At 43.1% G+C, this 440,306-nt stretch overlaps 5 protein-coding genes across 14 annotated transcripts in view; 4 read left to right on the top strand and 1 right to left on the bottom strand.

The window, feature by feature from the left end:
• Window positions 1-29,639, top strand: part of EHBP1 (EH domain binding protein 1) — a 321,365-nt gene extending 291,726 nt beyond the window's left edge. For all 6 annotated transcript variants that reach the window (XM_073339536.1, XM_073339541.1, XM_073339540.1 and 3 more), the window contains 4 exons: window positions 20,041-20,140; window positions 21,361-21,434; window positions 28,098-28,212; window positions 28,570-29,639. In XM_073339536.1, the coding sequence (XP_073195637.1) occupies window positions 20,041-20,140; window positions 21,361-21,434; window positions 28,098-28,212; window positions 28,570-28,660 (380 nt within the window). In that variant the 3' untranslated portion in view covers window positions 28,661-29,639. The remainder of the gene's footprint in view (window positions 1-20,040; window positions 20,141-21,360; window positions 21,435-28,097; window positions 28,213-28,569) is intronic.
• A 7,723-nt stretch (window positions 29,640-37,362) lies between these two features.
• OTX1 (orthodenticle homeobox 1) lies at window positions 37,363-44,136 on the top strand. The gene is made up of 3 exons (XM_073335314.1): window positions 37,363-37,715; window positions 38,851-39,002; window positions 43,340-44,136. The coding sequence occupies exons 1-3, from the start codon at window positions 37,619-37,621 to the stop codon at window positions 44,093-44,095; spliced, it is 1,005 nt and encodes a 334-aa protein (XP_073191415.1). The 5' UTR covers window positions 37,363-37,618; the 3' UTR covers window positions 44,096-44,136.
• Window positions 44,137-60,989: 16,853 nt separating this feature from the next.
• Window positions 60,990-339,122, bottom strand: WDPCP (WD repeat containing planar cell polarity effector). 5 transcript variants are annotated; one of them, XM_073339528.1, is made up of 18 exons: window positions 339,009-339,086; window positions 238,251-238,335; window positions 236,691-236,735; window positions 235,589-235,639; window positions 231,941-232,011; window positions 231,625-231,684; window positions 217,321-217,435; window positions 212,752-212,885; window positions 205,578-205,769; window positions 195,524-196,133; window positions 180,499-180,687; window positions 177,708-177,831; window positions 150,568-150,631; window positions 131,452-131,554; window positions 84,580-84,727; window positions 68,590-68,687; window positions 67,236-67,273; window positions 60,990-61,975 (listed from the first exon to the last, which is right to left on the bottom strand). In XM_073339528.1, the coding sequence occupies exons 2-18, from the start codon at window positions 238,309-238,311 to the stop codon at window positions 61,925-61,927; spliced, it is 2,154 nt and encodes a 717-aa protein (XP_073195629.1). In that variant the 5' UTR covers window positions 238,312-238,335; window positions 339,009-339,086; the 3' UTR covers window positions 60,990-61,924. The 5 variants fall into 5 exon arrangements, with proteins under 5 accessions (XP_073195629.1, XP_073195630.1, XP_073195631.1 ...); XM_073339529.1 differs by lacking the exon at window positions 339,009-339,086 and adding an exon at window positions 338,126-338,610; XM_073339530.1 differs by lacking the exon at window positions 231,625-231,684.
• Window positions 291,466-293,412, top strand: LOC140908344 (uncharacterized). The gene is made up of 2 exons (XM_073335312.1): window positions 291,466-292,179; window positions 292,767-293,412. Exons 1-2 carry the CDS (start codon window positions 291,597-291,599, stop codon window positions 293,306-293,308), a joined length of 1,125 nt encoding a protein of 374 aa, XP_073191413.1. The 5' UTR covers window positions 291,466-291,596; the 3' UTR covers window positions 293,309-293,412.
• A 260-nt stretch (window positions 339,123-339,382) lies between the features above and the next one.
• On the top strand, window positions 339,383-362,593 carry MDH1 (malate dehydrogenase 1). Its single transcript, XM_073339534.1, has 9 exons — window positions 339,383-339,552; window positions 353,792-353,890; window positions 354,990-355,086; window positions 355,971-356,146; window positions 357,577-357,699; window positions 357,858-358,034; window positions 360,811-360,924; window positions 361,182-361,271; window positions 361,931-362,593. Exons 1-9 carry the CDS (start codon window positions 339,550-339,552, stop codon window positions 362,054-362,056), a joined length of 1,005 nt encoding a protein of 334 aa, XP_073195635.1. The 5' UTR covers window positions 339,383-339,549; the 3' UTR covers window positions 362,057-362,593.
• Window positions 362,594-440,306: the final 77,713 nt, after the last annotated feature.

Raw genomic sequence — 440,306 nt, 5'->3', positions numbered from 1 at the left:
TATTCCATATGAACCAAGAATTTGGAGTTCTGGCCTCACCCCCCACTTTACACCATCAGATACCCTGACCTTGAGACAAAACACATCAATATTGATTGCACCAAGTCTATTGAGAAAGTGCTAGTGCAAACAAACTATCCCTTAAAAGGCCAAACAAATTGCAAGTCAACTACCTACAACATGATGCCTAAGATGGTGTGCAAGGATGGCAAAAGAGCACCCATGGCTTAGCCAGTTCATTACAAAGAGAATTAAATTTCCTAGACCCCAGTATGGTGGTTAGTGCCATCCAGTGCCACAAAGGATTACGCTGGCTGTGACCTAACTATGTGATATGCCAACAAGCTGAAATAGACAACCAGCTCCACTTCATTTGCCCCCACATTAGACTCCAGAGGCTGTCCAGAAGAAACCAAATGGCATAGTGGGCGGAAAGATATGCTTCACATCTGCCTCCTTTAACCACCCATCCAGGGCACCATGCCAATCCATCCACAACAGGTGACCGTTCAATCTGCCTGATGCAAGCCAGCTTGCACCGCACCCTAACCTTCCCAATAGGCCCTCTGGGAGGGCAGTCCTTCCACAGGCACCATCCATATAAAAGGCTAGGAGAGTATATTTAAGATAGTTTTCTCTTCTTCAGAACATCATTAGGATTGAAAATAGAATCTCTTGCTTACACATTTTGCATAAATACATGGTAAGTTATCAATAGATGTTCAAATAACTTAATTGAGTTTGAGGGGGGGAAAGGTCATTTAATTGGCCTATTGAAATGTTAACAGGAATAGATATGGCATGGAATAGACTTTAATGGCTGCAGTGTGGCACTAATGTCTGCATTCACTTGCAAAATTGTTAATTAGGGCACTTTGGTAGTTCATTTGCTTTTGTATTGATGTACTTAGTCCAACAAGAGAAATCAGTTTTGTATGTGGTATTTACATGGAACAGAGGAGCCTTAACATACATGTTCAGTACCAATAATTAGGAAAATGAATAGTAAATCAAATTTGTTTTGGGAATAGTACCTGTTTTTTCATTTGCAAATTTCCAGTCTGATCGGACATTTTCTAGTATTCAATATATTTCAGTTCAAACTGATAGAATGTTTTGGTTCACCTAAATCTGTTCAGTAGTGTGGTTTAAAATGCTGTAGTATGCTTCGAAGATGTTATATTCACTAGCTATTTCAAGATTATTTTAACAAAAGAATCCCTACTGTGAAACAAGGTCCCACATTCAAAAAGGACTTGGATCTGGGTTTGCAGTTTCCCTGGGATAAGGTGAAATATCTCTTTAAATATATGTAACAAGAATAACTTACGTTGTATTGGCTGGCCTATTGTTACAAGTGCTGCATAGTAGGAAAGCAGTTAATTTGTGCAGAGGAAGCGTATAATGCTTCTACCACAAAAAGAAAACTTTAAAATATTGTTGTTCGGGGGGGGGCAGGGGGGATTGAGAAATGAAAAAATTGCATTGATTATAAACCTGAATTTTAGAGATATGAATCCTTACACTGTTTCAGAAGAATGACTGAATCCAAAGCTGTATGATTTGGCTGTAAGAAGGTTGTATTATGTACAGTGGTGAAACAAGATGGTACGTTATACTATAGGGCGTTATTTATGAAAGCAAGTGATAAGATAAAAAAAGGCAAACAATAAATTGCTGTAAATAGTAATTTTACAACAGTGGTTCTGTTGCCCCTACAACAACAGCAATATAGAAGGAAAGAAATTATACTGTGTGTCAAGAGAAAGTCAGATCTTCACACTTTCTAAATGAAAAAGATTTTATGATCCTTATACTACTGTCCCATGGGCAGCATTTGATATTCTTTCATACTGATTGCTCTTTGCATTTTAACATAGTTTGCAACGATGTGTTTCCTTTAAACTTCAGAGGCTCTTGTAGAGAGAATTGACATCCAGCTTCATTTTCTTGTATGTATTTGTGAAAGTACTTATGTAGAGATCACAAATATGCACACAGCAGCTATCTAGCTGTGCAAGTTTAATCAGAATCCCAGAATGTGTCATTGTGACTGTATGCAAATGTATTTACATAGGAATAGGTCTTGGGTTCTTTAAAGAAGGCAACAAAGTTGAAAACTGAGGCCAACAAATAAATGAAAGTTTCTCTAAATCCATTGGATAATAGAGGCAGTGTTAAGGCTAACCACAGTGTTGAACTAAACAGAGGGATTACTCCTGGGTTTTGCATCAGTTGTTTTCTGCCGGGTGGCCTCACTTGTCAAAAAAAAAAAAGAAAAAAGTTTTAACGGGAGAACATTCACATGGCACATTGAGAAAAGAAGTATGCTTAATTCCATCAAAGCTCAGAAATCAGTCATTAATTTATTCTAACCTCCAATTGTTGGTCATTTGTGAAACATCTGGCCTTTAAGTCATAGGAACCTAAACATAAGTACAATGTGAGCACTTCTCAAGATGTAAGTTTGGTATAATGGGGGACACTGTGTTAGCGTGTGTGTGTATATGTTACGTATGTTTCAACTGGTACTTAATTTCTGAGACTTTGAGAACATGTTAGAATGAATCCTTCGTTTAATTTACTCTAGAAATTAGATTATTGTTCATTTGCATCTTAGAAAAGTTCTGCTGTTAGAAAGAGTCTCTTTTTTCATGGTGGGTTAGCTGGTAGATATTTAGCAATCTTGCAGCTTACAAGTCAGAAATAGTTTCTAATGAAGTTGAAATTCAAGATAGAAAATGTATAAAAGCTTTCAGGAAAACTTACCCTATTTTCCATATGGCTAACTAATTGTTATGATATTTGTTTTAAAGCTGGACTTAGACACTCCTGACTGCCCTCTAATTTGATATGGCTGGCCCAGACGATTCTTATTCAAGAAACTTTGGTAGGAGAATGCAGTGAAGGAGATAAATAATTTTGCAGCCATAAGCACATTGCAAAGTATAGAAAATAAATCAGTCGTTTATACGGTAGTGCATAGAACAGTCTCCAGTTCATTTAAATTCGTTATGGGTTTGAACCTGGTTGGAAAGTAGCAAAGTGTTTTGAAAGAGATTTGGTGAAATCCTGAAGTTGGCAGAATCCTATATTTGACTGATCTTAAAATAATGAAAGACAATGCCCTACTTCTGACTTCTAAGAGGTATTTTTGTGATATATTTTATCATCTATAACTTTAACATTACAAAATGTCTTTGATGAAGCCACAGTATTGCATGTGTGCTGGGAAGGAAACTAGAATTCAAATATGACGGACAAAAAACAGCTGTGCCAGTCCATACCCAAAGTGTAATTTGGGTATTTCAGAGCTTTTCACAGTCTCAAGAAATGTACCTGCGTGGATGGATTTTTTTTTTTTTTTTTTTTTTAAGATAACATCCTCTTTATAGTCAGGCCATTTGTTTTCTTGATAAGAAGAAAGAGTTTGATGCAGCTGTGATGCTATTTTGACAAACACAAAATGGTGCTATCCGAACATCTAACAAGGCAAAGCAATTTTTTAAGACTTTATATAAATTGGATCCTTTCAATTAAGATTAGCACACATCTTTAATCCATAATCCACTGCAAATTTTCCAGTATCAGTAACTCCTTTCAAGGCAAGTTTTGATCTAATAAACTAGGAGAATATATACAATAGTGAAAATTATGTCCCCTCATTTTTAATGGATTACATTAAAAAATAAAAACAACATTCTAAGTGTTGCTCAGTATATTTGGATCTGTCTTGTTTACTTGTTCCTTTTGTAATGTGACCAAATTTTTGTAATATGTGTGTAGATATAAGTGAGAGATAGAGAGTGTGTATGTGTGTGTGAGAGAGAGAGAAAATAAGAATGTAGATGCCATGCACTGAAGTCACGTTTAAACTTTGTTTAACCCATCATTTCAGAAGTACTGATGTCAAAAGTACTGTTAGGGTAGTAGAGATGAGAGAAAAATCACTTTAAACAGCTTGTGAAATGTAATGTTTGAAATGGTTCTTTGAGAATGTGTAGATTATGGCTTGCATAGTGACTCTTTCCAGCTTTCTGGGAAATGAGCTGTTGACATTCTTTTGGGTCATCATCCAAGATAGGAGGGCAACCACAAGGATTTAGCAGATAAATGCATCCAAAAAGACCTTTATCCATTTCATTGCAACTTGGAAATGTTCATGTCGAATAGCAGCATTAATGTAGCCCTTTTAGCCCTTCAAAGTGAGCCTTATATTTAAAAAAAATCAAATGACCACAGTAATAACTTCTTTACGTCTTCTAAGAGGTAATTCATTATTTACATAATTCTGGAGCATAAACCAATCTTTTCTTCAGGAGTCTCTGAAATAGAATTGGGAACTTATACAGTGAAAAAGATGCTTCTGAATTCTAATCAACCGAATCTGTCTCAAATTCATTTCTAGTTTATTGTAAACATTAGAATTTAAATTAATTTCCTTTTATCTGGTCTTTTGAAGAGAAATAATAACCTGTTTTCATGTTTTGTTTTGGGTTGGGGGGTTGACTTTGCAATTCAGGTGTTTGGCTGGGTGGGTGCTGATAGCATGGCGAGGGTTATACATTAGTATAGGTTATTATAATATAAATAGAAAAAAAAACTTATTGACTCGAACTAAAATGATACTATATAGGCTGAATGTGCAGGAAAGGTTCCCACAATGCACTATGAAAACCTAAGCTAACAAACACCCTGCTGCGTTGAAAACCCCCAAAAAAGACAAAAGCTCAATGAAATAGAAAGCTTACCACCGGTAGCTTTCAAAATGACAAACTAGGCAAACTATACATCTCCACCACTCCAATTTTGTCAGAATGCTAATGAGCTTGCTCTGATCTTTACTCGGCTTCCCGTGTTTTCTACATCTTCAAGGACCACATGGCGCTAGCAAAATAAAGACAACTAAATGAGAATTTCGAATGCTTTTTGTGTTGGGACCTGGTGCCTTTCAGTTGACGCACTCGTTGAATATTCTCAACTTAAAAGAGTACAACAGGGGGCTGGGTATGAACTTTTTAACAGGGGGAAATTTGTACAAAAGTAAATTAGTGCGATGAGGAAAATATGAGAAAAATTTCTGATTAATTTCCACTCCATAATATCAGTGACACCTTCAGCCCCACTCGTATTCTTCTAACAAGAGATGCTGATAAAAGATGAATGATTCTGTGTTGTTCACAGTGAATGTTTAGTGGTTTTTTAATAGCAGTATTCTGCATAAAAGGCACCAGGAAGTACTCTGCATTAGCAGTTGAGATCACTAGTTAATAGGATGATGTCTTTTAGCTTTTGTCACAAGATTATTAGAAAGGAGGTTTCTGTTCTCATCGTGGCACAGTTAGGAGTGCTTGTTGAGTACAAGTACTAAAATACAGGTTTCTCAGTATTGTTTCACATGTAAAGTAAAAGGCTTTTAATGCAACACCTTTTACGTTTTTTACCAGGTGATTTTGTCATTGGTCTCTTATCTGCCCCCTTTAGCTGTATTAATCATTTGAAGTGTCCTATTTTTCAATGGGCCCTTGATGAGGTATGTGTGTATAGATTCATTATCAAAACTAAATCCCCCAAAATAATGTCCTATATCTTCACAAACCTGATTACAAAGCTGTATTTACCAGTTTGTATTGTCGACTGCTGAATGCTTAGTCTATCAGTCTATATCATTCAGATTTGTAATTTAAAAAAAAAAAAAAAAAGCATACTGCCTAAAACAAGCTTTGTCTTTTAAATATAATTAAAATCTAAAAAAGTAATGACACATCTTTAGCCAACAGTGTTAGTGGTAAGAGAAAATAATCATGAGTATTCAAGTTCACTTGGGAGATAGAGACCCCAACTCCATCCAAAATCACTTCCACTGCTGCCTTATGGTTCATTAGGGTAGGATATATTTGCATATCTGTGCAAGTTCAAATCTAGGGATGCACGCTTTGTGTGTGAGACAGGATGTATCCCTTTTTTATATTTGCATAGTAGTGTTTTCAAAATTATACTTATTTGGTCTTATTTAGTATTAATCAGCTTAAAACACACAGAACGATTTAAGATCTACCACCCTTTCTCACACTGAGTAATATAATATTCCGTGATTAGTCCCAGTGGTTTCTAATCGTGGAGTAAGATATTACTCAGCATGACGAATGACAACAAAAACAAGGCCCTTTTATAGAAACTAAGCAGTAGAAAAGGCCAATAGAGTATAATTCAAATAATTTCAAATATTCATGCATATACGTAAGGAGATACCTGTAGTTTACTTAAGTGATAGACACATTATGAACTTTTGATATTTTAATATCTTGCTTAAATCAGCAAAAATAAATAACACTGCAGTTACTACATCAGTTTGCCAGATATGCATGCAGTATACAGCATTATTTTTACTTAGCTCAGCATAGTTAACTCTAGGTACATTGAAACCTGGCCAAATAATGAGATTGTAAGGAGGTATCCAATCATATTGTGGGAGATTTGAATGAACACATAAAACTATAGCAACAACAAAAACAGCATGGCAACAATAGTTGCTACAAAAAAGGAAGAATAGAAATATATTCCTCAAAAGTGATGTCATCTTTTGATCTTTGATCATAAAATAGGGGAAGGGAAAAACTCTTCCCAAACATTTGGAATACATGAATGTTGCAGATGTGGCGCTAGGTTGCCATCGGTAAGGGTTTGTTAGCATTTCTTTTATAAACTTCTCTGTTTTCTTACTTTACCATACAAAATTACTCTAGGAATGAGAACTGATCTGTAAGAATTTCACCTAATATCAAACACTGTGGGGCAGAGGAGGAAGGGCCTTGAAACTGAAAAACAATTAATGTGTTGGGTATTTTGTTGTAAATTTATAACAGTCCACAAAAAAGTGCATCTGTAAATTTCTGCTATTTTAAAATCAGCGGTTCTATAAAGCATTTCATGAGATGTATGTTCTCAAAGTGCATTATAATTGATAACTCGCTCATATGGATCAATGGCTGCTTTTTTAACCCATAGCATACTAAATATAAGAGTAAAATTTCGACAGGTACCAAGCCTTAATCTGGGTAACATAAACGTGAAGACTTAAGGGTCTGATTCTCATTTACATTAAGGCTGCTTTACACCAGCTGACAGTGTCTAATAATGCATATAAGTGTAACTTGGATAACTTAACTGAGTCACATGGAAATCAGCAGGACTCAGTGCAAGCATAGATGCACAAAACCCTTTGGTAAAAGTTAGTTCTTCTGCAAGTGTTGGCACGTGTCCATTCCGCTGTAGGTATGGGCGTGCCTCACGCACAGTTGTCAGGGAACTTTTTACCTCCGTGATACTAGTCAGGGCAGCAATAGTGCCCTCTTTCACCACATGCCACTGCATGCTGGTATACGGGGGTGGGGCTGCCTCCAACCTCCCTCAGTTCCTTCTTACCGCCACCGATGGTTGTTGGAGTGATCTCAGACTTGTCATAAGTGATTCTGTTGCTCCTTTGTATATATACCCTGTTATTGTTAGGAATTAGTGAGTTAAATTTTTTCGTTTTAGCAATACATATTAGTCTTAGGTTTTTCTGAACTAGTTTTTTATCTTTCGTTACGGGGAGACATACTGGAACAACGCCACACTCACCAGGTTTTAAGTCCTGCCAGACTTGCACTAAGCCATGCCAGTCAGTGACTCATACCTGGCCTGCCTGAAATCTTTAGGAGAATCCCACATCAGTCACAAATTTGTAAGGGATTATCTCAAAGAAGGATAGAGCAATGAGGCTCAAATGTTTGCTCATGGAAGCAGCACTTCACTCCCCATCAGACTCATCTCACATGGAGAGCACCCCAAGTTCATTGGCTTCACGTACCAGAGATATCTGCAGCTCCTCAGTCCCCTTCGCCAGCACTGAAGAAAAGGCTTAGACTCTCCTCAGGCTCAGTCCCTCGCTGACCTGTGTCAGTGCTGGAGCCAAGTAGAGGCAGAGACTTTACAATACATTTGGGGGAAAGTCTCTCGGAAGCACTCTTCAGCTAAGAAGAAGGGATCCCTGCCCCTGGGGCCTGTGCCAGGTCCGTCAAGGGCATCCCCTGAAAGATCTCTATACCAGAGCCATCAGTCTTTTTTACTCCCAACCACCCTGGAGACAGGGGGCATGCTTAGCCTCTTGGTACCAGTATTCCTGGTGTGAAAGGTTTACAGTCCGTACTGATGCTTGTGGCACCTACCTCATGCTGTCAGGAACTCACAGTACCATTACCTCTCAAGCTTCTGCAGGCTGATGCAGTTGAACGGGAATTCTCCAATGATATCCCCAGTGCTGCCTTCCCTGGGCTCAGGCTACCAGTCCCAACTGGTTCTTCCTTGATGGTGGCAGCTTGTAATGGATGGGAGCGACAAGGACACCAACCATCCATGCCAAAAGGCAAAGATTCAAAGAGGCTGGACTTGTTTGGATGCAAACTTTATTCCACAGAGCATCTGCAGCTCAGGGTTGTAAACCAACAGCACTCCTGAGCCACTATGATTTCACCCTCTGGGAGAATATTTTAAAATTTCAAGATGAGTTACCAGAAGACTGTAGGCAGGAATTGGCAATAATGGTGGATGAGGGGAAGCTAGTTGCCTTGATCTGAACTCCAGGACAGTTTAGATGGTGTAAACACAACGGCTCAAACCATGGCATCTGCCATTTCTGTGAGAAGGTGTTTGTGGGCTCTCCTGAGAAGTCTAGCAGACCAGTCCAGGACCTCGCTTTCAAAGGTCCCTCTTTGTTTTCGGATAAGATAGACAATAATTCTCCATAATCTAAAAGATTCCACGGTGACGTTAAAATCTCTTGGTATCTGTACTCTGACAACAAAAAGGAAACAGTTCCATCCACAGCTACCATACAGACACCAGGGTTTTACTCCCCAGTCTGAAGATCTGCTGAGGAGAAAGGTAATAGGAGATGACATTCTCCGCCTTCCTCTTCAGCACCAGTGAGCTTTTCCCATCTAGCCGCCTCATCCAAACAGGCGTTTTGATACACTGGTGGAGGGCAGTGTACCAGGGACTGTAATTCATCTATTTCCCACCTTTTGTTTACAAATCACTTATCCTGCTTCCTAAGTGCTTGGGCCCATGTAACATTGGATTGGTGGGTCTTAAGCACAGTGGAACTGGAATATGCCCTCCAGTTCATTTCTGCCCCTCCTACATGCCGTCCTTCCTGACCCTTTCAGGGACCGCTCCCATGAAATAATCCATCAACAGTCATTCCTTCAAGCAGGGGCCACACAGGAAGTCTCATTGGGCTTCAAGGGGAAAGGTTTCTATTTCCACTACTTCCTTATCCCCAAAGCAAAAGGAGGTCACAGGCCTATTTTAAATCTAAGAAAGTTGTACAAACTCCTGAAGAAAATCATGCTCCATGTGGTTACCCTAGCCTTGATTATTCCCTTCCTGGAACAAGAAGACTGGTATGCTGCCCTTGATTTAAAGGGCGCTTATGTCCGTGTTGCAATACGACATAACCATCGGAAGTTTCTCAGATTTTTGGCAAATGGGTCACATTATGAGCTTCCATTTGGTCTCTCGATGACTCATCAGCTGTTATTGAAGTGCATGGCGGTATTTGCAGCACATCTATGAAAATCAGGAGTCCATGTATTCCTGTACCTGGACGACTGGTTGGTCAAACATCGGTTCGAGGCTCAGATGTTAGCCAGTGCATCCACCATCTTGTCCACAATCGATGCACTGGGGTCCTAGTAAATTGGGACAAATCACTGAGGATAGTTTATTTGAGCATTTTTAGACACCACAAAAGCCAAGGCCTTGCTATCACAATCCAAGTTCAAAACACTGCCAGGCTTAGTGGTGTGACAGAAAGCATATCCTCTCCCCATGGCACACAGCTGTTGCAGCCTCCTGGGTCACATGGCAGCATGTATCTATGTGGTTCAGCATTACAGGCTGCATCTCAGGCATGGCTAGCATCAGTGTATGCCCCAAGTTGTCATCATTTGCACAAGGTTGTTCAAGTGTCAATGCTAGTTTTGACATCTCTGGATTAGTGGATGTACCCTCTGAAAGTGTGTGTGTGGGTCTTCTTTATCCCCACCACTCACCTCTTTATCCTCATCCACATCAACCCTCACTCTGTTCACAGACATATTAGCTCTGAGTTGGGGGGAGGGGGGGCATATGGGGTCCTTGCAGACTCAAGTTCTTTGGTTGTCTCAGGATCTAATGGCTCATATAAATGTTAGGGAATTGAGAGCTGTAAAACTAGCCTGTTCAGCTTTAGTAGGAAATAACTTGTTAATTTGAACAGATAACTCCGTTACTACTGTATTTTACACACACAGAAAGGGAGGAGCCCAGTTGACCTAATTAGACCAGGAGGCAATTCACTTCTGGGACTTTTGCAGAACCAATTCAATTCATCGCAGTGCTGCTTACCTTCCAGAGAAGTGGAACATGTTGGCAGATCGACTGAGCAAGACCTTCTCCAATCACCATGAGTGGTCTTTATGCCTGAACGTTGCCAGATCTATCTTCCAGATCTGGGGACTCACTTGCCAGGTGGACCTGTTTGCAACAAAGTCTGACAGAAAATGCCACCAGCTCTGTTCCCAGGGAGCTCTCTGCCCAGGCTCATTGACAGATGCTTTCTGCTACCCTGAAAGAACCCCATCCTGTATGCTTTCCCTCTGATTCCCTTGCCACCAGAGTTTTGTTCAAAATCAAACAAGACAATGCTCATCTCATCCTGATAGCACCAGTGTGGCCCTCACAACACTAGTATTCGACCCCACTGACCTTGTCAATCAAACCTCCACTGTCTCTCCCGCTGGATCCAGATGTGATTTCTCAGGACCATGGCCACCTGCTCCATCCCAACCAGCAAGCCCTCCACCTGACAGTGAGGATGCTTCCATGATTAATGCCTTTGGAGACATCCTGTTCTGAGGATGTCCAGAAAGTGCTTCTCAGTAGTAGAAAACCCTCAGCTAGGGGCCCTTACCTAGCTAAATAGAAGCACTTCTCCATTTTGGTCCTCTCAGAAAGGCATATCCTCAGAGCATGCACCCTTGAATCTTGTATTTGACTATCTTCTCTACCTAAAACATCAGAGTTTGTACCATCCCCTATTCCTTCTCAGCCTCAGAAAAAGTTGTCATGAGGGAAATAAAGCAACAACTGGTAAACATCAGGGTAGTGTGCTTCATACTAGAGCAGTAGACATTGCCATGAGGGCTCTAAGACTAGCCGTTCTATCACTTCAGGACCACATTTAACCTTAAATTAATGGATAAACAACCAAGTAGGGCAGGGAGAAGAACTCTGGTCTGCAAATCAGCAGTAGGCAAAACAGCACTTACTGTCACTCAGAGCAAGCCATCCAATGTGACTTCTCAATCCGCAAGCAACGTAGTTCAACTGCCAGCAGTTTCTTCCAAGTGAGTGGTCCCTGCAGTTCCAAATTCACCAGACAATCTGCTATTGCTAGGGAACAGCAACAAATATGAAACTTCCCATGTTTTTGCAGCAGGTTCAAGGATCCCAGGAGATGGACTATGGATTAATTTTTCCTGCAATCTGGACAGTGATCTGACATACTTTTTCTACCAGTCCTTATTTCTTCTTAAATACCAAGAGATTGCAGAAACTGAAAATGGCCAGAGCATATCTAATCATGATCCTTCTGGATTTTGGACCTTGGTCATGGTACTGTGAATTCTTGAGTCTGTTATTTCCAGCAATACCAGACCTACTGACTGATAGAATTCCTGCCGGAGTATATTTTACTTTGTATCCTAAAGTTAAAAAGTGTCACCCCCCTACAGGATTCTGTCCAACTGTCTTCAATTGAATCTCACCTCCTGCCATCTTCATTCAGGAATCATAAACAGTCTGTCCTCCTGGTTCTTGGTCAGTGATTGCCACTTGAGTCTTCAATATGATCCTTCATAAAATGTGTAGCCTCTTGTTCAAGCCCATGCATTCTGTTTCTACTGGCTTTCTATTAAGATAATTTTCTGGTGGTCATTACATCAGCATGTAGAGTGGAGAAAATCAATGCCCTTTCATGCAATTTCGCTTTTATTATCTTTCATAATGATAGTTACACTCTGGATGGTTCCCAGTTTCAGACCCAAAATAACTCTAGGTTGCAGAGATAACAGGTCACTAGCCTTTTGTCCTTTTGTACCAATTTCATTTCAGACAAGGAGAAGGCTTGGATTTAGTGTTGTACAAGAGCTCTGTATGAGCTCAAAAGTGTCTCTCTCTCACCAGTAGAAGTTGGTCCAATAAAAGATATTACCTCCTCTACCTCATCTCTCTAAAGAGAAATCCTGGCATTTATTAGATGTGGTCAGTGCCTTGAAGTTGTATTAACACAGTTCTCAAAAGTTTCAATAAGGCTCTTCGTATGTTTTGTTTTTGCTGACTAAGAAATTACAGAAGGTTTCCTGATTGATGTTAAACTAGTTAGATATGTTCCTGCCATAAAGAAATACACATTGCTGGTCTTCTGAGGGTTGAGGCCCATTTCACTAACATTATTGTGCTTTCCTGGGATGAAATAAAGTCAGACAGAACACAGTAAATTAACTCTGCCTGGAGATCCTTGGCTACCTTTACTAGATATTATTGTGTGTATATCAGTGTCTCTTTAGAAGCTGCATTCAAACAGTGTGTCCAGAGTACATTTGTCAGAGAATGCCTCTGCCTAACTCATAGGTGCTGGAACCAGGGGTGCAGAAGGATCTCCTGGCTTGAAGTGGTTTCCATTATATACAGGGATTGCAGTTTGGTTCAGTGGCTCTCAGCACCTTCACTATGCAAATTGTTCCAGCACTCCTGGCCTAACTTGCCTTCAGTGCTTTCCCAACTAGTTCAAACTAGGAAATCCATGAGAAGCAAGAGAACTTTGTTTCCTTACTTGAAAACTGCTCTTCAAAAGGTTTGACCCCAAACTGCAACCCATCCTGTTTATCTGTTGATGGCTATTTTTGAACATTTCATAGTGAATTAGGTTAGTTTGGAGTAAGTAAGGCAGTTCTCATCTGGGGAAAGGAGGCAGGGGTTTCTACGTAGAGAGCTGAGCATCTTGATTCTAAGCTACTGGTTGTGGAAGCTATGATGGACCAGCACGTTAACTCCAGACTTGGGGAGCTTTTTGCAATAATTAAGTTTTATGGAAAAAGCACAATTTTTTTTGTTTTGTTTTTCCATTTTGAAACTCAAAATGTCATAAAAATATTTTAAGCAAAATTATGAGGTGTAGTGTTTCCAGCTGACGCCCTCAGTTGTCCTCCAGTGGTAGCTGACAATTGTGTCTTTCATTTCTAGTTTCCAATTGAGTCATATACATAACTTCTTAGTCTGCTTACCTGAATGAAATATAACTCCCTATTTTACTAAGGCATCAGAAATGCTCTACCTTTCTCCTGTGCTTACAGCATCCACTAGCAGTAGATATTTAACAGACTGACCTATGCCTTTACCTATCGCCTAGCCATGTCCAACAATACCTTTGTACTAGTTAGTTTCTCAGGTTCCCTTGACATTTTTTTCTTTTATAGTAATCCACACAAAAACATTTATCATAATGAGAAAGAGACTTCCTAGTAAATAAGCCATATTTGGCCAAGATTTTCAAAAGTAATTAGTAATTGGGGGAGAGGGGGCCTCAGATTTTGATAATCCAAATTGAGACCCCATGAAGGAGCCTGATTTTCAGAAAGTGCTGAGCACCAGATCTCTGAAAATCGGGCTCTTTTAAGGTGTCTCAAGTTTAGCATCCAGAATCACTAGTCTCTTTTCAAAATTTTGACCGCAATTCTAAGTCTGTTTGGACACAGGTAGCCAATTCTAAGCTCCTGTTAGACCTTGTCTTATTATTCCTTGCAAATAATATTTGTTAATTTAGCCCTTTCTGCTACCTTCTCTACACCTTTCATTATTTTGTATACTTTTATCACATTTCCTTTTATTCGTCTCCCCTGTGAGGTAAACAATCCCAATCTTTCCAATCTCTCTTCATATGAGAGTTTTTATGCGCCCCTAATCTTGACAGGATAAATGAAACTGTTTAAGCAGGCAAATAAGACATATTTTCAAATGAATTTCAGGATAAAATATGTGAAACTTCAGGCATTGACCAACCTTTGTAGGACTATCTGGTGGTCATGTAAACACTCTCAAATAACAACTACTATGTCTCCATAAATAGCAGTGGAGGGAAGTTGGCCAGTTTTTTCATTACTGGACTTGCTCTCGTTCACATATGCTGGCATTCTCCTGCTGGCCTCTTCACCCAAGTGTGTTGAGTGAAGAAAGCTTCTTCTATTCTTTTTAAAACTGTGTGTAAACATCAGCAAATGGCTGAAGAATGGGCTGTGTCTTAAGTAGTTCTTTTTCATGGTGTTCTGTTGAAGTAAATGGGTAGACGTGGCGTTTTCTGTGTTTAACTATTACAACGTAACACACAGAGTATGCAGTACAAATAAAATGTAAAAACAATTGCGCTTAAGGCAGCATACCTAATAATTTCCGTAAACCTGCTATTTCTCGCCAGACTGAATGTGCTGGTTTTGGACGATGGTAGAAACTTTTTATTAGTTATCTTTTGTGAGTTGTAATTAATTTTTGCAAAGCAGCTAAATATATTTAAATTTGAGGATTTCTAAATATATTTTATTTTAGTCTAGTGGCTTGTCTTGACAAATTTATGATGGCTTAATGTGTAAAGGATGTAGTGTGTCCGTCCATTTACACAGTAAACTAGTCTTGCCCCTACATGTTGCTACTTTTTCTCCCATTTAAGTAGTGCTCATAATGTTTTGTAGCACTTTCTTCTCTGTTTTCTTAGCAGTGTGCAGTCATACTACGTTAATCCATGTTTGGTTTATCTAAATGTCTTACTGCCCAAAAGGTTTAAATGGTTATAAGCTACATGGTACATATATGTGCTATTCACTGGATGATATTGAAGTGTTTGGTTTGGGATTTTGTTTGTTTGTTTGTTTAGCAGGGAAAAACTGGTGCTTTCAAATTGATTCAGCCTAACCATTTATCAGACTACTATTTATTAAAATGTTTAACAAGGAATCAGCATATGAGTTACCCATGAGTAACCCCTGTAGTATTTAATGGAAATGATATTTTATAAACCCATGTTCAAGTTCTACAACATAAAAGTATACTGCTTATTCATTTGCACTGTCCTCCAAAAATTGTAATGGATTTGTAGTTCAGAAATGGTACAGATGAAAGAAGAAAAAGGCCTCAATCATTATTAAATAGCAGCAATTGAAATAATAATTTGATGCATGAGATTAACCAAAAGATGTAAGCCATTTTGCGGAGGGCGGGGGGGGGGGGGAAGGTGACGGGGGGGGTAATGGGGGGAGGGAAGAGAGGGTCATCCAAATCCTGGCTTGTTGGACAAAATCATTGAACTTTTTGCTACAGCCTTTATTCAGTCTCATTCAGGAGATATTACAGTGCACTGCAGAACCAAAACTTAAGTCAATGGGAATTGCCTGTATGTTTCTGAGGGTGGAATTTGGGCCTTAACTGTTCCAATCTTGGTATCGTGATCATTCCTAATCACTGAGGAGGGATCTGGTAGATGTCAAGTGAAGAGAAGAATAGAACATGCATCCTTCACCACTCAAGCCAAACAATGAAAGAAGAATATGGTGATGTGAGAGAATTCTCCTTGATTCCTAGGGGGAAATAAAACAGAAATTTGATTTAAAAAATAAAGAAACTAGAAAAACATTACCAAAAATTCTCATCACAGATTGTCCACTAATAAAATATGGTATTACAAGGCTGTTATGTTAGTTTTTCTTGTTGCATCTTTCCATCACTTACTCTGCATTTTGAATGTATGTGATGCTTGCAGCACTAAAGAGTGTTAAAATAAGACTTTTTTCCAGGAGTCATTATATTGTATCTATAGGATAAAAAGGTATAGCCATAATTATGTGTTACAAAGAATACATTCTGTTAGATAGTTAACCAGGTGAGGTTAAACAAAATAAGATGAATTCTGGGCTTTTTAGAATACTGACAGTCTTCATTTTAAGCTACAACCTAAAGTGCTTTATCCTGATATTAGGTATTGTGGCAGAAGCTAAAACTGCCTTTTTCTCTTAACTGTGCCAGAATACAACCTCCTTTTCTTTTTGCGCTAACAAGACTGCTTTACCACCACAGCCCACTCTAAGTAATTAAATCAATCCTTTGTACTTACCGTATTCTCCTCTAGTGACGGTACTAGATCTGATTATATGCTTCATGCATATTCAAAGTACGGCACTGACAGCTCTTTAATGAGCTCTTACTTAATCAGTATGAACAATGTTCATCTTGTTCTTTTTTTCCTCATACATTAGAGCTAGGAACAGTTGGGGAAAAAATGAAACATCCAGCATTCATTTGAAAAATATATTGTACTTTGAAAAGTGTCTAAGCTGGGGAAGTTGCATTCTGCCCTTTAAAAGTCTGATGGACAAATTGGATTACTAGTATTGGATTAAATAACAAATGGTTAGAGGAGAAATGAGAAAAGCTCGCTGTGATCACAGGCTTTAATATTTTTTGTTACTTATAAAGCTGAAGGGGTCTTTAACCAGTTATTAAAGTCAGGATTAATATGTAATGGTCCAACTTACTAGCATTAAAAGGGTTTGAATTTTTTTTCTTAAAAAAAATTAAAACAATGGTGTAATGCATGTATTATAGAAAAAAAACAATTTTAAGTTGAAGATCTGTGGGCTATTTATAGATTTCCATCATCTTGTACTGGCTCAGATAAAGGGTTTGCACACACAGTATCGATTTGTTCTAGGACATGTTTTTCACTTCATTTAAATAATCTGTGTTGTATTGTTTCTCCAGAGAGCAAAGCGGATATTTTCACATTTTGAATTTTTAAACATTTGTACTTGAATGATTTCAGTAATCATTTGAACTTGGAAAATAAACACATAGCAGTTGAACAGTTTTACTAAGTGGAAGTGTGAAATTAGTTGTGGATGAGGAAAATCCTTGTTTTTGTTTTTATTTAGAAATAGTAAGTATAAATTTAACTTTCAGATATCACTGCTGCATCAGCATTTCAGCATTCAATTTTCTTCACTGAAAGTGTTTTATATACACTCTCTATTGAAGAAAACAGTGTGAAATTGAGTAAACTATCTAGTAGTACTATGTTGCTTGAGAGTAGCAATTTTAAAATTATTTATGTTGTCATGTATCTTACCTTGCTCGTATTTAAGTTGTATGTACAAGAATTTAAAAGCCCTTGGTCAAAAAAATAAGATACCCCAATCTATTGCTGTTAATATTGCACACATGTGTCATTTCACTGATCAAAAAGGCCTTCACTGGGCTACAATTGGCCTTTTTCCAAATTGCAAGCTTTTTCTCAGCTTTTTCTTTTTACTCTTTCTTCTTTTGTTGCTGCCCTGGGATTTGTGCCTATCGCAGCCGATATCACATGACCAGTGTCAGGGCATCACATGGTCCAAAAGGAATACAAAAACAGCTGCCCTAAAAGACAGATTAAAAATACTGTAAAACAGTAAAGACTTTGTTGACTCACTTTAAAAAAAACCTGTGACTACTTCATACAATAAAATGTAAGCATAAAAATATTGAAGATGTGCAATCTGTTTTCGTTAGGCTCCAAATTGACAAATACAGCTTTTCCCTAGATTTATTTGAATATATGCTGTCGTTCACTTCATTTTACTTTTAGAAGGAGAAAATCTACATTAGTAGCTGGTCTAAATTGGTGAAGCTCCATTGAATGTCTCTCTGTCCCCATTTTCTGTTTGTTGAAAATGGTTTGCAGACTCATCCATTAGAATGGTATTGTGGTGTAATATATTTGTGATAGCATCTTTCATCCAAAGATCCCAGAGCCCTTTACAAACAATGAATTAATCAATTAAATGTTGTCATCTGTGTAACTAGTTATTAGAATTTTTTTACCTGCATGCTAAAGGGGGAATCAAATTTCATGCTGGTGGGCACAGATTGATTGTTTGTAGGGATAAGAAAGTAATCCCCCATGCTCCTGCCCACCATAAAAAGAAAGTGAGCTGACTCAGTGCAGTTCAGGGGAAGGATATATTGAGTACAGTCTAAGTCTTGCAGCAGGAACCCCCACTAGCTGGGCCAATGCGACAATTCCTCTGATCTTTAATTTGTTATTAAAAACATCCTTATTGTCTCAAAACTCTCTAGAGGGAATTCTGAGCCGTAAAACAGTACTGTAAATGCAGTACAGCGATGGCCTCATGCCGCCCTGCAGAAAAACCCAGGAGAGGAGGTTTTGAGGGAGGAAATCTCTACAAGACAAAGTTACTCCCCTTTTGTTCCCACAGACTGACACTTCCCCTCTTTGCTAAGAAAAAACTGCTGGGGCATCCCACCCTAGGGATCTGTGGGAGGTAGGGGACATGCCCTTCCGCCCCCAGCAAACCCTGGACCGGACCAGCCTGGCTCCAGTGCAGGAGCATTCACAAGGAACTACTTTTAAGTTACAGGGAGGTACCCAGAGAAAAAGATAATAGAACTCAGTCTGTATTACCGTTTCTGTTTAAACAACATGGAGCCATAGGGAGCCAATATGTGTCCCCATCAGCCTTGTCCCTGATTAGTCCACTCTTCTTCCTGTGTGGATTCCAGATCCATTGGGCTGCATGGGGGAAAGGCAAACAGTGTCATGGAGGCAGCTGGCCTTCCTTTCCGTGCAGCAGGGGAATAGCCATGGGAAAAGGGCAGCTCCTTGCACAGATCTGGCTCCAAGCATTTGCGTATGATTTGGGAATGTTTGTAAGACAGGCCGTGATGCTGAAGAATCAGCTGTGATGCAAATGTTAACACCCAAAAATTGGGGGTTTCCTCTTAGAACAAAAGCTCACTGCGTTTTTTGGTACATTACCAGCTTCTGATGTAAGCAAGCTTCCTCACCACAACTAGTGCCCCGTTACTGGATATTAATATAATGATACCTTCCCCTCATATATAGTATCTTTCCTCAAAGATTTTAAAGCACTTTACAAACATAATGAATTAATCCTCAACACGCATATGAGGTAGGTGTTATCCTTATACTAGAAATGGGAAACTGTGAGATACAGGCCCAAGGTCACAGAGTGGCAGAGCTGGGAAAAAGACCCCTGAATTTCTGACTTTATTCTTTTACTGTAGCCACTGGGCAAAGCTTCTTCCCAAATTATGCATTTCTTAAGGTTAAAATTCATTAGATTTACATGCCGGTAACATGTATATAAAGACTTGTCTCTCCTTCCACTTAATGTTGAGAAAGACAGGGGCTGATTGGTTGCCACAAATGGAGGCTGCGTATATTTGTGCAGATGTCATGACTCCAGTACCCTCGGCAACTGAGTCCCAATCCAATTCCTGTTAAAATCAATGGAGAGACTCCCTTTGACTTCAGTGAGGACTGAATCAGGGCCCCAATGCGGAGAAGCTATGTCAGCTATCTGAAATAGCAGCCATAAGGGTAGGGAGGCTGGCCAGCAGCCCAGCACACTGGCCAAGGGTTGTGGGCGGGATTTCACCTCCCCAGCTACTCTGTGCATTCCATCCACGTGGAGCCTGAATACTCTGGGTTTTTGTGGATGCAGTTAATTTCACCCATCGTAATGTTTTGTTGTTTTTCCACCTCTTGTATAATCGTATTATCTCTGGGGAGGGTTTAAAGGTAGAACTCTTTTTCTTCCAAATGTACTTAGTGTTAATATGATCTATGAGTACATTAAGAGGCACTAAAATATATATGCTGAAGAATATCAGCTTTAAAAGATTGACTTGTGATAGTTCAACAGTGTTAGGCTGCCGGTCTTGAAGTCTAATCTTTTGTTATTGTTCACATTTGAAAAATTACCTTTTAATGCCCATTAACATGAGAGATCTCATGTTCCAAAAACTGATACTAAATGTTCCAAAAACTGATACTGATACTTGTCCAGCTTGTGAAAAGTCTCATAAATAACAAATGTGCTTATTTTATAGGACGGAACACAGAAGAAGAAGAAGCTATGATGCAGGAATGGTTCATGTTGGTTAATAAGAAAAATGCCTTGATAAGAAGAATGAATCAGCTTTCTCTTCTGTAAGTATGGATGGCTGAGCTTGTTCCAAGAGGTTGATTTATCAGTATGTTCACTTAGAATATAGATGCTAAACTTTTTTGCTTTATTTCCATTAGACTTCAGAATTTTCCTCAAAGATGCAAAGTATGTGTGATTTGTGTACATATCAAGTAATTTGTTTTTCTCATATTTCAGACATGAAAATGCAAAGCATGCAATGATGCAATATTAGTGAGAGCTGTGAAAAAATATGAAATAGCAAGTGCATTTATATGTTCAAAGTCAAAAACAGTAGAATAAAATTACTTTCTAGAAATTTGAAAATATACTTGAATTGTACTTGAAATATAACATACAAATTTTATTTTCAGGGAAAACTTTAATTTAAAGTTGATATTTGCTCTAGTCAGTAATATTAGATCATTCACTAGTTTAGCAATGTTGGAGTGTGGGAAAAAACATATTAGTGAACCTCACGTGAAGCAATGTTACCACAGACAATGCAGAGCAAGTTTTGTGTAATAAAGACATGTAAACCTTCTTCAGAAACGGGCAAAACTGGCACAGTTATTAGGAGCATAGAGGATGAGAGAAAGCATAAATACCATTCATTATTAGACTGGCATTTGGCCTGTTGAGGTCGTCATTTCTTGTTTAGTTTTTCTCAGTTTACTGATGATTTTCTTTTAGTATGCCACCTAGTGTAGATATATGCATGCTTCCTTTATAACATAGTGAAATGAGTTGTACGTTTACGAATTTCTTTCTATGTCTGAACTTGATAGAAGATTCCACCTTAAAATATTAAGCTCTCTAATCCTGGGTCTAATTTTCTGTATTCGTTAGGTCAGAATTTACATGGGATAATACTTTAAGTGTTCATACTATCTTGGTGAATTGTTTGAATCTGGAATTTGTTCTTTAGATAGGAGAGAATATGTTATACTTAGGACATAGCACAACAGCTGCTCCAAGGATGAATATTTACTAATTATGTACAATAGTACAAGGAAGTTAAACTAAATCCAGAAAAACAGACGTTACAGAAAAGGAAAAAAGCATCATTACTGAATATTCTACCTGAGGACGGTTTTAAGTTTGTGTATCATTTGTTTGGAGTAGCTTAAAGTTGAAGAGAAAAGTCAGTTATGAGTCCTAAAATCAATGTAAGTTAAAGGTTCTTTTAAGTGTTTAATGATTTAGTAATTAACATATTGATGAACTTTTGCAACTTGCCTAGGGAAAAAGAACATGACCTAGAAAGGCGGTACGAACTGCTGAACCGAGAGTTAAGAGCAATGCTTGCTATCGAAGGTAAGCAATATTAACAAATGAAATTACTTAACAGGAAGACCAATAAGAAGGCCCACCTGAGAATGGAGTCAGCTATCCCATAATTCAAAATTATAGTGTGCAATAGATACTGTAGGTCTTTACTCATATCCATAAATTATATGCAAAGAAATTGTTTCAAGCATTGGATTCAGAAAGCAAGATCAGAAACATGATCAGAAACTAAAATATATTTGAAAAAGCATTGGCGGGGGGGGGAAGCACAATGTATTTTTACATTTTATTTATTGTTTTTGTTACACCAAAGTAATTTTAGTTTTGATGCAGTGATGTTGCTTATCATAAAGGGATGACTCACATACATGAGATTCCTTATTTCTACATTTTAAATATTTTTATAGCAATATTTCCACTGTGGAAACAAATCTCTTCAGTCTTCATGATAACATATTATACACGTGTCAAGTAAATATTTCCTCACACAGAACATCAGGGTTAGTGCAATCCATTGCACATATTTTCTTCATTCTCTGTAGCTCTCTAGAGTCTAGTCACCTTACCTGAATGAAAACTCATGGAAAGATTGACATGGGGATAAGTGAAACAATTTCATACTTTCCATAATGATTTTAAATGAATTTGTACAGTAATCCTAAGGAGGATTCATAATAAATATAAATATCCAGATAGCTTAAACTGTTGCTTACATTATATTGTTATTTAAATATCTTAAGTGTTTTATAATGCTGCTCTACGTATACCTCTCAGTCACAAATGCTGACTTGTAGTTCAAAGATGTTTGCTTAAAAGTTAATCCTTTGGGCTCTGTAAAATGGACCTTTTGTCTAATCAATGCAAATTGATTTTGCTATTCTATATTGACCTCTTAGCCCTTTGACTGTCCATGGTAATTTCTTTCTTCACCTGATAAGGTACCTGATCCATAATAAATCAATTCTAATTAGTTTGGAGACTTCACTGGAAGCATAAGTTTGTAGGAGAAAGACATGGGTTGTCAGGTAGCTTTTTCATATCTATCTGTCTGTTACTATATTCTTGGGTAAGGCTCAGTGCACCATACTCTTGAATAAAACCTGAGTTCAAAAATGTATACTGAGGTAACAGTTAATTAGAAATTAAATATTTAAAACAGATTAAAATCCTTTTTAACAAAAAATAAGTATTGGGCATAAATTATACAGTAATGTCCCTTAATTATTTTTATCGTGGGCACTTCAAACCTAAGATCTTTGAATGCCTTACAGAATATGACAAATCACACATATACCTTAATAAAATAAAATTAAAAATAGCAAAACATCAGACATCGGAAAGATCAGATCTACTTGTTAAGTTAATAATGATGAAATATACAGGATTTTTCAAGAAAAACAATATGTTTGTTTACACTACTCTTATTATGTTTTAAAATTTTGAATTGTATTAAGATTATTGTTCTCTTAGGAACTTTTTAAAGAAGGAGTTATCCAGATACGATGATTGAGGCTATAAGTATGTTACAAGATGCTGAAATATAGTTTTGAAAAATGGACTCTGGGTGTATATGTAGGTGCTTTCAAGCTTTTCGTGTCTGATTTATGCTTGATTTCAAATATTAATTAAGAGATTTTTAAAATAACACAAAACGGATCTGTGTAGTAAGGTTGACTGTAGAAGAAATTAGAAAGTTAAATAGGCTAAATGAGGAGTTCAAGGCAGTATGTATCAGAGAGGCTAATGAACAGTTGGTGCCATATAAAAGATGTGAAAGGACAAATCTAACACGTGTACAGATATTCCCACTCCAAAACATATGGACACTAAAAAATAGCAGGGTGGTTTCTGTTGGTATGTTTGTTTATTTAAAGTGATTGTTAGTAGCAATGTTCTGATTCATACTGGTACTTTAAAAAACAAGTCTTTGAGAGGTGATAATTACTGTTTTGGTGAATTGCTCTAACTCTTCCACCCGTGACTCTGCTGTTTAAAAATCTATCAAACAATTTACTTAGCTAGTTGATGACAGGGGAAAAAGAGACTTGCAAAAGGTAGCAGCCTGCTGATTGTAGATAAAGGCAGTTTATTGGCCATCGGCCTGCCCTGCTAGTCTGAGCAGTGTGTGGGCAGTACTGTAGTTTAGAGGTGCTGACCGTTATAGTGTTCAGTGATGTGGAGACAGTGTCCTCTTAGCCAACTGTTAAAATGGATGCATATGCAGTTGAATAGCCTTTTGGAGTGTTAAAAGCACTTCACACAGAACACATGAATGGCCAACAGCGGTAAAAAGAGGAATACTTTTTTTTCCCCATTTAGCAGCAGAGATAAGAAAAGGAGAGTAAAGTACTGGCTGCTTATAGCAACAAGCTATTCATATCGTTACAAGTGAATTTGCTGCTGAAAATGCTCATCCGGAGAAGGGTCTGAAATAGTTCTAAAGAATCATAATACGCTGAAGGATATATCCCCTACTTGGTTTGTTTTAGCATGGGCAAATGAGAACACACGGCATGTGTTTGTCTCACGTAAACAAGGTACGCATTTCAGAGCTTGGATTTTTCTGCATCCAAAGCTGAGTAGCAGGATACCTTAGACTTAAACACACTTCAGTTACCTTCCCCTTTTTCCCCCAGATTTAATGCCTCCTTAGAAAAGATAAGTTCATTTTTCCACACCTTGGGGTAGTGTGTTCATTTTCTGCCCAAGAAATGGATCTTCTTTAGGATTTTGTACATCTTGATTTATTCTTGGCTTATAGTTTGAAGTGGGTGCTCTTCTAAAAGGATTTATGCATAGGTTCACTATTTTTGTAGTTATGGTTTATATGATAAGCTTTTTATATTTAAAATCAATATGTAATCCTGTGGAGGAGCTTATCCCCTAAAACCCCATTTGTAAATCTATTTTAGCTTTGTTACACAGCACAGCCACAGTATTCCATAGATTGATTAGGTTCAGCAGTAGAATCCTATCAAATGGCCTGCTCTGATGATGATGCAAACTCTTTCAGGATTGCTAGTTGACTGGAACTAAAGATAAGACTTGACTGCAATCCCCCAATGTGCTCTTTACAAAACTAGTGTTAATTTTCATCCAAGTGCTAGGCTTATTTATTATAGTGGCAAGGTTGAAGGTTTTACTAGAAGAACTTTAGACCGTTTCTATTACAGTGTTTCTATTGGAATAGTCTGCCTGTTGTCTCAAAGTAATTATCAGTTTAAGCAACTAAAATGAAGACAATGTAAACTCCACGCAGATGAATAATTGAAAACATTTGGATTTCATTCTGAATTTAACAAACTATGTAATTTGAAACTGCACAATGCAAGAGACTGCATGGGGTCCTTTTAGCTCATATACAGCATCAGAGCTTTCTCCTATTTTTATCCAGAGTGTAGCTTTTATAACAGTATTATTCTGGAATCTTCACATTAATCACAGTCTATATTGTAGTTTCCCAAAGCTGTAGTCAGTGCTGGTAACTATATATAACACGTGTGCTAGATAATCCTGTCTTAAAATTTACAACAGGTAGAAGCCAAACTTGCATGCTGTTGCTTTTTAAATATATTGACATTTGTGTTCTCTCTGAAAGCTGTTTTACTGGGGGAGGTATGTTCAGTCGGATATTTTACTGTGTAAAACAAGCTCCTAGTTTAATATTATATAAAATAAATATTGACCAAATATTGTCCAAAAACTCCTCCCTTCCTAACAAACTGATATTTATTTGTCTGCACTTCTAAGAGGGAAATTAAGTTTTTCTCCTTTCCGAAGAAATGTATACAAGTTAATTAAGCTAACTCAACAAAGCAATTGTGTACTTGTGCTAATGAACCTTTGCATGGCATCCTCACAAACAACACTACTATCTACTGTAACAACAGCAACAACAAAAATCGGTTTCATTCTAGGTCTGAGTGTCCCGTAAGACGTTATTTACCATACATTGCTGTGAGCTGTGTCTACTATATCAATATCTATAGGTAGGAATGTTACAGAGGAAAAAGTAGTTCATACCAAACCTCCAGTTCTAATATAATTCTAAAATATTTTGGCTCCTGTCTGCACACATAAGATGTTACAGAAAATTGCTTCTAACATTCAGAAAAATGAGAGTGTTTTAAAAAGCTGAAACTGCCAACCAAGACAAAACTGCAAAGTATTAGATAGCTCAAACCCATGTAGAAATGGTGCTTTTCAGATCCTTCCTTAATTTATCAGGCTCTTCAGGTGTCAAAATATTGGAGAAACCTTGAGATCAGCAAGATTGTAGTGAGAAGCACGGGTAGTGTGGCTCGAAGTTGTACACGGTTTGGAGGGCATGTGAACAGGCAGGGAATTTTGAACTACGTCTTTTTTTCCTTGTTTCTAGTCAGATCACTGACGTATGACATACACTTGTGAGCCTGGTTTGTTTCAGTGAGTTGAAATCACTTAAGCTGGCACTTAATTTTTACATGTAATACCATGTGATTTCACGAAGAGCCTGTTCTGAGTTCGAGCCATAGCAGGCAGGATTTTTTAACAAGTTGAACTGAAGCAGCACGTCCTGTAACATGCCAGACTAGGAAAGGGCAAATATCAATGGAAATCAAGAGAGTATGTTCTACATTAGCAACTAAAAGACAGCTTTGGGGGGCACCATGTTTGGGCTGGGCTGAAGGTGAGGACGATAAATTACAAGACAAATTGATTTGGTTACCACCTGGAAAATTAGCTTCCATAAGTATGAGGGATCAGAAACAGCCCATTTAAAAATAGCAATGAGAACCATCTGCAGGTCTCCTGCCATGTAAATGTGTTGGAAGGGGACAAAGTGTCACTATATCAAGTTCTTGCTCATTTATGAAACGCTATTATGTACATTTGCTTATGTCAAATGTATATATACACATCTGTTTGTATTTTCTGTGTGTGCATGTCCGTATATGCATGTACACCTATGTTGGTTTATGGATACATGTCCACAGACAGAAGGCAAGAGAACGATAAAAGTGGTTACACATTCCTGGCTTTTTGCTGCTGTTCTAACCTTTATTGCATGATGATGCATCTAATTTTTAATTTGTAAATACAAGACTGAATTCCCTCTAGCACCACTTGCTTTCATAAAGCTTCTGAGCAGTTTGCTGTCTTGAATAAATTTTGCTTTGGAGGGAGGTCAGGGGGATTTGAACCAGCACATTCTTGTGTGGTTTGTGAAGATTCACATGGTAACCATTGGTGTGCATTGTTAGGTTTATCTGAATAAGCACCAGCCATGTGAGTTTTAACATGATTGCCCAGGGCAATAGAGAGAGAAGAGAGAAATCCAAAAGGATTGCACACTCTCTTTCCTCTATTTTTTGGAAAGTGCACAGAGGGGAGGACACTGCTTGAGTCGGTGGTTATGGACATTTTTAAGCTGGTGTCCTGTTTCCCTCCTGCTCTTCAATTGTTCTGCTATCTCCCTCATCATCTACTTCTCCTTCTTTTCATTGTTTACTTTCCTAATGAGGGAGGCGGGGTAGACTGGTGGCTTGATTGACAGCTACAAGCCCTTACAGTCTGGCTAGAGAGCAGTTGGCTTGGACTTCAGGCATGCTCCAATCTTAAATTTGCCTTCTTTTTATGAAATGCAGATACGGTTCTGTTAAAAGAGGGACAGAGACCATGCAAGGGAAGCATATGGGTTCAAAAATGTTCCTTTGGAGTCCTCTGGATGTAAGCATGCACAAGATTAGTGCAATGGAGAGTGATTAGACATTATCCAGTCTTGTGCAACTAAATAATTTCAGAATCAGATCTGTAATTGTCATTTAGCAAAGAGCCTTGGATTTAGCCATCATGCAAACAATCAGACTGGTTACATTGCTGTGGAGAGGGGTGCTATGTAATATTGTCTACCAAATGTATTTTTACTTCAGAGAAAAATGCTAATTAACTGACACCTACTTTTAAAGTTATTGTGAAGCATATGGTGCCCAGTGTGAGATACTTCCAACTGCTAAGATATACCAAGCAAGAAATTAGCAAAGAATAAGCTATGTGGGCAGAGATGGAGTTAGATTCTAGATTAGGAAAAGTTCTTATAATATTTTTTTGGTTCTGTGAATTTTGCCAGTTTCAGAAACAAGTGTGCCCCTCCCCCCACCCAGTATATTCACAGAAAACAAGGCCAGAGCGAAAGATCTCTAGAATAAGATAAAACCAAACAATAAATGGGAAAAAAAGAAAATGAAGAAGATGATTCCATTTGTTTCTGTTTTTTAAAAATTGCTATTTATAAACTGATTCCAGTCTGTCCAGGCCTTGGTTAAAAGTTCTGTGAGAGATTTAGAAATTAGGCATCTTGGAATAATATCACCAAATCTAGTACAGACGTTAGTTGTTTAAGTAGCAATGTATACATTTATGGCAGTGAATTACCAAATAATGCATGAAGTCAAATACAGATCTTCAATAACGTGACGTTTTTGATTTACACAAATTCACGCAAATGTGAAATGTGATCCCTGCTTAAAAGTTCCACACCACTTTCGGGTCAAGGAAATTAATAATCTTTTTTTTTTTATTGCTAAAACCAAAGATCTGACACCCATTTATTTAAATCATGCAGAAGTTAAGGCCAAAAAGATTTTAAACCACACATTTGGGGGTGGGGGGTTGTTATTGTTATTGAATGTATTTGTATATTGTTTTCAGATTGGCAAAAGACTGAGGCCCAGAAAAGGCGAGAGCAGCTTTTGCTGGATGAACTTGTTATTCTCGTTAATAAACGTGATGCCCTGGTCAGAGATTTGGATGCCCAAGAAAAACAGTAAGTATGATGTGTTCTTTTTTAAACCCTCTAGAGACATTTTGACTTTTCTGTGAATGGATCTGCTTTGTCTCTATCGTCCAGACAGTAAAAGTTTGAGGAAAGTTCAGTAACAAAGGCAGCATGTTCTCTGGTGATCAAGAGTGAAACATGAACTCGGGGATTGGTAGTGATGATCCATTTTAAAGAAAATCAGACCATCACTAGAGCCCGATCCTCACACTAATGGTGCTATCACATCTAACTCTAGAGTGGTGCTCAATATCCAAATCCCTTTGGCAAATTAGCCTGTAAAGAAGAACTGTGTGACCTTAGATAGAAAATGGACAATAATTGTATCTTGGGGTTGTTTTTCAGGGCTGAAGAAGAAGATGAACATTTGGAAAGAACTCTTGAACAAAACAAAGGCAAGATGGCCAAGAAAGAAGAGAAATGTGTCCTTCAGTGACTGGCCTTCCTGGAACAGATGCAGCTGCATTTTGTAGTCCAGACCTTTCTTACATTTTTAAAATACTGACCCCAAGACTGAAAAAAACCATATTACACGTCAATATTTAAAAAAAAATAAAACTTTTGCCCTTTCGTTAGGCCAGCTCTATACTGCGTTGTTTTCTGGATTTGTTATTTTTTTCCACTCAAGCAATATTATTCCAAACTAGCTTTGTACTATGATTTATTTGTGAGCTTAGTCATCATGTTGAAATTCCGTTAAATACATTTGCACAGAAACGTTGTGGTGGTGGTGGTGATATCAGAAATGTTTAAGAGAAAAAAATATGTCTGTCTGGATTTCTTTAGCTGGAGGAGGAATGAATTTTGAAATAAATATGTTTTTGTTGTAATAGGATTATAGAGGGGAAAATAGAAAACTAAAATCATGCTGAATGATTTCATCTAGTCCTGCCATATGTAATACTTAATAAGCTGTCTAAATTTTATAGTTAGATCTGACTCAATCCAGTTATTAAAATGTGCTATATTTACCAGTGTTTATTTCAGCAGCATTTTACATTTTATTGTATGTATAATATACATTTAAGACTGTCTGATTTGCTCAGAGACTAGTTCTTTAACATATGGTTTGAAAAGAGCCTTGTGATCTGAAGATGTGATGTGAGATGGGGCTAATTGAAGTGCATCAGTTTACAGAAACATTTTGTCATTAAAGGCTATGCCATTTTTTATAATTATTTATTACATCTAGTTTTGTTCCCTTCTCCAATTTGTGGGATCTCTGCATTGGCTCCAGAACCTGTTCATATTTATTCTGTACCTATTAAAGTCTGATTTTGCCATTGTGTGCAAACCCCTCCCAGTTCATGTTCCCTTGGCTTACAGCGCTCTCATTTTTGTGAAAACTGTTTATTTATTACAAGACTGAGTCATATATAAATTTTCAATAAAAGCTGAATCTTTCTTACCGTTAACTGCTGCTGTCCTCTCTTCCCAGTGTGAAAAGTTTATTACTTCTGATTGTTTGGAGGGGGAGGGAGCTGGGGAAAGGTTAGTTAAGTTTTAAAATGAATTTGTAAAATATCTGCAAATGCAACAGCTCCCTACCTGAAACTGAACGGTCTAGCTACCAAAGATTCTCCTTCAGACACAAAAATAAGAGTTTTGGGGGGAAATTAAAAAGCAATGGAAGTGATATTTATTTTTAAAACTTTCCCAGGTCTAAGCAATGTTTGTCCAGGAAGGTTCCAATTTCTCTTTCGGAGGCTGTTCCTGTTCGTATGGAGATTTTGCAAATCGGACCTCTGGTCACTGCTACTTTGTCAAAGATTTTCATAACTCGGAACATTGCATCATTTTCTTCACCTAACGATTCCCTTGCAGTGTCGTGCCTTTCACAGCTCAGTGGGCCAGATCAAAGCCCTTTGTTAACTCAGAGCGCTGCAGTTTTAAAATATATATAGAGAGAGAGAGAGAGGTAGAACCAAGCCAGACCAAAAGTTCAACTTTTTACGTGGCGTATTCCTGTATTCGCCTGCTCAGCTCATTCCAGCCGCAAACAAACCCTCTTCTGCAAGGGGACCCCTAACAAAAGGAAGTCTGTTCGACAAGTCGGAAGACCTGAAAATAATAATGCAGCAGGCTGATGCTTCAGAGTGTCAGAGAGGTTTTACAAGAAAATATAAATCATGCTTCAGTTGGGAAGGAACAGCCCCGTCGCGCACACAAGAATGCAGCAGCTCCAATCGGCGCCTGCCAAGGCCTGGGGAAAAGTTCCTGTGAAGTTTCTAGGAAGGGACCCAGTGGCTCCGCTTGCACTTGTTGGGAGCTGGCCCTGCAATAGTCCTGTTCCTTAAGAGTCGCCAGAGACCCCGTTTGAAAATTGCCCCGTCCAATCGCTGCCAAATCCAGCCAAGTGGGGCCAGGACTGAGCTTCCCAACTCAGGAGAGGCTCCTGCGGCTGCCGGCGCTGGTGCGTTTCCCGGACCAGTGCAGGGAGAATCCACGATATGTTACCAAATCCACATCGTGAATAATCCGGTTAAAATGATAACGAGCGCCAGGGTAAATACTAGGGCTCTGGGCTTGGCTCTGCCTGGAACGGGAATCGCTTTCCGAGCTGGTTCATGTGCTCAATGAATTAAACCTCTTATCTCCTTCGATTAGGGGATGAAATTCGGGCCAGGATCTGTCTCTTTCTCTCTCTCCCCCTCGCCCTTTGACTACATCCCCCCACCACCTCCCGAGGGTTTTTTTTATTATTATTATTATTTATTTGGTTTTGTTTTCCTCCTGCTGCCGTCCGCCTTTCCAAGCCGCTCTTCGTTTGGGCAGAGACGAGTGGGCCCTTTTTGTTTTAATGTAGGTTAATGCGGTTTATTGGGTCCTAAGAGTCAGATGAGAATTTGTTAATTTGCAGCGAACATCTGTTTACCCTCGCAGCCCCTTTGGCTGTGGGGCTGGGAGCAGGAGCCCGTTCTAATGACACCAGCCCTGGCGGAGTCCTCGCTGCTGTGATTAAAGAGGGAAAAATAAGTTTTGACAGCTGACGTCCTCTTTGGCCTTTTAAAACTTTCCCATTAATTTGCTGATCGCTTCTCAGTTTGGCTTCCCTGAGCAGGTTCTCTGCAATGCGCGGCTCTGGCTACTTCTAGCCAGGCAGCTCCAGGGATGGATTATTCAGCCCTCCCCCGGTTTGGGTTTGAGTTGTGGAGAAGAGGGGGCGCTGGGACTTCCCAGCGGTCTGCAGGCAGCCTGGGCTCAGGGGGTGATGCTTGGACACCGAGTAGAGAACCAACACAATACAATGCAGGCTGCTAGATGCGGCGTTGGCCACTAAGAACGATTGCTGGTTTGGAAGGGGGGAAACGCGCTCCCCAGAAAGAGGAGGAGGGAAATATTGTCAGTCGAGCTTGTTTTCGGTGTCTGGGCCAGCAGTGTTAAACTAGAAGCCTGGCTGTGTATGTTAGTCGCTGGGAGTGAAAGTAAATGCTGGGCTTCTCTCCCGAAGTATTTATAGCTTGGTTCTTTAACTTCCTCTCTGTGGGGCCTGAGCTGCAAAGCAGCCCATCGGGAAGCCCCTCCTGAAAAGCCAAATGCAGTTCCCACCAGCCAGGCTACATGCTATGGGCTTGGGGAGGGGGGGGGGAAATGGTGACGCTAAATTCAATGAATGCCCCCAGATTGCCCTAACAGCTGTAGCTCGAGAGGTACTTCGTGTTTCTGGCCGCAGATCGGCACTGTCTGTCGGAAGCGCTCAAGGAACCTGCTTCGGAAAGGAACCTGCCCCAGCCAGTGTCTCAGCCCGCAGACCCCCTCCAGCCTGTCCTGTGCAGAGCGCCAGAGAGACCCGGCTGCAGCCGTGTGAATGGGGAACCCGCCCGCTCCGTGACCTGCCCCAGCACCGGGGAACGGAAGCCCCCCATCCCAAAAAATCCCCTCCCCTCCCCGTGCCCCAGCCAGCCCTGCACCTTGCCCCGAGGGCGGCTGCGGGAAGGGAAGGCAGAGCCGGGCTGCACCTTACCTGTGCGCACAAGCTAGCGCTTCCCCCTGGGTACAAGCAGAGGGAGTCCGAGCTGGGGGCCCTGGGGTCTGGGGCAGAATCCAGGAGCCTTCCGCCGGCGCCCCGTCCCGAGCGGGGCCCTTTGGGGGCACGGCCGGCCCCGTCCAGCGCGGTCCCTGGAGGTGGCTCCTCGCGGGACAGGGCAACCTGGCTCCCCCCCTCCGCCTCCGCCTCCGCCGCCGCTGCTCCTTCTCCGCCAGCGCAGTGTGCGCGCCAGGCAGCAGCCCCGGGTCCTCCGCGCTGCACGCTGCGCCAAACTTTTCTCTCGCTCGCTCGCTCTCTGCCTTGTGCCCCCTGCCTCCCCTTAATCCAGGGCTTTTATGGGCTGAGCGTTCAGAAAATGCGCCTGCAATTTGGGATTAGACAACCACTCTGATTACACTCGCGCTCACAAAAAGGGGCCAGTGCTACTTGATACCTTCGCCCTTCCCGAGCCCGGGTCCCATCCTGTGGCGCTGAGCAGGGGCGCGGGGAGGGCCGGGCGGACACTCCTACGGAGCCGAGCACCCAAATGCTTCGCCTCCATCTGCCCCTGTGCATGGCGAAACCCTCTGGACGAATAACCAGGAGCCGATTAATGGGGGGGGGTATAGCTAATAATATTGTGTTTCTGGCAAGGGGCTCGATTGGATCTGGCGAGGCTCCCTCTGCCAGGACAAGCGCTTTGGAGATCAGCCCTTCCTGGCTCAAAAACTGGCCCCAAACTCATTGTCTGCCGCGCTGGGACAAAGGCTCAGGTGCCTGGGAGCAGCTGGCCCCCTGGGCGGACAATGGCAAAGGTAGGCCCCCGGGGGAGGGGTGTCCCCAGCCAGGCCTTTTCTCTCTCTCTTTTTTTTTCTTTTCTTTTTTTTGTGAATGGGCTGCGGCGCCTTTGTTCCGCGGAGAAGTGGCCGTGTCGCTGACTTTTGCGGACTATAGAAAGATCTTGTAAACCTCCTTTTCTTTCGTCCGCCCCCCCGCCCCCCTTTGATTAGATGTCCCCTCATCGCCCGAAAAAATGTAATTTCGTTGGGCTGGCGGTCACTTCCTTTGAACATTAGCTCGCTTTCAGCTCCAACTTCAATGAGAAGGAGTTGATTTTGAGAGATCAACAAAAGACCCGCACCGAAGCCTTATTAAAGGTCCTAAGCAGATCTCCTGGACCCTTTGAGAAGCAGTTAAGGAAACAGTGTGCATCCATGATATTCTGTTACCGTATTTTATTGGGACGCCAAAGGAAAGTGTCTCGTGGAAAGACACTTACTTTGATGCCCGGCCGCGTTTAATTTATTTTGCTGGCAACGAGTCGATTTTTTTTTTTTTTTGCATTTTATTATTTTTACCCCTTTTCAGCTTTCCCTTTGTGTTATTAGACATTCTCCTGGTAAACTACAAAAAGAAGGAGTAATTCTTAGGAGGGGATTAGGGCCCTTCGTTAATATTTATGAGACGGTGCAACTTAAACCTATATATGGATGGGTAATTGTGTGGCCTACAGTTTGGAGAGAAAAGACAAAGTTAATGGTCACCAATGGCCATTTCTGCCACTTCCTTCGTTTTATGAAAACAATCGGCGCGTTTCCAGTAAAGGTTTTAACCGATTTTCAGCAACGGGCCATTTTAATGTTTCAGAAAGGGGGGGAGAAAAGCCATCCCAGGCCAGGACAATTCGCAGACCCCTTGTCTCCGAGCCTAGGTCCTGCCCACACACAAACGGGAAGGAAAGGTCCCGTTTCAAGCGCCTCGCCAGGGGAAGACCAGCCGTTCCGCCGTCTGTGCACATGTAACGAGTGTGTCAGGCAAGAGCGTACGAAAGACTGGCGGTGCGGGGTGCAAACTTTAGGCGACTGAGTGGGGGTCGCGGAGAAAAAAGCCACGCTCGGGGAGGACTGGGAGGCAATCGCTCCCCATCCCCAGGGGCCGGGTGCGGGGATCTCGCCCCTTTAGACCCTCAGTCCAGGGTTTCTCGCTGTGGGTCCGGGTTCAGCGGGCGCCTGCCCGCGCACAAACAGCCGGACGCGCACACGCAGCAAGTGAACGTGCAAAAGTTCGCCCCGGGGCCCGCCGGGGTGCAGGGGGCGGCGGTCGGCCCCGGGCCTCTGCCCGCCGCCGGCTCTCTGGAGCTCCCGGGGCTTGGCCCGGGACGGCCCCCGCGCTCGGACGGGCTTTGCCTGGGGCGGGGAGCGGAGCCCGGGCGCCGCGCACGGGGGCGGGGGGGGGGCAAGAGGCGCCCCGGCCGCGGGCAGAGCCAGCCCCGGGGGAGCCGGCGCGCGCCGCGGGGCCGGGGCGGCGTGGGGCGCCCGGGGGGGGGGGCGGGGAGCGGGGAGCGGGGGGGGGGGCGTGCGGAGGTAGCCCGCATCCCGCGCTGCCATTGCCCAGGCGGCTGTCAGTCAGGCGCGGGGCGGCCGGGGATTGGCGCCGGGGCTGGTTACGCACTCGCCTCGCGCGCACATACAAGGGCAGGGCCGTGGAAAGGTGATCAATCTCCATCAGGCTACATTGCCAATCACCGGCGCGCCCGGGCCAGACCGCTCCTGCCGCCAGGTAAACGCGCCGGGTCCCGTCCCGGGCTGCCCCGGCCCCCCCCGGGTCTGCCCCGGCCCCCCCCCCCCGCAGCTCCCGCCGCCAGAAGTTAGCGCTGGGCTGCCGAAGAAAGTACGAGGCGCAGCCCCCGCCCCGAGTGGCAGAGCGGGGCCGGGGAGGGGGGGGGCCGGAGCCAGCTGCCAACCCCGGGTCCCGGCGCTGCTGGCCGGGGAGCGGAGCCGGGACCCGCTTCGCGGCGTTGCACTGGGAGCTGCGGGGCTAGGTGAGGCGGCGGCGCCCGGCTCCTGCTCGCTCTGCGCCCCGCGCCCGGGACCTGGGGTCGGGGGAGCTGTGGCGGCGCCCCGGCCCCCTCTGCCCTGCCTGGGACCCCCTGGGAGGAGCCCGGGCTGCCCCCTTCTCCCCGCCAGACTTTGCAACTCCGCTGCGGAGCCCCCGCACCCCGGGCCGCCCGGCAGGGTCCCGCGCGGGGGTGGCGAAGCCCCGCACTTGGATGGTGGTGGAGGGGGGGGTTGGGGGCTGTTTGATTTAAGCTGAAGGTGAGCGCCCCCGCCCCGGCTCGTAGCCTCCTGGAGCGCTTCGCCTCGCCTCGCCTCACCCCTCCCTGGGATGGTGACACTGCAGGGCTGGCAAACAAACTTACATAATGACTGCACGGGCCAAATCACTCCCGGCTCAGCCCGACGCATCTCCAGGAGCCGCTCTGGCGGCATCTGCTCGGGGGAAAGTGCTGGCTTCTCGGGCCGGGGCTGGCCTGGCCTGGCCTGGCCTAACGTGCTGGCTTCAGTGGTCCATTTCCAAGCCACGGATCCGCTTTCGAGCCCCCTCTCTCTTGGGGCTGGGGCGCCTCTGTTTACACGGAGTAGTCTTAATTCCCTCGGATGGAGAGGCGCGGGTGCTTACAGTTAGGGGGGGTCTCCGGGAGGCTAGGTCGGTCTCATTCAACCCCCCATGGCCTGAAGGGTTAGGATACTTTGCAGTGAGGACTCGGTCGTGTTGGGAAAGAGACTATATGGAGAAGTAACGATAGGCCTCTTTGGAAACCTCCTGTAAACGTATCTGTGCAGTTCGCTTTTATTCCAATCTGCTAACTCAACCGGATGTATTTAATTTCCACACAGACACTAAAAACGAAAGTAGAGGGGATCCCAGTGTCCAAATGCAACAGGTTAGCCTGGGAGCTGGAGGACAGAGGTGCTGGTGCGGGGTGTGCGTGTCTGTGCGCCTCTGCTTGAAGTGCTTTCCATCCGACACAGAGTTTACACTGTGGTGCTTTGGCTCTCAGCACCCCCACGGTACAAATTGTTCCAGCACCCCTGGAGGATGCAAATTAATTTGGAAATAGTCTTACCAGCGAAAACAAACAGCCCCCCTCCCCTTTTAATCATTCTGGTGTAAATACAGGAAACTCAGCTGGAGACAACATGGCCCTCAACACAATTAAAGTTTCTAGCTGGTGATTAATCGTGATTAGAGCCGCCGCCATCTGTTGCTGGGTGGATTTAGGATTTTGTTTCTTTGGTTTGTCTCGTCTAATTTTTCTCGCGGGGTAATGAGGGTTCTTGGGCGCCTGTGGGCAGCGGAGAGAGATTCCTGGGTCTGGAGACGGGATCAAGGTTGTGGATTTTACCTGGAGACCTCGCTCCGAGACAAAAACAAATACAGTCCAGCTCCCGGGATCTCCGCGGCCCTGCTGTAAATTCCTTACATCAGGGGAATGCTGGCGAACAGCAAAAACCGAACCCAGAATTCGCAGGAAAGCGGGCGGAGAAGTGTCCGAGTTGGCACTTCTCAGAGCCCTGTAATGGCTCCCAGCAAGGCATGGCAGGAAAGAAACTCTGGCCATTTCTCGTTTTATTTATTTAGAATAAAATCCCTAGTGAGAGACCGTGGAACACCCCCCACACACACACACACGTTGTGCCTTTCGGTAAATTTGTTTCCGTCACCCCTACGGGAGGAACCCCCTGGAATATGAATTTCAAAGTGACTGTAAATCGGTTTGTTTTTTAACTACTCGCCATTTCTAATTAAAATGTCCCCTTCTGCTCGCTCTTAAATTAATTATACGTCCCCCCCTTTTGGTATCTCGTTTTGATTTCTAATCCAATTATCTTTTTAAATAATTGCTTTATCTTCCCCCATCACTTGTATTGTGCCCCCCTCCAAGCCCCACGGCGATTGTATGTTAATGTGACTCTGCTTAAAAAACTCTCCCCCCCCCTCCCCCAGCTCGACTCTGGTACTTTCTTATTTCACTTCGTTTGGGAGGGGTATGGCCATATTGATTGCCCCCCCTCGCCGCCCTCTTCTCAACATGCGCAAAAACTTTAAAACCGTAATAACTGACAACGAAAAGGGGGGGGGGACTTTCGATTTTATTTGCACGACAGGATTTTTTGGCGCAGAGCGAAATAAAGCCCTGTTTGCAGCGAGCAGGGGGCTTTTCAGGCTGCCCTGCTGTGCGCTTGCGCCTCTCTCTTTGCGCCCCAAACGATTTCATTTAATGCACAAAAAATAGTCCCAACTTCCCTACGCTTTCGATTATTTGCAATCGTTGTTTTTTAAATTGTATTTCTTTGCGCTTGATCTGCACCGCTCTGGTCTGGCTGTAAAACTCCGAATCCCAGCGGTTTGTGTTGTGCCCTGGAAGCAACCTGGCTTGTCGATTCCGCTCCGAAGAGCTGCTGATGTCTGTCTGGTTTTGTGTGTGTTCTTTTTTTGTTTGTTTCTTTTAGGGAGCGGGGAGTCTCTCCAGCGCCCGGATTTTCTGCCATCGCCTGGAAGAACCAATTTTGTGACTTCGAGAAATTTTAGACAGACTTTATATATATATATATATAATTGGGGAAAATCTTTCCAGCTTTTAGCATGATGTCTTACCTCAAACAGCCCCCCTATGGCATGAATGGGCTGGGGCTGACCGGACCTGCTATGGACCTACTGCATCCCTCGGTGGGCTATCCGGGTGAGCATCAAACCACTTTAATTACTTTGCCCCTCTACCAGTCCGGTTACACTGCTCACCTGGGACAAGTTTGTACGAAGTCATTTTTCTCCTGTCTTCTTGCAACGAAGATGAGAACAATGGGATATTTCTTCCACTCCAAGACTGTGCTTTCAAAAATACCCAGAGTACCTTTTGAAAAAAGATTTAAAAGAACAAATCTGCTCGTTAGATCCTTTTTAAAGTAATTTTTACTCTCAAAATTAACGAGGGTGGGAATCAACAGGATTTCAATAGAGAAATCTCCTTCCCCCAACAACTAGTTTTTGTACGATCAGATAAGAAGTTTGAAAAGTTTAAATGTCTCTTTAATTCGTGTGCTTTTTTTAACAGTGGGAAACTCTTTCGAATAGTTAACTTTGTTATTTTAAAAATAATTAATTTAACGAAACTCGTACCCAACTCCACAGAGGTGCTGCACTGTTCCCAGCTCGGCGTGTTCCTAACTTGTGTGTTGTGATTCTCCCCCGCTCGATTTTTTTCTTCCCTGGATTGTAATTTAAACACACAAACAAACCCTGAAAACTCCCCTCCGGGGTCTTGCGGAGGCCGCTGTGTAATGGTGTTGTGTATGGATTGGGGGGTCGGAGGGTTCGCAATCCGCTTTGCGTTCCCCGCCGGATTTTGCCTCCTCAGTTTCACTTCGGCCTTAACTTTTGGAGCCCATTTGCTTGCTCGCATTTCCACCCCTGTCTCCCGCCTCTTTAAAAACATCTTTTTTAGGAATCTCCCTTCCCCATCCTAATGCCACGAAACCTGGCTTCTGGGGAGCGTTGAAACGCAACATAAATACACTTGGTATAACTATAGACTGTGCATTTTGCTGGGAGGGAGAGATGGGGGTTGGTAGTTTCTCTGATATTAACCGGTATTTAATTGCCAAATTAGTTTATTTCCCTCCCGGCCCCGCTCCCTAGCACCGGTTTCTTTTCTTTGAATGCTTGGCTGTGAATCCTGCGAACCCCCCGATCTGTAGCAAGGGGCTTGCAGGGCCCGGCTCCGCGCCCCGGCCCGGGAGATTCTGCAGTGGGGGGCACCCGAGTGCGGGGGTCCGTGGGTCTAATCCGCTTGTTTCTGTCTCTCCCGGGTCCTGCAGCCACCCCGCGGAAGCAGCGGCGGGAGCGCACCACCTTCACCCGCTCGCAGCTCGATGTGCTGGAGGCGCTCTTCGCCAAGACCCGCTACCCGGACATCTTCATGCGGGAGGAGGTGGCGCTGAAGATCAACCTGCCCGAGTCCAGAGTCCAGGTCCGGTACCGTCTCTCCCGCCGCAGGGCCAGCAGCTGCGGGCGGGAGGGGGGGGGTAGAGGGAGCCCCAGTGCAAACTACCAGGGATGGGGGAACTTCCTGGGCGCGCCCCCGCTGCCTGCTGCGGGGCCGGGGCACGGCTGGGCTGGGGCGCAGGGGCTGCTAACCCGGGTGCCGGAGCCCTGCCTGCCGCACTGTCCAGCCCATCACACACACTCGCACTCCCCCGCCCGGGCCTCCTCTGACGAAGTGCTCCGGCAATGGCCAGCCCAGGGGCTGGGAGGACACGTTCAGGCCCTAGATCCAACAGCCGGAGGGGCAGGGACCTGGCCAGATCCACCTTCGGGCAGTTCCCAGGGCGGCCTGCCCTCCCGACCCTGCTTCGGGTTGGGGGGGGCCCCCAGCCTGAGACCCGCTTCAGCTCCCTGACTGCTGCGGACAGGGACAGGCGAATGCTGGAGCCCGGCACTGGGCTGACTGTCGGGGGAGCCGAGCCACGGGGCTTGCCCGCCCTTCTGCGCCCCTGGGTTTGCGCGGAAGCTCAGCGCCTCTGGCGGGGAGAGGCGCAGCCCCCGGAGCCGGCCGCGGCCAAGGGGCGTTTGAGGAGCCGGCGTGGATCGTTCAGGCCGAGAGGGGCGATTTTATTCCTGGCTTTTGGAGGCCTTTCCCCCGGCTCTGCTCTCCGGCTGGTCCCAGCCACCCCTTCCGCGCCCTGGAGCCGCTGGCTGCCCCTGCCTGGACTAGGCGGGGAACGTCCCCCCCCAATGCTGGCCTCAAGCTCCGCGGCCGCGCAGCGCCCTGCCCGAGGGCGACGGGCGCCGCCCCCCTTTACAATGGGAAATCAGGCCGCGCGGGAGGGAGCCCCAGGGGCTGAGGAGCTCGCCAGCCTGCCCAGGGTGTCCCCTCGCCGTGGAAACGCCGGCAGCCTGGGCGCCGGAGCCTGATTTGCGGAATAAAGGCTAATCCTGTCCCCTGCGCCCCCAGCAGCGCGGGCCCCGTGTCTCTCTGCAGGTGGGGGCGGGGGGCAGCCCCGGCCAGGGGGATCCAGCCGCGGTCCACCCTGGACACCCCCCTAGAGCGGCACCATCCCTCCCCGGCATCTCGCCATGGGCCCGCCGGCCAGCCCGGCCCTGGTGACTTTTCCTGGGCGCTCTGTCCTGGCTGCAGCTTCGGGCGTAGGCCCTTGGGGTGGGGTGTGGAGGATGCTTTAAAAACCAGCTCCCGGGCCCGGGTGAGGAGCCAGCCGCGCGCCCGGCCTGGGACACCTGGGTGCGGGGCAAGGGAGGGGGGCGGGGGCGCAGAAATGGCCCCTCCGGCCTGGAGGAGGTGGCAGGAGAGGGAGGAAGCGGGGCTGTTACCCGGCCAGGGGAGGGCTCCCTGGCGCCGCCTTTGGTCCAGGTGCCAGCACCGGGGTAGGGACAGAGGCAAACTCAGCCCCCGAGACTGCAGTGTCCCCCCACCGCCACCTCCCAGCTGACAGACGCACACCACAGGCCTTCCGGACAGACAGACCCGTCTCTGCAGTGTGGGGCCGGGCTGCCCCTCCCCTTGCAGGCTGGGGGAAGGGGGGGGGAGAGTGAGTCTAGCTCTGTCCTGGGCCCCTAGCCCTGGCTAATGGGTGGGAAGGGGGCCGTGCTCCGCCTCTCTCGCGGGGGGCTGGTTTTTCTGGTAGGCTCAGTGAGGTCCCCTTTGCTGTGCCCCAAGCCCCTGAGCGGGGGGAGAAGGCCACGGGGGGGAGGGTGCTGGTCACTATGTCCCTGCTCGGTGCTAGCCAGGGATCCGGGCTGCTCTGCTGGGGGCTGATCCCATTGGGCCCATTTCTCTGCGGGCTAATGGGGGTGCCCGGCGCTGCAGCTGAGAGTTCTGGTGGTGGGAGCGGGATGCTGGGCCCCTCTCCCTTGAGGAGATGCGTGCTGTGCTGGGGTGGAGCGGAACGGGGCTGGATTGATCAGGACCCAGAAAGTGTTCCCTCCTTCGCAGCTGTGCTGGGGGGGGGGATAGCTGGGAGCATTGGGTGCTGTGCCCCTCTTCCTGGGGGACAGTGCGGGGAAGGGAGTGAAGCTGGGTGCTGATCACTCCGTGCTCTCCGCGGGCTGGGGGAGTTAGGTGCTGTGTTGAAAGCTCATTGCTCTGGGGACTGCGTCGGGGAACGGGTTGAGGTGCTGGTTGGGGAAGAAGGATGCTGGGGCCGAGCGGGGAGTGCTGGGCACTGATGGAGGATGGAGGGAAGAGCTGGGGATAGTGCAGTGGTGGGCTGCCGGGGAATGGGTAGGCTGGGTGCTGGTGGGTTTGTTCTTCCTTGCAGGATGGGTGGGGTATAATGGGGTGGTCCTGGATGCCGAGGGCTTCAGTCTCCTTTGCAGGTGGGGAGCTGGCTGCTCTGCTGCGGGAGGCCAGGGGGAAGCTGGCTGTGCCCTGGGGGAAGCAGGTACTGCTGGGTCTGCTCTCCCTGCTAGCCCCGGGGATGGGTGACGGAGCTGGGTGGTGTGCGGGGTTTAGTTTGGAAGCCGGCTAATGGCGGGGGGATGCGGGTAGTGAGGAAACTCGACGCTAACGTTGTTTTCCCTTGTGGGTGGGGGGTGGGTGCTGGGCATAGGCGCTGGTTGGCAGGGACAGTGGAGGAGCTGGCAGTCAATGGCCTATCCCTCCTTGCAAGGAGGGGGATGGGTCCTGTGAGTGAGTCTTATGGCTGGGGGGTGCAGGGTGGGGCATAGTGTGGGAGCCTGGGGGATGGAGTTGGTGCTCCTGGGACTCACAGCTGGTGGATGGGTGTGGGTGCTGGGAGTTATGGCTAACGGGTGGTTGGGTGTGGATGGGTGCTGCGGGGGCTTTGTGTCAGTGGATGGGTGCAGGTGCCGTGGGGACTGGGCACCTGTGAATTGCTGTGAGCACCCAGGGCTGTCTTGCATGCTGGTGGACAGCTTGTGCTGGTGAATGTCTGGGAATGCTGATAGCTGTCGGGGTAGGGGTGGATAGTGCTGGGTGCCAGTGAGTGGCTGTGGGCTGGTGGAAGGCTAGGCATGCCAGGAGCTGTCTGGGGTTCCAGTGGGTGGCTATGAATGTTGGTTGGGGTGCTTGGGTGCTGGTGGATGGGTATGGATGCTTGGGGACTGGGTGCCAGTGGCTATGGGTGCTGAGTGAAGTGGGTGCCAGCAGCTGGTTATGGGTAATGGTGGCTGTTCAGGGTGTTGGGGGATGGCTGCGGTGCTAGGGGAAATGGGTGTTGCTGGCTGTTCAGGGTGCCTGGGGGATACCTATGGGTTCTAGAGGAAGTGGCTGTTATGATGCTTGAGGATTGGCTACAGATGCTAGGAGGCTGCGTGCCAGCAGATGGCTATGGGTCCTGGGGGGCTGGGTGCCAGGGGCTGGTGCGGGGGGGGGGGCTGGGTGCCAGGGGCTGGCTATCTGTGCTGGGGGTGCTGGGTGCCAGCAGATGGCTATGGGTCCTGGGGGATTGGGTGCCAGGGGCTGGTTACAGGTGCGGGGGGGGGCTGGGTGCCAGGGGCTGGCTATCTGTGCTGGGGGGACTGGGTGCCAGCAGATGGCTATGGGTCCTGGGGGGCTGGGTGCCAGGGGCTGGTGCGGGGGGGGGGGCTGGGTGCCAGGGGCTGGCTATCTGTGCTGGGGGTGCTGGGTGCCAGCAGATGGCTATGGGTCCTGGGGGATTGGGTGCCAGGGGCTGGTTACAGGTGCGGGGGGGGGGCTGGGTGCCAGGGGCTGGCTATCTGTGCTGGGGGGGCTGGGTGCCAGCAGATGGCTGGGGGGGCTGGGTGCCAGCAGATGGCTATGGGTCCTGGGGGGCGGGGGGGGGGCTGGTGCGGGGGGGGGGGCTGGGTGCCAGGGGCTGGCTATCTGTGCTGGGGGTGCTGGGTGCCAGCAGATGGCTGGGGGGGCTGGGTGCCAGCAGATGGCTATGGGTCCTGGGGGATTGGGTGCCAGGGGCTGGTTACAGGTGCGGGGGGGGGGCTGGGTGCCAGGGGCTGGCTATCTGTGCTGGGGGGACTGGGTGCCAGCAGATGGCTATGGGTCCTGGGGGATTGGGTGCCAGGGGCTGGTTACAGGTGCGGGGGGGGGGCTGGGTGCCAGGGGCTGGCTATCTGTGCTGGGGGTGCTGGGTGCCAGCAGATGGCTATGGGTCCTGGGGGATTGGGTGCCAGGGGCTGGTTACAGGTGCGGGGGGGGGGGCTGGGTGCCAGGGGCTGGCTATCTGTGCTGGGGGGACTGGGTGCCAGCAGATGGCTATGGGTCCTGGGGGGGCTGGGTGCCAGGGGCTGGCGATGGGGGCTGGGGAAAGTGGGTGCCGGGGGCTGGCTGCTGACAGCTCGCTCTCCCCGCAGGTCTGGTTCAAGAACCGCCGGGCCAAGTGCCGGCAGCAGCAGCAGAGCGGCGGCGGGGCCAAGAGCCGGCCGGCCAAGAAGAAGCCGTCCCCGGCGCGGGAGAGCTCGGGCTCGGAGAGCAGCGGCCAGTTCACGCCCCCCGCCGTCTCCAGCTCCGGCTCGTCGTCCTCCTCCAGCTCCAGCTCCTCGGGCAGCGCGGCGGCGGCGCTGGGCAACCCCGCGGCGGCGGCCGCCTCCATCAGCGCCCCGGCCTCGTCCATCTGGAGCCCGGCCTCCATCTCCCCGGGCGCGGCGCCCTCGGCCGTGTCGGTGCCGGAGCCGCTGCCGCCCGGCGGCGCGTCCTGCATGCAGCGCTCGGTGTCCGGCGCCGCCTCCGCCTCCTACCCCATGTCCTACGGCCAGGGCGGCGGCTACGGGCAGGGCTACCCGGCGGCCGCCTCCTCCTCCTACTTCGGCGGCGTGGAGTGCAGCTCCTACCTGGCGCCCATGCACTCCCATCACCACCCGCACCAGCTCAGCCCCATGGCGCCCTCCTCCATGGCCGGCCACCACCACCACCCGCTGGGCCAGGGGTCCGGCCACCACCACCATCACCACCACCACCAGGGCTACGGCAGCACGGGGCTGGCCTTCAACTCCCCCGACTGCCTGGACTACAAGGAGCCCGGCGCCGCCTCCTCCTGGAAACTCAACTTCAACTCCCCCGACTGCCTGGACTACAAGGACCAGGCCTCCTGGAGGTTCCAGGTCTTGTAGGCAGCGCCTGGCCCGGCTCGGCCCGGCTCGGCCCGGCCCGGCCCGGCTCGGCTCGGCCCGGCCCGGCCCGGCTCCCCACTGGCCTTTTGCTACGTGAGAAACGAGGGCCTTCCTCCTGGCCCAGCCTGCGCCCACCGCTGGCCCCGCTGCTCCCTGCTCCGGAGCTGCCGTCGGTGTGTTTCCTTCTCCCGGGCAGGACTGGGTCTCCATGCCCCATGGTCATCATCATTCATCATCCCCGACCAAGAGCCCCCGGCTCAGGGCTGCTGGCTGAGATCTGCTGCTGGACCCTCCCCAGTAACTCCTATTTATTCCTTCTCCGCACCCGGGATTATTCCGTCCGGTGGGTTGATTTTTTTTTCACACCAAACACACACACACAGCCCGGAAGAGGACTTCGGGGGCCTCCCCTCCTCGATTTGAAAAGAAACGCGCCTTGGAGACACAGACTCCCCCCGCCGGCGGCCCCCCAGGTGTTGGACGACTCAACTCTCGAACTCCGTGTGTCAAGGGCAAGGCAGGGAGTGGAAGCCCCCTTTACACCCTGCCCCTGCAGACCCTGTGGACAGCTGTCTTTTGACGGTGGGGAGCCTCTGGGCTCTCGCCGTGGGATTGCCCAGCCTCTTGCTGCCGCAAGCAGCAGGAATGGTGTAAATATTCGGTCCGTTCCAGGGACCAGCATTGTTTTTAGTTGATGTTATTGGGTTGAAATTTTATCTTGACTTTAACACGCAGGAAATTGAACTAAACAAAACTTCTTTCCTCCACCCCCCTCCCTTCAAAAAAAAAAAAAAATCTGCCGGCGGGGCCAGTCCAGATTCCCAGCGCTGCCTCTTTCCTCCCTTGGGGGTACTTCTCCTGGCGAATCAAACCCACTCCGGTGAGAAGAGGCGGGGAGGGCAGGCGATCTCGGATGGAGGTTTGGGGACCCGCTGTAAGGGGTGGGGAGGGGGAGCTGGGAAGGCTCGGGAGAGGGGGAAGGAAAGGCTTGTCCAGCGGATCCGCAGTCCCGATCCAGTTTACAGACCCAAAAAAAAAGAAAAAGGGGGGGGGGGAGAAAAGGAGAAAAAAAAAAAAGCAGCTCAACTTCCCTCCCCTCCCTTATAGCCCCCTCGGTTTGTCTAGTGAGTCTTTAGGGCTGCGGCCCTAGCCAGCCACGCCTGCGCATCTGTCTCGACGATGGGTTTTAACCGCTTTGCCCCTCGGTGGAAAAGGCATTTGTAAATTTGATGATTACGCCGTGATCCAACACGTACCTGTTTAAATGTAAGGCAACTCCTCCCCCTTTACCTACATAGCCCTATAATAAAATACAAACTAATGAAGCCCCTTGTCTGTGTCATACTTCCTAAGCGGGGCCCCTCGGAAAAGCCTCCGCGAGCTTCAATTTCCGCGGAGCATGCGAGGGCAGGGGCAGGATGATTTTTATTTACCCCGGGGGGAGGGCGTGCTGGCCCCTGCGCACTTTATTGCCCTGAGCTGCCTTTTAATGGCCATAATTGGATTGGCTTCCACTCAAAACTTCGGTGGGTTCCAGAGCGGGGAGACGGTGTGAATGCCCCCCCCCCCCGCCAACCCCCAGGTTTGGTTTTTGGGAAAGCACGAGCGCTAACCAGCAGCGGCCCCAGAGCGTGTTTGTCTTTCAGGAACATCTGAAGTCTGGCACGGAGTTTTCCCATTTTAATCGCCCCTAGATTTCCCATTCAGCGCGGCTTGGTGCGCTCGGCCAAACCACCCGCAGCCCGGGCTGGCTTGTTCCCTCGGGAAATCTGCAGCTCTGCCAAATTCTCTTGGGCTGCTTTCTTTCTTTTTTTATTTTAAACGGACGCGTTGCTCTAATCTCCCAGGAAAGGGTGACCCTAGCTGCTCCGGATTTTCGGAGATGGGCTGGATTTCAAAGCTGGCCCAAATTTACATGCGTTTAACCCTCTTAAAAATCACGAGGGTTGCAAGGAAACAAAAACAAAGCAGGCATAAAACAAACAAAAATCTCCTCCCCAAAAAACCCTTGTCACGATGATCTAGACCCCAATCTTTCCTTCCCCCCCCCTTGTTTCCAGATCCTTACAACCACGTTTTGCCCGATTCGTAGCTACCTGTGTTGAAACGAATTTCTTTTTCAAAATAAAAATTAAACGCATCGCGGCATCTCTAAGAAGCGCACCTCCCTGGCCGGGGGCGTAGATGGCCCTTATCCCGCTGAAGGCGAGAAGAAGGGGTCTAGCTTTTAACAAATCGGCTCAGCGGCAGGAAGAAAAGTGATTTCAGAGCCAGAACGAAACTTCAGCGCCTTTCCATCCTGCTCAAGAATTTTTCACCCAGGAAAGGGCAGCGAAAGGCTCATCTTAGTCCCTGGCAGGACAAATTCCCGAGCACGCTTGTTACTCGTACATTAGCCGTACACGTGAATGCAAAAAGCAAAGGTCGCTGGATGCTGGCGGGGTTCAATCCAGGAGCGACACCTGGGAGTATTTATTGGGGGGCTTGGGGCCGGTGCGTGTTTGTACAATAAACGCTCCGTGTTTCGCTAAACTGCACCTAGCCTCCTAGAACTGCAAATTCAGGCTGGCCGCCGGTGAAATCTGCGTGTGTCCCAGCGGGCTTAAAGCGCCTGCTTCGCTTTAACAGCCCAAGTCCTTTGGGGGTGTTTGCTTCCCACGTGTATGGGGTCCCCCGATGCAGAGCAATCCTGTCTCCCGATGCACAGGGTCACCTCGACTTCTAATGCCACGCAGCCCTGGGGAAGCCCCGGCTGCCGCTATTAGCCCCTGATCTCCGCCCCTTCCTCCCCCTCCACCCCCCGATCAGGGTGCTCGTGGCACCCTGGCGCTATTCCCCCTACCCACGCCCTTGTGCTGTGCCCGCCCCCGGGCGCTCCCTGGCTGGAGCAGCGCCCTGGGCTCGCTCCGCGCTCGCCTGGGGCCAGCCTGGCCCTGCCACCCGCAGCCCGCCCGGCACACGGGCCGCGAGCTGACCGGCTCTTTCGGCAGTTAAACAGGCTGCTTATTAACCAGGACAGCCCTTGGCTTATCTCCTGTCAGCAGCCGCCCCCTGCCAGGCCACCTTTGTCACGGGTAGGCTGAGCGCGCGGAGGCCCTTTGCAAATGACAGGAACCACTCGGAGCCCTTTGAAAAAGGCTGTCCCGTGTTGGGCCAGGCAAGCCCTCCCTCCAGGTGCCGGCCAAAGGGCGGATACTACTGGGGGTTAAACAGCCATCGAAAGTCAGAGCCGGGCTTCTGCACGCCCAGGAATCACGGTGCCTGCTCCCTAAACCCGGTATCCTGGCGGGCTCCCGTCTACGCACAGGTCTGCGTGGGGCAGGGAAACACCAAGGATGGGCGGCCTCCCCCCTTCTGCCCTGCCCCCAACGCCCTCTTTGGGGGTAGTTACGCTTGGTCCGAGCTGTTGGAAAACTTGCCCGAGTTGGCCTCCGAGGTAAAGAGCGGAAGTTACGGGGCGATGCTTGTTGCACGGAGAGGAAAGTTGCCATCTCGCCCACGGGTCCGGGTCCCGGGCACAATTTGTGCAAGGGAGTGAGGGGTGCTGAGAGCCAGTGACCCAAACTGCAAACCTTGTACGTGACAGAAACCGCTTCCAGCCAGCACCAGCGCCTACGATCTCCCCCTGTGCAGGGACTCGCTCGGGTGCAGGTCCCAGGGACATGGATCCAAGCCAAATCTATGATTCAAGCCACCGCCGCTGCTGGAGGCAGCCACATTGCGGGGGCGGGGGGGGTCCATGTCAGACTGGATCCGAGGCCGTGCACTGGTGCTGGGAGTGAGGGGACAATGATCCTTACGCAATGCGTCCCCATGCGCCCTGGCGCAGCCCGGTCCCCTGGCATTGCCACGCTGCATCACGGGCAGCTGGTCTCGGCTGCGCAAGAGCCAGGGAGGATGTCACCTCCCCGTGTCCGCCTTGTGATGGTTGTTATTGTTACTTCTGGAGCAGATGTTGCAAGGAGATACGTCTTTGGGCAAAAGGGAAGCGTAACCATCGCTGCACAAACAGTCACTTAATTAAAATGCTTGTGGTTAAGGCACCCACCCATGCAATCACCCGAGGGAAAGCAACTACAGACCAAAAGGCCCTTTAGGAAAGAGGGCAGGAGATTAGCCAAGATGCGCCGAGCAGGACTTGGGCCTGTCTAAGAGAAGCAGCCCACAGTCCCTCTGCGTGGGGACTGTCGGGGTGTGGGGTACACGGAGGGGCTGGCCTAGACCCTGAGCATTACCCACCGGGCTCTGGTCGGCTGCACCTTTCACCCGGACTCCAAGCGGCTCATTCTTGTAACTTTATACACAAGTACCTTAAAGTAGCCTCATGTTTCAGAGGCTTCTCCCCACGCTCCGCCCAGGCTTTGGTGCCAAGGTGTTGCAGCGCGCAGGGCCCCTGTGGGAAACTCCGGGAGCCCCGTGCAGCCCCCGAGAGGCACAGCCGCCTTTGGGGGCAGCGCGGCTCCGGAGCCGCAGCTCCTTTGGCACGCTTCTCTGTCCCCTGACACAAGCACTTTCGACAAAGGCCAAAGGCCTCCCTGGAAAGTCCTGGCACCGTCCCTGTATGAACGCGACTCGCTGGCTCTGAGCACCAGGATCGGCGCAGAAGGAAGAGCTGCAGTTGAGGAAAGCACCGAGCGAACGCAGGCTGCGGAGTGCGGGCAGCGGTACCCGGCCCCGCGGGCAGCGGTACCCGGCCCCGCAGGCTCCCCCAGCTCCGGGTTAGTTACGCGGCGCGGCGCTGGGCCTGCATTCTTTGCACACAAGCCTCCCAGGGACAAGAAAACGGGACCAGCGCGGTCCGAAGCTGGGGGACCAGTTACTGCGCGGAGCCAAGGGCCAAGCCAATTTCTCCTCGTGTGTTTGCATCGGTTAAAAGCCCCGGCAAGGCCACTGGGCGCTGCCCGCCGTTGAGCCCAGCTAAAGGCCGCTACGAAACATCTCAAAGAAACCAACCAACACGTGGCGGTCTCCTAACTTAACGGGGGGCGCTCCAGCCGGCTCCCGCCTGCCTCGGAGGAAGAGCCCGCTCACCGATGAGACGGCAAATGTCCACAAATACATTTCACGGCCGCGGTACAAATCCCGGCGTCCGCTTTCGCGTGGAAACGTTGATTCCACCCGGGCGCGCCCGCGAGGAGCAATGTACAAACAATCGCCTCGAAATGCTGAAGAAGGCAGCAAATGCCCAACGCAACAAGGACAAAAATGTAGCCGCTGGAAATACCCAGCTTTTCCTATTCTGGAGGGAGCCACTTTTTTCTTTAAATTAGGGCCAATTTTACAGGCCCCAGCCGTCTCGCGTTTTACTTGTTATGTGGTGCAGAGAAAATACGTCTTTGCCTAGGTTTATGAGTTCAAATCAAAGGACTGGTTTTTAAAGACATTACTTGTAAATGAAACACGAAATAAATGACAGCCAGGCACGAACGATTTTTAAATGACCGAACCCCCGTAAAATAGCGGGTATTTAAGGCGGATAATCTAACAAATTCGCGCCTGGTTCGGGAATAATGGAATTTGAAGGAAGAACGAATGTCCGAGCGCATTAATAAACAATACCAGCTTAACAATGAGCGTCATTCGCTAATAATAGAAAAAGTCGGAAATAAAACCACAAAGACAGGCTCTGGGGACATATTAGGAAATAAGTAGCCACAACTCCCGAACACATCCGGGAGAGATGCAAGTCAAATAAAACAAAACGGTGCGGAAAAGCTCTGCCCTTTCAGCTGACCAAAGTGTGTGTGTGTGGGGAAAGTATCTCAAATGGGTCACTCATGAGGGCTTGAATTTAATGGAGGAAAACTCGCTTGGAGCCTCTGTGTAAAAGTTTGAGAAGGGGCGCGCGCGTACACACACACAGGGGGTTAGCCCAAATCTCCCAGGCTGACGGAGCTGGGGTTACTGGGTGTGTCTCCCCCCGGTCTCAGAATGAATCAACATTTCACTAAAACTCGCCCATCCCTTCGGAGACCCAAGATCTCTCCCCTGCCCTGGGTTTTTCGCGCTCCCCTTCTCCGCTTCGGCAGAGTCCCGCTAGCAGCGGGGGGCTGGATTCCCCTAGGGCGCAAGGCGATTTCTCCGGCCTCAGCAGTGCAGGGACTTGGGGTTGGGACCCAGTGCTGGCCCTGACTGGCTGGGCTGGGCTTTGCTCTGCTCGGTTCCCGTGTGATCAGAAGCCGCAGCCTCCTCTCCCCGCCGATCAATACACAGCCTGGGCTGGCTCCCAGAACGGGCTCCCGGTCTGGGCCGGGGGGGGGCAGGGGCTGAAAGTGGCAGCCAAGCCTCCGGAGGGAGCGGGGGAGAGCAGCGTGCCTTGTGTGTGACTGTCCCGTGTGCTCGCGTGTCCCCACGCGGGATGCACAGCCAGAGCCAAGCCGCGCAGCCCTGGCCAGTGCCGGGGTGAGGGGCGAATGGGGCTGCGCCCGGGCCGGGGAACAATGGGCCCCGAAAGGCGAGTAGGGCGCTTGGCCAGGCTCCCCACCTCTAGGCCCGCGGGAGGAGCCGAGTCCCATGGCCTCTCTTCCCACCAGGTGGGACCGGGATCCAGGTGAGGGAAGCCCCCACGCTGGGGGCTGGACCCCTCTGCAGTCTCTGGGGCTCTGAGCTAGAGGTCTGGGAGCAAATTCAGGCATGGCAGGAGTGTGGCTGGCCTCCATCTCTCCCTGCTCCGTCCCAATGGCCCCTTGAACCGGGCCAGCGCAGAGCAGACAAAGGGGAGAGGCCTCCTCAGGCCCGATCTGCCCCGGCTGATTGGGGACCTTCACTTCGGTGCAGGAGGCTGGCGGCCTGTTTACACGCGGCTGGAGCTCTAGCCCGGCTTGAGCCGCGAGGCCGGGTCTAGCGGGCTTGGAAGAGAAGCCGTGCTCGGAAAGGACGTTTCCAAACTCCCGACAATGGGGAGACTCAACAGCCAGGGTCCTAAGACTCCCCGAGCCCTCTCCTCTGCAGGCCGACAAGCTGCAGCCCCCCCCCCCCGATTCCCTTCCAAGGCCCCCAAAGACACCCGCTGTCTTTGGACACCGAGATCCGTAACCGATAGATCGGTTCGCAGGTTGCCCTAAGCTGGGACAGGCCGGGCCGAGAGCAAACCCAGCCCTCTGTGAGCAGGTCCTGGCCGCGGATCGCTGAGCCACAAATCAAAGGCAGACGCTACAGAGCGGGTACAAGCCCCGGACCTTCCCGGGGGGGGGGGGGAACATGAACATCTGGAAGGAGAGCGGAGGCCGGCCCAAAGGAAACCCCCCAGAGCTACAGAACAAGTTACGGCCTCGCCTCCTCGGACAGGAATTCCAGCGCTGCCAACACGTGGCTTTGGGCAGAACAATGCGTGTCTCCAAAACTCACACGCACAGCTCCGGCCGCGGGGACTCTCAGATCTGTATTAAACGGCCCCCCACCCCCCACCCCGAGCGTGAGTCCAGCGGCCACAAGGGCCAGCTGTGAAGACGAGCGAGGCAGAAACTCTGGGCGCGCTGCAGGGATAAACTAGTCCCAGGTCTCCAGCGCGCAGCACTCGCCCCAGGCGAGTTTGCGGCGCACTTTGGCTTTGGAAGCGAAGCGTGTCACCCGCTGCCAGACTGGGACCGCCGTGCTGCGTGCAACGTGCCGCCAATAGCCAACCGGTACAAAACATGCCCTGGCTATAGCCTGTACACGGGCTGGGGACCTCGCTAGCCGGCCCCTTCGGCAAAAAGTAGACTTACAGGCAACCCAGCAGCTACCATCACTGAGAGCAGGGAAACGAAACACGTCCCGCCGTAGAAAAGCTTCCTTCAACGAGGACAAGCCGTAATTCAGTTCTCATCCTTTTGTGCCCCTAGGAGAGCGGCTTTCCAGACCCTGGCGGGTCCCTGCAACAGCAGGACCAGGGGAGCAGCCGCACCATCCCACCCCAGTGCTGTGGCAGCAAAAGGAGATGTCAATCCGTGTACACAGAAACACGGGTGCGATCTGTCGCTATATTCGCAGGACGGCGGGTCTCCAGCGTCAGATGCAAGGGAAACTAGTTTCCCCCTTCCTGCGTTTGAAACTCTCCATGAAACGGGAATTGTGACAGTGACCAGAAGCACGGCTCTCATTTAAAGGGCTGTCCGCGTTTTCATGCTAAACCCGGGGCTTCTGAATTTCTGACTTGGCTGCTAAAAGGGGCGCACAAGCCCAGAGCCTGGCAGTGAATTACTAGACATGATATCTACAAATACGTATATCACTAAATTGGCTGGCGTCCTGGGGGGGGGGGGGGTGATTTAAGTAGCTCCTCCGGTTCTGGTGAAGCCACCATAACCGTGTGCCCCGCGCCGCGCTTTGGGAGCCTGGCACTTTGCCGGCTTCTGAACTTTCCGGCTCAGTTCTGCCCGCGCGGTGTGAAACTCGTTTCAACCTTGGTGCCAGTCAAGTGAGTCCGGCACAAAACAGCCTTTTCTTGCAGAGTTGTTCGCCGGGGCTTGGAAGTGTGTGTGTGTGTGTGGGGGGGGGAACCACATCCCCCTGGTTCTGTTAATGTCATCACGCAGGTGATTCAGCAAATCCACAGCCCACAAGAACGTTGCTCTTCTGAGTATAGACGCGCTGTATGATCCACATGGCCCCAAATTCTTCTGGGCACTGGGCGGAGTGTGGACCTGTGTGTCGCTGGGAACCCTGGCACTAGGACTCAGACACGTAGCTTTCGCGGCTCCGCTGTATATAAAGCCCAGCACTGAATCGGGCATTTAATACAAAGCAGCTGTTTCGTTGCCCTTAACGTAGAGTTAAGAATACCCCGTCCTGAAGGAGGATTAGGGGCCTGATCCAGCTGCCTTTTCTCAGGCAAAGTGTCTGATGATTTAGATCACCGGGCCCGACTCTGCTTTTTACAGGTACTTTGGTTGGAGTGGCTCTGGATTTGCATCAGCCTAACCAGGCAGCATAACGACAGGACTTAGTATTTGTTCACACCGAGTAAGAAGCCCCAATCCGGTTCTAGCCCATAATAGCTACTACTGAGCAGAAGGGGAGGGGGGCAGATTGTGATTGCAGTCACACCGGGGTAAACCCGGAGACGCTGTAGTGACATGAGTGGAGGCAGGTGGGTGTAAACTGACAGTGAATGCGGTCAGCAGTACGGTAGGATGAAAACAGGTCTGCAGGGCAGCAGGATTTGAGGTGACTTGGTGCTTGTAGTCACCACGTGTCCATGCCGTTGAAGGGGGATGGGTGTGTGTGGCACCAAGAATCCCTCGATTGAATGGGGCACGCACGGTTCCAGACGGCGTGGGCAGACCCAGGTCTTCGGCTGCGGGTAAAGCGCTCTCCGGCCCCGGTAATAAAGCGTCTCACTGGGTTCGAAGGACGAAGGGTTTAAAACCAAGTTCCGCTGAGATTTGGAATGGGTCCCCCCCCCCTCGCCCCCATCATCACAACAAATAATTACAACGCTTTGGTTTGTGGCAAAACGTCCCCAGCCTGGCGCTGGCGTTGCTATTGGCGGGGTGGCTTCCTTTGCTGGAGGACAAAACGTTGAGTTTTAAAATATTTGTTATTTTTGCAACCCGCCTGCCAAGTGGTTTGGCTGCGGGCGTTGTCACCGGGCAGGTTCTCTGCTGTCCAAGGTCACGCAGCGCCTGACTGCGCGGAGTAACGAGCTGCTCTTCGGATTAGGGGGTGACAGTCTGGCCCCACTGAACTCCCCCATTGACTTCAGTGCGGCCACGCTGTCACCCTCGGCGTGTCCGTGAAATTCAGCCAGGTGCGGAGAGGGGCATACAAAATCGTCAGCCTCATTTACATATCTCCCATTGCAGGGTTGGGGGGGGGGGAAATGAGCCCGCACAGGAAGCTACAGCGGGAATACAAGTTCCTCCTTTACACACAGGACACAGGCCTCCTCTCCTGACTCTCCCGGCGGTCAGGTGCTAGGACCCTGCACCAGGTGCGGGTACTTTTGCGGACTCGCCGTGAGGAGCTGGAGGCAGGTGCAGAGGGGGGTCCCGTACAGCGACCCTGCCCTTCTGCCAGGCATGGCTAGGAGGGAGCCCGCCCTTGTTTTTGCTGTTCGTAAGTGCTGAAGGAAGCCCGCAGGTAGGTGTTTTTGCGTGTATGTGACAGCACGGACGGGCCCTGAATCCGATTACGGTATGTGTGTGTGGACGCTAAATCTGCGGTTTATCGCCCGCAGAGTAGCGCGTTGGTCCTTTCTGTGGAGAAGCTGAGCGATCTGGGCTGTGAGAGATCTTTTCTTTTTCCCTCTGATGCTGGGTTCAAGGGGCCGTATGGGGAAACGTCATATGAACTCCGAGAGGGAGTGTGCGTGTTTAGACATAACCCTGGAACAAAAGTGCTTCAAAGGGCGCTTCTGTTTCCCTGTGCTCTCCTGTGTATGATCTAAACCCGGAGCGCCCCCCCCCCCCAATCTCTGTTAAATTAAGGTAGAATTCTAAGCAAATCTTCCTTTCTCTCATTTTTTTAAAGCCTCCACCCGAATCCGCTTGTGTCATTCAGAATACCCGGGGTACAAGACCCGGTGCTTTCCGGTTCTTCGCAGACGGCCGTACAGAATTGATCAGCCTTCCTGCATTTGGGGGGAAACGTTTGGGCTTAATAGTAATGAGGGTAGTGTGATAATTAACAGCCCCCCCCGACTCCTCACTTTAAAAGAAGTTAAGAAATACAACGACTTCTAAATGCACGGGTTTTTTTCTCTTATGCGGTGCAGCAAGCGATCCCTAACTCTGAAAGGGGAAAGCGAGTGCTTCTGAGCGTTTAGACCGGGATCTTTGCCCAGAATGGAGACTTCTGCAGTTATGCAGCCCACCAGCTCGCCCCCGAAGGTGGCTGTCCTTAGGCAGTGCATGTGTACTGTGTGTGGGGTGGGGGGGGGAGGGGATTCAGCCCATTCACGGAGCATACGAGAGAAACCTGTAAGCGAATCGTCATCTCTGTTTGCATTTTGAAGCACCCGCTTCTGGCTTTTCTGCTTTGAAACGGCTCCTATATATTATAGCAGACAACGTGACTCCTTACAAAGATCCAGTTTATCCTGGCTGCTTGCTAATGAGCTTAGAGCTCCGACGCCGAGGCATGACATCCGAAATGATCATATCACCCCACTGTATCCTTCTTTTGGAAGGCAACGATCGCGCCGCCGTTCTCTCGGTGGGCTCCCTCCGCTCGCTCTTAGCTCTGCCGGGGGCTGAGCATGGCGCACGGCTGCAGAGCGGCCTGTCCCCGGACCAGGAGTGGGTGCTGGTCCAGAAGCCGCTCGCCTGGCAGTTTAGCTGTCGCTGGGGAAAGGGGGCTCAGTTGCGCAGCTCTCACTCACGCCACCTCAGCGAAGTCGATTTGATTTGCGACGCATTTGAGGATGGGGCCCCCCACTTGCTCCCCTCCATGCTTGTCCTTTCGAAATTGCCTGTCGACTTCCTGAATAGTCAACCCGACGTTCAGGTGCATCCACTGAGCCCCTGCCAGGCGTGATAAAACCCGGCATCTCTATCCCTGTGGCTAATTGGTCTCCAACGGATCCTGCTTCCCGAATGGTGGAAGTGCATCACGTCTGCTAAGGCAACCCTGGAGACAGCCTGGGGACGAAGGGAGTCACTTTAGCTGGACTGAATTCTGTTGGAGGCAACCTGCTCTTTCCTACCTGGGCCTCCGTCCTCTAGGGATGCCGGATGACAAAGGCGCTTGCTCCCCTTCCTCCAGATTTCCCTTGATGATTTCACGTTTCCTACCCCGGCTTTGAGAGCTGCTGAACGCAGCGGAAGCTGGCTGCCCCGCTCGTCTTGGCGAGCTAAACGTTCGGGAATTGGAAATACAAGTGTGCGCAGGGACCTCAAGTTTTAGGCACCCAGTCAGACTTGCCCTTTCTCATGCTTTCCATTCAAGGCTCTCTTTAGACGCAATCTGCATAGCAAGACCTAGGACTAAAGATGCCCCAGATCCCCCACCATAAAGGATCATTTTCAGTTGCTAACACTTTTCCTCAAAGTTTTTACATTTTCAGCCAAGCTTTGGTACATTTGCTCGCAGGGAGCAAACTTCTGTTTTCTGGAAGCTTTAGCAAAGGTGCTCGTGACTCTAGGCAAGTCGCTCTTCGGGCCCGAGGTCTGCCTGTGGCAGGTGGAGAAAATAATTCTGCCCACTCCCAGCCTCGCTCCTGGGGATGGGAAGGGTACATTTACTAACGTTGTGAGCCACGGGGCGAGTGTAGTGAACAGCCGAAGCAGCAAGGAAAACGATCCACTTTTTTATTCAGGGCAGGACTTGGCTGGCTTGTAATAAATAAGGCACAGGGAAAACACAGCGGAGGGAAGATCAAATGAAATCTTGACCAGCTGCTTCGTTCGCACAGGTCCCAGTGCAGCAAGGTAGTGAAGCACGTACCTGACCCTAACATGGGAGGAGTCTCATTGACTTCAAGGGGACTATTCTTGTGCTTGAAGCTAGGCATGGCCTTTAGTACCTTGCTGAACTGGGGCCTGAGCGCTGGCCAGCCTCTGCACTGAATGAGGCAGGGCTCCTGTGGGGGGAAAATGGTCCCTGCCCATGTCATTAAATCGCGTCTCCCCAGGCGTCCACACCTGGTTGCGGGGCAGGTTGTCACTTCCTGACTTTGGAGCGCTTGAGTTGGCGACCTGAACGGTCTCTGCAGGGGTTTGGGGTGGAATGGACGAGTTACGCCTGGCTCCCTGCTTTGCAGAAAAAGGGCCAAATCCTGCTATTACTGACGTCATTGGTAGCGTTTCCACAGACTTCCGGTCCCTGGGACCTGGGCTCAGCCCTCAGGGACAGATTTTGAACGGGATTTAGGTGTTGCCTACGGCCCAGCTTTACAGAAGTATTTAGGTGCCTCACTCCCACGGATTCCACGCACCTGGGCATACGCCACTTAGATGGCTTTCAACAGTGAGAGAGGAGCCCACGGCTCATCCACCGTCACGTTTGAAAGCGGCGCCGCTGCTTAAATCTCTCCGGGCTTGCAGTGCTGAGCAAGGCAACACCTAAGAACCTTTACAAATCTGCGCTTACGCGTCTTGCCCAAGGTCAACGTGCAGGCAGAAAAACTGGCAAGAGGGAATTGAAAGACCTTCAACGCCTGCTGCGAGGCTTGTCTGGGCAGGGTGGAATACAATGGGATGGGAGGGAGAGGTTTCCAGAGGTGTTTGGATCTCTGAACGCCTATTTCGGCCTGTTCTGTAATTATCGTTCTGCCCCTAGGAGTGCCTAGCTAATTCTCGCTGTAAATGAATAAATACCGAAATGTGAAGACACCAGTAGAAAGCCGGGCCCATGTGTTCTGTGCCCACGGTCTCCACCCATTGTCCCAGAGCTGTACTCCAGAACCTCCCAGTTTTCCCCCCATGAAAGCTGAACCGAAGCAGTGTTGTCCTCCTGAGTTTGGAGACCGCCTGAAACAGAAGGGCTGAAAGGTGTGAACTGCTTCACGCGCCTCAATGGGGTGTTAAACTTGGAATTTCATGGTGACAATTTAATGCTCAGTGCTGCTGATCCTTTGAGCAGAAGCAGCCAGCAAATGCACTTATGCCACAAGCCAAAACTGCCTCTCAAGCCTCCATAGCTGGGGACTTGAATCATTTGTTAATATAAAAATAAACCACCCAGGGACTAGGCCAATGATTGTATTCCTCATTTTTTTCATATTTAATTAATTCAAATCCTCCCTTTGTTGATTTAAATGAAGCTGCCACAGCACTTCTAGTTTGCCACTCCAGCAAGCTGCAGAATCCAGGGACCTTGCTTCAGAATTTAGGTCCAGAGTGGATGCCCGCCAGGTTATGAGCTTTTCCCTAGAGGAGACCAGAAATGAGTCATCACTCATCATCAATGAGTTAGTTGTTTAATAACTAAACCATATTTGTGTTTGGAAGAGTGGGGCTCGAGGGTTTAGGATCTCAGACCTAGTCTTGGTTTCAATGATTTCTCTTGCACCTATGTGCTAGATAGTGAGCTTTTAAAAATCCTATTAGTTGAGCTAATGAACAAGGCATTAGAATAGGGTCCATGTAGAGGGTGTGAAGAGCAAAGGGGGTTCAGATAAGAAATGTTTCTTATCAGATCAAATATGGCTTTTGTCTGAAAAGCTAGCTCCTTTGAAAACAAACAACCCTCCCATGGCTTCTCCCTTGAACTATGGGGTTATTTCAAAAGTTCTAAGAGCAGGACTCGGGGCGATATGGCCAATTGGCTGAAAACCACCACCGGGTCCTCTGTAGCATCTTTCCTATCACTGTTATTTTCTGGATTCTTTTCTTTTGATTAAACAGTTTAACAAATAAAATTTGCTACTTTCTCTCTGCATACTGTACATACATACCCAGTAATCTGACAACACTGTCTCCCATGATTACCCAGATTCCTTGGGTCTAGCACATCATTCAAGTGGCACAGATGATGTGGCTGCTTCTCTAGTCTATGGAGTGGGGCTGGGCTCTGGCCTCAGACTGGGGGTGGGTGGGTAGATGCTGTCACCCCAATCAGCTCACATTTCACTTGTGTGAAGCTCAAGCAATTGGCCTTTATGTGGGTGATATTAATGTCATTCTCAATGATCCATCATCAACTGAAAGAGAAACAGCACCTGAACTCACATCTGGCCGGTAAAGCACATCACTGGTACAAATGGAAGTGCTCAAGAAAAGGGCAATGGATGATCTAGATAAAAAAAAAAAAATCTGATTGAGACAGTTGAGTAGCTCACGGCTGAGTGACATGACGTGTTTTAAACATGGCTGAAAGGTCAGGGAACAAGGACATCTTGTGTGGGATTTTTTTAAACACAGTTTGGTGCTGGGGAAAGGTGCCAAACTGGCAGCACCCCCTGCCAAGTGGCTGGATGAGAGACCAGGATGCAATGTTGCAATCACAGGTCACTGTGGACGTGTCTGCTCTCCAGTGCAGCAGACTCGCGACCTAGTCTTCCTCTCATCCCAGGGCATGAAGACCCTCAGCTTAAGCGCTGGTGGCTGTGGTTGTGGCCTTCCGGTGAATGGTGCCGAGAGCTGGTTGGGCTGAGACACTGATAAATCCCTTTCCGTTCCCTGGGCAAAGCCTTGTCCTTAAAGTTGGCTGGTCTGGAAAATATCTGAGCTGAGCTGCCAGTGTTTTTTTTGTCCCGATACGTCTGGAAAAATTGGGCCTCACAAGGTGGGTGTGACCTACTTTATTCCATTGCTACTTTCGCTATATTTGCCGTTCTTTAATGTTTAGTGACTCAGGTCTGAAAATTTTAGCTTTAACCCCTCGCTGTCTGTTTTTCTATTTGTAATTACCGTACTGGGGTGAAACAGAGTAAATAAAACTGCAGTACTAATGACACTTCGCACTTACAGAACCCTTTGCACCCTAGTATTTCAAGACCTCTTACAAAGCTGGGGAGTATTATTAGCCCCATTTTGCAGCTAGGGAAATGGAGGCCCACAGAGACAAAGTCGCTTTTCCGCAATCCCACAGCGAATTACTGCCAGAGCTAGGACCGGAACCCAGAGCTCCCGCTTCCCAGTTCGGTGCTCTGATCATTAAACCATTACTGGCTTTGGAGATAAAGTATATCTAATGTATATAAATGCTAAATATAATAACTGAGATGAGCATGTACAGAAAAGTAGAAGTGTAAATTATAGGGTTATAAGTTTAAATGACAAGTGTGTAATAATGTGAGTTATAACAGTCATTTTGTAGCCACCTCTCTGGGGTGGTGTAAAGAAAATAGGTGACTGAAGATCATGCAATGTACTCCTCAGTGTTATGAGGAAGGAACCATTGCACACAATCCATTTGTGGCTTTCCTTGTGCTGACCTCTGGATAATAGCCCTTGCTAAATCATGAACAGAAATAGATATTAATATATACAAAAATTCCACATTAGCTCAGAATCTGTTTTGATTTTGTCAATAAAATCTCTCAGCGTAACACCCAGAAAACGATCCTGCTACAATGGAGATCTTTTCTTTCATGTCCTACATTCAGCACAAAAACCTGCAGGGAAGAAGAAGGAGGCTGAATATGGTCACAAGGTTGAAGCACAAAGAAAAACATATGCCCATTTTCAGCTAAATCCCCATTCAACACTTTTCTAGGACAGAACTCCAAGAAAGCCATAAAGGGATTTTATTAAAAACGGAGATTTTAGGAAACAACATTCTTGATCTTATGTACATTTCTAGCATCACTTCCTGTATATTTTTAAACTGAAATCCTCTTAGCATGCAAAGTAAATAGATTATGATATACTGAAGGATTAAGGATCACTGTCTGGTGTCAGATTAATCCCACATATAGACCATCACTTGTACTGACAGAAATATGGCTTCAATTCAGCAAAATAGCTCTCTGGCTAGGTAACACATTTCAGCATTTTATGTAGAGCAAGTGAGAGATTTCCTTGATCTGTTGTTGCACTGCATCTATCTCAGAAATTAAATATAAATCTGTATCATATGCAACACATGCTCTCCTCAAATTACTGTAAGGATGCATAGCATAACCATCCATTATACATACAGCTGTGTGTGGCGAAATGCTGTAGTAAACTGCTGTTTGTTTCACAGTTCTCACTTTATTAATATTTTCCCCATTGAATATGTAGAATTTTATGCACTTACCAGTTTCGTTCACTCAAGACATAAGCTTTTCAATATGTTGTAATAGCATATTCAGATATGCCTGGTACAAACAAACTGCTAAAATATGTTGGATTTTTTATTACTACCAAACCCACCATCCACTTAGTATATGTTAGACTTCAGCAGCCTTTTGACTCTTGTGGGGTGGGGGGGAATGGCTGGACCAATGAAAAATAAATCGATACATTTTAAATAAACACAGATTTTCTCAACACAGTATTGCTAAACAGTTTTTTTTTAAATTTTTTAAAAAATTTTTAATCCATTTATTTAGCGACAGTACCATTTTTCAAGACAGTAACCAAAAAGCAAATTCAAGTAGATTTCAGTTTTACATAACTGACTGGTCCAAAAGATCAAGCTTACTCTATATGTGTATATATAGTAACGTACAATACATGTGTACATACATGATATACTGGATCAAATGGTAGGAAGAAAGAAACGTCCTAAAGTTCTTTTTCTCTTTTAATAGTTCCGGAACAAGTATAATAATGAAACAGGTTAAGTTGTCTTCTCTGTAGCATTTTCTGTTAGTGGCTAGGAGAGCAAGATTAAAATCTGGACTCCAATGGAATGATGTTTAAAATCCATGGCTTTTTTAAAGGCAAAATAATGGTTATTCAACTAAGATGATATATGTAGATACGAAAATTGAGAGCATTCTTAGAAAAACGCTGCTGACTGTGAAAAGCTGCTCTTTCACAGAGGTATCCTGAGTGAAGGTTTTATCTGCTAGTATCTTGGTAGAATGGTTTTCAGAGCCTTAAGTGGAAATTCAAATCTGCATCCAAGTGAAGATTGTTAAAATATATAATGCATGGAGAATTACAGAGAATTTGCTCTGTGAGGTTTATGGATTTGTTTAATGGAGAAAAAAAAACAATCTTTCAGCATTACCATTTGTACAGTAATACTGGTATCCATGATTATTGGATTTTGTATGTCATCGGATGTCATGATAAAAATTTCACAATATTGCTCTTGATAAATAACTGTGGGTCAGTTTCTGCAGAGAGAGGTGCCTATAAATCAATAATTCAATGTTTTAAGCAGAACATCGCTGAAACTTTTAACTGAATTTTCTCTTGAAGGGCCAGATCCAAATGTAACTGGAGCCAAATGAAAGACTGATAAATTTCAGTGGGAGTTGAATCAGGCCTCAGGTATTTTCTTTTGAAGTGAAAGTATTCATATTCTTGATTATACTAGACCAAAGTGTACCACTTTGAGAGATCCACTTCCTCCAGTCTCCTGGGGGGAAAAACAACAACATAAAATTACTCACGTTAGCATACAGAAATTAAATGCAATGATAGATTAAAAAATGTACCCTTTTTATTTTTAAGAAACTCCAAAACGAATACAAGGAAACACAAACCTACCTAAATATTGACTCCAATTAACCTCTGTACGGACGCTTATTCGCAAAAGCGAAACCTTATTTTGTTTATCTTTATTTAAATTGTATAATAAACGTTCTAAAATTGTATTAATGCCAGTATTACTAGAGCCAGATTTGTAAAGACAGGGATGCAATTTTGTAATCTTAATGCAAGCCTGCAAATACTTGATTTAGGTGCATATAAATTGGGGGGCCCCCTAATGTGTATGCAACAAATGCATGTGCATAACTGAGACCTCGCCCGTTATTTTTTGTAAGCAACATGACAATTAATGAAAACAGTATGTGCCTAGAATGCTACATGTTGTTGGCATCCTACAAAAAGTACGAAAACTTTGCTAAGGAAAGTGTTATGCTGTAGTGAATCACTGCTTCCCTTACGATTACATATGAGCAGAAACCTCTTCATGATGCAAAGAAAACTAGGTGTGGAGCTGAAATCAAAGGGAAGCGGGTGTATGTGCCCTACTGTAGTTTACAAAAAACATTAATTTGAATTGAGAAAAAAAAAAAGGTGGAAAACTGGCAACAAGAAAGGTATGTAAGTTAAGGCTGCTGCAGGATTGTGTGTGTGCTGGCAAGTTCAGTGGGATTCATGTGACTTTCACTCTTTCTTTTCAAGTGAGGGGAAAAAAAAACACTCTTGCAACCTAATGAGGAGCATTTACCAGAGCAGTAGCTCCATCTTATGGTATATTTATTCTACCACAGAGATACACATCACCTTCTTAAACAATGCTTCAGTGCACAATGCATATATTACTGCTGTGCATTTAGGATAAAAAGTATTTCGACAGCTAGAATTTTGTCTTGATGTAAATACTGCATTTTAGTTCCAGCCTGTTTGGCATTTTCGCTGCTTGGTGGATGAGGAAAAAGTTGGAGAGCATGTTTGTAAGGAGGCACTTGGCCTTTACTGGATAAAGCTCCGTGCACCATATAAATACCAACAGCTCTTTATAGAGAAATGAAAGGGTTTCCCCCTTCCTCTATATATAACTACTCCACCACACCCCTAAGCACTATTATATAATGCTGAAACAAGTCATCTTTCCTGCTGAATTTCATGCATAGCCTCTATCACAACTCTCAAAGGCAGATCTTGCAGCAAAGTTTGTGAATGGTAAGATTCTGTCGTCTTAAGGGATGTAAGACTCTTAGAACTTTCATTTGTTTCATTGATACTGGACATCTCAACTCTAGTTCCCATAAAACCATTTCAAACTCCTAGATAATTATTAACATCACTCTGTTTCTAGGTACAAGAATGTAAAACCTGCTCAAATCCTGGGGTTTTTGTCTAATGTTTCAACACTAGACTTTGTCTACATCTCTATGGTAACCATACTGCTTTGATCCTTTTTCACTCCTAAATCTTCCTTCTATGATTGACAGCCGTCTTGTCTTCTGCTATGAGGGTAGCACGAGTATTCTCCCCTGTGGGTGTGGTGGCCATTTTAATTAATCTATAATAAAATAATTAACTTTGCGCTTACATGGTGCCAGGCTCGCCGAGAACTGTACAAAATATCAGTAAGCAGTATTGTCCCAGTTTCAGATCAAGATACTGAACCACAAAGAGGCCAAGGCCTGCATTTTCAAACGTGTGCAATTTGAGACACCTGGAGTCTGATTTTCTAGATGGAGGTGATCAGCCTCTCTGGAGACCTACTTGTATCAAGTTAGGCAGCCAAAAATTAAGGCACCTTAAATGAGAGGAGACTCTGAAAATGTGGAGCTTTCTCAAGATCACCCAGGTAGAATAGAATTGGGAACAGAACTTGAATCTCGTGACTTCCAGTCCCTGACTCAGCTGAACTTGAATGCCAGATCTCAACATCAGAGATGTTTGGATCTGACTTTCCACACTCAGCCCCATCTCTACCTCTAATCACTAGATCAGCTGGACTTACAGGGGCCAGTGATGAGAGCACAGCTAACCATTTCTTCTACAAAATAACTAATCGCCTTCAAACGGCAAAGCCTTTCTTGGTCAAATATCTGGCTATGTGACTGATTTTTCTGGACCTGGCAGGTGAATGGGAACAATTTCCTGCAGTTTCAGGGAGGATTCACAGTGAGCAAAGAATACACAGGTAGTGATGTACGTGCAGGAGATTGTTTACATGATGCTGTGGATATAGTCTCAGCAATGCCCTGGGGTCTCCACTCACCTAGGGAATAGGCCACTTCTGACCCCCATCTCTTTGGCATAGCTCTGCCCTATAGGGCAAATCAAATCCTCAACATCCTGGCCACAGAGGTCTCCCTAGCAGCAGAACCAGGGCAGTTCCACTGTGCAAGAAATGGCTGGGCTCTGGGTATGCACCCCTTTTGTGGCACAGAGCCCAGCACTGTGAGGGGCCCTTCTGAAGCAATGGACAGGAAGCAAAGCCAGGCTAGAGGAACAGCAGAGTGAAGGTGGGCATACACTGGTGCACTGGAGGGATAATTCAGCCATTGGGCTTCTGGCTGTAGGTGGGAGAGTTCCTCTTGCTCACCACTGGAAATATCCAGAGTACAGCCCCAACTGGGGCTGGGTGACAAGTCACAGGTTTTGGCCCTCTGAGTGCATGCATTGTAATGATCTCTTAGTTGGAGATACAACATCTCCCTAAAGCATAAGCCTCGTTCCCTAGAGCTTTGGAAATATTGATACTGAATTCAACAGGCTACTCTACCAGGCTCGTTACATGATTTTTCAATAAAACAACATTCAGTCCAATTAGCTGGACAAAAGGGAAACCTTTTTCCTTCTCCAAGATCTTATGAGAACATCCAATATATCTGGATAGAGGAAAAGCCATTTAAAAAAACCCTAGAATGATGGAGAAGAACAACCTCTTGATTTTGAACTTGTACAGAACATTTAGCACGCAGTGTATCCTGCAAAGGATGAACATGCATGTGATATTCTATAACAATACAAATTACAAATGTACAATGTACAAAAGTACAAATGTACAAATTACCTAGGTAAGCACTAAAAATTCAGGAAATGTCCAAGTTAATGTTGCTTGTATGGCATTGAAATATGGTTCCACTCTGAAAAGTGACGTTAAAATGGCTCCATCTTGCTTCCTTGTGTAACTAGAGTCATTGTCATAATTGCTCACCTCAGTGACAAAGATACATTGTTATTGCATTTTCCTCCTTGCAAGCGCCAACCCAGCTCCGGGAGATGAAGCAAGATTCTCTTTCCCCCTGCGTATCAAACAGAATTGTCTACCAAGTTTTATTATTTGAATGACTGTAGCAGCTGGGAGCCTTAGTCACGGACTAGGACTCCAGGTGCTAGGTGCTGTACAAACCCAGCTCGTAGTGGTCAGATAGAGCAGTGCACACCCTCAGCAACATCTGTGCAATTCTACTGATTTCAGTGAGTATCATGTGAACACATTATCATCAAAGGCAGAGTTTACCTTGCAAAATCTTTATTGAATGTGACTATACACAAGAAGAACAGAACTCGGCCTGACTGTCAATCCCAGCCTGAATTTGCAAGGGTGACAGTCAGGAAAAAAACAACTCCTCCTATTTTGACTTGTAGACGGCACACATTTGATTTGGAGTCATTGAGAGACAATGGACACAAAGTCCCACTGTTTTAACAGTCACTTTTCAGAGCAGAACTACACTTTATCTGCTCCATGGTCACCTGCACATTACGATACAGTCTTTTCACAATCAAATGAGATCATGTAATTAAAGATCAGAATGTTCTTCCAACCCTAGACACATGTACATCTTGTTCTTTGCTCCACCCCCCCCCCCAGGTATGGTAATTTGTCATTGGGGTCTAGCATATCGTTAATGACCCAGACTAGTTAATACAGTAACTTCCCTTATCTCTAGGGAATCTGAGTAATTTTGGGAGCACCCATGTACTAAGCTTGTTCTTTCAGCCAGTAGCACATCACTCCTTAGGTGTTCTGGGGAGAGGAAACTAGCTAACATAGCTACACATGCAGAGAGGAGATTTTTTTTCTAAGGTACATTTCAGGAAAGCAGGCTGATAACTATTAAGAGAACTTAGCAGTAAACATAGGTACCCTATGTACATCACAATTCCCCTGTACTGTGCACTTCTGGCCAGAACAGAGAGGGCAGGGTTGGCTTAAAGAGGCAGCTGGAGATTCCCTCTGAGCTGCGGCAATCTCTTGGGGGTGCACAGTTACCACAGTCAATTCTGTGCCATCTGGGACTGCCCCGCCCTCCCTCCCCCATCACAAGAGTGCACTGGAGCATGAGGGGACGGGAGAGGGTGTGGCTGGAGCACGTTGCTGTGTGTGGATCCTGGGCTGACAGAGTTGTTCCTGGAGAGTTGTTCTACTTGGCACAGGTTGTTTTTATGATGGAACAAAAGTGTATTTTCACACTGTTCTTGGTGGGGGGGCGGATGGAGGCCGGACAGGTTTTGCTCAGTGTTTTAAAAATCACCTTTTTGTACACAGGCCAAACATTGAAAATTTCCGCTCTCCCTCCCCCCCCCCCCAGGTGAGTTTCAGACCGTTATAAGCAACTGTAAACAGGGGCTAGAATGGAAACTAGTTTGTAACCTTAACGACAGTGGTTATTGCCACACTGCTGAACAAAAATAAGGTGAATGTATTTCTCCTCAAAGAGCCTGGACTGACAGCTCCAGAGACTGGCAAATTCTACATATCCAGAGATCTACTACAGCACCGGCAGCAGCCACAGTGCAGATCACCCCACTCACACTGCACCACCCCAGGACAGCAAAGTCCTTCTAGGAGGTGAAGGGCAATTTAAGTCTTGGTGCCTCTTTAAACTCTTGGTCTCATTGCTGAAACTGCAGGCAAGGGTGCCAATTAGTTGGAAACGTGGTGGCTGCTTCTGTGAGATGGATGTGGGCTGAGACTAATTACCCATTTCTCCACCAAATCAATATCCAACATGAACAGATTTTGATCACTGGTGATCTAGGATGGATTCAAACCATGAAGGTCTGGCTCCATTTTACAAGCCCTCTGGATGTGGAACTTCCACTGACCAGAGTCCTGCATTTGGATGAAAGATGTAGTTTATACCAAGGTGCGAAAAAGAGTAGAATGGGGGGGGGGGGGGAGAAGAGGAAAGAAGTGTTACCTGTTCTGTGTGAACGTCCCCAAAATTCCCTGAACTTGCTGGAAAACAAACAAGCAAGGTTAATATGTGGCACTTAACTTTTTCCGCCTCCTTGATAGGGTACAGTTATTTTATATCCTATCACATGATGGATGAATTAAAGCATTTAACATATTACACAGAGATGTATGTGCATGTGTGACCCTCCCTCCCTTGCTCCCCAAGCCCTGCCAAACCATAGCAAAATGCATTTTGAAGAAGACAGCGTGGCAGATCTGAGGTCAGTGACAGGCATAAGACACACGTGACCATCTGTAGCCAAGTGGGTGTAGGATATGCTAAAGACAGTCCTGTTAGTACAACCCTTACATGTTGACCGCTTTGACAATGTGGGGTGATACTTGAACATGGCAAAGGGTGAATATCTTTACCTCACCCATTTTACAAATATCCTTAAGTAGATCAGTACACCTGGCTTGGTGACTAGGGCCAGGCCTACCCTATAAGCCTACGTTGGTATAACTACATTGCTCAGGGGTGTGAAAAATCCCACACCCCTGAGTGACCCAGTTACAGCAACCTAACCCCAGGGACAGACAGTGCTATCTCAACAGGAGGGCTTCTCCCATCGCCATAGCTACGGCCACTTGGGGATGTGGATGAACTACGACGCACTCCTGGCGGCATCGCAGCGTCCTCGCTGAAGCGCTGCAGAGGTGCTGCTGCTGAATTTTGAGTGCAAACCTGCCCTAGGTAATACAGGCCCTCCTGCCATGGCTTCCCCCCACTGAAATATTCTGCCATTGTTCTTTACTTTGTGTGTGTGTGTATTGTATATTTTATATATTATTTATATGTATTTGACAAATGTCATTGTGTTTGTCAAGTATTTTAAACCTCATCTGGTCACTCTAGAAACATCCTTGCCAAAATCGCGTTGCTTGTTATTTTACAAACTATTGACTTCAGTGGGGCTACACTGGTTTACACCTCTTGAGGATCTGGCTCTTATATACTAAAACATAAAACAACGCTGCTAATAACAACAGTAATCCTTTGCATGCACGTAGCACCTTTAATCTATGAGCAATAAATAGTTTTACAATGATGGGGAAACTGAGTCACAGAGGTTAAGTGATCACACGAGTCAGTGGTAGCCTCAGGAATAGAGCCCAAGTTCCCTGCTTCGTAGTCTGTGCTTTCACGGCCAGATCCTGCTGCCTCCTTGTTCTGCTGTCACACAGTTAAGCAGCAAGGAATTTTTAGCACTAGTTTACTTTTTCTTTCCAAACTCAAATTCTTCCTGGATATCAATTTACACTACATACAACTTCTTTCCATTGTGCCTATTTGACAGTAACTTGTTAATTCTTACCTGCTGGATTCCAGGACAAGGGTTTATCCATTACAGGAGCAGCACTGCTATCCATTCCAAGTGCACTCTCCCTGTCTACCTGTCTACGTGTAGTAGAACTTAAAAAAAGAAAAAGAAAAGAAGAAAGTGGTGGTGGGACAGAGGGTCATATAACAGACAGTAAAGCCATTTTGTTTGTTTACCTCTTTAAAAGTGCATGGCAGTCTGTAATTTACTATTTTCAAACTCTAGTTCTTTTTTTTTTTAATCAGATGCTACTGTTTGTTGACTGAATTTCACTATGAAAACTCTCTTGCCTGTGCGATCGTTCTATAGCTGTGCTGTCAGTCAAAGATGTGCTGTAAGGTTCTTGTCTTTCAAGCGATTAAGGGTTTTGTTAAATTGGTTGCCCCCAACAGATCTTCAGATTGTTCTAACAGACAAGAGGAATGTTTCACATTGAAATACTTCTAAGGAACAGCAGTCAGTCAGATACCAGGATGCCAAGAAAGCAAGATGTGATGTCCAGAACTCCATCTAATTATTCTCACACTTAAAGCCCCCAAACCAAAAAACTCTACACCACTAAGAGAGAAGTTGTGAGCTTTTACTCTGTGCTGCTCCTTCTCCTCAAAGAAAAAACCGCCAGCATGATGTTGTGGCATGTATGTATAAGTTATTCATTTTTGTTTTGGTAGTCTTGAGTTCTTCCCTCATCCTCCTGTTCGTTCATCCTCAGTCTTCTGTTGTTCAACAGCATACATAGGCAATCAGATTGTTAGATTTTAGTAGCTACATTAACTTGTTTGGGATCAGCATGCCTAGCGGGATCTGATCCTGCAGTCCTCACGCTGGCAAAACACCCAGTGAAATCAATAGGAGTTTTGCCTACAGGAAGAGAGGAGATGAATATAAAAATTGGAAAAATGCTTAAGCAGGACCAGTGGGTTTCTGTCGCTTCTTCATTCTGGTGGATTTCCCTCCTACTAGTTTCTCTTTGGATATGGTAACATCTACTCTATTGCAGTACCATTTGCAAAGGTACAATGACACTGCATGGCTTTTTTTTTTTTGGGAAGTCTGAGTAGATTAGCAAGTGCTTTTTTTAAATTTTGGACAGAAGTAAGTTGTGAGAATGAAAATGTGACTGCTTTCATGTTGCACACTAATTTATTAACAGCTACAGCACACAATCTCATTTGGCTTTGATAATACAAATAATAGATTACAGGCATAAAAAGCCTTTATTACTGACAACAATGTAAATAATTAAAGCAAGAGCTCAGACTTTCCCTGTGTCTTTGTCTTTCTACTCTCAGTACAGTGAGGGTTATGCAAGCAGCTGTGAATCCATAAAACAACTTAAAGCAACCCTGCTCCTCATCAGCTTTGCCCAAGCCATATTAAAGCCACAATAATGCAACTGCTACATCACACTAAGCTTTATTGGCTCAGCAAAAGAAACTAAGAAACTTCATTGGAGACCAGATTAGGCTGGTTACAAAATAGAGAGATTCTTTTGCTCTCTGACCCCATTATCTTTTCCATAGTATCTTGGTCAGCTTTCTTACACATAGCCATGGGTTCTGTGGAGACCTGTAAATTGCTTTTTTGGCAGCCAAATTGCAGTAAACCTTCTATTTTTATGTTTTAAAAGAGCTTAAAACTGTCCATCCTCTTTGGATGTGTCTTTAAAATCAGCCAGTGCTGGGAGGATTTTATATATATCCAAAGGCTTAGAAGATGTTGCTTCTACTGAGCTGCTAGTTTTATGGTCTACAGAATATGAAAAGCCCAGTGGGGATAAAAGGAACTTAACCAGTTCTATCTAATACATATAAATCTACCTAAGAGCTCAGTGCACTAGCCCTACTCAATGTACTACATTTACCTCAGTCGAAAGATGCAGAAAATGGGTCTTTTGCACATATGCCACATGTTCCCTTTCAGTGCCAAGTTAATATGAATTAAAGACGCTGAGATGAGTAAACAAGGTCAGTCTGGGCTCGGCCAAGTTGGATCAACGTAAAATAATTGTCAGCTTTTTCTGTCGGCAACGACAGTTTGTTTTGGCTCAGCATTCCCAAACTATACATTATAAAATGTTTTGTAGGGAAGCTGTTGCCAGACACTTTGCTTATTCTCCTTGTTTTGCAAACCCAGACACTTTCCATTAATTACATGTATAACTTATATGACCAAGTTATTTTTTCAAAAAAATTTCTTGAACAATGAAGCTAATTTAATATAGAGGCACTTTGATTACAATCAAAATAACATAACAGCATAATAACAGACTGTATTTGCTATGCAACAAATAAATCACTAGTACTAATAGCTGATTGTCTATCTTCAAAGAGCTCTGCACACATTAATTAATCCACCAACATTTCTTGAAGTCAATGACTATTATTACCTCAGTTTTACAGACACAAAAACTGAGTTGCCCAAGATCACAGACATATTCATCCTATCCAGCATTTTTGGTGCATCGGAAACTCCCACTGACTTCAGTGGCGTTTTGAATATCCAAAGAATGAGGCCTATAGTGACAAAGGCAGGATTAGAACTCAGGAGTTCCTGGTTTCCAGTCTCATGATCAATCTAGTACACCATGCTGCATCTTCTCAGTAGCCTTCAAAAAAGCTTGGTTTATAACAAATTTCAAGTATACAAATACTATAGAGCACGATGTCTGATTATTTATGAAGTTACAGTATGTTGTGTATAGTGTTGTTTGGACATATATATTTATAGTACTCTTCTCACCTCTGTGATGTTAGCTGGTTAAAATATGACCATATAGATCATTGTTGCAACCACTGTTTATATATTTGTAACAAATCTTGTACAAAATGTGACATGTAAGATGTCTATGAAAAGGTTATGATTTGCTGATTAGGATTATGCTATTTGTATGCATGTATCATTTTTGTATTTGAAGTTATGAATATTGGATCTACCTGGATTTCAAATGTTTGCTCCTGGGGTAACGACCACATGGTAGTTAGCTAGCACATCTTGGAGGTACTATTCTAATTGAGTGACCCATCAAAAGGACTCTTAACTCACAATGGACCATGGGAGATGCCCATCTACACTGAGTGCACTGTCCTATAAACGTGCTGTCTGGAATATAGGTAATGGCTTCCTGCAATGACTGAGAGCAATGGGGCATGAACATGTGTCTTGCCCATGTGACTCCAAACACTATCTGTTCACCTGTGATTCTCCAGTAGCTGTGTTGAGGGTTTTGTTTTGAAACACTGGGTGTCCTTCCACATGGTAGAAGAGATAAAAGGCCCTGGAAACTCCTCCATTTTGCCTCTATCCTGCTTCAGCCTCTTTCTTGCCCAAGCCTCTGGACTTATACTAATGGGAGCATTCTAACCAATGGACACTGAGGTCCTTCCAATGATTTGGAAGCAACCAGAGATTTATCAAGCCAGCAGTTTATTGCATCACTGCTACAAGCCTGAACCAAGAACTTTGCAATTACTATATGTATTTGATTCCTTTAACCAATTTTAACTCTCACCCCCCCCCTTCTTTCTCTGATTAAACCTTTGATGCCAATCCTTTAGTATCTAAAATCGAATGTGATTTTTGGGTAAAATCTAAGTTATATATTGACTTGGGTGTGTGGCTGGTCCTTTGAGATCTGAAGAACCTTTTAGTTAAGGAGACTGGTTGTAAAGAAACACTCACCTTTAAATCCAATGTTTTCGGTGGTAATACAATGACTAGAATGTCCAGGGAAACTCCTTTTATGACTTCTTGTCAGCCAGTGTGGTGAAACAGAAGTTTACTTTTGTTGCCGGTTTGGTATACCTTATGAAAGATTAGCCACCAGTCTTGAGGTGTCACTACCCTATTTCTCAGCAGTGAGTCCTGAGTTTGACATTCTCAGTTGTCAGAGTAGCAGCCGTGTTAGTCTGTATTCCCAAAAAGAAAAGGAGTACTTGTGGCACCTTAGAGACTAACAAATTTATTTGAGCATAAGCTTTTGTGACCTACAGCTCACTTCATCAGATGCATTCAGTGGAAAATACAGTGGGGAGATTTATATACATAGAGAACATGAAACAATGGGTGTTACCATACACACTGTAACCAGAGTGATCACTTAAGGTGAGCTATTACCAGCAGGAGAGCGGGGGGACGGACGGGGGACAAGACCTTTTGTATTGATAATCAAGGTGGACCATTTCCAGCAGTTGACAAGAACATCTGAGGAACAGTGGGGAGGGGAATAAACATGGGGAAATAGTTTTACTTTGTGTAATGACCCATCCACTCCCAGTCTTTATTCAAGCCTAAATTAATTGTATCCAGTTTGCAAATTAATTCTAATTCAGCAGTCTCTCCTTGGAGTCTGTTTTTTAAGTTGTTTTTTTTTTTGAAGAATTGCCACTTTTTGGTCTGTAATAGAGTGACCAAAGAGGTTGAAGTGTTCTCCAACTGGTTTTTGAATGTTATAATTCTTGACGTCTGATTTGTGTCCATTTATTCTTTTACGTAGAGACTGTCCAGTTTGGCCAATGTACATGGCAGAAGGGCATTGCTGGCACAAGATGGCATATATCACATTGGTAGATGTGCAGGTGAATGAGCCTCTGATAGTGTGGCTGATGTGATTAGGCCCTATGATGGTGTCCCCTGAATAGATATGTGGACACAGTTGGCAACGGGCTTTGTTGCAAGGATAGGTTCCTGGGTTAGTGGTTCTGTTGTGTGGTGTGTGGTTGCTGGTGAGTATTTGCTTCAGGTTGGGGGGCTGTCTGTAAGCAAGATCTGGCCTGTCTCCCAAGATCTGTGAGAGTGATGGGTCATCCTTCAGGATAGGTTGTAGATCCTTGATGATGCGTTGGAGAGGTTTTAGTTGGTGGCTGAAGGTGTTGGCTAGTGGCGTTCTGTTATTTTCTTTGTTGGGCCTGTCCTGTAGTAGGTAACTTCTGGATACTCTTCTGGCTCTGTCAATCTGTTTCTTCAGTTCAGCAGGTGGGTATTGCAGTTGTAAGAATGCTTGATAGAGATCTTGTAGGTGTTTGTCTCTGAGGGGTTGGAGCAAATGCAGTTGTATCGTAGAGCTTGGCTGTGGACAATGGACTGTGTGGTGTGGTCTGGATGAAAGCTGGAGGCATGTAGGTAGGAATAGCGGTCAGTAGGTTTCCGGTATAGGGTGGTGTTTATGTGACCATCACTTATTAGCACTGTAGTGTCCAGGAAGTGGATCTCTTGTGTGGACTGGTCCAGGCTGAGGTTGATGGTGGGATGGAAATTGTTGAAATCGTGGTGGAATTCCTCAAGGGCTTCTTTTCCATGGGTCCAGATGATGAAGATGTCATCAATGTAGCGCAAGTAGAGTAGGGGCATTAGGGGACAAGAGCTGAGGAAGCGTTGTTCTAAGTCAGCCATAAAAATGTTGGCATACTGTGGGGCTATGCAGGTACCCATAGCAGTGCCACTGATTTGAAGGTATACATTGTCCCCAAATGTGAAATAGTTATGGGTGAGGACAAAGTCACAAAGTTCAGCCACCAGGTTTGCCGTGACATTATCGGGGATACTGTTCCTGACGGCTTGTAGTCCACAGTATTCTTGTCAGCAAGTTAAGGAAGTATGGGCTGGATGAATGCACTATAAGGTGGGTAGAAAGCTGGCTAGATTGTCGGGCTCAATGGGTAGTGATCAATGGCTCCATGTCTAGTTGGCAGCCGGTATCAAGTGGAGTGCCCCAAGGGTCGGTCCTGGGGCCGGTTTTGTTCAATATCTTCATAAATGATCTGGAGGATGGTGTGGATTGCACTCTCAGCAAATTTGCGGATGATACTAAACTGGGAGAAGTGGTAGATACGCTGGAGGGGAGGGATAGGATACAGAAGGACCTAGACAAATTGGAGGATTGGGCCAAAAGAAATCTGATAAGGTTCAATAAGGATAAGTGCAGGGTCCTGCACTTAGGATGGAAGAATCCAATGCACCGCTACAGACTAGGGACCGAATGGCTAGGCAGCAGTTCTGCGGAAAAGGACCTAGGGGTGACAGTGGACGAGAAGCTGGATATGAGTCAGCAGTGTGCCCTTGTTGCCAAGAAGGCCAATGGCATTTTGGGATGTATAAGTAGGGGCATAGCGAACAGATCGAGGGATGTGATCGTTCCCCTCTATTCGACATTGGTGAGGCTTCATCTGGAGTACTGTGTCCAGTTTTGGGCCCCACACTACAAGAAGGATGTGGATAAATTGGAGAGAGTCCAGCGAAGGGCAACAAAAATGATTAGGGGTCTAGAACACATGACTTACGAGGAGAGGCTGAAGGAGCTGGGATTGTTTAGCCTGCAGAAGAGAAGAATGAGGGGGGATTTGATAGCTGCTTTCAACTACCTGAAAGGGGGTTCCAAAGAGGATGGCTCTAGACTGTTCTCAGTGGTAGCAGATGACAGAACGAGGAGTAATGGTCTCAAGTTGCAGTGGGGGAGGTTTAGATTGGATATTAGGAAAAACTTTTTCACTAAGAGGGTGGTGAAACACTGGAATGCGTCACCTAGGGAGGTGGTAGAATCTCCTTCCTTAGAGGTTTTTAAGGTCAGGCTTGACAAAGCCCTGGCTGGGATGATTTAACTGGGAATTGGTCCTGCTTCGAGCAGGGGGTTGGACTAGATGACTTCTGGGGTCCCTTCCAACCCTGATATTCTATGATTCTATGATCTTTGTGTGGAATGTTGGTGTAGAGGGCTTCTACATCCATAGTGGCCAGGATGGTGTTTTCAGGAAGATCACCGATGGATTGTAGTTTCCTCAGGAAGTCAGTGGTGTCTCGAAGATAGCTGGGAGTGCTGGGAGTGTAGGGCCTGCAGAGGGAGTCTACTTAGCCAGACAATCCTGCTGTCAGGGTGCCAATGCTTGAGATGATGGGGCATCCAGGATTTCCAGGTTTATGGATCTTGGGTAGCAGATAGAATACCCAGGTTGGGGTTCCAGGGGTGTGTCTGTGCGGATTTGTTCTTGTGCGTTTTCAGGGAGTTTCTTGAGCAAATGCTGTAGTTTCTTTTGGTAACCCTCAGTGGGATCAGAAGGTAATGGCTTGTAGAAAGTGGTGTTGGACAGCTGCCTAGCAGCCTCTTGTTCATATTCCGACCTATTCATGATGACGACAGAACCTCCTTTGTCAGCCTTTTTTGATTATGATGTCAGAGTTGTTTGAGGCTGTGGATGGCATTGTGTTCTGCACGGCTGAGGTTATGGGGCAAGTGATGCTGCTTTTCCACAATTTCAGCCCGTGCACGTTGGTGGAAACACTCTATGTAGAAGTCCAGTCTGTTTCGACCTTCAGGAGGAGTCCACTCAGAATCCTTCTTTTTGTAGTCCTTGGTAGGAAGGTCTCTGTGGGTTAGTTTGTTGTTCAGAGGTGTGTTGGAAATATTCCTTGAGTCAGAGACGTCGAAAATAGTTGTGACCCATAGAGGCACGGTTACAACTTTCTCTTAATATTTGCAAACCAGCTGCTTCCTTGTTAAACAGGCCTTTCAAAAAAGGCTATTAGCAGTGTAAGGAGAAAAAGCATAAATGCTGCAAAAGTGATGTATTTTCATTTAGTTTCTTTAACTACACAAGACAATATTCTATTCAAGGAGTGAGGGTGGGGGGAATCATGTTTAAATAATATTGTTCCTTTGAGGGATAGCTCAGTGGTTTGAGCATTGGCTTGCTAAACCCAGGGTTGTGAGTTCAATCTTTGAGGGGGCCATTTAGGGATTTGGGCAAAAATTGGGGATTGGTCCTGCTTTTAGCAGGGGGTTGAACTAGATGACCTCCTGAGGTCCCTTTCAACCCTGATAGTCTATGATTCTGTGAATGTCACACTGACAACAGCCAGGTATTTCAAAGGAATCAATGAAGCTCTGACCTTCACTTACCTTACTTTGTTTTAACCCCTTCCAAAACAAACAAACCAAGAACCTAAAAACAACCCCCCTCCACTCTAATGTTAAAGAGAATGTGATGCAGCCATATCTTAACATTTCCTGGATTTTGAAAAAAGAACAGGAGGACTTGTGGCACCTTAGAGACTAACAAATGTATCTGAGCATAAGCTTTCGTGAGCTACAGCTCACTTCATCGGATGCATTCAGTGGAAAATACAGTGGGGAGATTTATATACACAGAGAACATGAAACAATGGGTGTTATCATACACACTGTAAGGAGAGTGATCACTTAAGATGAGCTAATACCAGCAGGAGAGCCGGGGGGAGAAAATCTTTTGTAGTGAGAATCAAGGTGGGCCATTTCCAATAGCTGACAAGAACGTCTGAGGAACTGTGTGTGTGTGTGTGAGAAATAATGCATCCGATGAAGTAAGCTGTAGCTCACGAAAGCTTATGCTCAAATAAATTTGTTAGTCTCTAAGGTGCCACAAGTACTCCTTTTTCTTTTTGCGAATACAGACTAACACGGCTGCTACTCTGAAACCTGGATTTTGAGTGGGTGTTACAAACTCAAAACAATTAAACACTTATTTTTTGTACTTAATATAAAATCTGACGGAATAGTAGAAATATGTACATTTTAAAGAACATAAGTAACATACACAGTTTTTGCATTATGCCTTAAATCCACTGGTATTAAAACAATCTGCAGCTTATTAGAAAACAGGAGCAGTTTGAACAATTTTTTGGTAACCAAATATACTCGGGTAAAAACAAAATACAGGCCACAATAATGGAGGTGGATGCAGACTTTATCCTGTGTGCAAGATCATGGAAATTGTCTCTGCAGCTCAACAGCTGATTCAGCCAGAAATAAGCTGGCCTGCAGAAGTCAATATTTTTCTTTTACATAGTGTTAAGTCATGGAGAGGATAAAATAAGTTATCCTGCTCCTATGGACAACAAGGGTTAGTGCCTTTCAGAAATGTTTTCATTATTTATATGCATCTGCAGAGTAAATTCTGATCAAAAACATTTCACATGTGTACACACACACACACACAGATAAAAAGAACAGTTTGGCTACAAAATATGTGACACCTAGCAAAGAAGTGATTGTGAAATGGTCAAAACTAAACAAAATAACTCCTGCCCCCCACCAGCAAAAACAAAATACCAACAACCCTGATTAGAACTAGTACAATCCCCCTTCTAGCACTTACAAAATAAACTCCACATTGGCCAATGGCCTGAGTTGTCCAATTTAACTTAGGATAGGGTGAGTAGGCCTGAACACAAATGCAAAAAGTGTTTGGGGCATCACCCTGGAACCTTCAATCAGATGAGGAGTGGGAGCTACTTGGCGATCCAGGGTTACTTGTGTGACTAAGGGCTCTAGGATCAGCCTGGGTATTACTAGGACAATACCATCAATTTCAGTCCACTACACTGCTCTTTCTCTAACTTAGCTTTTGAGTTACTAACAGGACTCATTTTTCTGGCTGGGAAGTTATTCTAGCCCATGGTGGGCTCTCTGCTTTGACCCCACATCCAAGAAGAGAGTTCACTTGGGTCTACAGTCAGGGCCTCACCAGAAAAAGATTGAACTTAGTGGCTACTAAACTACAGATGCTCACTGTTTTCTTGATCCTTTTCTTGATCCTCTATTGTCATTCAATGGGGTTTTTGCCCGATCAGTCGAAGGGCCTAGTTTTTTGTTTAAAAAACAAACAAACCCCCAACAAATTATTTGAGGGCTAATGTTCCATTTACATTCTCCCTCCTCCCACGGCACCCCCATTTTACTGTTATGAACTTGCTGTGACTGAAATCCCATTAAAGTAGATGCAAGTCTTTTCACTGACTTCAGTGGGTTATGGACAAGGCCCTTACAGTACTCAGAGGTGCGGGAGAGCTCAAGCATATACTGTGCACTCGGTCAGAAAGAGACTTACTCATCAGCCAGCCCAGTGGCCATGCTCATGTTAGAAAACCAGGGGGATTCCACTGAGCTTGCGCTATCGATTTATGAAATCCAAACAAGTCACACAGTCAAATGCTTCTACACTTTTGTCTATATTTTTTACAGCCATGAAACTGTAAAACACAAGGAAAACTTTTAGAGACACAATGCAGTGGTGAGAAATGCTAACAGTATGATCTGACTCAGGAATTCCTGATTGGGGAAAAGGCCTTAAGGAGAATCTTGATACTGAGAAGATTAAATAAAAGAGAATTATTAAGCATAAAACTGGAAAAAAGAACTCTGGACTCCATTTAAACATATGCATAATCTGTTATGCTTCCTGACGAATGCTAGTACTAGGGCTGTATTAAGGAGTTAAAAAGTTCTTTTCTGGGCAAAGACTAACGGGATTTTAAAACATTTGGTCATTCTTGAGATTCAGCTAAATGGCCCTAAAAAGCAAAGGAGCAATCATAAAAATTAAATCCAAGAACTAAGGAAATGCACTTGGCTTTGGAACCGTGCAGGGATTTAAATGATAACATTCTAGAAATTCAAGTGAAGTACATAGCTTGGTATGGTGTCTAGATACTATTGTGATGCAGATACATAGGAAACTGTTCAACATTTTAGGATGTGAGTAGCTTTAATAGTAAACTGGTGTCAAATGTAAACCCAAGTGACATGACTCAAAAACATCATGGAGAAATGGAGCAGTCACCATTAATTGTTGTTGTTAAACATCTCTTTAGCATCATCACTTTGCATGGTGTCTTACAGAGATTAAAGAAGACACAGTCCCTGCCCCAATCATGCACAAGCCTTATTCATGTGACTAAAATGTACCCTGTGCGTAGTGCCGTTGATTGTGTGTAATTAGACCTTGTCTGAGTAAGGCTTGCAGGATCTAGTCCATAATTATAAGATTGATACTGAACACAATGTTGGTGTGTCTATGCACATGTGGACAGATTGTGTCTTGTGATCCACTGAAGACTTCGATAGGACTGCTGCAGAGATGAATCAGCCATAGGGGAGAATATTAGGAATTTTAAATGCTAGGAAGCAACAATCCTCTCCACTGCAGTACTGTGCAACACCAGCATATGAACGCTGTTGAGGAGGTAAGAAATGAACAAGCTACCTACAGTAATGTGCATGGCTTAGTTTAGGAGACCTCGCAAAGATGGCAAATCCCACTTTACACCAGGTTTGGAGTCATGGAAAGGCAGTAAAACTGTGATAAGGTTGGCTTTTTTTTTTTTTCTTGAGGGAAAGTATTTAGAAGTAAATAGGCAATGAAATAGCGAAGTCTAACTTTACCTCATTGGTGAGTGGAATACATACATAAGCATGGAAAGACTAGCTTTAAACAGCAGAAGAAGTAGAGACCGTCAATAGCTAAACAAAAGTGATCAATCTTATAACCGCTATGGGCCAGTGAAAGAGGGAGAATGTTTCATGCCTGTTCCTTTGAACCTGTGGCTGGAGGCTGAGCTGAAGGGGACAGCAGAAATGTCAAATATGGGAAATCAGTTAGACTGATGATGATGATGTTTTGCAAGCAAATAATGCCTCCCATCTCAGGAGCTCAATGTATTTTACAAACACAACTTCATTAAACTTACCTTCCTAGTGAGGAAGGTAAGCATTCATCCTCTTCTAGAGATGAGGAAACTGAGGTACAAACGGTGAGATATTTTAAAGTGACTACTGATTTTTGGAGGATCAACTGGAGACAACTTACAGGAAGTGCTGAGCATGTAGCCACCTTCTGAAAATCAGGCCCTTTTAAGTTGTTTCAAGTTAGGCTCACAAAATCACTAGTGACTCTTGGAAACCTTGGCCAATTGTCACAGAGACTGTGGCAGTGTGGGAACAGAACTTAAAACATCCTGATTCCTAGGCTGTGTCTTTGCAGATCTCCTTTTCTCTGTAAAAATCTTCACAGGGGAAAATGTCTGATACAGATTTGACAACAGACGTCTAGGGAGAAAATCAACCTTTGGCAGTGTGAAAATGCATGTAAATCATCGCTGAGCCCTCGTATCTTGTTCGCTTGTAATTTTTTAACAGACTTGAACTAGGAAAGTTTCTTGGCATCACGTGGTCTCCAGCAGGTGTCAGTTACTCTTTGAGCCAATGTATGAGAGTTGTTACAGGAGTTTCTTTTAAACTCAAATTAGGGTTGGCTGGGTTCATGTAGTTTCAGCAGTTCCAAAGAGCCAATAGTGAGGGTCAGAAACTTTCTTTATATTTGCTAGCTCAGCAGGAGGCAATCAAAAAACTTCAGGGCAGTGGATCTGCTTGCTTAGGGTCAGCTGCATTCAGAGGGTTTTAGCAGTTTCAAGGAGCAGTGAGTGAGGGTCAGAAGTTTCCTTTATATTCATCAGCTTGGCAAGAGGTAATCGAAAACCTCCGGAAGGCAGACCAGTTTATGCAGCTTCAGTGACTCACTGGTGAGAATCAGCAACTTCTGGTGACCCACCTGGGCTCGCCTGTGTTAAAGTGCTCAAGTCAGCAAGCCAAGAAGCACAAGTGAAGCTGAACTCCAGATTAGCTGACACGGGAAGACCAACACAGCTAGATGCCGGGCTGCCATAACACCATCAGGTATAGTATTTCATAAGGAAAACGGTGAGCTGAAGGAAGGATAGCATATTTATACTTCTGGATAGGAGGCATGCTGGCACTGGTTCCCGTTCTGGACTGTCGTTTAAATTGTTGTACTATGTAAATACAGCAGTGCACCCAAATGTTTACAGACAACTATCTCGCGCTAAATGTTGGAGGTATAGGTTGTATCCAAATCCTTTTGATTGCTTTGAAAATCTCAGGCATGTTTGGAGCAATTACATACAAGCAGTTAGGACAATTTGCCAACATGTAAGTACAACAAAAAGAAAAGGAGTACTAGTGGTACCTTAGAGACTAACCAATTTGAGCATAAGCTTTCGTGAGCTACAGCTCACTTCATTGGATGCTTATGCTCAAATAAATTAGTTAGTATCTAAGGTGCCACTAGTACTCCTTTTCTTTTTGCGAATACAGACTGACACGGCTGCTCCTCTGAATCATGTAAGTACAACATTATTTAACTATTACGAAATTACCAGAAAAATTCTACCACACAGGAGGGTAAAAACAAAATCTGCATACTAAATGTGATCTTATTCTGAAATTCAGTTCATATACAAGGTTTAGAAAATGAGGGCTTCCATTTAAGAATCTGAGAAATGATTTTCCTAACTAGGCATTTTTAATTTAGTGTGAAGCAACAAATGTGTTCTGAAAAATTATAAGAGTTGTTTTTGTAAGTTTACCATGAGCTTTACCAGGAACAGAATTGAAGGCATCAAGAATGCATCTGAGAAAATAAAAATTACATTTCTCTTAGCCTAGTTGCCTATTTTTATTTCTTACTATACTTTCCTTCATGCTGGTAAATCCATCACTTAACTATCATGGTACTTCTGTTCTCCTTGTTATTATTCTTTACTTTACTAGTTCCATATATGCAACATGTTCTGTACAATAAATAAAAGGCAGATTCTCTGTCCCAAAGGACTTACAATGTTAGGTAAGTTAGGAAACGAATAACAGAAGGAGGTGACAACTCAGGCAGGTGTAGGGGAAAGAAATGACAAGGAAGAGGACAATATAAATATGCAGCCTTTGGTGAAATTAATGCACATATCTAGATGACCAAATCTGTTTGTCAGGAACCAGACAGCTGTTTTCTTTTGTACTGATGTCCAAAAGTGCTATAAGAAAAATCCTATAAAAAGCAAAGGCTTCATGCCTTTGCCAGCAGCCATTATCCAAAGCATAGGTTCTTCAAATGGGTCTGGTATCCAACTTCTCAATGTTTCAGTTTCAACCTATATAGGCATCCGTCCAGTCTGCCATTCTAGGGGTGAGCTATTTAGTTTTCCTCTCCATTAAGATGAGAATCCCCTGCACAGCCTCCATTCTTTGATGCAATAGCAATAAGAGCTTTTACAGAGAGATCCTAAGGATTGCCAGATCAGGCAGCCCTAGACCCACAGTCTAGTGATGGGCTTAGAGAACTTTGTGTTGGGGTCTTTTTACAACTCCTTTTTCACACCTTGGCTTCGGCTCAACATCTTGTTGCTGCCAGTACTTCTGTCTTTTCTGCACTACAGGCAAGGGAGGTTGCATTTTTGCAAACAAAAATAGGTATTTAAATATCATTTTGTTATAAATGCTCAGTACTCCAAAAACGCATGTATTCTTGGTACTCTCTCTGCACTCTCTGCGTCTGTATTGAATGTATCAAAACGTCCAATAGCTGCTGCTACTGTCCTAAGGTTTTCCTCTACTAGCATCCAAACATGGGTGCCTAATGTTAGGCAGCTAAATCTATGTTTAGGCTCAGATTTTGCAAAGACTTATATGTATGTCTAACTTCATACACTGTATTACTGATTCAGGACACCATTCCTGTTCAGCAAAGCACTTAAGGATGTTTTGTCTTGAAGTCAATGGCACATAAGCATTGCTTAAGTGCTTTGCAGGATCAGGGCCTAAGAGCTCCTCCCTGTGTGTAAAGCTAAGCACATGTGTAAAATTTTTCAAGACAAAGGTTTTGGGGACCTAAGTAAAAGTGGCCTAATTTTCAGAGATGCTGAAGTCACTGACTTCAGTAGCCAGTGTTCACCACCACAAAAACTCAAGCACTTTTACCTAAGTGTCTGAATGTAGATTTAAGAGCCTAAATTAATGCATCAAAGTTTAATTAAAATGCTGGTATTTTATTGTTCTCTTTCCTTCTCTTGAATTTTTACAATTGTTGGGAACAAAGGCCATGCCACTGAGCAACAGAATATCCTTTTCAGAATATCTTCTAGGAAAATGTTTAGATCTCTCTTCTGAAAGCCAAAAGAGTCGTCAAAATAATCTAAAAATCCTAGGCTGTAAGAAGACCAGCATTAAATATACATCAGGCAATTGCCTGCTTTCTCCCCTCACCCTACTCAGCATTGTTTCATTCAGTGTTGTGGAAAGGGGAGTTTTCCTCGACTGTGTAAGAAATCATAGAAATGTAGGGTTGAAAGGGACCTTGACAGGCCATTTAGTCCAGCTGCCCCTGTGCTGAGGCAGGACCAAGCAGACCGTAGACCATCCCTGACAGGTGTTTATTTCACCTGTTCTTAAAAATCTCCAATGATGGGGACTCCACAACCTCCCTTAGAAGCCTATTCCAGTGCTTAATGATCCTAATAGTTAGAAAGTTTTCCCTAATATGTAACCTAAATCTCTCTTGCTGCAGATTGAGCCTATTACCTCTTGGCCTATATTCTGTGGACATGGAGAACAGCGGATTAGTCCTCTTTATAACCGCCCTTAACATATTTGAAGACCATCAAGTCCCCCCTCAATCATCTTTTCTCAAGACTAAACATGCCCAATTGTTTTAACCTTTCCTCTGTCAGGTTTTCTAGACCTTTTTTGTTGCTCTCCTCTGGACTCTCTCCCATTTTTCCACATCTTTCCTAAAGTACAGGGTGATCAGATAGCAACTGTGAAAAAACGGGACAGGGGGTTGGGGGGTAATAGGCGCCTATATAAGAAAAAGTCCCCAAAAATGGGACTGTCCCTTTAAAAACAGGATGGATGGTCACCCTACTAAAGTGTGGCACCCAGAACTGGACATTACTCCAGCTGAGGCCTCACCAGTGCCAAGTAGAGCAGAACAATTACTTTACATGTCTCACATAAAAGTCTTCTGTTAACACACCCCAGAAAATTAGCAGTTTTCACAACTGCATCACCCTGTTGACTCATAATCAATTTGTGATCCACTATAACCCCCAGATCCTTTTCTGCAGTGCTATCAGCTGTGCATTTCATTTTTCCCTTCCTAAGCGTAGTACTTTGCATGTCTGTACTGAATTCCATCTTGTTGATTTCAGACCAATTTGCCAGTGTATCAAGGTCATTTTGAATTATAATACTGTCCTCCAAAGTACTTGCAACTCCTTCCAGGTTGGTACCATCTGCAAATTTTATAAGCATAGGAGTTACAGCACAAGTTGTAAAAGCTAAAATGCCTCTTTGCTATACTTACACCACATCCACTCAGCAAATCTCACCTGTTAGAACTGCTCTGTGCTGTGTGTCTGAAGTTTGAGCCAGAGGGAGGGAGGGCATCCTGAAATGTCTGTTCCTCTTGCGATATTAGAGATAGAGCGACAAAAGCTTCATCTGAAGAATCCTCTCTGTCTAAATGCCCCAAAAGAGCTGTTTAAAAATGATCAAGTTGTGATATTAGACTTTATTCATAACAAAGAACAAAACACAGTGGATTATCCTCAATTTGCTCTCATAATAAACAACTAGGATTCCTTCAAAACTTTCATGTAACACAGGAGACAAAATGTTCCCTCTTTATCAATCTGGTTTGCAATGCACATGGGAGAGTACACAGCAGTGGTTCTCAACCTATTTACCATTGTGGACCGCATCCAATACTATCTGTATGGCCCCAAGGATGTCACATGGGCCACAGCTCTGTGCTGACTGGGCCACAAGTGGCCCACAGGCCGCAGATTGAGAACTGCTGGCATACAGCCATTATCTACTGCAATAGTTTTCATTCAGCCCCAGGATGCTCTCAGCAACCTCTCTGACATCTAGATAATATTCCTATCCAGATAGATATACTTTTCTGATTCATGAGAAACTTCATATTTGTGTAAATTTTCACCCTTAATTGATCTCTGAAAACATTTTCTAGTCACTAGCTACCTGGTATCAGAAACACCCTAAGAGTTTACAGAGGAAGAGTTTTGTGAATAAAGAGACATGGCCCAATCTAAATTATCTGTCAAAAATCAATGGTCTAAGGGGCTGACACAGATTGTGTTCCATCTGAGCATTTCACTACAGCTACACTGATCAACATTTATGAACTGCCTAATCTTTCCCCTCTACATCTTTAAAAGAGATTAAAACAAAGTTATAACATTTTCCCTACTATTTTTGTTTCACTTAATTTCAGTTTACAAGAGAGACAACACAGACGTTAGGATCCTGAAAATAGACTGATTTTACCATCTTTTAGCATATCAAAAGGCTTAATTGTTTGAAAAGTACCCAAACCATCTAAAAGATGTAGAAAAATTGCATACTGTAGGTGTGACACTTAAAAAAACCCCAAAAAACAAAAAAAGGAAGCATAATCAAACCCTAGTCTAGCAGACTATGGATTAAGGAAAAATCCTGTTACAGATAAAGACTTTAAAAGGTTTTTCTCAAAACCGTAAGACCTTTTGCTTTTTTTCCCTTTAAATCCTGTTTTTCCCCCTTGTTCTCTACCTCCCTGAATCCTGTATTTCCTAATCTGCACAATACCCATGGTAACACCACGGGCAGTGGAAAGAACATAATGCTACTGCAAGCGTTACCACACTGCTGTAGTTTACATTTTGGCCAGAGACCCAGAAGTGCTCACCAGCTTAGGAGGGCAAAGTCACTTGGGTTTCTGACCCTTCAGTTTCTAAAGGGCTAACTCCCCAAGATTTATTATTTTTCACGCTGTTCACATGTGAGATGAAAATGGAGAGAACAAGACAAACAAGAGTAAACTAGCTTATTTACAGTACCCATAACTAGAATGCTCTGGCTGCACTACCCTCACAGATCCACACCCATGGAATTGTGCAGGCAGGGAACCATGAAAAGGAATTAGCTTAGTAAGGGGCCACATGCCTCGATGCATGCGCATAACAGTTCCTAGACAGACTCTATTAAAGAAGAGCCGTTGATCTCACTCTAAGTTTCTGTCCATCTGTCTGGAATAAAAACTCCAAAGAGAAGCCGTGAAAGAGGGAGAGTGAGCATGTTTCTATGGAGGCAATATACTATATCTGGAAAATTCAAATTCCTGGTAAGTAAACTAGAATTTCTTCTGCTTAAATCGGTCTCCAGAGAGCCCCATTCTTCAAAACTAATTAGTAGTAACCACTTAAGAGAAAGAGAGGGGCTGAGCAATGAAGTTAACTAAACAGGGACTGCAGAAATATTTTTTTAAGTGTCTAGAGACCTCAAGGTAGTGGCCTAAACATATGCAATAAAAGGAACTTTTTGCTTAGGAATTTTGCTTAGGCAGGTCTCAGAAGCCACCCTAATTTCAGTAGACTAAACTGTAAGACCCTTTGGTAATGAACTGTATTTCTCGGAGCTGTTTTCGAAGCACTGTCCTATCCACTTTCAGTGTATCTGGCCTGCAAGTGATCCTGTTTTTCAGCTCTGAAGCAGAGATGAGCTACCAACATTCCAGTTCTCACAATATAAAAAATGGCAGGTTTCAGAGTAACAGCCGTGTTAGTCTGTATTCGCAAAAAGAAAAGGAGTACTTGTGGCACCTTAGCGACTAACCAATTTATTTGAGCATAAGCTTTCGTGAGCTACAGCTCACTTCATCGGATGCATACTGTGGAAACTGCAGAAGACATTATATATACAGAGACCATGAAACAATACCTCCTCCCACCCCACTCTCCTGCTGGTAATAGCTTATCTAAAGTAATCACTCTCCTTACAATGTGTATGATAATCAAGTTGGGCCATTTCCAGCACTAATTTAGGTTTTCTCCCCCCACCCCTCCCCCGCCATGTACATTGGTCAAACTGGACAGTCTCTACGTAAAAGAATAAATGGACACAAATCAGATGTCAAGAATTATAACATTCATAAACCAATTGGAGAACACTTCAATCTCTCTGGTCATGCGATTACAGACATGAAAGTTGCGATATTACAATAAAAAAACTTCAAATCCAGACTCCAGCGAGAGACTGTTGAATTGGAATTCATTTGCAAATTGGATACAATTAACTTAGGCTTGAATAGAGACTGGGAGTGGCTAAGTCATTATGCAAGGTAACCTATTTCCCCTTGTTTTTTCCTACCCCCCCACAGACCTTCTTGTTAAACCCTGGATTTGTGCTGGAAATGGCCCACCTTGATTATCATACACATTGTAAGGAGAGTGGTCACTTTAGATAAGCTATTACCAACAGGAGAGTGGGTTTGTGTGTGTGGGAAACCTGAATTTGTGCTGGAAATGGCCCAACTTGATTATCATACACATTGTAAGGAGAGTGATCACTTTAGATAAGCTATTACCAGCAGGAGAGTGGGGTGGGGGGAGGTATTTTTTCATGCTTTGTGTGTATAAAAAGATCTTCTACACTTTCCACAGTATGCATCCGATGAAGTGAGCTGTAGCTCACGAAAGCTTATGCTCAAATAAATTGGTTAGTCTCTAAGGTGCCACAAGTACTCCTTTTCTTTTTGTGAATATAAAAAATGAGAGCTCGATTCAGAGACTCATCTAAACTGGTTTAATTTATACCTTCTTGTTATGCCAAGCTGCAATATGTAACTCACACCTACTTAGACTTCCAGAGGTCTGGTCTACACTAGAATTGTACATTGGTATAGCCATGAAAAACCCATATCCCTGAGAGACGTACCTGTACCGCCCTAACCCCCAGTGTAGACAGTGTTAGGTTGATGGGAGAATTCTTCCATCGACCTAGCTCCTGCCTCTCGGGGAGGAGGAGTACTTACGCTGATGGGAGAACCCCGTCTGTTGACATAGGTAGTGTCAACACTGAGGTGCTGCAGCGATGAAGTTGCACTTCTGTAGTGTTTTAAGTGTGGACAAGTCCTTAGTCATATCCACGTAACAATACATAACTTTCCCTGCCTCCTCTTGCACATCACTTCTGAATTAGGCTATATCTTCACTGCAATGTAAGCCCAGGATTCACACTCCGCTTAAGCCTAACCCCCTTCCATCTACACGCAAATCTACATGTACAAATCTACAATCTACGGGCCTCAGGGTTCAAGCCCTATTGCTTTGCACTGTAGATGCAGCCCCTCTTGACTTGTGCTCTGGCAGTTTGCCAAAAGTGTTCCACAATCTCTTGAGCTGACTTTCTTTGTCCTCTGGACAGTCAAGTTTGGAAGACAGTCAGGTTTTTCCCACCACGAACAAAGGGCTCAAGCAGACATTTTGGGAGGGTGCTAGAAAGTCTGGGATATGGGTGGTTATTATCCCAGCTCGCCTATTTCAGTGTAGGTGCTGGAGCACCAGACTGGGACCTAGGGTTCAACAGTTCCTAACCTGGGGTTACAAATGAGAGTAGATGCTCAAGCCCAAGTTAACACACTCAGGGTGCGCTACCTTGCGTTGTACTAACCCTGGGCTTTCATTGCATTGTGGGCATACCCACCAAGTAACCAGATATTAGACTCTAAGGGAGTCTCATTTGGGTTAACTCACATAGCGGTATACCAGAAAAGTAGTGTATCACTAAAAAAGCCATTAACAGGAAGATTGTGATCCTGGGCAATCCTGTATTCACAACCGAAAAACATTACTGCAATAATATTTGTACAAAATATGATGTGTGAGGTATATGAAAGCTAATAACATGAGTTATTAGTATAATGTAGATGTTAATGTTATACAGTATATAAAGTTATGAATTCCCTCTGTATGATGTTACTAGAACATGTTTAAGACCAGACAGCCTCGCTTAGGTAAAGGCAATAAACAGATCTGACCTACACAAAGGAATGTGGGTTTACCTCAGTTTAAGCATTAGTAGTAAACAAAGTCATTGAGCTAAACCTGTGGGGGTTATCCTGATCCTGAGCTCGAGAGACAGAGCAGTAACATGGTTCCTGCACTCCAGAGAGAGACAGAAGACTGAATTCTCAAGAGGCATTCCTAACCTGTGAAATAGACATCCCTTTGGGACTATAAGGAACAGCGAGAGACTCAGTTTTTACTCTTCAGTTTAGGAGAAGAAACTAAGCGATTTGATCTGTGTAATGGATCCTGGCCAGATCAGCCAGCAAAAAGCTGGTAAGGAGAGAGAGAGAGAGAGAGAAAGAGAAAACCACCTTGAACAAAGACTGTATCTTGCTAGATGAAGTTTTAGACTTTTAGATGCATGTTTTCACTTTTATTTGCTTGTAACCATCCCTACCTTTCTACTTGGTTTCACTTAATCCACACGCTTTTGGTGGTTAATTTGTTTTGCTGTCAGTGCTGGGTATGTCCAGTAAAGTATGTGCTTCCAGACAGCTAACAGGTTGGAGTGTTTTTCTGTCTCTGTAAAGGCAGCAAACTGAACATTTATCTGGGAGGGTCCAGTGTGAAGGACTGGTCCCTTCAGTCAGATGATTTTGAGATGCATTCAGGGCTGGAAGGGTCCAAGGTCAGCCTGCATGGAGTAATTTGGCTGGGCAAAGCCAGGGTAAGGTTTGTGGGCTGCTGGAAGGCTGTTGGGGGTCACAGTTTTGGACCAAAGCTGCACAGCCACAAGACACCCAGTGTTACAAGGTAGACTGTGACCAAACCCCCTTACTAGCCTGGGTGAACCCCAAAACATCTCAGTTGATCCTTTACATTGTTTCAACGTAGTTAACGTTTGTCCTAGGGAAGGGATTGAACTGTGCTGTAACAAAGAGGCATAAGTGGGCCGAAGCCTGGGACATGTCTGGTTATGTGATCTGGTGACAACACAGGTAGGTCACATGCAAATTAAAATGTGTTGTGACTCGCTCAGGGGACAGTGGTGCTGTAACCACATCTGCTAACCTGGATATTTTTGTAGTGTAGGCAGGCCCTTAGTTATACTAGTTTACACATCATTAAATGGGTGTGACAAGGTCTAATGGAGTCTAACTAAGAGTAAGGGAATCTACCATCTACCAATTTACACATCCCCTCTGAATTTGGCCCTATAAGTTCTGGGGAACTAACTTGCCCTTAGGAATGCTAATGAGTTTTGGCACTTTCACATCTAGGTAACAATTTAAATCCAACCCAGGATCTGTGTCCAGAAGTTAATTGTATCTGATGGTTATTCAGTGCTTAGTGTGAAATGAATTAATAGTTTCAATCTAGTTCCTAATGGATGAGAGACCACAGTATTATTACCATAATCACAAAACCAGCATCACACGTTCTCAGTATTATTACCATAATCTCAAAACCAGCATCACACATTGCACCAAGTCATATCCTTGCTGGTAATATAGAGCAGAGGCTAGAGACTTGAATGGGTCTATGTGATGTTTCTTATCTCTAAAGGTGGTCCCTTCAAAACAAGCTAACAGGGAGCAAGGGAAAGCTTGTACATGCTATCTCTTTTCTGTGGATAAATATTGGCATTCTGGCACTTTTCATGATCGCTAAATTCATTACAAAAATTAAAAATACTCACCAAAGTCCATTCACATGTAACTTGTAGATATTATTTTATCAGAACATGCACAGGTTGATCCCTTTTTTACTTTTTTTAAGTAAAACTTTAAAGTTTTTTTACTTTTAGGACAGAGAGGGAATTTCTTAATGCAAAACAAAAACCCCATGGACATGACAATTGCCCCAAAGGCTCTCTAGAGGTACTAGTGGCTTCTTCCACTATAGGTGGAACGAAAGAAGGAAGAAAGACCTTTGTGTATTTTGGAGGTGGAGGAGCAGGAGAAAACATGATGGTCCATACTGTCCCAATGCTATTCCTGATAAGAGGACCTAGTGCTACAGTATGACAGGATATATTCAGGAGAAGGCCAACAGCAGCTCAAAACCATGAGAATCAATTGCTATAAGATCTTTGGACTGAAGAAATATAAATCTTCACTATGGATCCTTGGGTTTCTGTTTCTCATGGGCACAGATTTAATTTTAATTTATTGAAGCATTTTTCCTTAGACATTCTTTAACAATTACTTTTTCCTACATCTAATTTAAATAACAGATCTAGCCAAAATGGCACTAATAGAGTAGAGATGGGCTGAGGGGATGGTTCATATCTGGATTAGGTTTAGGATAGGACTCAGGGATAAATCAGGACTTGGTCTATTGGTACTGGAAGGCTCAGAAGGAGGTCACCCAAGATTTCACCCCTAGATAATGAAAACCTTTCAAGGTAATGTGTAGTCTTGGTTACAAAATAGGCCCGTTCCAGGTTTGGATCTTGGACTCTGCAGTTTGCTGAGTTCAGATCTGGGGATTTGAATTTGAATTTCCACAAAATTTGAAAGACGTCAGAAATAAGTTTCTGGCTTTGCCTCTTCTCTTTGAGAGAGTGAAAAGTTTCATGTTTAAAGGAGTTATTTTTCACCTCAAAGGCTATGAGAACTTATATCTTGCTAAATGTACAAAGATCACATTTGTCTAGATAACAGGATAATATTATTTGATGGTAATATACTCTTAGATTAAAGCAATGTGCTCAAGGAATCCATATGTATGAGTATGCCCTCCTCCTAAAATTTGCTGGCAGCTGTGATTGTAACATCTAGCACCTGGCTGGAAGAGCCAAAGATAGTTCTGTATTAGCCCATTGACAGATTTTCATATTATTCAGCCAGAAGGGCATTCTGAGAAGACTTCATGCAATAGTGATGGAACTCACACTCCTTCCCTGGTGGTGACATTATGAATTATTACTTAAATGCACCTATTCTCTATTGGCTCTGTGCCTGCAAATAAAAAAAAAAAAATCCATTCTCAAGTCTCCTCCACAGGCCTTTCAGAGATAAAATACATCTCAAGACATGCAATCACATGGCAGAATGAAAATCTTATTTTAATATTGTTTGCAAAACTGACAGATCTACTTAACAGAAGCCATTAAAATATTTACAAAGTAGCAGCTGCTCTTGTAAAAATACAGCTTTTTTTGGCATGAAAAATAAACTAGTTGATAAGTGCAAGATAAGCCATTTGATGTCTTCTTTGTGTGCTCTGCATGGTATGCTCAGCCAATTCGGTACAATCTGATGTTTACAGAGCAATCGTAATGTACGACCTCCTTAGGCAACAGGGACACAAGAAGCCTTTAAAACGCTGAAGCAAGCATTTAATCAGAACTCTTCATGCTGATCTTTGAAAAATTCAATAAGTTCAAAAAAAATGTAACTCCTTCTAAAGATAAAATATCAGTTTTTTTTGCTTCAGGAGTTGCAAATATATACCAATGAACTCCCAGTGAACCAGACAGACTTCAGCCACTGCTATTTAAAAGAGTAAGCCATATGTTGCTCAGAAAGAAACAATGCAAGCACTCAAACAATGTAAGTACTTAGGCCAATTGAGTAGTTACTGTGATATAACTACTATTACCAGCTATTACCAGCAGGACAGTGGGGTGGGAGGAGGTATTGTTTCATGATTTCTGTGTGTATATAAAGTCTGCTGCAGTTTCCACGGTAAACATCTGATGAAGTGAGCTGTAGCTCACGAAAGCTCATGCTCAAATAAATTGGTTAGTCTCTAAGGTGCCACAAGTACTCCTTTTCTTTTTGCGAATACAGACTAACACGGCTGTTCCTCTGAAACCTGTGATATAATAGCTCAACTAGTCAAAACATATCCCCTTCTTTTGGTACATTTAACCAAATTATCTTTTCACGTGGCTAGCTAGTTTCATGTGAATAATACATTTCTTTATTTTACACGCTTGTTTCATATTGAAATCAAGATTTTACATATTTTCCTAAAAAGATAAAGGAAATAGTTACATGCAAGTAATTACTGCAGAAGTGTAAATAATATGGAGGATGACCATATCTGTGTAACACAGCTGTTCCACCTTGATTCTATTGTTTCTATCACATCTTAGATGATGTGAGGATATGCATAAAGTCCATGGGTGACATTCTGGCCCCACTGAAGTTAAAGGGAGTTTTGCCACTGACTTCACTGGAGCCAGGATTTCACCCTGTATGTGTGCGGTGTGGTTTTTTTGTTAATTAATCACACACATTTATAGTGCTCATCACCTTAAAGCTATTTACTAAGTTCAATTAAAAACACAAAATATGCTGAAAACAGAGAGCATCTACTTGACTACCCTAGAACCTTGCTAACTTAAAAAGCTGTTTCCCAAGGGACTGCCCAGGACGTACCAATAGCACAGAAAAGCCAGACCAAAGAGGCATGTCCTACAATGTGAGCCAAGTATGACAAGATCAGGCTCTGACGGACTGCCAGCTGGAGAAAATTCGGCAGGCAGGGATCTGCCATTGCAATGCCCTCCCCTGCAGTCACTTTGACTCCAAGCTTATGAGCAGTCTCCTGGCACTAAAAAGGCCTGCATTTTCAGCTTTACGTTTGATAAGTCTTCTGAAGCATGTGATCTAATCATCTTGATCACAAGCAGATATACATCTATATATGGTGGTGACACATGCGATAAGCGGTCCTGTCATGGGATAACATGATCAATATAATACCATTATTGTTTAGTAATTATAGCAGGGGATAGGCTTGCAGGACTTCTGGGTTTTATACCTAACTCCTCTATCGACTAGACAATTTTTCTTACTCATAAATGGTATTTCGTTGGTGGACAAAGTTAATCTGTAACTTGATGGGATATAACTAGCAGTCCCACAAGGCTGTCAGGGAAAAGCAACTTTTGAGCATGGAGGATAGAACTGTTTGGCAAAATGCTGGATCAGTAGAGGTGGAAGTGCACACTCTATAGTGTCTTAGTGAAAGTATACATGGAAGACTGGATTATTCTGTTTTTGTTTTGGTTCTTATATCAGGCTCATCACTACTGTATCTAAGGGCTTGTTTTCACTACTGCGCTACATTGGTGCCATTGCAGTGGTGCAACTGTGCCGATGTGGCAAGTCTGCTGAAGATGCGCTATGTTGACGGAAGAGTGTTCTCTCATCGATGCAATTACTCCACCTCAATGAGAGGGGGAAGCTATGTCGGTGGGGGAGTCTCCCACTGACATAGTGTGGTGTAGACAGTGCTTTAGTCGATATAACTTACGTCGCTCTGGGGTGTGTTTTTTTTCACATCCCTGAGCAATGCAAGTTACATAGACTTAAATGGTATTCTAGACAAGCCCTAAGTCATAGTAGATTGCAAACTTCCCTTTATTGCTATTCTAGGGAAGCATTACCTTTCTTGGGGTATGTCTACACTTACTGGGGATCGACACTGCAGCGATCAATGCACTGGGGGTCAACTTAGCGGGTCTAATGAAGACCTGCTAAATCAACTGCAGATCACTCTCCTGTTGACTCTGGTACTCCACCGGAATGAGAAGCATAAGGTAAGTCAATGGGAGAGTTTCTCCTGTTGACCCAGTGCAGTGTAGACACTGCAGTAAGTTGACCTAACCTACATCGACTCTAGCTACATTATTTACGTAGCTGGACTTGCATAACTTAGGCTGACTTACCCCCTGTAAAGGTTACTTCCCCACTCTGAACTCTAGGGTACAGATGTGGGGACCTGCATGAAAACCTCCTAAGCTTACTTTTACCAGCTTAGGTTAAAACTTCCCCAAGGTACAAACTATTTTACCTTTTGCCCTTGGACTTTTGCTGCCACCACCAAACGTCTAACAGGGATATAATTGGGAAACAGCCTGTTTGGAAACGTCTTTTCCCCCCAAAATCCTCCCAAATCTTACACCCCCTTTCCTGGGGAAGGTTTGATAAAAATCCTCACCAATTTGCATAGGTGAACACAGACCCAAACCCTTGGATCTTAAGAACAATGAAAAAAGCATTCAGATTCTTAAAAAGAATTTTACTAGAGGAAAAAGTAAAAAGAATCACCTCTGTAAAATCAGGATGGTAAATACCTTACAGGGTAATCAGATTCAAAACAGAGAATCCCTCTAGGCAAAACCTTAAGTTACAAAAAGACACAAAAACAGGAATCTACATTCCATTCAGCACAGCTTCTTTTCTCAGCCATTTAAAGGAATCAGAATCTAACACACATCTAGCTAGATTACTTACTAAGTTCTAAGACTCCATTCCTGTTCTGTTCCCGGCAAAAGCATCACACAGACAGACAGAGAGAGTGGCTTTGTTTCTCCCTCCCCCCAGCTTTTTAAAGTATCTTGTCTCCTCATTGGTCATTTTGGTCAGGTGCTTATCCTAGCTTCTTAACCCTTTACAGGTGAAAGGGTTTTTCCTCTGGCCATGAGGGATTTTAAAGGTGTTTACCCTTCCCTTTATATTTATGACACCCCCGTAGTGTAGACCAGGCCTTAGCCAAGGAGCAGAATTGCTATCAGCACTGACAGTCCTGAAACCAAACAGCTATCCATGCAAGCATGGAAAGCTGATATTGCTGCCAGGTGAACCTTGACCGAGGAAACTGCTAAGCCTTGTTCTTACACCACAGCTATGTTTTACCTCAACAGGCAGGGAGGAGCTTGCTTACCCTTCTTTTTCAGGAAACTGTGCAGTTTCAGGTGCAACAGATAGTTAAGTATGCGCTGGATGGATTAATGCATCAGCAAGACTCTGGTTTAACAAGCATAGACAGAGAACCACTTCCACTTTGACAGGCAGGGGCCCTGATAGAGGGCTTTCTGCTACTTAGTAAGAACCTCAGAATGGCCAGACTGGGTCAGACCAATGGTCCATCTAGCCCAATATCCTGTCTCCTGACAGTGGCCAATGCCAGGTGCTTCAGAGGAAATGGACAGAACTGGGCAATCATCAAGTGATCCATCCCCTGTTGCCCAGTCCAACTTCCCGCAGTTGGTGGCTAGGGACAACCAAAGCATGGGGTTGCATCCCTGCCCATCTTTGCTAATATCCATTAATGTACATATCTTCCATGAACTTATCTAATTCTTTTTTGTACCCCATTATAGTTTTGGCCTTCACAACATCCCCTGACAATGAGTTCCACAGGTTGAGTCTGTGTTGTGTGAAGACTTGGTGAACTTGCTCTAAGCAAGCTTGTTTACTGAGATTTAGCCATGGATCTTCCAGGCTGTTAGATGAAAGGATTGTAGGTTTGGGTGGAGCAGCCAACCGTGGTCTTAGGAGATCAGGTCTGAGTGTAGTGGGAGTGAGAATGGAAATGCCACCGAGAGGACCAGTAGAGAACCACTCTTGGTGGGGCCAGGCTGGGGCTATTAATATAATTTAAGTGCTGTCCCACTTGATTTTTAGTAGCAGTCTGTGTAGGAGAGGTATGGGGGAAAAGCATAGCTAAGCTTTTCTGCCCAGGATAGCAGGAAGGCATCTGTGATTGAACCTGGACTGTGGTCTTTCAGGGAGCAGAACTGGTAACATTTTCTGTTGGACCTGTTTGCAAATAGATCTATTTGGGGAGCCCGCCCACTGCTAGAAAATACATCTGGCTTCATCTGGGCACAGAGACCTCTCGTAGTGACTCAGAAATGACCGGCTCAGGTGGTCGGTTAGCTCATTCCGCACCCCTGGAAGGTAAGAGGCCTTGAGGTTAACTGAATTGCTTCCTGAAAAAGGAGGGATAAGTGAGATCTTCCCTGCCTGTCGAGGTAAAACATAGCTGTGATGTCTGTAAGAACAAACAGGTTTCTCCCCCCGATATGAGGTGGGAAAGCCTGACAGGCAAGATGGACCAATGTCAGAGAACTCAGGGTGATATGAAGAGAGAGCTCCCACGATGACCAAAGACCCTGTGTTAGGAGGGGCTCGAGGTGAGCTCCCCACCCTAGAGCAGACATGTCTGAGATCCGAGTCATTGACAGTTAAGGGCGATGAAGGGAATGCCCACACAAACATTGGGAGGATCCAACCACCAGTTTAGGGAAATTAGAACTCATGCAGGTACAATGAGCACAATGTCCAGTTGAAGATGGCTTGGTGAGTACACTGAGGTCAGCCATGTCCGGAGCCTCACATATTGTACTACATATGTGCATGAGGCGATGTGGCCTACGAGCCTCATAAAGTTTCAGGCTGTTGCGATGGGTGAAACTTGAGGACAAATTGAAGAAAGTAGAAGAGAAGAGCAACAAAAATGATTAAAGGTGTAGAAAACATGATCTATGAGGGAAGATTGAAAAAACTGTGTGTGTTTTAGTCTGGAGAAGAGAAGACTGAGAGGAGATATGATAACAGTTTTCAAGTACAAGGAATAGGGAGAAACATTATTTTCCTTAACTTTTGAGGATAGGACAAGAAGCAATGGGCTTAAACTGCAGAATGAGTGGGTTAGGTTGGACATTAGGAAAATCTTCCTAGCTGTCAGGGTGGTTAAGCACTAAAATAAATTGCCCAGGGGGGTTGTTGGATCTCCATTATTTGAGATCTTTAAGAGCGGGTTAGACAAACACCTGTCAGGGATGGTCAATAATACTTAGTCCAGCCATGAGTGCAGGGGACTGGACTAGATGACCTCTCGATGGCCCTTCCAGTCCTGTATTTCTATGTCACTAGAGACCAGATAGATTGGAATCTTGACTCTGAGAGGAATGCTCTGGTCTGGCTAGAGTCCAGCACCACCCCTATAAACTCTCTCCTCTGTTCCAAACAAAGAGTAGACTTGTCTGCATTGATCAATAGGGCTAGGGCCTTGAATGCTGACTGAATGAGTCAAACACTGGATATAATCTGGGCTTTGGACCGTCTCTTGACTAGCCAGTCATTGAGGTAAAGGTAGATCTGCACTCCTAGTTTCCTCAGAAATGCTACTACCACAACCATATATTTCATGAACATTTGAGGAGTTGCAGAGAGGCCGAATGGAAGCACTGTGAACTGGTAACGTTCCAGCTTCACTACAAACCTGAGGAATTTTCTGTGCCCTCACGGTATTGGCAATGAAAGTAGGCAGCTCTTAAATCCAAGGTCCAGAGAGAGGATGATGGATGCCAGAGTGACCATGCAGAACTTTATCTTTTGAGTCAGTTGTTGAGCTGTTTCAGGTCTAGGACAAGTCTGAAACCTGCCTTTGCTTTTGGGATTAGGAAATAACAGGAGTGGAAACCCTTCCCTTTTAAATTCTGTGGAATGTCCTCTATGGCTCCCAAATGAAGGAAAGACTGAATCTCCTGACCCAGAAGTTCTTCGTGAGAGGGGTCCCTGAAGAAGGACGGAGAGGGAAGGTGGAAAGGAAATAAACTGGAGGGTGTATCTCACTTGTACAGTGCTCAACATCCAATGGTCTGTAGGGACACAGGACCAAGCACTGAGGAAATGGAAAAAGCAGTTCGCAAACAAAGGAAAACTGGGCTCTGGCATCCTGGGAATCTAGTAATTTCTAGCTCCAGACTCCACGGAACATGCCTAGGTGCTGGAGTCAACAGTGCCATCTCCTGTGTTACCGAAGCAGAGGAGTGCTTAGATTTAGACCTCGCTCTACTCTTATCCCCATACCTAGCAGACTTCAGGGCCAGGGACCTCATCCTTTCGGCACTCTGCTTCTTATGCCTCTTCTTAGACATTGGGGATGGTGAACGGTGCTGGGAGTCAGGCATGGCAGAAGGCACACTCCTTACTGACACTGAGACAGTCAGTGCTGAATTTGACTGACCTGGCTTTGATGGAGGTCTCAAAGCCACCTCCGAGGGAGAAACTTTAGCCTGGCTTCATGGTCTTTCCTTGTGCAAGGCTTAAAGTCCCTGCAAATTTGGCAACACTCTCCAATATGAGCTTCCCTGAGGCACTTCAAGAACCTAGAGTGTGAGTCATTCATGGGCATAGCCTTATTGCAGGAAACACAGGGGCCTGAAGACCAGTGACCAACGTACCAGGAATTGAATAAATCCCTCAGATGGGGTAAACAAACCTAACTAAACACTAATAACTTTAATAACACTAAACTATTTACAATAAAATACAAGCGAACGCAGTCCATGGAGAGTACTTGCAAAAGCAAGAAGAGCAGTTCCAGTGATCATCATGGGCTGTAAGAAGGAATTGAGGGGGCTCGGGGTCGGCCGCGCCCTTTATACCAATGCCAGCAGCACGCAGTAGCAGAGGGCAGTTGAGTGGCCCCAACGGGTACCACCGAGGGAAAAAATTCTGGTGACTGCACACAGGGTGCATGTACACCAAGAGAGAAATACACATGTGCAATCAGTCGAAGACGAAACACAATTTCCTGGAGCTGATGAAAACAGGAAGGGCATTTGTAGAGAAATAAAGGAACAGCTTGCAGCATCACAAATGTTGGCACTCAACAACTATTGCCAGCTTGGAGACCTATCAAGCTAATAAAATGGTCACCAGAAAAAGAACCTTAAGGGTTAAATGCTTTTCACTGAATGTTTTGTCTTCAAAGAGAGGACCTACAGAGCTTGCAACTGTAGATTCAGCCTCCAGGCAGGAAGAATCAATCTGAAGGAAAGATTTATTCTAAAAAGAGCTCTACGGGCATTTTTGGAAAGGAAATAATTGTACTATGGACTCAGTGCTAAGGGGACATTTGTTAGGCCTAATGAATTGACTGTGGCACCAGAAAGCTCCTAGACATCAGAAGAGCAGAGCAGAAGGGACTTGCATTCTATGGATAGTTGGCTCAGAACCACATCCGCCCGCTACAAGTCTGTGGAGGAATCCAGAAACATGTGAAGGAGAATCTTGGGCTACAGGCCTGAGAAGATGCCCTCTGATAGGCCGGAGGGTCCTGGAACAAAGCCTGGGAAAACTGGATGTTCACTGGAAAAGTGAAGAAATCCTGGACAAGAAACTTCTGCCTGAATAGCAGAGAGAGAAGGACCACTGGAAGAAGACCCCATTCCACAAGAAAGATTGAGTTCTGGGCTTCAGATGACTTGCTCTTCCTGCAAGATGGGATGAGGGCAGTAAAGTTCTTCTCTGCTCATTGAAACAGCATGCTGTACTCAAAGCATTGCCTGGGACACTGGGTATCCCCCATGCCAGTACAGGTAGGCAACCACGATTGAACTGTGACCCAATTAGAACGGCCAGGCCTCTCTGATGACAGTCCCCAGAATGCAAACAAGGCCTTTCTTATAGCTTGTAGCACAACATATGTCTCTAATTTTGTCTTGAAATGGGACAATTACCCTTAGCCGTTTTGCCCCCCATATGCCGTCTGTCTTCAGCACTACCCCTCAGAGATTGGTTAGTGAAACTGCTTAATAGACTGGACTCCTAAAGTTGCCACAAGAGGGAAACTTTGATGTGCAGCTGGATACTTATTAGTGTCTCCAAGTCCTGGGACTGATGAACTCCAGTTCAGAAGAAACAGGTGCAGGGTGGAAAACCAGAAGCCAGCGCAGGGAACCACCTTGAGATAGGAGACAAGCAACTGGAATAGGTGCATTTTTTTGGTGAAGAGAGGAAGGACCTGGAACTCCTAGACTCCTGGCTTTACTTTGGCTGTTCTTTGACAAGAAGGCTCCCTTTTGAGGTTGATACAGAAAAAGATGTCCAGGTAGACAAGACTTTGGGACAGCACCGGGAAATTTCTGAGCAGGTTTATAACAAATTGATAGCTCTCGGACAAGGCTAGAGTGCCAGAGTTGGCTAATTGTGTCTCAAAATCTCAAAAGGAATTGCTACAGACTGCCTAATTGTTGAGATAACAAATCACTGCAATTCTCTGCTCCTGGAGATGGGTCACTAACACGTGTTCTGAACGGTATTTAAATTCTAGGTGCCAGCAAGACCAAAAGGGAGATTGCAACACTCAAAGTACAGATTACTAAAGCAAAACTGTATGTACAGTTGATTCTTGGAGGCAATAAGGACATGCAGGTACACATCCTCTATATCCTTTTGATATGAGGAAATTCCCTGGGGCACTGACTCCAATGTTTGCACAGGTGGACTCTATGTTGAACATCTTGGTGGCAACCATAGGAAGTCTATCTGGGCTAATGCAATCCCAATCAGACAATTTCTTTCAAATGAAATAAATTAATGGTCTGAATCGATGCTATAGTTATTGTGGGTGGCAAAAAAAACCTTGGGACTGATGTCACAGCACCCAGGCAAGGAGGTCTTGTATTGACTTTATCCCATCACTCCTTTGTCCTGAGAAACAGCGGGAGAGAGCTGGACAATTTTGGATAAAGAGGAAAACTGATGAAAGCCTATGAAAACCTGCAGCACTCATGAACCCGGCCCCCCAGCTAGAAATGATGTGGCTCCATTGCAGCTTAATCTGAAGGAGGCAGCCTCTAATGCAAAGGGGTCCTGGAGGTAAAATGACATTATGTATGTTCGTGTGCCCTCAGACCTCTGCTGCTGGTGACAACCCTTTGACTTGGAGGGACACTTTCTTCTTTCCTTGCTTTACAGAAGAGACATATAGAAAGTTAGCTCTGTATCAGGAATGAGCCCTACTGGGATATTCTTTGCACTTCCTACATGTCAGGGGCAAGCAATTCAGGGTCTGATTAAGTGGATCAAGGCAACTACTCCAGTAGGGGAGAGCCATTAATTTTCACTGAGTGGACATTTCTCCCACTAATGAAGAGTTAAGCCAGAGGGCTCTGTGGGCTACATTAAAACTCAGTGGTAGACCTGACTGATAGGAGATGGAATCTTGGTATGCATTTTGCAGATACTAAGATACTCAGCAAGGTGGAATTTCTTCTTCACATCTTAAGTGAAAGCTGTTGAGGAGGGGAAAAAACAACAACTCTGAAATCTACTCCATTAGAGCTCTGGCAAAGTATAGGAACAGAATGCCAGCATCTTTGAAAAAATGTCTCTTTAAGCCCTGGTCTACACTAGGACTTTAGGTCGAATTTAGCAGCGTTAAATCGATGTAAACCTGCACCCGTCCACACAATGAAGCCCTTTATTTTGACTTAAAGGGCTCTTAAAATCGATTTCCTTACTCCACCCCTGACAAGTGGATTAGCGCTTAAATCGATGTTGCCGGCTCGAATTTGGGGTACTGTGGACACAATTCGATGGTATTGGCCTCTGGGAGCTATCCCAGAGTGCTCCATTATGACCGCTCTGGACAGCATTCTCAACTCAGATGCACTGGCCAGGTAGACAGGAAAAGAACCGCGAACTTTTGAATCTCATTTCCTGTTTGGCCAGCGTGGCAAGCTGCAGGTGACCATGCAGAGCTCATCAGCACAGGTGACCATGATGGAGTCCCAGAATCGCAAAAGAGCTCCAGCATGGACCGAACGGGAGGTACGGGATCTGATCGCTGTTTGGGGAGAGGAATCCGTGCTATCAGAACTCCGTTCCAGTTTTCGAAATGCCAAAACCTTTGTCAAAATCTCCCAGGGCATGAAGGACAGAGGCCATAACAGAGACCCGAAGCAGTGCCGCGTGAAACTGAGGGAGCTGAGGCAAGCCTACCAGAAAACCAGAGAGGCGAACAGCCGCTCTGCGTCAGAGCCCCAAACATGCCGCTTCTATGATGAGCTGCATGGCATTTTAGGGGGTTCAGCCACCACTACCCCAGTCGTGTTGTCTGACTCCTTTAATGGAGATGGAGGCAATACGGAAGCAGGTTTTGGGGACGAAGAAGATGATGATGAGGAGGAGGTTGTAGATAGCTCACAGCAAGCAAGCGGAGAAACCGGTTTTCCCGACAGCCAGGAACTGTTTCTCACCCTAGACCTGGAGCCAGTACCCCACGAACCCACCCAAGGCTGCCTCCTGGACCCAGCAGGCGGAGAAGGGACCTCTGGTGAGTGTACCTTTTAAAATACTATACATGTTTTAAAAGCAAGCATGTGAAAGGATTACTTTGCCCTGGCATTTGCGGTTCTCCTAGATGTAGTCCTAAAGCCTTTGCAAAAGGTTTCTGGGGAGGGCAGCCTTATTGCGTCCTTCATGGTAGGACACTTTACCACTCCAGGCCAGTAACACGTACTCGGGAATCATTGTAGAACAAAGCATTGCAGTGTATGTTTGCTGGCATTCAAACAACATCCGTTCTTTATCTCTCTGTGTTATCCTCAGGAGAGTGAGATATAATTCATGGTCACCTGGTTGAAATAGAGTGCTTTTCTTCAGGGGACACTCAGAGGAGCCCATTCCTGCTGGGCTGTTTGCCTGTGGCTAAACAGAAATGTTCCCCGCTGTTAGCCACAGGGAGGGGGGAAGGTTGAGGGGGCAGTCACGCGGTGGGAGGAGGCAAAATGCGACCTTGTAACGAAAGCACATGTGCTATGTATGTAATGTTAACAGCAAGGTTTACCCTGAAAGAGTGTACCCACTGTTTTATAAAATGTGTCTTTTTAAATACCGCTGTCCCTTTTTTTTTCTCCACCAGCTGCATGTGTTTCAATGATCACAGGATCTTCTCCTTCCCAGAGGCTAGTGAAGCTTAGAAAGAAAAAAAAACGCACTCGTGATTAAATGTTCTCCGAGCTCATGCTGTCCTCCCACACTGACAGAGCACAGATGAATGCGTGGAGGCAAATAATGTCAGAGTGCAGGAAAGCACAAAATGACCGGGAGGAGAGGTGGCGGGCTGAAGAGAGTAAGTGGCGGGCTGAAGACAGGGCTGAAGCTCAAATGTGGCGGCAGCGTGATGAGAGGAGGCAGGATTCAATGCTGAGGCTGCTGGAGGATCAAACCAGTATGCTCCAGTGTATGGTTGAGCTGCAGCAAAGGCAGCTGGAGCACAGACTGCCACTGCAGCCCCTCTGTAACCAACCGCCCTCCTCCCCAAGTTCCATAGCCTCCACACCCAGACGCCCAAGAACGCGGTGGGGGGGCCTCCGGCCAACCAGCCACTCCACCACAGAGGATTGCCCAAAAAACAGAAGGTTGTCATTCAATAAATTTTAAAGTTGTAAACTTTTAAAGTGCTGTGCTTAAAGTGCTGTGTGGCATTTTCCTTCCCTCCTCCACCACCCCTCCTGGGCTACCTTGGTAGTCATCCCCCTATTTGTGTGATGAATGAATAAAGAATGCATGAATGTGAAGCAACAATGACTTTATTGCCTCTGCAAGCGGTGATTGAAGAGAGGAGGGGCGGGTGGTTAGCTTACAGGGAAGTAGAGTGAACCAAGGGGCGGGGGGTTTCATCAAGGAGAAACAAACAGAACTTTCACACCGTAGCCTGGCCAGTCATGAAACTGGTTTTCAAAGCTTCTCTGATGCGTACCGCGCCCTCCTGTGCTCTTCTAACCGCCCTGGTGTCTGGCTGCGCGTAACCAGCAGCCAGGCGATTTGCCTCAACCTCCCACCCCGCCATAAACGTCTCCCCCTTACTCTCACAGATATTGTGGAGCACACAGCAAGCAGTAATAACAGAGGGAATATTGGTTTCGCTGAGGTCTAAGCGAGTCAGTAAACTGCACCAGCGCGCCTTTAAACATCCAAATGCACATTCTACCACCATTCTGCACTTGCTCAGCCTGTAGTTGAACAGCTCCTGACTACTGTCCAGGCTGCCTGTGTACGGCTTTATGAGCCATGGCATTAAGGGGTAGGCTGGGTCCCCAAGGATACATATAGGCATTTCAACATCCCCAACAGTTATTTTCTGGTCTGGGAATAAAGTCCTTTCCTGCAGCTTTTGAAACAGACCAGAGTTCCTGAAGATGCGAGCATCATGCACCTTTCCCGGCCATCCCACGTTGATGTTGGTGAAACGTCCCTTGTGATCCACCAGAGCTTGCAGCACTATCGAAAAGTACCCCTTGCGGTTTATGTACTCGGCGGCTTGGTGCTCCGGTGCCAAGATAGGGATATGGGTTCCGTCTATAGCCCCACCACAGTTAGGGAATCCCATTGCAGCAAAGCCATCCACTATGACCTGCACATTTCCCAGGGTCACTACCCTTGATATCAGCAGATCTTTGATTGCGTGGGCTACTTGCATCACAGCAGCCCCCACAGTAGATTTGCCCACTCCAAATTGATTCCCAACTGACCGGTAGCTGTCTGGCGTTGCAAGCTTCCACAGGGCTATCGCCACTCGCTTCTCAACTGTGAGGGCTGCTCTCATCTTGGTATTCATGTGCCTCAGGGCAGGGGAAAGCAAGTCACAAAGTTCCAGGAAAGTGCCCTTACGCATGCGAAAGTTTCGCAGCCACTGGGAATCGTCCCAGACCTGCAACACTATGCGGTCCCACCAGTCTGTGCTTGTTTCCCGAGTCCAGAATCGGCGTTCCACAGCATGAACCTGCCCCATTAGCACCATGATGCATGCATTGTCAGGGCCCATGCTTTCAGAGAAATCTGTGTCCATGTCCTGATCACTCACGTGACCGCGCTGACGTCGCCTCCTCGCCCGGTATCGCTTTGCCAGGTTCTGGTGCTGCATATACTGCTGGATAATGCGTGTGGTGTTTAATGTGCTCCTAATTGCCAAAGTGAGCTGAGCGGCCTCCATGCTTGCCTTGGTATGGCGTCCGCACAGAAAAAAGGCGCGGAACGATTGTCTGCCGTTGCTCTGACGGAGGGAGGGGCGACTGACGACACGGCTTACAGGGTTGGCTTCAGGGAGCTAAAATCAACAAAGGGGGTGCCTGTACATCAAGGAGTATTTCAGGCAGGACTTCACGGAGGGTTCAAATAAGAAATGGTGCACCTAAGTTATCGTTCTTATTGGAACAAGGAGGTTAGCCTGGCCTCTGATTGATACATGGCTAGATTTACCTCGCTGCACCTTCTCTGTGAATGACTGCAGTGTGACCTAGAGGAATGAGTTCCCTCGACAGGGGAGGAGGCAAATGAGTACAAAACAAATCTGGTCTATTTCTTGTTTTGACCCACTCCATCTATCTTTTACATCTTTGGCTTGCAGCAGACGGTGCAGAAGGACTGCATGCCATCCACATCTCATGGCTGCTCGGCAGAATATGGTACAGTACGACTGCTAGCCATCCTCATCTCTTGCCTGCCTGGCAGAAGATGGTACAATACGACTACTAGCAATCCTCATCTCTTGCCTGCCTGGCAGAAGATGGTACAGTACGACTGCTAGCAGTCCGTATCGCCTGCCCGCTCACCATAAGACGGTTCAATAGGACTGACTGCAGGACTAAAGAGAATGACCTGGTCAAGTCACTCCAAATTTTGTCCCTGCACCCATGTCTGCCCAGGCGCTCCCAGCCGACGTGGCCAGGAGCACCTCGGACACGACGAGGACGACTACCAGTCGTATTGCACCGTCTGCTGCCAGAAGGGAATGGGTTGCTGCTACTGTGCAGCAAAGCCGTACCGCGTCTGCCAGCACCCAGGAGACATAGGGTGACAGTTACCTGAGCGGGCTCCATGCTTGCAGTGGTATGGTGTCTGCACAGGTAACTCAGGAAAAAAGGCGCAAAATGATTGTCTGCCCTTGCTTTCACGGAGGGAGGGAGGGAACGGGGGCCTGACGATATGTACCCAGAACCACCCGCGACAATGTTTTAGCCCCATCAGGCATTGGGATCTCAACCCAGAATTCCAATGGGCAGCGGAGACTGCGGGAACTGTGGGATAGCTACCCACAGTGCAATGCTCCGGAAGTCGACTCTAGCCTCGGTACTGTGGAAGCGCTCCGCCGAGTTAATGCACTTAATGCACTTAGAGCATTTTCTGTGGGGACACACACACTCGAATATATAAAACAGATTTCTAAAAAACCGACTTCTATAAATTCGACCTTATTCCGTAGTGTAGACATACCCTTAGTGGATCTTTGAGATTGGTGTTGCTCTCTTCAGGAAGGGGAGACTCCCTGAAAACCTGGCTCCCGGTGAACAAATTTTAAGACTTTGTGCCTACATGGCTGCCTTGTATTACTAAAGGCTTGTCTACACAGGGAAATTGACCAGAATTGCTCTTGCTGAATGAACTATTGTGGAATAGCTCTCTGGGTGGACACTGGACAATAAAAGTGATTTTATTCCAGAAAAGTTGCTCGGCTTTGGAATGGTGCTCATTATTCAGAAATCAAGTGATTTTTTTTATTCTGGAATAGAATGTTCACAGCAGTCGATATTCCACAAAAGCTGTTTCAAGAAATTTTCCTCATCTAGACAAGCCCTTCTGTCTGCAGGGAGAATGAAGCACCTATTTGGCATCACCCAGATGCTGTTACTTAACTTTTGGGGCACTGGATGGAAGGAAGGGAATAGTATTATTGGGCTTCTCTTCTTCAAAGCTAATATGATGTTCTTCAGACGGGGGGGCAGAATCAGCGTTAACGATTTAGTGATATTTTGAAAAAGAATAGGGCCTTGCAAAGCAAACTACTTTGAGAACCTCCTTTTCAATGCTGTTATCTGAAACATTAGGGGGTCTGCCAAATCAATATTGCCTGAGGAGCGGTGGACAAGTGACTGTGTAATGCTCAGGACCCTGTCACACTTACTCCTCAAAGAAGTGATTCTTATGCATAAAGAAAGATTATCCGTAGGAGCCGATGAAGGAATATTTTCAACCTTTGCTGGCAAGACGCACAAGGGTTTAATAATACATATCTTTAATGTAGCCAGCTTCTTGGCTTTGACTGAGGGAGAGGAGATGTTGTCTAGTTGGACTCAAGTTGCAATGCAAACCTTTACTATTAACGTGGAAAGGAAGGAAGGTTGAGGAGGAACAATAGCTCCATCTTCTAACAAAGACCATTTGAGCACCAGTGCAGCCTTCCTGTTCCAAAGCGACTTGCCGTTCTTCGTCAGGAAAAACGATAGCTAAGAGTCTGGGGTAGAGGGTTATTTATGGCAGATGTCACTGTGGACAGTGTTTTAGAGGCTTGGCAAAACCCAGGCTGGTTTACACTGCCTCATGCGCTACAACAAATGGCAAATCCATCTGTTTTTCTCCACACTTTCCTGGTTTTGCTGCTCTTTTTAGCACCACTCTGAATGCTACAGGATGACCTAAAACTGGAAAAACTAACATCCGAATCTTTCCAGAGTGTGCAACTGCCAGCTGAGGCCTTGTGCTTTTTCACTCTGACGCAGGCAGAGCTGGCTGGCTGATAGTGGGTGCAAGGTCATTCACACTGGCATCCCCAAATTCCTGCCCTTTCATTGGCTGCTCAGTTCTGTTCAGGTGTGATGTCAATCAGGTAGAAACTGACCTGGTTTCCTGGGCGAATCTCTCTATAAAAACAACAATGAAGCCATCTACCTCACAGGATGGTGTGAAGCTTAATTCATACACATACAGCACTTTGAGATCTTTAGATAAAAGACCTCTGTATTTGCAAATTATAATTACTTCCAGTAACAACCATCCACTATTAAAACAATCACTCAAGGTTGCCATAGACGATCATAACATATGCAAAGAGGTGCCAGCAATAAGCAGTTTGCAAGATTGCCAACTATCTTTGGCATTTGCCTTGCTTAATTGTAGCATTTAAGACAGATAGAACTGGATGTTGCAAAGTGCTTAGTGCCCTCAATTCCCTCAGCCTTCAAATTTTGGGAAAACAAATTATGGGATGTATGCTCCCCTTACTATTTATACTTTTAAAATATTTTTTTATTCCTATAAGAGATCCCACCCAAGAGCAGGACCCCATTGTAATAGATGCCATTCAAACATGTAGTAAGAGACAGCCCTTGCTGCAAAGAACTTATAGTCTAAATAGACAAGCCAGACAAAGGGTGAAGAGGGGAAACAAAGGCACAAAAAAGTGAAAAGAACGAGGAGTCCTTGTGGCACCTAAGAGACTAACAAATTTATTTGAGCATAAGCTTTCATGGGCTAAAATCCACTTCATCAGATGTATGTAGTGGAAAATACAATAGGAAGATATATATACATACAGAGAATATGAAAAAATGGGGGTTGCCATACCAACTCTAATGAGACTAATCGATTAAGATGGGCTATTATTAGCAGGAGAAAAAAAAACTTTTGTAGTGATAATCAGGATGGCCCATTTCAAACAGTTGACAAGAAGGTGTGAGTAACAGTAGGGGGAAAATTAGCATGGGGAAATAGTTTTTAGTTTGTGTAATGGTTCATCCACTCCCAGTCTTTATTCAAGCCTAATTTAATGGTGTCCAGTTTGCAAATTAATTCCAGTTCTGCAGTTTCTCGTTGGAGTCTGTTTTTGAAGGTTTTGTTGAATAATAGCAACTTTTAGGTTTGTAACTGAGTGTCCAGTGACATTGAAGTGTTCTCCAACTGGTTTTTGAATTTTATAATTCTTGACGTCTGATTTGTGTCCATTTATTCTTTTGCGTAGAGACTGTCCAGTTTGGCCAATGTACATGGCAGAGGGGCATTGCTGGCACATGATGGCATATATCACATTGATAGATGTGCAGGTGAATGAGCCCCTGATAGTGTGGCTGATGTGATCAGGTCCTATGATGGTGTCCCTTGAATAGATATGTGGACACAGTTGGCAACGGGCTTTGTTGCAAGGATAGGTTCCTGGGTTAGTGTTTTTGCTGTGTGGTGTGTGGTTGCTGGTGAGTATTTGCTTCAGGTTGGGGGGCTGCCTGTAAGCGAGGACTGGTCTGTCTCCCAAGATCTGTGAGAGTGATGGGTCGTCCTTCAGGATAGGTTCTGATACAGATTAACACGGCTACCACTCTGAAGCAAAAAAGTGAAGTGCTTTGCCCAAGGTCACACAGTAGGTTAGTGGCAAACTGGGAATAGAACTCAACTCTCCTGACAGCCAATCCAGTGCTGTACCCACTAAACCACACTGCATTTCCTGCCGTCTTTCTTCCTTTGAACGATAAACCAAAGTAGCTCTCTCATTTTATATACTGCACATCTTGCAAGTGCATTATGCTTTCCAAAGCTTTTACGAAACTGTTTAGCATACACAGTACAAAGCTTCAGAATACACAGTAGCATACACAGTACTGCCACAGCTGAGACCCGTGGAGGTGTCTGACCTGGAACTTCCATTGGTCTATAAGAGAGGGAGCTGCATTCTCTGGGAGGGCCCCTTAACTTTGGAATTATTTCCCGACCCTGGTCTGAAACAGTCTGAATAATATGATATACACTCATCTTTTGGGGCAGGAATTTGGGAAGGGGTGTGTATTTTTATTGGGACAATTATGTTTTTGCAAGATCTGCAGTGAGGAAAGTTTTTGGTTCTGTGGTGAGGCTTCTTTTGTGCAGGGAAAGGTTATTAGTTTGCCATTGTACCATCACTGCCTGTGTCTTAGGAAAAGGCACTGAGGTTAGCTACCTTGACCTTTCCCTAGTGAAGCCCCAACTTAACATATTCTACCTCAATGTAGCTGATCCAAGGTCTATGTGGGTAGATCTCCACCAGCTACATCGCCATCAAATTCGCCTGGTTACACTGAGGGTAGAAGATGTTAATTATGTCTTCATTACAGAACAAGTTGAGATGTACATCCTGGTAAACTACACTGAAGTTGCTAACCTTGGTGTCTTTTCCTAGTGATAAGCCTTTAATAGACCTGTATTTTTATTTCTCGCCAAGAGCTCCGAGAGTCTTGCATAGACAGATTATTCATGCTTATCTCTAGGCTTTGCAGAATTCAATTTTTATTTTTACAATTTTGATGGATAGTATCAATGTTTATTTTTAAGCATTTTTATTTTTATCAATTTAAATTTGTATGGGAGGAGGCAGATAATTTTTTAATGAAACCTGATAAGATTTAAAAAGTTAAATTTCTATAACTGTTAAAACACAAATTGACAATATCACCTATCAAAATATACAAAGTAAATATCCTTAAATATAACTCTAAGTTCCCAAGTAGCATTTTTCTTTCTTTGCCTATTTGTAAACTTAGATTATTTTCAATGGAAATATTTTTTTTTGGTCGGCTTGTGTGTGTATGGTGAAATTGACATTTACTAATAACAAGTCTTGGCAGGAGTAGATTTTTATCTGTTTAAATGAATAAATAGAAATACTCTAAAAAGCCATTCTAGTTTACTGGAAAAGTAGGTTTTTTTTTATGTGATTAGGCAGATCATTGGGATGGAGTCTGTCTCATGTGATCCCAAGTACAGGACCATGCACATTGTTGGTGCTTAACAAATAACTGCATCTAATAATAATACTGTAAGCATCATATAAGACAGGCTTTATTTTTCCCCATATGCAATGTTAATCTGAATTTTATACATTTACCTGACAAGATATTTAAGCTCTGATGCTGCAGTATGTAGTAAGGTGTGAACTATTCCACTGGAATGCAGCCCCATTGAAGGAAATGGGGTGCTATATGGCTGCAGGAAGCCAGCTGCATGCTATATGGTAGATTACAGTAGCATATAATTAGTCCTTTCTGAAATTGTCACTATAGCTGGGTGGTTAGAGTTTATGTACATATATTTTAACTCTGAATATTTGGTACATATTCTGGAGAAATATTTGACGAGTGTTATCATTATGTAATGTATTGTGAAAGCTCCAAATGCCCTTCATGTCTATCAGGAGGGTAATATACCTTTACGAGACATCAAAGGTTTAACAAACAAACAAAAAACCAAGGGAATTTTAAAAAAAAACTAAGTCAGCATGGAATACATTCTCTCCCTGGTTGAACACACATGCCTATTAAAATGCATTGGAGTTCTGTACATGCATTTAGGAGAGAATAAATGTCTAATTTAAGCTATCTAAAGGCAGCATATTTAAGACTGACACTCTATCCTTTTTTTTTTAATTTGTTTTCCCCACCCCACGGCCATGTGGATTAAGAATGTTTCTCAGCTTTTACAGAGAATATTGTAAGAGAGCTGAAAATTAATGCAAGTGGTTTGCTTCAGAAAAATAAGAAAGTACTTTTAAAATAATTTATGAGCTATATTTAAGTTTTTTACTTTTGATTTTACTCAGACGCTTTACTATTTAGCCCATGAAAATGACATTTCTGATAAACTCTCTCATATTATACAGCTGCCTTTTAAGGGCAAAAAGAAAGGCGAAACAGTCAAGATGTGCCTGGCCAAATAGTTAACAGACCAGTGCACATATTTAGCTGACAACTGCCTGAAATGTGAACCATTTGCTCACCCTTTCTTGTTACTTCAAAACTGATTTGGGCTTAAACATCTGAAACCTACAGGTGTTTAAATTCTCTCACTTGTCAGCAGAGCAGGCCTCATCAGACATGGTCTCAGGATGTGGTCAGACTGAATAGATACCCAAAGACCCCACAGGTGAAACCCAAAGAACAACCTAGCCCACCTGTGCCCCTCAAGGCTTCTTTAGTGGATCTGTCCTTCAGAGACTAAAATTCAGAAGAGGAGTAGTTAGAAAGCACCCAAGTTACTAAAGCAATTACACTAAATGCTCTGAATTTAATTTGATAATTCATGGTCATAGGACTGAAACCTTTAACATTTAACCTTGCAGCAAATTAAATCAGCTTTCTGATCAAGTGAAAAATTGTAAGCCATTGAAGTTTGAGTGTGCAAAGCATAGAGTAATTAAAAGAAGCTTTAAAAAAAATTAGGAGAAAAAATATAGGACCAGCCCTTCACCCAAAACAAAATAAGCCCTACAGGGGCAAAACAGGAAAGCATCATGGTCTCTATAAGACTAATATATTCGTAGTCAGTGGATTATACAGAGGTATAAACTAAATGTAGTCCAGACATAAGAAAGCCCAACTCCCACTGAATTCAATGAGCAGTGGGTCTCCATACACCAAAACTGAATTTGGCGTGCTATCTTCTTTAATTCTTCTCAAATAGTGTAAGTAATATATTTGATTTGAGAAAATACAGAATTGGGGGCCTTAGATTTCAAGTTTCTAGTTTTAGCATATGCCTTCCATGTAATTGAAACCCTTGTTTCACTTTTTCTTGTGTGTGTGTGTGTATTTATACACATATGCCCAAATTAGTAACATTGATGCAGTATGTATTAGTAACATACACTATGTAAACTTATACAACATGTTAACTATACATTGTGCAAATCTCTATAGAGACACAGTATATAAGTTATACACTGCATAACTAAGTATGTATGTAAGCGGTGTATATTATGTATGTAATATACACGTTCACACACACTATCACTTCATTTTGTGCTCAAATCACACTTATAGGGCTCACTATTCAATGTCTCCTAGACAAATCCTACACTGAGACAAAACACAGATGTATTTTCTAAACGTACCTTATGGCATTAGGACATAAAAGAAGTTGGGGTATTAGACCCTGACTTGTTTTAAACATCACTATAGAACCATGACTGACAGTTTACAATTTACAAGAAGGGTGTGGCTAATAAAGTCACTGAAGCAGATATAAGCACAGTTCTCTCTGATATGCACTTATGGCCTGTCAGTCATTCTCTCAAGTGCTTTGTTGCACAGACATGCCAATAACTAATATCACATTCTATAGGTCTAATGCCCAAAGGCCTTTAAAAGACTATGCAACCATATCAGCATTTGAAAACCCCCGATTAACGAGGTTTATTGCTTCAGTTGACTTTTTTTCCCTGTAAAAAAGTAATCTTAGAATGAAAACATCAACACTTGGAAAGTAGGACACTATAGGGTACATACATTTTTTCAACAGGTGAAATATTATATTTGAAGAAGAAACAACAATGTTCATCTTTGTTTCTAAGCCATACCTCTTGCCCTACTTCTAAAATTTAATGCACTGTCAAGTAAACAGAAAGTGTGCAATTAGAACATGTCAAAATAGAGTGCTCGCCTCAGACTTGATTTACTAACCCATAACGCCCTTCCCACTGTCAACAGAGCTACTTTTGCCAGATTGCATATTTCAATAACAGATTGGTACGAGTGCTACTTTTTAACCATAACAATGCAATGTACTGTTATGCTGTGTTCTGAAGAGCTAGTCATGGAAATGTAGGCATCCTATTCCTAGCCATTTAAATAAAACTCTGTCAACAGGAGCATCGGGTGGAGGAGGCCCTCAAAAGGTTCAGAGACCAAACATCCCAGAAGCTAAAGGGGGACACTCTTTGTTCTTTGGAACGCAACGGTGAAGGAGGAAGAAAAGATGCTGAGGGAAGAAGCGGAGTTTGATGCTGAGAAGTGACAAGAGCTGCAACTCTGAGGTGTTCAACCCCTTTGATGCCTGACATTTAGGATGGGAGGAGGACAAGATCCAGGTGTGAAATCTTGGTTCCACTGAAGTCAATGGGAGTTTTACCATTGATTTCACTGGAGCCAGAATTTCATCCCAGGTGCCCATCCCTGAGATGTTTTTTTTCAGATGTGATATCGATGTCTTGCCTTTCTCTCAGAAAGATGTTACAGTAGATTCTGCTAGTTAGCAAGCCCTTGGTGGATGGGCCAAAAGTTGCCATTAGCTGGCAGTTGCCAATAAACAAAAGACAACCTGCCTGTGTCTGGGGCTTTCCATGGCGAGTGGGGCCCTGGGATGTGCAGAACCCAGGCCCCTGCTGCCAGGGCAGGACGCAGCCTGGACAGTGCAGGAAGAAATACTGTGAAGCCCCGTGGGCCACCAATGCCCCCATTCCCCACGGAAAGTGCTGGCATCCTGGCAGTCGCACCCTCCTCATTCCCCACCCCCCCACCCCCCCCCACACACCCCGCCCGACTGCTGTCCTGCCTGCAACCTACCCTAGGGCCCGGGCTCTGCATGTCCCACTGCTTCTGCTCCTTTGAGCAGACCCACAAACCTGGCCTGCCCCTGGGGCATACCACATGGAACGGGGGCTGGGGAGCCCATGGGGCAGCAGGAAAAGAAACTGTCCATAGCTGGCATTTCTGCTGGCGATATCCAGACCAATTAGCATTATAGTGAATTGGACAGTGTCCATTCCAGACAAAATGTTTCTGTTAACCAAAGTTGTTATCAGGATTGTGATTAAGTGGCATTTACTGTAAATGCAACATTACTTGTCACCTAAAACCATATTTTGTATGTTTTGGTGTGGGGGGGAACAATAAAAAGGTAATTTAATGAAGGAAGCTCCCCATGTTGAAACTTTCCACCACATCCTCACTTCACTATAGCCTTACTGGCTTCCCTTCATCTCGCTACTCACTCTTTCAAATGGACATCGTTCTCCCTATACTGGCCACAGACGTATTCCGATTAAACCCAGACTTTCCAGTGGTTTGGTGGTGTTCCTCATGCCCACTTAATTCTGTTTGTTCTCCTGTTCCAATTCTGCTTTAGATGAAGGAAACACCTCTTCCTCCTACCTTGTGTTAAAAATGTACAAGGTTGCTTTGCCTGTAGGCAACCGCACAAATCACAGGAAAATACCCCGGTGGAATGCAATCACAGGTGTGGAATGGAGGCTGGTAGAGAGTGGGAAGGAATTAACAGGCTTGGAGTATTTTTCATTCAGCTAGAGCAGTGCTCGGTTCTAGAACAGGATGGCCAGTCCACACTGTTTCAGTCCTACTTCACCCTTGATTTTGCCTCAAAGGGCTTAGGCCTATACTAAGCCTGGCTAGCCATGGTCCCCAAGTTGCTGGCCACAGGCTAGGATTGCTAGAACTAGTGCTACGGCTTCACCATGTCGCCCAGCAAATCTTCTCTGTCCGAGGCCAGGAAGAGGATGGTAGAGCAGCCAGCTATGCTGCTAGATGTCATTTCTAACTTCTCTGATTTTCTGTTTTTCTTTAACTTGTGGGAGTTTATTATTCAAGAACTATTTACAATTAATGTTTTCATTAACTATTATCGTTAAAACATTTGTTATGACAAATAGGATGCACAGAGGAATAAAATAATGCTCCAAAATGTAAGCAATAAAATGTCAATATGAAATTTCACTGATGTTCAGCAGCCGCAGGGTAAATTCTCAAGGGACAACCACATAATCCGAATAAACGGGGAATGATATACAAGTCACCGTACAGCATTTTTAAAGAAGAGTAGATTAAAGGAAAATAAAGTAGAATATAAATAAAGAATATATTCAATTTTTTCACTTCAGAAAATGTTCCAGACATCCACTCCCTGTATTTAAAGAATAGATGAGATTTCTGTTTCAAAATTTAAATGAATATACAATAGGCTGGTCTCTTATTTATAGTAGAAAAATGTAATATCTCTATAATATGAAGACTTTGACAGGAGCAGCACCAGTATTTTCTCCCACCACCCAAAATGAAGGGACAGAACCAGAAGATGTCGGCAAGCCTCTTTCACAATCAAGAAAACATTAGCTGATAAAACTTCTGGAACTGTGACACTAATGGAAAAATTTGTCTGGAAGAACATAGTCACAGCTAAGACTGTGATCAAAGTTATACAGCGTAAGTGGTGAACAATCCATACAGCTCTAGATGGTATTTTGAAGTGGATAATATTGAATTTGCCATTACTAGGGGACTGGGTGCAGACCAACAAAAATCTGCCTGCTTAGATGATAATCGTAAGAGCATGGATGTATAAAATATCTAATATGTAAATAGTAAAAATGTTAAGTCAAGCAATGCTCACAATCCTCTGTACCTCGCAGATGGAGAGAGGTAAAGCTAAATCAGAAAGATCTCTTACACAATAGATTCCCTGATGCTTCTGAAACCCAAGTGACTGTCTGGAATACTGATCTGATCCAAAATGCCTTGAAGTTAATAATAGGAGTGTTTCCTGATCCACAAATAAGGAAGGAAAAATCTATACCAGAAGTATTTGGTGATGGACTCGATTCAGGACTAGAGCTGGTCAGGAGAATTTTAATTGAAACAATTTTCTGTTGGAAAATGCCATTTTGATAAAACCAATTTTTTTAGTTTCAGAGAAACAGCCGTGTTAGTCTGTATTCGCAAAAAGAAAAGGAGTACTGTGGCACCTTAGAGACTAACCAATTTATTTGAGCATAAGCTTTTGTGAGCTACAGCTCACTTCATCGGATGCGTACTGTGGAAACTGCAGAAGACATTATATACACAGAGACCATGAAACAATACCTCCTCCCATCCCACTCTCCTGCTGGTAATAGCTTATCTAAAGTGATCACTCTCCTTACAATGTGTATGATGATCAAGTTGGGCCATTTCCAGCACAAATCCAGGTTTTCTCACCCTCCGCCCACCCCAAACTCACTCTCGACAACATTTCCTGCAGAATTTTTTTTTTAAAACTATAATTTTCTTTTCCTGTTTAGGAAAACCTTGTTTTGGAAACTTCTGGAAATTTGTGTTTAAAAATTTCTTTCATGGGATTTGTTTCATTTTTATATTACCTTTATTATTTCATCAAGTGTCAGTAGGATTAGTGCATAATATGACATATCATATTATGTGTTACTAGTAATGACTTAGCATGAAATAATATAAAGCTTATTGACTGCAATTAAATTTTTATTTTAAAACAAAATTTTGAATGTCAAAATATCTAAATTTCCTGTGAAACAGAAATTCTAAGTTTTGACCAGCCCTATTTAGGCCTCTTCTGTGAGTCAGATGACATCATGAATGGACTTAGAGTATTCATATAAAGTTTACATATAAGCGAAGGGATCTACAGCATATTGTTTGAAAATCAGTAGTGGTGTTATTTGGTACTTTCTAGGCTCCCAAATCTGCAATCAGATCTGTGTGGGCAGAAACAGTTCTTTTGTTGTTGTTATGGGAGTTGCTCTTCAATAGGCAACTGCAGCTTTGGGGACTGATCTTGCAAAGTGCTGAGTGGAGTTCAAACCTTGCAGAATTAAGCCATTCATTAGCAAACTGGCCTCATCATTAGAAAACAACTCAAGTAAGAGGATGGCAAGCAACATAGAGAATCCTTTTAAACATCTATTGCTGTGTAACCCTAAATTAGTCTTTACTTGTAATGGTGTGTAGTTGCATCGAGTAGTGAAAGTGAATAAGAAGCTGTGGAATAAAGGTAACTGACTTCCCAGAAGTCTCTCTTGCCTCATGTTGTAAAGATTAGATGATATTGTAAGAGAAAGGAAGGATTTTAGAAGTTGGAAGGATTTCACCTATCTATACAGTTAACCTACAACAGGAAGGTAAAAAAAAAAAATCAAAAATGGAGAGGCTGGATACAACAATTCAAAATAAATATGAATGGAACTATTATAGTTAATAATAATAATTAGTATTACAATAGTGCCTCCAGGCCATAGCCAAGGCAGGGTATTAGGCAAAGTACAGACATGCAGGAAGACAGAATCCCTGACCCCAAAAGCTTACAATCTAAATAGACAAGGAAAATGAAGGGTAGGAGGGGGAAGAGACTTGCCCAAGGTCACTCAGCAGGTGAGTGGCAGAGCTAGAAATTGAACCTATGTCTCCTGAGTGCCTACCCAGTCCTGTATCCAATCACCCACACTGCCTCCCATTGAACAGTTAGCCAGAAAAGCGCCACACAACGAACAGGAGAATAGGCCCAGGAGAGTTCTAGAACTCTAAATATATGAAGATGGAGAGGTGAACAAAATTCATTCTTGGTTCAAAATTTTTGAGGATTTATGTACTTGAAAAAGAAATTTCAATGCCATGGACCAAATTCTTCAATGATGTCCATATTGTGCAACCATAGTGAAGTTAGTGCGTTTTATGGCATGTAAATCAGAGCAGACTGTACCCCCACATACTTAATAGTCACAAACTATGGCTTTGTTAGTAATAGGGCAAGTGTCTGCCAGTTAGTAAATAGACACAAGAGCTAAGTTAATAAATTAACAGCATCCCCACATTACAAGTGAAGTTGCCATGTGTCAATTGTGCACATTACATAACAAAATAAATAATACTTGCACTTATTTAGAACCTTCCCTCTAAGGATACTGAAGCACTTAACAACAGGAGGGTATCATTTGGGGGAACCAAAGGGCAGAAATAGAAACTGAGGTTTAGCAATTAGCTCAATGTAACAATGAGTTAGGAGCAGAGTCTGGAAGAGAACATAGACCTCATGACTCCCACGCCCTTGCTTTAACCAGAAGGCTATGCTGTCTCCTATTGTCTCAAGTAAGACACCTAGACACCAAATCTCCCATCTCAGAGAAGAGGCAGCCCCCACCGTCCCCACTCCCTGTCCTTGCTGGACTTATATACAATACAGACCTTAGCATATTTGCCAGAAAAAATCCCCCAACCCCTGTACAAGCATCTTGTAGCAAATATATTTTATGATTGAATTATAGCAAGGATTATGGGTGATGAAACAAGATTAGCAAATGAGCAGAACTGAACTCTACACTAGGAAGTTTCAACAAATAAATGATACCAGACTGAAAAAACAACTCCACTGGAAACCACATTGATTACTACATGCTCTCCAAAACGAAATGGTCTCAACCAATCAGGGAGAAGGGATAGATACTTATTTCACAGTTATGCAATTCCCTATGCTCACATTGTCTCAGGGGATCTAATTTGCATAATAACTACACAGAGTTTTCTCAATAACCATAAAGTGTGTAAAGCCCTGTAGATTGTGTCAGGGACATGACTGGCCAAGCACAGGGGAAGGGCTCTCACGGTGGCTATGCTTTCTGATAATTTTTAAGTTGACTCTGAAATCTACCTCTTTATCCTGTCTCAATTTTATTGTGAAATAAGTGCACACTGATTATGCAAAAGCTTCTGCTTTGCTTTTCTACTGTCCCCAAAACTCACAGTCTACATGTCCACAACAATCATGCTTTCTTCAGTCCATGACTTTCTTCTACCCTGTCACTACACATAGTCCCAAATATCAAATACAACTTAATTTTAAAAGAAATCACTGTTAGTGTGGGAAAAACAGGTGTGGCAGGGGACTAAGTCTTCTTCAAGTGGCAAGGAAAATTCAGCAGGGATGAAGGTGTTGAGAGGTCTGAGGCTAGATCAGGTCAGAAGGTGGGGAGCCAGAGGAGGCTATGTTTATTATGCGCCTATGAATGGGGAGCACTGAGGGTAGAAAACAATCAATCAGAGAGAGAGATGTTATATATCCAGTAAATTACACGGTTGAGAAGACAGAGTACAGTTCTGTATAGTACAAATAAATAATAAAATAATAATAATAATAATAGCTTGAAGACTTCTCCCAGTTAATTCATTAATTTCTAGGCCAACAAACTGTAAGGTCTCTTGTCTCTGGACTCAGAGTTTATTCCTCTAAATTGCTTAGCCTTGGCCTTAACAAGAGATACAATTATTACATCATAAGCAAGAAGCACTCTCGGGTTATCGTTTAGTTTACTCATATTGCTGTCATCCTGCTACCGCCTAACTACATAATTAACTGTCTCCACTATACAAACAAATCTAAGGGAAGTGATAAATGCACGATATATTAGCTTAAAAAAGCATAAGTACCATTTATATACAGAAGTGGGCCATAGTCTATTTGAGATGATAAACTGCCCCATGCAGTTTTTAAAGGCTGTAGACTGACTGCTTTTGAATTCATAATGAAAGAGCAGATAGCACAGGTAGGTCTCATTACCGAACCCAGGCTTCTAAGGAGAGGTTAACAAAGTTGGAACCGCTGGGGCGCTAAGCATGTGAAGGCCGAAGGTATGAGTAAGGGATGCTGGAGTTGTACATACTGTCAAAACTGTGACCTGCGTAAACTGAGCAATGTTTTTTCTGGTCAATGTTTTAAAATTAATTTCTTTTAAATACTCTTATGATCAGAAATAGCTACAGAAACAAATTGTAATTAATACATGATTAAGTGAGAAAATTTTGAGAGATCCTGTAGAGAGGAAAAGAAGTATATATAAAAAAAACGTTGGGGGGGGGGACGGGACACAGAGCCGGAGAATAACAGTGGTTATATGTCAATATTGGTCTGAGCCGGAGAATAACAGTGGTTATATGTCAATATTGGTCTGACTTTAGTTATACTGACCTCAAAAGTGAAGAAAGGCTGGCTGGGCTAGGTGGTGGTACGTGTGTAACTTTGGTGTCGTGATGTACCCTACATCCACCCACCCTGTGTAAGGGTCTGATCAGCTCAGCGAAGCGCTGCTTTATGCCAAATAAAGATACCCAAGTGACAAAGGCGGGCATCGAACTGAGTTCTCGGGAAGCTGAGTGGGAACAGAGCTCAGCGGGAATAGCAACACGCACTGTTTCAGCTTCGGGGCATGTGCACTGCTGCCTTCCACTAGGTGCCCAGACGCCTAAGCTCCAGAGCGATTCACAAACCAGGTGAAGACAGGCATTTGCTCAGACACCGCCTACTGGGCTGAGCTCCTCCGGCAAGTTCATACAGAGCTACGACAACAACAGCAGCTGCCACCAAAGGCGCTGGAACTGGGGTGCTGGGGGGTGTTGCAGCACCCCCTGTCTTGACCTGGCTGCCATCATATCCAGGGTTTACAGTTTGGTTCAGTGGCTGTCAGCACCCGCACAATACAAATTGTTCCAGCACCCCTGGCTGCTACCACTGCCCATAACATTTAGCCCAATGGTTAGGGTACTCATTTGGGCTGTGGGAGAACCCTGATCAGTCTCCCCTCCAACTGAGGGGGGAAGAAGGGACTTGAACATGAATCTGCATCTCTTTGGTGAGTGCGCAGACCACTGAGATCTGGGCTATTCTGATGTGGGGCTCCTTCAGTGCACTAAATAATTAGAGTCACTAGAGCAGGGGGGCTGGATCCTGGGTCTGCCTCGTGAGTGCTCTAATCACCAGGCTAGAGAGTCATTCTCATGCTTGTGCTCTCTCTCACACCTCTTTCTCTCTTTGGCCCAACTGACACTTTGAGAGTGAGCGAGAGAGGGAGGGGAACACCCTACCAACTGGGCTAAAAGCGATGAGCTAAGTCCTCCTCCTCTTCCTCCTGCCATGCAGTTACAACACCTCACTCATTTTGTGCATTCAGGCCTAACCTAATTACTCATGAGAATTCAAACCAATATGATCATCCCAAACTCATGCCAAGAAAATCTCCATGATACTTCATATCTATTCATGATAGATATGATATAAATATAGAACTGTTTGTAATGTCTGTATATGAAGGAGTGGTGAAAGTGATGGAGGTGTTTAAAGACAGTGAAAGGAGCAGCTTTCTCACCCTAACCTGTCTTCTCCTCACTTCCCAGCAGTAAAAAGAGAGGAAGAAGCAGTAAATTGTCTAGGTTTGCCACCCATTCCAAAATTATATTGTGGTTGTCGCTATGTGATGACATTGCATCTTTTCATCATAATGTTGCAACATCCTGAAATTTCATAAGGCACAAGCATGGTCAACGCTGCCTCATGAGCTGCATTTAAGATTCAAGTCAATAGTTTAAAACTAACATGATTCAGAACTAGCCTCATTAGAGATAACTAGTCCTGGAGTTAGCTATGAAGACTGTTGTGGAAATAATATTATAAAGCACAAATATTTCTAACCAGCCCCGGGTCAGAAGGCTTGTCCAACAAATGTTCTGAGCAAAATATGCAGCTTGAACGTGAAAGGCAGAAATTTAGGTGAGAAAAAAAACCCCTCTTCCACTGCAGTAAGATGGCTATTGCTACTATTGCTTGAGCAATGCTACGACTATGGTCACATGACCCTGAAATTTGCAAAAGAGTCACTTCGGCAGAGACTAACTGATGATACAGAACATTCAGGGAAAAGACACTTTCATTGAAGGAAACAAAAATATATAGGAGGGGAAAGGTTTTAGTTTAAAGAAAGAATTGTCCCTTGGGTTGAAACTATGACCTTCAATGACCTTGTTTGTGGCTTTGGGTGCTGTTGGTCAGTTTTCCAAGCTGCAGGGCAATCGTTTTTCTCTCAGCTTGGTCTATTTCTCCTCTTTCATATTTTGGCCAAGTTTGATGCTCAGGAAAGTAACAGGTTGATAATGCTGGCAAGTGCAAGGCACACTGTCAGTGTTAGTCAATCTGCTCCACAAGCTGCTTTTACCAGGAACCCTGCTATGCGACACCAGCCCTCTCCTGAGCAGAGACTTCCAACAGTGAAAGACTATGGCATGTGCTGGTTTTGTTATACCGACAAAGCTTCAAATAGGTACTAAGTTAAGACCATCAAACTACTTTCACTTTTGATGTGTCTGATTTTAGTCTCCACAGGCGAAATGTTAGTGTATTTACCCACGCTTTCACCTAGGTTCACTAAAAGGAAAACAGCCAAGACGTCCACTTTGCTATGGGGTTCCTCAAGTTGACCCTGGGCACAGAGCTTGAGAGTCCACGGTCTTTGCTTGGAGTCATCATCAGAGGAAGAGTTTTAAAAAAAAGTTCTCTACTTGATCTGTATCATCAGCAAACAGATGTACGAAGACTGACTGAATGGCTCTATTTAGAAAACGCTGACACTTCTGAACACAGGAGAATCTATAGCTTCTTCTTCCCTTCCAATCTGCCCTAGGCTAGGGCTGATATTTCTTTTTTTACCCACCTTTGCAGTGAATATTCATCTGACTCATTTGGCGTGAAACAGACTAAAAAAGACCTTTTCTGATATTATAATTTTGTAAACATGGTTTGTTTAAAACCTCACAAATTTTATAGCTACGTGTTCCAGAAAAACACCTCTTCTTCAAATTCCTCAGCTGACACATCACCTCTGTGATGTGTTACACCCTGTCACATCACGTTACATTATACAGAGTAAACAGAAGAAAGGTTATAACCTTGGTGTGCATACCAACTGCCATGCAAGTATGTGTTTGCCAGCTATTCCTTCTATATGTATGAATGCTCTCTGAAAATACTAAAATCAGAGAAACTTTAGGGTTGAGGAAGGAGCTAGGGTATATGAGCAAAACACACTTATGATACATTACGAACATGCAGACACACATCTAATGCTAAGTAGATAGAGCATGGAAAGAGAATCTCACAAATGATAGACCACTAATACTCTTTTACATGTACATAGTAGATTTCATCCAGCAGGATTACAAAATGGTTGACAATGAGCCAGATTCTGGCTGCTGTATATACATAAAAGCACAAATGAAACTGCAGGGGCAGAAGGGGAATATTCTGGACTATTTTTGCTCTGAATCTGGCTTCTCCACCAGTCCCCAGACAGGCCACTCCATGGGCTCTTCTGAGGAGTTGCCTATGGGTCAGGAGATACAGTCTGCTGATTGTACACATTCATACCTTGAGCTAGAAATGGCAATTATATACCTCATGCAGGCTTGATATAATACCCACAAACTATATATTTATTACTTCCATAAAAACTGTTATAAGAACACTTTTAAGGTTGCAAAATCAAGCACTCAAAAGCTAGGAAATGTCAGAATTTAGGTTGACTGTGCAGTCCCAGTCTCCTTGTCCCAATCTCTCCCACCACAACTACCACTCTCATTTTACAGCTCCCAGCCTCTATCCCTCCTCATCCTTCCGTCCCAGTTTCTGTCCCCCCTTGACTCCTTGTCCCAGTCTACCTAGCCTACTAGGTTATGGTGTAGGGGTGTTACACGATGGCTAGCTCTTCCCCATTGCTGAATTTTTTTCTGTCTGAAATATCATCTCAAGAAGACAAAAGCGACAGGTCTGGCTAGCCTCAAACTCTTAGCATCTTTTAGGACATAATTGGCAAATACTGTACTGGGGGTATTACAAATAAAATGGGAATCAATTCATTTAAAAATCAAGACCTAAAGTTGAATGGCCTCTTCATTTCATTTGATAGTTTGGGTATTGGTACTTTTAAAAAAACAAGTCACATTCTGTAGCAGACATTAAGTCACAATAAACAAGAAAAAAAGTTAAGGAATGCCATAATTATTCTAAAAACCTGACTGAAAACTATAAATCTCTTTCAAGTTCAGGTACACAGAGCCTTGTGTAGACCCTCTGCAGCTAAGCAAAGAAGCTAGCCTTTGATGTACTTATAATTATTAGGGGCTTAAGATTATGTCTTTAGGCAAAGCTGCCTAGCAGTAGGAAGGTATAGATCAAAACTGACATCATGACACAATGAAGTGAAGATAGGTGAAGAGGAGCCAAAAATAGTTTGGCATAACTCAAGTAAAACAAGTACCTGATGTGATGCTGCTCAAAGACAATGCAAGAAGTAAAGCAATTAGTGACCGGAACTGCTACAATATTAAGAATTGAAGATTTATTCTTCAGTAATGTTTAGAAGAAATGAAAACGTTAAGTAACAAAAAGTAAATGATAAAATCAAGCAGAATGTTCAGCCAGTCAATTCACAAAATGATGTGAAATATGTAACAACAACAACAACGAGGGTCTAACATGTAAACGGAGGAATTCAGAACTGAAGGTGTAGTAGGGCTGAAACCTGCAAGGAACTGAGTGCTCTGAGTTCCCACTGAAACTAATGGCAATTGAGAGCCCTCAGCATCTTGCATGACCAAGCCCTAATCCATCTTTAACTCATCCTGTTGTTCCTGAGTATTTGTGGAACCTCAGGTCAGCATGTGGTCCGGATCCAAAGTCCATTGACGTAAATGGGAATTTTTCTACGGACTTCAGTGGGTTTTGGATCAGATCCTATATGCGGCAAAACGTAAGCATAACTAAATGACTTAAAGAGATGCGGGGAAGCTTAATAATGCACTCATTATGCCTGGCCCAGTATTCTGAAAGGTCACATGGTGGAACTCATTTCTCACTATAGGTTAACTGCCAATTGTGTGTAAAAGGAGCATTTTGGATTCAAATGGGTATTTCTTTGCCTCCTGGGGGAAAGAGTTATATTATTGGAATACTCTAAGCAAATGATTTGGCTCCTGAGGATTTGATTGACTTAAACTGGGAATCTAAATAAATGAACAGGAGCTCCAGTATTTAAGTTGGAGGCCCTAACTTTTTAGAACACTTGAACATAAAGTTATGCGCATCATGTCCCTTGTCATTTGAAGGCCAGCGCTGGAATATTCTTATCTGGAACAATTAGATATTGCTTTATTTTTACTGTACAATACAACTTTATTTTGGATAACACCTTTTATACATACTATATCCCAAAACATTTTGCAGCATGAAATAATAAATAACAACAGAGGAAGAGAGAAATCAGGAGAAAAGGTAAGTTTTCATCTAAAATTTTAAATGTGATGGAAAGACAATGAGGCAGGTAGATATGAGAAAGCTGTTCCAGATGGGCGGAGGCTGTCTCGCCAGCAGTGGAGAGGGTGTGTGAGGGGACCGAAGAAAGGCTATTGCTGGAAGAATGAAAGGAGTGGTGAGGGAACTGAAGAGAAATGAACTCTATCAGATAATAATAAATAATAATAATAATAATAATGATTAATAGAAACAAGATGAGAAGATAACAGAGTATGAAGAACTCTAACACAAAGTGAAATGATGATGGCAAACTAGAGCAAAGCCAATCCCAGTGATTATTAGAGCACTTGGAGCAATCCCTAAGGGTATGAATGAGCAGCTCAAGAACACATTAGGAGTGCAAGACACCACGATCAGTGACCTCCAAAAGACAGCGTTCTTAGACATTGTGAGAATTTCAAGGAAAGTCAACGAGAACGAGTGCATTTGAGCACCTAAAATGCAGGAATTCTCCGACGGGTTTAATGGAAGTCCTGACTACTCAAACATACAGAGTTGGTTCGGGATCAGAATATATGGGTGACTCACAGGGATAAATTTTGGACAGTAGCTTCCCCTTTTTATGCTTAAAGATCTTATATGTTGTGAAGGCCATTTGTTTAAAAGAAATTCCCATGATGTAATACAATCTAATAACAGTAATAATATAATAACAATAACACCACCTTGTTCTTATATAGCTCTTTTCATCAGTAGATCTCAAAGCACTTTACAAAGATAAGCTAATGCAAGTCCCTGGATAATTACAAAAGCAAGGAGGGCGATTTTAAATTTGATTTTGAAATGCAAGTGGAACCAGTGGAATTCTCTGAGAATGAGGTGATCTGCCTGAGTTCTTTGTAGCTACTCCTCCTAGCTTTCTCCTACTATATAGTCTATGAGAAGAAATATTGCAGAATATCTGTATCATTGTAGCTGGGTATTTAAAAATATTTCTTTTTTTTTTAAGGGAAAAATCTCAAATTTTTTTCTTGTCAACTAATGGACCACTGAGTAAGTCAGCCCCAAAGGGCTTTTTAGAACAGTGGAATTATCACATCTCCAGTTGTTTGATTAAGGTACCACTGTTAAAAACATTGCCTAAACATTAGAGCTACTAATATTTTAAATTTAATTTCTAAGTAAAGGTATAGGGCTTCACAGTTTGCCTTTGAACTATGCAGCATTTATCTGTCTTTCTTGTCACAACATGAATCCCTTTTGGGTGAAAGCTATTGATTTGAAGGTTAAAATAAATTCATCTTGCTGGGCTCTAATGTAATTTGTTGGAAGCTGGCCTTGGGAAACTTTCTGCATTTACTACATATGCTCTTCATTGGGTATTCATAGTGCAGTAATGTTTGAATGGCTGAGTTCTTTACCTCCATGATCATTATTAAACATGGCATTTCTTAACACATTGTGCCTTGTGAGTTCTTTGTAGCTTTGTAGCTGTGGTTTGCATTAGCAATCTATAGTCTACTGAATTGAACAGATGTGCTCTTCTACAGTGGAGAAAACAATATCTAGTTATTTGTGCTCTGGTAGGGTATATACAAGAGCTAATACAAATCCTCTACTAGTAAGCCTAGATTTCTCTTTACTAGATATTTTAAAAAAATGTCTATATTGTTCACATCAATACAGCTAACTGAGGAGTACAGAACAAGCTTCAGGACAAGGTTATAGTGAAATCACTGAGCCTTTGCCAAGAAGCTTGTGTTAAAGATCTGCTGTGGAAGTAATTCAACAGAATTTAACTTTGGTCCAAAACTAGATTAAAGACAGCCATAAAATCCACGGCCACCTGTCTCCAGTTCAAATTGGAGTTGGAGAAAAGGGAAGGACTTTGCATTTCTACTCTGGGAAAGTGTACAGTGCCATTATTTTGATCTCATAATACCACACGATGTATTCTCATAGGATTTCAAACATCAAATCCGTTGAGAATGCTTTCTCTTAAAAAGCTTTTATCGAATTAATCTAACAATGTCTGTTTAGGCCTAGATCAAGGGCAAGGAACAGCAGAGAGCCCAGCTGACTCCACTTTCCCCCTGCAAAACCCTGAGCGAAACTAGCTGTGTTTTACCTCCTGAAACACAAAGGAATTTCAGTGGTTCTACAGTGTTTTCATCAGAATCATCCAGGCATTCTTATTGGCCATAGGATCCTTTGACAGTTGATTCTTGGATATATGCATGGCAAACTCTGACCATATAAGGAGCTCAAATGAATTAAAAATCCAGAAATTACACTGAGGAAAAATTGCGTCCTTTGCAACATTAAGTCTGGCTTTTGCCGTGTTACACTGAGCTATGCTCAACCAGAATGTGGATGGGAGGGATTGGTACAGGGATAATATGCCACTGAGAGATAAATGGTTTGGGGGACAAATATTATTTAGGGAGGGAACTCATCCTCTGGCCTTCATGAGTCATCCCTTGATTTTACCATCACCTTACAGAGCCCCTTCCCTACCTTAGCATAGAACTTGGGCCCAGCTGCTTCTATGATACACCACTTGCACATCACACTGTCTGTTTGCTTTGACTGCTGCCTTCTCATTGAAATTTGCAGTGCAAGTGAAGGGTTTGATCTAGGAAGCCTCAAAGTTTTGGGCCCCACACTACAAGAAGGATGTGGAAAAATTGGAAAGAGTCCAGCAGAGGGCAACAAAAAGGATTAGGGGACTGGAACACATGAGTTATGAGGAGAGGCTGAGGGAACTGGGGATGTTTAGTCTACGGAAGAGAAGAATGAGGGGGGATTTGATAGCTGCTTTCAACTACCTGAAAGGGGGTTCCAAAGAGGATGGCTCTAGACTGTTCTCAGTGGCAGCAGATGACAGAACAAGGAGTAATGGTCTCAGGTTGCAGTGGGGGAGATTTAGATTGGATATTAGGAAAAAATTTTTCACTAGGAGGGTGGTGAAACACTGGAATGCGTTACCTAGGGAGGTGGTGGAATCTCCTTCCTTAGAAGTTTTTAAGGTCAGGCTTGACAAAGCCCTGGCTGGGATGATTTAATTGGGGATCGGTCCTGCTTTGGGCAGGGGGTTGGACTAGATGACCTCCTGAGGTCCCTTCCAACCCTGATATTCTATGATTCTATGAAATGCCCTTGAAACAGAATAGCAGAAGAGAGGAATGCGGGCAGATGGCACTAGAATGGCATGAAGAGAAACAGGGAGTGGGAAACAGGATGGATGAAAGGTCTGGGGTCACAAGATGGTGAAGAGGAAAAGTAAGAGGTGGGAAGGGAAAACAGATAAGGGAGCTGGATAAAAGCCTGGCTTCAATAAAAGGGGCCTGGACACTCAGACTGTCTCTCAAAAATGGGAATCACAATACACTGCGGCAGCTGGTAACTTAATTTTTCTATGCACCCTTAAATGGACATGTAGTATTTTGTACTGCTGCATACATGGTCTGTAATGAAAGATTCTGTTGTAATACATACACTCCAAGAGACAAAGTTAAGATTGTTTGAAGAGTAACTCTGACGCTTCTGACTTTTGCATGATTCACTTCTCCGAGTTAGTGTTGCATGGACACTGTAATTTACATATAGGGTGGTCACTGAGTTTGCTTGTTTTGAGTGGTTAAACAATGCCCAGGCCTCAGAAAACCTTCTTTGCTAATGATTCTTCCTTGGGTCACAAATTTAAAATTAAAGCAGCATAATTCAAAAGTTCAGTGTATGTTTAGAAGCAAAAGAAAACAAAACCGTTAGCTCTGTTTTCAAGTACTTAGGGCCCTATCCAGTTCCTGAACTCATGGCAAGATTCCCACTGATGTCAGTAGAAACTGAATCAAACCCTTAGTGCTCCACTGTTAATATAATGAGGCTTCACTACAATTTATCAGGGGGGCATTGCATGTACTAAAAAATGTAAACCACCCCGATATTAATTATTCAGAAAATGACAACATCTTAAAGACCATGGTTAAAGATGATGGATTGACTTTATCATTTACAATGAAGGAGTTTACTTTAAAATAATAATAATTAGCAGTTACAGAGAGAGGGCTTTCCATGCAAGATTCTTCATACACTTCAAAAGCATTAATTTAACCTCATAAAATCTCTAAGTATTAGTATTTCTATTTTACACATAATGAAACAGACTCAGCGAGATTAAGGGCTAAACTTGTAGCATTAAGTGTGTACAACTGCATACATACATGTGTGCCTGACTAACTCTTACTCGCAAATATGCTATGTGCCCACACAAGGCAGATTTTTACAAGCACACATAGCCCATTAGGCACTGAACTAGCAACATGCACACAAAAATACTTGACTTGCACATATACATTGGTATTTGCATTCATAATCAGATATGTACAAATGTAAACTCACAGTTATAATCTTCTATTTTTGACAATCTGGCCCTAAAAAAACTTGCCTAACCCAAGTTCACACAAATTTTCCTTCAGTGAACTGTGGCCACTGGGCGCTGCGGACGGCCGTGCCTGCGGACGGTTAATGTAAACAAACTGTCTTGCGGCCTGCCAGCGGATTACCTTGACGGGCCACAGGTTGCCCACCCCTGGCTACTATGCTCTTTCTTTCTCTCTTACATAGGGATCTTGCCTGGAATCGTCTCCTGACTTCCCCGCCCTCTGATTCCTGCTACAAATTTAAAGAAACAGAACAGTCTCCGTATCTTTACGCTTCTCTTTAAAGAGGTTAAGTGAGAACACAAGAAATGATCAAACTTCTACTTTGTGGGGGGAAGAGAAGTGCAAGTTGTTTTGCCCAGCCTGCCAAGTTACTGACCCAGCTATGGGCACAGTGCCGCAATCTTTGCTCACATAGATATTTCTTACTCAAATACCAAGTCCCATTGACTGCAACAGACCTACTTTGGAGCCGGATGGTGAAGCCCTTGCTCAGACTGGAGAGCATTTACCTCAACTGAGTACTTCCAGAGGCTTCACAAAGTAAATCCCATTGTCTTCACCAGGACTACTTGTGTGAGTAAATGCTCAGCCAGGTGAGTAAGGTTTCCACAACCTGGTCCTTAATAAATAAAGTTGACTTGTGTGAATAAGGATTTCAGGATCAGGACCCTTCGCACTTAATCTCATTACAATGTGCATGGAATTCATTAACCCTTTTTCTTATTTTCTATAAAACTGTGGTGATTTACTCTCTTTTGCTTTGCAGCCCACACATTGACACAATTCTCATTTATATACCCAAAGGCAAAGCAATGCTGTTTTCATAAGCTTACCTCCTTCTCCTCAAATAAAGACACCACCTTCTTTTCCAAGAAAACAATTCAAATTAACCAATAACACCCTACAAGTATAACATCGTGGTGATGCAGAACAAGTATTGATTAAAACAAAAAGGGCTTTTTAAAAACAGCATTAATTCTTACCAACTCCAGTAGTTATTGATTCTGCATCAATGTCGTTAGCCTTTTTCTTTGCCACTTCAGCTAGTGCCAATTCACCCTTATCTACTGCAAGGTAATGGATGTCCTTTGGAAATAAAGCAAAATAAAAGATTAATCTAAAATGAATCAGACAAGTAACAAAGGAGAATTTGAAAGAAAGAGGCTCTTTTCTTCCTTAGATCGCAAACACAAATGGAACAGATGAACCTACTGTTATATTTTAATTTTCTTTGTACTATTCTTTCCCGATGCAAATTTATTAACCCTACTCATGTTGTTGAAAGAAAAGTCTCTGGTTAATAAATAAAACACTGACCATCCATGAACCGATAAAAGGGAGGCTGACGACTTTGCATGTATAACTGAAACTTTAGCTGGATGCTTTAGGACTCTGGTGCAGCAGACCCTAGCTGCCGCAACATGAACCAAGTGGGATTGGCTGGCAGGTGGCTTGCCTGTCTTGTTTGTGAGGCCATGGTGTTTACATCTAACCAAAAGCGCAGGATGACTCCAGATCTAATGTTTGTGATGCAGTGTTTCCATTTGGTATGAGAGTGATGCTGGAATAGGTTTCAGTGTAATGATTGTCCTATTGCACTGTAAATTGTTTGTGTGAGGTGATGAGGATTCTCACTGCAATGATACTGGATGTATGGTACTGAGACTAATAGTGCTCAGTGACTTGAACATTCAAACAGATTATGAGAGTTCTGAGTCAACTCAGGATTTCATGGGCACTATGACAACCAGGGGTTTAATGGCCGATTACTGTAGGCTAAGCTCATAAAGGTGGCCACACTCTGGATCAGAGAGCTGTATTATATTCCCATGTCACTGGTCCATCGTTGCCTTCTGTAATTTGAGGTCAGTGTCCATCTGTCCTTAAGGGAAGAGGGATCTGTTTCGATGGTCTAACCTTTGAGGGTAATGCCTCTCTGACATGGATGTGCACCAACAGCCAGGCACAGCTTTGCTTACTGCAGTAAATGAAGAGTACTTCCTTGTTTCTACGAGGTGGAGTCTGCCTAGTCACTCTCATGGGATGTGCCAGCTGGTGCAGCTCTGATAGTGGAACCTTAGCTAGCCACGTCCACTGGAGAGCCCATATGCCCCCTCCTGTCCCTACCCTCACTGTTTCAGACTGTTTGAGGGCTGATGCTATAAAAGGGGAAGTGGCGCTCGCACTGCCTCAGCTCCTTCCACTGCCTCCTCAGGTCTGTGTTGTAATTAGGACTCCAAGGAAGAGGGGAAGATGGGTGCGGAGTGTGAACATGCAGAGTCCGTCTTGAAAACCCTCTGTTACAAGTAAGTAACCACAAAGTGGCTCCTGCACATTCCCACTCATGGGCTAGACTGGCTAGCAGTACTCCTTCAAAGGAAGGTGGGATGAGGAGTTCTAATGAAAATGCAGTTGTGGGACTGCACTGCCAAACTGAACATCTGACCTAGAGGCTAGAATGATCCAAGGCATGCTGCTCTGTGAAAAGGATGGATGAACCTCCAAGTAGCAGCTCTTCAGATCTCTATAATTGGCATAAGTCTGAGATATGCAGACAATGCCACCTTAGCCTAGTAAAGTGTGAGACTTAGTTCCCTGAGGAAGAGGTATTGAAGCCAAAAAAATATGTCTCCTGCATGAAGAGTCTAATCCATCTAGACAACAAGGTCAAGAAACAGGTTACCCCTTTTTATTTTCTGCACAGGAAAATAGGAGAACATCTAAAGTTCTTTGTCCTATCTAAAGAGTAAGCCAAAACTCTGTTTACTTCTAAATCATTCTAGTAGTGTGCAGCATGGCTTCAGCCCTTTGGGCAAGAGGTTTGGGGCAAAAAAGATGAAAGATTGAAAGATGAAATAAAGAACATTCTCTCAGAGGTTCATAGGTTGCTTCATTAATTGTGTGAAAACCAAGTTAAGATCCCACAGTGGAGGGAGACCCTTCACGGAGGATTGATAGGTAAATCCCTTTACTGACTCATGTGTGAATACTGACTTATTGTTAACCAGAGTGTGAAAACCAATATGTCTGATCAACAGCATTTAATCGAGGATAAAGACAGAACAGGAATTTTTAAAGTAAGCGTGATTTGGACTGGGTCTGATGAAGGAGGTATGCTATTTTGAACTGACCACATAGAGAACACATTTTAACACACTCCATTTTCTAGTCAATTCTTTCCTAGAATTAATTAAAATAGTTTGTACATCGGCTGAACATGAAAGCTTGAAGTTAGTTAGAAACCTATCCCCCACGCAATCAGCTGGAGACAGTTTGGGTCTGGGTGACAGCCTCAACCGCTCAGGTGGGTCAATAAATCTGGATAGACCAGAAGGGTCTTGAAGATCCCTGTCAACAGGTGGAACAGGATTGGGAACCTTGTTGCCTGGCACAAACCAGGGTAATTAGAACAATATTGGTGAATAGAATAATATTGCCCAGCTTTATCTTGTGTATGACCTTCAGCATAGAGGGGGTGGGCAGGGGAGGAGAGTACCCAAGAACCCTTGATTCCATAGTAGGAGAAATGCATCTGAGATCAAACGATTGTCGATCCCCTCCCTCAGACCAAACATCTGACACCTCATATTTATTTGGTTGCTAATAGGTCTATGGCTGGGTGTTCCCACTGTGCAGAGAGTCCCTGTGCTACTGATGTCTTCAGGGACCACTCTTGCGTATCCATGTTGACCCTGCTGGGTTGATCTACTAGGTCATTGTTCTTTCCTGCATATATAGTGCTATCAGAAATACGCTATGAGTAATGCACCATTCGCATAATATCACTTCCCTGCAGAGCCAGGGAGAGTGGGCTCCTCCCTGCTTGTTTATATAATGAACTGCTGTGGTACTGTCTGTGACCTCTTGAACATCTTGTGTTGAACAGGAGGTAGAAAAACCTTTAACACCCAATGAATTCTAGAAGGTTTTTTGTGGAATCTTGTCTTGGGAATCAATGACTTCTTGCACTGAAGGTGTGGTAATGATCTCCCATCCTACAATGGATGTATCCACAGTGACAGTCACTGATGGAGCTGGAGTGGTGTACTGTACACCCTGGATCACATTTTGTGGTTGAGTTCACCACTGTAATGATAGCAGCACCTTTGTCAGAATGATTAGTTTCTGATACATGCTGTTTATACTCTGTCTGTAGTTGGTGAACAGTCAGTGTTGAAGGGTTCTCATCTTTAGATGAGCATATGGAGTGACTTAGGTTGTTGTAATTAGAAGACCCATTAATCAGAGGTAGAATATTACTTGCTGAGATGATTGAGTCTGTAGACTGTGTATAGCAGCTTGGATTTTTTGAAATCTTTCTCAAGAAAGAAGAGGTCTGTTTAGCTGATGATGGGTATTGATTTTGTCCATTCCAGAACAGATTTCTTTTGGTTTATCAGGAACCTCAGATTTTCAAAAAGGATACAAGTATGAGAAAATGGCTTTGCAAAGATGTTTTTCTGATTATGTTTTTTTATTAGGCAATTATCCAAGTAAAGATAAACATGTATCCCTTTCCTTCGCAAGTAAGCTGTTACCACTGACAGGCAATTTGAATATCCTGGGCATGGTAGACAGGCCAAAGGCAAGGACTTTGTATTGGTCATGGTTGTTTCCTACTGTAAAACTGAAGTATTTGTGATGGAATTTCTTGATGAAGGTATTTAGTTTCCTTAGATCCATGACTGGTCAGAGGCCACCGTCTTTTTTGGGAATCAAAAAGTATCTTGAATAGAACCCTTTCCTTCTGAATTCCATTTGGACCTCCTCCACCACTAATATTTTGAGAAGAGCCAGAACCTCTGATCTCAACAGGCTCTTGTGAGAGGGAAGGAGGGGAACAAGGAGGGGAGTGGGGGATTGGGAAGAATCTCAAACTGTATTGGATACCCACTGTGGATCATTCTAATTTAAACTGTCAAATGTGGGACTTGGGGCTTGGTCCTGAAGACATTACAGAAGGTTGTTTGCCTCCTGGTCTTGATTTAAAATTACTTCTTTGTTGAGAAGAGTACTGTGGATGTCCTTGGGTACTTCAGATAATATTGTCTCCTCTAAATCAGGTGTACAATTAGAGGAGGAAGGGTACTGTTGCCTTTGATAGCTGGAGAGGGACATCCCTGGTTTTCTTCTTGGTTGCTAAGAAATGCTCAGAGACCTGGCAGAATATCTAATCTCTGTCATTCTTTCTAGTAGTCTTTGGTCCTGATACGGAAAAGACCCTCTCCTTCAAAAGGGAGATCCTCAGCTTTTGCTTTGGTTTCTGGTGGCAGTCCTGACAATTAAAGACAAGCTGTCACAAGGTGCTCCCTTTGCTACCCAGCGTGCCACACTGCCTGGCCTGTTTGTATGGTCTCTTATTCACCACATACTCACAGTCTGTTCCTTTCTGCCATGTGTACCTTTAATCTCAGAGTCCAGGCACTGCAGAACCTAGCAGGAGGAGCCTTCCACCCAACTATCTCTGCCACACCTAGCTCACTCTCTGAGCTCCCCTCTTTACTTCCCGTTCCCGCCAATTATGTATCGTCCCCTGGTTGAGCAAATTAACTCATTAGCCTGATCATTGCCCACAAGTGTCAACAATCCCCACCACAACAGGCTAATTGATCCCAATTAAGCCTGTGATCTTCCCTGTTACACAATTACCTAAGTGAGCACTCTGTCACACAGGCAAACCTTCTCATTGAAAAAAGAACGAGGAGTACATGTGGCACCGTAGAGACTAACAAATTTATTTGAGCATAAGCTTTCGTGGGCTAAAACCCACTTTATCGGATGCATGCAGTGGAAAATACAGTAGGAAGATATATATTATATATATATACACACACACACACACACTGTGATGGGGCAAGGCCAGATGGCTATAGAAAAGTAGTGGGAGATAGATATATTAGCGACAGGCTAAACAAATCCCTGGTACCAGGATAAGTTAAATGAAGCTGCTCCAGGTCAATTAAGACACCTGGGGCCAATTAAGAACTTTCCAGAAGGCAGGGAGAAGGCTAGGTTGATTGGGACACCTGAAGCTAATCAGGGACTGGCTGAAACTAGTTAAAAGCCTCCCAGTTAGTCAGGTGGGTGTGCATGTCAGGAGCTGTGGGAGGAAGTTGTGCTGTTGGAGAGACTGAGTAGTACACACCATATCAGGCACAAGGAAGGAGGCCCTGAGGTAAGGGTGAAGTGAAGCTTGAGGAAGTGGGGGCTGCTGTGGGGGAAGTAGTCCAGGGAATTGTATGTGTCATGTTTCTAAAAGTTCAGCTACCATAGCTGATACTATTAGGGTCCCTGGGGTGGAGCCCGGAGTAGAGGGCGGGCCAGGGCTCTGCCCTTTGCCCCTCCTCTCCCCGATTAATCATTGAGACTGGGAGACAATGGAGACTGTGCAAGGAAGGATAACTTCTCCTCACCTCCCTCGCTGGCTTATGATGAAAATGGCTCAGTAGACTGTGACCTTGTCTCTAGAGAGAGAAGGGTTACGTGAAGGGTCACAGTGAACCTCTGAGGCTAGCAAACTGCGCCAGTAAACATGGGACCCATGGAGACAAGGACAGAGCTTTGTCACAACACAGAGAACATGAAAAAATGGGTGTTGCCATACACACTATAATGAGAGGGATCAATTAAGGTGAGCTATTATCAGCAGCAGGAAAAAAAACTGTTTGTAGTGATAATCAGGATGGCCCATTTCCAACAGTTGACAAGAAGGTGTGAGTAACAGTAGGGGGGGAAATAAGCATGGGGAAATAGTTTTACTTTGTGTAATGACCCATCCGCCCCCAGTCTTTATTCAAGCCTAATTTAATGGTGTCCAGTTTGCAAATTAATTCCAATTCAGCAGTCTCTCATTGGAGTCTGTTTTTGAAGTTTTTTTGTTGAAGAATTGCCACTTTTAGGTCTGTAATCGAGTGACCAGAGAGACTGAAGTGTTCTCCGACTGGTTTTTGAATGTTATAATTCTTGACGTCTGATTTGTGTCCATTCTTTTATGTAGAGACTGTCCCATTTGGCCAATGTACATGGCAGAGGGGCACTGCTGGCACTTGGCCAGTCCTTACTTACAGGCAGCCCCCCAACCTGAAGCAAATACTCACCAGCAACCACACACCACACAACAAAAACACTAACCCAGGAACCTATCCTTGCAACAAAGCCCGTTGCCAACTCTGTCCACGTATCTATTCAGGGGACACCATCATAGGACCTAATCACATCAGCCACACTATCAGAGGCTCATTCACCTGCACATCTACCAATGTGATATATGCCATCATGTGCCAGCAATGCCCCTCTGCCATGTATATTGGCCAAACCGGACAGTCTCTACATAAAAGAATGGACACAAATCAGACGTCAAGAATTATAACATTCAAAAACCAGTCGGAGAACACTTCAGTCTCTCTGGTCACTCGATTACAGACCTAAAAGTGGCAATTCTTCAACAAAAAAACTTCAAAAACAGACTCCAAGGAGAGACTGCTTGGAATTAATTTGCAAACTGGATACAATTAACTTGGGCTTGAATAAAGACTGGGAGTGGATGGGTCATTACACAAAGTAAAACTATTTCCCCATGTTTATTCCCCCCCACCCCGTCCCGTTACTTACATGTTGGCTATGGATGCATATGCCACTTGGACCAATACTCAGCCACTGGATCTGGTTCATAATCCTGGCCACAAAGTAGAAATGGTTAGGATTCTGAATGTCTCTTGTTCAAGGGTGTGCATAAGGGTGTGCCCAATAATTGGCAGGGGCACAGAACTCCTCTAGGCTTGGGGCCACGGTGGTGCGAGTGAGCTCTTCTGGCCCCAGAGGGAGCTGACTGCTTCTCTGGCCCTGGGGGGAGAGCAAACTTCTCCGGCCCTGGGACTGTGGGGGACAGCGAGCTCCTCAAGCCCAGGGCCGTGGTGGGGGCACAGAACGTGCCCCTCCAAAAGCCATCATATTTTTATTTCTAGGCACGCCCCTGCTCTTATTTAAATTGTGGATGACTTGAGGACACGGGAAGAACCTCCAATTCCACTTGCAGGAGTGGTTCTAGTCTTGGATCTAGTGTGGAAGCTAGAGGTGAAAGCAATGGCCCTGCAAGGACAGTATTAGTGATGGCAGTTTGATCAGAGAACCAAAAGGTGCCTTGGAAGGGGGGGAATCTGCCACACAGGAATCTTCAAAAGGATGCCAAAGTGAACTTAAAAGTGGTAAAAACCACCCATCTGAAAGTGTAAATGCTAACCATGTGCAATTGTAACCATCTAAAACCTAAGCTAAAAATTTCATAAAGCACTTCTATTTAAACACAATTTGGACTGAAGGTCCAGAGAGGTTCCAAGTCCATTACTGACGATGGTTGGAAGGAACTGAGCGGCGGGAGGCCCAAGTCCCCTTTCATAGTCTTGCCCATAGAATATTCAGGAACAGTGAGGGGTGGCCCAGGTGGGGAACTGTGAGCACTCCAACAGGTACTGCTAGCTAAGGTCCCATCATCAGAGCTGCACTCACTGGCACAACCCAGGAGCAGGAATATGCAGAGGCTACTCAGAGAACACTTATTTCACATGTAGCAAAAGTAAAACAACTCCTTGTTCTCTTTTATTGTAAAGATAAAAAATCCAAAGAGATATTTTATTCTTGGTCATTTTTCTGCACTCTAACGGCATGCAGGAATGTAAAGGGAATGGAATACTTCCTTGAGACAATGTTTCCAAGTAAAAAAGCCATGGCTATCTCCCAGACTCAGAGAGCTTCTGGTAAGAATAACCTTCTACATCTGGATTTTCTGACACCTCAATTTAGTGGACAAAAACCCTAATGGCACAAGCGAAGGGTAACAGTTCTGGAAGAGGAGCAGAAGACAGAGAGATGAAAAGAAATATGAGAGTGACAGAAAGGAAAAAAGAGGGGGAAAGACAACAGCCATACTCCAAAAACATTTCCCCCCTAATTTTGTAAAGAAGATTTAAGGAACAAAATATCACCTAACAGTATTTCCTCATAAAAATCTCTCTCTTTCTCTGTATGTTACCGTCAGTTTCACAGATCTTCTCCCTTTGTCTCCATAGTGGTATCCCTTACCATGCTTGTGAGCCTTTGGCTTGCTCTGCATTAGCTTGTCAACATTAAAGCATATAGGGACAGACGAACAACTGCTTGAAAAGATGGCTTGTCAAATACTCAATCATCTCCCCCACGTCGAATGGAACCAACGGTAGTATTGAAATGAAAGTACATGAGCGGAAGAGCCATGAGCATCAGAAAAAAACACTAGTGAAGGGGGACTGGTAAAGGAGGAGGAACTGCAGTTCCTCAGAATGAAAGGGAGCTGGCTTTCAGAATCCCGAAGTCTGGATGTTTATGGACCATCTGCTGAACCCAAACACAGGTGTGATTTAACAAGAATGTGGCAAGTGTCTTGGGGCAAAGTAATTAGTTAGACACTTGCTGCAAACACTGTACTTCCTCTGAGTAGAGGAGCCTTAGTCACAAAAGTTACGACGTTTATCAAGATTTAAAAGTTTAAAGACCTGAAGAAGAGCTTTGTGTAGGCTCAAAAGCTTGTCTTTATCACTAATAGAAGTTGGTCCAATAAAAGATATTACCCCATTCCCCTTGTCTCTCAAAAGGTTGATACTGTCAGCTTACCCAAGACAACATCCGATGAAGTGAGCTGTAGCTCACAAAAGCTTATGCTCAAATAAATTTGTTAGTCTCTAAGGTGCCACAAGTCCTCCTTTTCTTTTTGTGAATACAGACTAACACGGCTGCTACTCTGAAACCAGCTATAAATTAGATGGCTCTGGAATGAATCATTTGCATGTATGGCTAGGATCTACTCTCACATCTACAGATTATGGGGGAGATTTGGGAGTTGGGAGCCTAATTGTCCTTTGTGCCTTTAAAATTTCCCCATATATTAAGTTTAGGGGTTCTGTTTTTTCATATAAACTGAATATAACAATGATTGTAGATTTTCAATAATTCATTTTAAATAATGTAAGGTGGAGAGCAATTTTATTAAAAATAAACCAAAAATGGCAAGATTCCCTTAAAGGGATTTTCAACAGAAATTTCATCTTGTAAATTTACAATCCATATTTACTTCCTGTTCATGCTCTCTGTAATTTCATTCCAGTTCATGTAGCCACATGATGAGCAGATTTTGTTTAGGTGGTTACAGTGTTGAAACTTAAGATGTAAACAATAAAATGAGACTGCTTAAAATGTACGATTGTTTTGTTTTTTTAAAATAATGTTTGTGTGATTTTTACTGCTAATGAAACCACCAATTTCCACCCAGATGTATGCAGCTGAGATTCATAAACCTGTAAAACCTGTTTTGTTTTTTTAAAGGAATTTACAAGACACTAAAATATCCAAAACCAAACACTAAAATGATTAAAAATAGAAACCAAACCCCACAATCCCTAATTTTGTACATACATATATTTATATATTATAAATATATTATTTATATTTATATATATATTTAATTATAAACATGTTTTCAGACTCTCAGTCAATGGGTTGCTGGTTCAAATAATGATATTACCCGAGAAAATAGGATTTTCTGTCCAAATTCTCTCCTCTTCTTCCTTCCCCCATGACTAGTGATAACACTACGCTCTTCTCTGTCACCTGGACTCAGAATCTGAACATCATTTTTGTCTTCTCCCTTTTATTCTCCTTTCACATCAAGACTGTGTCCAGATGTTGTTTCTTCCTCTATGAGACCTTCAAGACTCACCCATCCTCTGTGTCTAAATAGTTATAACTCTCAGCCATGTCTCAATCATCGCTTGCCTTGATTACTGCAGAATCTCATGTCTGGTCTTCCTGACCCTCAACGTTGCCCTATACAAATATATCAAAAATATGGCCACTGTGACTCGCCTGTCTCTCTGATTACATCACCCCACTCCTTGAATCACTTCACTAGCTTCTCCTCCATTACATCAAATATAAACTTCTCACATTCAAGTATCTACATAACTTTGCTCCTTCTTGCTCATCCAAACTAATTTCTCATTTAGAGTGACCAGATGTCCTGATTTTATAGGGATGGTCCGGATATTTGGGGCTTTGTCTTATATAAGCGCCTATTACTCCCCCACCTCTGTCCCGATTTTTCACACTTGCTATCTGGTCACCTATTACATTCATGCCAGTGATGCAAATCTTGATACTCCGTAAATCTGATTCTTCCACACGCATCTCCATGCCTTCTTCATGCTGCAACCAACACATGGACTGTCCTCCCTACTGTGATCCATAATTCCACTTGCCCTCATCATTATATGGCTCCTGAGAATACACTTCTTCTCAGGTGTCCACAATAATTAAGGCAATAACATTCAGTCACATCTGCATTCTGTGTATAAGAGAACCACCAAGAGGTGCACATCCCTAAACTGGGTACCTACATGACTGTATTGCTTTAACCCTAGTCCTTCTTTCCCATGTCTCCTCCCTACTGTTTGTTCCCCCCTCCTCATTTTGTCACATCAAAAATTTAGAATGTAAGCAAATGTACGTAATTAGGGCAGGGACTATGTCTTTGTAGGTTATCAGTTAAGTGCATCTCACACTTCTGAGAACTATAAAATAATAGGACAGATTGCGAGCATCCGAAGAACAAGTGAAGAAAGGATAAGGTTTGGAATGAAGAATAGCAAGTCCCCAGAATGAAAGGGTGATGCCTTTCAGAATCCCAAAAGTATGGATGTGCTTGGACCAGTTTCTGAGCACAAACAAAGGTGTGATATAACAAGAATGTGCAAGTGCCCTGGGGCCAAATAATCAGTTAAGAGCTTGCAGCGAATACTGTACCTCCTCTGTGTGTAGGTCTGCCGTGGTTGTCAGGAGAGAGGGGCCTGAGTCACAAAAATTATGATTTTTATCTAGGTTAAAAAGTTAAAAGTTGATACTGTCAGCTTACTCAAGATAGCTGAAAATCAGATGTCTCTGGAACAAGTCTGAGCTAACAAATATTTGAATATGTAGCCAGATTCTGTCCACGTATATAATAACATTTATATCTATTATGTTTAGGGATTCTGGTTTTTAGTTTAAACTGAAAACAATAGCGATTGTAATATTTTTTAAATAATAAAGTTAGGGGGGAAAACAACTACAGAGGATGACAAAGTTCCTTTAAATGTACTTTCAACAAACAGAAATTTGCACTTTGTTTACTGTACATTACAGCCTGTATTGCTCCCTGTTCATGCTCTTGGATTTTCTTCTTGGTCCTGTGTGAAGGCACTCAGATAGTACAGTAATGGGGACCCTATAAGCACCTCAGATAGATAGAACAGCAGCCTGGTAAGTGGCCTTTTTTTGTGTGGTTATGCAGAGTGATTTAACATTGGATGCAAAAAATAATGCCACTAGCCATCACCTTCAGCCCCCAACAAAAACCTCTCCAACACATCATCAAGGATCTACAACCTATCCTAAAGGATGACCCAAAACTCTCACAGATCTTGGGAGACAGACCAGTCCTTGCTTACAGACAGCCCTCCAACCTGAAGCAAATACTCACCAGCAACCACACACCACACAACAGAACCACTAACCCAGGAACCTATCCTTGCAACAAAGCCTGTTGCCAACTGTGTCCACATATCTATTCAGGGGACACCATCATAGGGCCTAATCACATCAGCCACACTATCAGAGGCTCGTTCACCTGCACATCTACCAATGTGATATATGCCATCATGTGCCAGCAATGCCCCTCTGCCATGTACATTGGCCAAACTGGACAGTCTCTACGTAAAAGAATAAATGGACACAAATCAGACGTCAAGAATTATAACATTCAAAAAGCAGTTGGAGAACACTTCAATCTCTTTGGTCACTCGATTACAGACCTAAAAGTGGCAATTCTTCAACAAAAAAACTTCAAAAACAGACTCCAAGGAGAGACTGCTGAATTGGAATTAATTTGCAAACTGGATACAATTAATTTAGGCTTCAATAAAGATTGGGAGTGGATGGATCATTACACAAAGTAAAACTATTTCCCCATGTTTATTTCCCCCCCCCCTCCTTCCTCAGACATTCTTGTCAACTGCTGGAAATGGTCCACCTTGATTATCACTACAAAAGGTCCCCCGCCCCCGCTGGTAATAGCTCACCTTACCTGGTCACTCTTGTTACAGTTTTCGGAGTAGCAGCCATGTTAGTCTGTATTCGCAAAAAGAAAAGGAGTACTTGTGGCACCTTAGAGACTAACAAATTTATTTGAGCATAAGCTTTCCTGAGCTACAGCTCACTTCATCGGATGCATTGTATGGTAACACCCATTGTTTCATGTTCTCTGTGTATATAAGTCTCCCCACTGTATTTTCCACTGAATGCATCCGATGAAGTGAGCTGTAGCTCACAAAATCTTATGCTCAAATAAATTTGTTAGTCTCTAAGGTGCCACAGGTACTCCTTTTCTTTTTGTGGATGCAAACTAACATGGCTGCTACTCTGAAACCTAAAAAAAGCTATTTTAAGTAAAAAAAAAAAACATTTTATAGAACTTGTCATTACTAATTAAACCACCAATTTCTGCCCAAATGTGTGCAGTCAATCTATATAACAGGAGTCCAGGATTGTCCTTCTCTCTCTCTGTGTCATTTTGACACCTAGAATGTGTGTTGGGTCCGGGTGTAGAAATGGGAAGTGCTAGAAGTAAGCTGAAAGCTCTTTTTGTTTAGCACATCACCTGGTTCAACCATCACTGAGATTCACAGTCTGTTAACATTCTACTTTTTAAAGTTCTCAGCCATTTACACCCGATGTTTTCCAAATTATGCCTATATGACAGCACAGGCTTTCACCTCATATTCAAATTAACCTACCAAATGGGATTTTACTAGGAAGTTACAAAACACTCAGTTAGCCAAAACCAAAGAGTGAAATGAGGAAAAAAGAGAAACCAAAACCCAGATTCCCTTACTACGTATATCAACGAATGAAAACAAAATGATGTAATAAAACTCTTAACGTGATTGTAACAGATTTTTTTCACATAATCAACCAAGAGATTATCACGTCAAATATCACATTACCTATCAGAAACAATCAGGAAAATAGATTTTCCTGCTGGCTATCAAGAGTACGTTGAAATGGCTGGCTTTTACCATTTAACAATTTGATTAGTTCCAAGAGCTGCTTTTTATGCTCATCTTTGCAATTTATGCAGAGCTAGCCCTCAGTGAGCAGAAGTCATCTGAAACACTGTTGTGCATATGTCTATAGGATATTTCTGGGCAAAATTCCAACATTTCTTCAGAAATTACTTACACTTTCCTCATCAGTGTCTCACCCAAGATCTGACACTTTTATTAACGTGTCGGTTCCTCGGGTTTCTGCTACCTTTGGTACAGCGGATGGCCTTTTGAATTTTCAGCAGCGGAGAGCTGGAACACACTACAAAAGGATTTAAAGCTAACAACCCTTATATCGCTTGATCTTTTCTGTCATAGATTGGATCAGTCATCATCCAATAAATGTAACAGTTATTCATGATATATTATGTCCTCTTCAATTTTACTTTCTTTTTATTGAACTTTGTGGAAGTTTATATAATTGATGGATTAGTATGTGACGTGGTGCTAGGAGCGTTGCAGAGGAATACAGCAGTGTCTGAATGTGTGTTATTATAGCATCATGTTAGTGATGCTACAGTGATAGTTGAGGAAGAAACTTTCAGCAAGAATCCCTGTCTTCAGATAGGTTTCAGAGTAACAGCCGTGTTAGTCTGTATTCGCAAAAAGAAAAGGAGTACTTGTGGCACCTTACAGACTAACCAATTTATTTGAGCATGAGTTTTCGTGAGCTACAGCTCGTCTCTAAGGTGCCACAAGTACTCCTTTTCTTTTTGCGAATAATTTCTGTGGCTTTGGATTTCCCAACTGTTGTATGTTTAAAATTTCAGCCATATGACTGTTACCTAAATGTAAGTATTGCTTGTTTGGTTTTTATAAATGAGCATTTTCACGTCACTGAGTCGTGAATAAGCAATGAGAGGCTTACTTTATATTTTGATGGGGGATTTGAAAGAGAGAGGGAGGATCCTGCTTCTTGCATAGGGTTAGGGAAAGCATATTAGGCACTAGGAACTGCAGGGAAGGCAAGGACACATTATAAAAGGATGGATTTTGATCCCACTGGTGTAAGCCAGGAGTAACTGCATTGACATGTAAGGCATTCCACTCATGTAAAACAGCTGTGAGATCAGACTCAGGCCCCAAAAGAGCAGGTATGGGGGAGGGTATTGCTGGAGTAAAGGGAATGAGACAGAGAAAAAGAAAAGATGAGAGCAGAGCATCAACTTGATGTGGAAGGGGAGAAGGAGCCAGTGGATAGGTTTGGAAGGGGAAGGGATACCAGAGCCACTAATGCACAAATGTAACAAAAAGTACATTACAAATATACTCAAATAATAACATGGGCCCAATTCAGCTTTCACAGACATGGTTAAAATTGCCATTGACTTCATGTGTAAGCCAGGGCAGAAATTTGCCCTGAGGGTCTAATTTAGACCAACAAAAGGAGGGAAAATGCAAAGTTAAGCCCTCCATTGTAATATCTTCTACTGCTATTGAATTGTGTCTGCAGCTTCCCCAGGGCAAGTATGGGAAGAGAACACCACCACGACAGCTCTCAATAATTGTCAAAAGGCTCAGAATAGGCTTTCTGCTATTCTTCCAGTCTCTAAAATAGCTAGAGGTCTACATGTCTTCAGTGTTTGTGTTGACAGACCATCCTTCACCCCAAAAGGGACTAGGTTTGATGTTAAGTGGGCAGAATTAACACCAAAAAAGGACCTAATTTGTATGAATGATCTGAAATAGGCATGAAAAAGAGGGGAAAATTATCTTAATTTAATATTGATCTTAGTTGGAATAACTTTTGGTTTTAAGTCATCTCAGAAGTGCTGTCAACAGGAAGCTGCAATCTGATGATATGAAATTTTACACATCTGTAGGCTGAATTAGAGATACAAATACAAAAACTGAGCACTCAGGGATACCATTGGGCAGATTTGTGTCAGTCCCTGGAAAATGTCACATGATGCAATTGGGATAGGTTACAGTAAAGCCACATAATGGAAAGTATGTTAGTGACTGCATAGTTAAGTTTGCTTTTCAGGCCTGGCATGAAGTTTGTGAAACTATGCCATGCTACAAGCTAACAAGATGGTCCTATGGAAATGCAAGTGTATGTTTACATACAACATCCCCTAATAAGTCAGCAGTTAAACAGGATGTTGGAACCAGCTCCAAGACGACAGTGGGAACTTGTTTTGAAGCCTGCATAGTTGAACTATTACAATTACTCTGAGATTGTTCTTTCATTTGGTAGATAACATCATATCATAAAGAGTCACTATGCCTATGAAGCAATCCCATTTTAGTCATTTTAATTTAAAAAATAATGAAAGACAGCAATCTCTATTAAGGGCCAAAAATGATCTGGTTTCCCATGGATGCACCAGAAGTGTAGCTTCACTTGTGAACCCCAAGCTGCCTGACAAAAATTTGTGGCTGTGGTTGCTTCTTCTCTGGGCAAAAAGTAGCAGAGAAAAGAACAAACCATCAGCTTGATAGAGTGGACTTTTAGAAGATTAACTCCTTTTAATGTTAATTAGAGATGAGCTAAGGAGAGGATCTTGGACATGGATCAAATTTAGGCTAGAGTTCCAGGTCAAAACTGCACCAGATCTAGGGTCAGGTTTAATGTCACCAAAGTTTCACAAATTCTTTTCACAAGATTTCAGCCCGGAGTGGCAGACATGTTTCTAAATTACCAGCCCTTGTGAGATTTCTGCAATCCTGAATAGTGAGCCAGCAGCTGTTTTGTTGAAATCTCCAGTATCTTGGGGCTAAATTCAAACTAGTCTGGGAAATGGGCCTCTTCCACTTTAAGATGCGATCTTGAACCAAAACTACATAAACAAGTTCTGAACCAGGAATTCCAGTAAAGCCTCACTTGTGCCTCTTGAAAGATAAGGGTGGCGCGCAGGCCTGGAGTAAGGCACAGGCCCTACAGGGACACAGACCGCTCTGGCCTTTAGAGTCACACAGTGACGTCGGAATCAAAGGCTGTGATCCAGGGACAGCTATAGGGTGACCCCTTGGGGGTATGCCTAGAATGCCAGATTGCCTAAAGTCAACCCTGGTGGGGAATATGAGTTGGTTTGGATTAGAAGTCCCACTGTGGACCCAATCACCTCTAGAGTTAATAGGAATTTAGTGGCTGAAGCGCCCCTAATAAATTGAAGATATGCCCACAAGTACCTCAGCTGACTGTTTTTTCAAGAACAGCATCATTTCTGGGAGATACTACAATAATCAGTAACCATAATGCTGTAGCTGAACAGAATCATAGGACTCAGCGGGCTGAGACAAGACCTTGTCTACACTGGATTTTTTAACCACTGGTGCAGTTACTGTTTTAAGTCTGGGTAACCTTATTGGTACAAGCCATGTTTTACACTCATGTTCTGCATCTAGATTAGGGGTTTGCACCATAGCACCTACATTGGTATAGTTACAGCAGTGGGTAAAACCCCAGGGGAGACAAAACCCAAACTGCACGGCTAGACAAGGATACTTCTCAGTGAGTTTGGAAATCACAGCTTCAGTTAATTATACTGATAACCAATTTAACCAATGGGCAACAGAGGCTGATATCATAAGCCAGGTGGAGGTAGGAGTTGATATTTTGATAGTGATGATAGGTAGAGTAGGGATAGGCTGTGAAGGACCTTGAAAGTAGCAACAGAGAAGGGGGAGTGGAGGGAGGCAAAGAGAAGGGGAGCATAGACAAAGCAATGGGCTAGCAAAATGATCTTTTAGCAGCATTTTGAATAGATACGAGTGGGGTAGATTGCATTTGTCGAGGTCGGAGGAAAGGATGTGCAGTAACCAAGACATGATATGATGAGAGCTTGGATGAGAGTTTTAGCCATGTGGATGGATAGGAAAGGTCACATCTTAGAGACGCTATGCAAAAAGAATTGGCAAGATTTAGACATAGCCTGGGTGTGAAGACCTAGAGTGAGGTCCAACGTGGACATCCAAATGAGAGAAATGCATGAGACAGAGATGAGCAATCCTGCACCGATGCAAAATCCAGCGATTTTGTTCTCACTTCAATCTTGTCTGCACAAGGATAAAAGGTATGTAAAAAAATTCTTTAAATTCTGAGGAGGATCCAAGGGTTCACCTTGGCCAGCTGAGATGTGCTAAACTGACTGTGCTTGTCCTGACTACACTACAAATGTAACACGTGTTAGTTAACCTTTTAAATAAAGCACCCTTTCAGCTAGTCCAGACGAGGCCTTACATGGGTGTATATCAAGTCACTCCACTGAAGTCAATGGACTGGATTCTCCAGTGGCCAAGTTCACTTTGCGCCACATACACTGACTCAGTGTAAAGCAAATTTAAAGTGTCCAGAGATTTGGGTTGGAGAATACCCCATGTAAGGGGAATCTTCACCAGCACAAACCTGGTGACTTCTTCCTGGGATGGAACTCCCCCTTCTGGCACAAGGAGGAAGGGGACATGTTGGGGTGGGGGGTATCAGAGGAGTAGAAGGGATATGGTGGAGCAATTTTTTAGTGTGTGGGGCCTTATGCCTTAAATTACAGCTGTCCCCCTGCTGATTTAGTGTACACCATGCCAGATGGTTGAGAGTCAGGAGCTCATGACTGGCTCCCTCTCAAACCCCTCCCCCACCTTCTATTGCAACCAATCTCTGCTCCGGCACAGCGAGAATCAAGCCCAGTGGAGTTAAATTGGTGAAAGTGAGAGCAGAATCATTTCCCAAGCCTCTCCATGGTTACAGATCTCAACACTGCTACATCAAAGTTTTGTGCAGAAAAGGTTATATTATTGAGAGAGAGAGAGAGAGAGAGAGATGAGATGAAAAGAAAAAAAACACGGTTTCGAGGGGATATAAATAATTACAAAAATATGTAATGATTTCCCTAAAAGTATGATATTCCCATCACATTCTTTTGATGCATACTTAAAAAAGTTTATCACAGTATACACATCTTTCTAATTAGATGGAACAAGCCAAATGATTAGAGCTGTCGAAAAAAGCATCAAAAGATTTACAGAACTCTTTATATAATTAGAGAGGACTTTTTATAACCCATAGAAGAAGGATTTAATTGTGTTATTTAACATACAATTTAAATATCAAGATCAAACTAGCAGGGCAAGTGACTTAATGGGATAAATAATATTAACATCTAGTGCCAAAGCTTAAACAACAGAATGTCTTCATTATGCAAAAGAGTCAAGCAAATGAGACTTTCAAAGGGCTTTTTTTTTTTTTTTTTTTTTAAAAACAAGCCCTTTCCCTATTGTTCTTTGAAAACAACTAAATCAGCTGCATAGCAGCAACATGCTGAGAGATGAGGAAAGAACTACTGGCTTTGTCCATCTGACCTCACTGTGACATTGTGGTGCAAGATCTTATAAAACAAGAGCCTCCTGCAGACCCTGCACATAGGACCTTTTAAGAACCGGTTAATTTTACTTTTGTAGCTAATTAAATGGGAGGGCGAAAGAGTGCACAAAATGTAAAACTGCTTGGGTTGACGTTGCAGCTTTGTTGTTTTAAAAGTACCTGAAGGAGCGTTCATAATTTGTCACTTTCCACAGAAACCTAAGAGACATACTGAGAGCATTCAGGATCCCCAGGATACGGTCTGCTCTTGTGTCCTGGCCTCTGCAGCTGTACTTCTTAAAGGAATGGATTAGAAACATATAAGCTTATTAGAGTGAAAGATGACATGCACCCACATCTGACACAGCAGGAGGAGGAGGAAAGTTCAAGAATGTATATATTAATTCCTGAAAAACATAAAACAGTCTTGAGGCCCTGGCAAGGAAAATGTCAGCAACTCAAAAGCTACTAGATTGCTATTGACCAGTTTCATGATGGCAAGTAGAATAAAGCCTTCTCCAGTATGTGTCTAAGACTGCAAATGACACTGATCCTTTTTAATGTGCACAAAAGCTGACAACTAACTCATCTCAAGAACAGCAATCACAAAGCCATCTACAGGAATGACTCACCATAAACAGGTCACGAGCACCTATGTCAACAGCGAGCAGAAATGCCTTTTCAAATCTCTGATACCTGCAAGAAAAGGTGAAATGTATCATTTGCTGAGGAGGAGAACACCAGTTTGAGAGATCCAGCATGCTCTGTGTTAATGTGCAGATGAACTGACAGCTCGTAAAAATCAATGAGGTGTGCTGCCCCTGCTCCAGTTCTCATCTAAAACATATATTGCATTTATTATGAATCCCAAAAAGGGAGGCCCCAGGTGACTGGTGAAACCATTTGTGTGATAGCCTGGAGATCACAGAACTATGAAATATGATGATGGCAACACTACTGAGCACTTTCATCTTCTAAACATTTGAGCAAACAATCAGCATGTTTTGATCTAGTTAACGTCAATGGGAATTGAGGGTGTTTAGCATCATACAGGATCAGGACATAACAAATTAATCCTTATAACAGCCCTAGGAGCTAAGTAGGTAAATATTATTGGCCCCAGTCATGGTAAAACCTGTGAGAGAAAGAGCTAGGGGAGAAATCTGTGAGAATCCCCCCAGAAAAGACTAATGTACCCACCCCAAACCTGTCTGGAATCCAGGGGTCCATGTGGAAGGTGTGTGTCATTGCACTGGCTCTGGACTCTGGCAACCTCCCTCCAGCCCACTCCCTGACAATGCAGTTCCATTAGAGTCATGCTAACTCACAGTGACAGACTCCAGGGACCCCCTAGAGCAGTGGTGGGCCATTCCCGGTCAATGGGAACCATGGCCACTGGGAGTTGCGGGCGGCCGAGCCTGTGGACGGTCAACATAAACCAACGGTCTCGTGGCCCGCCAGCAGATTACCCTGATGGACCCACCACTGCCCTAGAGGCCGTGCTATCTTGTCTGGGTAAGCTCCACAGGGCTGGAAAGGGAAGCGAGGCAATAGAACACCCCCTGTCCCACAGACTCTTCTCCCTACCCAGAATGGCCCCTTTTCTAGCCCACATCTCCAGACTTGCTGAGAGTTCTCTGCAGGGTCTGGTGAAGAGGAGAACAGGGCCATAGAGGTGATGGAGCCTCAGTTCTGCATGGGAGAAGAGGGGAGATCCACAAGCAAAGGGTCCCCTCTGAATGTGGATTTAGAAGGCAGAGTGTCAGCCCGTATCCCCCTTTTACAGCGCGTGAGCTGCCTGCCTACAGAAGGAATCTGTATCAGCACTGGGATCATGATTTCACTTTTGGTTCCCACTCCTATATTCAGATCACTAGTCCAAGTGTTCCCAAACTGTTTCAGAATGTAAACATTTTAATAGAGAGACTGCCTTCTGGACAGTAGCCTCTCCCAAATGCAATCCCATGGACCACTTCCTTTCTCATTCAAGAACATGCACCATCCAGCAGCAACTACAGCAAATGCTTACACGAGAAAGAAATATCAAGAGAGCATTGATCTATGTTTTTAATACAAAAGGTGGACATCTATAGAAGCAACTGAAGCCAAGGAGAGTCAGCCCTCTATAGGGTACCATCAAGTGCTTTGTGTACCCAACCAGCACCACAGACCACACTTCGACAACTGCTCCTAGATCATGCTCATGTAATGAGAGATCATGTATTATGTCAGGGAATCTAGAAGAATTCTCATTACAGAGTATCAAAACCACTCTGCACTTGTTAAATGGAAGGTGAGGGTCCAGCTAGAGAGGACAGTACGGAAAAGAAAGTCTTGATATGGAAAAAGGTTTACTAATCTATTATGCTGTCTGCATGTTTCACCATATTACAGTTCAGTTGAATAATGTGAGATTTTGATTTTTTTATAGTGTATATGTTTTCTGGTAAAGTTTTATTCTTGTAAACAGTCTGAAAAATCTATACGAAATGAAATAGTGTATTTTAAAAAGATTATTTTTTGATTTGCAGAATAACAAAAACTAAAATAAAATAAAACATCTCAGTGATTATAAGCACAGTGTGCCCATTGTTAAGGATGCACAAGTGTTTCCATTTTAAGAGGTAATATTTAGTTGCTTATAACTTTTTTAATCTTTTACCTTTCTGGCCAAAATTTATCAGATTTATTCTCAGTCAGGGAACAGATTTTATTTGAAAGTTTGAGCCAAAGCAATTCTGCTATTTTTGAGAACGAAGACAATGGAAAATAATAGTTCTTCCCCCATTATGAAAAACATTTGTGACTTTTTTTTAAAATAACAGCTGTACTGTGTCACTTGTAGATGACAGAAACTTGAAATTAGGCAGCGGGAGGTCACAGATGATGGTCTGGTGAAAACTGATTGTGATTTGTTAGTTAAGAGGGTTCAAAAGATGTGTTTTGTGAGTGCTCAGTGGATTTTGTAAGACAATCTATTAGTGGTCTGTCAATATTCTGTTGGGTGTACACAGGCTTGATTAGATCAGGAAAGTTAGTGGGCAGTGCTGGGGCTTTTTCTCAGTTAGTGAAGGTGCACAGGGAAGAACGCAGCCCTTCTTTCCTTTGATGGGTGAAACTGTCTGACTAGATGGACCACTTATCTGATCCTGTATGGCAATTCCTATGTTTCTAGCCTGGGCCAAAGCCTTGTTCTACCCAGCTCTGAAAAGCCTTCTTGCTCTTTTTCTTCTATAGTATGCTGGTGGAATGACACAGCAGAATGGAACCTAGAGATAGCCAGCAAGTGCTTTCCCTCAAGGGATGATGCTGGTGACAAGAAAGCAAAATAAATTAACATAAGCAGAAAAGGAAACAAACTCTCCAGCTTGGCATTCCTATGCCCCTGGGTGTGGACTCCTAGCTTCCTAAAGCCAATTTCCCACTGTGTCTTCCAATCACTAATTTACAGTCCTTCCCCTGAGCACCCCATAAGGGGAGGGGAAAGTGGAGCTGAAGTTAACTCCTTTATTACTGGGGTCCAGGCAGCGCACCAGACCTGTCACACATCTATATCTCTGAAGTTTTTGTAATACTTTGTATGAAGGATACTACATTAAAATACATTGCATTCCATATTTCTTTTTAATCAAATGCTTTAACTGAGAGAAATACATACATAGATGTTACAGCGGTACATATATGTTAGTATCATTTATACCTTTTTCAGGAGGCACCCCAAAATTAAATGACAGTTCTTATTCCTACGTTTCTCAAATACAGAATAAAAACACATCCTCAATCCCAAGAAGGAAAATAGGAGACTGAATAGTTCAGTGAAACATGCCCTGTAAAATACCAACAAGAATACGTCTACACTGTGTCTTCGTTTTTACATGGCAACTGTTAAAGGAACAATTTGAATGAGATCTGCTCCAGCCAAGACCATACTTGCTACCAAAAATGAAAAGTAATATTTTCCTTTGAGTGACCTGCAGAATGGAATCATGGCCTTAAAACTATCAGTTCTTTTCTGTCTCATAACGATTTCAATTTTTTCCCTTTAATCAACAGACATACTTCCGTCTCATTATGGCCCCTACTCAGAAAACCGTAAAGCCAGCTTGTTATTTCCAGAGCTGTACTGGAAAAAACTATCTACCAAAGAAATGCTCTTCACAAACCAAGAGAGCTGGAAAGAACAATCACAGAGACGTCATAAATTATTATAAGTAGTATTGCTCTTAAATGAGGCAGTGTTTTCAAATGAAAGTGACAAGTTTGGATTACTTATGCAACCAATATTAAATCTGTCAAGAATGCGAGGCTTTTGGTTTTTTTCCCCCCTTCAAACTAGCTTTATTTGCAAACCTTTTTTTAAAGTCTCTTTGGTGTGTAACATTCTATTTTCATTCTGTAGGGACAATTAGAAAGTGTCCTGTGTGATGCATTAGTGCAAAGATCCCGGCAAACAGATCATGCTTGTTTTACAACAGGGTTTTGTTGTGGGGAGAGCTCTTATTATTTCTAGCACACTCCATTCATAGTTATCTGCCCCCTAAACAATAAAAAAAATCCACCTTTTGTTTCTGCATTAAGATTACAGGGCAGAAAATTTGTTGCCTTCAGAATGGTGCTGATATACTACCAATCCTGAAGCAAACACTGTAACTTACTGATTGCTTCAAAATAACTCTAGTAATCAAGGCTTTGAAAAAAAGAGAGAAGAAAATCTACCTGTAAACTATGAAGTTCAGCCACTTGTTTGGTCAAAGTGATAGCCAACAGAAATATGACCTTAGAGATTAGCACTTACATACTGTTCAACTATATAGGGCAAATAGTAAAGCATTATTCTATGAGCTGTTTAGGGTATGGAATATTAAGTATAAAACCTAATATAATAAATGATACTACTAGTATGTTCTTATATAACTACTTTCTATCTACAGGGCTCCTAACACTTTGAAAGATGGGTATTATCATCCCATTTTACAGATGGGGAAACTGAAGCAGAGAAAGATTAAATGACTTGCCCAAGATTACATAGGATGAAAAAGACAGATTTAGGAATAGAATCTAGATCTCCTGGCTTCCAAACTGGGGGGCTGGACCTTGCTGTCTCCCTGTGTTAAAAGTGTGACTTAAACTGACAAAACCATAAAAGCTGAATGCTTGATTCTTATCTCACTTATATTACTTTTACACCAGTGTCATGCCATCGATTTTAGTGGGGTTACTCTTGATTTATGCCAGCATAAGAAAGGAGGGGAATAGGGCACTCAGTCTGTAATCTGCCCTGTTAAATCTACACTAGTGTTAAATCAATGATGACTTTAAGTTACAACAAATGTTTTGATGGCCTCAGTGTGCAACCACCAACTCTTACTGGGGGTCGCTCTGACAATTTTTCCTAAAATACTTACCGTAATCAACTTTAGGAAAAACAAATAAATATGCACATATACATGTCCAAATCATTGTAATTTATTTATGTAGGTTTTTTTTGCAGACTTAATGATAAAAATAATGTACAGTTGTCTCTATTCTTTACTGGACCTAAACGGTTTAGAAGCACCAATAAGATGCTTTGCAGGTTCTTCTCTTTTTTGTTGTTGTTTCTTTTGCTTTTTTTAAAGATTTGCTAGCTAGTAAGTCTGCTGTTGTGAAAAGTGATAGTTATATGTTAATATCACTTTTTCACAGCCTCCCAGATAGTTACAACGTCTGCTGTGAAAGGTGACATTAACAAACGTACAAATACCCATTTTTCACTGTAGACTTGCTAAGCCCCAGCAAGCCTGGGGACAAATTAAGCCCTGGATGGGGAGGTGGGTAGGGAGGCAGTGGGGACCAGGGGCAATGGGAGGAATGGATAGGGGGCCGGGAGAGGCAGCAGGGGCCAGGGGCAATGTGGGGGTGCGGGGAAGGGGAGGCACCTGCCACCGCACGGCCAAGGATCTGTCCTGCAGATTACATTTCTTTCACCGCCAATTACATTTCTTTCACCCCCTAATTTTGTAATTGTACAAAAATTAAACCTAATTTATTTAATATACCTTACCTTTATGTACAGTGAACCAAATTCATGTCCTGGATATAAGCAGGGGAGGAGGGGTCTCACTGATTTCAACTGGGGGCTCTGCAGGTGTAGTGGAGGGCAGATTTTGGCTATCTATATACTGCAATACCTAACCATAACGCAGAGGCTTCAAGATAGTGATTCATCTTTCACTCATTTTTATCCTGCTGATTAATAGCTCATCTTAATTAATTAGCCTCTTACAGTTTGTATGGCAACTTCCACCTTCTCTGTATGTATATATGTATCTTCTTACTATATGTTCCGTTCTATGCATCCGATAAAGCGGGCTGTAGCCCACAAAAGCTTATAAACTATTATTATAATATATAATGTAATATAATAAATATATTATAAATTTATTATAAACTAATAAATGTGTTAGTCTCTAAGGTGCCACAAGTACTCCTGTTCTTTTTGTCTTTCACTCTGAATTTCATGGCTCTGAAAGTGGTCAAACTGTGTGTGTGGGAGGGGGGTATTTGTAAAATATATACAGTATATTAGTGCATCAAGTGTGAGATCTTCTACAGCCAGTTATAAGAAGCAACAGGAAAAAAATCTGAGCAGAGACAGAGAAACAGAGTAGGAAATATACTGTAGACAAGGTGGAAGCATTTCTTTAGGGACTAGTTACCACCACCAAGCCTTCTTAGACATGCCCATTGACCATGTAAGCATATTCCTTATGCTGGGCCGATAAAGGAGGACTGCTGCATTATTTTTTTCTTGTCTTCAATAAGAGTACACAATATTTAGAAAATAATCCGTGGCAGAAGGGTGGCACAAATATTATTTACAAACCCTTCCTTTTAATTGAAGAAATCTTGAGCTCTCCTCATCTAGCAGTCCAATCAAGGATGATACGCATTATAAAAAGGAATATTTAAATACATACTGAGAAAAGACAACAGACAAAAATGAATATTGAAAAAAAATTTTACATGCAATCAAATTCCACTGAAATTAAGTTTTAATTGTTCAATATTGTGTGACGCATATGCAAATTTTTAAGTATTCGGAATATCAATCAAGTGTTTACTTACATCAAGCAATTGTATTTAAGCATATAAACAGATGATGAAAATACATTCAATCATCTACAACGCCCAACATTTACGGCAGGGTTTACATGATCTCTTTAAATTCAATTATTTCATTTAATATTTCAATTTAATAGCTCATTCTTTCATTCACTTTCTAGGCATTTTGCCCATTTCATAAGCCCAATAATATTAATTATTATTCATAAAAGAAGACATTTCCCATACGTTCTCATATCAGCAAGTTTTGGAACAGAAGCAGTTTGCATGATTTTTCAAAATAAGTACTGCTTTTCTTTTATCTACAATATTTTTTTCTTTTAAAATTAGACAAAACTAAAAATGAAGTTACATGTTTTAAAAGAATGCTAACCGCACTAGTGTGGGAGATCAGGCAGAAAATGTTCAGTGAGAACTGGGCCAAGGATTTAAAAAGTGGGTGGCTGGCCACCTAAATAAGTAGCCTGATTTTAAATGGGTTCTGCTGGGTGCTCAACATTTTGAATATTAGGCCACTTATTTAGGCACCTCACTATGTTTTTTAGTGTCGAGCTTCAGGCATCCATTTTTGAACATCTTGGTGTAGGGCTTTAGCACTCGTGTTTTAATTTAAAACATGCACATTTACATGCAGAAAGTCAGATTTAGGTGGAATAATTTTTTACTTCAATGCGACTTTGACAAGACAAGGCATGAAATTCTATAGACTTTCAGAAGAAGTTTCTTTGAGTTAAATTCCTGTAAATTCAGAGGCAATTAGAATATGCAATTATTTAAGTTTTAATCTACAGAATACACAATAAGTTACAGAATCCCAACACCATTCTGTTGTCAAGGAATCACTTCCTAGTTATTTTATACAGTGTTGCTAACTCTCACTATCATATTCATAATTTTACTGTGAATCTTATGATATTTGATGTTTTACCTAAAATGTCAACTCCTGGAGACAAATGATTATGTGAGAATCTCAGATTTCATTTGAAACCCAAAGAAAGGGCAACATTTTGACCCCATTGATTTCACCCCAAGTTTCTTGTTCTCCTGTTTGGGTGATCCCCAAGAGAGCCCTGAAGGCTAAGAAACCAAAAGGCAAAGGAAAAGAGCAGACCATTAAAAAAAAAAAATCTCATGATTTTGGGTGCCTGACTCATGATTTTTGAATGTCTGGGGCTGGCAATACTGAACTTACCTAATATTTTCAATATGCCTAGACAGGAGATGAGTCAAAAGAAACAGTGGTCCATTGTATTTCTGATATGCTTTGGGAGAAACGGATAAGCCACTGAATGTTTATTTGCTGCAACTTACCAGTTTTTCCCCCAGTAAGTGTTCCAAAAGCATCACATAAATCAGAGCTAAAAATTCAAACCGTGGCTACTAACTGCTTTTTAAAAAATCGTTTACACAAGAATCTGACTTCAGAGATGATAATTTGTATCACTTGGCCAACCATATGCTGCTACATAAGCACTTAGGGGCAAATCTGAGTTTTCTGTCTTTAGATTGTGAGCTCCTCAGATCAGGGAACATGCTTATGGGCCAACCAGACACTGAGAGCCCATGCAGAGGGAGGGTCCCCACTCCCACTGGGCACCATGGGATTCTGAAACTGGGAAAGGAAAGCTGTTGGAAAGTTGGTTGGAGGTTGGTGGAGACGTGGCCAGCAGATTCATGACTACAGGATCTATTGCCCAAACCCTTGCATAGGAAGAGGCACACTGGACACAGAGCTTATTCAGTAGCAACTAAGCCCTGGTTTACACTAGGACTTTAGGTCGAATTTAGCAGCGTTAAATCGATGTAAACCTGCACCCGTCCACACAATGAAGCCCTTTATTTTGACTTAAAGGGCTCTTAAAATCGATTTCCTTACTCCACCCCTGACAAGTGGATTAGCGCTTAAATCGACCTTGCGGGCTCGAATTTGGGGTACCGTGGACACAATTCGATGGTATTGGCCTCCGGGAGCTATCCCAGAGTGCTCCATTGTGACCGCTCTGGACAGCACTCTCAACTCAGATGCACTGTCCAGGTAGACAGGAAAAGAACCGCGAACTTTTAAATCTCATTTCCTGTTTGGCCAGCGTGGCAAGCTGCAGGTGACCACGCAGAGCTCATCAGCACAGGTGACCATGATGGAGTCCCAGAATCGCAAAAGAGCTCCAGCATGGACCAAACGGGAGGTATGGGATCTGATCGCTGTTTGGGGAGAGGAATCCGTGCTATCAGAACTCCGTTCCAGTTTTCGAAATGCCAAAACCTTTGTCAAAATCTCCCAGGGCATGAAGGACAGAGGCCATAACAGGGACCCGAAGCAGTGCCGCGTGAAACTGAAGGAGCTGAGGCAAGCCTACCAGAAAACCAGAGAGGCGAACAGCCGCTCCGGGTCAGAGCCCCAAACATGCCGCTTCTATGATGAGCTGCATGCCATTTTAGGGGGTTCAGCCACCACTACCCCAGCCGTGTTGTTTGACTCCTTCAATGGAGATGGAGGCAATACGGAAGCAGGTTTTGGGGATGAAGAAGATGATGATGAGGAGGAGGTTGTAGATAGCACACAGCAAGCAAGCGGAGAAACCGGTTTTCCCAACAGCCAGGAACTGTTTCTCACCCTAGACCTGGAGCCAGTATCCCCCGAACCCACCCAAGGCTGCCTCCTGGACCCAGCAGGCGGAGAAGGGACCTCTGGTGAGCGTACCTTTTAAAATACTATACATGGTTTAAAAGCAAGCATGTGAAAGGATTACTTTGCCCTGGCATTCACGGTTCTCCTAGATGTAGTCCTAAAGCCTTTGCAAAAGGTTTCTGGGGAGGGCAGCCTTATTGCGTCCTTAATGGTAGGACACTTTACCACTCCAGGCCAGTAACACGTACTCGGGAATCATTGTAGAACAAAGCATTGCAGTGTATGTTTGCTGGCATTCAAACAACATCCGTTCTTTATCTCTCTGTGTTATCCTCAGGAGAGTGAGAGTGAAATAGAGTGCTTTTCTTCAGGGGACACTCAGAGGAGCCCATTCCTGCGGGGCTGTTTGCCTGTGGCTAAACAGAAATGTTCCCCGCTGTTAGCCACAGGGAGGGGGGAGGGTTGAGGGGGAAGCCACGCGGTGGGGGGAGGCAAAATGTGACCTTGTAACAAAAGCACATGTGCTATGTATGTAATGTTAACAGCAAGGATTACCCTGAAAGACTGTAGCCACTGTTTTATAAAATGTGTCTTTTTAAATACCGCTGTCCCTTTTTTTTTCTCCACCAGCTGCATGTGTTTCAATGATCACAGGATCTTCTCCTTCCCAGAGGCTAGTGAAGATTAGAAAGAAAAAAAAACGCACTCGCGATGAAATGTTCTCCGAGCTCATGCTGTCCTCCCCCACTGACAGAGCACAGACAAATGCGTGGAGGCAAATAATGTCAGAGTGCAGGAAAGCACAAAATGACCGGGAGGAGAGGTGGCGGGCTGAAGAGAGTAAGTGGAGGGCTGAAGACAGGGCTGAAGCTCAAATGTGGCGGCAGCGTGATGAGAGGAGGCAGGATTCAATGCTGAGGCTGCTGGCGGACCAAACCAGTATGCTCCAGTATATGGTTGAGCTGCAGCAAAGGCAGCTGGAGCACAGACTGCCACTGCAGCCCCTGAGTAACCAACCGCCCTCCTCCCCAAGTTCCATAGCCTCCACACCCAGACGCCCAAGAACACAGTGGGGGGCCTCTGGCCAACCAGCCACCCCACCACAGAGGATTGCCCCCCAAAAAGAAGGCTGTCATTCAATAAATTTTAAAGTTGTAAACTTTTAAAGTGCTGTGTGGCATTTTCCTTCCCTCCTCCACCACCCCTCCTGGGCTACCTTGGTAGTCATCCCCCTATTTGTGTGATGAATGAATAAAGAATGCATGAATGTGAAGCAACAATGACTTTATTGCCTCTGCAAGCCGTGATCGAAGGGAGGAGGGGAGGGTGGTTAGCTTACAGGGAAGTAGAGTGAACCAAGGGGTGGGGGGTTTCATCAAGGAGAAACAAACAGAACTTTCACACCGTAGCCTGGCCAGTCATGAAACTGGTTTTCAAAGCTTCTCTGATGCGTACCGTGCCCTCCTGTGCTCTTCTAACCGCCCTGGTGTCTGGCTGCGCGTAACCAGCAGCCAGGCGATTTGCCTCAACCTCCCACCCCGCCATAAACGTCTCCCCCTTACTCTCACAGATATTGTGGAGCACACAGCAAGCAGTAACAACAGCAGGAATATTGGTTTTGCTGAGGTCTAAGCGAGTCAGTAAACTGCGCCAGCGCACCTTTAAACGTCCAAATGCACATTCTACCACCATTCTGCACTTGCTCAGCCTGTAGTTGAACAGCTCCTGACTACTGTCCAGGCTGCCTGTGTACGGCTTCATGATCCATGGCATTAAGGGGAAGGCTGGGTCCCCAAGGATACATATAGGCATTTCAACATCCCCAACAGTTATTTTCTGGTCTGGGAATAAAGTCCCTTCCTGCAGCTTTTGAAACAGACCAGAGTTCCTGAAGATGTGAGCGTCATGTACCTTTCCCGGCCATCCCACGTTGATGTTGGTGAAACGTCCCTTGTGATCCACCAGAGCTTGCAGCACTATCGAAAAGTACCCCTTGCGGTTTATGTACTCGGCGGCTTGGTGCTCCGGTGCCAAGATAGGGATATGGGTTCCATCTATGGCCCCATCACAGTTAGGGAATCCCATTGCAGCAAAGCCATCCACTATGACCTGCACATTTCCCAGGGTCACTACCCTTGATATCAGCAGATCTTTGATTGCGTGGGCTACTTGCATCACAGCAGCCCCTACAGTAGATTTGCCCACTCCAAATTGATTCCCAACTGACCGGTAGCTGTCTGGCGTTGCAAGCTTCCACAGGGCTATCGCCACTCGCTTCTCAACTGTGAGGGCTGCTCTCATCTTGGTATTCATGCGCTTCAGGGCAGGGGAAAGCAAGTCACAAAGTTCCATGAAAGTGCCCTTACGCATGCGAAAGTTTCGCAGCCACTGGGAATCGTGCGAGACCTGCAACACTATGCGGTCCCACCAGTCTGTGCTTGTTTCCTGAGCCCAGAATCGGTGATCCACAGCATGAACCTGCCCCATTAGCACCATGATGCATGCATTGGCAGGGCCCATGCTTTCAGAGAAATCTGTGTCCATGTCCTGATCACTCACGTGACCGCGCTGACGTCGCCTCCTCGCCCGGTATCGCTTTGCCAGGTGCCGGTGCTGCATATACTGCTGGATAATGCGTGTGGTGTTTAATGTGCTCCTAATTGCCAAAGTGAGCTGAGCGGCCTCCATGCTTGCCTTGGTATGGCGTCCGCACAGAAAAAAGGTGCGGAACGATTGTCTGCCGTTGCTCTGATGGAGGGAGGGGCGACTGACGACACAGCTTACAGGGTTGGCTTCAGGGAGCTAAAATCAACAAAGGGCGTGTCTTTACATCAAGGAGTATTTCAGGCAGGACTTCACGGAGGGTTCCAATAAGAAATGGTGCACCTAAGTTATTTTTCTTATTGGAACAAGGAGGTTAGCCTGGCCTCTGATTGATACATGGCTAGATTTACCTCGCTGCACCTTCTCTGTGAGTGACTGCAGTGTGACCTAGAGGAATGAAGTCCCCTAGACAGGGGAGGGGGGGAAGCAAATGAGTACAAAACAAATCTGGTCTATTTCTTGTTTTGATCCACTCCATCTATCTTTTACATCTTTGGCTGGCAGCAGACGTTGCAGAAGGACTGCATGCCATCCACATGTCATGGCTGCTCGGCAGAAGATGGTACAGTACGACTGCTAGCCATCCTCATCTCCTGCCTGCCTGGCAGAAGATGGTACAATACGACTGCTAGCAATCCTCATCTCTTGCCTGCCTGGCAGAAGATGGTACAGTACAACTGCTAGCAATCCATATCGCCTGCCTGCTCACCATAAGACGGTTCAATAGGACTGACTGCAGGACTAAAGAGAATGACCTGGTCAAGTCACTCCAAATTTAGTCCCTGCGCCCATGTCTGTCCAGGCGCTCCCAGCTGACGTGGCCAGGAGCACCTCGGACATGACGATGACGGCTACCAGTCGTACTGTACCGTCTGCTGCCACAAGGCAAGGGGTTGCTGCTACTGTGTAGCAATGCCGTACCGCGTCTGCCAGCACCCAGGAGTCGTAGGGTGATGGTTACCTGAGCGGGCTCCATGCTTGCCATGGTATGGCATCTGCACAGGTAACTCAGGAAAAAAGGCGCGAAACGATTGTCTGCCCTTGCTTTCACAGAGGGAGGGAGGGAACGGGGGCCTGACGATATGTACCCAGAACCACCCGCGACAATGTTTTAGCCCCGTCAGGCATTGGGATCTCAACCCAGAATTCCAATGGGCAGCGGAGACTGCGGGAACTGTGGGATAGCTACCCACAGTGCAACGCTCCGGAAGTTGACTCTAGCCTCGGTACTGTGGAAGCACTCCGCCGAGTTAATGCACTTAATGCACTTAGAGCATTTTCTGTGAGGACACACACACTCGAATATATAAAACCGATTTCTAAAAAAACGACTTCTATAAATTCGACCTTATTCCGTAGTGTAGACATACCCTAAGGAGTGGCCTGGAAGAAGGGAAGAGACTTTTCTTTTTATGATCCTTGAGGAACAAACATAGTTACTTGACTGATTACTGGATTCGCCCCTTAGGTAGGAAACATGAAAAAGAAGCCAACAATGGATGGAAGTGTTTGTGTTTCTAGAGGGTTTTTAAATTATAAGAAAAGTATAATTTATTAAAGTTGCTTTTATAAAATTAGGCTAGTAAAAGTTTTATTTGTGTTTCTTAAATGCCAGCTTCAGATATAACAAAGTGATGTATGATTTTGATTGGAGTTGGCAATACTCACAATCAATTATAGACATTAGATATTGGACTAGCCAGACTAACTTTATATTAATTATATCACACATTGTTTTTTCTCTTCCTATAGGCTGCTACAGGCTGTAGTAGGCAAAGAAGAATAGGAAAATTAAAGTCCCAATGACAGAGACTATTTTCAAGGACAAAAAACAATTCATAGTGTCAGCAAAGTTGGCTGCTAATTTTGCCAACTTTGGAAAATGAGATTCAAATCAAATTTAATTTTTTATCACTCAACAAAAGAGTCTGCTTTATAGCACAATGCCTGGAACATTAAAAAGACAACTACTTTCTACCAAAGGATTAAAAATATAATTTTATATACTTACAGTTGGAATGAATTACTCTTCTGCACAAGTTGGATTTGGTAAGTCCTAGCATTGGAAAACTAGGACACTGTCCCAAGAAAAAAATCAGATTTATTAGTCACATTCTTCACCTAAAATTGCTTATGACCCACTGGCTTCAATAAGACTTAAATACATGCTTAAAGTTAAGCATGTGCTTAAGTGCTTTACTGAATTGGGTCTTTAATGACTTATGAGGGAAACCTGTAGTGTAATGCTCTGGAAGTCATACACACGTGCATCCTACATAAAGATTAATGAGTAACAATTTACACAGCACAGCAGTTTTAAGCCATTCAAGAGTTTCTGTTATTTTGATTTTATTTTATTTATATTGTTAAGCTACATATCGCTAAAGGAGGTCCTTATATAAGTTTATAGCTTATTGAGAAGAAACACACAGGTCTAAGACTACAGTATAAAGCTCTGGATGGAGAACTGAATGCCCTTTATATAAAGAGGTATGGCGCAAACACCACAAAAATAAATTGGAAAAGGAAGCTAATATGAGGAGTCTGAGTGTATGACACCATGGCCAAAGAATTTCCTCATGGGTTTAATTTGCTGTGAACCTGCAAAAAATATTCCCAACACAAAACAATCCTACTATTTGCTCTGTAAGATTATATGAAATCATGCTTTGAAACTCTTCTCCCTGTGTTGTTTTTGTATTCTACTCTATAAATACAATAAACCCTAAACTGATTCTTCAATGAAATGATTCATGTGACCATATAAAAACGTGTATGCTTCTTCTCAGATAGAGGTGAGTTTATTTTATATAAGAGAAAGGAATTGAAATACAGATCCAGTCATAAAATGTTCCATATGCAGCTGAAATTGTGTTTAAAATGGCAGATTAAATATAAAACATATACTGTTCAATGTATTTGCTCAGTCTTAATGGCAGACGCATACAAACAATATAGAAAATACAGTGCTGTTCCTTTCCATTATGCTATTTGTTGAGTACTTAGTGCACCAGTGCTTCGTGTTGGGAGAGACTGTAATAAAGAAACCCCTTTCTGTAACGCACATATGAAAGAGGGAAGATTTACTGTGGGAACCTTCACTCTGAGTTTCCTGGCTTTTGTGCAACTAAACAGAACACTGAATTAATGGAAGTCTGGATGGAGGAGAAGGATAGTCAAACACAGAATTATTAGTAGAAATATAGGTTCTATACCCAACCCAGCTCACACTTTTCTGTATGATCCTGGGGAAGTCACATAAGGTCTTTGCAAAATGTGGGTTAGGCATTTGGAAGGACAACTCTTGGGAAGAACAATACTTTCCCATTTCAGAGGAACGTCATGTGGATTCATTCTTTCATGTTTGTAGAGTGCTTTGAGATTTTCAATGGAAGGTGCTAGAGAAGAGTAAAATATTATTCAATTAAAATGGTAAGAGAGCTGTTTCTTTGTAAATTATATTTCACTATTTTCTCTCTCTTATAACCTTCATTTCCTTTGAATTTCCCACACAACAAATTTGCTTTATCATACTCATTCTCCTTCAAGAGAATATATTTTGTTGCCATAGCAATATCTTCCTTCCTCGCAATTTTATCATAGTGGCTTTCCTTCAGGTTTCTATAAGCTGCAACTAACACCCACCCTCAACACACACACCCTCCTAACCTTTCAGTTCCTACAACCTTTCACAACTTAGTAACTTCTCAACCGCATACCTTTATCTTAAAATACAGACACCCTCCAACATACTCTTCCAAAGTACTCTAGGCTAAAAACAGATGTTAATTAAAAATCCAGATAAGAGCTGATGACACCTGTTGTTTCATATTTATTTTGTTCAACCCTGTCTATTAAATCCCAGCCTTCATTCCATTAATTATCTTCAGCTTTTCTTCTGTTCTTGCTTTAGCCCTCTCACTCTGGTGATCATGTCTTGGAAGCTGAATTTTATTGAGCAAACATATCAGCCTGTATACACACCAAAGGCAGCTCCATCGCAGGGGCCCCGCATCACAGCGATGGTTAAGGATCAGTTGCTGCCTCCATTATGAATCTCTCTTATCTGAGTGTGATATCTCAGCAATTTCAAACCGCGGCAGATGGGAATTTGATATTCAAGTTAAGATGGATGCACTTCCCTCCCCTGCCTTATCTTTCCATGAGTTACAGGTGCAATTCTCCCTCCTGCCTAACAATGGACAAAGGTGTACACATATGGTGCAGCCACAAGAAAATAATGTATTAGGCCAAATTTTTCAAAGTTGGGTGCCTAAATTTAAGTATTTAAATCCATATTTAGAAATTTGGTCCCAGTCTATAGTTAATGAGTTGCTGAGTTATGCACCCCAGAGTGCATTACTCTCATTCCGCTATAGCTATCACTTTGTATAACAGGTTTCAGAGTAGCAGCCGTGTTAGTCTGTATTCGCAAAAAGAAAAGGAGGACTTGTGGCACCTTAGAGACAAACCAATTTATTTGAGCATAAGCTTTCGTGAGCTACCGATGAAGTGAGCTGTAGCTCACGAAAGCTTATGCTCAGATAAATTGGTTAGTCTCTAAGGTGCCACAAGTCCTCCTTTTCTTTTTTGTATAACATGGAAATTTTCAAAGGAAGTTGGCTGCCTAACTGCTCTTTGTGCCTTTGAATCTCTCTCTATAAAAGTTTTTTCAAGTCTCTCTGTCTCTCCCTCCCTTCACCATCAGAAAACTTACCTCAGCATCAATTATATCTTGCTGTGAACGGGTCAGAGACAGTGATGTGGAAACAATACATATAGAGACCATGCTCACATTTACTGATTGTAGGTTTGCTAGGTTACTAATCCAGAGAATGCAAATTCTCAGGTTACCCTGAACCAAAGATGGCAGTGCCAAAGCACGAGGGTGTTAAAATCTCTGCATTTCTTTTAGCGATTCTCTTCCAGCCTTTCTTTTGTTTCAGTTGCAACCCTCTCACTCTTATCATCGTGTAAATGATGTTCCTCAGCTGTCCAGTGTCAGAAAGAAATTGAAATATGGATGAGAAATACCTGGCTGAAGCTCAAGATGGGTAATAGACGTGAAACTGGGTAGGAAGATCCCCTTTTTAACACCAAGAAGATACTCTAGGCTCTATTGAGGGCATCGTGCTTTTGATAGTGAAGATTGTGCACTGGACTTATCCAGAACTAGGATGTATTTTACCGTAGCTGTTCCTGTAACTGATCCACTCTCAAAACCCCATGTACTTTAATGAGAATTCCACACACCTGCAAGATCAGGATCTTACATACACAGATAAACACATCACACACTAAAACTAACCAATGGTCCTCATTCTGACTTGTCTGCTGTAAAGCCAGTTTAACCATCCATGGAGGAATAGCCTTGACATAGGGACAGGTTTCAAAGGGGTAGCCGTGTTAGTCTGTATCAGCAAAAACAATGAGGTGTCCTTGTGGCACCTTAGAGACTAACAAATTTATTTGAGCATAAGCTTCTGTGGACTATAACCCACTTCATCAGATGCATGAAGTGGGTTATAGCCCACAAAAGCTAATGCCCAAATAAATGTGTTAGTCTCTAAGGTGCCACAAGGACTCCTCATTGTCTTGACATAGGGGTTTCCCTGGGTAGCACTGGCTGGTGCAACAGCTCTATGTCCCTCCCTTCTAATGCAGCCCAAGCTGTAGAGGTATGTCGGAGAACGGGAGACAGTGTGTAACTCTGCAATATTCTCATTCTGGGCCATGCTGCCTGTGGGAAGCTGCCTGTGGGAAGCTGCAGTAAATTAGAGTGGCCCTTGGGACTGCTCCAAGTATGCTGGGGGTCAGGCCCAGAATCCCAGAGACGACATACAGCCACCTTTCCGGCTTTCCCCCACTCCCAGGTGTGCCTTCCAGGAGGTGCAGCACAAAATCTGGCCCAGTATCTTTTTTACTGTGAGGCTACAGAAATTTCTGTTGCTAATGCTTCACAGGATTGGCTTCCTTGGGAATTATATCGTCCTGTTTATTCTTTTCTGATACTTTGCCCAATTTTGCTTGTTCTGTGATCTTCACCAGAGAATTAAATCTCGGACCCATTTACATGGTTTCACAGTATCTGACTGAAATTGAAACCTGTAGTGGAGCTGGCTTAAGAAAAATTCATTAGCAATACTACTGAAACAAAGGCGCTCTATACTGTCACTGGGTACAATATTTAACTGGAAAATACACATCGAGTGAAGTCAAGGTGGCAACCCTATTCTTGTTTCTCAAGCAGGTCGGGAAGCATGACTCTGGGAAGTTTTTTCATGTACACTCGGATCACAGTGACTGAAATTCCTGTTGGTGACTGCAGCATGCATATGAAAACTTCTGATCGCTTTTACAAGATGGCAAAAACAGCGAACATGCATAATACTCTCTAGAAGATGGTAATTTCACCAATGTTTCTATTGTACCTACTACATTTTGCCCTTATTGAGATCCAAGGAAACCTGACTGAATTGCATCGAAGGCCATAATTAACCCTTAAAGGGTTGCCATACCCACACTATACAAAACACAAATGACATTATCCAAGACAGTCTCCTTAAGAGAAAAGGAGTACTAGTGGCACCTTAGTTAGTCTCTAAGGTGCCACAAGTACTCCTTTTCTTTTTGCGAATACAGACTAACACGGCTGTTACTCTCCTTAAGAGAGTAAGCCACACTCTTAGCTCAGTGGTTTGAGCATTGGCCTGCTAAACCCAGGGTTGTGAGTTCAATCCTTGAGGGGGCCATTTAGGTACCTGGGGCAAAAATTGGGGATTGGTCCTACTTCAAGCAGGGGGTTGGACTAGATGACCTCCTGAGGTCCCTTCCAACCCTAACCTTCTATGAATCTTACACTCTCCTGTACTGTTATCATTAATATTTATAAATACATTTCATAACAATACTAGCTATTAATACAATGACAACACCATGCCTTGCCAAACTCAGGGTGCCATTAAGAAATAAAAAGTCATACTCTCCTGGACGCATAAGGCCCTATCCTTACCCATCATCTCTCCTAATCTCCCACTCCCACAGAGGCAAAGTGGCTGGAAATCTATCCTTATAGGGCGGTGGGAGTTTTCCAGATCCCCAGGTTTAGAGGCACTCACAGATCCCCTTGTTTTTCAGTGATCTCTGTCTGTGTAATGGCCCCTAAAAGGCAGTTATTGGTATAAGTTAAGGAGAGTACTGGTATACCCTTCAGGTATCCTGGGACTGCCCAGCACACAGTGGAGACAGCACTGGGTGGAAGTAGGCTTTTTTCTACTCTGTCCTTCTGTCACAAATATTCTGCCTTCTCTCTTCCCTTAGAGGTGACTGGTTGTTAGAGAGAGTTCCATGTTTAAGCACTACTTTTGTGTGCATGGGGTTATACCATTGCAATTCTGCATTTATTTGCTTACAACTTTACCAAATTCTTCTTCTGACTCTGCTCAATTGCACCCGACACTGAACTTTGTGGACGAGTCCCACGGCTCTCCTGAGAGGACATTACAAGGTGTAACTGCAGTGCAGTGGTAATTACAGTAAACTTGAGGTAGGAGGCCAAGCTTCATTTTCAGACTCAGGCTGGACACAATGGCTTATCCAGTATTTTTAAGTGTGCATCTGATCAGATTTGCAGCTTGTCCATGAGGGAGGGATAGGCACACACTAGTCATTGCAACACCACTTTGTTTTGTAAGTTAATTCATTTTCACCCCAGAAGAAAATAGAGCTATATTCTTTTGGTGGGATCATCAGATTTTGAGATCCAAGTTGTCCTTGAACCTTAATATATTTCATATGATATGCATGTAACAGAGATAAAAGCTTCAAATTCTTTAAAATGTAAATTCACAAACACAAAAATAGACTCCCGCGCTAAGGGAGAAAAGGACAAACTGTAAATGCTGATCTGCTGGCTATATTCTGACTTGTGCCAACTCTGCAGCTGCAGTTTAGATGTTAATGTAAGGGCCTTAATTTCCAGCTCATGAAATGTTCATCTCAGAATGTATGCGTTCATGTTGCGTGTGAGAGAGAGAAAGCAAGACAGAAACAGACATGTTCTGAATAAAACACAGAGCATGGGCGTGTATGTGTGTAAAATAAACAAGTTATTTTCATGCATTAGGAAATACGACAAGAACAATTTATGAATGCTTGAGTGGAGCAAAGCAAAGCCATGAGTCAGCTATGTAATGTCATTCCTAACAAGTGAAAAATACCTATTCCATCCCTCTCCATGTTCTGTGTTCATAATGCATTAAATACATGGTGATATTATAATAAATCAGGAGAGTCGTTTTCTGATGTCCAAGAAACACCAAAGATGTATTTGATGCTTGTAATTCAGTTCCTGTATTTTATTTATAGATAAGAATTCAAATTTGAAGTGAAAATAGTTATTCATACCATACATCCCAATTTTATGTCTCCCCAGGACAGGCCCTTATGTTCCTGTCAGTGCTGGTGAGAAACAGTCTTTTGATAGCTTTTCACCTGTGTTTAAGAGGACTTTAATTTTCATTTTGTATATAAAACTCTTGCATTCAAAGGTATTCCATTCTCATGATTTAAGGCCTGCTTCTGCAAAACCCTTCAACTCCCATGAAATTCAATGGAAGCGGAGGAAGCTCAGTGGCTTGCTGTATTGGGCCCTTAGTTTTTGGATAACAGAAAGAAACAACATGGCTGCATTAAAATGACATGTTGTAATTTGCATTTCATTTCCTTCTTGTAGTGATTTACTTTCAACTCTTTGCTGTTCATATTCTGTGCTATCACAATCCATTATGACCTACGTTTTCGGATCTGAGTAGTGGTTTTGGTAGCTTCATTTTTAGGTGCCCAATTTGAGACACCTTAAAGGGGTCGGATGTCCAGAGGGTGAATACCCACCATATTCTGAAAATCAGGCCCCTTTAAGGTGTCTCAAGTTGGGCACCAAGTAATGAAGGCCTATTATTTCATTGATTTGGAAATAGATCTCTCAAGGCATTTGTAATGGAATACAAAGCCTTTCATCTACAACGTCTGCCACCTACTGCACTGGTTAGGCTGGCCGTGACCCATTGCCATGCAATGGCTGTTTAGTGGCCTGTCTGAGATGGCAATCTTAGTCCCGATTCCAGCGCACACAGGCGTTCTGAAAACTTCTACATCAACTGGCCCCTTTTGTTGCATCTGAAGAAGTGGGTTTTTCCCCCACGAAAGCTTATGCTCAAATAAATCTGTTAGTCCTTAAGGTGCCACCAAACTCCTTGTTGTTTTTGTGGCCCCTTTTGTGGCACTCCCCTCAGCCAGGCCAAAAATTGCCTCGGTGTATAGGCTGAGCTACTATAACTCTCCAAATAGAGGTCCCCGCCAGACAAGACTTGGGGTACACTGTGGGAAGGGGAAGCAAAAGAGATGAACAATTGTCTGTGTGAACCATTTTCAGTTTCAGATCTAGAAATGTCTAAACATTTAAAGTTAAGATACATAAAAGCCTCCACCTTTTCCTGTCTCCCCGTATGCCTCTCCTGATGCCCTACTCTCCCTTTCATCTCTCTCCTGCTCCACTGCCCCCACTTCAGACCTCCCAGCTGTCCTCTATATCACCCTTCATACGCCCCAGTTCTCTCCATGCCCTCTGCAAACCTCCATCTATGCCTCTTCTATCCTCCGCAACCATTTCCTTGTCTTTGTCTCATGCCCGCATCCGCAGGGAACAACCTGAACAACAGGGAGTGCAAGAACCCTTTACTCCTCCAAAGTGCATGGTGCCCCAAAGGGGTGAGATCATATCTCATCCCTCAACCCCTCTCTCCATGCACTGGCCAGCAGATTTGTGCAGAGGGAAATAGGCTGCATCTCACAAAGGGCTAGAGCAGTGGCTGTGCAGCCTCTGAGCTTGAAAGAATCAGGAAGCATTATGCCTTCCCAGTCCCCTCTGGGGCAGTGCAACTGTACCTAAGGGTATGTCTACACAGCACACTAACGCAAGGCTCTGACTCAGGCTTAAGCCCAAGTTCCCTTCTGTTCACACAGAAATCAGTCTGACTCAGGCCCAGAACAGAACTGGACTTGGGCCCATAGATCCTGCTGGGGGTGGTTCAGAGCTAGAGTCCTCCTGTGACACAGGCATTTTGCAGTGTGGATGCAGTTCAAGTCTGGCTCATCAGACTTGGACCTAGAGAGTCTGCCAACGCTATCCCATAATGCCATTGGGCTGTGCTTCCGAGGCCTTCCATCTTCAAACTTCCCACTCACTTTCCAGGAGCTGGAAGCAACATCCTGGTTCAAATGTGGCTGGTCAGCATTTAATCCTTTATTTCCATGATGACTGCTCAACAAGAAACTCAGACAACCTTCACGTATATCAGTTATTGTTAGCACTAAGAAGTCCTGCATCAAGTGCACCGCTAGCTGGCCAGGGGAACACAGCTGGATTCTGGTTAACGTCTTCTGTGATGCAGGCAAGGTGTTCAGCTTCAACAAGAGCACAAGAAATGATCATGTCTACAAAGCTATACATGAGTGGCTGGCAGCACTGGGGACTGACCAGGCAGAAGAATGATGCAAATCAAGCAACTGAAGACAGACTGTTGCCAAGTCAAGTATAACCTCTGGGAGCTCCCCATTTTCCTGCCTCTTTTACAAGGAATTCAACCAGGTACTGGAAACGGTAGTGAGCACTGACCCCTCTGTGGTTCATGACAATGTGCTGAGAGGGGATGGCACCCTTCTAACCCCCCAATCACAGACACCGCTGGAGAAGAGCCAGCCACTGGAGGAAGGCCAAGAAGTGACCCTGGTGCTGATGCCTCTAACCAAGGAGGCTGTGCCGTTGGAGCAGCCATAGCACATCCTGGGACTGTACTCAGAAGAGCTGTTTGGGGATGCCTCTGAGGAGCAGCTGGCTATAGAACTGGCAGCAGGACAAGCGCTGGAGTGGAGCCTTGTAAATCTCCACCACTATGTTTGTTTTATAAATATATGGATGGGGGGAATTTCTGGGTTGTGGCCCTACAAAGTTATTAATACAAGCCAGGGTTTTGGTATGCTTCCATTCAGGATGGGACCCTCAGCATTCCTCTAGCGCTTTTTCCTTCCCCCGACAGCATGTGGGATTAAAAATAGACACCACAAAAAGGAGGGGAAAAGTTAAACAAGCAGGAATCATGAAAATTTTATTAGTAACTCGCTGACGTTTAGAAGTACGGGTTGAGGCTGCACTTAATAGCCTCACATACCCCTCCTGTCTAACACAGCAACCTTATAAATCAACCACGCCCGCACTGTACTGGACAGCCTGTAAAGTGAGTCCCCCAAAAACCTGGCCATTATGAGGCCAAGTAAATCAGAGGGACAGGGACACCCAGGAATAGTTGGCCATGTCATTTGGGAACATACATCTTTCACTGTTTTGGCACTGAGTTGATTTATTGTGTTGTACGTTGTGATGGCTGTAGGTCTGCCTTTCTGGTTCTTACATTGGAATGTAAACACCTGTGTAAAATAAAGAGTTGAATTTGCACAGAAGGCAACAAGAGAAAGTTTCATTGATTCAAAGGTTAAAAGTGGCACAGACTGTAATGAATGTCATCACTTGCCCATTCTCAATAAACTTCAGAATAAAAATTTACGAACTATTATCACAGTAATCCATAAACTGTGAGTGGCAGTACATGGCCAGTATTGACAAAAATACACAACTCATCTCCATACATTTCATTACAGCCTCACAAAATTCACAATACATAATATCAGCACATTTTAAAAACATCCTACAGCTGCCCCACCTCCATAACAAAGCACTACCCCAAATACTGTTTAATTCCACCTCATGTATGGGACCATATAAACCCGTTACATGGGTGCACAAAACATCCCTGATTTCCACTGTGCATGTAGATCCAGCACCAGTCACAACAGGTGCACTGTCTGGCTGCGTGTACCATTCAGAAATCTGGCAGTATCTTGAGATCACTCCTGGCTAAAACGTTCCCCCTTTTTCTTGCAAAACACTGCCGATCACAGTAATGTGGACTGCACTAATGACACTGGTATCCAAACAGTTTTCAAGGCAGTGACAATGGGATTTCCATCTGCCAAATACACATTCCACCACCATGATCCTACAGTTACTGAGCATATAGTTGAACTTCCTTTTGTGGGTCCTCTGAAATAAGGGTACGGTTTTTTAAGCCATGGCAACAGGGGGGTAAGTGGGGTCCCCTAGAATAACAGAGGGAACGGTGACTATTCATAACAATGTCATTTGGTGGAAATAATGGCCCAGTTTGTCCAGGAAGATAAAGTCCTGATCTCTCGAATATCCTGGCATCATGCACCCTGCTAGTGCATCCCACGCTCATGTCCATGCAGGTCCTGTGGTCAGGGCCTGCATAACGATGCAGTGTACCCTTTGCAGTTTATGTACTCATGTGCTCCTTGCAGAGGGCAAACTACAAGCACCTGAGATCCATCAATGACACTAGCACAGTTTGGAAAGCCCATTCTCTCAAAGCCAGCAATTATTTCAGGAACATCTGTAATGCCTACCACCTTTGGGTACATCACAGTCCTGACTGCCTCACAAGCCTCTGCCACAACAATGCCCATGGTTGATTTGCCAACTCCAAACTGGTTAGCCACAGACCTGTGGCAGTGTGGGGTAGCCTGCTTCCATTAGGCTATAGCGACCTGCTTCTGGACTTTTGTGGCCTCCCTCATGAGGATGTCCTGTTGCTGGGGCAAGCTGATCCCAAACCTCCTGGAACATCTACTTCATGTGAATGTGCTGGACCCACTATTGGTCATCGCAGGTCCACATGATGATGTGATCCCACCAGTCTATGCTTGTGGCCCTGCTCCAGAAGCACCGGTCTACATCGGGTGTATCTGTGGCTAAGGCAATAGGCATGAGCAGCATCAGCTGCTGGCATGTCAGTATCCCCTTCCTAAATGCCGCCAAAATGTCCACCAGTGTCTTGCAGACACTCTGCCTTATTCCTAAAATAGGACTGACAGCATAGATGGAGAAGTTCTTCCACTGGCTCAAAATCCATGTTGATGGCTCTGGCTGCTGGGAGCATGTGGATGCAAAATGGCTTGACTGGATGTGCTGGTCGGCTAAAACCACCCAAAATAATTCTGGTCAACGCCCATGGGAAGGACAGACAAGTTCTCCCAAGACTCACTACGAACCAAACCCTAGAGTGGCTTCAGCTGGTAAGGGCACTTGAACTCTGGGATACGATAGTTCATACTCACAGAAGCTGAAATTCTGACTCAGGTAGCGCCGTATGGATGCATCAGCACCTTTGTGGGAATCAGGTTTCCAATGCAGTGTGGATGCTCAAGTGCTGACTTGGAAATTCCGAGTCTGCAGGCATGGGTCACACAGGCCCCAGGCTTAGTTTCCTGTGTGGACATACCCTTTGTATGTCTAAATGATCTAAGTGATCAAGTTGGTTTACCAATGTTACTTTAAATCTATCAAATCATTTCTAGCCACTTAATGAAACATCTCAAAGGAAGCAGGAAATAAACACCAATTAAGACAGAACCACTTTAATAAAATAAAGAAGCTTTGGACAGTGGTTTTTTTCTTTCTATTAGATAAAGCTCCCATTTCTGAACATTTCATTCTGTACTTAGATTATGTTTTCTCAGATAAAGCATTACCATATGTTCTGCCCACAATCACATGATCATATCACTTGGATTCCACTGAATACAAATCCTATTGACAATAGGAAGACAACAAAATAGCATGCATTTGTTCCACAAACCGCTACAGTATTAGGAATAGGCATTCCAGAATTGATTAAGGGCTACATTCCGTCTTGTCCGGTGGGGAAGGTATAGCACACAGGGAGACCCTCCTGTCCACCCCTGCTCCCACGCCACAGTTTCCAGGCAACATACTGACACTGAGGCTCCCTGATTGCTGGGGTGGGGGTGGGGGTGGCAGTGGGAGGAGGAGAGATTGACTCACTGCACCCAGCCATGCTCTACAGCCTCAAGGGTTGAAAGCTTAGTCAGGGCCCCATGCCTCTGCATGCCTGATAGCATTTGGCAGCAAGCTCTCAAGTCAGAGAGGATATACCTTTCACCAGCAGCTACAAAGAGCACTATACGCTCACTTCGCAGCAATCTCTGAGGCATTCTTTCTGTATCTGCTCTGTGCAGACAAAATTGCCCAGAGCACCTCCATTTGGCCATTATAGCACTGCATCCTCCCCACTGCTTCTCTCTGACGAGCAAGGACCCAATTTGTACCTAACACCATAACTGTATCTGGCAATGAACTCGGTTGAAGGTTCTGTCCTTAAAGCATCATATTATAATGCTAATATTATGAAATTTCATCAATTTAGAAACAGTCCCTTGGCCTTTTTGTGGACTAGTTTAGTATAAAGATTATCCCTTTTCAGGCTTTCCAGTTTTAGAAGGCAATTATCTCTTTGCGTTCTGATAGAGGTTAAATTTTACCTTCAAAATAGTTGACAGTTCATAATTTTGCATATGCAGGGAGACATATAATTCTAGTGAGACATGGAAAATGGGTGCTTTCATTTTTAAGTATGTGAGTTTTATTCTCTCAGGCAGTTCCCTGTATAAAAATATGGTATAACATTCTTATTTATCATTGAGGCAAAGAATTTCTACCTTATTTGCATTAATTGAATAGCTTCTAAGTAAAAACCAGAGTAAAAATTTCAGTTGCACTTCTATGCTAACATATATAGCCATTCAAAAAAACCTAGGCCATTAATTTATTATTGATCAAAACTCTAGCAGTACATCAATGTTACAGAACCGCAGCTAAATTTGGTCTTGTGACATTTTGAAATCACTGTATGAATTACAAGTCACAGCTACATTTCTTTTTACTCCTTTAGTCTTGTGGCTGAAACTGAATTTAGTTTCTTAAACTGTATTGAAGGTTGTATTATTCAAATAATAACATGGACAGTAAGGTTGTGACCTGGAATATTATTTCTTAAGTGAGAAATCTGAAGGTGGGAAGAACAAAAGACTCAGATTTCCAGGGCTCAGAGCCAAAAATATCTTGGACCACACACTGCTCATTTGCATTTTTTAGCATCAATTAAAACTCAATGTTTCTTCCTAGTTTGTAAGCTATTCCAATTGTTAGTCTAAAAGCAGCCTGCCCATAAATCGCTCTGAAAGCATACTGTCTTCTTTCTATCAAATTAAAAGGGAAAGGTTGATTCATTTTAAAGTGTACTGATGATAGAAGACTTCTAAGTAGCACTTTATCTACAACATCACACTTGAAAGGAATGAAGTGCAAGCTAAATAAACAATGGGAATGAATGCATTTTTTTCAGGGGTGGTCCTTTTGGAAAATGTTAACCACATTAAAGTGGGTGGTTATTGAAATGTGCAATTAATTTGAAGTTAATAAAAGTTGAAGCTGTCATTCACCTGAGCAGGTGGTGGAAGAACCTTCTTGCATATCTGCTGATTGGGTCTCTGTATTCCAACACAGTCGTATCCAACAGGTGTCTTGTTGGAGTATAAAAGGCTCCAAGGCTTGCTTCAAGCTGTGCTGTGGAGTTCAAACACAGCAGCAATGAAACAAGTGAAACGGCTTCAATTACAACGGGGTGCTCATGTTTGCAGTCTGTCAGGTTTCTCAAACACAGATGAAATATGAACTTGTCACAGGAAAGACGAAATTAAAATATGACAGCTGGTACAAAAGCAAACCTGTGTATAAACTTTCACATGGTGTAGTGTTGACAAAGACTTTGAGCAACAAAAAGCTGTCAAAAGTTAAGTAATCTACAAGGAACCAACCTTTTGCCAGAGATGCATAATTAAAACAGTGACTCATAAGAACAATACAGTTTGAACAAGTTCGTCAGTAAAAATCAACTCCCAATTAACTCAACTTTTCTCTTTCCTACTAAAGAAAGAATAACAATGCTCACCTTTTCAGGGTTCACCACTGTGCGTTTGATCACTAGGTGGTCACCATAGTCAAGGGAGTTACACTGGTTTAAAATGATTTGTAAGGGAGAAGAAAATGAGCTCCTTCTTCTTCAGAAGAAGAATTTTTTGTGAGTCCCCCTTTCTTGACAATGGCACTTTGCCTTTTTATATTTTTTAACATAAAATGTATTTTTCTTCCATTATTTGTAATTATTTAAAGTGTTTGTGTCCTAAGTGTCTTGGTGGGGGTACTTCTTGGTGGGGATACTTTAATGATGAGTAACATTAACGTCGTTATATGATGTGATTGTTGTCTAGGAGTCAGTGCGAGGTATATGTTCCTAAGTATAGGGCAAATTGATTGATGAAAGTCTTCATCTTTCTCAAATCACTAAAAGAATTTGATACACTGGGACAGATTCTCCTCTCAAGGTGGATTTGCAAACCCCATTATTGTTAGGTGGAGTTGTGCGTGTGCATTAAAACAGTATATCTGACCCCTTATGTCATTAGGCAGACGAAATCTCACTGATTTACTGCTATTAACATTTGTTTGAACTAGCCATCTCTGTATTTAGTGATAATGGTTCTTTAGTTCTAAGCATAGATACATTTTATTTTATTAGGTTTGACAGCACTAAATGCTCTAATAATACAGCCTTATAAACATATGCAAAGTGTTAGTAAATTAGGTTTTGCATTATCTTAAATCTAAACAGTAAGATAAGATGAACCTTAAAGGTATTTTCTTTCAAAGCAGCAGTGAATTTAGATTAAAATTGAATATAGCAATGCTATTGTGAAAACAAGCCATACTCCCTTGCTATTGCTGTTTTCTTGACAGCATGTTTTGTACTTCTGAAATATGCCAACCTACATGGAATATGGGTAACTACTAGCACGGTTATAGATTCATTAGATAGCCCAGCTTGATGTTGAAATAAAATAAATAAAGATATAAATAAAGAAATAAAGATCTCAAAGATAACCGCCATACTGCTACAAATAAAAGGGCTCACTGGGTTCCACTAATAAAAAGAGAACAAATTACCATGTCAAATTTGTTAGATTCATATAGAACAAATCCGGGCTGGAATAAAATTCTGGCTGTTGTAAGACAGCATTAGGCAGCTGCATGGGGAGAAAATACACAGATATCTATTTAGAATGTGCATATTTTTATAACAGTTTCAAGGATAGCCTATTTTTTCACTGGTTACTTTAGAAGTGTGTTCTATTAAGACAAGATTTTACTGCTGTACATTTGTAGAGTGGAGGTTATGGTAATCTGACTCACATCTCATGCTGTAAAACAGGGATGGCCAACTGATGGTTTGAGAGCAAGTTAGGCAGCTTACAATTTTAATAAGATCTATAGCTCACCACATCCACTAGCACCAGCCTTTCTTCCCATAAAAGGTAAACCTGGTACGCAGCTGTATTCTTGCTGGGCCATGGCATGACACCTTGTCACTCAACTGTTGCACTCTAAATTTTGGAGTCTAGTGCATTCCAGTGCACAATTCAGTGGAAAGCCATCACACCAGGGTCCAGAAGAGATGAGGCTGAACCTTGAATTCAACCTTTCGTGTGGGGGATGTCAGGAGCCACTGCAGGGGACAGGGAGATTACAGTGAGTGGAGATGTAGTGGTCCTATGGTTTGCAGGAGATTCAGGGAATGTGGAAAGACAATGGATGTTGCATTGAAAGACGGTTCTTTTTGCAAATACCCCCAAACTGAACTAAATACTTCTGTCCCACCCCCATGACAACGCCCTTCCTTAATTTGGTGCCGGTTCTAAATATTGATATAAAATAAATATTTGACTTCTGTATTGGCCAACGTTAGTCACTGATTTTCAATGTACGATATAGCTATATAGATAGATATAGATATATAGATTGATATATAAAATTACTGTATCATATAGTTTCATATACATATCACGAAGATGACATAGATCATACAATATATATATTTATGCATGTGTATATATTATGTAATATATGTATTATTACACCTTCCTTACTATTAATATGAATTAAAATGCAATTTATACGTGTGTGCATAATCTTATTAAAATATCTATATAATAATGACATTTAATGACTATATAATAATGACATTTTATTGTAGAATAGCAAAGCGTAATTCTGACTAGTCAGGACCTAGTAAATACTGATCCTTCTTTTCAAAGCCAATATGTATTATCAAAATCATTCAAGTATAGATTTTAAAATATAAGTATAAACATTTATGAAATACAACCAAACTCTGACCTTCTCTCTCTGGTGTCAGCTTTTGTCTAAGAAGGTGATTTACAATGGCACTCATGCTTATGAAACACTGATGACCCATTGTGTCCCAGTTCATGCTGCTCAGGACACTAATCGCCTCATATATCTCATCATACCGAACATACTGGTGGATGATTTCCACAAGGCCCAGCCGTCCTCTTGTGATGGCACCTGTCACAGGAAATATTAAAGCCAAGGATAGTACCATAACATTGTAGATCAATAATTCTCTATTTTTCAGCAGTTACAAATATTGTTCCTTATTAATTCAGGTTTTAATAAGTAAATGAGTTTTATGTTTAAATATTATACAGTACATTTGTACAGCACCTTTTATCTAACATATCTAGCCTCGATATGCTTTACACTGTGCAGAAAACCCAACAGTGAAATGCACCAATGCACGGGGTGGGGAACATGGCATATGCTTACCGGCAATAGCAACACTATGTAACAGTTTATATTATTTGTTTATTTTAAATTATTTATAGGTTTTTATATGGTGCTCATCACCACAGTACCTGGACTCCTCACATATGTTGTTAAATTAATTTTCACAATGCCTCTTCCAGGTAAGGAGGTATTATTAGAGAAAACAGAAAGCAAAGAATAGCATAAAGTTTAGAGAAAGAGTTTCTTGACAACTTAAGTGAGTGCTTCTTGGACCAGCTAGTTCTAGAGCACACAAGAGGAAAGGCTATTATCAGCTTAGTCTTAAGTAACACAGAGGAGTTAATTCAAGAAGCTACAGTTGCTGAGCTACTAAGTAATAGTGACCACAATATAATTAGGTTCATCATCATCCTAGGAGGAGGTAAAGAACCAAAAGGTTACACACAGTGATAATAAACTTTAGAAAGGGAAAATTCAATCAGATAAGATGGCTAGTCAAAAAGCCCTTAAAATCAAAAATAAAGGAAATAAAATCCTTACAGGTGGCATGGATATTACTTAAAAACAGCAGTAGACACTCAGAAGGCATGCATTCCACCAGACAAAGAGGAAACTAGAAAGGTAAAGAGCAAGCCAATGGCAAGGTTCAAGAGGCTATGTGAACCAAACAGAAATCCTTCAAAATTTGGAAATCTGACCCTAGTGAAGCCAGTAAATGGGGGCACAAATGACAGCAGGCAAATATATAAGAGGGAAATTAGAAGGGACCAAATGGATTTTGAAGAGCAAGTTGTTAGAAGTATAAAAACAAACAGACTTTTTAAAAAAAAGTATATTGGAAGCAGGAAGCCTACAGGTACTTTACCTCCCCCTATGATGTTGAACCAAACTGCAGCGTCTGAAGAGGTGGTGTTGGAACAAACCAGTAATTTAAAAAGCAGTACGTCACCAGGACAAGATGGTATAAATCTAGCAGTTCTGAAGGAGCTTAAGTGTGAAGTGGTTGAGCTGCTAACAAAAATATGCAGTCTCTCAGTAAAACACCCATTGTTCCAGAAGATTGGAGAGTAGTAGCTGCTGTATCTGTATTTTTAAACAGCTACAGAAATGATATGGGAGATTACAGTCCTGGAAGCCATACATCTGTATGTGGTCAGTTGATTAAAATGATAATTAAAAATAAAATAATAAATGCCTAAACCATCATGAGATGATAGGGTCTAACCAACACAGTTTCTGCAGAGGAAAATCATGTTTCTCTAATATATTAGAGTTCTTTGAACATGTCAATAGAAGAGTAGATAAAGGAGAACCAGTAACAATTCTTTTAGATTTCAGAGTAGCAGCCGTGTTAGTCTGTATTCGCAAAAAGAAAAGGAGTACTTGTGGCACCTTAGAGACTAACGAATGTATTTGAGCCTAAGCTTTCGTGAGCTACAGCTCACTTCATCGGATGCATTCAGTGGAAAATACAGTGGGGAGATTTATATACAAAAAGAACATGAAACAATGGGTGTTACCATACACACTGTAACCAGAGTGATCACTTAAGGTGAGCTATTACCAGCAGGAGAGCGGGGGGAGTGCGGGGGGGGGACCTTTTGTAGTGATAATCAAGGTGGGCCATTTCCAGCAGTTGACAAGAATGTCCGAGGAAGCGGGGGGGGAGGGGGGAGAAGAAATAGTTTTACTTTGTGTAATGACCCATCCACTCCCAGTCTCTATTCAAGCCCAAGTTAATTGTATCCAGTTTCCAAATTAATTCCAATTCAGCAGTCTCTCCTTGGAGTCTGTTTTTGAAGTTTTTTTGTTGAAGTATTGCCACTTTTAGGTCTGTAATTGAGTGACCAGAGAAACTGAAGTGTTCTCCAACTGGTTTTTGAATGTTACAATTCTTGACGTCTGATTTGTGTCCACTTATTTTTTTAACATAGAGACTGTCCAGTCTGACCAATGTACATGGCAGAGGGGCATTGCTGGCACATGATGGCATATATCACATTGGTAGATGTGCAGGAGAATGAGCCTCTGATATTGTGGCTGATGTGATTAGGCCCTATGATGGTGTTCCCTGAATAGATATGTGGACACAGTTGGCAACGGACTTTGTTGCAAGGATAGGTTCCTGGGTTAGTGGTTCTGTCGTGTGGTGTGTGGTTGCTGGCGAGTATTTGCTTCAGGTTGGGGGGCTGTTTGTAAGCAAGGACTGGTCTGTCTCCCAAGATCTGTGAGAGTGATGGGTCATCCTTCAGGATAGGTTGTAGATCCTTGATGATGCGTTGGAGAGGTTTTAGTTGGGGGCTGAAGGTGATGGCTAGTGGCGTTTTGTTATTTTCTTTGTTGGGCCTGTCCTGTAGTAGGACTTTCAAAAGGTCTTTGACAAGAGGCTATGAAGCTAACTAGTCATGGAGTAAGAAGGAAGTACTGTCATGGATCAAAAACCAGGTAGGAGACAGAAAGCAAAGAATAGGATTAAATGGTCAAGAGGATGGAAAACTACTTTAGGGACTGGCTGCTCAAATCCAACCCATTAAAAACAGCATCATCAGGTTTCCATCTTAGCAATTCCGAAGCGAAGAAGATGGTGAATGTAAACTTCTGTGGCTAGGCAATCACTTACGATGCGAACCACTGCTATCTAGGAGTCACCCTCAATTGCAGCCTTACCTATCAACAATATCTGAAGCAGGTGAGTCATAAAACAAAGCGTTGCACCAATATCATCCAAAAAGCTAGCAGGATCTAGCTGGAGTTGTGATGCTTGAATGCTACGAATGGCAACACTGGTTTAGTTTATTCCACAGCCGAGTACTGTGCACTCACGGATACCCAGCTAAGTGGGGCTATGAGACTTGTAACTGGCTCCATGAAGTCCACTCCACTGCTTTGGTTCCAGTCCTTGCTAACATCCCTCCTCCACCATCCGGTGAGAGATGGCTACATTGTGTGAGTACAAGAAAGCTCTTGGTAACCAAAAGCTCCTACACCATGACAACCTTGTTCTCCCTCCTTGCACTCGCTCTAAGTCCCACCGACCATTCTGAGTAGTTGGAGAAGCCAACTTCAAATCCATAAGACACCTGGTAGATGAAATGGGCAGGCTCTGATGTAAACAACAACCACCTCATAGATGATCCCACCATCGAACTGTCTGGTTTCTTGCTGTGCTGAAGACAGTGGGACAACCATAAACTATATTAGAACATTACGTGGAAGATGCGTGCACCTGATATACACATGAGGAATCAAGGATTCGCAATAGTGTCAATGTGGAGACCTCCAAACCATCAAATACATTGGGAACATTTTTTCATTTCCAGAAGGTATTACACACATGCACTCTGCATCTCCTGAAGTCCTCACATGGATTTCAAACCTTTCCATTAACTTGTTAATGTTGCTATTTCCATACAAAAAAAAAGAATGGTCAATGTGCATCATGGAAAAAGGTTTACAGTGGGATGCTCAAGCATCCTCACTGTCCCCTGTTTAATATATTTATTAATGATCTGGAAAGGAGGGTGAGCAGTGAGTTAGCAACATTTGTAGATGACACAATTATTTCGGTTAGTGAAGAACACAAAGGACTTTTTGGTTAGTGAAGAACTTCAGAGGGACCTAACCAAGCTAGGTGAATAGGCAACATGATGACAAATGAAATTCAATGTCATGAATGCAGAGTAATGAACGTTGGAAGGAAAAAAATGTAAGTAATTCATATACCTTACAAGGTTCTAAATTAACTATATCAACTCAGAAAAGGGAACTGGGAATCACAGACAGCTCAGTGAGGACCTCCGTTCGATGTGCAGCTCTGGTTAGAAAAGCAAACAAAATGATAGGACGCATAAGGATGGGGGTTGAGAACAATGAGGAAAATACTATAGTGCCTTTATGTAAATCAGTGGTGCAGTCTCTTCGAGAATACTCTGTGCAATATTGGTCATCACATCTCAAAAAAGATATTGAACAATTACAGGGGGTTCAGAGAAGGGAGGCAAGAATGGTTATGGAAAAACTCATGAAGAGAAATTGAAAGGACTGGGGTGGTTTACCTTAGAAAGGAGACAACTAAGAGGGGACATGATAAAAATATATAGAATAACAAATACTATAGAGAAGGTAGCTTGAGAACTTCTGTTCTTATAAGGTAAGAACAAAGGGGATATTCAATGAAATTGGAAGGTGGCAAATTCAAAACTGATAAAGGAAATAGTTTTTCATAAAATGTGGAATTAGACCATGGAACTCATTGCCACAGGATGCCATTGGAGCCAAGAATTTAGCAAATTTCAAAAAGGGATTGCACATTTATATAGATAAAAAGAATATCTGGTACTTAGAATAGCTAACGCTCACAAAGATTTTGGAAGAGATATTAAACCTTGTGTTTCATGGCTTAAGGCAACCTCTCTTTATTGGAGATTACAATGAAACATAATGTGGTGGGAAGATTATCCCGCATCTGCCTACAGCCGGGTTCTTGCACCTTCCTCTGAAGAATTCTGTGATGGCTCCTGCAAGAGATGGGATACTGAACTAGATAGGTCATGGGTCTGATTAGGTATAACAGTTCTTATGTAACTAGAAGGAATTCTTTTAGGTAGGCCAGCATACCTAATTCTTTTAGGTAGGCCAGCATATAAATATTGGGCTTGGAATTATACTAGGACATTATGAATTTGGGATCCCCTGACTTTAAAGGAAGTTGGATCAAGTTCTAACACTATTAGAGAGAAAGTGCTATGGGATCCTCTATGATCCTACAGTAAACAGTCAGAGCCTCCACATTATGTGTCAAGCACAAAAGTTACCTCCAGCTCAGCAAAATCCACAATTTGAGGTCTTTCTTCAGTATTTAATTATAAAGAAGAATGTGACCCTGTGAGACAATATGAAAGAGTGGCCGCTTCCAGGATGCCTGCTCATGCCCTCAGGGTGGCCCTGCATGCAGCCCCTTCCTCTATTTCCCTCTTCCAGAGTCCCCAGTAACTCTGCACAAGCTTTCCAAACATAAATATTCCTTTGTGGGTTAATTTATTACAAAAGTCACACAACCATAATCCAGAATCAAATCCCAACAGTCTGTCAACACACCAGGTACAGCTCCGGCACCTCTCACTGCACTCAGGCTCTCAGGTACGGCTCCAGCATCTCTCACCATGCCTCGTCCCAGCCCTTCTTGCTGGGGTATTCTCTGCCCTGGTTCATTCTCAGGCCTGCCTCTAGTTCCTGGCTGGAGACAACAGCAGTCTCATCTATTCCCCAGCCGTCGGTCCTCTCTGACCCTCGGGCTTCAGCTGTCTGGATCAGAGAGCCAGCAGGCATCTTCCTTTTCAGCCCTCTCTGGAGGTGACTTTCTGGCCTGGGAAAAATTGTAGGTAATCCCTTGACTGCTTCACTGTCTTCTTTCATCAGCCTGATCTGGCGCCACTGCTCACTAGGGAACTGTTACTGCTCCCTCCTTCAGGGGAAATCTCTTCCCTGAAGCTCTGAGCCCAGCTCTGCTCTTGTTCTGAGCATTCATTCGGGCTCTCACTTTCTCTGGGTACACCTATACTACAGAGACTATACCAGCATAGCCCCATAGTGTAGACCGAAGGGGGATTGCTGTCGGTGTAGGAATAACCAACTCCCGAACAAAGTTAGCTGTGTCAGCAGAAGCCCTCTTCCACCCGCACAGCTGCATCTACACTGGGGGTTATGTCGGCATAGCTACGTGGGTCGGGGTGTGTGGGGGTTTTTCACACGCCTGACCGACATAACGATGCTGATATAACTTTTCAGTGTAGACCAGGCCTCACTCTCAGGATTCTAGATTCTGCACTCTCCCTTTACTTTGGCTTGTCTCTTATTTTGTAACACCCATGGGCAGCCCCACACTCCTCATTATCCCAAACTAGCACTCACCTGGACTGGAACAGAAAAGTGGGGCCTGATTTCATTTAAAGGGCCAGCTATCTTTTTACAGACACCAACACCAATGCACCTTTCAATTATAGATAAGAACTGCTGAAAATCAGAGTTAACATACCTATCAAAATGAAATAAACTGACCATCATGCTCCCCACTGTAAAAGAAGATGATTTATGTATAATTCTTGTTCTCTAGAGGTTGAAGTTATAAATGCATTCCCAATCCCGGGTCTACACTTTTGCACATGCCCAGAATGCTCCAGCAAATAGCATTCTATATTATAATTGACTAGCCAGCTGATCACATCAATGTGGCTACCTACAGCATATATGCACTATGACTAATATTCTCAGCTGTGTACCTCGTTTGAATACTAGGTCCAAATACTGTGTACATTTAAAACTGTTACCTAAGACCTCAGATGTCTGGTCAGAGTTGATGGTTTCTGCCATGAAACAGTATATTTCTAAAATATCTCTGAAATCTACTAAGAGAATATATTGTCAATTTTTTCCATGTAAAGGAAAAAAGGAAACTAAATTTATTTTAAGATTATCACAGATGTTCCAAAATTGTCACCCAACCCCAATTTTAAGAAAAACATACCAGTAGGAAAGAGAAAACTGACCCCAAGAATTGCAGTCAAAGACACAAAGGATGGCAAGGAGAGAACCTTCTTCCAGTGGAGAAGAGCAGAGACAAGCTGCAGAAAACCATATCTCACTAAAACTTTCCTAAATTCAATTGTGGGTGTAGTTTGCACAGGCATACAAGAGCAAAGAAGCAAGAAAGCTGGAAAATAGGTATAGCCAGATGTCAATGACCAGCCAGTGGCTTGGAGAACCTGGTACGCCATGCTTGATGTTTTCAGACCATTTGAAAGGCTTTGTTTGCTAAAGAGAATAAAATAATGCCTTTTTTAATTTTTACAGTATTATTTAAAGAAAACACATGCTTGCCTATTAGATTACATTTGACACTTGAATTTATAGTATGGGTACTTTCTCTGTGTAATTGCTGTTTTTACATTGACATAGTTTATACATGCATATTTCTGGTAATGATAGTATCTAATTGTTATGGTAGTCATTCTTCATTAGTGTTTATAGTATATTTTAAAGTATTGCACAAGGTAAGTAATCTTGATGTTAATTGCGAAGGGAAGATGAAGATGTTTGTTTATATGTTAATGAAATCTAATGTAGTATACTATGTCTCTAGGACAAGATTGGTATCATTATTGCCCTGAAACTTTATTCTTTTTGTATAGATCTGCTGATTCTAACATATTGTATATAAAAAACCCATAATAGCCACATTATTTACAGATATTTAGAGCCAAATACAGGGAAATTCTTGCTATAGACATTGATTCAGCAGGGTACTTATGCACAAACGTAACTTCAGGCATGTATGCAGTCTCAGAAACTACAACTGCATCTTTAAACTATCCTGTTATACACAGACATTGCTGATGGGAGGTTCCCAGTAGCGTGTCCTAACACAGCACATTAGCTATTCCACATAGGCATAACACAGCAAGTTAATGATAGCTTTGAGTGCTGAATGTCTGTTTTTCTGTCACACACCTCTAATGTATTTTTTTATAATTAGTATGTATATTAATTATTAATTAACAGAGGCCTTAAAAAACTGCAGATCTCAGCAACGAAGAGTGACTAATCAGTGCAGTATTTCACCTTGTTAATGTGGCAAGCAGAGAGAAAGCTAAGAGAACACTGAAGCAATAGAGGACTTTATATTATGACTCGCATAGCTGACTATGTGGGGGAACACCATGGTCTTCTATGTAGAAGAGATTTGACGGTAATATACAGAATGAATTTTAAAATGTGATAACTTTCCACTGTGGAGGTCAACATCTTCCCATTTGGATGCTTGACTTCTCTTGAGTAGTGCGCTTCCAAGCGACATACTGGGAAAAAGAGGTGAGAGCCAACTCATTGCCTAATTGATTTAGGAACTGTGCCCAGGGAGACTGTCCAATTAAGTTTACAAGCTGGCAATTAGCAGGAAGGCCTCTAAGTCCCTGCACTGAGCGCCTGTTTGCCTTAGTAAGAACATAAATGAGCTAGAGATAGGAAGGGGAAAGCTGTGCCTTCTGGAAAGCTGTCGTGAGTAGACCTCACAAGGGAGGACTGAAGAAAAGCAAGGTATTCATGGGCAGAATGCCTTCTGTTTGACAGGTCACCAGGTAATTTAGAGGTTTATTTTTTTAAATGGACAACATGCATAAAAACATCAAACAGATGCTTTCATTAGTGTTCTGCCTGATGTTTTACAACCGCTAAGCCCTATTGGACACGGTGGAGCAGCATTATCTCGTAATAAATGGCAATCTACAAACATTTTTCTTGAGTACTATTTTTGGATAACAGTGACAATCAGGCCAGCTCTTTTTAAACAATAAAAATACGGCTAAATCTGACATTTTCCTGGTTGCTAAAGCCACATGGTATCAGTTTACCGATCTGTCATTACACCTTGAAGACTGTTTTATCTGAATCACTTTTAGTGTCGGCTTTCACTTTCAGAAACTATTTGCTCAATTAAACGGAGGTTTTCGGTATTTTTAATCAGTCTCTTTTTCTTTCCATAGAAGGATACTTGAATATCATTGAGGAACAGAGATATCATGGACAGACTTGTCAAAAAACTCAGGGCTAGAACCACCAAGGTACTTAGGTGCCTAACTGCCTCTTCAGGTGCCTACGCCCAACATTCAGATGCCACCGACATTCTCAAAACCACCACTCAGCTGCCACCTAACCCAGTGTGTGCCTACCTTTCTGCCAGTAGGCATGTGCAAAGCTGTCCTACCTCACAGTGCTGCTGGGAGACTTAGCTTATGCCTAAGCCATGGCAGCCTTCTCAAACTAGACCTTCCCCTACCCATCTTGCCCGCAGGTCCCAATTCTGTATGCGTTCTCACAGTAAACCTGGGATCATTTTTCGGGAGAAAGGGCATAGGCTACTTAAACAGTTGACCTGGCTTAGCACCTACCTCCAAGACAGGTTTCACAGCTGGAGATCCTGAGTGGAGGGAGGCACATCTATGTGGCCTGTCAGACAGGTGCCTAAGGCCCAAGATCAGTAGGGACTAGGCCATTAAATATTTTTATGGATCTGGGCCCTAAGCCCCACCCCTTCCCTCTGCCTTTCACTCCTGGCTAGCTTAGGCAGCTCTCCACTCAGCTTGCTGGTTGCTGAAGATCCATATCTTAGGCATGTGTCTCTCTCCACTCACTGTATACAGAGCTAGGGTGCTTAACTCAGGGCTGAGAATTTCACTTGGCAGAAGGGTGCCTAGGAGTTAGGCACTGCAATGCCTAAGTCCCTTTGTGGATCTAGCTCCCACTGCCTCCTGACTCAAAAAAATCAGCTGGAGTTTGTTGTGATCTCAATAGGGATTTACATGGTAGTAAAAACACACGAACAAGGTCAATGCTAGCACCTTCACCTTGCCGGACAAGCAGTGGGAAAAAATGCTGAAATTTCCCAGTATAGGTACGTCCGACATGGCTCTCTGCCACAGCACTGAATTCAGAGTCAGGAGACTTACACTTGATTCTCCTCTCTTTACACTCTCTTGATTTGAATGGAGTCAATCCTGATTCTCCCTGGCCTGAGAGGAAAATTAGCTCTCTATAGGGCTCTATTCCTGCATCATCCCCTGACTTGCTGCATAACTTTGGAAAGTCATTTAGCATCTTTGTGCCTCAGTTTCTCCATTTGTAACCCCCATGGGGATAATAATGCTTCTTTGCCTTTGTACAGAACTCTTGAGCTTTACAGATGAAATGTGCTATAAATGCTAGTTACTTTCTACCTTGGTTCACAACTCTGAATATGTTAATTTATAGACTCTCCACCCTTAAATATACAAAAGCATTTGCCTCTTACGAAGAGTTTTGAAGAAAGGAAATGGGGTATCACATACACTGGAGTCAGGAAGAACATTAAACAGATTCATGGTCGATTTTACCACACCTCTCAACATGTCACAGCCCAAATGTGGGATGCACGGTTTGACGAACACCCAACAGGAGGGAGGGACACACACACACACACCATTCATGCATCAGTGCACCAAAGCTGGAGAATTTTTCCCCCATAGCAATACCTGTTGAGGCGTTGCATGCGCCCGCTGCACACCCATGCTGCTAGCTGAGAGGACCACCCTGACACTCTCAGTTTCTTCACGCTGGAAGCCAGTATATGCTGTTATTCCAGTGCAGAAGGGAAGGAGGGTAGGTCATGGAGAACAACAGTTACCAAACAGGCATGTAACTGTTTTTATTCTGTGAGTTCTTGCACACATCCATTCACTTTGGGTGACTCACAAACAGTTGCAGATGGAGGAGGGTATCAGAGTCTATCTAAGCAAGGACTGCAACACCATTCTCCCAAATCTAGCATCATCTCTTGAGGTTTGGGAGAAAGCACAATGAGCAGTGAACATATGAACAAATGTCACGGATGCGAACGTGACCCAAAAAAGCAACTGGCAGTGTTTGTGCTCTTGTAGAGTGTGATAAAACTCTACGGTAGTGGAACCATAACAATATTGAGCATAGATGAATATACGAGGAAATCTAGGAAGAAATCCTCTGTGAAGTGACAGCTTGACCTTCATGCTGTCAGCAAAGGAGACAACTAACTGTAAAGACATTCTAAACCAGCTAGTCCTGTTCTGGTAAAAGGCTAACACCCTACAAATGTTCAAAGTATGAAGTTTTACCTCACCTTTGTGAGAGTAAGTTTTAGGGGAAAGAGTTGGTAAGTATATAGGCTGATTCGGATGAAAAGCCCATACCACTTTAGTGAGAAATTTGAGGTGTGAACTTCTGCTACCCTCCTGGCTGAATGCTACTTTCTTTGAAGAGATGAGAAAACGAGCATGTTGCTACAGGTTCAAAAGAGGGGCCCATTAAAACCACAAGAACCAAACTTAGGTCTCAGGATGGTACTGAGTCCCTAATAAGTCAGATAAGCCAAACCAAACCTTTCAAGAACTTAAGAGTCAGAGAGTTGGAAAAAACAAATGTTTCTGTTACAGGAGGATGGTATCTGGAGACAGCTGCCCGATGAATCCTCAGGGAATGGACAGAAAGTCTTTTTCCCTTTAGGTGAAGCAGATAATCCAGAATAAGAGGACTGGGAGCCTGTGAAGGTCAGGTATCTTTCTGCTGGGACCACAGACAACCTCTTCCATTTCTTGAAGTAAGTATACCTGCTGGAGGGTTTTCTGATATTTAAAACAATATTTTTGCATTCCAAGGGAACAGACGGATTCTGGGGGAGTTAACCACTGATCATCCAAGCAGTCAGGTGTCAGCCAGGAGAGCTGGGACGCAGCATCTGGCTGTGGTCTACAAAACTATGTCCAAAATCTGAGGGAGAAGTATGGTATCAAAAGGATCACCTGGTCCGAAAATGAATGCTGATGGGGTGTGACTGGTGCTATCGAAATTAGGATAGAGTGATCATGTCTGAGCTTGCTCAAAACTCTCAGCACCATAGGGATGGGAGGAAAAGTGTAAAGATGTTTCCCTTTCCAGGACAGAAAGAAGGCATCTGACATAGACCCTGGACTGTGACCTGCTCTTGAACAGAACCGGTGACACTTCCTGTTCTGTTGGGTGGTGAATAGGTCTATTTCTGGCATTCCCCATATCTGAAAAATAGACTTAGCTATGTCAGGTCTCAGGGACTGTTCATATCTTTGCTGAATGGTTCATCTGCTGAGATGGTCTGCCAGACAGTTCTGAGACTCATGAAGATGAAATGCTTTGAGTGTAATCTTGTTCCTGATGCTGAAAGACCAGAGGTTCATTGCCCCTTGGCACAGGGATCTGACCCTGGTTGTTTACATATAACACTGTAGCAGTGTTATCTATGTGCATCCTTACAGAAAAACCTGGGATGTGGGGAAGAAACACTGGAAAGGCCAGGCAGATAGGTCAAAGTTCTTGAACACTGATGTGGAGAAAGAGATCCTAATTTGACCAGAGATCTTGAGTCTGAAAGGCCCCTAAATGAGCTCCCTGCCAACTGAGAGATGAAGCCTCTGTGACTATGGTCATGGAGGACAGGGTTTGGGCAAAAGGAACCCATTGCATACACTGGCTGGATCCATCTGCCAGTCCAGGGATTACAAAACACTTGCAGGTATGTGAATCAGCAAGTCCAGTGGAGGATGAGAGAGATGGTAGTCAGACTTCAACCACCTCTGCATGATTCTAAGGTGAAGTCTGGTGTGCTGAGTCACATATGTACAAGATGCCATGTGATCTAGATGTTTCAGACAATTCTTCACTGTCATACGAGGATATGCACTGAAGTCTTTGCATAGGTCCAATATTGCCTGAAACCTGGCCTGCAGTAAAACCTGGCCTGCAGTAAAGACACTCTTGCTTTGGTTGAGTTGAGAACAGTTCCTATTAATTTGATTTGCTGTACAGGGAGAAGAAATGACACACCCTTGTTGATCAACAGGCCCAATGAGGAACAGAGGGACTGGAGCTTCTCAATGGCTACTATTACTTGCTGTCTGGACCAACCTTAATCTAATGAATTGTCCAGATATGGGTACTCCTGGACCCTGGCCATCCTGAGATGTGCCACAACCACTGTCTTGCACTTCTTGAAGACTTTGAGGGACTGAGGACAGGTCAAAGGAGAGGACTGTAGTCTGATAATGAATATCTGCTACAACAAATCTTAAGAAGCTCCTGTGGCTCTGGTGAATTTGCCACATGGAAATAGGCATCTTTTAAGGTCAAGGGAAGCAAGCCAGTCACTGGGGTCTAGGGATGGGATAACAGATGCTAGCATTACCATCTGAAACTTCATCTTCTTTACAAAAAGAAAAGGAGTACTTGTGGCACCTTAGAGACTAACCAATTTATTAGAGCATAAGCTTTCGTGAGCTACAGCTCACTTCCTCAGATGCATATCGTGGAAACTGCAGCAGGCTTTATATATACACAGAGAATATTCTCAGGCCTCGTTTGGACTGTGGAAGGAGAAAATAATGGGAACAGAATCTATTCCCCCAAGTCCTTTTTTACCCCTAATTGTAACAGAGACTGACCTTCCTGAATTAATACAGTATTGTGAGAATGGTCCCTGAAAAGGATGAGGAAGAGGGTGGAGGGGGGAACAGGGGTAAATTGCTGAGTATATCCCAGTTGAACCATGCTTAGAACCTATCAATCTGTTGTAATGTGGGTCCCAGCAACCTGTGGGACTACCTTCTGCCAAAGGGAGGGGAATTTAGAGTGAGCGGTTCACTGGCCTCGATTAAGGAGTCAAATAGACTTAGATGTTATGGATTTTTTGGAGGTAGCAGAAGGTGGCAGGAAGAGATCTGTCCCTCTGAGACTTATAGCATCTCCTGGACTGAACCAGCTGCCTTATCAGGCAGAATGGGTACCTTTGCTGGACCTGCAGGCAGAATTACTTTCTCTTAGGGCCTGGAGTACAAATGGCCAAAAGACATGAGGGTGACCCAAGAATCCTTAAGAGAATGCAAAGCTTCATCTGCCTTCTCAGGAAGTAAATCTGGGCCCTCAAAGGGCAAGTCCTCAATTGTCTGTTGGACTTCAATGTCAGATGACTACAGCCAAGAAGCACGATGCATAGTGACTACTGTTGCTGTCACCTGAGCTGCTGAATCTGCCGCATGCAATGCAGCCTGTAAAGATGATCTTGCTTCCAGACTTTCACTTACAAGAGCTCTGAACTCCTTCTTAGCATCATCTGGCCTCATCTCAATACAAATACATACAAATTTCAACATCAGGATGCTGCCAAGTCTGGTGGTGCCTTCTGAGGCAGAGTTCAGTCACAATCCCCATGTAGCAAGTGGCTGGATTCCAAATGGGGGATACAAAGCTGCTTCCATCAGGATATCTCAAAGTCAAACTTCCCTCAGTTGCTCAGTCATGGTCTTAAACCCCTTAGAGACAGGGGTCCTTCTCCCAAACACTTTAAAGAGCAAGAGTGAGAATCTCTGACAGGCATAGACTTGTTATAGCCAGAACAGCGCTTAAATCCCAGAGATTTAGGCAAGCTCCGATACCGAGCTAAACGCTTGAAGAAAAATAAGATAAAAACCAAGAATTTTTCATAAACGAGTACCACTGACTAAGATTATAACTACAACTATACTACTTACAATACAAAACTCGAGAAAAAGTATTTCTAAAGAGAGAACAGGAAAGAGCGTGAGAAGCTCACACACACATTTGACTACCGGCCAAGGGGGGTGAAAAGGAAGTGAGGGGGATTAGGACAGCCCTGCCCCTTTATACCCTTGAGCATGTGGAGGCTGCATGAGCCACCCCAATGGGTACCCGTAAGGGAAAAAGTTTTCTGCCTTCAGTGAAAAGGCATCTAAAGTGGAATGGGCATATGCAAGCACTCAGAAAAGAACCATGATTCTGTATTTCTGGTGTAAATAATTTTTTTTGTTGTAGTTGCACCTAGGAGCCCCCGTCACAGGCCAGGTTTCTATTATGTTAGTCACTGTATGAGGGGACATCAAATTAATTTGGAACATAAGCAATTTTGATATTAAAGTGAGCAATATCCTTCAAAATGAGAGAAGCTGGTGAAGAAGGGGTATTGCCTAGAGACCTTAATGTACAGTACACGTGCTGAGTGACTTACCGAGTTTAAACTGAAGTACTCCTAAAGGTCCTTTGTCGAACTGAATTAACAGAAGGTCATGAACATCCATGCTGTTGTCCCTGTCAGACGCAGTGTGAGGAACTGCCCATTGTATCTGGGTGAGGCTGCAAGACACATCAAACCGTTTACTGAATTGCAAAGTTGCTTTAGGTGAGCAGTCTTCTGCCAAAAGCTGTATTTTAATTGGGGACAGTGCCATGTCAAAAAGCTGCAGCTCCCCTTGAGAGCTGCCAACCACAAATATGGCTCCACTGGGGTGGCAGTTTATTAAAGCAGGCAACAGTTCTGCCTGGGCTAACCGAGTCACTCTCTGGTGGGCTTCATACAGAATTATTGAAGAATCTTCACAGCCTAGGAGCAGCTTGTCTTCTGCAATGTTCCTGCAACAACAGATGGCCTTGGATCTTAGTGGAATTCTGGTGACTGCCATGCACTGAATTTTGTTCCTAACCCACTCATAGATGCAGCTGTCAACCATGGGCTCTTTGTCTGCGCTGATGGAGTGTTCCACTGTGTGAACCTGGTAAGGCTGAGTCGTGCTAAAGCTAGCATCAAGTGGATCCCATTCTGTACGGATGTAACTCAGAACCTGAAAAAAAATCCAGAATATTTTGAGTCATTTATAACAATTCGTTCCTATTTTTACCGTTTTCAAAATATACTCCTCCATATATATTCTGCAAGACAAATCCATCAATTATATTTAATGAAATGCTAACAGTTTAGAATATAAAAGCCATACCATATTCTCACAGCTCAATAAACTAAACAAATTATCATATGTTACAAATAGATTTTTAAACCTTTTATTTATTTTTAAAGGGTAATCTGTTTGGCAAAAATATAACACAACACAGCCTGAACATTATTTGTCTACACAGAGAGCTTAAGAGGTTAGCAGAACAGAAGACACAAGAGAAGACAACCCCTGTAACAGTCTCATTCCTAGAAGAAAACAAGGAAAGGAGCTACTGACTGAATGCCAAGAATAGCTGATTATTCACTTTAAAAAAAATCAACAACTTAATAAAATTACACAGTGTATCAAGAGCAAAATGTTTGTGATTGTTTGCTCTGGGATGTGGCAAGAGCAAATGCTGTGTGGGCACTGTTGGTTGTACAGCAGTGGTAGAAACAATATGTATCAAAAACCTGTGATAGTGAATGCAAGATGAGGAGAGGTTCATGAATGAAACCTAGCTGGTTTAGATTCAGAGTAAATGACTGTATGAAAACAGAGAAACAGGACTAGCTGTAAAAATTGCAGGTTGAATAAACTAGAGGCAGAGCACAAAAACAGGATGATACAAAGACAACAGATGGATAATTGTAAGAACTAGGGGTACAGGAAGACAGGAAGTACTTGTAATGGGATGAAAAAAACAATGTCCAAGAGCTACTGGGTGTGTACTTAAGCAGAGAAGCTATGGGGAAAAATAGGCAATAGATAAATAACTAGCCTACTTTATTAATAGCTATTTCTCTTAAAGAGAGAGAGCCAATAGGTTAGCAAAAGTGTTCACCTAGGAGAAAAAGAGGGATGAGCTTGTTTGTCTTGGTTTACGCTGAAATAAACACTGAAATAAATAGGAAGACTCCACCAAACTCTTCCCTCAGTTACACCCATGCAACCCCTTAGACTATATTCCAATGCTGCTGACCTGCCAATAATTTTGGAGGCCCTAAAGGCAGAAATGTCAGGAAAACTTATTTTTTAGGTCAGGCAGCATGCAAATAGCAGTTAAAAAGATGGATAATAAACCTGATTAGTTGACTGAGCAGATCATTAACCTGGAGGGGAAAAAAAAAAAAAAGGAACACCGTGTTTCAGTCAGAACTCAAAATATAGAAATATAAAAAGTTGAAACTTAACTCAAAGTAAAAAGAAAAGGAGTCCTTACAGATTAACAAATTTATCTGAGCATCAGCTTTTGTGGGCTAAAGCCCACTTCATCAAATGCATGCAGTAGAAAATTATGCTCAAATAAATTTGTTAGTCTCTAAGGTGCCACATGTCCTCCTTGTTCTTTTTGCTGATACAGACTAACATGGCTACCACTCTGAAATCTAGCAGTCAGTGCACCTGGTTTTGATTTCTGTTTATTTCAGTTGAGTTACTGGGATTAGCCCCAGTGTAACTGAGATCTGAAACTGACCCATTGAGAATGTAATGACAAGGTAAACCAAGGGCAACAAAGCTAAAGACCAACAATATACAGATACCAGGGGCATGTATTGCTGAACTGGAGTTATATGACATTGAGTATATGTAGAATATTATTAGCATAAAGGAGGTACATTTTAATACTTTATGCTATGTCAGTTATATGCAATACAACAACTGTGTTTACCAAATGGATAGGCAAAATAAAACAAGAGGTGTGAGTTTTGATATTATGCCTGCAAAGAGGAATACTCTATAAACACCACAGATGTTTTGGATAGAAGATCAGTAAAGGCTAATGAAGTGATTTTGGATGTTGCAACAGAGAAACTAGATAATGTTTTCATTAGAATCCTGTAAACCTGTAGGAAATTGCCTGCAAAAAAAAAGAAAAGAAAATATTTGAGAAACAGTCAGAGAAATTGATTCTGGTTACTTCCATACTGGGTAAAAAGGCAAGAGTGGCAAGTGTGCTTAAGCATGGACCTCCTCAAAGATATTACTGCAGTGGAGACAGAGGGAATAGAGACAATGAAATATGCTTAGATTTTCAAAATGTATTTGATGAGAATTCATCTCAGGTGATGCAACAGAAATCACATTTGACCTAAATTGGAGTAAAGGAAATACAAGAACTCTAAAACTGTGACTAAGGAATTATCTTCTGTCCAGCTCTGTGAGCAAGGGCTGGAACAGCCTAAATAGCACCCAGCTGATCCTTAGGAAGAAAGAGATATTTGCTCCCAGGAATCCAGGGGCTATGAAAAAGGAAGCGGGCTGGAGCTTTCTGTGATACCTGATGGTATATGCAAAATGGATAGTTTATATATCTACTTCATGCCTCCCCCAGGTTCAAAGGGGTCTTTTGAACTAGCACATTCAAAAGGGACAGGAGATGAAAAGACAAGAGACATCACTTTCCATTCAATATTGAGCAAGGGGACTCGATCCTGCTCCCGTTCCAGTCAATGGGAAAACTCCCTTGATTTTAATGATGCTAAATCAAACCTAAATGGCACATAAAATGGAGTATGGTATACACAGTGTATGTTGTATAAGCTATATTTGATTAGAAGTCACCAAGTAATAATGGATGCTTATACCTATATGTCAAAGTGACCTAAACGAAATATGCAAGCTCTGATGGGGAGATCTTCACCAATACAGAGGAGGCATGACTAAACGCAGGTATATAGTGGGCAAACTTATTGGTGAATATTTTTGAGTTGCTATTTTTGCACCACATTTGCCTTTACTTTTCTTGAACATTTTTCTTGAACAAACAAAGATTTGTTGTGTGAAGGTTTGTGGGAAAGGTACACTTTCCTCCAAGTCCCCATATTTTGTTCCTGAGCTGAACTGTCAGAACATGTATTAATGGCATGCAATATTTGTACTTTGGGGCTACCTAGAAAGGTGGTGAGGGAAAAGAAGGTGAAGGCTCCAGGTTATTTTTTTCCAAAACAATTACCTCAGTCATTACATATTAATGTGACTGACGACACATTATAAAATGAAAAAGGTTTATACCAAGGTGCCAGCCTTGCTCTGAGACTTCCAGGGCCATTTATGCAAAAAATCAGGGAGGTGGCCTGGAGCAGCATCAAGTGCCAAAAGTGCAAAGCCAAACACAGATGGGAGCTCTGGAGTAGTGCCATGAATGCTTGTGGTACACTTCAGAGGGACTTCTGTGGATGTGAGTAAAAACAACAGCGGTACTAGCTGAAGAAACACATAGAAACGTCAATAGCCATGACCAGGTCTGACAATGATATGGAACATATCCTCACTCCTGCGCAAGCAATTCTGAAACCATTTTGCGTGGAGTTTTTTGCGTATTTGGCTCACTTTGTTAGTAGGGTTTAGGGTGCTAGATTCACTGCCCAAACTACGGGCTGCATGTTGTGCTTTAACTGCTTCATGTAGAAATTTCTCTCCCGGTACACCGGGGCGGGAGATGGGGGAGGTCACAGGGTGCTGGAGTGGAGCAGTTAGATGGGCTGAAAGAGGCATTAGGTGGGGTTGGGAGAGCAGAGATGGGGCTGAAAGGAGCTGCTTGCTGAGCTGGGGAAGTGGAGATGCGGGGATGGAAGGGGGTCTGATTGAGGAAAGGGAAGGTAGCTGCCTGGTGTTGGCCAGGCTCAGGAAGAGAAGGCACCAATATCAGGTGCAAGTGGCACTGGGGTGTGTGGAGAGTACTTACTGGTACCACAGGCAGCTGCTTGGAGTGTCACAGACCTGGAGAAGCCCCTGTGGCCCAGATGCTACTGCTGGCCACACTGGAGGAGAAGGCCAGGGGACCAGTGTGTCGTCCCTGCCAGACACTGCTGGCGTTCTTTGCCTGGCCCTCTGCTTCCTGCAGCAGTGACACAGCTGCCATGTGTTTGAGCCCCTGGCCTAGAATCAGCTCCGCCTGCCATGGGACCTCAAAACGTGACCAAGGACCCACCCTGGCTGACAAAATGGTACACCCCGTGTGATATGAATATAACCTGGCTGCGGGCGCCACTGCATGGGGCTCTGGTGACGGAGAATAATGCCTCCCACAGCCACAGCACTGGGCTCATCTGACCTGAGGGCTGAGTGACACAAAACACACTTAATCCTACCAGTTTTTAAATGTAATTGCAAAATTAATCGGGAGGATTATGGAAAATTAGGGAGGCTGGTACCTCCGTTTATGGATAACCATGAGGAAAGCAATGATCTGACATATTAAGATGTCTGCGTTTTGAAGGGGTGTTGATCTAAGGGCTTGTCTACACGGTGCTGCAATACGCATCATGGGGATGTGATTTCTAAAACCAGGTTGACAAGCCCCAAGCTTTACAATTTCCTAAAGCTAAAACACAGACAATATTTCGTCCTTAAGTAGTCTTATTGTCCTGTTTTGTTTCAGCCATTATAGGCCAAATCTGTTAAGGTATCAGAAGAGCTCTTTCAAATGGTTCCATTTAGATTCTGATTGTTCACTTGACTATTTAAAGCTCTCCAGGCCCTTAGTATTCTCTTCCTTCTCATCAGGGGCTTGATCCCGAGCCCATTGACATCAACAGAAAGAGAGTACAGATTAAACTTTGGAAGTACATTAAGGGGATGCAAGGGAAAATGGTGTCCTCTGAGTTCCAACATGGACGCCAAGAACTCTGAGAGCAAAATGTTATGGCATGTGCAACCTATGTGCTTTTGTCTTCTAATGAACAAGGGAGATAAATGGAAGGAGGAATGTGAAATTTAGGTGACAAGGAAACAACCCAACAATTTTACCCTTTTTTAAGCTCCCTATTAGACTGCCTCTCCTCCCATCCCCAGAGCAGATATCTAACCTAGACTCCACATCTAATCATTTATGCCGACTAAATGTGAAGTGTTAGTGGCTACAGTGTAGTGGTCTATCAGCCTGGGAATGGGAAGTTAGGAGCTAGAGTTCTCTCAGGTGCTCAAGGGAAGTAGGCAGGGCAGCTGCACATAATTTACAGAAACAAGGCAGGAATTAGGGAAGGAGAACAGGGTAGTACCTCCTTTACATAGATAGATCTAAGTTTTCAGTCCCCATCTGAGGATAGCTGTTGGCCACAGTTCCAGAGTTCATACAATACAGGTTGTGACTCCAAAGGGAGATTTCTGAAGGTAATTTTCATGAAGTAGAACCATTTATATTCTGTAAGGAACTACTCCTTTTTAGTTTTGTAACCACTGCACCACAAATTGTAGTAAATGTATTTTAAAATGTTTTGCATTGTAATTTATGTATGTGTTCCCTATTAAAGCAGCTGTCATGCACCAGTGTTGCATATTTCCATTCCTTTTCCATGACAGTGGCCTATGCTCTGCATTAGCTAATCAGCAGAATGAGAGATATTGTATGCTCTACCCTCTAAAATCCAAACTCAAAAACCATAACATTCGAAGTTAAGGAATTAAATCTTTTCATCTTTGTAACTGAAGCACCTGAGCTATGTTAGTTTTCTCTTATTCTGATGTTTAAAAGAAAATAATAAACCTTATTTAGGCAGTAGCACCCTCCTCTGTGCAAACTTTTACACAGTGAAATAATTGCAGCCTTTTGCATAGCATACTGGGAAAGGATAAAGCCCACATACTGAATGAATTAAGAGTTTTAAACAGTAGATTCTAAGCAGAAAATTGGCTTACCAAGCAGATAAAAAAGAAAACAAAGAAAACAGAGAAATAAGCTCTCTGTGACTGAATTGTCTGTCTTTTAGATGAGAAAATGTTTGATTTACTTTATGCATGTTAGAAAACTGCTAGTTTAATTTCACACCATGAGATTCCAAACAGCAACAAACACTTTAATTAGAAATGTTGAGTGGGAAGTGTGATGCACTCTAGGGTAAAATGTCCTAGACAACATAAGGAAGAAAAAATAAACCTCTTTTTGAACTCATTTTAAATAAGAACTCAAGACTCCAACTACAGACTGCTTATTTGCTGCATTGTATTGACAGTTTCATAGACAGTCTCATTCATCTACATCTCCACCTAACATTTATTCTTATTTTCTTTTAAATTTATCACCATCATCTTTGTTCTATATTTATTCATTGAACTTTTAACCAAACGTGACATCAAAAATTTTACATTCTCTGCTTCATGGCTACGCTAGGTATTGCAACTATTTAGTCACATAGAGCGTACCTTTCTTTCTAAATACCGTAATTGTTAAAGGATATATCTCACTCATAAAAGCTCAACTATGTTTATTTCACAAGTTTGAGAGAAAATAACTCAGAAGCACTAACTACTAAGGACAGTCGCTGGGGGAGAAAGAAACATAATATTCTCTCATAGACAAATTATTTTTTCCATAGGAATGAAGAGTAATTTCAATTATTCTAAAAAAGGGCAACTGCAGTGAAAATAAACATGGTAAGACAAATGTCTGAAACTATCACAGCATCTGATCATTGGCACCATTATCACTTAATTCATATTTGCAGAATAAAGTCTGTGTTGTCTTTTTCACCATGTTTCTCACAAAACATTTAATCCAAGGATGATTTTATGTTAGATCTTATCGATTCATAAGAAAATAGTTTTAAATGATTTCTTGAAGATACACTCCTCTGTTTATTTTTAAAAGCAAAACAGCAGCACCAGTTCCACAGGAGAACAACTTAAATAGCATTTTTGACCATGCACACTGTTACCAATAAAAAGAGTAGAATAAATATATTTGTATATGGACTCGTTAAAAAGAAAAACACCTTCATATTTCTCTTTTGGGGGCTGGTCCCCACCAAATCCTACACAATTTAACACATCCAAATGGTTCCTGTATTAAAAACAGTAAAGCAATCAAAGATTTTGTACAGCAAACTGTTATTAAAAACCTTACATAAATATAGTACATCTTAAACTGCATTCTCCAGTAAACAAAATTGCAATCTATCATTCTGGGTGTTTTTGTTTTTTTTGTTTTTTTTTACTGTGTACTATCTGACTTAAAATATTTAAAGTACTGCTTGGTTATTATAGGTTTTAAATTTGTTCCTATTTCCCCTCACAAGACTCTATGAAAGCATCTGCTCCTGTTTTTAAAGGGATGTTATCTACGTTTTAGTCTCAGACTTAATACATGTAAAAAAACCCTCCATATAACATAATTCACAAGGTCCCCTTTATACTGGATGTTACATTTTTTTTAATCTATTTTTCCTCATTAAAAGAAAGCATTGCTAGGATCCAGAGCAACCCCACTGTATGTGCAATGTACATCTCCCCAATGCATGTGGACAATATTACGAGACCACATCTTGGGGAGAGGTTTGGCCTTGAGGAAAGATATGAATACGGAGAGACTGGGAGCCTGTTCTGTTTGGATTAGGAGGGCTATTATAGGGGGCATCGGGAAGAAGGTATGGAAAGGTGAGAAAACCAAAGGGGATGGAAAAGCTGGCATCATTGGTGGAGCAAGGAGGTAAGTGAGGTCACAGTAAGATCTGCAATAGCAGTCAGGTGAAGTTATGAAGCGAAAGTTACGTAGGATAAGAGTGGAGAATGAGAGTTTAAACATGGTACAGTACCTGATCATATGACTGTTTTCTGATTGTTACTAGCATTTAATTATGGGGGAGCCAGGGCAGAGATTCAAAAAGAAGAATGATGCGGTCTGATCAACAGGCATGGAACATCATTTTAGAAACTGCATTCTGGATGTACTGGGGGTGAGAGGAGGCCACAAAGGAAGAGACTGTAAGAAACTGACCAAGGAGTGGACAAGCTTTTTATCTGTTGGGACAGAAAGAATGGGTCACATATTTTGATAAGTTGTGGAGAAAGCAGCACCAGGATTTGACAACAGTGTGGATGTGTGGGAAGAAGGAAAGCGAAGAGTCAAAGAAGACCACTAATGGTGGGATGCTAACTGAAAGAAATGTGGCTAGAAAGTACCTCGCTATGACGGTCTAGATACTCTGGTACTTAAATACCACAGTGATAGAAATCAGACCTTAGAAATAATATAGACAAACTGTATCAACTACATTTTCTTCTTCCATAACATTTCCAATATATATAGAAAATGTCAAGGGAAAAATTCATAAGGATCACTGGTTATCAAGGCAATAATTGTAAGATACTAGAACTCTGATACATCTCCAGTATAAAGGAATAGATACTATTGCTTACAAGAGTGGACTATTGCGAAAAGGTCATGCGTAGGCTTTAGTTAATTAAATCCATTTGAGAATATTTGAATCAAATTTCTTATGTAAGGTGAAGATTTTAAAATGAAGCTGGCTGCTGCCTACAGCAGAGAAAGATGCCCTGCTCTGACCAATAGACTGCATTTCCTTCATAACTAGGAACAGACCCCAAGAGAACTGAGTCCCAGTTCAGTGTCTTGTCCATTACCAATTACAGCAGTTTAAGGAGCAAACACTCAGCCAGCAACTAAAAACAAAGGCCAAGTAAATGTAGCACTGATGAAAGGTGTTGATCATACTACATATTTCTGATTGTTACTAGTGTTTAATTAAAGATATTTGAAGAGTTTTTAAAGGGATTTAATCAAATTGCTTCCTCAATAAGGGATTTACATATATCCTGAGGTTAGAAATAGGACTGAGATATGTGAATTTTTGGCCCAGATTTTTACTTCTTGTGTGTTAGTATATAAATTCATATTCTACTTCAGATAAGATTAAGAGGACAGATCCTATCATTCTAAATAAGCATTATACTCATTACCTAGCATCTCCTGACTTGCACCTCCCAACACTGCGTTGGCTTAAACTTTTTCAAACATTCTTGCATCCTTGTGCTACCCTCCCCTTCCCCCGACTGAACTACTAAACTATTGGGCTAATTGGAAGACCATATTCAGATTTTATTATTAGGAATTTTGTACCTCTGCTTCTCTCACCAGAGGTAAAAAAGGTTGGCTGCATGATTTTAACACAACCAGTTTACAAAGTAGATGCATTAGTGTTTGTTATTATTTTTGAGTGCATTTCTGTGCTCTTAATGTTGTTTTAAAATGTTATAAAAATAATAGCATCTCAAACAATGTAAAACTCTGACTTTTGAGCATTCAGGCAGCCCCCACAGGTTTTTCTATAGGCTAGCTGTCCTACCCTGTATTTTCTATAAAGTGGTAATGCTATAACATGCTCTTATATACATTTAATTTCCTTATTCAGTTGCACATAGATTCCAATTTTGAAGTGCAAATAAAAACAAATAATGTTAATACATTAATAATATTAAGTTATTTGTCATGAATTGGAGAACTGCTGCTTTTATAACGGCTGGCATGTTTCAACCCCAGGTATAAACTTGAGTTGATTGTTCTTATTTGTTAGCAAATCTGAAAATTAAGTAATAAGATACAGTTCAGAACTTTACCTCTAGTCTCCCATGTGCATAGCCTAATAACAATAAGTTGGCTCTGTCCCTCTCACTGGAAATAGGAGACCAAGGCCATGCTCCGTCATTAGTCAGTGACCACCAGCAAATGACCATATCTTGGATACAATTTATTGACAGGTGACGTTTTATCCTTCTACTTGCTGGTCCAGGTATATCAATATAAGCAATCTGATGGAGAAAAAATGCAGGAAATATTTAAAGTTATAAAAACAACATATTGGGAGCATTTACTGCAAGTAAATATATACACACAGAGGACAATGTGTGTATATGTATTCATATACGCTACATCTAAATGTAAGAAATCTCTGTCCAGACAGAAAGACACATGCTCACCCACAATTTTATCTATGGGGAAGGGATTGGGAAGGAGAAGGATGTGAGTTAAGCAGGAATTTACTGCAATGACTCCAATCAATACCAAAATGTACAGTCATGGTTACTTGACAGCATCGACCTACACAGGATTTAAACCCAGCCATATTAAATGACAAGTTCTGTGATGCTGACCAAGGAGTGAAGGCAACTGTTTAAGACACATCATCAAACATTAAAGACAGCTCACAATGTTTAAAAGAGAATGTTTATTTCCCCCCTAAATTAAGGAATCCAGCCACAAATACCCATTTGGTAACAGACTATATACTTTTCTGCATAATGTGGATGAGCTACAGCATCATGCGTAAAGTTTATGCAGCTCTTGAGAATTGTGCCTCTATTTCTCAGGAAGGATTTGTGGAATTTATTATTCAAACTATGTTATTTTGGAGCATGGTTATTTGAAAACATGAGCAGTGCACCATCTGGGTGACACATGCCAAGGAAATATAGATTGCACCGCATTTCTGCTTAAGGAATTAATGGAAGGTTGATAGCTAGGGGAAAAAAAAAAAAACTATCTTGCCATTGCTGGTCAGCAATAATCGAACCACTTTCTGGGGATTAAGCGCATGGCTAAGCCTACTGGACCAGACACTAGCAAAGGGCAGGGGGTCTTCTTATCAGAGAAATGCTTCTGGAGCCAGTCTCACTACATGACAGATTGCTTTCATATTCCTGTCTGCAAAGCAACAAAGGATGGCAGTAATGCGATAATGCCAGAGTGCAATGGGTGTTAAGAACCCGTTGCATTTATGTATTGTATTTAGTAAATAATCAGGCTCATCCAAATTGTGATCTCACCACTCAACCAAGGCCATTAAAATCAAGGTTAATGCTTTAATAATCCTTTGCTGTTTTTTATATGGTCAAAAAGAACCCTTTTCTATTTGCATGGTCATAATATTATTGACCTCTTCATCCCCTGAATACACATCAAAAGGAACTGAAATCAAAGTAATTACCAATGTTGTTCCCTCATAGTAAACATTTATCACCTTGTACTCTCTCCTCAGTGTTGAGTAAATTGAAATGGACTAAAGAACCACAGAAGGGAAAACTTATAAAGGGTCAATGTTTCCAGTACATTTATCCTGCACTTTTATTTGCCCAAATTCTGTCAGTTTAAAAGTATAAATATATGACATACATGTAAAGTTTATCCAAGGAATGCTAACTTAACTACTTAGCTTTTATTTTGTTATTCAAAAACACACTGAAGGCATACTTAGACGAGAAATAAAAATACTTTATGGCTAACAAGCACAAATGCCGTCCCAGATATTAATTACAGTGCTGTACTCTAATTTTACCAATCATGTATCAGTTAAAAACAATGATATTATTAGTTTTTTTTAAAAAAAATCTTATATATATTAGATGACACCTTCAACACTGACAGTCCTCTTGAGAATAGGGAATTGGTAGTAATTGGTCTTATGTTTTGCCAGTCTCCAAGACTACATAGTGCTGTTGATTCGCATAATAGCTCCAATTATCTTTATTCAAAGTGTCATTGTCTCGATGGTACCAAAGATGCTACTTCTCAAAAAGGAAAAAGATGCAGACAATGATGGATTCACGTGGGTATATATTGTATATAAATCAAATTTCCAGCTAACTACCAAACATCTGTACAGTTAATACTTCATCAGAAAGTTTGAGTACATTCCAAAGATAAACAGTAAACTCCAAAGCCAAGTCTGCCTATCCTGCTAGTCAAAGACATGCAGAAGAAAAGCAAAACGATTTTTCTGCCTCCAAGCATTAAGGCTAAAAATAAAAAACTATCCATAAAACTGAGAAGAAAATAAGCCCGACTGACTCACGATTACTTACAATACTGCCTAGAAGTGCCAACCAAGACTGGACACCATTATGTCAGGCACTAAACAAAGACATAGTATAATACGGTCCCTGTACCAAAGAGCTTACAATTTAAAAGGGACCAGAACTATCCTCCTTTTACAAATAAGAACATGAGAATGTAAGAATGGCCACACTGGATAAAATCAATGGTCCATCTAGCCCAGTATCTTGTCTTCTGACAGTGGCCAATGCCAGATTCTTCAAAGGGAATGAACAGAACAGGAAAATCAAGTGTTTCATTCTCTGTCATTCAGTATCGTCATCTGGCAGTTAGAGGCTTATGGACACCGAGAGCATGGGGTTGCATCCCTGACCATCTTAGATAATAGCCATTGATGGACCTATCCTCCATGAATTTATCTAGGTCTTTTTTGAACCTTGTTATAGTCTTGGCTTCACAACATCCTCTGGCAAGGAGTTCCACAGGTGTGCACTGTGTAAAGAAGTACTTTCTTTTGCTTGTTTTAAACTTGCTGCCTATTAATTTCACTGGGTGAGCCCTGGTTCTTGTTTCACGTGAAGGGCTAAATAACACTTCTTTATTCACTTTCTCCACACCATTCATGATTTTACAGACCTCGATCATATCCCCCCTCAGTCATCTCTTTTGCAAGCTGAACAGTCCCAGTCTTTTTAATCTCTTCTCACATGGAAGCTGTTCTGTTACCCTTAATTATTTTTATTTCCCTTCTCTGTATCTTTTCCAATTCTAATACATCTCTTTGAGATGGCACAACAGGGAGACACAGAAAGATTTAGTGAATAGCCCAAGGTCACACAGGGAGTCTGTGGCAGAGACAAGGACTGAACCGAGAACTTCTGGGTCCTAGTCCTATGCTTTAACCAAACCTTCTTACATTGGTTTCCTCTGCCCTTCTGACAAAGCGCCCAGCTCCTGTGAATAAGGTCAGTGTCCAGGAACTGGTTTAGAAAAGAAGGCAACACTGTTATAGTGCCCCAGATTTCCCATTTAGGAGTCTCTTTGATTCTTATCATTGTTGATGACAATTCTACTGCTTACTGTGTCTGTGATCTAGATATTGTACATTGGTTTGACCAAGGTAGTACAGTTCTGAATATTTGTACTTTATAGGGGCAGCAGGTTTGTATAATTTACGGTGGTGCCCAGAAGAGGTCTAAGTCCCGCCCCCACACCACACCTGCCTAAGGCTCTGGGAGGAGTTTGGGTGCGGAAGAGGGTTTGGGGTGCAGGCTCTGGGAGGATGTTTGGGTGCGGGAGGGGAGCAGGCTCTGGGAGGATGTTTGGGTGCGGGAGGGGAGCAGGCTCTGGGAGGATGTTTGGGTGCGGGAGGGGAGCAGGCTCTGGGAGGATGTTTGGGTGCGGGAGGGGTGCAGGCTCTGGGAGGATGTTTGGGTGTGGGAGGGGAGCAGGCTCTGGGAGCGAATTTGGGTGCGGGAGGGGTGCAGGCTCTGGGAGGATGTTTGGGTGCGGGAGGGGTGCAGGCTCTGGGATGGAGTTTGGCTGCTAGGGAGTGGGTTCTGGGCTGGGACAGGGGGTTAGGATGCAGGAGGGGGTTTGGAGTATAGGGCTGGGCCAGAGATGACGAGTTTGGGGTGCAGCAGGCAGGCTGCCCCGGAGCTGGGGGCCAGAGAGGAGGGACTCCCCCAGCCCTCTCCCCGCCAGCAGCAGCGAGCTCCGGGGGTGGGGGAGCCCTCCCGGCCCCCCCAGCAGGATAGTCACCCAAGCCCCAACCCAGGCTGCTGCTCAGGAGGTCCAGCCAGGATAACCCCTCCTCGGAGTCGACTCAGCATCGCCTGCCCGGGTGGGGAAGGGGGCTGCCATGCGCCTCCTCCCCTCCTCCCTCCGCAGGTGCAGCAGCCACCTCAGCCTGCCCCCAGTGCCGCTCCTTAAGTTGTAGCCAGCAGCAGCAGCAGGAGCAGCCAGCGAGGGAGTGCAGTGCGGAGCTGTAGGGGGCAGCTGCCAGCTGCCCAGGGCAGGCAGGGACGCTCAGAGGCAGCAGGCAGGGCCAGGGGAGACACCCAGCCCCGAACATTGGTGGAGCTGGGCCCTGAATTTGCAGGAGCCCGGGCATCATGGGCCCATATAACTCACCGCCCCTGTTACTTTACTACAGAAAGCTGAAATAAGAGTCTTACAATGATGAATAATACTTTGTGGTGGCTCACACTGCTGCAGTTTAAAGATAATTAAAATTATATTTTGCTGCCTAACTAGTAAGCCTGACACAAAAGAGCATGCCATTAAAAATGCTAATGCCTTTTTTTTTGGTCTGGCCAAAACATAATCCATAGTCATTCCCATTGATTTCTAGAGCAGAAATGGCTCTCAACCTTTCCAGATTACCGTACTCCTTTCAGGACCCTGATTTGTCTTGCGTGCCCCAAGTTTTACCTCCAATTAAAAACTACTTGTTTACAAAATCAGACACAAAAATACAAATGTCAGAGCACACCATTACTGAAAAATTGCTTACTTTCTCATTCTGTCTGTGTGAAATTTTAGTGTGTACTGACTTCACTAGTGCTTTTTATGTAACCTGTTGTAAAACTAGGTAAATATCTAGATGTTTGATGTATCCCCTGGAAGACCTCTGTGTACCCCCAGGAGTACGTGTATCCCTGTTTGAGAATCACTGATCTAGAGAAAGCAATGTTAGTGTCATACATAGAAGTCTTCCAGAAGCTCAGCTGTGTCAGCAAACCACAAAACACAACAACCCTATTAAGGAACACAGAGGGTATGTCTGGTTTCCTAGCATAGTAAGATGTTTCTATAGATTAGGTTTTCCTTCTTCCCTAAGAAAACAGTCACCACAGTTAGGTCCAGAAACATGCTTAGTAGTATCCAGAAGAAAACTGTGATATATAAGGATAAAGCAAACATAGGAGATATAGCCCTTACCAGGAAACGATCATGGTAAGCATGAGCTCATTACAGTTTCCCAAAGTTTAGGGGCATAGAGATCACGAATCTTGCTTCTAAAGTAGCAACCTTAGCAAATACCTATGGGCAAGGCACAAGTGTGCATCATTTTAAAGTAAACTATGTATCAGCTCAATTCCTAGTGAACAGTGAACTGTCTCAAATCCATGTTACAGAGGTTGGCTCAATCTCGCAAACACAAGTCACTGCTGAAAAGAGGCCTTGAGCTGAAACAGCCTGGAAAATGTATTACTCACCCTAGCAGAAAGTATTCCTACCTTGCAAGTTAAAATGTGTATGACAAAACTTAAATTAAACACATCCTTGAAAAAGCCTGATACCTAGATGCAAATGCTCATATACAAGGAAACAAATTACCTGGAGGTGATCAGGAGGAAAATACTAGCTAGCATAAGGTTGTTTCCCTTAATATTTATCCAGGTTGTAATATGTGTAAACTCCCCTCCTCTTGCTTACTACATATCTTTCTAGCCTCTAGCCTCTATTCTTGCAGTGAATTAGAAACTTCAACCTTTCTGTTTGAAGCTAATGGCCTTCAAAGAGAACCTGGAGGATTATTATCATTGTTTATATTGCACTAGTGCCTACAGGTCCCAGCTGAGGTCAAGGCCCCATTGTACTAAAAGCCAAAGAGGTTACAATCCAAAGAGACAAAAGCCAGGAGAAAGGGAGTATCACAATCCTCATTTTATAGCTGGGGAACTGAGTTACAGAGAGATTAAGCCACTTGCCCAAGGGAACTGTACTTATATCTCCCAAGTCCTAGTCCAGTGCTTTACCCATAAAGCCACCCTTTCTCCCATATGCCTAGGAAATGAGCATTGTAACTAGAGGAAGAATTACGGCTTCTACGAACAATTGTAACACAGCAGCAGCAGATTCATGTGGCTATGATGTATCCATGGTGGTATATAGAAGGGATTTCCATTTTGAACAGTCCCTTGCAAGTCTTCTTCCTTTGACAAGAGTCAGTCTGGGAGGATTTACAGTTCTTAAATCCCTCAGAATTGCATCCTCAAACCTCATCATGGTTGGCCTCATGCTCTGCTTCCTTCAACCTCAGCTCTATAAACCTTCTGTAAGAGAATACCTTCTTCTGTATGTTGGACATGACCCCACCATTGCAGTCATCTTGTCCTCAGCTGGTGCAAGACTGCAGCTTGCTGGGATCATCTAAGTGTCTCCTCATTTGTGACAAAAATCAAATCAACCTAATTTTTGGCACTAACAACTGTTTTGTTTCCTCTCCTCAGCCGTTTTTAAACAGCCATGGTTCTGCTCCATACAATCGTGTTGCCATCACTACTGCACTGAATACTCAGATCTTAGTTTTAGACATCCTGCCACCCAATCAGAGGCCTCTGAAGATGCTGAAATGTGTCTAATGTGATCCAACATGCAGCTCCTCCAGATACAGAAGTGCCTGCTGTCAACCGATTACTCAAACAGATAAAACTATTCACCCATTCAATGCCATTGTCCTCTACTTGTCATGCCAGCAGGTCATTAGCTTCCATTTTATAGGAGGCATGGATAGCTTTGGTTTTATCACCCTGCCGTTTTTTGCAGCTCTTCCAGCATTAGCTGTAGTTGGCCCGTAGTCTCTCCAATATCATCCACATACTCTAGGTCTTCTACAGATGAATAATTAAACGTCACACCTCCTACTTGGGCCTCAATCAACTTTGTAGCAATCTTTAAACTAAATAACTGTAACAATCTTACAGTAAATATATGAAAAATTGGACCCGTATTGGCACAGCAATTTTTTTTTTTAAAAAAAGTAATAAAATACCATTCCATTTAGATATTTTCTGACTTTGCAACAAAAATTCAATCAAAGAATTTTGATTAGAATGGCAGGTAAAGAGCTATGTCAAAGACCAGCATTTTACTGTGCAATACTCTACCCAACAGTAGTAGTGGTCCATAACATAAAGTGACTAGGGTATTTACAGACATCATTGACAGCTATACCTTAAAATCCAAGGATGAGAGTTTTTCCAGTCTTTTGTTTACATCAGGAGAACCTGTCTTCTTTGTAAACTGAATGAAGCAGAGTTTGTTTTGCTCCCAAAATGACAAGATGATGAAACTGTCTGTAAGAACAGCTGAAAAACAAATAAAAATTGTCACCACTGTAATACCTACTACCAATAACAAAACAAATTACTGAGCTCTCCACTGAGACACTGCAAAAAGCAATTTTTTCAAGACCATGTCTTAAATATTACATTGAAGCCTGTGTAATCTCCTAAAAGACATCAATGTGTCATCTTGCCAGGATCTTCTTGGAAATGAGAAATAAAGCTTAGGGAGTACTCAGATTAAATAAAACTGAATAAATTATCTTATACTTATCACTCTAATCAGACATATGTTTTATTCCCACCCCACCCCATCCTCATCTTGGTAGCTTCCTCAGTCCATTGCCCAAAGCAACTCCCATTGATATTTTGGGATCGTGGCTTTGTACAACATTGTTTGCATTTGGGCTGGTCAAATGCAAATCATTATTTGAGCTGGATTTGGTAATTTTACATCACCCGTCAAGAATAAACAATAAGTGATGTAGCAGCAGTAAGATTCCAGATACTACCACAGCAGTCAAGAATGTTATTCCTTATAACATTTTTGCTATGGGCAAAAATGAACCAGTTGAAAGCTTTACACATGACATTCTTCCTCTGTGCTCTTGATCTAAACCACATACATGTCTAAGAGTGGATGTACTCCCTTGAAGTCTGGAAAATGTCTATGGAATCACAATGGTGTTACCATATAGTATAAATAGACATATTTAAATGTAAAATTAATTAACTAGCACTACAAACAGAGAAAACAAAGGTGAACAAAGAAAATGAGCGATACAACACTGCTAACAATTTAGGGTTTCCCCCAAACATCGCACTGCTCTCTGAACTGTGAACACCTGTAAGAGAATGTCTGAGTGTTCAGACAGCCAACTGATAGTTAGTATCAGATGACTGAAAATTCCTCTTTGGACAGAACCATGACTATAGTCTAAATAGTATGATTTATTTTCAAGAATTAAATGCAGAAACCTATACGAAACAGACACCATCAGGTAAAAAAAATTAAATAAATTACCTGGTCAAAAAATTCAATTTAAAAATGCCTTGCATTTGTGACTAAGACCCTAGATTCTTAAATATATAAGAATTTTATAACATACTTTTCATAATTGATATTGATAGCTTACTCTTGCACTACACGCCACTTGAACAAAGAAAATAAACTAGTCAGCTTTGCTTTTATTTGCAGTCTGTTTTATAGCCAGCTGCACTTTCAGATTGTAAGGTATTAGCACAATTCTGCAACATTTGGTATGCAAACGACAAAGAAAAATGTTTGGATTTAAACAAACTGTGATCACTGATATTTAAAATTTCATAAACACAACTCTGTTAATACTAAGTTTTGAAACAAAACTTTGGGCCTAAACTATCTGACATTGCCCCTTTGATGCTACAGCTGAGATTTTAACACGCACAAGAAAATTTAAAGTTATAGACATGGCCTCTTTGTATATATGCAATTGCATACATTGTATTACTAGAAATAAACTTTAACATATATTTATGCTACACTAGAGATAGGCCTACATCAAACCTCAGAACACTCCTGAAATTTGGGTCTAAAGACAGACTAGGGATCGGGGACCCATGAGCAGGTGGGAATGGTGAATAGAGAAAGTTAGCTCTTCAGTCTCTGCAAAGCTTTGGTTGCCTGGGTATTGGCTGAAGGGGCGGGGAACAGGAAAGGTGACTCTTATTGTTTAGACTGGCAGCACAGCTGGGTCATTCAGAGCCACCTGGTGATAGCTAGGGTGCAAAGCTAAATTACAGGATTGGGTGTGGGAAAAGATTTCAAGAGAGGGTTGGGAGGAAAAGGAGGGGTATAAGATATTATCAGAGGGATTGCCGTCCATTCATAATTCTTCTTTCCTGAATCAGGCATACATTCAGGACATTCAGTTGTCATCAATACCAGTAAAACTGGAGTATCTGCTTAGATGAGCACACCCAGGAAAAGGCGTACTTCCTGCACCAGATTAGGCCTAAAACAACGGTCAACTCTGGTTATACCATTGCCCACAGAGCCCCTTAAAGTGACTTGGAATGCTGCTGTACAGGGTCATAATGCCCCAGCAAGCTTTTGAATATTAGGTAGGGTATCGGGCTATGAATCCAGCACATGCCTGTCATGAGACCACAACAGAATTTAGGAATTTTGAAATGTCAAGAGACATGGATGATAGTTATGACAATCCTGCCTGTTCTGAGAGTTGTGTGGCTTTGATTTATGTAAATGGGGTCTTTTTCCATACCAAGTTTTTCTTTATTTAGCTAATTCTATTCTATGTTATAACAAAATATAATAAACTAAACTAACAACAAATAAGTGTCTCTCCTTCACAGTTGCAGCCACAAATTTGTACATATTCCACAGATCAAAATTATATTTAATAAAATATTAAGGTTGAATGGCTAAACACTCAGAAGTCAGGAAATATTAAAGTTAAGGTTATATATGCAACCTTAGTTCTGCCCCTTGTGGATGCATGTTAAAATCTATAATTTTACGATGGCATGCTACTTCTCAAGTCATATAATATAATGATCATAAAAGTTATGCACATTTGTGACATCTTGGTAATATTTCCTATTTTTTTCTACATATATCATTGTTAAAATGGATTGATAGCTTTGGATTTAGACTCCTTATATATTAAATACCATTGAGCAATGAGAAATTATTTTAATAAGTTTGTTAGAACCCACATACTAGTTTATTTTCAATCATCAGCAGAGGCTTCCTTAAGTGCAGGAAGTTAAGAGAAGGAAGTTAACTATGAAGCTACTTATTTGTGAATTTAGGTGGCCTTGTTTGGCAGCAGATTTCCATACTCTTTGTTGTTTATTTAGGCCCTGATCCTGCAATCTGATTCATGCAGATGGACCCCAGTGGCCAGGCAAACTTTCACTGACTTCAATGGGGTTCTGTATGGGTGTGTCTGTCACTTTGGGTCAGGTTGGAAGATCAGGGCCTAAATCTGTAGCATGTTAAGTGAATTTCTTGGGCTTTAATCTGACATTGCATAAACTGATTCAAATTTGGCAACAGATCTTTTCTCACCCCCAGGTATACTTGTCTGTCCTCAGAATGTATGATTGGACATTTCTGTTGTAAATAAGTTAGCTCCACATGCATGGGCAGCATATCCATTCTTTGCTGCACATTTTATGATAGCAAAAACAAACAAACCCCAAACCAAATATAAAACAGACTCTAAAAGCCTCACAATTAGGGCAAATTAAACCCAGTGTCTTCCAGACAAATTTCTTCTCTACACTGTTTCGCAAACTTTCAACTCCTGTTGTCTGGGCAATAGAGATCTCCAAAAAGTTCACAAAAATTTACTTTTTAAAATAGAAAAGACTTTTTTTTCTCTCTCTCTCTTATTAATATTTCACTTTCAGACCTGGGCATTTTTAAACTGAAAGTTGAAAATTTCAGAAAGTGATGAGCAAGTAAAAACAAAGGATGGAATGGAGACTGTTATGTAACCCTAACTATGGCAGTACAGTTTTGATTGTTACAATTTTCTTGAGAGGTATGACAGTTAAGTCTAATCATTTTTAAAAATTAATAAATCTTAAGTAATTTTTAATTTTAAAAAAGCTCTGGAAAAAGGATAAAAGCCAGGGAATTCTAAATGACAGTCACAGAACCTAAGTCCCTTTGTGGATCTGGGCCTATAACTCCAAACATCAAAAGGAGCTCTTGTGCACTCAGATGTATGCTCATATATAAACTTGGACTTAAGCTTTCTTTGAGTATTCAGAATAAAATTCACATCTGCTCAGGCTCAAACTGAAATTGCATATTCTTAGACATTCAGATGCCAGGATACCAATGTTTGATTACAGTTCTCAGTGGAGGTTGGCAGCGGAACATTAACAAAATAAAAATAAGGAAGACTTTCATATTACAAAGCTCTTGAAAACTGACATATTTCATATACACTGGATTTTTAAATAAACACATCTCATTGAAATAGCAGTCATAAATAACTAGAAATATTGATTTCCTTAGAGATGGCAATCTAGAAATGCAGCCAGTACAGCTCAATATGTGCATTGCTATCCTGCCATTTTTTATAACTGAGCATTTTGTATATGTAAAAATCCTGGGTAATTAATTATTTCATTATTATCTGCTTCTGTCACTTTTCCCTGTATATGAAGTAAGCATGCAAACAACTTCATGTGCTATTGTTTAAAATGTGTAAGAAAATGAATTTTAGAAAATCCATTCAGTATTTGACAAGACTGATAACTTTGATGTTAAGTATTATTCCCAAACTGTTCTTGGTCCTGAGGGTTCTAACTATGGCATTACATGCAATTACTTGTTGTGTTTGCAAGTCCCCAGTGGCAATAATTAGTCTACCTGTTGACATACTATTTCTCCTGCTCTATTGTTAATGTAGGCAATTGATTTGCACATGGGTGTAATTACCATCACTGATGGTGTTGGAGATGAGCTTCCCTGCCAGGGTCCTGTCAATCACCACTTTCTCCAGCTGTGGCCCAGAAAGGCTTAGGGACACCAGTACACCTGAACGAAAGAGGAGCTAAATCCAAGAAGCCAGAAAATAAGACATCAGGAAACAATAATTAAGAAACTCGAATGTTCCAAAGTACATACTAACATCCCTCTCTGGCATATAGTAATCTAATTTACAAAATAACAAGAAATCTTTTATCTTGCCCAACAAAATATATTATATGCACTATGAAAGCTTTATCAAGGAAAAAGAAAAACAGAATGAAAGAGCAAAAGAGAAATGTATTGCGACTATAAATTACATGTGTACAATAACTATTTTACGTGGATCACTTCAAAATTATGGGCCAAAAATCTCCATTATGTTGGTTGGATTATACTGAATTCAGATGCTGAAAATTGTGATTGAAATCCTGCCTTGTATGGATAAAGAGGCCAGTCTTATCAGCAAGTGTATTTTTAAGTACCAAAGACACATTATGTTGCATTTTTTCCCTGCTGTATTTCATCCCGCAGACAAAACATAGTTAAAGCTGTAGTATGCTTTATATAACATTTTCGTGTATACAGACATTTTAAAAACTAAAGCCAAGATTTTCAGAAGTGTTTAGTGATTTTTGGATGCCTCAGTTCTTGGGTGCTCAACTTGACACACACGAAAGGGATCTGATATTCAGAGGCGGGTGCACAGCACATTAGGGTACTATCTTTTCTTATGTGTTTGTACAGCACTTAGCAAATTTGGGTCTTTGGGTGCTACCGCTATATAGATATTGAATAATTATAAAGAATACCGTCATATCCTCAGTCATCAGATGCTCTAAAAAGTTGCACTTGAACTTTAATCACACCTCAGTTGCACACAGATGTTTAAAACTTTCTTCCATCCCTATTATCTTTGATCATTCATGTGCTTTTAAATGTACATTATGGTGTCTAGATACCCCAGTGATGGGCACCTAATGAATTCATACACTAATAATGTTGTCTGGCATGAGGTCTCAGAGGTCTCGTAATAAAGGAGGAACTTAAAGCCTAAATACAGGCAGGAGAGTGTCTCAGGCACATTTCGGAGTTAATCAAACATCTCTATTAAAGTCACCTCTGTTAAGCGGCACAGACTGGACTGCAGACTTTCTGATGCCATAGCGTGGCATAAAGGGTGCTGCTTGGTGAGAGGGACAAGTGAAGCTTTGATTTTGCCTAATTAAATCACAAAAAGCAGTAAGATTTTGAATTAAATCCACCATTGCAAAGTAATGCAGAATAAAGACTGAAGACCTCCGCTCCACTACTGTGCCAGGGTACTGCAACATAAGCAGTAGGTAACATCACTATTATGATAAAAAAATTATTTTGACAAAAAGGGGCTGAGCGAAGGGTAATTTGGGTCTCTTTGCTCACATGTGGACTAACTGGTTGCCAAAATGTCGGTGTTTGTTTTTTTTACAGCACCCTTAATGTGTATATGTCTGTGAAGAAAATTGAAGAAAATCAGCAATGTGAGTTTGATCCCCAGGTGTACCACAGGTGCACCTGGGAAGAGTGCTCTGCGCACCTGGGAAGAGGGTATTTAATTGGCATTATGCCACCTTCCCCTCTCCCACTGTACTGGGATATATGGGCCCAAAGAGTTAGAGGTGTTAATATGACCAGGGCCGGCTCTACTGTTTTTGCCGCCCCAAGCAGTCAAAAAAACTGTCGCCGCCAAATTGTCACCACGGACGGCAGAAGAGAGAAACTCCCGATGAATTGCCACCATGGACGGCAAAAGGGAGAAACTGCTGCCGAATTGCTGCCACGGACGGCAGAAGAGAAAAGCTGCTGGTGAATTGCCACCTTGGCTGGCGGAATGGAGAAGCTGCCGCCGATTTGCCCCCACGGCAGAAACACTGCCGCCCCTTTCTGACTGCTGCCCCAAGCACCTGCTTGGAACGCTGGTGCCTGGAGCCGGCCCTGAATGTGACTCTGTCACTGTCAAACATTAAACAGCTGTAAACAGTATTGGGGTCTGTTGTACAGAGACCTCAGCAGATTAGTTACCATGGCAAACACAGCATTAAAAATCTTTGTAACCTTTTATTGAAGACACAGAAAAGAAGATGAAACAGTTAAAGCCTTTGAAATGTAAACTATTAAGGAAGGCTCTCATTTTAACAACATTTCTTGTTCCCCTTCCCTTGAGCTGGAGAGGTTTTAGAAGGAAACCCTCCCTATCTGACAGTCTTTTAGATAGCATTAAAGATGGCAACAACTCTCCTTTTTGGGGAAAAGAAAAGAAGTTGAGATAATCTGGAGCCATTGTTTTTGCTGCTGTTCTTAAAGTCCAAGCCTATTTTCTTGAAGTCAAAACAAGACAAACACACACAAAAGGGGAAAGAACAGAACAGAACAGATTTAAAAAATGTGTACCAACACTGGACTACTTAGGGCCTTGCTTTTTGCTGTCTTTCTGGTCACAGACTAACAAAATGTTGCAAAATATAGTCTTGGCCAGCAAACCCAGAGTCTTATTAGACAGAAGGCAAAAGCAGAGGAATAGGAAAGAGAAGAAATAAGATGGGGAAGGAAAAGAACATCTTTCAGGACTAGGACAACGAAGGCACAATGGTGTCAGAGCAGATCCTGGCGTTCCAAGAGATGATGGGGTTGGCAGCCATAATGGTGAGGCTTGATCCTTCCTGTTGTCCCATCTTTCAGTCAGCCAGCATCCACATCTGCTAATTTCCCCCTCAAAATCTCTTTCTGAGGACCCCCAAAGGTAATGACAAGTGAAATAGCCCATCCCTCATTATTTTGTCCACCAATTAGAACTAATTTCCAACCTACCAATTTTGGTTCACTGATTTCCAGCCCCATACCTTATATGGGTGATCTCAGAACAGTCCTTGAATTAGATCAGTAAGCCTTTTTATTTAGACTAATTCAGTACTTTTGTCTCCCTTTTACACCTTTCCCCATCAACATTCATTGTTATAGATTATTGTAACATGTTATAAACTTTTACCTACATTCCCACAGTTACGCTCACAACATCCCTCTGATTTAACCCACCGCAATAGACCCACTTACATGCCTGGTGAAGAAGAGTAGGGGGATGCAGAGGTGCTCCTTCCCAGTGATAAGCTAATAAAGTTACAGCTTGCTGCTTAAATTTAGCCCTGTGTCTGTCTTCATTCATGTGTGTGTCCTGATCAACTCTGTAGGATCTGTTCTGCCAGCATGGATCACTGGACAGCATTGCACTCTGGTCCCACCCCTTATGCCACCTCTTCCAGAGAAGAAAGTAGCTGATTATGCCAGCCTGAAACCTGCTGAGGAGTCTTTAGCTGTTGCATTAAGGCAGCTTTAAGTCCTCTTTGCATCACGGGAGAAGCACAAAGAGGACTTACCAGGGGCCAAGGATCCAGGATTGTATTTATATTTCTAATTTAAATATTTATATTTTTAGAATTCTATATTTTAAAAATGTGATGCCCGGCAAATGCTTGCTTTTCTAACAGAAGTTATCATAATAACCCATGTCTACTCTATGTCACAGGTGTGAAACAAACATTGATGTGCAGCATGCTGTTAGATGGAATACCAGGCAAAACCTCCTTGCAGTGAGATCTATTAAACTGTATAATAGTTTCCAAAGGAAGCAGCAGGAGCACCATTACTTTAGACTTCTAAAAATGAACTGCAAAAGCAGTAGGAAGTTGGGAGCAAACCTGGACTGATAGTAGCATGGATTAGATGACCTCAGACCATCTCTAATTCATATGAACATATTATATTGTCAGATACAGCAGATATTTTCATTTATGAATTTTCTTTCTGAGTTTTGTATTGTCCACATTTTGATTGAAAAGGAAGAGAATGAAAGATTTCATTTGACTGTGCTGAAGTATAGGAAGCAATAGGGACAGGAATCTGATTATCTCATCTGCCTATCTCTGTTGGCTCTCTTTTTCATCTATGCTCCTACCTTTGCAAAATGGCAGTTATACACATCTTAACGAATGAGTATAAATGTTATGCACCCTGCAGCAGTGACCAGAACAACATATAAACAAATGAACTATTTCCCTCTTTTCTTTATTAATATTTTTAACCAAAAACTCTTCACTCCATCACTTTTCTGCTAATCTATATTAGGTTTTAAAAACTAATTGGCATGACATTTCAAATACAAACCAAACATACCTGCCATGCAAAACATATACATTAAAAGCAGAAGAAATTTTTTTAAGTTACCTCCTATCCTGCCAAAGACAAATACTGTGTTAGTCTGAAAGCACATATAATATTTCAAGAGAGGCCCAGTCATGAAAGATGTCCTTTAAGGTTCTGTCCTCGTAAAAATGTTAGACACAGTTACACGCCTGTAGCTTTTATTACAACTTTTCAAAACTTCAATTTATCCTTATGTTGCAGTTAGATTAGATAAAATCACAATTTATTTCCAACTTGATAATGTGAGTCCAGCAAGGTCTGACTACAGTGAGTTATAACTGTCTAATGAATACAGCTAAAAAAGTAGAGGGGAAAAATTGACCAAATTAAACAACAAGAACAAAAAGGAATACATTTACCATGAGATATTCTCCATAACCTGCTGAATTGTGCAAACTCTAAAAAGCCAGGGATTTTCTAGCGAGCAAAAATGTTAGTCTGCAACACAAGAGCAAAACACCCCAAATCCTTCAGTTCCAAACTGGAGGGAGATTTGACTAAGGGAGGTTGTGCAAATAAATTCCCCATCACTTGTGCTCTACAGCTTCCTATGCTCGGGAGTCAATCTGTCTTTTCATCCAGGAAAAGTTCCTACAACCTTAGGACATAAGAAATTCCCCCTTCTCCAAATGGTGAGATGCTGTGGTGCTCTGCATTTACTTGAGAGAAGAGAGCAGTGGGATAAGCCAGGTGAATCAGAGGTCTGTTGGAGGCTCCTCCCTATTTTACAGGGTAGGGATATCCACCACGTCTCTCTTGAGAACAGCCGGGAAGAATGCTTTTTGGTTTGTGACCCCATTCAGTCAGCAAGAAAGGTACCTTCCACCTCTCAGGTGACTACATTATAGTATCAAAGCTACATGATTGTTATTTTGTTGCATCTAAATTGTCCATCTTATATACTTATGTATCTAGACCAGTGGTTTTCAAACTTTTTTCATTTGCGGACTTGCTGAAAACCATTGCGCTATGGTAACAACAACCTTTCACAGACCCCTTAGACATAGTCTGCAGACCCCCAGGGATCCACAGATCACAGGTTGAAAAGCACTAATCTAGACATTTCTAATATGGCCATCAGCCTGCTATTAAGAGGCACCAATGTACATTAGATACATCCATTGCTGTGCAATTCAGATACTGGATGTCATCATGATCACACACTGATTTGGAAGTCTATGTGCCTTTAAAGGCACAGTGCCAAAACCTTCCTGGCCCTCCCCTCAAAAGTACATGTCCACAATGTGTCTTCCAGTTCCCTCTCCTGCTTTCCTCCAAGCCCCATAGCTAAGTCTGAATCCCTCGTTACGTTTAACAACAGACCTTCAAGAGTAATGTTTCTTCAGGGAGAGCATGAATCTTCTGCACCTCCCGATACAAAGTAGATGCAGGATGCCACTAGGCAACTCCTTCTGCCAGGAGAGTTTCAAGAAATCACAGAGGAGCTTCCTGGCTGCCTGCTTCTTGCCCCAACCCCTGCTGCAGCCACAGAATCACTCAGAAGCTCCTTCATTCTTCCACTAGCGTTACTTATGTATAGATAGATATTGCTATGTTTTTCATTAAAAAAACAACACCCCCCCATGTGCCTCCCACCTTTGTACCCATGTTTTGGCAGGTCATGATTCAAAGGCTTTCTAGGGCAAGTAATTTTAATTTTAGAATGAATTTAAAGAAAGAAAAGGTGACTGGTGGCGTTTGAAGAGAAGGACTGTTTCAAGTATAGGTAGGAGCATGGAACAGGGCACAAAGACAAGAATAAAAAGGAATGAAAAGGGAACATTTAGATGCAAGATCTCATCTGCTCCTGCTTCTTATGCCTCATATAAAGCCATAACTACACTGTGACATCTTAACCTTAATACTGTGACAAAATTTCCACAATAACTAAATGTGATGTCACAAAAGAGCTCTATGACTTTAGTTAGAGGATAAGTAGCAGGTGAAAATGAACTTTTAAGAAAAAACAACATTACATAAAGATCAAAGTAGAAATACGGAATAGATCTATAATCATTTGCTTCCAAAAAGAATTTGTTAAAAAAGTTTGCCATGAAGCACAAGCTGGTGTTTAAATAACACAGAACAATTGATATTTTCATTCAAAATTAACCTGAAACACAGAAAATGTATATATTGCTCTAAAACTGGGCTTCAGATGTTTAAGATTATTGTGCCATTGTGGTAAGATTTAAGTGCAATGTATGTACACTTACATAGCCAAACTCAAATGGAGAGGTGGATGGGAACAAACATAGATCTAATGGGGAAGGGTGTAAACTTGGTTTGAACACACATATATGATGATCCAACACCAAAAATTGCTGTTGAAAGGAGCTGTCCATTGTTACTAATTGAATTAAAGCTCACTCACTCAAACATGCTATCAAATAGAACTAATATTAAACTAAGGAAGCAGTCATTACAGGGATCCTGGCCTAAAACGTTCAGTCAGTAAGACTCTTAAGAACATGTGGTGAAAAAAACTTTCCTTTGAATTTAACATAGTTTGTTAAGTTAGGCATTATTTGCATTTTATCTTTCTCTTTCTTGACAGGTTTCAGAGTAACAGCCGTGTTAGTCTGTATTCGCAAAAAGAAAAGGAGTACTTGTGGCACCTTAGAGACTAACCAATTTATTTGAGCATAAGCTTTCGTGAGCTACAGCTCACTTTATCGGATGCATAGTGTGGAAACTGCAGATAGATTTCCACTCCATACGGCTAAATGCAATGCCTTGCATAATGACAGGTTTCAGAGTAACAGCCGTGTTAGTCTGTATTCACAATACATGGCTGTTACTCTGAAACCTACTGACCGCTATTCCTACCTACATGCCTCCAGCTTTCACCCTGACCACACCACACGATCCATCGTCTACAGCCAAGCTCTGCGATACAACCGCATTTGCTCCAACCCCTCAGACAGAGACAAACACCTACAAGATCTCTATCAAGCTTTCTTACAACTACAATACCCACCTGCGGAAGTGAAGAAACAGATTGATAGAGCCAGAAGAGTTCCCAGAAGTCACCTACTACAGGACAGGCCTAACAAAGAAAATAACAGAACGCCACTAGCCATCACCTTCAGCCCCCAACTAAAACCCCTCCAACGCATTATTAAGGATCTACAACCTATCCTGAAGGATGACCCAACACTCTCACAAATCTTGGGAGACAGGCCAGTCCTTGCCTACAGACAGCCCCCCAACCTGAAGCAAATACTCACCAACAACCACATACCACACAACAGAACCACTAACCCAGGAACCTATCCTTGCAGCAAAGCCCGTTGCCAACTGTGCCCACATATCTATTCAGGGGACACCATCACAGGGCCTAATAACATCAGCCACATTATCAGAGGCTCGTTCACCTGCACATCCACCAATGTGATATATGCCATCATGTGCCAGCAATGCCCCTCTGCCATGTACATTGGTCAAACTGGACAGTCTCTACGTAAAAGAATAAATGGACACAAATCAGATGTCAAGAATTATAACATTCATAAACCAGTCGGAGAACACTTCAATCTCTCTGGTCACGCAATTACAGACATGAAGGCTGCTATCTTACAAAACAAAAACTTCAAATCCAGACTCCAGCGAGAAACTGCTGAATTGGAATTCATTTGCAAATTGGATACTATTAATTTAGGCTTAAATAGAGACTGGGAGTGGCTAAGTCATTATGCAAGGTAGCCTATTTCCCCTTGTTTTTTCCTACCGCCCCCCCCCCCCAAGACGTTCTGGTTAAACTTGGATTTATGCTGGAAATGGCCCACCTTGATTATCATATACATTGTAAGGAGAGTGGTCAGTTTGGATGAGCTATTACCAGCAGGAGAGTGAGTTTGTGTGTGGGGTGAGTGGGTGAGGAGACCTGGATTTGTGCTGGAAATGGCCTACCTTGATTATCGTGCACATTGTTGGGAGAGTGGTCGCTTTGGATGGGCTGTTACCAGCAGGAGAGTGAGTTTGGGGGTGGGGGAGGGTGAGAAAACCGGGATTTGTGCTGGAAATGGCCCACCTTGATTATCATGCACATTGTAGGGAGAGTGGTCACTTTAGATAAGCTATTACCAGCAGGAGAGTGGGGTGGGAGGAGGTATTGTTTCATGGTCTCTGTGTATATAATGTCTTCTGCAATTTTCACAGTATGCATCCGATGAAGTGAGCTGTAGCTCATGAAAGCTTATGCTCAAATAAATGGGTTAGTCTCTAAGGTGCCACAAGTACTCCTTTTCTTTTTTCTTGTAACCATTTCTGACTTTTATGCCTCATTACTTGTGTTCACTTAAAAGCTCTCTTTACAGTTAATACACTTGTTTTATTGTTTTATCTAAATCAGTGTGTTTGAACTGAAGTGTTTGGGAGACTCTATCTGGGGTAACAAGATTTGTGCATATCATTTCTCTTAATAAAATGAAGAACTTTCTATGAGCTTGTATTTCCAGATGAGAGCTGGCAGTACAAGAGGTACATTTCTGGGGAAAAGTCTGGGACTGGAAGTGTGCTGGGGTCACCTTGCAGTATAATTCAGGCTGGTAAAAGCCTGAGCATGACTGGCAGGCTGCAAGTACACACAAACATAGCTGAGAGTGACTTGCATGCCGGAAGCCGTTTGTGAGCAGTCCAGGAGTGGAGGCAACAACAGTAAAGCAGTGTAAAGGGCATCCCAGGTTAGAGGGAACAGGTGACAGATACTCACTGGATTGTACCCTGAGTATGTCACTAGGGGCTATCCCTGTGCTGCAGACAGGTAGAGTTTGAAGTTTTTTTGGAGGGTGGACCCATATCATCCTTGACACACTCGTTAATACTTGCCAAAATGCCCCTCTGCAATGCACAGATGAATGTTGGTGGAACACAGCCTGCACAAGGGGAATTTAGGCCCCAGTGCAACAAAGTACTTAAGCTCATGTTTAACTTTAAGCATGTATTTAAATGCCTCTTTATTCAGCAAGGCACTTAAGTACTGTACGTGCTTAAGTTCCACTGAAGTCAAAGTTCTACCACGACCAGGGAATATGCAAAGAGGGGCATGGAACTGCAAAGCAATTCTTGTTCAAGCAGGATCACAGTGTTTTCACCCACCTCTTCATTGCAGGTTGCCTTTCCCCCCACCCCATTGTAATTATTCTGTCACTTTCCTCAGAACAGCTGAGCTTACTGTTGTTACATGTTAATATTTCACAACAATCAATGCATTTGTGATTTTAGCCCTGGATCTCTATCAACATGTTATGAACTAACTGCTATGATTAAAAGCAAATAATTTAATATGCTGAACAGAGTTCCTATTACTAGCTGGCAATAAGTACTATCTTCTCATATGTTTTATTCACATAGTGTCTTGATTCTGACATCAGATACTCTGGCATGTGTCACCATATATCTTGCTAAATCAGCTTACTTGCGTGCACATGCACAGCAGCTAATTGCACAAGCCATGTCAGCACATATTGCTGTGTATCTCAGCTCACAATTAAGCTCTAAATGTGCAAATTACCGTAACATAAAAAGTATTTATATACAGATGCAAAATGCAACTTAAATAAAATAAAATAAAAGTAATTAAATACAAATGCAAAAATTCTTATTATTAGCTGCCAATATTCACTTCTGCTATCTTGCATTCATCCAATGAAATATGTAAATACTGGCATGTGTTAATCCTACACTGAAATGTGCAGGTAAAAATCAAGAAGTTAGGAACTAGATTATTCAGCTGGCTCTCATTAGTTTTGCAAATATACACTGTACACCAAAACTGAAAACATGGTCTCATTTCACAGTACTGAATTCACATTTTTGTAGCAAAAGACTTTGAAGCATTCCAGAGTGCTAAAGAATGATACCATGGGTGAAACGTAGTTGCAGTTTCTTCATAGCAAACTCTAATTAAAATATTATTGAAATTAATTGACTACATGAAATTGTTATTCCTGACCAGAACAGGAAAGAAGGAACAATTTATTTATAAATAATACAGTGACATTTTATTGGAAAGATCTCTTGCCTTTCTTTTCTGTCAAAGCATCTTTTATGGTCTATTTATTTTCTTCTTTTGACAACAACTAACAGAAGATTACAGGATTATTTCAGCAGCTCATCATAGGTCATCAAACTTTGGGTTTAGAGCTACAGTACTAACATGGCATGCTTTTGGAACAAGTAGGTACAGAGCTAAAGAATAGAGCTCAATCCTTTAGGGCTCTACTAAGCTCTCTTAAATGGAATACTACAATCCTTTAAAAAAAATCACAATACAGTCTAGGTATGTTTGCATGAACTAGCACATTTTCTGTTTCTATATGATATAAAAAATATTCAAGTGTATATACAGGGCTGCAAGAATAAACAACACAGTCAACAGATTTTTCTTGGCAATGAAAAGCATGCAAATATAAAACTTCTAGTGCCATGTTTGTCAACGGCACTGAAACCAGGGGAGGGGTGGGGGGAGAGGCTCCCAGGGGCCATTCCCCCACTTTTTAACAAGGGTGTAATTTGGGGGGCAGGGAGTGGCGTACCCCTCCTCCCCGGCCCAACTGCATGCTTCGGGCAGGCACAGAGCAGCGCCAGCAGGGGCTGCACTTTGTGGAGGGGGAGCTGATCATGGTGATCAGCTCCCCTGCTGCAAAGCATAGCCCCTGCCAGTGCTGCTTTGCGCCTGCCCACGGCTTGCAGTTTGGGGGGCAATACAGCCCCCGTCCCCAACGCCCATGTTAAAAAGTGCATGTACTGTGCATGCAGTCTGTCATTTGCACACACAATTAACATGATTGCACGTTTAATTTTAGGAGCTTTATGTGTGCATTTGTCTGAAAATATCTGGCCCCCAATTTATTGCTCCCTGGGTTACCTGGAGGCTCTGGGGAGGCAGCAAACTGAAGTACTACGGCTTTTCACGTACTAATAGGCACAACAGTCTATGGACAGTAGGCCTATGCCTACTTCTCACAAAATCTGACATACATCAGTCCTTCATGTGATTGTTCTATTAAACTTGTCCTGCCTGATGGTGTTTTCCACCCCAAAGGCACAAAGGCCACAGCGAGAGGCTGTGATGGTGGCAGATTGTCATTAGAAGGAAAAGTGTAGTCTCATTATGGCTCATTCTGAAATATGAAGGATTCACAAACAATGGGAAATTTAGAAAAAAAGTATGGCTACTGATTTTTTGTAAAATTTTAAGTTATTATATTTTTATTGATGACATTTGTCAGTAGTTTATGATAAAAGGGCTAGAAGGTTGAGGAGACTGGCACTAGGATAGCAAATCTTTGAACTCCCAGTCACCCATTCAAACCAAGCCCAGATTAGTAATCAATTACAGTTATTAACATCTGATGACTAAGTGGTGGGGTAATTTACTTTTCACTATCCGCCACGTTTGTTAGCTTATTGCTTACCGCAAGTTAATGTAAAACATATTCTTCTCTATTATAGGCAAAGGTTATTTTACCCAGAGTAGTATATAAATTGAACAGTGACATGACATAATTCAGACCATTTAAGTGAAACAGTTAATTATACACCCACCTGAAGTTTATAAATAAACCTCTAACCTTCTTTTTCACTTTGCGAAGTGATGTTTCCAAAAACATTAGCAAATTTTGGCAGGCTGGAAGGCAGGCTGTTCAGAGGACAAATATTTTTAGATTTTACTCCTTCCCACCAAATAGAAGAACATGAAATATTTTTGTTAATTTTTTAAAATTCGTTGGTTCAAAAATATGGTATTTTACTGTCACAGACCACAATGCTTTGCACATCTTCTACTGGGCAATTAATGAAGGGAGGGATCTAGTCATTTTCACAGGATGCTATGGGGAAGATAAGTAGCACTACAGTGCAGATACTGTATGACATAAAAAAGAATTGATAAGTAGGCATTTTGCGAATTGTCCTACTTGAAAAGAACTCTCTCAAATTATTCATTTTCCTCGGTTTTTTTTTCATTTGTTGAAGAACTACAGTTAATTATGAGGATGATGGAAAGCAGGACAACACACATTTTTTGGTTGAATATGCTCTGGATTTTCTAAATCACTATGAGAAAGTCCAATTCCAGTTGCTTATTGTATAAAACAGTGTTGAGCTTCGATAATCTCAAATGCAAAATAGGGTAAGAACTGGAGAAAGCAAAAGGAAATTGATTAAGATAGAGAAGTAACTATTATTAATACCTTTGTTTTCACCTCTGGCTAATTTTCAAGCAAAATATCTCAAGAAAACTTACAGGAATAGGCCAGATATCTATCACCTCCTTATATGACCCCACTGATGTAGTGTCAGAGCACATATTTAAAAGAAGAAATAGCAATCTCTCTCTCTTTTTCTCAATTTCCCCCTACCTTGTATGAGAAATAACTTGATAACTATGTATTGTTTCTTTTTTATATATGTATGTTTTGTGTACACACATACAGGTATGCATGTGAAAAATTTCCTCGGGGAAACCTAAGTTGGAGAAATGAGTTTTACATACGATAGTTGGCAAATCTAGGATGTTGTGTTTTAAGGAAGGAGTGACATCATTCTAGATGGAAGACGTCCCCTGGCAAGAGGCTCCAAAATTTAAGAAGCCAGTCCTTAAAGCACAGGCTGCAAGAGAAGGCAGGCTGTTCAGAGGACAAGTATTCCATTCTAGTAGGGAGTGAAAGTTTAGAGAGATGGGGATGTAACAGGAAAGAACAAAATATGGGGAGACTGGGCAGAAAGAGGCAAGTGAGGATACATAGCAAAGGGGTAACAAAAAAGATGAACAACCATTTTTTTGTGTAGTGACACTTAAAGCTGATCACGACTCCGTTTCTCTGATTCACACACTCCTTCCCTTCCCCCTCCACCCCCCAAAATCTGGGGCCTTGATTAACGGAACAGTTAATACTTAAAATTAGCTTTAGAAGATTAGCGTTCGCTGACAAATTGTTCTTGTTAAAAACAATTCCGGAAATTTCTTTAACATACATGGAATGTGGACACTTTAAATATATTTAACAAACAGGACCATACAAATTTGGAACTATTTAAATTTAAGTTACATTGAAAAACATTAAAACATTTTGCACAACCAAAGTACAAAATTTATTTTTTTAGAACTACATTAGTAAGATTTTTAAAAATTTCAACTTCAGTGCTGAAGCAGTTTTAAACATGATGCACCTTTCTCACAAACATCGAAGATATAGGGGTATGCAGAAACATTTAAAGTGATAAAATACTAACCAACATCTTCAGAGCAAGCTGTTGATTAGGAAGCTGGATCAAACATTCCAATATGCCACACTGTTCCCACTTACCCTGCTGCCCTGTGCTAATGAAGATGTGAACAGATGTTTCCTTTTTACAGTATATGGATATTTATGTACATATCAAGGGCAGATACACGTGCATAGCTTGCCCCAGGGCCCTATGTCTGGGAAATGACGTGTGATCTGTTTATCTAGGTTCTTGCACAACCCCCATGACCATGGTATCCAAGTTAAAAGTAAATGCTTTGATACATATGTGCAAATATTTGCTACATAAAATATATAATATAAAAATATTTTCCAGGCCTGTTGATACATTTTAATGGCTCTTTTGACTGTGTGGGTCTGATTCTGTATGGTGTTTACAGTGGTGCTGGAACTAGGGGTGCTACCGCACCCCCTGGCTTGAAGCAGTAATAACAAACCACCAAATACATGGGTTCTATCATCAGCACCCCCACTATAAAAATTATTCCAGCACCCCCAAGCGTTTAGTGCCTTCAAATCCAATTACTTTTGTGAAAGCTGCTGGCACTCAGTACCTCAAAAGATCGAGCCCTTACTGAGTAATTCTTGTTGTAAAAGGACCATAGAGTTTGATTTTATCCTGTCTGTTTCTGCTTCTAAACAAAATCTAAATAATGAAATGCCCCACACTAAAACACCAGTGAGTTTCTATATCAGTTAACATGATAACTTTTCAGCATCAATCACTGAACAGTCGTTCAGCTCCACTGACTGAACATTTCAAGAGCATGTCAAAACATTTTACCTGACAGACATATTTATTCTTCCATTTGCTCAGCACACACTGACTGTTTTGCATCAGCTCCTGAAGAACAACAGAAAACAGAAAGAGTGGAGTTGGCTGTACACATTGTCACTAGTGGTTAAGGTGCTTCTGATTTTCAAGCATGAGAGATCAGCATGCCACACAAACAAAGATGCAACTGTTTTGGACCAGCCCACTACACAAAAGCACATTTATCATCACCAGGAGGGCTGATCCTTTATGAAAATTAAAGCTGTTGAAAGAGGTTTGAAAACCGGATTATTTGTTGCCATACTTGAAAGTTTCTGAAAGGTACCTCCAGTTCCTTGAGAGCATCACGCAGTTTTTCTGGGCGTTTGTTTTTAAGTATCCAAGGACAATCTCGAGCTGGGAATAAAATAAAATATATACATAAACAGTCAAAAACTATGTTTTAAGTTGGGTTTTTCTTTCTTTTGGTGTGGGGAAACAAAATAATAAGATTTATAGGAATGATCTTAAACATAACGTTATACAGAAACTTGCCTATAATTGGGGGGAAGTGGGTATGGTTTCTATTGTCAAATGATATCCTTTTGAAAGGCTCTGTCATAGGAACGGTTAACATGAAATATCCTTACCTACCATGATTTCATCATGGGAATCATGGATAAAGCTCTCAGGGCAGAATATCCTCCCCAACTGCTAAGCATTTGCCATGGGAAAGTCTCTCAAGCACAGTGTTTCTAGCTCACAGAGATGCAAGTTATCAACTCCCTCCTGACTCATCTTAGATATTATTATGTTGAATTAACATTAAGGGCAAAAATTCCAAAAGCAAGCACTAACCTGTGTCCATAAAATATGCATGCCTGGATGTCAACTGGTAATTGTGCCCTGCACTACTATTAGTATCTGAGCCATTAGGCATTTATTATTGAAAATTTGGTTCTAAGTGTCTGCCATGGCAAGCTAACAAAAAAAAGATCGCGGGGAGGTTAGACAGGAAGTTCAGGATCAGGGCATATGACTGCTTAGCTCACTTAAATGGGAATCATGGATACTTACGATTCTCCAACAATCTTACTAACTTTATTTAGATGCCTAACTTTCAGCAAACAATTTTGAAACATTTGGCCTAAGATATTGACCCTGCAGTATTTAGGAAGGCAAAGTTCCCTTTGGAGTTAATGGCAATAGCTGTATCATAGCTGAAAGATCAGGTTCTAATAACTTACTAAATGTCATTGTTTAAAAAGTGAGCATTTTCTTCCCACAAGAGTACATAACAAAAAAGCACGTGAAACTGGTAAACCCTCTCTCTTTATTTATCGGTCTAAACTATTTAAAGGAGATTTGGTGAAAAGTTTCGAGCTCTGAGCTGTCAGAGTTTGTATGTCAACTCTCATGCCAAATGAATTAACAGTCAAGTTTAAACCTCCCCACAAAACCAGTTTATAACAGAAATATTTTAAAGTCCTTCCGTCTTGCACTACGTATATCATTCAAAACAAAACAAAAAAGCACATGAACATACAGCTTCCCTTGAATTGGACCAAGCCAGTGTCAATAGAACTGTTGTGATAATTCTAATTAAGCATGTAAGATCACATTTTCAATAAGCCTCTGTATAAATTAAGAACTCTTATCTACATATACAAAATGGGAAATTGCTCAAACAAATACCAATGTGTATTTCCAAATCACCATTTGAGTACAATATTAGCCAGTGCAGCCTTGTCAAAAATATGGCCCATAAAGCGTCATGTGAAATTCTGTGCTTTGGGGCAGCCCTGATCTCAGCACAGAGTTCTGGTATTTGGGCGGTGCACTGACAAGTTGAATGAGGCCTGATAGGGGAGGAATCTTCCCATCATGCCACAGAGTAGTGTTGGATCATATTAAAGAAGTTCTGTATTAAAATCACAAATTAGTTTGATTCCCCATAGTTTAAATTCCAGGGTATTACTAAATAAGAGGTCTCTTGGTTTTTGGTACTGTTTCTCTCCCTCTATGTGTGAAACTTGCAAGCTGCTAATTGTGTTAGTACATTCTAAGACAGAGTCTGTTCTCAAAGCAATTCACACAGAGAGAGAGAGACTCAAAGCAATACTCTGTAACAACAGAAACAGCACCCAGAGACTCCCCGCCCTTTTCTTGTATTAACAATTGTGATTAAAATAGAGATAGAGGATGTATGTGGATGGATGCTTGGTGTGGATAATAACGGAATGAACAGGGAGGTGCCAGCCTAAGAATCCAGTGTCCATCAGCTGAAGAAGGCGTCAAGTGGAAATAACCAGAGGACCCCCCGGAGGGCAGACTGGAATCCACCCAACAGCCTCAAGAATGGGAGAACCAAAGAACAAGATAACATCTGGCAGCACGGAGCCGTCAGGAATGTGCCATCTGCTGATTGATTCAGCAACAGCATGATGAAGCAATTCCCATAGACTGGCATAGGAAGAAATTCCTATAAAAATGGACTCTAGAAAGTGAGAACTTTGGGGTCTGATTCTGCAACTTCCAGGAGCATCAGATGAGCATCTGACAAGGCCCTGCTCCCTCCTCATGTCCAGGCCACCTGGCCAGTGGCTTGGCATGAGCAACTCTAAGGCCGGTAACTATGATAACAACCTTGCAGAACCTGTGTGTGTGTGTTTGTATGAATGAATGTGTGAATAAACATGAGATTGAATGGAATGTTATAGCTATAACTAACTGCTTACTATGATTCTTTCTGTATTCACAATAAATGTGGTATTTTGCCTTTTTCCCTTTAAGACGACCCTGCTGGTTTTTATTTTATTGTATAACAGCAGTAGTGGAGCCAATTCATGGGAGTAACTAAAGCAACATGGCTACAGGAGCTTATGCTCCCATTGCATGTCACATATACGAGAGGAGCGGGTTGGTGCAGCCGTGTAGTCCATATCTACTGGCTCTGCTCTGCCCACAGCATACCGACCCATCATATAGGGAGCCAGGCAGACCAATACTCCACAGCATACAAAGGATGTAAATCCTCTATATGGTTCCTTAAATTGTTCCCTGCTTTATAGCAGAACTTCACTAGTTTTCCTGGACAAAGGGCCCTCCAAGCATACTGGGGACTGGGTCCCAGGGGGATCAGTCCTCATGGGCCAAATTCTGCCACCAAACACACACACACCAATCCCACTTAAATTAATGAGAATTTTGCATATCTATTTGAAGGCAGAATTTGATCCTAAGACTAATTCAGTAAGGATCAGATACAGTGTTAAGGGAACTCTTACAGTATACATTTTATTTTGCAAAATCCCATAAAAATCTATTGGATTTTTCATGGCGGTAATGCAATACAGATTGAACACTAAAATGTGGTATGAGAAGGAGTAACTATCCAGTAGTTATAAAACTTGTGGTGGAGGGAAGGCTTTATTATTCAAATGATAAACCTCTAGCAGCATTGTGATAGCACTGTGATAGGATCATTAAAACTTCTTTTAACCAGCGAGGAGGAACATATAATCCAATGTGAATCCAAAAATAACCCCACCAAACAAATTAGGAATACAGCTGCTTATTAGCACCATGTTTCTTTTACTCCTATTGGAAGAATTTTAGTTTTGTACCAATGAATATTTAAATTCTTTCATTTATTTAAGATATGTATTGATAATCTGCAGACTACACTTGATAAGGAGAGTCCTGGATTATGTTTATTTCTGTTTTTACTTAGCAAGAGAAATGAGAAGCAATTGTGACTACCATACTCAATTATATAGAAAGTTACATTGCAATTACATAAGAAAGGTTTAGTTACATCTTGTGAATTATTTTGTGCTCGTTAGTTCTATGATATTCAGTCTTCTACTATATGGTCTGTGCAGAAAGTTGAGTTTGAAGAAAAGAGATTATTTTAGCGTTTTGCCTGGAGCAACAGCAATTAAAAAAAATAATACAATCTTATACCAACAAGTAACCTAGAAAATGCCCTTACATTCCACAAGCTGTTGTTTCTCTTCTAAGTAACCATGGTTCATTTGTGATACTAAAAAAGACAGGGGGAGGGGGGGAGAATGAAAAGATGAATGTTAACCCTCACATGTGCTGTCAGCAAATATTAATACATTAAAGAGAAGATTCGGACATTTTAATAAAACACAGAAATTTATACAAAATTAAGACAGCCCTGATTTTTTCACCTCACAGTCAGATATCTTAAATTCGCAGTGAAAGAAAGGCTTATGCAGCCCAACAGGTGGGCCAATATTACTGAGCCTCCAATCTCATCAGATAGTGAAGCGAGCTGCAACTGAATCCAGGAGAGAAGCTGAGTCAGTCTGTCATCAGAACCATGGAGACAGCATATTAACCACCAAGCTAAGTACATGGGATGATGCCCACACAAGCCTCCACTTTAACCTGGCCTGAAACAGGAAGTCACTGTTGCTGAAAAGACCTTTTGGGCCATCATGAAACTTCTAGGATTAACAGGATTAATCAGATAAAGAAAATTGATCATTCACTCTGAAATGCCTATTTCAGATATCAGGTAAAGATCCAGGAGGCTAACACTAGTGCATTCCTCTGCGTTTACGATGCCCTCTACTGGGATTCCAAAAAATAAAAAATTACTGGAATGCTCAATATCAAATTGATCATATCTGAAATGATACTATATTACATTAAAATTATATTGTTAAATAGTTTTATTAATTTTTCTTTATAGCACATACAAAATTGTTAGGTAGAAAATATAGACACACTGAGGCCTGATTGATGTTTAATTCATCACTGTCCAAATATAAGAGGCATTCAGTCATATCTATTGAAAGTTCATTTAATTATTTTTATGATTCATTTAATTATTATCTATAGTTTCTGTCTATTGGAATAAACAGTTTAAAAATAGATTCAGATTACCCGAGACAGAGTCTCTGTGATTGTTTCCTTATTCTAGAGAAATACAAAAAGTCTCTTGCATATTAAGAAGAAATTCATTGCTCAGCTTACTATTAGCCAAACAACTTGTTCCCAAAGCAGACCAAACATTTCAAAGTTTTAAACAGTTTTTTTTTTTAATACAATTAATATTGTACCTGGTTCTTTCTTGTCATAGTATTGATGGATCCCAATGTCTTCATCTACATAATCAAGTAGAAATATTAAATCGTGATTGTGTGTCACTTGAAAAAATGTAGCACAAAAAATGAAATTGAATCACTTTTTAAAAAATTCCTCCTGGTGACTGGCAATGTTACCACTAATGGCCTGTAAATTGCAACTATTTTAATGGTTTTTTTGTAAATACTTGTGCACTTTGGGAAGCTCCCCTTCCCATGGTAAAAAGTTCCCATTTCTTGCTATGTGATACTCTAAGACATTAGACTTTAAATAGATAGTATGTTACTATAAATTGGCCCAAGACTGACTCTCTCATCCTGGCCTCGGGAGAGATTTTGGGGGAAATTCCTCAACTGGGGAAGAAGGTGGAAGGCATTTCTTTGGCTGGCTGATTTTAAAATAAAATAGCAGCTTCCTGAAGCTATTTAGAGGTTTGGAACGTTAGAATAAGAGCTGAGGAGATGGGTTAGTGGGCAACAGGTCAAAGGCGCATGATATATTCATCATATAGCTCTGCAATTTATCACATAGCTATCATTTCCAGAGATGGGATTTTATACACAGTATTTGTAATAAGCAAAAGCAATGTTAGGTTGGAATCCATTACAAAGAAATCTGAAAATAATGAACTGTTATTTAAAGATCTGGTTTCTCCCAACAAACAAAGTCTAACAGTTCATGTTTCTGAAATGTAACAGTTCATAACATGCTTTTAATTCCCATTATCATAATTAATTATTTTATTTAGGCTGCCAGGCTTTTCTGGACAGTCTGGCTATTGATTAAACATTTTATCTAGTTGTCATTACAACAGGCTTGTTCTCATAAAGATATGGGACACTGTGGGATATTGAGTCAATATTTGATTAATCATATTTTTGTATGGTTTTTAGTGTTACTGGAATGCACCTTGCTACAACTGTCATAGGGACTAGATGTCAAATAAATGTGGTTTTGGTATCGCACATTTCAAAACCAGTGGTCTGTTGAACATTGGATTTTAGCACTTGCAAAGCTAGAAGTATAAAGCTTTTTTCCACATGGATGGTAATTAGTCATGTATCTCAAATTACTTTGAAAACTGGAATGATAGTTTAATAAGATAAATGTATCTTAAGTATACCAGTTCTCCATTCAAAATTTTCAGCGCATGAGCAATAAAGTATTGTTACATATTAAGTACATATTATAATACTTCTGCAATCAACTGGAATGTATGAATGAATATCAATAAACTAGTCATTATAGTGAAACCTACAGTAAAGCAGCACACGGCTTCTTAAAAGGAAACATGAATTAGACAATATATAATCTTAATAATTTTTCATTATTGACAAAGATACTCCAGATCTATGATAAGATAAGAAGCTGACCACATTCTACCATACTACTTTTATATAATTTGCTTTCCCCAAGCTTAAACATAAACTGCAACTTCACATGAGTATTCAGAATTTTATATCAATTGAATATTCATTGATAGATTTTGTTATCTGTTTTAGGAAAAGGTTGGAATTTGGACACAGTTGATTTACCCCCAACATGTAAAGTATTCTTCAAAGACCACAGGTGCATCTCAGTCAGGCAGAAAGACATCTGATGGCAGATGGAAACTCAGGCCTATCAAAGGAAGGAAAGAAACAACATGTGCAAATTAATTACCTTCTTCCACCAGTGAAACTGAAAGTCCCTTGGCAACTAAGTGGTAAAATAGGCTGCCATTGGAGATATTCTGAAAGCAGAATTATTCAGTAACCACACATACACACTGCTCTTATTTCTGCTCCTATGAATGATGCTACCTAAGAGACAAAAAAGTAGTCCTTTCTGTTATACTAAATGTACTATGTTGCTATATGTATTGTGCCAGACCAGTGGAATACAGAAGTCTGGTCGAAGGCAAATATATTGTCCACTAGATGAACAGTTTTCTGTTCCCTGACTGACCAGAGCAGGGGCTGCCTTAGAGCAATCAGGAACCTGCCAGAACCAATTAAGACAGGCAAGCTAATCAAGACATCTGGAGCCAATCAAGAACTTTCTAGATTCAATTATGGCAGGCAGGTTAATCAGGACACCTCGTTTAAAAAGGACCACCCATCAGTTAGTAGGGGGGCATGCAAGGAGCAGGGAGTGAGAAGGTGTGCTGTTGGAACAGTGAAGAGGTCAAGTGTGATCAGGCTTCAGGAGGAAGATCCTGCAGTGAGGATAAAGAAGGTGCTGGGGGAAAGGCAAGGGGGAAGTAGCCCAGGGAGTTATAGCTGTCACACAGCTGATACAGGGAACATTGTAGACAGCTGCTATCCACAGAGCCCTGGGCTGGAACCCGGTGTAGAGGGTGGGCCCAGGTTCCCTCCCATCCCCCACAACTCCTGATCGGACACAGGAGGACTTGACCTGGTCTGTGAGAAATACTAGAAGGGAAGGTCTAAATTGGAAAGGGATCTGCCCTGTCCCCGACCCACTAGATGGGACACAGAGACTGTGGGGATTGTTCTCCATTCCCCCATGCTGGCCAGTGATGAGGTTAGCTGAGTGGATGGCAGGTTTGAGCCATGAGCAAGAGTGGCCAAACTGAGGGCTGCTGTGAATCTCTGAGGCAAGCAAATCTGCCAATAAGCGCAGGACCCACCGAGGCAGAGGAGGAACTTTGTCACAGTACATATGGATTGTATTTAAATTCTAAGTAGTTATTACAATAGGATCAAAAACAGACTCTAAGGGCCTGAAATATACCATTTTGAATCATTGTAATTGCCTCTCATTTGTATATAAAAGTTGACATATTCAGCAACAGCAAAGTCGGTGATACATGGGAATGAATTTGAGATAATAAGGTGGTTGTTTGGTTTTTTGCTTTATATTTAGAGCCAAATTTACAACCAGACTCTATCTTTGTCCTTGCAGCTGTTTACACCATTACCACATACACGTGTGTCAAAGTAATAACTGTGCAAGCAAAATTAGAGGCTATTTTTTCAGGTTTGACCCCAGAATATTAGAATATACTTTTAGGGCTTGACCCTGCAAGCCCTGCACATAGGGAACATTCAGTGAAGTCAAGAGAGTTTTGAACATGAGATCCTTGCAGGCACTAGTAATTAATGTGAAATACCTAAAGTGATGGCTTTCCTAGATCAGAAACATAGGGAGATTATATTAAATTATTACCAACGCACAAGGACAACCGGTGTCAATCAGATAAAATGTCTGAGGTGACTTATTTAACATGATTGCAATTCTAACTGTTTTTTGCTTCTTTAAAGTGTTGTCTCTCCATATTCACAGTTGTGAGAATGAGTCCCCTTCTCTACCCTCTCTCCTCCCATGCCACTGAGCATCACGAACCTTCTGGAAAATAGTTTCCATTGGACCTGTGTGACCAACCTCTTGTGGCACCAAATATTCCCAGCGGACGTTACAAACAAGACCATGTGCCCCAACTGCCTCTGCCCAGTGGTCACATCAAAGTAGAACGCTGTGGAAGGTGGGCATTTAAAATGAATATGCAGGGGCAACAGTCTTGAAGAACCGTATTTTGTATGGTACTGGCCATGACCATGTTTTTCATTTTTGAGATAGGCTCTTGTTTTCCCACTGTGGGAGTCTAAATAGTACTACAACTGTAGCAGGATGGGCTGAGGAGTTCTAATTGGAACTGCCAAACCCCAAAACAAGCATCTGATATAAATGTCAAATCAAAAGAGTTGTATGATGAAAATATTAGAGACTTATCATGGATGTCACCTTAGTCCTGGTAAAGATTGTTGAAAGACGCTGAGATACTTTTGCCCTAACTAACATATAATATCTCAGTGCATGGCCTAATCCACTTAAACAGTGCTGAATGGAAAAAGCATTCCTTTTATATTGATCCCCAAAACCACAAAAAAAAAAATCTTGCTGACTTCCTAAAGCCCTTAGTCCTACCCAAGTTCAAGTTCAAAACACACGACACCTAGTAAATGGAGTATAGTTTTCCCTGGGTGAGAATGAGTTTTTGGCAAGAACACCAGGAGATTGCTGGAACTCGGGCACCACTTTTGGAATAAGTATGGGATGAGGACACAGGACAACACTGTCCATGTGGAAGAGAGTGAAAGGAGGCTAGCCATTAAATTCTGTAATGCTCTTGTTCTTCTGGTAGATGTAACTGACAAGTGGAAGAAAAACAGGTCCTCAAGAATCACAAGGTTAAGGTCCTTGATAGAATGTGGTCTCTAATTGACGGGAAGACATTAATTAACCACTTTTCAGAAATTTTGTGAGGGTGAAAAAAAACAGAATCTGCCACTCACATGATAATATTGAGCTGGCATGCAGGATCACCTTGACAGAAGACAAGCGGCTGAGAGACTTAGGCACAATGAATAATCTAGTATATGGACGCAGAACCTGGAGATAGTGCTACCATCTGTTTATAGAGAAAATCTTTTCCACTTTTGAAAATAGTATTTCAACGTAAATGGATTTCTGAACTGCACCAAAAAATCGCCTACCCTTCAACAGGGCACACCAGATCACAAATAATTAATGTCCTGTGACCCAAGCTAAGAGGTGGAGCAACTCAGCAACTGTGGATTAGGATGCACAATGCCATCTTTCTGAGATAGCAGGTCCAATTATACCAGTAGGAGAGAAAAAATTCTCATGAGACCTTCATTAATGGACTCTGTGATTTAAATCCATTGAGGATCTCACTGTACAATATTGCTTCACTGTGCTTATGCTCTAATAAATTGGTTAGTCTCTAAGGTGCCACAAGTACTCCTTTTCTTATTATTAGGAGAGTACCTCAGCTGTACAACTGATATACTTTGACTTCTTACGACTTCAGGCTGCTTTCATTTTATTTCTTGGAAGGCAGAATATTCATTGAAATTTGCTAGACTCCTTTTTTTGGTTACAAGGAGTCTACATCTTCAAACCTGGTGGTCTGGTCTCCAAAGTATTCTCTCTGACTAGTCTTACAGTTTTATTCTGGCAATCAGCTTCTTCCAAGCTTGTAGGTTCACTGTCACTCATAAATTAAGCTCATTCTTCATTGCAAACTTCAAAGTCAACATTCACTCAATCGGATTATGATGACGAGTGAGTACAAAACATCTGCTAAACATGGCATCCTGATTTAAACTTCTCCAAGTATGAGAGCCAACCGAGACATTAACAGTTATGGTAATACTTAGAACAAAATTCTTGCTTTTTCATCTAATTATTACCATTATATTTTTGGTTTTAGTCTGTTTATGAGCCAAGCCTTGAGTATCAGAGAGATAGAAAGGAAGAGAGGAGCAAAATGGAAGGGCTGCATTAAGCACCAAAAGAATGCTTTCAAGTGTTTTTTTTCCCTTGTGTGTCTGAGAGGAAAAGACAGAAAGGTGCTTTGCACTCAGCACCAAATAATAACTTTTGGAGACTTTTCCTATTTTTAAACATTTTCACTCCACTATTGGAAAAAAAAAGTTGTGTAACAAAATGATCAAACTGAAGCAGCATATTCAAAATTACATTTTAGTCCTCAGCTGAAAAATGATGGATTGACTGTCCAGGGAAGCGATGTCCTCTGTTTATTCACAGAAGGAGTAAAAGATGGATCCTGCCACATATCCAAGCCTGATCTGGGAGGTACCACATCTAGGCGTGAGGGGCAATTCAGTTTATAGATCCATCCTATCCTTGGCCTCTATGCCCTGACTATCAACAAGAAGGCCAATCAGTACCAGTTGTGGAGATGGCTTGTTTTGGGGAAGTGATCACCAGTCCACTGGAAAAACTTTAACCATCCCCTAACCTGAGACATCTTCTGTTTAATAATATTTTACTCCAGATTGCATGAATGGAAGACTTATGTCCCTAAAATAAAATGTGATACATTACATGCGTTAATATTCACTATTATGGAATTATTCTCCTCTGGTAGGAAAAATATTTTAAGGAACTCAACCAGGCACAACAATCAAATTATAGCGTCTCAATATCTAACTACCTGATTTGTTGCACAATTTTCTTAACTCTTTTAAAAAAATTATTTGCAAAGTTTACATTTCTTTAAATGCATCAATTAGGCTCTGCTCCTGCAAAGACTTACGCACATGCTTCAAGCATATGAGATGTTCCATTGAGCTAAATGAAATTACTCATCTGCTTGAATTTAAGCAAATACATCTTTGCAGGATTTGTAAACACAAGTGCAGATTACCTTTTACATATGCCCTTTTCTTGCTTCTGGTTTATAAGTTTTGAGATCTTAATTTTTTTCTGACATTTGATTTCTTCATTGGCTTTAAAGCTCTCCTTAAGCTTGCAAAGTTCTGATTTAAAAAATTGAAAGAAAAAGAACTATTTTGCTAGGAAAATTTCCCAACCTATTTTTACATAAAAATAGTTGGGATATATGTCTATATAAATATATATACACATTTTTGCTGTGATGTTGATCAAACTATACATTAGCTAAGGCTTTTTCCAGAGTCCTAAAGTGAGCTCTATTTTAGCAAAATATCATCACAAACATTTTTTTTTTAAACCTTAGCAAAATTAATTACACGAGAGAATAAGGAAATGGCTATCATTTTTATAAGCTTCTGGACAGAATATCTCCCAAAGCTCAGTTTTGTTTTTGACTACTTTTTCCATGTAGGCATCAGAATTCTCTCTCTGTAATCACTGGAATTCATTCCCATTCTCATTGTCAAAACTATAACTGATCAGATATCAGGTGTTCGTTCAACCAATGAGGTAAGCCAGAAAACCACTCTACAGTTCATTCTGTGTTTCTGCGATGTAATACCTGGAGCAGCAGTGATCAGTCTCTTTTTCTTCTTCATGACCAATTTCTCCTTCACCAAGGAGAGTAATTCCTTGCAGAACAGTGATATTAAGAAATGTAATAGTCAACTGTGTGAGATAAAGTTTGGATCCAATCAGAAACACTAGATAAGGAGGTATGTACTGTAGCTTTGATGAACAGACAAATACAGTATATTTCATTGTGCAAAATATGCAAAACACATTTTAAAAAGCTGAAACACAGGAAGGTTCATATTTTTAAAGTAATCTTTTTTTTTTAATTTTACTGTAACTTGATCAACTATCTTAAACAATAGTTATCCAGTACAAACAAGTAGATTTCTTTGAGCTCAATTCTGCTCCCATAGCAATTAATGGAAAAATAAACATTGACATTTATGGGAGCAGGATCATTCCTTTTATATCTGTTCACATGGATGTCATGTCTTGGGAAAAATATTTGACCTGAGTCAATGGAAGGCATTTAGAAACAAAATAAAAATGTAAATCTGGTTTTTAAAAAAAAAAACAAAACAAAAAAACCTTCATTCGGAATCAGTTTGTAATCTGGTTGAGTACAAAAATAACTGCTAATATCTGAATATCTGAGTCATTTAAGGAAACTACTCTCTTATCTCTCAAATTTCATAGGCATGTCAATATTTTTCATGTAGGTGTTCCCACTTCCATCTGCTTACCATGTCTGGATACAGGAGAGCTGACAAGGAAAATAATAAATTAACTGTCTTTGTTGGCTTTGGCCCAAATGTCTAAGGGCTAGATCCTGCAAACGGAGCAATGTGAGCAGACACCTACACCTCAGCACAACACCACTGAAGTCTGTGGCAATCTGAGCAGGTAGAGAGATTTGCCTGCCTCAGTCTATTTGTAAGAGCTTCCTCTAAGTTTAGATCCAGAATTGAAACTGAACTTTCCCAAATGCAAAAGGTGTTTGGGATTTGGTTCACTGCAGAAATATCCCCAAGTCACACAGTTCTTATTTGGATTTAAGTTCTGGGCTTGTGGGGGCAGATGTGGTGTTCCAGTTCATTTCTGTATCTAATAATCCCTTGCCTGGATTTTATAGGTAAGAATTTACACCTCCTAGGAATAGGGGTGCCAACTTTCTAATTGCACAAAACCGAACACACTTGCCCCACCCTGCCCCTTTCCTAAGGCCCTGCCCCTCTTCCACCCCTTATCCAAGGCCCCACCCCCCACTCACTCCAGCCCCCCTCCCTCTGTTGCTCGCTCTCCTCCACCCTCACTCATTTTCACTGGGACGGGACAGAGGGTTGGGGTGTGGGAGGGGGTGAAGGTTCCGGCTGGAGGTGCGGGCTCTGGAGTGCAGCTGGGGATGAGGAGTTTGGGATGCAGGAGGGAGCTCCAGGCTGGGGCAGGGGGCTGAGGTGTGGCTCTGGGAGAGAGTTTGGGTGTGGGAGGGGGTTCCGATCTGGGGCAGGGGGTTGGAGTGCGGGTGGGGGTACGGGGTCAGGGAGGGAGTTAGGGTGCAAGAGGGGGTTCTGACCTGGGGCAGGGGGTTCAGGGTGGGGGCTCCGGCCAGGCAGCACTTACCTCAGGTGATTCCTAGTCGGTGGCACAGCAGGGCTAAAGCAAGCTCTATGCCTGCCCTGGCTCTGTGCTGCTCCCAGAAGCGGCTGGCATGTTCGGCCTCTAGGCAGAGGTACAGCCAGGTGGCTCTGTGCTGTGCGCACTGCCCATGCCCACAGGTGCCATCCCCACAGCTCCCATTGGCTGCTGTTCCAGGCAAAGGGGAGCTGTGGAGTACTCCCTGATCACCCCTGCGCCTAGGGGCTGGACATGCCGGCTGCTTCCAGGGAGCTGCACAGAACCAGGGCTGGCATGGAGCCTGCCTTTGCCCCACTGCACCGTTGACTGGACTTTTAATGGCCCAGTCAGCAGTGCTGATCGGAGCTGTGAGGGTCCCTTTTTGACCGGGCATTCCAGTCAAAAACCGGATGCCTGGCAACCCTACATAGGAACTCTAGCAAAGAACAGGTTTCAGAGTAACAGCCGTGTTAGTCTGTATTCGCAAAAAGAAAAGGAGTACTTGTGGCACCTTAGAGACTAATCAATTTATTTGAGCATAAGCTTTCGTGAGCTACAGCTCACTTCATCGGATGCATACTGTGGAAACTGCAGAAGACATTATATACACAGAGACCATGAAACAATACCTCCGGGAAGTATTGTTTCATGGTCTCTGTGTATATAATGTCTTACAGAGACCATGAAACAATACCTCCGGGAGGTATTGTTTCATGGTCTCTGTGTATATAATGTCTTCTGCAGTTTCCACAGTATGCATCCGATGAAGTGAGCTGTAGCTCACGAAAGCTTATGCTCAAATAAATTGATTAGTCTCTAAGGTGCCACAAGTACTCCTTTTCTTCTAGCAAAGAACAAGCTAAACTTGAGAATGAACAACTGAAGTTTTGTTGCTGTGGGAATCATAACTCTGACATTCTGATATCTATATGTTTAAATTCTCATCTTTAAGGTGGCATTAGCAAAGCTGTATGTATGTGTTTAAACAGAAGTTTGATATTACACAATAAATAACATTCAGGGCCTGGTTCTCATTTTCCCTATGTCCCTTTACGCCACTCTGGCAGGGTAAAGGGCTTTAAATGGAGTACAAATTACATTACATTTATCCCCCCCACACACCTCTTTTTATACAAAATCCCCTTTACACTGTCAGAGAAATATAAAGAGGCTTTAGTGTAAATGGGAATTAGGACCTCCATTTATAAATGCAATCCTCAATTTTAGGAAGTGGAAATCCATACATGTTCTTATAAACCAACTCAATACAAAATCTGACTCATCTTAAAATATGAGTTTCAGACTTTTTTCAGGAAAAAAAAGATAATATGTAGATGGGTCTACAACACACAGTATACATTCTAATGAAGTACACACTGAAGCTCTTATTGTAAGAAAAGGCTGAATAATCATTGAAAGGAAATACATTATCTGATAACCCAAGAATTCTGGCATGAAAATCATACATCGTAAATTTATTTCCATATGCCGTGAAGTTGTTTCATGCTCCATTGAATTAATTCTTCATGGTTTTTATTATTGTTTTAGAAATCTGAAACTAAGTCCTGTCTTTTGTAATGACAAATAGTTAAGTTATATTTACTGTTTTAAATTTTAACATATTTCAGTGTTTAACTAACAAAATTATATAGCTCCTTAAAATATCAAAATTACTACATAAATCTCATCCTAATAAGTTCAGCTATAAATCAGAACAAACATTTTAGCCCCAAGTGATAGTAATTAAAAGCACATCTTAAATACATATCTTTCATTTAATGTAGCTGCTACTCATCTATCTTACCTAGATTCAAAATATTGCAGTCCTGGTCCTGCAACTAGTTCTGTATGGGTGGACTCCAATGGGGATCCATGTGGGCTAAAAGTGCCACCTATGCAGAGCCAATAGCAGGATCAGATCCTTAAACAGTATCCAAAAAATAAATAAAAAATTCAGAAATTCACTGCATTTTTATTGACTGTTAAGTATCAGGATTCCAGAAATCATTATTTTGAACAGTTTGGTTGCTTAGCTGTGTGTTGTAGAGTCCTGAAGCACATGGTGAAGAACTACTATTTGTTGCGGATCAGCTATACTTGACTTCTTGGATTAGCAATCTCTTGAAAAAATGTCAACAACTTGTCAGTTCACTCCTGTTCAAATATTTGCAGGGAAGAGATGTTCTAAAATACGCTTATATGAACGCTCTGTATTTCTAGATGCTGATCGACGAGTATTTGTGTTTATTGGAGGGTATCTCCATTTTACGCAATTTTACATTAACGACAACCTGATTCACTCACAGTATTGGTACACCTAGTTTGGTTAGGGGAATGATTTTTTACTGAAATACTTACATTGATCCTAGTGTAGACACAGTTATACTGGAATAAAGATGCCTTATACTGAAATAGTTATACCGATATAAAGTGCCCACTGCAACCTTTATGTGTGCTGAGTCTTTGTCCAGCTTGCTGGAAGAAAAGGGGCATTGCCCCTTTAAAGGTTCCCTTGCAACAGTGGGGGAAAAGGGAGAAAGCTTACAGGGATGGACAGGAAGGACAGGATGTAGTTGGGGCCAGGTCAAGGTCACTGCATTGCCCTTCCTGTTAACAGAAAGAGTGGGAAAGGTATTTATACGCCATGCAGCCATGAAAGACCCTCTTTCCCATGATCCGGATGGAAGAACCCACCCACACATGTATTTGGAATAGGACCGGGTTCCCTTCTGACCTGCTGTGGGCATCACACTAGTTGCTCCTTTTCCCTGGTGTGGCTGGGAAGGAATTTTCCCCTCCCCGCCAGATTGGCCAAGGGTTTTTCATCTTCCCCACAGCTGGTCTGGTCTGGTGGGGTGGAGTAGACAGGTTAGGTTATCATGTCACAATTTATACATAATAGTTGTGACAGATATTCAGTGCAGGTACTTGGTATGGAAGGCATTCGGTTATTGCATACATGGGATTGGAAAAGGATTTGAAGGAACACATCCCTTATGAGAACTGAGTAAGTGGGGCTGGAGGCTCCTTATGTCTCGCCAGTAGGGAGCCAAACCCCTCCTTTTCCTGGTCCCCTTTAAGGGAGCTGAGGAAAGGGGTTTGGAGCTCCTACATCTGGATCAGAGATAACCCCCTCCTCACTGCACTGTACAATTTATTGCCAGATTATTCACGTATAATGCCTGAAAGTAAATTGCGGCCTAATTAATCCACATTCATGGCTTTCTGTCTTTCTTCCAGCATGGATGGACAAAGAACCTTTATACCGCTATAACTGCCCACACTAGGAGGGCTGTACCCTTTAACTATAATGGTATAGTTAAAGCAATACAATTTGCGTGTGTAGACAAGCCCTTAATTACCATCAGACTTTTAATTTATAATAAACTCTGCTCAATTCTTTCTGTGCATGCTCAAATCCTGGCCTTTAATATAATTAAGTATCGCTATGGTACAAATTGGTACTCAAGGTTGTAGCAAAATGTTGTGCATTTTTATCTGTAAAATCCAATGCCTCATGATCACCATCTATTCCCTCCTTATCTCCTGTGTCCTTAGTCAGTCACACTAAAGTCAACAAGAGTTTTGGCTGAGTGAAAATGGCATGATTTGACCCTTTAAAAGTAAAAGCATACAGAAGTGTGTGTGTGTGTTTTTGGCATACATTTTGTGTATCTGCCTTAAAAGCATCTATTTTTTTTTTGACTCGCTGTTGCTTCACTTTCCTTCTGAAACAAGCCAATATTTTCACACCTGTGTGCCTATATTTTAGACACCTAAAGCCACATTTAGGCACCTAAATAAAAGTGGCCTGATTTTCAGAGGTACTTAAGCCACTTCTAAACATCAGGCCTCATAGTTAGGTATCTAAAAATAGCTTTACGTGCCCAAGATCTGAACAACACCTCTCATTCTTATACAAATTCCCTAATTTTGACAAAAACATATATAAATTCATTTTGGGACATGGAGAGATGGGCATTGCTCTAGTGTAATGAGGATGAAAAAATAAACAGGTGCTTCTATAATAAATATAAACGAACACTGGCTGAAAAAGATGCAGTTTAATAACCACAGTACAGATAAATTTATCAGGTTCATTTAAATATCAGTCAATCTGACTAGGCACTTACAGTGCCCTCATCATCAAGGTATTTGAGTGCCTCACAGACATTCATGAATTTATCCTCAAAACACCCCCTTGAGGTAAGGAAGTAACATTGTTCCCATTTGACAGATAGGGGACTGAGGCACAGAAAATACTGGCTTGCCCAAGGTTAGACAGCTATATATTGTGGCCAGTTCAGAAACTGAATCCAGATCTCATGAGTTCCAGCCCACCGCCTAACCCAGAAAATCATCTTTCATTCCTTCATGCATACTTTTACTACATATTATTGATACACTCTTGTGAACGGCAGCTATTGACCAACTTACAAGATAACAGGATTAAGGATAACTAAACCGAATGAACTTGAGGTAATGCTATTTGGTAGAGACATTCAGTTTATGAATCAGTCATACCTCTGAGAACATTAATGAAGCCCAGCACTCATTGTTCAATTGATACTGCAGGCAAGTCTTACAATCTGTAGCAACTGTCTGACAGAGTGGGTGTGAAAAGTTAAAAGCTCACCAAAGAGAGATATTATTGACCTGGGTTTTGACTTCATAGAGTGAAAAGTTCATAAACACATTTTGGTACAGACCCTTAAGGCCTTTATAAAATCCTGATAACAGATAAGTAATTCACACTGTTGATAACCAGTGTTGACACGACAGAGTGATTGTAGAAGTATACAGACTATAATGGTGGCTCTATTAATACCAGTTGTAGCTAAACCAGATTCTAACATTGCTTGGCTAGCAACTGCAGGGCTGCATTGACATAGAGAGTTTAAAGAAATATTTGCACCATTGCTCTAGCAGTGGGGCAGCTCCCATTTGTAACGAGGCACGTCTTACTCAGAGCAGAAGCTCTTTGGAGCTGAGAAAGTTGTGGAGGAAAAATCCAGTAGGCCTAAACTTCCCAAGCAGGCCTAAAACTTTGGTCAAGCTAACTGTGTGTGTAAAAGCATAAGGAGAGGCTGAGGAAAATTCCATTGTGGGGCAATTGCAACAGCACAGCTTAAGAAGTGTAACTCTAACAGCTAGACATTAGGAAAGACCCATTAACCACAAAGAACAACCTGTCAATAACAGGAAAAGCTTGTTTTGCTATATCCCAAATAAGTAAACCTACTGTTAAAGCTTGCACAATATGCCAAATAAGGGAAAATGCTGTTAAAGGAAGTGTGCTTAACAAATTGTGGTTTTCAGCTATATAAACGCCTGTATTTTCTGCTTATGCAGAGCAGCTATGGCTGACTCTACCTGTATACGCATACTTGAATAAAGCCTCAGGCGATTCTGATTTCAAACACAACGCGTGGTTAATTTTCCACCACGTCTTATCCAGGTTTGTAATGAACAGTGTAAATTGATGGATCTGTAGAAATAGTATAGAACAACAACAACAAGGAAATTCAAAGAGTCTGAAATACTCTTTGTGACTCATCCCTATATGCACAGGTATTTTAGTTCATCAGACATATAATACCAGCCACTGTTTAGGGAACATGCTGTAATTCTGAATTTAGTTGCTTTCAGCAGTTTAAGTAAGATCTATATCTATACCTATATCAGTGTCCTGAGATTTAGCTATCAAACTCCCACATTGGTGGGAATCATACAGTTCATTTCCCATGCAGAGCACTGAAAATGTAGTCCCTTCATGTTATCTGAGTAACGTCTACTTAATTTCCTTTGTGTGTGTGTGCGCACGCATGTAGAAACCAATTTCTCATTGTAACAGAGGCTTGGAGGGCTGGGTGGCCTAGTGCTTGGAGTGCTTGATTTCCAGCCCCCTGGTTGGTTGAGGTGCCTCAGTCTTTAAGGCTGGTGGGAACTGTGGAACCTGGGACCTCCAGCTTCACTGGGTCTCAGCCCAGGGCCCTGTGTCAGTCAACCCCTGAGTAGGGGACCTCCCAGCACAGAGTCTATGTCCACGCCCTCGGCTATGTCCTAACACTGTCCCTTCAGTTTGGGGCATGGCCCCTATAGTCCAAGTCGCTGTGGTGATTGTCTCCAGGAGTGCCCCCTTGTGAACCTTGGGTAGTGTCCTGTTGCTGTTCCAGGTTTCTCTGGGCGGGGCAGCCGTATGTTTGGTGGGGTTGGAATCCCATAAGGTCTCTGCACTTCAGTCAAGCAGGCCAGGATTTGAGCTAGTGTCTTCTCCCTCCCGAGGTGCCCTGTGAAGGATATGGGATGGGTGAGTCGCATAACCTCCTTCCCAATAGGGTTGGGGTACCAGAAACTGATTCCAAACTGCCTTGGTTTGCCAGTCCTTTTCAATGCAGTATAGGTGGTCAGCCTGAAATTTGAAGTGTGGGAACAAACCCACTTGACAGGGCTCGACATTCTCTCCATTTACTACCCCAACTGGGAAGTATGCTTGGCTCAGCATGTTGTCTGCCTGTTCTACAAAATTGGAGAACTGGGTCAGAATCTGGGACCTCCACATCAGGTTGGGACGGGGCCTTGTATTGCTGGGTTCTGATGAGTGGGATGTCCCCTCATCTGGATCAGTGATCTTTCCCACACCTGCAAGGGTCACAGGCTCAGGCAGATCTATAGTTGGCAGTAGAAAGGCCTTGCAGTCTGAAGGGGGTCCCACAAGCTCCTTTAACAACTCCCCAAAATAGCTCCAGTCTCAGCTGCTAACAACAGGGTAGGCGAGTGTTAGGGCCAGGCCAACCATAGGGGACTTTGTACGCTCCCCCACTGTTAGTCACCTGAATACGGGGATACAATTTCACATCCCCATACACACACTGTAACAGGCTAGTGCCCCAAGTTGACCCCAGGTCAGGAACCACAGAGCTTCACATGCGGGGCTGAGCACACCCTGAGTCCACAAGTCTCTTCTATCCCATTCACTTGTACCTGGATGGTTAACTGCGCTGAGTTGCATTGTGGCGCTCATGCCCCCGGGTTCAAGATCTTCCCAAAGCTACACTCCATGTAGGGGTAATCTCTGGACCAGTGCCTGGGACAGCCACATGTGAAACATCTGTCCGGGTCTTGGCTATTACGATTGGTCCCGACGCAGTGTATTGAGATGGTCTCTTCCCCATGGGATCTGCCAAGTTCAGGCCCCAGTGATGTTCCTTTCTTAACCTCTGGTTGGTCAGTGGTTTTCAGACTGGGGTACGAGTCAATGGCTCCAGACTTGCAGGCCGGAAGCCCCTGAGGCCTCTCAGTCCTAAGGCCCTCTGGAGTCAAGGTGAGGGGGAAGTTGGTTTAAGCCACTCGAGAAACCGGCTTCCATGTGCTGCTTCCTCTTTTGGTGGCATGGGGCTCTTGATCCCCATAGGTCCCTGTGGGGTGCTATTATGGGGGCCTTCGTGGACAGGTAATTTTCAACCAGCTGAATGGCATCCACCATGGTTTCAGGACGATGCTGTAACACCCATTCCTTTCTCCCAAGGGGTAGTATCTGGGTGAACTGTTTCAGAAGGACCAGCTTGGCTTCCTGAGCCCCAGTTTTTGAGTCTGGTTGGAGCCATTTCCAGCATAAGTCTCATATTTTCTGGGCAACCATGTGAGGTCTTGCCCACGGTGGGTACCGCTCCCTATGAAACCATTGCTGGAATGTCTCTTCCGAGACGCCTAAGACGTTGAGAATGGTTGCCTTGACGCGCATATATTCTTGTGCTGCGGCAGGGTCTAAAGCACAATACATGGCTTGCACTATCCTGGTTAAGTATGGGACCAGCACCACAGCCCATTGGTCTCGGGACCATGGGGCTACTGTGGCCACCTGATCAAAGGTTTGAAGGAAGGCCTTGGGATCATATTCAGGTCCCATCTTGGTGAGTCTGATGAGGGCGGAGTCATAGCTGGGGTGAGGTTTGCTGGCTCTGCTGGAACAGGTGGCCATAGTATTGTGACCACATGTTGGATCAGCTGCTACTGATTAGCCATCTACTGAAGCAGTTGCTGCTGCTGTGGCTGCTTCTTGTGTGTTTTGTTCGGCCATCCATTTTAGCAGCTATTCTATCTCCATTCAGCCAGAGGAGGTTGAGGTTGGTGGTTGCTTAAGGGATTTTTTTGTGTTTTTTTCCAATTCCCTTATTCCAGGACTAGGGCATCTGCCCACATTCTCCACCAAAACTGTAACAGAGGTCTTGGAGGGCCAGGTGGCTTAGTAGTTGGAGCACTGGGTTTCTAGCTTCCTGCTTGGTTGCGGTGGTGACGCTGTCTGGAATCTGGGGGACACTTTAGGAAATTATAAATACTAATATTGTAAAACTGCAAGGAATCTGACCAGATGTACCATGTAAGATATCAGTGGAAATGTTACGATTTTCCAAATATGATGATCTTGTTTATAGGTTTGTATCACTTTTGTATTATGAGTTATAGATATGTGTGGTATATCTGTATTTCCAAAGTTGTGCTGTGTTTCTGGGTGACACCCCCCAGACAGATTGGCATCAGTAGTAGGCCTGCTTGATGACCCATCAAGGGACATCAACTGTACAATGAACCCATTGAAAGGGTTATGACTCAGGCTTATGACTCAGCAAGACATGCAGGAGCATGCCTATGGTCAGAACTCTAAGGCTTCCATGCCATGTGCTGGGCAGCTTGTGTTTGGAACAAAGGAAATACAGACTGCATGGCAAAAAACTATAAAAGGCAGCTGCATCTTCTCCATTTTGTCTTCAATCCTGCTTCTTATCTCTGGAGTGACTTTTCTACAAACTGAAGCTCTGAACAAAGGACTAAATGACCCATCCATGCTGTGGATGTGTTCCAGAGGGACTTTCAAGGCAGCAAACTCACCAATGCTGCTGAGAACCTGATATATTGACTCTGAAGTCTTTGTACATATATAACAGCTTTACCATTTGACAACTCCCTTCTTGTCCTTTCTTTTTTCTTCATAATAAACTTTTAGTTTTAGACGCTAAAGGATTAGCTGGTATTTTGGGTAAGATCCAACCTAATGTTGATCTGCCAATGTAGCTGGCGGGGTTCAGAACATTTTGTGTAGTGAGAAGAGCTGTTTAAATAACTTCTCACTGTACTGCACCTAGGTGCTGATTGGGAGCCAGACAACCGGAATGCAAAAAAGGGAGCTGTGTGATTTCTTTTTTTGCTTCTTGATAACCAGTGTGGGGGATCAGGAGCAGTTTGTGACTGGTTTAAGAGCTTAACTTTAGTGTTAGCCACCAATTTTGGGAGTGTCTGCTCTCCCTTTTGCCGCCTGCCCTGACCTTGGCATTTCTAGTGAGGGCTGCCCTGGATGTACCAGGTCACATAGGTGTCTCAGTCTTTAAGGCTTGGGGTGGGTAGAGAGAACTGACCCTTCCCACTCCACCAGGTCCCAGCACAGGGTCCCTGCGTAAGCGGACCCCTGAGTAGGGGACCTCCCAGCATGGAGTCTACATCCACTGCCCTGGGCTACGCCTTACCACTGTTCTTTCAGTTTGGGACATGGCCCCTATAGTCCAAGTCACTGTGGTGGTTGTCTCTAGGAGTGCCCCCTAGTGAACCTTGGGCAGCGTCCTGCTGTGGTCCCAGGTTCCTCCAGGCAGGGCAGCTGTAAATTTGGTGGGGTTGGAATCCCAAAAGATCTCTGTGCTTTGGCCACCTGTGTTTCTCTTAGGCTGGGTGCTCCTAGGTGTCCTCCTCTGTCTCCTTTGACCAGGGAGACAGTGCTTGTTTCCTGGTGGCTGCTTTGGCTGGCAGGCTTTCCCCTCAGGTAGGGAGGCAGATAGCTCCTCATCAGTCAGCCCCAAACTGAGTCAGTTTCTCTCCTTTTCTCTCCCCTCACGCTTGGCATTGGCTGCAGGTATACTCGGGCAAGACTAGCTGGACCCAAAGGCTCTCTTAACCCTTTCTGTGCTGGTGGGCAGTTTCTCTGCTTCATCACAGTCATAGAACTGAACAGCTCTTACTCTTTACAGCTTAGAATATGGATATGCTAAGTGCCTGTATATTTATTTAAATAATTTCAAAAACACATTGACAAACTAGTTGCAAATCTTACAAAAACTTTCAGGTGATCTTAGAAAATCTAGAGAATATTTTCTGAGAACATAGTAGGAGCTGTTTAACTTTATCTTTAAATGTAATTTTTGGTATTTTATTTTAAAATAGTTTTGACATTCAGATAATTTATCAGTTGCTTCTTTACTATGACCCATATTCTTCTCCTTTTCTGTGTGTTTGTTCTAGGCAATAAATTAAATTTCACTAATATTTGAAGATCAGTTGTGACCTTTTGCTTAGCCATTTTCAAGGTTCATGTTAATATGAACATCTTGTTTGCTAGTATTTATTTTTAATATTTTTGCTGGTGCACGTAACTTCCAGTTAATCCAACAAGACTTGTATCTAGTTGTCTTCAATATAATATAAAAAAACCCCTACATCTATGCGTCAGACTTCCTTTTAACCAAGATTTGATTGCAAACACAAACAACAAGCTTTTCTTCCTTTGTACTCCTTTCTGATCTTCAAACAGGTTACTATGAAAAGGACTTACAATTTTCTATTTTAAGACATATTCATCTCCACCATTACAGTGGAGGAAGACAGAAAAATGGAAATGTTCATATTACAATAATTAATTCCAGATTGTAATGCCACCATATAGGTTTATGTTATTACTGCACAGATAGGCAGGAGGAAAAAGGACTTTGAAGAAAAAATACACTTGTTCAAACATTTTATAATCACAGTTTTAACAGCTGAGCAGAGGAACACATACAAAATTAAAAATAGAGAGATTCAAATACTGTATCTTTGACTGGTTTGCTATTGTCAGAGAGGAGTAAAGTGAGGCCAGTCTTGTCTATAAGAAGAGTTTAGTTAAAAAATCTGCTCAAGCAGGGATGCCTTATAAATAGGGTGACCAGATAGCAACTGTGAAAAAACGGGACAGGGGATGGGGGGTAACAGGCGCCTATATATGAAAAAGTCCCAAAAAACGGGACTGTCCCTTTAAAAACGGGACATCTTGTCACCCCTACTTATAAACAATGAAAATGAAACAAGTCATGTCCAAAGTGTGCTGAGACGGCCATGTAATCAGCAAGTTTCAGAAAAGTGGTTCAAGCCAAAACTGGACATTTTCAACAGTAACAAGCCAAAGCTTAAGAAATCCATTCACCAACAAGCAAGCAGGAAACTTCCCTGGTGAAAATGATTGAGGGGAGTGGGTATTTATCCATCGGTTTTCTCAGAATACAAGCTTTTATTTTGAACAGAGTTATGTTTCTAGCCCTTTATGGTTGCAATGACAGCCTTCTGAATGTGAACTGAATGTGACCCAATGCAGTACTGTCTCCCTGAATCTAAAGACAAGCAACCTGAAACTGTTGTAAACACTCTTAAGACCCAAATCCTGGGAACAGCCCGAGTAGTCAGGCTATTCTATAGGAAGTTCTAGGGCTACAGGGCAGTGATCAGATACCATGGTGATGAGTGTAGTGCAAGAACCTATGTGGAATAGAAAACAGAAACGAATAGGAGGAAGAACGCGTCTCACCTCATCAATTCTTTAGCTACTTCTCAAGTGCCAAGCAGCCACTTGTGCCTTACTATGAGGAGTGAGACAGGAAGAAATAGCAAAGATCAGAATTGCAGCAGATCCACCAAATCCCCCAGACCTTGCAGAGGTGTGAACAGTCCCTATGCAGCCTTCCCAGATCCTGTCCCACCCATTTGCAGGAAAACTATACTGTAGTGAGCAAGTTTTGTCCCTAAAAGAGATGTCTGTTATGTCTAGAACTTCTGAAAGTCTTTAACTCTCTTCCCTCCCATCTGTACATACACTGGGGAAGGCTGCATATGTTGTAAATGACATGAATAAACGCAATAAAGAGATTGGCCATGTGATGGACAGAAAGAGAGGGAGAGAGAAGCAGAAAAGTGTGATGGGTGAAGAAAAGGTATGTATGTGTGACAGATATAGATTAGACAGACCAAAGCCCTCCTAACATGCACCCACTTGACCTGCAAACCAAAGATTTACACCTCTGTCCTATGGGAAGAAAGAGGAAAGGCAGATGGAAGCAGCAGTGCAGAGGGGTTGAAGAGATTTCTTGCACCTCCTGCTCAGTCACCTATATTCTGGGCACTAGAAGAAGCACAATGTCCCCCAGTAGCACACTGCAGCATTGGTTCAGTACAGATAAGGAATTGTGAGGGCCACCTACTGAATCATGGACACTACTTGCTGCAGCATCTGGGTTTTCCTTGGAGGTCTACCGTCAAAATGTTAAGCTTCAGATCTGACAACACCCCAGACAGGTAGTTTGGCTGCAGGCTAACTGGAGCAGGACTCTCTTGTTCTCAGTTGTCCTTGTCCACCCAATGGTGTTCTTGTAGTGGCTGATCCTACACCCTTGAAAGCAATGGGAGCTACATTATTGACTTCAGTGGGCACAGGATCAAACCTTTATTTCTTCCTTACTTGCTAGTGGTCTTGTCCCTCCTTCCCTCTTCCACGGTATCTCATGTATCTTCCTGTTATTGCCTTTAACCACTATATGTTAGATCTTGATCTTCTTCCCTCTAACCCATGGCATGTTTTAACTTCCCTTTTACTGCAGATATCCTTAAAGCAACACTTGCTCCCGGAGAGATGCTGACTGCAGAGTGAAATTTATTAGAATCATCACTAGTTTCAGTTTACTGTTCATACACCATCAAGAAATTGACCACTTTACAAACTGATGAGTATGGAAATAGATATCAAGATATCAGTGGGTGAAGCTATGTCAATTGAGACAAGAGGTGTCTAAATAACAGGAGTTATATCACCACTGAATTCAATACTACCCTCTAGTGGCAATACTAATCCACTAAAAGAGCAATATCTGATTATACAACAGACAGGTATGGATATTTGCAGGAAAGCAATATTCCTCAAGGGCTGTAAAAATAACAATAGCTGAAAGTACAGTCATGCTGTAATCCCACAGCCTGAAATACCATTTTAAAAGTCTGTAAATCACAAAAATTAGCCTTCTCAACTTCTTAATTACAGCTTGTTCAAACACTCATAGTATCACTTAATCTCCTAATTAGCTTCATTAGTCCGCCCTACAAATAGTTATTTCCAACATGGCATCCACCTTGTAACATAATCCATGCTTATAAACTAGGCTTTGGTTGGAATATGCCTGCATTTATTAGCCATGCTGCAAAACATTAAAGAAAAACAGAAATCCAGTATATGGCCTAGCTATATTTATCTACGGATCACTTCCAAACACAGTTAAGCCTAATTTTAAAACAGATCATTTAAAAATCTTAAACGAGCAATGAAATAAATATGTCCCATATACGCTAGTAATCTACCATCCATAGAAGTCTCAGACAATAAATTGTCCTAGCTGAAAACAAAAATAATTACTCAAGTTTTGTCAAACAGTTGCATCATCAGTACGGTTTGATCTTTTGAAGGTCACACCTCTTGTGTTTATGGAACAGAATACAGATCTGCATTACACTAAGATGCAAACTCTTTCTTCATATTTCTTGCGTTTTTAACTAGATTAATTAATACTACCATCAACAGCACATATAGTAAGGAGATCCCAGATACAGTTCTCCACAGTTTTTTAACCTAATTATTAAAGCTGCTAAAATAGTCGGGGGCGGGAGAGGGAGGGAGGGGGAGGGAGGGGAGAAATTGGCAAAATTTACCCATTTTTGAGTTCTGAAATTTTCACACATACACCACTAACCAAAACAAAAATATCCATCTAGAATGAAAGAGCTACATAACGGTTTGAGGAAAGATAATAGGGCTCCCTTAAAGGCCATATGGCCTACAAATGTTAGTGCAGCATAGTTTTCATTTTAAAGCATTCTTCTTTATTATCATGTGGCACCTCTGGTTAAAAGCAGTTTGTGAGACTTGGGTGAAACAGTAATGTTTTTGAAGACATTATGAATGTAGTTGTCTCATTGCCTATATAATAGCAAACCTTGCTGTATTTTAAGAGAATTAAAAAGTAGGAAATTTAAACCTTATAAAAGGTTTTATACAACGTACAATTAGCCTGCGGAAAGCATGGCCACAAAGTATAATTAAAGGCAAGGGCTTAACAGGATTCAAAAAACAACTGGACAACAAGAATATCCAGAGCTATAATAGTAAGTATTTTTTTAAAGTTTCAGAAGTGATATGAACCCTCACACTTTGGAGTATAAGCCAACCTCTAATCAATAAAGGAAGAGAAAAATCTTCTCCAGTGGACAGGTCCTTCAATAAGTGCCTTCTCTAGGATTATTTGCACCATCCTCTGAAGCAGCTTGTACTGGCTATTGTTGAAGACAGCATATTCGACTGTATGAACCAATGGTTTTATCCATTATGGCAGTTTCTATGCTTCTGTTAAATCTCAACATGTATTGTGCATTAAAGTAAGAGGTTACTTACCAGTAACTTTTTCTTCAAGAGCGGGATATGGTGCTCCTGGTGTCATGCTGTGAAATGGCCTAGAAAAGCCATGTCCGTTGGAAGGGATGCACAAAAAAAACTCACTTGAGGGTGACATAATTGCCCTACTGTATATGAGGGACTGTACACCCAGCTACCTCAGTTCCTTCCCAACTACGGAGTCCTGATGTTATGTAGAACTCCAAAGTAGAAGGGAAGATGGGCAGGTAGTGTGAACAAATCTCTAAAAAGAATAATTACTGGTAAGGAACCTCTCTTTTGTCTTCGGGGCCTATGTGCATTCCCACTTGCGGGAGATTGGCAAGCAGTGCTCCACCGGTGGATGGTGGATGAGGCATTCTTGGCTAAATATGGGCTGTAACTCCACTCTCTCTCAAACTGGGTATTGGAGAGTGATGTTACATCCAAAGAGTAGTGTCTGGTGATGGTGTGCACTGAACTCCAAATTGCTGCTTTGCATAGATCCACCAAGCTAATCTCTCTGAGGCATGCCACTGATGCTGCAGTGGTTCTCATAGTTCTTTAAACTTGGAGGTTCTTTAAACTTGGAAGGACTGGGTTCTCAGTTAAGATGTAGCAGTGTTCTAGACATCTTCTAATCTAGTAAAGGGTTCTCTCTGGCCTCTCTCCCCTTATGCTACAAATAACCTATTAGAATTACCAGGTAATAACAAAAAGAAAAGGAGTACTAGTGGCACCTTAGAGACTAACCAATTTATTTGAGCCACTAGTACTCCTTTTCTTTTTGCGAATACAGACTAACAAAGCTGCTACTCTGAAACCAGGTAATAACAGAATGTCCTCTTTATATCTAGTGTATGGAGACAAGTTTCCCCTGGGTAACAAGAGGTCATGTGAGGAAAAACATAGAAATAGGTAGAAATCTGAGACCACTCTAGGCAAGAAGCTGGGATGAGGCCTCATGATGACCTTACCCTTGACTACAGTATAATGTGGAGAGGCCATCTAAGCACTAAGCTCACCCACTCTTCTGGCATACGTGATTGCTTTCAGGAAGTGTGTTAAGACTGGTAAATGCTTAAGTGAGGCTTGGGCAAGGAACTCATAAGGAGGACTCATCAGCTTCATTAGGACGTGATTTAGGGCTCCCTAAGGAGCGGGAACACCACATTTACCATGTCCTTAAGGAACCTGAGAGTGTAAGGTAACAGAAAATAGGTTTTCCTTAAGCAGATTTTGCTTCCATATGGACCTCTATGGAGGTTATAACTAAGCCCTAGAGCACCTTCCATATCATAAGTCTCAGAAGTGCAGGGGCTCCAGCTGGAGATAGAGTGAGTCCTTCACTAGTGGCCCAGATAGCAAATCAATTCCAGTTTTGTTTACAGCATTTCTGGGTGGAGCCTTTCCTGGATTGCCAGAGGATGGCTTGAACCCTAAAACCGGAAACAGACCACATTAGTCAGGAGGTTATTCCCATGCTGCAATGTTTCTGGGGATATAGAATTCTCCTTTGCTGTTGAGACAGGAGGTTTGGTAGGAAGACAGAGGCAGTACAGTGGTCCTCTGGCCAGCTGCATATTTGGGTACCAGTGCTGATGAGGCCACATTGGGGCAACTAATATAATTTTGGCTCTGTTTGGTCCTTTCTGATGAGTCCTTCCCTCTTCCTTCACACTGTGTGGTTCACCTACCTGTTGCATTTTTGTCTCTTTGGGGCAGGACTGATTTTTTACTATGTTTTTGTGCAGTGCTCTGAACAACAAGGTCTTGATCTTGATTGGAGCCTTTGGAGACAACGGCAATATAAATAATAAAAATAAATAGTGCCCATGGCTCAGCCATATACCTTCAAAGTCTGCAGTTAAGGGACAATTTGCCATGCAGACAGGATTTCCAAATTCCATCATTACAAACTCTAATTACCAAAGATGAACTCCCTCCGTGGTGTAGGACAGACACAGACTTTTAACACGTTGGCAAACACATGTTAAAATCCTAGTGTGGACAAGGCAAGTCATAGTTTTCGCATGTTAACTAACTGTGTTCAACCCTAGTGAGAAGCCTAGGGTTTACCTCAGCCTGCTAACATGTTAAAGTACAACTTGTTTTGTCTATATTAGGCTTTAAACACAATTTTAAAATATGGGCCATCTGTTTGCTATGTTTGTATAGTACCTAGCACCATGGGGCTGCAACCTGTAAGTGCTACCACAGTACAAATAAATAATCATAACAACATGAACACGAACAAGTAGGTATGCATCTCATGCTGCTGATGCAGTTCAATGGCTCAAAATTTGAAGTTATAAAATTCTGGTCTATTACACCCCTTACTTCTCTGGCCTGGGTCCCTGACCACCAGACACTCCAAGTTGGGGGCTGGGCCACAGGAGCAGAAGTATGGGAGTTGGGGGGCATGGAGCAGTGTGCGTAGGGTCCCAAATTTCCTTAGCCCAGCCTTATATTTGTAGTATGAATACTAGAGGGGTGAGGGAATATCTTTTATTGGACCAACTTCTGTTGGAGAGACAAGTTTACTACTTATTCTAAAAAACAAGTAGATTGTCTTGTCAAAAATTACTTCCTGGTTTTTCAAAGATTTCTAATCTATTTCTAAATTTAAAGAGCACTATTCAGAATTGTCAAAGCCCTTTACCTGTAATTAACTGAATCATACAAGTGAAATTATACTTCACCACCTCAGAAAACAAAGAAAGATAAAAAACATGATTGGGGTCATGAAGAAAGATTCATTCTATTTATAAGAATGGATATACCGCATTCATCTTATAGTACTCTACATACTTCCTACTCACAAAGATATTACAGTCCTCCAAACACTTCTTAATATATTAATCACCATCTGATGAAAAATGTTAACGATTTTATTTCAAGATGGCTTTCATCTTCCCTAGAAATTTCAGACTTACAGTAAATTTATTCACTATGGTAGGTATTTATGCAGTGTTAGAGGTTGTTTGCTCTGTCAAGCCTAGTTTCATGATTTGAAAAAATGAATTACATTTAAATGTAAGTGCTATAATTTTTGATTACTGCAGGCTACCTGTCCTTAATTTCAGTAGAATAGAAGAGAATAGAATTCACTATAGTTTTCTACATTGATGGAATTTTGTACCATGCCAGTTGGAATGCCTTACACACCTACATTCTCATTTTCATACAACCTTACTGAGGTGTAAATGGATTTTTGGTCAACTTTTATTATTCCATAACCAACCCAATAGCATACAGCATTGTTTTCCTTAGTGATGTTCACATTTTACAGCTATCTGAGAGAAGAAAGAGTTCTACCATTCAAACTTTATTAACTGGAGTTTATTGGCTGGATGCTGTGGCAAGGCAATATTTCTCAATTGTTCCCATAGTCTGGATCAAAAATGTACAATATTCTATATTCTTAATTTTTTTCCTAATATACCAACTAACAATCAAATGATCTGATATACATATACAGGCCTACAAAGGTACCATACAAAAATCTAATTTTGCATCTCAAATTACACAATTCTCCTTCTTGTAAGGGGGAGAAGCGGAAATTGCGGGGATGGGGATGAGGATGAGAAGAGGTCCAAAGGACAACATCTGATTCACTGTAAAACTTTCCACCCATCCACATTCACCCTTTAACTACTTAATCCTATTCCCCGCATTAGCTATATTGATGGAGTTATACTGGTCACTGTTACAAAATGGCAAAAAGTCAGTCTTTCAAATATAAAAGCTGTTTACTGAGGAAATCAGCATTACAAAATTGAGTCTCTGATATAAAGGATAAAACATGAGAATTATGGGTATCCAACAAAAAGACAAAGAGATGATCAGCTTTTTAAAGTACTATACTAGGCAGATTCCCTGTTCTTATTTTGTCAGTTACCTACCTACATTCTACACACTTTACAATTTTAATTCCAGATTTAAGAGTGAGTACACCCTTTATGGCTACTTCTGCACACTACCAGTAGTAGAACAATCCATCTATTTAGTGCAAATAAATTACAGACAATTTGCACTGAATTTCAGAAATTAGAGCTTGATCCTGATACCATTCAAGTCAATAGAAAAACTTTCATTGGCTTTCATGGTGTAGGATCAAGATCATATTTAATTTGTTAGTGCTTAATATACCAGGGTACATTCAGCTAGTATTTTGTTTAAAATGATGTTGTCACTATTATTATTATTTGCATTACAGTCGTGCTAAAGGTCCTAATTAGACTGGGGCCCCATTTTGCTGGGCATTGTATAAACACATGTATGTGCAGAAATCCTTAATATCTTGTTACACTGAAGTCTTAGCTCTAATCTAAAATTTCTTTGAGAGCCTAAGAAAAAATACCTTTCAGATGACATGCCATAAGCTTCAATACCTAATGTCTTAGAAAGACTTCACAGGAGACTTTTCATTCTGTACTTCCATTCAGAATGCCCAAATTATATATAAGATACAAGAATTTCATTCAATTAGCCTGCTGTTCAAAAAGTTCAGCAAGTTCAACAGCAAGATTTAGTAGTCATACTTGTTTATATTTCACTCCCAAATTAGGGACAACTTGACCTTGGTCTGAACTATATATTTACAGGTTCTAGAGAACAGTTGTCAACTTGTTACAACTAAAATAAAAACAGACAGGCACTAACCAAAAAATAAAGGCACATAAGCAGGGATGGGCAATAGTTAATCTAGTTCACTAAAGTAATTTACAAAATGACATGTTAATGTCACAGAGAAATTTGTCATTATTTCTGGTCATAAAATGTACTTGTAAACATCACGATATTATTTGAATTCTTAGTAGAGGGTCTTCTGATTATGGTATACACTTGCTCTCAACTCCAATAAAGATCACTATAACCATTTCCTTTAGATCAAATAGCTTGCTCTAATCAGCACATTAATTTATGTATGGTTCAAGGAGAAACAGAAAAGAAAATGAAAGTTGAAAATATTCTGGTGTGTATAAAGAAAAAGAAATCATTCATAAGCTTCCATAAAAATAAACATCTAGTTGAAAGATGACACAACTCTGATAGAATTTCATTCACTAACAGTTATGGGTTTCAAATCTTAATTCTTCTCATACTGCTGAATACATTATTGGCTCATTGGAAACAACAAATGTCTTCTTTTCGTCTGAAACTCCTAAGTAATTTAAAAAATAACTTCATGGTTTTGTAAATACCTTTTCCTGTATGGCACCAAAACACTGGAGAATTCTTACTGTCTATTTCTCAAATATCTAACTTTGTTAGTTTTTCATTTCTGCTAATCCAGAAAACTCTAGAACTTCCTCCAAACCCCAACAGACAAATACTACAATTTATTTGTTTTGCTCATTCGGGACCAAAAGTCAGAGCTGGTGTAATGTTCTATGGTATTCACAGTATTTCAGCTATTATGTATGTGATTTTACGCATTGGAAATGTTTTTCAAAATCCTGAAATTGATCAAATTGTACAATTAAATAAAAAAGCAGCATTTGTACTTATTTGCTAATAACTCTTATCAAGGCATTACCAACTCAGATTAAAATTCCATTTAAAAAACTCATTTCAATAAAACAGAACACGCACTTCTCAGTTTGACTTAAACACCTCCTAACTGCCTCTCGGATGGCAAATCCAATCGAAAAGGCAAAGTCTGAAAAACAAAGGTTTTAACTGAAAAGAGATTTTCGTGGTACAACTTTATGGAAAGAAACAGTTACTAACGTCACAGTAACTGTATTTTTTCAAGATGTGTTGTCCATATGTATTCCACTTTTAGTGAGCATGAACCCAACACACTCGAGTTTGAATTCTTTTCACCAGCAGTGTTTGTTGGGGTCTGTCCCTGTGCCCTGAATATCCTTGTGCCTCTAACTTAGGCCATAAAAGGGAGGGTGACCCTCAACCTCTCAGTTCCTTTGCCAACACAGAATTTAGGTGTTTTCACATCATGTATTATATAGACAACATATCTCAAAGAACCACAGTTACAGTAATGTAAGTAACCATCTCTTCTTCAGGTACTTGTCCACATATATTCCACTATCGGTGACTCACAAGTAGTGACCTAGGTGACTGGAGGTGGATGCTAGGAGTCTATTTGAATGACGATTGTAGGACAGCCTGCCAAATTTAGAATCAGATCTTAATGCTTCCACTATGGAGTAATGCTGGTTAAGTGTGTGAACTAAAACCCAGGATTGGAACATGTACCAAAGAAGCAACAGAATGAGGACTTGCAGTCTTGCACAGTGAGTTGTTATGCCCATTGGTGGGTCTAGGTTGGCTAATTCATACCACAGCCCGATTCAAGAATAAATCAATTTGAGTCTCTGTGTTGAAATGGCCTGACCTTTCACCCTATATTGTGTGAACACTCTGGGGGATATCCCAAATGTCTTAGGTCTATCAATGTAGAAAGAGAGCACCTAAGAAAATGAAGGGTGTGAAAATTAGCTTCACTTTTCTTTTTTTTTAAAGGGATTTGGGGAAAATTACAAGTAGGTATAGAGCCTGTTTTAGGTGGAAGTCAGAGACTACCTTCAGTATATATGTTGGGTGAGATCTCAAAATATCCTACCTTTATGAAAAAATGTATATGGGGCCCCTGCAATCAGTGCTTGTATCTCACTTACTCTTCTGGCCAAAGTTATTGCTAACAGAAAGGAGGTTTTGATGGAAAGATGAAGAAGGTACATGAATGCACCTTTGGACTCGGAGATTTCACTAACCTCTAACAACAAACTATGAGTGTGCTGCAATGGAAGGAAGGGAGAAAGTGGTGGGTTCATTGCACATTCCCACCTGCAGGTGGGGAAACTGAGGCAAGGTCGTGTTGGGGTTGGTGTTTTACTTATTATTCACACACTCTGTTGCTGTGTTTTTCCAAATTAGTGCTGTGTTCCTTTTCCACTTAATACAAGTGTTCTTTATGATATACACAGACTCAGTGCTTGTGAGTCGAGAGGTATTGTTATTAAGGGCACCCAGAGGTTTTCCCAGGTTTCTGGGTGGGGGCTCAAGTTCACTTTGTTTTCTAATTTCAAGAGGAATCCCTAGATACTGAACCTGGCCCTGCCTGCTCCTGACAACAAATAGTGCTGCTTAAGTGATATTTTGCAGTATGGCCGCACTCTCCCAAACTAGGCTAACTCAAGTGTCATAAAAGGTGGACCTATTAACCCTGCTATTACAATATTTAGATCCCAGGGAGGGAGAGGTTCTCTGAGTGGGGGGATATGCCCCCACAGGCCTTTTAGGAACTCAGTCACCATAGGCTGAGAAAATGTGAAATACCCCTAAACTGAAGGGTGGAAAGCTGAGAGGGCTAGATCAACCCTCAGGGAGCTCATCAAAAGTCCATTTGATGAGGTGTCACAGCTCAGGGCAAATGCACTGTTATTTCCCCCAGATGGTCCAGCAAGGCTCCCCAGCTGTCACCTTTCTCAAGTGGAGGCCTGCATCTTTATCCCTCTTAACCAGGATATCTCCTGGTTGAACAGTTCCCTGTCTTTACAGTGTTATTCCCAGCAAAAGAGAGTCGGCCTAAGTAGGCCTGATTGCTTTCTGTTCAGAGATTAACAACAGTGTAACTGCCCACTGTTATAAGTTACCACACCGCACTTTCTAAGCAAGCACATTTTATTTGGTAAAAGTGTAACAGAGAAAACACTGAAAACAATAAAAGAGCCTACATCCATGCTAGTAAGATTACCAGACATCACCTCACCCCCCATCTCCACAAGATCTCTGGTCAGTGTCAGTCCTTCCCACCCTTCCCAAAGGATATGAGAGTTCCCCTTGGGCAGAAGGTCCTGTCTGTTTACTGGATCAGAACAAAGGCCTTCAGTCCTGAACTATGACCGAAGGTACTCCAATATGTCTGGTATCTGAGCTAGAGACGGAGATAACTGTACCCAGTGAGTTAGTAAGTCTTTTCCAACTGGCAAAGTAAGAATGCCTCACAGAGTTCTTGGATGATAATGTTTTGTAACTCAGTTGAACAGGTTCCCTCTACTGATGTTAGCCAGCCAATATCCCTGCGGTGAGGTGCAGGGAGCATGGATCCAGATGGAGCATCTGACTGTCTTTTTGAGATATTATATTTGGCTGGAGAGGCAATTGCATTGGAAATTGAATGGAGAGATTCTTTAGGTCCGAGAAGCAGAATTGCCTCAGCTACGCTGGAGCTACTACGATGAACCCCACTTGCGCTTTCTGAGAACTCTCAAGATTAACTGAATTGGAGGGTAAGCAGACATCAGGCCCTGGGACCAGGGTATCAGAAATACATTGGACAAGGATCCCCAACAATGTCCTTCTCGGAAGCAGACCTATCTATAACTTTGGATTCCTTGTCTTTTGGTGTTGCTTTGTGTTGGCTTTGTTTCAACTTCTCATTCACTACAGTGACAACTAATGACACCAATGTCCGGTGTGTATAAAATTACTCAAAGCAAATGGGAAGGCACTTGATAGCGATGGTCTGCTTTCTTTGGTGCCAGAGGAGCAGGCATATGCTAGAACAATTTAGCTGGCTCTAGAAATCTTTCATTGATTGCACTGCAAGATGTCCTGGTAGCGAGGTGTGCAGGACATCCAGAAGTGTGTGCAATTTTTCCTGGACCACCTCTGCTGGACTCTCCAGTGCGTCACGCATGCTGGGTAGTCCTGGAACATCTTGTAACCATCTTGGGTTGAAGTAGCTGATGCAGGAACTACAGCCTCATCAGGGGATGACGATGAGATGGGAGCCGGGGTGGGATGGTCCTCTGACTCCGATTCTTCAGCAGAGCCATGACCAGGCTGTTTAGCTGGCAGTGGAGCAGACTAGGCTGGTTGTAAAGCCTCTTTGTGAGGAAGAGAAGGGGATCTCATCCTGGACTGGGATGCAGACACTGATCTTCTATTATGATTCCCCACAGAGCCACAATAGTGCTGGTAAGCATAAGGGAACTCCCTCACAGCTGAATATTTAGACCCAGGGTCTGAATCAGTGAAACCTCCCTTCTGCTCACAAAGCCTAAGGAGCAGAATGAATAGTCGCCCTGGAGAGGAGAAGCTGTATCAGTTAGTGTGCTGGGAGCGCCCTCGGACAGTGCTCTGATCAGTACCACTGAAGGAGCAGTCGTCAGTACCAGGGGGAGGTGCCTTCCCTGCTGCCAATAGCAGGGAAGAGACAAGAAGGTTTCATAGTACTGAGGTACTGAATATGTTGGTGCTGAAGACAGACGCGTGGATGGCATCAGTACTGAGACAGATGGTACCAAGGTCATTGGTACTGGGCAATTTTTGTGGTACTGAAGGAGCCGATTTAAAGACTGGGTGACTGGTGCCTGACTGGGTGCATGAGGGCCTTTTACTACCCTTTTGAGCCTTTTACTACCCTTACATGCCTTTTGGGCCTTTTACTACCCTTTTTGTCTGTGGTTTGAGTGGATTTATGGCTCCTCAAGGAAGGACCTGGTGAACGGGACCTAGACCTCTTCGCTTTGTGGATTCAATGCTCTTTCCTCTCCCCGTTCCCTGAGATTTTACTAGAGAAGGACAGGTCCTTAGCAGCAGCTATTTCAGCTCCAGGAACAGAGATGCTAGTACACTTTCAGAAGTTAAGTGCTCAGAAGTTTCTGCCTCAGTCATCCATGGCCCAAAGAGGGATGCACTGACCTCTCCAGGAGAAATAGTTTCAGGTGAGACTCCTTAGCTGTTCCGGTCCACTTAGAAAATGATTTAAAGATGATGCTTCTTTGTACCATGCCCCTCACCCAGAAACAGCAGTCATCTGTGTCCATCCTAGAGTGGCACTACTGCCTTGCAAGAAGGCCAGTTTGTAGACCCTGGAAATCTGTGTTCAGTCATAATGACTGATTCTGGTACTGAGGCAAAACAAACAAGTTGCTCTCTAACAAAGGAAGCGCTATCAAAAAATCTATAACACTAATGACTAACTGTTAAGTATCCAACTATCTATAACTATTTATATATAGTACTGATATACTAGAAGCCACAAGCTCCAACTGAGAAGGAAGTGAGAGGAAGCTGGGTTCCCCCTCTCTGTAGGCCCTCAGTTGGAGGCATGAAAGCACTCAGGGAGCAGGTGCAGCCCCTAGTGTATACAGCTGGCCAAAAAAATCTGAACTTGAGTGCATAGGCACATGAGTACCAACAGTGGAATATATATATTGACAAGCACATGAACGCCATAATAATATGTATCCGAGTTGTTACATTATATAACCAACTATTGGCCAAAGAATAAATACACATGTAATGGCAACTGTACTAATAACAAACAGGATTTGACTAGTCTACAGCAAATTGGTTTTACACTATGCATTGTTGAGTCAGCTTCCTTTAGTTTGCTTTTTAAGGCGGGGCCTAATGTCTGCAGGGGAACATCTCTATCTTAGTAAGGCTATTGTTTTATAAAACATCTTTAATGTAGGTGGCAGAAATTTACCTATTTGATATATTGCTGCTGTGAATACACATGCGTGGACAAGACGAACAAAATTACTTCCAAAACAGAAAGTAATTTTGTAAGAACATTATACAATACAGATGCTCATTTGTTCTAAACTGGTATGAGTCTAGACTGTTTTTCACTTACACAGTATGTATAAGTATTTATTTTTCTTTTGTTTTTAGATTAATAGTTATATACTGTTCTACTTTTGCTTACTTGAATCATGTCAACCTCTTTTATTCACCTTTTGTTATCCTCATTTTCATCCTCTGAAATCCAAGAACATTAGTGAACAAAGTTATGCGAATTAAAGAAGTTAATTGTGTAATTCTGGGAAGCACAAAATTATTTATCTTTGACGATAAAAATAGATAGAGAAGAGTTAAGTAAACTGGGCTCTAAGGATCTCAGAAGAACTAAGCAGGTCCTTGGTGCAGAAGCACGCTCTAATGGCTAACCTAGTGAGGAGGGCTTTAAACTAGGTTCACCGGGGGAAGGAGTCCAAAGCCCTGAGGTAAGTCGGGACGTGGGATACCAGGAGGAAACACAAGCAGGAGAGCGCGAGAGGGGGAGCTCCTGCCTCATACTAAAAAAGCAGGACAAACAGCAAGTTATCTCAGTGCCTACACACAAATGCAAGAAGCCTGGGAAACAAGCAGGGAGAAATGGAAGTCCTGGCACAGTCAAGGAATTATGATGTGACTGGAATAACAGAGACTTGGTGGGATAACTCACATGACTGGAGTACTGTCATGGATGGATATAAACTGTTCAGGAAGGACAGGCAGGGCAGAAAAGGTGGGGGAGTTGCACTGTATGTAAGAGAGCAGTATGACTGCTCAAAGCTCCGGTATGAAACTGTAGAAAAACCTGAGAGTCTCTGGATTAAGTTTAGAAGTGTGAGCAACAAGGGTGATGTCATCATGGGAGTCTATAGACCAATGGACCAGGGGGATGAGGTGGACGAGGCTTTCTTCCAGCAATGAACAGAAGTTACTAGATCGCAGGCCCTGGTTCTCATGGGAAACTTCAATCACCCTGATATCTGCTGGAAGAGCAACACAGCGGTGCACAGACAATCCAGGAAGTTTTTGGAAAGTGTAGGGGACAATTTCCTGGTGCAAGTGCTGGAGGAAACAATTAGGGGCAGAGCTCTTCTTGACCTGCTGGTCACAAACTGGAAAGAATTAGTAGGGGAAGCAAAAGTGGATGGGAACCTGGGAGGCAGTGACCATGAGATGGTTGAATTCAGGATCCTGACACAAGGAAGAAAGGAGAGAAGCAGAATACGGACCCTGGACTTCAGAAAAGCAGACTTTGACTCCCTCAGAGAACTGATGGGCAGGATTCCCTGGGAGAATAACACGAGGGGGAAAGGAGTCTCCTGGAAAGGAGAGCTGTCTGTATTTTAAAGAATCCTTATTGAGGTTACAGGAACAAACCATCCTGATGTGTAGAAAGAATAGTAAATATGGCAGGCAACCAGCTTGGCTTAACAGTGAAATCCTTGCTGATCTTGAACACAAAAAAGAAGCTTACAAGAAGTGGAAGATTAGACAAATGACCAGGGAAGAGTATAAAAATATTGCTTGGGCATGCAGGAGGGAAATCAGAAAGGCCAAATCACACCTGGAGTTGCAGCTAGCATGAGATGTTAAGAGTAACAAGAAGGGTTTTCTTCAGGTATGTTAGCAACAAGAAGAAAGCCAAGGAAAGTGTGAAGCCCCTTACTGAATGAGGGAGGCAATCTAGTGACAGAGGATGTGGAAAAAGCTAATGTACTCAATGCTTTCTTTGCTTCTGTCTTCACGAACAAGGTCAGCTTTTAGACTACTGGCAGCACTGGGCAGCACAGCATGGGGAGGAGGTGACCAGCCCTCTGTGGAGAAAGAAGTGGTTCGGGACTATTTAGAAAAGCTGGACGAGCACAAGTCCATGGGGCCGGATGCATTGCATCTGAGAGTGCTAAAGGAGTTGGCGGATGTGATTGCAGAGCCATTGGCCATTATCTTTGAAATCTCATGGTGATCGGGGGAGGTCCCGGACAACTGGAAAAAGGCTAATGTAGTGTCCATCTTTAAAAAAGGGAAGAAGGAGGATCCTGGGAACTACAGGCCAGTCAGCCTCACCTCAGTCCCCGGAAAAATCATGGAGCAGGTCCTCAAGGAATCAATTCTGAAGCACTTAGAAGAGAGGAAAGTGATCAGGAACAGTCAGCATGGATTCACCAAGGGCAAGTCATGTCTGACTGATCTAATTGCCTTCTATGACGAGATAACTGGCTCTGTGGATGAGGGGAAAGCAGTGGACATGTTGTTCCTTGACTTTAGCAAAGCTTTTGACACAGTCTCCCACAGTATTCTTGCCAGTAAGTTAAAGAAGTATGGGCTGGATGAATGGACTATAAGGTGGATAGAAAGCTGGCTAGATTGTTGGGCTCAACGGGTAGTAATCAATGTCTCCATGTCTAGTTGGCAGCCGGTATCAAGTGGAGTGCCCCAAGGGTCGGTCCTGGGGCCGTTTTTGTTCAATATCTTCATTAATGATCTGGAGGATGGCGTGGATTGCACCCTCAGCAAGTTTGCAGATGACACTAAACTGGAAGGAGAGGTAGATACGCTGGAGGGTAGGGATAGGATACAGAGGGACCTAGACAAATTAGAGGATTGGGCCAAAGAAATCTGATGAGGTTCAACAAGAACAAGTGCAGAGTCCTGCACTTAGGACGGAAGAATCCCATGCACCGCTACAGACTAGGGACCGAATGGCTAGGCAGCAGTTCTGCAGAAAAGGACCTAGGGGTTACAGTGGACGAGAGGCTGGATATGAGTCAACAGTGTGCCCTTGTTGCCAAGAAGGCCAATGGCATTTTGGGATGTATAAGTAGGGGCATTGCCAGCAGATCGAGGGACGTGATCATTCCCCTCTATTCGACACTGGTGAGGCCTCATCTGGAGTACTGTGTCCAGTTTTGGGTCCAACACTACAAGGAGGATGTGGAAAAATTGGAAAACGTCCAGCAGAAGGCAACAAAAATGATTAGGGGACTGGAACACATGATTTATGAGGAGAGGCTGAGGGAACTGGGATTGTTTAGTCTGTGGAAGAGAAGAATGAGGGGGGATTTGATAGCTGCTTTCAACTACCTGAAAGGGGGTTCCAAAGAGGATGGCTCTAGACTGTTCTCAGTGGTAGCAGATGACAGAACGAGGAGTAATGGTCTCAAGCTGCAGTGGGGGAGGTTTAGGTTGGATATTAGGAAAAACTTTTTCACTAGGAGGGTGGTGAAGCACTGGAATGCATTACCTAGGGAGGTGGTGGAATCTCATTCCTTAGAAGTTTTTAAGGTCAGGCTTGACAAAGCCCTGGCTGGGATGATTTAGTTGGGGATTGGTCCTGCTTTGAGCAGGGGGGTTGGACTAGATGACCTCCTGAGATCCCTTCCAACCCTGATATTCTATGATAATGGCTGGCTGCAGAGTAGATTTGGTAGTAGCTGAAGAAGCTACTTAACATCTGTGTTCCCAGACAGGAAGAAATATTAAAACACTAAAGTGATAAACAGGAAAAGAGGAAAGTTTGTGTGTGTATGTCTGCACACATTCACTAATGGGTATATTACACACAGTACAGAAGCAATAACATACATCTAATGTACACTTTACATTGCCAAATATTTAATGGGATTCTGGATTTTATTTTTAAACTACCCCCATTTTGAAGTAAAAATACCAGTTTAAGCTTACAAAGGTGTCAGTTGTCTTTCAGAGGAAATATGAATGCTGATTTCCAAATCTGCGTAGAAATTAGACAGATCTTGCTTCCAGTTTTTAGACAGCATGCAAAAACGAGTTGTGATCAAACGTTTGAAAACAGCAGAATAAAGACAATGGACTTCAAGAAGACAGGCTTTAGCAAACTCACAGAATTGGTAGGTAAGATCCCATGGGAAGCAAGTCTAAGGGAAGAAAGAGTTCAGGGGAGATGGCAGTTTTTTAAAGAGACGTTATTAAGGGCACAAGAGCAAATTTTCCCAATGCGTAGGAAAAATAGGAAGTGTGATAAAAGACCATCTTGGCTTAGCCAGGTGATCTTCAGCAACCTGAAACTCAAAAAAGGATCATACCAAAAGTGGAAACTAGGTCAAATTACAAAGGATGAATATTTAAAAAAGCATAACACAAACATATAGGGACAAAATTAAATAGGCCAAGGCACAAAACGAGATTAAACTAGCTTGGGATGTAAAGAATAACAAGAAAACATTTTACAAATGTTACATTTTACATTGTACAAATATATTAGAAGGAAGAGGAAGACCAAGGACCGGGGAGCCCTCAAGTGGGACTGAGATCCTGTGGCTCCTGCAGGACCTGCTGCCATAACAGCAGGAGCAGGTAAAATGTACGTTGTTGCGAGCGGGATTGGGTAGGCAAAAAAAAAAAAAACTGACTTGCGTTATTTGCGGGAAAACACTAACTCTTTTTTTTTTAAATTAAAGTTAAGTGAGGGATAGAAAGAGCTTAGATGTCTAGTGTAACAGGAGTTAAAGTATTTTTACATGGTTTAAGCAAGATTTGTTTTATTCTTTTAGTGGTAAAAATTGTGTCTGAATTCTGTTTATATATATATATATTAACCACCTTTTTTTTTTTTTAGTAGCATGGGGGAATCTCTCTCTCTTGCTGGATCTTGTGGGATCTAAGGTTTTTGCAGGTGGAAATGGGATAAAAATGCAAGAAACAATGCAGGAGCAGGTGGGAGTGGGAATTACAGGGTGGGACGGGAGTGGGATTAAAAAAATAGCCCCTTGCAGGGCTTTAAAGGACTGGGTAATCACATTACTCAATGAGGGACAGACATAACAGGAAATGCAGCAATGGCCAAAGTGCTAAATGCCTATTTCGTTTCAGTTTTCACCAAAAAGGTTAGCAGTGACTGGATGACTAACACAGTGAACATCAGTGTAAATGGTGTAGGATCTGAGGCTAAAATAGGGAAAGAACAAGTTAAGAATTACTTAGACAAGTTAGATGTCTTCAAGTTGGCAGGGCCTGATGAAATACATCCTAGAATACTTAAGGAACTGGCTGAAGAGATCTCTGAGCCACTATTGATTATCTTTGAGAACTCGTGGAGGACAGAAGAAATCCCACAGGACTGGGAAAGGGTAAATATAGTACCTAGCTACAAAAAGGGAAACAAGAATAACTCAGGGAATTATAGACCAGTCAGCTTAACTTTGGTACCCAGAAAGATAATGAGCAAATAATCAGACAATCAATTTGTAAGCACTTAGAAGATGATAAGGAGATAAGTAATAGCCAACACGGATTTGTCAAGAACAAATCATGTCAAACCAATCTAATATCCTTCTTTGACAGGGTAACAGGCCTTGTGGATACAAAGAAAGCAGTAGATGTGATATATCTCAACTTTAGTAAGGCTTCTGATACTGTCTCACAAACAAATAGGGAAATATAGCCTAAATGAGTCTATTATAAGGTGAGTGCACCACTGGTTGCAAAAACCATACTCAGCGAGTAATACCATTCAATATCTTCCTAAATGATTTGGATAATAGCATAGAGAGTACACTTATAAAGACTGCCTATGATACCATGCTGGGAGGAACTGAAAATGCTTTGTAGGATAGGATTAGAATTCAAAAATGATCTTGACAAACGGGGGAAGGCTCTAAGATTAGTAGAATGAAATTCAATAAGGACAAATCCAAAATACTACACTTAGGAAGGAATAATCAATTGCACAAATACAAAATGGGAAATGACTGTCTAGGGAAGGAGTATTGCAGAAAAGGATCTGGGGGTTATAGTGGATCACAAACTAAATCTGAATCAACTATGTAAATACTGTTGCAAAAAAAGCACACATCATTCTGGGATGTTGTAAGCAAGATGCAAGAAGTACTTCTACTCTAATCAGCACTGATAAGTCCTCAGTTGGAGTGCCGGAAAAGTGCCGGAAAAGATGTGGACAAATTGGAGAAAGTCCAGAGGAAAGGAACCAATATGATTAAAGGTCTAGAAAACACGACTTACAAGGAAAGAAGAAAAAATTGGGTTTATTTAGTCTGGAGAAGAGAAGACTAAGGGGGGAAATATGATAACAGCCTTAGTGTATGAAAAAGTTGTTATAAAGAAAAAGATGATAAATTGTTCTCCTTATCCATTGAAGACAGGAGAAGAAATAATGGGCGTAAATTGCAGCAAGAGAGGTTTAGGTTGGACACTAGGTAAAACTTCCTAACTATAAGGGTAGTTAAGCACCAGAACAAATTACCCAGGGAGGTTGTGGAATCTCCATCATTGGAGGTTTTTAAGAACAGGTTAAACTAACTCCTGTCAGATTTAGATAATACTTAGTCCTGCCTCAGTGCAAGGTACTGGACTAGATGACCTATCAAGATCCCTTCCAGTCCTATATTTCTATGATTTACAAGTACATTTCAGTATTTTAAATACTTTGTTATATGTCCTGTTGAACAGAAAATGACTTTGCTATCTTATCAATGAACTTTCACAAAAGTTATTCACAGGAGGATGTATGTAAAATACTATCTGTATGCTAAACCCAAAGCAGATAGTTGTCTTTTTCATTTACCCCAGCAATTGCCTCAAGGCTACACCCAAGTTACCAGAAATGCAAAATTGTTCTGAAGTCTAAAAATTTTCCTTTAATATATAATTTTCTTTATATTCTATAGTTTTTGCTGAATTTGACTAAAAATACCTAGAAATATTATTCTGAAATTTACTAAAACTGCTATATTATTTTATCTCAGTAGTAGATTCTATATTTGGCATACAGTACTTTATTATTAGTATTAAGTATAAAGTATTAAGTATAATATCACAGTCTTCACATAAAGCCAATGGCAGATAGAGCAGTTAATAACATAAAAGTAATGAGGCTAACTTACCAACTTGCTTCTCAACATCACTTTGCAAATCTCTTTGGGCTAAATTTTCAGCCAGTGTGTGGGGAATTAGCCATAGAAATCCCATTAACGTTAATGAGTGTTCCATGGCTAACTCCCCATGCACTGCGCTAAAGATGTAACAGTATATCTCTAAAATAAATATGTGCAGATGCCCAAATTCTTTTTATAGAGCCTGAAGAAATTAAAGGCTCTACTCTCAAATAATTGAGTTACGCACAATTATCTTTTTTTTCCCCCACTCATGGATCTCCTACATATCACAGTGGGTGTAATGTCACATTAAGTTCATTAAAAAGATTATCCAAAGTATGTATTTTTACCAGCATAGAGACACAGTCTGAGCTAACCATACATTTTACAGTGAATAATACACATAAGCAGATTTGTCTCCTATGTCCGTATAAAGTAACTGAATAATACTGTATGGTGGCTGAATAGTGTTCAGCACACTAGAACAGCCTCCATTCATGCAGATATTTTTAAGAGACTGTGGTACTTACAAAGGCATCAGCCGGATGATTTTGAGAGCCAAGTCCCCTTTATATCTGTAGAACAGATAAAAGCATGGACAAATGCAATATAAGCCTCCCCACATCCAGTGGCTGGAGCAGATTTAAACAGGAGGGAGACATCTGTGTATTGGAACTCTGTCCACAAGGACCTCCAATTCATTTCACACAGGCCTCCAAACAGTTATCAGGAGTGTGTAATTGTCCTGTGTGGAGCTGGTATAAGGACTAAGTGAAGCCAAAGATGAACCCCCAAATGAACTGAATAAATAAAATCTGCTTTTATCTCACTCAAACAAGTCAAATATCCTTCTTGTTGTGTCTGGGACATACAGACTCTGCAATTAGATGGAACATAGTTGAGCCCACGCTCAGACTGCTAAAAATTTAAACTGGTCCTTGGTCCCACAAGTGAATCACTGCCTACGTGGAAAGGGGAAAGGGTGGAGAACGCTCTCTCAATAGTATTGTCTTCCCTTTCCTTACTCCTCACAAAAAACACTTCAGCTGCGCCTCTGTAGGGTTTGGAAAGCTGTGAGCCAGGACTGCAGGGGGAGAATCAGTGGACTGGGCTCTACATCACAATTCATTGCAGACCGCCCCATATTTTCACTGTGAAATCCTGTTGTGAATTTGTACAGCTCTGCGCTGTATAACTCCATGTGGGTTTCCTCTGTAGCTATTTCTGAGCGGTGTCAGGAACACTCAGCCAATACCAGAGCGGCTCCAACTGCAGCTGTGCTGCTGGGAGTGACAGAGACCACCAGAACAACACAGAGGTAAGAAATCTCCATGCAGTTGTCTCCTATCTCCTCAAATCTGGGAGTCTCCTTCCCTGTAGATCACTAGGACGAAAGAGGGGTTTGGGATGCTTGAATCCCCACACCACTCCATGTTGTGGGAATTATTTGAAGGGAACTTTGCATGGTGAACTTTGCATCGTTTGCCTGTCCCTGGCTGCTTTCCAAGGATTTCTTCATGAGGAGGTGTGCTATTTAGTAACCATCCTCTTCACTTGTCAGCTTTATTTCAGGATTGCAAAACACACCCCTGACAAATTCTCTATTGCTCGATGATGCTAACACAAGTTATTAATTAACAATAAGTTTGTGTAATTAAATGGGAGAGGTGCTTTGCGCAGCATTTATAGTACATGCAATGTACATAATAAGCAACCTTGTATATAAGATAGCATTGTGGATCAGGGCCCTCCTCAGCCTGAAAGAAATAGGTAACCTAGGAAAGGATGCCAACTCTTCAGTGTTTTCTAGGTCACATAAATCATTACTATTTGTAAAGTACTTGCTATATTTAAATAACAAGGTCCATAAATCACACTTTCCTCTGAATCATCAGGAATCATCCATCAGAGGAATCATCATCCTCTGGTATTTGCTGTCTAGATTTAAATATGTTTCCTGACAAGTTTACTAAATAATTTATCATGTTATCAAACAGCAATATAACAAGCACATCTTGCCAGCTATTGCAAATCGTCCTCACTTTTTTTGACCATGTAAATATAATCAAATATTCAACTGTGCCATAAAAGATATTATTAATAATATTTTAGGACTAAGCCTTTCCCACATCTCAACATACACATATGCACACACTCTTTATGATAAAGATTTGTAAGCTAAAAACTGTTACAGACTTAATCCTACAGTCTTTATATGAAAAAGACTTCCAGTATCTATACTGCCCGAAACATGGAGCAATACACAAAAATAACGTGCACATTCTCAGCAGAATCATCTTCCTTGTTTTTCTTTTTAATTTTAATATCAAAGTATTCCAAACTCCAATTATGTTTCATTACGGAAACTGCGAATATCCCATTTAATTATTTTAAATATCCTAGGATTACACAAGGAATACAGAATTTTGGTAAAGTAGACAAGGAAGAAAACACATTAACTATTCCAAGAAAAAAAAAGTTGTATTTCATGATTTTATCCAATCAGCAACAAGCCTTAAATATAAGTAATATAGTATTACAGATAATTGCTTTAATCCTAAGGCATTTTAGGCTGTACTTGAATTAATACAAGGGAACCTTGTTTTTGTATATTCAGTGTAAGGCAGCTAGCAAATAGTTTCTGCGTTAAGAGTGTGTGACTTAAATTGCCTCTTCTTCCTTGGGAACCAAGAAGGTAAGTACTTTTTAGGCACATTTAAATCAAAATACTGCATATGGTTTAACAAAGTATCACACCATTTTTTCCCTGAGATGTTACATCTTGGTCTACGTACTATAAAACAAGAGCTACAAGCACAATAATATTCATTCTATATTCTAAGTCCTTTAGTGAAATTGCCAATTTAGCAAAGATGCAAACTTTCCACGACTTTTTAAAGATGATTTTCTTCCTCACACCTCAGAGGAAGGAAGAACTTTGACTTTGCAAAGTTACCATAAATGCAACTTTTACACAATAGCACCATCTAGTGTTTCAAATACATGTTTTCATTTCATTTATTAAATGGCTTCTTACTCATTTTTCTCTTCCTCTCCAATCAAGAGTATAATTAAAATGTTAAAAACCAATGTTTCCTCCTCAAACTTCTCTCTACCTGTATGTAGTCTTGCTTCTGTTCTCTGATTATCCTACAATCTTACCCCAAAGAGTGAGTTCTCAGTTTTGTTGTTTTCAGTCTAATTTAGATTGTCACCTACTTGATGCAGCAAGCTGGGATGAAATCCTGGCCCCACTCAAGCCAAATGAATGGCAAAACTCCCACTGGTTTCAGGGAATAAAGATTTTGTTTATGGTCTTTTTATTTGCCTTTGAAGTTCTATGCAAACCAATGGTGCAATACGGATAATAGAACAATAATATGCTGTCATTTAAGAGATGTTCACTCCTTATGGGAGGTATGTTATAATTAAAAGTCAATAAATTGATCTAAAACTTAAATTTTAACAAGGAGTTAAATACAAGCTACATTCCTTCTTTTATGTGTATCCTACATCATATTTGAAACAAAATAAATGCAAGATAATTTCCCCATAATTATGTCTCCAAAAATATGACGTAAGTCAAAAAAGTTAGAAGCTGGCATTAACATATGAGAAAAATGAGTCACTGAATGCACACAGTGGTGCTGGTACAATTTTTATAGTGAGGGTGCTGAAGGCAGAAACCATGTATTTGTGCTGTTATTACTACTTCAAGCCAGGGGCTGTGGCAGCACCCGCAGCACCCCTAGTTCCAGCTCTATGAATGCACGGATCTAATTAAAACTGTGTCCTACAAATTATAGGCAGGGGCGGTTTCACCACTTATTATTAAGGCTTCTCATGATAAGACCCTGTTTCCAGTTTCTTATAACTTTGCTAAACTTTAACCATATTTGCTGAACTTTTCCATGCAAGGTGTTTGTCTCAGGTTGGATTTTTTGGGAAAATTTCAGCCAATACCATTCAGCTATTTCCAAGAACAAGACTAGGGAAAAATATGTTTGTTTGCCACATTAAAAAATTCTTGAGAAAAATTGTTAGAAAGCTCTAGCACTTCCATGCTTTTGCAGGGAGGTAGCTTTATGTCTAGGACAGGGGTGGGCAAACTTTTTGGCCTGAGGGCCACATCGGGGTTCCAAAACTGTATGGAGGGCTGGGTAGGGAAGGCTGTGCCTCCCCAAACCCTAACCGCCCCCTCCCTGACTGCCCTCCTCAGAACCTCTGACCCATCCAACCCCCCCACTTTTTGTCCCCTGACTACCCCCTCCTGGCACCCCCTGCCCTTAACCACCCCCTGGGACCCCACCCCGTATCCCATCCCCCCCTGCTCCCTGACTGCCCCGACCCCTATCCACACCTCTGCCCCCGATAGGCCCCCCAGGATCCCAACCCCCCTCTAAAGCCCCTTTCAGAATGCGACCCTGCGAACATGGGCGGAGGACTTAGGAGGAGCAGGGGTAGCCGGAGAGAAGCGGCGGTTTCCCCTTCAAAGTGCTGCTTCTCTCCGGCCGGCTGCGCGGCCACCCAGTGCTCCTCCTGATTCCTCCGCCCACATTCATCATGCTCCTGCCACCCGCCTGCTCCCCCTACAGGTGAGCCTCCATCCCTGCTCTCCCCTGCCCCTGCAGTGCAACCCCCTCCCGTGCTGGCGGCGCGGAGCGCTGAGGCTGCGGGGGAGGGGCTGGGGACTAGTCTCCCCGGCCGGGAGCTCAAGAGCTGGGCAGGAGGGTCCTGCGGGCCAGATGTGGCCCGCGGGCCGTAGTTTACCCACCTCTGGTTTAGGGTGTGCCTTTTGCCTTCCCCATAAAAATCTGCCCAGCTTGACCAAGATATAAGCCTTAGAAAAATCACAGTTCGCACGTGGTTAGTAGGGAATTTTTCAACTTTAATAGTTAATTTTCCAAAGATTCTGCACTCACTGTGAACATGCCTGAGCCTCTCACAGCTTCTAGTGATGACCAGACTTCACATGCACCATCTCCGCAGAGCAACAGAGCATATTCTGTCTAGCTCAGAGCTACCTGGGTGAAACTGGACTTTTCCTGTAATGGCTGCTTCCAGTTGCTCAGGCCAGGGTGGGACCAGGCTAGGGTGACCACCCGTCCCTTATTTTAAGGGACCGTCGTTGATTTGTCCCTTAGGGTGATCACCCATCCCTTAGTTTTAATACATTTCAATACATCTTAAAATAAGTACCATTTTAAACATTAAACTGAAGCTTAGGATAATTGCATTGTACACCCAAGGGCAGTAGAAATGTACACTTGAGAGAAAATATGCTAAGGGAAAATGTGTTTTCCTAAAATGTCCCTTCAAAGTTGTCCATTATTTTTCATGCAGTTTTCCCTTATTTCCATCCAACAAAGATGGTCACCCTAGGCCAGGCTATGGAACTGGGAACAGGGAGCCTGTCTCTTCTGGATTCTCAATAATGCCCCTCCTCCCCGCACCCAAGCAGCATGGACAAGGAAACCTTCTGATTCAAATGCAGAGAGGACAAAAGTCAGACCAAGTAGGAAGGAAAGGATTAGACTGGGACTGATGAGGCTGGCACTGGAGGGGGAAGAGAAATTGGGACTGGCTGGGCAAGGAGACTGGGGCTGAGAGGGAGGGAGAGACAGACTGGGGGCTGAGGGGGAAAGGGGAAGGTTGGGCAGTTGGGCTAGGAGACTGGGAGCTAAGGGGAGAGATTGAGGCTGGAAGCTGGTAAAAGAGATAGGGGAGGGGGAACTGACAGCCAGTTGGCTTGGTAGGGGGCAGACATTGAGATTAGATGAGGAGTTCAGGGGAGGAGGCAAGACTGGGACCGTCTGAACAAGGAAACTGGGACTGGGAACTAGTATGGGAGGGAATGGGGACTGGGCGGTGGGCAGACAGATCTGACAATCAGCTGAAGTGTGTGGGGGGAACTGGGACTATCTGGGAAACAGGAGTGGCTCAAGGCACCAGCAAAACAAGCAGGTGCTTGGGGCGGCACATTTCCAGGGGCGGCATTCTCCTGCTGGCCATGCTGCCCCGAGAAATGTGCCCCCGCCGCCCCAGCTCGCCTCCGCTTGGGAGGGAGGGAGGAGAAGCGGAGCGGCGGCGGCGCACTCAGGGGAGCAGGCGGAGGCAGAGTGGAGGTGAGCTAGGGTGGGGAGGGGTTCCTCTACCCCCCGCCTCCATTACTTCCTGTGCTTGCCGCCCCCTCCCCCGCTCACCTCCGCTCTGCCTGCTCTCCTGAACATGCCCTCGCCTGAGAGGGAGGGGGGAGAAGCGGAGCGGAGGTGGGTTCAGGGGAGCAGGCAGAGTGGAGGTGAGCTAGGGTGGGGGGTTGCGGGTGGGGAGCCGCAGGAAGCAATGGGGGGGGGGAAATGCAGCACGCCTGGGGGAGGAGGCAGGGCCGGGGATTTGGGGAAGGGGCGAGTTTCATAGATTCATAGATATTTAGGTCAGAAGGGACCATTATGATCATCTAGTCTGACCTCCTGCACAATGCAGGCCACAGAACTTCACCCACCACTCCTAAAAAAGACCTCACACCTATATCTGTGCTATTGAAGTCCTCAAATTGTAGTTTGAAGACCTCAAGGAGCAGAGAATCCTCCAGCAAGTGACCCATGCCCCATGCTACAGAGGAAGGCGAAAAACCTCCAGGGCCTTCCAATCTGCCCTGGAGGAAAATTCCTTCCCGACCCCAAATATGGCGATCAGCTAAACCCTGAGCATATGGGCAAGATTCATCAGCCAGATACTACAGAAAATTCTTTCCCGGGTAACTTGGATCTTACCCCATCTAAAAACCCATCACAGGCCATTGGGCCTATTTACCATGAATATTTAATTACCAAAACCATGTTATCCCATCATACCATCTCCTCCATAAACTTATCGAGTTTAATCTTAAAGCAAGATAGATCTTTTGCCCCCACTACTTCCCTCGGAAGGCTATTCCAAAACTTCACTCCTCTGATGGTTAGAAACCTTCGTCTAATTTCTAATCTAAATTTCCTAGTGGCCAGTTTATATCCATTTGTTCTTGTGTCCACATTGGTACTGAGTTTAAATAATTCCTCTCCCTCTCTGGTATTTATCCCTCTGATATATTTATAGAGAGCAATCATATCTCCCCTCAACCTTCTTTTAGTTAGGCTAAACAAGCCAAGCTCCCTGAGTCTCCTTTCATAAGACAAGTTTTCCATTCCTCGGATCATCCTAGTAGCCCTTCTCTGTACCTGTTCCAGTTTGAATTCATCCTTCTTAAACATGGGAGACCAGAACTGCACACAGTATTCCAGGTGAGGTCTCACCAGTGCCTTATATAACGGTACTAAAACCTCCTTATCCCTACTGGAAATACCTCTCCTGATGCATCCCAAGACGACATTAGCTTTTTTCACAGCCATATCACATTGGCAGCTCATAGTCAACCTATGATCAACCAATACTCCAAGGTCCTTTTCCTCCTCCGTTACTTCTAGTTGATGCGTCCCTAGCTTATAACTAAAATTCTTGTTATTAATCCCTAAATGCATGACCTTACACTTCTCACTATTAAATTTCATCCTATTCCTATTACTCCAGTTTACAAGGTCATCCAGATCCTCCTGTAGGGTATCCCTGTCCTTCTCTAAATTAGCAATACCTCCCAGCTTTGTATCATCTGCAAACTTTATTAGCACACTCCCACTTTTTGTGCCCAGGTCAGTAATAAAAAGATTAAATAAGATTGGTCCCAAAACTGATCCTTGAGGAACTCCACTGGTAACCTCCCTCCAACTTGACAGTTCACCTTTCAGTAGGACCCGTTGTAGTCTCCCCTTTAACCAATTCCCTATCCACCTTTCAATTTTCCTATTGATGCCCATCTTATCCAATTTAACTAATAATTCCCCATGTGGCACAGTATCAAACGCCTTACTAAAATCTAAATAAATTAGATCCACTGCGTTTCCTTTATCTAAAAAATCTGTTACTCTCTCAAAGAAGGAAATCAGGTTGGTTTGGCACGATCTACCTTTTGTAAAACCATGTTGTATTTTGTCCCATTTACCATTGACTTCAATGTCCTTAACTACCTTCTCCTTCAAAATTTTTTCCAAGACCTTGCATACTACAGATGTCAAACTAACAGGCCTATAATTACTTGGATCACTTTTTTTCCCTTTCTTAAAAATAGGAACTATGTTAGCAATTCTCCAATCATATGGTACAACCCCTGAATTTACAGATTCATTAAAAATTCTTGCTAATGGGCTTGCAATTTCTTGTGCCAATTCTTTTAATATTCTTGGATGAAGATTATCTGGGCCCCCCGATTTAGCCCCATTAAGCTGTTTGAGTTTCGCTTCTACCTCAGATATGGTGATGTCTACCTCCATATCCTCATTCCCATTTATCATGCTACCATTATCCCTAAGATCCTCTTTAGTCTTATTAAAGACTGAGGCAAAGTATTTGTTTAGATATTGGGCCATGCCTAGATTATCCTTGACCTCCACTCCATCCTCAGTTTTTAGCGGTCCCACTTCTTCTTTCTTTGTTTTCTTCCTATTTATATGACTATAGAACCTTTTACTATTGGTTTTAATTCCCTTTGCAAGGTCCAACTCTACTTGACTTTTAGCCTGTCTCACTTTATCCCTACATATTCTGACCTCAATAAGGTAGCTTTCCTTACTGATCCCTCCCTTCTTCCACTCCCTATATGCTTTCTGCTTTTTCTTAATTACCTCTCTAAGATGCTTGCTCATCCAGCTTGGTCTACAACTCCTGCCTATGAATTTTTTCCCCTTTCTTGGGATGCAGGCTTCCGATAGCTTCTGCAGCTTTAATTTAAAATAATCCCAGGCCTCCTCTACCTTTAAACCCATAAATTCTTCAGTCCAATCCACTTCCCTAACTAATTTCCTTAATTTTTGAAAGTCAGCCCTTTTGAAATCAAAAACCCTAGTTGCAAATTTATTTTTGTTAATCCTTCCATTCAGTTTGAACTGAATTAGCTCATGATCACTTGAGCCAAGATTATCCCCTACAACCATTTCCTCTATGAGATCCTCATTACTCGCCAAGACCAAATCTAAAATGGCATCCCCTCTAGTCGGTTCAGCAACTACTTGTTGAAGGAATCCATCAGCTATCGCATCTAGGAAAATCTGAGCCCTATTATTATTACTAGCACTCATCCTCCAGTCTATATCTGGGAAGTTAAAGTCTCCCATGATCACACAGTTTCCATTAGTATTTACTTTATTAAAAACATTAAAAAGGGCTCTATCCATATCCAAATTAGATCCCGGCGGTCTATAGCACACCCCAAGCACTATCCCAGGGGAGGCTCTAATAGCTTTCTTCCCCAATTTAATTATTGCCCAGACAGACTCAGTCATATCCATTTCATCGCTTCTTATTTCTTTACATTCTATCTCATTATTGATATACAGTGCTACTCCACCACCTTTACCTTTATTTCGGTCTTTCCTAAACAGCACATACCCTTCAATACCTGTAGCCCAGTCATGACTACTATTCCACCAGGTCTCTGTTATACCGATAATATCTGGTTTCACTTCCTGCACCAGTAACTCTAGTTCCTCCATTTTGTTACCTAGGCTCCTTGCATTAGTGTACAAACATCTTAATTTTTGCTGTTTGGCCTCACTCACATTCTGTACCCTATTAGGCACGGTTATTTTACTACCAGTATAACCTATTAGACTTGTATCTACACTGCCCTTCCTCCTACCTACAGCTGTATCCACTCTTACTTCATTTTCTTTCCACTCTATGCTAAATTCTGGCGTGGAGATTACCTGGACATCTCCCAACCATCTCCCCCAAATTCCTAGTTTAAAGCTCTCTTAATCAGTTGTGCCAGCCTCCATCCTAGAAGTCTATTTCCTTCCCTACTCAGATGAAGTCCATCCCGAGAGAACTGTCCTCTATCCATGAATGCCTCCCAATGGCCATACATCCCAAAGCCCTCCTTATAGCACCACTGCCTAAGCCATCTATTGATAGTCATAATCTTGTCACACCTTTGTTGCCCTTCTCTAGGAACAGGCAGAATCCCACTAAAGATCACCTGAGCCTCAATTTCCTTAAGCGTCCTCCCCAGCCTAACATAGTCTCCCTTAATACTTTCCAGTGAGAATCTAGCCGTATCATTTGTTCCCACATGAAGGATAATTAGGGCTTAAAAATAGAGTTGGGCTGGAGCCGGGGTGGGGGGGATGAAAAAAAAGCAGGGGTGGCCAAAATGTTTTTGCTTGGGGTGGCAAAAATCCTAGAGCTGGCCCTGCTGGGAAAAGAAACCAGGAAAGGGGGTGGGGTGGGCACAAGAAGCCATGGGGAGGGCTTGCATTGGGTGAGGAGCCTGGAGCAGGGGACTAGGACTGGGAGCCAGTGGTGAGTGGGAGATCTGACAAGGACCTGGGAAGGGGAAACTGGGACAGGCTGGGCAAGGAAATTAGGGACAAGGAGTTGGGCTAAGTGTACAAACTGGAATACGGTGGACAAAGAGACCGGAATTGGGTGAGAGGAGAAGGAGAGACTAGGAGTGGGGAGGGACTGGGACTCATACACTGAGCTCAGAGTGGGAGGCTAGGACTGACTGTGCAAGAAGACATAAAAACGGCCATGCTGAGTTGGACCAATGGTTCATCTAGTCCAGTACCCTGTCTCTGACAGAGGCCAGTGCCAGATGCTTCAGAGGGAATTAACCGAACAGGGCAATTACAAGTGATCCATCTCCTGTTGTCCAGTCCCAGCATCTGGCACTTGGAGGTTTAGGGACACCTGGAGCAAGGGGTTGCATCCTTGACTATCTTGACTAGTAACCACTGAGGAACCTATCCTTCATGAACTTATCTAATTCTTTTTTTAACCCATTTACAAAGGTGCTGCCTTTCTAGTTTCCCCAGGAGTGCTTGATCCCCGCTCTACCCCAGGCCTCGCCCCCAGACCACCCCTTCCCCAAAGGCCTAACCCCACCTCATCCCACCTCTTTCTGCCCCTGCACCGCCTCTTCTCACCCCCACCCCATCTCTTCCCACCCCCTCCCCCCAGCGCACCCCAACCTCGCTCTGCCTCTTCCTGCCTCCGCTCCTTCCCCTTCCCCTACAGTGCCTCCTGCATGCCACTGAACAGCTGATCGCCGGCAGGCAGGAGGTGCTGCGGGACGGGGGAAACTGGCTGCCAGTGGGTCCTGAGCACCCATTTTTTTCCTCATGTGTGCTCCAGCCCCGGAGGACCCATGGAGTTGGAGTCTATGCCCAGTTACACTTTTGGCCTTCACAATATCCCCTGGAAATGACTTCCATAGGTTGACTGTGCAATGTGTGAAGAAGTACTTCCTCAGTACTTTTTACTACTTCTCTTAGTTTTCCCAATCTTTGATCTCTTCTTCTCCCTCTCTTCCTGCTTCCCACTCCTCCAAGTCTCTCTCTCTTACCTCTCCCACTTCAGTCCTCTTCTCTTCTTCCCCTTCTTAGGTCCCCTCCCTTTCCTCTTCTCTCCCCATCCCCAATACATCCACATTTCCCCTTCTCTCCCCTGGGCTGAAGATCCTCCCATTCACACAACCTCCTAAGAAGGAACCATTGTTTCAATCAATAGCAGGACGGAGAGATTGCTCACCTTAAGCAGTAACTGGAGTTCTTCAAGATGTGTGTCCCTATGGCTGCTCCACTTCAAGTGTGCATGCACCCCATGAGCCTTTGATCAGAGATTTTTGGCAGGACCTGTTTGACCTGTACATGCGTCCTACACATCCTTGTACCCCATATCAAGGATATATATCACAGCACCAGCAAACAGCCTTCAGTTCCTTCTCCACCACAAAGTCCACAGAGGAAACTCTGAAGCAAAGGGGAAGGAGAGTGGTTTGCGGAGCGCGAATAGGAGGATACATCTCAAAGAACTCCACTGCACAAGGTGAGTAACCTCTCCTTCTTCTTTGTGTAGTGTCTTCTGGGGTGTTCCACTTAAGTTGAGTTCCAAGCAATATTCCTCATCAGGAGGAGGGAGCTTTGGAGCAGAGTCCAATACTGAAGACAAGACTGCATACCCAAGGGCAACATCTGACCTATAAGAATGCACCACTACATAATGCTTGGAAAAGGCATGTATCACCATAAGAACATAGGTTTCAGAGTAACAGCCGTGTTAGTCTGTATTCGCAAAAAGAAAGAGAGTACTTGTGGCACCTTAGAGACTAACCAATTTATTTGAGCATAAGCTTTCGTGAGCTACAGCTCACTTCATCGGATGCATACTGTGGAAACTGCAGAAGACATTATATACACGGAGACCATGAAACAATACCTCCTCCCACCCCACTCTCCTGCTGGTAATAGCTTATCTAAAGTGATCACTCTCCTTACAATGTGTATGATAATCAAGTTGGGCCATTTCCAGCACAAATCCAGGTTTTCTCACCCTCCGCCCCCCCCACCCCCACAAACTCACTCTCCTGCTGGTAATAGCTCTCTGGTCACGCAATTACAGACATGAAGGTCGCTATCTTACAACAAAAAAACTTCAAATCCAGACTCCAGCGAGAAACTGCTGAATTGGAATTCATTTGCAAATTGGATACTATTAATTTAGGCTTAAATAGAGACTGGGAGTGGCTAAGTCATTATGCAAGGTAGCCTATTTCCCCTTGTTTTTTCCTACCCCGCCCCCCAGACGTTCTGTTTAACCTTAGATTTATGCTGGAAATGGCCCACCTTGATTATCGTGCACATTGTGGGGAGAGTGGTCGCTTTGGATGGGCTGTTACCAGCAGGAGAGTGAGTTTGTGTGTGTATGGGGGTGGGGGGGTGAGAAAACCCGGATTTGTGCTGGAAATGGCCCACCTTGATTATCATGCACATTGTAAGGAGAGTGATCACTTTAGATAAGCTATTACCAGCAGGAGAGTGGGGTGGGAGGAGGTATTGTTTCATGGTCTCTGTGTATATAATGTCTTCTGCAGTTTCCACAGTATGCATCCGATGAAGTGAGCTGTAGCTCACGAAAGCTTATGCTCAAATAAATTGGTTAGTCTCTAAGGTGCCACAAGTACTCCTTTTCTTCATAAGAACATAACATAAGAACGTAAGAATGGCCACATTGGATCAGATCAATGGTTCATCTAGCCCAGTATCCTGTCTTCTGACAATGCCAGATGCTTCAAAGGTAATGAACAGAACAGAGAAATCATTAAGTGATCCAACCCCTGTCATTCAGTCACAGCATTCTGCAGTCAGAGGCTTAGGGACATCCAGACCATGGGGTTGCATCCTAAGTTCCCTGTAAGCTGCGCAGCAGGCTATCAAGGGCCGTGCAGGCGGGGAGAGGCACCCCTCCCCCAGCCCAGCCCCGCCAAAGCTGTCGAGGAGAGGAGTCCCTCCCCCAGCCCAGCCCAGCCCTGCCACAGATGTTTTCAGAGAACTATCCACATTGACTCTAAGATCTCTTTCTTGAGTGGTAACAGCTAATTTACACCCCATCATTTTGTATGTATAGTTGGGATTATGTTTTCCACTGTGCATTACTTTGCACTGATCAAGATTGGATTTCATCTGCATTTTGTTGCCCAGTCACTCCGTTTTGTGAGATCCCTTTGTAACTCTTCACAGTCTGCTTTGGACTTAACTATCTTTAGTAATTTTGTATCATTTGCAAACTTTGCCATCTCTCTGGTAGCAGTGGTGCCAAACACAACTGCTTAGGGGACACCAAGTTAGTATGACACACCTGTTTCCTCACCAGTACCAAAGGAGCCTGCGTGAGTTGTTTAGGCAGAGAATGTAGTGAGGGAGCTGTAGGTACCACCTTTTTAAGAGGTAGAATGTTTAGACTCCTTCCTGGCATGGTCCTGCCTCTGCAGTACTGAGGATGTCTTTGATACCGAGGCATGTTTGGTACTGTGACCCCATCAAAGTCCAAGTTGCAGCCTTGCAGATCTCAACTATGGGAATATGTTTAAAACCACCCAGCTAGATAGAGACTTTGTGGAATGGACTAATACCCTAAAAGAAGGTTATGTAATCAGCAGATTCATAACATGGAATAATGCACCCAGAAATCCACCCAGAGACCGTGGACTCCTTGTACCTGTCCACAACAGAAACAGCCTGGGAGACTTTCTAAATGATTTGGTTCTGTCCAGATAGACGGCTAACACCCTCCTGACATCCAAGATATGGAAAGCAACGTCCTCCCTGGTCTGATGTGGTTTTGGAAAATAACTGGATGATGGATGACTTGTTTGATGTTAAATTCAGATGACACCTTAGGTAGAAACTTGTCTACACTAGGACTTTAGGTCGAATTTAGCAACGTTAAATCGATTTAAACCTGCACCCGTCCACACAGTGAAGCCCTTTATTTCGACTTAAAGGGCTCTTAAAATCGATTTCCTTACTCCACCCCTGACAAGTGGATTAGCGCTTAAATCGACGTTCCCGGCTCGAATTTGGGGTACTGTGGACACAATTTGATGGTATTGGCCTCCGGGAGCTATCCCAGAGTGCTCCATTCTGACCGCTCTGGACAGCACTCTCAACTCAGATGCACTGGCCAGGTAGACAGGAAAAGAACCGCAAACTTTTGAATCTCATTTCCTGTTTGGCCAGCGTGGCAAGCTGCAGGTGACCATGCAGAGCTCATCAGCACAGGTGACCATGATGGAGTCCCAGAATCGCAAAAGAGCTCCAGCATGGACCGAACGGGAGGTACGGGATCTGATCGCTTTTTGGGGAGAGGAATCCGTGCTATCAGAACTCCGTTCCAGTTTTCGAAATGCCAAAACCTTTGTCAAAATCTCCCAGGGCATGAAGGACAGAGGCCATAACAGGGACCCGAAGCAGTGCCGCGTGAAACTGAAGGAGCTGAGGCAAGCCTACCAGAAAACCAGAGAGGCGAACAGCCGCTCTGGGTCAGAGCCCCAAACATGCCGCTTCTATGATGAGCTGCATGCCATTTTAGGGGGTTCAGCCACCACTACCCCAGCCGTGTTGTTTGACTCCTTCAATGGAGATGGAGGCAATACGGAAGCAGGTTTTGGGGACGAAGAAGATGATGATGAGGAGGAGGTTGTAGATAGCTCACAACAAGCAAGCGGAGAAACCGGTTTTCCCGACAGCCAGGAACTGTTTCTCACCCTAGACCTGGAGCCAGTACCCCCCGAACCCACCCAAGGCTGCCTCCTGGACCCAGCAGGCGGAGAAGGGACCTCTGGTGAGTGTACCTTTTAAAATGCTATACATGGTTTAAAAGCAAGCATGTGAAAGGATTACTTTGCCCTGGCATTTGCGGTTCTCCTAGATGTAGTCCTAAAGCCTTTGCAAAAGGTTTCTGGGGAGGGCAGCCTTATTTCGTCCTTCATGGTAGGACACTTTACCACTCCAGGCCAGTAACACGTAGTCGGGAATCACTGTAGAACAAAGCATTGCAGTGTATGTTTGCTGGCATTCAACCAAAATCCGTTCTTTATCTCTCTGTGTTATCCTCAGGAGAGTGAGATATAATTCATGGTCACCTGGTTGAAATAGAGTGCTTTTCTTCAGGGACACTCAGAGGTGCCCGTTCCTGCTGTGCTGTTTGCCTGTGGCTGAACAGAAATGTTCGCCGCTGTTAGCCACAGGGAGGGGGGAAGGTTGAGGGGGTAGTCACGCGGTGGGAGGAGGCAAAATGCGACCTTGTAACGAAAGCACATGTGCTATGTATGTAATGTTAACAGCAAGGTTTACCCTGAAAGAGTGTAGCGACTGTTTTATAAAATGTGTCTTTTTAAATACCGCTGTCCCTTTTTTTTTCTCCACCAGCTGCATGTGTTTCAATGATCACAGGATCTTCTCCTTCCCAGAGGCTAGTGAAGCTTAGAAAGAAAAAAAAACGCACTCGCGATGAAATGTTCTCCGAGCTCATGCTGTCCTCCCACACTGACAGAGCACAGACAAATGCGTGGAGGCAAATAATGTCAGAGTGCAGGAAAGCACAAAATGACCGGGAGGAGAGGTGGAGGGCTGAAGAGAGTAAGTGGCGGGCTGAAGAGAGTAAGTGGCGGGCTGAAGACAGGGCTGAAGCTCAAATGTGGCGGCAGCGTGATGAGAGGAGGCAGGATTCAATGCTGAGGCTGCTGCAGGACCAAACCAGAATGCTCCAGTGTATGGTTGAGCTGCAGCAAAGGCAGCTGGAGCACAGACTGCCACTGCTGCCCCTGAGTAACCAACCGCCCTCCTCCCCAAGTTCCATAGCCTCCACACCCAGACGCCCAAGAACGCGGTGGGGGGGCCTCCGGCCAACCAGCCACTCCACCACAGAGGATTGCCCAAAAAAAAGAAGGCTGTCATTCAATAAATTTTAAAGTTGTAAACTTTTAAAGTGCTGTGCTTAAAGTGCTGTGTGGCATTTTCCTTCCCTCCTCCACCACCCCTCCTGGGATACCTTGGTAGTCATCTCCCTATTTGTGTGATGAATGAATAACGAATGCATGACTGTGAAGCAGCAATGACTTTATTGCCTCTGCAAGCGGTGATTAAAGGGAGGAGGGGAGGGTGGTTAGCTTACAGGGAAGTATAGTGAACCAAGGGGCGGGGGGTTTCATCAAGGAGAAACAAACAGAACTTTCACAGCGTAGCCTGGCCAGTCATGAAACTGGTTTTCAAAGCTTCTCTGATGCGTACCGCGCCCTCCTGTGCTCTTCTAACCGCCCTGGTGTCTGGCTGCGCGTAACCAGCAGCTAGGCGATTTGCCTCAGCCTCCCACCCCGCCATAAACGTCTCCCCCTTACTCTCACAGATATTGTGGAGCACACAGCAAGCAGTAATAACAGTGGGAATATTGGTTTCGCTGAGGTCTAAGCGAGTCAGTAAACTGCGCCAGCGCGCCTTTAAACGTCCAAATGCACATTCTACCACCATTCTGCACTTGCTCAGCCTGTAGTTGAACAGCTCCTGACTACTGTCCAGGCTGCCTGTGTACGGCTTCATGAGCCATGGCATTAAGGGGTAGGCTGGGTCCCCAAGGATACATATAGGCATTTCAACATCCTCAACAGTTATTTTCTGGTCTGGGAATAAAGTCCCTTCCTGCAGCTTTTGAAACAGACCAGAGTTCCTGAAGATGCGAGCGTCATGCACCTTTCCCGGCCATCCCACGTTGATGTTGGTGAAACGTCCCTTGTGATCCACCAGAGCTTGCAGCACTATCGAAAAGTACCCCTTGAGGTTTATGTACTCGGCGGCTTGGTGCTCCGGTGCCAAGATAGGGATATGGGTTCCGTCTATAGCCCCACCACAGTTAGGGAATCCCATTGCAGCAAAGCCATCCACTATGACCTGCACATTTCCCAGGGTCACTACCCTTGATATCAGCAGATCTTTGATTGCGTGAGCTACTTGCATAACAGCAGCCCCCACAGTAGATTTGCCCACTCCAAATTGATTCCCAACTGACCGGTAGCTGTCTGGCGTTGCAAGCTTCCACAGGGCTATCGCCACTCGCTTCTCAACTGTGAGGGCTGCTCTCATCCTGGTATTCATGCGCTTCAGGGCAGGGGAAAGCAAGTCACAAAGTTCCATGAAAGTGCCCTTACGCATGCGAAAGTTTCGCAGCCACTGGGAATCGTCCCAGACCTGCAACACTATGCGGTCCCACCAGTCTGTGCTTGTTTCCCGAGCCCAGAATCGGCGTTCCACAGCATGAACCTGCCCCATTAGCACCATGATGCATGCATTGGCAGGGCCCATGCTTTCAGAGAAATCTGTGTCCATGTCCTGATCACTCACGGGACTGCGCTGACGTCGCCTCCTCGCCCGGTATCGCGTTGCCATGTTCTGGTGCTGCATATACTGCTGGATAATGCGTGTGGTGGTTGATGTGCTCCTAATTGCCAAAATGAGCTCAGCGGCCTCCATGCTTGCCTTGGTATGGCGTCCGCACAGAAAAAAGGCACGGAACGATTGTCTGCCGTTGCTCTGACGGAGGGAGGGGCGACTGACGACACGGCTTACAGGGTTGGCTTCAGGGAGCTAAAATCAACAAAGTGTGTGCCTGTACATCAAGGAGTATTTCAGGCAGGACTGCACGGAGGGTTCCAATAAGAAATGGTGCACCAAAGTTATCGTTGTTATTGGAACAAGGAGGTTAGCCTGGCCTCTGATTGATACATGGCTAGATTTACCTCGCTGCACCTTCTCTGTAAGTGACTGCAGTGTGATCTAGAAGAATGAGTCCCCTAGACAGGGGAGGGGAGGAAGCAAATCTGGTCTATTTCTTGTTTTGATCCACTCCATCTATCTTTTACATCTTTGGCTGGCAGCAGACGGTGCAGAAGGACTGCATGCCATCCACATCTCATGGCTGCTCGGCAGAAGATGGTACAGTACGACTGCTAGCAGTCCGTATCGCCTGCCCGCTCACCATAAGACGGTTCAATAGGACTGACTGCAGGACTAAAGAGAATGACCTGCTCAAGTCACTCCAAATTTAGTCCCTGCGCCCATGTCTGCCCAGGCGCTCCTGATCGACCTCACAGAGGCGACCAGGAGCACCTCAGACATGACGATGACGGCTACCAGTCGTACTGTACCGTCTGCTGCCACAAGGCAAGGGGTTGCTGCTACTGTGTAGCAATGCCGTACCGCGTCTGCCAGCATCCAGGAGACATAGGGTGACGGTTACCTGAGCGGGCTCCATGCTTGCCGTGGTATGGCATCTGCACAGGTAACTCAGGAAAAAAGGCGCGAAATGATTGTCTGCCCTTGCTTTCACGGGGGGTGGGAGGGTGGGAACGGGGGCCTGACGATATGTACCCAGAACCACCCGCGACAATGTTTTAGCCCCATCAGGCATTGGGATATCAACCCAGAATTCCAATGGGCAGCGGAGACTGCGGGAACTGTGGGATAGCTACCCACAGTGCAATGCTCCGGAAGTCGACGCTTGCCTCGGTACTGTGGAAGCGCTCTGCCGAGTTAATGCACCTAATGCACTTAGAGCATTTTCTGTGGGGACACACACACTCGAATATATAAAACCGATTTCAAAAAAACCGACTTCTATAAATTCGACCTAATTTCGTAGTGTAGACATACCCTTAGGATGCAGACATAATGAAACTTTGTCCTTGAAAAACAGTGTCACAGCCAGGGCCACTATTAAATCTCCCATTTTCCCGACCCTTTGGGCAGAGGCCATTTTCATGGAGAGATGAAGGAGAGGCCATTTTCTTGACCACCAAGAAGGCCATTTTCATGGAGAGATGAAGAAGGAAACAGGTGGCAAACCGTTTGAATGAGGATTTCATAAGACACTTAAGTACTAAATTTAAGTCCCATACAGGGTGGGTTTTCTAATATGAAGAAAAAGTTTTTTCAACCCCTTAATGAATCTCACTGTCATGGCATAAGCAGATACTGAGAATCCCTCACTGAGGAATGAAAAGCTGTTATAGCTGCCAAGTGATTTCAGAGAACTTATAGATAGTTCTGCCTTTTTTAATTCCAAGAGACAGTCAAGAACAGCAGAGTGGGAAGAATGAACAGACAAAAGACATCACTTCTGCAGAACATGAAATCTCTATTCTCGCAAGCCATCGAGTAACCAAGCCCTGAGACGAAGAATTCCTAGGCTGCGATGGAGAATCTGACCAGAGTTTTGAGAGAGAAGATGGGGAACAGATGGAAGACTCATCGCTGGGTGAATAGCAAGGTGCCTGGGCCTCACTGGAACTATTAATATGATCTTGCTTTGTTTTGTTTGATGTTTTATTGCTTCAGCACAAAGAGAAGGAGATCCCAATGGATCTTATGGAATCATGGGAATTATGGTCCTGGAATCATTCAGGATGTACAGAGTCTCATAGGTGGATTCAGCAAAGAGTTTTACTCCGTAAAAGAGGAGGTCTTCAACTGTATTTTGGACCTCTCCAGGGAACCCAGAGAGCTGGGGCCAGGATGCCCGATGCATCATGACCGCTGTGGAAACAGAATGAGTCGCAGTGTCAGCTGCAACTCAAGAGGCCTGCAACCAAGTTCTAGCTAATAACTGAGCCTCTCTAATGATGGACTGGAATTGCTCATGATGTTCAGTTGGAAGTTGGTCAATAAAGATGTAAACTTAAAATAACTGGTGTGATTATATTTAGTGATAAGAACCTGGTAATTTGTGATCCTAAACTGAATGGTCACAGATGAGTAGGTGTTATGGCCAAAGAGGTCAAGGCATTTTTGGTTCTTATCACATGGTGTGGTTTTTGTGTGCTGCTGTCTGCCACATTCAATCACTGCTTCCACAAACAAGGAGCTAGCTGAAGGATGTGAAAATAAAAATTCAGAGTTCTTGGCTGGGACATAATACTTTTTATCAGCACGCTTGCAGATTAATGGTATCATTGCGAAAATCTGCCAGATGGTCCTGGCAGGATCCAGCAGGGCCTCATTAACTGGCAAGGCCATTCGAGCAGACGGTGTCCATTGTAGGATATCTAGGAGCTCATACTGCAACTGTCTGAGCTCCTCTAAGGGGATCTGTAAAGAATCCGCAATACATTTAATTCATTCTTGAAACTGTGTAAAGTCATCTGCCAGAAAAGGCCAAGGAGGCATAAGCACCTCATCTGGAGAAGATGAGGAGATATTCATCAATGGAGTAGCCTCCTTAAATCCATTACAATCTACATACCACACAGACTATACTGACAGCTTGTGCCACATGCTCTCAAAGAAACTGCAGAACCACCTGATCAACATCCTCTACAGCAAACAGGGAAAGATAAAGAATGAGCTCTCAAAAATGGATACTCTCATAAAAAACCAACCTTCCAAACAAACTTCCTTGTGGCTGGACTTTACTAAAACTAGACAAGCCATTTACAACACACACTTTGCTTCTCTACAAAAGAAAAAGGACACTAAACTTTCTAAACTACTACATGCCACAAGGGGCACCACAGCAATGGTTCCCTCAACCCACCCAGCAATATTGTTAACCTATCCAACTATACTCTTAGCCCAGCAGAAGCAGCTGTCCTATCTCAGGGCCTCTCCTTCTGCCCCTCCACCCCCACGAACATGATACAGTTCTGTGGTGACCTAGAATCCTATTTTCGACGTCTCCGACTCAAGGAATATTTTCAACACACCTCTGAACAACATACTAATCCACAGAGACCTCCCTACCAATACTACAAAAAGAAGGATTCTAGGTGGACTCCTCCTGAAGGTCGAGACAGCAGACTGGACTTCTACATAGAGTGCTTCCGCCGATGTGCACGGGCTGAAATTGTGGAAAAGCAGCATCACTTGCCCCACAACCTCAGCCGTGCAGAACACAATGCCATCCACAGCCTCAGAAACAACTCTGACATCATAATCAAAAAGGCTGACAAAGGAGGTGCTGTTGTCATCATGAATAGGTCGGAATATGAACAAGAGGCTGCTCGGCAGCTCTCCAACACCACTTTCTACAAGCCATTACCTTCTGATCCCACTGAGAGTTACCAAAAGAAACTACAGCATTTGCTCAAGAAACTCCCTGAAAAAGCACAAGACCAAATCCGCACAGAAACACCCCTGGAACCCCGACCTGGGATATTCTATCTACTACCCAAGATCCATAAACCTGGAAATCCTGGGCACCCCATCATCTCAGGCATTGGCACCCTGACAGCAGGATTGTCTGGCTATGTAGACTCCCTCCTCAGGCCCTACGCTACCAGCACTCCCAGCTACCTTCGAGACACCACTGACTTCCTGAGGAAACTTCAATCCATCGGTGATCTTCCTGATAACACCATCCTGGCCATTATGGATTTAGAAGCCCTCTACACCAACATTCCACACAAAGATGGACTACAAGCCGTCAAGAACACTATCCCCGATAATGTCACGGCTAACCTGGTGGATGAACTTTGTGACTTTGTCCTTACCCATAACTATTTTATATTTGGGGACAATGTATACCTTCAAATCAGCGGCACTGCTATGGGTACCCACATGACCCCACAGTATGCAACATTTTTATGGCTGACTTAGAACAACGCTTCCTCAGCTCTCGTCCCCTAACGCCCCTACTCTACTTGCGCTATATTGATGACATCTTCATCATCTGGACCCCATGGAAAAGAAGCCCTTGAGGAATTCCACCATGATTTCAACAATTTCCATCCCACCATCAACCTCAGCCTGGTCCAGTCCACACAAGAGATCCACTTCCTGGACACTACAGTGCTAATAAACAATGGTCACATAAACACCATGCTATACCGGAAACCTACTGACCGCTATTCCTACCTACATGCTTCCAGCTTTCACCCTGACCACACCACACGATCCATTGTCTACAGCCAAGCTCTGTGATACAACCGCATTTGCTCCAACCCCTCAGACAGAGACAAACACCTACAAGATCTCTATCAAGCATTCTTACAACTACATACCCACCTGTGGAAGTGAAGAAACAAATTGATAGAGCCAGAAGAATTCCCAGAAGTCACCTACTACAGGACAGGCCTAACAAAGAAAATAACAGAACGCCACTAGCCGTCACCTTCAGCCCCCAACTAAAACCCCTCCAACGCATTATTAAGGATCTACAACCTATCCTGAAGGATGACCCAACATTCTCACAAATCTTGGGAGACAGGCCAGTCCTTGCCTACAGACAGCCCCCCAACCTGAAGCAAATACTCACCAACAACCACATGCCACACAACAGAACCACTAACCCAGGAACCTATCCTTGCAACAAAGCCCATTGCCAACTGTGTCCACATATCTATTCAGGGGACACCATCACAGGGCCTAATAATATCAGCCACACTATCAGAGGCTCATTCACCTGCACATCCACCAATGTGATATATGCCATCATGTGCCAGCAATGCCCCTCTGCCATGTACATTGGTCAAACTGGACAGTCTCTACGTAAAAGAATAAATGGACACAAATCAGATGTCAAGGATTATAACATTCATAAACCAGTCGGAGAACACTTCAATCTCTCTGGTCACACGATTACAGACATGAAAGTTGTGATATTACAACAAAAAAACTTCAAATCCAGACTCCAGCGAGAGGCTGTTGAATTGGAATTCATTTGCAAATTGGATACAATTAACTTAGGCTTGAATAGAGACTGGGAGTGGCTAAGTCATTATGCAAGGTGACCTATTTCCCCTTGTTTTTTCCTACCCCCACCCCCAGACGTTCTTGTTAAACCCTGGATTTGTGCTGGAAATGGCCCACCTTGATTATCATACACATTGTAAGGAGAGTGATCACTTTAGATAAGCTATTACCAGCAGGAGAGTGGGGTGGGGGCGAGAGAAAACCTTTTGTAGTGGTAAACACCCATTTTTTCATGCTTTGTGTGTATAAAAAGATCTTCTATACTTTCCACAGTATGCATCCGATGAAGTGAGCTGTAGCTCACGAAAGCTTATGCTCAAATAAATTGGTTAGTCTCTAAGGTGCCACAAGTACTCCTTTTCCTTATGCACTCTGACCTCCTGCTCTTCCAAAGATTCCTGTGGTTGAGATAGTACAGGAGGAATAATAGATGGAATAGGAGACTGTTTTCCTCGGTGGTCCACACAAGAAAGACTAGGGGCTTTTGAAAACTGCTGTCAACAGGCAGCCCAAAAATCCAAATATGGCCACCGAGGGTCCCATAGCACATGAGAGGTGGCATCCCATAATGCTCGAACCAATGAGAATGGGCACAAATTTGTCTCATTTGCAGCTCCTCTCTTTCCATGAAAGGGTCAGGAGGATGTCCCTTTGTTGGTAAGTAGGGGAACCTTACACTGAGATTTGGGCATTTAAAGGAGGATCCATGCCAAACTCAGAGGGTGCTAGAGAATCAAGTGGCACTGAAGAAAGGGCCAATCTCCCGACAGACACTTGGTATCCATTGAAAGAGGTGACTCCAGCTCATTTGAGACAATGAAGTCTCTTGAGTATCCACATTCCTGTAGTACCAGGTGAATTTAAGTTGACTAGATGGAGCAAGGTTCTACAGTCTGTACCAAGGTCAGAGTCTGTTCTGGTGGGTCCCGTCTTACGAAGTTCAGTGGTACCAGACAGCCCCTCCATTCCCTGGGGCATTTTGCAATTGACAGGTGGTAGACCAGCAGGAAATAAGGAGCAGCAACTGCTGCTATAGAAGGCTCTGATGCTCTCAAAGCACAGCAAACACTTCAAAGATACCTTTAAGCAGAATCTCACCTCATGCAGCATAAATACCGAACTTCAAAGACATAGCCATGGACAGATCTGAATGCAGAGCAATTATCAGTAGAAGAGATAAACACTTGCCAAGTGTCATGCCAAGTCATCTGTGGGAGCCTGCACATTCTTGTGAGATATCTGTTTGCAATCTTATTCCTCAAGGATCAGACTATACAGCCACATGAGAACACATGTGATGCTATGACATCACTGGACACAATGGACAGCCATACTATACCACATGAACGACAGCAGCAGCAATGGGGCAGGAAGAACCAGCCAGAGAGAATGTCAGCCACTTGTCATGGCCCAGCCTAGGCTCCAGCCTATAACTAGTCCCTGTTGCAAGTGTCCATATCACAACTACCACCACCAAACAGTAGGCTTGTTGGCAATATCAGTAAAAAGGGTCAGGATTAAATAGCCATGGGCACTAACCAACTTCTCCACTCTTACTGATGGTCTCTCCAAACCAGTGCTTAAGCACACAGATGGGAAACTTGCATTACAACTACACGTATTGCACATCATCTTAATACAGAATCTCAAATCACTTCTAGGACACTCAATCCTTTCCCAAGCACTAACTTCACATTTCGTTTTAAATCACTCCTACAGAAAGTGAATTTGCCCTTCGTATCAAAACATTGTAATGCAATACAGATTTTTTTCCCCACATTTCTCAAGGCTGAGAACCATTTTAAACCCCTGAAAAAGTCTCCATGGTGTTTGGAAACACATCGGAAAACTTCTGTATATCTAAGCAGATGTGTTGCAGGGTTTTGTGCCAGATGGAGTTTTTTCAGCATCTGTGACTGTGACGATGTCTGTACAGTTTATAAATTCTCGTTGATATTGTGAAATAGTATTATGAAAAACAACTGTAATATGAATGCCTGTATGAATGTGGACCCACCACTGCTGACAGGTCCTGTAGTAGGGCCACCCCAAACAGGGACAGTGGGAAATATTTAAGGTTAATGATGGTACTCAGACCTCACAAAGATTATGCTAAAACGTAGCTCAAGCCTGGGAAATCTAGTTTTAGGGGGGGAAATCCAACAACAACAAAAACAACTGAGGGGAGGGGAGGGAGGAGCAGTGGAAACGTACCAATATAACAAAAGAGACCAGGTGACCAGGAGGGGTTCAAATAAAGAAACATACAGGAATAGGAGGAACCAGACAGGAAGAGGAAGTGTGGACAAGAGAGAACTAGCTCCCAGAAACTGGGTTAGGGGTTCCAGGAGGGAGAAGTTCCCCCAGCATGTGGCAGCCTCATGGGGCAGAGAGCCTTGCTGATTTTCCTGAGCCCAGATGGCCCAAGGACTCTGGAAATCCAAGGGACTCAGACCCTAGCCAAAGAATGCCCTGGAGTAGTGAGGAAACTGAGACAGGGATATATGTTTAGTGTTTTGTTTTCTACTATCTGTAGTCTCCTGTGTTTTTACATGACTAAGCATATAGGAGCATAAAGGTGTTAGACTGGGCAAAGAGAGAGAGAGAGAGAGAGTGTGTGTGTGTGTGTGTCGGGGGGGAGGGACACTGCTTCACAACTATTGTGTGCCCCTGAGAAGGTAAACTGTAACCAGAAGTTTCACTGGTTTTGATAGAGTTCTGGGAAAGGAGTGTGTTTCAGTCACTGTGTGTTAGCCAATGTCATATATATTTCCAAAATGCTTTATATTTAGTCTAAGCTGTATAACTATGAACTGGATTCTCAGAATGCTTTGTACTCATGGTAAACATTATTGTGGAAATGTACTAAGAGTTAAACTGTTCCAGTCTTTGTTCTTTGCATGTGCAGAATCTCTCAGAAATAAGACGTGCATTCTGTGAAGGAATGTTATCTTAGGGCTCTGTGTTGGTCATAGAGATTGTGGAAGTCATGGATTCTTTGACTTTCCATGACCTCTGTGACTTCTGCAGCCGCTGATGGGGCTAACCTCAGGGCCACCCAAGCAGCTGGCTCCGGGCCCAGCTGCTCAGGTGGCTCCGGGGACAGCCACACCAGCCACTGCTGGAGCAGCTCTGCAACCAGCCACTTCAGCAGCCATGCAGCCAGCTGCACTGGCCACTGCTGGAGTGGCTCCAGGGCCAGCCACACGGGTCGCTGCTTGGATGGCCCCGGGCAGTTGGTCCCAGGGACTGCCCAAGCAGAGGCCAGTGTGGCTGGTCCCAGGGACTGCCTGAGCAGCAGCTGACCCCGGGGACCGGGAGTGGTGTGGCCCGGCTGCCCACTGTTCCGGCGGCTTCCAGCAGCTGGTGCTGCTGACCACCCCCTCCCAGCACCAGCCTCCCTAGCTCCCCCCAGCAGTGACCCCTCTAGGATGCCCCCTGCAGCAGTGGCCCCCCTGACTCCCCCCACAGCAGGGGGCCCCCACATCTCCCCCAGTAGTAGATTTAGTCAGGTGTATTTATAGTATAAGTCATGGATGGATCACAGACCGTGAACTTTTGTTTATTGCCCGTGACCTGTCCATGACTTTTACTAAAAACACTCATGACTAAATCATAGCCTTAGTTATATGTAAATTGTGAGTTGGTACAAAGCAGTTCATGTCTTTATGGTTTAATGCTATTTGTACTCGATGGTCTACTAACATCTGGAATGTTATTGTGCATGGTTGGTACAGATATCTTGGTATCCTGAAAAATAAGTATGAAACTAGATGAGAAAAGGGGAGTAATGTGTATTAATCGTCTAACTGTCATAAACAAGTGGACTATAAATATAAGTAAAATTAAACTTGCATTTGGAACAAACTGAATTACCGCAAGACCGTTCCCCAAGAGATTGTAATGTATGTAATGTATGAACTTCTCTGTTTGTGCTAATACATCTTTGATTAATAAACTGATTGAACTGAGTTATCTGACATCTTGCTAATCAACCATCTACACTGAACCACTAATAGGAGGTATCTGGGGGATCACTTTCGGTCCTGGGGCCTAGGGCAGGTGGACTGAGAAGCCCCATTTCTCAGAAGGGGTAACAGACAGAGTCAGTGCCAGGAAATGTGCCAGTGAATCCAAGGGAGGAACCAGTGCTGCAGTCTGCTGAGGCTTCAGAAACTTAAGATATCCCCAGGAGATCCAGTGCAGCAGAAGCTTAGATTCCCCACATAACAGTCCTAATGGGTGGCCATCTGTGACAAATACATAATTTACAATAATGAAATCTAGAGGTCCCAAATGTTTGTCTGATGGTTAAGCATAGGGACTCCTGGTCATTCTGAGATGTAAGTGAGCATTTCTTATAGTCACGGCTATTTCAGAATCTGATAGAACAAAGAATCCAAAAGGAACCCATTTGTTGAACTGATGAAGTTTTAGCTACAAATGAAGTTTTAGCTTTATCTGTGAATTCTGAAAGCCTGAAAAGTTAGTGGTGCCTACAAGAAAGCTAAAAGTAAATGAATAGCTTAGTTTTCACTGAAGTGTATGGTAGAGAGAAAGCCTTGCAGTTGAAGAACTGTGCTGAGACTCAGAAGATCAGAAATAATTTCCTAGTCCTGCCACAAATTTCCTGTCTGATCTTGAGAAAATCACTTAATAAAAGAAGTTACTTACTGAAACAGTAACTGATGTTCTTTGAGATGTGTAGTCCATATACATATTGGTGGGTGCATGTCCAGTGCACTCAAATTCATGTGCCGTATATGTGCACCAGCCAATAGTGGAATGTGTTATGGACCATTACTTGAATAAAGAAAGAAAGAATGATCTGTTTCTCAGTTTCCCATGTGTAAATTGGCAAAATACTTTCCTACCTGAAAGGAATGTTGTGGAGATAAATTAATTTATGTTCATGAGATGCTCAGATACGACAGTGACAAGCGCCATAGAAGAGCTTAGATAGATATGTAAGTTCTGGAGCCAGCAATTACAGGCAGTCCTTGGACTTACGATACAATTGGTTCTTGACTATCAAAACCGTCGTAACTCAAATTTCCCATAGGAACAATGTTGGATCGAGCATCGTAAAGTTGTAACTTGAATGTCGTAAAGTCGAGGACTGCCTGTATATTTCTACTGGGAAACCTTTTCATATTTTTGAAGTTAGTGTGAAATTTGTGAAGACAGCAGGTCTAGCTTGCATCATCGAACTAAAGCTCATATGGTTGATTCTGGATTATTTTTACTAAGCTTACACAAAAATGGAATTGTATACACTATAGAATTGAAGTCCCAGTGAATAAGAAATATATGGACCTTGACCCACTGAACATTGCTTATCCTTTTTTTTAAACCTTTTCCTAGTCTCCTAGTGATATATTTGTATATAATACTTCTAGCGATGCTCATTCTTAACAGCTCTCCTAACAAAAAAAAAGAAACATAAATGAACAACGGGTTGGTGGTGATAGTAGTATTAATACCATGGGTTAGTTTGTATAAGGCATACTTCATTGTGTGATGATGGTGAGAAAGGAGAAATGTTTGATGGAATTAGCCAACACACTACTTCTTCCTTTCTCAAGGGCACATGTCCTTTGTACATCAAAGCAGTAAAAAGCCTGGGAGATTTGCTAGATCCAGAACTAAAACTGGATGTCATAGAAGTGCCACCTTCCAACACGCTAAGAAGTTTCTTTTGAATGGTGCCCTTTTCTCTTGAATGAAAGTACTTCATGCATTTGTAAGCTACAGACTGAATTATAGTACAGGACCTTCAATCTATCATGAGTAGAATGTGGAAGCAATGCTGCCAACATAGAGGCTTGGCACAGGGATTGGCGATCAACAGCACATTACACCAGTAATCAATGCTGTTCACTGGGTCTCCTACTTTGCAACTGAAGAAGTTGGCCTCAATCTACAGATACATCAATGGATTAGGATCTGGCTATATCAAAGACTGCATTTCTACCCCTTACTGTCCAAAATCATTCTAGAACAATGTACCTAACAAGACCTAGAGTGGAGCCTATGAAAGCAGGAAACAAAGTATTCTTAGTCAAAGGCACATACATTTGGAACAAGTTACCAAAGAAGCGAAAATTAAGTCAAAGACTGGTCATGTTCAGAAAATACCACAAGAGCCTTCCTATTTTCCAAGTCCTTCCCACTGTACAAGACAAGGAAACAGTAGCATTAAAAATATAATCATATTTATATTACCTACACATTTATATTATATACAAAAAACTAATCTTAAAAGGACATAAGGTTGCAAAGTTATGCACGCAAAATTTAGGAAATGGCAGAAATGCACAAGCAACATTAATTCAGCTTCCTCATGCATATGTATTATGATACATTCTCTAATTACATGATCACGTACATTTATTTTTTTCACAAGACCCTTCCTCATTCAGTGCACAGGATGGACCTGCTCTAGGGATAAATCAGGGTTGTGCACTAATTATGTTCCTTACTTTTGAGTGCTTGACTTTCCAACCTTAATCATATTTTCAGCATTTTTTTTTTTTTTTGTAATTCTTAGGTGTATAAAGTTTCTTGGTGTCTTGAAATCAAGACTGGATGCCTTTCTGGAACACATGCTTTAAACCAAAAGCAAGTTACAGGAGCGGGGAGGGGGCAGATAGCTCAGTGGTTTAAGCATTGGCCTGCTAAACTCAGGGTTGTGAGTTCAATCCTTGAGGGGGTCTTTTAGGGATCTAGGGCAAAAATTGGGGATTGGTCCTGCTTTGAGCAGGGGGTTGGACTAGATGACCTCCTGAGGTCCCTTCCAACCCTGATATTCTATGATTTAGTCAAACACAGGCTGCATTTGGGCTTAATGCAAGGGTGACAGGGTAAATGGCCTGTAGTATACATGAGATCAGACTAGATGCTCTAATGGTCCTTTCTGGCCTTAAATTCTACAACTCTATAAATCAGTTTCCTTGCCCAGTCAGTCCTCTTCACCCAACTTTGTGTCCGATTAGTCTCTCTCTCTTTCTCCATTGACTCCCAGTCTCAGTTTCTCTCTCTTCAGTTTCATTATCCCTGCAAATCCACTCCCTGGGTCCTTACATAAGAACGGCCATATTGGGTCAGACCAAAGGTCCATCAAGCCCAGTATCCTGTCCTCTGACAGTGGCCAATAGCAGGTGCCCCAAAGGGAGTGAACAGACAGGTTATCGTCAAGTGATCCATGCCCTGTCACCCAATCCCAGCTTCTGGCAAACAGAGGTTATGGACACCATTCCTGCCCATCCTGGCAGATAGCCATTGATGGACCTATCTTCCATGAATCTATCTAGCTCCCTTTTGAACCCCATTATAGTACTGGCCTTCACAACTCCCTCCAGGAAGGAGTTCCAGAGGTTGACAGTGCGTTGTGTGAAAAAATACTTTCTTGTGTTTGTTTTAAACCTGCTACCTATTAATTTCATTTGGTGGCCCCTTGTTCTTGTATTATGAGAAGGAGAAAATAACACTTCCTTATTTACTTTCTCTATACCACTCATGATTTTATAGACTTTTATCATATCCCCCCCTCCTTAGTTGCCTCTTTTCCAAGCTGAAAAGTCCCAGTCTTATTAATCTCTCCTCATACGGAAGCCATTCTATACCCCTAATCATTTTTGTTGCCCTTTTCTGAACCTTTTCCAATTCCAATATATCTTTTATATATACCCCATCTGCACACAGTATTCAAGGTGTGGGCGTACCATGGATTTATACAGAGTCAATATGATATTTTATGCCTTATTATCTATCCCTTTCTTGATGATTCCAAACATTCTGTCCGCTTTTTTGACTGCCGCTGCACATTGAGTGGATGATTTCAGAGAACTATCCACAATAACTCCAAGATCTCTTTCTTGAGTGGTGACAGCTAATTTAGACCCCACCATTGTGTATGTATTATTAGGATTATGTTTTCCAATGTGCATTACTTTGCATTTATCAACATTAAAGTTCATCTGCCATTTTGTTGCCCAGTCACCCAGTTTTGTGAGATCCTTTTGTAGCTCTTCACAGTCTGCTTGGGACTTAACTATCTTGAGTAGTTTTGTATCATCTTCAAATTTTGCTGCCTCACTGTTTACCCCTTTTTCCAGATCGTTAAGATTGTGTCAATCTTTTTGGCCAGTCAGCTCCAGTTCTGCCCCAACAATTGCTTGTCATATATTTTATGAAACTGGACACAATTTTTAGCATTCCATAAAAGTATGTTCAGCTTTTACTTTTAGCCTCTCTTTTAATGCTGTTTCCATAGCATTACATTTCTGAAACTAACAACAGATGGAATTTTATGTTTAGGTCAATTTTTTGCTCATCCTGTATGCCAATGTGCATTTTCATACTGAAATGTACTGCTTGTACTTAATATTATAGTCATAACATCCAAAAGGTATTTAAATTGCATAGACGTGACTGGAACCCAAATTCTAAGTTTAGACTATGGACAAAGTTAGTCTATTCTTCCACAATTAGAAAATAATTCCATAACCAAAATGTTGACTCAAATCTTTTTTTTCTAATTTGAGGGTGAAAATTTATTAGTGATTTCTTCACTTTACCAATTTTACGAATTAACTGCGTTGGGTTCACAGTGACAATATATGGATGACAACCAATGAAGCAATTATAATAAATATCTGTGTCTGAGCCTTCTTTACCAAAACATATCCTCCTGCTTCAAATAACGTGCCATTCAAATTGAATATACCTGAGGTGATATGAAAAATCAATGTTTTTAGTGCCTAGGCATCTTTGTTCACTACATTAAATTGCATGTTTCACCTTTATCAGCTCTTTTGAAGAAAACATATATTTAACAGTTAAAGAAGTAAGTCCTCTTGGTTAGCATCTAGCATTTTTTTTAAAGGACCTGGGCATTTGTAAGCTGTGACAATTATTTTTCTAACAGAATCTAGATGTGAATGTCATTTGCAGTTATGTTTGCAGCTTTGAAGTCTCCTCTAGGTCTGTCATTTGGTTTAGGCTATTGATGGGTGCCTGGGGTGCTTTGTCCTCTGGGATGCTATTTTCCTTTAATTCATCTCTGATTAGAAGCTATTTATGCATTTTTATCTGCTTTACGTAAAGATCAAAGGGATCAGGGATCCCTATTCTGACCCTATAATAGGCAAAAGAGCCAGGATCTGTGTTCTTATTTGGTTTCAGTGTAAATCTTAAAGCTTACCTTTACACTGCTCAAATCTTGATACACCCCTAGTCACTTATGACAAGAGCTTTCTATATGACCAGCAGTTAATGGTACAGACTTAGTTGCCTACAAAAATGGGTATGCTTTTCTTTTCATACACAAGTCATATCTTTGTATATAAATTCTTAGACTGAAATCTCTGAAGATAATTATTTACCTAGTCAATGCGATTTGAGAGACTGATTATTACTAGCAATTAAAGTACAATTAAGCTCCACAGTACTACAGCATCGCTGTTCATAGTGCTGCCATTAAACTAAAATTATGAGAACCTCCCTAATTATTAACGAGAGTATTGTTCTTATGGTGAAGTACTCTTTCAACTCCTTCTCAAAAATTAATTTAGCCATTTTAAAGCTGTAATGGGGCAAAATTTGACTGTTTAACCAGTTCAAGATGGATTTTGTATTCATAACTCAAAAATGGCTTCAAAATGTACAAATGAGGCGTCTGTATTCAGTTACCATTGGTATTAATACAAATGGAGACCTTGCCACCATCGGTACAAAAGAAACAAAAACCACAACACTAACATTCTGCAATTTAAACAACAGGTATTGCTTTGGGGAAAACTTTTTTCAGCTACAATGTAGTAGTATTTTGGCAGACTTGGTACACAAGCACAGCAACTGTGTTGATAAAGAAAATTCCAAGGACTGTATTTTCAAACAGATGCAAGCATGTCGTGTACTACTCCTTGGGGAATTCTGTACTACTGCACATGCACAGAATTTGTCGCCTGCAGATTTCTTTGCTTCCCTGCAGAAAAATGACTCCCGCTCTCCCCCCCGCAGCATCTGGACTCCCACACTGAGCCCCCTCACACCCAGACTGCCCTGCTGAGCTCTATCCCCCCCACACCCCGACCCCCTGCAGCATCCCATTACCGTTGCACCTAGAACTCACCCAACAAGCCCCCGAGCAGCCAGATCTCCCCATACCCAGAACCCCACTGAGTCGCCCGCACCCAGACCGCCCCAACCCCCACACTTGGACCTTGCCGGGCTGAGCCTGCCTGCCTGCACCTGGCACGGAGGGGCACGGCCCTGACGTGTTTCTGGGGCAGGCCCAGTCCTTGCACAAGTCACACTCAGTGACTTGTGCTCCCCAATGCCATACTAGAGCCTCCACATTTATTTGACAAATAAAATTTGCAGGATTTTTAATTTTTTGGTACAGAATACCCTGAGGAGTAGTGTACAGAAACATCATCTCTTCTTCCTTCTGGTCAGTGGGGGCTATACAACTCAGCCTCCTCGTGGCCTGACTCTAGTTTGTGCTAGGGCAGAGGTTCCCAAATTTGGTTCGTGGCTTGTTCAGGGTAAGCCCCTGGCGGGCTGCGAGACGCTTTGTTTACCTGAGCGTCCACAGGTACGGCCGCTCGCAGCTCCCAGTGGCCGCAGTTCGCCGTTCCCGGACAATGGGAGCTGTGGGAAGCGGTGTAGGCCTGGTCACTACTTCCTGCAGCTCCCATTGGCCAGGAATGGCGAACCATAGCCACTGAGAGCTGCGGACACTCAGGTAAACAAAGCGTCTCACAGCCTGCCAAGCGCTGACCCTGAACAAGCCATGAACCAAGTTTGGGAACCCCTGTGCTAGGGCCTATTATTTCCTGCCTGGTCTCTTTGTCCTCAACTGAGAGTCAGGGCATGGGGACCCGTGAAGGCAGCAGTCAAATCCCTCTCTGGAGGAAGAGCATGACACCCTATGTTTGGGGCACCTGAAACCCCTTTGGGGGGATTTTTCTGTCGAAATGTATTATCATAAGCAGGTGCAAACTATTCTGACTGGTTTGTGGAGTGACAAAGATGGAACTGGGGCCCATTTGATGGGAGGAGTCTGACAGAGGGCCTCAAAATTCTTCAGGGTTCCAACTAACCAACTGTCATAAATATAAAGGGAAGTGTAAACACCTTTAAAATCCCTCCTAGCCAGAGGAAAAACTCTTTCACCTGTAAAGGGTTAAGAAGCTAGGATAACCTCGCTGGCACCTGACCACATTGACCAATGAGGAGACAAGATACTTTCAAAGCTGGAGGGGGGCAGAAACAAAGGGTCTGGGACTGTCTGTGTGATGCTTTTGCCAGGGACAGAACAGGAATGGAGTCTTAGAACTTAGTAAGTAATCTAGCTAGATATGCGTTAGATTATGATTTCTTTAAATGGCTGAGAAAATAAGCTGTGCTGAATGGAATGGATATTCCTGTTTTTGTGACTTTTTGTAACTTAAGGTTTTGCCTAGAGGGATTCTCTATGTTTTGAATCTAATTACCCCTGTAAGGTATTTACCCTCCTGATTTTACAGAGTTGATTCTTTTTTACTTTTTCTTCTATTAAAATTCTTCTTGTAAGAAACTGAATGCTTTTTTCATTGTTCTTAAGATCCAAGGGTTTGGGTCTGTGGTCACCTATGCAAATTGGTGAGGATTTTTAATCAAACCTTCCCCAGGAAGGGGGGTGCAAGGTTTTGGTGAGGATTTTGGGGGGAAAGACGTTTCCAAACAACGCTTTCCTAATAAAATAAACCTGGTTAGACATTTGGTGGTGGCAGCGAAAGTCCAAGGGCAAAAAGTAAACTAGTTTGTACCTTGGGGAAGTTTTAACCTAAGCTGGTAAAAGTAAGCTTAGGAGGTTTTCATGCAGGTCCCCACATCTGTACCCTAGAGTTCAGAGTGGGAGGTCAGGAGGACCACAGATCCTTACATTATAAATCGGGAGTCTAGGAATGCAGATGGTCCTGCTTTCTAAAAGGTTCTAGAAGACTGCAGCACAAGCACCTGGATCCCATGAGTGGGAATATAAGGAGGAAGAACCTCCAGCTTTGCCAGACAACTTCAACAGTGCAGTTATGAACTTAATGCAAAAATCAGCAGCACTTTTAGTATCTGGGGGCAGTGTAAAATAAATGGAATTTAATAACCATCTCATATACAAGTACGGAAGTGTCTTTATTTAATTCAATAACTTCTCATTTTTCCAGTTCACTTGAATTTTTCACAGGATTTCCAGTCGGCCTCATTGGAGTGCTGCAGAAACTAACGTTCTTGGTTACAGAATTTAGGGTCACTTTGCCACACAGTACAGAAGGATATGACCAAAGTTCTCTAGCCAAAGAACGGGTATTGCACGAGCAACAGCAGTCAAAGCTTCCTCTCAACACCTTGCCTATGTACCTCTACCCTGATTTGGATGGACCACATCTAGGATTGAGAGGATAGTGTCGCTTCAGGCCTCTGTGCTAGGAAAGCAAACAAAAATAAACTGCAATTAGTTTCAACCAATTTTGTGGACTTTTTCCTCTGGAAACTGGACTGAGACCACTAAACTTATTTCACAGATCAGCAGACAGTAACAATTTTTGGTCCTTACCTCTCTTAACTAGATCTGAAATAGATACCTAAAGGTGAAAAGCTCATACTCTATAATCTCTTAACCCATCTAGTCCCCCAATAAAAATGCTTTAAAAGGGAAGCTAATTCAAAGGGGAGAATTTAGGTTAATAGCTAGCAGGCAATGTCTTCAATATTGTATTTTTGGACAGTGTTTTTTATTTTATTTTTGTACTTTTTATTATGCATCAGACAGCATTATTGTTGGCATTTAACCAGATGGCCTTATTACAACAGAAAACATAAACCTCGGTGAGCTCAACCCTATTAAGGTTTTGATTAAATGGACCCTAAATATTGGAGGATGAAAGATGCTTAAGTTGTTTGTTTTATAACAAGTACTGTCTTCACTACTGTGTTCTTCTCAACGGTTGTAAGCTTTTGCATTCACTCAAGATTGGTTGTGCAGACTTGAATAGAGGACTGCCGTGCAAAAAGCAAATTGTAAGTTACAATCTAGAATACCTACAGCTATACAGCAGCTCTGATATTCACACACTGACATGACCCAATACAACCGAAAAGCCGACAGAGAGAGAACAGAGGTTTTGTGCAACACTGAATGTTTTATGGTTATTATTATTTTAAACAGGGCTTTGGACTTGGAGCAAATATCAAAAAATGGATAGAAGCATTATGTCATAGCCCAGAGCCTGGTGGAAGTTAACGGGGAGAGATGAGAGTTATTTTCACTATCACAAACTGCAAAGCAGTTGCTCTGATCATAGAATAAAAAAAAAAAAGAGTAGGCCAGATACTCGCTCCACCGAAGTCCATGGAGCTTTGCCAACTGCTCTACTGAAGCCAATGGAGTTTTGCCAATTTACACCAGTTGAGCATCTGGCCCATATGAATTTATAGAAGATACATTGTCATATAAGCTTTTTAAAAATCTATATGTGCTAATTAGTGTAAGAAACCTAAGGCTTTCACTCCTGTCCATAGTAAAGAAATTGAGCTCTCAGGCAAAATGTCTGGATTTAACACAAATTATAAGAAATCAGAGGCCATAGGGATAGAACTACCACAGGCAGAGAAAATGCAGTTAGAATAGCTTTTAAATTTAAATGTGCAAGGAAACTGATGAGATACTTAGGGGTGAACACTCCAGCCCAAATGGAAAAACTATACAAATAGAGAATTATATGCTGCTTTTCAAAATTACCTTGAAAAATAAACAAAATTCCATTTTCATTCCTGGGGAGAAAAGAGACTGCCAATGACCCCTCTTCCTCTTCCAAGTTCTGACAATCTTATGTCTAAGGAGCCCTTAAAGGGCATTCACTCATATGTAATCAGTAGCAACGTGAAATTGACAAGAATCACAGCCAACGGAAGTAAGTAATGCAGTTTCTACAGGGTCACTATGTCACCCTAAGTACACCAACATAAGCCCTCTCATGGAGGTGGAGTTATTATGTCGGGGTAGTGGGGCACTTACATCAGCAAGAGCAAGTCTATTGTGTGTACACTGATATAATTAGATCGATGTAAGTTGCCTTATGTTGACCTAATGATGTTGTGTAGACCAGGCCTAAGTCTTCAGACTCAATGTGTGGCAATGACAAACACCCGACTTGGATGGCATATCCAAACTTCTCAATTTTCCAATTTGCATTGTAGATCAGACTTTAACCACAGTCAACCAGTGGTCTAAAGCTTCTTTCATCATCTAGTTCAACGTTTCTCAAATGTGGCCACCGTGGCCACATGCAGCCACCAGGGGGGTTTTGTACAGTCACTGCAGCCTCCTGGGCAGTGACATGGGGGGGCAAAGAATTGGCCCCTCCCACTCCTTCCTTGTTGCTCCTGGATGTGCTGCCCTGCCCTGCCTATGGAGAGAGGTGGGGCACAACCCTGCAGGAGCAAGGTGACCCATCTCTTAATAGCGACTGAAAAGTTAGCCAGTTTAGAACAGGATTAAAATAATAAAATTTACGTCTACACCAGAAACAACCTGATTTCTATCTTGCTGATCCAAACTCCGTGCTAGTTCGTGGGTAGAAACAGAGGCATTCTACTGATATCTTCAAATAGATTATGATTTATTAAATCTTCCCTACAGATACAATATTTTAGATGCGTCATTAATGCAGAATTACAAATACCAACAGCAAAGAGTAACTATTCTAAGACTCTTTGGCAGTTAAATACCTCTAACAATTTACATACGCAGTACAAGAAAGAAATAGGGATAAAGATTTTAATGTTGAAAATAATCTGAGATCATTAACACCATTTTTCAAATATTTCTCTTTATTTTTGCAAGTCAAATTACAGAAAGTAAGCTCCAGATGGCTGTGTTCTGTAATATGTCTAAAGGCACTTGCTGAATTCATTATAAAGAGAAGTAATTTCTCTATATAGTTAGGATTGAGGCAGCTTTCCATTGTAAAACTGATTTTGGCCATCCTTCTAAAATCCACAGAAAGGGTTCATTCCCCTTCAAATTTTGCGCGCTCTGTGGTCAACAGATAAATCTTTGTCCAAATATGAGGAAACTTGAACACGCCATTTATGAGATACGGGACTTAGAAAAAAATAAGCATTAATTATGTTTCCAAAAGTTTATGAACAATTTTTGTCACATTTTACTTTAAAAAAATGCTCTATCCTAGAAACTTCAAATTAAGTTTATTGGAAAGATCTTGGTGAGATTTAGCCTAAAGGACTAATTTTTGCAGACCAGCATAATTTAAAAGTTATTCTGTCAAATTAGAAACACTATGTAATATTCTTATTTGCGATTATGAACATATTCTGCATGCAGAAGCTCTGCACCTAAGAAGTTACCGAGTCATAGAATCATAGAATATCAGGGTTGGAAGGGACCTCAGGAGGTCATCTAGTCCAACCCCCTGCTCAAAGCAGAGAGACTCAAGTAGGAAACAAACTTTTACTGATATACTGCATTTTCACAAAGAACTGTACCATAAATAACAACCATCTTTTCTCTCAAGATCTAACTACCTCTACACATAGAACTGTTACAGGTTCTGGAGACCCCCAACAAAATTACATCCCGTTCTACAGAAGTAAAAACAAAAACATAAATGAGCATAGACCAAATATTTCGCATTATTTTATGTATTTATTTTTTTCAAACTTTTTAAAAGACACCTGTAACTATTTACCTTCAAGTCACATTATTCAAATAACAAATATTTATAGAGTTGGTCTCTCATGTGGTCTTACAGTATAAACTGTACAGTATAAACCACTTGTTATACTGTATCATTTGGTTTCTTTGGGGATTCTGCCAATAAAATGTTGGATGTGGTCACAAACATAAATCTGTCTTGTGATCTGGAAATAAAAACCAACTAGATTAATTTTCTGCAATTAAAAGCAACTATCTTTAATTACCCCAATAAATTACTCCTTTGTCTGTCTGACAAGAAAGGGATGTTAGCAACATAACCACGCTGCCAGTGACCATCAGAATTTTGCATGCTCACATTTTTCCCTTCCCAGAGGAGGAGGTAAGGCTTTAAAATTCCTGCTGTAATATATTTAACTGGGGGACTTGTTCAGCCTTCAGTTACACAGGAAAAGCTTGAGATTTTGCCTTACCTACATATTTGTGGAAGGCAAAAGTGAAATGAAAGGAACAGCAAATATTTGGACAGAGGATTCCAGAATCATCAACAGGTGTATCTACAGTTAAGTAACTTTCCTTTTTCGTCCGAGTGACTGTCCATATGCACATTCTACTCACAGGACCAATGGCAGGTGGGAGTTCAGAGCCTTAAGAAAACAGGGATTGTAACAAAGCCTTTCCAAATGCAGCATCTGAGCTGGAGGCTTTAATGATTGTGTAATTCTGTATCAATATGTGGAGAGATCCCCAGGTGGCTTTACATATTTCCATTAGGGATGTTGATTAATCGCAGTTAACTCACGCAAGTAACTCAAAAAAATTAATCACAATTAAAAAACATAATCGTGATTAATCACAGTTTTAATCGCACTGTTAAACCATAGAATACCAATTGAAATTTATTAAATATTTTGGATGTTTTTTCTACATTTTCAAATATTTGATTTCAATTTACAAGCACAAAATACAAAGTGTACAGTGCTCACTTTATATTATTTTATTACAAATATTTGCACTGTAAAAATGATGAACAAAAGCAATAGTATTTTTCGATTCTATTTTTCAATACTTGTACAGCTACTGTAGTGCAATCTCTATCGTGAAAGTGCAACTTACAAATGTAGATTTTTTTTGCTACATAACTGCACTCAAAAACAAAACAATATAAAACTTTAGCGCCTACAAGTCCACTCAGTCCTAATTCTTGTTCAGCCAATCACTAAGACAAACAAGTTTGTTTACATTTACGGGAGATAATGCTGCCCACTTCTTATTTACAATGTCACCTGAAAATGAGAACAGGTATTCGCGTGGCACTGTTGTAGCTGGCCTTGCTAGGTATTTACGTGCCAGATATGTTAAACATTCACATGCCCCTTCATGCTTCGGCTACCATACCAGAGGAAAATGCTTCCGAGCCAATGACATTTGTTAAAAAAATAACATGTTAATTAAATCTGTGACTGAACTCATTGGGGGAGAATTGTATGTCTCCTGCTCTGTTTTTCCTGCATTCTGCCATCTATTTCATGTTATGGCAGTCTCAGATGATGACCCTGCACATGTTGTTCAATTTAAGAACACTTTCACTGCAGATCTGACAAAATGCAAAGAAGGTACCAATGTGAGATTTCTAAAGAAAGCTATAGCACTTGACCCAAGATTTAAGAATCTGAAGTGCCTTCCAAAATCTGAGAGGACGAGGTGTGGAGCATGTTTTCAGAAGTCTTAAAAGAGCAACACTCAAGCGCAGAAACTACAGAACCTGAACCACCAAAAAAGAAAATCAACCTTTTGTTGGTGGCATCTGACTCAGATGATGAAAATGAACGCACGTCAGTCTGCACTGCTTTGGATTGTTATTGAGCAGAACTCTTCATCAACATGTATTCTGGAATGGTGGGTGAAGCATGAAGGGATATGAATCTTCACCACATCTGGCATGTAACTATCTTGCGACACCAGCTACAATAGTGCTATGCGAATGCCCGTTCTTTCAGGTGACATTGTAAATAAGAAGCAGTCAGCAGTGTCGCCTGGAAATGTAAACAAACTTGTTTGTCTGAGCAATTGGCTGAACATGAAGTAGGACTGAGTGGACTTGTAGCCTCTAAAGTTTTATTATTTTTGAGTGCAGATTTTTTTGTACATAATTCTACATTTGTAAGTTGAACTTTCATGATAAAGTGATTGCACTACAGTACTTGTATTAGGTGAATTGAAAAACATTCTTTTCTTTTTTACAGTGCAAATATTTGTAATAAAAATAAATATAAAGTGAGCACTGTGCACTTTGTATTCTGTGTTGTAATTGAAACCAATATATTTGAAAAAGTAGAAAACATCTGAAAATATTTAAATAAATGGTATTCTCATTGTTTAACAGAGCGATTAATCACAATTTTTTTAATCACACGATTAATCGCATTTAATTTTTTTAATCGCTTGTCAGCCTTCATTTCAGCCTTTGCAAATAAAATACCAGAGCACTTCTGACACCAAGGGTATGGAGCACAGCCTCCACTTTAGAAGCATGTGGCTTAGGGACAAAGATAGGTAAATAAATCTGCTGGTTCAGATGAAATTCTGTGATTACTTTCAGCACAAATTTAGGATATGTCGTCAATGTCACTTCCAGATAGAAGATAGTATAAGGAGGGTCTGCCATCAAAACTTGGATTTCTCTTACCCTTCTTGCAGAGGTGATGTGTATGAAAACATCGTTTTTAGTTGTTAAGTCTAATAAAGAACATGTTGCCATAGGTGTTGCCATAGGATCGAACAGTGGGCTGCTTAGAGCTGAGAGAACAAAGTTGAGGTCTCAAAGAGAAAACATTTCTTTAACCAGTGGAAACACCTTGATGAGACTCTTCAAAACCTGACCACAGTTGGGTGCGAAAAAACTTTGTTCATCCACTGGTGGGTGGTCTGCAGAAATAGCAGTCAAGTGAACCCTGACTGAGCTAAGCGACAGGTTCTGATGTTTCAAATCAAGTAGGTATTCCAAAATATCAGACACAGAAGTTTCTTGAAGTGTCAGACCTTTGAAGACACTAGGAAGAAAAGCCTGGCCCTTTCACCAGATAAGTCTGTCTCATAGAATCATTCCTACTGTTTAAGAAAGTATTCTGAACAGGCTAGGAGCATGAATTCTCTACATTGAGCATCCATCCAGTAGCCAAGAGATGAAGGGATTTCAGACAAGCTCTCCAGGGTGATGTTTGGTGTTACAGAGTCCTGGGTGACTCCTACCTCAGAGGGCTGGGGAACCTGGGTGGTCACAACCTGGGCTCAACTCCAAGCAATACTCTAACAACAGAAACAGCACCCAGAGACTCCCCACCCTTTTCTTGTATTAACAATTGTGATTAAAATAGAGATAGAGGATTTATGTGGATGGATGCTTGGTGTGGATAATAACTGAATGATCGGGAAGGTGCCAGCCCAAGAATCCAGTGTCCATTGGCTGAAGAAGGCGTCAAATGGAAATAACCAGAGGACCCCCGGAGGGCAGACTGGAATCCACCCAACAGCCTCAAGAATGGGAGAACCAAAGAACAAGATAACATCTTGACGCACGGAGCCATCAGGAATGTGCTATCTGCTGATTGATTCAGCAACAGCATGATGAAGCAATTCCCACAGACTGGCATAGGAAGAAATTCCTATAAAAATAGACTCTAAAAAGTGAGAACTTTGTGGTCTGATTCTGCAAACCAACTTCCAGGAGCATCAGATGAGCATCTGACAAGGCCCTGCTCCCTCCTCATGTCCAGACCACCTGGCCAGTGGCTTGGCATGAGCAACTCTAAGGCTGGTAACTATGATAACAACCTTGCAGAACCTGTGTGTGTGTGTGTGTTTGTATGAATGAATGCGTGAATAAATATGAGATTGAATGGAATGTTATAGCTATAACTAACTGCTTACTATGATTCTTTCTGTAGTCACAATAAATGTGGTATTTTGCCTTTTTCCCTTTAATAACATCCTGCTGGTTTTTATTTTATTGGTATAACATTTTGGTGGAGAAATGCGAAAGGGGGAATATTGGTAAAAAACCTCAGTTATTGTAAGTATTGGTGTGCACACCGCCAGCTCTATTGAGCTAGGCATTTCTATTAGGTTAACCAGACCTGCTGGCCTCCAGGAAGGTAGCAGGGAAGAACAGGTTAACCGGACCTGCTGGCCTCCGAGAAGGTAGCAGGGAGAAATAGGTTAACGAGGCCTGCTGGCCTCCGGGAAGGTAGCAGGGGACCTGCTGGCCTCCGAGAAGGTAGCAGGGAAGAACAGGTTAACCAGACCTGCTGGCCTCCGAGAAGGTAGCAGGGAGAAATAGGTTAACCAGGCCTGCTGGCCTCCGGGCAGGTAGCAGGGGTCCTGCTGGCCTCCGAGAAGGTAGCAGGGAAGAACAGGTTAACCAGACCTGCTGGCCTCCGAGAAAGTAGCAGGGAAAAATAGGTTAACCAGGCCTGCTGGCCTCCGGGAAGGTAGCAGGGGAAAACCGCATAGATTAAGCTATGATTTCAGAATCTAGGCTGTGTCATTTGCTAAGTAATACCAGCAGTGACAAAGAGATTGAAATATCCATGTTAAGATGTTTAAAAGAAAACAGGGTAAGCCAGTACCAGAGGGAGGAATGGAGTCAGAAGGAACTCCAACCTCACCTTTTCTTAAAGAAATTACACCTTTTAAACAAATCCTTCAAAATTTGGGCACAGTCCTTGGACTAAACAAGCCCTAGCTGATGTCTGCACTATTTCGGACCTGGAGGATAGATTGGCTCAGTATATCCTCATAAACAAACCTTCTAGTGCTGCCAAAAGAGATGCAGCAGCAATTTGGTTGTTGTGGGAGGCATGTTAGGATTCTTCCCTCTGCTTGTCTTCATGTAAAGAGGAAAAGGCACAAATGGAAAAGGGAGCAGACAATTGGAAGGTGCTGGCTACAAATACCCAAAGCCGGCTGAAAATAGTGAAAGAGGCACTCCAGGAATACAAAGAGTGAAAAAGTTAACTCTGCAGAGGCTCGAGGGACGAGGGACGCAGGTAAAGGGGGAGAAGGCCCTATGTACGGTACCCCCAGGCATAATTACAAAGAGAAAAGAGAGTAAAAAAAAGTTAACTCTGCTGAGGCTGGAGGGAATTAAGCAGCTAAACTTTGTGAAAATGTTAAAAAGGAAAAGTGTTAGAGAAAGAGCATTCTTGGTTTCTTTGCAGCCATTCTGAAAGAAAAATGGGCCCTTTTCCAAAGGAATGTCTGTAAATTAGTCAGGCAAAAATAAACTATCTGATTAAAATCATTTGACTGGACAATTTAGTCAAATTTGCTAAAAGAACATAAGGGGGTTCTATTGGAACTTAGCTGCCTCAAATGTATAAAGGGAATGTAAGATGTAAAAAAAACAGAGCAGTGTGGAAGGGATGTTAAGGAAAAGAAAATGAGTATGTATCTATCTGTGTGTGTGTAAATATGTAAAGTTCTAAGGACCAGTTGGTTTTGTTTTTGTTTTAAATAATGCCACTAAAAATCCATTTGACTCTTTTATTCAAAGTTGCAAAACTGACAGTCCTTTTTGCTAGACACAGGTAATTAGTGTTGTTTGGCTTTGGGATTTGGCATTTAACCCTTAAAAGGTAACTCAATGCTTTACAAAATTTAAAATGTTTTTAAGTTGTGGCTGCAGCAGGGCAGTCAAAATCAGGAGAATATATAAAAAAAAATTCTGGATTCTTTTTGTTTGTTTGTTTTTTTGTTTGTTTGTTTTTGTAACAAAATAGCAGATGAGAGTTGTAGAAAAAAAATAAAATAAAAGACAGTGCCTCTCTGAAGCAACAGCAGGGGTGAGGTGCACAAAACAAAAAGAAGCAATATTAGAAACACTAAAAGAAAAGGAGTACTTGTGGCACCTTAGAGACTAACCAATTTATTTGAGCATGAGCTTTCGTGAGCTACAGCTCACTTCATCGGATGCATGCCGTGGAAACTGCAGCAGACTTTATTTATACACAGAGAATATGAAAAAATACCTCCTCCCACCCCACTGTCCTGCTGGTAATAGCTTATCTGAAACACTGAGTCTTAAAATGGCTCTGAGTAATCAGATTGTCACTTTGATAAAGGTACATGAAAACTCTGTAAGCAAAAAAAGAAATAGTGACACCTTATGTAAAAATGGATCTGGACAATGTTATAGAAGTTAAACTATGGAAGGAATGTGCTTTTGCCCCAGAACATGTGCAGGGTATATTGCAGAAGGGGCAAAAGAAATGAAAACATACCATGCTACTTAATTAAAATGCTATTAGGGCTCCAAAGGAAGCCACAATAGGTTGGGTTTTCTTTTTCAGATTGCTGTGTGTTTTGAAAGCAGAAGTTAAAAGTAATCAAAACTCTGGTGAAAGTTGATTGTGTCCCTTTTAAGATAGAGTCTCTGAGCTGCTGATGGCTTTAAATCCAAAAGCAGGAAGCTTCTGTGAAAATGCAAATTACCTAAATGATAAAGGAAGGAAAGAACTAGCAGCACAAAGGAGCTGCAGATAAAGGACACACCTGGTCAGCAAACAAATTGTCTAAATAAAAGGCATGGGATAACAAGATAATTTTAATAAATTTAATGATAATAAGTATCCCTGTAACAATGTATAGTGTGTATGATTTTTGGAAAAACCCTTTAAGGTCGTATGGTAATGATGCTTCTCAGTTATTACCTGTAAATAAAACTTAAAGCTTAACACAGCAGGAAAAATATTATAAACTTGGTCTGCTGTATAAGAAGGAAAACTCAGGGATTTAATGACTAAACAGTGGGATAATTTCCCCATAACCCTTAAAAGATAAAAGCCATTGAAACCTGGCCTACCTATAGAACAAAAACAGGAAAATGTGGGGGCAATTCCTCTGTTTTGCCTGCAATCAGCAAGGATATTTGTAAAAGAAATATTTTAAGCAATAATCTGCCACCCCAAAAGGGGTAGAAACATGTTCTTTTTGTCTTTCAGAAAAATCAGGAAAAGCTGATGCCAGCTGAAAAGCAACCCAATACCATGAATCTACTGTCACAATAGAAATTGTGTTTTGTGTTCTATGTTTTGTCTGGTTGCTAGCACGGCTGTGTGTTTAAAAAAAAAATATTGAAGACCTGCAGGAACTTAAAAATAAATTAAGCTTTCTGTCCCAGCTACAGGACAGCCTGATACAAAAACAAGTACATGCCAATGTAGAGTTGGTCCAAATTGGTCTGGGTAACCTAAAAGGCCAATGGAATCTTTAGTAATGGCTTAATACTACCACATGGCTTATCCATAAGGAAAAAAAAAATATTAGAAATAGGAAACTACACAGCCATAGCTATGGGATGCACTGAAATGCAGATACTTGCACTAGCTACTCTGGAACACAAAATGTTCTGGGTCATATTGGGAACTATTAAGGGTTTGATGCATTTGTTAAAAAAGAAAGAGATCATTGTTTGACACTTATCAATATGAATGGATGCAATATGTTTCCAGTATTGTAAACCAGACTTGTTAATGGGAGAAATTGTTGTCAAAATTGCACACCAACAGTCCCTGGAGGCAAAGGTATTGAAGGTTAACCCACTCCCCATATTACACATGGGATCCTTCTGGCTACCCTGGACCTTGAGCCAGTGGGCTGGGGAGGGAGGGAAGCTATTGGACACTAGAGGTTGTACCAAATGGACTCCTCAAAAGTGGGTGTGCCTCACCTTGCCTGTTGCCCCACAACCTTGTAGTAAAGATACATCACTAGGATCATGTATGTGGCATGAATTGGAATCACAAACTCAAATTGCCTCACAGTACCTTCTCTCGAATAGGCTACATAGAAAGTGATACTGACGATTATAAATCTTAGTGTCAAAAGGGGGATTATGTTGGATCATATTAAAGAAGTTCTGTATTAAAATCACAAATGAGTTTGATTCCCCATAGTTTAAATTCCAGGGTATTACTAATTAAGAGGTCTCTTGGTTTTTGGTACTGTTTCTCTCCCTCTATGTGTGAAACTTGCAAGCTGCTAATTGTGTTAGTACATTCTAAGACAGAGTCTGTTCTCAAAGCAATTCACACAGAGAGAGACTCAAAGCAATACTCTAACAACAGAAACAGCACCCAGAGACTCCCCACCCTTTTCTTGTATTAACAATTGTGATTAAAATAGAGATAGAGGATTTATGTGGATGGATGCTTGGTGTGGATAATAACTGAATGATCAGGGAGGTGCCAGCCTAAGAATCCAGTGTCCATTGGCTGAAGAAGGCGTCAAGTGGAAATAACCAGAGGACCCCCGGAGGGCAGACTGGAATCCACCCAACAGCCTCAAGAGTGGGAGAACCAAAGAACAAGATAACATCTTGGAGCACGGAGCCATCAGGAATGTGCTATCTGCTGACTGATTCAGCAACAGCATGATGAAGCAATTCCCATAGACTGGCATAGGAAGAAATTCCTATAAAAATAGACTCTAAAAAGCGAGAACTTTGTGGTCTGATTCTGCAAACCAACTTCCAGGAGCATCAGATGAGCATCTGACAAGGCCCTGCTCCCTCCTCATGTCCAGACCACCTGGCCAGTGGCTTGGCATGAGCAACTCTAAGGCTGGTAACTATGATAACAACCTTGCAGAACCTGTGTGTGTGTGTTTGTATGAATGAATGTGTGAATAAATATGAGATTGAATGGAATGTTATAGCTATATCTAACTGCTTACTATGATTCTTTCTGTAGTCACAATAAATGTGGTATTTTGCCTTTTTCCCTTTAATAAGCTCCTGCTGGTTTTTATTTTATTGGTATAACACTAGGCTCCACTTCCCCACTATTTGTAAGGTGGGTTCTGGCCTTTGTGGGCCTCCTTAATTCTCTCCAGATGGGGGGATCAAAATGAAAGTCACAAACTCCCAAACATTCAGGAACACTCCCTCCCTGTGGTCCCACTAAAGGAGTGGGGAAGAGTGGCAAGTCTCTAGCGTTGCCAATGATCCAGCCCCAATGCAATGGGTTTGGGGAAATCGCTCTGGCTGGGTCTCTGAGTCAGGCTGAGCCTGTTTGTCTTACCCTAGGAGTCCACTGTACTCTCTTCAGGGTTGGGGTGAAGGTTTCCTGCCTAGGAGTTCCCGCCACAGCTTCAGGAGTCACTCCTGCAGTCTGCTGCTTAAGGCAATCCTGATTCCCATCTCCACCCCCCTGCTGACTGCAGCTTCCTCCCTTTAAAAGGCTTCTTCCCTATCATGCATGATTGACAGTGCCGGGCTACCCCTGCTGCAAGGACCTCTCTGGTACCATCCTATCCATGTGGGGTTTCTATACCTTACCACATTTGGATTTGACTCTCATTCAGTTATTAGGGTAGCCATGTTCTTGAACCTGTTGTGAGACAGAAAAGCCATCAACCTGGTGGAGTCCAGAACTAAACCTAATAAACTCGAGTTTTGAAACAGAAGACAAGTTGGATTTTTGCATGCTGACTTTCAGGTTCAGATTCTAGAAGAGACTGAGAATATAACAAATGGCATCCAACACTTAATGAGGCCTTCGTCAAATTAGCCAGTCTTCCAAAGAATGCTGCCGGTAGAACTCTATATTGAAAGTGCTCATGGGCTACCACAAACCTTTGATAATTCCTGTGAGATGTGTGGTATTATTGAGATATGGAACTACTTATTTTAGAAGTCAAGACATGTGAACCAGTCCCTGGGAGAGATTTATCGAAGCAAGCATGACCATCCTGCACTTCAACTTGTGTATGAAGGTGTTGATCTTTCTTAGTCTATGCTGGGCATGATGGGTTCCCCCTGGGGTGCCACTTTAAGCTGAGGTTCCATTGACCCCTTTGACTCACCAGCCTGGGCTTCCTCTCAGCTGCTGCTTAGGGTGACCAGATGTCCCGATTTTATAGGGACAGTCCCGATTTTTGGGTCTTTTTCTTATATAGGCTCCTATTATCCCCCACCCCCGTCCCGATTTTTCACACTTGCTGTCTGGTCACCCTAGTGCTGCTGTGACAAACTGTGGACCATTCCCAGTGCTACACTTTCACCAGCATTCACACAGGCAGGGACACACCTAGCTGCAGTTACATGCAGGCTTTGGCCAGCCATTGCATGAATCAACAATAGAGAGGCTACAGCCAAGATATCCCCCAGCTCCCCAGACATGCACCCCCCACTAGAGTATAAACCCAAAATTATACCATTTTGCACTGCACAGGGATCTTTGAAATGTAAGCTCATAAATAGTTCGTCCTCCCCCCCCCAATGGGGAGAGGAATATGCAACAAACTTGTGTTAACCAAGCTGAGATTTTTGCCAGACACTTCACTTAAGGGCACATTGATTTAGATAAAGCAAAAAACAAGTTTATTAACTACAAAAAGATAGATTTTAAGTGATTATAAGTGACAGCAAACAGATCAAAGCAGATTACCTAGTAAATAAACAAAACCGCAAACTAAGCCAAAGATACCAGAAAGATTGGATATGAATTAGCAGTTTCTCACCCTGGCTGATGATACAAGCAGTCCACCAGGTTTCCATACACAAGCTAGAAATCCTTTTAGCCTAGGACCAGCACTTCCCCCAATTCTGTCTTTGTTCTTCTGGTGTTTCCAGTAGTTCTCTCTTTGTGGGGAGTGAGGCCCTTTGATGATGTCACACCCCACCTTATATAGCTTTATGGTGGGAACAAGTAACAAGTTAAGCAACAAACAGCAAACAGCTCTGTCTTGAAGCCAAGAGGCAGTGAATGGAACTGAGTGGCAGTTGGCCCAGTCCATCTCTTTACGCCCTTGGTGTGGGGTACAAGGACACTCAAGTCCTACTTGGGTATATGGAGTGCATGCACACCATAAAAGTGGAATGTGCACATGGAGAATCACTCGAAGGAGAACTCTATAATCTTGTTCTGGTTATTCATTAATGAATTGTGATGCAACAGACTGCAGAATACCCAATCTCATAGCTTTTATGCCCTTATTGATACTTTCTATTTTCAAGTAAAGTTTTCACCGCAGGTAACAAAACTGAGTACATCTTTATGTAGTACAATTACTCTGATTTACATTTTGAAATATTCAAATATTTAATTTGAACTGGTTAAAAGACAGGGAACAAAGGGTAGGAATAAATGGTAAATTTTCAGAATGGAGAGGGGTAACTAGTGGTGTTCCCCAAGGGTCAGTCCTAGGACCAATCCTATTCAACTTATTCATAAAGGATCTGGAGAAAGGGGTAAATAGTGAGGTGGCAAAGTTTGCAGACAATACTAAACTGCTCAAGATAATTAAGACCAAAGCAGACTGTGAAGAACTTCAAAAAGATCTCACAAAACTAAGTGATTGGGCAACAAGATGACAAATTAAATTTAATGTGGATAAATATAAAATAATGCACATTGGAAAAAATAACCCCAACTATACATACAATATGATGGGGGCTAATTTAGCTACAACTAATCAGGAAAGAGATCTTGGAGTCATCGTGGATAGTTCTCTGAAGACGTCCGCGCAGTGTGCAGCATCAGTCAAAAAAGCAAACAGGATGTTAGGAATCATTAAAAAAGAGATAGAGAATAAGATGGAGAATATCTTATTGCCCTTATATAAATCCATGGTATGCCCACATCTTGAATACTGCATACAGATGTGGTCTCCTCATCTCAAAAAAGATATACTGGCATTAAAAAGGTTCAGAGAAAGGCAACTAAAATGATTAGGGTCCCATATGAGGAGAGATTAAAGAGACTGGACTTTTCATCTTGAAAAGAGGAGACTAAGGGGGGATATGATAGAGGTATATAAAATCATGAGTGGTGTGGAGAAAGTGAATATGGAAAAGTTATTTACTTGTTCCAATCATACAAGAACTAGGGGCCACCAAATGAAATTAATGGGTAGCAGGTTTAAAACAAATAAAAGGAAGTTCTTTTTCACACAGCGCATGGTTAACCTGTGAAACTCCTTGCCTGCAGAGGTTGTGAAGGCTAGGACTATAACAGGGTTTAAAAGAGAACTAGATAAATTCATGGAGGTTAAGTCCATTAATGGCTATTAGCCAGGATGGGTAAGGAATGGTGTCCCTAGCCTCTGTTTGTCAGAGGGTGGAGATGGATGGCAGGAGAGAGATCTCTTGATCATTACCTGTTAGGTTCACTCCTTCTGGGGCACCTGGCATTGGCCACTGTCGGTAGACAGGATACTGGGCTGGATGGACCTTTGGTCTGACCCAGTATGGCCATTCTTATGTCCTTAATACTTGCCTCATAGTCTTGCAAAATTTCAATAACTACAAATCAGAGAAGTAACACTGGATTCATTTGCACAGTACACAAGGCCAATCCTGCAAGATCCCTGCCTGTAGAATTTCCACTAAAATAAATGGGAATTTGCATGTGGAAGACTTGAAGGATCACCCTTAGTTCACATTTTTGCTTGATGAGACATGCTACCACAAAGATACATCTAGCTTACCCCCAAAAAAGTTTTTATATTGAATTACTTTAATGTGATTGGCAATCCTACCCTCTTACTATCTGCATTAATATTTGTTTGCTATGTCAACATCCACTTTTCTAAGTAGTAATTCATCATTAAATATTAATGAATCTGGAAAAAAAATCTACAGCACAATTGATAGATAAATATTCTCATCATCTAAAGACTAATGCATCATTTAATTTACCCTGTGAGGCCTGAAAGAGTAAGCTTTTGTTTAATTTACTTACTACTTAAAAGTAAAATTTAACTTTGTAAATGTTCACTGAAGCTTTTGGGATAATATTTTATGCTTTTTTGTACAACTAATGTAGTGACGCTGTAATTAGCTAATAAAAAATGTATGTCATTTGACTCAGTCTATAAAACAAGAACCTCTTCTACTATTTGTATACAAATATATACAAATATTTTACATTATAACAAATACTTGAAAAAGGCTGAAGTGCCTCAAAGCTCATTAATCTGAAAATATGTATATTATGTATGGTATCATTTTAATTTTCCTTACTAGACATCCTAATTTATCCTGTTTTTATATTCTCCAAATACTAAATTACAGAAGAATTAACTATAAACAATTGTCAAAATAATAATGTAATTTAATCAGCCAAACTTTTTACAACAATGATAAATAAATTACAAACAAAACTGTTAATGTAACAAATATTCATTTTACAGACATTCTTTACAATGTCCAGGACTATGAACTCAGAAAGCCTTAGGAAGTATACTACCATGCTGTACCATCTATTGTGACGCTGAAAACGATGGGGTCAACCCAAAGAATTTAGTCTTTAGCCTTGTCAGTGCAAAGAGACTCAAAAAGTAAGTTCTAAAAAAAGGCTGCTTCCCCCCCGAAAAGGTAGAATGTTCCCTAAGAGAAAATGTCACTTGTTAGTTGTTACCAAAGTTTTAAACCAATTTGAAAGCAAACAGCACCCTTTGGTGGGTTTGCTTTGCTCACAAGGGGGTGAATTCAGTGGAATAGATGGATTAAGTGAATTTACTTCCCAGCTGTGCACACTTAAGGGGAATAACATCTGCAAGATAAGGCCTCACTATTGATTATAATGGTTTGGGAACACCACTGAATGATGGCTCAACTTTGCATGAAACTGGCTATCGTGAGGACAGTGAACCTGTCATCTTTTAAAGGGCCTCAAATGGTAACTAGCTCGCAGAACAAGCTACAGGGTTATTCAGAGCATGTGAATAGAACCTTGGCAGGCAATCTGGGGTCTTCCAGAGTAACAATAGAGCCCCCAGCAGAGATAGCATAATAACACAATGCAACTGCAATGCCACAATAGGTTTTATTAGGGAAAAAAGGGAGATTAACTTGGCAAAAACTGTCTGGTGTTACAGTTAAACTACTGGTAATTGTTGATAAAGTTGCACCAGTTCTGTTTCAAAAGGCTGTCTATATTATGCTATGCAAATATGTTAGTTTATATATAATATAAACACAGATTTATATGTAGTTATCTAAGGCCTCCCATCAATGTAGAATCTATCTACTGCACAATCTTTAATGTATTTATCACTACAACACCTCTGTGATACAGCAACATACTGTTTTCCCCACTTTTACAGATCGGAAATGGAAGAACAAAAAGTGTAAGTGACATGCCCAGAGTCACACAGGAAGTCTGTAGCAGAGCCAGTAACTGAACCCAGGTCTCCTGGGTCCTACGCTAGTGCCCTAACCACTGGATCACCTCTTCTCTGTGCATGCACATGCATTCACACACAGGAATGATATCCACCTGATAAAAATGCAGATCCATGTAAAAAATGGAGTTTATCACAAATCAAAGCCATTCACCCGGATTTATCTCACTAAACCCTCTCTGCTGGGACTACCTGCAATATTACACATAGATGCTTTTCTAAAATAAAGAAATTAACTTGCCAGACAACTGTTCTCTTCTCCGAATACAACTGTCTCATCTGCAACAAGCAATATTCACTCCTGTACTAGTCAAAAATATAAGGTCCAATATCTCCAATTTCAATTATGATATAATTGACATCACAGAGACTTATTGGGATAATTCAAAGGACTGGAGTGTTGGTATAGAAGGGTAAAGCTTACTCAGGAAGGAAAGGCAATGGGGAAAAGGAAGGAGGTACTACCTTGTATATCAAAGATGTATATATCTACATTGAGGTCAAGATAGAAGTGGAATGCAGGCCTGTTGAAAGTCTTTGTGTAAGGATAAAATGGGTAAAAAACAAGCATAATGTCATGGTAGGGTCTACTATAGACCACCTAACCAGGAAGAAGAGGGGGATGGGGCTTTTTTTTAAAACAACTAATAAAATCATTCAAAGCACAGGACTTGGTGGCGATGGGGGACTTCAGCTACCGAGACATCTTTTGGGAAAATAAGACAGCAAGGTAAAGATTACCCAACATATTCTTGGAATTTACTGGAAACAACTTTGTATTAAAGAAGTGGAGAAACTGACATAGGGAGATGCTGTTCTAGATTTGATTCTGACAAAGAGGGAGGAACTGGTTGAGAATTTGAAGGTGGAAGGCAGCTTGCATGATAGTGACAGAGTTCATGATTCTAAGGAATGGTAGGAGGGAAAACAGCAGAATAAACACTATGGACTTTCAGAAGGCAGATTTAGAAAACTGAGAGCATTGATAGGTAAGATCTCATAGGAAGCAAGTCTAAAGGAACAAAGGGTTAGAGTGTTGGCAGTTTTTTTTAGAGACATTATTAAGGGCACAAGAGTAAACTATCCCAATGGATAGGAAAGCTAGGAAATATGATAAGACATTACACTAGCTTAACCAGGAGACTTTCAACAATTGGAAACTCAAAAAAGAGTCATACAAAGAGTGGAAACTAGGTCAAATTACAAAGGAAGAAAAATATATGTAAAAAGAGGCATGTAGGGACAAAATCAGAAAGGCCAAGGTACAAACCAAGATTAAATTAGGGGGGACAAGAGTAGCAAGAAAACATTTTACAAATACTTAGAAGCAAGAGGAAGACCAAGGACAGAGTATGCCCATCATTCAATGAGGTGGGAAAGACAATAACAGAAAATGCAACAATGGCCAAAGTGTGAAATGCCTTTTTTGTTTCAGGTTTCACAATAAAGGTTAGGAGTGACTGGACGATCAGCATAGTGAACATCAGTGTAAATGAAGTTGGATCTGAGACAAAAATAGGGAAAGAACAAGTTAAAAATTATTTAGACAAGTTAGAAATACATCCCAGAAAACTTAAGGAACTGACTGAAGAGATCTCTGAGAAATTAACGATTATCTTTGAGAAATTTTGGAGGATGGGAAAGATCCCAGAGGACTGGAAAAGGGCAAATATAATACCTATCTATAAAACGGGGAACAAGGACAACTCAGGGAATTATAAACCAGCCAGCTTAACTTCGGTACCCAGAAAAATAATGAGCAAATAATCAAACAGTTTGTAAGTACAGAGAAGATAATAAGGACATAAGTAACAGTCACATGCATTTGTCAAGAACAAAACAGGTCAAACCAACCTAATATCCTTCTTTGACAGGGTAACAAGTCTTTTGGATGGGGGGAAGCAGCAGACGTGACATATCTTGACATTTGTAAGGCTTTTGATACTGTCTCACATGACCATCTCATAAACAAACTAGGAAAATATAGCCTAGATTAACCTATTATAAGGTGGGTGCACAACTGGTTGGAAAACTATACTCAGAGAGTAGTTACTAATGGTTCAACACTCAAGCCGGAAGGGCATAAATTGGGTCTGTCCTGGGTTGGGTTATATTCAGTATCTTCATAAATGGTTTGGATAATGGCATAGAGAATACACGTATGAAGTTTGTGGAAGATTCCAAGCTGGGAGGGGTTGCAAGCCCTTTCGAGGATAGGATTAGAATTCAAAATGATTTTGACAAACTGGAGAAATGGTCTGAAATAAATCGGATGAAATTCAGTAAAGACAAATGCAAAGTTCTACACTTAGGAAGTTATAATCAATTGTACAAATACAAAAGGGGAAATGACTGCCTAGGAAGGAGTACTGCAGAAAGGGATCTGGGGGTCATAGTTAGGGCCCTACCAAATTCATGGCCATGAAAAACGCATGACGGACTGTAAAATCTAGTCTCCCCCCATGAAATCTGGTCTTTTGTGTGCTTTTACCCTATACTATATAGATTTCATGGAGGAAAACCAGCGTTTCTCAAATTGGGGGTCCTGACCCAAAAGGGAGTTGCAGGAGGGTCACAAGGTTGCGGGGGGGGGTCACAGTATTACCACCCTTACTTCTGCGCAGCCTTCAGAGCTGGGCAGCCGGAGAGTGGCAGCTGCTGACTGAGCTCTGCAGGCAGCAGCACAGCCCAGCTCTGCAGGCAGCAGCACAGAAGTAAGGGTGGCAATAGCATACCATGCCATCCTTTCTTCTGTATAGCTGCTGGCGGTGGCTCTGCCTTCAAAGCTAGGCTCCCCGGCCAGCAGCCGCCGCTCTCCAGCTGCCCATCTCTGAAGGCAGCGCTGCCACCAGCAGGAGTGCAGAAGTAAGGGTAGCCGTATCCTCCCTACAATAACCTTGTGACCTCCCCACAACTCCTTTTTGGGTCAGTACCCCTACAATTACAATACCTGAAATTTCAGAATTAAATAGCTGCAAACATGAAATTTACGATTTTTTTAATCCTATGACCATGAAATTTATCAAAATGGACGGTGAATTTGGTAGGGCCCTCATCATAGTGGATCACAAGCTAAATATGCGTCAACAGTGCAACACTGTTGCAAAAAAACCCCACACATCATTCAGGATGTATTAGCAGGAGTGTTGTAAGCAATACACAAGAAGTAATTCTTCCACCCTACTCAGCACTAATAAGGACTCAACTGGAGTACTGTGTCTCGTTCTGGGTACCACACTTTAAGAAAGTTGTGGACTAAGGGGAAACAGTCCAGAGAAGAGCAACAAAAATTATTAAAGGTTCTAGACAACTTGACTTATGGGGAAAAATAGAAAAAAATTGGTTTGTTTAGTATGGAGAAGAGAAGATTGAGGGGGGACATGGAAACAGTCTTCAAGTACATAAAAGGTAGTTATAAAGAGGAGAGTAATAAAGTTTTCCTTATAGACAGAGGATAGAACAAGTAGTAATGGGGTTAAACTACAGCAAGGGAGATTTAGGTATACATTACGAAAAACTTCGTAACTGTTTGGATAGTTAAGCATTGGAACAAATTATCTAGGGAGGCTGTGGAATCTCCATCACTGGAGATTTTTAAGAACAGGTTAGACCAGGGATCGGCAACCTTTGGCACATGGCTCGCCAGGGTAAGCCCCCTGGCGGGCCGGGCCAGTTTGTTTACCTGCCGCGTCCACAGGTTCAGCCGACTGCAATTCCCATTGGCTGCAGTTCGCCGCTCCAGGCCAATGGGGGCTGCGGAAAGGGCGGCCAGCACATCCCCCGGCCCGTGCCGCTTCCCGTGGCTTCATCGTGTGGACGGGTGCAGGGTTAAATCGATCTAACGCTGCTAAATTCGACCTAAACTCATAGTGCAGACCAGGGCTAATGGTTTTGCCAATTCAGCCACCCCAGACTCATGATGATAAATCTTTAAACCACATTTTGCAATTATGTATATTTCTCTCATGTATGTATATATTTTTTATATTTTTTGTTTTAAAAGTTCTATATTTAGACAGAGTTTTCTTCTTATGAAATGAGCTATAGCACAGAATGGTGAAAAACTTCTGGGGTGACCTCAAGACCTTACAACTTCTAAATTAGTGATGGAATCATCTAGATAAACCTTATGGGGTATATCTGAGGTCTTAATGAAAGAGTCAGATTACAAAAGTCTAGAATAGTAGTACAAAATGATATAGCTTTTAAGTTTAGTTGCACTGTATTAAAAAATAATTTTCAAATAAATTATTTTTCCCTGCAGTAGACCAAGTTTTTGGAGATAGAATTAAAATTGGGCTTTCATTTTAGTCCGAGTAAACTGTAATACTGTATGTTCTAGTGAGCTCCAAGTGCCCAGGGTGTTGTGAGACAGCATTTTGCTTCAGGCATTTGAAACTTAATGCTACTTTAATATTCTCTGCTGGATATTGTTACAATGGAATTTCAAATATTTCCTACAATTTGAGTTAAAGATTACCTGAATAGCGGTGAACAGTACAAAATTTCTGAAGCATATATCTAAGGCTGACATAGTAGCTTAATGTCCTATTGTTTCTTGCTTTAGCAAAATTAATTTATGCTGTCTTCTACAGTGAATTCAAGCACCACCTGGAGATTTAAATTCACTGTTAGCTGCAATGTATTTCCAGCTCTCTTGACTGCTATGCTGAGGCTGGCCCATGTGTACCAGACAGCTAGTAAAGATAATGCCATCTTATAACACTACTTCATGTGCTTTTGAATCCAAAACTAACCATACAGTGGGTACCTTAAATAATCAAGTCATTCAGTGCCTTGCTTCAAACAAATCTGATTACATATCACAACAGTCTAAAAAAATTGCATGGTTTGTCCATAATTAAAAGTATATTGCATAATCCATAGGAAAACATCTCCCAATAGGACTGAGATATGTCAACAGGCTCCTACATAACTAAATTCTATGCTTGTGGTGACACATTACCTCAGTTGTTCAAAACAAAGGGCTAGATTCCAACTTTACACTCTTCCCTGAATCAGGGGCAGTGTGTAGCTGTACCTCTCCAGGAGCAGACCAGAAGAAACAAATTGTAACTATAGTCAAGTTTTCCCCTGCTTCCCCCTTGCTTGGGTGGATGGGAAAGATATTTCTCCTTTTTTCATATAGAAGCTTACTCTCCATGCTCTTCCCATTCCACATCTGCATTTCCCGTTCCCCCATACAGCCAAATGAGACCTGAGGACAATCTAACCCTAAATTTGGCAGTTAAAAGATTAATGCATGTGACTCTACTTAAGATAAGACAGAAAGATTATATTGCTATTTATGTGGTTTGATAGTACTAAATTATCTGGTATGTTAGTTTTCATAAACTATGTGAAGAGTAAAAAGAAAAGGAGTACTTGTGGCACCTTAGCGACTAACCAATTTATTTGAGCATAAGCTTTCGTGAGCTACAGCTCACTTCATCGGATGCATACTGTGGAAAGTGTAGAAGATCTTTTTAGAAAGCTCAAATAAATTGGTTAGTCTCTAAGGTGCCACAAGTCCTCCTTTTCTTTTTGCGAATACAGACTAACACGGCTGTTACTCTGACTCTTCACATAGGTTTCAATCTGATCATGAGATAAAGAAAGGTAAAAGTTAAAACTGTACAAAAAAGGTGGGCAACATCAGGGACATATTAGTTTAATTTTTTTTTTTAATTTGCAATAAAAGCTTTTATGTCATGTAAAAGACATTAAGTTTAAAGCCGGTTATAAAACATTTAGAGGGACACCATCAAATTACAAATGTATACTTCTCTCTGAAAATATTTAGTCTACTATTGTTATGAATAGCACAAAAAATAAAACTGAAACAGTCTAGAGAAAAAAAGATTAATTTTCAAATTTTCATTTTGCGCAATTGACATTAATTGCTGTGTAGCTAGTTTCACTCTTACTCTTGACTGGACAGTTTCCTCTTTTGTTCATCTAGGTCTAAAAACAGAGCAACAGAGGTGGAAAACATTTTTAACTAAAAAAAGATTATTGTAAAACCACAAAAATTTGGCAGGGGGACACAGAATGTAGTAACTGCAGACATTTTCTTGTGGGGATGCATTAAATTTACTCCATTTTGAACTGTCAATATCGCTGTCCATTGGCCTGCTAGGTTCCACCAAACAGCAGTGACACATGAGGCAGATAGGTGAAAGAGGCTATCTTTCCTTCAGAATTTCTCAGGAACAGCAGCATTATGGAGATGCATCTGAAACCAGGTACGTAAACGGAGTAATTCCCCCCATTCCTAAACCAGATAAATCAAAGAATTTGTAACCTCTCTGTCCCCTGTGATCAAATGGCAAACTTGTCTATTTCAGAGTTCCTGATTTCTGAGACTCCCATAAAGCCCAGGTATTAATTTGGCAGCTTGGGATTCTCAGGAAAATTGGTTCATCTGTTTATTGTCACTTCCACTCATCCACATGAAAAATCTCTAAGATTGTATGTATTAAACAGATAAACATTTCAAACATTAAAATAATGGAATCCACAACACCAATGACATCCATTACAAAAATGCAGCTTTAAATATTGTCTTTCTCCTGTGGCTAGGAGAGATTTTGGCAGCACTAAATAAGCCAATATGAGTATAGTGAAACATTTTTATATTCACATTTTTGTTCAGAATATTTTTTTCTGATAAGCAGAGGACCAGAGGGGATATCAGGGCATCCTCTGTCCCTATCCTCCATGATTTTGAGCAAAATCTCCACTGTCCTCTCTCATTGCTCCCCTGCCATGGGGATGCTGCAAATGTCCTCCCACCCTCATCCACCCAACCAATGACTGTAGTAAGGTGCTGACAGTGGGCTTTCCACAGGAAGCTGGCCAGATCGCACAAACCTCTCTTTACCCCAGTCATTGGTGAGAAGAGGGAGAAAATCTAGTAATACCTAATTTTTCCCACCAGAGCAACTAGAAAATTCAGTTCTCATCCCTTCCCTACAGCTGAACGGAGAAGGTGAGGGAGAGGGTAATGACCTAAGAGCGTGGCACTAAACATCGGTGTTAGCATCACTAATAATAACAAAACCCACTTCCAAAAGGAAAAGGCATTTCTGATCATACTTTATATTAAGGTTCCATTTATAAATGGTTTTGTAAAGGGGTAATGGATTATTAATAAATGTTATCAGCATGTAACAGACATGTTATAGATGTGTTAGAAATGGCTAATAAGCACATCAATGGAATGTGTTGTAAAAGGTTACCAACAATGATTATAAGCTACCTATTGACCTACTGGACTCTATAAAAATCTAAAAGGACTGATGTAAAGTGGATGAACTATGTATTAAAACATCTGCTAATCATTTATTAACTTTTTTATAAACTATAAATGGAATCTTAATATAAAGTGCAACCAATTTCCTAAAGATCAGCTTGAAGGTTCTCTTCTGTGAACAGAATGAAAGCCCATTCAAATACAATGAAGTAATTCAGGACTTTTATTTCATAATAAGAATTTTGGGGTAATTTCCACTATAGCTTTTATGCTTATGCAGTCTCTCACACTGAGCTTATAAAATGAACTATGGGAAAAAAGAGAACTAATTGTAACTATTAAGAATATAGCAACTAAGTCTTTTACAGGAAATATTGATACTATCTGAAAATTTGCCCTTTTATGATTTTTCTGCAATTTTTTTCAAAACCCTTTATATTCTTACTTATTTTTGCCTAGTTCCAGCCTCTTCGTTGTTTTACTATTATATATATTTTCTCTCTCCTGTAAGGTTGATTTTTTGCTTCAGTTTCTCTTTTTCCCCTTTTGGTATTTTATTGTATTGTATATTTTTATTTCTTTATAGTACTTGTCTTTCTTTTTACTTTTTTCTCTGCTCAGCTAATTGAGATTGGGCTCTAAACTCGATCAGAGTCACTAAAAAATCCTGCTGAATTGTCTACTAGGGTGTCTACTAGGTTTCACCAAAATTGTAACATTTCAGTAGGAGACAAAAAGGTGATGGAAATAGAATTATTTTAGCCCCTCCACCTAAGTGATCCATCCCCCGCCTGCTGCGGGCACCAACTGACAGGTCTTAGGTTCGCGCTGGCTGCGACCACACGGGAGAGCTACAGCGCAGCAGGACCTTGGCGTGCACCGGAGCCTGACCTGGGGGCGGTGCCGTGTAGACAGGCCTTTGGTCGGCTCATTTCTCGTGATTTCGGCAGTGCTGCGTACCCCGGCCTTCCCACATCTTCCCCACTCGCTCCCCTTTAGTCCGTGGCTAGTGACGTCCCTCTGCCCGGCCTGCAGTGCCAAGGATCCTCCCCCAGCCTAAAGGGGGGGGGGGTCCACAGGACCTGGAAAACCAAATAATTACAGGGGACAACTAATGAATAACAGGGACAGGAGTCCGGTGAAAGGGTCAAATGAAGCGAACCGGAGGGAGACACTGAGCAGAGAACCCCGGACAGCGCCCACTGCTCCTCAAAGGCGCCAAGGGAGCCAGTGGACGCCACCCAGAGGAACTCTGCCCGGAAGCGGGAACGGCCGGAGGATCGGAAATAGGCCCCACAATCACAGGCGACTCCATCGGCCACCCGGCCTGCGGTGCGGGAGGGGGGCAGCCGGGCCCCAGGCGAGGCAGCGGCAGACCCCCGGCACCCCGGCGATCGGAAAGGGGCGGCAAGAGTGAAGCCACGTGACAAACACTGCGGAAGCCACAGCGGCCGCCTCCACCTCAGGGGCCCAACCGCCCCTCAGCCCAGGCAGCCCACCCCGCCGAGCGCCCGGAGCGGGGGGTCGCTGGCCAGGGTCCCGTTCACCTCACAGGGAACGGCGGGAAGTGGAGAGAGACCGGAACTGTAACTGTTTCAGCGTCCGCCGGGTCCTAGCAACAGCGCGCTCTGCTCTCGTCACTGGGCAACGAAGGAAACAACTTGGGTGCGCATGCGCACATACCCGTGCCATCTCACCTCATCTCTGTCGCTTGCGAACAGGTCAAGGCATAATGCAACCGTTCGCCTCTTTCGCTGCGCATGCGCGCACTCACCGGTTCGCCCGAAACAGGAGCGTTGACTCTGCGCGCACACGCACACACACCGTCCACCGACCTCCCGGCTCTTCGTCTCGCACATGCGCAAAGATAAACACGGTCCACGTGTCTTCTGTAGCGCATGCGCAAAAAACGAGCTGTAACGCCCCCTGGCGGAGACTGGGGGAGCTGCTCCCCGTTTTGCCTGTGTCCGACAGTCACGCGGGCGCGCCTCAGCGGTTGGCGGGGAGGTGGAAAGAGACTGGGCACGAGCTACTGTAAGCGGCAGCGAGGCTGTCCCGGCGCATGCTGGGAGCTGTAGTACTCCCAAGACTGAGACTGAACGGAACGTGCGGAGAGCCGGGTGGACAGAGACTACAGCACCCAGGCGGCTGCGCGGCGAGGGGCGGCCCGTTGGGATCAGCCCCCTCCTTCTCCCGCTTAATACCTTCAGCGCCGTGCGTGGGACTGCTGCTACTGCCGTCGGCGCCTTAGCTGTGCTTAGAGGTGACCCTGAGGCTAGACAGCGACACAGCCGGACACGCCGCTTCGCCTAGCCATGGTCAGTACCGCTCGGCCTGCGGGGGATACGAAGCTCCCCCTCCCTCTGGAGAATATGGTGGTAACCCCTGCTCCCCCTCCGTACGTGTGAGAGGGTAACCCCTACATGTGGTGAGGGCCTGGGGTGCAGATCCCTCCCGCACCCCCGCTCTGTGTATGCGGGAGATCTGTACCCCTTACCTGGAGTGAGGGCTTGGGATGCAGATCCCCCTCCCTGTGTGGGTGAGGGCCTGGGGTACAGATTCCCCTCCCCGTGTACGTGGGAGACCTGTACCCCCTACCTGGGGTGAGGGCGGGGGTACAGAGCCCCCAACGCCCGCTGATATGTGTGTGTGTGTGTGTGTGTCGGGGGGGGGGAGGTGACCCTGTGCAGTTCCTGGTGGGACGGGGGCGTGAGCGGAGTCTGTAGCCTGCGCCCGTCCTTGGCAGGAGGGTCGGGGGGTAGGGCGAGCAGAAGGGGCCCCGGGACCGGGCGGCCCCGTTTATCGGTCAGGCGCCATCGTTCCTATGCTGGGGTGACCCCTTATCCTTGCAGCAGAGGACACGGAGCCCGCAGCCTGGGCCGGAGCCCGGAGTGGTTCCCGAACGCTGCAGGCTGGGGCGCTTGCCGCGGGCACGTCGGCGTGAGCAGTGGCTGTGGACAGAGCTGCCAGCTGTTGGGTAAAATCTTGGTGTGGTTTTATAGAAACCGTCTGTTAATCGCGGGAGTGCGGGAGGGGAAGTGGGTGACGTCGCTTTTCGTAGTGTCTCGAGGTGACTTTGAAAGTGTTCTCCAGTGGGTTATTGTGGAAGCAGTGCACCTGAGTCTCAAACTGTTCCAGCCAGGGGTGCATGTCTGCTGCAGCATTCAAACTAGCAATTATAATTCATTGTTTTTCATAAAGTGCTGTATCCTGATCTAGAAGGTCCCATCCTGATCTAGAATGTCACCGGTCATGGGGATTATATGGCGTTCTTCTCTGTGTTACTTTCCAGTTCCTTTTCTGTTCAAGCTGTGTGACTTAGGCAGGTTAGAACATCAGGGACTTCAGGAGGTCATCTAGTCCAACCCCCTGCTCAAAGCAGGACCAATCCCAAATGGTCCCCTCAAGGATTGAACTCACAACCCTGGGTTTAGCAGGCCAATGCTCAAACCACTGAGCTATCCCTCCCCCCGAAATGATGGGATGGGAAGGGATGGGATGGGCGCTGGAACTAATCCCAGACACTAGCCCTGGATTTCAATTGCATTTCTTCTTCTTATGGTAATAGTGAAATGGTTGAGTTGAAAAGCTGTTTTGCTTGGAAAGGCCTGAAATATAAACATTTTCCTTTCCCTGTTAAAATAAAAGGAGTACTTGTGGCACCTTAGAGACAAACCAATTTATTTGAGCATAAGCTTTCGTGAGCTACAGCTCACTTCATCGGATGCATGCTGTGGAAAAGCTCCTTTTCTTTTTGCGAATACTGACTAACACGGCTATTACTCTGAAATCTGTTAAAATAGGTGTTAGTGATGTCACTAAAAGCATTGTAAGGAGCTATATTCATTACACTGCTTCTGTCCTTTCTGGTGTAACAATAAGGCGCACGCTGCCTGTGCTCTGGCCTTAAGTTTTAAGTCACTTCCATTTCCTATGTATGATGCATCTAGAAATTTGTTCACTTTAAATGTGTAAAGTGATGTGATATTGCTTGCTGTGGCATGTATAAATTACTTGCTTCCTGTCACTATCCAATGTATATACGGAGATAATCCTTCTTCCATCTCTAGTAATGGATTTATTTTTTGTTTTGCCCCTCATGTCTTCCTTGACCCTAAATCCTGCTCTTCAATTCCAGATTTTTCTACCCCACTCTTGTTTTATTTGTGTATCTAAAATGCTACTCTAGTGATGTCTAGTCCCTGGAGAACCTTATCGTTTTGATTTCACGTTCACTACTCCAGTCATGTCAATTCAGGATGTTCCCAATCCCATTTAGCATTAGGGACGACAGTTTTGAAATTTCTGAAAACCGAGTCCCCCATGATTTGGTATAATTGCCATTAGCCAAATCCTCATGTGAACAACGCTCATGTTTAGGAGCACCTATCTCAACTTCCATTTTAAAGGAACGGACTGGGGAACATTACATCGGTACAGTACTTGCACATAGCTAATAACTTCAAGTGCTAAATTGTCTCACAACTCTCTGAAATGTATCAGAATGCAGTTTTCTCAACTAATTCCTCTACTCAAATGTGGAAAGGACAGAATAAAAGTCTGAGACAAGGTGACTAAGGCAGTATCTCTTATTGGAACAAATTTGTTGGTGAAAGAAATGAGAAGACCTCTGTAGAGCTCAAAAGTGTATCTCTTTTATTGGACCAACTTCTGTTGGTGAAAGATATTCCCTCGTGCACCTTGTTTTTCTCCTATATGGGACCAGCACAGCTACTGTGCGACTTCAAATGAGTTGGTCTGTCAGCCAAGTCTTATTGGTCTGATATCTGACTCTTAAGCTTTCAGCTTCAGTAATATTGATTACTTATAGTTTTAAAATGTTTTATCAAGCAAGGTGGGTTACTGCTAACACTTGAACTGTGCATGGACTACTGTCCTCTTAATCCCACTTTCCTGGATGTTGTAAAGCAAGGTACGTTATCACAGTTAGTAATTAAGTTACGGATTTTGTAACACAGTCCACCTCTGTGTAGGTAGGATATAGTTCTTCTGCCCCCTCCCTTGCCTCCTACTGACAGAGGACAATCTGATATTAATTTGATACTATCCTTTGTAACTACCTGCAGCATAGCTAGCTTATTTGTTTTGTTAAATAGTACTGTATCCAGCAAGTTTGAGAAGTCCTAAATCTGTTAAAATTGAAGGTGTTATACTTTGCAAAAGATACTAATTAAGGCAATAAGCACTTATGTAAAAGTACGGCGGGGAAGGGAATAAATGGTGCTGATGTCAGTCTCCAGGTTTGAGATTGAAAGCTTGTGCTCTATAACCAAGTATTCTTTTAAAAAAGGCTATTTTAATATATTTTCCTCCCCTTCAGAATTCTACTTATGTTGTCTTTTGAAGCTATCTGAGGATGTAGAGGTCCTGTACACGCGAATACAATGAAACAGTTTATTTTTCCACCCTTTCTCTTGTAGAGAACTAAATATTCCATACCCTTTCCTGGCTCTCTTCCACACTTTTTGAATTTGACAGGGGAGATATAAATAGCTTCAAAATATGTTAATTGAACTTATTCTATATATTTCATGTTACAAACTCTAAAAACTGGCAACCACTAAAGGTCACTGCTCTAGTTACCAGAACATGAAAGCATTTTTATTAAAGTTCAGTATAGGAGCCAAGTCGCAGATTAAAATGACTGCCCTATGTACCTAAGGTTCCTTTCTGAAAGAATGGGCCTACATGTAAAGGGACATGATCATCTTGACATCTAGCAAGTTTAAAGCAAAACTGATTTTAAAAGTAGCTTCAGTGGCTCAGTGCTGCTATATCTTGCCATTTTTGTGATTAAAACAAATCACAATATTTAGTGGTTGTTTTTAACTCCCTAGCTCCTGACTCTAGAGACCATGTGCATGAAAACCTGTTTTTGTCTAACAAATAAAAAACCTCTAATACTCGTTGCAGAGAAGAAGCTTGAATACATGAAGTGAGTGCATTCTACAGGGTCAACCTAGACAGCTAATAAACAGTTAATAAAATAGTAAAAGCTAATAAAAATAATAAAATAAAATTAATGAGACAATTTAGAAGTAGTAATGGCTTAAGCCAGTTATGGTGTTTTTCTTCTTCTTCTCTTTTTTTTTTTTTTGTGGAGGGTGGGGACGACAGTAACTCCATGATTTTTACAACCTTGTTTGATAATACTGGGTGCTACAATTGCCTCAAACCTGCAAGCCAATTTTTGTGGCATTCTCATTTTACTATGCAAGTCTTGTGTCTCCTGTTGCTGTGTTAAAGACATACCTGTGCAAACTGATTCTAAAGGGGAAATGGTTGAAACTGACTGGATAGAGTAAAATAAAAATTATTTAATCTATTAAATTTCCTTAAGCGTTGCTTGTAACACTAATGGGGTGGGGGGAAAACACACCTGATTTGCTGAAGTGTTACAATCCAGAGAAACAGTGCCAACCCCCCTTTCCCCCAATAAAACAGGACAGCACCATCATTTAAGTTGGAAGTCACGCTTTCATTTTGCAGAAGTGCAGTATTACTAACTTCTCCCCTAAATTAAACTATAATTAATTTGAAGTGATGAAAAGCGAGTGTAGGGGAACACAATCTTAGTGTGCCAGTGTTGCATGTTGTTCCATTTCAAGACCGGTTCAAGATGGTTTGTAAATGTTCGTGTAATTGAGTGATAAGTTCATTTTTCATTGTTTTTTACAACTGTCTCTTTTTTTATCACAACTAGCAGAAAGATCATCATTTCACTTATTCTGACAGAAAACAGATCCCCTTCAGAAACATCTTGGTGAAGACTAAATTTTTAACATCTGGTACAAAGCAGACTTCTCAGGTTACATAATGCTAACTCACTTGTACAGTTCTGTCATCTAGCCAGATTCATGATTCTGTGATCAAAGAACATGTAAAACGCTGCTTCTCTATCCTATGGTTGTGTAATATAGCCATCATTCTTGGAATGGTTTGTTGTTTTTTTTTGTTCCCTTTTCCCCAAAAATTCCAACACCTTCAAGACTTGTAGTAACAAGAATTGAGAGCTTAACCTCACATGCTACAAAACAGGAAACCTTCAAAGGACAGATTTTTGATATGTAACAGTGAGTTGACTTTTTCAAAAAGTCAATTTGATGACTTAAGTTTAACAATACACAATTACTATAGGAGTGACTAACTCAACTTGTTTATACCTTGGAGTCCTAATAGTCTAACCTCCTAATTTTTGCTGTTTTCATTTTATAAAATGAAACTAGATAACCATAAAATGAGGCTATCTAACACCAGCATGATGCCATAGTGCTTGGATTCTGAATACTTTACAGGGAATACAGTTAAATCCAGAAGCTGATTTCATTAGGAAATCCACAAAAGCTTCTCTAGGGTGGTAACTCTTAGCCCTGACTCCCAAACTGGGATTTTATTATCTTCACAAGGCCTGCTCTAAATTTAAAAGTTCAGCTACATACCTATGCTGGTAAGGGATGTGCCTCTTTGCTCTGGTGTAGCTGAGTCAGTAAAAGCTCTAGTGTAGAAGCATTTATACCACTATATCTTGTGGGTACAGCCCTACCAAATTCACAGCCATGAAAAAATGCATCATGGACCATAAAATCTGGTCTTTTGTGTGCTTTTACCTGGTACTATACAGATTTCACGGGGGAGACCAACGTTTCTCAAATTGGGAGTCCTGACCCAAAAGGGAGTTGCGTGGGGCGGGGAGGGTCACAGTATTGCCACCCTTACTTCTGCGCCGCCTTCGGAGCTGGGTGGCCGGAGAGTGGCGGCTGCTGACTGAGGCAGCACAGAAGCAGCAGCCGCCCAGCTCTGAAGGCACTGCCAGCAGCAGTGCAGAAGTAAGGGCAGCAGTACCACAACCTCCCTCCCACCCCCCACAATAACCCTGTGACACTCGTCCCCTCCCCACCCAAACTCCTTTTTGGGTCAGGACTCCTACAATTACAACACTGTGAATTTTCATATTTAAATAGCTGAAATCATGAAATTTATTATTTTTAAAATCCTGTGACTGTGAAATTGACCAAAATGGACCATGAATTTGAGAGGGCCCTACTTTTGGGAACCATCATAAGCTATACTAGTATGGTGATGGAGGGCTTGTCTACACTTATCGGGGAATCAACACGCAGTGATCGATGCGTCAAATCAACTGGAGATCACTCTCCTGTCGACTCCTGTACTCCACATGAACGAGAATTACAACAATTAAGGATTTTGATATTGCAAATCTTGTCCCACCATTTGACCCTATAAACAGACTGAAGACAGGAAACTTGATCAGTGCTGTATGCACAATTGTGGCGGTGACTGTCCATGTCTCATAACCGAATAGAAGTGTTGTAAGACGTTTAGCTTAGTACGTACTTTTGATGCCCCTGTCATTCCATAGGACGTGTGACAGCATTCCAGATGCAGAGCTGGCTTTGGCTATGCGATGGATAATCTCATCAATTGTGACTGCATAATCCCTAGATAGCAAAATTTCTCCATGGACTGGAACGGTGTTGTTTTTAATAATTGCGTAGACATTCTCCAAAACTGGTTGGTACAGTACTTCTGTTTTCTTTAGGCTGATGGTGAAACCAAAATGAATGACTGCACAAGCCAAGTGATCAGTTATAAACTGAATGTCCTGCATCGAGTAAGCAACCATTGCACAATCAGCCAAAAAATAAAAAGCTGCTTACTGAGTAAATCTGCAACTTTCATGCAAGCATGAAAGCATTGCAGATTGAAAAACTTCCCATCAGTGTGGATTTAGATAAATACTCTTCTGTCAATCTCATTAAATGTATCCATAAGCATAGCTCTCAAAAGGATGGAAAAGAGTGTGGGAGCCAGCACTTGACTTTGGTGCCACTGGTGACTGGAAAAGGTTCTGATAATCTCGCCATTTTCCACCACACTGGCCATCTTCCCATCATGGAAGCACCAAATGACAGAAAAAACTCTACAGGGCATCCAAACATGAACAAAATTTTCCTGAGTGCCTTGCGATTTAGAGTCTAAAGCTTTAGCTGAGTCGACAAAGAGCATGGTTTTGCTCCGTGCACTCTGCCTGAATCTGATTGGCTGTGAAGATCATGTCTCTGCTGCCCCATACAGACAGAAATCCATACTGAGATTTGAGGAGGACAGCTAGGTCTTTTTACTAATTCTTGGCTGGATTTTAAGTTTTTCCCAGCAACAGGGAAATGCCACAGTAAGTATCAGTTTGCCCTATCCCCCTTCTATTTATAGAGGTGGACAATATTGGCATCCTTAAAATCCTGTGGCAGTGACTCTTGCTCCCAGATAATGCAGAAGAGCCGTGTGAGGTGCATTGGAGTGTGGTAGCCACCCAGCTTGTAGATATTTTCTGGAATGTCATCTAGTCCATGTGCTTTCCCTTTTGACAACTGCTTGATTGCAGTTATAGTGTCATAAATTGGGGGCTAGTATAAGCTAGTCTTTCAGTGAACATTGTGGAAGAGCATTTGGAAGGGTGATTGAGATGCTAAATGAAATGTTGCATCCATTGGCCAAGTATTTCTTTTTGTCAATTAAGAGTCTGTTGCTGTCTGGGGCTCATATAGAGATATTCTGTTGTACCTCAGTCCATACACAGCACAAAGGCAAGCAAAAAAGCATTTGGTATTTTTGCAGTCTTCTGCTAGTTGTAATTCTACCAGTTCCTTTTTCCACTAATGGTTTTTCATTTGCTCAAGTCTGTTTTAATCAATGATGTGCAGTCTTCCTAGCTGCAGAATCCTTGTCTGCTGTGTAGACTTGGAGGGAAACATGTGGTGAGTTCAAGAACTGACATTCTCATCAAATAAGTCCTGATGTTTCCTTTTTAATATAGCTGAGAACTTCAGCAGACATTGTTTTTTCCACACTGTCTCAGCATCCACTAAGGCTTCTGTAACTGAGGGAAATGCTTCCATGTGTTTGCTGGAATTCAGAACTGTCACAATTTTCCAGACTTGAAATTCTGATTTTTTTTTTCATTATTTTTTTTTTCTTCCCTGGCTTGATTTGTTGTCTGTTGCTTGAGAGCAATATGGAGGGACACTGTACCTCTCAGGAGGCAAGTGAGCTGTAAATCATGGAGAGCTCTTAATCAGATGATGTTGATGATCATGGGCTAGTGTTTTGAATAAGGATGCATCCAGGTTGTCTTAGGGTATGTCTAAACTATGAAATTAGGTTGAATTTATAGAAGTCGGTTTTTTAGAAATTGGTTTTATATATTCATGTGTGTGTCCCGACAGAAAATGCTCTAAGTGCATTAACTCAGCGGAGTGCTTCCACAGTACCGAGGCAAGTGTCAACTTCCGGAGTGTTGCACTGTGAGTAGCTATCCCACAGTACCTGCAGTCTCCGCTGCCCATTGGAATTCTGGGTTGAGATCCCAATGCCTGATGGGGCTAAAATATTGTCGTGGGTGGTTCTGGCTACATATCATCAGGCCCCCGTTCCCTCCCTCCCTCCCTCCCCTCCGTGAAAGCAGCAGCAGACAATCGTTTTGCGCCTTTTTTCTTGAGTTACCTGTGCAGATACCATACCACGGCAAGCATGGAGTCCGCTCAGCTCACTGTCACCGTATGTCTCCTGGGTGCTGGCAGACGTGGTACTGCATTGCTACACAGCAGCATCAACTCATTGCCTTGTGGCAGCAGACGGTACAGTAGGACTGGTAGCCGTCATCGTCATGTCGGAGGTGCTCCTGGCCACGTAGGCCAGGAGCACCTGGGCAGACATGGGCTCAGGGACTAAATTTGGAGTGACTTGACCAGGTCATTCTCTTTAGTCCTGCAGTCAGTCCTATTGAACCATCTTATGGTGAGCAGGCAGGCGATAAGGATTGCTAGCAGTCCTACTGTACCATCTTCTGCCAGGCAGGCAAGAGATGAGGATGCCTTGCAGTCCTTCTGCACCGTCTGCCAGCCAAAGATGTAAAAGATAGATGGAGTGGAGCAAAACAAGAAATAGACCAGATTTGTTTTGTACTCATTTGCTTCCCCCCCACCCCCCGTCTAGGGGACTCATTCCTCTAGGTCACACTGCAGTCACTCATAGAGAAGGTGTAGCGAGGTAAATCTAGCCATGCATCAATCAGAGGCCAGACCAATCTGCTTGTTCCAATAAGAACAATTACTTAGGTGCACCATTTCTTATTGGAACCCTCTGTGAAGTCCTGCCTGAAATACTCATTGATGTAAAGCCACCCTCTTTGTTGATTTTAATTCCCTGTAAGCCAACCCTGTAAGCCATGTTGTCAGTTGCCCCTCCCTCCGTCAGAGCAACGGCAGACAATCGTTCTGCGCCTTTTTTCTGTGCGGACGCCATACCAAGGCAAGCATGGAGGCTGTTCAGCTCACTTTGGCAATTAGGAGCACATTAAACATGACACGCATTTATCCAGTAGTATATGCAGCACTAGAACCTGACAGAGCGATACCGGGCGAGGAGGCGACGTCAGTGCGGTCACGTGAGTGATCAGGACATGGACACAGATTTCTCTGAAAGCATGGGCCCTGCCAGTGCATGCATCATGGTGCTAATGGGGCAGGTTCATGCTATGGAACGCCGATTCTGAGCTCGGGAAAGAAGCACAGACTGGTGGGACCGCATAGTGTTGCAGGTCTGGGATGATTCCCAGTGGCTGCGAAACTTTCGCATGCGTAAGGGCACTTTCCTGGAACTTTGTGACTTGCTTTCCCCCTGCCCTGAAGTGCATGAATACCAAGATGAGAGCAGCCCTCACAGTTCACAAGCAAGTGGCGATAGCCCTGTGGAAGCTTGCAATGCCAGACAGCTACCGGTCAGTTGGGAATCAATTTGGAGTGCGCAAATCTACTGTTGGGGCTGCTGTGATGCAAGTAGCCCACGCAATCAAAGATCTGCTGATATCAAGGGTAGTGACCCTGGGAAATGTGCAGGTCATAGTGGATGGCTTTGCTGCAATGGGATTCCCTAACTGTGGTGGGGCCATAGACGGAACCCATATCCCTATCTTGGCACTGGAACACCAAGCCGGCAAGTACATAAACCGCAAGGGGTATTTTTCGATAGTGCTGCAAGCTCTGGTGGATCACAAGGGACGTTTCACCAACATCAACGTGGGATGGCCGGGAAAGGTACATGACACTCGCATCTTCAGGAACTCTGGTCTGTTTCAAAAGCTGCAGGAAGGGACTTTATTCCCAGACCAGAAAATAACTGTTGGGGATGTTGAAATGCCTATATGTATCCTTGGGGACCCAGCCTACCCCTTAATGCCATGGCTCATGAAGCCGTACACAGGCAGCCTGGACAGTAGTCAGGAGCTGTTCAACTACAGGCTGAGCAAGTGCAGAATGGTGGTAGAATGTGCATTTGGACGTTTAAAGGCGTGCTGGCGCAGTTTACTGACTCGCTTAGACCTCAGCGAAACCAATATTCCCACTGTTATTACTGCTTGTTGTGCGCTCCACAATATCTGTGAGAGTAAGGGGGAGACGTTTATGGCGGGGTGGGAGGTTGAGGCAAATCTCCTGGCTGCTGGTTACACGTAGCCAGACAGCAGGGCAGTTAGAAGAGCACAACTCCCCCCTTCCCCCCCCGGCCCTTGGTTCACTCTACTTCCCTGTAAGCTAACCACTCTCCCCTCCTCCCTTCGATCACGGCTTGCAGAGGCAATAAAGTCATTGTTGCGTCACATTCATGCATTTTTTTTTTATTCATTCATCACACAAATAGGGAGATGACTACCAAGTTAGCCCAGGACGGGTGGTGGAGGAGGGAAGGAAAATGCCACACAGCACTTCAAAAGTTTACAACTTTCAAATTTACTGAATGCCAGCCTTCTGTTTTTTGGGCAATCCTCTGTGATGGAGTGGCTGGTTGGCCAGAGGCCCCCCCCCACCGCGTTCTTGGGCATCTGGGTGTGGAGGCTATGGAACTTGGGGAGGAGGGCGGTTGGTTACACAGGGGCTGTAGTGGCAGTCTGTGCTCCAGCTGCCTTTGCTGCAGCTCAACCATACCCTGGAGCATACTGGTTTGATCCTCCAGCAGCCTCAGCATTGAATCCTGCCTCCTCTCATCACGCTGCCGCCACATTTGAGCTTCAGCCCTGTCTTCAGCCCGCCACCTCTCCTCTCGGTCATTTTGTGCTTTCCTGCACTCTGACATTATTTGCCTCCACGCATTCGTCTGTGCTCTGTCAGTGGGGGAGGACAGCATGAGCTCAGAACATTTCATCTCGAGTGCGTGGTTTTTTTTTTTCTTTCTAATCTTCACTAGCCTCTGGGAAGGAGAAGATCCTGTGATCATTGAAACACATGCAGCTGGTGGAGGAAAAAAAAGGGACAGCGGTATTTAAAAAGACACATTTTATAAAACAGTGGCTACACTCTTTCAGGGTAAACCTTGCTGTTAACATTACATACATAGCACATGTGCTTTCATTACAAGGTTGCATTTTGCCTCCCGCCACCGCATGGCTACCCGCTCCCCGTGGCTAACAGCGGGGAACATTTCTGTTTAGCCACAGGCAAACAGCCCAGCAGGAACGGGCTCCTCTGAGTGTCCCCTGAAGAAAAGCACCCTATTTCAACCAGGTGACCATGAATGATATCTCACTCTCCTGAGGATAACACAGAGATAAAGAACGGATGTTGTTTGAACGCCAGCAAACGTACACTGCAATGCTTTGTTGTACAATGATTCCCGAGTACGTGTTACTGGCCTGGAGTGGTAAAGCATCCTACCATGGAGGACGCAATAAGGCTGCCCTCCCCTGAAACCTTTTGCAAAGGCTTTGGGAGTACATCCAGGAGAGCCACGAATGCTAGGGCAAAGTAATCCTTTCACATGCTTGCTTTTAAACCATGTATAGTATTTTAAAAGGTACACTCACCAGAGGTCCCTTCTCCATCTGCTGGGTCCAGGAGGCAGCCTTGGGTGGGTTCAGAGGGTACTGGCTCCAGGTCCAGGGTGAGAAACAGTTCTGGCTGTCGGGAAAACCGGTTTCTCCGCTTGCTTGCTGTGAGCTATCTACAACCTCCTCATCATCTTCTTCGTCCCCAAAACCTGCTTCCGTGTTGCCTCCATCTCCATTGAAGGAGTCAAACAACACGGCTGGGGTAGTGGTGGCTGAACCCCCTAAAATGGCATGCAGCTCATCATAGAAGCGGCATGTTTGGGGCTCTGACCCGGAGTGGCCATTCGCCTCTCTGGTTTTCTGGTAGTCTTGCCTCAGCTCCTTAAGTTTCACGCGGCACTGCTTCGGGTCCCAGTTATGGCCTCTGTCCTTCATGCCCTGGGAGATTTTGACAAAGGTTTTTGCATTTCGAAAACTGGAACAGAGTTCTGATAGCACGGATTCCTCTCCCCATACAGCGATCAGATCCCATACCTCCCGTTCAGTCCATGCTGGAGCTCTTTTGCAATTCTGGGACTCCATCATGGTCACCTGCAGCTTGCCATGCTGGCCAAACAGGAAATGAGATTCAAAAGTTTGCAGTTCTTTTCCTGTCTACCTGGCCAGTGCATCTGAGTTGAGAGCGCTGTCCAGAGCGGTCACAATGGAGCACTCTGGTGTAGCTCCTGGAGGCCAATACTGTCAAATTGTCCACAGTACCCCAAATTTGACCCTGCAAGGCCAATTTAAGTGCTAATCCACTTGTCAGGGGTGGAGTAAGGAAATCTATTTTAAGAGCCCTTTAAGTCGAAATAAGGGCTTCATCGTGTGGACGGGTGCAGGTTTAGGTCGAATTTAACAGCGTTAAATCGATGTAAAGTCCTAGTGTAGACCAGGGCTTATACTTGTTGGCCTGTTGAAACAGTGTATTGATGATGATGATGAGGTCGTACGTGTTGCATTTGGAAAGTAGTAGCAAGCTGCTAGAGTTTGTGTTACCAACTCCATTACTAACTGTCTGGATCACCTTTCTTGGGCATCGTCATAATTGGTATAAGTACTTTCATATCCATATAAATGTTCACACTAGAGTTTTTTTGCCAGCGTAACCATACAAACAAAACCTTCCTAGTGTAAACAAGCTCTAAAAGAGGTCTTGCTCTTTTCATCCTTGGTATTTTTCACACTTGCAGATATGGCAGCTTAACCTCAAACCCCAGAGATTGGTTTGAGGCTGTATGAGAACTTGACATAACACACACGACCCTTTCCTCGGCCTCTGGATATTGGGAGGGGGAGGATTCTTGGGCAGTGAAAAACAGTATACACACCAGCCTTTTGCCTACTGCTTTATTTAATAAGAATGGCCATACTGGGTCATATCAATGGTCCATCTAGCCCAGTATACAGTCTTCCAACAGTGGCCATTCCCTCTGGGGCACCTGGCATTGAACAGAACATGTAATCATCAAGTGATCCATCCCGTCACCCATTCCTAGCCTGTGGCAAACAGAGGCTAGGGACACCATCCCTGCCTATCCTGGCTAATAGCCATTGATGGACCTATCCTCCATGAACTTACCTAGTTCTTTTCTGAACCCTGTTATAGTCTTGGCCTTCACAACATCCTCTGGCAAAGAGTTCCACAGACTGACTATGCATAATGTGGAAAAAATACTTCCTTTTTGTTTTTAAATCTGCTGCCTATTTCATTTGCTGACCCTTAGTTCTTGTGTTATAAGAAGGAGTAAATTCTTCCTTATTTACTTTCTCCACACCAATCATGGTTTTTTAGTTGTCTCTTTTTCAAGTTGAGATGGGGTGACCACATCTGCACCCAGTATTCAAGATGTAGGCGTGCCATGGATTTATATAGAGGCAATATGATATTTTCTGTTTTTATTATCTGTTAATGATTCCCAACATTCTGTTTGCTTCTTTGACTGCTGCTGCACATTGAGTGGATGTTTTCAGAGAACTATCCACCATGATTCCAAGATCTTTCTTGAGCATATCACTTGAACTGCTACATAACTTTTTAGTTGGTGTCCTATTTACAGTTCCATCAGATAGCTAGGTTTGCAGTATTCTACAAATCCCCACTTGCAAGTAAATCTGCACATTAATGAGAGCAGTCTAATATAGTGTGATGTAATTCTACGCTGCATATTCTGCAAATCTTCTGAAGACTTGTGCAGGCTCTCCAATAAGTCTGAAGCATAAAAGCTACATAGTAGTCTAATGGAATTTTGTGACTCTGTATTTGAAGTGCCTATGCTTTAAAAAGGCAGTATTTTTCCCCATACATTAAATTGTTCTGGTCTTCATTTAAAATACTCCATCACTCTCTTCCATACAAAGTGCAAACAAGCCTTGGAATATTTCCAGTTCTGGGGTTTCAAGTTGCAGCTTTTTGGCTACCTTTCTGCAGGTCTGGTCTGCTCCCAGAAGAGATTTGGGAGTGCAGCTATTGGTTTGAAAGAGCAGCAGAATCCTAGGAGCTGACCCTGTGCTGGGTTTTTGCACATGCTTCGCATCCAGAAGTATTAAATATTTGAATGCTCTTTCTACAATAACTGCTGAAAATGCTTAATGGCTCTCTAATCAGGGAAAACTATATTACCAGCAATGTATTAGCTAAGTCTGTCTTTCTTTTACAGTCTGAACCAATTAGAGTCCTAGTGACTGGAGCTGCTGGTCAGATCGCCTATTCTCTGCTCTACAGCATTGCCAAGGGAGATGTCCTTGGCAAAGAACAGGTAATGGTTAAACTGAACTGTCACATGTCTTGTTCAACAGTATTGAAGAAACTAGAATCTGTAAAATCTCTTGATAAACTTGGAGTTAAGTTTTCCTGTGAGCCTTCACATTTCATGCAAAGACATAAGTTACTGTTTTAAGTGTAGGGTTGCCAACCCTCCTGATTTTTGCTGGGAGTCACCCAGTATTGGGCTCTATCTCCCGGAGGCTACTGAAGCCAAACGGGGAGATTTTAGGCCGTCAAAAGTCCAGCAGCGCAGTGGGACTAAGGCAGGCTCCCTGGCCCCATGCCGCTCCAAGAAGTGGCCAGCATGTCCCTGTGGTCCCTGGGAGGTGGACGGGGGTCTCCGTGTGCTGCCTGCACCCCAAGCACAGACTCCACAGCTCCCATTGACCAGGAACTGTGGCCACTGGGAGCTGCAGGGGTGATACCTGCAGGCAGAGGCAGTGCACAGAGCCCCCTGGCTCTCGCTCTCCCTCTTCTCTCCTCCCTCCCCACCCACCCCAAGATGCAGGCATGTGCTGGCCGCTTCCAGGAACAGTGCAGGGCCAGGGCAGGCAAGGAGCCTGCCTTACCCCCATTGTACCGCCAACCAGCTGGAACCCGCACCCCAGCCCTGAGCCCCCTCCCAGAGCCTGCACCTGCTGCCTGAGCACCTTCCAACACCCAAACTCCCTCCCAGAGCTTGCACCCCAATTCCCTGCCTCAGGCTCAGCCCAGAGCCCACACCCCCTCCTGCACCCCAACCCCCTGTGCCAGCCTGGTGAAAGGGAGTGAGCGACAGAGGGAGGGGAGATGGAGTGAGTGGGGCAGGGATAGGGTGTTTGGGTTTGTGTGATTAGACCGTTACCAACCCTAGCAGTGAGCCTGAAGAGAAGAAATAGAGCCTTGAGTTATTCTGCATCCTGGTTTTCATATGCATTTAATGCTGAATTGTGATGCTGCTGTTAGTCACTGTCTTAGTAAATGGGCTGTTATACGTTCCCATCTCTCCCAAAAGGTGATACTAACTAATATCTGGCTGCAGGAGGAAATAATTGGAAACCTGAAGCCTACACTTATTGTTCCATATGCTTTTAAATTACTTTGTTTTACAGCCTCTTGTTCTTATACTGTTGGATATCACTCCCATGATGACTGTACTGGATGGCGTAATGATGGAACTGCAAGACTGTGCCCTTCCGCTCCTGAGAGGTGACCAAAAGGAATACAGACTTTCTTAAAGTTAACTTAGCTTGATTAACTGCAAACTGTAAGAGAAATAGGATCAACTCTTCAGATACGGATGTAATACTTGCATATGTAAAATTGCTATTTGCATATGTAATGATTGGGAATTTGGTTTCTACTATTTAAACCTTGAAAGTAAGATGGCAAACAGTTGGCTGCTTGAACTATCATGTCACAATGGGCCTCCTGGCCTAGTAGTGAAATAGCCTTGTCTTTTCTGATATGCCAGTCCTTTTTCTGAAGTTATAAAACACAAACTCTTAAAATCAAGTCATTTCTCAATTTTATCTTTATTTCAGTGATCAACTTGTGTAACAAATTCTGGATTCTCAAGTATAGTCTCTTGAGGTGGAAGAAAGTGAGCTAATGGGCAATGCTATAGTTATTATAGTAATGGTTTCAAATATCAGTTGATAAATAAAACTTCCCAGACTGTGTAGTTTTACTCAACCTTCTCCAGTGTGAATTGATATTGCTGGTTACTGAGGAAAGGAAAACTCATTTGGGTCATACACGAAAATCCAATGCTATTACATGGGTTGGAAGGGATGGGGAAGTGAGGAGTACTATGTACAGGGTACATCAAAGGGTACAGGCAAACAAATGATGCATAATTCATTCACGTTAGGAAGTTGCTAACACCCATCGACAACTTAGTGTAAGGAAAGAGCAGTAATTAAACTAGTAAAGATGGGCATTTGCTCTCTGGGTGTGTCTGTCACAGCTGCCTGTCTGATTAGTGCTTTAAATAGAAGATAGTCCAAAGAATAATTCCATTGATGTTGCCATAGAATTCCCCAAAAGATTGGTCTGTTACTAATTCTGTCTCTTCCCTCCTTTGCTTACAGAGGTCATTGCAACAGACAAGGAGGAGGTTGCATTTAAAGATCTTGATATAGCTGTTCTGGTTGGCTCCATGCCAAGGAGAGAGGGCATGGAGAGGAAAGATTTACTCAAAGCAAATGTGAAAATTTTTAAATCCCAGGGTGCAGCCTTGGACAAGTATGCTAAGAAGACGGTCAAGGTAATTCCAGTTAAAAAAATAAATAGTTTCTGTAAACTCTTTACCAAGCAACTTAAAGATCCCAGCAAGAGCTGTAGAGTAGTACTGATGTAGCATAAGGACAAATTTTGTTTTACGGAAGTCTTGCTTCTCAAATGCTCTGAATTGGCCAAAGCCTGAGTGGAGGCATCCTGTTAGACCCCCTAGTTGATCTAGGGAATGATCCCAGTCCATTCACTGAACCATGTTCTAGGTAGGAGTGTGTAGTGTCCTGCAGTTACTCTTCAGAGGTGAGGAGCAGTAGAGTGAGACAAGGTGGCCTCCTATCAAGATATCGCATGCAGATGAACAACCAGTTTACCGATGCAAACTTGGCTCCTATTTCATATGAATCTGTAGCTTTAATTTAGTGACTTCTGTATCAGTCAAAAGTCACAAAATAAAAAAAGGCTGTTTTAGATTTAGTTTTTAAAGTCACATTGGAGAGGTGGTTTTAAATGTCTTTCTTTCCAGTAGCTCAGGTACAATTAATAGAATCATGTGGCTTCCCTCCTACAGCTCCTAATCTCATACTCATGCTCCCACTGTGCTTTGTAACTGACTTTAATGCCTGCTTCCTCTGCTGATGAACTTCCAGCTGAGTCTACAGGGCTGTTGAGTGTTTTCTACAGTTGAAATAAAAATTAGCATCCGCTCTTACAGAGTAATGGGGAACTAAGAAGTTGGAATATCAAAAAGGGAAATATAAAAGCATGTCTCTAGATCCACTCACTAGATGGAGGCTGTATGGAGCTTGACACTGTTTTTTTTTTGTTTTGTTTTTGTTTTTTTTCATCAATTAATCTGTCCTTTTCATATTAAGAGAAACTGATTTAACTTGAGACACAGCATCTTACTTCAAATAGGCAACAATTCCTTCAGTCATAACTGATCATGTAAAGCAGTGTCATCTAGTAGAACTACCTTAAATGGGAAACTTTAATGGGGGGGTGGGGAGAGCAGAAAGCAAGCAAGCAAAGAGCTGACTAGTTTGTGTGTATAGTCCTTTTAATGTATTAAGAGATTGTGGGGGATTTTTGCGCGGCAGGGTAACTAGACTGGAGGTCAGTGGTGCTGACCTAAATACTGGTCTCCTTTATCATAGAGGCACTTATGAAGAAGCATTTAAAAAGAACTGTTCTGTGATTCTATATTTATGATATTCTCTTGAGTGTATTCTTTTTTTTTTTTTTGATAAAGGACTTTCAGTTAGTGATGGTATACAATATGTTTAGGATTTAAACAAGACTTTTTGTCTTCATTTCTTGACAGTTTCTTTGGAGTAAAGCCTTTTCTTTACAAATGCTGAATGTTGTGTTTTCCCAGCTGAGGGAAATGAATTTGCAGAAACTGTAGCTTGGCTAAAAAGTTGACTTCTCTTCTTGTCCCACTCCCCTTCATTGCCTTCCTAGGTTGTGGTGGTAGGAAATCCAGCAAATACCAACTGCCTGATTGCTTCAAAGTCAGCTCCCTCAATACCAAAAGAAAACTTCAGCTGTCTAACTCGTTTGGACCACAACCGAGCTAAAGCCCAGGTAGGAAGAATCCATCCAGGGCTAGAAGACCTTCTTATGTCTGTCTTATAAAGAAATGTTTAAGCTCTCTCAGAAAGTAGTGTTATACTTAGATGTACTAAACACTTAAAGTGTAGCTGAAATTAGTCTGTTCCATGTCTTTTCTAAATTCAAATTAGATTGCTCTGAGACTTGGTGTAACTGCTAGTGATGTGAAGAATGTCATCATCTGGGGGAATCACTCCTCCACTCAGTACCCAGATGTTAACCATGCTAAGGTGAAAGTGCAAGGAAAGGAAGTTGGAGTTTATGAAGCTGTAAAAGATGACAGCTGGCTGAAGGGTGACTTTATCGTGGTAAGATTTTTCTGTTTGTTAATGATCTCTCAGTGTAACTGTACTATACTGTGCTCCTGTTGGACTAATTCTGACTCAGTGTAAAAAGCTAGTGTTAATATATACACCATGGAAATCTTATGGGAAACTTTAGCAAAGCAGATCTTCCAGTCCTACTAAAATGATTTGTCTTCAAATAGCTTGTCAGAATAATCCTATATTTGCATCTTTAAAATCTGTAGTCCTGTTCCTGTGGTGCTTTCTTTTGCATAAACCTAAATAAGTATGCTAACTGGATTTTTTTCTGCTGAAATGATCAACCGTGAAAGTTAATGTTGAGAGTCAAAATTGCTGCCACTGGGTATCCTCTGGTGTCCTAGCCTAGGAGAGGATAGTTCACTTTTTAGTAATTTTAGTCCAAAGAATTGGAAAAGCTCCCCTCTGAATATACTGATAATCACTTGGGGATGACAGTTTTTGAGTGTCTGTCTTTTTTTGTTTTTTTAAGGCTGCCATTTTTTAACTCAAGGATTCTGTGGTTTGACTGCTGAGCAGTGGTTCCCATAAAGAATTTGAATTGCCTGTGCTCCATAGGCTTTGCTACCTTCCAGCTTGTTTCTGGGTGCAGTTTAAATTTGTTTGGCCTATTAAACGAGTCCTTTGCTTGCTCTGTAAGGTTGTGAGGTCCGGTCCCTCTTTTCTAATTATACACTCTCAGTTGAGGTGCTGGAGTTCCTAGATTTAAACAGGAGGGCTTCAGTGCTGGATCCTTGACTCTGGCCTGCTGCACACAGTGGGGATGGGCCCTCATGGATATATCATATAGCTGGTCTGTTACATGTATGTGTGTGTCGTCTGAGGGGATAGTAAGACTGTTTAGAGGTGCTTGCTTCCTAGGGGATGAGTTGGGGTCTAACTAACTGGTACCGAGTCAGTGAACAAACTTTGGCTGTTATAAATATTGTACATGAATGAGACTTGCTTTTTACGTATACATTTCAGCAATTCGCTTAGTCTGACATAAGTGTCTTCGAAAAGAGACAGGGATCTTCAGGTACTATCAAATGACTCGATAGCATGTGAAATAAGTTCTGTGTAATCTTTAAAGTTGCTTGATAGCTCATGTGGGACACACATGTTAAGTAATTCACTTCTAGTCTTCAGCTGGCCACTAAACTATAAATGTTCTGCCATAAATTAACCTATACATAAGGCCCTACTTAATTTGCGGTATTGTAGATTTTTGCAGTATTAGGCTTCCACCGCAGTTTTGTCAGATGTGCGGCTGACAACAGGAGCCCCAGCCCTCAGACAGGCAGCTGAAAGTGGGAGCAGGTTTTTCCAAATTATTGCAAATAATAAAGGTCCATTATTTTTTTTCCACATCTTGTCTGAAACTGTCACAATTATTTGACAATCATCCTGCAATTCAAGTAGGGCCTTACCTATAAACTTTAAAAAAGCTTCAGTTACTGAACCGAAACGGTTACAGATCACCTGATGTGACGCTTGTGAAAGATCCTACATTGACAGCCCCGTAAGATAGGCTGCTAGCCACAAACCTGGTACAGCAAGAAACCTAGCACTGCCAGCCTCCCCAACCCTTCAGTGTGTGTCAGCCTTGACCCTTGCAGAACATTTCTAGGCTGTTAGCCTGTTCTACTTCAGTGTTACAGCTGCTTATTGGTAGGATTGTATATCTGCCATAATTCAACTGTGAACATCTTGCTCTCCAACTCTGAGGGTTTTTAGTGAAGACTATACAAAACTTTCTCCCATGACAATTACTCTTGGGGTATTTTTGTGCCAAAAACTTAAATTCTATGCACAATATTTTAAAATTCTGCATATTTGTCAAAATAACACCATATAATCATGCCAATTTCAATTATTTTTGGTAATTCATTTCAAAATACCTGTTATCAAGTATGTCTGTCTGTGTTGTTACAGACAACAAAAAAGATTCAGAAAATGTGTTTTGAAAAATTCCTTGCTAGGCATATGAATACAGAACTGAGTAATTCATTTAAACTACAATACAGAAACTTTTCCCACCTCCTTCAGAAGTGCAAAGGCTTGGGGGAGTCAGGGGTAATGGAGGAACTGCAGGAGAGGGAAATAATTGCTGGGAAGGAGCCTGGGAGTGAACCTTGAGAGTGTTGGGTATGGATGGGAGAAATATGGAACAGTGGGGGTGGGATTGTTGGTGAGCCTTTCCTATGCAAACCCTGGCTGATCCCAGCCTCTCCCATTCAGTCAGGCACATCTGCTCTGTCCCCATGTGTCCTTGTATCTCCCACTCCCCATTCAGCCTCTGGCTCAATATAGTTGCCCCACTAGCACCTGTCCCCCCCTCACTAGCCCGTCTGAACCCCAGTTTGTGTGACACACGCCCGCCCGCCCCCAGCAGCCTAGTGTGTCCTGCTCTGTCTGTCCCTCCCATATCCTATGCCTCCTCATGGGCAGGGCCCTGTCAGGAAGTCAGCCTCTGCCCCTTCCCTCTCCACAGCTGACTGCTTCCTCCGATGAGCCAGCTGCCTTCTCTTTTGTCACCATATGAGCCTGTGGTGGGCAAAAGGTGTAAGTGCATCTTCCCTTCACCTCTCCATCAGAATTAATTCTGCGGGGGACATAAATTCTGCACTTGCACAGTGGGCAGAATTCCCCCAGCAGTAGTCTGTTAGCAGTAACTAGACAACAAAGCCACTGCTTGCTTGCTTGCTTAAACCTAGTGTCATTTATGGACTATATGCAAATGAGATGTCCAATTCTGGGGTTTTTTTTGTCTTTACTACAGACTGTTCAGCAACGTGGTGCAGCTGTTATTAAAGCCAGGAAGCTGTCCAGTGCAATGTCAGCTGCCAAAGCTATCTGTGACCATGTGAGGGACATCTGGTTTGGCACTCCAGAGGTAAATATTGCTATGGCACATTCAGAGGTGCTCATGACTAATCTCTTTAAACTTTTGTGTTTTTTAATGTCCTTCTGCACTGGGTAGATTAATCTGTCCAATCATCAGTGACCAAAGATATTACACACTTGGGACTATAACAAATGCAGCAAGGCTTTCTATAGTATAGACTTGGGGCGGGAGTTTCTATAAGAAATTAAATTTGTGCCCACTGTAATAGCAAGGAAATCTATTTATCACTAACTTTTTGTTTTCAGGGGGAATTTGTTTCCATGGGAGTCATTTCTGATGGAAATTCCTATGGTATCCCAGAGGATTTGCTCTATTCATTCCCTGTTGTAATCAAGGTAACTGCACTATTTAAATCTGTCGAGGTTTAACTTTTGAAATGTCTTGAGTGGGAGGTTATATAGATTGCAGTGGTAGCATTTTAGGATTTGGATCATTGGTGCTGTGAAGCAGGCTTTCAACATACTTCTGCCTACTGAGAGATGCCCATTACACTCACTGTTCCATAATTTGGCAAATGAATATTGGATGGCCGCAGAAAATCGTAGTCTGAAGTGTAGGGAGAAGGAGGTAGAAAGAATACACTGCAACTAACCTTCTACACTGAATTTGAAGAAAAATATTAATGCTTTTAAGACTGCTCAGGTAAAAAGAAACTAGAGACATAAGTCCATCTGTTTCACAGTAAGCTTGTTTGGGGATATTTACATGTAAATTTACCGTTATCTTGTAACTTATCTAGAATGGGATTTCTCATTCAGGTGGCAAACTCTAGTCACTAAACTACATCAGACTTCGAGACACAGATCTGCTCCACACCATCACTTGGTTTCAGTTGGAGCAAGCATGTGTTCTAACACAATTTCTGGACCACAGATTAGCATTTGTGTTCAGAGGTGTCACTCGTTTCACTATAGTACCTAAACTATAGTGCAAAATTAGGTGCTGCTTTTAAACTGTACAAGACTTGTTCTCATACAGACTAACTTTCAAACAGGATAAAACCTGGAAGTTTGTTGAAGGTCTTCCTATTAATGACTTCTCCCGAGAGAAGATGGATCTGACTACAAAGGAGTTGATGGAAGAAAAGGAGACTGCTGTGGCATTTATTTCCAGTCCATGACTAGCTGGTCATCAAGGTTTAGAAAATCCCTTAAAAGCTGAAGAGTCTAAAAGTCGTCTGTAAATCTAGTAACCCATGCTATTGCTGTATTCAAGCTTTTGTTTTGTGGCAGTCATTCATTTTAAAGGTCACATGCTTATTGGTACACTTGTGCCTATTATCAAGAGTTCTTGGCAATTAAACATACAAGCGATTCAAAATCTGTTTCTCCCCCCCCCCCCCCAAAAAAAAACCCATAACTGGTCAGTAATACATGTTTTCTGTATCTAATAGAGACTAGTAATTCAGTCTTGTTCAGAGATTGGCACTGGTGGCATTTGAATTATTATCTCGATCAGGGTTAACAGTCAAGTGGCTTAATATTAAAAGGAAGATAAAAATGCCAGTAGTTCTCCTTGAACTAATACTTTCCTATTTTAAAAATGCAAGAAGGAAATTAGTTGATGGATACAGAGCATGTACTGTTCATTCTGGTTACACTTCACTGTGTTTGTAATAGAAACATTAAAGGATGGTTAATTGCACAATGGATACCGATCACCTTTTCCCTGTCTTTTCTGACTTCTAAACCTACTTTTGCCTCTGTAAATTGTGTGATGGGCAGGATATCTCTCTGGGCAGCTCTATAACTGATGGTTTTGTACAAATATTCTCTTGTGTTCAACCTTGAGTTAAAGGGGCAGGGGAGAAGAGCAAAGCTTAGAAGGTATGGATATAGGCTACTACAGGTCTTTGGGAAGTCTTATTAATGATTTAGCACTTCCGTGTTGCTCTTTCCAACTAAAATACCCCTTTATTCTATTTGTGCTGTGGTTAGAAAAACAGACAGTTGAGTTTTGTCCTGGGATGGGTAAAAATTAGACATTCTAATTGGAGCTCAGGAGCTGCAGTAGTTCAGGACTAGAATACAGATACAGCAGATACCTAGAAACATGAAAGGACATCTGATACAACTGACAGATATTAGCTTAATAGGAAAAACTACTAATGTGTAATCGGGGTCAAGGTCCTGTGACAGACTCAAGCATTCAGGTGACATTGTTTTGCTTACCTTCATGTCTACCTTCTTTTAATCCCTGGCTACAGTACCCTGCTAAATAATGAAAGCAATTATTGTGAATGTACTAGTATCTCGCTGCCCTGCCGAACGGGTGTTTAGAGGACATAGGCAGCCAAAGACTACATCTCATGTTTAGAGCAGCTTTCTCCCTTCCAGCCACTTCTTGAGCAGACGCATGCTAGAGTATTAGGGGAGCTGGCACAATAGCTTAATATACTACTTAATTTCTGAAGTTGTGAGGAAATTGAGCCAGATGATGGAAGAAAAGCAAATTAATACTTATCACATGATTGCAGCTGTTACTATTTCATCTCTTCAAGAGACCTCCCCAAAACTTAAGGCCAAATTCTTTCCTCCTTTGCACCCTGAGAGATTGGGCCCATAGAAAAAAAACAATGAGCAATAAGCCGTGTGCCTTTCTATAAAGACTCAGGCTTGTCAGCACAGTTTGGCTGACTGTCGCACTTTTGTGATGCGATCATTCTCCTTTCCTCCCCTACATCTTGCTTTTTCATGTGTTTCATGTAGTGGTGTTTTAAAAACTCATTCACAGTTAAAGCCAGTTGGGTTAGCTGTGAATGCTCAAATGGATTAGACAGTGGTTCAAGGACTGGGAAGAAGGGAAGGGACATTTCACACCCTGTGCAATGTAATTGGGCCTTTGGTCACCTTAATGTCAACACTGCTAGACAGTAGCTGATACAGCTACTACCTCTTAGCAAGGTGGTTTTAAAAATTGTATTAAGATGTTTAAAAAAAAAATGAACGGTACAGAATTTAAGCATAGAAGTTTCTGGTTATCAGGGAATAACGTACAGATCATCAAGGGGTGCTAAATTCGGTTTAAGATCGGGGGTGTAAGGAATACATAATCTGCAATATCCCCGATTGGGGGTAAAAGGTTGACAGGTCAAAGTACAGACATTGAGATATGAGGGTATGTTGTCCATATAATGGCTATGTTCAGGTGTGGAGTATAATGAGTGTATACAGTGCTGTGGATGGATTGACCCTCATTTGGTGAAATTTAATGCCCAGTGTCAACACTGCTAGATAGTAGCTGATACTGTGGCGAGGTGGATTTACTACAGCATTAGAAGACCCCCCCCACCCCCCCACCCCGAAGTAAGAGTCACCACTAAATGGCTCTGCAGCTGTGCTGCTGTATTGCCTCACTGTAGACACTAACTACAGTGACAGTATGGGTTCTCCCCTTGCTTATAGTTAATCCACCCCCTGGAGAGGCAGTAGCTAGGTCGACAGAAGAACTCCATGGTCCTTAAGCCCCTGTCCAGCAAGGGCCTACTGTTCAGGAAAATCTTCAGAGCCAACCTTATGGAGGTTTTCCTACTTGTCTGTCTCAACTCCCAGCAGTGTTTCTGCTTAGGAAGAGACGTGGCCCAATTTTTATTTATTTTTTTATTTTATTTTTAGTAAAAACTGATTTCAGGCTGAAAATGAGACAAGATGGCTATTATATTGCTTTGCTGCTCCCTATCATAGCTACCTTTGCTTTACTATTTCTGCCAATAATTATAAGTACATAGGGCCTAATTCACCATAACCCTGCTCCTGGGGTAGTCCTTTACACTGGTTAAAACACTACCAGCTCAGAATGAGAGCATTTTATGTTCACTTTGCACCAGTGCAAATGACTGCACAGGAGCCAGAGCATGGCTGAACTGGGCCCTTAGCAGCTTTTTTGATTGATTAAAACAAGTTTGTGCTACTTTCACGCCAACTTGCCTGTTCTTAGATGCTCTGAAACAGTATAAGGAGAAGCTGGCCTGAGAGGCAGTTTGGTAAACACACAATCACAGCTGGTAAGTCCCAGAGGATAACTAGAGCCCAATTAAAATGAAAGAAGCTTATGCAAATAGAATAGCCCTTTTCAGTCGAAAATGAAAACATTATTGTGTACTCATGTAGGGAAGTCCTACAGAGAAACAGTTTCCAAAAATATTCAAGTACTAGCTTTGTAGGACTGCTTGACTAATGCTGTCAGATGAGGGACAGTTGAGGAGAAGAGGCACTTAATTTCTGTTTGCCTGTGCCTTTGGTATTTATTCTAGGTGGAAATACAGTCTCCAGCCTAGAAAGAAAGGGGCCTTCCATGTGTTGATTTTTTGCAAAGGAAATGCCTGTAGAATGCCCACTAATTTACGACTAAGGATTTAATTGCACAGCTGCTATACATATATGCTTTTTCTGAATTCTTTGACTGAGCCAAAAAAGACAATGGATGGTTTTTGTCCAATTTCTTTATCCCTGAAGTGCTGACTATTGCATATACTGAATGATTCATTAGACAAATTAAGAACATGAGTTGGCTTATACAAATGCAGGGAATGCTAGGCTGTAGTATCCTAACAAAATATTCTGTAGGAGGACCTAGGATTTTTCAGTTGTCACTAGTTTCAGTTCATACCATGGATACTCAGTACTTCAAGTGGACGGTGGGCACAGAGCTCAGACTCTCTTCTTAGCATAGGCTATGTCACTTCAGCCAAAGAATCAAACTTAGCAACATGGGCCTGTTATTCACAGACCAGCAGTTATGATTCCATCCAGTAGAGGTTTGTGATATGCATGCCATCTCTTTACTGTACATAGTTTCCTCATCAACAAAGTTTTCCCCATGAGTATCTGGGTTTTAAAGCAGTTAATAACTTGTTCCTTACAAATAACTGCTTTTGTTTTTAATGGGGGGGGGGGAGTTTAATATACTGTTTTTAATTAGTGTCCACAGACACCCATAGCTATTAAAGCAAGACAACCTCACTAAGCACTGAACTGGATAGCAAGTTACTGTTACACTTTCTGAAAGTATCATTCTCTATTGCTACTGTTATTGGGTAACTGTGCCCAACTCTAGGTACCTCAGGTTTCCAGCTTCTAGGCTAATTGCATGTTACTAGCTCTGTTGATATAATTTGAGCTCAACAGTTTTGGAGCATATAAGTTTTCTTGAGTTCCCTTTGATTAAGGAGCAAAGGCTCAGTGTTGTGCTCTGTGTGCAGTCAGGTCAAAACTGCTGTAAGTCCTCTTCTACCAACTTCTAGTTATGAAGATGTTCAAATAAGACAAGCTTTAAAAATGCTCTCACTACCCTTAAAATATCAACTGTACACCCTGCAGTTGTCTAGACTAGAGCACCAACACCAGTAGAAGGGGACCGCATATATATGCTCTGATTTTATCATAAAAAAGAACAAGAAAGCTGACATACTGGTCTTTATGCTAATAAGTCTTGCTTCAATATTAGCAGTATCAAAATTAGCACTTGGAGGCCTCATGGATGATACATTTGGTTTTTAAAAGATCATTTGCCTACTGGGCAAACAATAGACCTCAGTGCATAGTTGGGGAAAATATAGTGGGTGCTCAGCACCCATGAGCCACAGCTGTTTGGCAGCACCCCAATTTGCTGATCAGGACACTGCCAAACAGCTAAGTGGAAGTGCAGCCAAACAGCTGCTTGGAGGCAGGAGGAGGGGGAGAGCAGCAAGCAGGCCTGGGCCTCAGGAAGGGGGTGGAGTGGAAGTGGGAAGAGGCAGAGTGAGGGATGGAGCACCCTCTTCCCCCCCCCCCAGTGCCTATGCAATTGCCTGTCAACAAAATCTTGATGCTTGAGTCACACTCAAAACTATAAGAACTGGGTACTATGGTAAGGAGTACTTTTCACTATGGGTACAGTGGAAAGAGGACAACCTTCTGCATCAACAGAAGCTGCTGCTTCATTTACAATTCTGAAGCTGTTTCTGATGTGTATATAAGCTTTTGACTGCTATCTTTGTGATGCAGTAAATAGAAGTGATTGGATTTCCAGTATGTGTCAGATTTGGAGAACAAAGAGATCTTTATCAACTACCTGCGTCATTCCCTGAATTCAGATAATGTTGCAGGTGTAATGCTATAGCTCTTCAACAAGAAGAATCCCATAACATGACCACCTTATAGTGATATTTACAGGGTGTTCACTGAAGACATTAAGTTGTTTCGAACCACTGAAAGAAACATAGTATCATTCCTATGGCCCAGTGCACATCAACAGTCTAAAACTAAAGCCAGTAGGCAGAGAAGTACACTATCGTACGTTCAGTATGACCCCTTTTCAAAATTTGTTTAAAAGAGATCAAATGAAGGTGAATGGTTACCCATGTACATACACCTTCAAGCAAAACAGAAATATATCCCTTTTCCTCATAGTTACTTCAAAAACACTTCCATACATAGTATTCATATGAAATAATATATTTCATATATCCTGTTCTCCACTACACCAGATTTACATTGGCATCACAGTACTGCCCCTCATGAAGTTACACCAATAAAAACTTTATTTTGAAGTCATTATGAAGTGAAGAATAAGGCCTGTAGTATTTATCTAGCACTGCCATGCTTTTAGAACTACATAAATTATATAATAACTTTGGTTCATTTGAAGTGATTTTTTTAATGTTACAATTTTGCTAAGCATAAATGAGCCTACAAATATTTTGGTCTCAAGGTTTTTATTTGAGCTAGCTTGCTTATTCTGCCTGGATTGAAGATGTTCATCAGACAAATCTATACTGTTTAAAATGTAGAGACATTAATCCTTGGTTTAACTCCATTGGTTTCAAACTGAGTTACAACAGAGAGGAATTTGCTCTGTAGTCTCTTAAACTGCACTTTTTAAAATGTAAATGAAAACATAATATGTAAAAGCCCCAAATCTTTTTTATCTGTCTACTTTTTTCCTGACTGCTGAAGTCACTCTGCTCTTGTGCTATTCCCCCATTGGTAGAGAACAAAGAAAGTCTTTCTTTCTCTTATTCTGTTAACTGGAAGGCTGCTTTCAGTCCAGACATCTCCTGCTCATGTCTGTGACAATTTCCTTATCAACCCCTCCCTTGGACTGGTTTCCCCCCATTACTGGATTTCAGGTAAGCAGCTCAGTTCCCAAAATGCTACACGAGTCCCCTGCCTCTAGCTGTTTCTTCCTATGATACATCACAACAGCGGAAGCCATGAAGACAAAGCATCCCTTGTGATATTTTTAGCTATGTAAAACACCGCAGCTCAAACTAAGTAAAGATGTATTTGATTTTTAAAAGGGATACTGTCGAGTTAAAAATCATGAGAAAAATCTTGGCCCCATTGAAGTCAATGGGAATTTCTTTAAAAATAAGGTTATTTCCTTACCCTTGTTTATTAATACCATCTTAGTTTGTTAAATTATTTTAGTTGTAATAATGCAACTTGTTTTCTGTTTATGCTGTTTGTTCCCTTTTTGCATTTCACATAGTCTGCACAATGAAAAGAGACTGATCAGTTTTACTTCTGGTCAATGTCCCTTTTGGATCCTATGCATATTTGGCCCTTTATTAATAGGATTTGCCAAAAATCCCAATTGAGTGCCAGCATCAGCAGCTAGGAGATCTCAGAAAAAGCACTAAACAGAGATGAATTAGGTATTAAGAATTTATTTTTTTTAAATGACTTTGAATGAAGTAAAACCAATTTTAAACAATAAAAACTCTGTTCATACTTTTTTCTCTCTCTCTCTGAACAGGGGTCTGAACCAAAGCCTCTTTAAGTCTATGGAAATACTCCCACCGATATTGACAGGCTTTGGATCAGAGCTTAGGTTTGCTGAGAATTTAACGCTTTGCTTTTCTGCATTAACAATCTTGGAAAGTCTGGTAAAACATTTGCAGGTTCTCCACTGAGCCTGCAGATGGAGCAAGTGAAAGAGAGAGAGAGGAGAGACTAGAAATACTGGAACTTTTTCTGATCCAGCATGTATGTCTGAGCCTGAAGAAACAGAACAGTTTAAAACAACAAACGTCTCTTTTTCAGGGGTGCCATTCCCCCCCACCCCAGTTTAGTCACATGTCCTAACCTCAGGTGGAGCTCTTAATCTTAACTGAGTGTGGAATGAGAGTTCTGCAGCAGTGAGATACTGCTCCCAGCATGTGCCCCTGGGGCAGGGAGTCGGTATTTTGTTTATAAACAGAGGCAGGGTGATTAAGATCAGAAAGGGCTGGTAATTAATTTAAGTTAGATAAGCCTGTAAAACAGGAATGGGGGAGGAAGGGCGGAGTTGAAGACAGAATGCAGGGCACTCAGAAGACATGCAGCCAAGGTGACATTCAGTAAAGAGGGAGATGTGAGGGGAACAGGTGAAAAGAAGGGGCCAAAACCAAGGGAAGGGATAGCATGTGGCCCTATCACCCTAGTGTCTGAGTGACTCACAATGTCTAACCTATTGCTCCTCACAGCCCCTCTATGAAGTAGAGCAGTGTTGTTATTCCCATTGTACGGATGGGGCACTGAGGCACAGAGACTGAAGGGCTAGATTTTCAAAGGTATTTAGGCACCTAGTGAGATTTTCAAAAATGCCTAGAAGGTTAGGTGGTTTGTAAACCCCACTAGATGCTGAGCTGCATCTTTGGGTGCCTAAACCTTTGAAACTCTGTCCCTAAAGAACTGGCCTGAGGTCATACAGGAAGTCCATGGGGGAAAGTAGAACCCAGGTCTGAGGGCTATCTCCCTATCCACTGGACCAGCCTGCTAAAAAAAAAAAAAAGGGGGGGGGGGGGAGTCTGATGTAGTGCCTGAGATTCCTGCAAATGGTCCCAGGTGATTAGGAAGGATGTCATGGTTTCTGCCATTTCTCTGGCAGCAGAGATGGCATCTTCAAATCAGTTGTCTCTGTAGGTCACAACGAAATCAAGGCAGCTTCTCATCAAAGTAGTAGTGGTCACGATGTCCATTGACTGAGTCTGATAGATGTGAACAAAACCAAGGCGGCCAGTTCCCCTTGCTTACGTGTAGGCCTGGATAAAATGCCTCAGGTATTTCAGTATGAAGTGTATAGTTATTGAGCACATGTTAATATCGTTGAGAGGAGGTGCTGATGGCAATAGAAGTTTTGCCTGGCTAAGGACTGGAAGGCAGTATTCAGAGCTTGCTCCTGACACAGTACACACACTGGACATGATCTAAAATGTTCCCCTTCCTGGCTTATAGTCATTATTAATTTAAACAAAACAAATCAGCCTAAACTTCCTCTTGAGCTAGACTGTTACTAGATAATTTTCCATGAAAGGCTCTGGCTTCTCTTCCTCTGTGTCTGCCCCACCTTGTTACAGCTCCCTCAGAAACATTTGGGCCTTCTCTACACTGGCATGTTTCTGCGCAGTAAACCAGCTTTCTGCTCTGTAACTCCTGAGGGGTAGAGCTTTCTGTGCCAGGGGTACAGTGCCGTGCTGCCAGTGCACGGCGCTGTACCTGGTCGATAGCAGCGCTGCGACTGGCCTCCGGGAGGTGTTCCACAATGACTCTTATCACCTCTCTGGTCGTCGGTTTGATCTCTACTGCCCTGCCCTCAGGTGACCAACCGTCATCCCCACACCCTAAATTCTTTGGGAATTTTGAAAGTCCCCTTCCTGTTTACTTGGTGACGCATGCCGTGGTCTCAGTGCATCTTTCCAGGTGACGATGCCTGCTCAGGGTACCAGGCGATCCCTTGCTTGGAGCAATGCCAAGCTGCTGGACCTCATCAGCATCTGAGGAGAGGAGGCCGTCCAGTCTCGGCGGCGCTCCAGCCATAGGAATTATGATACCTATGGACAGATTTCACAATGCATGACAGAAAGGGACCATGACCAGGACACACTGCAGTGCAGGGTCAAAGTGAAGGAGCTGTGGAACACTTACCACGAGGCACAGGAGGCAAACCGCCGCCCCAGTGCTGCGCCCATAAGCTGCCAGTTCTACAAAGAGCTGGACACAATACTCGGTGGTGACCCCCACCTCCACTGGGGAAGCCACTGTGGATACTTTGTTGGCTTGCATGCCAGTCTAGAGTAGACAGAGCCAGGAGGAAATCTTGGACAAGGATGTGGAGGGGGATGGGGACGCAGAGGCAGAGGACGACTCGGAGGTCAGAGATGCATGCAGCCAGGAGCTCTTCTCTACCCTGGAGGAGGCTAGCCAGTCACAGCTGTCGGATCTTGCTGAAGTGCAAACAGGAGAGGAGGCCCTTTGTAAGTGGCTTTGATTTTGGGAATCTCGGAGGTGAGTTGTTGGGGGCAGAAGGGCTGCAGAAAGCAGTCTTGTGTCTGTATGATGCCTGTACCACCATATGCATAGTCTGAGCAGCGGCACAGGGTGTTGACTGATTCCCTAACTTCATGGGGATCTGCCTTAGATATCTCCAGGAAACTCTCATGGAGATACTACGCAATCCACTGCTGCAGGTTTTTGACAGAGCTTTGTTTCTTGCCCCATTAAGGCACAAGAAAGGTAACTTTCCCGCACCACTCTGCCGTCACGGGGGCGGGGTGGGGGGGGAGACCATTGCTGCACACAAGCGAGCTGCATAAGGGTCAGAGCGGAAGCCACAGTCTTGGAGAAGACCCTCCCTTGATACCCTGCTCACCCTCAGCAGTGAGATATCTTCCATAATGAACACAGTCTTTGGAAAATGTGGGGACAGTAATGATAATAAGGCCACCCCTACGGTGCTGGCTCTCCCCAAGAGCCAAATGCCCAGTGTACAGTACGGTCCTGGAACACTGATCGCCCCTGCGGTTACTCACCATTTTGGGAGTCTTGTGGCTCATGTGTGCTTGCCTGGGGTCAGCCAGTTAGTGACAGGGATGTGAATAGTGGCTGTGTTTTAAATCAGTGGTCTGTGTGTTGCAAACAATACTGCTTCAGTTAAATGTTGCATTTTAGCTTCACAGAGATGACCTTGGGAGCCCAGTCTCCCTCTTTGTTATCGGTGGCTGAACGGCTGCGCAGAATTAGAAAGCGGCCATGAATAATTAAAGAGGACTTTCTGTGTGATGTTATGATGCACTCCAGAGCCGGAAAACAAGAATTGAAGGAGTAGCGGGACAGCGAGAAGAGGGACCGAAAGGAGAACATGGCATGTCTGAATAAAGTGACGGAGCAGCTCTTAAACATTATGGAGCACCAAGCGGACACACTCCAGGTGCTACTAGCACTGCAAACTGAATAGCTCCGAGCCTGCTTTCCCCTGCAGCCGCTGTTGCAAAAGTCTTTCCCATGTGCCCTCCAGATACCATCAACACACTCTTATCGATCTCCTGGCTCCAGTCTGTACCCGCTGCATTCCACTCCTGCCCTGTCACAGCCCAGACCTGCGGACTCCCACTACCCACTGCACTCAACACCTGTCCCTCTGCAGGTTAGCCCTGCTGAAGTACAGTACCCACTGCACTGTACGCCAAAGGAGAAAATTGGATATGATACTTGGACATACACAAATCTTTAACTATCCCAGGACCCCACCTCCTCCTGGGACGTTCCCTTCCCCCATCTCCCTCACTGCTGGTGTGTGTTTTTGTTTGTCTCTCTCCTCGGGTTGTTGTTTTTTAATAAAAGAATTGTTTTGGTTTGAAAGCAATTTTTATTCCATTAATTGAAAGCAAACAGAGCCCTGCAAAGCAACAGGCAATTTTCTTACATCTTCATAATGCATCATCTGCACCAATCACAAACCTCCTAGCATTACAAGCACTGCACTCCCAAGCATAGCAACAAATATTAGTGGCTTTCAGCTTCAAATTGCTGCCTCAAGGCATCCCTGATCCTTATGGCTCGCTCTGTGCCCCTCTAATAACCCTGGTCTCTGGCTGTTCAAATTGAGCCTCCAGGCGCTGAGCCTCAGCAGTCTAGCCCTGAGTAAAGCTTTCGCCCTTCACTTCACAAATATTATGGTGCGTACAGCACGTGGCTATAATCATAGGAATATTGTCATCGGCCAGGTCCAGCCTCCCATATAGGCAACGCCAACGGGCCTTTAAATGGCCAAAGGCACACTCAACAGACATTTTGAACTTGCTCAGCCTGTTGTTGAACTGCTCCTTGCTGCGGTCAAGCTGCCCTGTGTATGGCTTCATAAGCCACGGCATTAAGGGGTAGGCAGGGTCTCCCAGGATCACAATGGGCATTTCGACTTCCCCTACAGTGATCTTCTGGTCTGAGAAGAAAGTCCCTGCTTGCAGCTTCCTGAACAGGCCAGTGTTCCGAAAGATGCACCTTCTGCGTTAAGGTCTGTGAAATGCCCACGGTGATCCACAAGCGCCTGGAGAACCATTTGAGAAATACCGTTTCCGATTAATGTACACGGTCTGGTGCCAGAATTGGAATATGCGTGCCATCTATCGCCCCTCCGCAGTTAGGGAAGCCCATTTGTGCAAAGCCATCCACAATGGCAAGCACGTTGCTCAGAGTCATGGTCTTTTGGAGCAGGATGCGATTAATAGCCCTACATATTTCTGTCAACATGAGTCGAACGGTCGACTTTCCCACTCCGAATTGGTTAGCAACCGATTGGTAGCAGTCTGGAGTAGCCAGCTTCCACAGTGTAATCGCCACGTGCTTCTCCAACAACCATGCAGCTCTCATTGTCATGTCCTGGTGCTGCAGGGCTGGGGTGAGCTCATCACATAGTCCCATGAATGTTTCAGAGTTGTAGCTGTGTTAGTCTGTATCAGCAAAAACAACGAGGAGTACTTGTGGCACCTCAGAAACTAACAAATTTATCTGGGCATAAGCTTTCGTGGGCTAAAACCCACTTCATCAGATGCATGGAGTGGAAAATACACCTTCTTGTCAACTGTTGATTACCACTTCAAAAGTGATTTTTCCTCCTGTTGATAATAGTCCACTTTAATTGAATTGTCTTGTTAGAATTGGTAAGGCAACTCCCATCTTTTCATGTACTATGTATATATATCTTCCTACTGTGTTTTCCTCTCCATGCATATGATGAAGTGGGTCTTAGCCCACAAAAGCTTATGCCCAAATAAATGTGTTAGTCTCTAAGGTGCCACAAGTACTCCTTGTTGTTTTTTCCCATGAACGTGGCTTTCCTCATCCGAAAGTTCTGCAGCCACTGCTTGTCATCCCAGATGTGCATGACGGTATGATCCCACCTCTCGGTTCTTGTTTCCTGAGCCTCAAAGTGGCATTCCACGGTGGTGAACATGTCCATGAATGCCATAAGCAAACTCGTGTCATAGCTACTACGCATGGCGAGATCCATGTCGCACTTCTCTTGCCTTCGTTGTTTAAGGAATAAATCCACTGCCACTTGTGACATGTTAGTGAGAGCGAGCAGCATATTGGTCAACAGTGCGGGATCCATTCCTGCAGCCCAAAGAGGCAGAGTGTGCAGTACACAAACCGTTGAAAGATGGCGCCAAATGCGGACAGAAGCATAGGGATTGCTGGGATGCGAAGCAATGCATCATGGAGCATTGGGACAGAGCCCAGGATGCCCTGCGACCCCCTCCACCTTCCCACAGCTCTTTGCGGCAGAAGAGGAAGAGGTGTTCTGTGGGATAGCTAACCAGAGTGCACGGCTCTGAATACCGATGCAAGTACCGCATGTGTGAACATGCTATTGTGCAGGCAGCTGACAGTGTGAACACACAACAGCAATTTCCCTTCAGTGCTCTCTGAGCTGCGCTGTAACTGCTGGCGATGTAACTCTGCCAGTGTAGATGTGCCCTTGGATTGTAAACCCTGGGGGCATGAAGTGTCTTTTGGTTCTACATTCATACAGCACCTAGTGCAATGGGGTCCTGGTCTTTGAGTACGCACTATGGTAATACAAATAATAATAACCCCTATCTCTTTGTTAGCTGGGTTGGAGCTAATGGGACTCACCTTATCTGGCTGCTAGGATGAGACAGCAGAAAGCTCTGACCTCTAAACAGGATGCTACAACCTGACTGCCTGTTTCCAAGATTCTTCAGTTATGTAACTAGTTGTTTAATATTGATATTGTCCAGGAATTCATAGTAAAGGTTGCAACCATATAGAATCATAGAATCATAGAATATCAGGGTTGGAAGGGACCCCAGAAGGTCATCTAGTCCAACCCCCTGCTCGAAGCAGGACCAATTCCCAGTTAAATCATCCCAGCCAGGGCTTTGTCAAGCCTGACCTTAAAAACCTCTAAGGAAGGAGATTCTACCACCTCCCTAGGTAACGCATTCCAGTGTTTCACCACCCTCTTAGTGAAAAAGTTTTTCCTAATATCCAATCTAAACCTCCCCCACTGCAACTTGAGACCATTACTCCTCGTTCTGTCATCTGCTACCATTGAGAACAGTCTAGAGCCATCCTCTTTGGAACCCCCTTTCAGGTAGTTGAAAGCAGCTATCAAATCCCCCCTCATTCTTCTCTTCTGCAGGCTAAACAATCCCAGCTCCCTCAGCCTCTCCTCATAACTCATGTGTTCCAGACCCCTAATCATTTTTGTTGCCCTTCGCTGGACTCTCTCCAATTTATCCACATCCTTCTTGAAGTGTGGGGCCCAAAACTGCACACAGTACTCCAGATGAGGCCTCACCAATGTCGAATAGAGGGGAACGATCACGTCCCTCGATCTGCTCGCTATGCCCCTACTTATACATCCCAAAATGCCATTGGCCTTCTTGGCAACAAGGGCACACTGCTGACTCATATCCAGCTTCTCGTCCACTGTCACCCCTAGGTCCTTTTCTGCAGAACTGCTGCCTAGCCATTCGGTCCCTAGTCTGTAGCTGTGCATTGGGTTCTTCCGTCCTAAGTGCAGGACCCTGCACTTATCCTTATTGAACCTCATCAGATTCCTTTTGGCCCAATCTTCCAATTGGTCTAGGTCCTTCTGTATCCTATCCCTCCCCTCCAGCGTATCTACCACTCCTCCCAGTTTAGTATCATCCGCAAATTTGCTGAGAGTGCAATCCACACCATCCTCCAGATCATTTATGAAGATATTGAATAAAACCGGCCCCAGGACCGACCCTTGGGGCACTCCACTTGATACCGGCTGCCAACTAGACATGGAGCCATTGATCACTACCCGTTGAGCCCGACAATTTAGCCAGCTTTCTACCCACCTTATAGTGCATTCATCCAGCCCATACTTCCTTAACTTGCTGACAAGAATACTATGGGAGACCGTGTCAAAAGCTTTGCTAAAGTCAAGAAACAATACATCCACTGCTTTCCCTTCATCCACAGAACCAGTAATCTCATCATAAAAGGCGATTAGATTAGTCAGGCATGACCTTCCCTTGGTGAATCCATGCTGGCTGTTCCTGATCACTTTCCTCTCATGCAAGTGCTTCAGGATTGATTCTTTGAGGACCTGCTCCATGATTTTTCCAGGGACTGAGGTGAGGCTGACTGGCCTGTAGTTCCCAGGATCTTCCTTCTTCCCTTTTTTAAAGATTGGCACTACATTAGCCTTTTTCCAGTCATCCGGGACTTCCCCGGTTCGCCACGAGTTTTCAAAGATAATGGCCAGTGGCTCTGCAATCACAGCCGCCAATTCCTTCAGCACTCTCGGATGCAACTCGTCCGGCCCCATGGACTTGTGCACGTCCAGCTTTTCTAAATAGTCCCTAACCGCCTCTATCTCCACAGAGGGCTGGCCATCTCTTCCGCATTTTGTGATGCCCAGCGCAGCAGTCTGGGAGCTGACCTTGTTAGTGAAAACAGAGGCAAAAAAAGCATTGAGTACATTAGCTTTTTCCACATCCTCTGTCACTAGGTTGCCTCCCTCATTCAGTAAGGGGCCCACACATTCCTTGGCTTTCTTCTTGTTGCCAACATACCTGAAGAAACCCTTCTTGTTACTCTTGACATCTCTGGCTAGCTGCAGCTCCAGGTGCGATTTGGCCCTCCTGATAACATTCCTACATGCCCGAGCAATATGTCCATTCTAAGCTTTATTTTTATATAAATCCTATATTTCTTGGGTGCCCAGGACTTGGGGATTTTTGAATGTGCGAGTAGGGATCTGATCCTGTATTAATAAGGCTAACAGGTTCCCAGTTTAAAAATAGGAATATTTCTGGATTTGTTGAGCCCAATAATCATATTGGTTGTACAACTTGTAACTACATTATGCAGTAAAGCTGTTTGGTGTTCTCCCACAAAGGTGGAGAATCTTGATCCTTTAAGCATCTTTAGTGGTTTAATAATGCATGCCCAGCCTAAAGACATGTGCAGCACCAGAGTTAGCAATTGCAGTGCAGGCTTTATGGGAATCAGAACTTACTTTCTGATCAATTACCTGTATGTAGCCCTATGCCAGGAGGAATTGTTTTATTACTCCAACTTTTGGCCATCAGCTTGTTATATGGCATTTCTAAACAGTTTATGAACTGTGGCCTGAACTCCATTTCCCCCTAAAAATGGATAATAAAAATTAAATGCTCCTTCTAGCCTGTTTGATGGCTTTTCCATATCTAGGCTCATCATAGCTCTCTCTCTCTCATGGTGTGTTATTAGAACTATCAAGTATATGAGCCAGAGCCTCAGCTAATGTAGATCAGCATACCTCCGTTGAGTTCAGTGGAGCTATACAGATTTATACCATCTGAGCATCTGGCCCTTAGACTAATTCTTTGCCCACTGGGCCCATTCCTGCAGTTGCCAGACACCCTGAACTCACAACGAAGTGACTAGGTGCCGGGGTGTGCAAGGAATGCTGAATCAGGCTCATTATCTGTTAATTTCTCCCTCCCCTAGACATTCCCAGAAATTGCCACCATCCTCACTCTTAAGACTGTCCAGTATAAAAAAGATGTGTGATAATATGAGAGTCTAAACCAGATATGTACAGTATTAGATAGTTTACAACCTCATCCAAGGCTGATCAAGAGGGCCTGTGGAGGTCTGCTGGAGTTTTCAAATTGCAGCTGCATCTTAGAATATATTTCTTCTCTTCTATCTCACTTAGGGCATGTCTACACTTACTTCTGGAGTGATCGATCCAGCAGGGATTGATTTATCATGTCTAGTGAAGACACGATAAATCAACTGCTGAGCGCTCTCCCATCCACTCTGGTACTCCACCGGAGCGAGAGGCGCAGACAGAGTCGACAGGGGAGCATCAACAGTCTACTTACCACAGTGAAGACACCGTGGTAAGTAGATCTAAGTAGGTCGACTTCAGCTACGTTATTCACGTAGCTGAAGTTGCATAACTTAGATCGACCCCCCTCACTCCCCAGTGTAGACCAGGCCTTAGATACCTCTAGTTTAGATCAAAGTTCTACCTATCTGTAAAAGCTTTAAGGGGCAGGTGTGCATGCATCTTGCTTTTGCTCCTCAATTCAGTTCAGCAATGAAGAAAACGTGCCATGTTTTTGAGTCTTTCACTGCTACTCTTCATCTCTCACATCTGGAAAAGGAATGCTTTCTGGGAGTGCTGATGATTTGGGATAGGGTGGGGGTGGGAGGTAGGGAAGATAACTATATGAAAGGCTTTCTTCCATACAGAAGGGATCTCTTTGATTTGAATATCTTGGGAGCCCATCACACAGGCTATTAGATCCCCCTCCCCTCTGCTTCTGCCCCACATTTCTTGTTCTCACTCAGATCCCCTCATTCTAGCTTTTGGGGGCTTTGTTTTCTTTGTTAAAAGATGATTAATTACACTTTCACATCCCCCTCCCCCGCTTGACTTTTTACATTGCTCTCTGTGTGGGTGATACTGGTTATTCTCCAGAAGAGTTACTCAGGTCAACAAACTTAATTTGCCCATCCAGTACTTCGCTTAAATTTCAGAGACCATCCAGCATCATCCTTGGAATTCATCCTTGCCAGACAGTTTTGGAGGGAGAAGTCACTCCCAGCAGCCATCATTGGACTTTGAGCTGGGTATCATCCTGTAGCGTTGTCAACTGAAGACAGTGCGTCTCTTGAGCCTGCCTGCTGGAGTCCTAGGCTTTCAGCTGTCCCTCAAGGCCAATTTATGTTTCCATTTCCCCACGCTTCCAGAGGGAAGGGGTTCATTGAGCACTGGGATCCTCAAGATATTTGAATACACTGAGGGTATGGGAGGGGTTATCCTGAAAAGATCAGCCCGAGGTGGGGTGAAGGGAACCTCATTCACTTGAGAATCTAACCCTATTCTCCCAGGAGGTCAGGCATGCAGCAGGGATCCCTTGTAGGTCCAGGAATCGGCATCATGTGTGGGGAGCAGGGTAAGGCACAAGCGAGCCAGTGCAAGGGGGTTTGGTGTGCTACTCACTTTATAACCCCACCGAGCAGCAGTGAATCCATTGAAAAGTTTATGCAGTCCTGTTAGAGAAGCTTCCAGGAGCAGCAGCAGGTGGGGGGGATGCCCCGTGGGATAGGTCTAGTGGTGCAGGGCAGAACAGCTGGTGGAAAAAACAAAGTGCAGAGAGCCTGCAGCTGCCTGCATTTCTCCTCTCTCTGCCTATGCGGTAGGGAGCTGCCAGCTGTAGAGCAGGGAGCAGTAACCCCCAGCTTACTCTTCCTGCCCCATAATCTTTTCTGTGCTGACAGCCAGCAAGAGCAGGGAGAGGGGAGGAAGAGAGGCAGGCTAGGGGTTAGGAGGAGTAACTTAGCTGGCTTCCTGCAGGACTGCACAGGAGAGAAAATATGTGAGTGTCACACCCAACACTGGAGAGCTAACAGGGTTGTGCATTGTCAGATGCCTGATTGGGCAGCACAGGTGCTGCATCGCCCTGCAGTGCAACAACATCGTAACACACAGCATGACTAGCGAGAGACTCAGATTTCATTCCTGGCCCTAGTCACCAGGCTGGCTCACACTTACATAGGGCAGGGGTCCTTCTCCACTGACTTAATGGCCACCATGCCAACCAGCCCCCATCTGCTAACTGCTGCACCAATAGAGTGGGCAGAAGGGAAGGATTAGGAGGCCCTGAACTAGTCTCACCTACTCTGCTTCCACTCCCCATTAGCTTTGGCCAATCTGCCTCCCTTAATAGCCCCTGTGACTGGGCACTGCCTTTGAGCGCACCCCTGTGGCCCTGCAAGTATGCAGCCCTAGCTCCCTCATGGTGCTTGCAGTCATTCACTCAGAGTGAGGTTCTGATACACTCCACAAAAGGAATTAATAAATGAGTGTCCACAAAGGGGATAACACCCCTCCTCATTAGCCCCTGAAGTGCAACCCATCCTCTGGCCTTGGGGTTAATGCTGACAAGCCTCCTCTCCCAAGTCTAGGGGTCCCCAGCCCTCCTCATGGGTTATCATTCAAAGTCTTTCTCCCTAACCCAGGACATCCTACCTCACCTCCTGGAGCTGGATTATGCTTCAGGCCAGCTGTAGCCCACAGTCAGCCTCTCTAGCTGGACCCTTTCGACTCATTCCTTTTACCTGTTAACCTCTCCAGTTGTCATCCTCCTCCTGCTGGCATCTCTGGGAACCCATCTTCCCATAGGGCACCTTCTTTCAGCTGACCTCTGCCAGTCTTATCTAGCCCAGTTGCTAGGCAGTTAGTTCTTGTTTACAGGCAGGCCAAGTTGGATTGTTCTCCTTTGAAGCCCCTCACAGGTTGGCTGGGCACCAGGGAGCCTACTCTCTATTCTGCTTCTGCAATGCTGAAAGACCCCAGTTGTTGGTGGGCAGGATTGAACCGGGGACTTATGGAGCTTAGTGCATGAGCCTCTACCACATGAGCTAAAAGCCAATTGGCTCTTAATGAGTCTGCTCTACAGCCTTGGCTAATTGCTCTAAGTGTCTTGGTGCCACTAGATGGGACAGACCACCACACCCAGAAGGTGTGTGGGGTACACTTCCATGCTGTCCCTAATTCTGCCAGTTTGTGTCCTCTTTGGCCCCTGCCTGCCCCTCATTCTTTCCCTACTTCTGGCCTTGCCTGTTCTCCTTCCCTGAATTCCTTTTCTGTCACTCCCTGCCCTTTTCAGCCCCCACTCTAACTAAACTTCTGTTCCTTTCACCTCTTCTACCAGTCCTGCACTCTGTGTCCTTCCTGCTGCTGGCTACCCATGCTGGCTGGTAGTAAGTGGAAGAGCAGAAGCTACCTACAATCACTATGCATTGCAAATGGGAGACTAAACTCCAGGGCAATCATTGCTGCACATCTGCCTACACACCCCCCACCCCGTAGGGCAGGGCTGCTCAATGCCTCAGTGTTACTGGAGGCACTTGACCCTTGGCAGCCCTGGGATGTCTAGTTGTCCAGTATGAGAAATCCCCTAGCTACCACCTGAGCTGGAACAAGGGGAAAGGATTGTTCCCAGACTAGGAAGGCATCCAGTCTGTGAAATAAACTTATTGAAATATATCTGAGGATGAGATTTTATCACTGTACTAAGCTTAGACTTGCATGTTTTATTTTATTTTGCTTGGTAATACACTTTGTTCTGTCTGTTACTACTTAAATCCTACTTTCTGTATTTAATAAAACGTATGTGCAAATGTGATCAGGCTGCAGTTTGCATGTGATGTTTTCCAGGTCCCTTTCAAAAGGAAGCCTGTAGATGTCTGATTTGCACAGCTGCCTGCAAAAACACAGTATGAGGTTGCTGTGGTAATGCCGGGCATAGAAATCAGAATATCTGATCAGAAGTAGTATGTTTACAGTGCAGATCTTGCATATGTTCCAAGAATTAAAAAAATGCAAGTGTAGTTTTAGGCATAATAGGCCTCTTCACATTCCCCTGGTTGTTGCTGAAGCTTATAAAAAGATTGAGACAGTTTTCTTTCCTTTTCCTTTAATAAAGGAAATGAACAGTGAGATATCTCTTGTTACTTTGAATTTAGAGGCATACTATCAAATCTGGTGAAGAACTTTCAGCAAATCAATGGATCAATAAATTTCAATTTTTTTATTCCAATAAAGAGCGCTTTTGCCTTCTACAAATAGTGTTTCCCTGCATTGTTTGTAATCCACATAATGAGCATTGCGCTAGTGGTAAGAGAAAGTGAAATTGATTTGAAAGTCACTAGGAGCAAAAGAGGATTTGGAAAGGTAAACACATAGCAGCCATGCTTTAAGTTAGTGGCATGGCTAAATCACCTACCTGAGGATTCCTGGAAGCAGGATCTTTTCAAAAGAAAAAGGAGTACTTGTGGCACCTTAGAGACTAACAAATTTATCTGAGCACGAATTTATATTGCCAAAGGATCTTTTCAGAGAATCACAGGGCCACAGAAGAGATGTGCCAGTCTCCTGCCTTTGGAGCTGAATGTTTTGAGTGCACTGGGGCTACCTCAATCTGAGCCAGGGGACACAGGCAGCCCTTAAATAGAGGAGATTCGGGTTACCTGCCTTCAGTCCCTGCTGCATAACAGGGATGAACCCGTCTTCAGTGTTCATGGTTTTTGACTCTTCTATACATTCATGACCATGACAGACATCTTCCTGGGCATCTTGGGATGGTAGGTAGTTTTGTACATGCTTGATACTACAATGTCTGTCACCTTATATATGCATGGAACAATAGGCCTTTTAGTTTCCAAGCCATTTTGTAGAGGAAATGTGAGGAACAGAAAGAGCTTGAGCCTGTCTGGCAGGGAATTCCATCACACCAATAGACAGGGGTTCAAAATTTGTGCCTGATTAGAGGACAATTGGGGTCCCTAGACCCTGCCACCCTCAAAGTTGTTTGGTACACACAGAAATGATCAAAAAACATACCAGTGCAACAAATGCATGACTTGTTTGGTTTTGATACAGGGCACAGAGGAATGAATGAGAATTCCTGCTTGTTACAATTAGATGCACAGCAGCAATGACTACCACCAGTGGCCCTTAATTTAGGCAACAGACTACATTGCATGAGTGGAATTCTCTGGCCTGTGTTATGCAGGAGATCAGACTATATGATCTTAATCATCCCTTCGGGCCTTATGAATCTATGGGAACCACAGCTTGCAACTGTATTGGCCTCAATCCTGGACCCATCTAAGATTTGGCTCTTGCCTTTGACTTGTCTGACCTATGGAGAGTGAGGCAATTCATACCTCAATAGTTAGTGCTACAGTAGATACTAACTGTGCATCCTTGTGCCTGGTAAGTAAATGCCTGTGGTGGTTTTGCAGTTCAATAAGTTGTACACAGAAGCACAAACTCCTCAAAATGACACAGGGTCCCAGACAACTGGTATCATTTAGACTAAAGACAGCAGTTCTTCCAAGGGAGAGGAGACCAGCCTTTGCACCAGGATGCCAAGATAAGATAAGCCCCCACACCCTGACCCTGCTCCCTGGTAGGAGCACCAGGGAGGAAGAGCAGGGGTGCCAGTTTTTCCAGGGCCACTCCCCTCCCCAATTGGCTGGTGCCCCTGGACACAGGCCCCAACTAGCCCAGTCTGGTTGCCCCAATTTTATCTCATCACCCACACAACAGGAGATCTGCTCCTGGTCTGCACCTTGCTTGTATCAAATCCTTGCCCACAAACAACGGACACCAAAATTGGCAGCTAAAATACATACAGCTACAACCTCTGTGCCCTTTGTAGGGGATAGAACTTGATAGGCGTCACTAGTAGCTGGCCCTTTATGTATTACAGGCCAGCCATTAGAGGGAAAGAGAATCACAAATACATGTGCAGATTTGACTCCAGCCAGTAGAGAGCTAGTGTTCTCACACACCAGCCAGTTCATTCCATGGTAAACAGGGTTTTCCTAGAAGTGGTGCCTCTCATAAGTCCTTGAGAAGAAAGGTAGAATGCACTAAGAGTAGCAGAGATTGGTGCACAAATAGGCCAAAACAGGAGTCTCTACAATTAGTATTGCAGTGACCCCCTAAGATGGACTTAAAATTTCTAACAAATACAAAACCAAACAAGAAAAAAATCTGGGGGGGGGAGACACAGGACGGGGGAGAATGAACATATCTATTTGCAGGTCACCTTTAAGGCATTACCTCAATCCTTGTCCTGATTTGATACTCCCTGGTCAATTTACTTTGTAATAAAAGCCACCTTCCAAGATCCATGTTTTTAAAACATCAGGAATTTTAAAATAGTTAGGGTTAAAAGGCATTAGCACTGGGTCCTTACTGTTCGCATGAAAGGCTGGTGCACTCTCTTTTACTGTAGTACCTGCCACCTGGAACCACCTTTTTGTATCATTCTGCCTGGCCAGTGATTTGTGTTACTCTAACCCTAAACCGAAATTTCATCTTTCCTCCTTGACCCACTCTCCTGTATTCCAGTTGGTTCTCCCCTTGTTCCTTTGCTTTTACTCTTTACAATCCCTTGAAATTTTTCTCCCCATCAATTATTTCCCTGTAATAGTATTTAAATCCAAAGTATTTTGGAATTCCGAGGCCATACACAAGTGTAATAGATGTAAGCAGTCTCAGGATGAGCTCCACCCTGACATCTGGTGGTGAGGTGTGGCAAGTTGTGGAAAAGAACTTCAGAGGCCGATCTCACTTGCATAGGCACACCCACCACGCCTAGAATGAGGCCATAGCTGCCCAAATGGTCACTTTGGCTGCTGTGGGATCCCCAATGTCTCTGTTATTGGGGCAGGAAAAATAAATTGTTATTACCCTGATTATGGGAACTGTGCTTGGAACCGTACTTGGCCTTTTGTTATGATGGAGGGACTCACCATCAACTATGTAGCGCTCACTAGGCAAGGGTCATGGGTTCCAAAACTCTGAATTGAGAGAGGTTGAGGACAAGTATTAATACTTGGTGGCATGGGCCCCTGGGTGAGGTCCTTACATGCTAATTGCACTTCCTCCTCTCTCCACTGTGGAATATCAGGGCTAATTTTGATTCCATTAGGAGTCTAGTTACAGGCAGCTGAGCTCACTTTGGGCTAATGGTGCACCAGCACTGAGGCTCCCCTACTACAAGCTGAATTCACTAAAGAGCTGAACTGACTAAGAGCTGAAATCACTGAGCATTGTGTTCAGTAGTGGGGGAGCCTGAAGATATAGTGTGGAGCAGTTTGTGGGACGGCTGGAGCGCCTTGTGGACAGGCTGGTGGAGCAGTTCATAGGACGGCGGGAGCTGCTTGTGGGACGTGGAGCGGAGCAGTTTGTGGACCGGCTGGGGAGCAGCGGAGAGGAGCCGAGCGAAGCAGTTTGTGGGGCGGCTGGCAGAGCGAAGGCCTATGGAGCTGTCAGCGGGTGGTCAGCTTCAGATCATGTAACGTGCCCCTTACCTCTCTCCCCCCCCCCCCCATCTCCACCCAGGTTGGGAGGTAAAGCTCTGCAGATAAAAACTTTCGAACTCTGGGGCTGCCCTGACCAGGGACAGAGACTTTTGGGACTTTGCGTGATTTGGGGTTGCTGGACTCCAGAACCAAAGGGAAAGGACACGCCCCAATTTGCTTGGGGTGGTTTTTTTTGCTCATGGGTTGTGTTACGAATCCTGTTGGTGGTGTTTCCCCAACATAATGCCACATTGTTTCTCTGTTATTAAAAGGCTTTTTGCTACACTCAGACTATGTGCTTGCGAGAGGGGAAGTATTGCCTCTTGGAGGCGCCCAGCGGGGGTGGTATATATATTTGTCCCAGGTCACTGGACGGGGGCTCGAGCCGGTTTGCATTGTGGTATTGGAATGAATCCCGTAGATATTGAACCCGGCCCTTGTTGCTGCCAACTCTGACGGGCAGAAGGGTTACATGAACATGAACTGAGATTGAATTTCAAGTGAAAGGTTCTTAATTTTGGGTTAAGTTAGTTTTTGCTGTTGAGAGTAATGAAGTTAGAGGATGTGCCAGAAGATTTGTTAGATTTGCACCCCTCATTTTCCAGCTCCCTCTTTCACATTGGGCATTACCTCAGATCTCTTAGCTGTCAGCTTGGCAGTTGAAAACTATGGCATAGTATACACTAGAACTAGAAATATGCTATGTAACTCAGCCCTGGTCTACACTAGGACTTTAGGTTGAATTTAGCAGCGTTAAATCGATGTAAACCTGCACCGTCCACACGATGAAGCCCTTATTTTGACTTAAAGGGCTCTTAAAATCTATTTCCTTACTCCACCCCTGACAAGAGGATTAGTGCTTAAAATCGGCCTTGCCGGCTCGCATTTGGGGTACTGTGGACACAATTTGACGGTATTGGCCTCCGGGAGCTATCCCAGAGTTCTCCATTGTGACCGCTCTGGACAGCGCTCTCAACTCAGATGCACTGGCCAGGTAGACAGGAAAAGAACCGTGAACTTTTGAATTTCATTTCCTGTTTGGCCAGTGTGGCAAGCTGCAGGTGACCATGCAGAACTCATCAGCAGAGGTGACCATGATAGAGTCCCAGAATCGCAAAAGAGCTCCAGCATGGACTGAATGGGAGGTACGGGATCTGATCGCTGTATGGGGAGAGGAATCTGTGCTATCAGAACTCCGTTCCTGTTTTTGAAATGCCAAAACCTTTGTCAAAATCTCCCAGGGCCTGAAGGACAGAGGCCATAACAGAGACCCGAAGCAGTGCCGCGTGAAACTTAAGGAGCTGAGGCAAGCCTACCAGAAAACCAGAGAGGCAAACGGCCGCTCCGGGTCAGAGCCCCAAACATGCTGCTTCTATGATGAGCTGCATGCCATTTTAGGGTGTTCAGCCACAACTACCCCAGCCGTGTTGTTTGACTCCCTCAATAGAGATGGAGGCAACACGGAAGCAGGTTTTGGGGACGAAGAAGATGAGGAGGAGGTTGTAGATAGCACACAGCAAGCAAGCAGAGAAACTGGTTTTCCCCAACAGCCAGGAACTGTTTCTCACCCTGGACCTGGAGCCAGTACCCTCTGAACCCACCCAAGGCTGCCTCCTGGACCCGGCAGGCGAAGAAGGGACCTCCGGTGAGTGTACATTTTAAAATACTATACATGGTTTAAAAGCAAGCATGTGAAAGGATTACTTTGCCCTGGCATTCGCGGCTCTCCTGGATGTACTCCCAAAGCCTTTGCAAAAGGTTTCTGGGGAGGGCAGCCTTATTGCATCCTCCATGGTAGGACACTTTACCACTCCAGGCCAGTAACACATACTCGGGAATTATTGTACAAAGCATTGCAGTGTATGTTTGCTGGCATTCAAACAACATCCGTTCTTTATCTCTGTGTTATCCTCAGGAGACTGAGATATAATTCATGGTCACCTGGTTGAAATAGAGTGCTTTTCTTCAGGGGACACTCAGAGGAGCCCGTTACTGCTGCACGGATTGCCTGTGGCTAAACAGAAATGTTCCCCGCTGTTAGCCAAGGGCAGGGTTGAGGGGGTAGGGAGGCAGTGGGGGGAGCCGGTGGGGGGAGGCAAAATGTGACCTTGTAACGAAAGCACATGTGCTATGTATGTAATGTTAACAGCAAGGTTTACCCTGAAAGAGTGTAGCCACTGTTTTATAAAATGTGTCTTTTTAAATACCGCTGTCCCTTTTTTTTTCTCCACCAGCTGCATGTGTTTCAATGATCACAGGATCTTCTCCTTCCCAGAGGCTAGTGAAGATTAGAAAGAAAAAAAAAAAAACGCACTCGAGATGAAATGTTCTCCGAGCTCATGCTGTCCTCCCGCACTGACAGAGCGCAGACGAATGCGTGGAGGCAAATAACGTCAGAGTTCAGGAAAGCACAAAATGACCGGGAGGAGAGGTGGCGGGCTGAAGAGAGTAAGTGGTGGGCTGAGGACAGGGCTGAAGCTCAAATGTGGCAGCAGCGTGATGATAGGAGGCAGGATTCAATGCTGAGGCTGCTGGAGGATCAAACCAGTATGCTCCAGTGTATGGTTGAGCTGCAGCAAAGGCAGCTGGAGCACAGGCTGCCACTATAGCCCCTGTGTAACCAACCGCCCTCCTCCCCAAGTTCCATAGCCTCCACACCCAGACGCCCAAGAACGCGGTGGGGGGGCCTCCGGCCAACCAGCCACTCCACCACAGAGGATTGCCCAAAAAACAGAAGGCTGGCATTCAATAAATTTTAAAGTTGTAAACTTTTAAAGTGCTGTGTGGCATTTTCCTTCCCTCCTCCACCACCCCTCCTGGGCTACCTTGGTAGTCATCCCCCTATTTGTGTGATGAATGAATAAAGAATGCATGAATGTGAAGCAACAATGACTTTATTGCCTCTGCAAGCGGTGATTGAAGGGAGGAGGGGAGGGTGGTTAGCTTACAGGGAAGTATAGTGAACCAAAGGGCAGGGGGTTACATCAAGGAGAAACAAACAGAACTTTCACACCATAGCCTGGCCAGTCATGAAACTGGTTTTTAAAGCTTCTCTGATGCGTACCGCGCCCTCCTGTGCTCTTCTAACCGCCCTGCTGTCTGGCTGCATGTAACCAGCAGCCAGGAGATTTGCCTCAACCTCCCACCCCGCCATAAACGTCTCCCCCTTACTCTCACAGATTTTGTGGAGCGCACAGCAAGCAGTAATAACAGTGGGAATATTGGTTTCGCTGAGGTCTAAGCGAGTCAGTAAACTGCGCCAGCGCGCCTTTAAACGTCCAAATGCACATTCTACCACCATTCTGCACTTGCTCAGCCTGTAGTTGAACAGCTCCTGACTACTGTCCAGGCTTGCCTGTGTACAGCTTCATGAGCCATGGCATTAAGGGTAGGCTGGGTCCCCAAGGATACATATAGGCATTTCAACATCCCCAACAGTTATTTTCTGGTCTGGGAATAAAGTCCCTTCCTGCAGCTTTTGAAACAAACCAGAGTTCCTGAAGATGCGAGTGTCATGTACCTTTCCTGGCCATCCCACGTTGATGTTGGTGAAACGTCCCTTGTGATCCACCAGAGCTTGCAGCACTATTGAAAAGTACCCCTTGTGGTTTATGTACTCGCCAGCTTGGTGCTCCGGTGCCAAGATAGGGATATGGGTTCCGTCTATGGCCCCACACAGTTAGGGAATCCCATTGCAGCAAAGCCATCCACTATGATCTGCACATTTCCCAGGGTCACTACCCTTGATATCAGCAGATCTTTGATTGTGTGGGCTACTTGCATCACAGCAGCCCCAACAGTAGATTTGCCCACTCCAAATTGATTCCCAACTGACCAGTAGCCGTCTGGCGTTGCAAGCTTCCACAGGGCTATCGCCACTCGCTTGTGAACTGTGAGGGCTGCTCTCATCTTGGTATTCATGTGCTTCAGGGCAGGGGAAAGCAAGTCACAAAGTTCCAGGAAAGTGCCCTTACGCATGCGAAAGTTTCGCAGCCACTGGGAATCATCCCAGACCTGCAACACTATGCGGTCCCACCAGTCTGTGCTTGTTTCCCGAGCCCAGAATCGGCGTTCCGCAGCATGAACCTGCCCCATTAGCACCATGGTGCATGCATTGGCAGGGCCCATGCTTTCAGAGAAATCTGTGTCCATGTCCTGATCACTCACGTGACCGCGCTGACGTCACCTCCTCACCCAGTATCGCTTTGCCAGGTTCTGGTGCTGCATATACTGCTGGATAATGCGTGTGGTGTTTAATGTGCTCCTAATTGCCAAAGTGAGTTGAGTGGCCTCCATGCTTGCCTTGGTATGGTGTCCGCACAGAAAAAAAGGCGCGGAATGATTGTCTGCCATTGCTCTGACGCAGGGAGGGGCGACTGAGGACACGGCTCACAGGGTTGGCTTCAGGGAGCTAAAATCAACAAAGGGGGTGGCTTTACATCAAGGAGTATTTCAAGCAGGACTTCACGGAGGGTTCCAATAAGAAATGGTGCACCGAAGTTATTTTTCTTATTGGAACAAGGAGGTTAGCCTGGCCTCTGATTGATACATGGCTAGATTTACCTCGCTGCACCTTCTCTGTGAGTGACTGCAGTGTGACCTAGAGGAATGAGTCCCCTAGACAGGGGAGTGGGGAGGAGCAAATGAGTACAAAACAAATCTGGTCTATTTCTTGTTTTGATCCACTCCATCTATCTTTTACATCTTTGGCTGGCAGACGGTGCAGAAGGACTGCATGCCATCCACATCTCATGGCTGCTTGGCAGAAGATGGTACAATACGACTGCTAGCCATCCGTATCGCCTGCCTGTTCACCATAAGACAGTTCAATAGGACTGACTGCAGGACTAAAGAGAATGACCTGGTCAAGTCACTCCAAATTTAGTCCCTGCGCCCATGTCTGCCCAGGCGCTCCCAGCCGACGTGGCCAGGAGCACCTCGGACACGACGATGACGGCTACCAGTCGTATTGCACCGTCTGCTGCCAGAAGGCAATGGGTTGCTGCTACTGTGTAGCAATGCCATACTGCGTCTGCCAGCACCCAGGAGACATAGGGTGACGGTTACCTGAGCGGGCTCCATGCTTGCCGTGGTATGGCGTCTGCACAGGTAACTCAGGAAAAAAGGCGTGAAACGATTGTCTGCCCTAGCTTTCACGGAGGGAGGGAGGGAACGGGGGCTTGATGATATGTACCCAGAACCACCCGTGATAATATTTTAGCCCCATCAGGCATTGGGATCTCAACCCAGAATTCCAATGGGCAGCGGAGACTGCGGGAACAGTGGGATAGCTACCCACAGTGCAACGCTCCGGAAGTCGACGCTTGCCTCGGTACTGTGGAAGCGCTCCGCCGAGTTAATGCACTTAGAGCATTTTCTGTGGGGACACACACGCTTGAATATATAAATCCGATTTCTAAAAAAATGAAATCTATAAATTCGACCTTATTCCGTAGTGTAGACATACTCTAAAAGTAGGCCAACAGTAGCAATCAAAAGGTATAGCTAAAACCAGAAGATGGCTCCACAGAGCAGCTAAATTACTGCACAGAGTGTGGAAAATAGCATCTATGGAAGCCATTAAGAGTGGAAAGATTCCTAACAGTGCTGAATGTGCAGGTTTGTCTCAACAGCATAGATTACATTTGTCTTTTTAAACAGTAACCCCCTTTTTTTCGTCTGTGGAATAGATCCCCTTTACTCTAAGGGGGGGTTATACCTATAGTCCAGATTTCTAATTGAATTTATGAAATAATTTGATTTACCTTTTTTTTTTTACTGTCCTGTGGTCTCAATATAGCTGCAGGAGTCATGCAATTTCACTACCAGTCCTCTCCCCTACCACCAAACACATGGTTGCACCTCTGACTAATGTGAGGTACAGTTGAAAATTGTGACATTCAAGTATTCATATCTGCCTCTTCCAGGCTGGCACATTCTGCAAAATGCAAACAGAACAAAGGTACTAATTGTCAAATGTCTGGATTGAGTAACTACTCTCCACACCAAAGTGACAGCTTCTTTACAGAGCGGTCCAAAGTCAAAATATCCTTGGAGTCAAACTCCTATCTAGACCTCTGGCACAGAATAAACAGAGAAATTCCAACTCCTCTTTTCACTGAGGACAGACATCCTTCCTAAAAAAAACAACTTATTTTTTTAGTATTTGCAGAGTAACTAATGGTTCTGTTTACCATAGTGAATACTCTGGATAGTGCAAATATATCTCACTGGCAAGTGTGCGTTACAGGGGCCACTCTCTGCCGATCCACAGAGGACCTGAGTTATTACAGTCCTCAGCTATAGAGCCATGACTCTGGTTCAAGCTGTAGCAACTTCTGCTTTTAGCTCTAGAGGTCCCTGGCGTGTTGGCCAAGATGGCAGCCATCACACAGACACTAAGGTAAAGTTATGTCTTGTATCTAGGCAACTGGCCAGTTTTTAAACAGCAACTACTGAATTTGTGGTAAAGTGAAACAAATAATAACTAGTGATATTACTTATATCACATAAAAGACTGTAACAGGCACACTCACCTCTCATGAGCTCCCCTTGCATGTACCTGTTCTCTCTCTCTTTGTCCCTGCTCCAGGATTGGGCAGTGCCCTAGGGATCCCTCCCTGGAGAGGGAATGTCTTCACCCTCTTTGGCTTTCTGGCCGCAGCTCTCCAGTTGAGCCACTATAGTTCAGTTCCCTCAATATCCAGGCCACTTCCCCCAAGTGACTAACGGGTGGAGGGGGTCCCAGCCCAGGGACCCTGTAGATGCAGGCATCAGCTGTGTCCCTTTAACTATGTCACATGGCTTCTCTAATCCTCTGGGCGACTTTCCCACAGCCATGCACCATCTTCACCCTTATCTCAGGGCTTTGTCCTATTGGAGTCCCAGCAACCAGCTCAGGGCTCCTTCTTCCTCGCCTCGCCTCGCCTCGCCTTGCCTCGCCTCGCCACACTCCTATAACTCCAGCAAAGAACTGAACTCCCTCTACCCCCTGCAAGTCTTCTTATACTAGGCTGCTGGGCCCTGATTGGCTGTGTCCCACACAGCCATTCTAGGCAGCTTGGAGGACCCTCTCCACTGCCCTTTTTGGGGGCAGGATGTGGGAGGGCCATGAGGCCTCCAGCAGGGGGCCTCAGAGGGTCTGGTATACCCCATCACAAAGCCGTTATTAAAAATGCCCCCAAACTCTGCAGAATCAGTAGTGCTGTCATGTTTTGGACCCTTATTTAAAATACTATACTATTTTTTATTTTATAAGGCAAGTTATGATATATTAATTTCACCCACACTCCCATGGCTTCAACTGCCATTGCAGTAAAGGGGAGTTATGCCCATGTAAGTGAAGGTAGAATTGGACTTTGGAACAAATCAGCTCCAGCTGGGTGCAGCATTGTCAGGTTTGCCCTCTCCATAGCCTCCCTGAGCAGCCATATAGGCCTGGTGGTGGCTCCCCTTGTCATGGGACTCAGCCATCCAGGCAAGTTGTATTTTAGTCTCACCTCTTTCAGGTGACGTCAGAGTCCAGTCCAATAAAAGTCCAGCAGCCTTGTGTTTGTGATCTAGCCCAACAACACCCACTAGGTCTTATGACCCTTGACCAAGGCCTTCACCAGGCCTTTCCTTGATGGCCTGTAGGGAAACCCAGTCCCTGCTCCTCTATGCTGGGTTCAGGGCCGGATTTAGGGGCAGATGACTAGGCGACCATGTGGGATGCTGGGCTTGGGGGCCACCAGGGTCAGGGTGCTGTTTTAGTTATTGGCAACAAAAGGGAAAATAGAATGTTTGAAGTAAAATGGTTCAGGTAGTCTGTATGTGGATTCATTTTTCACTAACCTCCTAGAATGTTCTGGACCTTTGTAGAATCTCGTGGAACCTTCCAGACTTTCTGAGAACTACATTTTCCTCGAATCTCCTATAATGTTGTCAGCCATGTCCTCGTGGGTACATAAGGGGCAGGGTGTCGCCAGTCAGTCAATAAAATATAAGAATGAACTGAAGTGGCAGGTATTGCAAGCCAGGGAGGTTGAGCCACCCTGAACAGCCAGAGTTGGCCCCCCCACACTCTGCCTTGAGATCCCCTTCTGCTTTCCAATCTTCCCCCATGGCCCCTGATTAGGCTGCTCCTCTTCCCCAAAGCGGGCTGGGGCTGGGGTTAGGGTGGGCTGGCCTGTGGCCCGGGGCTCAGGGCAGGTGGGACCAGTGCTTGGGCTGCCTGGCACTGGGGGCGCCCGCCTGGCACTCTGGGTCTGGGGACACTGGGGCTGAGGCCACCCACCTGGTCCTCCGGGACTGGAGGAGCTTGGGAGGGCCATCTCCGGTGGGCAAGAGGGGCAGGAGGGTAGGGCCTTGGGCAGAAAGGGCGGGTCCAGGAGCTAGTCTCCCCCAACCAGCAGTTTACGTACCACCCATGACTGAAGCGAAGTGAGAGCCCAGCTGCAATATTGCGAGCCTAGTTTTATTGTGTACTTGTGAAAGTGTACTTGTTTTTTTAAGACTTGAAGAGTGTATGTAGAGACTAATGAAGACCATATTTACACAACAATATAAAAGAAATACTGTGACTCTTGAACACTTGTACAGATCTTCACCAATGGGGAATGTTCGGATGCCAATGATAACGACCTCTATTTCTAATTGGACAACATCCGTCACATTTTGCCACACAGGAAGCACTCTCCACTCCATGGGCAGTGCGTGAATCTCCCACTTCAGGGAGGCTAGCCAGAGGCCCCGCCCCTTCTGCCGGAGCCCCAAATCCCCGCCCCTATGGCTGGAGGAATCCTGGCCTGCCCACCTGCCCCAACCGGGCCAACTGGCTCCCCCAGTGCCGGGACAGCCCCAGCACTGGGCCGAGCCACTGGCTTCAGTGCCAGGCCAAGCTGCTTGGCCCAACCCGTCCCCCACAGGCCAGCCTGAGTGCTGCACTGGCCTGCCCCTGGCTACCGGGATGCCACCAGAGGACCCCCAGCCCTCTTCAGAGAAAAGGTAACAAAGGAAAGGCAAAACACAAAATATGTCCCTGGCCTCCCTCCTTTCAGCAGATACTTGACAAGCCATAGCCCAGCACAGCATCCTTATGGCTATCATACATTGCTCACAAGAACCCTCTGCCAGCTTTGTCCTCCACAGTGCTCCATCCTGGTTGCTAATGGGGAGAGGTCTGTTCATCTACAAGGTCCCAGGGCTGGGCCCTTCTGAACAGGGCTTCTCTCTTTTAAGGCTCCTCCTCCAGAGTGGCAAGCATCATAGGTGTGGTGGGACAGATCTACCTGAGCCCAAAGCTGCTCTTTAACCCTGCCTTGCCTGGTGTGGGGTTTGTATACTCTGTCCCAGACCCACAATGATCCAAATGACTGCAACACAAGGGAGAGGTAATTTCACAATACTTATGCCCCTATCCCACAGAGCTGCACTCCAATCATAGGGGGGTATTGAACACAATATAGACGTTGCTATTGTCCCAGTTGCTCACAATAAGAGCTGGATTATCCCCATAATCAATATTTTCTAACCCTCATTTTAAGTCCATTATATTCCTTCTCTCATGAGTTATCTGAAGGTCAGCATTGCTCTTTGTAAGATTTCCATGCATATGCCATAATAAAATTGTTCCATCAGGCACAAGCCATCCTTACTTTCTGTAATCATAAATCATCTTTTTGTGTGTGTTCTATTTAATTCATGAGATGCATCTTAAGATACCATTTGTCTGTCCGGTACACAAATATTGTTGTGCTTGTTATGGCCAAGTCTTGTTGGTGCAGACTATTTATTGATTTATAGAGCTTTAATGAGATACTTCATTTTCATTTCTAACTTCATTCGTTTCCATTTTCCATTACACTACACAAGATTTCTTCTAACTCAGATCAAACTAATGAGTAGTTTTGGGGGTTTTTTGTTCTACATATAAAGGTGTAAAAAAATCTTTCTGGTTTAGTAATATTTGCAATTCAACCACAAAGTGTTCTTTCCCAGGTTCTTTTCTTCTGGGATTAGGTTTTTGATTCTAGCACCTATTAACTAAATATATGGGGAGTGGAGTGAAGTCATCAAGAGTAGCTGACATGATGGTGCTACTAGAAGGAAATGAGAAGAGGGAGGACCAGAGAAAGCTAAGAGAGAATTCAAAGAGATAGATGCACTGAAGATCACCAAGCAAATGACAGGATGTGGGAAAATGGGAGACATTGAGGAAAGCACATGGTGGTAAAAGAATGAGGAATGAGCAAAAAACCAACCAACCAAAACAAATAAACATACCAGGATTCAAAGTGAAGGGAGGCTGGGAGCCATGGGGCAGTACATGGAATGGGGAAGAAGACGGAGCGGATTTCAAAGAAGGAGAAGTTATGTGAAGGCGAAAGAGAAAGGAGCTGGAGCTGATGGGGGTGAGGAGCAAGAGGGTGAAGCAACACATTTTTATGATTGGGGAAAGTGAGAAAATTGTGTCAATTGGGAGAGTGCCAGATTTGGTGAGAGCAAGGTGGTGAACAGCGTGAAATGAGAAAGAAGTTGTGGCCTAAGTCAGCTTCTTGGAGAGGGAGCAGGATTTCCAGGGAGAAGAGCAGGAGGGAAATGGTGGGAATCAGATTGGCAAGGGCTGTGAGCCTAAAAGCACAGGAGAGAGTGGGAGGATGAGAGGACTGAGGGGGAGGATGAGCCAGGAGTAGGAGAACAAACACCCTGAGGAGAGATGCATGAGGCAATGAGTGAGATGTAAATGAGGTGAGGATATATGAGTGAGACAGGGAAGGGCTGAAAAGGAGCAGAGAAGGAAGGGGAATAGAGAAGGGGAGGTAGCAATGAGGTCTGGGGAAGAGAGAAAACTAGTGCATGAAGGGAAGGCCAGCAGACAAGCATGGGAGTCATGGTGGGAAGGAGAAGTAGGGCAGAGAGAACGTCAAAGTTTGGAGGGCTCTATAGTGAGGAGCTGCCTGCTGAGGTACAGCAGAGACTACTCCCATTCCCAGTGCAAAATCTGGCACTCCAGGAGCTGCAGGATCCGGGGTGGGGTCATCCCACCTGGAGGGCAAGGGAAAATTCTGGCAAAAGAGCAGGATTTAGCAAATGAAATGACTAGACAGATACACATAATTCTGAGCGTCATTACATCTGCCTGATGCTGTCATATTTGTTTTGGTATCAGCAAATCAAACTAGCATAACAGGAAGAGAGCAAAATATGGACCCCAGATGGCAAATGGGGAAAACATTTCTAACAGCTAGAGTCACAACCTATGGCTGACATGTAGAGATGAAAGCCAAGAGCAAACATTGATAATGAGACAATAATTTAAATGGCTACTACAAATGAGTCATTGCAAACGTAAGCAGGCTAAGGTCAAGGTAAAACCCTGGGAAAGCCAAGAGAGGGAGGAAATGGGGATGGATCAGAAAGAAGAAAGAGATAAAGACCCTGACTGAGCAAGGTACTTAAGCAAGTGCAAGTACTTAACTATCTTGCTAAAAGCAAGGGCCAAAGCAGTTTGACAATTCTGCAATCTGCATATGGAGAAGTCCTTCCTCAGACAAAAGTCAGTGGGTGCTGAGGAAATATTGGAGGAAGGACTCAGCTAGGGTGACCAGACAGCGAGTGGAGTGTGAAAAGTTGGGATGAGAGGGTGGGGGGTAATAGGAACCTATATAAGAAAAAGCCCCAAAAGCCAGGACTGTCCCTATAAAATCGGGACATCTGGTCACCCTAGCTCAGCACCTTCTCATCCAGGACCCTTATGTAAAGAAATCTCTCTGTGAATTCAGTGAAGTTGAGGGGAGACAAAATCAAGTCCTGAAAGCAGAGCAGCCCAAAGATACATTTTCTTTCTTTCTTTCTTTCTTTCTTTCTTTCTTTCTTTCTTTCTTTCTTTCTTTCTTTCTTTCTTTTAAGAGTGTTGTAAGCAGGCTTGAATTTTTTACCATGTTTCAGTCCGATCAAACAAGAGAAATATCTCAGAGAAATTACACAGGACAATTAATGTTAAAATGGAGATAATCTCAGCTAGACCCCTGTCCTTGCCTCATGGAAGCATGTGTTTATATCAGAAGTACTTAAATAAATGGGATTTTGGTTGAAATATTTGGGCATGATCCCTACAGAACTTGATGATGCACCAGGTGGAATTCTTCATACCAACCTCTGTGCAGATTTGTGTAATGGAGTTCAGTGGAAGTGAATTTGGCCCATTCCTTCTGTACACAAGTATCGAAAAGAGCTGATGCCTGCAGTTTTGGCTTGTTTGTAAAATCAACAGAACCCTTGCCCTTAGTAATAAGACAATGCACAGAGTGGCAGGAATCCAAACTGGATAAAACATTAATAAAATATCCCTGCTGGTCCCAGATGATTTTCACAGTCCAGTACTTATGTTCTTAAAATATGGAAAGTTTGGAGTATCACAGAGCCATCAAAGCATATCTCAATTAATGCTCTTTCATTTTAACCCATTTCATGCCACAGCAGAGTGTATGCAAAAATGTCATTTTATTTTAAGGCAGACTGTTCATTTCAACTGCTTAATCCAAGGCCACCTAATTATGCTTCCAAAAGTCTGGAAACAGTTTCCTCCCTGGATCCCATAATTCCTGAAAGTTTACACTCAGACCAAATGAATATAACACAAGATATGATACTCTGGATACAAGAAATGACTCAGGACCTAGATTTATGGACTTTTTCTTCCGTTTATACTGATTGATTGGATCAATGTTATTAAGATGAATAGTTTGGACACACTATTGTTTTCCTTTCTGACTCACTCGGGAAAACACATTTGTCTTATTTTCTGTGCTTTAGATCAGATGATGGAACACGTTAAGTTTATCTGGGAGAAAAAGGCATCACACGAATCACCAGCGTAAGCCCCATCCCTAACTGTGCCTGGACTCTGAGAAATCTTAGACATTATTATTAGACCAGGAGGTGAACTTTCATAAAACAATTCTGTTTATTCCCTTACAGTGACTATTTTAAGTCCCTTCTTGTGTGGAGACACAATCACCACTTCAAAGCTTGTTGCCATTTACAAGTCTTTGTGTGGAGCAGATACAAATATAAAGAAGATAAAAAGGCCTAAATCTGACACTGTCTATCTGCCAACACTGTAGTACTATAAGTGACAGCATTTCCTTTCCTTAAATGCTTCCCTAATGGTATTTTATGATCTTAATGACTTAATCCCAAATTTGCCTCATCTTCCAAAGGTAATCAATTCCAACACGGGGAAGAAGCTTCTATCATTTCCCCCAGGTTATTTCCTGTGTGACAGGAATTCCTTTGTTCAGTTAGCATATGAGAAAACTGCAAATGAAGTTTTAATGAAGCAATATTATAAATTTTGCCACGCAAGTTATTTACTCAGAAAAGAGGAGGAGGAGGTTCAAATACCTCTATATATCTATGGCTAAATCATTCAAAAAGCGTCTTTATTCATAAACCATATGAGATTTTCCTGAAGTACTTGTATGCTGGGCACTAGTGCACAAGCTATTTGAGATGATGATTTAAATCAAATTACTGCAGTTAGGGCTGAAAGGATAGACTAGCTGATGCTAAACCTATGTTGTGATTAATTTCGACCAGGAACAGAAGTCAGCCTTTATATTACACAGAGGCTGTATTCATTATTTACCCACAGAAACTCATACTCTTGTTTTTCACCTTCCTCTAACCTTAACACACTTAAAAATATTGGAGAAGGCTCCCAGCAAGCCCAATCCTGAGATTCTTACTCCAGGCCAAACTGGAGCACTTACTCCCCCTGGCCCGAGCAGGGGGACAGTGTAGAGCCCGAGCAGGGGGACAGTGCTCAGGGGGACCATACAGGCTGCACCATCCTCTGGGATGGTGCAAGTGGCCCGTTCTGCAGGCTGTTCATAAAGGCTATGGCTTCCTTCTTGGATGCCTCCTTTGGGTCGCATCGAGGAGGGTCCCTTGAGCTTCTCTGATATGGTGAGTGGCCCTGGCATGAGCCAGGCAAGGCTGAGAGGAGACTCCTTGCATAGTAGAGCCTGTCACAGGCAGGCTGGGTGCCTGACGCCCTGCCACTAATCCTTATGGTTTGAGTAAAGAGTGAGTAAGAATAGTGCAAACACTGAGTAAGGATCTCAGGCTTTGGCCTACTGTTTGGACATGTGTTTCAATCAGTGACGGGCTGAAGGGACCGTATTTAGATCCAGACCTGGAATCAGTCTCTACAGGATTCAGGGGGCAGGACTGAGGCCAAATCTATCCTAGGGATTTGGTTCAGAGTCAGTGGTGACAGAATCTTTTGAGCTGCTATTGTGAGCTTCTAGCCCTCAATAGCAGAAAAATCATGATATTAATGGAGGAGTTTCTTGCAAGATCAGAGGTTCTCATGAGGTTCCCATCATCCCTACCAAAGGCATCTTTAGGGTTGATGGTTTTAGAGTAACAGCTGTGTTAGACTGTATTCGCAAAAAGAAAAGGAGTACTTGTGGCATCTTAGAGTTTTTAAGGTGCCAAAAGTACTCCTTTTCTTTTAGGGTTGATGATACCACAGGGATGTGGCCAAAAGGTATTTGCCATTCACCAGTCTGAACAGCTCGGAGAAACAAGAGCTGATAAGAGCCAGTGGGTTTGGCAGCCAGGAAACAGGTGGATTTTCCATGTTTAACATTTATTATTTCACTGACAGTGAAATAGGCTCAATTCTATATCCTCAGCTAAAATGCTGCTTTGCAACTTCCTTCAGCTGTACCATACCCTTCACTGAATCTCAACAGGTTTCAGAGTAGCAGCCGTGTTAGTCTGTATCTACAAAAAGAACAGGAGTACTTGTGGCACGTTAGAGACTAACAAATTTATGAGAGCATAAGCCCACGAAAGCTTATGCTCTAATAAATTTGTTAGTCTCTAACGTGCCACAAGTCCTGCTGAATCTCATCAGATATCTTTTCATACCTGACAGGGCCCCATTTGTCTTCTTTCCCCACTTGTAGGCTGGGACACAGGGACCCTCACTCCTACACACTAGACACTGATGCCCAGGGCCTGTTCAGACAGTGCTGCCAAACCTGCAGCCACAGGGGGCTTGTGGGTTATGGGGCTTCCCTTCACCAAAGACCTGTAGGCCCCTTTGACTACCCCAGCCTTGGTGCTGAAGGTCTCAGGTTCCATTCCCTGCCACCAGCTTAAGGGAGGCTGTCTTACAGGCACCTAATTATGCCCCTACACATGCGTAAGATGCGGAGCCACCATAGCTGGCTTAGCAGAGTAATAAGCTGGAGGAGGCAACATAATGACTTCTGAGCCTTTGATGGACAACTGAATGATTTCACAGGGACCTACTTTTCCTTCTGTCTAAGGTTTGTATGACATAGCTCTTAACATAGTCCCTAATTACCAGTATCTTTGCTTGAACCAGTCCATTGATACCAACAGCTGCTGCAGGCTCGAGAAAGAATTTTCTGCAGCTCGTCTTGTCAAGGACAGTTCAGCTCAAAGGACTGTATGGATCTACATATTCCCTGGCAACCTATTTCCAAGCCATGTCCTATGCAAACAACCAAGAAGTTTAGAAGTTCCAGTTCTATATTGTAGTAGCTGTTTGAGCAACCTCTGATATGTTGAATTGTTAAGAAAAGAGCTTTTCCAAACAGCATGTCCTAGTGTATGTTGGCAGCCATTTCAAATAGGAAAAGCATCTACTTTGTTAGTGACAAACCCAGATTAAATTATGGAACTTCAGACCTGAAATGCTTCCATTGTAAAAAGAAACACAGTACGATCCCACTCACACCTATGTTGTGCCGTTCATCCAGGAATCTTCAGACAATTTACAAACATTGTCATTAACCTTTGAGGTAGTTAAGAGTAATTACACCTGTTTTATGGAAGAATAAAATGAGGCACTATGTGACCTACACGAGGCAGTACAGTCACTGGGCGAGAACAGAACCCAAGAGTCTTGACTCACATTCAGTCCCCCACGCCAACCATGAGGCTACTTGTGCCTTCCAAACCATTTGCAGAATGCAAGGTGAAAACTCAGCATGATACATAGCTACATTTTCAAGTCAAGCGTATAAAGGTTTGTTCTTGTTTCGTAACTCATCTGTCAAGACCCGAGTGCAGGGTTCTGCATTTTCCCTGCCAGGACAAATGCCAACAAACGGGCTATGAGAATGTGGCTGACTGCACTGCTGAGGTGTTAGCAATGCCATCAGCTTGTGCATTGGAACCACAGAACCCTCACCTGAGCAATTCATGGACAAGGGGATGGATCCACTATCAATGGTGTAGGAAGGTGCAAATTTCACCTCCTTGCACTAGTGGGGTCCCATGTGCAGCAGAGGGATTCACCAAGAGAAGGCACTTGATAGTCTCATCTCCAGCGTCCCTCAGGATTCCTACTAGTGAAGAGCAACTTTGATTTCTACCCCGGGGAGAGTATGAGGCGGTCAAGGGGTTATGCTAAATCAGTGCACTAAATAAACCCCATACCCAGGCAGTACTGCCCACTTTGTGGGCTGTTCTAGCTCTCTGTGGGCCCCACCAATGAAAGAAGGTTGCAATTACTTTTCCACCAAGGGAGGCTGTGGTGTCTGTCCACGAGCGCTGTGGCTAATTTACACCGATGAACAGGAAAACTGGAATTCAGCCCTGAGAGCTTTCCGGGCCAACTTTTCACCAGCACCAGGAGAAAGAGCATGAGTTTGTCTTTGTGAGCCCAGCTGAAAGTTAAATAAAGGTATTGCCATAATTGTTAATATTTGTTTTTGGTGCAGCACTTTGGATGACTCAGTTTGTCTTGTACAAAGGGACTTTGACACGTTTAATATCTTAGGACTTGATCCTGAAATCAGTTACTGCCTGGTATAGCGCTCATAGTCCCATTGATTTCAGGGATGGGACCCACCTAATTTGGAAAAGGTGTCAAAGTCCCTTTGTACAAGACAAACTGAGTCATCCAAAGTGCTGCACCAAAAACAAATATTAGCATTTACTGCAATCGTTTGATGCGCTTTTGAACTGTGCTTCCAAAGATAAACTCATACGCTTTCTTTTATTGATGGTAAAAAGTTGACAAGACTCCCATGGCTGAATTCTAGCTTTTGCTTTCACCTGTATAAAGTAAACACAGGACCCCGGGCAGCAGAAAATCTGCCAGGGTGGTTTAAACAGTGGCAGGTTAGGCTAGGTTCTTTATGCTCCTGGGTTGAGATGACATCACTAGAACTTGATCAATGCAGAAATCACATTCTTTTTGCTAGCATCAGCTACACCATAGTGCTACTAGTGGGCACAGTGCTTACTCCAGGAGTAGTCCCATGTTTAATCACACTGACTACTTGTGGTAGTAAGTGCTATACCCAGTGGGAAGTATTTGTCTGACGGGGTCCTAGGACTCTGTATGTACATCTTGCAAAGTGGTAGGTGAATTAGGGTGACCAGATGTCCTGATATTATTGGGACCGTCCCAATATTAGGGGCTTTGTATATTACCTATTACCCCTCTGCGTCATGATTTTTCACACTTGCTACTGGGTCACCCGAAGGTGAATACTCTTATGGATCTGCATGCTGCAATGTGACAAGGCTGGTCAGAACCAGGGGAGGCTAGGTAAGGATCTTTTTAAAGCTGGACAAAAGCAAATGCAAAATATCCCCTGCCTTTTTAAAGCTCGAACATAAAACCAAAATCTTACATGAGCTAGAGTGCCCAAAATAAGAGGCTTCCTAGTCTCAGATCACTCACATGCTTCTCTGTCTCATTCTATCCTACATCAACTCCCAAAGGCTCAGACACCCTGCTCTTCGGAAAATCAGCTGCCCATGCCAATGACATTCATCATCATTCCTGCAGGAAGTGTGTGCAACTGCAACCATCTCTGGTAGCAGAAGGCAGCTCCTTGGCTGCCTTTAATACCCTAGTTTCACTTGATCATACGCACATCTTGCCATTCCCTGTGTGACACAGGGTGCCAACTGGCAAAGGGTTCACAGTTCTTTACAAGCAACTCTACTGAAATCTTATAACTTATCAATACTCCTAATCATGGCACAATTTGTATACTGTTACTATGTAAGGAATAATGTAACTATACTGAAAATTAAGTCCTCATAGTTTTGGAATTGAAGTTGGTCACGAGGTAACCATGTGTCTTGGTGACAGCTCCCATTCAAGCAGACAGGAGTTGTCACTCCTCCTTGGCTAGCCAGTTACTTAATGTATTGCACAATTGTTTCCCGTGGCAACAACCAAGAAAAGTCAATGGAAAAATCATCATTGAAAGCATTTGGCAGTGCAAGGGAACGATATGACATGGAGGAGATTGCTCTGTCTGTGAATGGAGACAAAAGATTGATTCAGTATATCACAGTTGGAGAAAGACACTCTTCATCCATTCACTGAGAAGGTACCTGGAAAGATTGGGGTCCTGGTCCCGTGAGACCAGTAAACACTGCAAAGACTGAACTTGGGGATGAGAATCTACTTTATTACTAGGAAAAGTAACTATTAATAAGAGTAGGCCCTAGTTCACATTTTATGATTTTAGTTTGTATGTAGACATTTGTTTCCATCACTCACACTTGTTTCTGTTTGAATTCCTTAAAATAAAGTTCCTTGTTTTATATAATCGAACTCAAATGCTGTGTTTGCTACAGGACCGATGGGTGAAGATAAAACTGTGATACACTGCTGCTTTGGAAACAGAGGATCTGAGATTTCTGTGGGTATTCAGTGATCGGGGCTGGATACCACAGGGGGACATTCTGAAGGGATTCTGGGGATAGGGTGCTTTTATTGTCAACTGGCAGGGTTGGTATAGCCCAGCAGAGAGTGCTTGAATGACTGACGGGCTGGTTGTGTTAGGAGCTAACACCCACATGGCACCAGCACATCTCCCTGGCACTGGAGGAAGGCAGCAACAAGGTGACTCAGAGCCCGGTGTCCCCCAAGAAACATCACACCCTGGAGAAATGGCAGGCTTTTCCTTTTAAGGGTATACTATGAAAACAAAATAGTAAAAGATGACAGACCCTCTCCCATCATTTATGTTTAAGACTCCTGTCTCCATTGGTTTCATACCTCTTTAAATCTCAAAGGCTATCAGATGATTGACAGATGTGCTCTTCTGAGGCCATCTGGGAAAACGAGGATCACATATTGAAGTCACATTTTGGATTCCAACATGAGCTTCTGGAGACTGACTCAGTTTTTAGAGCTGGAGTTAGTCCAATGCTTGTCAGTTTCACCTTCAAACAGAAATGCTATTGAGTCATGCACCTTGTTTAACCGAGCTCATAAAAAATACTCAGCCAGACATTTCAACAGTCAGGGGAAGAAAGAGAAGTGAGAAAAATTACACTGTTAGAAAGGAAAGGGGAGAAGGTACCTAAACCTGGTCATTTTAACAGAAAGCAAGAGGACACAGAAGATTAAGTTATCGTGAAGAAGAGATAAAAGAACGGAGGTGAGAGAAAGTTTACTGAACAATTAAAATGCGATAGATAAAGCAGGTAACAGAAAGCTATTAGGAGGCTGCCAAATAAACTATGTAATTCAATGAAAGACCATCTCCACTCAGAGGTGAACAAGAATTTTGTGCATTCAACCTAATCCCTAGTGGGCTCTGTTCAGAAGGAGCACTGGGTTGGAGCAGGAGGGCAGAGCAGAAGGGGTAATTTATTCCTACAATTTCAGCTCTTTCTCACAGAATGTTTGCAAAATTCTCCAATATTTTTATTATTCAAAATTCCCTGCCTATTTATTTGTGATTTTCCATCCCCTCCCTACTATGAGAACAGATCACATACACATTCCAGTTTAAAAATTCATGTAGTACTGGTTAGTCACATGGTACTGTTTCTGTTCCATGATTGGATGACTGTTGACTGTGATGCAGATGGGGGGAAGGGGAGGATGGGAAATGTTCCCTACCGCCCAGCAAGGTGACAGATGTACTGGAACAATTTGTATAGTGCGGGTGCTGAGACCCATTGAACCAAACTGTAAACCCTGTATATAATGGAAACCACTTCAAATCAGGGGGTGTGGGAGCACCCCCAACACCTGTAGTTCCAGCACCTATGGTGAGGAAGAATTTAATAAGCTTCATTGGAAGGGCAGGAAAGTCCCTGTCCACACCTAGGGTCTTTGTACAAGCTGGAGTGGGGGGGGGTGTAAGTTTGATACCCTGGACATTGCCAGGTTCAGCAGCTGCCTTTCCAGTCTCTGGCACCCTCCAGGATCAGCTGCAAGGCCTGTTGTTCCAAGAACCCGGCAAACAGTGCACAGTGATTAGATGAGCCATGGCATGTGGCTACACACAAAATGGTGGCTATGCAAGGTAAAATAAAAATGTTCAGAAAGTCACAAAAAACCACAGAAATATGGAAAATGCCAAGGCAGGAAATACTTCCTACAGTGAGCAATACAGAAGACACCCTGGGCCCACCGTGTACATGGCATTCATGTGACATAAATGGCATCCAGTCAGCTCAGGTGCCATGGCAGGACCAAGACATTTATCTGGCATTTCTTTCTGTGTTTCTATTAGATGCAGGAGATACCAGCTAGTTATTGCAGGACAGCAACCTGATGTAAAGGAACCTACAGGCAAGAGAGGGAAGAACTGTGGTTATGTCCTAGCCCCCTTCTGTGGTAATGATGTAGGAGAGAGAGACCTATAATCCACACACACACAGTGGTGGTGGTGATGATGGTGCAACATCGGACAATCTGAAGCCAATCTTATAGCTTGTCAATTAAATTAAGCAGTAAGAACTGTTAGTCCCTTTGTACACTACTGCACTATTCACACACTACAACCTTGAATAAACACACCTCGCCCCACAAAACCTCCTTCTTCATCTCTCTCTCCTCAAAACTCTACCAATTAAATGCTAGCAAAATCACTGGTGCCAGTGTTCTTCCATCTCAAATCACTCTTCTACATCCCAAGGGTAGCTAGTGGGTCACTATGCCTACTAACCCTCTGCTTAGTTCTCCTTTCAGATATCACCACTGTCCACAATCTGGACTGCTGGTCCCACCCACAGCAGGAGAGTTTCCAGGCATCACAAGGACTTGGAATAAGAAATTAATTGTATCTTGACCTCCAGAAACTCATGAACAGAGACAAGGATGCGATTTATGAGATGGAGGTCTAGCAACAGAAGCTGGAGAAGGGCAACGTCCTCTGGCTTTGTTGTTTCATCCTTTTTCTGATTGCCAAGACAAATATAGAGAAGCGGGTTGAGAAGCCATGGTGGAATTCATCTGTCATGGCAAGGAAATGAGGCTGCAGGAGCAAGAGTTCACCATGCGTGCCTGAGAAATGCACTATTGCCAAAGGCAACTCACACAGCTAGGCCCCTGAACATATATGGCACATACCAACTCCCACACAATGCCATAATACAGGACAATAGCAATGCTTACTGGACAGCCCCATTCTCACCTGCCCTCAGTCCTCTTTACCTTGGTTTTGCATTACTGCTTACGGCCCAGAGAGAGAGAGAACAGGTAGGAATCTACCACACCTGCTGCAATTCTGTCCCTGTAAACCACTGTTGCTGAGTTTTGTTTGTTATCTGAGGGGTGGGGGGAAAGGTGGGTTGCCCTGGTAACTTACTGGAGCTATCCTACATATTTTGTATGAAATACAATTGGTTTGCAACATTTCACTCTTTGTTAAGTGCTTATTAAGTAGAATGCAGTTAACCTTCAAAACAACATTGCTTCACTTTTCCATTATCTCCCTTACCCAAAATCACATTGTCACAAATTGACAGAGAGGAAAGAAATAGCTGCCACATAAGATGAAACCTGCCCCCAAGAAAACAATGGCAAGGAATAGTAGCAAGTAATCAAATGTATACCTGCCCGATAGAGGCTTCTTCATCCCCTGGACTAACAAAACAGGAGTACACAGAGCATCTTTGATTACGTTTGTAAGCCTGGTGCTTGCAGCACTCCAGACCTCAGCTAGGACTGCTTGAAGGTGCATAATTAAAGGCCCATAGTCTCCACAGTCTTTTAAACACCTCACCCTGCTTCCGCAAATGTGTAGAATTCAACAAGCAGAAGCAATGCCATCATTTCTAACTGCACTGAAGCTGTGAGCAACCAGGCGTTAATGTTGCTTTCAGCCCCCTGAATACATGACCCTCCACCAGCCTCTACCTGCTATGTCTGCAGAAAAACTGCCATCGGTTTGGGTATGTAGCTGGATACATAAGCCAGGGATGCATTAGATCAGCAGGCCTTGAGGAATGATGGTGGGGATGGAGACACCATTAACCTCCACATTGTGGGGTGGGAAGAGTCTGTCCACATGTAAAAAACTCAGAGATTGAAAAACTAATGGTATCATGTACTTTGCCTTGCTACCCATTGTAAACAGCTGTACATTGGCTATGATGCTCCACCAAGGCTTGGGAATGTCTTCTGTCGATGTGCTTATTCCACAGGTTACAATGAGGAGAGAGGCACAGCATGGGCATGTGGGAACTATTTATACTATTCAAACCTCTCAATGAACATTGGCCATGTCACCTACTCCTTCACCATGCAGAGTATTGCTATGAACGTCTCCACCACAGTAACACCGACCGTGGACTCCCCATACCTTTAGTAACTCTCTGACGTAGCATCTTCCAAAGCTGGGATCACCCAACCACAGATAAGAGACTCTATTCTCATCCTAAAGTTTCGCAGCCTATCATAAATATAAAGGGAAGTCTAACCACCTTTAAATCCCTCCTGGCCAGAGGAAAGAACCCTTTCACCTGTAAAGGGTTAAGAAGCTAGGATAACCTCACTGGCACCTGACCAAAATGACCAGTGAGGACACAAGATACTTTCAAACGCTGGGAAGAGGGAGAACATCAAAGGGTCCATGTCTGTCTGGCTGAGGCTTTTGCCGGAGACAGAACAGGAATGGAGTCTTAGAACGTAGTAAGTAATCTAGCTAGATATGCGTTAGATTATGATTTCTTTAAATGGCTGAGAAAATAAGTTGTGCTGAATAGAATGAATATTCCTGTCTGTGTGTCTTTTTGTAACCTAAGGTTTTGCCTAGAGGGATTCTCTATGTTTTGAATCTGATTAACCTGTAAGGTATTTACCATCCTGATCTTACAGAAGTGATCCTTTTCTTTTTACTGTTTCTTCTATTAAAATGTTTCTTTTCAAGAACTGAATGCTTTTTTTCATTGTTCTAAGATCCAAGGGTTTGGGTCTGTGGTCACTTATGCAAATTGGTGAGGATTTTTACCAAACCTTCCCCAAGAAGTAGGGTGCAAGGGTTGGGAGGATTTTTGGGGGGAAAGACGTTTCCAAACAACGCTTTCTTAGGAACCCAGAGAAACGTTTGGTGGTGGCAGTGGAAAACCCAGGGCAAAGGGTAAAATAGTTTGTACCTTGGGGAAGTTTTAACCTAAGCTGGTAAAAGTAAGCTTAGGAGGTTTTCATGCAGGTCCCCACATTTGTACCCTAGAGTTCAAAGTGGGGAAGGAACCTAGACACAGCCACTACTGCTTGCCTCAGGTCTTGAAAACAACGCTGTCCCACCAGTCTGTGGTCATCACAAACATGGTGATTGAGCTAACCAAATTCTTCTTCCAATAGCTGTGGAGCTGGTAAAGCCAGAGGCTGGGGTGAATGAAGCCTCTTTTGCATAATTAGCACATGAACTGAAAGCTCTGCTGGTCTTGGTCTCTGTCTTCGTACCAGAACACCTCCCACTGCTGCTCCTGGGCCACATACGATCCTTGGTCATTCGTTTTCTTTGTTTCTCTGAGCAAAGAGTTTGCTCCAGCAACTCAGCCTAGCCACCACTTTGAAAATAAGCTGTAGCAATGGCTACCTCTCCCAGGGAGTTATAGGAGTTTGACCTCTTTGCCCACAGTTTCCTTGGGCTCCCAGAAGGTCTTTACAATTCTCTCACAGGCCATTGCTTCAGATAGCTGTGACGGGAACTCTGGGAGAGCTACCCGGGGGCCAGTGCATCTGCAGCATTCCACTAGAGTGCTAGGAAGGGACATAGGGCAGAACTGCACCTGAAACTGCCTGGCTAGCAGACTTGCTGCAGCATCATTGCTATTCACATCAGCAGTCTCATCAGTGCAATTAGCAGTGGTACAATTCCCTAATGTGAAGGCACCCACGGAGAAAGGAGCAGTCTGCTGCCAGGAGCACAGTGAGGGAAGCCACCCAAAATTCCTCAGTGCTCTGACTTACCCCCTGTGCACTACCCCCGAAGTCAGTAGGCTGCATGAGTGAAAGCAGGAGCAGAATCTGGCCCCTGAGTTATTCCTCTAAGCCCCCCAGATTCTAAATAAATCTTGCCTCCCCTTCCCCTTCGTTCTGTTTCACCTTTTGCCGTGAAAAGAGGAGTTGGTTAGGGGGGTGCACAGACTGTCTCTGGGACCTTCACCACTGTAAGATAGCCATTGGATATATCTTGGGTCACATTCTGCCCTCCCTTACACCCATGCAACTGCATTGACATCAGTGGAGCAGCCTGGATGGCATTTAGGGTGACCAGATGTCCTGATTTTATAGGGACAGTCCCGATTTTTGGGTCTTTTTCTTATATAGGCTCCTATTACCCCCCACCCCCGTCCCTATTTTTCACATTTGCTGTCTGGTCACCCTAATGACACTGAAAGCTAAGTTCTAGCAAGGAATCTTTTAGTGACTGGGCGACTCTAGTGTGTCACATGAGTGCTAGGCTGGGTTATTCTGGGAAAAGTGTAGGGCTAACTGCCAGGTCTCCTCTGAATTATGTGAAAGCCATGGCAGCAAACAGTGTTCTATTTTAAACACAACTCTGACAACTGTTCACGGGAGGAGGGACTGGAAATAGTTTATTCCATCCTGTAAAGGGCTTTGAAAATGTCATTTTAAGCAGGGAATGTAGTATATGCTGTACCTTAAGGAATAAGGTAACACAGGTTTCTGGAGCCTGATAAATAGGGTGTTTGTAGGGTTACGCTAGGAAAAGAAAACAGAAGTCACCCTCGAGCTAAAGTCTAGGTCATTATTTTTACTATATTAAAAAGTCTTTTGTATGTGCTGTGAATACAAGGCCTATTTCTGTGCTCTGATATGGAAAACACACACACTGCTGTTGAATTTGAGCCTGATTCTCCCCAGTAGGATATGACAAACGCCTCTGACCTCTATGCAAATGTAGCCCTTTAACAGAAGCTGCATGTACTTATCTGAGGCCAGGATTTGGCTCACAGAATAAAAGTGCTTGTATGTACAGGGATTCAAAAACACTTTTTTTGGCGGAGGGAAGGTGCTTGCAGTGGAATCTTCAGCATGGGGTTTCACTCAACCCAAAAGCCTGAGTAGATAGTGCAATCCTTAAAACAAACACAATGAGAGGGAAGATCGTATCATTTTGCAGGAGCTGGAGATGTACAGCCAGCTGCAAAGGCAGAGCATATATGCTTCTGCAGAGCTCTTCTTAAAGGAGACCATGCTCTGTTTATGTCTGGTGTTACTGAAAAGCTAAAATATTCATAAGGAGTGTGTATGTCCTTTCAAGTCACCAGGGCCTGATGAAATACATCCTAGAATACTCAAGGAGCTGTCTGGGAGATATCTGAGCCATTAGCGATTATCTTCGAAAAGTCATGGAAGAATGGTGAGCTTCCAGAGGACTGAAAAAGGGCAAATATTGTGCCAGTCTATAAAAAGGGAAATAAGGACAAGCCAGGGAACTACAGACCAGTCAGCTTAACTTCAGTACCTGGAAAGATAATAGAGTAAATAATTCAGCAATCAATTTGCAGACACCTAGAAGATAATAAGGTGATAAATAACAGACAGCATGGATTTGTAAAGAACAAATCATGTCACACCAACCTAACAGCTTCTTTGACAGGGTAACAAGCTTTGTGGATAAGCGGGAAGCAGTTGATGTGGTATATTGCAGTGGATATGGTATATCTTGATGTTAGTAAGGTTTTTGTTACTGCCTCGCATGACCTTCTCATAAACAAACTAAGGAAATACAGCCAAGATGGAGCTACTATAAGGTGGGTGCATAACTGGTTGGAAAACCGTTCCCAGACAGTAGTTATCAGTGGTTCACTGTCAAGCTGGAAGGACATATCGAGTGGGGTCGTGCAGGGATCAGTTCTGGGTTCTGTTCTTTTCAATATCTTCATCAATGATTTAGATAATGACATAGAGAGGACACATAAAGTTTGTGGACTATATCAAGCTGGAAAGGGTTGCAAGTGCTTTGGAGGATAGGATTAAAAGTCAAAGTGATGTGGACAAATTGGAGAAATGGTCTGAAGTAAATAGGATGAAATTCAATAAGAACAAATGCAAAGTATTCCACTTAGGAAGGAACAATCAGTTGCACACATACAAAATGGGAAATGACTGCGTAGGAAGAAGTACTGCGGAAACTGATCGGGGGGTCATAGTGGATCACAAGCTAAATATAAGTCAACAATGTAACACTGTTGCAAAAAAACCAAACATAATTCTGGGATATATTAGCAGGAGTGTTGTGAGCAAGACATGAGAAGTAATTCTTCCACTTTACTGCATGCTGATAAGGCTTCAACTGGAGTATTCTGTCCAATTCTGGGCGCCACATTTCAGGAAAGATGTGGACGAATTGGAGAGAGTCCCAAGAAGAGCAATACAAATTATTAAAGGTCTAGAAAACATGACCTATAAGGGAAGATTGAAGAAATTGGATTTGATTAGTATGGAGAAAACTGATGGGGGACATGATAACAGTTTTTCAAGTACATAAAAGATTCTTACAAGAAGGATGGAGAAAAAATGTTCTCTTTAACCTCTGAGGATACAACAAGAAGCAATGGGCTTAAATTGCAGCCAGGGAGGTTTAGGTTGGACATTATGAAAAAATTCTTAACTGTCAGGGTGGTTAAGCTCTGGAATAAATTGCCTAGGGAGGTTGTGGAATCTCCTTCACTGGGGATTTTTAAGAGCAGGTTAGACTTACACCTGTGAGGGATGCTCAAGTCTAGATAATACTCAGTGCTGCCTGGAGTGCAGGGGACTGCACTAGACAACATCTCAAGGTTCCTTCCGGTCCTATAATTCTATGATTCTATGGGGGACGGGAGGGGAATATCATAATCCCCTCAAAATTGAACACGTTATCCCACAAGTTTCCTTCACTGCAATACTGTGGTGCGGCCAATGTAGGCTAATTCAATGACTGGGCAAGATACCAGGTCAGATACTCGGCATGACACTCCTAGGAATCTCCTGTACTATGGAGAAGTTGGGGTTGGGTCAGTGAGAGGAGCGCTCTATAAAAAAAGATATGTCTGTTGATATGTATGGTATATCTCCAGTTAACGGACAGGGTGCCAGTAGATGGTGCTACAAAATATGAGCATCGGGCCTGGGTTTTTTGGACCAATAAATTTGCATGCTCAAATAAATTTGTTAGTCTCTAAGGTGCCACAAGTCCTCCTGTTCTTTTTGCGGATACAGACTAACACAGCTGCTACTCTGAAACCTGAGTCTATGTAGAGATAGCATAGCATCCTTGTGAATCTCATCCGAGGATAAGAGTTTATATTTCATTTGCTACAAGATAGTCTCCTTTATTTAACAGGACGTGTGTATACCTGACAGAATTATCATCATTCTGAGGCAGGGCCAGGTACATGTGGAAACATACAATGCAGGGGAGGCAAAAAAAGGGGCAGAAACTAAAGCTATATGAAGAGTCTTCAGTCACTTAAAATGTGATCTTCCCGTTGAGCGCTTGTTTCTAGGGTTGCCAACCCTCCAGGATTGTCCTGGAATCTCCAGGAATTAAAGATTAATCTTTAATTAAAGCTTATGTCATGTGATGAAACCTCCAGGAATACGTCCAACTAGAATTGGTGACCCTACTTGTTGCTCATAAAACTTTTCTTTGTATGATATCGTAAGGCCCTTATACCACAAATACTTAGGCACAGGAATAACTTTATACACATGATTAGTCCCACCGGGTACTCATATGGATGGAGTTACTTACTTGCAAGGTTGCGGCCTAACATACCTCTAGCCTTACTAATACTGCTCACTTCTATGTTGTCTGTTTGTTATGGTCTGCAGTTTCTATCTAGCAAGACTATAAAGAGCAATATAACAATGGTTAAATGACAATAGTAATAATAAATGATCAGATTTGATACACTTATTTATTTAACCCCTTCTCCCACCAAAGTGTAAAGGGACTGGACAACTGAATACAAACAAATGCAGGGCAGGTTATGCATAATAGCACAGCAGCTCTTAAAACACTGATGCCAATAGATGCCCTGTATTTCACATAGTAGTTTATTGTTATTGGTTTTCTTACCCACATGCAAATTAATTTTACAACTCCCATTATGCTGGAAATATCTCACGTAGGTTCTAATGTGCTGGAATCCAATAAAACTAAGATTTTTTAAAAAGAAATGCCACAGGGCTTGATTCTTCTGTCACTTACAAAGATGTAAATCAGGAGTAATTCCAGTGAGGCCAATGGCGTTTCACTGCTGTACGTGAGAGGCCGATCAGGTCAATAGACCTTCTCTTCTGTTTCTACAGTGGTGGCTGATGAAAAGTGCACTTTGTTTGTGGGCTCCATCAATGCAGGTATTGTAGTGTCGCTTTCCCTCGTTTCCTGCAGTCTCCCAATCCCTTCCTGCACAGATTTCAGTTTTCAACGGTCTCTATTATCTCTGGTGCCCTTTGACCGTGTTTTCCATCTGATGAACTTGGCCTCATAATCCCATCCTGGAAATGACAAGGATCTGTGTGTAATGCAGTGAAGAGAACACAGGACTGTAAAAGGGAGCAAAGAGCTAAAGATGTAGTGAAAAATTTGAAGAACTATAGGCGGGAACCCAATCATGTGCCTGAAAAGAACATGGAGAGCTTTGTAAACCAGCCCTGAAAACGTGGCGAAAGACTTGATGAGAGGGAGGGATTCTGCTCCTGTTTTATCTTAAAGTATCAGGAATATCCACTCTGATCACCTCTCCCCCTTTCTCTAGCTGCTCAGTTTTCATCCTCAGGGCTCTTTTATGGCTGTTTTCTGCTGTCATCAGAGAACCCAAGGCAGGGTTTCAAATGTGAAAAATGTAAAAATGAATGTGAAAAATTCAAATGAATTTCAAATGTGAAAAAAAACTCACAATTAAGTACAAAACGAACCCCCCCTTTCAGCCCTCATGCATCATAAAGCAGCAAAATAGGGCAGAGCCCCAATATTTGACCTTTTCCAAGTCACCTTAAAGGCACAGTCTGTACCTTAGGAAATGTGGAGTTACCAGATGTCATATCCGTGGGGATGAAAATAGTCTCTAACACTATCCTACAGTGCTCAGGACCCTCCACCCCCTCAGCAGCACAGTTAAATACTGCAGGAGAAACATTCCCCAGGAATTCGCTCCCATCAGCACTGCTATCCACTCTTGCCATATCTCCCTGTAGCGCTGTTCCCGCCCACTTAGCTGAGAGAACAACAGGGCATTAATGTTCCCTCTTATCCAATAGAATTGCCAGTCTGACACCCCACTGAAAACCAGCTCTTCCCTCACTATAGAAGTGTCCCACTCCCCCATCCACGTCTCATTCCCACACTTTTGCCTCCTGAGCAAATTTATTTCTGGTGTTTAGGTTTTTTTGGCATTTACACTGGAACTTTCCATGCCCAGTAACAATAGGTGTTTTATGTAATGCCAGTTTATTACATATAAATTGTTTGGGTCTGAGAATCCCAGTGGCATACAATTTTGCAGGATTAAAATAATGTTGGTTGCAACTGCAGGGTGATCTAATCAAACACACTTTGGTTATGTTATCATTGATAATGAAATGTGCTTTAGGAGGGCATGTGGCAAGCTCAGAGGAGCCCTGCCACCGTACAGTTCCCTCTCTGTAAAATGGGGATAATCATACTGTCCGTCTGTCACCCTGCCTTTGTCCATTGAGATTGTGGGCATTGTGAGGTAGGGCTCACAATGGGCAGGTCTACACACAAACTTGCATGAAATAATGAAATCAGTTTTAATTTACACCTTTGGGTGCACGTGTATAGACGTGCTTGGATTAAGAGTGGTTCATTTCAGTTTAGTTTAAGCTTTCCCAACTGCAGTATGGCTGGTGCAAATGCATGTGCTCTGTGGCTTCACAGTGCCTAGCCCTGATCTTGGTTGGAGGTCCAGGGTGCTACTGTAATAATAATAGTGACAGTGGCTTGGCTCTGCAAGGGGTTCCATGCATACATCCTACCGTGTGCACCCATGTGGAGGCTGAATACTATCTACATCGTGTAATTTACATCTGTTCTGCCCTTCTCTCATTTACTGTTCTCTCTTGAGCAGGTCTGATTTGAAGCTGCAATGACAGTAGCCGTGTAGAACTGGGTGTCCAGCTCATTTGTGGATAGACCGAGTAACAATTTGTTAAATTGTCAGTTTAATAGTTCCAATATAACTACCTCTGCTTACAGTACGATGTAGACCCTGAAAGTTTAGCCTCTGTCTGTCTGTTTTCTTTGCCTTCTCTATTGGCAGTCTAACCAGTGGCATGGGCTGGGTTCCCACAAGCATTCTTCATTTAGTTCGTTGTACTGATGTCAGTTTACTTAGGCTATGGCTATACTCCACAGCTTTTAGTGACACGACTGTGCTGCTAGAGAGAGCTCTCTTGTCGGCAAAAAACTTCCAGCCCCCGACGAGCAGCAGTGGCTTTGTCGGCAGGAGAGCGCTGTTCACACCGGTGCTTTTTGTCGGTACAAGTTTTGTCGTTCGGGGAGGTGTTTTTTTAACACCCCTGAACGATCCAACGTTTTGCCGACGAAGTGCCCGTGTAGACATACCCTTACTCTGGGATGTTTCCTCAGCCAGAAATCCGTCAATATGCTCTGAAACTTAGTCACCTTTAGTGTCAACGCCTTTAGTGTTCTGGCACCTTCAGTGGCAACAAGTTAAAAAAACACATCGAACAGCCCACGTCAAACGTGTTTGTTGTGCTTCAGTGCTTCTAGCCCCTTACAGCCTAACTCCTGTTTAACCAGAGACAGCACAAACAATGCTCCTTTCTGATGGCTGCCATTTGGATTCCAATGAACCCAGGCTGTTAAAATTGAGTGTACTTGAGGATCATTTCTCTTTTCACCCTGGAATCCCATTACCACCCTGCCCCTGAGATTCAGTGCCTGTGCTGTGACAATTTTACAAGCAGCAGAAAGGATCTCTCTGTGCATACTAGAGGCCAGAGTCTTACTGTCTCCTAGTAAAAGCCATCCTGATTTCCAGCTGCGGGAGGATGGAGCAGTGAAAACTGGAAAGGATCCTTCAGCTCAGTGGCATCCCCCAGACCTGGATACAGAATTCGGTTGCTTTCTTTCCTGTGATTTTACTTCCAGACACTGGGGGGTTGAAGATACGGCTCCTCCTACAAACTCCTTCCCCTGGACAGAGAATTCGGTGCCAAGGTCTCGTCTCTGGAAAATGTAAGATAGTCATATCCTTTCCTAAACAGTCATCATTTCTTCCACAGGCCTTTGCTGAGCCTTTCATTAGGCACAACTTCAGAATTTTTCTACCCAGTCTAGGCATGTGCATTTGAGTGAATAAGTCGCTGGAAGAAGTGGGAATGTGGAATAAATGCAAAAAAGCAGGCTCAATCCCTAGTGGGCGAAAAGCAGCATAGCTCCATTTATTTCAATGGAACTAGACTGATTTACACTAGCTGAGGATCTGCCCCAGGTTTTTTAAGTTGTATTTATTTGTTTTCTGCTTTGTAACATTTTGTTGTTAATGCCTGAATTCTTCTGTTTTGGTGCAAAAGGTGCAAAAGATCCATCTTGCCGAGAGATTGTCCTGAGGTTAAACCCCATATCTAAACTGTCCTGAACTTTGAAAAGCTATTTTTAGAACATGTCAAACCAAACTCTTCATCTGGACACCCTCTAACTTGGGAGAAGTTTGGATTTAATTTTACATCCTAATTTTGCCGTTTTGGTTTACCTCTAATCTTACCTCTGTCCTCTGCCTCCAGAATGTAGCCCAGCCGATCCTTGCATCACACAATAAACAGTGGCCAAAGAGGGATGGGGCATTATGTCAGTGGGGAAGACTTCTGTGCTCGGACTGTAACCGTCATGTTGATATTTCCCAGAAAACTTGTAGCTGTGGTAAACATGGACCCTCCACAAACAAACGTAAATTGGATCAGGATTATAGGCTCAGAGAGCACTGCCAACAGGGGCTGTTCATGGCTTGTTGGCTAAGTCCACAATGCAAGCAATAGAATACACTTGCTCTGTCTCCCAGGCTGCTCCCACTCCCAGGCTGGGAAACTAAATTGGGCTTTCTGCTGTCTCTAGTGAAAAGGCTGATGCCAAGGGCTGATATATGTTGTTTGTGTTTGCCTGATGGTGATTCACAGCTATCAGTATTGGAAGCCACCTTTCAGGACTGTGCAAACTTAATGGCTATTTCTTTCAAGACAATTTGTGATGTGTAGGACAAGTTTCTAGAGAAGTGCTCGGTGTATATTACTGACAATGTCAACTGTATGTTATAAGGTCTTCCAAAGATCTTTAAAGTACAGTTCTACAATGACAAGTTACTGTATCAAAAATGGCAGCTTTTTACTCATCAGAAAGGTAAAAAGTCACCCTATTTCCTACCCTTCCTTGTTAATACAGCCATTATCAGTTGGCAGCAGTCCTACTTGAGCACTACCTCAAATGGTATACAGGGGTTATGTCTACCCTGCAATTAGACGCTGTCATAGATATAAAGGGAAGGGTAAACCCCTTTAAAATCCCTCCTGGCCAGAGGAAAAATCCTCTCACTTGTAAAGGGTTAAGAAGCTAAACGTAACCTCACTGGCACCTGACCAAAATGACCAATGAGGAGACAAGATACTTTCAAAAGCTGGGAAGAGGGAGAACATCAAAGGGTCTGTCTGTATGCGGCTTTTGCCAGGGACAGAACAGGAATGGAGTCTTAGAACTTTTAGTAAATAATCTAGCTAGGTATGTGTTAGATTACGATTTGTTTAAATGGCTGAGAAAAGAACTGTGCTGAATAGAATGACTATCCCTATCTGTGTGTCTTTTTTGTAACTTAAGGTTTTTCCTAGAGGGATTCTCTATGTTTTGAATCTAATTACCCTGTAAGGTATCTACCATCCTGATTTTACAGAGGTGATTCCTTTACTTCTATTAAAAGTCTTCTTGTAAGAAAACTGAATGCTTTTTCATTGTTCTAAGATCCAAGGGTTTGGGTCTGTGGTCACCTATGCAAATTGGTGAGGATTTTTACCAAACCTTCCCCAGGAAGTGGAGTGCAAGGGTTGGGAGGATTTGGGGGGGAAAGACGTGTCCAAACTACGTTTCCCAGTAAACCCAGTTAAAGTTTGGTGGTGGCAGTGGAAATTCCAAGGGCAAAGGGTAAAATTAATTTGTACCTTGGGGAAGTTTTAACCTAAGCTGGTAAAAGTAAGCTTGGGAGGTTTCATGCAGGTCCCCACATCTGTACCCTAGAGTTCAGAGTGGGGAAGGAACCTTGACAGACACCCACATCTGGCCCCTGCCAGGTGACTCAGACTCACAGGGCTTGGGCTAAGGGGCTCTTTATCGTAATGTAGACATTTGGGCTCGGGCTGGTGCCTGGGCTCTAGGATCCTGAGAGGTGGGAGCCAGTCTGTGTATTGAAGATATGCCCCTACATGGATGTTTTGAGGAAACATTTTTGTCAATTGATGACATCATTCTTCAAATCCTGCTGGTTTTGAACCTAGGAAAGCAAAGATTTTGCTGGTGGTGAGCACAGACATTTCTGAATAGCTTCCCGCATTTCAGCTCCACACAGGGAGAGTCTGCAGCATGTAAAGGAATCAACCTCACACATCTGGCATGTAAGGAGTGTCTCCCAGAACTCTGCTCCATCCATATTTGAAGCTACTTGTCAGTACTAGTCAACTGTGCATCTGCAGAACACCCACTTAAACCTTAACAGAGTTGCCTTGAGAAATGATAGCAATGTGCGAATACCTCCAATATATGACAAAATGTAACATCTTCCAGAAGAAAACTGACTGGTACACTGGATTGTCATTCGCTCGCTGTGTTGCCAATGGTTCCCAGCTGTTAATTATCACTGCTTCTGTTCTGTTCCAGATATTTGGATGAAAGTGGTGGGAGTTGGGGGTGGGGGGTTGGGAGTTTATTTGGGATAAAAAAGAAATGCTTGTTTCTTCTGATTTTTAAAGATATATAAACTCACCCAGATATGTGTTTTTTTAACTAATCAGAAGACCACGCATTTCTTTGTACACACATAGTACGTTGGGCCTCTTCATCCTAACTAACCTGTCATTTCTCCTAAAAATTACAATGACAAAAATCACTGTCTTAGTTATTTTTTTATATAGTTATCCATGCTGATTTTATCCCCTCTCCACTAACTTGCTAGGTGTAAGGCTGCCATTAGGTTATCCTACAAAAATAAAGTGTTCCCGGCAAAGTCTCTCATTATCGGAGCACATTCACTGCCACGGCTCTAGTTCCTTGATGAGGAAAAGCTGCTCTTCTGGTGACCACTGATCATTTGTGCTGATAAAGTTTCTGCCCTCCCTGGTCTCCCAAATTATTGGTGCTGGGAAAGGGCAGGATGGTTTGGGATGAATGAAAAAAACCTCAATTTTTATCATACAAGATCCCTTACTGTGGATCACAAACGCATACACTGCAGCAAGTGTGCATACCGGTTCTTCTGGATTTTCTCGTCTATTCTATGATTCTATGATTCTATTCAAACATCATTGAATCCTACTGTAATACAATGCTGCCAGTGGAAGTGCAAGGGGAACAATGATTTGATTGCCTAACAGCCTTGCTAATTTCTCAGCACATCGCTGAGGTCTCAACTCCTTTTGTTGCTAAGGAATTTCTAAACTTAGGTTAACCACATTTTCCATCAACCTAGTCTCCTGTTTAAATTGGTTTGGTTTGTAATTTACAATGAAACCTAAACCCTTGGTTACGTCTACGGGATGGGTCAGCACTTTCTGGCAGATGACGCTGTAATCAAAATGTCACTGCAATAGTAACCTTACACCCAGTGACAAAGGATCTAGGTCTCATGACCATTGTAATATTTTTGGAGCTGAACTTAACAAACTGCACAAAGAACTGGTTCAAAGGGCAGCTTCATCGTCTGCTCCTTAGTTTGCCTCTGACTCAGAAACCTGGAGGTGGGCCACCTGGACGACGCTGCAGAAGGGACTGGGAAGGGCGAGTTATACTATGTGCATGGGGAATTCTGGGCCTGGGGGTAAAGTGAGTGACAGGCACTTTCTCCCTCCACTCAAACATGGATAGTCAGTGTTCTGCTGAGTCCCAGATGACTGGGAGCACCATGAATCAAAGCACCTAGGGCCTGATTCTGATCTCAACCTGGTAAAAATCAGGAGTAATTTCAATAGTGTCAGTGGAGTTATACAGCTGTAAAATCCCAAGTCAGACTCAGGTCCAAAGATTCAATAGTCAGGGACATCATATCTGTGCAAATATCCACACTGTGCTGTCCTAGCATGCACTGGCTCAGTGACAGATTTTCTAGGAGCAACATCTTCTTTGGATGTCCCAAAGTTCTGATCAGGATGGTGAAGGGGGTGTCCCCTGGGTATTAGACATGTGTCTGCACCTCATCATTCTCTCTTCCCCTGTCTCTCCCTGCTGTAGTGGGATATTCCCCCCTTTGTGGGATTCAGAAGGAGCTCAGAGGGGCAGAGCCATGGTCCTGCCTACTCCTAGCTTCTTTGGGACCCCAAGAATGGAGCAGCCCTTGCGTTCCTGAAATGTAGGCCCTGCAACTCAGCCTACCTGTTACACAGGGCACCCAAGGGTGGGAGAGTGCTTTCATCTCCCATCCCCCTTCACACGTGCCATGCAGAATCTAGTCCTAGGTGAATATACGTCTATAAAACCATGACATGAAAATCCACTGCATGAAGTGCTGAGAGCATTTCCCTTATGTCAGTTATTTAAAGAAAAGTTCAGATTTGTACAGGTTTATTGAGTATATAAAATATTAACAAATGTTGGACAGGGAGCTTCATAATTCAGTTCCCAGTCTGGTGAAACCAGAAAGCGACACTCCCCCTACTGGGCAAGAGACAACCTCCTTGTATTCAGCACTGTTCTGCTCCACCTTTAGTGGATCAATTTTGGTCAGTTCTTTGAGTGGTCGCCTAGAAGAGAATTCACTCTAATGAGGCTCTGATCCTCAGTTATACTAAACTCCCTTTTATCCCATTTTAAGGCTCCCATGTCATGGCTAGGGTGGTGTAAAGCAGCCTTAGAATAGATCAGATAAATCCAGGATTGCTTCAGTTCTGTAACATGTCCAAACATGTTCATGTACACACAGAAGAACTGATTCTCATTTGCACTCAGGTCACTACACCACTCGGACACTGGAAAGGGGACTTTAACTTGGGAACAAAATGTAAGTGTAACTTATTCCCACCTTAAGGCTCCATCATACTGCCAGAACAGTATACAGTGGCTTTAGTGTTAATATCAGGCCCAGAGACTTTGAAAGTAGCTCCATTTATTTCAATCCTTCTAATCAGATTGCAGTCTCTAATTAACTGAACTAATGACTGCATTCTGGAGGTGAAGGATGACACTCTTCAGTTACTCTCTTCTCTGGGAAGAGGTAGAGATATAGTGTGCCTTTTAGTAAAGAGAGCAAAGTGGATTGTTATATAGCACTAATATCCAGTTAATAAGTGTATCCTCCCTCCCAAATTCCATTCTGTGGTGATCTGCTTGTATAAAATGCCATTCAATGTATTAGAAAGCTATAGCCTCATTTAATCTGATGATCAGATCAGAAGTCTCTCTACAGTGGCGTTAAGAGGTTCAGTGGCCAGGGCAGACCAACTCTATGAATGCTCCATTATAGTGTTTCCTGAGATGCACCAAAGGAGGCCTTGCTTTGCTAAGAGCATATTTTAAAAGGACACCATGATATCTGGTTTCAAAGAGGTAAAAAATGGGTGATATAAGCTGAACATGCCGGCTTCTTGGGCCTTGGTTTTGTCAACAGAGATCTGAATTGAGGGGCAAAATATACTGGTTCTGTGCAATTTGATTAAAAACTGCTGACAGTAGAGAGGAAGTCCCTGAAAAAAGGGATTATGAAATTTCAGGGAAACGCTGTTGTGTCAACTCTCTTTGAACAAAGAGCTGCTGGAATTTCTTGAGCTCCCATAAACTGTTATCATTTGTTTTTCACCAGTTCCAATAGTTATTTTATGGAAATATCTTGCACCAATGTGGAAAGCTCACATTCTTCCCAGGAAAGAGTCCTGTGGCACCTTATAGACGAACAGACGTATTGGAGCATAAGCTTTCGTGGATGAATACCCATTTCGTTGGATGCATGTAGTGGAAATTCCCAGAGCGAGGAATAAATATGCAAACAAGAATCAGGCTAGGGATAACGAGGTTAGTTTAATCAGGAAGGATGAGGCCCTCTTCTAGCAGCTGAGGTGTGAACACCAGGGAGGAGAAAATGCTTTTGTAGTTGGCGAGCCAGTCACAGTCTTTGTTTAATCCTGAGCTGATGGTGTCAAATTTGAAAAGAAACTGAAGCTCAGCAGTTTCTTGTTGAAGTCTGGTCCTGACGTTTTTTTGCCGCAGGATGGCTACCTTTAAATCTGCTATTGTGTGTCCAGCGAGGTTGAAGTGTTCTCCTACAGGTTTTTGTATATTGCCATTCCTAATATCTGATTTGTGTCCTGTGTCCATTTATCCTTTTACGTAGGGACTGTCCAGTTTGGCAGATATACATAGCAGAGGGGCATTGCTGGCTTATGATGGCGTAGATTACATTGGTGGACATGCAGGTGAATGAACCGGTGATGGTGTGGCTGATCTGGTTAGGTCCTATGATGATGTCGCTGGTGTAGATATGTGGGCAGAGTTGGCATCGAGGTTTGTCGCATGGATTGGTTCCTGAGTTAGAGTTACTATGGTGTGGTGTGTAGTTGCTGGTGAGAATATGCTTCCAGTTGGCGCGTTGTCTGTGGGCGAGGACTGGCCTGCCTCCCAAGGCCTGTGAAAGTGAGGGATTGTTGTCCAGGATGGGTTGTAGATCACTGATGATGGGTTGGAGAGGTTTTAGCTGAGGACTGAATGTGATGGCCTGTGGAGTTCTGTTGGTTTCTTTCTTGGGCTTGTCTTGCAGCAGGAGGCTTCTGGGTACACATCTGGCTCTGTTGATCTGTTTCCTTATTTCCTCGTTTGGGTATCATAGTTTTGAGAATGCTTGGTGAAAATCTTGTAGGTGTTGGTCTGCAAGACAAGCCCAAGAAAGAAACCAACAGAACTCCACTGGCCATCACATACAGTCCTCAGCTAAAACCTCTCCAACGCATCATCAGTGATCTACAACCCATCCTGGACAACAATCCCTCACATTCATAGGCCTTGGGAGGCAGGCCAGTCCTCACACACAGACAACGCGCCAACCTGAAGCATATTCTCACCAGCAACTACACACCGCACCATAGTAACTCTAACTCAGGAACCAATCCATGCGACAAACCTCGATGCCAACTCAACCCACATATCTACACCAGCGACACCATCACAGGACCTAACCAGATCAGCCACACCATCACCGGTTCATTCACCTGCACGTCCACCACTGTAATCTATGCCATCATGAGCCAGCAATGCCCCGCTGCTATGTACATCGGCCAAACTGGACAGTCCCTACGTAAAAGGATAAATGGACACAGGACACAAATCAGATATTAGGAATGGCAATATGCAAAAACCTGTAGGAGAACACTTCAGCCTCGCAGGACACACAACAGCAGTTTTAAAGGTAGCCATCCTGTAGCAAAAAAATGTCACGACCAGACTTCAACGAGAAACTGCTGAGCTTCAGTTCCTTTGCAAATTTGACACCATCAGCTCAGGATTAAACAAAGACTGTGACTGACTCGCCAACTATAAAAGCATTTTCTCCTCCCTGGTGTTCACACCTCAACTGTTAGAAGAGGGCCTCATTCTTCCTGATTGAACTAACCTCGTTATCCCTAACCTGCTTCTTGTTTGCATATTTATTCCTCGCTCTGGGAATTTCCACTACATGCATCCGACGAAGTGGGTATTCACCACGAAAGCTTATGCTCCAATACGTCTGTTAGTCTATAAGGTGCCGCAGGACTCTTTGCTGCTTTTACAGATGCAGACTAAGACAGCTACCCCTCTGATACTATTCTTCCCAGGGTGTCTCAAAAGTATGTAGGGCCTTATAATGCACTAAATGTGCCCAGGTTATAACAAAGGGGTTGTACAAAGAGAACGAATGAACTATCCCAACGTTAGGTAAAACAGAGTAAGGACTTGAGGTCTGGCCTAAGTTCCCTCTAAGCTGCGTGGCCGCAGAACAGGCTAACAAGAGCCGTGCATGCAGGGAGAGGCGACTCTCCCCTGGTCACGGGCTGCTGTTACTAGACAGGACTGGGGGGAGTCCTCTCTCCCTGCCGCAGCCCCGGGGCAGCCTGTACCCCAAACCCTTCATCCCCAGCCCCACCCCAGAGCCTGCACCCCCAGCCAGGACCCTCGCCCTCCCCTGCACCCCAACCCTCTGCCCCTGCCCTGAGCCCCCTTCTGCACCCTGAACTCCTTATCCCCAGCCCCACCCCAGAGTCCTCACCCCCAGCTGAAGCCCTCATCCCCTGCACCCCAACCCTCTGCCCCAGCCCTGAGCTCCCTCCCACACTCTGAACCCCTCAGCCCCACCCTGGCCACACAGCACCTCCGGAGTGGTGCACATAAAAAAATTCATTCCGCACAGGGATGTAAAAAATTAGAGGGAGCACTGGGTCTGGCCCACCTATTTTATTGCTTCTTCAAATGTTGTATTTTCATCCTGTATCAAATGTGGCCTAGTTGCAGTGCCCCACTGCCATGTGGAAGATCCCAGCTGTCTCTTGGTTATTGGGTGTAGTGATGTGAAGGAGTATGAAACCTCTGTATGGGTTATTGGTACTGGCCCTTCCCCCCGCATGTAGTGGGGCTGCTGCAATAGGGGCCTGCCTCTCTTATGGTGTAAGGAGAAGGATCTGTACTAAAATGTTTCCCAGTTCCAATGAAACTTCTGAGTTGAATATAAACAACAAGCCTTCCTGCCTAGCTTTTAATAAGTGTTCTGCACTGGTTACTGATTACTCACTCTGTGCATTAGTGGACAGGCAGTGAATCACTTGGGAGTACAACAGAAAACCAAAACATGTGCACAAGAAAGAATCCAGCTCAGCTGAAGGAGACCTCACCAGCCAGTAAATTATTAACTAAACAGAAAAATGTTCCATCACTCCCCTCAGAGCCTCCCTAAATGGACTGCTTCCCTCACACAAAGTCCAGAAAATGATGCTGTCCAGTAAACTGGACACAGAAATGGACAATTTTCTCTTTGGCCAACATTTAAGTTGCCTAGAAAGATAGAGAAATAACTCACAACAACCTTTCAAGTTGCTATTTCTGACCAAGGATAGAAAACTCCTCACTCTGAGATACTGTAATATTTTCTGAGGGAGAAGATAGTGTCCTGGCTCATCCCAGACAGCTAAACACCATTTTCATTTGGCCGAGCCCCCTTCAGTGTTTGCCTTTAGCTATTGCTCTTGCAGAACACAAGAGAAAGCTGCTTTTACTTCCTTTCAGAAAGGTGTTGTGCCAGCAAAGAGCTGCCTTGGCAACTCATCAGGTGCCCAGTGCCATATCTAATTTGCATTAAATGGAGCAGATTGTGGCCATTATAACAGCTGTTTCTTCATAGAAGGATGGTGGAAGCTGACATGATGTCAGGTAGCAGGGGCTCTCAGACCATGGTTTTTAGGCTTCCTTTCCTTATCACTGCCCAGAGATCCCAGGTGCTGAGGTCACTACTCTTGTCTTTCCCTCTGCAGCCTCCTGAAAGCCATTCCTCTGAGGAGAGTGTTCTTCAGAAATCTGTGGAGGAGAAATTTCACCTCCTGGCATGTCCCACTACCCCTGCTAAGTTGTGCTGTGGGAGGGATACAATACAGTCCCTATGTATCTCAATTTCCTTATCTGTAAAATAGGAATTATTTTGTTTTCCGACTTTTATAACGAATGTTGAGGGTATTTTTATAAGAGAGGTGCTTGATTAGCTCACATGGGTTTTTTTCCTTGATTTATTTCAAAATCATAGTAGAAAACACCCTTAACCACGGCAAATTTCGGAGCCTGATGTCATTGGGCTGACAGCCAAAACAAAACATTATTCACAGCCCCACAGGGGAAATAATTTTGAGGACTGCAGGGTGTGGGTCAATCTTTAATCCAAATTAATGACATAAAAATAACAATATATCTATTCTTTCATGGCCTGAAAATGAACGTGCAACAGTAAACACTGGCTGTGCTCTACAGGGCTGTGGGAAGCAACAATTCAGATATCATTTGATCGGAACCAAAGGAGCTCCAATAGCTGAGGAGGTGAATAAAAAGTCATCGTAGATTACATTTGCCCACCTCAAGAGAGTGCAAGTCCCACTGAGTCTTTGGGCGCTGTGCTGCTTTCTCTAGGGCTGACTGCGTCAGACAGTGTTGTGAAAACAGCTCATCTTCCCTATAGGAAAGTACATTGGTTGTTTGATGTTTGTACCTACTACAAGGAAGCGCTTTTTAGTATGCAACAGCTGAGTAGCACACTCTATAAACTTTTAAAATCCCATTTCTTTTAGCTCATAAACACTTTACTGGCATTAACAAAAAGAAAAATTGGGTCAAGTCCCTTCCGTTTTCTCTGCGTGTATGTTTATAGAGGGCCAGACCATGGATAAACCTGTGCCCCTGCGTGACAATGGGGAGGAGGAGCATTCCCTACCTCCTGGTAGCCATGTGTGGCTTGGGAGCACAGGCGTTTCACACAGATATTATAGGCCATGGGCCCAGCCTCTCTGAAAGGGAGGACAACGGGTAGGATGACTGTGGGACTATGGCCCTCCCCCACCTCTTTTGGAGGTCAAGTCATGGCTTTAAGTCAAAGGTCCCCCAAGCCAATGGCTCAACAGGCTGATGTAGTTAAGGCACATCTGTTTCAATGTCACTAAGAGAGTAATGTGGCCAGCATTGTGTCTGATCACTTTTGGCTCCCCTAACCCAACAGATCAGTGACCCATATTGGAGCTGAGAGAAGCAGGGGGGACCTTCGTACAAGATTGAGCGAGACGCAAACCCAGAGCCTTCAGTAGAGCACCTTAACTACTCAACCACCATCATCCACACCTCTGAAAGGTACAGCAAAAATTCCTTCTGGGGGCTGATGTTTCAGTCTGGTCCCTCTGCATGCTCTGCCCCCAGTGTGCACTGTGCATTAAAGCGGCAGCCTAGCCTGCAATATGAGGCAGTAGCTTGTTTACATCCATGCAGCCTTACTGACTTCAGCAAAGGCCACAAATCCATCTCGGCAGAAGAGTGCCCTGTGAATTTGCTAAGAGTAAAACACAATGTGCATGGTTACCTTTTTAACTGGTATCTTTAAGGAAGGCAAGTTTTAAAGACAATGGTGAGACTTAGTCAAAGAGACTGTGGCTAAATCTGCTTTGAAGACAAATCACATATTGTCAAGAGTAAGGCAGAAGAGCCTTCTTTGAGAAAAACATGGATGTGTAATTACAATGGGCCTGAGCTTTTGTCTTTTGCAAGCTCAAAACCCCACTGAACTCAGACGTAATGGAGGACTGGGCCGAACGTTTGTTGGATAGGGTCTGTATTTTATATAATTTAGTTGTTTTCAGATGTTTTCTTAAAGGTATTAAGCCACTCTTGGTGAAACTGAATGCAGCATTTTCACAAAGGTTCTGACTGGAACTCCTTTTGTAGCCAAGGGCACAAAGTGAACATGGTCTTCATTGAAGGGATTTACTGAGTGTTCTTTCAGTGAGAGGCTGTTACACAGGATTGTTTCCGCTGAAATGAAGAATGTGTGAATCAGGGGGAGTCTGGCATACAGCAGGAAGAGAACTGAAAGAACGGAGTCCCTTAATTTTCATCAGAGCACAGGGAAAAGAAGGGTGAAGAAGCTTTACTGAAGTGTAACACACTGGGAAAAATCAGAATAGTGCATGGGTGCTTTTTTTCTCCACTGCAGAAGTTTCATAATTATTAATACCACAGCAGTGGAGAACATATACGTATTATGTATATATCTGAGGGGAGTTACACTTGCAAATGCAGATTTAGCTGGAAAGTAATGACACAGATAATAACGAGAAACACACTTTCTTAATGATGCACGAATGACCTTTGCCCTCCCGTCCTATGCAGCTTTGGTCTTAGTATAACACTTCTCATCCAAAAGAGCAAAACAAATCATCAAATAAAACAAAAAAAGATCTAATTCCTTTGCTTGAAATAGCCTAGCAACAATTTGTGTAATAAAATAGAAGCAATAATTAATGATTACCCAGATCATTCCTACATGGGAAAAATCTGCCGAGAGGGGCTCCTCTTCCTTTTGTCTCTCCCTGGTCCCTTCCAGCTACCTGCCACTATTCACTCTCCTCGGAGTGTGCGAGATCTTAGTATAGCAAGACAAAATAGTAAAATCTATTTCAGCAATTTCAGTTTGCTCCAGGAATCCTAATTCTGTGGCAAGAGATGACATTTTACAAGGTCACATCATTTCTCCATCTCTCCAGTTTTCTGTTTTTAATCAGGACACTTCTGCTTCACTAGGGAATGAGGGAGACAAGGGAAGTGAGGTAATACCTTTTATTGGACCACCTAACAGAAGTTGGTCCAATAAAAGATACTGTTTCACCCACCTCTCTTTCTCATATCCTGAGACAAACACAGCTACAACTTCACTGCAGACTAACAAAGAAATGTACCAATATCCAAAAAGCACGCTTGTAGAAACGTGTATTTTTATATGCATGCACTTTTCTAATACCCAAAGGCATGCTGGGTTTATAAACACTGTATTAGAGATGTAATAAAGTTTAATTTGGTGAAAAAATAAGAACCCCCAGTCGTCAAAGACCTTATTTTTAGGGGTAGATCAAAAATCTGATCTGGTATCTCTGGTTTCAGAGTAACAGCCGTGTTAGTCTGTATTCGCAAAAAGAAAAGGAGGACTTGTGGCACCTTAGAGACTAACCAATTTATTTGAGCATAAGCTTTTGTGAGCAACAGCTCACTTCATATCTGGTGCAGCTGCAGGAGCACCGCTGTAGCATTTTAAGCGTAGGCATATGCTGACACTTTCTACTGTTCTGGCTGGGGCAGGGATCCACATGCTTCTGAGTTCCTCTGAGGCAGTCCCTCTGTCCCAATAAGGGTCTCTCCTAACTTGTCTCTGGCCTGGTATTTTCCTTGAAGTGCTCACAAGCAATGTACAGGGTATTAGATCCCTAGTGTTAGCAGCAGGGACTGGAACTTGCAGGGGATAACATGAGAGCCCTCCATTCCCCATGCATTGCCCAGGTTAACTATCTCACGTTTCAGTGCTACTTCTCTTCAACCTTTTTCTCCCCTCTTCTTGGGGAAGAGTGGCTGGCTTTTCCTTTGTTTAAAAGACTCCACTGGCTATTTTCTGAAGAGAAGGGCCGTCATCACTACAGGAGCAGGAGTCAAAGCCAATGCTCCAATCAGAAGGCATGAGGCAAATTTGCAAATGGGACTGTATTTACATGAGCCCCTGTGATATTGCAGTCCATTTGACCACCTGCTGGGAAGGAGCTAAAGGTGTTCTCCTACAGAGAGGACATTGGCTGACCCCTAGAGAAGGGAAGGGGCCACAAAGGAGCTGGGATCAACTAATATCTTGGGACAACTCAAAACGGGGAAGGACAAGAGACAGACAGAACTCATAAACAAAGAGTAAACCCTACAAAGGTTACAGCAGAATTGAATCTAACTATAAATACTTAACTGCCTAGGCCTCTATGGTGACTTTCCTAATGTTAAAAAAGATGCTGGAGAGATCATTCCTCCCATACTTTAACGACACTGAGGAAGTCACAACATTGTTGCATCATTCACTCTTGGACCTGGGGCCACGGAGATGGGCAAGGGCCACTGAATAGTGCCATGTAAGCTAGGGATCTGTAGGAAATCCTGACCCAAATTTCACAGTTCACTGACCAGATGTGCAGAGATGTTCCCCCTTCTGCTCCCTGGATGGGCCCTTCCTCCCCTTCGCCCCCAGCACATCTGGCATATAGAAGTTCTGGAGAGGAAAACAGGAGCTATACAGAGTTGGAGTGGGACAGTCTACAAAGTTGCATTTCCATCCTCCCCAACTCCACAGGATTTCTGCAGTCTTGTTTGCATCCAGTTCCTTGCAGCAGAAAAGGAACATAAGGGCTAGAGCACAGCTTGGCAGGAAAGTGAAGATTTTATCAAAGGAGTAATTGAAGATATTATAAATAGTCTCTTAGTCTTGTTCTTAATCCCGTTGTTCTATATGTGTTTGTTTCTTTGTCAAAAAGTTCAGCATGCCCCAGTGGATATTGTTACTCCCAATATCCTAAGACCTAACAACTTTTTACTGTATTAAGCTTATTCTGACTCATCTGTGGGATTCACCATAGTCCTTTCTACATTGTCATGAAGAGTAGCAAATAGTCAATGCAAACCATTTGAAGCCGTTGAACGAACAAAATTACAAAAGAAATCAGATTGGGCAAAGTCCAGGGTGGAACCTGAGAAAGCAAAAACACCTAGCATTGGCCCCAGATATTATCTACACACAAAAGTCATACTGATTTAAGTAAATTGGCTTAGAAACTTCTGTAATTAAATTGGAAACCTTTATCTCAGTTTAAGAATGCCTTATACGGCTTTGGGTTAAGCTGGTAACATAATCAAAATTGATATGAGGCACTCTTAAACTGGTGACATAATGGTGTCCACACAAGGGTTTTGCACTGATTTAACGAGATCAGTTTCTAAAATGATTTGGGTTCAACCTATGTGGGTAGACCAGACCAAATCCTGCCCCCAGATACTCATGTGCCTCTTCCTCCAATTGACCTAAATGGAACTTGTACAAAGGCAGAATTTGGCCAGAGATATCCAGAATATATATTCATATTCTGAGGAACTGAATTAGCAAAAAACAAGTAAACAACAAAAGTAACGTGATTCAATTTTAAACTAGCCTGTTCATTCCCGGTCTGAATATTGAAGATCCTCACAATTGGATTTTGCAATTGGATATTGAAATTAGTGGAAAGATTCCTAAGAAGGCATAGAGCCAGACCAGTCTTTACTGAATACAAGTCTGAGAAGGTACAAGAGCACAGTTATTCCTTTTAAACTCAGGCATACCTATGTTCACAAAAGGCTCATCTTGATGACAGATCCCTGTGCACTGTACAATTCTCCAAGATTTTAACTTGTGAGACCTTCATTTGCAGAGCTGCTGCTAGATGGCATAGGAAGGGCTTTTCAACATATGGTCAATATTCAACCAAAGCCTTTTATCTGGGGATAGTTTAAATATGTGCCTAGTTCTAGTTGCAAAACAGACAACATGCTTTTTAGATACTATTCAATTTTAGAATAGATACTGTCATCCCAACATTATAAGTAGTATATTTGTTTGCCCTGAAATACCTTGATCATTATAATCTGAAAGTTTGTTCCCCAACAGTATATCCATGTTTTCCAAAGATGACACATGTCAGAAAAAGGCCAGTGATCATGTGATTCCTGTGTGGGACCTTCTAATTCTATTATACATTAGACAAATCATGCCCTCCATTTCTAGGTGGAAAAGGTCCCAAACATGCCAAATTCTCCTTGGTTCCATTGCATAAGGAGAGGGGGAAGGAAAAATAGGTCAGCCCTCGGAAAGCCGCATGGGGGAATACTGTGCCCTCTGCTTGCCATGGACTGGTGTGTGTTGTGATTTCTCTCCATAGAAATATAGAGGTGATTTGGGGGTGGTGTATGTGTGATATCATGATCAGTGGCTTGATAACTGCAGCCTGTGAATCTACTCATCAGTATTTTTTGGGAAAATAAGAGGGGAACACTGACCAGGGCTTCTTATAGTGTCATATGCTGAGAAATATGTCCCAAGAGCCACACTTTACACTGAACAACATAAAATGCATGTTTGGCCTATATTGTGAAGGTTTTGCCTAAGCCATGCCTACCTTTGGGACTCTGCCTGCACAACCAGGGGGGAAAATGCTGGACTAAATATTCAGGGACATGGAGAAAAAGCTAATCGAAGGGTACTTGTGGAATGGTGGCTTCCAAAGAGTACTTTTTTTGAGACGTGCCTATTTCATAGAATAATGTGAATGCTTTGCTAACACAACTATTACTCAAGCCTTGCCTCCTATGGAGTGAAACTCACCCTATGTAGATACTACCCATTGTCCTCTGTAGTGCAGCTCCACACAGAAAGCCTGCATTGTTCGAGGCACCATTTTGGTCCCACTTAAGCTCTCAAAAGAACATCCAGTGAGGCATGGTGCATAGCCGTGTGCTGGCTCTCTGTGCAGGGTGAATTTCACTCCTGGTGACGTGCCCAAATGTGAAGAATATATGGAGCTATATTTTTGGGCGGATGGCACAAAACCAGTCCCATTGGGCCCAGTTCTCATTGACGCTAAGGCTTGTTTGCAACACTCACGCAGAGCGAAGTGGCCTCAAAGCGGGTGTAGATATAATTTACTCCCACACAAAGGCCCCTTTCTCCTGCCACAGCATTAGCGTGTGGAACTGAGCATTAGTGTATGTATGTAAATGAGAATCAATCTCAGTAGCTTCATGGGGACATTTGCCATAGTAAGGACTGAGTAAAAATTGGGAAAACTTTGTGATTGGGTACCTGTAGATTGCATAAAGAGATATATGTTTGTCCCTTTTTGTTGCCTGCTGGAGGCAGAGACGTGCAGCTCTATATAGACACATACAGAATATGTGGAAAGATGATTCTTTGTAGTAAGTTTTGGATGAGCTGTTCAACTCGGAGATGATCGAGATAGGCAGATAATCATAATGGGAAAAATGCATCCTGCTGTAACCCACTCACCTTGCCAAGGATTACTTTGGCCCAACATCGGAATCTTTGTATTAAGTAAAAAAACAATTCTTCCTACTTATACTAAACATATAGGCCAAACTCTCTGTCCCTGTTTACTCCAGAAGAGAATTTGGCCAGCAGCATTTGTAGATGCTTTCTTCAATGTTCTTTAAACTGAGCAAGAACCCCCACCTGGGGGGATAACGGGGGGAATGTGCTGGCTGGGGCAGCTTTCCAGCCAAATTCTTTGGCAGTATTACTTACTCTTCACCCTGTAACCTTGTTTTTCTTTCTTCTACCTTGTGAGGATATTCTAGATATACAGTAAATCATGATAATCAGACTCTGTAATCACTTTTATTTTGAATTTAGACCTCTGATTGCACATAGGGGTTATCAGTCTGTTTCGGTAACCTCCGTATGACTGAATAACCAGGCTAAGAACAAGCTGCAGTCTTAAAGGTGAAATCAGGATAACCTTACAATTAAGTGCAGAATAGGAGTTATATGTTCCTGCCCCAAAGGATAAGAGGAGGCAGGAACATATAAATTATTCTACACTCAACTCCACCCATCCCCCCTTTTAAAGGTCCTAGTTCAGGAAAGAATCCCTGTTCAGTCACACTGAAGTCATTTTAAAGCTAATGCTTTAAAACACATGCTTACATGCTGTCCAGAACTGGGGCCTCAGCTATTCCAGCCAGTAATGCTCCGCTGTTTGTGACATCCCAGAATGCATTGTTCTGTAACCTTGCAGCAAACCACTCAGAGAGTGAGAAAGGCCCACTGAGATGCAAGTAAATTGGGGAGTTTTAATTTGAGGCAGATTCTGAACAGCTGAACATATTGTAACATCTTCTGAAATAATATACTTTAAAAATATATTAGTCTTATTGTACAAAGAAACTACAATAAATGGGGGGAAAGGTGCTCCCCATGGACAGCATCCCTTGTTGGAGAGCTAGGCAACCCACCATCACTATGACCTCCTTTTAGTTTTGGCTTGCACGGTCATCCAGATTAAGGAAGCTTACTCAGTTCAAAACACTGGCTGAGCAGCAATTCCTTCCTTATTTGTACTTTACCCCTCTATAAATAGTCTGAGAGATTGGGCTAGATTGTGAACTGAATTACACGTTAGTACAGAGGAGTAAGAACCACCTCTACCCACCCACCTAGACTACCCACACCTGGATACTGGGTGTGTAGTGTCTGCTGGATCAGCAGACCCCCATGCTGGCCAACTCAGCCAACCTGGCATAGCAGGGGTGCATAATTTTACACTGGTCACAGTCAGCAGCAAATTATGACTTCCACAAGAGCAAAGGGGGAAGCAGGGAGGAAACTGTACCTCAAAGGCACCATGTCTCCCAGTTTATGCACCACCCACTGCTCAGGGCTGGGCCTGGAGGCACAATGTAGCCCTTTTAAAGGAAATAAATATATTAAAAAGGAACAAAATGAACCAACTCCTGAACTAGGAATATCTATCTTCCATGGAGTTTGTCTTCATTGATTATTTTCTCGAATCAGTTGATGCCACCAGGTTTTTGAAGATACACTGAGTGCTGTAGTGCACCTGCAAGACTGCCCTGGACTTTCTGAAATCTTTGTGAGACAGCCTTTTCTACAAGACCAAACTGTGTTGACAGCTTCTGTTTTGCCATTGGGAAGTAAAAGTTTAACCGCCATGTCAAACATTAAAAAACAACCCTGGCTTTGTTAATCACCATGCGGGACAGATACCCCCTTCTGTTTTGTGGTGACAGGGACCAAATGGCACTGGAACTGATGCACTTTGATTTGGGGGAGAGGGTGATGAGGTCCCAGCGTACCTATGTGGGAGCCTATGCTTCATGGGACTGTGTTCCACAATGGCGCCATCCGCAGTCACGAGAGAGGGGGTTTGGGTTGCGATGGAGGAGAGGCAAGGGCTGTGCTTCACACAGGTAAATCCTGCTGGTGGAGAAAGGGTGAAGCAGCTGCAGAGGTGGTCACAGAGCAGCTCTCTCAGAGCTCCACAGATTCCATTCACTACTTCTCCTGAAGAGCACCTCTCTGATAAACTCTTTTACTTGGGCTTTGCTCTGGGCCTCTATACTGATATAGACAGAAATACAGCTATTGATCATGAGCAGGTCCTTTTGTCTGGCTAGTAATGTGTAGCAGATATGTAGCTAAGGTATTTTTGAGACAGGGACAGGGGAGAAGGGCAGTGCCAGACCATATTTTCAGATGATGTCAGCAGCATGAGTTAATAAACACCTGGCAATCAGCCTGTTCAAATTTGCATGACAAGTCACATTATTATTATTATTTATTATTATTAACCAGGCATTAGATTTCTAATAGACAGATTTAGTTGTATTCTCAGTTCTTAGTTACTTGTTCCTTTGATGCCATATAGAAGAAATCCTGTTTCATCATGTTTTCTGTGTATAGAGGTGCACTATAAGGAAAAAAACACAGATATAAAACAATCAGCATGGATATGTTTTTAGGGGCTTGCTGTCTTGTTACCGCGTTAACGATCCAGAAGCCTGAGTGGATCACACGATCAAAAGTTTTGAACGTCCGTAAGTGAAGCATCTCTTTCCCTCGCAGGGAGGCACCACTGCTGCCTTGGTTTCTCTCTGGTGGAGACTTTCCCCCTTCATTAGTCCATAGTCTCCGAGTTCACAGTGGATGGGTAATTTGGCATTTGTCCTCTAACCAAATCTCTGTTGAGTCCTTCCCCTTTTGGGATCAACAAAGTCAAAAACCAGAGTCTCTCGCAACCCTCTCCTGGTCCAGTAGTCCTTAGGGCTCTTCACAGTTCTCCTAGGGACTCCATAGTCCCTTTCCCACCCCTTTCCTCAGGCCTTCTGATGCCGTAGTCTTTTGCCCTTCTTTCAGCTCACTCCTCCTGGAGGCCCAGTGGAGGTGTAGAGGAACTCAGGTCTGAGCTCCAGCTCAGAAAAAAACCCTTCACCCAAAGCACGCTCCTTCACTCTTCTCCAAATGTCTCTCTGTCTTCTTCTCTGGTTCCTTTCTTAGGCCTCCTTATCCCAAGCCCCACTGCATCCATTCCAACTCTCTTTCCACTGGGACTACAGTACTTACCTCAACTGGCCTCTAGTGCTAGAGACCTTCCCTCCAGGCCGCATCCAGTTATCTCCCAGGCCTTTTACCCAGTTTTACACCCTAAGAGCAACCCAAACTTTCTCAGACTGATCTCCATACCAGCGGCGTAGCTAGGTGGAGTGAACAGGGGCAGTGGACATAAAAAAAGGTGCCACCCGTTTGTACTCACCGGGCGCTCTGGGTCCTCGGCGGCACTGAAGGCCCCTGCCACCGAAATGCCGCCAAGGACCCGGAGCGAGTGAAGGCCCCCGCCGAGCTGGAGCGCGTGAGGGCCTGTGCCGCCAAAGTGCCACCGAGGAGCCAGAGCGCGTGAAGGCCCCCGCGGCCGAAGACCCGGAGCGCCGCCAGGTGAATAAAAATTAAAAAAGACACCTATACATTTAAAAGGTGCCACTTGTGCTCAGAGGGGGAGCGGCCACTTCCCCTGCTCCCTCCCTGGCTACGCTACTGCTGCATACCCCAACTTCCTCTTATAGAGTCACCATCTGCCGTAAAGTTACATGATCCCCTAACCTTTCCTGGTCATGTGCTCAGCTGGTAACTCCAGTCCCACCAGAAGAACTACAAGTCCTGGGATACCTATTCGTAAAGGGCTGTGGTCCACCACAGGTGTGCTGGGACATGCACACGTGTCCCAAGGAACAGCACACTGTTACAATGTCCAGTGAGTATCTATGCTGTAAAATAGCTTTGGTCTGACTAGGGCTGGTCAAGTTATTTATTGTGACCAATTTAGCTGTCAGATTTAGCTTTTTGTTCTGTTTTACAGAGCTCTCCCAGCACTGTAAGAAAACCACTCCCACAAGGGGAGTAGCTACCAGTCTACAGTGCCACTTTACAGTGCTGAAACTTGCAGCGCTCAGGGTGTGTGTGTTATTTCACACCCCGAGCAAGAAAGTTGCAGCCCTGTAAAGTGGCAGTATAGACAAGGCCTAAGAGTGCCTGAAGAAACCATTGGGGGTTTGATTTTCCTCAGAGGAAGAAAGAACAGCACTCTAGGGAGTGAAATAGCAAGAGATGAGCGAGGGAATTTAAGAACATTTAAAATCTTTTCCTGTTCTGTTTTGCAAAAGAAAGGGTGTTATATTTAGGAATGAATGTGGATCCAAGATTACAGACGCCTGCATTCCTTCCTGAGTGGAGGAAAGTAAATGTACCAAAACCAAAGTCTGTTCAGCAGACTTTACTTTCAGTTTTCTCTTGTCACATTTACAGTAATTTGGGGGGAATCTTTACTTTGACTTTGATGGAAGCTGGATTGGGCCCTTGCAGTTCTTCCCTTCCGTGTTGGTATATATGCTTAAAGCCCACCTTTTAACAATACTTATGAACTTTTCATAGGAAGCCTTTCTGTCTTACCACCTGAAATATCTCCATTGTTTCTGTGGTTATCTATCCAGTGATCACAGACACTGGTCACATCACTGACTGATGAAATATAAAAGTTTGGTTTACAAAATCAAAGCCTTTACTGAGTTCATGGAAAAACTGGAAATGTTAATTCTCATATATATATATAATTTTCAAATAGCCATAACAAGTTTTTTTCCTCCAATGTCTATACAAAATAATTTGCTCCCAGTCCCAAAAGGCAACATTGTTTACCAAGAATTGTTATGGCTGAGCTAAATGGCAAGTTAACACCTGACTTGCTCTTAATAATAATGGTGGGAATAAGGTCGGTAGTAAATGAAAAAGAACTCTAAGACTAGAAAATAATAAAGGCAAAACTTATCTGCCTTTTGATATAGACGTTGGCTTGGGGGCTCCTCTTCCTACAACAAAGTCAAAAAGCCAATTTGGGCTAATTATATCTTATAAAAGACCTTCAGTCTGCTGAGAAACTATTCATATGGCAGGGTCTATAGAAATTCTTCTTCCACCTCTGGAATGCCAAGACCCAACACTCCGAGGGCCCATTACTTTAAAAGACGTGCTAGAATCAGGAGGACTTGCCGTTTGTTTCCTAGGATCACATGCTGGCCACGCTCTGAAAGACACCAGGCACTGAAAAATTAACACAACCAGACAATTTAAAAATAGGTGTTGAATTATTCTGATGTGTTTATCAGCCTATCTGTGGATAGAAATTTCCGCATGACATTTCCCCCCTTGAATGGCTCACACTATGACTTCAACAAAAATGTATTGCCTGAAGTAGAAATAGCCAGAAGTAAAGGGTTAATCTGTCCAGTCAAGTGCACAAACAATGAGAAACATAATAATGGCACCTGAGAAGCTGAAAGTAGCTTTGCAAACAAAGAGTCAGCTTCACACACAATTAACAGGGGAAAAACCTGCATCCTTTTAAAAGGCACATGTGAGAGGGAGATTCAGAGAAAAGTTTCTGTAAGGGGGATCAATGTATACCTGGGGTGTGCTCCTATTCCCTTTAAACTCAGTGGCAAAACTCCCATTGACTTCAGGGGGATTGGGGCCTCTTTAATTTACATGAACAGATAAAAATTACATTTTCTTAAAGTTAAGGGCAAAATTCTGCTCTCAATTAAGTGAGTACAACTTCTACTTAAGTCAGAAGGAGCTGAACCCATGTAACTGAGAGGAGGTTTTGCCCCAAGTTGCTAAATTACCAAAACAGTTGTAAAAGTACGTTGTAGCTAAAAAGCTTATGTACACAAAAGTTTAGACATTTGCAATTAAAGTTGTTAATGGAACTTCCTAACAAAAAAGGCTTAGGTATGATCTAGTGGAGTTCAGCTAACACCCAGAAGCAATATTACACATTATTTTCCAAAAAGCATATACTTTTCAAAACCCCTCAGTTAAAATGTCGGGAAATGAATATTTAAGAAATCCATCCAGTTTCTCTGCCATGTAAACCTTCATCACTATCACCATGCCAGACCCACACTGCTCCACAACCTTAATGTTTACCCTTTTGTTTTGTTCTGTAATGGAAACATTTTATATGTATTTTTAAATGCATAGTCAAGATTTCAGAAAGAACATGATCCACAGTCATATACTTTTATGTCCAAATTCTATCATGTGGTGTGTTACTGTCATAGAAGAGCATTGTGATGAACAGAACTGAAAGTATTGATCTGTTGGGGCTATGAAATGTGTTAATAGTGTTAATGTGCTGTTGTAGCTTTATGTAATTGTATGTAGACCTTACAAGTTTGTAATTTTAACTCTACTAATTATATTGTGCGCTAAATGACTATGCAGAGTTTTCCCCATCCAATGCCTAACATTGGAGTATATGTTGTTGTTATGCTATATTGGAAACGGAAGAATTTAATAGGACATAAGACTTTATAACTTCCTAGGAAATTTTTGCTTTGGCCTTTGTGTATATTTTTGCAAATGGGAGGCAGCAAAGTTAAGGCTGGTGTATGTCAGATGGGAGGATAGTAGTGAAGATATTTGCTATTTTTGTAACACTCTACTAATTCACCTTCCCCTAAAACCCCACCCCAAAATAAAACAACACTACTACATAACACTTTAGCAAGGCCAACAATCACAAACAAAATTGGAGTTTGTGGACCAAGCCATTTTGGAGATCTGATGAGCCCAAAATAGTTAGGAAAAAATTTAAACAACATGGGCCTGGTCCTCACGCCCAGTTCCAGGTGCTTTGTACTGGAGAGATGCCATAAAGGATGAGCCAAGTATTCCACCTTAGAGGGGCAAATCCTTGGGTGGTATGTAAACTATAAAATAGTTCCATGCCACCTGCTCCACCAAGGGAGTGGAGACATGGCACTGGAAGAGAGTGTGGGAGGGGGTAGGGCAGAGGGCATACATTACATGGTGTTCCACCTAATCCTCATTCAGTGCAGTAGACCCTGCCAGACTGCTACAGTTGGCATAATTTATAGCAGGACCAAGACCTCTCTAAATTCCATCCAGGACCATTTTGACGCCAAGATTTCAGGGAGTGGAAAGGCAGTGCAGAGTCATCTTCCCCTGCTTCTACTCTCTTTTGCTGAACTGAGTGTTAACATGGTGCCACTGGGTATCTGGCCCCATAACATTTAAAATTCCTATTCTGATTTTACTCTGGGATGTGGA

The sequence above is a fragment of the Lepidochelys kempii genome, chromosome 3 (genome assembly GCF_965140265.1).
Source record: "Lepidochelys kempii isolate rLepKem1 chromosome 3, rLepKem1.hap2, whole genome shotgun sequence".
Lineage (NCBI taxonomy): Eukaryota > Metazoa > Chordata > Testudines > Cheloniidae > Lepidochelys > Lepidochelys kempii.
The sequence above is the reverse complement of the archived record's forward strand: the minus strand, read 5'-3'. Positions and strand labels throughout refer to the sequence as shown.

What these genes read in the sequence shown, in the direction of transcription:
- LOC140908344 (XM_073335312.1), top strand. Translation starts at nt 291,597, where the DNA reads ATGCAGAGCTCATCAGCACAGGTGACCATGATGGAGTCCCAGAATCGC. An exon ending in AGGCGGAGAAGGGACCTCTG is followed by an intron (nt 292,180 to 292,766) that starts GTGAGTGTACCT and finishes TTTCTCCACCAG; the next exon opens with CTGCATGTGTTTCAATGATC.
- OTX1 (XM_073335314.1), top strand. Translation starts at nt 37,619, where the DNA reads ATGATGTCTTACCTCAAACAGCCCCCCTATGGCATGAATGGGCTGGGG. An exon ending in TCCCTCGGTGGGCTATCCGG is followed by an intron (nt 37,716 to 38,850) that starts GTGAGCATCAAA and finishes CGGGTCCTGCAG; the next exon opens with CCACCCCGCGGAAGCAGCGG. An exon ending in TGCCCGAGTCCAGAGTCCAG is followed by an intron (nt 39,003 to 43,339) that starts GTCCGGTACCGT and finishes CTCTCCCCGCAG; the next exon opens with GTCTGGTTCAAGAACCGCCG.
- WDPCP (XM_073339528.1), bottom strand. Translation starts at nt 238,311, where the DNA reads ATGTCTTTCTGCCTGACTGAGATGCACCTGTGGTCTTTGAAGAATACT. An exon ending in CTATGACAAGAAAGAACCAG is followed by an intron (nt 235,640 to 236,690) that starts GTACAATATTAA and finishes TGTCTTTTTTAG; the next exon opens with TATCACAAATGAACCATGGT. An exon ending in GGGACGTTCACACAGAACAG is followed by an intron (nt 61,976 to 67,235) that starts GTAACACTTCTT and finishes TTTTCCCCCCAG; the next exon opens with GAGACTGGAGGAAGTGGATC.
- MDH1 (XM_073339534.1), top strand. An exon ending in ATGTCCTTGGCAAAGAACAG is followed by an intron (nt 353,891 to 354,989) that starts GTAATGGTTAAA and finishes TTTGTTTTACAG; the next exon opens with CCTCTTGTTCTTATACTGTT. An exon ending in ATGCTAAGAAGACGGTCAAG is followed by an intron (nt 356,147 to 357,576) that starts GTAATTCCAGTT and finishes TTGCCTTCCTAG; the next exon opens with GTTGTGGTGGTAGGAAATCC.